Below are 464,922 nucleotides of genomic sequence, written 5' to 3' on the forward strand. Positions count from 1 at the left end.
TTTTTGTTTAGTTCCTCCCAAACTAGTTTTGACCATTCAGATAAGCTTATCTCCCGTCTAGCACCTTTTCTATCCCAATTTCCCCCTTTTCCCAATCCTATTTTTCTATTGTCTTACACAGGAACACCTTCTTCTAAGGATTTATTTCTTCAGACCATGAACAATTCATTTAAATTGGACCAAATTGCTGAACATTCTTCTTTACCTTTCCACTGAAAAAAGCTAGTTCAAACACTGACAAGGAACACATATTGGTTGAAATTCAGGAGTACATGTGTCCTTCCAGTGCTGTATTATGATCCTTTTGGAAACTCCCCATGTATGAAGAATCCATAATTATTGCTGTAATGCTAGATTCCATATGCTGGGGAAGTACCCCAAAAAGAACATGAACTTCCTTGACAAGCAATGATTGACAGTGCTTGACAAGCTACCAAGGGTAGCTTTGAAGGCAGTGACACATGCCTCTTTGAATTACAAATGAGGCAAATACAGCATAAAACTGCATTTTGTACTTACTGGACACCTCAGAGAATATTTAATAAGGCTGTTTTCTGAACTAAGTGGAGTTTCCAAAAAGACTTTAGAAACAGCTTTATGTATAATACATTGCACTAATCAAGTCTGGAGTAACCATGGCATGGATAACTCTTTCTCGTGTGTGTTTGTGTGTGTGTTCAGGTATGCATGTTTTGTTTTTGTAGTGGCAGCAAGATAACAAACAAAAGGTTTGAATGAGGAGATTGTTAACTGTAAGGTGAAATCCTGCTCTAATGTTTTATCGTGTATTGTATTTAATAATATTCTTAATAATAATAATAATAATAATAATAATAATAATATTCTTAATAATATTAATAATATTCTTTAGCTTCTTTAGCTTTTTATAATGTTCAGTTTTCATTTGAACCTAATAATTGTTTTTAATCTGACTTTTTAAAATTTTAATTTTATTATTTGTATCTGTGTCTATGTTATTGTATAACATAGTTATTGTTGTAAGCTGCCCCAAGCAGTATTGCACTGGAGGGGCAGGGTATAAATATTTTAAATAAATAATAATAAATATTCCTTTGTATTACTGTATTAGGTGGATTACTGTTTCACTGTAATGACCTATAGCAAAATCAGTGGCATAAAGAAGCTCCCGGCAGCCTGGAAACAAGGTTGTTTTGGGGGTACACCCCAGTACCAAAGCCACACCCTCTACTTCCAAGCCCCACCCTCCCAGAGGAGGGCCTCTGAAGAAGATCTTAAGGTACAGGGAGGGAGGGACATACGGGGCAAAGCACGCTCTCAGATAACCCAGTCCCAAGCCATTTAGGGCTTTAAAGGTTAAAACCAGCAGTTTGATTGGGCCTGGAAATGGACTGGGAGCCAGTGCCTGCTGACAAAGCACTGGTGTAATATGACCAAAATGTCCTGTCCCGGGTAATAACCTTGTAGCTGTATTTTGTACCAGCTGCAGTTTCCGGCCCATTTTCAAAGGCAGCCCCACGTACGACACATTGTAGTAATCTAAGCGAAAGGTTACCAAAGTGTGAGTAACTGTGGCCAAGCTATGTCTGTCCAGGTAAGGTCGTAGTTGACGTATCAGCCGAAGCTGTGAAAAGGCTCTCCGAGCCACAGAGGCCACTTGAGCCTCTAGTGACACTGCTGGATCGATGAGCACCCCCAGACTGCAAACCTGGTCCTTCAGGGAGAGTGCAACCCCATCTAGAACAGGCTCAATATCATTCACCTGGGAAGTGGAACCACCGACCAACAGCACTTCAGTGAGTCTTGTCTGGATTGAGTCTCAGCTTATTCACCCTCATCCAGGGGCATAGTATGAGCTTCCCGGCTGTGTTACCAAATCCTTGTTTGTAAATCTTTGTAGATATATGATGTATAAACAAACACTTTGTATATAATTGTGCTTTGGTAACGTACTGTATGCATTGGTAGTTTGTTGGTTAAAAAAAAAAAATCTTGTCCTATTAAAAAAAATCTTGTCCTATCTTGGAGATGCCAGGAAGGGAGCTTGCAAACTTGATGTTCTTTCCAGAGCAGCTCCATCCCCTGAGGGGAATCTCTTACAGTGCTCACACTTCTAGTCTCCCATTCACATGCAACCAGGGTTGCTTAGTTAAGAGGACAAGTCATGCTTGCTACCACAAGACCAGCTCTTCTCTCTGCGAAGCGAGAGAAGAGCTATTATAAAGCGAGAGCAACCCATAAAATAAATTATAAAAAGCGAGAGCAACCCATAAAATAAATTATAAAAAGCGAGAGCAATCCATAAAAATAAATGAAGAAATCCAGAATTTTAGCATACCTATGACTGGACACCAGTGTGTCAACTCGAAAGCAAATGGTGGCAGCAAAGGCAATAGTTCCTGCTCTTTCTACTAGTAGTCTTATTTCATGTGATGAAGATTAACAACTGTTGTTCCAATGCAGTGCACTCTTCCCACATTGGGGTGGTTGGGGGCTGTGACAGGAGGCGAGTGGTGTATGACAACCCTGCAATGTAGTCCCTGTGCAGCCCCAGCACAGCATTTTTCCAGTGGCTGTTGCTGGGGCCTCTTTTTCGATAGTGAGCCTTTTTGGGATAGGGAATCATCATCTTGTGTATTCCATGTAAACCGCTTTGAAAACTTTTCACTGAAAAGTGGTCTGAGGCTGGTTTGGATTTCCTATCAAAAGCCACTCATAGGAACTCCCTTCATGTTGCAGCTAAGTCCAAGTTGCTCCCTCAGAGCTTGGGTCGTTAAGGCTTAAAACCATCGAGGAAGGTGAAGCCTTGCTGTGCGGGGACGCCGCTGAGAGTAGTAACTCTGTCGCTGAGCTCTGCTCTCCACTGACTTGCATGCCAGATAGTCACTCCTTTCACGGCTTAGAAGCAAATGAAAAAGTGGCATGATGGCACAAGAGGGTGGGTTAAACAGGAGAAGCAAAAAAGAAGAGGACTTCTGGCTCCAAAGCTCCCTTGTGTGTCTGGGCATGAAACATGCTTTGAAATTTTATACACTGGAATATTTTGTACACTGCCTAGAGATATAAGTATTAGGCTGTATAAAATATGATAGATAAATGAATAAATGCTGCTTCCCAGTCGCAGCACCGTTAAAATCCTTAATTTCCCCATTAGTTCCTTTGGGAAGCTTAGATCTCACTTTGGAATAGAAGAAAAAGTCGGACGGAGCCCGAAGTTTGAAGAGTTTGTGTTTGTGTGTGTCTATCACTCTAGGCGGAAGTTTGAATTGTGCGTGCGACTCTAGCCCTCTTCCTCTATGGCCTTCGAGGCGTGCTGTGGGGAAGCGATGCCGCTCGAGGTCAGCCTCAGGACGCGCCCTCGGAAGTAGAGCCGAGAACGAGGCTCTCTGGCAGAGGCAGCTCGCTGTCCGTCAACGTCTATTACGTTTCTCACCGCTCCTCCCTCAGAGGAATCTCTGGCGTGCTGCTGCGTCGTCAGAGTGGACGCACTTTGAGGCGTTGAAAACCAGTTCCGTTTGAAGCCGGAAGTGTGGATACAGTATGCAATGAGCTGAGCCTCTAGGCTTTACCGTCTCTAACGCTATGACCTCGGCCTCACGGGACTCCGGCTGCAGAGAGTAAAATTACCTTTTCTGATTGGTCCAGCTAACCTCGCCTCGCCGGAGAGTAATCCGCGCGATATTTGGTTGCACGAGTTCTCGCGGGATTCTAACTGTCAGCCAAAACCCGCCTCTGTCTCCTCATGATTGGATCTTACTCAGGCAGCGTCTTCGCCATTGGCGAAATCTCGACTGAGGGGCGCGAGGATTGGTGGAGGCTGGCTTTATAAGATTCGTCACGCGGCCAAGAACCTTCTTTTTCGCTCTCCGTCAGTAGCGCGTAAGGTGCTGTGTTCTTCAGCCGAAGCTAAGGCCGATTCCCAGCCGGCGACTAGCACCGCGCACCGCCTCGTCTCCCCGCCATGGCCTCCGTCTCCGAGCTCGCCTGTATCTACTCCGCCTTAATCCTGCACGACGACGAAGTCACCGTCACGGTGAGGAGAGCAGCGAGGCAGAACGCATGCGCGGGGCCTGGGAGGGCAGGCCTCGTGGCGCATCCACGCGGGGGTGGGGCGGAGTCCTGACCTTTCAGCTCAGGGGTTCTCTACCTTGAGGGTCCTCAGGTGCTGTTGGACTACAACTTCCATCATCCCCCAAGCCCAAGGGCTGTGGATGATGTGAACTGTAGTCAACAACGTCGGGGCTGAAGGTGTTGGGAGTTGTAGCTCAACAACTGGGGGCCCATTTTTGAGAAGTCCTGCTTTAGGTGAGTTAGAAGGGAAAGGGTGTTCTCATAGGCAGGGCAGTTTGTCATCTGAGCAAGTGGCGTTGTCTTCTCCAACCTGCCAGGTGGCTCCAGGGCATCACTCTGAAAAGACACGGTGGAGGTAAGGGGATCTGGGAGGCCGTTAAGCATGTTTGCAGCAGCCTTGTAGCAGGTCCAGTGTTCTCTCTCATTTTTCTCATTTGTGCGTGGAATGAGTTTTCTTCTGAGCAGCAGTATAAATGCAGAGTGTGCATTTAGAATGGGGCCTTCCCAATTCAGCCTGGGTGAGCTCTAAAATTAACTGTGTAGATGTCAAAATTATTTATATGCCTTAGAGGGAACACTGACCAGGTCATACCGCTGGCTCACCTAGTCCAGTATTGTCTGTTCAGGCTAGCAGTTGCCACTCCAGGGTCTTGAGCAGAGGATTTTGACAGCTCTGCACTACTTAACTGGTGACATGTTCTGGTAGCCTTCATGCTGAAAGAAAAGTAGTGTATACCTGTAAAAAGAAGCAAGCCTTTATTTTTCTCACAGTGTGGAATGAAAATAACTTGCGTTGCAGTGAGCAAAGGGCGGGGATGAGTGGGTGATGGGAGGGATGCTGTTGTGAGAGCTTGGTGTGGTTTGTTCCTGTGGTGATTAATCCTGCTTGGATCTTCATAGCCCCTCAGTTTTTTGGTCACAGTGTGATAGCATGTTGAGTGATAGCATGTTGAGAAGCTGGAAACTAGCTGTTCTCCTTTTTGTTGCCATCAAAAATGCAGCCCCTATCCCACTTCTATTCAGAATGAGGTAATGTCTCAATTCTCATACGAGAGTTTTTTCTTTCAGAAGTGAAATGGAACGTTAAGGCTTGCTAGTTTTTGCTGTAGCAGCATCTTGGTCATGTTCTTAAACTGAAAATGAAGAAAGTGGAGTAAGAGGCTCTCATTGTGCCTTGTGCAGTATCAGAAGTTAGGTTGTGCCTCAATCACCAAGCTTTTGGAACCAAAATGGTACTGTCACAATACTGGTCTGCTATGAAATAGTTGGACCCTTAGTGAAATTAAAGGATATTTGTAAGCTGCAGATTTGTCTGTGTTGCAAGGAGACTAAATGCTGTAGGTTGATGCAAGCTGATCAAGTTTTGCTCTTGCTTTAGAGCAGGGCAGCACGATTTCAGCTTAGACTACAACTTTCATCATTGCCAGTGGCCAATAATGATGATGGAAGTTGTAGTCCAACATCTGCAGGAGGGCCATAGTTGTGCAGCCCTGCTTTAGAGCTTAGCACATGACCAAAAGTGTCTCCCCAAGATTTGGATGGTAATGTTTGTTTCCTGCCCTTATGAGGTGGTGATAGGTAGCGTCCTATGAGCAGAGGCTCACGGGAAAGGGGTAGTAAGCAATTTCCTTTAAAGAACTGGAAAAACGATACCAGGACCTCTTGCCTATGGCATTTAAAGTCTCTACAGAGGTTCTCCAGTTCAAGTACACATTGGAGAAAATTATTTTGAAGCCTAGTCCTGTGGGTTTGCAAGCACACACTAGGAAAGTTCTAAATGCACTCTCCTCAAAAAAGTACCGCTTTTTAAACTAGCTGTTTCATCAGACCATTAGAGGTATTAATGAATAAGCAGAAGATGATAGTTTCAGGCCCTTCTGGATTAGAGGGCACAAATGCTGTTTTCTGGGCATTCTTTTGGTCAAAGTGAATTTAAATCCACCTGGGGTGGATATGATGCATGACTGCAGACCTAATTTAATTCTCTCTCTATGCTTTGTATAGGAGGACAAAATCAACGCTCTAATTAAAGCAGCAGGAGTGAATGTTGAACCTTTTTGGCCTGGTCTGTTTGCAAAGGTAAAGGATAACATTGTTCTAGTAAGAACTAATCGGCCTACTTTCCTTTCACTGTCTCTACAACTGGACTAAATTTGGTTCAAATCAAGGTCCACAAGTTAGATCTTTTGCACCTCAAACGTTCATGCACCCACCATCTTGGATCGGGGTGGATTACATTATCACAAACTACACCATTGAGGTGTCCCTATGTGTCACTCACTATAACTGTATCAAATCTGGTTCAAATCGGTTAGACAGTTCTCAAGTTAGTACATGGACACCTCAAAAGTTCACACACACACCATCTTGGATTGGGGTGAATGACATCACCACAAACTACACCATTGGGGCATACTGTCCATACAGCTGTAGCAAATTTGGTTCAAATCGGTTAAGACTGTCCACAAGTTAATGCACTTGTGCTTCAAACATTTGTGTCTGCCATCTTCAATTGAGTTGGATGACATTCACAATCTACACTGCTGAGGTGTCCCTACAGCTATAGCAATTTTGGTTCAAATCGATTAAGCAGTTCACAAGTTAGCCCACTTGCACCTTAAAAGTGTATGCGTCTGCCATCTTGGATCAGATGGATGACATCACAAACTATGCCATTGAGGTGTCCCTACAACTGTGCCCAATTTGGTTCATATTGGTCACACACAGAATGTCGGGTGATCTCATAAGCCTACTGGAAAGCAGGCTAAAAAAAACATGCAAAGGATAAGAGAGGGCTGCACAACTTCGCCCCCCCCCCTGGCAATGCCCATCATTCCTGATGATTGGCCACTGTGACTCAGGATGACCAGAGCTGTAGTCCAACAACAGCTGGACCGCCAAAGCTTGTGCAGCCGTGGTGTAAGACATCAGGCGAATGTACTAGGATGTTCAGAGGTTTCAAAGATGCCAAGTGAAAAGGGTTTAGCAGATGCCTGGCAGAGGCTTGGTGATAGCAAATGGAGCTTTTAAAAGCCTCTGTTCACTAAAAACTTGAAGATGAACCGTTAATGTTGAATATTGCTTAATGAGCCTTCAAGACAAATGCAATGGTAAATATTTCTTTAGACTCTTATTTGGTGCTTCATATTCAGGTTTGGGAACACTGGTTTATGAAGGCATCTTCCTTTATACAGTCTTCCTGCAATAGCATTCTACAAACTACTTGGTTGTAGTACTGCATTTAGGAGTGCTAACCCGCACTACAATTAAGTAGTATTTAGAATACTAACTAGTTTCAGATCTGCAGTATCAAAACTGGTATACTACTCAAGCTTCCATACAAAATCCTTTAATCTTACTCTGTTTCATGGGACTAGGCTTTAGGCAGCATTGACATTGCGAGTCTCATCTGCAACGTGGGAGTTGGTGGTGGTGCTCCAGCTGCGTCAGCTCCTGCTGGTGGAGGAGCCCCTGCTGGTGGTGCTGCTGCTCCTGGTAAGTGACCTTGTTTCCCGCTGAGAGATTGGCTAACCATCACAGCACTCTTGCTCTCCAGAAAGCAGCTGTCCATCCTGGCAGCTGACCTAGAGTGCTAGAGGAGCTTTGTCATAGCTGTGTCTGAAATGTGCCTGCACTGGCTCCCAGTCAGTTGCCAGTCTCAATTCAGTGGGCTGGTTTTGACTGTGGCCCTTCAACTATCCCAAACTCAAACCCTTTAGAGCTTTAACAAAGTCTCCCCTTTACTGAGTCACGTGGAGAGGCCCTGCTCTAGGTCCCATCACCCTGTGTGGGTGCTCATTACCCTTAAGAGGGCTCTGGGGTGTGGAACGTTTCCCCTACAAAGCCAAGCTGGCTCCTTTACTCTTTGTCTTTAGACTCTAGACCAGGGCTGCTCAACTTTGGCCTTCCTGAAGATGTTGGCCTACAACTCACATAATCCCTGGCTATTGGCCATTGTGGCTGGGGATTATGGGAGTTGTCCAAAAACAGCTGGGGGGCCGAAACTGAGCGGGCCTGATCTAGACAGACTGTTAACGTGCCTCTGCCTTGAAGATCCCTATAGTTGTAGATGTGGATTTGCTCTCTTTAAATGCTAGGGCATTTTTCTATAAAACTTTGTAGTTTCTTGCTTGCTGCTGTGGCAGAAAGGCAAGGTAGAAGTATAACAGTTCCCTCCCCACACCCTGTTTGTAGGGTTAGTTGTAAAAGCTTGCAAGGCGAGTGGCACCTAAGCATGCTGGTGTGGTGGTTTAAGCAGCTTACTAGGTTTGCTGTGTTCTTTGTGATGGGCTTAGATTTTAGTATTCTGATTATTTCTTTTGCAGCTGAGGAGAAGAAAGAAGAAGAAAAGAAGGAGGAGTCGGAAGAATCTGATGATGACATGGGTTTTGGTCTCTTTGACTAAACTGCCTTTTTGTACTCTTTGTAATAAAGATACAGACATGTAGATGAAACCTGCCTTGTGAGTGAAGCAGTTTCTCCTGAAGCCCAGAAGTCTGGGCAGGACATGTGGCTCAGCATGCCAGGTCAGGCCCCTGTTGGCTTTAATTCTCAACTACTCAGGTGGAGGACTTTGCCTATGCTCCAGACTTGCATAGGAAGTCATCGCATACTGAGTCGGACCCTTGATCCATCTAGCTTATGGGGGGGTGCACAAACCAGTTTGGGGTGTGTGTGTGGGGGGGTGTTAACTTTAAGGAGCAGGGAGGTGCCCTTGCCCCACTGCCACCACATTTCCCCCGCCAGTGCTGTTGCCAGAATCAGCTGTTGCGTGGTGGCAGCATACCTTCTTGCTCTGGTGCTGATGGGCATGGACCACTTCCAGCATGACGCTGGCAAGCGGTAAGGGGGTACATTGCCACCCCGCAGCAGCGATGGGGTGTGTGTGTGTTAGGAGCACCCTCCCTGCCCCCACCGAACCTCGGACTGTGCACGTCCCTACTAGCTCAGTAGGGACTACACTGACTGGCAGTGGCTTCTCCACAGTTTTGGGCAGGAGTCTTTCCCAACTCTACCTTGGAGCTTCCAGGGACTGAATCTGGGATCTTCTGCAAGTAAAGCAGAGGCTCTACCACTGAGCTACAGATACCTGTCTCCCACAATAATGTTCCCTGTGAACATCATAGGATTTCCTTTTGCCTGAGATCTCAGAATGACAGATAAGACAATAACCCTCCCACTTGTAACAACCATAGCTCTGGGCTGACTGACACAGCCAGCAAGAATATGTGGGCCCTGTTTCTACCTCAAAGTCCATTATTTAAGCCATGAATTAGACTCCCTCTGTTATATTTGCTTCCTATAATTAAAAAAGCACACAAATGCTACTACTCTGCACTGAAGGCAATTATACCTTGGAGAATTTTAATACCTATAGCTGCTGAGACTCTCCATTGTACACAAGTCACATTCTGTAACTGGAGGTGAAAAATGTTATGTGGGCAAAGTACCTTCATTCTTGCCCTACAATGACTCCATTCTAAAAGAGAAATTAAGCAATAGTTGAGGTGAGGAAAGCTGTAGCTTAGTGGTTGAACATTGTGAGCCCTTTTGGGATAGCGAACCATCTTATTTAGTGCTCTGAGAACTTTTGTGGAAAAGCAGTATATAGATAAGAACAGCCCTGCTCTGTCAGTCCCAAGACTTGTCCAGTCTAGCATCCTGTTTCACAGAATGGCCCACCAGATGCCTCTGACAAACCCACAGGCAAAAGGTGAGGGCATTGTCCTCTCCTGATGGTGCTCTCTTCAACTGGTATTTAGAGGCATTTTGCCTCTGAGGCTGGAGGTGGCCTGTAGCCCTTGGACAAGTAGCCACTGATAGACCTGTCCTCCATGCATTTGTCTAAGCCCCTTTTAAAGCCATCCAAGTTAGCAGCCATCACACGCCATGGCAGAGAACTCCATAGATCAATTACATGCTGTGTGAAAAGGAACTTCCTTTAGTTAGTCCTAAAATTCCTAGCTTTGTTTCATGGGATGACAGATGGTCTAGTGTTGAGCGAGAAAAATTTATCTGTCCACTCTCTAATCCATGCGTAATTTTATATAGCTCAATTATGTCTCCCACATAGCTGCTGCTTTTCCAAACTAAACCCCAAATGCTGTAGCCGTGTCTCATAAGGAAGGTGCTCCAGGACCCTGGCTTGCCCTCTCACACACCTTTTCCAGTTCTACAATGTCCTCAAGATATGGTGACCATAATTATATGCAAATATGGCCATAGATTATAGACTTTTATAAGAGCATTATACTAGTTTTATTTCCAACCCCTTTCCTAATGATCCCTAGCATGGAATTGGCCTTTTTCACAGCTACCACACACGGAGTCTGTCCACCATGACCTCAAGATCCCTCTCTTGGTCAGTCATTGACAGCTCAGACCCCATCAGTGTATAAGTGAAATTGGGTTTTTTTGCCCCAATATGCATCACTTTACCACACTTGTTTACATTGAACAGCATTTGCCATTTTGTTGCCCACGCACCCAATTTGGAGAGGTCCTTTTGGAGCTCCTCACAGTCCTGTTTTGGATTTCACTACCCTAAAGACTTTAGTGTCACAAAAATAAAAATAAGTTATTATTAAATACTTTGGCCATGTCTGCTTACCCCAATTTCTAGATCATTTATGAACAAGTTAAAGAGCACTGATCCCAGAACAGATCCTTGGGGGACCCCACTTCTAACTTCTTTCAGTTGTGAAAATTTATTTTCATTCCTAGCCTTCAACAAGTTGCCAATCCACACATGAACCTGTCCTCTTATCCCATGATGACTAAGTTTACTTAAGAGCAGATGGGGAACTTTGTCAAAAGCTTTTCGAAAGTTCAAGTATACTATTTTGATTGGATCCACATGCCTGTTCACACTCTTTGAGACCTCCAACTGGTTAGTGAGGCAAGACATGCCTTTGCAGAAGCTATGCTGGTTCTTTAGCAAGGCTGCATGTTCTTTATGTTTAACAAGCTTGTCTTTATGTGTTCCATCTTTTTACCTGGCACAGAAATTAAGCCAACCAGCCTGTAATTTCCCAGACCCACCCAGGAGCCCTTTTTGAAAATGGGAGTTACACTAGAGGAGAGCTGGTCTTGTAGCAAGCATGACTTGTCCCCTTAGCTAAGCAAGGTCTGCCCTGGTTGCCTATGAATGGGAGCCTTGATGTGTGAGCACTGTAAGAGATTCTCCTTGTAGATCTGGGAAGAGCCTCTAGGTTCCAAGTTCCCTCCCTCCCTCCTGGCATCTCCAAGAAAGGATTTAGAGAGATTCCTGCCTGCAACCTTGGAGAAGCTGCTGCCAGTCTGTAAAGACAATACTGAGCTAGATAGACCAATGGTCTGACTCAGTATATGGCAGCTTCCTATGTTCTTAGCTACTTTACCACATGCTTGTTGACAGGCCTCTGGTAAAGAGCCCAATTGTAGGGACACGTTACATATTTTTGCTAGGAGATCAGCAATTTCACATTTGAGTTCTTTCAGAACTCTTGGGTGGACGATAGTTTTGTCACTTCAAATTGGCCCAGTTCTTCAGTCTCCAAACCTGAGAAGCCAAGTTCCTGAGTGGGTATATGGTCAGTATCCTCCGCCATGAAGACAGATGCAAAGCACTCATTCAGCTTCTCTGCAATCTCCTTAGCCTCCTTAATTATCCCTTTCACACCCACATCATCTAAGGGTCCAACTGTCTCCCTGGCAGGTTTTCTACTTCTCATGTATATAGAGAAGTTTTTGTTATTCCCCTTGACACTTCTAGCTATATGCTCAAACTCTTTTTACATCCCTTATTGTCTACTTGCATTTCCTTTGCCAGAGTTTATGTTCTTTTTCTGTTCTCATTTGGGCAGGACTTATAATTTCTGAAGGAAGTCTCCCCTTTTATCACCTCCTTGACGCTATGCGTTAGCTATGCTGGTGTCCTCCTGAACTTGGTGGTACCTGCCCTCCTCCTTGGAATACATTCCAACTGAGCTTCTAGTATTGTGGTTTTATTCTAGAGTGATTTGACCTTCCAGACTTTCCCTTTTAGCATTTTATCAATCCCCTCATTTTTGCGAAGTTTCCTCTTTTGCAGTGCTCCACTTGCATATATATTGAATTGTATCACACTATAGCAGGGCTGCTCAACTGCAGCCCTCCTGCAGATGTTGGCCTACAACTCACATAATCCCCAGCTCTGGGTCACTGTGGCTGAGGATTATGGGAGTTGAACTCCAAAAACAGCTGGGGGACTGAAGTTGAGCAGGCCTGCTGCTGATCACTATTCCCCAGTGGTTCTACAACTCTGACATCTTGGACCAGGTCCTGGGCACCACTCACAATTAAATCCAAGGTTGCCTTTTCTCTGGTTGGTTCTGTGGCAACCTGTTCTAAGGCATAATCATTTAGCATGTCTAGAAACTTGGCCTCTCTGTCAATACTCGAAAATGAATTTGCCCGTTGAACTGTAATAATGTGTAATGGAAGTTACACATTATTACAGCTCTCTCTCTGTGACATGCTTCTTTATCTCCAGGTCACTCTTAAGCATTTTGATCCAGAGCACAATAGCCCTCTAGTATTCCTAGTAACACACTTCCTTTCAGCCCTTGAATTGTCACCCATAATGATTCTGTGGAGGACTCCGGTCGTCCTAGGTTTTCTAGCTTGTTGGATTCCACCCGTCTTCTTTGACATACAGTGCTACTCCACCCCCAATCCTCTCCCTGTCCTTTCTGTAGAGTGTGTATCCAGGAATAACAGGGTTCCACTGGTTCTCACCATTCCACCAGGTTTCCATTATGCCAGGGAAGAGACTCAGTTGATCCTGCATGTGGAACAGGTGGTACTTCTGAGAATGCTATGCTGGGGGCATAGTTGGATATTTGGAGTAGCAGTGGTGCTTGCTCAAATGCTGGAGAAGCTGCGAGCACTGAAGTAACCAAAAGTGTAAGACTCAACTGTATCTTGTAGGCAGTCATAAGAAGGGCTGTACTTAGAGGAAGCTGAGTTGGAGAGGCTGCCTTTGGCGGGGGGGGGGAGTGGCAGGGGATGACTAAATTTGAACGTCACCTTCACATTCCCTAAATTTTCTTCCTCTTCTAGACTCTTGTGAGCAGCACTGTACAGCCAGCTTGAGCCCTAGCAGAAATAAAGTCAAATACCGGCAATCGGCAACCTAGGTTTTCCTTTTGAGATAAAATAGGACTGGATCATCTTACCCAAGCTCCACCTCCACATTCCAGTTCTATCCCTCTACAAAATCATCCACCTAGTTAAGATATGCCCCAGTGAGTGGCCTCCTTCAGGCGAGCAAGCGCTCACAGCCCCCGTTCTCTCCACCACAACTCCGTGCTTCTCAAGGCAATTGGTGCATTCTAGAATTGGTGGGGGAGGCTGACCTTTACAGGCAAGCACTGGCAGCTGGCTAGCCAGGACATCTGTGTGTCCACAAGTGTAATTTATTTGCTGTCCTAGTCGTCTTTTTTCCTTTTTCAAAGGGGAGCCAGAGTAATTGGCATTTGGGGAAGCTGGCCCAGATCTCACAGGGGGAGTGGGCAGGCAGTGGCACTCCCCCTTCAGTCACAAAGCCTGGAGACACACCCAGCCCCAATTTTTATTGTTCTCCCCCCACCCGGCACTTCCATAATTAGACACCTCAGCTGCTGAGTGAACAACATATTTTAAACCAGTAGGTTTAAAATATTCATCATGGCTTTAATCTTTCTTTATAAATTATATAAAAATGGGGAACATGTATGGTTACAGAATTTTTTCTTCTAAATGCAGCTCTGAGTTGCTCTGGTACAAAGCAATGTCTCTGTTTTTGCTTCCAAGGAAAGTAACTGCTACAAAAAACTGGCACATTATTCTGGTGAAAAAGACAAGTTCTCCATTGCATCCTATCACTACTTTTCAATCCAATGGCTCACACACATCCACATGAAAGGGGGAGGGAAACAGATGGACTTTAGTTTGTTTTGCAATGACAAACACTTTGAAAATATAGCTTTTTAATCTTCTTTCTCTGTAAATCGTGATTAGCATTTTGCGGCATTAAGTGTTCTAATAAAAAAGTATTCCAGTCTGGACAATTCGCATATTGTGGGCAAGAATTCTCAGCCCTGAGGTTTCCCAGAATTCTTCACAATATCTTGTTCAGTTCTGCAGCTTGGATCATTTAAGGTCTGAGACTCTTCTTCATAATAATATTAATAACAATAAAAAAAACCCTTGGCAAATTAAAGAGTCCACATTCCATATGATGTGACGCATTTCAAATTGATTTCCACCAGTGGGGATTCTGTACAGACTGTTCTGTGAAAAGTGCCATGTTTTACATCTCAGACCTTTCTTGGCATTGTGGATAGCCGAAGGTGGGGTGGGTGGGTGGGAGTCTGGACATCTGAAAGAAAATAAATCGTCATTTTGGTAAGCAGGATGGGAATTCCTGGCAATCCTGGACCGAACTGGGTCAATCCTCATTTCTGCCAGAAGGCCAACGGTTGCCTGTTAAGTAAGCACGACTCCCCAATCTGCATGATGCTACCTCCATCCTCTGCATTTAATGGGGCCTGGATTGGCCAATTGATTTTAGTCTGGCTTGGTCAATAACATCCAGCAAGTTTTTGGCATCCACGGCCAGAGCGTGAGCTGCTGTGAGCATCTGCTTTTTATATTCCTGCTGCAGGCTGGTCATAACGTATTGCTGAGCGAGCTTCATCTTGTTAATCAGTTCAGCTAGGTCAGAGTTCAAGAGTTTCTGGGCCATCTCAATCTGGAAAAGAGAGAAAATTCAGGATGGCATAAAACAGCCAGCCTCCCAAAAGCCAGACACAGAGTTCAGTATGACACAACACATTAATTCACAAAGGTAATGAGGGAAGAGGGGTCTTCTCCCACCAGGAGAGCTCTGTCTTCTGTCTGCTTCTGTCCTCACCACTCTTTGCACTTCGGACCTTATCTGTGTAGTCCTGATTTTTATTTGCTTCCCAGGCTGTTCAGCTGCAGACTTGCAGGAAATGATGCCTTAACAGTGATGCTACCAACAAAAGCCAGTTAAGGGCAGCCCTGCTTTTCAGATTCCCTATAAAATGAGAAACCCGTGTCCTAAATATTGGGGGGTGTTCAGATATAATGATTTAAGGGAGTTGTAAAATACCTGGAAATTTCATGCCAATAGGACAGGAAACACATTAAAAACAACAGAAACCTGCTAGGTGTCTCACTGAAATAGATAGAGATTTTATAATATTGTGTGCCTTTTGAAATTGCCCATAAAAATGTTCACTGGAAAATTTCAATTTATGAAATTTGGCAAGCACACAGAAATTGTGGGCATGAAAACCAGGGTGTGGTGAGGGGAGAGTGGGCCCAGACAGTAAACCCAGACAGCATCCCCGCTTGAGGTGGTGCCCCCTGTGTCAGCACACACCCACGTTTGCCTCTCCCCTTTGGCTGGCCGCCCAGCACCCCTGCCATCACCACTGGCTGCCTCTTGCCACTCGGCTCTCAGGCCCATCTTCCCATAGGCTGCAAGCCTGCCCGCTGGGAAGGAGGGTGCTGCAAACCCTCCTGCAGGCCTCTGGCCAATGAAGGAGGATGGGTCTCAGAGCTGGGCGAACGGCTGAGGGGGCCAACAGCAGCAGTGATAGCGGGAGCCTCAGCCAGCAGGAGAGGAAGCGAGTGAGGCAGCTACCAGACAGCTGGGCGGCTCCTGGCTGCTGGGGGGTTCTTTGGACCCATCCACCCAATAATAATTCCATCCCTGCATGAGAAGATGAGGTGGGTCTCTACTGAAACCCATGTAACAACTATTCCCCCTGCCCCTCATATGTTTACATAACAGCAGCCCTGCCAGATCAGGCCCAACATTGCCTCAGAACCTGGAGGTAGCATATAGCCATCAAAACTAGCAGCTATTGGAAAAGTTGTCCTCTACAAATTTGTCTAATCTTTTAAAGTCATCCAAATTGCAACCATCACTACATCCTGTAGCAACAAATTCCATAGACTGTGCTGCATGAAGGAAGGACTTCCCTTGTGTCTGCCTTAAATTTCCTGCCAATCAGTTTCATCGGATGATCCCTGGTTCTAGTCTTATGAGAGAGGGAGAAGAATTTCTCTCTATCCATTCTCTTCGCACCATGCATAGTTTTATAAGTCTCTATTATGTCTCTCCTTAGTCACTCTCTTCCTAAACCAAAAGGCCCCAAATGTAGCCTCTCTATAGCCCCCTGATCATCTTCATTGCATCTTTTCTAGTTCTATAATATAGCTTTTAAGATGTGTTGACCAGAGCTGTACATATGTGGCTGCACCATCGTTTTATATCATGACATTACAATACCAGCAGTTTTATCTTCAATCCTCTTCCTAATGACCCCTAGGCATGGAATTTGCCTTTTTAAGCGGGTGTTTTCACTGAGCTATCCGCCATGATATATCACGTTCCTGCTTAGTCAGACCCAACCAGTGGCTCTGGGGCTGGGATCGTTTGCCCTGATCTGCTCACTCACACACAAAATGCTTGCAAGTCTAGCCCCATCTCCCCTCTTTTAGGGTGCAGACGGCCAACAATGGCACGACTCACAGGAGATGGTGAGACTTTCAGGCCTGGCTCATGAGTTCATACTTTATTTGCTCCACATGGGGGCAGCCACTTTGTGTGAGCAATATGCCTGTGTACAACATGTACCCTAGCCTGGCTGGGGAGATGTAGCTCAGGGGCAAAGCTCTGCATGGAGAAAGCCCCTGGTCTCTCAGGCAGGGCTGGGAAAGAGTCCTGCCTGGAACACGAAAGAGCTGCTGCCCAAGAGTAGCTAAATGTGCTGCCAGCAGATGATTCCAGACTGGCTATTGATTGCATATCTACAGCCCACTTCAATGGGTGTTCTAGCAGATGGTTCTAAAAGCTCTACACTACTCTGCTGAGCCCACTGTACACAGTACATGGAAAGAAAAGTAACCTTGTTGCTTTGGAATTCATACACACAGACCTGACAGCCAATTAACTCATTTTCAGCAGGTCTGCAGCCCAGCAGCTGTAGGAAAAGTGGTAAAAACCTGCACCTACCTCTCTGTGAGTACTTGTTGGGAGCACTGGGATGGTCTCGTCTACTGTTGCCAGCAAAGTTCTTAGCGCCAATCCAACCTCCTAGTCAAGAACAATATTCAAAACATGATTAAATAGTGGTGGACCAGGCATTACAACCACAGACACACACAATTCCTCTACTTCAAGAGCACTTGCTTACTTTGCATAAACTCAGAAAAACAAAACCTTCCTGCACATTCTGAAGTGCTCTGCATCCTTAGCCAAGATCAGTTAGACTGCTGAGCTAACAGGAAGTGGAGCCATCCTGAACGTTTCTGAGGGCTTTTGAAATGTCAGCCTTTAAAGCCTCAATTTCTTACAGATTGACCGAGAAGCAGGAAGTAGAATGATTTGCACCAACAGGTGTGTGACACTTTGGGTTTGACATCTGTGACTGTTTCTTTGCATACCTTGGATGAATAGTGTCAACATACAGGCAGAATTCTGGAGACCCATGCCCAAGGATGTTTACCGTTGGGGTTAGAACTATGAGGCTACTATGCCCAGTGACAGATTTTTAACCATACCACACGCCCTGCCCCGGCGGTATTGGAAGGACGCTTCGGGAAGGTGCCCTATGATCAAAGATTATGCCCCTGCCAGAACGGTGAAGTGGAAACTACGGAACATCTGATGCTGAAATGTAGATTTTATACTGAATTAAGGGGAAAGCTTCTCTCCCCTCTATTAATTCATTACAATTCTAATTGCCCTTCTGATGGGGACAAGGTCCTTTTTCTGCTTACTGCTAAATCAGAGTACATTTACAGGAGGGTAGCAAAAAAAAAAAAATCATAGCAAGCAAGATTCGGTTTAGAGTGACTGAGGCACGAGATGCTGGGCTGTGCCTTTCAGATTAACCGGTTTCATTTGAATGAAATTAGTCATCTATACGGTATTTGAAGGTATTAATGCTTTATGTATTTTATTGTTGTTGTTTCTTTTTCTTGTATTTATGCTGGCCTTGGGCTGAAATAAACAAAGACATACATACATACATGCCCTGCCCAATAAGCAGCTGTAACACTGCATGTTACTGCTGCTGCTGAGCTTTGAAAAGGGAGGTGGAGAGTCCAACAACCACCCACCTAATCATCATGGCCAAACTGAACTAAGGTGATCAGTTTCTCATATTCAGGGCCCAGTGAGTCCTGCACTTAAAATAAATAAATTTCTTCATCAAAAGAAGCCAAACCCTGTGCCAAGAATACTATTTTTTCCAACCTCTATCGATGATTGCAAATCTCACAAAACTCAACTGAAGTTTCTTGTAGTTTATATTCTGCTTCCATGAATCACAGGGAGGGGATAAGCATTCTGAATGGCAGTGAAGCACCTCCTTCTCTGACGGAAAACTTGTTCACTTCTCCCCATGATGAACCTGAGATTCTACCAGGCATCACCTTCACAAACGGAGCCAGCAATGTATGGTTTTTTAAAGTAACAGAACAGGCTACTATCAGAACTTATGATTCTAAAGCTACTGAATTATGTAGTCTGATCAAATGCTGTATTTGTGTTTTGTGATCTTGGAGTACACACAGCCCTGTTCGTATTCCTTTATGCCCCAACAAACTACAGTGGCACCACAGGATCTCTTTGCTTGTTGCTGCTGCTCAGAATTAGATATGGCTCTTCCTGCAATAACTGGTCCAATTTACTTCAGGAGCCATTCACATAGGGAAGAGTCACGTCATCCACTCCCACACCACTGTGGTAAGTGAAGACCCTCGGCTTGTGTTGGTGTAGCTAAGAGACAGAGATACAAAGTGCCTGGTGTGAATCTTTCCTCTGCCAGGAATTCCCCAGATTTCCTTAGGTAAGCCTCTCTCTCAGCCCCACCCCCACCCAATATGGATTAAAAATACTGACCTGCCTTACCCAATGGTTGTAAAGAGCAAAACAATTTAGGATATGTGAAACACTTTGGCCATTTAAAGGTATCATATAAATGCTAGGTACAGCAACAAATCTACCACTCATTTCTAACCCAACCACTGTATGCATCATGCTGGTTCAGATGTTTGACTCTCATTCCATGAAGGACATCTCAAGTGTGCATGTATATGCATGCCAATCCTGTACTGTTTTCCATTTTTCCCCTCCCCGATAGTTATCAATGCCTCTCATAGGAAGACTTAAAGGCCAAGCCAGGCGGTGGAAAACAAATTATCTTCTTACCTTCACCATGGGGACATACTCCTCTGGTGGTGCTGGCTGAATCTTGCTGGACATTTCAATGACAGCTTTCACCAGGCCAGTGACATTTTCATACACTTTGTCATTGGAACGATCCAAGTTGGCTGTTGGGGGAGGGCTGATCTCTTGTGGCTGAATCTGGAAGGGAAAAAGGAGATGGTTTCTTCCCCTCTTTCTTCTCCAGCAGATGGCGTTCATCTACTTCCCCCCCAATAAAGTCTGTCTTCAAGATGCCTACAGAGCAGCTTGCATTAGCATCTTTAGCTACATCTGCTTGTGTAGCTTTGAACACACACATGCAGGCATCAGCCAATCTGATGGAACCAGGACGATTTTTGGATTCGTTGAGAAAAGACCAGGAATTGTAAAAACAGTGAGCAAAATTTTAAAATCAGAGGAAAGACTAAGTTAGAATACTTACCCCAAATTGAGACCACTTCCTCCAGTCTAACACAGAATTTCCATGTGCCTACAAATATTTAAACCATGATCTCCAAACTAGAGATGTGCAAAATATTTCAACGTCGAAACGCTTCGACTCGGAACGGCCCATTTCTAGTGTCTTGAGCTCGAAATAAAAATGCTCTTTAAATAAAGGGCCTGTTTCGAGCTCAGAACAAACCAACCCTGTTTCGATGTGAAACATTTAAAGTGCCATTTTGGCGGCCTGTTTATCCCTTGCTGATTGGTTTTCTGGCACTGGCTTCTGATTGGCTTGCAATCTTATGAGGGTTTTGGGAAAAGGTTAAACATTTGTTAAAAATCGCCTGCTTGACCATTTGTTTTGTGGGATGGTTGTTAAGTAGCATCCATCATGCCCTACCAGCCAACCCATTTTGGTGTCCCTAGGAGCTACCACTGGGGGACAATGGGATGTTTTGAGTTTCCCCATTGTTTCCTATTGCTGAAACAGTCAAAACGTTTCAGGTTTTGTTCCTTTGAAACAACCAGGTCAACTGCTGTTTCAACAAAATGTTTTGGCCGTCTGCGTTTTGAGTTTACATTTTGTGCACATCCCACCTCCAAACCACTTTAACTTGATGGAAATACTCCCAGAGTAAGAGGTTTGATGGCTGCAGTCTTGGTAGGCTTCAGTCTGTTTTTTTAAAAAATGCTTGCTTCAACCCATTCTGTAGTGTTGTATTCTATTAGAATATGAGTCCCTACAGAGTCAATGAATTCATGACAACTATATTTAATTTTCTGGCATGAAAGATATACCAATGTATAGCTGAATGTATTTTACATCTTGTACAATATAGCGCCGGCTGAGTATCCTTTATCTGGACTTCTTGGAACAGAAGTGTTCTGGATTCCGGATTTTTCCAGATTTTGGAATATTTGCTCTCTCTTGCAATGCAGGGATGGAGGAGCTCCCTTTGCTGCCTCCTGCCAGGGGAAGGCCAGATTAAGGGTTAACCTGAGGGAATCTAGGTTCCTAGAGAGGCAACTGGGAAAAAACATTTGGCAGGGGTGCCTTCCCTTCCGGTCCCTCCACTGAGAAAGGAGCCTTTGTGTCTTTTCCTGCCCATGAGATCTGCACCCCCTCCCCTTGAAGAAGAGAACTCGGTGGTTGCCAATGTAGGTGGGGTACGTGGGGACCCCAGAGCTGTGGGTGGAGGCAATGCAAGAGAGGAAAGCAGGGAGTGGGCTTGGGACGACGGAACCAGGGGAGAAATGTCCTGGGTGGGCAATGAGGGGGGGTGAGATGTGTGCAGCCTTCTGAAATAAGTATGTTAATAAGTAAGTTTTGACTGCATGTTTAAAAGCAGCAAAATTGGGAATCTGTGAGTGACTGAGCTGAGGTGTTTTGTTGTTTTGTTTTTGTTACGGTGTGGTGTCCAGATTTTGGAGCATTCCGGATTTCGGATGTCCGGATAAGGGATACTCAACCTGTATTGTCCTTTGTTGCTTTCTCACTGCTCTAGGCAAACAGCATTCCTCACTGCTGACTTTCCACCATTGGCCCCACATATATGCTCCCTATACTTGCAAGGGAAACAGTAATGCTATTCACACATTATGCTCAACACGGATACAATCTGTGTACAGTGTGCACAGGTACAGAACTGTAAACAAGAACAGTTATCCACATGATGTACTGAACACAGGTACAGCAGTACACTTCCTATCCGCACCATGCATTTGAGGGGTTCACTTTTAGAATTAACACAGGTGCAGTCATTCACATAAAAACATGTATGAGTGTACAGATATCTGAGCACATGTTTGAAAAGGACTAGTATTTGCTGTCAATCTGGGATTTTACCCTTTTTAAAAAGGCATGTACTACCAGTAAGTGGTAAATGCCCAAACAACTAGTGGTGTTGGTTGTGTCAGAGGTGCTGTACTACACAATGAGTGCTTCTCTTACAACACTTTCCCCACAGATCAAGATGTGCTGTACTAAAGCTTACCTCCAACTCACCGGACTCCCCACCGACATTTAGCTACCAAAAGGGGAATCCAGGCTTTATAGAAATGACAGCATCTTGAAAGGGGGCAGGGTAACTATAAGGAAAGAGGTACTACCTTCTGCTTTGACATACCAGGGGCCAATCTTAGTATCTCAAGTCAGAAGTTGACAGCTGAGAAGTGGTGATGGCAACAAAACAAACAGCAGGAGTGTGTGTGGGGGGGGGGGGGACGACAGGGAGCAACTGCGGGACCATGGCAACCTTTATCCTGGCATCCTTCCACCCTTTCTTCACAGCCCAGACAAATCTTTGGACAACAGCAGCCCTGCAGAGAGCAATATTCCGTGGTAATGAGGCAAAGAGTTACCTTTCTGAGTGACGGCTCTCTTATATTAATCAAGCGGAGAAGAACTGTCCACATTCAACCCAGCAGTGTTTCTCCAATGGCTGTTTATTGGTGTCTCCCTTGTGTCTCCTTTTAGATTGAAAAGACAGTTCTCGGTCCCAAAGGGAGTCTCAAACTACTTTGAGAACTTTTTTGTTCAAAAACTATTTCTATGGCAGGTCTTTTCACAAAGTCAGCGTGCCAATCAGAAATCAGTTTGGGACAGATGAACCACCCCATCCAACATATTTCCAGGATCAATTCATTCAGTGGTAAAACACATTATTTGCAGGCAGAAGACTCCAGGTTCAATACCCAAATGCTCTCTGTCACTTATTTGTATAACAGGACCAGGAAGGTTCTCTGCCTGAGACCTTGAAAAGTCACTCCCAATCAGAGGAGGCACTCTTGAGCTAGTGGACCAATGGTCTGACTTTGTCTATGTCAGCTTCACATGTTGTTCATACAACTTCAGAGAGGGCTCGGTCAGAATGTGACAAAAATGAAAAGCTTTGCATCGCTTTCCTTTTCACCCCTGAGTACTTTTGGGAGCCTGAAATTTGTCTCCAAACAGTGGGAGAGACTGCAGGAGCCTTCTCAGGCAAAATCAGAAGGACACCTCCAAGAGACTCAAAGCATTGTGGATGCATGTTGAGTTGTCTCTCCAATTACTATACATATGTCTGTGGCACAGTAGCAAATCAAACTCTACTTGATACTACAGACTCCTTTGCTGCCGCCACCTCCTGTTGCAGATCCAAGCAGCCTGCAGCCAGTTTCCTGAAACTGCAGGGCACTTACTTTCGCAGCAGCAAGTTCCTTGAGAGTGAGCAGAGGAGCAGAGGCATGAGCAGGCAGCTCACTTGCCTGTCTCCTCCCTAACGTTGCTGATGGCTACTGCTGGGAAAGAAAACATTCCAAGCTGCAACCTCCAGGTTTCCAAGCCACTGGCTGCCATGTGTGCTTTGTCCCCCCAACAGAAGGAGATGGCAGCAATCAAGTAGAGAGCCAGTGTCTATGGCATATTGGTGTTGGATTTGCTATGCTACAGACACATGGACATGAAAAGGGAGAGCTCAAATTGCCTTCCCAGCACTGGATGCAGATGATGATGAGGATGATGAATATTTACACTGCTTTTCAACAAAAGTTCCCAAAGTGCTTTACACAGATAAATAAAAATAATCCCTGTCCCCAAAAAGCTCACAAAAAAGAAACATGACAGACTCCAGTAACAGCCACTGGAGGGATGTTGTGCTAGGGCTGGATGGGGCCAGTTGCTCTCCCCCGCTCAATAAAGATATCCCTTATTGTGCCTCTGCTCTAGGCAGCCAAGAGTCATGGTCCCAGGACTGCTGTGGTGCTACCATATCTTACCATAACCACTGTGACCCTTCCACCCTCCATATTTCCACAGGTCTAGAACAGGAGCCTCCCTTGATGGCTGGCGTTCTGAATTATTTCTGATGCAACCCAAGCACGTGCAAAGACATTTGTGAAAAGTGATATACAGTTCATCATTCACACAGCCAAACACACACACAGAGTGCTTACCCGCCATGGCTAGTGTCGAGCAGAGTTTGAGGGAAGGTTAAAGAAATTTACCAGAAGAAAGGAGAGAAAAAAAGTGTTAATAAAATGAACGAGGGGAAAATCCCAAATATGAGCAACAGCAAGGAAGACCTGTTAAAAAGCCCCCACCCCAAAAGTGCATCCAGACCCACTTCTGCTCAGTTGTGTTAGCTGTGGCCTCCACCTACGGTGGAAACAGAGTGTCCTGTGCCCTAGCCCTAGAAGGGAGTTATCTGCCATGCACCCCTGAGAAGAAAACATGCAAACAGCAACACGTATAAGCCAATCTGGCAAGACGCAAAGCAATTAACAGCTTTAGGGATGTACCCCAAGATGTACGTGTCTCCCAAGATGTACGTGTCTCAGACACCAGACTCGGTACAAGGATCAAGAAGAGGAAAGTTCAGTCTCTCTGGAAATTGTATTGATGAGGGGGAAAGTGCTCAGCAGAGGGAATGATTGAGTCATCTAATTGCTCTGCTCCTGTTTGAAAAGATCTTTGGTCCAGCCCTTGGTTAAATCCTACTGAGATGGTTTGGGGACCAATTGGAAACCACCCACTTGAGTCCTAGATTGAAATTCCATAGCTGTGGCATACAAGTTCATCTGCACATGCTTGGCTGGGTGCTCATTTTTAATGCTTCTCTGCCATTTCTGAAGCCAATACCAACACTGCTCCACCACAAACTAAACAGCTAGGGTTATCTGTGCAGTGCTTGGCCAGTTTCCCCTTGGCAAATAACTAGGCGTTTTAAAAGGCGAAAAGCATCCAGCTCCATATTCTCCTAAGATTAAGGAGCTCAAGCCTTGTCATTTCAACTTGTGTCTGCAAAAAAAAAAGGGTGTGTGTGTGTGTGTGTAATGGGATTTCTGTGTTCAGCCCAGCACTGACTGCTTTGATATGCCCTAAAAATCTCAGGAAAAGCCTTCTGTTTAGCTTGGCAAGTTCTGACCCAGCCACATTATATTAAAAGACAAGGTCCTGAGGCTTTGGGAGGCAGGGCAAGGAAAATCCATGGCAGGAAGCAAGAGGGTAAGGAATGACGATGACACACTCCTGCCTCCTTCAAAGATGCTGCTATTATCTCCAGCAGTTGAAAAAGAAGACTCAAGTAAAACTCAAGCCCTGCTCCCAACCATTCAATGTTTACACAGGAATTTTAGACTGAAACCCTAAGATTAGCAAGTCATTCTTTTTAAAAAAACACAACACCATTTCCTGAGGCTTGGCAGCTTGAAAGCTCTGGCACGGTTTATAACAAAACAATCTTTCTGTAAAGCAGCCAAGTTGTGTCCGCTTCTGCTGGCTTCTAAACCCAGAAACAATCAACAATCTCATAACATCCAGGAAGGAAAAAAGGGCACCACATCCATTTTTGCCAGACCTCTTGTCACCCATGGCCTGATTGTAAATTCCACTGATGGGAATAAACTGAGCCTTTCCCCTTAAGAGGGTTTTTAAAAATATTCCCCTCCAATGCTCTAAAATAGGTTTCACTTAATAAGAATCTCCATTTTCATCACTAAATGGGAACATAACTCTTGGGAAAGGCTAGATTGGTCTATTCAGAAACTTATTTTCCTGGGAAAATAAACCTGGAAAATTCATTCCAACTGACCTTGAATTACGAGAGTGTATCTTGCTGGAGCTGACCATTGGTCGATCTAATGGCTGGCCAGAGGCCCATGGGAAACTCGCCAACAGCACAGGGTGGCCATTGCCAGCCTGTGTTACTGGTCACCAGCAGCTGGTCAGCAGAAGGAGACTGCTTTTTAAGAGGGAGGTCACATTTCGTTATTGTGGACAGAAGCCACTGGCAGGGCTAACCACACATCTGTCTGACCCCATTCAGCCATGAGACTAGCTGGGTGACTAGCTGGGCCATTCACTTCTCTCTCAGCCTAACCTACTTCACAGGGGTGTGGTGAGGAGAAACTCGAGTATGTAGTACACTGCTCTGGGCTGCTTGGAGGAAGAGTGGGATATAAACATAAAAATAAAATAACCCATGTTGAAAAGGTGTTTTTTTAAAAAAGTCAATTATATTCTGCATAGTGTTAGTGTTACAGCCTATGTGTGTTTACCAGTGCTGTAACTATATCTCCTTGTCCCTTTCTTCCCCCATCTCGGTAAGTTGCCAGAACATGAATCAACCATCTCTGGAACAGTTACACATGTGACATAGATTTGCCGCACTTTATATATACAGGAGTAAGCAGAATTGCATTTTAAGCAGGTTCTTCAGGGTTTTGTGTTTTTTTAAAATCAACATCCAGCCTAAGCCTTGTGATGAAACAGGTTAAAAGCCTGAGCACACACCAACCCTTTTGAGGAGAACAGCAGTCATCCTCTGTTGGAGCAGCAGTGAAATCAAGTCTGTGTGTCACAGTGCTGCATTGCACACTGGTGGACCTGAAACAGTCCACAGAGAAGCAGAAAAACCACCCCATTTTGCCCCTCATTTGCTGCTGGTCACCCCCCACTAGGAACTGATACCGCCTCTCCACCTACTAGCAAGCCCATTGTGCCAGGCAATTTAAAATGAAGTGAATCAGCCAGAGGTGCAGAGCCGAGCCTGGAGCATTGAGAGTGGATTCCACACAGAGCACACCTTCCATTTAAAAGGCTGGTGGCCTTTGCTACGGAAGTTTAGGATCCAAAGAACCACACAGCTACTTGAGCAAGCCCAGCAAGAGTATGGAGCTTGCACAGATCAAACAGCAGCTCTCACTTCTGTGTGGCAAACCCCCTTTGGAACCTTGGAGACTTCCAAAGACAGATACTGCATGGCAGCCTTTAGCTTAAAAAGAAAACTACGTTAAAAATCCCACTGGACATCGCAAAGCCCTTGAGATCTAGGCCAAGGTCCCTAGTACAGATAACTGTTTGTGCTCTTCAGTGCACTGTTCCAAGGCACCGTAACTGCTCAGCAATCTCATTGACACTAAGGGTTAGGGTCAGGTTTTCTCATTTCAGATCACACGTTCCTAGAGTGTTGCAGTGGCACTCCCAGAAGGCAAGAAAAACTCAAACTAAGCCCTCCTAAGTGTGGCTAAGGGGTCAGCAGGGGGAGTCAAACCAGCACAGTCAGCAGAGTTCATTTAAATCCTGGGATAGGCCCAGGCCTACTGGAGTGAGGGTAGGAACCAGGGCAACACAAATCTGAAACATACTGAAGATCCCCTATCAGGGAGACACGAGTAAATCCCCTGGATTAGAGCTTATGCCAGAAACGTCATCTAGTGTCAAGGGGACTGCTGCCTCAGAGGAGGAAACTTCTTCACTGGAACTGAGTCTGTTCAGGGCCGCCAAAGCCAATACTCTGGGGTATGTAGGGCTGGCCAAGCAGCAGGCCTAACAGTATCTCTGGGAAACTCTGCTTTTGATGGAGAAACCCCCGCCCTTGTGGTACACTGCTAACCATCACTGACCATAGTTGCTCATAGCAGAATATTGCTCTTTGCACAACTGCAGGGGATCCTGTAAGGGAGTTTTGGTCTATCAACATCTGAGGACCCAAGGTTGCGATCCTCTGCTGAAAGAACAAGCAGCCAAAATGTTTTGGAGCTTGAGGCATGGCACGACAAGTAGCGGAGATGAGGACAAAGAAAGTGGATTCTGCAGCAAGCCGGCCCTGGCACGTGGACCACGGGTTCCCCCTCTCTGGTTGGTAGTATTACACTGAATGATGGATTTATCAATGAATGATGCATCTTTATTGGCTCCACACTGTTTTAATTACTGGACACTCCAACACAGAGCACACCTTGGCGCTACATAAACAAACAAGCGATTGCTGAGGGAAAGGAGAAAGTTACTCGCATTCAAAGGAAAAACATATTTCTGGTCATACTAGAGGAATGGGAAGCAAGAGATATTTTTCTTTTTAACCTAACACATTAGTCAACACTAGGATTGGAGTCCATGGCCCATTGCTGCACAGAAGCAACTTTTAAGCTTCCCCCATGAACCATAATCAAAGAGAACTCATCACATGAAGATTCTTGCCACCGAGTAAGCCTTGTGTTATCCACTTCCCACGACTGCCAAGCAGCTTGGAGGGTAACATTTGGCTCATCACATGAATGGAGTCTACAACCAAGCTCTTTATGGGGCCAGAGCAGCCAAGGGAAAGTCTTCAGGTGGTGGATCATCTGTCTCCATCTTCCATCACTATAACAATCCCAGGCAACACACAACAAGAAGCAACTGCAGAGATGTATTCTTGTGCATAAATTGTAACAGGCATGAATATTTCACCTGCCTTGGTATGGGTGACAAACTGTGATGAACATCATTAAAAGGCAACATCAATGTTTCAACATAATATTCACACATTATCTTATTATATATAAATTGTGATGTAAAGATGCTAGTCAGGGACTTTCAATACCTGACCTTACATTGAAGGTTGCAGATTGGGCTCCTGGCTTTCAGATGGACCACATAGCCATTTCTAGTGCACTCAGCTGTGAATCAGATAGGAGGAGAAATCTGGGATGACTATATAAGGAGGATATTCCTTTCCATTCGGTATCAAAAGCTTTGGAAGAAAAGTGTGCCCTACACAATCCACCCTGAATGGCCAAAACAGGCTTTGACTTCCTTCAAGGTTAGTAATAATAATGGTTCAATGTATGCAGCACTTTGATAAGTAATGGACAACTGGTGTCCAAAGTGGACAAAGAATATACCTTGACTCCTTCATTGTAGCTGTCCACAGGGCTGTTGAGGCTGGCAAGGCTCCCCAAATGGGTGGGAGCTCCCGGGCGAGGAGGTTTCTTTGGCGGGCCAGAGTGATCTAGTAATGAAATATTTAGATAAAGAAAACTACTACCACTGTTCGCTTCATTTAAACAAACAACTATAGAACTGGAATAATCAAAAACTCATCTGCCCACTCTCACCAACTCATTCCCTGCACATGCCGCCCCCACTCTCAAAGAGTAAGCCACACAATTGCAAAGAACCAGCCATATTCTGAATACAGTATCCAGTACATGGTTTCAAAGTACTTAAAAATAACCCCAGATTGCTTTTACTTCAAACAAATTTTGCACGTCGAAAGGTTCAAATTCCTGTTCAACCACCAGCTAACTAGCTGGCCTTGGGCAATTTATTTCTCTCAGTTGCAATTAGCTATAATACAGAACAGTTATCTATGCTACATCATTGTGGATACAAGGATAGAAGTTGGAAAGTGCTTTGCACATTGAAAAGTGGAACATAGGAACATAGGAAACTGCCATATACTGAGTCAGACCATTGGTCTATCTAGCTCAGTAGTGAAACAAGCTACTGAGATTTAACCGAAAGTCATCATCAGCTAGACTTTATTTCTGCTCCCAGAGGCTGCTTTTATTTATGCCTACATATCTGTTTATATAGAACATGTTATCCTGAGATGACTACTCTTGTATGCAAACAACAACAACAACAACAGGTTGCTTACCTGTAACTGATGATCCGGTAGTGATCCATTGTCATCCATAATCAATGGGTTCTATGCCTGCAAAAAGACCTCGTGGATGGATTAGCTAGCTCCTTGCAGTGCCCACTCTGCCCTGCACATGATCAGTGCTTTCATTGGTATCGGCAGTTGGGGGTGCCATTTTGTCAGCACCTTGGATGCTTAAGGAGCACAGAGTGGGACACTGTTCTGCCCTGCCTGTTGAGATATGCTATCACAGCAGTATTGTCTTATGCTATCGCAGCAGTATTGTCAAGTTGGAGCGGGACCACTCTGCCCTGTAGTAGAGTCCAGAACAATTTTAGGGCCAAAACACTGCCAGCAGTTCCAAAAAATTGAGGTGCAGGCAAAGCTGATGTTGAGTCCACATACCCTGCACCTGATGTTCTCCATAGTGGGCAATACAACCTGTAAGGGACACATTCATAGTCACGCACTGAGTGGATGTCGATGGTTGAAAAGGTACTCCCTCCAAAAGGCTGTTAACCAATGTCCACCACCACAGTGAATGAAGGACAGTAGATGGGATTGTTAAGAGCATGTGTTGCCCGTTGGCATCAGAATGGAGGTTTTAGAGGTATCACAGCTGGAGTTTGGGCATCCTCAATCGAGCATGAACTATAGCATTGCAAGATGCCATCAGTCCCACTGACCTCTATATATAGTGTGCTCTCTGAGATGGTTTGTTGAAAAACTGACTGATCAATTCCCTGACCTGCTGGTAACACTCCCTTGGTAAGTATGCCTTTTTTGTTTGTGCATCTAGCACAGCTCCAATGTAAGCTTTTGTTGTTGTTGTTGTTGTTGTTGTTGGTTCAAGGTGTGACTTCTTCCAGTTGACTCATATGCCAAGTTCATTCAAAAGAGTTACCAGATAGCAGAGCAGCGAAAATAACCCTTCTTTGTCCCGACCTGTGAGAAGCCAATTGTCCAAGTACAGAAAAACCACTATCCCTCATTTTCTTCATGAGCAATAATCACTGCCATACACATCATGAACACTCTTGGAACAGTTGGTAAACCAAAGGGGAGGACCGAATACTAGAACACTTAATCTCCCACAGTGAACCTTAAATATTTGCAGTGGTTCTCTTGGATCCCTATATAGAAATACGCATCCTTGAAATCTAACGTTGCAAGCCACTTCTCTGTAGGGGATGCCTTGCAACATCGTCATTCTGAATTTGTGCACATCTATATAGAGACTGAGTCCCCAGAGATCCATGATTGCTTGGATCCCTTTATCCCGCTTTGGAATTTGATAATAGCGGGAGTGAAATCTATTCAGTTGCTCTTTCCATTTCACAGGGATGATCACCCCCTTTCCCCACAGAACCTGCACTTTCTCCAGTAACAGAGGAATTGTTGGGGTGAACTTCAAGCCTGAGAATGGTGGCAAAGTTCTGAACTCTATAGTGTAACCAGAAGTGATAATTCTGAGAACCCACTGGTCTGATGTTACGTATTGCTATGCAGGGTCATGGCTTGCCAGGTTGATGGTATTGGCAACTACAAAGCAGATGGTATTTGCTTTGACAGGTTGTTGAGGTGGCAGCAGTGGACGATCGAACAAATCAAAGAGACTGCTTGGCAGGGTCCTTGGGTGGTCGAGTAGCCTGGCCCTTTGATCTCTGTCCCAAGCCCTTATTCATCTGATAAAGTTTATACTGGTGTCTATAGTCTCAATGATCCTGTTGTTTAAAGGTAGTGTGTTGGAGCCCATAGGGCCAGTAACACAACGCAAAGTGAAAAGTAGAGGCAGTGATGCTGAACGTCTTTGCTGTATACTTTGATTTCTTTAAAGACTCCATTGTCATGTCAGTGGTATCGCTGAACAGTCCCTAGCTATCAAATGCTAGGCCTTCAATGTGCTCCTTCATATCCTGCTGAAGATTGGTGGACCTCAGCCAGGCATGTCTCCAGATGGAGACCACAGTAGCCACTGCACGTGACACTGTCTCTGCCAGATGTTGTTTTTATTACTACTACTACTACTACTACTACTACATTTATATCCCTCTCTTCCTCCAAGGAGCCCAGAGTGGTGTACTACATACTTATGTTTCTCCTCACAACAACCCTGTGAAGTAGGTTAGGCTGAGAGAGAAGTGACTGGCCCAGAGTCACCCAGCTAGTATCACGGCTGAATGGGGATTTGAACTCAGGTCTCCCCGGTTCTAGTCCAGCATTCTAACCACTACACCACGCTGGCTCCTTTAAAAGTACTCAATTGCTATCTAGTGATGGCTGTGGACTTAATTGAATAGACCTCATTATATCTCTTTTGAAATTCCTCATGTGTCAAGGACGTGGAGTCTTGCAGTGGGATATCCCACAGATGATGGTTATATCTTGCCATATAGGCTGCATAGTTCACAATTTTTATGGCCAGACTAGAAGTGGAGTATATCTTTCTACCCCTCTTTATCTGATGGTATGTAGTATGTCTCCGTCTGGACTTTGATGATGAAGCGCAATCAGTCACCAAAGAGTTTGGAACTGGATGTTTCAGAAGGTAAGAAATGTTTTCTTCTTGAAAAGATGTTTTCTTCTTGAATTCTGCAGAGACCTTCCAGACATTTCGAAGTAGGCATGGATGTCTGCAGCACCTCCCATGCCGATTGTGCAGCCTTGGAGATTACAGGCAACATAGCGAGTGCTACTGGTTGTGATAACTGTGCAGTAGTCATCATACTGTATACTGGATCGTTTAAACCAGTGAAAGGGAGTTCAACATCTAACCCCAGTGCTTCAGCCATTTCCGAGAGGTGGATATTTAGTTCCTCTGAGGGGACGTTGACAGCCTTGGAGGCACATCAGATGGAGGATCTGATGAGTATTCTGTGCTGAGTCCTTCTCAGAAGTGTTCGAGGAATCCCCCTCATCCTCTAAGGTTGGTGCAATGGGGATCTCCTTCTTCTGCAACTTTCCTTTAGGTGCAGGAGGCTACAAAGCTTGAACTACAGATGTAGCCAGTGGTAAATTAGGAGCTTCAGGATGTGTTGGCTGACCTGCAGCAGCAGCTGCTGCTTGATGTTGTGTGGACAAAACCCCTGTCAGTAGTACAGGAGTGATTGTAACCATGAACTGCAGCAGCTGGGTAGCCATAGCAATTGCAGGTGGTTGGAAAGACTGCCCTTGACTTAAGGTACTCTGAGTTAAGGACTGAGGATCAGCAGTTGCTGCCAAACACTGTTCTGATGCTCTTTGTGCTTTCCACATCTGGAATTTTGCATAATCATCTGGCATAACATTTGAAGTTGAATGTTGAAGCCACAAGTGTGAAATATCTCCCTTTGGCTGAGCAATCCTTGTGTGCTCACATACTGAATGGGTGATTTCCAAGTAAGTGGAGCCAAGGGCGGAGGGAGGCCGGCGGCGGCCCAGGTTATGCCACCACCACGGCCCCCTAGCCCCACCCCCTGCATCTGATGTCAGACATGGGGGCTTGGTTTAGCACTCCCAAACAGGGCCGTGTGTCTAAACCAAATCCAAAGTTCAATTTCACCAAAGATTAAGTCCGCTTAGCAAAGAATGGTCAGAAGGCAGTCCGATTTTAACCAGGGAAAAATAAACTAATCACTGTTATCTCAATCTTTCGATAGAACCAATCTGATACTGAGGAGCTCAGCAATGAGGTGTGATGCTTTGGCAGTCAGAAAGGAACTGACAAAATGGTGCCCCCAACTGCCGATACCAACGGAAGCACTGAGCACATGCAGGACAGAGTGGGTGCCAGAAGGAGCTAGCTAATCCATCCATGAGGTCCCTGCACAGGAGCAGAACCCATTGCTTATGAATGCCAACAGATCATGATCCAGATAAAGTTATTCCAGGGTGAAACATTCCTTGCTTGCCATCTTGGGTGATTCATGGGTCAATAGGTTCACTGTCCACCAACAACCCTGCTATCACTTACACCAGAGATCAACAGACTTCAGGCTTTGGGTTTAGTTAGTTTTTTTTACTCTGAGGTCTACCATCTGGAATCAGGTACAAAATAGTTGGGGGAGGTGAAACCAGATGAAACGAGTTGCCTACTGCACCTCATGAGTCATACACTGGGGTAACCTGCACACATAAATACGAGAATCCTAACACAGAACTCTAGCAATGGCCAGAAGAACTGTGTGAAGACCTGATCAAATACAACCAGTTAATACTTCTATTTTATAGGTGAAGCAGACCAGAACTGAGACAGAAGCAATTAGGACAAGGCCAGCAACAACAGTTTCTTTAAAAAATAAAATAAAATAACCCTTGCAATTTTACTTGCTATTATTAAACAACCAGGAATCAGAAATCTTTGATGATTCATTGCAAATAACCAAGGAATCTACAAGCAGATCCAGTCTACTTTCTGCCCACCCTTAGCTTTTACTCACAAAATAACAAAGATGAATCAAGAGTCTTTTATACTTTAAAAGCTGATCCCTCTGCTCTGAAACTGAACACAGAGATGGCTTTGAATCATCTAAGTGCAAGGACAGGAGTGGCTACCTTAAGGCCAGAGCTTGAGTACACATGCCCTTAGGCTAGAGTCCTCAAACCCATTGTCGCACAGAAGAACCGTAAAACACATGCTACTTATCCCAAGTAATTACTCAGAAGGACTGCTACCCATGGTTTGAAAAATGTGGCCAAAGTCTTCATTTGCCATCCTAGAGTCTAATATGTTTTCTGAAAATGGATGGACTGAGAGAGGAAGAGATTGAGAGTTCAACACTGAGACTGTAAAACTCTCTATTTATGGCTTACCTGGCTTACCCACAGGCTGATATATATGCTGGTTAGAAGCCTGCAAAAAGAAAATAAATTTAGTTCATCTGCTCACAGTATTATGAACAACAACAAAAAACCCACCCTCCCATCTAACCCCCACATCTTAAGCATCAGGCTTTTTCAACCACAAGAATTCCCAACATATTTCTCCTCTCCCATCATTCTCAAATTTCAGGCAGAAAACAAACTACCAATATAAATCATGTTCACAAAGAAAAAAAAGGGGGCTTTCATCTCATGCTATTTTCCTCTGTATCTGTACAATATATCCATCCTAGGTCACTGCCACCATTACTCAGTCCAAATGGCATGTTTATAGCAACTTAAGCCTTCAGTCCAAATATACTTTTTTCCAAAACAAGACATGGCTACTGAGCTGCAAGAGAAGAGGTTGAAAAGCCCACGCCTCAGGTCTCTCCTTATTGTTCAACAGATTTTTAAATCATAATTACTGCTCTGTTTCATAGTCAAAGGGAGCAAAGAATAAGTCATTGATTATTACTTTCAAAAGGCTTTACACTGGATGGAAATCCAAGAATAATTCTACAACTCTCTGTCAACTCAGATAAAAGTCTATTCAACCACTGCACAGCGAATATGATATTTGTGTCTGCTGCTTGCCTGCTGAGTTCTTGGAAAACATTTGTTTAGCCTTGCCTGCTTTTGAGCAAAAGTTTTCTTTTGCAGATTAAAAGTGCTGACACAGGCAAGACTGTAAGGAAATTTGAATGGGGCACTCATACTGCACAGAAAGCAACCTGGCACAGATGACAGATTTTCCGCATCTGTAGAATCTTAAAACTCTCAGAGCAGCACATAAGAATGTGCAGGGTTGCTCAGATGTTTCAAAAGCTGACTGACACTGCAGGAACCATTAACAAAGAGAAAGAGCATTTCAAGTTCACCTTGTCAGATGGGGCCAAGCCACAGAGCATGTGCACACCCTCATCTGCTCAAACAGATAAATCCAGAATAATTCACTACATTGACTCATTTGACATGTGCCAGCTAGCTGCTCTATTGAAATTAAACAGCTAACTTTGATGCGTATGTTGTGCAACCCTGGAGGTAGGAAATAAAGAGATATTGGAAATACAGCTTCTCATGCTTACTTTTTCTAAACGCTTAACCAAAATATACATCAGGGGGCGGGGGGGGGGGAACTAGGCCTACTGTAATGGTGACACCACCCATGTGGTTGCTTACATATTTGCCCCATTGACAAATAAAGCGGGAGAGCATTGGAGGGGATGGGAATCCACTTTTTGCTTGGGGAGGGGTCTGATTTTATCAAAGGGATCACTGCAGGTGAGGGGAGATGCATCCTCCCCCTCCTCAACCTCCCTCACCTGGCCAAAATCAAGGTAGGCCGTAGGGATGTGCATGGACCTTTTATGGGTCTCTGAAAAGGTTCAAAAGAATGGCGGTTCGGCCGGTTCGAAGGTAGGGGGGAGGATACCTTTAAGGGCGGGAGAGGGTCCTCTTCCCCTTCCCACCACTCTTCCCCTGCCAATGCTGCACTTTAAAATGGTCCAGCGGGGCGGCAACGTGCCACCCCATTGCCTCATTGGACCAGAAGTGACCGGAAATACCCGGCGTGTGTGTGCGTACACCCACGCTCACGTCGGATACTTCCAGTCCGACGAGGCAACAGGGCGGTACGCTGCCGCCCCACTGGACCTTTTAAAGTGCAGCACCAGTGGGGGAAGAGCAGCGGGAGGGGTAAGAGCCTCCTCCCCCACCCTTAAAGGTATCCAATCCACCCTCCACCTCGAGCGGCCCCCTGCCGGTTCCGTGTAAATCCCTAGTAGGCTGGGAGATGAGCTGAGAGAGTTTCTTTCCACTCATTCACGTGCCCCCTTTGATCTCAAAATTAGATCCTCTCTTTCCCTGCTTTACACACATACAGTATAGGGCAGATGTGAATTAGCAGATGTGGCTGCCACCATCACATATAGTTTGGACAATTGAGAAGCATAACATTCCAGTACCCATTAGGGATGTGCATGGAATCGGTTCAGTGCTCCTTTTCTGGAGCGCCGAACTGGTTTGAAATGCTGGCGTTGGAGCCGGTTTGGAGGAGTGGGGGTGGTTGCTTTAATGTGCGGGGAGGGTGTCCTTACTTCCCCTGTCGCATTTGTCTTGCTGGTGCCGGTGACAAAACCACTGGCGTGGGGTGGCTGAGTACCTTCTTGCCACCCCGGTCAGCGTAATGCTGGAAGTGGCTGGCGTGCATGTGTGACGACTCCCACCTCCCAGGAGTGCACAGAACTGGTTCCATGCACATCCCTAGTACCCTCAAGCACTTTTTACAGGGGCAAGTCACCTCCCATTTCAATTACTTGTGGAACTAAATATGAGACCCACAAAGGAAGAAAGTTGTGACTGCAGCTATATATGATCTACATTAATATGAGACAAGTGGCGGCAGCCCCCAGTGCTAAACAGAGTCCCACTGCTTGCTTGGACTGCAATTGCCCTTAGCCAGTTCTCCCAGGACATCATAAGTTGCTTCCAGTCACCAGGGGAACAGCTGCAACTTTTGGTGTCCTAGACCCAGAGAACACTCCTGCTCTCAAGCATGTGCCCATGCAAAAACGAACCCAGCAGGCTGCTAAAGGAATGGCAATAATGCCCCATTAAGTTCTGTCCTCACTGACACAAGCTGTTCCCCTAACTGTGCTTACTAGTACAGACATGCTTGAGTAAAAAAGCTGCAAATAAACTTTAGATAGGATACAAAGGTGCAATTTAAAAACAATAGAAACCGAGCATTACTTTAGAAGACAAAGTCTATTTTCAATTGAAAACATGGCTTCCTTCTAGTTAGGCTATGAAATAATACTCCAGGATCAAGGACAGAGGTGCCATCTCAGAGCAGTGTGCTTTACAGGCAGGCTAGTACTTGTAGTCACCATAAAACAGAAGACTCTGATCCTCTGGAAAGGAGGAAAGTCCTCTGTTGGAGTACCTTTGCTATACCACAGGATCTGTGACAATTCCTCTTCTCTGTTTATTATGAACAAGAGTGTAACATGCATAGTTCCAAAACAATAGGAACACTATAAAGCTTTTGACATTGTTAAATGTCTGTACCCATAAGGATGTAATTGTTGCACATGTTCCTGTTTTCTCCACAACACTGCCTGGATGGTAGGGTCAAGGTCAAGGTAAAGCGTGCCGCCAAGTCAATTTCGACTCCTGGCGCCCACAGAGCCCTGTGGTTTTCTTTGGTAGACTGCGGGGGGGGTACCGTTGCCTCCTCCCGCGCAGCATGATGAAGCCTTTCAGCATCTTCCTATATTGCTGCTGCCCAATATAGTACCAGTGGGGATTGAACCGGCAACCTTCTGCTGGTTAGTCCAGCCTTTCCCTGCTGCGCCACTTAAGGTGACTGGTAGGGTCAAATTGACCGCCAAACTGATGAGCTGCTGCTTTCAACCTTCTGCAGCTCTGTACTGCTCATATTCCTCAACCTTAGTGAGGTCAATTGCCCTGCAGTGTTTCACACCAACCCCACATCATAATTTTTTGAAAGCTGAACTATGCACTTCAAGGGCATCATTTATTTATTTACACACATATCCCGCTATTCCTCCAAGCAGCCCAGTGTACATGGTGGTGTTAATCCTCAGAACCCTATGAGGTGGGTTAGGCTGAGAGAGAAGTAACTGGCCCAGAGTCACCCAGTGAGGTTCATGGCTGAATCGAGATTTGACCTTGGGTCCTAGTCCAACATTAACCATTGCACCACGCCAGCTCTAGATGTTTACCCTATTGTGTTGAATGAGAAAATGAAAGTACTATGCCCCTTACTTTTGTGTGTAAAAAACAAATACTATTATTGACCCCATTGCCTTTGGTGCTATTCTATTCCTGTATTGCCCAAGATAAATACTTTAAAAGGAGGCTCATTTTCCCCCACATTGCAGTTAGTGTCATGTACAAGGCAATTTTTACTTTAGCAGTGCCCCTTCATTCGACACCTTTTTGTTCAAGCAAAGGTAAAGACGACCAGGCAGCAATTTCACCACTTCAAGAGGAGCACTGATAAGAATGTAAGAGCAGCCTTGATGGAGAGGACCATCTCATCCAGCATCCTGTTTTCCCCAGTGGCCAACGAGATGCCTCTGCAAAGCCCAGAAACTAGGCATGAAGGCAATAGTCCCTGATTCAGTAAACTCAAAGATGGGCCCTGCCACAGAAGCATCTACTGCCGGAACATTCAGTGGTCTGAAAAAGAAGCTATACTAGATAGAGATGTGCACGAACCGGTGCAGAGGTCCTTTCCAGAACTGGTTTAGCGGTCTGGAGTTCAGAGCAGCACGGTGGTGGGGTTACCTTTAAGGAGCAGGGACGGTGCTCATTCCCGCCCCCACTGCATTTCGCCCCCCCCCGGCGCTGCCTCAAAAACTGCTGGTGCAGGGCGGCAGCATACCTCCTTGCCTCCCCTGTCAGCATCAGACTGGAAGTGGCCAGTGTGCGTGCATGATGTGCGCACATGCACTAGCCACTTCTGGTCCAACACTGACCAGCAACACTGATATCAGTGGCAAGGAGGTATGCTGACACCCTGCACCAGCAGTTTTTGAGTCAGCGCTGGTGGGGGAATCGCAGTGGAGGGGGAGAGATGAGGACCCTCTCTGCTCCTTAAAGGTAACCCCCCCACACCGCCGAACCAGCCAAGCGCCAGTTCGTGCACATCCCTAATACTAGAATACAGCTCTGTCAGCTGCCCACCCCAAATCTCTGAGAAACTTTTACCATCTTTACAGATGCAAGAGCAACCATCATGGGCCCTCACCCACCATTGGTGCAGCCCTATGAAGTGAGGCAGGCCTCGCTTTGACATTTTGAACAGCTTGCTAACATTATGATACCAGTGGAAGTCTTCCTTGGGAACAAGCAAGATTTAAACTGGAAGGGTCTAAAACAACAATTAAGCAAATCTAGGTTGACACCCAAAGCTTCCAGTGCCAATCCCAAGTGCCTGGAGCAATGCCTTCTCTAGCCAATTATCCAATTATGAAATCATGATCCCTGCCATGAAAGCAATAAAGCTCTTGCCCCTATAATGCCAAGGCGATTAATGAGAAGGCTCCTTTGGATCTTGCAGCTGCACCTCAAAGTAATGCGAAAAAGGAATTAAAATACCCCCAACATAATAAATAACCAGAGACCGGGGGGGGGGAGAGAGACTATAGAAGGTCATCATCACCAGGCACATTTATGTCTTTATTGTTTAGGTTAGCTTTATAGAGTGAACCTACATGTTGGTTACAGCTGCGTTTTGCCAGTGAATCAACACATTTTGGATCTAACCCATGAGCTGATGTTAGCTTGCTTATAATAGAATGTGCTTAATCCACATTACTTTGGGGAATACTCGCCAGTTACTTAAACATCTGTAGCACTAATTTAAAACATTTGCTTCCTGTTGACAAGAGATATAGATAGATGCAAAGCCAACTTAAAATAAATTTTAAAAAACCAACAACTACCCAAACCACCAACCTGGCGGTATACCACAACAGTTGCTTTAAAAATCATTAGAGCTTTGTTTGCAAGGAGAGGGAAAAAAGCATCTGTTCCAATAGTTGCATGAAAAGAACCAGTCCCAAAAAGTGCCGCGTGAACAAGATTTTCCTGTCACTGCCATTCCCACAGAAGCCAAGAGCCTCTTGAAACCTCTCATAACAGCATAACGAGGACTGAAAGCCCTAGCAAACCAAAAGTCATCTCCCATGATCAGTGGAACGTTAACAGCATTTTCCACCAAGGCAAATTAATTAAACAACATCTCGCCTGACAGATGAAAAGATGGCATATGTGCTTACCGGACCCTGGAGATTCCCGTCTTCTCGATCAATGCTCCCTCTGGAGAGCCTCACGTCAGGTTTCTAAAGAAAGGGAAGGAAAAGACGTGTATTTTGGGTTTTACAAGACTTACAAGTCAAATAGTCTAGGAATAAAAATCCTTACTTCAAGCAAAGAAAATACTGCTAGAAGTGGGGAGAAAGAGTACGTCTCAACTAATATGATGCTATTACATTCCTTCTCCTCAGCCCCTGCTTTGTCCCCAAAAAAAATGCACTTGAAAGAACAGTGGCTGAACCTTCGAACAGCATTCTAATCCCCCCCCCCTTTGCTCTTCCTAGCTACTACTACGCACTTTCTGTTTGTACATAGAAAAGGCTTTGAGATAAATATTGATAGTACCATTTCCCCAACACAACATTGGAAAACCTGCATTTTAATTCTCTCAGAGGAGCGGTAGCAGCAGCAGCAGCACCACGGCCGTCGTTTATTGCACTTTTCTTCCTAACAGCGTAAATTTCAACCACAGGATGAGGAACGCTGCTGCACATTAATTCCTGTTTCCTGCTTGAGGAAGGCTTAAATGTACTTGGCTCCATCTCCAGGCTTCCCAAATGGGGCCAATTACCAAAGCTCTTTAAAAGCACAGAGAGGCAGAAAAACCATACGAAAGCCTGGACCAAATGCTCCTTGGCTAGGAGGGGGAGAAATGGACAAAATTCAGTTTTTATTGCTCTCTTCAAAAGCCAAGAAGGGAAAAGAAAGAGTCTATTGCATTTCAAAAACAAAATAATGTGTGTGTTTGTGTACTGAATTCCCAGGAATGTGCCTCTGTGATAGGACAAAGGCAACAGAATTCAGCCAAAATTCTTTGAAGTGCCACTGGTGCCTATGGGAGCCCGAAGATGTGCTTAGTTCTCTCACTGAAATCAATAGGATTTCAAAGTGCTTAACTTTGGCAGGCTCATCCTCATACTAAGATACTGAACTACAAAAGTAATATACAAAGTCCAGGAAAAGAGAGCTAAATTGAGAATTCCTTAACCTGTAGAGTGCAATTCACAGTCACTGTGAATCAAAGGCTGAAAAGTTACATGTTATTTCCCTGCATTCAAACTCTTTATTAAGCACACAGTCAGTGGTATAGGGGACTGAGTGCCAGATTTAGACTGGGGGGAGGGGGAGGATACAGGGGTAGGTTCAAACCCCTGCTGTCATATAAAGCTCAGTGAGCAGCCTTGACAAACCATCACCTTTCAGCTTAACCCACTTCATAGGGTTGTTGTGAGAATACAGCACAAATAAACCCATGAACGAACTCCTTAGAGGGCATTCAGTCCTGCCTGAGCATTGGAAAGTGACTGGGCTCCCATACATCTGAACAGTACTAGAGTGAGGTACTTACTATGAAAAACTGCTATAGGGATATTTAACCTAGTTTCCCCATGTCCAGGGGAATACATCTTCAAGCGAATGAAGGGGAGAGGAAGGAATATGCAAGGCCAATCTTACAGATAATTTGGCAAGGATTTGCCCCTTCTCCTCTGCCTCCCTCCCCTCTGATATCTCTTTTTCCCAGGAGACTGCTCAAGACTTTTCAAGCTCTCAGTGACAAGTCCAGCCCTCCCTGCTCTGCTCCTTCAAGGAATCAGCAGTATAATAAAAATGTGTGCACTCTCTCATAGGAGTTGGAAGGGAGCTTGGAATCTTCAGCCCTCTGCTCAGTGCAGGAAACCGAGCACCCCAACAGATGGCTTTGCAACCTCTGTTTAAAAGCCTCAAGAGGAGGTCACTGAAGCACTGCTCTGGCACGGGGAGAGGGAGGAGTTTGCAAACTGGAATGTGCAGGAATGAAGCTAGGAACAAGGAGGCATAGTGATAAGAGAGTCTGCCTCATGTCACGATGGACTCTCCTTCCCTTACCGTGAATGGAATACTCAATGTAAAGCATAGCGAGATGATGTGCAGGAGCATTTTTTCAATGAATTATCTCCTCCTGGTGCTTAAGAGAATGGGGCTGTTTGCCACATCCCACTTTAAAAAGCTAGGACAGGTACATCAGCCATAGGTGGGGGAGAAGGTATATTGGTGAGCACCTGAAAACATCTTGGGGAAGGAATGACAGGTGCAGCTGACCACCAAACTGCTCCCAGGAGATACATCAATCTGTATATTGCTTTCTCCTAGGTGTACCTGTCGCTAATCCCACGCGTGGCAGCTCTCACGAGAGTTCGCGAGCAGCGGCCGATTAGCAGCGGGGACAGGGAGAAAAGCAGGAGCAGGCGGTGGCAGGCCAGCCTGGCTGCTAGGAGCAGCAGGCAGTGGTGGCCGGCCAGCCTGGCCGCCAGGAATTAGCAGGCAGGTGAGAGGAGATGGCGGGCTGGCTTTCTGGCCCACCCACCATCCAGAAACTGCAGGCGGGTGGGAGAAGCGGGGCAGCCGGGGAGGGGGGAGAAACGGGGAGGGGGGGAGAAGTGGGACGGCCAGGACAGCAGAGGCGGAGATGCTCTGTGCCCAGCCCAGCTAGTACTGTAGTGCTGCTTGAGAAGGTCTATTCCATATACTCAAGGCAGATTAGAAAAAAACGCTTAATCAGGTACTCTCTGGTCAAAAATTAAATTCCCACTGTTAATTCACAAACCCAGACACTTGCTAGGACAGACTTCCTATTTATTTGAAGTGTTTTGCTGTGGGGCAATTTTCTTTCTTATAACAGTCCTGCCCTTAAAAAGGACAACAAAAACTCTCTCACTTTATTCTGCACTGATGTACATGCATAATTTGATCTTTTCAAGCAAAAGGATCTGTTGAACCTGTTTTCAGGGACTATTTTTAGAATAGCAAAATACTGCCAAATGGTTTTAGGAGACCCTCTTTTAGCATTCATGTCCATGAGAGACAGGCAAGACATTCTAAGGAGAGCCCCACCAGCTGCTCACAAGTTTTCAAGTGCTTTCATCACCCACCCACCCCCGCCTTACATGGCACATACTAGCACAATTTCAGGGGCCGTTTTCCATTCATCTCAAATACAAACCTATGCAGGCAGTCACCAGGTACTACTACTACCACCACCACCACATGTATATATCATTTATTTATTTAATCATATTTTTAATACCACCTGGTATGTATGTAAACAGGTACAAACCCCAACATTAAAATCACAGGTTAAAATACATAAAACACAATAAAAACAATATGAAACAAATGATTAAAAGTATTAAAATTCTAATTAAAAGCTTGTGAGAACAGGGAAGTCTTCAGGGTCTTCCTGAAAACAAACAGAGAAGGAAATGCTCTCATTTTAGCAGGGAGCATATTCCAAAACCCTGGGGCAGCCACAGAGAAAGCCCAGTCCTGAGTCGACACCAGACGAGCTGGTGGCAACCATAACCAGACCTCTCCAGAAGATCGTAGAAGGCGGAAGGGTTCATGGCATAGGAGGCGCTCTCTCAAATAACCTGGTCCCAAGCCATTAAGGGCTTTATAGGTAATAACCAGCACTTTGTATTTCACCTGGAAACATATTGGCAACCAGTGCAGTTCCCTCAAAACTGGTGTTATATGGTCCCTTCATGTTGTCCCAGAGACGAATCTGGCTGCCGCATTCTGTACCAATTGTAGTTTCCGGACTATGTACAAAGGCAACCCCACGTAGAGCACATTACAGCAGTCAAGTCTGGAAGTTACCAACATATGTAGCATTGTTTTAAGGTCATTCACCTCTAGAAATGGACATAGCTGATGTATCAACCTAAGCTGATAAAAAGCGCTCCTGGCCACTGCCTCAACCTGAGAAACCAGGGAGAGCTTTGGGTCCAGGAGCACTCCCAAGCTATGTACTTGATCTTTCAGGGGGACTGTAACCCCATCCAGAACAGGCAGATCTAAATCATCTTTCAGGTCCTGACCACCCACAGTCAGTACTTCCATCTTACTTGGCTCTAACTTCAGTTTGTTATCCTTCATCCATCCCATTACCATCTCCAAGTAAGCATTTAGGGAAGATATGCCATTTCCTGATGAGGTCAACATGGAGAAGTAAATCTGGGTGTCATCAGCATATTGATAACACCTAGCACCAAACCTCCTGATGATCTCTCCCAGAGGTTTCATGTAGATGTTAAAGAGCATTGGAGACAGTATGGAGCCTTGTGGAACTTCATACTTCAGTTCTCGCTTTGCAGAGCAACAGTCTCCAAGAAACACCATCTGGAATCTACCAGAGAGGTAGGAGCGGAACCACTGTAAAACAGTTCCACCCAATTCCACCTCCCTCAGGCAGTCCAGTCCAGAAGGATACCATGGTTGATGGTATCGAAAGCCAAAGAGAGATCCAAGAGGATCAGCAGAGTCACACCCCCTCTGTCAATAGCCAATTGGAAATCATCCATCAGACCGACCAAGGAGGTCTCAGCACCACAGCCCTCACAGAAACCAGTTTGAAATGGGTGTAGATAATCTGCATCATCCAAAACTGCCTGGAGCCGAGAAGCCATTATCCGCTCAATCACCTTGCCCAACCATGGAAGGTTAGAAACTGGCCTGTAACTGGCTAACTCCAAGGGATCCAGTGCAGGTTTCTTCACAAGTGGTCTAATAATAGCCTCCTTAAGACAAGGAGGCATCCTGCCCTCCCTCAGAGAAGCATTTATAGTATTTACCAGACCCTCTCTGATAATATGATTATCAGATGAGATAAGCCAAGTTGGGCAAGGGTCAAGAGAACAGGTTGTAGGGCGCACAGCCCAAAGCAGTTTGTCCACTTCCTCAGGATGCCTCTGAGTACCAGTTGCTGGGGAGTAACAGCAGGAGAGAGGGCATGCCCTCAGCTCCTGCCTTCTAGGCTTCCAGCGGCATCTGGTGGGCCACTGTGTGAAACAGGATGCTGGACTAGATGGGCCTTGGGCCTGATCCAGCAGGGCTGTTCTTATGTTCTTAGGAGTCACAAACTGAAAATGATCCAATCTAGTCCCATAAGAGGAGTTGCTGGACACCTCCACAGTAGACTCTGCAATAACCGTGGAATCTAGCTCAGCCCATATGCGATGAATTTTATCCACACAAAAAGTCATTTAAAAATGTCACAGTGAGTAACCAATGGTTCCAAGTTTAAATTCAAGGGGTGAATTTAATATACCACTTTCAACAAAAGTTCTCAAAGCCTCCCCCAACCATTTTGGGAGAACTTCCACATGGTATATTCACTGAAAGATTTCCAACTATTTTGGTAAGATCAGGTGGGATTTGTGAATGCTATAAGCCTCAATCCAGCAGTTCACTTCTTTAAATATTTATATGGCACTTAAAGAGTGAGTCAGAAAGCTTCTCATCTCCATCCTGCCTGCTAATGCATGTTGACCTCTGGCCGTTTGGGATTTTCTGTCCTGTACTTTGGCTCCAGTAGCCCCATAAAAGGAAGCAGGATAAGGGTGCTGGCAGGCTGTTCTTTACAACTCCATCTGGAACTCCTATCTTTCGCTTGTGCTGCCTTCTTCACTTCTCCTCGAATTGCCCAGAACTTTGTCCTTACACCACACTTAACTTGTCTCAGACTTGGCCCCTGGAAGGGTTCTCTTGATTGTGGAGGAGTTGCAATGTCTGCAAAGATCACCAAACATTTCTCTATCCACCATCCTCCAGGTACCCTCAAGCTTTTCTTCTGGGCAACCCAACAATTCACTCAAGATAAGAGGGATTCTCCCTAGCAGGAGGTGATGGTAGCCTACCACTCATGCGCTGTAGTGACTGACAGCAACCAACTCTGAGTAAATGCCACAGAAGTGAAATGTGCACAGTTGTTCTCAGCTGAACTCTTTGGGAATGTAAACGATATCACTGCTGCTATACCACCCCTCCCCTCAAAGATGAACTGGAAAGCTCTACTGCATTCCATGTCGTCTTCTTCTTTTTAATTAATTCAGTGGGGAAAAATGCACAAAGCAAAAGCTATAGCATCTTGGCCCAGTTCTTTTCTTAATCCTAAAATGAAAATCTAATTTTAGAACGAAGTTCCATCAATTTCCCTGCTGCTGTTGCTGTTTTCTTACTGTATCTAGAGGAAATACTAAACTGCATATATGTGGGAATGTTTTGTAACGTCTCCCCTATGAGAATCTAAAAAATAATAATTAAGAGATAACACGCTATGCCAGTTATTCCCTCTCTTACAAAGGGGACAGGGAGAAGCTGTCAAGTCCCTAATGCTTTTGCTGCTGCCAAACATACCAACAAGTTTGCTGAACAGAGTATCTGTGCATGCTGAACATGTGCACATCAATCAATATTTTATTGACAGAAAACAATAACAGAAATGGATCCAAACTAGCAATCAAAATATCAGAGCCAACTGTTAACGCTTAGGTCCAGGGTATTTAAGAGACCGTCTCCTTCACTATGAGCCCCACCACCCATTGAGATCATCTGGAGAGGTCCGTCTGCAGTTGCCACTGGCTTGTCTGGTGGTTACTCAGGAATGGACCTTCTCTGTTGCCACACCAAGACTTTGGAATGCGCTCCCTGCTGAAATAAGAGCTTCCCCATCTCTGACAGCTTTAAAAAGGTTTTTAAAGATGCATTTATTCACCCAAGCTTTTAACTACAACTGCAGTTTTAAATTGTTTTAATGTTTTTAATTATTGCTTTAAATTTGTTTTATGTTGTCAACCACCCAGACACATAAGTTTGGGGCTGTGTACAAATATAATAAATAAAAAATAATAAAGCTTTAAGAAAATTAAGAGTTCCTCATCAGGTTACTCAGAGTAACTGTCGTTACTACAACTACAGTATATATTACACACAGACACACACCCCGTTTTAGAAACAGAATTATAGGTCACATCATAACACTACTCAGAAGCCTGTTAAATTTGGAATTCAGAATGTTCCTTCGTTGCTTGCAGAAAGTCTCCTGACCTTGAAGTCTCAGACTCACAGAGTGTTGATTTGGAAAGGACCTTGAAAGCCTTGCAGTCTAAGCCTCCGCTCAGTGCAGGCAACTGCTACAACATCGATGCAGTCACTGAAAACCTCCAGCAAGGAGAGCCCTCCACTAGAGATGTGCACGGAACTGGTTCAGAGGCCCTTTATGGGCCTCCGAACCAGTCTGATCAGTGGACGGTTCCGCTGGTTTGATGGCAGGGGGTGCATCTTTAAGGGTGGGGGAGGGTGCACTTACCCCTCCTGCCGCATTTCCCCCACCGGCGCTCCATTTTGTTAAAGCCCCTCGGGGTGGCAGTGCACCTCTCTGCCACCCCATCTCCTGGAAGTATTGGATGCAAGCATATCACTCCCGCCTGCAACGTGCGCAAGCTCGTGCCCAGCACACGCGTCTGATACATCCGGGAGACACAGCAACAGGGAGATACACTGCCATTCCGAGGGGCTTTAATAAAACAGAGTGCCGCCGGGGGAAATGCGGCAGGAGGGGGAAATGCACCCTCCCCCGCCCTTAAAGATGCACATGCCCCCGCCTTTGAACCATCCACGCCTGGTTCTGTGCACATTCCTAACCACCACTACATGAGGCAGTCTTCATTATCATGGCTCCCAAGTGGGCTTACAATGGGCATTATTGTTCATAGCTTTAGCCTTCCACGATCCAGTTAGCTCCCTCCTCCTCTCCCCTTGCTACATCAATGGTTCAGTGAAGGTGGCGAGCTTTGGGAGCATTTCAACCTTGATCACACTTGCTTCATTTCAACCCAACATTCTGGGACGAGATGTATTCCTTGGCTCTGTCACCTAAGGTGGAAACCAATCCAAGCTCAGATGTGGGGCCATCCCAGAAGCACCTATCCCAGCACTTCTAGTTATGGGGAGAGTTCTGACTAGCAGAGCAACATAAGAACCACTTTGAGTTGGCATCTGCTGATGAGTTTTTGACAGGGCATGAGCAGCTCCTGTGGCATTGTTTGAATTAACCTGACATTGTGTGTGTCTTGTCAGTTCTAGCTGTGGAATGAAGGACATGTGCTGAAAGTCCAAATGCTCCATTAAATCCAGGTGCTGTCATAATTCTTTGTACTTGCTGTTTAAGGAAGAGGGAAAATTGGTGACTTTGGGGTCAGGTGTCCTTGGAGAAATGTCTGCCTGCACTTCTAAAGGAAAAGCACTCTGAAACACAGGTCTATCAATGGCTACTAGTCTGGTGGCTGTGGGCCCTCTCCAGCCTCAGAGGCATGATGCCTCTCAATACCAGTTGCAGGGGAGCCACAGCAGGAGAGAGGGCACGCACATACCTCTTGCCTGTGGGCTCCCCAGAGGCATCTGGTGGGCCACTGTGTGAAACAGGATGCTGGACTAGATGGGCTTTGAGCCTGATCTAGCAGGGCTGTTCTTATATATTATACAGAACAATTGAGGTATTATCACATATGCACAAGGGTGTGTCTGTGTCCTGTTATCAGTAATGAAGGAGAGGAGGGTGAAGCTCAGTAGAAGAGCACAAGTTTTGCATGCAGAAGGTGCTGGGTTCAATCCTCGGCTTCTAGAGGCTGGCCATCTGGACCCCTGTTCTGCTGCGTAAAGGTCTGCTCCAGTAACATTTGGATGAAAGAAGAGGTCTTTCAAGACGGTGGGACCAATGAAGCAATTCATTTCCATATGAGCAACAGGTGAGAACCTTGACCCAAGGAACTAGAAAGCTGATTGAGAAAGAACCATATCATTCAGCTATCCAACAATAACTCCATCCATATGTTACCTTCTCAACTGTGATGCTTTTAGAGTCCAGAAAAGCACTTTGTTGCTGAGTTAAGATTTTAAATTTCAGCAGATCTTGGACCTGAACTGATTAATTTTATCTGGTTCCGATGTTTCTGATAAGGTGCAATGTTATCTGTTGTTGATGTTTGTATGTTATTTTAAAACAATGTTCTATTTTCATTATTTATATATTTATTTAATTTACAGACCACCTGACTCCAAAGACTCTAGGCAGTTCACAAAAACAAACACAATAAAGACAAGCTGTTAAAACAGCAATTTTAAACAATTTTAAACATTTAATGATTACTAAAAGTCAGGCTTTAAAAAAAAGTGTCTTAAGGACTCCTTTGAAGGCCGGTAAAGATGTTAAAGCACAAACGTCTATAGGGAGTGTATTCCACAGCTCAGGCGCAACTACAGAGAAGGCCCTCTCCTGAGTCACCAACGGGCTGGCAGCATATGGAGACGGACCTCTCTCGATGATCTTAATGTGCGGTGGGGATCATGCAGAAGGTGGCCCTCTCCCAGCTAACTCAGTCCTAAGCCATTTGGGGCTTTAAAGGCAATTACCAGCACTTTGTATTTTGCCTGGAAACCTATTGGTAGCCAATGCAATTGCTTTAAAACAGGCATAATATGATTTCTCCAAGAAACCTGGAGACCAACCTAGCCACTGCATTTTAGACCAACTGAAGTTTCTGAACAACATACAAAGGCAGCCCCATGTAGAGTGCATTGCAGTAATCAAGCTTAGAGGTTCCCAGATTGTGCGCTGCAGCTCTGAGGTCATTATCTTCAAGGAACGGATGCAGCTGTCATATCAACCAAAGTTGATAGAAAGTGTTCCTGGCCATAGTCTCAACCTGAGAAACCAGAGTGAGGCCTGGGTCCAGAAGCACTCCGAGAAGTACCTGAGGGGGTGCAACCGCATCCAGAACAGGAAGGTCTATTGCATCCCTCAAAGTATGACCCCTTACCATGCCTCCATCTTGCTTGGATTCAGCTTCAATTTATTATCCCTCACCCAGTCCATTACTGCCTGTAGGCAGGCATTTAGGCGAGTTATGCCATTTCCTGATGAAGATGTCATGAAGAACATAGGGAACTGCCATATACTGAGTCAGACTATTGGTCTATCTAGCTCTGTATCGTCTTCACAGACTGGCAGTGGCTTCTCCGAGGTTGCGGGCAGGAATCTCTCTCAGCCCTATCTTGGAGAAGCCAGGGAGGGAACTTGGAACCTAGATGCTCTTCCCAGAGTGGCTCCATCCCCTGAGGGGAATATCTTACAATGCTCAAACTTCTAGTTTCCCATTCATTTGCAACCAGGGTGGACCCCTCTTAGCTAAGGGGACAAGTCATGTTTGCTACCACAAGACCAGCTCTCAGGGTGTCATCAGAATAACACCCTGCTCCAAATCTCCTGATTATCTCACCCAGCACTTTCATGTAGATGTGAAGAAGCAGTGGAGATAGGATAGGGCCCTGAGGGACACCATACAATAGCTCCTTTTTCAGAGAGCAGTTTGAAATGGATCTAGATAATCAGTAAACTCCAGAACTGCCTGGACTTGATCAGCCACCATCGTCTCAAACCTTGCCCAGCCAAGGGAGGTTGGAGACTGGCCTATAATTATCCATCACCGAGGGCTCGAGGGCAGGCTTCTTAAGGGAAGGTCTCACAATTGCCTCCTTCAAACATGGAGACATCCCGCCCTCCCTCAGTGAGGCATTTTAAAACAAACGATGAATCTTCCAGAGTCATCGCTTTGTGTCATCAACATGTTCTCCATTATTTTATCTAGGGGTAGTTGTTTTAGAAGAGCTGGTCTTGTGGTAGCAAACATGACTTGTCCCCATAGCTAAGCAGGGTCTGCCCTGGTTGCATCTGAATGGGAGACTTGATGTGTGAGCACTGCAAGATATTCCCCTCAGGGGATGAAGCCGCTCTGGGAAGAGCAGAAGGTTTCAAGTTCCCTCCCTGGCATCTCCAAGATAGCGCTGAGAGAGACTCCTGTCTGCAACCTTGGAGAAGCTGCTGCCAGTCTTGTGTAGACAATACTGAGCTAGATGGACCTATGCTCTGACTCAGTATAAGGCAGCATCCTATGTTTTGAAACTAAGTTGTAATATTGGTCATTACATGTGCAGTGCATTCTAAAAAAATCACTTATTGATTCTGTTTAATGTGCCATATGTCAACTTTAAGTGATGTTCTCTGTTCACCTTTTTGAGCCCATTTATAATTAGAAACATGCCTCCAACCCACAGACAACTGTGTCCTGAAAGCAAAGAGAGGAGGCTGAGAAAAATGCAATGCCAGTTTTACAGACTGATTCACTCTCACAGTAGGGGTGTCTCCTATTTACTCCCTGTTGATTATCCTCACTTTTCAATAGTTGGGAAAAGCTTAAACTTTTGTTATTTGTCTTTGTTATTTTTGTTTTAGTAAGGAAATCAGATTTCAGATTACAATCCATAAAACCACAGATGAAACTGCAGTCGTAACATTTGCTAGCTGTACACATCTAACCACCTACTTTTCTACAGAGGAAAACGTGCGTGCATGTGTGTGTGCGTGTGTGTGCACATGCACACAGACAGGATCTTGCAATGATTAGCACATTTAGTCCTGTAAGCTCCCCTGCATCCAATTGTACCCCACCCACCTTGCAGTAGGGAAACACGGAAAGGACTGTGTTTCACAAAAGGGATAGGAAATAAAACCAAGAGTCAAAACAATGCAACAAGTAAATTGAACAGCAGGCCATTCCCATTATGTCTCAGATACACAACACAGCACAAAATGGGGTTCTGTACAATTTTATTAGCTGGAAACATCTGGTTTCTCAACAGTATAAAACTTACTTCAAGTATCCCAGGTTTCCAGGGAGGGGGGATCCTCAGCTCAGCCCAGTGGCCAAGTATGTGAGCTGTAAGAGCCTAGTTTGAATTCCACCCCATACATCAGCCCTCCTTGTTATATTTGTGACATAATCACGGCCTCCTTTACAAGGTTATTGTAACTCTCCTTATTGAGGAGAGTTAAGGTGCTCTTCACCTTCCAAGTGGACAGGCTGGACAGAACACGTCAAGGTCTCATCAGATGCTACCAGATGCTACTAATAAAAAAAGAGCTGCAGTGGGGCTCACCCATGTGGTAATTTCACATATGACGGTTTTCAGGTGTAGATCTAAAATTATTATTTATTATTTTATTTTTTATATTTTATATCCTGCTCTTTCTCCAAGGAGCCCAGAGCGGTGTACTACATACTTAAGTTTCTCCTCACAACAACCCTGTGAAGCAGGTTAGGCTGAGAGAGACGTGACTGGCCCAGAGTCACCCAGCAAGTATCATGGCTGAATGGAGATTTGAACTCGGGTCTCCCCGGTCCTAGTCCAGCACTCTAGCATTTAAGTGAAAAATGTAAAAATATAAAAGGCCAGGGACTCTCAGACTTGGGTCCCCTCATGTTTGATTACAATTCCCTTTATCCCAGAGGATGATGGGAACTGTAGTCCAATGGAAGTCCAACAACATCTGGGGACCCAAATTTGAGAACTCCTGTAATACACAACTGCAACCAAAATATGTTTATAACCATGTGTACCATGTAAGTACGCTCATCAGAAAGCTAGGACTGGCTGGAGCTCCCTGGTGAGTGCACGGAGCTTTGTGCACCTGGTGCCATGAAATAGCCCTCAATAAGGGCCTGTTGGGCCAGCCTAGTACCCTTCCTCTGGGTCTTCCTGAGCAATTAGATTTGCTCAATCTCTGAGGCTGAAGAGCACTGCACAACACAAAGGACATTTATGGGTGTTGCAGGAAACATCCAGACATAGTGAACAGTGTCTTTTATTCAGCCACTTTCTTTATGCAGATCAATCATGAAGACTAGGAGGAGGAGAAATGGCAACAATTGTAAATGGCAGTGCGGAATCCAGTACTGACAATATGAAAGGCTCCATATTTGGACTTCATTTGCCTAGGAAGTAATCTCTCTCAATATTATAAGGTTTATGTGGAAAAGAAATATGCAGTCTATAATCGGTGTATTAGGTCATCTGAAATCAAATGTACACATGTGAATCTCACTTGATAACCCTTGGTGTAAAGCTCATTGCAGTACACATATGGCACATATTGTCTTAAACTGACAAAAACAACACTTGAACACAGCACTTCAAAAGTCATGGAAATTACTCAAAAACTGCGAGCCTTGGGGACAACATATATCAGTTCTGGATTTTTCTATAGAGATGGCTGTTTTCTGAGATCTTGAACATACTACTATCACATTTCAGAATCTGTGGTCATGATCCAAAAATGCTGAGCTCTTTTTTCCTGTTCCCAAACAACAGTCCTCTATACCGCTTGGTAATCTGCTGCTGAAATTCATGAAATGTGTTTCAAAGTCAAATGCCCTGGCACAAGTACACAATTTTATTTTTAAAATTTATATCTTGCCTTTCTTCTGGGGAAAAGAAAAGAAAAACCTAAGGTGTGTCACATACAATATAACAAGGGGGGGGGAGCGGGGGGCAAAAGGATTCTTTGGGTGATAGACTCTTCCAAGAAACAAGGTGGTCTAGGTGTTTTGCACCTAGAAAAACATTTGAAGAAGAGAAACATGGACCACATCTATGGGAACATTTATGAACACTAGATATCATCTGGGGCTCACAGACCTCACCACGAATCTGTGGGTCCCCACTATTCAAATTAATGGAAGCAAGAAATCAGAATTGTTAATTGCTTGTGCTTTTACAAAGGGTATATCTGACAAACAGCTGAATTAGCCCTATGTCTGCATCAGCTGTCTTCTATCAAAAAGGAGACAATTCTATAAACCAACTACAGAGGCAAATGAAATGTATTACCAGGAATCTCTCTTCTTTTTCCAACCAACGCTGGTCTTCCTCCATTTCTTGTTGCTGTCGTATCAATCTTTCCTCCATTAGGTGTGTTGGTAACGCCTGCCCCATGCCTCGCATATCCAAACTGCCCGAATCCTAAGAGAGGAGGGAAGAAACCCTGTTATTTTTTGTTAGATTTTTATTTTATGCAACCCTCGTGGAACCTCTTTCGGGAAAGGGGCTCCACAGAAATTTGTAACAATGAACTCATCAAACAAATAGGGTGCAAAGCAACATATTCGGTTTAGAAATGGGGGAGTTCTGGGTTCAAATCTCAGTTGAGCCATACAACTGGTTGAGTCGTTTTTGGCAAGTCACCATCTCTCAGCCTAGACTTACTTTCTGGTTGGTGTAAGGATAAATCAAAAGCATAGATTTTGTTGCAGAAAAATGCCACAAAACATTTTCCATCCATCAGTGAGAATCTATTTGAGCTAACAAGGAGTTGGAAAAAACTGCTGCAAGGATGGCAGAATCGAAAAACCAATCCAAGAGACATATGGAGGCATTTCACCTGTGGCAGTGTAGAGTCAGATGACCCCAGCTGACTGTTGGTTCTGACAAGTGCTGCATCCTCTAGAAAGCCCTGTTTCAAAGCGGTCTCTGCTCCAGTGCTGTCATCCATGCAGTCACCCCTTCAAGTGCTGTTCTTATAGCACTCAAGAGCAACAAGGACAGTGCTACACTGTTCAGATATTTTTTGTTCTCTTCTGGAGATCAAGAATCCCCAAGACTGTATTGCCAGAGGGTGGGCAAGAAGAGAGGCAGGTGGGCAGGCAGCAGCATGGAGAGAAGGCTGCAGCTGAACACAGCAACTATCAGGACCAACAGCGCTTACATCCTGTCCAGGCGCGGAGCCACCATTGGGCGAATGGGTTCAAAGAACCCAGGCTGCGCCCAATTAGGGGCTGCGCCTCACAGCCCCAACACACACACACACACACACACCGCATCTGATGTCAGATGTGGGGATGCTGGTTTAGCTCCCAAGTGGCCCCTTTGGGAGTCAAATGGCCAGCGCTGTGAACGCAGTGCCAGCCAGGCTCCAACTCCCGAATAGAGCTGCGCATCTCCATTCGGGAGCCAGACCACACCCCCTGCATCTGACATCAGACGCGGGGGGCAGGGTGAGAGGGGCCGCGGCCGCATACAGGCCGCTGGCAGTCAGGCTCCACGCCTGATCCTGTCCGAGGTTTCTGATACTTGGAAGCTCTTTTTAGGCCTCATGCATGAACCAAATCTTAGTCATTAACAGAATCCAGGAGGTTAACTGAGGTTAAAAACCGTCAAATTTCAAAAATCTAACTCACGTTGCAGCTGCTTGGATATTCAGGAAGATACTGTTTACTGTACTGAAGCTGTGAGTATCTGTAAAGCCAAACAGCCCTGAATGTACCCACAGGAGCTAGTTAAAATAAAATAAAGCCGGGATCTTGGATCTCAAATCAGTTGGGGCAAGAGAACGATGAGGATAAAGGAAGCAGTATTTCACTTCAACGTTTGTTGATTCCTTGGATTCAAAAAACACTGAACCCTTGGATTGCAGAAACTACTGAGGAATGATTTGCTTACCCTGCGTTTTGTGGTATGCTTGCAAATCTATGACATGACTAGTGAGAATAATGTTTTTTAAGCTGATTGCATAATACAGTACAGTGACAAAGGGAGAACAATTGTAGGAGCCATTCAGAAAAGGTAAGCTAAGGGCTCGTCTGCAGAAGGAAGGAAGGGAGATGCAAAGTGCTTTGTGACTGAAACAGAATGGAGTGACACCAACATAAGGCTCCCTTTCCCTCCAGCAGAGGGCAGCAGAGCCATCTAACTGGGGAAGATCATCATCTGGCTCCAGCTGCTCTTGCTGCAGTGCTGGTTCCAACTTGCATTCCTCTAGACTAGTCTCCAGGGCAGTTAACCAGTTCATTCACAGCTGCCACAGACAAGCAATGCTGTTCAAAAGCACCTCGAGGGCTGGTTTCATCACAAACCTTATTTCCTCACAAACCCATATGGACCTTGAATTCTAAGATGCTCTCTTTTGTTGTTGTTGTTGAAAAACCAGAGGAAGGGCAAAGAAAGTTTTGAGCTGGTAAATTAATCACTGCAATGGACACAGCTGCAAAGCAGTTATGAATAAAGTGCAAGTTGTTCATTCTGCAGCTGCCCACAACTGGAGATCAGGCAATGAGAGAAGGGGAAAGGGCAAAGGCCTTTGAGTAGAGGGCACTTAACTACCTCTCCCTCAATTAAATGTCTTCTGTGCAACAACAAGGGAGAAGACTCACAATGTGTCACATGTTCGACAAAAAGTTCTAAAGATTATCACGATTCAGGACTTCCCAAAGTATAGGGATGATTGTTTGAATCATAAAACCATAAATAAATATAGTAGTGGTTAACAAATAAATATAGGCAGCACACAGCGGAATGGAAGGAACGTCATACACTTGTACACGTGTTTCATTCAGCAAAAATAGGACCAACAAGGATGTGACCTCAAACACTCACCTACATGTGCCTAGGACTCCCAACTAGGCTACAGCTCCCTAGAGTGTATATGGCCGCATTCATATTTAACGCCAAAGCAGAATTAAACGTGGCTGAGGTTGGAACTCCAGTATGCCCGAACCCCTGAAACCGTGATTACAGGCTCCGGTTTGCCTCGCCAAACTCAAAATTGAACCTTCAGTTATCTCTAAACTTCACCATCGAAACCTGAGGCTTGGCCGCCGAGGTATGACGTTTGACTCCTGGCATCGCCATAACTGCAGTTTTGCGCCAATTTCCAAACCGCAACCATAGAAGTGGTGACGCAGACCCGCCTGAGGATGTGGCTGCTCCAAGCCTTCGGCACTTCTCGCTGGCAGCCTCTTGGGAAAGCAGCCCCGCCCCTCCTGTCAGCTATGCAGCTATGGAGTTGCCAGGCTCCAGGGATGCATGGTGCCACGCTCCATCCAGGACTTAGCCTGACAAGCTGCACGGGGGCTTCCCATTCTATCCCTTGCTCTGCCCACCTGGCAAGTGGCAGGGAAAGGGCACAGGATGACAGGGCAGGCACTAAGCACTTTGCTCCCCAAGAATGGAGCAACAATGATATATGTTCACAAGCACAAACACTCTAAGTGGTGTTACGTGTGAATGAATTCTACGTAGATATTAAGGATGCCAGTCTGTGGCTTACACTTACAGTTATGTCTGCCATAGGTATACCTATGCTTTCTACAGCACAAACAAAACTGCTCTATAAAACATGGGACAGCTCTGAGTTTCGAGATGAAGCAGTGCAAGGAAAATGTACAGTATAAGAGGTAAGTAATTGTTAAGGGTGTGCAGAGAGAGAGAGAGAGAGAGGGAACGTATGTATGTGGCGGGGGAGGGAGAATACAAGACACATGAATTGAAGTAGAGGCGTAAAAACAAGAAGGAATACAATTGGGTTTCTCAATGGTAACATTCATTAACTGAGGATGGAGTGCAACTGCATTCCTGTTATGTAACACTGATGCAACCTCTTCCTTCACAGAAGTTTTTTGAAATTTTTCCGGCCGGGAAATGTGTTTGGAAGTGTTGCAGTGCAACTAAGAATCAATAGATATTCTAAAGGAAATATCCGTGAGCAAGGGCCAGCAAGTTTATTGCATTCTGATGGCAGATATTTTCTAACAATTTCACACAGGCCTTCAACATAACATTGTCTACATGTATGTTTCCAGAATAATAATTTAAAAACTCAATACCAGAAGGTGGCAGCAGTTCAAAAGAGCAGTCCTAAATGCTTCTATTTGGAAACAGAAAATTTCCAAATGTAACTTTTCTAGTAGGTGCCTTCAGTATCAGAATCTACGGCAAGAAGCCAAGACCAAATAGCTATATAGGAGTAATGAAGTCTGGACGAAGCGGGAGACTGAGAGCACATCACATTAACTAGAAAGCAAGAGAATTGTCTTAACTGCCCTGTTTTCTCAATTTGCCAAGCATCTGTGCAGAAGTTACCTCCATGTTGGGTTGCCACATAGTTATTTCCTGAGGCCGATGGTTCCAGGAATCCGTTTGATCCAAGAGAGAGGCTGGGCCTGGATAAACGCTACCTGCCATAGCTGGAATCCCATGGGAGCTAGAATAGCCTGAGACCTAGCCAAAAGAAAAAAGAGTGAAATGGAGAATACCATGAAAGCCTTCAGTTTGGCTCTCCCACATTTGTGTGTTCCCACACACGAGTAACCATTATACTTGCATTTCCCCACATGCATCCTGCTAAAAATAGCTGCCAATATATTCTACAAGCTTATATATCCAGAGTGATAGCAGGTAATTAGTTAGCACAAGTAGCTGGAGAATGGCCTGACAGATCCTGCTTATGAATCAAAACAATTTTAAAATAAGTTTGGCTTTAAAATGTGCAGCAATGCCTCTGCGTAGATGTACTTCGTTTTGCACACATCTGTGTGTTCTTGCAATAATTCTGTCAGAAATCCTGCGTGGTGCAAGATCAAAGTTAAAACAAGGCAAAGCAAAAGGATGTTGGTTTCTGTAAGGAAATCTGAAAGGCTTCAAAGAGACCCCTGGGGAACAAAGTCTTATCAGAACACTTAATTCTGCTTTAACATCTGTGTGACATTTGCAGTTCTCAGCTCGATCAAAGAAGCATATTTGCACAACCCCTATATAAAAGTGGAAGGTTTCTGCTACCCTACTGGTGCCCACTTCTATTCTTCCAGCTCTGACCTCTCCCCTCCTACCTAAATCTGTATCTTTCTTTAACCAACATATCCTCTTGGCTGTCTTACCAATGGGTCCAGATTAAAATGGTGAACAGCTATTCGTTCTACTCAAGTCTATTCAATTTTGAACAGTATTTCTCTAAGATGAGAAATACGGTTATTCCCTTCATCACCCCCTTTTTGGAAATGTTTTAGAACATCGCGACTTGTTTTAGCACCCAATAGTCAAGCCACTGCCAAGTCCCTTCTGCTACCCCCTCAGCATCCTCAAAATCCACCCTTTCCTCTCTGCAAAGAGGAGAACAAAAACTTTGCTGTAGTTGCTTCTCCTCGGGGGTAACCTAATCCCCTCCTTGCTGGCATTAGGGCTGCCCTTCCCTTTCTCAGTCAATGTGGAAAGCCTCTGCTAAAATCACTTCTCTCCTGTCTTCCCTCCTTCCTCACTTCAGTTTAAGGGTCAAACTACACATTAAATAGTAGTTTGGCCCTGCATGGCAGGGTTTTTGGGTTTGCTTGTTTTCTGAAGTTATATACAAACTGCAAGGGGACGGAGCAGAATTGTGGAGTGTAGGAAGGAGGTATTTAACCCTTTCCCCCTGTGCTATAGTCCCAATAAAAATCTTGCCCCTGGCATGAAGGGAAGGGAAGCTTCCATTGGCTTTAAAAACAACAACAACAACAACAACAACAAAAACAACAACAAAAACAACTTCAAACATGTAGGGCCAAACTAAAATGTCATGAATAGTTTGGCCCTAGATGTCAATGGTGGTGCCACTATGCTCAAATCGCTCCTTTCAAAATCTGCACTGCTTTCCCCTGTGCTCTCTGCATCTCCTTCAAGCTTGTAGTCCTTCACTTTCATCCTGTTGCAGGCCCAGGAGCTCCGTCTCCTGGAATGGTTTCTCCTGAGTCCATCTGCGTGCATATCCCTTTGTGTGGGCAGGCTCACTCGTGCCATTGAGATTCATGGGGAGCCCCATGTGAGCAAATTATTAACATTTTGGTTACGGTGCTTAAACTTGCATTTATTCCCCTCTCTTCCCAGACTACATGTTGTTCTCTCTCTCAACTCCCAGTGTGCTTTTTTTGCTCCTACTACGTTTGCACAAGCTCCTCAGCTATCATCAGCACTGTTCACCATCTCCTGATATGGCTCACGGTGCTGTTGTTTCCTACACATGGAGCAGCCTCCTCGCCTATCCACTGAGCCCCTTCCTCCTAGCTCCTCCTCAAAATATTCTCTAGAAAAGTCTTTCCTAGCTGCTTCCACAACCATGAACTGTATGGACCTCTGGCACCAACTGAATCTCCACATGCCAGTCTCACTCTCCTTTTCTTTATCTAGTGATATTTAAAAAGAGAATTTTTAAAAATTCTACTGATTTTTAAAAAGAGGAAGTCATTAGATACAACAATTACAAATATAGAGGCACTACCACTTCTTCTCTAGATCCTTGCCTGACTTGGCTGCTTCTATCTAGCAGGGAGATTGTTGGAGGTGGCCTTGTTAATATCATAGATGCATCGCTGAGGGAGGGTAGGGTGCCTTCTTATTTGAAGGAGGCAATCGTTAGACCACTTCTTAAGAAGCCTTGCCTGGACCCCTTAGCAATGGATAGTTATAGGCCAATCTCCCTTGGTTGGGCAAGGTGATTGAGTGGGTGGTGGCTGACTACCTCCAGGCGGTTTGGGAGGAAACGGATTATCTAGACCCATTTCAAACTGGCTTTAGAGCTGGCTATGGGGTTTTGAGACAGCCTTGGTCGGCCTGATGGATGATCTCTACCGGAGAATTGACAGATGGAGTATGACTCTGTTGGTTCTTTTGGATCTCTTGGCAGTGTTCGATACCATCAACCATGGTATCCTTCTGGATTGCCTGGGGGACTTAGGGATAGGGGGCACTGATTTGCAGTAGTTCTGCTCCTATCTCTCGGGTAGATTCCAGATGGTGGAGCTTGGTGACAGTTGCTCCTCAAAACAGGAGCTGTTATATGGAGTCCCTCAGGGCTCAATTCTGTCACCAATGCTTTTTAATATCTACATGTAAACGCTGGGTGAGGTCATCAGGAGATTTGGTGCTGGGTATTATTGGCTGATGACGCCCAAATGTGTCATTTTCTCCTTTTCATTCTCCTTTTCATCTGCATCATCAGGAAATGGTGTTCATTCCCTAAATGCCTGCCTATAGGCAGTAATGGGCTGGATGAGGATAACAAATTGAAACTGAATCCAAGCAAGACGGAGGTGCTCATTGTAGGGGCTCAGAATCTGAGGAATGAATTAGATCTCCCTGTGCTGGATGAGGTTACACTCCCCCGGAAGGAGCAGATATGGAGATTGGGAGTACTCCTGGACCCAGGCCTCGCCCTGGTATCTCAGGTGGAGGCTATGGCCAGGAGTGCTTTCTATCAGCTTCGGCTGATTCAACAGCTTGTTGAATCAGACAACCTTGAAGAGGACAACCTCAAAACAGTGGTGCACCAGCTGGTAACCTCCAGGCTTGACTACTACAATGCGCTCTACATGAGGCTGCATTTGTACGTAGTTTGGAAACTTCAGTTAGTTCAAAATGCATCAGCCAGACTGGTCTCCGGGGCAACTCGGAGAGACTATATTATGCCTGTTCTGAAACAGTTACACTGGCTGCCGATATGTTTCCGGGCAGAACACAAAGAGCTGGTTATTACTTCCAGGTTACCTTAGAGAGCACCTTCTTCTACATGATCTCCACCGCATGTTAAGGTCATCTGAGGAGGGCCTTCTCCAGTTACCACCGGTATGTCTGGTGGCAACTCGGAGGCAAACCTTCTCTGTAGCCGCTCTTGGACTGTGGAATGCACTCCCTGCAGAAATCTGTAATTTGAACTCTTTATTGGCCTTCAGGAGAGCCCTTAAGACCTATCTGTTTGGCCTGGCCTTCCAGGGTTTTTAAATTGTTGTAAAGAGTTTTTAATGTTGTAACCTGGTTTTTCAGCGTTTTTAAATTGTTCTGATCATTTAATTATTGTTTTATGGTGTTTTATAATCTCTGCTTTTATTGTTGATTGATTTTAATCATTCTTTTTTAATTGTACACCACCCTGAGCCATTTTGGAAGGGCGGTATAGAAATTGAATGAATGAATGAATGAATGAATGAATGCATATTCATGCATATATTCAAGGCAACGTTTTAAGTATAAATATAAATGCAACAATATTCAAACAACAATTATGAGGGGGAAAATCTAAAATCTTTGGCATTCCAGTTCCAGTATATTAACAAATGGCTTCCACCTAGCGCAGAATTTGTTCAGACTTTGGGCAGCATCCAGACTAAGTGACGTATGACCAAATCCCATTGATATTAGTGGTGATTAAGTTCATCAAAATGAACTAAGCACCACTGAAATCAACGAGTCAAGTCATGACTAACCAGTCTGGATGTGGCCTTTATTCTTTTTCCTCAAGCTTTTACATAAGGGGTCAATTTCCTCAATCTTGAACGTCACAATCCTTGTGGAGTCATTCCTCTATGTTTGTGTTCCCCCTTTAGTAAGATCAGGGGCAAGTATAATCTTTACTACTGTTGTCAGTGAGTTGGCAATTACTTTTTCTTGGGGACTGAATTTGTTTTCCTTTAGGGATGCTTGTCCAGAGCTCTGCATACTGGCAATTCCACAATCACAAAGTGCAAGTGTATAAATCTTTCCTCAGCTACAGATTGACCATCCTGAGCAACTCTGCTTTAATTAATTTTAAAAAAAATCCTTCTCAGTTATGAAAAATCTCAGAAGCATGTGGGTACTGCCTCAGAAGCTGGGAATGAGTGGGCTGAGAATTAACAAATCAGAAACAGAATAAATTATGTAGAACCAGCAAATATATGCAAATTGTATTGAACACAACTTTTATCCCTCTGAAAAGATGTTACATCCCATTGGTAGGAATGGTGTTACTTCTTTGCATAGTGTTGGGATTACAATTGGCTTCATCAATGTTTAACATTAATAACTGTAGTACTGTTTACTTAATTTATATGCTGCTCTTCCTCCAAGGAGCCCAGAGCAGTGCACATAATTATGCTTATCCTCATAACAACCCCAAGAGGTAGGTTAGGCTGAGAGATAAGTCACTGGCCCACAGTCACCCAGTTTGTTTCATGGCTGAATAGAGATTTGAACTCAGGTCTTCCCAGTCATAGTCCAACATTCTAGCCACTCTACCATGTAGGCTCTTGTACTAGATATTCAGATGCTTAAAACTCTTACAAAAATGTCTCAGGACTGTCTACGGCCCACCAACAACATGTGGACAATTCCTGCAAGTAAATGCCCCTGAAATAGTTGCAGGAGAAGAGATTCTATTAAAGAGATGAGGTATTAAAGCAGTTACATAAGAGCACTGTGTGTTTTTTTACCTGGTAATGATTGGGCTGCTGTACCATATGCTGGGGACTAGGATAAAATCCTTCACTGGAACGTGGACTAGGATAACCAGGTCGGCTGGGCTAAACATAGAGGGAGAAAACAACTTTCACTACAAAACAAAACTATTCGAGTAAAATATATGAAGCAAAATACACATAATAGTAAAGGAAAGTATTATTTTCATTTATATATTTAGAAAGATATATTTAGTTATTTACCCCTGCTAACTGAACAAAGAGATACCTTTTGAAGGGGTGATTCTTTTATATTTAGCAGGGGTAGAGCAACTGGCCCTATCCAACCCAGCACAGCATCCTTCCAGTGGCTGTTGCTGGTATCTGTCTTATGTTTCTTTTTAGATTGTGAGCACTTTGGGGCAGGGGGCCATCTTATTTATGTATTATTTATTTTTCTATGTAAACAATTTTGAGAACTTTGGTTGAAGAGGAGTATATAAATACTAATAGTAGTGGTAGTGCCACCTAATGGCACAACGGGGAAGTAATTTGCCTAGGGAGCAAGAGGTTGCTGATTTGAATCCCCTGCTGGTATGTTTCCCAGACTATGGGAAACATCTATATTGGGCAGCAACGATATAGGTAGATGCTGAAAGGCATCATCTCATCCTGCACAGGAGATGGCAATGGTAAACCCCTCCTGTATTCTACCAAATAAAACCACGTGGCTCTGTGGTTGCCAGGAGTTGACACCGACTCAACAGCACAACTTTACTTTAGTAGTAGTAGCAGATTCAGATGCCAACCTCACCTGCCTAAGGCAAATGCCAGCTTTACTATTTCTGCAACTGTAAAGGTACAGCACATATGAGCACTACAGGCAAAATACAAAGGACATGTGTGAGTGAAACACTTTTGCTTACACACACAGAGAAGGGCAATGTTTGTTGATTCCCCTGTTCCCTCTGCAGACTCAAAATATAGTTGGGGGATGCTGCTCTTGCTTTCTTACAAGAACTGAAGTAAGGAATATGGACAATTATCAGTTGACAAGTTGTTTTTCGTGCCAGAGACTCATTTATTATAAATACTTTCACTGTTAAGGCCACTTAAGATGTAATTTTATCATGTTTTCATCCCCATGGAAGGTAGCTGAACATATATATCGTGTTCCACCGAATCAAGTATTTTCTTAGGGCTTTTCATCCTGCTGGTCCTCTGAAACCTTCCCATTTTTGTACCTCCACATTACATTGGTGTCAGTTTGGAATAACTCGATGCCATTTCCAGTCAAAATGTTATCCGTTCCTCTCCCATCCATCCATTCTATTAGTTATTCTTGCCTTTTCTCTTTCTAATACTGAATGAGTATTTTCTCTTTCTAATACTGAGATCTTTCTAATACTGAATGAGTAGCTGCTCAAGAGCTCACGCGGCTTCATCTCTACAGTCACCTGACGATTAACTGTCAGATTAATATGGGGATAAAATCCATGCCACTGGCACTCACAAGATTCACTGATGCACATTCAGACACATATATCATTACACAAAAGAAGTAAACTCACAGGAATGATTCTCCACTGGAATTGGCCTCTATTTACGCAAGATGTTTGGAAATAATTCAAGGGCTACAAATGTCAAGAGTATTCTGAAGCCTGAAATATGGTGAATTGATAACTGTCTTTCAAGTCAACAGCCTTTCAGTTATATAAACAGAAGATCATGTTTTGAACAATGAGTATTTCCATGTGTCAGAATGTGAACTCTTAAAATAAGCAAGAACCTTGTTACTGGTATAATGACAACACGCACAAATTATCCTAAACATTTCATCTGGTCATGAAATGCGTGTTCCAGAAGTCATAAACAACTAAATGTATATATTTTTATTTTTCATGTTTTTATACCACCTAATATGTACATTCGTAGGTGGTGTACAAAGTTTAACACACAATATAAAACAGTTTAAAATTTACAAAATAGAATGTGTGTAATCAAACAAAACCAGAACTCAGGGCATTTTTATTACAGATACCGGTTTTTAAGGGATGAGAAAGGGCAATTTTCAGCATTCCACAACTGTTAACCAGCCTTGGTCACCTGTCCCTGTCAGAAAGCATAGTCAAACAGCTAAGCTCCACTTTCCTCCTGCTCTGAAGCAAGAGAGAAAAGCACCGGGCTTGGTGGCTTGGCCATGTTCTGTGGAGGCACTCATTCTTCTGCTGAGCATGGCCAGGGAAGCCCCTTCTCCACTTTTCTCTCTTGGTAGTTTGGCCATGCTCAGTCAAGGTGCGCAGGGCGCTTTCACTGAGCACAGCCAAGAAACCCTCCCACTCCCCACACACACACCTCTCAAACTCAGGAGGAGGATGAGTGGGAAAGGGGTGGGAATGCAAAACTTTGCTGTTTTGACCAGCTAAGCCAGGATGCCAGAGGGCCACCAACAAATGCCAAAGGCATACTGTGGAGAATTCACTTTGACTTAGCCTTTACAGAGTTAATTTTTTTGTTTATAATTTGTTTTGTTTTTTAACATGATCTGCATAAGGGAGAGAAATAAAAGACTACAGCCCAAAGTGAAAGGTTGATCTACATTTTGGGACTCCTCAGTCACTAGTAGATGAAGTTTATGGAAGGCACTTGGAGGTAAATTCTGATCACCTCCAAACAAGCAAACTGGATGCCTTGAAAGTGGATGAATATGGATTGGATGCAAAAAGAGAGAAAACAAGAGAACAAAGTTCTGGATGAATCAGAAGCTGGATCCACGAGCCTACCCTCCAATCAGCAGGTACTCTCTGAGTGACGGTGGGAGAGGGGTGTTTTTGGTTTTTTTAGTTACCTCAGTAGAAGAGAAGCAGCATCCTAGGAGAGCAGGAAACCCCTGTAGTTGGCCAGGAGAACCAGAGGGTGGCTAGGAGAAGAAAAAGGAGGCGGAGCTATCAAGACCCAGAAGGAGCAGCCAAAGGAAGGGCATGGAGGAAAGGAGTTCCTCAGGAAAAGCAACCCTTCAGCTGCGTCCTGGTGTGAGCTCAAGAAGGCTGAGAGAGAAGAATCCTTCATGTTCTGCAAGTTAGACCAGGGCGGAGTCAGTTCAGTTCAGAATTGGCAAAGGGAACAAGATTTTGTCAGGTAAGACTACGGAGTGTTAGGAGGGGAAATCTGGCTTTGGAATTTGTTTAGGGGAAAGTGATAATTAAGCCTACTGTTCCATTCTTTCATTCTGTAGCAAGAAAGCAACACAAGCATATTATATATTAATTCTACAAGGATATGTGAGCTCAGGAACTCAGAGATCCAGGCTTTAGAGCAGTTCAAAGCCAATTCCATTACTTTCTTAACAGACTGTTAGGACTTTCTTCCCAACCCTCCTCCTGCTGGGATGCAAATGAAGTTTGGGCTGTTCTGACCGCCATAGTTAGAATGGCCCTGGCCTGTCACTAGCTGAGCAGCAAAGAGCTTTTAGGACAGTTGCACAGCCTGCTCTCCAAGAGCAGAGAGCGGTCTTCCTGTGCCTGCCTTTGGAATCACGCCCCCGCCAAGTATCTCCATGGCCCATCTACTTGGCTTAACAATCTCTCCAGTCTTCCCTTCAGACACTATCTCACTTCACCTTCGCCCTGGATTTGATCCTATCTGGAGTCCAGTTTCTCCTATCTGGAGTCAAGTGCAAAGACTTTGGGACCAGATCCTGTGAGATGAGCAATGATCCAGGCTTGCTTGTCTTGTTCCCAATGCATAGGCTTATAAGATACATTTTTAAAAGCGGCTGCAGAAAGACATGATGGGCGGGTGTGTGTGTGTGTGTGTGTGTGTGTGTGTGTGTGTGTGTGTGTGTGTGTGTGGATAAACAAGGGGTGGTGGGAAGCAGCCCAAAGCAGATATGCTGAGAGACAGGCTGATGAAGGGAAAACAGATGTAAGCAAAATACGTTAGAAAACACTCCTGTCATCCACAGAGCAAAGAATCTGCCCAGCATAAAACAGAATGGAATGAACTCATTCCTAAATTACTTGCTATTAAGTCGTAAACAGAACTTTATGGCTTTCAGGGACTCACCAGCCAGTTATTTATGAAAAGACAGACAAGACGAAAATAAAAATGTTTAAGCCTCAGGCAAAATGATATGAGCTGTGTTCCCAAGAAGAAGGAATCTAAAAGAAGAGACGTGAGCAGAGAGAACAGTGGCTGGCTAAATACCTGATCTAGCAACACCAAAACTGCAAAGGCGATCAGATCTAGTTAATGTCCTTTAGAGATACTCAGAGCTTTAAGAGGACCTATCAAGAGTCTGCTCAAGTGCCAGCTAAGCAGCTAACACGATGAAAATGGGTCAGGAAGTCAAAGTATATAAGTTTTAACAGAGGAGGTTAAGCCAGAGGACTCCATTAGACATGTATCATGGATCTAGACTGGTGGAATGACACTGTGAATTTCAGCTAACAAATGACTAATTAACATACATGATAGATGTAACTTGCATCATAGATATCACTTTCATGAACATGGTCAATTTATTATACTTAATGCTTTTTTTACTTTAAATTTCTTACTCGATAATGTGAAAAAACTTCAAGATGACATTAAACCACGTCATTTATTAGTCATGCAAACTGAAAACCAAATATTTGTGCCGCTTTTTATTTCTATTATCTTTAGCACTCTTTCCACCAGGTTTTTCAGAAGTACATTCACAACCATAAGGAATAGAAATAAGTTTGTTTGTTGCTGCTGTAGTTTTAAAGAAATTTGCAACTGGCCAAATTTTAACAGGGGCCACAAAAGTTTAGTCTGTAGGTGGTCTATGCGTTGTTCATCCCTGTGTTAAGAGGCTAACAGAACAAAGCAGTTATACTGCTTAAGTATAAAGGAGACATACACACAAACACACACACACTCATCTTCAGTACCTTGGGAGGAGCCTCATCCGATCCTCCTGAATCCCAGGACACTGTCACTTGTCGCCTCGATTCCATTCTCATTCGTTCTTCCTGCTGCAGCTTCTCTTCCTCCAGTATTGTACTAAGGAGAAAATAAGTGCTGCACTGAAGATAAATGACATTCTGGCTCAGAGAGTAATAGATGCCGTCCTTAAGTCTCCTCCAAGCACATTCCCCAAACCAATGGTTCCAGACTGCAGACTAGTGAGGAATTTGCTAGACAAATATGTCTTCTTTTTAGACAGCAATAGAAAAGGTTAGAGTTTATACGACTAATAATGGGGAGGGCAAGTGGGGGTGGGGAGGGGGAAAGACATGCCTTTGCGGAATTAGCCACTGGGTTTTGAAACAAGACTCTTAAAACACCAAGACACATGGCAATGAGAGATATATTTAGAAAATTACGGGTGATCCCCCAGAAGAACATTACATATATATTCACATTCTTTTTGATGAAATGGCACCAGTGTAATTATATTGAGGCAATTAATCAAGCACATACTTGCATGAAAACATTCTACTCCACATGGAAAACAAGACAATCAAATCTCAGATACATGCTTTGGATTGTCTCTTTTATGGAGGAGAGACAGACAGACGGACTTCAGTTCTCACAGCAAGTTAAATATAATCTGGAATTCTTAAAACTGAATGTTTTTTGTTGCTCACTCTTAACAGTAACTAGCAGACAAAGCTTAAATTAAACCACAACAGTGATATCTGCTCCCCCAACAGAGAACCAAAATAAAATTTATTCAAATTTAACTTCTGTTACTCAGCGACTTACCACTTGAAGTGTCTACCTGAAAGTCTTGCTGCCTCATCAGAAACTCCCTCCCCTTTCCGCTATGGAAATCATCAAGCTTGGATATTAGCCATCTTGTAAATACTTGGGATGTGACTGCCTAGATTTGCTAAGCAGCTACAGAATCCTACACTACCTGGATTCTTCCTAGTTCAAAGCTGATCTGATCACTTCCACATTGGTCTCTCCAGAGCCACAAGCTAATAATCAGCTTGGCACCAGAGCAACTCCTGTGCTTTGGATGCCAGTCAGGCTGTTCAGAGTTTACATCCTCCCTTGTCTAGCTCTCCCACCCCCGTTAACTGCCTGGAATAAGTAATGAAAGGCATGAGATCAGTTGCCTTGGTCCACTGCTCATTTCAAAAAATAAATTCCTTTTGATTGGCTATTAAATTATACTTTTTTGGTCTGCCAAACATAAAACCACTCTGCAACTTCCCCAGGGGTGTAAGAGGCGGAAAGTGAGATAGCAATGTATTTAAAAGTAGTTGCTGAAAATAAGTGGATTTCAAATATGCAGTCCTGCAATCTCAATTCATCACTCAGCAGACTCCAGACTAAAAAAACAAAACAAAAATTGCAACATAAACCAGAAGTAGTCTAAGCCACATCGTGCAAATTGTTTTGATGTGTGTGTGTCCCAGGAACAAGCAGGTAGAACAGAGCTGGGGACAAAAACAACAGTTTTAAAGTGAGCTCAAACTGCAGAAGCTTAGGTTCCCAGGGTACACACACCTGTTTCATCCCTGGTCAAGAAGTTGTTGCAACACTGCAAATATATGGAAAATCTGTTAAGCAGAGGCAAAAGTGGGATGAGTGTGCACCACGTGAGAGCAATCCCTCTCTCAAAGCACCTTGAACTCTCTTGAGATAAAAACAGGGCTGACTGGCATAACTATGGCTGAGGAAGTCCCATTCCATTCCTCTTTTTAAGCTGCAAGGAAATCTGTCCCACTGGTTTTCAAGCCCTTGATAACAATCAAACCCCCGCAGCAGCTTCACTTTAAGAGCCATCTTATTTTACTCATATTCTGCATTCAACTGCAAAGCCTGAGAAAGAGATCTCAATGGGCACAATTATTTAACCAATTATTTCTCAAGGCTTTTTTTTTTTTTAAGGTGGCTCACTATAGACTTGAGCACAGGTGGAGAAAAGGCCACAAGTCAAAGAGACAGACTAAAACCAAAACAATGAAAACATGCAGCAAAGTAAAAAAAATACCTGCCACCATCACCTAAAAGGGAGTTGTTCATTCATTCTTAGCCACTTCTCTGCCAATCTCTCTGTGCTAATATCAATGGTGTCTCTGACAACTGCATATAAATGTCAATTAAGTCTAAACAGATGTAGCAGGAATTCATGACATTTATCAAATTTAGGATCATAATTTCCCTTCAAATTAAGCCATATATTTCTAAAATTATGCCCTAAAAAGGTGCTCACACACACATCCATCCCTGCTCCCTCTTAAGCAGCTTTGCTTATGTCCTAGGAAGATGTGAGGTTCTGAAAATATTTGATTTCTAAAACAAGAAAAGTGAGGAATCAAGTCATGCCTTCCTACCCTGATCGAAGGATCAGCAATTTGGAACCAAAACTGGCTGCTCAGCTGATAAAAGAGAGAGGAGAGCAGAGATTGGGGTATTCAAAATTGTCAGCAAATCACTTTCAAGGGACCTTAACCAACACCATCCTATCCCCTCCCTTGCAAAATGGAACTCTGACAAAACTAGATGCTGATCAAGTCCCTAATTCCATATGTAATAGCCAGCATGTACACTCCACCCATTCTCAAAAGCACTCTATTATTATTCTGTTGCAAATCCAAAAGCTAGGCTGACCTCTGGCACTGAAAACAGATTCCTGGACTAACTCCCAGTGAATACTGCCCCCAAATTCTCCTCATCTGAAACGGAGTCAGTCCTCAGATGGATGTCTCTACACTGGCAAAAAAAGAGCATGAAATGGAAATTACTCTGAGACATTTCAATCTGTTCAAAGCAAAGGATTAAAAATAACACATAAAACTGCCTTTGTTTGGCCATCCAGAGGGTCAGTCCATAGATGGGCACGGCGGAACGTCTAGAGATATTTTTGAGTGTCCTTCTGTACAGCTGCTCTGAAGCACTCTTCACATTTTAAGGATAGAATTCAGAGGAGGTCAGGAAAGTCAGATTGAGCCATATTTTCCCAAACTGAATGTTATTTGTAGCACAAAGTAAGAAAAGAAGCATGTCTTGTCATGCAGCTCATTTCTGCCAGATCCTAAAGCAGCTTGAAGGCATTTCCTTAAAACAGTTTCAACAACTAATTTTAAGGAGTTATCGGAAAGCATTTTCAGCCCAATACCAGGATCCTAGCCACAGTTCAACTTTGCTGTGCACACCCTGCCCCCCAAAGGGGATTGCATTTCATTGCTATATGAAATCTTCTGGACATTCTTCAGGCCAGTGTGATGAAATGGATACAGAGCTGGGTACGGACTAGGGAATGAAATTTTCAGCTTGGGTATGAACTCCCCGAGTGCTCTTGGGAATCCCATTCCCTGCAAGCCTCAGGTCCTCTTCTCTGCAACAAGAGTAATTTCTCCTCTTCACTTAAGAATAAATAAGTTAAGTACACATCACTCAGATGTACTTCTAATAGCGGAATACAATGAAGCTCCACAGCTCACCAGAAACTCAAGTTAAATTAAGAAGGGCAGCTACGATTCCTTGCTCAGCCATGAAGCTTACTGATCTTGGGCCAGTCACAATCTCTCAGTCCAACATAACACACAGAGTTGTTGTGAGGACAAAATAGGGGAAGAGGAGAAAAATCACATATACCATCTTGAGCTCCTTGAAGAAAGGATGGAATATAAACCTAACCAACAAAACATTCACATTTCACTACTAGATAGACTCGAGGCAAGGAGTTGAATAACAAAAATCTCTTGCTGCTGCCTTCACAATATTATTTTTAGCAGTTTTTAATTGCATTGTTTTTATGCTGTAAGCTGCTCCATGGATTATAAAGACGGAAAGCGTGATTAGAAATTTTTTTTAAAGAAGCAGAAGCCAAAAGAAGGCAATGGTGGGCACCTACAATGATACACCTCAAGCTGGGCTGCAATTCACCAGTTGAAGACCAATTATTTCATTAACCCCATAACCCTGCTGAGAGATGTGCATAGTTACTCCAACACCTCTTTTCTTCGCTTTCTTCATCTCTTTCTACCATTCCTGGAACAATTGCATCATCAGAAGCAGGACAGGATATCCAGAACATCTAAAGCTACACCTCAAGCAGAAGGTATATAAATAAAAACAGACATACAAGCTTCCTGCCATAAGCCATCCCTATGGGCAGGGATGCTTAACAACAGGGAAGCTCAACAAGCGCTGGCTCACCCTTTGCTTTTCCCTGCCCTCCCAGGATCAAGAGTGACAGAGTGTCAAACTCACAGAAGCCTGAGAGAAGGTGTTCTGTCACAGCTTCTGTTGAGGCCTTGTTCTTTTTCCTTTTAAACCTTTCTACTTTCACATCAGGTGCTAATCTTTCCTGCTTCTTCCCAATAAACACCATTTTTAAAAAGCCTATAGCAAGGGAAGACTCCTTCCTCCTGGAAGGTATTTCCCCACCACAAAAAAAGAATGACAATAACAATTTTTTTAAAAAAAGTCTTCTAAACCACTGAGAGATGGCTTGGTTTTGAAAGTTCATGAAAACATAAGGTTTGAAATATGTTATCCTATGGCTGTCCAAGGTTGCATCACCAAAGGAGAATTCTCAACCATTCTGACTGAAAGGGCTGACATAGCCTTTATGGGGTACAAGCAAGGCCAAGAGACCTTTATGCAGACAAGAAGAAAAAAAGAGAGAGACTCTGGGACGCTATTTAAATGCTGGTCAGCTAAAAACAGGAGATTATGTTTACTTCTAGACATGCAAGAACTTTGCTTAAAAAACAAAAACAAAAACAAGCTAGAATGCTAGTGAGGAGTTGGGTGAACATCCAGCCCCTGCAAATGCACATGTTCCAGGGTCCAGGCTGAGGAACAAGCAGAGTTTGTACTATTTGCATAGCCAAATGTAACTGAGGGTGTGATCTCCTACCCCACCCCACCACACACACACACACACACACACACACACACACACACACACACACACACACTCAGTAAGTTATAAGATGGACAATGCATTTAAAATGGCATGTGTTAAAGAAATGGATAACTGATATTGTCCATCAACATTAGTGGGTCCAGAAACACCATTTGGTGGGAATTTAACGGGTCCCCATTGACACATTATACTTGGATGGAAGGGTAAAACGCCAAACAGTCTCATTACAATTGTTATTAGATTCAGATCTCAGTTATTTCAAGGTTGTTTATTTTTTATGACTTCAATTTAAAATGGTGCTATTCCAAGGGGTAATCAGCACAATGATGATCTGGTTTGCCAGAGAATGCCACCCGCCCTCAAAAACCCACAATCCTGCCAAAGTTAACATTTCCATAAAATATTAAAAACATGCAATTAGATTCCAGTAGGGGGGGAATGTGATTCTTACTTGAGTTGAGCTTTAAGTTCCGTAAATCTTGGCCGCCTGCTGGGGTCGTATGCCCAACATTTGGTCATAAGGCTGTATAAAGTGGGAGGGCAGTTTGGAGGCATTGGTAACCGCTCGCCATTCTCAATGCGGCCAATCACATCATTGTTCTTCACTCCTTGAAAGGGCTTTATACCATGCATTAAGATTTCCCACATACACACACCTGGGAAGTAGAAAAGCAATACTTTAGAAAGCAAGCAGTTAACTTGGAATGGCATTTCTGGAGATTTATCAATCGGGTTAAACACTGTGGTAATAAAGCTTTCCAAGGAATTTTACACTCATGTATTACAGGGAATGGCGTGACTGAGTTGTCCAATGGATAGCAATAATGAATGAGGGATTGTGCAACGAACAGACGAATTTTTGCTTGGAGATATGTCTCATCCGACTGCCCATCTGTCATTCTAAAAAACTAAGCCATGAATACTCACCATGGTATTTACGCTTCAACCACTCAAACAAAAGACAGATTGGGTTAACTGTATTACCAACAAAAAGGGAATTTTTGTTTACATGTAAATTCTCATTCTCTGAGATGACAGCAGGCAGTGTCATCCCATCTGAAATAGTACCTCTTCTTCCTAAGGGGGTGGGGGGGGGACCTGGAGAAAATGGTAGGACAATCCTGGGAGTTGAAACCTTCTAGCCTCCTGGATTTTGGAACAAGATGGTTGCTCTCACTGCCTCAGAGTACAGAAATTTGTAACTAAGCAAAATTTATCTCTCTCAATGAACCAAGGGAGGCAGTAATCACATCCTGGATATACAAGTCATCAACCTAAGGATGGGTTTGATAACTCTCATATTCCCATGCAGAGACTAGAGTCTCATGACCAAATGATGTTGCTGATGAGAAAACTGACCTGGACTTTTGGCTCAGGTCTATCACAGAAACAGATTTTTAGAGGTGGAAGAGGACCCTGGAGTCCAGCCCCCTGCTCAGCGCAGGAAGGTGTACAGCATTCCTGAAAGATGGCCATCCAGTCTGTTTGAATATCTCCATGTGGGTATCTGCACACTCCTTCTTGGCTGAAACACCATTTGACAGGAGAATGTGACAGAGTATTGCCAACATCATCTGTGACCCATCTAGGGATGACAGACCAGATGTAAAACTGCTAGGCAAAACATATTTCCTACTAATTAGGGCATCATCTAATAATGGAAAAAGACCCTTCTTGAAGGTCAAAATGTGCTGGCCAACTGCACAAGAATCTTCATGATCACTCTCTGGGCTAAAGAGAAGATGACTGGAAAATTCCTGTATTGGAAAGGTCTATGGCAGTAAAGGTAAAGTGTGCTATCCAGTCGATTTTGACTCCTGGCACCCACAGAGTCCTGCGGCACCATTTTAGTAGAATAAAGGAGGAGTATACCATTGCCTCCTCCCACGCAGTATCAGATGATGCCTTTCAGCATCTTCCTATATCGCTGCTGCCCAATATAGTACCAGTGGGGATTCAAACCAGCAACCTTCTGCTTGTTAGTCAAGCATTTCCCCGCTGTGCCACCGCAAAGCACAAATATTTCCTGGGGCTGAGGGTTCAAGACTAGGGATGTGCACAGAACCGGCGACGGCCAGTTTGACAGCAGGAGGGGGTTACCTTTAATAGCAGGGACATGAAGATATTTATTTGATTGTTTTACTGTTAGATTTCTATACTGCCTTTCATTAAAACAATCTCAAGGAGGTTCACACAAAAGTTAAAACAAGACCACAAAAAATTTCAAAAAAATTAAAATATCAGCTAAAATATAAAAATACAGATCTGATTAAAAGATTAAAAACAAGCACAATACAACCATAAGAAATACGATGTCTTTGAAATATGTATAACTATTTTTTAAAAAAAAGAAATAGTCTGAAATGTTAAGTTAAACTAAGGCAGCACTTTTTCTGTGAGACCAAACAATGTGCCCACCGAGCAGTCCTTCCAGATGTTGTCAGAGCAAAGAGGAGGTGAGTGCCTGTAGCTTTGAAAGATGTATAGATATCATAAAGATTTTGAACCTTGGTGCTGTTATGTCGCTTCAGGATAGAAATTCTAATCATGCAGCTACGGTACTGAGCTACTTAAAGATGAAGATCTCCCCTCTTTGGAACCTACTTAATGGATGACTATTTATGGAACACAGCCTTGAGGTCCAGCCGATATTGGATAATTGAGTGTTTAGTTCTGGGTTCCCAAGCAGAAAACCTCAAATCAACAAAACATTTTTGAGTAACACAGTAACGACGACTATGCGTACTCCTTGAAGACAGTATCTTGTACCTACTAACTTTATGGTGTCTGATGTTACTTCAAAACAAGTTGCTGAAATGGTCCCATGTGAAATCAAGGATCAATCAGAGTATGTGAGTAGTGTTCCCCTGACCTCCCATAAAGGCCAAGGGGCATTTGCTCATGTGTGGATAGTTTACAGATTTACTTGCAATGGGAAATGCCCTCCCACCTGAATTTGTTCAACACAGCCCTGGCATAAAGAAGAACAGCAGACATCCAAGAAAGATATAGTGCTTCAGCCCAGGGGCATAGCAAGGTTGGAATGGGCCCAGAGACAAGATTTTAAAATCCGCCCCCCACCCCGAAGCTCAGCTCATGAAGTAAAGAAATCTTAAATGAAGCTGAATAGTGGTAACAAAAAGCATTGTAAAATTTATATATATATAAATTATTTTTAAAAAGGTTTTGTAAACTGTGGACTATGCAAGTCATTGAATGGTACTAGAGAAAGACATGCTGTTCTGGTAGCTCCAGGTCTTAACACTCACATCAATTTCGGAGGAAGAATACAACTGAAGGAAGCCCGGGCGGGTGCGCGGCTGGGGGAGTCAGTCATGTGACTTGCCTCTGAGGCCCCCAAGGCAGTGGGCCCCCAGACAACTGTCTCCCTTTGCCCTATTATAGTTGCGTCCCGGCTTCAGGCAAAGCCTTTAAGGCCTTTAAAGGTAACATTCAGCTTCTATTCATAATATACTTGAGGGAAAGTGGGAGTCTGCCATTCAACCGAAATCAGTTTATCTAATTTGGCTGTCAGTTTTTCTCCAGTGGGCATTTTTTTCTCCTCTGGTAATTTTAGTCCTAAGGTCTTTATCATGGTACTCGACAGCCTGTCAATTGTTTATTTTCAAGGTCATTCTCTAATGAGAATGATTCTTCCACATTGTTTTTGCTATGGAAATTTTACAGGGCAACTTTATTCTGATCCAGGACAACTTTACTCATTAAACCTTTCTTGGTTCTAAAGTGCAAGAGTTCCCCAAGTTCCATCAGTCACTGATGTCTCCCTATGTGTCCTGTTCCTCAAAAGGAGGCAGGATGACTGTATCTATTTGGCATCCCAGAAGAATAAAAGCCTGCATCATTCGCAGGATTAAGCACAAACTACCAGCAGTAACAATGGCGCAGCAGGGAAGTGACATGACTAGCATGCCAGAGGTTGCCAGTTCAAATCCCCGCTGGTATGTTTCCCAGACTATGGGAAAACCTGTATAGGGCAGCAGCAATATACGAAGATGCTGAAAGGCATCATCTCATACTGCGCAGGAGGCGGCAATGGTAAACCCCTCCTGTATAATATCAAACACAACCACAGGTCTCTGTGGACGCCAGGAGTCGACAACGACTCAATGGCACACTTTACCTTTACCACCAGCTCAGAGCCAGCCCATTGCAAAGCTTCAGAGGTCAACTGAGCATTATGTTAAATATACCTTTGGGGGGAAAGATACCAGTTGTATCTTTTCCACTTATCAAAGACTGCACGTGACTGCTTCTCAGAAAAGTAAAAGAAAGAATCTGAGGAGATTCACACACTCCTTCCCTCTCTCCTCTCCACTCTCTCTAAGGATTTTGAATGCTCATCTGCAAAGACAGATCTCTCACCTTGGGTACAGCTTTTCAGTTATTAAACTAAAAGGGAGTTTTGTCTTCAGTAACAGTATGTAGACCACATCTCTTCATTTTTCTTTGGTTTCTCTGGGAAGCAGGTAGGGATAACAGCAGGAGGGTCATGTGATCCAGGACAGGGAAAGGAAGCTGGGTTTGCTTGTAGTAGATAGGATCATATTTTCCCTGACAAAGAAGGTTCTGCAGTCTAGGAATGTTCTTGGACTCAATACTGCCCCTAGAAGTTCAGATGACAGTGGAGGCCAGAAGGGCCTTTTTTTGGCTTACAACTCATATACATCCCAAAATGACTTGGGCCCTAGGTATTTAAGAGAACGTTTTCTTCATTAGGAGCCCCACCACCCATTGAGGTCGTCTGGAGAGGTCCATCTCCAGTTGCTGCCAGCTCGCCTGGTGGCCACACGGGGGAGGGCCTTCTCAGTTGCTGCCCCGAGATTGTGGAATGTGTTCCCTACTGAAATATGATCCTCCCCATCTCTTACAATTTGTTTAAAGCATTTAAAAACCCACCTCTTCACCCAAGCTTTTTCAGCTTTTTAAAATTGTTTAGGTTTTAATCTGTGTTTGCTTTTAAATCATTTTAAGTTTTTGTGTATGTTTTAAACTTTTAAAAATGTTATTGTTAACCACCCAGAGACGGAAGTTTGGGGCTGTGTACAAATCTGATAGATAGATAGATAGATAGATAGACAGATAGATAAAAGGCTATATCCTTTCCAAGAGAACTGGGTCCAGAAATCTTCATTTATGCTTTGATAACTTCAAGGATCAGCTACTGCAATGTGGTCTATGCAGAGTTGCTCTTTGAGCCTGCCTGGAGAAACAACTGGTGCAAACGGCGGCAGTGTGACTCTTTTCTGGGTTGGTAAGCAACAGCATACAAGACCTACAGTATGTTAGCTTCACTGGCTGCCTTCGGGGCAAAAATCAAAGTGCTAATGATACCACAGAAAGTCCTACTTGGACTGAGTCTTGTGTTCTTTAATGATCACATTCTCTCCAAAGATTCCCCTTTATCCACTGAGACATACAAGAGGGTCATGACAAGCTCTCTCAGATGTTGTGGAGCTCTAAGGGTGACCTGCACTACCTTTTTGGTAAATCCCCCTCCCACCCCACCCCAATACAGGCAGGCCTTTATAACCTAATTCGCTGGACAGTCGCTGGGTTTTATCCTGGCTCTATTCCATATTTATAGTCCATTACTGCTATTATTATTTAATTGATTTATTGTCAGCCACTTGGGGTTTTCTTTATCAGAAGAGCTGTGGGGCATGAGTATTAACAAATAATAAATCCTCTTCTCATAATGTAGGATGCCTACTTAGGGAATGAAAACATATTGAGGAAGACTCTTCTCTTCTAATTGTGAGTAGGTCACTGTGTCACACTTTCTTCAATGTGTTGGAAAGGCTTTTGTTAATGTATTAAGGTTTTGTTAATGGCAAATTTATTAAACTTAATTGGCAACCTTAATATAGCTGCCTTTCTTGCATATTGAAGGAACCGAGGCAATTTTATTAACACAGTTACCTACTCACTGCCTTCAACATTTATTCAATTTACTATTATAGAATCACATCAGAACCATGGCTGACTCAAAAACAATTATCCCCTAAATTTTCAGCCCCACTGATTAAAGTTGTCCCTCAAACTTTGCTGCTGTACTGGTACAGAATGAACAGTTGTTTTTCTTGACACCCACTGGCTTGTTCTTACTTGTGGACAATGTCTGACTGCATTTCAGTCTGAGGTTAAGTTTCAACAAAGAAAAACAGTTGAGCCAAAAGACAAAGTAGTTTCATTCGAAACTATGCTAAGATGGGTAATCTGACAAATACTGCCTGAAGGGGTTGTGCACAGCCGGGACTTTATACCCATGATGCCTCTCTTATCCTGTATTAGAAAAGAACATTACTCAAAGAGTGGTCCAGTTTCAGTATAAAGCACATAGCATGAACTTTAAAGAACATATAAGCAAAATTGTTTTCTGCTGTACTCTTTGCTCACTTTAAAAAAACAGCAACTAAGGTTGAAACCATCTCACTTTCCTTGGCTTCTGTTCAACTTGATCATTGAATGAATGAATGAATGAGATGAATGAGATGAACTTCCCCACTCACCTCTCCATGTCAGAAATAATAAATACAGAAGAGTTTAAATTTAATTCAGGAACTTAATTCGTCACGGACACAGCAAATTCCCAACCAGGGCACTATACCAACGCTGAATTCAACCTCCTGCACCCAAATAACAGTTCAGAAAGGTCCCCCCCCCCAGTAAATCAGAAGTGAATCCACACCTAAAATCTCAATTGCCTTGACCTGAACCCCTCATCTCAAGAAATGTTAATTGGGTCAATAATCAGGTACTCTGCTTTCATCTGAATGAGTATTTTCAGTCAGTCAGTCAATCTTTATGACGATCAGAAACCAGCAAAACGACGAGAGAAAAGAAAAATACATTTGTACAAAATACTCATGCAACAATGATTATTTTATTTTCCTGTTGTATTTTGTTTGTAAACTCATTTAAAAATGCAAAAATAAAGTTTTTAAAAATAATATATTTTCTAGATATAAGAAATTAGTAATTGCATTTATTTTATGGGGTTACATTGCCAGCAAAAGAGTTTGATATTATTCAGCATGAAATGTATCTAACCCAGTTACCAAACCGCTTTTCATAGTCAGTGTCTGAACTAGAGAGTGAAAAAATTCTAATGAATCTGGACTGGAATTGAACCCAAATCATTATTGGTTCAACTCCCTGCTGCTAACATTTCAGTCACCCTACACAGTGTGATGGACCCAGGATTAAGACAGGGGTGGGGAACCTTGGCACTCCAGCTGTTTTTGAACTACAACACCCACCATCCCCAGTAATTGTGGCTGGGGATGATGGGAGTTGTAGTTCAACAACAGCTGGAGTGCCAAGGTTCCCCACCCCTGGATTAAGAGATGTGGTTAGGCAAATAAGAGCAAGTTTGATTCTCAATTAATGAGAGTCATCACAAAGCGGATTTAGGCTGCCTCCTGTCCCACTCACACACTGGTATTCCTGCTCCCATAAAAGAGAATGTTAATCATTTATGCCTATAGGAAAAGTAAAATGCTGACCTTAGGGACATATTGCAATGTGAGCAAAACCCGACTTCTACCTAGAGTGATCCTACAGAAGAGTGAATCTGGCTCTGAGCACCAACACATATTAAACCTCCAAATCCTTGTAACATTACAGGTCCTCCTTCCACCTGCCACAATAATGGGCATTTTGTTAGGGAAAAAGAAATGGTAGGAAATGTCTAGAAGTGACTTACTGCAAGTGGAGTTCCTATCCAAGACAAGATTATCTGTATTCACTTACCAAACATCCACACATCACTGGCTGAGGTAAAACGTCGGAAGTTGATGGACTCTGGTGCCATCCACTTAATGGGTAATTTTCCTTTGGAAGCTACAGGGTGAAGATGAAGACTGTTAATTACCTATGTTAAAGTATACTCAAATGACTATCTCCAGTAGTTCAGAAGGCAAACTACTTGACCTTTGCATTTTGGAAGGCAATGAAGCTACTTCATGGCTGCTCTTTCACATGAAGGTGATTTCTCCATTGCCTCATTTTGGGAAACAAGTGTAACACCTTGGAGGCCCACCAAGAACAATATGGGCAGAAGGTGAAAACATGGGCTACAGCCAACGTTGATAAAAATGCCAGAGATGTACCAGAGGTGCATCTATGTAATTTTGAAGCCTGGACCTAAAGGTCTTTGGAACCCTCCGCTCTCCTGCTGCAAGTTAAGCATTACACACAGACACACAGACACACACACACACACACACACACACCGTGACACACGCAGTATTTTTAACTCATGGGTTCTTTAGGGAACAAACAGAAACTGAACTCACAATAATGTAAGAAAATAGAACAGGTATATTTATGCAAATATGCATTAGCAGAAACATTTCAACATGCAACTTAACATATTCTCATCCAACATATTTCTTTCCCCTCTCCCCCGTTACTCAGGTCATGCCCGGTCACCAGATGTCACAGTCATGGCCTGGCCACACAGTGCAGTGGTGACCACACCTTGGAGAGATTAAAGAGGATTTGGGGGCCCTCAGGGGTATGGAGGCCCTGGACTTTGGCCTGAATGCAGGGGAAAGAGTGCCTCTGGATTGCAGGTTATTGGGATCCTGCTGCACTCTCCTATCATGACCTCCTATGATTGGTTAGTAGCACAATTTGCTGCCAGCTGATCTCCTTGGTACACACATTAACAGATACATTCCCACATGTTCCAAGTGACCTCATTTTTCATACAGGTATGAATCTGGACTACTGTTGCTACACATATCTTGTAGAATCTATGTTACTTAGTTCTCTTGTCTGCCCAGGAAGCAAGGCTAAGAAAAGTGGGAGTTTTCAAACAGGAAAAGAGTAGTGGTGAATTTCAAAGATGATTTCAATCATCTGTTTCAAGTAATTAACCTATTATGCTGATGTACCTCAATGATACACATTAACCAAGCTCTATGCTTTTGAATAAAATTCAATCAGACACATAGAGTTGCAAAGAAAAGCATACCAAATTTAATCAGACCTTGTCATTTCTTTTAAAATACTGCTGGGTATACTTTTATTGCCATCTGTTTCTCTGTTATGATGCAGCTCTCAAGATCATCTTAAATTCAGCAACTACTAAGTAGTACAGACTGGGAAGTACTTTTTTGAAAGCTTGTTCTATATGTGCAATCAAGCATCATTCTTACTATGAGTATTTATATACTGCTTTCCAACTAAAGTTCTCAAAGTGTTTTATACAGAAAAATAACAAAAAATGGCTCACAATCTACTGTAAAAAGAAACATTGGGTAGATACCAGCAACAGTGACTGGAAAGATGCCATGCAATTGCTCTCCCCCTGCTAAATATGAGAAATCACCACTATTAAAAAGGTGCCTCTTTGCTCAGTAAGCATGCAAGAACAGCCCTGCTGGATCAGACCAAGGATCCATCGAATCCAGCATTATTTCCCCAACAATGACCAGTTGGATTATTCTGCGAATCTTACAAGCACAGCATAAAGCAATAGCCCTCCCGTTTGTTTCCAGTATACAGTATTCATAGGTATAATAATGCCGAACATGGAGGTGGCTATTGAATGTCTGCAGGTAGATCCCAGAATCTATTTGGGGGAAGCATATTAGGCTTTCATTGTTTGCAATGCTATTTTTATCAACCGAAGTCTCTGTTCATATACAGATGGCCCTTCTTATCCATGGTCTTGCAGATCATAGTTTTGCATATCCGTGGCTGGGGTCTCAGAGACCCAGTTGCTATATTCGTGGTTTTTAAAATATGCAAAATTCACCTCTCCGTGGTTACTGGGTGGCCGGATATGACTTCCAATGTAATTTCTGGCCACCATTTTGCAGCATGGAGCCATTAAAAACAAACAAACAAACAAACAAACAAAAAACCCAGAGGATTTCCAAGAATATTTGTAAAAACTCACAAAACTTGGAGGATTTGTGGGTTTGTGGGGGCCTTGGAGGAGATCTGGAGGCTCGGAGAGCAAGATATTGTACTTTATTCCCTTTACTTCTGCTTTTCTGGGGCCCTTTTTTGTAGTTTAAGGAACCTAACCCTTAAATTCTACAGAGATAAGATTTTGTTATTCGTAGTTACCGTATTAACACCTATAGGCAAGAATGGAATCCCTGTGAATAAGGAGGGCCACCTGTATTATAATATTTTTATTTATTATAAATGTATGTATGTATAAATAAATACACATTTTGTTATTTTTAGCTCCACATTTTAGCAATGTGATCACACCTTTATTTTTATTTTATTTATTTTTCAAATTTGTACACCGCCCCAAACCTTCGTCTCTGGGCTGTTAACAATAGCATAAAACAAGTTAAAAACATATACAAAAAACTTAAAACAATTTAAAAATTTAAAAATTTGTGAACAATCCGCCTCCTTACCTTTATAATATGTACTATCCTCCATATACCGGGACAAACCAAAGTCACCTAATTTCACACAGTCAGTGGAAGACACTAGCACATTCCTAGCAGCAATATCCCTGCCAGAGAAGATAAACATTATTTTCTTTTATACATTTAAGATACCAAAGCTTGCCATGAAAGAAACACAAGCTTACATTTTAGGAAGAGGCGCAAAGTCCCTTTGTGTGGAGGTGCAAAACTGACAATTATGGTTTGTCAGCTGAAATATTCTACCATAAGTCCTAGTCTCTTATGCCAAATGAAAAGGGACGATTATAGCAAAGGCCTATTTCTGTGTGGATTTGGATTTATATTATTTTGTCATAAATTCACATCATGCTTGACATTAAGAACCAGAAACCTCTCGACTACAGCTTGACCTAAAGCCAGACATTTTCTAGGTCTTGTTTGCGAAAGATGTATAGGATGTTGGAAGTTTCTGTCAATGACATGAGGTTTTTGATATTGGAAATCAGAAGGTCCTCTTAAATCCAGAGTCCTGTTCCTTTCAAGTAAATACAGGTATAATCTGTATTTAACCTCTACTTTTTTAAAGGGGTCGTCTTACATTCAGAGTCGTCTTCAGTTAGGGTAAATATGGTGATGTCAATTATAATTAAAGCTTATTTAAGTTGGAAACGCAATTGGCAGAAGATATTATCCAATCCCATGGGATAAGTTCTGAGTGGAACTACAGTACCCAGCCATCCCATGCTTCTTCCCAGCTGCCCCACATGCTTTCTCAGGCTGCCCTGCGTTATTCCCCACTTGAACCCAGATGCTCCCAAGGTTCTCTTCAGCCAACCCAGTACCAGTGTTGGGATGGAAATTAAAGAGCCACCACGGCACTACCAGGGGCAATTGCCCCACATTCTGCTGCCTCCTCATAGTGGGGGCTGGGATTTCTGACATCCTCTCCCAACTTGCACAGTCCTGTATGTAATATCTGAGCTCTCTGCCTGTGTGTTTTCTCTTCCACTAGAAGGAAACCCTGTGCTGCAATTAAGTCCACCTCAGACCTTCAACTGTAAGAAAATGTATACCAGGCATTCTGGACAAGGCTAACTTCTGAAAACATAGTAAGCTGCCATATACTGAGTCTGAGTCAGACCATTGGTCTATCTAGCTCAGAATTGTCTTCACAGACTGGCAGTGGGTTCTCCAAGGTTTCAGGCAGGAATCTCTCTCAGCCCTCTCTTGGAGAACCCAGGGAGGGAACCTGAAATCTTCTGCTCTTCCCAGAGCAGCTCCATCCCCTAAGGAGAATATCTTATGGTGCTCACACTTCTAGTCTCCCATTCATATGCAACCAGGGCAGATCCTGCTTAGCTAAGGGGACAAGTCGTGCTTGCTACCAAAAAACCAGCTCTCCTCTCCTCAAACCTTTGATGCGTTTTTGTAAATAACATTTCTACACCAGGGATCTTTTCATCCTCTTGCTCACACCAGTTGTCAACTTCTGGCAAAAATCACCAGTATAGTGCATGTCACATGGTGGTATTATTATTTTTCTCCTTCAAAAAAACAAAAACACTCAAAGCAGTTCACATGGCAAAGGGAATGGGATAGTTCCTCTTCCTAAAAGGACTCACAATCCAAAAAGAAACACAGCAAAAGCTACTAGAAGGGATGCTCCCCTCCACCCCAATATACAACAGTGTATCTTTGTCTTAGACCCATTCAAAGTATCTAGCCCCCAACTGTTTATCCTAACTAGGAAAATATTCTCTGGAGTATGACGGAGAGGTCTCTCTGCCCCATTATCAAATATCTGCTCACTGAAAATGCTTATAGTTGAGCTAGGGACCCTTTGTATACCAAGCATGTGGAATAGTGGAACACAATAGCAGCTCTCAGCTAATCTTCTCTCAGGACAGAATGCTGGATTTTGTTCAACATGATAAGCAGATACAGGTACATTAGCCTTACAGATTCATACAGTGATTATCATCCCCCCCCCACTCAGTTGGATTTCCTATTAACAGTACCAGATGTTTAAAGAAGGGGGACAATGACAGGAAGCACAAGGGCTCCCCACTTTCCTATTCCCTGATCCTTGTGCTTCTCTATTATATGAATCACAACTCTCCTTTTTCTTCTGGTGGTGAAATGTGAAAGCACCAACAACTCGCACATACAACTGCTGAGGAAATGCAAAATATATACATTTTCCGAAAAACACTGAGAACAAATAACTGGAGACATAGTTGCCCGTGCTTCCCGTTGCCTCAGCTCCTCTTAATGTCTGGTGCCTCTCTCTCTTGGTATTACTGAGCAATTTCAGCAGTGGGTTTGGCTAGCTGCTCAGGCAGAAGGAATAGCCCTGTGCTAGAAGCCATCTGTAGGCCAGAGCTCAAGCGGCTTTAAAAAAAAAAATGAACCGATCCTCATTCATTGAGTTATTTCACCACTTTGCCACGTTCAACATTTCACTGGTGTTCAGCACTCCTTTTGCAGAGGGAAGAAAGAGATAGGAAGCAAGTCTTAGACAAGCACCTTTGCCTAAGGAAAAGCCAAGGTCCTCCAGAATGGCAGTTCTCATAGCAAGATCATTTTCTAAAGAGCTGTAAGACTTGAGTATATGTATGCCAGCTCAGCTGGACACTGCTGCTTTTTTATGCCTTCAGTCCTGCCAGGACAGTTTGTTTTTGGCACTTGTATTTAACAGCACTGACAGCTACTTGGATACTTTCCCCACTTTTTGAGGGTCTCTGCCATGCACATTTCACCACTTTTATTTCAGTATTTCATGCCTAGAAAAGTGTGGATTCACACTAAAGGACAGAATTAACCAATTTTAACAAGTACATTATAGCATGTACATTCAACCTTTTTCATGTACACTTAAGGATTTCATGACAAGGTCCGTCTCAAATTTTGCTTTTTGCTTTTATGCTTATTTCATCCCCTCTGACACACAGAGAGTGAATATTTATAAAAATAAGATAATTTTGTTTGTATATTTAACGTACAGTTGTTAATTACTTGGTATAGATCATTACTTTACCTGATGTAAGTGCAGGGATTCAGCTACACATCCGGAAGTCCTGCCTTAAATCTTACTTGTGCCATGAACTTGTGACTTGGCCTTGGTCATGTCAACCTTTACCCCTGGGGTCCCCATCTTAGGAAACTACTACTAGCCTACTTTGCAAGGTTGTTGTAAGTAATACAAGTTAATATAGCACTGTAATAATGCCAAGTATTATATGCAGACTTCAAGAGTGCTCCTGCCCTCCACATTCAACAGAAAATGTCTTCCATAAAATGCAAACAGATCACCCTTCTACTTCATATTTCCTTAGAAGGATATAATTTTTGTTTCTTTTTATCAGTTTTCAATATAATTACAGTGAAAAGAGAAAACAATCTATTTAATATTCTTCCCACTCTTCAGTTAAGGAAACTGCTCTCATGTTCTGAAGATGACAGATGGCTTCTAACTGGCATTGCAAGTCACCGGAAGACTTGGCAGACCACATTTCTAACAGATTTTGTGCAAATATTTAAAATCAGTAGGAGAAGCAGACCAGCAGGTGTCACCCTACACCAAGTCTCTTGTGTGTAGCGGGATTCTCAACAAATACATAAGGCCCCAAAAGGGAGTTATAAATCAGACAAGCAGGCAAATGAGTTTTCAGACTTCCAAACAGGAGTCTGAATGTGGCACATTTTTATTCTCGTAGTAAATTAAGTCAACATAAATTAGCTAAGTAATGAGAGCTTTCTGGATTATAAAACATCTCCTACACCCAGTATATGGCTGTTAAACCAGACAACCATCTGTACAGCTTTCTGGAACTAAAACTAAAATGCTGCATGGTCATATTGTCTTACCTATGTACAAATCGTTTGCTCTCTAAGTAGGCAAGTGCTGTGCTAAGTTGATAAGCATACAGTATCAAAGATGCTAGATCCAAGCTGTATTTTCTCACTTGCAAAAATGATCTCAGCTTTATGGATAAAGGAGGGAGGGAGAGAGAGAGAGAGAGAGAAAAGGTCAGACCAAACAAATATATACTTGAATGAGAGAGAATTTTCAGAGCAAGGCATTTTTATACTCTTGACAAAATAATACCACAGGCCTGACCCCATCCTGCCCCATGAAACACCATAATAGCTCAAACAGCCCATCCTTATTTGTCTTTGTGAGTTTGAAGAATTCTCTGTGAGCTGTCTCTGAAGCCCTTTGTTGTGGTCCCAGCTCATCTTCTCTCAGTGCTGCAATGGGATCTCCATCAGGCCTCACCCCAGACACACAGGACTCTTTGCTTACTCCTGCCCATTGGTACTCATTCTCCTTGCTCACTGCCTATTGGTTGCTTGCCTCTTTACAGCACTGGGTCCCCTTCCACAACTCCACCAAGCAGCAGAAGCAGGTATACCTAGAGGTCACTGGGACAAAATCAGCCCTTTCAATTCTGCAAGGAAAGGACTGCCCCAGGCTGCTGCCTAAGAGACAGCAGTGAACCCAAGTCCAGTGGGAGCCAGCTGAGCCACAGGAATGAACCCCCATCCACCCAAGATATTGATTTGTCAGCTAGGAGGCATCTGAACTCATGATAATGGCTTCAGGATTGTTATTATTATTTTTAAACCAATGATATGTATCAAAGCATGGGGGGAATGAGTTACTGAGAATTGTTCAGAAGAGCATTAATGGGATAATAACAGTCTTGTATTTCAAACAATAGTGCTGAAGCATCAGAATAAAGTTTTAACATATAATCAAGTTCTGTGTAACGTTTATCCCAGTCCAATTCTCCGTTCAATTTTATGACCTGTTTCGAGCAACTCTGTTAGGAAAAGCTTGCTCATAAGGGCAATATGGTTCGGCTTTTTACCATCGACACACGTCCTGTGCATAATATGTACAAAGGCTTTACATTTACCACCAGTTCCAGCTCTTTTCTCAAGAACCCTTTTGAGGGCTATGATTCAAAGCAGCACTGGGCCAAACAGGTGCAAGTCTCCTATCTCGTCCAATTACTCCAGGAGCGAATTTGAATCTGTGGCTCTCTCTGCAGCTGCACAGTTTGGATTGTTCTACCTTGGAGTGCAATATTCATGGGTGGCAACGCGAACAGTCCTCCCAAACCCCTTTATAAAACATCTGTGAGGCTGAGAAAGATAAGCACTTATGAATTCTTCCTACCTCTCCTAGCGTACAGAGCTCCATAATGATCCAGACGGGGTTTTCTGTGATAACACCGATCAACTTGACAATGTGGGGGTGATCAAACTGACGCATCGTTACTAGAATGGAGAAAGCAAGCATTGTCATTAAATCATGGCATGCTGTGATCCAGAGCATAAAGGGCTAGTGCTTGAAAGATCCTGTTTACAACTACAAGGCTACAAACTCTGGACCAAGGAATGAGTGCAGTCAGGAGCAATTCTTATAATTCCGCCTCCGCATGGAGGTCCCTTTAAGCTACCTCTGTGTGGTGATTGTTTCATGGGTTAAGTCATTTTGCATAGTCCAGCTCACCACACAATCACTACTCCAATGCATGGTGGGGACCGATTTGTGTGGCAGGCTGTGAAATCAGGCTGTTGCATGGAAAAGTGCCTGTGTGATGGCAGTTCCAAGCAGCCTCCATGTGACAACCATATCCCTTTTATTCTGCCCATTACTGCTGATCTCTTCTAATTGTTCTTGTTTTTATTTTATTTATGTTTTATTACTTGACAGGTATATTTTGGTTTTAATTGTTACGAGCAGCCTTGGGCATCATGTTCTACAAAGAAAATGCGGACAGAAGTAAAAACTTTTAAAACAATAAATATAAAAGAGTTCAAGTGCTCCTTCTTTCCCCGATTCGTTTAAAGTCACTGTTTTATACCAAGAGTTTGAAAGAAACCCTAGATACTGTTAAGTCTGCACTCTTGCCTACAGGCTTCCAGCGGCATCTGGTGGACCACTGTGTGAAACAAGATGCTGGACTAGATGGGCCATGGGCCTGATCCAGCAGGACTGTTCTTATGTTCTTACAACTGCACAAGTTAACAGTTACCATGTTTAGTGCTGAAAAGGGGAGGGCACACACTAGCTCAAGGAGTGTTCCTGATTTCACAACCATACTTAAGAAATCAGGAAATGTCACATCTGTATGAATGGTTAAATCCACTTAATGTTTTTTTTTAATTTCAAATGGAATCAACTAACTACATCAGCATAAAATATCAAGCTGCAAACTTATAGTAAAGCCGGTTGTGTGCACGCACGTACAACATTATACTCCTGTATTTAAAAAAATAACACACATTGGTAGTCCTGATCTATTCATAATGTTTATGAGTAATTCAGCTATTCATTCCTAAAGCAGAAAAAGGGAAAATGGCTCGCTAGCCAGAAAGATGCATTTTGCTGTTATTGTGGTGAAAGAAGACAGCACTGGCATACATATGGCGTCCACAAGAAAATCTCATTTTGCGCTTGGGTTTGTATCAGATCTTATTTGTTATGAGCATAATTACCCTATTATCAGTCTCGGCAGCACAACAGTGATACCTTGCACATAATAAGGTGCACATCTATTTACGCATGCTGTGGAAGAGATATCATTCTCTAGGCTGAACCTGGAACATCAGCGTTTTATCTAATGACACACAGAGAGAAACATTCCTAAAATACATATTACAGTAATGGTGTTATCTTGGCTGCTCATGCTTTTGTAGCTGTTACAAATGATGTGCATTATTCCTCAATTTAAACCATTTATTACAACTCTGATTTATGAGTCTAATCCACTCCTTCTCTACTTTTATGGTTTGAAGTGTTGCTAGATTATGCTTTAGAAGGAAAGAGAGAGCATTATAATTGTCAAGGGTCATTCTTATCAAAATGCTGCAGTGTCTTCACAATGAACCTGAAAGAGATCCAACATGTCACCTCTCACCATATGAGCTAGTCTGGCGCAAACACTCTGTAAGGTGCTATAAGGCGAATACAAACAACCAGTTTACCAGGTGATAAGTGTGGGGCAGTTTGCTCACTTCCAATATACACGCTAAAGTATGTTCATTCTGTCTATTCATCCTTCCAATAACTACTGCAGTGTTCTGGCAGTAAACCTAGTTCTTTGGTTTGTGGAAGCAAGTGGCTCAGTATGCTACTATACCGCTAGAAGGCAATGTACACTCTCGTTAGTAGTGTTTGAAATTCACCCTGTATGACAATATGTGATAGTAAAAATGTGCGCCACAAGAACTATGCTGCCTGGCGACCAAGTTGCCCACACTGGCTCACAGGCATTCAAGGGCTACATGTAGTAAGGCCAGCAGGATTGTGCTGTCCCCCAACTTTGTACCCACAGAGGCAGAAGGGGCAGGAGCGGCCTCCATTGGCTTAATGTAAATAGCCCTCAGTTTTGAGCAGAGGGCATATGACACTCATCAGTGAAAACCAGCTATAAATGTGATGTCATAGAAAATAAATATTTTTGCAGGCAATAAGCAAATAGCACACATTAATGATCTGTTTCTGTTACAGAACTCAAAATGGCAGGCCTGGGTGCAAATCAAACATGTCCATGGAGAAAAATTAATTTCCAGCAGCAAAAAAGCTGGATTCTTTCACCATAGATGCCATACAGAATATTTCTAACGCAGGTATATTTAGATGGAGAAGCAAGGGGATGGAGCTGCTCTGGGAAGAGCATCTAAGTTCCAAATTCGCTCCCTGGCATCTCCAAGATAGGGCTGAGAGAGACTCCTGCCTGCAACTGTGGAGAAGCTGCAACTTTGGAGAAGCCGCCAGTCTGTGTAGACAATACTGAGCAAGATAGACCAATGGTCTGATTCAGTATATGGCCGCTTCCTAAGTTCAGAAGAGTAACTCAGGAGCACTTTTTCAGTGCTGATTCTCTCCTGACAGTATGTAAGAAAATATTAAGTTGCTGTTAAAGTTTTACTCTTGCACAACTTGTGCCTGAAATTCGCCTAGTTTAAAGGGAGAAATGTATCAATCTATATATATAATTCTCCTGGGTGTGCCTTTAGAACGTGCGTCCTGGCAGCCCAGCTGATTGGCTGGGCTGCGGGGGCGCCTGATTGGGTAAGGCACACCCAGGAGAATTGCCTGGCTGGGCGGCTGCGGAGGCAAGGCGGCGGGCCCGGCCGCAGCAGAGGCAAGGCGGCAGGCCCGGCCGCGGCAGTGGGGGCACTCTCGGCCCGGCCGCCCATGGCGGAGGCACTCTCGGCCTGGCCGCCCGGCCGCCCACGGCGGAGGCACTCTCGGCCCGTCCGCCCAGCCACACGCAGCGGCACTCTAGGGGTGTGTGGAGGGAGGAGGAGGTGGCGGCATGGTGGGGGGGGTGAGGCGGAGGGAGCTGGCGGCGGCAGCACGGCTGGCTCTGCCCCCAGGGTCCGAGACGGCGGGGAATGGCTGTGTCCAGCTAGAGGCGCGGATGCTCTGCGCCCGGGCCCACTAGTTTGAAAATAAAGTAGGAAAGCATTCTACTTCATTTTTAACTCGGTACATTTCTACCTTTAAACGTAGTGAATTTCAAGCATGAGTTCTGCAAGAGTAAAACTGAAACATCAAGAAAAGGAGGCGCTTCACACGATTGCTGTGAAATGCCTTAATGTACTCTGTGGGGGGAACGGGCTTAGGGAGTCTGCGGCTCCCTGCAGACGATGGGTGGCAGACTGGCCACCCACATGGCCGCTGCACCCTCTTGGTCGGGGGTCTACTCGTGTGTCGCCGTGCGCCACACGAGCAAAAAACCAAGGTTAAAACGGAGCGCTCGCTCCGTTAACCTCATTTAAGGGGAGGGGGGATTAGGTGGGCTAGCCGCCTTGGGAGCACCGGGCTCACCCGCAAGCCCGGTGGGTCCCACAATCACTGGGAAGCGGGCTAAGCTCCCTTAACCCACTTCCCAGCAATCGTGGGAATAGCCTCAAGGTGTCTGAACACTGGTTAGATTGAAATATTGTAATAAAAGCCAGAGTTTCTAAATATAAACTCACATTTCTTCTGGTCAGGGTAATGGATACATCTTCCATTTAAATGCTCTATCTTTCATTTTTAATTACAGAATGTTTCTTGGGAATTGAGATAAATTTATTTTTCTCACTGAAATTACAGAGAAATAACCGTAGGCTGCCACAGCTCTCCCATCTAAAAGTGGTGCAACATTTTTATCCTTGTCCTGGAAACCATCTTCAGCTTCATAATGGCAAGAATATTTTATTTATTATTACCTCTTTTATTTGAATTAGGCTGTCAGCATATTTAGATTTGCTTCATATGCCAGCTATATTTAACTACCAGATGGTCAGGAATCTAGATAGTAAGATGTAAAGTAGTCACACAGCTTCTCCAGCTTGACTGCATGGTCTCTATCAGATTCCAACAAGAGTGTTTGCTGCTGGTACTAAAACTCTTCTCTTAACATAGCTTGATCCATGTAAGCACAATGTTTACATATGTTATGGCTGCTAGGTGGAGATTTTGCCAAATAGAAGCATTATTTGGTGGCTTCACAGAATTGACACAACATTAAAGCAAGGTTTGCTTTGTACATCAGGCTGCTATATTTGTTTTAACTTTTTATTTACCAAGCAGAACTCTGAATATAAAAGGTAAGCCAAAGTTTTCCAAAGTGGGGCATCTAATCCTTAGGTGGTGGTGATGGTGCGGAAGCAGAAACATCTAGAAGAGAAGAATATAGCCTGGGAGAAGGATGACAGACAACTCCTTGGCCTTCCTCAAATACACAAATGGACCACGCAGTAGTTTGGGGATACCTTTTACAGTGGGGGTGGCCAAATCTGCAGATGATACCAAACTCTTTAGGGTAGTGAAATCCAAAACAGATTGTGAGGCGCTGCAAAAAGATCTCTCCAAACTGGGTGAGTGGGTGACAAAATGGCAAATGTGATTCAATGTTGGCAAGAGGTCTATAAAATCATGCATGGTGTGGAGAAAGTGGATAGAGAAAAATTCTTCTCCCTCTCACATAACCAGGAGTCATCCCATGAAACTGATTGCCAGGAAATCTAGGACCAACAAACGGAAGTACTTTTTCACTCAACGCATAATCAATTTGTGGAATTCTCTGCCACAAGAACCAATTTGGTGACAGCCAACAACCTGGATAGCTTTAAGAGGGGTTTGGATAACTACATGGAGGAGAGGTCTATCAAACGCTACTAGCTGAAGGTCTAGAGGCCACCTCCAGCCACAGAGGCAGGATGCCTCTGAGTACCAGTTGCAGGGGAGTAACAGCAGGAGGGAGGGCATGCCCTCAACCCCTGCTTGCAGGCTCCCAGTGGCATCTGGTGGGCCACTGTGTGAAACAGGTTGCTGGACCGCTGTCTGGGGGCCATTCTGCGTTGGATAGGTCAGTAAAAGTCCTAATCTGAGTAGTGAAGTGAATCTGATCTTAGATGAAGTCACACTTCCCCTAAAACACCAGGTTTGCAGCTTGTGGGTTCTCTTGGGCCTGATGCTGTGCCTGGAGGCTCAGGTGGCCACAGTATTCAGGAGTACCTTTTACCACCTTCAGCTTCATAAGCATTGAACTTGAGTCAGTGAAGACCACCAGAGAGCATAGCAGAATTCAGAAACCAGCTATATTAAAGTACAGTAGAAACCATTAGGAAGTATAAACTTAAAGCCTGAACTTTGAAGCTAGCCTAGGCAAAATTTTGAGTTAGTATGTAGCTTAGGGTTTTATAGTACTGATCAGCACCAAGGCCACAGTATTTCAAAGTTATTTGGTTTGATTTAAATGTACTGTGAACTTGCAGGATGACACTTCTGTATGCACAAGGTCCCCTCCCCCTGCAATTTCTGCCCTTTCCCCCTCATCTGTATTTAAATGGGCCCCAAACTTCAACTGTGGATTGAAGGGGGTGGGGGTGGGCACTATGGTGTGAATTGGGGAGAAGCCTCTTGTGCAGACAGACAGAATTTCAGTCACATTTCTCTGGATTCTACAGGTCTTCCAAAAAAAGGCATGAAAAATGAAGCATTAAAGAATAGGGCAGAAGGAAACACCACCAGTACAAAAATCTGAGAGAAAGAAAAATTACTAAAAGCCCCTGCATAGGTGGAAGGACACAAAACCAAAAATTAACATCTTCCCCAAGAAAGATGGTCAAAAGTTAAAATGAAATAAAATAAAATGAATAAGTAAAATAAATTGAAGAAAAAATAAAATAAAATGGCAAGGGAAATGCTGGAGTGTGGGAAGTTCTTCAGGAAAAGGGAGCTATTCTACTAGGATCATACTCAGCCATCTCCTTATATTACATGACACAGCCAGTGTGGTGCAGTGATTAATATGCTGGTTAGACCTGGTTTCGAATTCCCATTCAGCCATGAAGGTCACTGGGTGAAACTGTGCTGGTTGTGTGCGCTCACCCCCCGCCCTCCTCAGCCTAGTCTACTTCACAGGGCTGTTGTGAGGATATCTCTGGCCTGTGAAGACTGTTGAGGCAGCCCCCCGGCCAACACCTTCCCAGGAGTATGGAAAGACCAGTGTGCCCTGAGAGGAAGACAAGAAAGGAGGCACCCAGGCCAGGGAGCTCTTGTCCTCAGCTCCTGAAAAGACCAACAGCCTGAGACAACGTTTTATTAATCTTCTGTAATTTGCTTATTTTAATATTGTAAACCACTTTGGGTGCCTTTGTCAAGGCAGAAAGGCGGTATAAAAATGTAGCAAAGAAATTATAAATAAATAAGATAAAGGTAGTTAGGGAGAAAAAAACCATCATTTATAGTTTTGAAGGTAATAACCAGCACTTTTAATTGTATCCAGAAACTGATTGGTAGCCAGTGCAATTGATATCACAAGGGATTCACACGCTCTCAAAAACTAGCTTTTAACTTCTGCCAAGATGTGGTGATGCACTTCAATTTCCCCATCATTAAATGTGAATTGCAGTGTCCTAACAAAGATGTTGTAAGGGTAAACATGATAAACATGTAAAATATTTACAAGTGTTATAATAGTGAAACAAGAATGCCATTTGTATGAAATGTGTAGCACGATGCATTTTACAAGTCATTACTCTAAACCTGAAAACACAGTTCAGCCAAGCAAGCATCCTGAGATGGCAAGATAAAATCTCAAGGGAAGGTAGGAAGATCATGAGGTTTGAAACTCTGAGGTTTGTGTTTATATGGCTCGGTCTTCCAAATTCAGTATTTGTTGCTGCTGTTGCATTTTCAGTAATAGTTGTATAATAAATGGAGTCTAGAAAATGTACATAAACGCATAATGAAATAAAAGCCAGGGATCCCAGCATACCTAAAGCATCATAAATCTTAAGGCTTACAGGTTGTAAGCTATCCCATCTCAAGCTTATGGAAATGTAAACCAGAATAAGATATTGTATGACTTACAGGCTTCTTGCAAGAATTTCTCTCTCACGCTGTCTGAGGTGCAGTTTTTACATGTTTTGATTGCAACTGCCATGGCAGGGTTTTCCTGTGAAACAAGAAGCCCACGTCACATAAATGCAGGTCAGCACATATTCAGCCCTTAGGACTTATCACAGTTAATTTTTTACCAAATGTGGTAGGTCATTTCTCACAAAAATCACATTATAAATTTATAAATTATTTCAAATTCATTCATACAGATTGACAAGATTATTTACAAAGGTTCCAATTCTAAGGAGGATTAAACTCGATGTTCTGGAAGACATAGAGCTGCCACTGCAAACAGCATCCCTGGGCAAATACGCTCCCCTCCTGTTGCAATTGTTTACCCTCCTGAACTGAAGATGAAATTTATTTCTACCCAAAGCATTCAGATGAAACACAAAGGATTTCAGCACACACTTTCCAGTCAGTCAGACAGTATAATATAATTAGAAGAGAAGCAATTAACTGTATGAAAGTGTGACAACATTAAGGATACCTACTGGGGTGACATAAACTCCTTGATGAACATCTCCAAATTGCCCTTCACCAATGCAGCGTCCCAGTTCAATCCGTTCTCTTTGAATCTCATAATCTCTGGCTGTTGGAATACAAATCCATTTAAATCTCAATCTACTGAAATAAATTCCTAGGACAGCAATTTCAAAAGTAACTCCTTCAAAATGCCTGGCATATGAAAAACAGATTAGAATTTGCTGTACGCAATCTATATAAATACCGTCTGCACAGTGGAATCCTCTTAAACAACTGTTTGAATGAAAACCCTGAAAAGGATGCTATGAATTCCAGACATACTGAATTAGTTCTGATGTGTTTAGTTACATTAATGCAATAAATATAATTAAAACATCTTAATTGATTATGACCTACAAGACCACATGGAAAGAAATGCAAGTAGCCTAGATAATATGGGTTAGCTTCTGCAAACTGTGAGCAGGATTCAGACTAGTGTTGCACTAGTCTAACACTGTTTCACTACGATAAGAACCTTGCTCAAGGACACTGCACAAAGAAAGTAACCTTCCTTCGAGACTACTATGCTGCACTACCTCTAGTGCAACATGGGGCCCTAGTAAGACCCTCTGTAACCTCATGTGTGTCCCAGAAAAATTTTCCATTAGGGATTGTGCAACATTATAAAGTAGCACAAGCCACTTAGAGGCACATCTTTTCTCACACAACACTAGTCTGGATCCTACACCATGCGTTTAAGAGTTCTCCACTATATGGTATTTTATGTGCATTTTCTTTTCCAGCAAATCAGCCAAGAGTATTTTTAAAGAGGTGTGCGGAAAGCACGGAAAAGGAACCAAATGTTCATAAAATGAAAACCAACAACTAAATTGTACATTCTGCTGATATTTGACACAACTGACATCATGAAATTGTGTTTATTTCAATGGAAAGGATATTACTTAAAAAAAAAAAAAAGCAGTGGCTTTCTAATGCATCAATTTACTCATTTCTACCAGCATGATTTTACTGCTTTTGTTGCTATCATTCACAGAAAACATTTACTGGGAAATACACTGGATTTTTTTGTTTCTATTGGTATCAACTTCCAAAAACTGCCCACTAAGTGTCATGCCAAACACCATACTGACATCATTATTTGTGAGAAAGAAAGAGGATGGCTGACTCTGCGGAAATGGGCTTAACGTCCCCTATATCTTTCTCATTTTAATAGTGCATTTTCCTCTTTAAAATCCCAAAGCTATTGGACATATTAGCTTAACTGTACATAATTAAGCCAATTAACAGTCAACAGGTTTTAAAACAAAAAAACACCACATCATTCCAAAGTTGCAAGCACAGAGATTATTAAAGGATCTCCTGTTACCTTCATCTATTCCATAGCTTTCTGCAGTGCAATTAAGAGAAAGATCAAACACTCACTTAGAAATAGCTTCTTAAAATTCATAATACAGTTGGAAAAAAATAGTTTTTGTATTAAAAAGCTCCACCCAGAGGTAACATTTGAAATTTCCCCAAAGGACACATACCGGCTACATAACACTGTATAGACAGCTTGCTTTATGATATAGCTGCTAAATTATTTGCAATGTGCACTTTGAAGGGTGACTCCTATAATTAATTGCTCGGTCATCAACTAAAGCCAAGACCCAAAGATCCATTCAATGAGTTCAAGCTTTCAAAGGGGCTTTAAGAACTATTACCCACACAGCATTATCTACACTGCATGGCAAATCATTTTTGAAACAAAGGAGCACCTGAAAAGCAGTTTCTGATTTGGTGTCTGCATTTGTGTCTGTCACTGCTTAGACTCAAAAATCCCACTGGGTATGCATGGGCTCACCTCAAGCAACTCTTTGGAATCTTTGGTACTTGTTATAATTTCACATCCAGACTAAAATAAACATGGCAAATACGGTTTGATAAATATATACCCCACAGCCCAGAAAACTAGGAAGTTGTTGCCTGTATGAGGCAAGATAAAACAAAGTATGGCTAATTTAAGGCTTACATGTTTAAGCACAGAAATACCCTTTATTTGCAGTCTCTAATGCATGTCTGCATCCACAAAAGAGAAAGGAGGGAAGAGGCACAAGAGCCTATGGTTCTGGTTGCCAGGTTAATGTGAGTCTTGAAGTCAACCAGTGTCACAATGTGTGGCTTAGGTCAGAACTAAAGCCCATATAACAAAATGCTATCTGATTAGCCAGGCTTTCCCCAGCTGGGTTATACAACTGCAATTGCCGGGCTATAGTGTTTCAGACAGCAAGCGGAAAAACCAAATTGTTGAACACCCCTCAAAAATAGCCCTTACTGTTACAAAACAAGCATATCTGGAGAGTCTTCTCCCTGACATGCTAGTTTTTGATGTGTAGGGAGTATTTTCTTTGGTGAAGTATTCAACCACAGACTCACCCCTCCAACGTGTTGCCTTAATACTACAGCCCAGCAACACACATTATGTGGGGCTTCTGCTCATCCAGTTTAGTTTTCAAATTAGCATCTACAATATTTCACTGAATATATTTTCTAACCAGATGGGATTTTCTGTTAATTTTCATTAGGTAATTAATTGTCTCAGAGTGTGTTTGCTTTAGTTTCATGAATCAAGCTCATGAAAGCCTAGAGTTTAAATCTTTGGAGCATAATTTAGCACATAACGTTTTTGTAAATCCATGCAGTGCAGAAACTGAATTAATAAGTGACCCACAAGCTATGATCAATTTAGTCCCACTGAAGCCAATAGGCCCAAACTGCCATCACTGCCAGAGCACATCTTATTAAGGGCCTTTCAATTCCATGTTTATTATTATTTAATCTACAAGTAAGAAAAGCTCCAGAGTGAACTAATATACTCACTTGAGGGCATGGTGTAAGTATCCTCTTCATCTATAATCTCTGCATAGTCATCTGTTTCTAAAAGAAAGCAATAAAAGTTGGAGAAGTCCAAGTTGCAATTAGAGAGGGGAAACTCTACCAATCCCAGTTTCTCCCCCAAAACAAAAACCTGTAGCCTTTTTACCTCCACACAAATCTGCTTCGGTTGCCATGACTAAAGCCTTGCCATGCACAAGTTATTCATGGAAATGAAGTCATTACCTCATTGCCTACTACATTACGTTACACAGACTCCTTTTTCAAGGATTAGAGAGACAAACTGAATGCATCTTTTATTTTGTAGTAGACAGTTCCCCTATTTAGACCCATTAGTCAAAACATGAATAAGTTCTGTCCGTATCATCAACAGACATTTCCTGCCACAAAACTTACTAAAAATCAATGAACAGGAAAGAATTACTATCAAGACCTTTCCTTTCCTAAGAAATGCAAACGAGGAAGAACTTGATAGATCTTATGCACTGTGAAGACTAAAGGATGGGGGATCCACAGACAGCCAAAGTTTGCAATTTTTAGTTACAGCCTGGCACAATGTGAAGCACCATATTTTGCAGGCTGCCTAAAGGTTCATAAATCCTTGAGTTAATGGTCTCTGGCAAGTCCCACTTTTAATTTAATTGTATGGTCTGCATTTGTACAGATTGCTGAAAATTCACTTGAAATTAGTTGAGTGGGAGTAAATACAAGGCATCTCTCTCCTTGAATGTATACAAGGAGTAAATATCCTTTAAATATAAAGGATAATTATAAAAGTAACAGGTATCATGTTTAAGAAGACCTGCCTTAAACTATCATACCAAGTCTGTTCTCACCACTAGCTCTGTTCCAAAAGACTCACAGGCAATTCAGTCTGCCCTCTGCTGTTGCTCTTACAGATTTGGAAGAAGTGGACTGCTTCCCCTTTTCAGGCCAACCCAGAATGGCAAATGTGTATCGAGTTCTCTCCCTTGCCCTCTATAAAGCTTTTAAAACGTAATTCCACCATTCCCCTCTCAATGAGCCTCTAGGAAGGGATTGTGTTTTCTTGATTCTCTGAGCCGCCAAGGACTGAACAGCTACAAAGCCTGCAATTCACCACTAAATGACTAGTCCTCTTCTATGAAATAGCTAGATTTAGACCACAATTCCCCAAACACCTATTCATCTGCTCAATAGTGTCAACACTGCAACCTTCACTTAAGTGTGTGTGGGGGGGGGAATCACATACAACCCGCAAGTTACTGTTTTCAGCATTTATTAGAAAGTGCCAGTCTGACCACTCTCGGCCTCCAAAGTCCCATGACCACCCCCTGGCAAAGCTATCTGTGAATGGTGCAAATTAGTTTAGAGTGACTCGTATCCCTGCACTAAACATTCCTTCTCTGCCCCCTTGCATGACAGCTCCTCGCCTTCCTATTTGACCCCACTTTTCATGCTCCATGTTCAGAGCCCTTTCATTTGGCTTCATAGCTTCAGCTTCCTCCACTACGCTGATTATTCCCCAAATCTATTTTTCTCCCACTGACTTATGTCACTTACTATCTCTTACTTTCATCACACTGACATTTTCTCAAGAATATCCCACTCACATCCCAAACTGAAAATGGGGAAGATCAAAGCTAATTTGCTCACAAATTCTGCTTCCTCAAATGCTTCTCTCCCATTTGTAGAGAAACTGAAACCCCTCTACTATGTCACAAGCCAGGGGTAAACTTTTATTCCTTTTCCCTTCTATTCCCTACTGCCGTTCTGCCACTTTCTTCCTTTCCCACCCAGGCTCTTCTGTAGATATACCAAACTTTTATGTCCAGATCATCTCTCAAAATGATTGCTATAGCCTTTTTTTGGTTTATTTGTTCTTCCAGTGTGGTATAGTGACTAGAACGCGAGGATTCAATCTGAGAAACCCAAATTCAAATCCCTTCTCTGCCATCACATGCATTGGGTGGTTTTCTCTTCCCATCTCTCTAATATTAACCTCTCATATAAGATTGTTGGAAGGATAAAACAATGGAACTCATGCATGGCCTGAAGTCTTTGGAGGATGGAGGGCAGCATGCAAAATCTACTTCTGCTGCTACATGTGCCACTCAATTTATCGTGTTCATATTATATATTTCTACTGCCACTAAATACATCTCAAATAGCAGGAGCAGCAGCAGGAACAGCAACAGCTTCAGAGCTACTTACTCATCTGCAAGTAGGTTTAGTATTGTGGCAATATAATGCAGACCTCGGATGGATTATGGCTCTATAAAGCTTAATTTTGCTTAATGCTGAGCATGCAGCAATTCCCAGATAAAAGTACTTTTAAAAGGCAATATGCAATATACTTTCTCTAGGCTTTTTCTGGCGTACATGAGAGGCTTTGAATGATTTCGTTCTTATCTGGTTGTATTCATGGGTGTCTTTTCAAGTCCCTTTGGGATTGTCTTCCTCACGGAATGGTCCAGCAAATCAGGGAGACCATTGCTCCCATCTCCTTTTCTTAAAACCTGACAAACTATGTAAGGTATAACCCATAGAGTGGGAGTGGAGGAATTTAAAAACACATCTGAGGACTGGAAAAAGATGAAGGGAAGGGCTCTAGCTCAGTGGCTGAGCATGCAAAAGGTCTCCCCACTCGCCACAAGTTCTACCTCCAGGATCTGTAGTGAAAACCATTTCGGGCAGCAGGGCTGGCAAAACCCTCTCTCTGCCTTGGAAGGATACCGGCCATTGCAGTGGACTAGGCCTGCACAACATCAGGCCTGGGGGCCAGATTTGGCCCGCAGGGACTTTTTTAACTGGCCCCCAGGTCTTTCCCAACAGACAGAAAGGTGCAAATGGACAAGGCCCTTTCAGCAACTTATCAGCTCCATATGACACACAAGCAAAAGTGGCCAGCGGCACTATGTAAGCAAAGGCATGCTTTCAAATATCAATCTGGCAACACATCCTCACAGGCATTCCCCCTTTTTTGCATAGTGGAGAGAATAAAAACCCTAGATGTAATATCACCCTTAGCCATCAACACAAAAGACTCTGCAAAAACAACTGTGTTGAGCATTTGAAGGATGATAAAGAAGTCTACAGAATTTAAACTAAATGTCAACACTAAAGGAAATAGGACAATTGATTAATCCATTCTCTTCTGGTTTCGTCAATCTTATTTTCAAGGTTCTACAGAACTCATATTTGCCCCAGGGGGGCTAATATTTTGGGAAGGAACCATTTAGCTTTCTAGGATAGTAGCGTAACAGAGGTCCTTCAAATATATATTTTTGGAAGGTTTTAACTTAGTAGTTGTATGATTTACAGTGCTCTGGAAAATAGCTCTGCCCCAGCCCCACTGAGGGAGGTGGAGGCCTCCCATCTCAAGAAACCATCTCATCTACAGCAACACAGTTCTTTACCAGTGGGTATTCTAGATCTACTCACTAAACTACCCACTGGACAAAGCCCATTTCATTTATATTTAATTATTTCCAGCCACACCACGCCACATGGTAGCTCTTGAAAAACAGAGCAAACTCAGCCCACTCCAGAAGCCCCACATGCGATCCAGCCTGCACGGGGCCAAACAAGATTGGCAAATGTCTGTCTAGCTCCCCTCACCTCCCTATTTTCTATAACACCTTGTGTAACTTAATTCAATCATTCTCCATCCGTCATCATGGGCTGCCAATGATGGGAGATGGCACCAGGGCATTGTGACAAGACAACACAAGGAGAGTTAAGCCAGGCATTACAGAAGGGGAGAGAAGGGATAGATGCATAGCTGCCACTTTCAGCGGAAGCCATACATTTAAGGTTATGGCCAGCTCGGTCCTCCATGGCTGATAAAAATATATAGTCAATTTGTAACGGAATTGTGATATTTGAAGAATAGCAAGAAATAGGACATACAAGCTGGCCTTACTACACACTTTGCTCCACCAAAACCAGGACTTCAGTAGTAAATTAGCATACAAGATTCAAACTGCATGTTAGTGACACACAGACTTAGAAAAAATATATGTATATAACCACATATTACCGTCCCCACTAATTTCATCTGTTGATCCAGGTGGCATGCAAAGAGAGAGGGAAAAACAGCAGGGAAATAGAAGTGAAGGGAAGAGACAGAGAGAAAAGGGGAGAGAAATGGGAAGATACAGTATTAAAATCACAGGTATCACAAAATCATCTGCAGTCATCTTACATGCCCAAGTTGAAAGAGATCTGATAAGACAGAGGAAATTAAGGGTGCTCACTGGAATCTAGAAAACTAGTTTCTCACAGCATATGACAAAATGCAAGCAAACATGATGGTGACACAAATTTCAATGAGGTTTGGAAGGAAGCTAAACTACGTCAGTGTTGCTTGTAGCACAAATGGCTGCCAGCTACAGGGCATACAGATGGCTTTCACTTCAGGGCATAAACAGACAGACCAAAGGGTGAGTTTAGCCAGCGTGCAAATAGCCTTGATACTCTGCACCAAGAGCTTTGTTCTTTGATGGTGACATTCCATTTTACAATTGTTTAATTGCTAGGATAAGTTTGTCCAGTGAAAACAAAATTCTGCTGTTCTGTGAAGGTGGGATTTAAGGAAACTAACAAAATTCATGTTCTGTATTTTAGCATTTCATCTTTACAAAAAAAAAGTAGTCACATCAAGAGGCAAGGTGTTGCAAAAATCTGTTCCATTAGAAATGCATTCAAAATGTGACCAACTTCTTCCACTCTCCATCAATGCCCCATTTGTTGAAGTCTAGCACTCAGGGCTTGGGTACACATTACATTTTTGCTCTTGGGGGCAGAAATTGCTCCTAGATAGCTGCAAACATTCCTTTCAGTTATACCTAGAAGCAATTCACATAAGCAAAAAAACCTATTTGAGGGTACTGCAGTCTGCCTCTTCCCAAACACACACCTCTCTACGTGGAGCTAAATGAAAACCATCCCACACGGTAAATGCTATACAAAAGTAATGCCTCCACAAGCCCTTAGACCTGTACACAGCAGCCAGCATTGCAATGATCACTTACTAACAGAAGTGACCTCATCAGATGTTTACAGCTGCTATTCTGTTACATTCAACTGCATGCTGTATCAGGGGTCCAAGAATGTGTGGGCCCAAATGGGCCACTGAATGGAAGATTTGGAGAGCTTTTCCACTATTACTCAATCGGTTTGCCTCCACTAGTATCAGAGCTCCAACATCTACAGCAGTTGGAAATATTTCCCATGACTTACTGAAGGATTAACAGCATGCCCAGAACTTCAGTAGGCTTATTCTTGGAACTCTGCTTACAATTTTACAGGTGAACAAAACTGTAACAGGGTTAGTATTGTTCAGCTTTTGGGTTAATCAGGCAGCCTAAACAAGGAGCAGTGCAATACCCTTAGATGGTGACTGATGTGAACAGAAGACGAAAGGGAGAAAGCGCCTGGCTTTCTTTACTTTATGTTGGCAGTGATTGACTCCTTTACCAAGAGGCAAGAAGAGGAAAGAGTAAAATAAAAAATAAAAGTAAATTATTTGGAAGGAAAGGATAATAAACTTGTCAACACATCTGCAAGGAATGAGCAAATGAGAGCAAAAGTTTAATGTTACAGTTTGATACCTCCAAGAAATTTTTAATGATACCAAATCTGCTTGCCCTTTTCTATAGACACTATTAGAGAAATACATATTTCACTTCTGCCTTGTGTTCTGAAAAGAGATTCACAAAAAGAAGCTGCTAAGTACTGAACAGCTGTCAGATTTTATCCACAGAAAAGAAGTTATGCCAGTGTTTATATCCATTTATTAAACTGGTAGTTACCAGAAAATTTAGGTTTTTTAAAATGCAACTTGTGGGTATAACAAACACAAGAACAGCAAAACACAAATATTTCACACATCATGAATAAAAATATTGTCCTTGACCCTGAAAAGACCAAAATCTAATCTCCTGGAAAAAGCAGTTCTCCGGGCAGCTCTTTGCACAGAATTCAATTTCAACTCCTTGGGTTTATAATGTCAAGACAACCCATTCACCTCAAGCCTCTTCCCTTGTCCCCCGCCCCCACCCCCCCCACCCCGCTGAAGAAAACCAGCCAACCATAAGTGGCTACTAGTGCCTGAGAATTCTTCCTGCTGTAAGAAGAGATGACAAATGTGAAGATGTGAATACTGATAGATAAAGAACTGGAGGGTAGGTAGGAGAGGAAAATAGGAAGCAGCAGTCCATCAAATCAGGGAGACCATTGCTCCCATCTCCTTTTCTTAAAACCTGACAAATTATGTAAGGTATAATCCATAGAGTGGGAGTGGAGGGATTTAAAAACACATCTGAGGACTGGAAAAAGATAAAGGGAAGGGCTCTAGCTCAGTGGCTGAGCATGCAAAAGGTCCCCCCACCCGCCACAAGTTCTACCTCCAGGATCTGTAGTGAAAACCATTTCGGGCAGCAGGGATCTCTCTGCCTTGGAAGGATACCGGCCATTGCAGTGGACTAGGCCTGCACAACATCAGGCCTGGGGGCCAGATTTGGCCCGCAGGGACTTTTTTTACTGGCCCCCAGGTAGGAATATCCTGCAGTGTCATAGGAGCTGGAAACTGCCTTACAGTACCATCTTATGCATGTTTACTCAGAAAGATGTCCCACGGTGTACCAAGTGAAGCTTACTCCCTAGTAAGCATGACCAGGATCGCAACCTGAAAGCGCCAGTGATTTAGGGAGAGGAGAGAGCATTTATTTGGGGCTGACATGCACTCCAGGTGCCCTACTGTCTTGGCAGGGATAAGGCCTATTTTCTGGCCAATATCCTTGGTTAAAAACTGTGGGTCCCGTAACAGTAGAGATCAACAAGTAACTAAAACTTCTTTAGTATTTTAAATAATTTAATGCAATAATTAATATGCTGAAAATTGACTGGTCCCCATGTGCTAAGTCGTGGGTGGTTCTGGCCCACTGGGGCATCTGAGTTGTGCATCCTTGCAGTAGACAATACTGTGATAAAACAGTGATAGTTTAAAAATATCACTGTTGAATAACAGTGATCCTTTAAAAACATTTCAAGAACATATCATCAAGAACCTAATAAACAATAACTGGCCACCAAAAGCAGCTCACAACAGTAGTTTAAAACAGCATGGATAACTAAAATATTTTTGCCTGGTGTCTAAAAACCTGCCACATCCAGCGCCAGACTAGCCTTCCCATGAAGAGCATTCTGTAGAAAGGGCAATGCAACCTAAAATGTTCTTAGTCCAGATGTCTATGTGTATGATATCTGACTGCATTGGCTCCCAGATAAGGGCTGTGGATGATGACCTTAATAACCAGGCAGGTTTGCATGACTTTCAGATACTTACAGGGGAGTCAACCTGCATTTGTCACAGCGTGCATACTTGACAGGGAAATGCAGCCAATTCCAGATCTCTGATGAGTATCCTTTCATGCAGAGGTAGGCAAATTGTGGTTTGAGAGGATGGGAGTTGTACTTCAACAACAGCTAGAGAGCCAACACTGCCTATCCCTGCTTTTATTTATTTGATTGATTGATTGATTGATTGATATACTGCCCTTCCAAAATGGCTCAGGGCGGTTTACAATTAAAACAAACCACTAAAACAATAAAGAGCTAAAACAAATTAAAAACAATATAACAACAATTAACAATTTAAAAACATTTTAAAATAACAATTAAACAATTATAGTGATTAAAAGCCCCAAAATTGGGTTAGAATATTAAAACAGATTTTAAAACCCTGGAAAGCCAGGCCAAACAAATACGTTTTAAGGGCTCTCCTGAAGGCTAATCGAGAATTCAAATTACGGATTTCTGCAGGGAGCAGCTATAGAGAAGGCCCGCCTCTGAGTCGCCACCAGACGAGCTGGTGGTAACTGGAGACGAACCTCCTCAGATGACCTTAATGTGCGGTGGGGATCACACAGAAGAAGTCTAAGTATATTCTTTAAAAATCCTAGGTGCAAATATGAAAATGTGTGCTGTGGCTCATTAATCTGTAAAGAGGGGGGAACTGATGCTTGAGTTGATAGGCAACCACACCAGACAGGAGGGGGAGAGGGAGAACAACTGAGAAACAAAGCTAAATAATGTTTCTCTTCAGTTCAAAGTGTAAAAAAAAATTTATTTCCCCAAAACACTCTCAAGAGAGCTGATGAAAGGAAGAACTAGAACTCTACATATATGTGAATGTGTGCAATGAAACTGGAGAACAGGGTCACTTTTATATAAATGGCAGGAGCCAAAGAGGCAGCGCTAAAAGTGGGCAAATAGATCTGTTAGACAAGTATCTTCCCCACAACCATCGCCACTGCTGGTTATCCTAGTGGTTACTTGAAGTAAAGTGCAGGCTATGAACAAACACGTGTGAGCATGTTGCAAATTCAGTTCTCTCTGAGGAGCAGTAACGATGAACACACAAGTAATGCTGGCATGCTGGTAACAGAAAAGTGAATTCCCAACATATTTTTTTTAAAGCTGTTACCCATTTTGCAGAATTCCATAAAAACTGGCAGATTCAGCTTTTATGGGTTATCCAAAGATGTGATTTGCCTCCATTTATTCTCTCTCCGTGAGAACAAATGTGTTTAGTATGGGAATGTTAAAATGAAATAGACCATCATTTCTCTTTCACATATCTAAACTATATGGGACAAAACTCATCCATCAAAAATGCACTTTGCCCGCAGCACTCTCAATAATTTTTTTTCTGGTGTCACCACTATTGGAAGACTCCTGGTCTTTCATTTTCTAAGCCTGACCCGCAGCATTTAGACTCATACTGCTTTCAGAGACAGGTTTAGAATAATCAGCCATCTAATTCCATTGTAGGGAGACTTTGCACAAAAAGCAAGAAGAGGCAGGAACATTCTGCTCTGTTCTTTAATTCATTTCTGTGCTTTTTCATACACTGAAAGCAAAATCCTATTAAACTGTGGTTTCTAGATTTCACTGGCTAAAACACGCACAGGAAGTGCCAGACATTACAAGGCCAAAAGGTAAACCACACATAGAAACTGGAATAATTCTGTGCATGCATTTCCCAATGAGACCATAACACAGCCTACTCTTCAGTGATCTTTTGGCATTGGCAGAGGCTCACTTTGAAAGTTGCTGCTTTCAACCAAGACAACAGAAATGGCAGCCAGTTGGCTGGTACTTTTGCCAAACTTCTAGATTTGTCTGCATCTTTTGCTTACAGCTCACAACTACAGTTATAAAACTGCAGGATATAAAAGCCGTGCTGATAAAATCAAACAGCAGAATCTCGATGTTATGCTTCTTGGTTATGAAGGACAGAGGGCTGGATCTGTCAGATAGCTATGAAGCCCTGACTTATTTCAAGCCTCTGGGTTGTAAGTCATTTTAAATACTATCATAGAAAAGCTCTCATTCTGCAGTTCAGGTTGCCATCACCACAGCTGGTTTTACACATTAGACCACAAGCTATCAAACTCTGCTAAGTTATAAGTCAGCATTAACTGTGTGCATCTGTTGGTTTCATTGCTCTGTGCCATTCAGACACATTAGTCGGTAAAGTGTGTCTCTTCTATGCAACTTCCTTTGAAGCAAATTGGTGTGTTGAAAGGAAAACCCAAAGAGAGCATCTCCCATCCAAAATGAATAATATGCCCAAACCACTGTATAATTTCGACACTAACAATCTGTGCCTGAGGCATGAATTCAACACGACAGCAGCCTATGCCAAAATGTGAAGAAACCATGCTGAAATTTTGTTGTACAAATAATGGTTACAAAATGTGCAGTAGTAACAGAATCTGCATGAGTAACCAGTTGGATTGTATGAGTCATTACGGATCTGTGCCAATATTTCTGAACAAACTGGGCTTTGATGGTTTGTTAACACAGTGTTTAGAAAATGTGCATGAGGCCATGGATTTAACCCTACTGCAGGCAAAAGGCTAAATGTTAAGCATTCAGAAAATCTTTCTCTCTTCCCTTCTCCCCTTTTTGACCTGCGTCCCTCAGACTTTACTGCATTTGCAAATTTATCCAAAATGCTCTAAATAAATAAGTGCAGTGATACATTTCCCAGGTGACCTTTTGTTGAAGTAGTAATAAGGAATCTTTGCTTAAACAAGAAATTGGCTTAAACCCAAGTTCACCAGCAAGTAAAAAGATTGAAGTGAAAAGACAGACTGACCAAAAGAAAAGTAAAGAAAAAGAAAAAGCAAACAGAGAAAGTGTCAGCTGGTATCTAAAATAACCCACACATTCTGGTTATGATACTGTTTTGAAATAGCCATTATCTACCAACCTAAACAAATGGTGAATTTGTTTGCCCAACCCTGCTATATCAGTAGTCCTCAACCTGTTCAGGACAATCTGGTAGCATGAGGCCTACTTTTAATGTTTTGCCATACACATCCATCTTTTTCCTTCCTTGTCTCTTTCTCTACTTCTTTATCTTAAATAAACCCTAAACAAGAAAATGGGGTCAATGGGGCTAGAACCCCACAAGGGGGTGCCGGGTCCTCAGAGCTCCAAGACTTCTCTGAAAGAGTGACTGGCTCTGGCTGCTCTAGTTCTGATGGCTCCAGGGGGCTGTAGTCAGGGCAGGGATCCAGGCCAGAGCAGAACCCCCTCTCCCTTGGATTCACTCCCCTCAGGGTCTGTGTCCAGTGCCGCATCAAGGCCCTTTCCACTAAGTATTTGGTAAAAATGCAGAAGCAGCTTAGATAGGTACTACCAACTGAGAGCCTGATAGGTCCTGATGCACCCAAATATGGACTGAAGCTGTCAGGTGTTTAACATCCACTTTTTTCTTGACAACTTTTTAAAAAATATGTCTTTCCTTTCTTTATAACTTTAGAAAGATTCCACTAAAAACCCAGCCTGAACCAGAGAGCACAAGGATGCCTCCATATGCCTCCAAGAGAGCCAGCGTTGTATAGTGGTGAGAGTGCTGGACTAGGACTGGGGAGACCCGAGTTCAAATCCCCATTCAGCCATGAGACGTGCTGGGTGACTCTGGGCCAGTCACTTCTGTCTCAGCCTAACCTACTTCACAGGGTTGTGAGGAGAAACTGAAGTATGTAATACACTGCTCTGGGCTCCTTGGAGGAAGAGCGGGATATAAAAATGAAAACAACAACAACAACTAACAGTTAACAATCAATGGCGAGACACTTGGACAGGTTAGCATTAGAAGAGGCATTTTCCAAGGGCACTCACTATCCCCTCTGTTGTTTGTAATCTCCATGACCCCACTTCCACAAATACAAAACAAAACAGGCCTCGGACACCAAACATCTAAAACATCAAGTCAAATCAACCATCTGCTGTACATGGACGATCTGAAGTTGTATGGAAATCCCAGTTAGAAATCGAATCACTGATAAACACTGTCCGTATATTCAGTAGCAATATAGCAATGGAGTTGGGACTAGACAAGTGTGCTGCATTAATAATGAACAGAGGGAAAATAACAAAAACAGAAGAAATAGAACTGCCCAATGGAAGCAACATCAAGAACCTGGAAGAGAAAGACCATTACAAATACTTGGACATTCTCCAGGCTGATAACATCGCACAAACCGAAGTTAAAAGAAAAATTGGAAGTGAATACATCAGGAGAGTTAGAAAAATCCTCAAGTCCAAACTCAATGGTGGGAACACCATACAAGCCATAAACACCTGGGCTATACCTGTTATCAGATACACTGCAGGAATAATAGACTGGACCCAGGCAGAGCTAGAGACGCTGGATCGTAAGACCAGGAAAATAATGACCATCTATCATGCTCTACACCCCCACAGTGATGTAGATAGGCTATACCTCCCTCACAACTCAGGTGGAAGAGGAATGCTGCAAATCCATCAAACAGTAGAGGAGGAAAAAAGAGGCCTTGAAGAATATATCAAGGACAGTGAAGAAGATGCACTGAAAATGGTCAATAACAAGAAACTATTCAACACCAATGAAACAAAGCAGGCCTACAAGAAAGAACAAGTCAAGAACCAAGCAGAAAAATGGAAAAATAAGCCCCTATATGGTCAATATTTGCACAATATAAGTGGAAAATCAGACATCACCAAGACCTGGCAATGGCTTAAGAATGGCAACTTGAAGAAAGAAACAGAGGGTTTAATACTGGCTGCACAAGAACAGGCACTAAGAACAAATGCAATAAGAGCAAAAGTCGAAAAATCCACAACAAACAGCAAGTGCCGCCTTTGTAAAGAAGCAGATGAAACCATGGACCACCTAATCAGCTGTTGTCAAAAGATCACACAGACTGACTACAAACAAAGGCATGACAAGGTAGCAGGGATGATACACTGGAACATCTGCAAAAAATACAAGCTACCTGTAGCCAAAAATTGGTGGGACCATAAAATTGAAAAAGTTGTAGAAAATGAAGATATAAAAATATTATGGGACTTCCGACTACAAACAGACAAACATCTGCTACACAATACACTGGATATAACTGTGGTTGAGAAGAAAGAAAAACAAGTTAAAATAATCGACATAGCAATACCAGGGGATAGCAGAATAGAAGCAAAAGTAATAGAAAAAATCACAAAATACAAAAATCTACAAATTGAAATTGAAAGGCTGTGGCATAAAAAGACCAAAATAATCCCAGTGGTCATTGGCGCCCTAGGTGCAGTTCCAAAAGACCTTGAAGAGCACCTCAACACCATCAGGGCCACACAAATCACCATCAGCCAATTACAAAAAGCAGCTTTACTGGGAACAGCCTATATTCTGCGACGATATCTATAATAACAGCAACAACATTGAAAATAAAATTCAGCCATCCCAGGTCCTTGGGAAGGACTCGATGTCTGGATAACACAAACCAGTCAATAACACCTTTCTGACTGTGTAAACAAGATAATAATAATAATGTCCTTGGGAAGGACTTGATGTCTGGATAAAACAAACCAGTCAATAACACCTGTCTGACTGTGTAAACAAGAAATAATAATATAGCATAGGTGTTTCATATTGACAGTTGAAAAGTAGAATAGTACGTGATGGATGACAATGATTAAGATTATTCTGTATATCAGCCATCTCTTAAACCAGGCAGTATTCTGGATGTGCAATTTGATTGCCGATCAAATTGATTTGGGTCAAATTGGGAATGATTTGCAAATTCAGCCCTATATCGAATTGCCCTCAAAATAGAGGGCCCAATTTGGGGTTGAGGAGGAACATTCCCAATTCAACCTGAATTGATTCAGATGATTCAAATGCCATTTTGAGGCCAGTTTTTCTGGGGAAATAGGCTTCAAAATGCAGTTTTTTTCCAGGGAGGGCTGGTCTACCAATTGGGATTGGTGAGTAGACCAATCCTCTGCTCTGGGCTTGCAAGTCTGTCTGCCTTGGAGGACAAGTCTACCAGTCTACAAGTCTAAGTACAGAGCGGAGGGCTGGTCTACCCACTGCTCCCAATTGGTAGACCAGCTCTTCCTGGAAAAATATACCATTTTGTGGCCTGTTTTCCCAACAAAAGGGACTCAAAATGGCGCACAAATCACCCGAATTGATTTGGGGCTAATTCGTAGAGGCAGCCAGCCAATCCGGCTGCTTTCAAACAATCAGTTTGGGGTGGGGTGTCTGTGACTTAATTCTGAATTGAAATGCAGACTGTGATCCATGCAGACCCCTAGCAGTGTTCCCTCTAACAGGGATTCCCAGATGTTGTCGACTACAACTCCCAGCATCCCCAGCTGCAACTGCTTTTGCTTGGAGATTAGTAGAGTTGTAGTCAACAACAACTGGGAATCCCTGTTAGAGGGAACACTGAACCCTAGGTAATACATTGTTCAGGTAACACGGCATATGGAAAAATGAAAAGGAATACCTTAATTGTATCTCATAAAAATTTGAAACAGGATTACTATAATAGTGCTGGTCCAGACACAGCATCCCCAAACAATAAAACCTCCATTTGGAAGCTGGAAATGCACCACCAGATCCATGCTTTTACAGTCCCCACCTCACCGCTACATATGTGCCCTGAATCCCTCCAACCATTGTTGGAGAAAACTATTGTTTGCTGTTACATCAAAGCCAGGCAACTGCTGGCTCTCTCAAATCAGGAAAAGAAGGAGAGAATCTGAATGCATGAAAAGGAGAGGTCGGTAACGTTATGCCTGCACTAACCTGTGATCAATTGTTGTAAGACATGAGGATATTTAACATGATTATTTGGGTCACAACATCTAAATTTACAGATTAACCTGACTTTTATCCATACAGGTAGGAGCATTAAACAGAGCCCAGTAAAAGCAGCCTCTAATAAAATAATGCTCTCTTAAAGCAGAATGCCAACACTGGCATTCCTCATGATAGAACACCCGGTGTGTTCCATCATGAGGCTAATTGAATTAGCCTTCTTTTGACTTTTGTACTCTTGTTTTTGTCATTTCCAAAGCAGTGTGTAAAACATTTTTCATCAGAAAAAATCCTACAGTAATCCAATGTACAGTGAATCTACACAGTGAAAGACATACAGGACACTTAGATTACCAGCAAGTTATTAATTCACAACAGTTAAAGCAATCTGTTTTTACACACTATCAAAGCTGAAAACATGCAACATACTACCAGCGATCTCTGCTTTTATAAGAAGTGACAATACTGGATTTTGATTAGCTATTTTCCCTCTAAGATTTCCCTGCTTTCATGAATTGTGAGGAATAATTTACATGTAAACATACTTAAAAGCTTATGACAGGACAGCACATTTTAGAAACACCACAAAAGTTCAGCTGAATGATTTAAAGTCAGGTTCATCTATTCTTTTTATGACCTTATCCTAGCTGCACAGAAGCAATTACCTTAAGGACAACTAGCAAATCTTTGACTCCCTCTAGGAAATATTGTGAGGAAGCATTTAAAAAAACATCACCAGCAGAGAAATGTGTATAAAACTACCTAAGCAAAAATGCATTCAAGTAGACTTCCTGTGGATCCTACCTGATACAGAGACTGTGTGTGATCGTATTCCTTGCTTCTCATTGTTGGCCAGCCTGTAACATAGAAGTTCAGATCTGTGAACATATTACACATTATACGCTCTCCAAGAGACTGAAAATTCCTTACAACAGAGCACCTACTACAATTAGCAGCGTCAATCCATTTTCTATGGAGACAAAACCCTATTTTTATTTTATACTCTAAAATAAAGGAATAAAGGAAGTGGAGAGAGAAAGAAAGAAGATGGCTGGAGGTACCTTCCCCACAGCAGTGAATGGAATGAGTGGAGAGTAAGGTGGGGGGCGGGGAAGAGGGGTTCTGCTTTTCTTGAGCATGGTGTTATTTTAGAGTTATTGAGATCATTACAGAGTGTTAAAGATCTGCTGAGAATAATAGCTAGAATGTAATATTCAGAATTTTTCCTGAAAAATAAAAAATATTAAAGACTCATGTTTAAGTCATAAAAACAGCTATGATTATATTTCCCAGTTAATTAATTGAAGGTTTTTGTTCTGTATGTGATCCAGTTATGACCCAGTTATTCCAGATCTTGTCTACTTAATATAGAACTATTCCCCAACAAAATATCAAATTTTAGAATCTAGAACTATTAGATTCTAGAATCTAGAACTAGAATCTAGAACTATTCCCCAAACAATTATAAACCATACCGGTAGGTATGGTTCTGCCAAGATAGGTCAAAACCTATCACCAAATCAAGACACTACTTTCAGAAAATCTCAGACAATAAACTTTGACTTTATGGAATTTTAAGGCCTCAGCTTCAACCCAAAAGCTAGCGTACATTGAGGCTGTTCTCACACACAGCCAACCCAGCCTAGGGTCACCTAGCCTGGGTTAGACTGCACGTGAGAACTGCTGGGATAGATTCTTTTTAGCCTGGCTGCTAGCCGAGTTTAAGAGACCTCGGCCTTCCAGCCCAGCTACACAGAGATGGGAACCTAGAGCATCTAGTCGGAGCATCTAGTCGAACCTAGTTGGAGGGCTGTGGGCCACCTCCAGCCTCAAAGGCAGGATGCCTCTGAGTACCAGTTGCAGGGGAGTAATTGCAGGAGAGAGGGCACGCCCTCAACTCCTGCCTGTGGCTTCCAGCGGCATCTGGTGGGCCACTGTGCGAAACAGGATGCTGGACTAGATGGGCTTTGGGCCTGATCCAGCAGGGCTATTCTTATGTTCTTATCTGCCTCTTGGGGGAATCCCCCAATGCATCATGTATGTTGCACAATGCTTTGTAGGATCTCCGGAGGCTGGGACAATGAGTCCCAGCTTCTGTTCACCCGTGCTGCTGGGAGCAGTGCGGAGATTCTTCCACACTGCTCCTGGCAACGTTGGTCATGTGGGCACATGGCTTGTGCACCTTTGGGCTGTGAGCAGTCGCCTGGGGGAAGGTAGGTTTAAGCCTGCCTCCCCCACCACCCATCCAACCATGCATGCACAGTTATGTGGACAGCTCTTTAGTTTGGCACTATAGAGCCCTATAAATCCAATTTTATCAATAGAATAAATATTATTTTATATTTTATATTAGAATTTTATAAATAGAATTGTAAAATACACTTCTTTCCTTCCATATTGTGTGAGAGTGTGTGGGTGTATGTGTGTGCTTTGTATCTATAATGGCACATAACAATGCACATGTGCACACACTGCCTTGATACTGCCACCCAGAACCAACCTCATTCTGCTCACTGATGACAGACAGAGGAAATACTGGTCTCCATTAGGTGTTATGTTGATTTTAATTTGCATGGCATGTATGCTACATATTTTAAATAAAATTAAAATATGTCAGAGAAGTAATGAACGAGACAATGGAATTTATTGGTCTATAAAAGGGTTAAAATTTGTCCTGTAGAGTCATCTCCTCCCTCTTCTCTCCTGTTCTTGGATTGGTTATTTAGCTTCAGTTGCTAAGAGTCTCTAGCTGTTTGAGATAGAGCATTGACAATATTTAACACTGAAAGGCATTTGTTTGAGTTTGTAAGTTCTTTCATTTTTAAAATTTGTTTTATCTATTAGGGATGTGCCAAAACACAATTCAGCTGCCTGAATCACTGGCACTTCCCTTTAAATTTGAGGGCTTACACAACCGCTTTAATAAGGAGGAGTACCTGCTGCTTCTCTGCTTGCCACCATCATGGCACTCCTCCCAGCTATGCCCACATGCCAGTGGGGCATCTCCCAGCTGCCCCTGTGTGGCACCAGCACACACATGGCCTCTGTACGTGCACAATGGTAATTTGTGTGGCCAGAATGGTTGCTGACCACACAAATGGCCTCTGCGCATGCTAGGGGCAGCTGGGAGACACCCTGCTGGCACATGGCCATAGCTAGGGGGGAATGCCTGGATGGTGACAAGCGGAGGAGCAGCAGGTATGGACCTGCTCTCCTCCGCTTTAAAAGGGCTGTGTAAGCCCTCAAATTTAAAGGGAGGTGCCATTTCGGCATATCCCTATTACCGACTCATTAAAAGAGGTCTTGTTTAAAACCCCCAAAAACTGCCCAGTGTAATTTATACTGCAGTCATTCATACATATTGTATTCTGTCACTAATTTATTTTATGAAAGAATGCATTTTTAGAAGCAGTGGTTTCCACTGAAAAATACAGTAGAATAAAAACGTTGATGTCATATCAATGGTACATAACTTAGGAAAAACTCTACTGGATCAGAGTCCACCTAGTCCAGCATCTTCCAACCCACAATGGCAAACCAGAAAGTCCACAAACGGGGCATGAAGGCATATTTCCCTCTCCCCCACAAATAAGCATATGAAGCTGCCTTATACTGAGTCAGGCTATTGATCCATTCAGCCTAGCAGTTTAATCAGAGCATGGGGGAAGACCTCAAAACCCTAACAGATGCATTTGAGTTTAATACTGTATGGAAAGAAATGCAAATATACATTGCTTGATAATTTCATCTACAGCCTTACATTAACATCATTTACATTTTAAGCATTATTAAACTTCTGAAGACAAAATATTAAGACTTACTTTGGTATGGATGGTAAAGCTCTTTCACCTTCTGCATGAAGAGGAAAAACACACAAAATTAATATAATATGCTATTCCAAGGTAGGAATAGTACGTACTCCACAAGTAGGGAAAGTGGGCATTCTCACAAAAGCTAATCATGTTTTCACCGTATAGGAGCAAGTTATGGAACTGTATACTTTCCTCAACAGTGTGATGTAAGATTTCAAAATTCCCTTCATATATAAGAAAAAGGGATCTTATAAAAAGATACAGTGGCTATTATATGGAGGACAAAATACTCATAAACAGAACTTCTGGAACGGAACTATTTTCTGCAGAGCCCTCAAAACTAAACGTGTTTTCTGAGCACTGGGAATTTTTACTTGGCTGGAGTGACAGACTAGCTTTCCATTCATTTTTTCATGCAATTCTCAGAACCTAAATCTAGAGACTCCAAAGTGAAGTTTACAACTAGTACATCAACAAGCCTCTAACAAGAATCAACTAATGCCACTTTACTCAAGGACACCTCTCAGAGACAGACTTGCATAATTTTCCCTGCTGAATTAGTATGCAAAATTTACATTTTATTATGGTTGCATCTTACGAAGAGATATGAGGTACTGAAGTGTAAGTGTTTAGTGGAAAATAAACTTGAATAACCTGGTTATGGTTGCTAGTCAACTATTATTAAAATAATGTATCAGAGATGTTCGAGCGTTGGACCCTGAACAAACCAATCCGGACCTTGGGATGGTCACTATGCCTCATTCTAGCCTACCTTGCAGAGCTGCTGTAAAGTTGAACAATGTGGGGTGGGGAAAGAGAATGAACACTATATGTCACCTTGAGCTCTTTGGAGGAAGGGCAGAATTAAAAAGTAAGAATTAAACAGAGAAAATAATAAAAGAAGTATGCCTAAAGTGAGGGCTGACTTCTTAGAGGATTTAAAATCCAAAGAAAATGCAATGGGCCCACACAAAGGTTTCTTTCTGTGTATGTTTTTTGGAGGAGGAAAAAGGAGAATCTCTTGTAGAGTAACACACTGAATACTACTAACAGCATGTGAATAGCAAAATGATGGTTTTGGAACGTAAGTTACAATTTTTCAAAATTACTTTAAACTTAACTATTAACAAAATTACTGATATAACAGTAACTATTGGAATTCCCATCTCAACTGCATTCTAACTTTTAATCCAAGTGGCATATTCCCTATCAGAGATCAGATGTGTCTATCCTGGTGAACAGAGAGAATTGGTCAATGCTCGGATCTCAGTTCTCCTTTCTGTTTAAGCTGTACAATGCCAAGCCTGCCTAGACACAGCATGAGTTGTCTACAAAACAAAATGTTCTCTTACCTTTCTGGGGCCTGATGATAAAGGACTGCGTAGCACCATTGACCAGTCGGCAGTATCCATCTATCAAGTCAGCCATGTTCTCTGCAATAGTTAAGGATGGTGCTGTCACTGTCAGAGGCTAGAGAGAGAGAGACAGAGGGGGAAAATAGGACACCAAACAAAGACGCATTATTGCAGACACAAACACTTAGCAGAACAGCTGAGCTGTTACGTCAGAGCAGAGCATGCAGTTGAAAAACAGTAAACAGAAAGTGTGTATAGTTGATTCAAACTAAAGTCCAGTTCTTATGCCTAAAAATCCTGCACGTGGAGAGGCACCATGGAGGATAACAGTGTGTGTCCTGGCACAATCACATCAAGAGGTGCCACTTCCTGATGGCAATTTGCATGAATGCAGCAAAAGGGGCAGGGGGGGAAGGGAGAAGAAGAAAAGCCTAGCTCACTTGTATCTCTTTCAGGAAATGCCAGTTGGTTGCTCTATGTAGTTGCATTCATGGAACCACTGTATATACTGGATGCATATCTGATACCCCCTGGTATATCAGATTCGCAATAAAATTTAGGTCAAATTACATTAAACGTGTAGTTTGACATTGCATATGTATGTATTTTTAAAAGTTAAATAGCAACGTGGGGAGGGGATCAAGATATGATCATGGTGCACAAGGAGGAAATATTTAACCCTTTCCTACCACACCCCTGATGAAGCGTTCTTCTAGGAAGCTTCCTAACAAATTCAGGGATGTGACTTTCATTGAGATAGCAACACAGCAATAAAGAGTTAAATTTTTACCAGACTCATTCTAAATTGGGCTTTGGGTTATTTTTGCAAGTTACATAGCAGCTTGAAAACACAAACAATTCATTTAATATGTTTGGCTCTTGCCCTGTTCAGTTGGTTACAACCCCCCAAACACACTAGATATCAGCAATGTTACTGTATGAAGAAGGGAAACTTAGAAATGAGTCATTTCTGGTAGCAGATTGCCTATTGTTACCTCATATAAAATAGCTATGAACAGCCCAGGAAGGACATCTGGAAAACAGGTTTTAACTACACAGGAATAGTGTTAAATATTCAAAACTAGAATAGCAGCTTATCAGTGCCCAGTTGTTCATACAGTTTTAAGAAGTAATTAATAAAAACATTACACTACTCTTTGTTTTGTTGTGACATAGGCTTGACAAAACCACCACTATTGATTAATACAACAGCAACAGTTGCACTGGATAGAGATGGGCATAAGCTGCAGCACAGCTAACATGTGAGACATAATCTCTACCATTTTGGATCATCTCAATCAATAAGAATTGCACTTCAGCAGGGACGCTGCTGTGTACCTTCCTTAGCACAATCAGGAGGGTGTCTACCTAGGGAAAAAGTAAGGCTGAAGCAATGGTCTGATGAAAAAAACATTTTGCCAGGGATTTGAGAACAACTCCGATGCAACAACTAAGAGTATAAAGGGCTGACATAAAAAAAGCTTCACAACCAAATCCATACTAACATTATAAAATACAATAACCTGGATGGGGAGAGAGTGTGTGAAATTGCTATTCATCCAGCTTAGAAAAACTCCTACTGCCTGACCATGCAAAAAGAAAGTGAGCACATGTCTGATTATTATATATTTAGGATATTTTAATCTTAACTTCCCATTCAAAGAAAGTGTAAGGAGGTTTACATAAAAACATATTTTTAAAAAACCTCAAATTAAGAAAGCATAATTTAAAAATACTTTCTTACCTCCGGTGCTCCAGCAATTTTCATCTGCAGCACTCCTTTCCTATCCTTGTCTTCACTACTTGAATACTGAATGGTCTGCACTTGATGGAAGTCCGCCAGGTGAGTAAGCTACAAAAAGGTATAGGGACAAGTGAAAGTGTTAGTAATACTGCAGAATATTCCAGCCTGATGCACGTACTATATCACATACAACATACAAACTAGTACTTCCAGTTGTTTCCCTATATCCTATCTTGACACTAGCCACCAGTTTTTATTTGAGACTCACAATGTCATAGTTCTACACTGGTGAAGGAAGAGAGCTGAACAGATGGCAACTCTTTGCCTGAAGAGTGCACTATTGAGCAATGTGAACAATTGGCTCAAAGCCCAAATGGAAACTGACACAAGAGGAACTCTTATCCCAAAGACTGAATAAGGCATAATTACCAAGGCTTTGAGTCTATTCTTTAAGCAACATCAGTTTTTTTAAAAATACATTTAACAAGTCCAATAGCAAGAAACTTAAAATTATTTAGGCACTAAAAATCTCCAGTATTCAATGCAGAAATTAAGCCTACCAAGCATACAGTAGCTACGCCTAACAGTACAGATATATTGACTGCATTGTGTAAAAAACAAAACAAAAAAACAAGTTACTTGTGACTGATGATCTGGTAGTGATCCGTTAACATCCGTAAGAATGAGTTCTGTGCCTGTGCAGAAACCTCGCAGCCAAATGCTACAGCTCCTCAAGGCACCCACGCTGCCCCTCAAGTGCTCAGCATGGTCATTATAAAAGGTGGGTGGGACGCTATTTCCCTCAGTTCCTGGACGATCACCTATGTAGACGATCATCCACTGAAGAACAACGCAAGTTCTTTTTTGAGTCTTAATGCACATAAAAGCTACTGAGGTGGGAAGGCTTGGGAGGGACTTAGGGATGTCAGTGGATCACTACCAGATCATCATACAGGTAAGCAACCTGTTTATCTAGAGCATGATCTGTTGGCATCCATAAGAATGGGTGTTTAGCTAGCTCCCTTAGGAGGAGGAGGGTGTAGTAGTTATTGTAACACCCGTTTCAACACGCTTCTCCCAAAAGGTAGCTTCCGCTGCAGAGTGAAGGTCAATGTCATAGTGCTTTACAAAGGGCAGTTCCGTGGACCAGGTTGTCACTCTGCAAATGTCTCTGAAGGATATGCCGGACAAGAGGGCAGGAGAAGCAGCATAAGCCTGATTGGAATGAACTTTGATGGATTTTTGTGGATCCACTTTCTGTAGTTTGTATGCCAGCATTATAAGCTCCACAAACCAATGTGAAAGGTGTTTGCTCTACCCTTGTAGGAGACAAACCAGCACTTGGTTAACCTGAATGATTTGGTGTGGTCTAAGTAATATAAGAGAGACATTTGCACATCAAGTATATGCATTGCTTCTCCAGAGAGGTTGATGGGTCCTCTGAAGAAGGTGGGTAATACAATATTTTAGTTCAGACAGAAGTCTTGATCATGGATGAGGGAGCTGACCTGGCAAGTATAACTGAGACCTGGTTGGGGAAGGCGAGTGGTCCAGTGTGGGCTCAGCTTCTCCCTCCAGGTTATTCTGTTGTGGAGCAGGTATGGGGAAGTGGGCGGAGGGGTGGAGTGGCTGTGGTCTATAAGAATACCATTTCCCTTAGCAGGGCCCCTGTGAGGCAGCTGACTTGTATCGAGTGCGTATTTTTGAAGCTGGCAACTAGAGATAGACTGGGGATTCTGTTGGTGTACCGATCACCCCGCTGCCCAACTGACTCTCTAAATGAGCTGTCCAAGCTGGTCGCAGAGTTGGTGTTGGAGTGTCCCAGGCTTTTGGTCCTGGGGGACTTCAATATTCACTTTGGCGTTGGCATGCCTGATGCAGCTCAGGAGTTCATAGGTCCATGACAACTATTGGCCTATCCCAACTAGTATCTGAACCAACTCATGTTGCCGGCCACACACTGGATTTGGTCTTCTGTTCGGATCAGGTGGGTGTTCTGTGGGTGGGGGATCCAGTGGTTTCCTCATTGTCATGGACAGACCAAGACCTGATTAAGGTTGGTATCACGGCCACAATCCACTCCTGCAGGGGTGATGGACCAATTAGGATGGTCTGCCCAAAAAGGCTGCTGGACCCAGTAGGGTTCCATAAGTCCTTGGAGGGTTTCGAAGTTGGTGCTGCAGGTGATTCTGTCAATGCTCTGGCGGGAACCTGGAATAAGGAATTTGCCAGAGCAGTAGACATGACTGCTCCTAAGCGTCCCTCCAGATCCGCTTCAAAATCGGCTCCCTGGTATACCAAGGAGATGCGAAGTGGCTGGGTAGGCAACTGGAGCAGGTGGAGGAGACTTTGGCTTGAATTTGACAGGATGCAGCACGTGACCCACTTGAGGGCTTACGCGGAGGCAGTGCGTACGGCAAAAAAGAGGTTCTGGTTGGCTTGCCCAAATCTACTTCTCTCTTTCATCTGCTTCATCAGGAAATGGCATTCATTCCCTAATGCCTGCCTACAGGCACTAATGGGCTGGATGAGAGATAACAAATTGAAGCTGAATCCAAGCAAGAGGAGGTGCTCATTGTAGGGGCTCAGAATCTGAGGGATGAGTTAGATCTCCCTGTGCTGGATGGGGTTTCACTCCCCTGGAAGGAGCAGGTATGCAGCTTGGGGGTACACCTGGATCCAGGCCTCACCCTGTTATCTCAGGTGGAGGCTATGGCCAGGAGTGCTTTCTATCAGCTTCAATTTTATCAGCTTTCATTCAACAGCTGGTTGTCTTCATTCCTTGAAGAGGACAACCTCAGAACAGTGGTGCACCAGCTGGTAACCTCCAGGCTTGACTACTGCGATGCGCTCTACATGGGGCTGCCTTTGAACATTGTTCGGAAACTTCAGTTAGTTCAAAATGCGGCAGCCAGGCTGGTCTCCGGGGCAACTCAGAGAGACCATATTATGCCTGTTTTGAAACAGCTGCACTGGCTGCCAATATGTTTCTGGGCAAAATACAAAGTGCTGGTTACTACCTTTAAAGCCCTAAACGGTTTAGGTCCAGGTTACCTTAGAGAGCACCTTCTTCTACATGATCCCCACCGCATATTAAGGTCATCTGAGGAGGTCCGGCTCCTGTTGCCACCGGCTCGTCTGGTGGCGACCCAGAGGCGGGCCTTCTCTGTAGCTGCTCCTAGATTGTGGAATGCACTCCCTGCAGAAATCCGTAATTTGAATTCTTTATTGACATTTAGGAAAGCCCTAAAGACCTACCTGTTCAGCCTGGCCTTCCAGGGTTTTAAAATTGTTTTAAAAGGTTTTCAATGTATCGGGTTTTTATAAGGTTTGCAATTGTTTTTATTTATTTATTTATTAGATTCATATACCACCCTTCCAAAATGGCTCAGGGCAATTTTTTAGCTGCTTTATTGTATTTTAAAATTTTTATTTCCGATTATTGATTGATTTTAACTGTTTTATGATATTTGTGAGCCGCCCTGAGCTATCTTGTAAGGGCGGTCTAGCAATCAAACAATAAGTATGTTTTGGAATGTCAGTTATATGCAAGAGCACTATCTGTGTCCCTTTTTAAAGAGAATGAGATATTGGGACAATAAACAAAAATTGATTTACTTATTATGAGGAACTAACAGATATGTGACGTAAAGAGTGGCTTTATTTGTTGTCAAAGCTTCATGGATAAGGAAAGATTTTGTGGGTTCTCCGAGAGCTATTCAGTACTCCTGAATTTGTAGAATGTATGTTGGGGGAGTTGTCTGAAGAGTTAAAATGTACTGAAGTTGGTTTGTTATTACTATTTAATTATTTGTATGTGTTGCTTTATTTTTGTATTTTGATGCGGTCTTTTTGACTAATCAATAAACTTATTCATTCATTCAGTGATGCAGCAAACAGGTCTAGCACAGGATAAGTCCATGCTCTGAAAACTGATGTTAGATATTTCGTGTGGACATCCTATTTGTGTTGCTGCTGGAGTGCTAATGTCCGACTGAGGCTGTTCATAAGTACATTGTCCGTCCCCTTTATATTGATAGCTATAGGGTGGATCTGGTTGCGACTGCACCAGTGCCAAAACTGAAGGTTTGGATTGCATAAGGATCTTGACATGGTGCTGCCTTGTCTGTTGATATAAGCAATGGCAGTTGTGTTGCTGAGTTGTATTTGGACTACCTGACCTCTCATGATTGGCAAGAAGGCTTTCATCTCCATGAACAGAGCCAGAAGTTCCAAGAAGTTGATATTCAAACCTCTCTGTTGTAGGGCCCATTGACCCTGTACTTGCAGTGTGTCCCCACCCCCTGCAGCCTTAGGGATGCATCTGTTGTGACTCACACTGAAGGCATCAGGTTCTGGAAAGGTATACCTTGTAGAAGATTGTTCAGAATCATCCACCAACCAAGTGATTGAAGCATGAGGGATGGAATACTGAAAAGAAACTGCTGACTGTCTGCACTGGGGCGAAAGACTGAAAGGAACCAAAGTTGCAGCTTCCTCATTTTTAAACATGTGTAACACACTGTTGAATTGCAGGAAGCCGTAAGGCCCAGAAGGAATTGAATCTGATGTGCATGCTGGTTTGGCTGAGCCCGGAAATTATGAACTAGGTCCTTGATGGCACGGAAACGTTCCATTGGTAAGTATGCTCATTTTGTCTCTGCGTTTAATACTGCTCCTATGAAGTTTATGGACTGCACTGATTCTAAGTGAGATCTTTCCCAATTTACTTATATCCCCAGAGAAGGGACAAGACATATGACATCTGATAAGACAGAGGTACTGTCTGTAGGGGGTCGGAACCCGAGTGATGGTTCAGATCTGCCTGTTCTGGATGGGGTTACATTCCCCTAAAAGATCAGGTTCATAATCTGGGAGTGCTCCTGGATCCCAAACTCTCCCTGGTTTCTCAGGCAGAGGCAGTAGTCAGGAGTGCTTTTTATCAGCTTCGGCTGAACCTAACCCACCAGATACTACAAGAAGAAATATTTATATACCGCTTTTCAAAAAAAGTTTCCAAAGCGATTTACATGGAGAAATAATAAGTAAATAAGATGGCTCCCTGTCCCCAAAGGGCTCACAATCTAAAAAGAAACATAAGACAGACACCAGCAACAGTCACTGGAAATACTATGCTGGGGGTTGGATAGGTCCAGTTACTCTCCCCCTACTAAATAAAGAGAATCACCACATTATAAAGGTGCCTCTTTACCAAGTTAGAATGGGAGATACGTCCATTCCTGGCACATATGCTGGTAACTCTCTAGGCTTGACTACTGTAAAATGATCTATGTGGGGTTGCCTTTGTACGTAGTTCGGAAACTACAATTGGTACAGAATGCAGAAGCCAGATTGGTCTCTGAGTTTACCCGAAGGGACCATATAGCACCAATTTTGAAAGAACTGCATGGGCTGCTGATATGATTCTGAACAAAATACAAAGTGCTGGTTATTACCTATAAAGCCCTCACCAGCTTGGGTTCAGAGAGATTTGAATATCTTAAGAGAGCGCTTTCTCTTGTCATGAACCCTGTCGCCTATTAAGATCATCTGGAGAGATCTGGTTACAGTTGCCATCGACTCATTTGGATTTTTTCATCTTTTCCATTGTTGTACCAGTCTCTTCACTAAATAGGCCCTTACCATTGAAGGGCAGTCCTTCAATTTTATCCTTCATATGTGACTGGAGCAATGCAGAATGGAGCCACGCATATCTATGCAAAGAGATGGCGGTGGTCATAGATCTCGACTCCATCTCTGGCAAGATGTTTAAGAGTACTTAGGTGCTATCTGAATACTGCAGTTGACTTGGCCATGGTCTCTGAAAAGTGCTTCTTGAATTCCTCAGGTGTCAACTTGTCTAAATCTTGTTGAAGATTCTCCAAAAGGGAATGACTGTATTTTGCCATGCAGACAGAATAATTCACTATAAGGCTCACACTATAATTCGTGTAAGCCTTCCTCCCCATAACATCCAACTTCCTCCCTTCTTTATCTGTAGATGTGGTATGTCTCCTTGCAGATAACCTCCCATGCCATTTTTGCCACACACGAGATTACTGGTGACAGGAAGTGCTACTGGTTGTGCAGCCTGTGAGGCAGCCATGAAATTGTACATAAGGTCATCTACTACAGGTAAGGAACTTGGCAAAGTGATGAAAAGTGTGAAAGCAGAAAGCAGTATTGACAACTTTGACTGTTGGGCTTTCCACAGCTTGTAGTCATGGCAATCATAAGGTAAACCAGGTGAGGTTACTCTCATGTCAGACTTTCCAGGTAGCCATGAAAGAGGGGCAGGAGAATGGTGTGCAAAGCCACAGGAATGCCACTGGGTGGAAGAGGATTTTGTCCCAGACAAGCAGTCAGTGCCTGGCTCACTGATGGTCTGAGCAAGCCATGAGGTGCTGTTTATATGCCCATAGAAGGCATCACTGGAGTCGCTGTGGATGCTGTGGTGACAATCACTATATTGTGGTCCTCATCTGGATACTCCTCAGTCTGAGGCAAGAAACCCTTGAAGGTAGTCATTGATCGAGTGCTGTTACTAGAATCTAGAATGGTAGAAGAGTCTGAGCCATGGAAAGGTCTAGGCCGGCATCAAGAGCTTCGGCGTCAACTTAGAATACCAGAGGCGGTGATGTCTCTCGACATTGAGGGGAGGCTTGTTTCAATGTGGTAATAACCACTGTGTCCAATCTTGGCGAAATCTCCATATGTTGATCCTTCGGTGTCAATGGAGGAGTCATCTCTGCATGCTGAGCTGCCATCATTGACGGGGAAAGTGGACAGATTGGCATCGTGGTAAATCATCGTGATAAATCAATGTAGGGTGTGGGGTTGTCGATGTTGATGGTCTCATGTTGGATGTGGATAGCCTTGGTATCGATGGATTCAGCATCGAAGGCTTCGATACGTAAACACTCAGTGTTGGTGGTTTGGAGGTTGATGCCAACTTGGGAATAAGGGGTTCATTTAGCTGCCCAGATGGAGAGAGTGTCTCTCTCGATGCAGCCTCATGGCTCCTATGTTTTTTAGGTGCTGGCACCAAGGAAACATCAGTTGAAGAGCCATTTTTCGTCTCTTTATGCTGAAAGGGTGAGCCCTTCAGAGTTTGAAAAACGAGGAAGACGCTGAGGGTTTAGACTATTTAGGTGTTACTGTCCCCATGCTGACACTGTCATCGATGCTGAAATTGACTTCAATTTGAGGGCGTGGCTGGCCGAGATGTCAAGAGATTTAGGGCATCATCATACAGAGTAAAAGGCAACCTGTGCCTGATTTCTTCTCGTTTGTTTGGAAAACAACATCCATATTTTTCATGTAGTTGTATTATGTTGCTCTCCCAAGCAAATTAGGCAGGAGCTATACTTATCTTGGGATGGAAGCCTAGCCCTGCAATCAGCACAGTACTTCAATTCTTTTCTGTTTTCTTTTCCATGTCCGTTGAGAAGAGGCAGTCCATAGTCCTAGTCAAACTGAAAAATCAGATTGTAAACCAAATAAGTCCATTTAGATATAAGAGTCATCGAAAGGAAGCTTGTGTCCAAGGAATAAACTTTTTTTTACAAAAAAGGAGAACTGTGTTAGAAGGAACCAATTCAATCGAGGAGCTGCAGCGGCAAGGTCGAAAAGGAACTGAGGGAAATGGTGTCCCACCTGCCCTTTGTAACATTCATGCTGAGTGCATGAGGCGGGACAAGGGTGCCTTGAGGAGCTATAGCATTCGGATGCGAGCTTCCTGCCCAGGCGCAGAACCCATTCTTATTTATGTCAATGGATCAATAACAATAGCTTCCATCCTAAAGTACTCATTGTGAAAGCAGAAGTTCTGCTTGCACAAGAGGAGAGGACAATCCCTTCCTGCTCTATGCCCCATGCCATCCTGTTCTGCAGATTTTTGCAACTACAGAGGGAAAGGGAGATCAGCAAAAATCACCCCTCCCCCTTAAGCAAGTGGAATGTCTGCTCATGCTACAAGTGCTTGGGAGACACTCAATAATTATGAGCTGGAAATAAAATGAACTGCACGTCCCAGTACTGAAATCTATTGATTATACATAATCTGTCTATTATTTGTCTAAGTGTTGCAGGCAGGAAAATGCAAACGACTGACTAATGCAAGTTACTGCTCTGTTTCAAATATATACTTACATACATACATACATACATACATGAGAAAAGTTTATCTCTCTGGTTTTTAGGAATTCACCACCTACAATGTGCACTCTTTTATTGTGGGTGATACTGATTACTAGATTGCAATTGTTTCTTCATTCAACACTGTTCTCCCACTTTCTACACTAATTAATAACAGCTAATTTGTGTTTTGTAACACTTTTTCAGTTTTACTCAAAATTAAAATTTATTTTCATATCTACCTAAAAGTTCATTCACAATAGACGACCCCCTACCCCACTGCATATTAAGACAGTTGTGGAGAAACAGACTTACATTGGATCCCTTGTCCGTAAGGTAGCTGATCCCCTCTTCTGGACCAATAGCCAGCTCCACCGAAATAATCCAACTTGACTTTTATATTTAAGGTCCAAAGGGAGTAGTGGAAATTTGAAAGAAAATGTTAAAAAACTGGGTCAAGATTGCCAGCAGATTTTACTTTAAAAACAAACCTTACAAGTAATTTTAGTAAAAATAAACCTTACAAGTAATATTAGTCAAAATGAAAAACTGTCCCTCAAAAGGGCCAAAACAGACAGGATATGAGGTACCTGTTAACTGGTCTCCTGATATGTGCCTTTTGTACCACTCATCACACCTTTGCTGCCCTCATATTTGAGTTTGGCTCACATGTATACACTTTAATTACATTTTTAAATGTTTTAACGTTTATTAAAATATTTTCTAAGCTGGTATGAGAACTTTTGTGCTGGTCACCATGGGGGTGCACACTTTTAAACATGTTACATTTACCTTGAGGATGGACAGCAAAAGTAAGCTGATCAAAAGTTTAGGCAACATTACAGAACTTCACTTATAAGCAAGCTAAGCTTAACCTCTGTCTAGATCAGGGATCTCAAACTATGGCCCTCCTGCAGAGGTTTGCCAACTCCCATAATTCTTGGCGACCAGCTGTTGTGACCAGGGATGATGGGAGTTTTAGTCCAGAAGCAGCTGGAGGGCCATAGTTTGAAATCCTGGTCTAGATATTAGGGCTGGCTGAAAAAACCCTGAATAAGCTCCCCCGCCCAAGTTTCAGAACTGAATCTTCGGCCCATAGCAATGTCTTCCACGAGATCATTTTAAAATTACTTCTAGAAGCATTTAATTATTTCTTTCCCTGCAGTCCTGGGAAAGGCCCAAGGTTTCTTAGAAATTGTAGTCTACCACTTCCAGCAGCCATTTTAAAATTATGCTGTGGAAGGAGCTGCTACCTCAACTTACTTGGGCAAAAATAAAAACAGAGCCAGGTTGTCTCCTGACTATGCCAATTAACTAGCTACAGGGTGGGAGGCAGAGGCGTATCTAGGGAAAATAGCGCCTAAGGCAAGCACTGAAATTGCGCCCCCTGTCCAGACATCTGACACCCATCTTTCAGATAACTTTACCATAATATCAGATGAAAAATACAAGTCAAGCTTGTTAATCTTTTAATATTTCAAAAACTATTTAGCAGTGGATGTAGCCAAACCAAAAAATGCTGGAAAACTACAAATTTCAGTATGCTGGGGCTCATGAAATACCCAAATACTATGTGGAGGTGTACTTGGAAAACTAAACAGAAGTGCCTGTCTAATTCTCTACTATGCATCTACTAGCATCACTATTACATAAGTTTTAAAAATAAATGGAGAATTTGACTTTTCCCAGATACTCTGAAAATAATTAAAGGATATGCAGAGTAAACTTGGAATATATTCTAGTATTTCAGAAAGTCAGTTCAAATGAGAGAAAATGAGCAAGAAACTCCCAGTGGGCCTTAATACTCAGGATTTCACACTGATTCAAAGACAAACTCACCTTTAATATTATTGACATCACATTTAACTCACTTATCATAAGAAGCAAAGTAAGAGCAAATGAATACAATCCTAGCTCATAAGCTTTAGCTCAGTATTCACAAGCCCTGATTCTCTGTACATAGTGCCAATCTGAATATGTGTACAGTGACTTATATTATATTAAATTTTTTTTTTTAAACCTGTAGCCTCTTTGGGGAGCTTCCTAAAGGCCGTGTGGGGGGGGGGTGTCTGCAAAGGTTCCCCCTCCCCTGCTGGCCTCCAGGGCCTCGCAGGGACCATTTGAGCATGTGCAGTGGCCATTTTTTAAAAATATTTTTTTTCAAAAAAATGGCATCTGGAAACAAAATGGCCACCATGCATGCTCAAATGGCCTCTGCAAGACCTGGCATGGCCTAGGGCCTCACAGAGGCCATTTGAGCATATGCAGTGGCCATTTTGTTTTAGTTGGCCATTTTTAAAAAAAAAAAAATTAAAAAAATGGCGCCCCCCTTCAAGTGGCGCCCGGGGCACGTGCCCTGCCTGCCCCACCCTACATATACCCCTGGTGGGAGGAACATGGGAAAGAGACAGTGTGGTAAAATAGCTTCAAAAGGGAGTCAAGCCCAATTTGGCCATGGTCGCATTCATTCAGACCTTTGGAATCAAAGCTTCGGTTGCTGAAGCTGGTTGAATCTCATCCAAACTAACGGTTGATATGTACTAGATACCTCACAGAAGCTGAAGATCTCTGATTCATGGGGAATGCTTTTGATCATTAGTGGAGCCACATGGCAAGTAGAGTAAGTAATCTGGAGACCAGTAAACTACGTTGTGTTGTGAAGGTAAAGCATCTGCTTAATTGGAGACTGGGACAGAATGGGCATTTCAAATCTTCACTCAACCAAAGAGGTCACCGGGAAGCTATCGGTAGGAAGTTATTTTTCAGATAGGTGAGCCTAACATAGCTCTGAAGATTGTGCAGCAATAATGAGATTAAGAAGTATAAAGCAATTCTTTCCAGTATAGCTGGAAAGTGCTCTGATACATGCATGAATGAGGATTGGTCCTGAGAACCATGCTTAGTTGGCTATGTGGTCTCCAACTAGACCACTCTACTATTCTATAGTGAGAAACACTGAGTTGACCCATCAGGTTAATTTATCAAAAACCTTTTTATAAACTGAAAAGGATTTCCAATTAATTGATCAACATATATATTTTTAATTTTAAATATAAAAACCAGCACAGAAGAGGCATTCCCACTTCTCTCAAACCAAGAAAACCTCTCCCAAGATGGTACCTACTGTGATGAATACATATATCCCCCCTCAAAAGATGCTTTTATCATCAAAATTATTTATTCATGTGCACATTAAGATATTAAAAGTAATTCAATTAAACAATCTTCTGTCACAGGTTAACATTCCTATGCTATATTAAGTAGAACAAAATTGTTGAAAACAGAAGATAAAATTATATTAAAAATCTAGACTCATAGGAACATAGGAAGCTCTCATATACCGAGTCAGAACATAGGTTCATCTAGCTCACTATTGTCTACACAGACTGGCAGCGGCTTCTCCAAGGTTGCAGGAAGGAATCTCTCTCAGCCCTATCTTGTAGATGCTGCCAGGGAGGGGACTTGGAAACTAGATGCTCTTCCCAGAGCGGCTCCATCCCCTAAGGGATAATATCTTACAGTGCTCACACATCAAGTCTCCCATTCATATGTAACCAGGGTGGACCCTGCTTAGCTAAGGGGACAAGTCATGCTTGCTACCGCAAGACCAGCTCTCCTCGTATCTACTGATGTAACTAACTACTACACTGATACTAAACTATCATTCATGCCACCAGTAATTAGATAAAAAGTAATCCGTGTTAACAGTATCACTCATACGTAAAGAAAGATTAAATGAGTCTTTAATCTAAATGATTCACTATGTATAGGGCAAAAATGCCAGCTGACCTTTCCTCTTTCTCTAAAAGCTGACAATTAACTGCTGAACTAAGCAAGAGTCAATTAGATGGATATTTCAAAGCATGTTCCACCAGCTTGATGCAGTACACTTACACCGAGCGCACACTTGAAGCATTCTTTGTCAAATCTGTATACTGGTGAGAGAATCTCGAAGAATTTCAAAATACTTTCTTCTCTGTTGAGGTTGGCAAACTGTCGAAATGTTTGCTGGATCAGTTTTCGTAGTGCTTTGGCCTAGGTAATGAAATATTTAGATATCATTGTAAGGTTCTGCCAGCAAGAGTGCATATTAATTGCATCCATCACGACAACACTGGTAACATTTGCTCGAAATACTGGCAAAAGGTAAACATTAGCAATTCTGAGGCAGAAAGAAGATTTGTCAAGCATAAATAATTTAAGGGGTTTTTTGTGGTGTTTTACAGAAAAACAATTTCACTGACTTTAACAGGTGCTGTTAACAGAAAGAAAGTTATCTGAGTTTAATTATTAAAACAGATTGAATATTATGTGCTTGAACTAATTATTACTGTTCTCAGCTTGATCTTATTTTCTAAACCAATTATTGGGAAATGTAGAAATTACAATTAGCTCTGGATATATCTCAGACATTTACAAATAAATTCAAAATATCAACTCCAACCTAAAGCAACAAAGACACAGAAACACAGCAGATGGGGTTGGGGACAGAAGCCTTATTTATGGAGCTGTGAGGGAGAATTGAGATGTATACTTGCTTTTGAAAAGCAAGTCTAAAAAACTGACTGTGTGTGTGTGTGTATAAAAAATAAAAATAGATGCAACTTGCAAAATATAATCCCAAAGACTCAGTGACCAGCATGGCATTGAACTAAAGACCTATATCTGTCTATAGCCACTATATTTATTTATTTTATTATTTATTTGTTTGATTTATATACCGTCCTTCCAAAATGGCTCAGGGCAGTTTACAATTAAAACAAACCACTAAAACAAAGAGCTAAAACAAATTAAAAACAATATAACAACAACTAACAATTTAAAAACATTTTAAAACAACAATTAAACAATTACAGTGATTAAAAGCCCCCAAAACGGGTTAGAATATTAAAACAAATTTTAAAACCCTGGAAGGCCAGGCCAAACAAATACGTTTTAAGGGCTCTTGCAGATTTCCGCAGAGAACGCATTCCAAAGCCCTGGAGCAGCTACAGAGAAGGCCCGCCTCTGAGTCGCAACCAGACGAGCTGGTGGGAACTAGAGACGAACTTCCTCAGATGACCTTAATGTGCGGTGGGGATCACGCAGAAGAAGGCGCTCTCTAAGGTAACTCGGGCCTAAGCCGTTCAAGGCTTTAAAGGTAATCACCAGCACTATGTATTTTGCCCAGAAACATATCGGAAGCCAGTGCAATTGTTTCAAAATAGGCATAATATGGTCTCTCCAGGTTACCCCAGAGACCAATCTGGCTGCCGCATTCTGAACTAATTGAAGTTTCCAAACTATGTACAATGGCAGCCCCACGTAGAGTGCATTGCAATAGTCAAGCCGGGAGGTTACCAGCTGGTGCACCACTGTTTTGAGGTTATCCACCTCAAGGAATGGGCGCAGCTGTCGAATCAGCCGAAGCTGATAGAAAGCACTCCTGGCCATGGCCTCCACCTGAGATAACAGGGTGAGGCCTGGATCCAGGAGTACTCCCAAGCTGCACACCTGCTCCTTCTGGGGGAGTGTAACACCATCCAGCACAGGGAGATCTAACTCACTCCTCAGATTCTGAGCCCCCACAATGAGCACCTCCGTCTTGCTTGGATTCAGCTTCAATTTGTTATCCCTCATCCAGCCCATTACTGCCTGTAGGTAGGCATTTAGAGAGTGAGTGCCATTTCCTGAAGATGAAAAGGAGAAGTAGATTTGGGTGTCATCAGCATACTGATAACACCCAGCATCAAATCTCCTGCTGACCTCACCCAGCAGTTTCATGTAGATATTAAAAAGCATTGGTGACAGAATGGAGCCCTGAGGGACTCCATATAACAGCTCCTGCTTTGAGGAGCGACTGTCACCAAGCTCCACCATCTGGGATCTACCCGAAAGACAGGAACGGAACCACTGCAAAGCAGTGCCCCCTATTCCCAACTCCTCCAGGCGACCCAGAAGGATACCATGGTCAATGGTATTGAACGCCGCCAAGAGATCCAAGAGGACAAACAGAGTCACACTCCCTCTGTTGATTTCCTGGTAAAGGTCATCCATCAGGCCGTCCAAGGCTGTCTCAACCCCATAGCCCGTTCTAAAGCCAGTTTGAAACGGGTCTAGATAATCAGTTTCCTCCCAAACCACCTGGAGCTGTTTAGCCACCACCACCTTGCCCAGCCAGGGGAGATTGGAGACTGGCCTATAACTATCCATCGCTGAGGGATCCAGGGTAGGCTTCTTAAGAAGAGGTCTAACTATTGCCTCCTTCAAACAGGGAGGCACCTTACCCTCCCTCAGAGATGCATTTATGATATCAACTAGGCCATCGCCAACAATCTCTCTGCTAGATCAAAGCAGCCAGGTCATGCAAGGATCCAGAGAACAATTGGTAGGCTGTACCTCTCCAAGCAGCTTGTCCACGTCATCAGGAGTCACAGATTGAAACTGATCTAACCTAACACTGCAAGAGGGATCTTTGGATACCTCCCTCACAGACCCTGCAGAAATAGTGGAGTCCAAGTCGGCCCGTATATAGGAGATTTTATCTGCAAAGAACCCACTAAAAGCGTCACAACAGAGTATCTCCAGGAGCTGATTTGAGGCAGAAGGTGCAGAGATCATACTCCTCACCACCCAAGATAACTCTGCTGTACTATTTTATTTATTTTTTATTTATTTTTACATTTTTATACCGCCTTTCGTTAAAAGAAAACCCCAAGGCGGTTTACAAAAATTAAAAACATACAGCAAAAAGCAGTAAAAACATCAAGCTAAAAACAAGCATAAAAACAAGACAACAGATAAAAACACACAAGAACAGCAGTAAAAGACGATTATGTAAAAGCCTGGGTAATAAGCCAAGTCTTTAAAAGCTTTCTAAAAACTGTGATGGAGTCCGAGGAACGAATGGCCACCGGGAGAGCATTCCAGAGTCTAGGGGCAGCAACAGAGAAGGCCCTGTCCCGAGTGCACGACAGCCGGGCCTCCCTCATTGTCGGCACCCAGAGCAGGGCCCCCTCAGATGTCCTAGTCAAGCGGGTAGCAACCCTTGGGAGCAGGCGGTCCCTCAAATACCCCGGGCCCAAACCATTTAGGGCTTTAAAGGTCAAAACCAGCACCTTGAATTGGACCCGGAAACAAACCGGCAGCCAGTGCAGCTCTTTCAAAATGGGGGTGATATGTTCCCAACGGGCAGCTCCGGATAGAACCCTCGCTGCCGCATTTTGCACTAGCTGTAGTTTCTGGATATTCTTCAAGGGCAGCCCCACATAGAGCACGTTACAGTAATCCAGCTGCGACGTGACTAAGGCGTGGGTAACCGTGGCCAGATCTGCCTTCTCGAGAAAGGGACGCAACTGGCGCACCAGCCGAAGCCGTGCAAAGGCACCCCTGGCCACCGCCTCCACCTGAGCCTCCAAAAGCAGAGCCGGGTCCAGTAGTACCCCCAAGCTGCGTACTTGCTCCTTCAAGGGGAGTGCAACCCCATCCAGAACCAGTAAAATCTCCTCATCCCGATTGGCTCTCCTACTGACCAACAGTACCTCCAACTTATCTGGATTCAATTTCAGTTTGTTAGCCCACATCCAACCCATCACGGCCTCCAGCCCCCAGTTCAGGACATCCACCGCCTCCCTAGGATCAGATGACAAGGAGAGATAGAGCTGAGTGTCATCCGCATATTGCTGACAACTCAGTCCAAATCCCCGGATGACCTCTCCCAGCGGCTTCATGTAGATGTTAAACAGCATGGGGGACAAGACCGAACCCTGCGGGACCCCACAGGCCAACGGCCACGGGGCCGAGCAGTAGTCCCCCAGCACCACCTTCTGGACCCTCCCCCCAAGAAAGGACCGGAACCACTGCAACGCAGTGCCTCCGATTCCCATACTCGAGAGGCGGCCCAGAAGGATACCATGGTCGATGGTATCGAACACCGCCGAGAGGTCCAGCAGAACCAACAGGGACGCACTCCTCCTGTCTAGTTCCCGGCGTAGGTCAGCCACTAGAGCAACCAAGGCAGTCTCATTCCCATACCCGGGGCGGAAGCCAGATTGAAAAGGGTCCAGATAATCCGTATCATCCAAGACCCTCTGCAACTGGGACGCCACCACACGCTCCATCACCTTGTCCAAGAAGGGAAGGTTAGACACAGGTCTATAATTGTCCAGGTTGGAGGGATCAAGGGAGGGCTTTTTAAATAGAGGTCTTACCACCGCCTCCTTAAGGCACGATGGCATCCTGCCCTCCCTTAACGAAGCATTAACGATCACCTCCAGCCATCTGCCTGTCCCCTCCCTGGCAACTTTTATTAGCCATGAAGGGCAAGGGTCAAGAGCGCACGAAGTCGCCCGCAAACTGCCCAGGATCTTGTCCACATCCTCAGGCCGCACCAACTGAAAAGAATCCAAAACAACGGGACCAGATGGTACCAGAGGCACGTCTGCCAGAACTGCCAAAACTCTGGAGTCCAGGTCAGCACGGATGCAAGCGATTTTATCTGCAAAGCGACAGGCAAACCGATCACAAAGAGCCGTAGATGACTCCTCCCCCATTGTCCGGGGGGATGTGTGGAGCAATGTTTTCACCACACGAAACAGCTGTTTGTCTGCACTGAGCAGACGCAATGGAGGTGGAGAAAAAGCATTTCTTCACCGCCCCCACCGCCACGGCGTAGTCCCTAAAATGGGTTCTAGCCCGTGTTCGATCGGATTCGTGACAACTCTTCCTCCAGCGTCGCTCCAGCCGTCGTCCGAGTTGCTTCATCACCCTAAGCTCCGAGGAAAACTGAGGAGCAGAACGGGCTCCACCAAGCCGGAGAGGGCGCTTGGGGGCAACCGTGTCAACAGCCCGGGCCATCTCTCAATTCCAGAGATCAACCAAGGCCTCGACAGGGTCACCAACTCTGGACACTGGAAACTCCCCGAGGGCCGTCTGAAATCCAAGCGGATCCATAAGCCTCCGGGGGCGGACCATCTTAATCGGCCCACCACCCCTGCAGAGGGCAGACGGAGCAGTCAAACTAAACCCCACCAGGTGATGATCTGTCCATGACAAGGGAGAGATCTCAAATTCCCCCACCTCCAGATCATTTATTTCCCGGTCGGCAAAAACCAGATCCAGAGTGTGTCCCGCCACGTGGGTAGGGCCCAATACCAATTGAGACAGGCCCATGGTTGCCATGGAGACCATGAAATCCTGAGCCGCACCCACTAGGGGGGCCTCAGCGTGGACATTGAAATCCCCCAAAACAATGAGCCTGGAGGAACCCAAAGCCACCTCCGAGACCACCCCCACCAGCTCAGGTAGGGAGACTGAAGTGCAGCGGGGTGGTCGGTACACCAACAGAATCCCCAGCCTATCTCGGAGGCCCACCCTCAAGGACAAACACTCGAAATTGTGAGATTGCCTGAGCGGGCACCTGGAAATGGGGAGCGTCTCTCGAAAGATGACTGCAACGCCTCCTCCCTGGCCCTCGAGGCGGGGCTGCTGCACGATCTGGAAACCTGGAGGACAAAGCTGAGAGAGACCAACCCCGCCCAGCGCATCCAACCAGGTCTCCGTCACACATAACAGGTCAGCACGCTCATCCACAATCAGACCGTGGATGAGAGATGTTTTTGCGTTAACTGACCTGGCATTCAGCAGCAGCACCCTAATCCTCGAAGGAGTGTTCACAGAGCTCCCTAGGGTCAGAGGGTTGGGAGAGGGGCCGGAAAAAGGAACAGGCCTCAATTGCCTGGACCGATTTCCCCAGTAACGGCCCGCCCAACTCCCACCGCCATACCTTCCTCTGCCCGCTACCCGTGATATTGCCGCCCCCACTCCAGACCCACTTTTTCGCTCTCCCAGGCACATCTCCCCAGACTAACCCACCACAGCTTCTTGGCTGTACTATGGCTGTACTATGGAACAACTGAAGCTGAATAATATGCACTATTTTCACTCATGCTCTAAAATATGTGGAAATTGAAAGTTTAAGTGGCCACTTCAACTTCCGCATCATATAAGCACTAAATACTTTGTATATATTATGTTGACTTCATCAAAGAGGTTCCATGCACCCACACACTGCTGTGGTCTTTCAACTCAACAAGGGCTAGGGCAGATTGTATGCAGGCTGAATTCAAAAGATGCAACTTCTCCAATCACTTCCTAGAGATACCCCTGATGAATGTATGCCTGATGCACCTCTAAAAGGCACAGTGCTTTCTTCAAATACCACTTACTAAGAGCAGCTTCACACAACATAGTAGAAGCCGAACCACTGGTTCCTAGAGCTCTGTAGTGAGCCTGACTTTCAGAGCTCGGGGGTGGAGAATGACATGCTGACATTGGCAGTGTCATCCAAACCCACCGGTGTCAGCATATTCCACCTTACTTGCTGTTCCAAATTCAACATCTGTAGCCAACTTCAAATCACCATTAGAGATGCTGGGTTCAGAACTGTGAATCGGACAGTTCACCCAACCTTGTCGGGTTTGGGTATGATCAGTGTCGGCATATCCTTCCCTGCCCTGGCATCAAAAGTTGGGCTCACTGCTGAGCTCCAGGAGCCAGCAATCCAGCTTTGTGTGAAGCCGCCCTTAGTAGGTGGTATCTGGGGAAAGCACTGTGCCTTGCAGAGATTCATCAAGCATAAGTTCATCAGGGTGTCTCTACGAAGTGATTGGGGAAGGTGCACCAGTTTAATTCCAGCATCGACACATCCCTCCCCAGTCCAAAGTTGAGCTGGAAGACCAAGACAAAGTATGGGTGCATGGAGCTTACTTGGTAAAACCAGCAAAATATAGGAGATTGCACAAAGCATCTATTGCTTACATGTCACAGAAGTTAAGATGCTACTCTAAGAATCAACTCTCATTTTAAACTGAATTTTAATAATATACTTTAAACTTCCATGCTGTTTTTTTAAAGGTACTAAATTATGTAAGCACTCTGGGTGAGCGAGTTTAAGTGTATTCAAATTTGATCTCTATCATTGTGTAGCATTTTAGGAAGCTTAATTCACTTCATCTACATTATCTCGTCAATCATATACAGAACTGGCTTAATACAGTTTAACACTATTTTAAAAGGAAGTGGGTTGCCAGAATAAAAACACCAACAACTCAATAAAGTGGGTCAATTCTACTCACTGGTTAGAAAATGAAGACTAATCCTTTAGAGAAATCCATGGAATACCAAGATCTTTTAGCCAAGGTAGCTAAATGGAATATCTGTGTTCAGAGACAGTATACCTATCAATACCTAATTCAAGGGACATGCAATAAGAACATAGCCCATCTAGTCCAGTATCCTGTTCCATACAGTGGCCCACCAGATGGCTCTGAGAAGCCCACAGGAGAGAGGTGAGGGCAGGCTCTCTTGCCTGTTGTTGCTCCCCTGCAACTGGTATTGAGAAGCATCATGCTTCTGAAGCTGGAGATGGCCCACAGCCATCAGACTAATAGCCACTGATAGACCTGTACTTCATTAATATGTCTAAGCCCCTCTTAAAGCCATCCAAGCTAGTGGCTGTCACGACTAGGGGTGTGCACGACACGGTCCGGAGGCCATGTTGGAGGCCTCCGAACCGGTTTGGAGACGGACCGGTCCTGCGGTCCGGCACCGAGGGGGGGTCTACCTTTAAGGGCGGGGGGTAGAACTTACCCCTCCCGCTGCTCTTCCCCCTCCGGCGCTGTAGTTTAAAGCGAAGTTTTTGGGGCACGCGCCGCCCACATCACACACACGATGTGTGTGACGTAGGCGGCGCGCGTGTGCACAGCGGCAACAGGCGCGCACGTGCCGCCACTCACGCATGCGTGCTGCTATTACAGAGACTAACAAGCGAGGACGGGGGCAGGGGCAGCAGCGAGGAACGCTGCCGCCCCAAAAACTTCACTTTAAACTACAGCCCCGGAGGAGGAAGAGCGGCCGGAGGGGTAAGTTCTTCCTCTCCGCCCTTAAAGGTAGACCCCCCCTCGGTGCCGGTCCGGACCAGTCCGGACCATGCACATCCCTAGTCACCACATCCTATGGCAGGGAATTCCACAGATTAATTATATGCTAAGTGAAAAAGTACTTCCTTTCGTTGTCCTAAATTTCCTGGCAATCAATTCCATGGGATGACCCCTGGCTCTAGAATGATTAACCATAATATTAAGCAGAAGGGTCTAAGGGAGTCTCAGGAAACAGGTATTACCTGTTTATTACAGGTATGGTATGGGCATAAGAACCTAAGAACAGGCCAAAGGCCTACCCAGTCCAGCATCCTGTTTCACACAGTGCCCCACCAGATGCCTCTGAGAAGCCCACAGGCAAGAGCTGAGGGCATGCCCTCTAGCCTGCTGTTCCTTCCCTGAAACTGGTATATAGAGGCATTTTGCTGCTGTGGCTAGAGACGGCCTATAGCCACCAGACATAAGATGCATGCCAGAAGCAGGACTCAACTATTCACAGGGAATATAAGCAAGTGCTACCCATTTAGAATATGGTTCCAGTAAAAAGAAGGTATAAAAAGACTATGTAAACCAACAATCAGGGTCACTATTTTCCATATGTGCCTCTAAAGCTTCTTTAGTTTTTTATGATTTTCAGTTTTAATTTGAAACTATCGATTGTGGTTTTTAACCTGACTTCTTTAAAACTTTATTACTTTTATTATATCTGTGTCTATCTTATTGTTGTGAGCTGCCCCGAGCAGTAGTGCACTGGAGGGGGTGGGGTATAAATATTTTAAAGAAATAAATAATAAATAAAGGTGTCCTGTGGAATTTGGTCACCATTCACTACCTTGAGCATTTGATCCTACTGTCTTAAGTAAGACAAAGCATGCTATCTACTGTTTGTATGCAACTGCAGTGATCTTCTTTTCTTGGACCCAATAAGATTATTAATAAATTTATCTGTTTATAATTTAAATTTTGGATCTGCCAGTTTTCCTTGTGGGTCAAATGGAAAAACAGATCTGGAGGACCTATTTAGTCTCACTATTCCTCTACTGTGATAGTGGCTATGCCTCAGTAGAAGAGAGTGAAATCATTTTCCTTCATTTTAAATCCAACAAAAGTCTGTACAGATTACAAGTGCTTCAAGGAGCCAGAGATATGAAAATGAGATAGTCTTATCTTGTAGAGATGTGTGAACCAAATCAGCATCAAAAAGATTCGACTCGAATATGGCTGATTTGAGGGTTTAGGAACATAAGAACAGCCCTGCTGGATCAGGCACAAGGCCCATCTAGCCCAGCTTCCTGTTTCACACAGTGGCCCACCAGATGCTGCCAGAAGCCACAGGCAGGAGTTGAGAGCATGCCCTCTCTCCTGCTGTTACTCCCCTGCAACTGGTACTCAGAGGCATCCTGCCTTTGAGGCTGGAGGTGGCCCACAGCCTTCCGACTAGTAGCCATTGATAGACCTCTCCTCCATGAAGTTATCCAAACCCTTCTAAAAGCCATCCAGGTTGTCGGCCGTCACCACATCTTGTGGCAGAGAATTCCACAAGTGGATTATGCGTTGTGTGAAAAAGTACTTCGGTTTGTTGGTCCTAGATTTCCCAGCAATCAATTTTATGGGATGACACCCTGGTTCTAGTGTGATGGGAGAGGGAGAAGAATTTCTCTCTATCCACTTTCTCTACACCATGCATGATTTTATAGACCTCTACCATGTCTCCCCGCAGTCGACTTTTTTCTAAAATGAAAAGTCCCAGGTGTTGTAGTCTTGCCTCATAAGAAAGGTGCTCTAGGCCCCTGATCATCTTGGTTGTCCTCGTCCGCACCTTTTCCAGTTCTACAGTGTCCTTTTTTAGATGTGGTGACCAGAATTGTACGCAGTACTCCAAGTGTGGTTGCACCATAGTTTTGTATAAGGGCATTCTAATATCAGCTGTTTCATTTTCAATCCCCTTCCTAATGATCCCTAGCATGGAACTGGCCTTTTTCACAGCTGCCGCACACTGAATCGACACTTTCAACGAGCTGTCCACCACAACCCCAAGATCCCTCTCCTGGTCAGTCACTGACAGCTCAGATCCCATCAGCGTATACTTGAAGTTGGGGTTCTTCGTCCCAATGTGCATCACTTTACACTTGCCAACACTGAACCGCATTTGCCACTTTGTCGCCCACTCACCCAGTTTGGAGAGATCCCTTTGTCACCCACTCCCCCAGTTTGGAGAGATCCCTTTGGAGCTCCTCACAATCCGTTTTGGATTTCACTGCCCAAAAGAGTTTGGTATCATCTGCAAATGTGGCCATCTTGCTGCTTACTCCTGCTTCTAGATAATTTATGAATAAATTAAAAAACACCGGACCCAGTACAGATCCCTGGGGGACCCCACTTCTTACTTCCCTCCATTGTGAAAACTCTCCATTTATACCTACAGCCACCGGCCATTCCTGTGAGGAAGAAGAGGTATGCGGAGGTGCATTCTAACCACTCCTCTGCAAGGAGCAGAGACATCGATAGTTCAGAGTGGGCAGTGGTGCAGAGGTGGCGATCAGACTGCCATCCCTCCCCGCAGCCAGCCTTTTGCACTTACTAAACTTTGTGCAGGGCTAAGCCTCCTTTGAATGGCCTCTGTACAGGCGTGGGGAGGCCATTCAATGAGACAGCCCGGTGTTCTTTTAGCTAGAACACTGGTGTTTTTGTGCAAAAACACCGCCTCTGTGTGCCTTTTCTTCCTCACAGGAGTGGCTGCCGGTCTCAAGGGGATGGTGGCAGGCTGGGTCACTGCTGCAGGCTCTGCAATGAAGAAAGGTAATTAATTTCAAGGCACCCTGGTGCTGTTTAGTTGGAAAGTGCTTGAGGTTCTCCTCACCCCCTCCCCCAACAACACAGGTCAAATAGATTCAGATTCTATTAGAAAAATCAAGTCCAAATCCAACTGACCTGGTTTCAAACAGGCTAGATTTGTGGTTGATTCAAAACAGCTGGTTTTGATTCAGCCAGGAGACTAATCACAATTATCAATTCGTACATGTCCCTATTATCTTGATATTACAACTTTCATGAACAAGAAAATCACTCTTGATTCTCATCCTAGCTGTCTGCTTCCTTACTGCTAAAGTGCAATAGATTAATTTTATAATAAACCCAGAAGCAAATAAATGTTTCCATACATTACAAAAGCATACTAACACCAGTTTTTGATGCAACCTAATGGGACATGTCTACACAAAGGTTGTGAAAGAGAAACTTAAGTATGTAGTACACCGCTCTTGGCTCCTTGGAGGAAGAGCGGGATATAAATGTAATCATCATCATCATCATCACCACCTAAGCCTGGCAATTTTATTTTCTAATCTAATCTTCCATTTAGGTGAAGTACTACTTTCTTTTTTTACAGGTCCACTGATCTTATATCCGAGCTCTTGAGCAGCAATAACAACACAAGAGCTCGGATATAAGATCAGTGGACCTGTAAAAAAAGAAAATAGTACATCACCTAAATGGAAGATTAGATTAGAAAATAAAATTGTCAGGCTTAGATCAGATGCTAGTAAACTGAAAGATATGAAAGACAAGAAGCTGAAGTATGAAAACACCAAACAGTATCTGATCCAAAAATACCACCTAGATTCAAGGAAAATTAGAGAAATCCTGGAAATAATAAAGCAGCAAATAACAGCAGTGTCAAAGAAGATTAGCAGATATGAAGCCAGAATTACACAACACAGGCAGAATCTCCAATGGCAGTCAAATCAGAGACGTTTCTACCAAAGCATAGAAGGAGAAACTGCAAGAAACCTAGAAACACCAAATAAAGAAGAATCAGTGCAATTCTGGGGGAAATTATGGGACAATCCAATAGATTATAATAAAAAAGCAGCCTGGATGAAAGAGGTCAAAAAATGTAACCAACAAATGCAAGATCTAATAATAACACCAGAATTAATAAGTGAAAGAGCAAAGAAAATTAAAAATTGGATTGCACAAGGTGATGATGAACTACATGGCTTTTGGCTTAAACACCTAACAAGCCTCCATAAACAACTATCAAAACAGTTCAATCACATTTTGCAAGGAGGTGATATTGAACAATGGCTAACAACTGGGAAAACTCATCTCATAATGAAAGACCTGGTACAGTTCCAGGTAATTATAGACCAATCACCTGCCTGCCAACCATGTTCAAATTATTAACTGGAATAATTTTTTTTATTATTTTACATTTATATCCCGCTCTTCCTCCAAGGAGCCCAGAGCAGTGTACTACATACTTAAGTTTCTCCTCACAACAATCCTGTGAAGTAGGTTAGGCTGAGAGAGAAGTGACTGGCCCAGAATCACCCAGCAAGTCTCATGGCAGAATGGGGATTTGAACTCGGGTCTCCCCGGTCCTAGTCCAGCACTCTAACCACTACACCATGCTGGCTCTCTCTCTCTAATAGCAGATGAAGTAATGCAACACTTATTAACTAACAAACAGCTTCCAGTTGAACAGAAAGGAAATTGTCCGAACACCAGAGGCACAAAAGACTGATTGACAAAATGATTTTAGAAAATTGCAAGAGAAGAAAAACAAATCTAAGTGTTGCATGGATTGACTACAAGAAAGCCTTTGACTCATTGCCTCACACATGGATACTAAAATGTTTAGAAACAACTGGTGTCAGCAAAAACATTCTGTAATTTATTTAAAAAGCAATAAGCATGTGGAGTACACAGTTAACAATCAATGGTGAGACACTTGGACAGGTTAGCATTAGAAGAGGTATTTTCAAAGGGGACTCACTATACCCTCTGTTGTTTGTAATCGCCACTTTCACAAATACTAAACAGAACAGGCCTCGGATACCAAACATCTAAAACATCAAGTCAAATAAACCATCTGCTGTACATGGACGATCTGAAGTTGTATGAAAAGTCCCAGTCAGAAATCGAATCACTGCTTAAACACTGCCCACACATTCAGTAGCGATATAGCAATGGAGTTGGGACTAGACAAGTGTGCGGCATTAATAATGAACAGAGGGAAAATAACAAAAACAGAAGGAATAGAACTGCCCAATGGAAGCAACATCAAGAACCTGGAAGAGAAAGAACATTACAAATAATTGGGCTTTCTCCAGGCTGATAGCATTGTACACACTGAAGTTAAAAGAAAAATGGGAAGTGAATACATCAGGAGAGTTAGAAAAATCCTCAAGTCCAAATTCAATGGCGGGAACACCATACAAGCCATAAACACCTGGGCTATACCTGTTATCAGATACACTGCAGGAATAATAGACTGGACCCATGCAGAGCTAGAGACGCTAGATCGTAAGACCAGGAAAATCATGATCATCAATCATGCTCTACACCCCCGCAGTGATGTAGATAGGCTATACCTCCCTCACAGCTCAGGTGGAAGAGGAATGCTGCAAGTCCATCAAACCGTAGAGGAGGAGAAAAGAGGCCTTGAAGAATATATCAAGGATAGTGAAGAAGATGCACTGAAAATGGTCAATAGCGAAAAACTATTCAACATCAATGGAACAAAGCAGGCCTACAAGAAAGAACAAGTCAAGAACCGAGCAGAAAAATGGAAAAAGAAGCCCCTGCATGGTCAATATTTGCACAATAGAAGTGGAAAATCAGACATCACCAAGACCTGGCAATGGCTTAAGAATGGCAACTTGAAGAAAGAAACAGAGCGTTTAATACTGGCTGCACAAGAATAGGCACTAAGAACAAATGCAATAAGAGCAAAAGTAGAAAAGTCAACAACAAACAGCAAGTGCCGCCTTTGTAAAGAAGCAGATGAAACAGTGGACCACCTAATCAGCTGTTGTCAAAAGATTGCACAGACTGACTATAAACAAAGGCATGACAAGGTAGCAGGGGTGGTACACTGGAACATCTGCAAAAAATACAAGCTACCTGTAGCCAAAAATTGGTGGGACCATAAAATTGAAAAAGTTGAAGAAAATGAAGATGTAAAAATATTATGGGACTTCCGACTACAAACAGACAAACATCTGCCACACAATACACCAGATATAACTGTAGTCAAGAAGAAAGAAAAACAAGTCAAAATAATCAACATAACAATACCAACATAGCAATACCAGCAATACCAGCAGAATAGAAAAAGAAGAAATAGAAAAAATAACAAAATACAAAGATCTACGAATTGGAATGGAAAGGCTGTGGCAGAAAAAGACCAAAATAATCCCAGTGGTAATTGGCTCCCTAGGTGCAATTCCTAAACAACTTGAAGTGCACCTCAGCACCATAGGGGCCACAGAAATCACCATCATCCAATTACAAAAAGCAACTTTACTGGGAACAGCCTATATTCTGTGACGATATCTATAATAACAGCAACAACATTGATAATAAAATCCAGCCATCCCAGGTCCTTGGGAAGGACTCAATGTTGGTATAAACAAACCAGTCAATAACAGCTGTCTGACTGTGTAAACAACAACAACATCTTCATCTCAGGCACCCTGATAGCACACCTAGGCCTCTCAATCTGACCAGCAGCAGATCAAGCCAGGATCTGCATAGACAGGCAAAGAGCAAACAACAAATTGTGGAAAGGCTGTGGCATGAAGTCCTGAGAATCTTTTTATTATTTTCTGCACTTCCAGTTTTCTACTCAATTACAACACAACACAACAAATATTTATATACCACTTTTCAACTAAAGCTTCCAAAGCGGTTTGCACATATATAAATAAGTAAAATGACTCCCTGTCCCCAAAGGGCTGACAATCTGAAGAAAAGAAAAGAAAAGAAAAGAAAAGAAAAGAAAAGAAAAGAAAAGAAAAGAAAAGGCAACATAAGACAGACACCAGCAACAGCCACTGGAGGGATGCTGTGCTGGGGATGGATAAGGCCAGTTGCTCTCCGCCTGCTAAATCAGGAGAATCATCACATTTAAAAGGTATCTCTTCGCTCAGTTATCAGCATTGCTGAAAGCCATTTCTCTAATACAAGCTGCCTCATACTGAGTCAAACCACTGAGTCCATCCAGTCTTGTATGGTCTACTCCAAGGTCTCCAGTAAAAATCTCCCCAGTACTACTGCCCAACTTCTTTTAACTGGCAATACTATGGATCAAAAATGGGAATTCATAAATGCAGTGAATGTGCTTTGTCACTGAACTATGGGCCCTGTTTTGATTTGGTGTCTGACAAATCAGGTATTGGTGCCTATTGGCATTGCTACTGCCTGTGATATCCCTGAAGAATCTGAAAGCAAGAACACGTAAAAACAAGTTGCTCACCTTTAACTTTTGATCCTTTGGTGCATAGGCATCATTCCCAATATTGGGCTCTGCGCCTGCACAGCAGCCACCGTGAAAATACTTTTTCAGCTCCATGAGGTGCCTATAGCCCTGCTCATCACATGCAGAGCACACTTGGTCTTCTTGGGAGGCAAGGTGCCTCTTGTTCCTGGACAGATGACATGAAGATGAAACTTCTTCAGGACAGTAAAAAAACACACACACACAAACAGGTAAGGAGAATCCAACAAGCAGGGAGAATGGATGGGTGTTGTGAATGATGCCTATCCACCAAAGGATCAAATGTTACAAGTGAGCAACCTGCTTATCCTTGTGGTGACTGGGCATCATTCCCAACATTGGGCGAGTAGCTAGCTCCCTAAGAATAGGAGGTGGGGACTTTAAATAACTTTCTTTAGAACAGAACACCAAGCATCTCCAACAGAGATAGAACCTCTGCAAAACTGGTTTGCAAAGTGTCCCTGTTGTTGGACGTGATGAGCCAATCATCTAGAAACAGGAAAATGGAAATTCCGAGTCCTCAGATATGTAATTACTATGATCATACATTTCGTGAAAACACTAGTTGCAATTGAGAGAACAAAATGGAAGAGCAGCATACTGGGAGATTTGACCCCTATTGTAAAACTTACATAATTCCGATGGTGAGGACGAATGGAATATGAATACGATGAATGGAGATGTGAAAGTAGGCATCCTTTAAGTCAAGAGTGGCGAACCACTCTTCCTCAGAGAGGAGCAGAAGAAGCTGGTGCAATGTGAGCTTCCTGAGCTTTCTTGCAAGAATGAAGTTGTTCAAGGAACTGAAGTGCTGGCATGCAGGCAATGTAATTGGACACTTTACCGCAAAGAAAGGAAGACAGTATATTTGGTGGCCCACTGCATCCAGTCCCACCCCCGCATTGTCACAGGGGTAGAGTGATGTCTACCATACTTTGATGACAGGGCACAGTCCACTACCAAAGAATTTGGAGGTGGGTGTTTAAACAAAAATTGGCAATTTTCATCCTGAACATGGTAGAAATTCTCCAGCCTGCAAGATGAGGAGGTAACAGAGGATGGGGCCTCCCAATCCGCCTTTGCAGAGCTGACAAGGACCAAGGCCATTGGAGTGATGACAGTAGAAGTTGGCATAAAATCATATACAGGGTCACTAACAGTCTTGACAGGTCCTAGTATTTTTGTCATCTCTGAGACATGGAATCTGTACTACTTTGTTTCGTCCAAAGGGGAGTCTGGTGGATTATTGGGTACAGAATAATCTGAGGAAGTGCCCAAAGGAATCTCAGTAACTGTAGAATAAATGTCAGAATCAGAAAGTATAATCCTCATCAGGAATAGGCTTCTCAGGCACAATCGGGTGTACAGGAGGAGTCACAGGTCCCATAGGGCACACAGGTGAGCAGGTTCTTGTGGTGGGGATGGTAGAGGAGCAGGGAGTACTGTTAGATAGGCAAGACTGGCGGAGCAGGTAAAGCTGAATAGGCAAAGCCGGTGGAGGCGGAGGAGAAGGAACTGCCGGACATTTGAAAGAGTCCGAGGGGTGATCTTGAAGAAGTTAGGGAAACTAACCGAGTCAAGATAACCAAAGGAACAGTGAAGAAAAACCAAGTAACAATCTGTAATTCTCTTTCCTAGGAACCGAGGATGCAGAGCAAATCCAAGGGAAGCGCACAGCATGGCGGATGGAAAGGAACAAAGAAAAGAGGTACCTTGCCTCCCAAGAAGACCAAGTGTGCTCTGTGTGTAATGGGTGGCACTACAGGTGCCTCACAGAGCTGAAAAATCCTTTCATGGTGGCTGCTGCGCAGGCGCAAAGCTCAATGTTGGGAATAATGCCTAGCCACCACAAGGATCATCTGGTTTGTATAAACTAAGTGACTCACTGAAAACAGCAAACTGATAGGATAGCGATAGGAGAGTAATGTTTGTTGGTTATTCCCATTTGGGTCTCCCTAAGAAATATTCCTCTAACTCTGAATAGCTTTATTACCTCTGGGTCTTAAAGCCCTGAATGGCCATCTGTTTATTGGAACCCTGCATTATGTATTTTTTGCTTTTCTCACTTGGTACAGTATCATATGAACCTATCAAATATTTATACATTCGGAAGTGGTTGAGAATGATGTGATGGATACATCCAATAATTTCTAACATCTGAGTGAGCAACATGATTACCTTTACTGAATCCAGCAAACTCTTCGGGAAAAATCTTTTTAAACCAACATCTTTCCTGAAACAAACAAGACAAACCAGTAATGTTTATGAGAAATTTCATGCACCTTATTCATGTAAAATAAATCACAACAAAATCATGAGAATAAAACAGTTGCATACAAAATATAAATTTATATAACATCAAGTCAATGGGAAATACATAAAATTCTTTCTAGAAAGCTTAATGGCACAGCGGGGAAGTAGCTTGCCTAGGGAGCAAGAGGTTGCTGGTTTGAATCCCACTGGTATGTTTCCCAGACTATGGGACTATGTTTCCCAGACTATGGGAAACACCTATATCGGGCAGCAGTGATATAGGAAGGTGCTGAAAGGCATCATCTCATACTGTGTGGGAGATGGCAATGGTAAACCCCTCCCGTATTCGACAAAAGAAAGCCACATGGCTCTGTGGGTGCCAGGAGTCGACACCGACTCAACGGCACAACTTCACCTTTACCACTAGTCCAATGTGTTGATTTCTTAATGTGAGAAATAATCTGTGTGGTCTTATATTATTATTATTTCTTGTTTACACAGTCAGACAGGTGTTATTGACTGGTTTGTTTTATCCAGACATCGAGTCCTTCCCAAGGACCTGAGATGGCTGAATTTTATTGTCAATGTTGCTGTTATAGATATTGTCGCAGAATATAGGCTGTTCCCAGCAAAGCTGCTTTTTGTAATTGGCTAATGGTGATTTCTGTGGCCCCTAAGGTGTTGAGGTGCTATTATTATTATTATTATTTCTTGTTTACACAGTCAGACAGGTGTTATTGACTGGTTTGTTTTATCCAGACATCGAGTCCTTCCCAAGGACCTGGGATGCCAGAATTTTATTGTCAATTGTTATAGATACCGCCCCAAACTCACGTGTCTGGGCAGTTTACAATAAACAAACAGAAAGCTAAAACATTAGTTAAAATAAATGATGACCAAAAATACCCTTAAAACAGTAGTTAAAACAAAATAAATGACATAGTAAAAGTTAAAACATTACAACAATTTACAATTTAAAAACAACGTTTTAAAACAATGCTAAAACTGTTAAAACAATATTTAATTAAAAGCCTGGGTGAATAGGTGCATCTTTAAAATTGTTTTAAAAGTTGTCCGAGATGGGGAGGCTCTTATTTCAGCAGGGAGCACGTTCCAAAGCTCTGGGGCAGCAGCAGAGAAGGCCCATCCCCGAGTAGCCACCAAACGAGTTGGTGGCAACTGCAGATGAACCTCGTGATCTCAAAGGGCGGTGGGGTTCATAACGAAGAAGACATTCTCTTAAATACCCAGGGCCAAAGCCTTTTAGGGCTTTATAGGTTATAAACAGCACCTTGTATTTTGCCTGGAAATGTTATCGGCAGCCAGTGTAGATCTTTCAATACAGGAGTAATATGGTCTCTCCAAGATGACCCAGAGACCAACTTGGCTGCTGCATTCTGAATCAGCTGTAGTTTCCGGACTATACACAAGGGCAGCCCCACATAGAGCGTGTTACAGTAATCCAGTCTGGAGGTTACCAGCATATGTACCACTGTTCTGAGGTCGTTTATCTCAAGAAATGGACTCAGCTGCAGTATCAGCCAAAGCTGATAGAAGGCACTTCTGGGCACTGCCTCAACCTGGGACACCAGGGAGAGACTCTGATCCAGAACCACCCCCAGACTGCATACCTGTTCATTCTGGGGAAGTGTGACCCCATCCAGAACAGGGAGATCAATCTCATCTCCAGAGTTTCGACCTCACACAATGAGTACATCTGTCTTATCTGGATCCAGCCTCAGTTTGTTATCCCTCATCCAGCCCATTACCTCATCCAGACAGGCATTTAGGGAGGTTGTGCCCCCTCCCGATGATGTTGACATGGGGAAGTAGATTTGGGTGTCATCAGCATAGTGATAGCACTCTGCACCAAATCTCCTGATGATCTCTCCCAGCGGTTTAATACGGAGCCCTGAGGGACACCATACAAAAGTTCAGATTTTGTAGAACAGTCTCCAAGGGACACCATCTGCAACCTGCCCAAGATAGGAGCGGAACCACCGCAAAGCAGTGCCTCCCGCTCCCAAACCCTTCAGAAGCTCCAGAAGGATACTATGGGCGATAGTATAGAAAGCCGCCGAGAAGTCCAAAAGGACCAACAGAGTCACACTTCCTCTGCCAACTCCCAACTGGAGATCATCCATCAGGCCGACCAAGGCAGTCTCCACCCCATAGCCAGCCCGAAAGCCAGTTTGAAATGGGTCAAGATAATCAGTTTCCTCCAAGACTGCCTGGAGCTGGGAGGCCACCACCCTCTCAATTACCTTGCTCAGCCATGGAAGGTTGGAAACAGGCCTGTAGTTGCTCAACTCTGAGGGATCCAAGATAGGCTTCTCCAAAAGTGGTCTAATAATTTCCTCCTTAAGACAAGGAGGCATCCTGCCTTCCCTCAGAGGCGCATATATAATCTGCGCTCTATGTAGTAATCTGTCGGATTCGAGTCAAGTCTTTCTCCACTTGCGCTCGAGTCGTCTACCTCAACACTTCAGCCCCTGTAGTTCTTCCTAAAATCAAGGGGCCAATTTTGAAGCAGGTCGTAGAGGACGCTTAGGAGCGATCATGTCTATTGGCCCGGTGAGTTTGCTGTTCCAGTCTTCCACCAGGGCATCGACAGGATTGTCGGCAGAGCCAACACTAAATCCCTCCAAGGCTTCTTGAAATCCTATTGGATCGAATAACCTTCTCGGGCAGATCATCCTAATAGGTCCCTCACCCCTGTGAAGGTGGGAAGTGACTGCAAGTCCAACCTTAACCAGATGGTGCTCCATCCATGACAATGAGGAAATTGGAGTCCCCACCCACGGAACACCACCCTAATCAGAGTGAAAGACCAAATCAAGCATGTGACCTGCAATGTGCATCGGTCCCAAGACTGCTTGGGATAGACCCATAGCTGTCATGGCCGCTATGAACTCCTGAGCCACCCCGGACAATTTGGTCCCGAAATGAACACTGAAGTCCCCCAGTACCACAAGCCTGGCGGACTCCAACACCAAGACCAAGTCCATCAGCTCAGTTAGGGACTCCATCGAGCAGCTGGGCGATCAGTATACCAACGGAAGACCCAGTCTATCCCTGGTCCCCAAACTTAAGTACACACTTTCGATATGGTCCAACACCTCAACAGGGATCCTGGTCAGGGAGAAATTGTTCTTATAGACCACAGCCACTCCACCTCCTTGCCCACGGTCCCTCGCCCACTCCTCAACAGAGTAACCTGGAGGGAGAAGCTGGGACCAGACCGGGTCACCAGCCTCCCTCAACCAGGTCTCTGTAATACATACCAGGTCAGCGCCTTCATCAAGAATCAAATCATGGATGGTTTCTGATTTGTTCTGGACTGACCTGGCATTACAGAGGAGCAAGGTGAGGTTCCAAGGATGGTCTGCACTGCTCCCCAAGGTCAAAGAGCTGGCAGGACAGCCGGAAGGGGAAACAGCTATTAGATTTCCAAGACCACTTCCCTTGCAATGGCCTGCTGACCTGCCAACCTTGCTTCTTCTGTTCCTCACCACCACCGGAATTGCCACCCTACAGTCAGTGGACACGCCCCGTCTCCCCATCTCCAGGTAAGCCCAGACACATTCCAAAACAATCACACCCAGGACTAATTAAAACAGAAGCCCCACTATTAAATCCCCCCCCATACAAATACTTGGGCCAGGAGACCTGGCCCTCATTCTCGCTGTCCCCTGAAGTGGCTCCACCAAAGGGGCAACTCCCTTTGGTGTCACCCCTTGAGTGGTGACCCCACCGGTAGCAGGCCCACCACCACTGGCAGCACCCTGAATAGCCCTGAGCAGCAAGCTCCAGCATCTGGAGTCCAGAAAACTGCCAAGTCAGCCACTATGGGCCCCAGTCCTGCAAAGCCTCACCACAGTCCAGCAGCCTGTCCTGGGGGGGCAGAAGCAGTCGCAGTCAGGCAGGCACCCAGTCTCTCACCCTGGGTGCTCCATCCTGGGGGCAGATGTTCCTCTCCCTCTCCTCTCCTGCAGGCTTCTGGGGGGCTGAAGCCACTGGCAGCACCCTAAATAGCCCTGAGCTGCAAGCTCCGGCAGCTGGAGTCCAGGAAACTGCCAAGTCACTCCCTGTGGGCCCCAGTCCTGCAGAGCCTCACCACAATCCAGCAGCCTGTCCTGGGGGGCAGAAAGTAAGCAGGGAGGGGCAAAAGCAGACAGGCAGGCACCCAGTCCCTCACCCTGGGGATTGCCTGGGGGCAGATGTTCCTCCTCCTCTCCTGCAGGCTTACATCATTCATTCATTCATTCATTCATTCATTCATATATACACACACACACACACACACACACACACATATACACACACTAGAGTTGTTTGATTCCTTTTCAGACTAACAATCCACCTAGCCCAGTACTGTCAACCACACATTGCCCCTTTGCTCTCCACTTTCTTCTTATCTGACTACCCAATTTCAGCTCAACTTGCTAATTTATAACAATTGTTCACATCAAATTTTATTCTACAATTTATTTTAAAAGATAGAGATTTGACCACTATGCTGCTTCTCTTTCCAATTAGATTATAAACATCAAGATCAGACCCCAAGGCTGAAGACAGAAGAATGTGACTTTTGCTTTAATTTTTCAACCTCAAAATGTTTCCCTCTGGCTCACATTTTTCTGGCTAGCTTACACAGAACATCATCATATGCTTTGTTAAAGATAAGAATATTCAGGGCTGAGTGCATGGAAGGAGGGAGGAAATCCTGCCGTCATTTTTATGCTATAGGACCCTAACAGTTTCTGTCCCATAACCTGTGCAAATACAATACCATATGCTCACTTGGTATTTGCTAATGTTCAGAGTTTCTAAGAGGCATGGACATTTTGATTGTTTTTGTAAGGATTGTTTTTGAAGTTGTAGTAGTAAGGACAGGGATAGTGGAAGCAAGCCCACTGCTGGGGCTGGAAGAGAGAAGGAGCAGATGCTTGCAGCAGAAACTAAAGTATCGCACTGCAGGCAAGTTGGTAGAGTTGCCCAAGTGAACTCTATTTGCTTCTAGAAGATTTCGGACAATATCCTAAAAACTTGCTTCTAAAACTTTGACCTTTCAAGGCTGAGATTCTTTTGGATCCATGCACTTGGGATACTAGCCCCAGAAGGCCCCAACCTCAAAGTCAGCACATGACATGTTTGCAGCAGCCAGTCTTATATTGCTGAACACTCCATCATGGGCGTTCTACAACTGTTACTGCAGCTGCTGCACATCTCTCTCTCTCTCCCTCTCTCTCTCCCCTGCCCTCCTGTGGATTTTCTTCTTTGTCCACTAAAAACTTGCCCTGCCCTGCCCTGCCCAAGCAAAAAACCTGAGATAGTGCCTGTGGCTAAAGCAATGCGGCAACATTCCTTAGGATGTAGTAAGAGGTGTTTCAGGTCAGATGTGAGATACAGAATGAGACATGATGAGAGCAGGAAATTCTGCAGAATAAGGGACAGAAATGGTAGCATGGACTTCTGATTACCTCAGAGAGTTCCTGCGTGTGTGTGTGTGTGTGTATGTACACACACACATACACGTGTGCAAGAGACTGAATGTGGACTAGCTTGTTTTCTTCTTCAAAGTCTAACCCCTAGCTGTTGTTCTTTCAGAGTTTGACATGGAATGTTGCATGACACTCTTCTCCCCCTCCCAAGCCCTACCATCAAGTGAGCAACTTATCGGTAGCCAGTGTAGTTCTTTCAATACAGGAGTAAGACGGTCTCTCTAAGATGACTTATTTAGCTTACTCTCCAGTGGATTCCAAAACCAGGGAGGAGGAGGACTCTTTCCCTTATTTCCATGTCCTTCACTCATGAGAAGGGGCCCTGTCCTCTTGCCTAACTACCTGTTCTGACAGGTTACCCCAACCACTGATGAGTAAAAAATCACCACCAATGCTGTATGACTCACTTCCAAAGAAGAGCAGAAAGGTGCACTAATAAAGATGTCAAATGCACACAGCCAGCTCATTTGCATTGGATTTTAGCCCCTGCACCCCGCCCCCCCCATTTTTAATACAGATGCAACTGGAAAAGTAACTCTCCAACGTGTATAAAAAGGTTAAGATTAAAGGCAGCAGAACACTCTCTTACAGCAGTAAGCACTAGAGTGCCTGAAGTAATGCTAAACTGGGAAAGAACGTGATAAAACTTTCATAAATGTTAAGTCCTTTGATGTATTTCTTCTCAGATACAAATTGCATGCAGTTTTTCTTCCTATGCAGGATTAGATAAATCCGACAATCTACATGACATGCAAAAGCACTCTGACACATAACTTTGAATTTTTAAAAAATGAAAGTAACTTACATTACTGTCACCTTAATGTTATTACAATGCATGGCTGTCATGCCTTGGTATGAACAATATTTTACAACGTTATGTTGTAACAGCTTTCGCATGCAGATCAACCTTTTACACCCTTCATGCCCTGCAAGGTGGCTTCTTCCTTGGAGATAGCTGGCTGGTTAATAGGATTCTAGAGTAGGACTGGGCCTTTGAGAGGCTACCTCAATACACATCACCAAAGAAATACACCAGAGCCCTTTTCAAGAAAGCATATCAGTATGGAATATAATTTGCTTTGGCAAAGAGTTGGTGCAGGTACATAGTACAAAGGTTTCTAAGGTGAAGCATTTATTGTGGCAAAAATATATCTAATTAAATCTCTCACACAGACAAAAAAAAACCCAGCATAACAATAACGTGTTAACAGGTGGCAAGAATGCAAGGAAAAATACTCTAGGAAATCACAAGCACAAGGAGAGGAGAGCTGGTCTTGTGGTAGCAAGCGTGACTTGTCCCCTTAGCTAAGCAGGGTCTGCCCAATTAGAAGTGGGAGCACTGTAAGATATTCCCCTCAGGGGATGAAGCCGCTTGGGGAAGAGCAGAATGTTTCAAGTTTCTTCCCTGGCTTCTCCAAGATAGCGCTGAGAGAGATTCTTGCAAGCAACCTTGGAGAAGCCACTGCTAGTCTGCGAAGACAATACTGAGCTAGGTAGACCAATGGTCTGACTCAGTATATGGCAGCTTCCTATGTTCCTAAGGTACAAGCAAATAATCTGTCTGTGCAAATTCCTGGATTATACATACAATTAAAACATTTCATAGGATGTGAATTTACTCTTGTTCAACAAATGGGTCACGTTCAGACAATCCAACACATTATGGATTGTAAACGCAGGAGGATTGAGTGCTGAGTCCTCCTCCTGCTTCCTATTTCTCCTCTTTTAGGTGTGGAGCGGTGATATAAACATCCTGGTTAGTTAAACCACATCCAAAACTGAAAGCTGTGTTTACAAACATTCCTTTCTTGCAGCTGAGAATGGAAGGCGGAAATTCATGGACTTGGCAGATATTCCTATTGTGTTCATGATCCAACAAACCATGGGTAATCTAAACTTGCCCTAATACAACTGCCCATCATCCACAGAGACAACTAACTGAATGGCAAGGAGTTATACTAATGTTCTTCAGTAAGTTTTAATTGGAGAACCATCAACTCTTCATGCAAAATGAGGAAACAGACAAAAATGCTATGAAGAGGTTAACTGCTGGAGGGATGTAAATATAAGCATAGAAATAGTTACATAATTTCTAGAGATATTATAATTGTTATTTAATAGCAATAGCAATAGCACTTACATTTATATACCGCTTTATAGCCAGAGCTCTCTAAGCGGTTTACAATGATTTAGCATATTGCCCCCAACATTCTGGGTACTCATTTTACCGACCTCGGAAGGATGGAAGGCTGAGTCAACCTTGAGCCCCTGGTCAGGATTGAACTTGTAACCTTCTGGTTACAGGGCGGCAGTTTTACCACTGCGCCACCAGGGGCTCTTTAAAAATAAAAGAGCTCGCCTTCCAGATTCGTAGGGCTAGATCTAAAGGTGTCTTTTCTCACTTGGCTTTAGGGATGTGCACGAAACCAGGCGGGCGTGGTTCGAAGGCAGTGAGGTCGGATTTTACGAGGGGGGAGGGTACACTTATCCCTCCCTCCGCTTTCCCCCTGCTGGTGCTTGATTGTTGTAAAGTCCTTTGGGGCAGCAGCATACTTCCCTGCCGCCCCGTCCCCTCTTCGGCTGGAAGTACCTGGAGAGCGAGCGTTCGCCAGGCGCCTGCGCACAAACATCATGCTTGCTCGTGCTCACATTGAGCAGGCTCGCACATGCGCCAGGTACTTCCGGCTCCTTCCGGCCAAAAAGGGGACAGGGCGGCAGGGAGGTACGCTGGTGCCCCAAAGGACTTTAGAAAAACAGAGCACCGGCAAGGGAAAAGTGGAGGGAGGGGCAAGTGCACCCTCCCCCACCCTTAAAGTCCAACAGCCTCTACTTTGAACCTCCCAGTGTTCAACCGCCGGTAAAAGGGCCTCCGAACAGGTTCATGCAGATCCCTACTTGGATGTTTTACACCTCAAGATAGATTGTTTTGTGAAAAAAGTGAAACTAAACCCAAATTTGTTCTACTTCTACAACAGCCAACAGCCTATGGAAGCATGAAAATTATCTGTTACAACACTATGGGACTTATTCTACAAGCATTTGAAAATGTTTTTTTTTTTAAACCAGTAGCTATCTCCCTTCTAGTTCTTTGAATCCAGCCCATAATGTATGCTTGTATCACAAACCTTTCCTGACTGCAAGGTTTCTACCATGAACTGCCCGATTCCACAATTTAAAAAAACAAAAAAAAAAAACTGGGGGGGACACAAAGGTGCTATACCAAGTCCTTATAAAAGATAGTTAAGAGCAAGCATTAGAACTCATTGTGATCCTCAGTACTTAAATGTCTATTTCAAAGTGAGTTTCTTCAGAGAAATTCTGTGAACACAAACAGACAGAGGCTAAGGAGAAGTTAACTGCTGTAAAGATATAAATGGAAGAATTGAAACAGTTACAATACAGGGTATTACACAGCAGGAAACACTGAAGCCATGCCGAACAGTGCAACCCTTAAAGTGTTGTGAAGGGGTTTTTTCCATTTGTACAGCACTTCAATATGGTTTGCAAATTTCACCATCTTTGTTTTCAGAGTGCTTCCTGCAAATCTCTCTGTGTCTCGATGACATCATGCAGACAGGAGGCTGAATGTTAACTTTGGTTCTACACCCTCTTGTACATTTCTACTTTCCATAAGGGTTTAAGCAGTGAGGCATGCTAATTTCCTAGAACATGTGCTGACACACTGATCCACCAAAGCAAATGAAAGCAAAAGTAACCTTTAATGGATTGTAGCAACGTCTCCTCTGAAATAGGATGCAAAACTAATAAAACTCTTTGGTAATTTGGCTAGAAGCCACCATTTCAGGCTGAATTCAAACATAACACCATACCATGGGTAAGCGTACCTTAGGTCAGCATTTTTACTGTCCAAATGTGGGATTTCTTCCTAACCAGAGTTCTGCCAATGTCTTGAAACCTCAATATGAACCTTCGGTTTCAAGTTGGTTAGGTTGCTGCAACTGTGGTCTTTCAAATTCTGCATCTGCTGTAACCTGGAGTTCGTGCTGAAGCTCCTCCCGTGACCATAGAGAACAGAGCTCAGAGCACCTCAGAAATGCATCAGCTCTAGAAAGTTCATGTCTCTCGGAGCAAATGATCCGCCTTCTGTTGCCTAGCAATTCATCACCTCACCCTTCCCTTCGTGGCCTGGCAACAGGCATACCACATCCCTAGATTTTGCTCATATCTGAATTGTCACAGTTTGCCTAAGTCAATATTCTGGCTTTTAACAATAAATTACTCAAACCTGAAGCAATGTTGGGCAATTTGTTTTTTCCTAACTGCATGGTAACTCAGTACAGGCAGAAGGGAAGCAAAAAGGAAAACAAAGCCACAGATTGTAAATTTCCAGGAGCTGGTAAGTAATTAAACAAATCAGTGTAATTTAGTCCTGTGACTGATTAGTCTAATCACAAATAGAAAATCAATTTTATATAAAGTGCTGCTAAATCTGTAGGACTAGCCCAGCTGATCCCAAAAGCATTAACAGAATGCAGATGACTGAAAACACCATCTCCCGGCATATCAGCAGGTTTAAAATATGAACATTCCAGTTTACCTTGGTCAAGTAAGAGCTGATGAGCCCTTGCCTTCTCAATAAGTTGAGAAGTCTAAAATTGATTAGGTTTTACAATTTCCCATTTTATCTTAATTAAACCAATAACAGCAGTCTTCATATCATGACCTCCCTGCGAAGAGTGCCAGCAGTGCAGCTTCTAATCGAACTTATCTTCATTTCCCAAGCAAAAGACAACATAGGCCTGCAGCTGAAATTGTATACTCACTCCAATACTTCATAGTTTGACTTCTTTTCTAGTGCATTGCCTCTCATCTCCCAGTACGATCGCCTAAAATCAACAAAGAAAAGTTTGAACAATTACTTGTCTGCAAAAGCCCAGAAGGAAAGCATGAGCGCACTGCTAAGAATTATTATCTCAGCAATTTGACCAATAGAACCCTCTGAGGTTTGTCTAATTATGCAAGAACTGAATTGCCATAATGCTACTAAATCATGAGATAGATTCAAAGTATCTCATTAAAAATACTTCTCATATCCCAAACATTCCAGGAAGAAGAAAGCCCTGCTAAGTGAGCAAAGAGGCGCTTTTCAAAGTGGTCATGCTCTTCATATTAAGTAGGGGGAGAGCAACTGGCTCCATTCACCCTAACACAACACCCCTCCAGTGGTTGCTGCTACCTTGTGTTCTTTTTAGACTGGGGACAGGGAACAATATTCTCATTATTCTTTTTCTATGTAAATCACTTTGAGAACTTGTTGAAAATCTGTATATAAATAATAGTTGTGCTTTAGTTTTCAAGGGCACAGGAACCTTACAACTCTGCGGAGATTACATTTTGTGGCATGAAGGCCAGGGTAAACCTAAGGAATGCTTTGGATAGTTCCTATTTGTGACTGTTTATTTACTTACCCCAATTTAAAAAAAAACAATAAAATAAACAAAGTGGCTTACAAACAATAAAAACGTAAGACAAATAATCTTACACAAAATTACAACATTTGAAAGCACAGCAGCAGTAAAATCTTAGAAATAGTAACCAGGAGATGCCTGTTGGAATAAAACAGTATTCACTGCCTAGTGGAAAGATAGCAGTGATGGCGCCAGGCGAATTTCTCTAGGAAGGCTGTTCTACAACTCAGTGGACTAACTCTTCAGGCTACCAAAAATATATCCAGTGGTGGTGGATCCAGAAGAGAAACTTTGAGGGGGATCATACTGCTCAGGCAGGCTCATATGGTTGGGGAGATAATTCTTGAGATGCTCCAGTCTCAGCATTGGGGCTTTCAAAAGTTGAGCAGCACCTTATGATAAAGGACTGAGATAATGTGACCTGATCAGACGCCTTCAGTCAAATTCTGGCAGTAGAATTTATACAATTTTAAATCCCTGAACAGCCTTCAAAGACAGTCTTGTGTGTAGCACTTACCTGTAATTGACAAGATACTAGTGACTGACTGGCCGAGTGTCAGGCTTCTGGGCAGCTATGAAAGGACTTTTGCTATTATGGTGTAAAACAATGGAATGTCCTCTGCAGGCAGGCTTGAGAACAGAAACTTGACTAGTTTGGGGTGGTGGGTGAGAACCTAGCTATTCCATCAACCATTCAATATGGAAATTTCAATTGAGAGTGGGATATTTTAATTGGGGCTTGGCATTAAGTGTGCTTGCTTTTAGGTATTTAAACAGTTTTCTATATACAACTTCACACTGACCTGAGTGGTGCTTGTAGTGGAAAGGAGACTAATGCATGGTTTTAGCTAAACCAAACAGTCCCCCACCTCTGGCAACTGCACCACCCACATGATACCACAGGCATGTTGGTAGAGAACTCTGTTGGCAAGTTCTGCCACTGACTAAATGAACCCCAGCTGCTGTGTAGAGAGAGAGCTTCAGTTTGGTTTCTGCCCTGTCAAGCTTTCCTGTTGACTCCACCCCCACCTGAGCCTGCCAGCAGGCCTTTACCACTACCTGGCAGGAAAGGCCTTGATCATATGAGATCTCACTCAAATCTTGGTTGGAGTCTTGTAAGGCATTTTGATATACTTCTGCAGGTCACAGACAGTTTAAAGCTGAGATTTGTAAGAGGCCAGACTCCCGTTTTTCTGCCTACAGTGGCAAACCTCTTTCCTGGACTCCTCCCCTGCCAGGGACCAGCTATCATCAGTCTTGGCTGTCAACAATATTCTGAATCATGGTCTCCCACTCAGAAGTACTGCTCAAGATTTGCTTTTCTCCCCCTATTACTCAGTTGCTCGATTTCCCACTAATTTCTTATTGATTGTTAATTTGCAAGTGAAAGAAGATAGAATAACCAGAGCAACTGTCTCAACTAGAAGACACTGAACGGTGAAAATATGCTTAGAGAATTAACAGTGCACTGTATTAACTATCTAAATAAGAAAAAAAGAAAAAAATTTCTATCTGTGAAATCCAAATACTACAAAATGTATTTAACCCCAGCTGGACTGGACTGGGGTTAAACTGGAATCCACTATGGGACCCTCACTTTAGGGAAGACCCTGAAGTCTTCCTAATCTTGTATTGCTCAGCATACAGCTGAAGAGGAAAGGTCTAAGAGTAGGTAGTTGGCAGATGGAAGCAAAGAATCCTTGCCAGGAAACCTGCCTTGCCCACGACATGGCAACAAGGGTGTCCATGTTAAGGTAGAAATATGCTACAATGCTAGAGTCGGTATTGAGATATCCAAAGACAAATACACTTTGGCTCCATACCAGCCTACTAAGCCAATTGCTCAGTTCTGAAGCTCACAAGACACCCAGAATCAAGCTTGCAGTCTGCATGTGTGTCTTTACACTACATTGGAAACCTTCTCAATAACGGTTTTTAAAAAACCACACATCTAGGTCTTAATGTGGGGTAGTCAGCAACTTGACTAACATCCCATAGTCCAGTCCAAGCAATCTTGTGATCTCTAGAGAGAAGGTGGGGCTATGGTACTCTGTGTAGAAGTTATTATTTATTATTATTATTTACATTTTATATCCTGCTCTTCCTCCAAGGAGCCCAGAGCAGTGTATTACATACTTGTTTCTCCTCACAACAACCCAGTGAAGTAGGTTAGGCTGAAAGAGAAGTGACTGGCCCAGAGTCACCCAGCAAGTCTCATGGCTGAATGGGGATTTGAACTCAGGTCTCCCCACTCCTAGTCCAGCATTCTAGCCACTACACCACGCTGGCTTATAGAGTAGGCCCCTGAAAAGACTGGATCGCAGCTAAAGACTCGGCAGGCTATGGCTGCAACTTCTGAAAGGACATCATGAAGAAGTCTCTGATTCACCTCACTGAAGTAATTCCACCCAATATCTGAGGCTGCAGCTACCAGGGAAAACAGCCCTTCTCCTGGACCATGTATTGCGGGCGGGAGGGCAGGGCAGGGTAACCGGGGGTAGTTTAACGCATTCCTCAGTATTTCCAGTATGTGCCTTGTGTAGGGGGCTATAGTCCAGTAGTTAAGTACAGGCTTCACATGTCAGGTTCAATCCCTGAAATCTCCAGGTATGGCTGGGAAATAAAATCATTGGCTCTTGAATGCTGGTGAGCCAATGCCAGTCAGTCAGTATACACAATAATATGGCCTGGCTGTCTGACTTCAGATAAGGCAGCTTCATATTTGTCAGAGAAACAGAATTTGTAACCTTGAGGTGGAGCCTGGAGGTTTTATTAGGAGACACCCCCATCTCCTTGCCAGTGATGGTCACTGAAGCAACTTGGCTGCCTGACAGCCTCCGAAGCCTGTTGCCTAGTTTTAAGGCACACAATAGCCCTGGACAGAGCTTTGTGCTCAAAAGGGTGTCAAGATGACGAGTGCTGTTCTCAAGTTCACTTTCCCCCCTTTCCCTTTCTTTAAAAAAAGAGAGGTTTCAGATCAAAGAGGTTCAGACCGACTGTTTCAAGCTGCTTCAAGTTTTTTCTTGGGCAAGGTCCCACCTGTCACACAACTGAAAAACATTCTTGAACTCGCTTCTCTCAGTTTATTTGTTGCTCTGTAAAAATGTTGCTTCAAACAACTAAATGCTGAGACGAATTACAAGGAAGAAAAGACAGTGTTCTAGAGCAAACCCAAAACTACCCTTCCATTAACTCTATCAGATCCGGAGCCAGCAAAAACAGGAAGACTATTTCGGCCATTTTTCAAGGGCCTGGGAAATTTCTAAGCATACTGACAATCACCATTTTTGCCCTCCTCAGAATGACACTAGTTCCGACTAGGATTGACCCAAACAGATCCCATTTTTAGGCAATGTGCTTGGGAGAGGGGTGGGGGGGGAGGAAGAGTGCAAAGTTTTATGGGGGTGGCTTACAGTTTATAAGTGCAGATGGCAGATCTTTTTTCTTTTAAAAATATTATTTTATGCCACACACCTCTGTGGATGGTGGAAGCAGCAGCGTTGGAAGCACAATATTTTTCCCTCCAGCAGCCAACTCTATTCAGGCATCTTTTTTTTTTTTTTTTAAACCAGAATGCCTCAGGAGTTACACCACAGCATTATGTATTATCATTCAAAGGGCACTTCCAGAAAAGATAGCCACAACAATAGAAACATGTCCAACCTCCAAGCAAGATCTGGTAGGAGTTGGGAGAGCCACTAAGTGCATGTCATCCTTCTTGACTACCTGTAAAACGTGGGATCATGGGAGACTGTTTTGCAGTGAAACTCTTGCTTCCAGTCAGTTTGCAAATAAAAATTGACTAATAAAATATGTAAAATTTCAGCTTACCGGATTTCAAGACAACCTAGCTTCAAGGCAATTTCTTGGTCCACCTGATCTGCTATTTCTACCATATAGTCATTTTTCACCTACAGTAAAACAAACAGAGATGAGTTATATATATAATATATAGCATAGCATAAACTGCTATGCTAGTTAGCATAGCATAAACTGCTTTAAATATTATTTCACTCAGACCATATTCATTATTTTCTCCAATATTTTTCCAGATTCCAGCCTACTTTGGATGTAAATTATGCTCAAAAACACTAAGCAACACTTTTTGTGTTACCAATGACAGATTTGCACATTAAAAAAGCAAAAAACTGGGGTGTGGTCGGGGATGGGGAAAAAGAGATGTTCTCCAAGCATCCTGTTCAGCATCAAAGGTGGCATGTGGAACACATGTATTCCTTGTGCTTGGAACTCATGGATGTCACCATCAGTGAGACATGAGGTGAATGTCACACAAAGTGCAAGTCATTGGAGCTTCCTCTCCCACTTGAACACAACATGCAAACACAACATGCAAACACACACACACACACACACACACACACACACACACACACACACACACTACATACCGCCCTTAAATGGCTCAGGGCGGTTTACAATTAAAACAAACTTAGTTATGACCTTTGGATGTCTTTTTCAAAGTGCCTCATCTCTGTGTCACCAATTTAAAGTCATATTTTCGCAAATGAAAGGGTCAAATTTACAACAACAATGTGAATTAACATTGGCTGCTTTCCTAAAAACTTCACATACAGTTTTGTGTTCACTTGACACAAACCTTGGCCAGTGAGCATACACAAGCAAAGCTATTATGGATGCACACGCTCCCTTTTCTATGCAAATATGCAGAGAGGTGGGTTTTCCGAAAAAATCTGAATTGAAAATAGTTGCATAACATTTGCATTTTTTCCCCCTGGAAAAACTGCTACACAAATTTCCCTGATGCCCAATACTTCAGCATGTTATTTAACTTATTTAATACAGCTCCAGCATATTAATTCCCCTCACTTTATCTCAAAAGTTTTTGAAGCAGCCAAGTAACAATTTGAGAAATGCAACATTTTCCACGGAAAAATAAAGCGTGGGAAATTTTTCCACCCCTCTCTCTGCAAATATGCAGAATTAGATAAGATTAGATCAGCGCAAGTGAATCATGTTTGGCTTTTTTTGTTTTTTTCAAATCTTCACAGGTCTTCTGTAGGCCCATGCATTACATGGGCCTGAAAGGGTGAGAAAGAGATCCATATATGTTCTGCAAAACCGAAATCACAAAAGGGTGGGAGAAAAGAGATGGAGGTGGCGTCATGGCTACGACCATCCCCAGCACAGTACTTCCAGTGACTGTTGCTGATGTCTATCTTATGTTACTTTTTAGATTGTGAGCCCTTTGGGGACAGGGATCCATCTTATTCATTCATTATTTCTCTGTGTAAACTGCCCTGAGCCATTTTTGGAAGGGCGGAACAGAAATCAAATAAATAAATAAATAAATAAAGATGAATATAAACACCAGCACAGTGAGTATGCAGGTCCAGTATGAATTCTGTAATTGAACTAGGGATGTGCACAAATTGGAATTCGAGCACAGATTCAAAGCCAAACTGGTTCATGCGGCTGAACTGATTCGACTGGGGTGGAGGGCAGCACGGGGGGCGGGGGAGCGAGCAGCACTTTTAAAAGTGAGGACAGCAGGTCCTTACTCGCGCCTCCATCGCTCCACGCAGCTTCCTGCTGCTGTGGAGCTCCCCCCAACAGCCACCACACAGAGGCAGCAGGCACATGGCTTCCGCATATGCGAAAGAGCAGGTAAAGACTGCTGTCCTCACTTTTAAAAGTGCTGCTCTCCACTACCCTCCACCAGTCGAATCGGTATGGCAGCTCCACAAACCAGTTCGGCTCTGAATCTGTGCTTGAATCTCAATTTGTGTATATCCCTAAATTGAACTACTCACAATTTCTTTTCTCTAGATACCATAGATAGATAGATGCCCTCGGGAGCTGATCAACTATTTAGCGCTCACATGTCCCCCCACCCACTGTTAGCAGGGTACAGGGCCTGGGGCAAAACAGTCAATGCGGAGGACCGCTTCCATTTAATTTTGAAGGCAACAGGAGCAGGGTCTAGGCAGTCACCCTGCTTGCCCTCCCCTAAGGTCACCCCTATTTTGAGTTTTAGATGTTTTTTCCTGAAGGCCAAACATAGTCCATCGCCATTATCTAAGAATGTTAATCTAATTCTAGCTTTCACCAAACTATAATTTACCACAAAGCATATTCTGGTGCTCCTTCCACTTAGATTGTGATTCTAATATAAAACATTAACTATATAACAAGTAGGGATGTGCGAATTGATTTGCATTTGAATTGATTCAACCTAAATCTGGTCAATTTGGGTGATTCAAGCTTGAAACGAATCTGCCAAGACACCTCTGGCCAAATTTGAGCTCAAATTGAATCACGCCAGATTCTATTTGAATCCAATTGAGGTTTACAATTTTTTTTTAATTTATTAAAAAAAGAGAGAGAGAGCTGGAGATCCATGTTAGAGTTAGGATAGGGCAATGTTGAATCCCCATTATATCCTATGGAGGAAATATACAAAATCAGTAAAAACTAAAATAAAATAAAAATCAACCAAGTGCCCCCTGCCTTGAAATATGGGTGGTAGGTGGCACCCATGGGGACCTACCCACCACACAAATTTGGTGCCCTTGGGTCCTTTAGAAGAGGGCAGAACCAATCCAAATCCAAATTGAATCTAATCCAACTCGAATCGAATCTGATAAGATTTGAGTTCAAATTGAATCTGGCTGATTCTATTCAATCTCAAACCGAATAGCAAAAAATCGATTCGTACACATCTCTAATAATAAGTCTACCAGTGGATGTTTAAATAGCTCTGTTAGCCTGAAGAATAATTAATAATAACCAACCCAGTGAATAGCTGTGTGAGAAGAGATAACCTACATGAAAAATGAATTATTATTAATACTTGGGCCTGATAGAGCTTTTCATCTTCAAAATGATGAAAGTTTAGAGATAAATCACAGCTTAACAGAATTACACTGAAAGCTTGAAGTTCTTCTGCACTTATTGGTGGATGTTTACTTGATTCCTGAAAATGATTGTGAGATTAATATCTACTAATTAGAGCTACTGCTCAATTACATTAATTTTATAATGATATATTTCCCCAGGAAGCTAGTATATTGATTTAAATTCCTTGTAAGCTGCTTTACCAAGAAAAATGTCATATTACATTAATCAGATCAACATGCTGTGTTAAATTAATGTAACACTTTCCCTTGTTTTCTCTGCCTTTTTTCTCAAAATGCTATATTCAAGAAATTGTCTATTACAATATTGTCACAAGACCACAAGACCAGCATTTCCCCCACAAAGAGTGTGTGCACAACACCGTTCCCCCCATGACTTGTGAAAGCAACCTTTTCTTCTTTGGGGCAGGGGAAAGTGTGGGACTGATTAGCAATAAGCAATTTGAAGCCAGTCTGTCAGTCCCTGTCCCCATCTCCCCACCCCTATATATATACACACACACACACACACACACACACACACAGTTGAAAAGGAAACTATAGTAGTTTTTTGGTAGACAAATTACAGTAAGTTTCTAAGAGGAGGAAGACATGGTAAAGGTGTGATTCCTTCCCATGTCTCCCTGGCAATGTTTGCAGGAAGATATTTTATTTATTTTTACATTTATATCCTGCTCTTCCTCCAAGGAGCCCAGAGCATTGTACATGGTTATGTTTATCCTCACAACAACCCTGTGAGGTAGGTCAGGCTGAGAGATGCATGACTGGCCCAGAGTCATCCAGTGAGTTTCTTGGCTGAGTGGGGATTATGAACTTAGGTCTCCCTGGTTCTAGTCCAACACTCTAACCACTATACCACATGGGCGAGATTACCAACATCCTTACCCTTGCCTACAAGTCCTGTGGTATGGGAAGAAATCATGACAGTTGCCTCTTATGTATCTCACTGGAATAGTGAGGGAAACGGCCAGAGAAATATCCTGCACTGCTCAGGAACTGGCCCTTACAGTCCAACTAGATGTGACCTTACATTTAAAACTCAAAACATAAAACAAGCACAGGGATGTGCTCTAATCCTTAACACAAACCTTCCAACCTTCAGAATAAGAAGATTACTATCAAACAAGCTGTGCAACAACAAATATTATTTTATCTTTATTTACTAATGGCAAGACAAAACAACTCAGGGCAGACAAGTGAGATAACAAAACCAACAAGCCGGATGGTGTGTAGTATACAGGAGAGGGTGAAATCTAGTAGGGATGTGCAAACAGGTTCAACGTCAAACAGGGACCATCCCCTGTTGGTCCGACTCCGGACCGAACATCCCCAAATGTTCGGTGGGTTTGCAGACCATTTTCTTTCTTTCTTTCTTTTAAAAAATCCACCTTATTCCCCCTCAGGGGAGTTCCTGGAGGCGGCAGGTGGGGAGATCTGTGGAAGTTCCCCCTCCCCTGTCGGCCTTCCTCATGCCCCTCTTCGCCCATTCGGACGCTCTTTGGCAGGCGTGCGGCCTCCATAATGGCCGCCAGGTGAAGGCCGAAAACCGGCCAAAGAGTGCCCAAATGGGCAAAGAGGGGCATGAGGAAGGATGGCAGGGGGAGGGGGAACCTCTGCGGAACCCCCTCCACTCAGCCTCCAGGAACTCCCTCAAGGGGGAATAAGGTTAAAATAATTGGTCCGCAACCCCTCCCAAGGCGGGGGGGTTCAAGGGGTGCCGGACCAAACTGGCCCAGTCTGGTTCAAGTCCGGTCCTGACCGAACCAGGCCAGCTGGTTTCATGCAAATCCCTAAAGTCTAGGTGCCTGGGAGACAGGGAGAGAGAGTATGCAGCTCACTGGTAGTGTTTTAAAATATGCTTCATGTTCAACATTTGTAGCATGAAACCAAAGGTTACTTTCAAGCGACTAAGCACTGGAAAGCATCAACAGACGGAGCCCTACTGTTCAGCTCACCAGCAAGCAATCCAAGAGCCAACAGTCCTCGGGATCAGATCTCAAGAACATTATCTGAAGTTAGTTTCAACCCATACAACCTTTTCCCATCTGCCCTGATTGAACACATGAATGTTGATGCCAGCATACACGTTTCTTACATAGTTAAATATGGAGATTTCCTCACATCTCCCTTCAGAACTTACATTGTGAGCTAAATGATGCAGCTGTTATGTAGTGGTACTAGATGAATTCATCACAGGGGATGCTAACCCCCACACTGACTTTAACATTTAGATCAACTCTCAGAATGTTAGCCTTAAGTGCTGCAGCTGCAGAAACAGAAATGTTTAGAACCTACACTTTTATACACTTAAATCACCATCATTGCTCAAACCTATACCCAAGAAGCCCAACACTGCAGTGAATGGGTTCATTATTTAGTAGTCACATTTTATGCACCAGTTCAATGACAACATAAAATGTAGGATTCCAGCAATTTAAAATTGCTAGTTGGTCCAAATCAATGCAGTAACCCCACTTGATCTATGTTGCTTGTTCTGTGAGTGCATCATAGTTTTTAAGATGTTGGATTCAAAGAGTATTTAATTCTCCCCTACATACATCCCTCTTAACTATTTTTGCCAGCATTAACACAGATGGATCATGTAGAACTGCCGACTCCAAAGGAAAAGGCTGCTGTTTCTCTTTACAGCTTTTAAAAGAACAGTTTTTCATTAGGGCAACCCACATCTGCCATCTGCCCTCAGCTGCTGCTATTCCTTCTCAAAAAGGTCACAGTTGCTACATTAATGCAAGTTGATCTTTGACATCCTGCACTAATTACGCAGCCCTCCTTATGTGTATGTTAATAAGAAGAACATTAGTGATTGGGGGTAGGGAATTAACGGCCAACTGCATATTGTCTGAGAGAGAATGACTTTAAAATTATCCCTTCTGTCATGGTGGGCAGATCCCCAGCTGTCTCTATATGCTCCTGCTTCTGAAATTGTTGACTAAGTGAGACCATCTAAATGGGAACCTTATAGTATTCAACGTGTTCAGTAGCTGCTGATCTTTTAGTCCAAACAATCCCTAGATGCAATCTGATATATAAACTTGCTCAATTTCATTTTATTGGGAGATGAGATGGCAGCTTAGACATGTTATGAGCAAATCACTATTTGATGAGGTTAGAACATAAGAACAGCCCTGCTGGATCAGGCCCAAGACCATCCAGTCAAGCATCCTGTTTCACACAGTGGCCCACCAGATGCCTCTGGGAAGCCCACAGGCAAGAGATGAAGGTGTGCCCCTTCTCCTGCTGTTACTCCACCTGCAACTGGTATTCAGAGGCATCTTGCCTTTTAGACTGGAGGTGGCTTATAACCAATAAAAGAGGAATTGACAGAGGGAGTATCACTCTGTTGGTCCTGTTGGATCTCTCAGTGGCTTTTGATAGCATCAACCATGGTATCCTTCTAGATCGCTCATGGGGACTGGGAAAAGGGGGCACTGCTTTGCAGTGGTTCTGCTCATACCTCAAACAGGTTTCAGAAGGTGTCACTTGGAAACTGCTGCTCTATGAAGCGAGAGCTTTGGTATAGTATCCCTCTGAGCTCCATTTTGTCTCCAATGTTTTTTAACATCTACATGAAAACACTAGGAGAGATCATTAGAGGATTTGGTGCAGGGTGTTTTTAGTACACTGATGACACCCAAATCTATTTCTCCATGTAAGCTTCATTAGGCAATGGCATAACTTCCCTAAATGCCTGCCTCAAGGCAGTAATGGGCTGGATGAGGAATAACAAACAGACTCAATCAAAACAAGACGGAGGTGCTCATTGCAGGAAGCTGAAGTTCAGGACATGGGATAAATCTGCCGGTTCTGGATGGGGTTACAATCCCCCAGAAGGAAAAGGTTCACAGTTTGGGAGTACTTCAGGATTCAATCCTCTCTCTGATATCTCAAGTGGAGATGGTAGCCATGAGTGCTTTCTATCAGCTTTGGTTGGTTCACCAGCTGCACCCTTTCCTGGAAAGTGATCCTAAGACAGTGGTGCACACGCTGGTGACCTCCAGGCGTGACTACTGCAATGTACTTGCAGTAGTCTGCCTTTGTACGTAGTCCAGAAACTCCAACTGGTACAGAATGCCTCTGCCAGATCTGTCTCCAGGATATCCTGAAGAGACCATATTACCCTGGTTTTAAAAGAATTACACTGGCTACCAATAAGTTTCTGGACAAAATACAAAGTGCTGGTTATTACCTAAAAAGTCCTCAATGGCTTGTGCCCAGGGAACTTTGGAGAACAAATGCCTTCTTCGTTATGAACCCAGACACCTATTAAGATCTTCAGTGGAGGTTCATCTGAGGGTGTTGCCAGACTCAAAGGCAAGCCTTCTCTATAGTTGCCCCAGGGTTGTGGAATGCACTTCCTGCTGTGATTAGAACTGCTCCATCCCTGTTGGCTTTTAGGAAACAACTAAAGACATCTTTTCTGCCAAGCTTTTTAGCTTTATGGTAGTTTTTAATGGGTATTTTAATTTGATTTTTAATGTGTTTTGTTAAAATTTCTTCGTTTGTTTTATTGCTGTAAACCAACTAGAGACTTCGGTAGTGGGCATTATACAGATATGTTGAATGAATAAATAAACCAAACTAGCAGTCATTGATAGACCTGTCCTCCATGAATTTGTTTAAGCCATTCTTAAACCCATTCAGGCTGGTGTCTGTCACCACATCCTGTTGCTGAGAATTCCATAGGTTAATTGTGGAAAAGTACTGTACTTCCCATTGTCTAAATGTTCTGGCATTCAGTTTCATGGGATGGCCATGGGAGTGTTATGCAAGTGTTTCCTCCCCCCCCATCGATTCTCTCTTGACACCATGAAATTTTACAGACCCCTATCATGTCTCCCCTTAGTTGTCTTTTTCTGAGCTAAAAAGCCCCAGGTGGTGTAGCCTTGACTCATACAGGTGGCGTTCTAAGCCCCTGATCATCTTGGTTGCAGTCTTCTGTACCTTTTCCAACTCTAATTTCCTTCCTTCCTTCCTACATTTATATCCCATTCTTTTTCCAAGGAGCCCGGAGCATGGGCATGGTTATGTTTATCCTCACAACAACCTTGTGATTCTGAGAAATGTTAGGCTCAGAGAGAAATGACTGGCCCAGAGTCACACAGTGAGCTTCACGGCTGAATGGGGATTTGAAATTGGGCCTTCCCAGTCCTAGTCCAACAGTCTAGCCACTACGCCTTGCTGGCTCCTTCTTGAGATACAGTGATCAGAACTGTAAACAGTACTCCAAATGTGGCCACACCATAGATTTGTGTAAGGGCATTGTGTCATGAACTGCTATCCCGGCTATCCCTACGGGATTTACAACCCCCAGAGAGAGAGTAAACAGAAAGCAGCAACGAAACTGGATGAAGGAAAATAAAAGGCTCGCAAAGAAAACAGTCAAATGAATTAAGTCCCCTGAACTGAAACTAGGTACCACCACCCCCAACAATAACTGAGTAATAAGTGGAAGAAAAGACAGAACAGGGAATGAAACAAGCGAAGGACACAGAACAAGGAATTAAGGGAACAATACAGGGAAGTACAGACAAGATAAACTGGAACACGGAAGAGATATAATTCCAAGAGCACAGTATCTGCTACCAGCGAAGTTGCAAACAGCAACTCAGCCATGAGAGACTGTTTAATATATAAGGCTCAACAGAACCAGGAACCAATCAGGCTTCCCTGAGTCAGCAGTTTGGCTTTCTTCCCTGTTATCTCCTGCACCTGCGTGAGTCCCTCTGAGCCTGCCTCTTGATACTTCGTCTCACTATAGGTGGAATCCCAGGCTCTTCCACATCAGAATTCAAGTCTGGCAGCTGTTGAGAATCCTCAGGTCCCGAGTCTGGTTTCTCTGCCAAATCTTGCTGCTGTGGCTCACTAGCAGGCGAGTCTTCCTGTTCTGAGTCTTCTGATTCCGAAGTCTGAGCCATGACACATTGTGACAATAGCAGTTTTATTTTCAATCCCTTTCACAATGGCCTCTGGCCATTGTGGCCAAGAATGATGGAAGCTGTAGTCCAACAACATCTGGGGACCTAAGTTCAAGAACCCCTGGTTAAAGGTTTATAGGGCATCAAAACTGCAGGGAGAGGTGACCAGCTACAATACTGGCCCCTTTGGGGGAGTCACTTCGGGGAATAGTAAGAGTGAGGGCCAGTCCCCCTGGCCCAGGAATGTACATGTGAGAAGCTATTCTGAAAGCTTGGGTGAGATGGTTTATAATATGTTTAGGTGTGAATGGAGATGGGGAGACAGGGGGCATATCCATTGATTATGAGCTTGCGATCCGGTGGTGGTGGTGGTGGGGATAGGAGAAGTAACACCGGCAAGTCAGCAAGCATTTACAGGAGGAGGGAAATCAGAAATTTAATTGCTGCTTCCCTTTCCAGCTCTTCTGTCAGCTCTTAGATTTCAGGGAGCAGTGTCAACTACCCACATAGCTTCACTTTGCTCCTATGTAATGCTAGGTCATTCCAAAATTACTCAGAAATCATCCATGATTTGATTATGGATGAAGGGGCCAACATGGTATCTATCACAGAGACTTGGCTGGAGGAGGCTGATGGCTCAGTCTGGTCCCAGATTCTCCCTCCAGGGTACTCTGAGGAGCAGGTGAAGGGATATGGGTGGGGATATGGAGTGGCTGTGGTCTATAAGAACAACATCTCCCCTACCAGGATCCCTGTTGAAGTGTCTGACTATATCAAATGTGTGCACTTAAGTTTGGGGATCAGAGATTGACTGGGACTTTTGTTGTAGTATCGATCACCCTGCTGCCCAACAGAGTCCCTAACTGAGCTAATGGACTTGTCTCGGCCTTGGCATTAGAGTATCCCAGGCTTGTGGTGGTGGGGAACTTCAATGTTCACTTCAGGAACAATTTGTATGGGGCAGCTCAGGACTTCATAGCAGCCATGACTACTATGGGCCTATCCCAAGTGGTCTTGGTAATGACGCATGATGCAGGCCACATGCTTGATCTGGCCTTCACTCTGATCAAGGTGGTGTTCCGTGGGTGGGGACGCCTGTGATTTTCCCATTGTCATGGATGGACCACCATTGGGTTAAGGCTGAACTTGCAATTACTCCCCACCTCTGCAGGGATGAGGGGCCTATCAGGATGGTCTGCCCAAGAAGGTTATTGGATCAAATATGATTCCAAGAAGACGGAAGGGCATAGTATTGGCTCTGCTGGTTATCCCGTTGATGCCTTGGTGGAGAATTGGAACAGCAAACTCACCAGGACAGTAGACATGACCACTCCTAAGCGTCCTCTCCAACCTGCTTAAAATTGGCCCCATGGTATATGAAAGAACTACCGGAGCTGAAGTGGCAAGATAAACAGCTGGTGCACAAGTGAAGAAATACTCAACTCAAATCAGAATACAACACAAAGCACATTTGAAGATCTATGCTTCAATATGCTTCAGTCAATATGTATGGCAAAGAAGCTATTCTTTTGTTTTGTGCCTGTTTTCTACCTGCAAGCTCATGTCCAGCGGAGTTGTTCAGGGTAGTGAAAGGGCCATGTCCCTCCTCCCTTGAATCAGTATTTGGAACCATCAATTACCCGCTGTGATGTTTGTAATGAGTTTTTTGTGGATAAAATCTCTCGTATTCAGGCCAACTTAGATCCCACAATGACTGCAGTGTCTGATGTGGACATGTCCTGCAACTCCTCATGTAGTTAGATTGAATCAGTTTCAGTTTGACCCCTGAGAATGCAGACAAACTACTTGGAACAGTGCGGCCTAGCACCTGTTCTCTTGACCCTTGTCCAGCATGGCAAGTGGGGGTTGTTGTAGAAGGCCTGGTAGATATTAAAAATGCTTCCCTGAGGAAAGGCAAGATGCTTCCTTGTCTTAAGGAGGCAATCATTAGACAACTTCTGAAGAAGCCTGCATTGGATACCTCAGAATTAAGCAACTATAGGCTATAGGCCTGTCTCCAAACTTCCATGGCTGGGCAAGGTAATTGAGAGGGTGGTGGCCTCCTAGCTCCCAACAGTCTTGGATGGAACTGATTATCTAGGTCCATTTCAAACTGGCTTTCGAGCAAGCTATGGGATGCAGACTGCCTTGGACAGCCTGATGGATTATCTCCAATTAGGATCTTACAGAGGGAGTGTGACTCTATTGCCTGAAAAGTGGTATATAAATGCCAAAAATGACAAATAAATAAAAATAAAATACCTGAAATAGCCTATTTCACCATCGAAACATTCTGCACATCCCTACACGAGCTTGAAGCTTCTGACTTCCTTCACTATATCATGGAACAATAGCAGCAATTATAATAATAAGCCCAACAACAACCACGTAGAGGTTTTTGAGTATTCCAAGACATTTGTGTCCATTCAGTAACCTTTTCCACATTATTTTTCCCATACTGTAGACGAGGGGCTGAAGACGAAGGAGATATTGGCTTTCTTACAGGCATATATTTGGAAAGCACTCCCTGCTGAAGTAAGAGCCTCCCCATCTCTGACAACTTTTAAATAGTCTTTAAAGATGCATCTATTCACCCAAGCTTTTAATTAAATATTGTTTTAACAGTTTTAACATTTTAAAATGTTGTTTTAAAATTTAAATTGTTGTAGTGTTTTAACTTCTACTATATCATTTATTTTGTTTTAACTAATGTTTTAAGTTTTCTGTTGTCATTTATTTTAACTAATGTTTTAACTTTTTCTGTTTGTTTGTTTGTTTGTTTTGTCATAAAACACCCAGAGATATGATATGTTTGATAAATAAAACAAAACTTCTATACCAGTGATTTAAACTCACCTAATAGGAATTCATTTTCTCAAAACAGTGGAAACTGTAATTTAAGATTAGCCTAGCAATCTCTCACAGAATCCTCAGCAGCCTCACCACGCCTACCAAATTCTCAGGATTGCATATTACCTTAGAGAGAGCCTTCTTCTGCATGATCCCCACCGCACATTAAGGTCATCTGAGGAGGTTCGTCTCCAGCTACCACCAGCTTGTCTGGTGGCAACTCAGAGGCGGGACTTCTCTATAGCTGCTCCGGGGCTATGGAATGCGCTCCCTGTGGAAATCCACAACTTGAATTCTCTATTAGCCTTCAGGAGAGCCCTTAAAACGTATTTGTTTGGCCTGGCTTTCCATGGTTTTAAAATCTGTTTTAATATTCTAACCCGATTTTGGGGCTTTTAATCACTGTAATTGTTTAATTGTTGTTTTAAAATGTTTTTAAATTGTTAATTGTTGTTATATTGTTTTTAATTTGTTTTTAGCTCTTTACTGTTTTAGTGGTTTGTTTTAATTGTAAACCGCCCTGAGTCATTTTGGAAGGGCGGTATATAAATCAAACAAACAAACAAACAAACAAATAAATAAAAATATTGGGAGCCACGCAAGCTAAAGTAGTGAAAAACTGACATGAGTTTGTAGTGCAGATATGCCTAAAATCCACATAGCGAGTTCTTAACTGAGTTGACATTTGCATTGGGAGATTCCCAGCTCATACTACCACTACATAAGTCATCCTGTCTATATAAACTCTACATGTAAACCAGATTAAAAGTTATTCACCTTAAGTGTCACAGTGGGGAAGTGCTTGACTAACAAGCAGAAGGCTGCCGGTTCAAATCCCCGCTGGTACTATACCGGGCAGCAGCGATATAGGAAGATGCTGAAAGGCATCATCTCATACTGCGCAGGAGGAGGCAATGGTAAACCCCTCCTGTATTCTACCAAAGAAAACCACAGAGCTCTGTGGGCACCAGGAGTCAAAATCAACTTGATGGCACACTTTAACTGACAGAACCTCTGAGTACCAGTTGCAGGGGAGTAATGGCAGGAGAGAGGGAACGCCCTCAACTCCTGTCTGTGGCTTCCAGCGGCATCTGGTGGGCCACTGTGCGAAACAGGATGCTGGACTAGACGGGCCTTGGGCCTGATCCAGCAGGACTGTTCTTATGTTCTAACCTGCCAAGGTGCAAAGAGGTTGGAACATCCAACAAAAATTCTTAGTAGACTAACAAATCTTCAAATCCATGGTTTGTTTGTTTTTAAGCAAGTCAAAACTAAATTATTCTCTAATCAATTCAAACTTTCAAAATTCATGTGCCTGAAGTAATTCATTCTAGATCACCTATTTTTAAATGACAAGAGCTATGAGAGACTAATGCCTAATTAGGTCACCTGTATATGCACAGTCAACCCGAAGTCTGCTACATTCCTCATGTGATCACTCATCTCCTCATGAAGCCAAGGTGAGTCAAGAAAAAGAAGTTAGAAGCTGCAACAACTTAAAGGGCATTTAGCAATAAAACACAACCCCCCAACAGCTTCCTCTATTTCTCCTGAAAGTCAGAAGAAAAGGCAAATCACTGATGCAGTAACACACAGATCAGATGGAACTTACAGCAACAAAGCAGGGCTTTGGGGAGAGGAAAGGCAAAGGAAAACATCCTGACTTGCAAGAGTGCAGTTATCTCAGTGAGTGTAGCAGACCCAGACATACTCAGAATTGTTTGCGAGCAGCCATGGAAGTAATTTCATTAAAGAATAAAAACAACAAGGGATTTGCTGCATTATCACGCCACTGGCTTGGCGTGATAACCTCTGTCCATAACAAGCAAATTGATGCTACAGGAAGCAGCTGCATACCCATCCTATCACTGTAATGCTTCAAAAGAAACCATGCAAAATTGCTGGATGAAACCTTCCACCACTTCAGTTAGTATTCATCAGCCTTATTGTAGGAACAGAGAAGTCCTGTATGATAGTCCTAATCCTCTGCACCAACAAGTCACATTACTAGTAAACATTTATTTAGCACTAAGAGCATGCTTGACACTGTGCAGCACACAGAACTGATATAGGCCCTGTTCAATTAACCTGCCAACTAAGTTACAAAAAGGGCTTTATATACTGCATAAACAATGTACCAAGAATAAATTTTAAAATGTTTCTTTCAAAGTAGCACAAATTGTGTAGTCTTTGTGAAGCATGCCCTTTAGTAAATTTCTGAGGTTGGAAATTTCTTTTCCAACAAGGTCTCAGAGTGGTTCATAGTAAAAATTGATTTAAAAGTGCACCACAAATGATAAGAACAGTTTAAAAGCAACAAAATGGATGACTGAATCCTCTACTACAGAAAGCATACTCAATCACTTAAGTAATGCTTTTTGAAATAATAAGATTTTTTCAGTTTTCAACGTTTATATCCTGCCTTTCAGCAACAAAATATCTAAAGCGGCTAACAAGCACAAATACAAACACAAATTAAAAACAAAGGCAGTTAATAACATCAAACTACAATAGATTCATAATTACAGTACGGTATTAAAAAACCCTCAAGAAGTATTTTTAAAAAGCCACCTTTGCCTATTTTGCATAAAATGTATTTAAAGAAAATCTCGTTCAGCCCCTCTACTTTCTTATTCCACCAGGCTCTGTGTCCACTCACTTTTCAAGCATTGCTATACCGCTATAGTGACTAAATACTATTTATTTAGCGTCTAAATACTATACAGTACATTTAGTGCTATAGCTTCCCCTCCGACACGCTTCAAAATTGGCCCCTTGGTATACGGAAGATCTACGGGGGCTGAAGCGGCAAGGTAGTCGACTGGAGCGCAAGTGGAGAAAGACTCGACTTGAGTCTGGCAGATTGCAATATATGGCACATTTAAAGATCTATCTATGCTCAGGCAATACGTGCAGCACAGAAGCGGTTCTTTTCTGCCCGTATTGCCTCTGCGAGTTCACGTCCAGCGGAGTTGTTCAGGGTTGTGAGGGGGGTAGTATCTGCCCCCGCTTCCCTTGAACCAGAATTTGGAATCATCCGTTACCCGCTGTGATGTGTTTAAATTATTTTTTGCAGATAAAATCTCTCGGATTTGAGCCAGCTTAGATGGTGACTCCACAATTAATTTGATGTCTGAACTAGAGGTGTCCACCAACTCCCTACCAGAGAGGGGGCAGGTAGTGGTTGGAGGTGATTATCAATGCCTCATTAAGGGAGGGCAAGATGCCAACGTGCCTCAAACAGGCGATGGTGAGACCATTATTAAAAAAGCTCTCCCTTGATTCCTCCAACCTGAACAACTATAGACCGGTCTCTAACCTGCCCTTTTTGGGCAAGGTGATAGAGCGTGTGGTGGCGTCCCAGCTGCAGAGGGTCTTGGATGATATGGATTATCTGGACCCTTTTCAATCTGGCTTCCGCCCCGGATATGGGACTGAGACTACCTTGGTCGCTCTAGTGGATGACCTATGCCAGGAACAAGACAGGGGGAGTGCGTCCCTGTTGGTTCTGCTGGACCTCTCGGTGGTGTTCGATAACATCGACCATGGTATCCTTCTGGGCCGCCTCTCGAGTATGGGAATGCAGTGGTTCCGGTCCTTTCTTGGATGGAGGGTCCAGAAGGTGGTGCTGGGGGACTACTGCTCGGCTCCATGGCCATTGGCCTGTGGGGTCTCGCAGGGTTTGGTCTGGTCCCCCATGCTGTTTAACATCTACATGAAACCCCTGGGAGAGCTCATCTGGGGTCTTGGACTGAGTTGACAGCAATATGCGGATGACACTCAGCTCTATCTCTCCTTGTCACCTGATCCTAGGGAGGCGGTGGATGTCTAGAATCGGGGGCTGGAGGCCGTGATGGGTTGGATGTGGGCTAATAAACTGAAATTAAATCCATACAAGACGGAGGTAATGTTGGTCAGTAGGAGAACCAATCGGGATGAGGAGATTTTACCGGTTCTGGATGGGGTTGCACTCCCCTTGAAGGAACAAGTACGCAGCTTGGGGGTATTACTGGACCTGGCTCAGTGTCATGCCCTCAAGCTCCGACAGCGAGGAGGAAGGGGAAGCTGTCAACTTTCCTGCCGATTCAGGAGTGTCTGAGGGGCAGGGCCCGGCTGTCAGCATTCATGAAACGGCTGTGGTAGATCCAACTAATGATTTAGAGCAGGCACAGCAACCTGAGTCAGCAGAAGGCGTGAGGGACCAATAGGAAGAACAACTATGCAATGAAATACTGACACCACAACAACGCAGGCACACTAAACGCAGGACGCAATTAGAATCTATTAGAAGAAGCAAACGCCTCTTGCTGAAGGCTGATAAGCCGTGAATTATTGCCAGCTGGGAGCTATCAGCTTCCACTATAAATCCTGTCACAAGCCGTCTACTCCTTGCTGAAAAACAACGTACGTCATTCAGTCGACAGCGTTCAGCCAAGCCGTGAACTTCCTTGGCATTTGGCCAGACCTTGACACTCTGCTTTTGGAAGCTCAGGTGGAGGCGGTAGCCAGGGGTGCCTTTGCACGGCTTCGGCTAGTGCGCCAGCTGCATCCCTTTCTCGAGAAGACAGATCTGGCCAGTTACCCATGCCTTAGTCACGTCAAGGCTGGATTACTGTAATGCGCTCTACGTGGGGATGCCCTTGAAGAACATCTGGAAACTGCAGCTAGTGCAAAATACGGCAGCTAGGGTTTGATCTGGAGCTCCCCAGTGGGAGCACATCACACCCATTTTGAAAGAGCTGCACTGGCTACCACTTTGTTTCTGGGTCCAATTCAAGGTGCTGGTTTTGACCTTTAAAGCCCTAAACGGTTTTGGCCCGGGATACCTGAGGGACCGCCTGCTCCCAAGGGTTGCTGCCCGCTTGACAAGATCATCTGAGGGGGCTCTGCTCCGGGTGCCGACAATGAGGGAGCGGGACAGGGCCTTCTCTGTTGCTGCCCCCAGACTCTGGAATGCTCTCCCGGTGGCTATTCGCTCCTCAGTTTCCATCACAGCTTTTAGAAAAAATGTAAAATCTCGGCTTTTTGCCCAGGCATTTATTTGATTCTCTGCTGCTGCTCTTTATAATCTTTATTGCTTTTATGCTTTTTGTTTTAAATTTTTTAATCAGATTTGTTTAATACTTTTTCCCCACTTAATATTTTAATTGTGTCTTTTTTAGCATCTTGTGTTAAAAAATTTTGCTGTAAACTGGTCTTGGGATTGCTTTAATGAAAGGCGGTATATAAATTTAACAATAAAATAAATAAAATAAATAAAACTCCTCTTATGCGATTCGACTGGAATTGAACTTTCAGTTTGTGACTCCTGAGGATGTGGATAAGCTGCTTGGAGCGGTGAGGCCTATCACTTGTTCTCTTGAACCTTGTCCAACATGGCTTGTTGTATCTAGCAAGGAAGCTGTTGTAGGTGGCCTGGTGAAAATAATAAATGCTTCTCTGAGGGAGGACAGGACGTCACCTTGTCTTAAGTAGGCAATTATTAGACCTCTTTTAAAGAAGCCTGCGTTAGATCCCAGAGTTGAGCAACTACAGGCCTGATTCCAACCTCCCATGGCTGGGCAAGGTAATTGAGAGGGTGGTGGCCTCTCAGCTCCAGGCGGTCTTGGAGGAAACTGATTATCTAGACCCATTTCAAACTGGTTTTCAGGGACTGCCTTGGTTGGCCTGATGGATGATCTCCAATTGGGAATTGACAGACAAAGTGTGACTCTGTTGGACCTTTTGGATCTCTCAGCAGCTTTTAATACTATCGACCATAGTATCCTTCTGGAACATCTAAGAGTGTTGAGGGTGGTTCTGCTCCTACCTCTCAGACTGATTCCAGATGGTGTCGATTGGAGACAGTTGCTCTTCAAGATATGAGCTCAAGTATGGCATCCCTCAAGGCTCTGTACATCTACATGAAACAGCTGGGAGAGATTATCAGGGGATTTGGAGCTGAGTGTTATCAGTATGCTGATGACACCCAGATGTACTTCTCCATGTCAACTTCTTTAGGAGTTGGCAAATCCTCCCAAAATGCCTGCCTGGAAGCAGTAATGGGCTGGATAAGGGAGAATAAACTGAAGCTAAATCCAGATAAGACAGAGGTACTTACTGTGCGCGGTCAGAACTCTAGAAACAATTTTGATCTACTTGTTCTAGATGGGGTCACACTTCCCCAAAAGGAACAGGTTTGCAGTCTAGGAGTACTTCTAGAGCCACACCTCTCCCTGCTTTCTCAGGTTGAAGTGGTGGCCAGAAGTGCTTTCTATCAGCTTCAGCTGATACACCAGCTGCGCCCGTTTCTTGAGATCAATGACCTCAAAACAGTGGTACATTTGTTGGTAACCTCCAGACTTAACTTCTGTAATGCATTCTACGTGGAGCTGCCTTTGAACACAGTCCGGAAACTTCAGTTGGTTCAGCATGCGTCAGCCAGGTACTGGTCTCTGGGTCACATCGGAGAGACCACATTACTCCCTTGCTGATAGAGTTACACTGGCTGTCAATAGGTTTCCAGGCAAAATACAAAGTGCTGTTTCTAACTTATAAGGCCCTAAACGGCTTAGGCCCTGGGTGTTTAAGAGAGTGTCTTCTTCACTATGAGTCCCACTGCCCATTGAGGTCATTTGAGGGCGTCTGTCTCCAGTTACCACCAACTCATCTGGTGGCTACACAGAGACAGGTCTTCTTGGTTGCTGCCCCGAGATTATAGAATGAGCTCTCTACTAAGATACGACCCTCCTCATCTCTGGCTATTTTTAAGAAACATCTGAAAATCCATCTTTTCACCCAAACTTTTTCAGCTTTTTAAAACTTGTGGTTGATTTTAAATTGTTGAATTGTTTTAAATATTTATATGTGTTTAAATTGTTTTATCTAACTGTTAACTGCCCCAGAGACTAAAGTTTGGCTGGTATATAAATTTGATGAAATAAATAAATCAAATAAATAAATAATGTTTCTCAAGATGCTGAATTCTGTCCACAATACCTTTCACTGCACTTGCATACAATTGCAGGATATAAACTATATGCCCTTGTTATAAGGACAGGCCTTTAAAAAATATATATAATTTTAAAGAGTACCAAGGAGAAAAATGACTGAAAGATGGCTAGGTGGTTTGGTAGTCTTTGGGAAGGAATTTAATGGAGGTGAGAATGATAACCTTTAAGACAGGGATATCTCCAAACAGATCCGGCAGTTAATCCCGCCCACATTATGTGACAGGATTTGAGGTCTTGGAGGGGGGGGATTTCCATGTGACAGGTTATAGAACAACAAATCTATAGAAAAGCTGAAGCTGTGAAGTATTTTCTTGTGCAGTAATTGTTTTATTACTTATTTATCATATTTATATCTTGCCTTTCTTCCAATGAGGATTTCAAGGCAGTATGCATAAGATTCCTAGGAGGTCTCCCACCACAGTGTGACGCAAACAATCCCAACAAAATGCCTGTCTGCTCTTACCGCTACATGGGGACCCATGTGCATTCCAAGAGGACAGTCTCATGGATGTTTAAAATGGCCTAACGTAAGTCGTATAATATTAATAGGCAGAGATAAATATTAACTTCACAAATTCCCATTTGTTAGTGCCATAATGAAATGATGTATAGTGGGGAAACTGTCTTGTAAATTATCTAACTGCATTTTCTCTTCATCTGAATGCAATCAAAAGTTTCCATCTCCACACTGAAAGATGGTGAGCCAAAGCCAGAGGGGGCTCATCAGTTAGGGCAAGAGGGGCTATGCCTCCCGCCCGCCCACCAACCAACAAAACACACAAACAAGCAGAGAAACTCAAACTTACCAGTACAGGCAGCCAGCAACTCTTCCAAAGCACAGGGCTTACTCCAGCCCCTCCTCCTTGCCAATTGCTTCCTTCCTTGGTCTAACTGGCTGGAACAGCTTGATTAGCAAGCTGTTTCAGCTAGTCTGATTCCTAGGGGTGCATCAGCCTGTGGCATCAACCACTCCAGGAACTAAAAAATGGGTAAAACATACACTTCCTGGTGGCTTCAGGGGCGTATCCTGGAGTGGTCGATGCCAGGCAGATGCCCCCTAGGAATCAGACTGGCTGGAACAGCTTGACTGGCAGGCTGTTCCAGCCAATAAGAGCAAGGAAGGAAGCCCTATGCTTTCGAGGATTTGCTGACTGCCTGTATTGGTAAGTTCGACTTTCTCTACCAGTCTGTTCTCTGCCTTCTCTCCCCCTCCCTTCTGCCTCTTGGCCCCTGCCTTCTCTCCCCCTCCCCCTTCTGCCCCCTACTTCCTGCTGCCTCCACCCTTTCTGGTTTCTGCTACCTCCCCACTTTCTGATTTCTTCCTTTTGCCCTGCTTTCTGCTGCCCTCTGACTTCTTCTTTTGGTCCCTGCCTCCCTCCCTGCTTTCCTCTAGGTCAGCAGACTTCCCCTCCACCAGCATAGAGGAATGAATGATGGGGAAGAAGCTCCTGCCTTAGTGACTAGGCTCCCCTCCGCACCCCTAGCCCTAGTGCCCATCAGCTGCCACACTTTAAGTAATGGGAAAATATTAATCTCCTTCATTCTACCGTCAGTTATGTTGAACAGACTCTGCTATTCATTACCATAACCACAGTAATCAAGCAACCTTTTTTGTCAACTATTGTTGACGTTATTTCAATATCGCTACCTTGTCAAATTTAAGGCTGATGCTTGTTACATCATAAAAATATTTTAATGGCATTTGTTTTTCTCCTATTGAGCACATTCACATATTCTTTCAACAGCCAAAATTCAGTCTACCAAAGAACTGTTGCTTCTTATGTTGCTCTTTGGTCTCATACTCTCCCTAAGGCCTCTTTGTATATAGGCAAAATCTTGCCACTCCTTTGCTTTCAAAAGAGCCAAGTGTAAAGAACGTTTTGCTGCATAAACGCTCAACCAGTGAGGCAAGAAGGAAAGGAAAAATGCATAGGAGGATTCCTTTAAATCGACGATTCAGTGAGCAAAGTAAAATGTTTGGGCTTCCAGGTTGTACATACAGTAGCAGCTGGAGGCTTTTAAACAGTATTTTTGAAGTCTAAACCTACTCGGTTCTAGTCTATAATTGTATCGCACTTTTGATGGTGAAACCTCTAACACAGATTGACTAAGCTGGTTCAAATATTTCAACTGCTCAAGGAATAATGTTGTCAATGTTTCAGAGCAGTCAGAGGACTGAGACATTAAGAGGCTCCAACAAAACACCATAGTGTTTTATTCTTATTTTTCTTCTGTGTAAACTGTGGTATACAAATTATCTGTCGTCACTGTAGTAGTACTGCTTAAGGTTAAGACAGGCTAGGCAAGAGACAACTAAAATAAGAGGAACAGTGGGTTGAAAAAGCTGGGCCTGAGGAAACCATGGCTAGGAGGAGAGAAAAGGAGGAGCCAAGGAAAAGGCAGGACTTTTTCCTGGAAAAGTCCATGTGGGGTTCTTTTACTGCCTTCTACTGAGTCAGACCATTGGTCTATCTAGTTCAGTATCATCTACGCAGACTGGCAGCAGCTTCTCCAAGGTTGTAGCAGGCATCTCTCTTAGCCCTATCTTGGAGATGCCAGGGAAGGAACTTGGAACCTTCTGCATGCAAGCAGGCAGGTGCTCTTCTACTGAGCTATGGCCCCTTCCCCTAAGGAGAATATCTTATAGCACTTGCATGTAGTCTCCCATTCAAATGCAAATCAGGGGGACCCTGCTTAGCAAAGGGGACAATTAATGCTTGCTACCACACCTCCTGTATTCTACCAAAGACAACCACAGGGCTTTGTGGTCACCAGGAGTCGACAGCGACTCGACAGCACACTTTACCTTTACCACAAGACCAGCTCTCCTCCCAGGGAGGAAGTAGACATGCAAGGGCATGCTGGGCCAAGGAGCCAAGGGAAGCTGCTCCTTTTTAATCAACTTAGACTTTAGCAGCTACTACAGCCACAGCATTTCCTGTGTGCTGGATTCTTTCAGGCAGCATAATTCCAAGTTACTTCTAGCACACTATAATGAAAAAATCTTGGGGAAAGCTATTTCCAAAGCTACCCTACTGCAACATCTACATACACTGGAAAAGAATTAACAGAATTGGCATCTGCAGAATTTGCAAACTGCATCAAAATTGGAAAAGGAAAAAAAAGACACCCAAAGAATCTAAACTTGCTTGACTGCAATGATCACATTGAACTGTGGAAACAGAGACTATATGTATCATTGCCACTTTCCTGACCTCAAATCAAAGTTAACTTTCAGAACTGCAAAAAGAAATTTAAATAAAAAGCTGGTATGCTTATTTACCTGCTGATAGAAAAAATTTAATGTTGGCTTGTCTTCAGTAAACTGGTTCAGAAATCCTTTCGGTAAATATCGTATTCGCAGCTCATATCTGTAAGGAAAATGTGCAGAATTTATTTTCCTGAATTCTATCCATATTTCACTGACACAAAACTAAAAAAAAATCAAAATTTTCTGTATATAGTATCCTAGTCTGTAAAAGACAACTGTTGAAGTAAGGTTTTTAATGGATGTTTACATTTGATGCATGTGTGTTTGCACACATACGTAGACACACACACTTATAATCATTTTTATTTTTGGATTTTCTGCAGCACTTTTTAGCATAACCCCTTAAGCAGCTAACAACAGATAAAATTTTAAAACGCCTCCTCATCACAATATCAAGTACAGCATAAAAAACAGAATAGTAGAGACAAAATGCAACATATAAACCCCGATTATATACAAATTAGTCAATCAATACTGCAGGAAATAGTTTTCACTAATTTGCTGAAAACAAAAAAAAGAGTGGGCTAGATGGGGGGAGGAGTCCCAAATATCAAGTGCCAAAGCTAAGGCAGCCTCACCCCATGTAACCACCAATCGCATACTCAATGCAAATTAAGACCCCCCCACAGTAGATTTCAAAGAGATGCATTAAGTTTCCGTTTGTTAGGCCATATCTAGCCCATCAGGCACTGATTCAGGATTTCCACTGCCTTTCTCAAATCTGACAGTGGGAAAGAGAGCAAGAGCGAAAGAGAGCTGGGTATCATTGCATAATGGTGATATCACACCCCAAATATCCAGATGATTTCCCAGCAGTTCAGTGTATATCTTAAAAAACCAGGGCAACAATTGCAACCTTAAGGAATTATGCCAAAGAACAAGGAGATAAGATTGAACCCTCAGCATCGTATTCTGGAGCCTTCCCTCCTGTAGGACCAGAAGTAGCACAAAGCCATGCCCCCAGTCCCAACCAGACAATCCAGAAAGATACCATGGCCAATCAAAGGTACAGAAAGATAAAGCAGAACCAACAGTAATATATTCTATCAGGGAATCCTAGTCCCCAAACCAGGCCAAAAGCTTGAATGAAATGGATCAAGACGTCAACCCAAACTGACTAACATAGCATGCCATAGACAGCTACCAAAACCACCTAATTACAGTATTTCAAAATACTATCACTAGGTTACAAAGAACTACATGTGCACTTGGAGCTCTTCCAGCCTCTCCTCTCTGGCAGTATTCCCTCCATAAAGCTAGCCCCGGATGTTCAAATACCCTCCAGTTAGAGTTGTGGGGTAGAAAGATCTTCCATACAGGAGAACCTCGCTATTCGCAGAACTGCTGTTCATGTATACGCGGGGTGTCTCATTGACACCCTGTTTTCATATCCGCAGATACAAAGGGGTTAAAACCTACCTCTCCGTGGTTTGTAGAGGGCCAGAAGTGGCTGCGGAGATTACTTCCAGCCACCATTTTGTTTCACAGGGTCTAGCAGGCGGCAGGAGAAGCCATTTTGTGGCTCATTTTAATGGACTTTCACCCATGATTTTTTGCAGTTTTAGGGGGCATTTCACTATTTGGAGGGCATTCCTGGGCACATTGGGGACCCACAGAGCACACCACATTGAGTTTCAGGTTGTTTGGTTGCCATTTCAGGTCATTTTGAGGACGTTTTGCCACTTAAAAAATTTCCCCTCCACCTTAGAACCTAATCCTTCTTTCCCCATAGCCCTAATGCTGCGTTACTTGCTGTTCCATTTCTCGCATTAGGCGAGGAATGGAACCCCCATGAAGAACGAGGCTCTCCTGTACTCCCCCCCCCGAATGGAAATTTCCCCATTTCTAAAATTTCACTGGCTGACAACCTGATTAGCATTGTGCATGTGCAGTAGTACGGGCTTTGGACTTCCATTGTGCTTTTGGAATGGGAGGAGTAATCTCCTCTTCCCTCTCAAGTCATCTGTACATCCACAAAATATGTTCCTGAGGGTCACACAACCCTCAGGGGCATATCTGGAGACAAACAGTAGGTTTTAGAGGGGAGGGAAGTTTGACAAAAAAATTCCCTTTCCCACACTCAAGCAACGATGCAGCAGATGCTCCACATTCTTTCATAAAATTCCTTAATAACAATGAATGGATAGGTCTAGCAATCTATTTAGGGCATTGCGGAAATCTGCACAGTATTTTTTTGCCCCGAATAAGGGGGAAATCTGCATGATGATTTTTTCTAGAAAATTTTCCAGTTCTAATTTTTTCTGGAAAACCCCCATCTCCTATTCTCCTGCCACCCACCCACCCACCCACCCACCCACACACACACACAAACACACGAACCTCCAGCATATACTAGATATTGGTAACGACAATTTCTTACTAAACAAGTACTTAACATTTAAAATGCTAAATGCTGGATTTAATAAAATGGTCTGGGCCTTGCTTTGAGGGGCAGGCAATTCAATCCCAACCACATGTTTAGTAACGAATACACTGATTAAGTTCTTTGGACAATCCTGTCTTTATTTGCATGAAATACCCCAAATGTTCCCTTTCACTCTCTGTATAAATAAGTAAAAGCAAACATTATTTTAAAAAAGTAATCTGACTTGGAATACAGAGTGTCAGTGTGTTGTGATATAACAGCTGGGCCTGAATCTGGGGAAACCAGCTTCAAATCTTTGCTTAGCTACAAAGCATAGTAAGCAGCCCTGAACACTATTTTTCATTACTTCACCTTTCCCACTTCACACAGTGACTGTGGTGCCAACACACCACTCTGAGCTCCTTAGAGGAAAAATGAGATACCCCCCCCCAAAAAAAGCATCAGCCAACACTACTGCATTGACTATTGGCTACTGCAACACTATTGACTAAATCTAATTAATACATAACTTAAGGTATTATTTTATTAAAAGCCTTTTACACAACTCCCAGCCAACAAGGCTCCCACATCAACTTACATAAAGTCAATAAAAATAGCAAGTTATTCAAACAGCAAAAGCAAAGAGGGTCTTTTTTGCCTTGATGGCTTCTCCTCTTACTGTTCATGGTGATCTCACCGATATTTAATTTACTAGACTTTGCTCTCAAATATTCCTTGGCACTGTGATATCTTCAAACTTACAAAGTTCATCTCTCTCAGCTGTCCAGACTTGATCTACATGTTTCATGTGCCATATTAAGGTTTGTTTAAGTCTTGTTTTCTTTGTCAAATTTTTGTATATGCTTTAAAAATTCATTTATTTATTAAGGTTATATTTGCTTTCAATTTCAGTTATACCGCTATTTATTAATTTATCTATCTATCTGACTAACATATTTCTATACCACCAAAACTATTCCCAAAACTTGCATCTCTGAGCGGTTTACAATTAAAACCATGTAAACATTAAATCAATTTAAAAATTAAGATAATTTAAACACTAAAATCATTAACATTAAAATCATTTAAAACCCAACATTAAAAATATTAAAACTATAAAACTAATTAAAAGCCTGGATGAATAAATGTGTCTTCAGTGCCTTTTTAAAAGCTGCCAGAGATGGGGAGGTTCTTATTTCAACAGGGAGTGCATTCCATATCCAATTGCTTGTGTATTGTGTCTGGTGCTTCAAGAAACTACTATCCCTTTGTTTCAGTTAAATCCATGTATTTGCAATTATTGTGTGCATTCCTTTCTAATAGTCAGAGCTTTATAGCCCCTGGCTTCTTCTCCTGCTCACAGGCCATTTGGTGATTCTATTGTCATGCAATTATAATGTTAATACCATTAAGAGCCCTCAGCTATTTCTCTCCACTGTCAATCAAACTACTTAAAATAAAATCTCATCCTTTCTTGACAGAAGGTTCCAAAAGGTAGTGCAGGGGGACTTCTGCTTGACTCTGTGGTCTGGACAACCTATGGGGTCCTGCAAGATAAAGCACTGTCCCCATGCTGTTCACTGGGAGAGGTCATCAGGAAATTTGGACTGAAATGTCATCAGTATGCAGATGACACTCAGCCTCACCTCTCTTTGTCATCGGATCCCAGGGAGGCAGGGGATTTACCAAACTGGGGGTACTGGAGATGGTGATGGACTGGATTTGGGCTAGCAAACAGAGGTTAAATCCAGACGGGACAGAGGTGTGATTGGTCAACAGGAAAGTCAATTGGAATGGGGGGATTTGACTGACTCCGAATGGGATTGTACTCCCCTTGAAAGAGCAAGTGTGCAGCTTGGGGGTATTGCTTTTGGTTGCTTAGGTGGAGACAGTATCCAGGAGTGACTTTATTTATTTATTAATTACATTTTTATGGAGGCCCAAAAAGGCCGAAAATACTGCATTTACCCGGCCAAGGTGGTGATTTGTGAGGCCGGCGGGAGGAGAGGGAACCTTTGCGGACACACACACACATGCAGCCTACAAGAAACCTCCCGAAGGGGCTACAAGTATTTTAAATCTTTTTTTTAAAAAAATAAAAATAAATTTGCAGACCTGTCCAGAGGGTTTGGTTCCAGTCCGGATGGAACGGGGTGAGGGGGTCGGTTCGATCCCAAACCCCCGAACCGCCAGACCTGTCCACACATCCCTATCAATTTCCAGATCCTTCTAGAGCTTTACCTTATAAGGAAAAAAGAGTGGGGAAACGTTTCCCTCTAGCTGTTAGTTCACCTCATTCCTTCAGTCTTAGTGACCACCGCCTACCTGAACCATTGATAGCCTAATCAACATGCTGCAGCAGGGAGGTAGGGTGGGTCATGGGAATGCACTGAAGACCTCTCGAAGAACTATAGTTATAGGTAAGAAACCTGCCTTTCTTCTTCATAATCTCTGTAAATTGGGATAATGGCGAGCAATCTTAACTTGGTGGAGGGTGCAGCCGCACAGAAAGACTTAGTGGAGAGCAGAATGTAGGACAGAGTTACCAAATGATGCTTGAGATCTGGAATGTACATCTAGTGCATAATGTCAGACTAAAGTGGTTGGACGTGACCATGTTGCAGCCCTACATACGTCAGTGAATGAGACACCCTTGTTGAAGGCTACCAATATCACCACCGACCGTGTAGAATGTGTTCGAATAGTAGCAGGCAAGGGCTCAGAAGCCACTTGATAAGCCAGAGAGATGGCCTCCTTGACGCGCAAAGCAATTCTTTGGGATAAAACAGCTATGCCTGTTTCAAATCTCTTGTATTCAAGCTAACCTGGATTCCATTGTTTGCGCAGAGTCTTTAGCGGGGGTATCCAGCAACTCTTCTTGTGTGGTTAAATTGGATCAGTTTCAGTTTGTGATTCCTGAGGATGGAACTGTGTGTCCTATGACCTGTTCTCTTGACCTTTGTCCAACACGGCTTATATTATAAAGCAGGGAGACTGTTGGAGAGGGCCTCGTTGTGATCATAAATGCTTCTCTGAGGGAAGGTAGGATGCCTCCTTGTTTAAAGGTGACAATTATTATGCCTCTTTTAAAGAAGACTACGATGGACCCCTCAGAGTCAGGCAATTATAGGCCTGTCTCCAATCTCCCATGTTGGCCAAAGTGATCGAGAAAGTGGTGGTCTCTCAACTCCAGGCAGTCTTGGATTAAACAGATTATCTAGACCCAGTTCAAACTGGATTTTGAGCAGATTATGGGGTGGGGACTGCCTTGGTTGGCCTGACAGATGATCTCCAAAGGGGAATTGACAGAGGGAGTGTGACACTGTTGGTCCTTTTGATCTCTCGGCAGCTTTCAATACCATCAACTGTGGTATCCTTCTGGATCGCCTGCGGGGACTGGGTGTAGGGGGCACTGCTTTCCAGTGGTGCCGCTCATATCTCTCGGGCAGATTTCAGAAGCAAGAGCTCTTGTATAGTGTCCCTCAGGGTTCCATTTTGTCTCCAATGCTTTTTTAACATCTACATGAAACTGCTGGGAAAGATCATCAGGGGATTTGGTGCAGAGTGTTATCAGTATGCTGCCGACACCCAAATCGATTTATTCATGTCAGCTTCATCAGGCAATGGCATAACTTCCCTAATGCCTGCCTCGAGGAAGTAATGGGCTGGATAACAAACTGAGACTGAAGTGCTCAATGTAGGAAGTTGCAGTTCAGGAAACGGGATAGATCTGCCGGTTCTGGATGGGGTTACACTCCCCCAGAAAGAACATGTTCGCAGTTTGGGAGTGCTTCTGTACCCAGCCCTCTCTCTGATACCTCAGGTGGAGGTGGTGGCCAGGAGTGCTTCCTATCAGCTTTGGCTGGTTTGACAACTACACCCTTTCTTGGAAGTGAATGACTTTAAGACAGTAGTGCACATGCTGGTAACTTCCAGACTTGACAATGCACTCTACATCTGGCTACCTTTGTACATAGTCTGGAAACTGCAATTTGTGCAAAATGCTGCTTCCAGATTGGCCTCCGGGACATCCCGAAGAGACTGATTTTATGAGATTATATTATTGTTGTTGTTGTTATTGTTATTTTCTTATTTGTTTTATATTGTTGTATTTCTGGTCTACAACTGAAATAAAGTTTTACTTACCATATTACTCTGGTTTTAAAAGAACTACACTGGCTACCAATAGGTTTCCGGGCAAAATACAAAGTGCTGGTTACTACCTATAATACCTTGGGTCCAGGGTATTTAAGAGAATGTCTTCTTCATTATTAACTCTGCTGCCTATTAAGAACTTCAGGGGAGGTTCATCTGAGGGTGCCGCTGAGGCTTCATCTGGTGAAACTCAGAGACGACCTTTCTCTGAAGTTGGCCCAGAACTGTGGAATGCACTTCCTGCTGCGATTTGAGCTGTTCCATCCCTGTTGACCTTTAGGAAATAACTAAAGGCACATCTCCTCAGCCAAGCTTTTTAGATGTTTAGCAAATTTTATGGATAGTTATTCTAATTTCAATTTTATATATTTTAATTGTTTTAAAATTTATTGGTTTGTTTTATTGTTGTAAACTGCCTAGAGGCTTCTGTAGTGGGCGGTATACAAATATGTTAAATAAAATAAATAAAATAAACTCTGGGAGGGTTCAGCGTACAAAACCAACAGTGACTTCAACTTACGAAATATCTGTGCCCTGTCTACGTAGGTGGTCAGTGATCTCCTAACATCTAGGGAATGATCACACAGTTCTTTGTGCTAGGCAAGGGGAAGAAAGGGGAAGAAATGTCCTGTGTTAGGTGAAATTTGGACACTACCTTAGGCAAAAAGGAGATATCAAGCCATTGGACTGTCTTTACAAAAATTAGGTGTGGTGCATCCGAACACAGCATCCTGAGTTCACTTATTCTCCTGGCCAAAGTGATTACAACAAGGGAAATGGTTTTCAAAGCCAACAATTTAAAATCACAAGTAGCCAGGGGTTCAAAATGAAATTTCATCAGCTGTCTAAGAACCAACAGTAAATTCCAGTGGGGGGGACACTCAGGAGCAGGCGGTAACATATGAAGCATGTGGAGATGTGGAAATAAGCATCCTTTAAATCTATGGATTTATGCAAACCATCCCTGGAAACAGAATGCAAGAAATAGCAGGGATAATAACTATACTCCTGTAGCGGACAAAACGGTTTACACTCCTCGGGATGAGGATGGGTCTTAGTCCTCCATCCTGTGGATTTGCTGTGGCGTACTCTCTGAATGGCTAGTCTCTGAAGGAGGGACTTGACCTTTCATGATATGTTGTGATAGGGATGTGGTGTGGATCCCCAAGTAGAGTGGCCATCCCCAAGTAGAGGGGCGGATTCAGCAACCACCGGGTTTGGCATGGGATGTTTAGATAGAAAGGCCGTGCCCTTTTGCTGGATTCTGTACATATTCTCCAGCTTTTTGGAGGTTGCAGAAACTGAAGCTGGTTTTTCCCATGCCACCCTGACAACTTGGGCAAGAGTGGGTATCAGAAGAAGTGCCACTGGAATGTGGGACTCTATTTTGCTGCCTTGGCTGGGGTTCCCTGTTGGTGCCAAAGGAAGCTCCACCCTCTTCTTGGCTTTTGTGAGATCTTTCCTCAACGTCGATGGCTCTGCCCCCTGGTCGGAAGCCATTAGCGCAGCCGTGGGGAGCTGAGTTGGAGCTAACAGAGTTGGGACCAAGGACAACTGTAGCGGTCAGCAAAAGACTGAGGGAGTAAGGTGAGCTATCAGCTAGAGGGAGCCATCCTGCCTCCCTTTTCCTTACATGGTAAAGCTCTAGAAGGATCCAGAGATTGACTCTGTGCAGGTACAAACCCAAGTGAGATGCACAAAGACCATGAAGAAGAACTGGCCACAGTTACGCATGCCTTAGTCAGATCACAGCTGGATAATTGCAGTGTGCTTTATGTGGGGCTGCCTTTGACAAATATTCAGAAGCTTCAGTTGATGCAGAATGCAGTGGCTAAGATTCTATCTGGAACCATTCTTTGGAGCATATCACACTATTTTGAAAAAGCTGTACTGACTGCCAGTTTGTTGATCCGATTCAAGGTGCTGGTTATCACCTTTAAAACCCTTAATGGTTTGAGTCCTGGATATCTGAAGAACTGCCTGCTCCCAAGGGTTTCTGCCCGTCCAACAATTTATTGGCAGGAAGGGGTTGGGGCTTTGTTCTGAATGCCAACATCGAGGGAAGTTCGATTGTTGTGCACACATGACAGGGTCTTCTCTGTTGCTGCCCCCAGGCTCTGGAATGCTCTCCAGGGGGGCAGTGTCTGTTGGCTGATGTCTGTGATGGCTTTTTTAAAAATGGGGAAAAGATTGTTTAGACTTTTACCTCTTGGGGTTTGCCAATTTCTCTGCGCCCCTGTTGCTCCGTCTTTGTCTTTTTATGGTTGCTTTTTTGTTTTTTTATTGTTTTTAATATTTTAATGTAATTTTTATGGAATTGTGTTGTATTTTAACTTTTCTAAACCACCTTGGGATGAGTTTTATTTACAGGCAGTGTAAAAATGGCATGCATGCATAAATAAACAAACTGTATTAATGTAATACATTAACTAGAAGGTTAACAACTCCCCTCTTCTTTCTCCGTGAAACCTTCTGCAGCTGTGGCTTCTAAGCGTGAATTCATCCATATCTTCTTTAGTTGCTTCTCCTATTGGAGGTTAGCTATCATTAAGGCTACTTGATCTTTTGACAATACATCTCTAAATAGCGATGCAGTGCTTCTGCCACATCACGCTCTAAGGTTTTTCGACCATAATGTTTTCCTTCTTCCTGCCCTCCTCCTGCCCTCGATCTTCCCTTGCAATATTAATTGCAGAAGACGATACCTCTGATGTCTCATCATAAGCCCCAAATATTCCAGTTTTCTTTCTTTTATTGTTCTTAAAATTTCCATGTTTTTATTCATTCTTCACAGAACTTCTAAATTCGTGGCTCTATCTACCCAAGATATTTTCAACATTCTTCTATTCATCCATGTTTCAAAAGCCTCAAGCCTCTTACACATATATTTGGTGAACGTCAAACTTTTTCTTCCATAAAGCAAGGTTGGGAAAACCTAACACTTAGTCATTCTGATCCTTACATTCAAATTAAATCCACGGTTACATAATTTTTTTTTATTTTCGTAAAAGCACCCCTTGCTTGCTCTATTCTTGATTTTATTTCTTGTGTATTATCCAATTTATTATTATTTAACCTGTAACCTAAATAGTTATATGATGTTACTATATCTATTCATCCATATCGTTTCAGCAATAGCCAACCTAGGCTGACCTTCACGCTCAACCTTGTTGCCATCCTGAGTAACAAATATGTGAATAATTCTCCCCTTTCTCTCCACACTATTCATTCTTTTATAATGTATGTCCCCCTTCAGAATTGCTCCTCCTCCATAAAGGCACACAGACACACTACCAATTTCTTTTGCACATTTCACTTTCTAAAATGATTGTTAGCCACTCTGTCAGATGTGCACACAGTGAATGCTGGAAAGACTATTGGTTAGCCTGCAGTGAGGACAAAACACATGGTTGTGTATTGTTAAGGTAACTACAGCAGCACCTCTGCTTATACAGAAAATATCTTTTCCCTTGGTTTCCCTATCATCTCTCTTTAAAAACTTTTAAGAAACAGTTTTTAAAAATTGCTCTAATCCTCCCTCTCTGTCCCACCTCACATAAAGGGGCTGGTACCACAGGATACTTTGGCATTATTTCTAAGGAGCAGAGCATATGAGGATTCACATAGACATTCAATTCTAACAGAAAACAATGAAGGTAATCCAAGAGGTGTAAGAAGGTAACTCTGTGGAAAAATCTAAAACAATTCTTAATATCACATGCTAACAGCATAGGATAATTAGTAGTTTTGCTGAGAGGGTTCTAGACAGTACAACTTGACAAAACCAGCTGATGATGTCCCACTGATGGTTATATGCAATGCTATATAGCAGTGGGGAGCAGTCTTTGCCACACCTTCTAGAAGAGAAGTAGTGAGCTTATTCCAGCTCTTATGTACTCTAAAGGAAAAGCCGGTGAGGATGTTTTAGCCTGATAAATAGGTCCCCCTCAGAAATGATCAAACTGGCCACTCATTTATGTCTATGGGTCACACAGAGCAGTATGAAATGCCACTTGCCCAGAAATCAGTTACTTAACCCAGTAAATGGTTAACTGCAAGATGACGCTCACAGTCCCTTTGAGGTAATTAAAATTACTATTCCTATCACTCAAAATTTCTTATTACCATTTTGAGACAAAACAATATCATTGGCATTATGTAACTCACCATCATAAGTGAACTAGTTTGTGTCCTGTCCAGAACATTATGGCCAACATCCAAACAAGCATCTCAGTTTTAAAATGCCACTTGTCTCTTTAGCAAAGCCAGCAGCTGCTGTGAAAATTTAGAAAGGTCTCTGAATGAATGCAAGATTCTGCCCAATACATGAATCTCTCTCCTGGCCCATGGCCCATATCTAACATGTGTTAGAAGTGCTGCCCTTCTTTCAAACTATTACATGTTCCCCTACAAAAGCATCAATTTGATCCAAATGTGAGTTAATTGCTATACATCCATCCTGTTTCATTCTCTGTAGAAACGTCATCAGCTATTTTCTCATATGTATATTTTTATAGGCACTCATTCTGAGGATACCGAAGTGCTAACAAGTCATTCAATCTGCATCACAAGCAAAAAGATCACTATAAATCTCTTCCCATCTCATCTCACAAGGAGATCATTTTCTTCCAATTCCAAATGTGTCTGTTACTGTGACTATTATGCCACCCTCTCCATGGCTGTGTGGAAATGACTAATTTCAAGCCACAGCCTATGAAAGCAATGTTATCACCATATTAAGGCAATTCATTATACCTGTAGATAATCATCAGCTTAAACAAGTTTTTCAATCCTAAGCTTCTGGTCAAATTGCCAAGCTTTTAAAATCTTGATCTCTTGCAGGTTTGCAACTTCTTTTGCTGCTGCTTTTTAAGTAAAGGTAAAGTAAAGTGTGCCTTCGAGTCAGTGTTGACTCCTGGCGACCACAGAGCCCTGTGGTTGTCTTTGGTAGAACACAGGAGGGCCATTGCCATCTCCAGTGCAGTATGAGTACCACCTGCTATTTCTAGAAAGCATTTTGCAGACAACAGATTCTTCAGTGCTAATACAAAACTATTTTGACCGTACAACTGAAGAATGTAAAATTCTAACTTCTTTAACTTAATAAATAATGCAAAGTCCATCCCAAATTCAATATTTTACAACTGGAGATAATTTATAGTGAAACATCAAGTGTCAGACTCTATACCTGTCAAAAAGAAACAATTAGTTAGATTTGATTAAAGTACTGTACAAAAGCAGGCAGTGCCAGTACATCAGATTCTTCAATATACTAAACGAGTATAAGTTCTATCAAGTTTTGCTAAATATGCAATCACCATGGTCATGCAGTAATTATTTAATTGACATAATCTCCTATGCTCACTGGCAGCATGCTCTTCAACCAATGCTACTAAAAGCAAAAGTTGCACCTAAAAAAAAGAAATATTACATGCTGCTATCTAGCACCTAAGAATGTAAACAGCTATTTGCATTACACCTTCATTACAATGGAAGTGCTGTGCTGATTTTAAAAACAACAACTCCCAGTCTGATTCTTCGCAGAGATTGCTTACCCCCTCAATCAATGTCCACAACAGTCCACTGAAGCAACACACACACACACACACACACACCAGCCTCCCTGTAGAGAACAGACTCCTGTAGGACGCCAAGTCCAGTTCTCTGATGTTTTGAGCCTTGATGTGTTAAGAGCACTCCAAAGACACGACAGATTCCTGGCAAACAGCTACTTTTGGTTCTTATTCTCACTACGAAGCTGTGCCTTGCTTAATGTCATTCATGTCAATTGCCTGTTGGCAGTTCTGTCAAGCTGAGTTGAATGGGTTTTTACAGCAGAATGCAACAGGAAGGGAAAATGAATTCATGTTGACAGGATGCCTGACCTTCTAAACCAGCAGTTTTCAAGCTTACCATCTTCCAAGAACCTTTCCACATTGATTTATCTGCCAAAGAAACACTTGCAATTTGTCAAGGATACTGTACAACATGGTGCATTCCACTCCGGTTCATGCATGGTGCCCACCAGGTCTGGTAGCCTGTAGTGACCAGTCTCTTTGGAACACTCTTTCCTCCTCCACCCCCTGATTCGTTCAGCCCCTTCTCTAGCTGCTTTTAAGGCCCTTCTTAAGACCTACCCGTTTTGCCAGGCATTTGCCCTTTAATTATTATTTTTTAATTGTTATTGGTATTGTTGTTGTCTACCACCTAGAGCCTTTGGAGGAAGTGGTATATAATAAAATTTTAATAAATAATAAAATAAAATCTGCCGCTACTGAACTTCTGATTGAAAAACTTCAGCAGCAGTGATCTCTCTAATTTGTTTCATGTCTGTGTGGAATGAGTTTTGTTCTGGGCAGCAGTATCAAGGCAGCATGTGCACACGTGCATTCAGAATTGGCCTTCTTTTCGAGCTGAGCGGGATCTAAAACTAACTGAGCAGACATTTTAAAAAAATTGTGAACGCACACACATGCACATGCCTTAGAGGGAACAATGCTCAGCAGACCTCCGAGGAACCTCGGAATTCCTTGGAACACAGCTTGCATCTTCCTCTTCTAGACCATCATTCCTGAAATATGTTGACAAAAGCTGGTACATTCCAGGGAATCAGAAGACCAGATTGTGTGTTTTCAGGAAGAATTAACCATTGCCAGCCAGCTTTTTATTAGGGTTTATGACTAGCAAACAAAGATATGCAATGAGGAGAAATATGCAACAGTCAGAAATATATAATAAACTGCCACCAAGATGAATAAAATATTAAATAAAATAATTATTTATAAAGTCGCACATCACCTCTGGGACAAGATGTATGGAAATCTAATCCAAGAACAACCAATATGTATTTCACCACAAGAGAGATGTTTTTTAAGAAAAGAAAAAATCTGAAACAGGTATCTGCTTTTCCATCCCAATTATGAGATGTTAAAGCAAGAAACAATTAAACTAAGAACACCACAAAGAAAGCAAGCAAGATCCACAGCTGAAACAATAATAAAAATATAGCTCAGCAACAAGGCAGACTTAGCTTTCAAATAGAGTAAAGACATGTTTTCAGCAGGAAAAAGAATACTACAGTGGATGGAGCTTGCCTGGTCGCACAGGGCAGGGAGTTCTGTAAACGAGATGCCACTACGGAAGAGGCTCTTCCACGTGTAGCCAAACACCACATTTTCAGGGGTGGCAGGATGTGCAGAAGAGATTCACCAGAAGACCTCAGAGGTCAGGCAGAAATATAAGAGGGCAGTAGTCTTTCAGATATCCTGAAACTAAGCAATTTAACAGCTTTAAAGGTAACAACCAGCAGGCTGAACTGCATCCAGAAACTTATTGACAGGCAGCATCGCTGACACAATACCACGATAACATGATCCCAATTTCTGGTGCTGTCTGCATTCCGGCAGCAGCGTTCTATACTTTTTCAGTCTCTGGACCATTTTTAAGGATAGTCCCACACAGAGCACACTGCAACAATCTAGTCTAGGTATAACAAATGCATAAGTGGTCATGGCCAGGTCTGATCTTTCTAGGAATTGTAACAGGAGGCATATTAGTTGAAGCTGAGCAAAGGCCCCCTTTAGGGATATGCACGGAACCGGGAGGGGGTGGCTCGAGGAGGTGGGGATGCCACTTTAAAGGCAGGGGAGGGTGCACTTACCCCCCCCCGTTGTTCCCCCACCAGTGCTCATTTTCCATAAAAGCCTTTGGGGCGGCTGTGTACCTCCCTGCTGCCCCTTCCCCCTTTTCGGCTGAAAGTGGTCAGAGGTACCAGGTGTGTGTGCGCACGCACACCCAGTACTTCCAGCCACTTCCATCCGAAGAGGGAAGGGGAGGCAAGGAGGTACACTGCCACCCCGAAGGCTTTTATGGAAAATGAGCGCCCGCAGAGAAAAAGCAGGAGGAGGGGTAAGTGCATCCTCCCCCGCCCTTAAAATGGCACCCCCTGTGTTCCAACTTTGACCCCCCCCCCCAAGTTTTTGAACCTGTTCCAAGGCCCGTAAAAGGGCCTCCAAACAGGTTTGTTTACATCCCTAGCCCCCTTGGCCACAGTCACCATCTTAGCATTCAGGAGCACTGCCATCCTTAGGGGGTTGCAATTGGGGCAAGCGTCCAATTATGGGCAAGACCCATACTCCCTCCCTGGCCCCATGCCAACAAAGAGATTCCTGTTTAGAATCTCCCTATTCCTGCCACCACCAGCACAGAGCACAGCTGCCTCTCACTTTTTACCAAGCACAAGCTGCTGCCTGCCTTCTCTTCCAGACCTGAGTGAAATGAAAATTTCTCTCACCTCTCCCACTTCTATTTTTCTTTTTTAATGGTGGTTTATTGATGTTTTATGGTTTTTACTGTTTAAATGATTTTAAGGTTTTAAATGTGATTTTTATGGAGATTCATTGTATTTTAACTTTCATAAGCGGCCTTGGGATGACTTATGAAAGGTAGTATAAAAACTGAACAAATAAATATAAAATTCTTCAGATCCAGCGCTGCTCCTAGAGCTTAGGTTACTGTATTAATCCTAGTGTAGAAAGCTTTGTCCCAACAGGTGAAACTTCTTCATAATAACCTTCTTAGTGAGTTAATGAGATAAGAGACACACAAGCCCGATCTGTGGCAGAGGAGGGATGGCAACAATGGCAGTGGCAGTAGTGGTGGTGGGCAGGTGGGTGGACGGCAGCAAGCAAGTGCTGCTGCTGCAACCCCATTCCCCTCCCCAAAAAAGTTTCCTTTGCACACTTGTTCCTTGATGGTTTGGAAGAGGGTGGAGTGCATGGTAAAGAGGTTAGCATATGTGTGTGCTTGTTTTTTAAAGATTGTGAGCCCTTTGGGGACAGGGAGCCATTTTATTTATTTCTATGGAAACTGCTTTGGGAACTTTTTGCTAAAAAGCAGTATATAAATATTTGTCTTATTCGTAAAATTCATTGTTTGCAAGATATTGTGTCCTATTAAGAACCCAACAACTGCCTTTAAAGCTTGACTTGTGTGGCCATTCAATGAGCACACTTAAAAGCCTTAGGTCAAAAAACGTCCTTTGCCTCTTTCAAATCATTACAGTGTGCTGTTGAGGTGGGGGGCTGGCTTGCTGCACACTTCTTCTCCAAGGAGCACAGCCTAGCTAGAACCAACAATGTGTATGGCCAAACAGAGAGAACCACAGCACCCAGGTGAGTCATGGGGCAGCTGCTGTGGTAAGCAGGAGCCACACTCTAGGCTGGCAGAGGTGAGGAGAGGGAGATTCCAGGCAGGAATCTCCACACTGCTGGGGCCCTGCATCTCCGTGCTGGCACTTCTCATCGGGGCCCCACACCAGTATCCATTGCCTTAACCCCACTGGGGATGACTCTGTTCAGGGCCACCCCCAGAATATGAACCTGGTCCTTTCCGAACAGCCTGACATACCGTTCCCACAACATCAGGCCTCATGACCAAGAGCACTTCAGTCTTGTACAAATTTAACTTCCATAATCTTTATAATTAATTCTCTTGGCCAGTCAGCATGGGGATGTGGCAAGGCTATGCATGCTGGCGAAGGAGGCACCTGACTGGCTGACCTCCAGTTGGCTGGTGGAGGCGCCTGATTGGCCGGGTGCTGGTTGGCCTGGCCACTGTGAGGAGGCAGCGGTGGCAGCAGGGCTAGCCCGGCCGCGGTTGCGGTGGCTGCGGCCTGGGCTGTGGGGAGGTGGTAGGCAGGAGGCAGTGGGACGGACCGGCCCTGGCCTGGGCAGTGCCGGAGGGGGTGAGTGGGGAATGCGTGGTGGGGGCAAAGCCCCCACGCCTGTTGCAGCCTGGGACGGGAGGGAAATGGGTGGCAGGGCACAGCCCCGGCACCCTTTGGAGGCCAGGGTGGGAAAGAAATGGGTAGTGGGGCTTTCGTGTTCACCGGGAAATGGCGGCGGAGGGGTCCTTTTTGGCCACCAGCTGCCCGGTGAGGCCCTGTGCAGGTGGTGGGGGGAGGGGGGAATGGAAGGGGGGAGAGAGGAGAGACCGGGGCAGGAGGGAGAGTGAGGGCGGAACAGCCGGCCCCAAGGAGCACACAGATGCTCTGTGCGGGGTTGGCTAGTACATATTCTTTCCTTTCATACATTGCATGAGAGTAAGAAAGCAATGTTGAGGGTGATTTATACATCTTAGGACCAGTGCAGACTTAATTCTGGCTTGCTAATGACTGCCAATTTTGTCCCCAGCTATAGCCATTTTGCTATGGAAAAGAATTTGAAGACGTAGTCATGATTATAAACACCATAATTAAGTTGTCACGTTTTCCCTTTCCTCTTGACAATAGCAAAGTAAAGTTGTGCTATCAAGTCGGTGTTGACTCCTGGCGACCAAAGAGTTCTGTGGTTGTCTTTGGTAGAATACAAGAGGGATTTAATATTGCCATCTCCCACGCAGTATGAGATGATGCCTTTCAGCATCTTCCTACATCACTGCTGCCTAATATAGAGTTTCCCATAGTCTGGGAAGCATACCAGCGGGGATTTGAATCGGCAACCTCAGTAAAACGCCCTTTTTAACACGTTTCACAGACAATATTTTAAAGTAAAAACCGTTAAAAGAGAATCCCATGTGAGAGTCAGTTTTATATATTATTACAAATGCAGTAAGCTACTAAATTCATGCATCCTTCCAGGATTCCTCTTCTACACTGCTAATCTAAATATTTTTACAAGTACTGTCATCTGATCCTAAATACTGTGTTTCATGGTATTAAAAAGATAACATGACAGCAGTTTTCATTATTCCCAACAAACCTCTATAGCTTAAAAAGAGCTAGGCAGGCTGCACATCTCTGATAAAGCATGAAATGACACTCTGGAAAGGTGCTGAATAATTTATATCATCTCATGATGCTTTTATGATGGGTTTTATATGACCTGATCAACTAAACATCTGAACAAAATCGTCTAACTTTGCTCTTGAAGGTTATTTACCTTGGTTCTGTAATTATTAAGGCATGTAAGCACCAATGAATACTGTAAATGAAATCGACATGTTCACATTTCATAACTAATCTTTGCAGCATAAATTACAGTTGCATGCCTAGTAATTCATATGCAATGAGATTTATAATTTTTAAAAAATCCAAAGATATAATTTGGGAGGCTTTTAGGATACTTTACTTGCAGGAAAAGATCAGAACGTACTAAAATGATAAACACTCATGAGGAAAAGTCTATGATTTTGTTCACTCAGATTTTAAACCTATTAGTTTAATGTGATGGGCTAAGACAAACAGGCTCTACCGAGATAATTTATATGCATGCAGCACATTGAGCATTTACTAGAAACACGCTTATAGCCTGCCAGAAGCTGAACATAGGCCTCTGAGATCCAAAACACAGTGTAACCTAGGGATGTGCAGAACTAGTTCATGATCAAACTGGGCTGGGTTCAAGAGGTTCGATCACCAACTGCTTCAAACCACTTCGAGCTGGTTTGTCAAACCGACTGGCCCAGGCAATTGGTTCAACCAAACCAGCTTGCATACCTGCGGTTCAATTTGAATTTGGACTGAACCACCCAGCCGGTCCATGCACACCTCCAGTATGACCATGGGGGCGACACTTTTCTGGTGCACATTCATTACTTGCGTGGGTTGAGCAGGCCAGCTGGCTACCAATTCATTGTAAGGCAAGAGTCCACATTTTGGCACACAGTCAGTGGGGAAGCTGGTGGTTGGAGAAGTCAGGTACCTTGACTAGATCTATGAAGTGACCTATGGAAAACCAGTGCTGCCATTTCTGCTCTCACTGCATGTGGTCCTGGTCAGGCTGGAGCAGTAAGTGCTGATCCTGATTCAGCTGGAGAGACTGCACTCAAGCCCCAATGTGACCCTGCCATAACAGGTTGATGAGGGGTGGGGCTTCTTCCTCAAGGGTCCTTGATAATTTGATACTGCTCCTGGCCAGTCACAAACATGGCTGGCAGCTTCTGCTCAAGGCAAACAAATTAGACTACCCCCTAATGAGGAAGCTGTCAAAGAAAGCGGGGGGCGGGGGCGGCGGCCTCAGCCATAACTTACATAGCAGCTGTTTATTTACTTGCTACTTTTATATATGATCTCCCAAGGCAATATATAGTCTTAGATAACAGCATGCAATCAAACAGGCAGGATACAGACAGAATGAGGGATGGAGAGAACAGAGGGAAAGTAAGGACATTCAGGTACCAGTTGTTCCATAGAACAACGTAACTGTTAAATATGAGGTGGAAACACCAATTTAGGGAGATACTTCAGGGACAGGAGGGGCTGGCCAGCAGCAGCCCAGGTGATAAAGTGGGACTTGTATGTCACCTCTCCATCCAGGCAGACGGAATGGCTGCTGACAAGACAGTTAAAGGAGGAGAGGAGTCAAATACCAGTTGGTCCCAGCCAGGCAGAGGATACCGTATACCTTCCCTCTAATAATCACTCTAGGATAGTGTTCTTCATCGGGAGCCCCCCCACCCGCCCCGCCATCAACCCTAAGTGCTGGCTTCCTGACTAATTGTTCATTGGGCGGGTCTGAAGCATCAGTCAGAGTTAAATACTCTGCACAGTTCCCTGGCAGCATGCGGAGGACACCTTTCTCACTGAGCAGTGCTGCACTTTGCCCAGCACTGATGGGGCTCTTTGAAGGGAAGTGGAGCCCTCTGAGCCCTTGCGCCATCTTGGATGGCATGTGCAGAGTGCTGGGAAGTGTAGCCCTTCCCAGTGCTTTCTTACTAGAACTCTGAAGAGAGGGTGCTGTCTCTCTTAAAGGACACTCCCAGCATTGAGCAAAGCACCTTACTGTGCAGAAGCCAGCACAGAGGGAAATGGTACTGAACATTTTTTGCCAAAGTGGCCCCTGCTTGAAAAATGGTGAAGATCACTGAAGATCAACGGTGAAGATCACTTGCAGTGGAGTCTTTCCATGCCACCTTTCTTGAACAACAAGAGAGCTTCTCTTGAAGATGTAACACATACAATAAACATACAAAACCAACACAAGCACACAGCACTAAACACAGGGAACAATCACCCCTCCATCAATCTACTGCCTTAAAAATGAAGGAAAGGTTTTAACTTGCTGCCTAACATTCAATAAAAGCCACGTGAACTTTCATAGGGACATAGGAAGTTGCCATTTACTGAGTCAGACCATTTGTACATCTAGTTCAAAACTGTCTATGCAGACTGGCAGCAGCTTCTCCAAGGTTGCAGGCAGGAAGTTTCTCCCAGCCCTGTCTACAGAACCTTCTGCATGCAAGCATGCAGGTGCTCTTCCCAAAGCAGCCCCAGTGCTCACATGCAGTACCCTATCCAAATGCATTCAAATCCCATTCAAATGCAACCAGGGTGGACCCTGCTCAACAAAGGGGACAATTCATGCTTGTTACTACAAGACCAGCTCTCCTCCAGGGGATACTTTTCTACAGCCTAGGCATGATTCATGAAAAATAACTAGAGGGTGACAGCACATACAGTACCTAGTAAAATATTACTTTTAGGCCTACTATTACCACCCACAATGAATTTATGGAGAAGTCTATTCCTCCAAATTTTCCTAAGTTTATTGGATGCTATACACTCTTTGACTTGCAGAACTACATCACTTTTCCATGTCCTTTCTGCAAAGAATACAACCAAATACCTTTCACAGTCACTCCTCTTGCCTTATCAGAAGGATTTAATTGTGTCTTAGACTGCTGGGACAACAAACAGACTTTCCATCACAACTGTGTATCCAAGGAAGGCAATCACTCCAGGACCACACTTCTATCCTTCCCTTAGTTATATTTCTCATGCTTCCATTTTTTGTTCTCTTGCATACCTTCTCTCCTAGCAACTGGAACTGCTCTCCATTGAAATATCTGATTTTGTACCGCTGTTTACACACTCCCTCCCTGAATGGCAAAAGGGGAGCCATAAATTTTATTTCAAGACACAACATGATTTTCAAAAGAGATACATGTAGTTTGTAAAGAAAGTATTTCTCTTACTTCCACTCCTCTGGCGCATGAGACAGTTCAAATTTCTCCCTCACGTTGGACACTCCCATGTCTGGATGCAGCCAATGAACTTCCTCTGACTGCAGGTGACTGAGCCGTAAACCGTAACAGGCTACATTCTTTACTTTGTGGCTATCCACTATCTTCTGGATTATGCCCTAAAAGGGGGGACGGACACAAAGATTTTATTTTTCAGAACATTCAGATAAGTGTGGATTTTATTTTTAAAACAAAGTAGTCTTTTGTGCATACCTTCTACAATTTTTTCCTTTCCACACAAAACTGAATATATCAAAATAAGCACATCTGCCTTTACTGCAAATCATTTCTAAATAAAATCATCTTAAAAGGTACTAGTCATAAGTGTTAAATGCTAGTTAAAGTATTTTAAATAATCCAGGATAGCATATTGCAGAAAACTTGTCCAATGAGAAGATTCAAACTGTGCAAAAGAGAAAACATTTTTCAAGTACTGCACATGGAGATGAATATAATTGGTTACATATTTGCTCTTTAACCAGAATTGTCACTAGTTACCCTTCTACATTTGGGAATTGGCAGAACAGACTGAGGGGGAAAGAGAGCAAACTCTCCTTTCTATGCTCTTTAATTTGCTTTACTTATCCCTGAAGGTTGAAATGAACTCAAAACAGTGACAGAAGTAATACAGTCATAGAAGAGACTGCTACTGGTTCAGCAGATTTTCCTGAAGGAAAATTGTGTTTGCCGTTCGTCAATTTTTTTTTTAAAGAATCAAACTAATCCTGCCCAAGTCCAGTTCTATGCTCTGGAGAGAGTATAGGATGGCACTAGATCACTGCAGTGCTTAAAGTGGTAATTATTTTACAATATGGCACAATTTTGCAAAAGTACATTCATTTTAATATCCCAAAGGGATTAAATGGCCAAACTACAAAACTTTTCAAAACTGGGCAATACTGCAAAGGATTACCATTTACCTGACCCCTTGTGGAGGAACGCGTTGTATCTTATATGTCTCAGTGTTCTCCCTACTGCTAATGGCCAACTAAGGATTTTGAGAATCATTGATCTGTAGGCAAAGGAGAAATTGTAATCAAAATAAAAGATGCACCAACAATTTTCACACAGTATTTCTTCTTCTCTGATTGATTGATTGATTGATTGATTGGTTGATTGATTGATTGATTGATTGATTGCCGTCAAGTTGGTGTTGACTCTTAGTGACCATATAGATGGATTCTCTACAGGATGATCTGTCTTCAACTTGGCCTTTAAGGTCTCTCAGTGGTGCATTCATTGCTGTTGGAATCGAGTCCATCCACCTTGCTGCTGGTCATCCTCTTCTTCTCTTTCCTTCAACTTTTCCCAGCATTAGGGACTTCTCAAGGGAGCTGGGTTTTCACATAATGTATCCAAAGTATGATAGTTTGAGCGTGGTCATTTGTGCCTCGAGTGAAAATTCTGGATTGATTTGTTCTAGGATCCATTTGTTTGTTTTCCTGGCTCTCCATGCTATCCTCAAAAGTCTTCTCCAGCACCAAAGTTCAAAAGCATCAATACTTTTTCTATCTTACTTCTTCAAAGTCCAGCTTTCGCAGAACAGGATTCCAGCCAAGTCCAAAACCAGTAAAATATTTGGGGATTAATGTAACGGCAGTTAATAAAGATTTATTTAAAAACAACTATTCACTGACATGGAAGCATATACTGGCTGATCTGAATAGATAGAAAAAAGTAAATCTTTCATGGCCGGGAAAAATATCAGCGGTTAAAATGAACGTTTTGCCTAGGATTAACTTCTTATTTCAAATGTTACCAATAAGAATTGAAGAGAAGACATTAAATGAGTGGTAAAGCGACATCAATTCTTTTATCTGGGTGAATAAAATACCTAGAGTAAAACTTAAAATCATGCAAGATGCAAAAGAACGTGGGGGATTAGCTATCCCAAACTTGAAATTATATTATCATGCCAGCTGTTTAACATGGATTGCAGAGTGGATTAAAACTCCATATGGATGGATCACAAATATGAAAGGGTCAGATATGATCAATGGCCTACATAGGTATTTGTAAAAAGATATAAAGAACGTGGATATAGAAATAAAAAAACAACTTCATTAGGAATAGCTTATTGAAGGTATGGGATAAATATTTTTAAAAAGGAGAAGTCCAATACTGTCACCTATAGCTTCAAATATATATATATATATATATATATATATATATATATATATATATATATATATATATATTCACAGAGAAGAACATAAACAATTTGATCAATGGAGAGCCTATAACCTGCAGAGTCTTATGATGGGAAGATCAAAAATGAAATCTCAATGCTTAAGTCAAGAGTGGGAAGAAACTCCTTCCTGGCTACTGTATTTATGGATCAACAGCATAATTCAGAAAGAAGTATGGAAGCAAGGTGGGAAATTAAGAGATTTGACATACTTTGAAATTCTAACAACAAAGAACTCAGAGCATATAGGTCATATATATAAAAACTTTTATTGAAGTATGACTCAGAATCTGAACAGGTGAAAGACTGTAATGGTAAAATGGATGCAGAACTTTAACAGAACAATAGAGATGCAACAGTGGGTATTTCAATGGAAGGTGAATACAGAATTTACAGTGAATAGTACTCTAAGGGGAACTTGGTATAAAATGCATCTTCACCACAGGATGAAGCATCCATAGGATGCTGGATGAAATCATATCCAGCAATGATTTCAAAGATGGACAATAAATTACCATGGACTGTTGGAAATGTATAGAGAAAACAGGTACCTTCTATCATATGTGGGGGACTTTGCACTTCAAGATGCAGCAAATCTTGCATATAGATTTTCCTCCCCCCCACCCCACCAGAAATTTTCATGTTAAATTCTACTAAACCGCATTTTCCTGCAAAACACACTGAATATTTACGATAACGGTGGCAATAATTCTTTATGCTTCCTGTTGGAAAACAAATTTGATTCCAACTATAGATGATTTGCAACTCAAACTTTGGAAATATGCATCAATGGCCAAAATAACTGCATATATTAAAAATAAATCTGAGGATCTTTTTGTCCCAGAACATGGGAACCATTTATTCAATACAATATATTGCAGGGTTTGGTACCTCATCCAGAATTTGACTTTTCCTTGTAGAGGAAATCAATGCTGATAGTAAGAATATCATTTTTGTTATCTTTCAGTTCTGCAATCAATTGTTTTACAGAATAGGAGAAGGGGGGAGAGACATGTTGCTTGAAGGAATTCAGGTTGATGTACACAGACTATAATGAGAATCATTGTATTCGCTGGGTTTGATTATCATGGTTTTCTTTTTTCTTTTTTTCTGTTTCTTATGTCTCTCTGTTTATATCTTTGTTAAAACAATCAAATAATATAGTTTTAAAAAACTCCAGCTTTCGCATCCATAGAGTGTCATGGGAAAAACCATTATCCGAATGATTCTAATCTTTGCAGGTACAGACATGTCACGGCATCTAAATATCCTTTCCAAGGCCTTCACTGCAACCATACCAAGTGCTAGTCTGTGGAGTATTTCTTGACTGCTGGATCCTTTAGTGTTGGTCGATCCTAAAAGGCAGAAGCTATCCACCACTTCAGTGTCTTCATTATCAATTATGAGGCTGGTTGCTGTATCTGTTGTCATTAGTTTAGACTTCTTTACATTTAATTGTAGTCCCATTTTCTCACTGTGCTCCTTGACTTTCATTACTAGAGCTTGCCGATCATCCACATTCTCAGCTATCAGAGTGGTCTCATCAGCGGAGCGCAAGTGATTGATGTTTCTTCCTCCAACATTAAAACCACGCTCATCTTCTTGCAATCCAGCTTCTCTCAGTATATGTTCAGCATATAAATTGAATAAATACAGAGAAAGTATATAGCCTTGTCTTACTCCTTTGCCGATCTGGAATTAGTCTGTTTCCCATGTTCTGTCTGGACTGTGGCTTCCTGTCCTGTCGTCGTTCATGAGAACAATGAGATGTTCTGGGACACTCATTTCCTAAGGATATTCTACAACTCAACATGGTTGACCCAACTGAAGGCTTTTCTGTAGTCAATAAAGCACATATTGACTTCTTTGTGGTATTCTCTGGCTTTCTCAATTATCCAGCGTGCATCAGCAATGATGTCTCTTGTTCCTTGGCCTTTTCTGAAACCAGCTTGAACACCTGGCATCTCCCTTTCCACGTAGGCCTCTAATCTGCATTGGATGATCCTGAGCATTATTTTGCTAGCATGTGAAATTAAGGATATTGTATGATGGTTTGCATAATCTGTTAAGTCTCCTTTCTTTGGTATAGGTATGTAGAATGACCTCTTCTAATCTGTTGGCCACTGTGGTGTTCTCCAGATTTGCTGGCATAGTTTGGTTAGAGCCATGGCTGATTCTTCTTCTGTTGCCTGCCATATTTCTGTAGCTATTCCATCAATTCCTGTAGCCTTCCAACTTGGTAATGACTGGGGTGCTGATCTAACATCATCTTCCCATACTAGAGGTTCTTACAAGTAGGGAATATATTCTAGAGTATCTTGGATGTTGATGTCCCTGCTGTACAGATTTTCAGTATATTCCTTCCATCAATGTTTGATCTTTTCTGAATCAGTTACTATCTGGCATCCCTTAACATACCAATTCGAGGCTGGAACTTCCTTCTGAGTTCAGAGATCTTTTGGAAAACTTTCCTTGTTTTTCTGTGTCTATTTCCATCCTCAAGGTCTTTACAGATGTACTGCTCCTTGTCTCTTCTAACAGCTTTCTGAAATTCCCTATTAAGTTCCTTCGTGAGGTTTTTATCTTTCTTGACTTTGGCTTCTCTCCTCTTCTTGGCAATTTCCACCGTCTGTTCTGACATCAGTTTTGCTTTCTTCTGTTTCTTGGTCTTTGGCAGTCTCTTTTTACATTCGTCCTTGACAACTTCTTTGATTTCATTCCACAGTTCCTCTGGTTCCCTATCAATGAGGTTCAGAACTTCAAAGCAGTTCCTGATGTTTTCCTTGAAAATGGTGGGTACATTCTCAAGATCACACCATGGAAGCTGGATAGGTTTTTTTTTTTCCTGCTTTAGCTTGACTTGCAACTTGCACATGAGCAGTTCATGATCTGCTCCACAATCGGCCCCCAGTCATGTTTTTGCTGTTATAATCCCCTGCTAACTGAGCAAAGAGGCAGCTTTCAAAAGTGGTGATTCTCTTTATTTAGCAGGGGGAGAGTAAATGGCCCTACCCACCCCCAGCACAGTGGCTCCAGTGACTGTTGATGGTGTCTATCATGTTGTGAGCCCTTTGGGGTACAGGCATCCATCTTATTTATTTATTATTTCTCTATGTAAACCGCCCTGAGCCATTTTTGGAAAGGCGGTATATAAATCGAATAAATAAAGCAAAACAAACTAACTGAGCTCTTCTACGTCCTTGCACCAATAATGAAATCAATTTGATATCTGTGTACTCCCTCTGGTGAAGTCCATGTGTATTGGTGACGCTTTGGTTGTATGAAGAATGTGTTAGCAACGAAGAGATCATTGGCTTGGCAGAAACTAGTAAGTCATTCTCCTGCTTAATTTCTGTTGCCTAGGCCATACAGTCCGACTGTGTTTTCCTCTTGACCATTTCCAACTTTGGCATTCCAGTTTCCAACCACCACCACCAGCACATCTTGCTTGCATGTTCTGTCAATTTCAGAATGAACTTGAGCATAAAACCCATCAACTTCCTCTTCTTCTGCATCAGTTGTTGGGGCATAGACTTGAAGAACTATCATGCTAAAACAGGGGCGTAACTATAATAGGGCAAGGGGAGACAGTTGTCTGGGGGCCCATTGCCTTAGGGGCCCCCCAGAGGCAAGTCACATGACTGACTCCCCCAGCCACGCACCCGCCCGGGCTTCCTTCAGTTGTATTCATCCTCCAAAACTGATGTGGGTGTTAAGACCTGGAGCTACCAGAACAGCATGTCTTTCTCTAGTACCATTAAATGACTTGCACCGTCCATAATTTACAAAACCTTTAAAAAAACAATTTAGGATGATGTTCTATTGTGGCACATAGTATGTGTATATATATATATATATATATATATATATATATATATATATATATATATATAAACTTCAGTGGGGGGTGTGACATTTTAAAATCTTGTCTCTGGGCCCACTCCAACCTTGCTACGCCCCTGTGCTAAAGGGTTGTCCACGAAATCGAATTGATATTAGCCGGTCACTGACTGCATTGTAGTCAAATACTTTAATTGCGATATCCTTCCTGACTATGAAAGTAACACCGTTCCTTCTTTGTTTTTTGTGTCCTGAGTAGTAAACAGTATGATTTTCTGACTGAAAGTGTCTTATTCCAGTCCACTTTAATTCACTGATGTCCAAGATGTCAATCTGTAGTTGATTCATTTCATCTTTCACTATGTCGAGCTTTCATATCTTTTCTAGCTACTGAAAAATGAGCCAGGTATGGTAAACACAGTTTGTTTCTTCCCTTCTAACAGGACCTTGCCGTGGTGCTATGGCAAATTTTTCAAATGCTGAAAAGGACGTCCAGACTATATGATCCAGTACCCCTTCAATGAGCTTAACCACCCCCCTGCCCTAATGGCCTAATTTTGCATAATTAAGTGAAAGACTGATATTCTGGCAGCTCCCACAATGGGACCACTTCCAAATCAGAATTGGAAATCTATTAATTAGATTTATGGTTTTAAATAATTTAAATACTGGGTTTTTAAAAATGTTTTTAATCTTTTAAATGATTTAAATGGTTAATTGATTTGATGTTTTAAATGATTTTAATTATAAACTGCCCAGAGATGCAAGTTTTGAGCAGTATAGAAATATTATAAATAGATAGATAGATAGATAGATAGATAGATAGATAGATAGATAGATAGGGGGAAATCACCCCACCCCATCCTATACATGAAAAGCAGCAGACATGGAATACAACTCATTGTTTTTTCTGCACTTTCTGAGCTTGGCACAAAGGATGTCCACAACATGCAGAATTTATTTCTGAAATCTGGTGACAGACACAATTTCGGTAAGAATGTAAAAATGAGTGCCTTTTAGACATTGAAAATGCAGGTGCAAATTAAAAAATGCTAAAAGCCAAGGTGAATTACCATTTTCATAGATTTCCTGAGGGCATTCCAAAACCATCAAGATAACACCTCCCTGTGGAACAGCTGTGAGGATTCATTTTCAGTTTTGCGAACCCACCCTCCCAGACCAACCCTGCCATGAAAGCAGGTGAGCAATGTTTTTCTTGAATTCTGTACAGCTCAAGTTTTTGTTTTTTGTTTTTTTGTTTGCTGCTGCTGCTGCTTCTTTCTCTCCCCACACTGCCCACAATATCCTAAGCAGGAACTGGAACATTCAGTGTGTGATAGCAAGAGTCTCCTCATCAGCAGTGGGGATACTGCATAGCTCCAGACTATAGCAGGAACTCACAGCCGGCTCCTGCAGCTTAGAGTGAGCTTGGAGGAAGGGCATTCAGCAGCAGACATGGCAGCAAACCAAGAAGGGGGAGATCCTAAAAGTTCTATTAGTTGAATGCAAGGCTGCAGCCTTGTCTGGAGCCAGGTGTGTTGGCAAGCCAGCAAGTACTCCAAGGCAGCTAGCCAGAAGCAGGCAGGCAGATCTGCATCTAGTGCCAGGAGAGGTGACAAGTAGAGATGTGAAGGTCTGGGGAAAACCCAAGGGGAGCCCAGTTTTCTCCTTCCCCCTCCCTTGGAAAAAAACCCCAGCCTTCACATCTCTAGTGGAAAGCCACCTGTGTTGCAGGAGCACATTCCAGGAGCTAGTCCTAACTGCCCCTCAAACATGAGTGCACAAAGAATCTGCTGAATAGCTGGGAAGCAAAAAGGACACACAACAGAAATGGAAAGAGGGCCACATATAAGTAAGGAGGAATACAAGAGTGGCCCAAGCTTGTAGGGATGAAGCCAGGAAAGCTGAGGATCAGAATAAACTGAGGTTTAAGAGTGCTGCCAAAAAAGTAAGAAAGAAAAAACAAAAACAAAAATAGGTTTTTACAGATAAGTCCATAACAAAAGGAAGCTCAAGAAAGCAATAGGTCTGTTGCTTGGAGAAGATAGTTAAATAGTAATTAGGGTTGCCATATTCTGGCTCTCCAAATATGGATCCCTAATTTGTACAGTGAGGAAAATAAGTATTTGATCCCCTGCTGATTTTGTCCATTTGCCCTCTGACACAGAAATGACCAGGCTATAATTGGAATGGTAGGTTTATTGTAGCTGTGAGAGACAGAATAACAACAAACAAACCCTCAAAAGCCCAGTGCCCAAAAGTCAGCGATGGATTTGCATTGTAGTGAGGGAAATAAGTATTCGATCCCCTATCAACCAGCAAGATTTCAGGCTCCCAGGTGTCTTTTCACTATATGCAGGTAACGAGCTGAGATGAAGAACACCCTCTGTAAGGGAGTGCTCCTAATCCCAGCTTGTTATGGTACCTGTATAAAAGACACCTGTCCATAGAAGCAAGCAATCACTCAGCTTCCAAACTCACCACCATGCCCAAGACCAAAGAGCTGTCGAAGGATGTCAGGGACAAGGTTGTAGACCCGCACAAGGCTGGACTGGGCTACAAGACTATCGCCAAGCAGCTTGGTGAGAAGGTGACTACAGTTGGCACGATAACTCGCAAATGGAAGAAACACAAAATAACTGTCAATCTCCCTCGGTCTGGGGCTCCATGCAAGATCTCACCTCGTGGAGTTGCAATGATCATGAGAACGGTGACAAAGCAGCCCAGAACTACACGGGGGGAAGTTGCCAATGATCTCAGGGCAGCTGGAACCATAGTCACCAAGAAAACAATTGGTAACACACTACACCGTGAAGGACTGAAATCTTGCAGTGCCCGCAAGGTCCCCCTGCTCAAGGCAGCACATGTACAGGCCCGTCTGCAGTTTGCCAATGCACATCTGAATGATCCAGAGGAGAACTGGGCGAAAGTGTTGTGGTCAGATGAGATCAACTCGCCATGTGTGGAGGAGGAGGAATGCTGCCTATGAGCGCAAGAACACCATCCCCACCGTCAAACATGGAGGTGGACACATTATGCTTTGGGGGTGTTTTTCTGCTAAGGGGACAGGACACCTTCACCGCATCGCAGGGACGATGGACGGGACCATGTACCGTCAGATCTTGGGTGAGCACCTCCTTCCCTCAGCCAGGGCATTGAGAATGGGTCGTGGATGGGTATTCCAGCATGACAATGGCCCAAAACACACAGCCAAGGTAACAAAGGAGTGGCTCAAGAAGAAGCACATGAAGGTCCTGGAGTGGCCCAGCCAGTCTCCAGACCTTAATCCCATAGAAAATCTGTGGAGGGAGCAAAAGGTTCGGGTTGCCAAACATCAGCCTCGAAACCTTTCTGACTTGGAGAGGATCTGCAAAGAGGACACACAACATCCCTCCTGGGTTGTGTGCAAACCTGGTGGCCAACTACAAGAAACGTCTGACCTCTGTGATTGCCAACAAGGGTTTTGCCACCAAGTACTAAGACATCTTTTGTGAAGGGATCGAATACTTATTTCCCTCACTACAATGCAAATCCATCGCTGACTTTTGGGCACTGGGCTTTTGAGGGTTTGTTTGTTGTTATTCTGTCTCTCACAGCTACAATAAACCTACCATTCCAATTATAGCCTGGTCATTTCTGTGTCAGAGGGCAAATGGACAAAATCAGCAGGGGATCAAATACTTATTTCCCTCACTGTATATTATGTAAATTGGCTTGCAAATAATTTGCATTTGCAAATAATTTGCATTTGCAAATTAGCAGCTGCACTTTCCAGTTGACTTGCATTTGCTCTGGATATCTACGAACAATAGTTGGGGAAGCTATCTCTGTCTGACCATTTTCCTTGATATATTAACAGCAGCAATAGAACAAAAAAAAAGCGCAGCTTTTTAATTAAGGCTGCAATGCTGTACACACGTATTTGAGAGAAGATCTGATTGAAACCAACAGTGCTTACTTCTAAGTAGGCATGCACTGAATATAGAGCCAAGAAAGTCCTTAAACATTACAATACACAGCCTGGAGGGCAGGTAGTGATTCACATCAAAAGCAAGCTATCCTCTCAACTGTCCAACAGAGATCCTCTGCTGATAACAAACAAGGCAGCATGCCTCAGGGGATCTACTTCTCCATGTCAATTTCTTCAGGAGCTGGCATATCCTCCCTAAATGCCTGCCTGGAAGCAGTAATGGGCTGGAGGGAGAATAAACTGAAGCTGAATCCAGATAAGATGGAGGTACTTATTGCGCGTGGTCAGAACTCTAGACATAATTTTGATCTACCTGTTCTAGATGGGGTCACACTGCCCCAAAAGGAACAGGTTTGCAGTCTGGGAGTACTTCTGGATTCACACCCTTCCCTGGTTTCTCAGGTTAAGACGGTGGCCAGGGGTGCTTCTTATCAGCTCATGCTGATATGTCAGTTGCGCCCGTTTCTCAAGATTAGTGACCTCAAAACAGTGGTACATCTGTTGGTAACCTCTAGACTTGACTTCTGTAACGCGCTCTACATGGGGCTGCCTTTGTATGTAGTCCAGTTGGATCAGAATGCAGCAGCCAGGTTGGTCTCTGGGTCATCTCGGAGAGACCATGATACTCCTTTACTGATGGAGCTACACTGGCTGCCAATAGGTTTCCGGACAAAATATAAAGTGCTAGTTATAACTTATAAAGCCCTAAACGGCTTAGGCCCTGGGTATCTAAGAGAGCGTCTTCTTCACTACGAGCCCCATCGCCCATTGAGGATATCTGAGGAGGTCCATGTCCAGTTACTGACAACTCATTTGGTGGCTACACAAAGATAGGCCTTCTTGATCGCTGCCCCAAGATTGTGGAATGCGCTCCCTGCTGAGATACAATCCTCCCCATCTCTGGCAATTTTCAAAAAACGCCTGAAAAACCATCTTTTCGCCCAAGCTTTCTCAGCTTCCTAAAATTTTTGGGTTTTAATCTCTGGTTTATTTTTAAATTGTTAAGTTGTTTTTACGGTTTTTGTATCTGCTTTAAACTGGTTTTCTGCTATTGTTAACCGCCCAGAGACGAAAGTTTGTGGCAGTGTACAAATTTGATAAATAATAAATAATAATAATAATAAATACGGTCCTTGTGAAAGTGAAACCCTCCCAGCTAGCCTCCGGTGCTCTTCCTCCCTTAATCCAAGCCCAGCGGTTGAGCAGAGTAGTGTCTGCACGCTTTGCTCCATAACTCCGCTTCTACAAGGGCTAGAGCTTAGCTTTTTGTTTTTAAATGAAAGCTGAAATTTGGGCAAATCCGAGTGGGCTAAGCAATCCAGGTGAGATGCTTAAAATATGGGTGATACTTGGAATTCCAGGGGGCATGGAAACCCTAATAGTAATGGGTGACAGAAAGAAGGCAGAGCTACATAATGCCTATTTTGCATCTGTCTTCTCCTATAAAGAAAATGTGGCTCAACAGGGCAACAGATCATCAAATGAAGAAAGGACAGAACAGCAACTCAGGATAGGTAAAGACAACACCTAGCTGCCTTAAAACATTAAAGTGTCCAGGTCCAGAAGAATTACATCCCCAGATACTGAATGATGTGACCTCAGAACCAATATCTGTAATACACATACTGTAAGTCTAATTCTCATGGAGGTGGGAAAACCTGCGTCTGGGATGTTCCACACTGTACTGAAGGAGGGCAGTCATGACTAAATGCCCTTTATTTATTTATTTATTTATTTATTTATTTATTTATTTATTTATTTAAATCATCATATGCAGAAAACGAGCATATCAGGCTAGGCTAAAACTGCCCTTGGGTAGCCTTCTTCTAGGTTAGTTTTAGAGGGACACCTACTGTAAATATTTTGTATTTGGTTTCTGGGATGTGTGCATGCACACACATTTTTAAAGAAGGAACATTCAGACATATGAGGCCCCACCTGAAGTGGTGCAACCCAGAGTCAAGCTTACTCTTGGTGTGTGTAATAGATACATACATTATGTCATCCCAACCTTTTGTTTTTACACATGGGAAAGCTATCTAGGAGAACTGGAAACTGCAGCCTTAGCATTCTTAACACTCCAGGATAGTTAGGAGGCACAAACGCTGCTGTTACAATAATAAACCTAAATCCATTACCTGCAAACAAATCTTAGACATCCTCTTCTGTGTAAACAAGTCTAAAGAGTGAGAAGGTATTCGTACTGAGCTTGGTATGAATCAGCCATCAACCATTTATTTCTCTAAAACTCCCTTGGAGCTGTAAGCTTCAAAATTTTAAAAACATTTTCCAAATCATACTCTGTGAAGACAGCCAGTTCCCTGAACACATAACCAAGAGCCTATTAGGACAATTTGCTATGCAACTACAAACAGTTATTGAGTACAAAAGACAGCAATTGCCACAGAGGGATTTGTACACAGAGGTGATGCACAATCAGTTAACTCCAATGCCAACAAAACAAATTTTAGAAGGCACATTGAACATGACGTGATCACATTTGTAACTTTTTCTTGGATGTTTCCCTGAACAGTAAGAAGGTAAGGAATCACATTCTACTCTACACTATTCACACCCCAATTCAAAAATTATCTAAGAGGATAATCATGAAAATAATGTATTTCATTTCAAACAAAATAAAAATCCATTAGGATACACCATAGACTTCCTTACTCTGTCTATCACTCTCTGGAGAAGAACAAAAAGCTTAGTTTTTCTACCACCCACCCTTTAAAAAAGGGACTATTTTAATCCTCTTTCTAGCTCAAAACACAAAAATAAACTGGCAAGAACAAATTAATTTGAGCCACTGCAAAGTAGGCTCAGCTATGATCTTTCCAAGATCAGTTCTGTGGCACAGAAATTCAGCAATAGCATCAAATAGGTTAGCTAAGTTGGCATACAGACAAGCAATGTTCCTTCTCTTCTCTTGAGAAAATAGCTAAAAATTAAAGCTTTGCCTTGAATGACTCACAGCATGTGCTGACTAAAGACTTTCAAGTAAACACTTCAACATCTGTGTTCCTCAGCCTCAAGTTATCCGTGTCACACTCCAAGAATGACCTTCATATAACCATCTCTGAAGTACTTAAATGTTAAATCAACTCACCCAAACATCTGTAGCATCCCCGTGACGTATAATACTGGCCCATACTGCTGGCTCACTGCTACTTTCAAAATAATGGAAAACCTTTAGGACTCGTTCCATGGCCCCTGGGGAACGTTCTGTGCCAGAACTGAGGTGTGTCTTTGTGCTGGAACTTGGTGTGTGATTCAAGTTAGGGTCTAGGTAAGCTGCTGCCATGGTTTTGCTAGATGCTAGGTATCTGTCATATTCTGAAATAAGAGCAAAGGAAAGAAAACAAACACCTCAGTTAACTTTGGAATCTACTAAGCAATACATATGCACATTCTACAATGACTTAAACGGACTTCTGGGAAGATGAGCTGAAACAACTGAACATTGGAAGAAGCTGCAGCTTCTTTTCCTTAAAAAGCTTTCCTTCAAACAACTCAATCATAAAAGAGTTCCAACTAATCAGCAAAGCCCACCAGCCTCAAGATTTATAAATCACTTGCCCAGTATCCTAGGATTATTGTTTCCACACAAAGGAGATGTCTGTTTCTAAATTAAGATGCTATCAAGGAGGATGTACTTCCAAGAAAAAAAAAGTTAATATTTCAGACTGGCAAGTCCTACAATGATGCACCTTGCTGTCAGCTTCCTCACTTCTAAATTAGGAGTCTAGAAGCATCATAAGGCATCATGGTTCAATATAAAGCACTAGGTTACACAGGCTGCAATCTTATACACACTTACCAGGAAGAGATCCCCACTGAACACAGTAGGACTTACCTCTGAATAAATATGCATAGGATTGCACTATAAATTTCTCTCAGTTGAAGAGAGATCCAGATGCAGCTTTAGGGAGAGGGATAACCAAGAAATGGGGGGGGGCAGTGTTTCACAAGGTCAAATGATCCTAATTAATGCTAGCTTCATTGTGAGTATATTATTATAACCTTGCTGTTATGCAAAGTGGCTCTATCCCTAGGTTTGTCCTTGAAGGGATACTAACAGGCCTAGACAGTTATCTGTGCAAAGGAAACTCAAATCCTCGGAATGTAATTGCATCCACCTGCAGGATGAGAGGAAGCTGGGACCTACTTCCTGGTCGGAGGAAGTAAAGGTAAAGTTGTGCTGTTGAGTCAGTGTGGAGACCTGGCCAGGGGCGTAGCTAGGGGAGAGGGTGTTCACCCCTCTCTCTGGCCCCTCAGAGATAATGAATAAAATAGGGAGGGGGCCCTCAGGAGCTGGGGGCCCTGGATCCTAATGATCCCTAGCATTGGCATTTTTCACAGCTGCTGCGCACTGAACTGCACCTTCCTTATGAGGCAAAGCTACAGCATCTGGGGCTTTTTACTTTGGAAAAAGTAGGTGGAGGAGGTGGGCTCCACTGCTTTGCAAAAGAGATAACTATGGGGAGAAATGAGAGAGGTGTATAAAACTCTGCATAGAGTAAAGAGAGTGGACACAGAGAAATCTTTCTCCGTCTCTTATAACACTAGAACCAGGGGTCATGATCCCATGAAACTGAAGGCCATGAAATTTAGGACAAAGAAAAGGAATTACTTTTTCACACAGCACATTCTTATTGTATGGAATTCTCTGCCAGGGGATGTGAAGTCTTTGAACACTTTCGCTCAGTTATAGCTACACCCCCGCTCCTGGTGCCCACAGAGCCCTGTGGTTTTCTTTGATTTAATACAAATCAAAGAGGGGTTTACCATTGCCATCTCCCATGCAGTATGAGTTGATGCCTTTCAGCATCTTCCTATGTTGCTGCTGCCCGATATAGGTATTTCAGGAAACATACTAGCGGGGATTCAAACCAGAAACCTCTTGCTCCCTAGACAAGTTACTTCCTGCTGCACCATCAGGTAGATGATGGGAAGGAAGTGAAGTGAATGCATGGAAAGCTAATGAATGCAGCTTGGATTTGGAAAACAAAAGTAGTCTGAGGTTTCCAGGGTGCTGATCATTCTTTGTCAGTAGCTCCACCTCCTGCATGTCTGCTTCTCTAACTCCATTAATACCTGCCAGGGTGTACATTTGTGAATAAAGTACAGTTTTCCCTCTTGCAAAACAAAATTGACTGTGGAAAGAATGCCCTGAGCTTCCCACTGTTTGAGAAAGGGGAGGTCCAGAGCATGCAAATAGAGCACACAGAATATAAGATATATTTGCACTTTTCTTTTGTCTTCTAGTAATGAATTTAGTTTTCTTTGCATCCCTCCCTAATAGCATGGCACATCAAAACCAGTATTTTGACTTTCTGAGGTTTTTTCCTGTTAAAATGGAATTGCTTATCAAAAAGCGCCCCTTAATTTGGGGGACTTGCTAGACAGTGAAGATCCCACCCACATTGTTGTTCCAAGATTAACAACTGTGAAAGGAATGCTAAATAATTACTTATCTCATATTTGCATTCTTTCCCACTACCTCAGACAGAGTTGTCTCTAAAACACAATTCTGACCTTCCACCATCAGGGTTATACTAATTTAGTATTTCCACAGTCACCTTTGCTGCCGAGAAGGGCTAGTGCAGTACTCCTGCCTGAAAGCTATGTGCAATGTAATACAGTCGATTAATAGCCCATCTACAGTTATAGTGCACTAGTATCACATTTTACAGCCTTCCAGGAAATGGTAGGATGGTAATTGTAAAGTCCAAAATGATTCAAGAAATAGAAGCCAGTGATCAGGGCTAGGGCCTAATTCAGATCCAATCTAAGTGTTCTCAGTGGTGTCACTTCAAGTATAATTAAGTCAGGATATTCTGCTTTGGCTCCCTCTCCCTGAATCCCCTTTCACAAGTCATGCTTGGTGTTAAACTCATTTACTAAAACGCAATGAATTGTCAGACCCAATGTGGAAAATTCTTCCCTGGCTGGGTGTCAGAAATTAACTGAGTGATCAAGGGAGGGAGGAAGTCTTTGAGACCAGGCACTTTAGTTAGCTACTTGTTGCACCGCAAGGACAGGTGGACACAGGCAGCAGCAGTTAAATGCACTTCAGTTTTTGAAAGGGGGGGGACTAGTGGGAATGCACTCTGGTTATTAAATTGTAATCTTTTGCTTGTTTGCCTTTTGTGCTGAGGAGATTTAAAACAAAGTTTTGAAAACTCATTTAACTCACTGAACAGTCACTTGCAGATTCACTGAACCGATTAAGGAGGAGCAGCAGGTTTTGAACTCTGATAATTAAGAGGATTTTTCTTTCTTCCAACTGATGTTGGCTATCCAATTTTGAGTTCTGCCTTGGCTCTTGTTGGTCTGCAACAGGGCTTCAAATGTTCTGATTTCTTTGAAAACAGAAATGTTTTCAGAGGGATTCGGACCAGCAACCTCTTCTAATTCCACTTCTGTGGCAACCTCAGAATGAACCAAACTACGCTATCCCACACTGTTCCCTAAAGGTTTAATTCAGTTTTCTTTCTGACTTATGTCCTCCCAAAGCCTGCTCCACACTTCAGATGTCAAGAAAAACTCAGTATTTTATTGCCAGCCTGAACCTGTGGTGGAGAGAACACACACACATACACACACCCTTTAAAAAAGGCTGCTTTCGCTTTAAAAAAGGCTGCTGAAGTTTTAAAAACACAATTTCAGGATTCGGTAAGCAGAACTTCTGAAAAGTAATGAAGAAATAAAACTAGGTTAGATACACTATGCATCATTGCATGTGCAGATATGATGAATTGTGCTTTTTATATACAGGCTGCTTTTCTACTCTATGGCATGATTTTTATCCTAGGCATGATTTTTATCCTAGTCTTACGTCCCATGTCTCTATCCATACAGCCCACTAGCAGGCATGAGGGGAAAGGGTCTAAAGGGAAGAGAACTATTACAAGATCTCTCCATATGCAAAAATTTTAGTCCTTTGGGTACGTAAGCTTGCACCATGTCATCCCATCAGTACTACCAGTTTACTTGTTCAGGTGTCTGCACTGAAGGTTTTTGTAATTCTTGTCGGTATCTCAGTAATAAAATTACTTTCGGATATTTATGTGCTCCCATATGACCTTGCCTGAAAGTTAAAATCAAGGCCAGAGGCCCAGCTTCCTGACCCACATATCTGGTGAGTAGGAACAAGAGAGAAGCTTTGTCAGTATTGGTGCCACAACTGTGGAATCTGTTAAAGACATGCTGCTTTTAAAACATTTTTAATGTTTATTTTTCTGGCAATACTTTTAAATCGTTCTACGGCTTTTTTTCTTGTTAATGTTTCCTTACTGTCATTTTATTAGTTTGTATTTTTGTTTTTGCAGTATTTGTATTTTCAAAACTACTTTGTTTTATTCAGAAAAGCATGACAAATAAATACATCTCATTATGGGGATAAGTGTTTCCTGTCTTAATGCTCCTTTCCTGCCTCTCCAATATCCAACTAATTTTCCTGCCTTAGCACGTTATCTAGGCATTTGCAGAGGCAGAAAGTGGTCATCAATTAGACAGCATACAAATCAACAAAAGCAATACCTCCATAACAAGGCTACAATTAATTCCCACCTGTGCCTATTGATCAACCATATTTCCAACTCATTTTAGGAACTGCAGGAAAAAACAATCAAGTTTGTTTTAAAGTGCTTTGCAGCCTACAAAAGAAAAGGTCATAGTCCTTAAAAACCTGCAGGGTCTGCTATTGTAGATTCCCTAATTAAAGAGCCTCACTACATTCAGGCTCTAGAAAGCAAGAGGAAATTTTGGCAGCTTTTACTTCGTTCTTGAAAGATGATTTTAAAACCCTGATAGTTGGACGAAAAAAATCAAATCACAGTTATAAAAGGCAAAAGCAGGGGGCAAGGACAGCTCTATACACAATATGTTAAATTTTTGCAAACAATTTGAAGACATTCCGAGCAAAACAGCAAGCAGATTGTTAATGTGCCAAAGCAATTATGCCTGTTCTAAATCAAACACACATCACACACTTTAAATAGAGGTTTGTGCTTCAGTTTAACTTATTTCTAATTTTAGATCTTCAATTATAAGTGTGCATGTAAGCAGGATCAACATACACAGGTTCTATACAGGACAGACCATAATGAGTTCCAAGCACTGCTACTGAACTGGAATGTCTGGGAATTTACCACAGTGCAAATCTGAATTCTAAATGAGACTATGATTGATTAATTTGCTTACATTTGGAATGATGAAATATGACTGCAACTTTTAAGCATTTGGAATATGTTAGAAACATCTAGTATAGTGCAGGCAAGCAGGAGAGACACATCAGCAGTGACAGTACTTCCTCTTCAGCAATTAGAAACTTTATCCATTCCACCCCTGGTGGCCCAGTTCAGATATCAGAGCCATTAGGGTTGTACCACATGCTCATGTGCTTCCTAGTTTCCATTTGTCCTTGCATGCTTCAATTTCCTCTTTTACTAACTCGTCTGCAACAAAACTTCATCTGATTTGGGTATCATTGCAAGTTATGTTACCCTGAACAACTCAGTCAGGAAAGGAACTGAATCACGAATAAGAAGGAGGAAGAAACCTAAGGCTACAACCCTATACACACACTTATCAGGGATAAATGGTCACAGTAGGAGTTTCATCTGTGTAAACATGGCCCCCCATACTTGTACATTTATCTGTGCAGACCTGACAACTAGTGACACCAAGAACACACACTGTGTAGTGGATGAGTTTAACACTGAGAAGAGGTGAGGGCTTGCTCTCTCTCTCTCTTGCTGTTGCTCCCCTGCAACTGGTGTATAGAAGTATACTGCCTCTGAGGCTGGAGGTGGCCTATAGCCACCAGACTAGCAGCCATTGATAGACCTGTCCTCCATGAATTTGTCAAAGCCCCTTTTAAAGCCATCAAAGCAAGTGGCCATCACCACATCCCATGGCAGAGAATTCCATACAATAATTATGTGCTGTGTGAAAAAGTAATTCCTTTTCTTGGTCCTAAATTTCCTGGCCTTCAGTTTCATGGGATCATGACCTCTGGTTCTAGGATAAAGGTTTCTCTGCGGAGAAAGGTTTCACTCGATCCACTCTCTCTACTCTATGCAGAATTTTATACACACCTCTCATCTTTCCATGTAATCACCTCTTAAAAAGCCCCAGATGCTGTAGCTTTGCCTCATAAGGAAGGTGCTCCAGGCCCCTGATCATCTTGGTTGACCTCTTCTGCACCTTTTCTAGCTCTACAGTGTCTTTCTGAAGACATGGTGACCAGAACTGTATGCAGTACTCCAAATATGACCACACCATAGATTTGTATAAGGGCATTATATTATTAGCATTTTTATTTTCAACCCCCTTCCTAATGATCACAGCTTTTTCACAGCTGCAGCGCACTGAATCGACACTTTCAAGGAGCTGTCCACCACAACCTCAATATGTCTCTCCTGGTTAGTCACTGACAGCTCAGACCCCATCAGTGTATATGTGGGGTTTTTTGCCCCAATATGCATCACTTTACACTTGCTCACATTGAACTACATTTGCCATTTGGTCACCCACTCTCCCAGTTTGGAGAGATCCTTTTGGAGCTCCTCACAATCTGTTTTGGATTTCACTACCCTAAATAGTTTAATGTCCACTGCAAATTTGGCCACCTTCCTACCTACCCCAACTTCTAGATCATTTATGGACAAGTTAAAGAGCACTGGTCCCAGTACAGATCCTTGGGGACCCCCACCTCTTACTTCCCTCCATTGTGAAAACTGTTCCTCTATTCCCATCCTCTGTTTCCTGTCCTTCAACCAGTTACCAATCCAGTCATGAAGCTGTCCATTTATTCTATGACTGCTATGTTTTTTCAAGAGCCGTTGGTGAGGAACTTTGTCAAAAGCTTTTTGGAAGTCCAAGTATAGTGTGTCAACTGGATCAGCTTTATCCACATGCCTGTTGACACTCTCAAAGAACTCCAAAAGGTTAGAGAGGCATGACTTGCCCTTGAAGAGGTCATGCTGGTTCTCCTTCAGCAAGGCCTGTTCTTCTATGTGTTTAACAATTTTGAACTTACATACACTTTCCATCAATTTGCCCGGCACAGCCGACCAGCCTGTAGTTTCCTGGATCCCATTTTGAAAATGAAGGTTACATTAGGTACTTTCCAGCCCTCTGGTACAAAGCCTGATTGGAAAACAACATAATCTTAGAGAGGAGAGCTGGTCTTTTGGTAGCAAGCATGACTTGTCCCCTTAGCTAAGGACAGTCTGCCCTGGTTGCATATGAATGGGAGATCAGAAGTGTGAGCACTGTAAGATATTCCCTCAGGGGATGGAGCAGCTCTGGAAAGAGCAGAAAGTTCCAAGTTCCCTCCCTGGCATCTCCAAGATAGGGCTGAGAGAGATTCCTGCCCGTAACCTTGGAGAAGCTGCTGCCAGTCTGTGAAAATAATACTGAGCTAGATGGACCAATGATCTTACTCAGTATATGGCTGCTTCCTATGTTGCTAAAACTAGAGAATTTGGAGCCATGTTTATTGAATCTGCATGCATTGTGAGGAAAAGGGATTTCAGTCGTGTTCAGCAATGGTTTACATGAATAAGTAGGCCTGGTTTATTTGCCAGACATACATACATCAGCTTTACCAGGTCCTACTTATCGGTATGCACTGCAGACATCCAGTTAAGAAGGATGTCTGCACAAGGCCCATCTAGTACAGCTTCATGTTTCACACAGTGGCCCACCAGATGCCACTGGAAGCCACAGGCAGGAGTTGAGGGCAAGCCCTCTCTTCTGCTGTTACTCCCCTGCAACTGGTACTCAGAGGCATCCTGCCTTTGAGGCTGAAGATGGCCTATAGCTCTCCGTCTAGTTACCGTTGATAGACCTCTCCTCCATGAAGTTATCCAAAACCCTCTTAAAGCCATCCAGGTTGTTGGCTGTCACCACATCTTGTGGCAGAGAATTCCACAAGTTGATTATGCTTTGTGTGAAAAAATGCTTCCGTTTGTAACATTGTACTCTGCAGCCAGCAGAGCCTAACCAACCGGGAAACAGATGAGTATATGTCTGTGTGTGTGTGTGTGTGTGTGTGTGTGCGCGCGTGTGCGCGTGTGTGCATGTGATTTCATGGAAATAACGAAGAAGAATAGTTTCATCAATGCAAATCATTTAAAAGAGCTTTGTCCTGACCCAAACTTAACCTAATCAGCAATCCAACTTCACAAAGTTCTGAGCATCCAGGCCCTCAGCCAGTAAAAGCATCTGAATATATTGTTTAACTTATTTCAGAATGTATCTGTAAAGAGCTTGTAGATACTAGTCCTGTTTTTACAGCGTAAATGCTTCTGATGAGTTCAAGTGTAACTACTGTAATGCACTCTAAGTGGGGCTGTCTTTGTATGTAGTCTGGAAACTACAGTTGATACAGAATGCGGCAGCCAGATTGGTCTCTGGGACAATACAAAGGGACCATATTGTACCAGTTTTGAAAGAACTGCATTGGCTGCTGATACATTTCCGGGTGAAATACAAAATGCTGGTTATTACCTATAAAGCACTTAATGGTTTGGGTCCAGGCTATTTAAGAGAGGGCCTCCTTTGTCACAAACCCTGCCAATTGTTACGATCTTCTGGAAAAGTCAGGTTATGGTTGCCACCATCACGTTTGAAGGCGACCCAGGACCGGGCTTTTCTCTGTGGCTGCCCCATAAATTTAGAATAGGCTCCCTGCTGAAATAAGAGCATCTCCTTCTCTCTTTGTTTTCAGGAAGACCCTCAAGACTCTCCTGTTTTCACAAGCTTTTAATTGGGAATTGACAGAGGAAGTGTGACTCTGTTGGTTCTTTTGGATCTCTCGGTGGCTTTCGATACTATCAACCATAGTATCCTTCTGGAGCATTTGCAGTGGTTCTGCTCCTACCTCTCGGGCAGGTTCCAGATGGTGGTGTTGTGAGCAGGCTGGCTTGTCCCTCCCACTAGTAATCAACAGAGACTATGCTTCCCAATTTGAATTCCAAGATCACGTGCAGACAGGAGGAAGGAGTAGGGAGAGAAAGCATTCTCAAACACAAAACTATAGTTTAAAAGCTTCAGGAGCCACTGGTGGCGCAGTGGTAAAAAAACTGCCGCCCTGTAACCAGAAGGTTACAAGTTCGATCCTGACCAGGGGCTCAAGGTTGACTCAGCCTTCCATCCTTCCGAGGTCGGTAAAATGAGTACCCAGAAATGTTGGGGGCAATATGCTAAATCATTGTAAACCGCTTAGAGAGCTCCGGCTATAAAGCGGCATATAAATGTAAGTGCTATTGCTATTGCTATTTATTGAGGGTTAATGCTTACATCTAAGCAATTAAGCAAACAAGCAAAAACAATCATATTTTTCATTATAATGTAGAGGTCCGACAGCAGTTAAAATAATTTCTTTAACCCAAACTGAACAGTAGTAAGAAGCATTTCATTTCTCTGACTAGAAATGATCCCGAGTTCTTACTTACTTATTTATTTAATAAATAAACTGCCCAGGCTCACTGAGTCCACTAGCAGGCTCCATTTCTAGCAACAAGGCCTTATCGCCCTGCTTCTGGCATGGAACGTAAACATTGGTAGCTAGTGTTCTTAGTCAAAGTTCACAGCATGAGTGGAGAAAGAGCAACAAGACATGCTCAGTCTGTTTAGTGAATGAACTGAGACACTGAGAGAGGGAAAAGGGGGAGGGGGAACAGTACTCATTCTGACGCATTATTGAGGTGCCAACAGCAGAGGGAGGGGGAGGGGGAGGTGAAAGATTGGAGTCGGAAGGGGGAAGGAAGGCAATGGCAAGCTGAGAGCTAGCAGAGAGGAAGCGTTTCAGAAAAGGAAAAGATTCAACAGTTGGGAAGGAACGGGAGCAGGATGGGGAAGGTATGTTAGTTCTGAAATGCTGGTTCTTAAGACATCCCTTGTAGATAAATATTTACCAGTCAGCGCCATCTGCAATCTGCTCAGGAAGCCTGGGGGAGGAGCACCAGGAGGCTGTAAGCTGCTCAAGCAGCTGGGGCATAGAGTCCAAGAATGGCCATGAGGCACAGGTTGCTTCAACAGCCTAAGATCCACATAATAATCCAAGAGGCAGGAGTGGGGGTTCCCCCCCCCGATAGGACAGACATTCAGCTCCCCTGGGTCTGAGTAGGGCTTCTTTCCTAGTGTGTTCAGCTAGTGGTGTGTGTCCTTGTGTGGGAGAGGTGGGTTCTTTTATAACCTTTCACCAAACCTGTTTGTCATATCACCCATCCAAGACAGCCACATCATCTTCCCCTACGTCTCCATTCTACTGCAAACATCGCCTGGTCTCCCATCCTTAACTCTAGTGGGGTCCGGGCTACCATGTTTAGAAGGAAACAATCCTGTTTGTGCTCAGCTTTGACTGGCCTGTGGTCACTTCTCCAAGCTTGGTTGGTGTCTTTTAGTTCCAAGAAATGTTATTAAAAGATAGCATGTAGGACATGTTATTAGGAGATAGCATGTAGGACATGTTATTAGGAGTCAGCATGTAGAGCAATTCAGCAGTTATTGTGTAAACATATGTACCCTATAATATGCAGGTACTGATAATCTAAAATGTGGTTTCCTAAGACCTTCTAAATATGATTAATATAGCAAGTTTCAAGCTCGTTCTCATGATTGGCATCAGCATAGCACAATGCATAAAGATCATCCAAGGCAGGATGGGGTAAATTTCGCTTCTCCTCAGGCCTTGACTACAGAATAAAGAATTCAATTTCAGTTACTTTGGCTCACAGAACCAAAGTTCAGTTTCTTGCAAACAAGCCACCTCAGACACAGGCCTGAGCTTCACTTTTTGAGCCAGCAAGGCTGGTGGTCCCAATCCCCATGCGCTCACCACAGTGTCCCTTGGAGACTGTTTTTCAAAATCTCAACTTTTGTATGGTATGCCTCAGACATGGTATGTCTCCGATGTTGTTTAACATCTACATTAAAAACCGCTGGGAGAGATCATCAGGAGATGTGGTGCAGGGTGCTATCAGTATGCTGATGACACCCAAATCTATTTTTCCATGTCAACATCATCAGTGGAGGGCATAACCTCCCTAAATGCCTCCCTGGAGTCGGTGATAGGCTGGATGGGATAACAAGCAAGGGCTGAATCCAGATAAGACGGAGGTACTTATTGTGTGGGGTCGGAACACGGGAGATGAGTTTGATCTGCCTGTTCTGGATGGGGTCACACTTCCCCGGAAGGAACAGGTACGCAATCTAGGGGTGCTTCAGGATCAAAATCTCTCCCTGGTGTCCAAGGTTGAGGCAATGGCCAGAAGTGCCTTCTATCAGCTTCAGCTGATACTCCAGCTGCAGCCGTTTCTTGAAATCAATGACCTCGGAACAGTGGTACATATGCTGGTAACCTCCAGACTGGATAACTGCAATGCGTTTTATGTGGGGCTGTCCTGATGTGTGGTCTGGAAACTACAATTGGTCCAGAATGTGGCAGCCAGGTTGGTCTCTGGGTCATCTCGAAGAGACCATATCACTCCTATCTTAAAAAATCGACACTGGCTGCCGATACATTTCCAGGCAAAATACAAGGTGCTGGTTATAACCTATAAAGCTCTAAACGGCTTGGGCCCTGGTATTTAAGAGAACCTCTTCTTCATTCTGAACCCAACCGCCCATTGAGATCATCAGGAAAGGTACATCTGCTGTTGTCACCAGCTCGTCTGGTGGCTACTCAGGGACGGGCCTTCTCTGCTGCTGCCACGAAGCTTTGGAATGCGCTCCCTGCTGAAATAAGAGCCTCCCCATCTCTGACAACTTTTAAAAGTCTTTAAAAACACATGTGTTCACCCAGGCTTTTAATTAAATATTGTTTTAATAGTTTTAACATGGTTTTAAATTTTTGTTTTAAATTTTAATTGTTGTAATGTTTTAACTTTTTCTGCTTGTTTTGCTCTGTTGTAAACTGCCCAGAGATATGAGTTTTGGGCGGTATAAAAATATGTTGAATGAATAAATAAAGAGATTAGAATTAATTTTAATAATTTGTTTTAATAACAGTTTTATACTATTGTTTTATTGTGTATTTTAATCGATGTTGATTTTTAAGTATTTTAAATTTTGTACACCTCCTAGAAATGTACATATTAGGTGGAATAAAAATATGATAAATAAATAATAATAAATAAATAAGTGCCATCATTACCTTACAAGTACACTAGAAACATTCAACTGAAAGCCGCAGTTCCAAGTACTGTGCTCCTTTCCCAAATACTGAATGCTTCTGCACTAGCAAGCCAATGCGGGTATTTATTCAATAGGGAGGATGCCTTGGGCCCTGACTGTTCCATATGGAATCAAGGGCCAATGCCTGTCTTTCCAAGGAGAACCCAAGGCCCCAGACTGCATTTGGACCTAAGCCCAGTCTTGACAAAGGAGGTTTGTCCTATGCTCAGGCAATACATGCAGCAAAGAAGCGATTCTTTTCTGCCCGTATTGCATCCGCAAGTTCACGTCCGGCAGAGATGTTCAGGGTTGTGTGAGGGCTAGTATGTGCTCTCCCTCCCTTGAATCAGAATCTGGAACCATTGATTACCCACTGTGATGTGTTTAATGAATTCTTTGTGGGGGAAATCTAGCGTATTCGGGCCGACTTTAAGACTCCATCTGCACAATTAATTCAGTGTCTGATATGGACGTGTCCATCGACTCCTCTTGTGTGATTAGGTTGGATCAGTTCCAGTTTGTGACTCCTGAGGATGTGGACAAGCTGATTGGAACAGTGCGGCCTACCACATGTTCTCTTAACCCTTGTCCAACATGGCTTATACTATCTGGCAGGGGGGTTGTTGTAGAAGGCCTGGTAGAGATTATAAATGCGTCTCTGAGGGAAGGTAGGATGCCTCCTTGTCTTAAGGAGGCAATTACTAGACCACTTCTGAAGAAGACTACCTTGGATCCCGCAGAGTTGAGCAACTATAGGCCTGTCTCCAACCTTCTGTGGCTGGGCAAGGTAACTGAGAGGGTGGTGGCCTCCCAGCTCCAGACAGTCTTGGAGGAAACTGATTATCTTGACCCATTTCAAACTGGCTTTCGGGCTGGCTATGGGGTGGAGACTGCCTTGGTCAGCCTGATGGATGATCTCCAACTGGGAATGGATAGAGGAAGTGTGACTCTGTTGGTCCTTTTGGGCAATACCTCCATAACAACGCTACAATTAATCACCACCTGTGCCTATTGATCAAATCTATTTCCAACTCATTTTAGGAACTGCAGGAATAAACATTCAAGTTTGTTTAAAGTGCTTTGCAGCCTACAAAAAGCTTTTAATGCTGTTTTAAAATATTGTTTTAAAAAAATTTAAATTGTTGTAATGTTTTTAACTTTTTGTTTTTGATTTAACTAATGTTTTACTTGCTGTTTTTATTTTGTTGTATACTGCCCAGACGTAAGTTTTGGGTAGTATAAAAGTATGTTCAATCAATCAATCAATCAATCAATAGTCAAACCCCATTCTTGTACAGGCAATAATGGAGGCAAGAGATCAAAGGATAGAAGCTTTGCGATGTATCTAATCTAAGATTAGTGTTCTTGTGCTTGATTACTGTAAATGCTAGGTGTGTGGACAAATCACATTTTATGGTATGTTTTATTGGGTCACAGGAGGCTGACTGTCCTCGCAAGAGACAGAAAGGTAATGGCTTCCATCACAACCCCAATCTACTTTGAGAATATTTTCCTATTACTGGAAAAATGTACAAGTGTATTTTATTTGCTTTTCCCAGAAGAATCTGAATTCCTTTAACAGGGTCACTGTAAAATTGTGCAAGTCAGGAAGAGCAGAGAATAGACCATGGGGATCAAAGCAAACTCCAAGGCATTAGAATGATGAAGTTTTTTAAATATACTCAAACATAGTTATTTTAACTAGTTCAGTTTCTGAAAATGTTTGACATGCCTAGTTGCAAACTGCAGGGTTAATCAAAAGACTCTACAAGTTAATCCACAGAAAGTAAACATGTTTACTTCAATATTGCATTCATCCTTTCAATATAGAAATCAAAAAATACATTCGACTAAAGGTGGCAAAAATTTCATCAGACACTATGGCTATTTGGGCACAATGTGACACCTGGGAACTACCACCTATCATCTTAAGATCTTTTGTGAGAAAGCTAAATTGAGAAGTCAACTGAGCAAGGTAAATAGTCCCCAGAAAAAAGAAAAGCAAGACATTAGAAACAGAAGCCAGGAAGAGATATGGAGTCTGTGAGATCACTGCCAGAAGAAAAGCCTACACAGCAAAGAAATACAAGGTTTGCATGGCTGGATTGCAACCTAGTAGGACTCATTAAATCAGACTGTATTATTTATTTATTTTAAAATATTTCTATACCACCCAAAACTTGCATCTGGTTTACAATTAAAATAATTTAAAACATTAAATCAATTAACAATTAAAATCATTTAAAAGATCAAAAAATCAAATCATAGATTTGAAATGCCAGTTGTGTGCTACTAGAAAAGATGGAGTGAACCCACACACCTAAAGACAGATTGGCACATGCTTACAAAGTCTGCTGGTGGTGCTGATTGCAGAGATGTGGGGTGGATTTTATTTTTCCTTTCAAAAAATTTCCATTTCTAAAATTTCATTGGCTGATATCCAGACTATTGGATATACCATTGCACATGTGATTTATCAAGGTAAGGGGCAATTTTTGCCAGTCTTCCATTCCCTCTGAAGCCCACTGTACACATCACCAAAATATGTCCTTGAGGGTCCACACCTCTGTGGTAGCCTGGAACTTGCACTGCTGCACATACAAAATGCTAGTCCAGATGTCCAGCTTTGTTTCATAAAATTCATTAGTAACAATGAAAGGATACAAACACAATATTAGGCATGTTCAGCAATTTTCAAGTTGCAATAAATGTTTTTCAGGTGATCACACCTAGGAAGCGTGAGAGGATACATATTTTTAATTGATTTATTGAGTATTTCAATTTAAAAATTTATTTGCAGAGAAAGCTTTGAATTTGTTTCACTTTAACAACTGAAGCACATGAAGTGTTTTGTTTTGTTTGTTTGTTTGCCAATTCCCCTCCCAGATCAAATATTTCAGTTCAACTACTTGGAAAAAATTATGAGATACATTATAGGACATTAATATGGTGGAGGTGCTTTTCTTAGTGTATAAATAGGTCAAACAACACATCAAATCAGAGCACAATCTATTTAGGGCATCTGTAAAATTTGTATAGTTCATTTTTTCCCCCTTGAGAAAAATCAATACAAGTGAGGGAGAAGTTGCCATGGGGAGATTTTCCAATTCAATTTTTCCCAAAGAAACCCCACATCTCTGGCCCAAACAAAACATTAAACATTAAACAAGTCATCCTCTCCTCCATGGTTTTTTCCCCTTTAAAACAGCAGCTGCTGGAGAGGAGCTATCTAGGATCAGGCCTGTGGGGGGTTAACCTTTGCACCTCATTAATTTGCTACCAAAAATACCCTTGAAATAGGCTATTTGCCCCCAAAGATGCCAGTTGCCGAGATGACAAGTTTAGGGGCAAATAAGGACTTCAGGTAGGGCTCAATCCAGAATCTGAACAGGATCACACCTTCATTTTCCTTCATCAGGTATTTTAAAGGAACTACCAAAAATGCAAGGAATGATGAATGATGATTTGTTTAATGTTCAGTGTTGAGATTAGCAAGGAACTATTTTCAGCTACTGAAGACTGTCAACCCTCCGCCCCTTCTTAAAAGTGTCACCTTCCACAAAACCTCAGCTTCACAGCTCAGGAAAAAGTATGCAAATTGAGCAGGTGTGCATAAGATAAATACATCGTATTTACAACAATATAAGCATAATTACTTTCCCACACATATCTGATCTTAGTGCAGAATTGAGAAGTGGGGAATAGACAAGGAAAGCAGAAAGTATGAACAGCCCCGATATTCAAAGTTTACTTTTATTGTTAGAAAAGGTACAAAAGAGAGTGTGTATCCATTTCCATCAACAGAATTTTGCACTCAACTTGTGATGACACACACCAGAGAACATGCACAGATTTGGAGGCATGAAACGAGTCAATAGCCTAAAATAGCCACATTGAACAATGTAGCTTAAAAAGACCAAAGACCACCAACTGTTAATACTAGTACTGCCTTCAGGTTTATGAATAAAGAATAAGAATTTGTTCAGTGAACTATATAATTGTTAACTAGAGCACAAGATGACAACTGCAGTTAGGACCAGGACTCAAGACAACAAAATCAAGTTCAGAAATGTCCGCATTTAACACACGTTTAAAGTCTTCTGAAACTGCAACCTACAAACGAACACATGGCGTGGCGCTATGCAAATGAGTCTAGAAGGACCCTCAGGTTCATGCTCCCTTCTCCCCCTTTACTTGTGTGCCACAATTCCCTTCCTCGCTGGTTTGCAGCAAATCACAGTTTGACATTTTGTCCAAACCAAAAAGCCATATTTATTGTATTTATTTAATGGATTTTCTGATCAAATTGATATTTTAGGATATTGACCATGTCTTCAAATGTAGATCTACCTGGGGGAGATGTAACACAATTGTGATATCATTACCAAGAAGCCCTGATCCGTCTCCTCTGATCCTATTTCAAATGTAGTTGCAATCCATTGAAAGGTTTCACTGCCACTAGATTTACTATGAAGAGAATCTGAGAGTATCTCAGGATTTAAGGTACAATGGCAAGAAAGGCCCATAGTCTGCCTACCTGTTGCAAGATTAGCAGAGTGGGTTCTCCATGTGCCACCACTGCAAGAGCCCCAAATAGGGCAACAATTCAGGACAGGAGAAACACAAAAATATACTGGGGATCAAGATGACTCCCTTTCTCCCCTCCGCCAAACACACGACTCTGGAATATCACCGCTTTAGCAGCAGAGGATAGTACACAGGTGGTATCCCTGAAAAGACAGGTGGTATCCCTGTATTGGTCAAGGAAAGGTAGTGTTGGTTTAATGGGTGGATTAATTAAAGTTGGGTTGGGGGAGGGAGACTAATACTGTATATATCACTGATTTTAAAATCACATTTCAAAATCTTTCAATTCATTTATTTCCTGAAGAACCACACATAATTACTGTTGCTACAACAACTAAAACATAACAGTTGGCATCTAAATAGAACCTTCATACTATTCTAGGAACATAATCCAAAACCTCTGAATAGAACCCAAAACCACACAGCCAATATGACTTTTGCACTAGAGAGTTTATATCTGCTAAGAAACTGAGGAAGGAAGGAAGGAAGGAAGGGTTCCCAAGAACATCCTAGTGGTTTTGGATATACAAGCATTTCAAATCACAAATTTTACAACTATGGCTCAGTTCAGATATCTTGTGAAAACTCATCCTTCAACTCATCCTTGCAGATATGAACACTGATTGATGGAATATTCTGTACTTGATGGCATTATATGGTATTTTAATCATTTGCTAAATAACTTTGTAATGCTAGAACATAACCTTCAAGTCAAATGGCTGACATGAGGAGGGAAATTACTCAAAGTAATTTTAGTGGGATTACTTTCCTCCTCGCGTCAGCCTATGAGGTCATTCACACGAAAGGGCAGGCGAGGCGGCAGGGATTGGGGAGGCCTGTTTAACTCACCTTCCCCCCAGAGGGGCACTTGGCCTTGCTGGGAGTATGGACCACACTCCCAGATGATGTGTGATGCATGAGTGGGTGCAGTGAGGCGCTCTGGCAGCCAAGATGGTACATCCCGACCTCTGAAGATCCCACAATGCACCATGCACAAAGCACTGGGGCATTCCCTCAAGAGACAAGCACTCTAGACACCCATCTCTGTGTGCGGCTGGGCTGGAAGCAGCCCGTGCTCACACACAAGCAGATGGCCCTGGTTAAGGGAGAGCTTGCTCCCTGAACCTCAGCTAACACCTGGGCTGAAAAGCTGTGCTAGGCAGCACTACCCCACTGGGATCGTGCTCAATCCCAGCAGTTCTCACATACAGAGGCGAGTCTCACAATCGGTGAGACTCGCCCAGAGTGGGTTTGCGGGGAGAGCAGGCTGACCAGAGGGGAAGCCCTGGGCGGCCGGATTGGCCACCCACATGACTGCCATCTCCGTCACGGAGCCGGCAGGGGCTTGGGGGTTCGGGAGTCGCGCGGCCCCCGGAAGTTCCAGCATGCTCTGCGCGAGTGCATAGTGGTAGGCAAAAACAAAAATCTTGACCCCAATGTTATATATCCCCTCAATGGTGTAGCTGCCGCTGCCTCTAACAATCTGGCTACATTACTGACAACATTCACAAGTGATACACTTCTTCAGACAGGGGTTCTCAGCTTGATTTCCCAAATGTTTCTGGACTGCAACGCCCCTCATCCGCAGCCACATTCTGGATTAAATGTTACCCACTTCACTGTAAAACTCTGCTGTCTGCAAAACTGAGAGATATGCAATGGACTGGATATTTTCCATAACTGGCATGATCGATTTTATAAATACAAACTAAACAGTAATGACCCAAACTCTGAAGAATTCATTGCTTTCCTACTCCATAGATAGTAATAAAAATAACTCAAGGTACAAGAGAATCTTACATTATCTACTACTAGCTTGGTAGAGTTACAGTAGATTTTTTTATATAATATTTAAGTGAGGAATCTGGCTGCTTGTTGTACTAACCCAAGAGTTTCAGGCACTTAAATTTACTATGGATGCAAACACCAATCTTAAGGCAAGACGGGACTCAGGTAGCAGAAGAGATGTTGCTCAGTTCTCCTGATTCTTATCCATTTTATATTACATGAAGCTCCACCCATAATGCTTTTACCCAGCACCAACTACTCTACAGCTAGGGTGGCAGACAGCTCTACGCCCATGGTTTTGCTTAGGGGGCAGATGGATTGGCAGAAGGGAGCTCTATGGATGATTCTGCCTTGCAGAAGAGATGAGATGGGCAATTTTGATGGCCTTGGAAAAGGTCGTCTCAATGCTACAATTTCATGAAAATAAAGATTAATAAAGCACAAAGACTAAACATAGAGCTTCTTCCTCCCACCCCCGGATAAGATGCAGGATATATGGTTTCCCTAACAAGACTTTATCAAATAGAAGAAATTAGATGAACAGACTGAAGCAAATATAACTCAGCTAAAACCGCTTATTCTGATCACATTAATCCCACCAATACAAGCTGCACATTCAGTCCAGCTGGATTGATGGATTCTGTTCATCAGAAAAGATTACATGGGAAAGTGCACTTTCCCTTTCTGGAGACATTAGTTGCCTAAATACTAAAACACGATTCACATGAGAGCGGGGAAAATCAGTCAACGCTGTTAAATATGAAAGCTCATTGAGTATCCGGTCTTAAACATAAATTATAAGTACAGTCTGGAAGAAAATGCAGTTTGTGTATTTTAATCTGACATTTTTGTTCTCTCCCACCACTTTTTTGTGTGATATTTTAAAAAATCTTTGCCACTTGTTCCTAAGGATCCAGGGTTCTAATTTTTTTAAAAAAACTATTATTTTGCAAATTTTGAGAGTTCTTCGAACAGCAGGAACCCATGCTAATTCTCACCCTCTGCCCAACTGGATGCCTTGTGCATCTGCATATGAGGAATCCAGTTTACCAGTATCTATTATATTAATTCTCGTAGACGTGCCTCTGTGGGGATGTGTCCCGGCAACACAGCGGATTGGCTGGGCAGTGGAGGCACCGGATTGGCTGGGCAGCCGTGTAGGGAAGTGGCCGCTTAGGGAGGAAAGAAAAAGAAGGAAAGCAGGCAAGCGGAGAGGAGAACTGAACGGACTGGGGCAGGAGGGAGGGGGGAAGCTGCGGGGAGAGAAAGTGGTGGAGCCTGGCTGGGCAGAGACAAACGGCTGGCCGCTTCGGAAGATGCTCGCTAGAGGGAAGGCCATGCAGGAAGGAGCCGGCTGAACGCTTGGCAGCCAGAGTCCGACACTGGGGACTGGAGAAAGGAGGAGGCAGCAACGGCCAGCGGGGAAAACACAAGCAGGCTAAAAAGCGTGGGGGGGGGAGCATGAATGAGAGAGCGAAAAAGAGAGAAAGAAAGAGGGGGAAACGGACGAGGGAGCAAGCTGGGGCAGAAGGGGGGGAGGGACTGAGGTAGAAGGCTTGGGGGGAGAGCGGACTGGGGCAGAAGATGGGGGGAGTGTACTGCGGAGGCAAGCAGCGGACCGTGGAGCTGGTACTTGGCCCAGCGGTGGGCCTGCCCTGCCCGCAGAAGCCAGGCGGGGGCGGGGGCCCCGCCCCGCCCACGGAAGCCAGGCGGCGGCGAGAGGCCGGGGCGGGAGGGAACCGGGCAGCAAAACTTCCTTGTTCACCACCTGGGAGAAGGAGCAGTGGTGGCGGGGCTCTTTTTGGGAGTGGGACAGGAGGAGGAGGAGAAAGAGCAGGAAAGAGTGGGACAGGGGGAAGGGGAGAAAGCCCACCCCAAAGAGTGCACAGCTGATTGGCCGGGCTGCGGAGGTGCCTGATTGGCTGGCACACCAAGGAGAAGGAGAATTGGCTGGCCCACGCTGGCTGGCCTGGCCTGGCGACCGGTGGTGGTCGCAGACTCTAGTGAGCGAGCGAGGCGCGCGGGGGGGAGAGACAGCGCGAGCGAGCGAGGCGCGCGGGGGGAGAGACAGCGCGAGCGAGCGAGGCGCGCGGGGGGGAGAGACAGCGCGAGCGAGAGAGGCGCGCGGGGGGGAGAGACAGCGCGAGCGAGAGAGGCGCGCGGGGGGGAGAGACAGCGCGAGCGAGCGAGGCGCGCGGGGGGGAGAGACAGCGCGAGCGAGTGAGGCGGGGAGAGACAGAGCGAGAGAGGCGGGGGAGAGACAGAGCAAGAGAGGCACGGTGGGGGGGAGAGACAGAGCGAGCAAGAGAGGCGTGGAGGGGAGAGAGGAGACAGAGCGAGGGAGAGAGGAGACAGAGCGAGTGAGAGAGGCAGTGGGGGGGGACAGAGCGAGTGAGAGAGCTGTGGGAGGACCAGCCCAACAAATTCTCCCAAATAACCCCAAAAAGGAAGTGAACTACGCTAGTGAGTAATATTTCATGACTGTTCAAAAATACAAATCAATGAGGAGACCTTGCTTAATATTAAGCACCACACTGAGCATGAATTAAAAGGCTGCAGTTAACAAGCATACTTTTCCAGGATTATAAAAGTGAAGTCAAGAGCTCCTGCCTTCTCTTTCAAGTTTCAATTTCAATAGTCTAAATATAGTGAGTGGAGGGATAACTGCTCTGGTGCATCTTTGACAGGGGCAAAAAATAGAATTTTATATATGTATTAAAAATTCAGTGATACTTTCTGGCTGTAAGGACCTCAAAGCAGCTTACAAAATAAAGAAAATACCAAACTAACCAATTAGATCACTGATAAAACAACAATAAAAGCTTTTGGGAGACCCATGTAACAGTAGTGTATAGTATAGTAAAGTAAAGTAAAGTGTGTCAAGTCGGTGTCGACTCCTGGCGACCATAGAGGCCTGTGGTTGTCTTTGGTAGAATACAGGAGAGGTTTACCATTGCCATCTCCTGCTCAATGTGAGATGATGCCTTACAGCATCTTCCTATATCGCTGCTGCCCAATATAGGTGTTTCCCATAATCTGGGGATTCGAACCAGCAACCTCTGGTCAGAGAGGAGAACTGGTCTTGTGGTAGCAAGCATGACTTGTTCACTTAGCTAAGCAGGGTCCACCCTGGTTGCATATGAATGGGAGACTCCATGTTTGAGCATTGTAAGATCTTCCACTCAGGGGATGGAGCCGCTCTGGGAAGAGCAGAAAGTTCCAAGTTGCCTCCCTGGCATCTCCAAGATAGGGATGAGAGTCCTGCCTGCAACCTTGGAGAAGCTGCTGCCAGTCTGTGAAGACAATACTGAGCTAGATAGACCAATGGTAGTGGTCTGACTCAGTATATGGCAGCTTCCTATGCTCCTAAGCCATTTCCCCACTCCGCCATTAGGTGGCTACGGATATAAAATAAAATACCGTTAAATATTTTGTGGGGGAGATATGCTAATCTAATCCCTCCTCAATTTATCCAGATTTTAGTGAAGTGCTTGGATTATAAAGAGTCATTTCATGTCACAAATATTTTCTATATAAAGACCATTAGCATCCAAGTGAAACTGAAAGTCATTCCATTTATAGTCATGTTGTTTTAACTTTTTTGTTTGTTTGCTTGTTGTAAACCGCCCAGAGACATGAGTTTTGGGCGGTATAAAAATAAAAATAAAATAAAATATTAAAATAAAAAATTATAAAATAAAATAAATAAAATAAAATAAAATAAATATTGGCAGGCCAAACATGTAGCAACCAGCAAAGGAAGTGAGCAATAAACCTTGCTTGAGGGTTAGCTCTTCAGCTTACATACAGAAGACATGCGCATTTGGGTCTGTGTCTTCAGAAAGGCAAGAATGTAATGCAACAAGCCATCTCAGAATCAAGCACCCAACATTTGGGACTAGCCTTGTATAGGGGCATTTCCACACTACTTCCAAAGTAGTGTAGGGAGTTACAATAGTTTTCTTCCTTATCCCTGAAAAAGCCCTGTAAAATGGCCACCTTTTTTGTTGCATTTTCCATAGGGCAAACTAAGACTAAAAAGATAGTGTACTTCTGGCCAACCAATGACTTCATGACTGATCAGGGACTTGGAACAAGTCTCTTTCATGGGTCTGAACCTGTTATGGTAATCCTCATTAGGGATGTGCATGAACCAGCGCTGGGCCAGTTTGGGGGCGGCAGGCCCATCCTTAGGGCAGGGTGACCGTGCAATCACCCTGGGCCCCATGTTTGGAGGGGCTCCACAGTGGCAGCGTGAGTGGCAAGTAGCTGCTTTCTCATGCTGGGCACCCGCTTCAGAACCAGCTGCTCCGTGATATGTGCTTGAAGATGGGCGAGGGGGGAGGTGTGCCAGCGCACATCAGTGACATCACTAGCACTGGCTGAGAGCACTTGGCTCTCCAACCTCCTGTCGGCCACGCCATCCATGAGGGGGACAGTGAGCCGTGGCCAAGGCAGCGAGTGGTGAGCAGCCTGCTCCGCCTGCCTCGGCTCTCCCATCTGCTCTGGCTCCCCCGCACACACACCTCAAGTGAGGGGCTGTGTGATGTGCCTTCAAAATCTCGTCACCTGTGTCAGTCAAGCATTAACAGTGCTGGGAGGGGGGGAGCGGCGGTGGCCATCCATGGGGGGAGGAATCAGTGAGTGGTGGCCGAGGCAGCAAAGCCCCGCACATGCTGATTTGCACCCCGCTAGGGACGGCCCTGGGCGGCGGGGGTGGTTACCTTTAAGGAGCAGGGAGGGTGCTGATCCCACCACCACATTTACCCTGTCTTAAAAACTTCTGGTGCGGGGTAACAGCATACCTCCTTGCTGCCCCTGTCCGGAAGTGGCCGGTGCACGTGTGCACATCAAGCACACACACCAGCCACTTCTGGTCCGATGCTGGCCAGGGCAGCAAGGAGGTACGCTGCCGCCCCGCGACAGCAGTTTTTGAGACATTGCCAGTGGGGTAAACCGGGGGGGGGGGATGCATTCCTCCCCCAACACAGAGATAAACCAGGGAAGGTGTCTTGAATCCAGAAAAACTGTCAACAGGGAATGTTTTGCAGCAAGTTAAATCAGCTTCAGTGAAGTCGTACCAGGCTTACACTGGTGACTGGTGTGAAAAAGTTGAATTGGGCAACATGGTCATGGTTACTTTGTAGAGAAAGCAAGCACTGCTGAGCCGATTAGAAGGACAAGGAAGCAGCCACATAAACCTCAAGAGTACTAATTACAATTAGGTCAATGAGAACATAGCAGATTTTCCATTTTTGAGACAAGAGAGAGAAAGTGAAAGCAACTGTTCTTATGCAAACACATTCTCTGGGATTTGCATGGGGATTCAGTTAAGAAAAAGCAATGCCACTGACACATGAGAGATGCACACAAAAACAAAGTAGAATTAGGCTGTTTCAGATCTGGGTATCATGGATAAGATATAATAAAATATATTTGACAAGAAGTGTAAGAAGATGGGTAATACAAAAATTGAATTTTACAATAGTCCACAATGCTATTGTTCAAATACTTCATTATTTTATAACCTTGCCTGCATCTGCAGCTATTTAACAACCTTTATTATCGAAGCTGGCCAGATCCAGTTTTCTTCCCCTAAGGTTAAGCTGACAAGCAGTCCATGCATATTTACCAGATAAAGACTAGTCACTATTCAATTGCAAATAAGAGACACTGCACCTTCTCTCAGGGGATCACTAAAAGCAGGCTATTCCAGAAATTACCACTTCTCAGATTTCTTTATGTCTCACCTCTAATACACTTGTCCCTTGTCATACTGATTTGTGTTTGTCAGGATACAGAACAACATAAGGAAGTTTTCAAAAGATCTGATCATGTGGATTCATACATAGGAAAGTTTATGCCACAATCTAGTTCAGCTTGCATGTTGTACTGACCATGCCAGAAGAATGTTCCCCCACCCTTCTGCCAGTATGTTATCCATATTACACAGAGAGGTGCATCTGCAAGGGGTTACCACAAACAAAAATCAAATTAACAGATGTTTTTATTGGGGACCTCTACTAGTTAACAGAAATCAAATGTGGCACACACATTTCTATGCATTGTGAGGAATTTACTGCCTGCATGGGGGGGACGTGTGAATTTTGATGTGTTACCAGCACATGTGAATACACCCCGTTAGCTGTTAAAGGGCCAAGGCACTTTTGACATATCGAAGAAACTTTTTTCTCTTGAGAGCACAAAGACAGGAAGAGTCTTGTCAGCTAAACTTAGCGGTAGGAACAAGGCCGCAAGAACACTCCTGAAGAAATATAGGCAAGCAAGGAGACACATTGCACCATTTCACACAAATAGATCTAGGCTAAAAGAGCAACCTTTCCTATATCTGCTGAGCCCTCATCTGGTACATTCTTCTGAAACTTATTTTCTTCTAAAGTTTCACTTACATGTGTCCCAGCACATTTTGATGTATGAAAAATTACCCAGGTAAAGCATTCACACACACTTTTAACATGAAATTGTAATTTTCTTCTTAAACATAAGAGAGTCTGGCTAGTGCAGCAAACAGGCCATTGATGGAAAAATATAAACAGGTGTGTTTAAATGGATGGCGTGCATTTATTTCAGCAGGGTTCACAAGTGTCTGCAGGGCAGGGTTCTAACAACTTAACTTCTACATTAAGTTTATGTACTCAACAGCTATCTTGGCATCCACACCACAATGTAGTTATTGCTGCACTTCTCCTCCTTCCCCAGTGCCTTAAGTATGAAGCCATAGCCTTGCACAGAATGGCAGAAAGAAAGAGGTAAAAATAGGAGGGTACAGTGACTATGGAACTGCTCCATGGAGGAGCTCATCCATAACATGGAGATGCTTAAAGCACCAAAGCTCTATTCGGGCACTGAGCAAAAACAGCCAGAAGGTGGTTCTGGCACATGTTAACCTATAACATGCACCAAAACCTTGAAAATAACAGGAAATAAATCTTAAATGAACTGTTTGTCCAATAAGCACTCCAGTCAAGCCTACCGTTCTGGCCAATGGCAGCTTCCAATTCAAGGCAATGCTCTCTTTTCTTCGTTGGATTCTCAACATTACAAATTTGACTTTCAAGGAAGTTATTTCTGATTTGTGCGCACACATCCATACAATCACTTCATAGGGATCCTAGCCAGTTTTGCTGACATCTTGGCTTTGAAAACAGATCTTCCCGATGCCAAGCAGCGTTTTGTGTTCATGCTACAGTATGTCATCGCCACAAGGCATGAGGTGTCCAGCAACAGCTAAACAGATTGGCTTTAAGTTAACAGTGTTTTCAGTTATAATATTAATTGAAACAAGCTCGCACTAATAGGGCAAAATATATAGTCCTCTGTTTATAGGAATGGTTGTCTATATTTTTCTTACCATAACAGCAAGGGTATTAGAGAAAGGTATGACTAAGTCCATCAACTACAATCTCAGTTTCAGGGGATGCCTAGAAATCTATCATCTGCAAGTGGATGACATGAGATGGTGCTTATGTACACTTCATAACTGTACCGGGGCTTATTGATCACCACCTCTGAAGCATCCAGTAGCAGAAATTTTAGGAGGCTCAGTATTAAGCTAGATGAACAAATTATAAAGCATGGAATATTTACCTTTAAGCTTGATTTACAAGATGAGGAATGTAAAAGCAGTGGAAGAACCAACATTCTAAGTGAAGGCAATGCAAAACTCCAGTACATCCTTTATGCTGAACTATTTTCAAAACCACATCAAAAATACATTTAGCATTAATTTTACATAACCCAACAGTACCCAGTGAGTTTTGCCTGGAACATTCAAAGTTACTATTCACTTATTTAATTAGCATTAAACTCATAGTCTCCAAAGAATATCATGATCCAATAGCTTGTTTTTAATGCAGCACTTCACTTTTGAGTCACTTCACTCACTGAGGCCGAGGTGCATGTATCACAATAGTTCTAGAGGAGAATTCTCAGGGCCAAGAAATGCACATCTGGAGGAAAATATAAGGGAATTCTAGACTTGCAGTCTTCTGGAAACGTGGTATCACACAACTGGTGAAAACAATAGACTAAAAGTACCTTATACTGTCCAATCTACGCTCAGTAATAATCTAACCCTGACTGGCAGTGATATGCCAGGGAGTCTCAGACAGATGTCTTTCCCAGACCAACTGCCTGAAGTCCAACTGGAGGTGCCAAGGACTGAACCTGGAATATATGTAGCACATGTGCTCTACTACTGTGGCACAGATGACCACTTACTACATGGCAGCTGCTTAAATATTTCCCTTATGGTGCGTCAAACCTCATGGAGAAATGGCAGTCTGTAGCGTTGTCTCCAGCCAATTAGTGATTGGAGAATTACAACACTGCTGCTATCCTTGGCAGGGAGCAGGGCAAGGTTTGGCTCAATGCACAGTTGGAGGCTACAGAATGCTCACTCCTTCACTTGACAATAGCCACCACAGGTGAGGAGGTCATCTAGTTCTACTGCACACTACTTTTCCATTCAAAATTGAACTTTTCCTGCTATTGTTTCCTTTTCTACAATTTTATCTTAATGTTTTGATAACACACAGTGTAACATCACAAACCCCATCCTTGTAAGCCAGTATACAGATACAGCATTTTTGGATGACATGTGGGTACATATTGCTAATGCCTTGAAATCCACTAATACACACAGCGGGTAGGGTTCTATACTTGCGTGTGATTATTGCTCAACCTGAATTTCAGGTCAGATTCTATCAGTACACCACTTAAAGACCGCATGCCTATCATGTTCACTACAGCTTTAAAACATAGGACTGTGTATTTTGCATCAAAATAATTCTGTCTTATAATACTTCCATCCTTCCTTGTCATTGAACTTAGGCTCTTAGTTTACATAACCTGCCCTGAAATGAAATTAAGGATAACATTCAATGAAGATTTTAAAAAGCATGCACAAAATACCACCAACTGGAGCAGATTAATTCTTCACGTTAGAAAAATAAAACAGGCAGTTATTGAAATAAAGTAATGCCCATTCATTTGTTGCCATGCATCCAAGAGGCAAAATGTTTCCGGTTGTCAGGTGAAAAAGAACACGGCTGATTGCTTGAACATTAGAATTACATGACTAGAATACAGCTGCTTTGTTTTCAATTTCATGCCAGCTTCTCCCTCAATAATATCTGCTTCATTCATTGAAAAAGAAGAAGAAATGAATTCAGAGTCAGAAAACACATACAATATTTAAGTTAGGTGTACCTTTAGCCCAACATATTGGGAATGGACTACAGCCGCTCTTCTCCATATAGATAACACCTGCTTGTTTCGGGGCCTGGTGCCCTGCCAATTCCAAGAACAACATACACACAATCGTATAGAGATCACGCCAGGCTCCAGCATACAATGTTCCAATTCAGCTCTCCACTAGTATTTGCTCCCTCAGGGGGGCTGGGAAGCCAGCCACGAATGTAGTCACAAGCAGGAAGAATCAACTACTAACCTTCCCTACATTAAGTCTCTTTCATTCAGGTTTGGCTGCAAAGGTAGAAGCAAAAAAAACACACCCCAAAAAACAACCACATCACCCAATTCCTTAGTGCTCCTCTGGTAATATATTCCGGCAGCATGAAGAATGCCTTTCAGTTTCAGAGTCTTCTCATGCCTCAACAATTTAGAGCACAGACCATCCTTTGCCTTGGACAAGCTACTGAACAGAATGCAACCAGCCAGCAATGTGACTGTGTGCGTCTGTATTCCTAGATTCATTCAGGAGAGGCGGGAGAAGGGAGGGAGGGGAAAGAGGGAGAGACGAGGGAGAGAAGGCGATTAGCAGCAACCTTATTAATATGCTAATCTCACCCTTCTGTTCAATTCAGCCAGCAGACTCCTGTTTACAAAACTGACAGCAGATTCTAAAACTGACTAGGCTGCAAATCAAGCCTGACCCAGGTCATGGCTGTAGATCTGCTCCTGCAACCATTTTTATTTTAAATCCATGCCGCTGGCATCATACCTACCTATTCTGACATTTGATTTTTGCAATAACTACTCTCTAATAAAACAAGAACAACTGGGGAGAAGGAGAAGAGGGGGGCTGCATTAAACAATGAGGGACTTAATCTTTAGTCATGTTTCATTTAAACACAATCCAAAAAGAAACTTCCTTAAAAAAAAAAAGTATTCAATACACAGATGTTTCAAAATCTCACAGATTTATCTAGAGAAGAGTTGCGGGGGGGGGGGCGGGGAGAATGATATCAACTGAGCTGCATTACTTTGGAATTAAAGTAGGAGAGAACAGACACAAAAATAAGAAAATGAATGCATGGGGGGAAATACACAAATGAGAGAGACATATGCAAAGTACCCTTAGCAAATACTCTTCTTTAAGCAGAACATGACCCTGCTAAGTGAGCAAAGAGGCACCTTTTAAAATTGGTCATGCTCTTTATTTAGCAGGAGGAGAGCAACTGGCCCTATCCAACCCCAGCACAGCTTCCCTCCAGTGGCTGTTCCTGGTGTCTACCTTATGCTTCTTTTTTTAGATTGTGAGCCTTTGGGGCCACTATATATATAATTGGTCCCCCCCCCCGGTGTGAACTGCTTTAGGAACTTTGGTTGATAAGCAGTATATAAATATTCATTGTAAAATCTCTTATAGCAAAGGTCATTACATCTGGTTTATCTGTGCATATTATACTCCAAATACAAAAAGGTTAACCAAAGCCAGATTTCATTTCCTTCAGCACACACACATACACATAGAATACCAATTATAGAGAGAGAGAGAGAGAGAGAGAGAGAGAGAGAGAGAGCAGTATACCCATATAGAGAATATGTTGAGACATCTACTTGAACAATAATATCATTCACAGAACAAAAAGTGGTTTTAATAACTGCTGTATTTAATATGGTTTCATTTCTAGTTGCCAACAGCCACACTCCCACGTGTTCCTCTGTTTTATGAGGCTCTTATTTCTTGTTGCCAAAATATGGCTTTCTAGTAACTGAGGAACAGATCGTTTTGCCCAACAAGTTTGTACCCAACACTGCAATCGCAGGTTGCCAACTGGGGCTGAGGAAGGGAGAGTAGGCCAGACAAACAGAGAGTCAGAGAATATGTCTGGGAACACGGGTCAAAGTAGTCTCACAAGACTTTGACCTGGAAGCTGTGGCTTCACTCACGTAAGCAGAGAGGAGAGCTGGTCTTGTGGTAGCAAGCATGAACTGTCCGTTGGCTGAGCAGGGTCTGCCCTGGTTTGCATTTAAATGGGAGACTACATGTGTAAACACTCTGAGATATTCCCCAAAAGGGATAGGGCTGCTCTGGGGAAAACAACTGCATGCTTGCATACGGAAGGTTCCAAGTTCCCTCCCTGGCATCTCCAAGACAGGACTGAGAGAGACTTCCAACTGTAACCTTGGAGAAGCTGCTGCCAAGTCTGTGCAAACAATACTGAGCTAGATGGACCAAAGGTCTGACTTGGTATAAGGCAGCTTCCTGCGTTCCTAAGCTCATGGTCATGGAGTTTCTTGGCAGCTATTCAAGGGGGCAGAGAGGGAGGAGAGAAACAATGGGCTGGGGGTTCTGGTTCACAGGAGAGGATGGAACCAAAAAAAGCTGACATATGGTGGAGGGAGGGAAGGAGAACAGGTGGCACTGGAATCCCTATCCTTCCTCCCAGTGCTGAGGCCAAGGGGGGTATTCACCAAGACCTGGGCACCCGGGCAACTAGGACATTGACAATGTTGTTCTGTTTGATTAATAATTATTCAATTAGCATTAAGAATAGCATACATTTTGTCTTGACTGCCAAAGCAACCAAGGCAGACAGAAGCATTGCAGCTTCCATTGACTCACAACTAGCTTCTTCTCAGAAGTCAATATCTTATGGCTGCTGCCAGCTTGAATGCAATCACAAGTGCATAAATAGAGTTACTAGACATATCCAGTATTATCTCTATCATAATACACATGGCTGCTACACTGGATGTGACTGCACATGCTCAGCACTGTGTCAGGTACCACAGACTCTGGTTATTAAGATCATTGCAGCCCTGCTGGATCAGGCTCAAGGCCCATCTAGTCCAGCAGCCTGATTCGCACACAGTGGCTTTTTAAATGGCAAGATAGGGAGATGAGGCAAGAAATACATGAGGCAAGTTAAAAGAAACAATTAGGATTCAAACTCACACAAAAATAGCAGGGCAATCTAGCACGCTCTAACAAAGAGTTGATAGCTGTTCTATAGTACAATTACTCCCAAACCCAATCCTGGGAAACCCAAATTAGGTTAGCACTCAGTACTTGGCTTAGGTTTCCTTAAATTATATTATAATTATTAATTATATTCATTTTTAAATAATCATGACGTTTCATTAACATCATACACTATAATAGAAGGGGCTATTAATGGTCACCTCTCAGCAAAAACCCTCAAAACACTATAGTACATTGAAGATTATGACCAAAAGCAACAATAAATTGTTGAAGACAGTAAGCCAGCCACTAAGTTAACATCTTCAGTGAAGATACGAGAGACGCATAGATATGGCTCCACATTATACATTGCGCACCTGATCTGCAATAGTGCTTAATTTCACAACAGGTACAACTGTGCACACATCCAGGATAACCAATGCTGGTTCCTTCCAAAAGAGCTCAGTGATTTCCCCCTAATTTTCTAATGTTAGAACAATTCATTGGAGTTAAAAACAAAGATGAGTACACAATTGAGCCACTAGTTCTGCATCATTGCTCAGGGGCAATGGCCAAACACTTTTAAGGCTAAGGAGCCCCAAACATAAGGCAGTACCTGCCTATGTTTACATCCAGGGGAAGGAGGTAGGGTGCATGGTGTCCACAATACGCACCAAATTCCTGTCAATGCCAAATGTTAAATTAAGCTTATTTTTAAGGACAGAAGTAGTACAGCAGTACAGGTATGGGAAGCTTCCATTCATTTCTGCCATTCACAAAATAAAAGCTATTTACAAAGTGGCCTGACACAAAAGAGGACACACTTCATATAACTTGAATTTTGGTAGGTGCAGCTTACATGTCTAAGAAAGAAAAGCTGCACCTATACTCAAGTGTTAGACGTACAGGAGCCCCATCCTCCTTGGTATCCAATTCACTCTAAGCCAGATCTTATGTTTTCTTTTCATCTAGGAGCCAGCCTAAAACTTTAAGAGTCAGACAATGGACACTTGACAAAATTACTGGGCCTAGTGCCCAACACTGTAGGGGGAGATGCTAAAATGGACTTCACTTTATCTCTTCACAAGTAACACGATTAGAATAGAAACAGGTCCACCCGGGACAAATAACTATTTTATTAAATAACTGCCTCTGAATATCCTAGTATAACTCCCTTGTGCCTGCGATTTATAAAGCCCTGCCCAAAGCACCTATGGAGGGGGAAATGTCCATAAGATAATGACAAGTGTCTTAATTGCTGAACACAAAGATCAAATAGCCACCTCATGCTATCCTTTCATAGGAACATAGGAAGCTGCCATATACTGAGTCAGACCATTGGTCTATCTAGCTCAGTATTGTCTACACAGACTGGCAGCAGCTTCTCCATGGCTGCAAGCAAGAATCTCTCACTTTAAAAATCAAGCTTAGTGCCTCATTTTCTGAACTGTGAATTTATGATGGTAATATTTCTTCTCTCAATGCTTTTAATTAAGTGATCTGCTTTCCCCACTCTCCCTTGAGCGCAGAGGTTCAAGCTCTCAGAAAGCCAATCCCCCTACACAGTCCCCAGCAACACTTCAGAGAAAATACAGACTTGCCCACAGCAGAGATTCTGAAGTCTTGTTCTCTCCACATATATACAAGGCTGGAAGGCAGGAGGGAAGTAGCCATGGGAAGAGAGAGCAGAACCAGTGTCTGGCAGCCTGATTAATGAAGTGTACCCATAAGCACATACATGCAGCAGAACCCCTCACCCAACTCCCCCTTCTGGCATTTGTGCAAGAATGCGAATGCTCTGGATTGCTCCCCATGCCCCGTGTAAGAGCTTATAGGATCTGAACATGTCACTGACCCACACTGGACTCTTGGCCCTCTTGCGCAACAGCATGAGTGCAGGAGGACGGGAGCTGTGCAAGAGGGACTGCTGCATGCTCACCCACCCAATTTACATGTACACTCTGTTAGCATGTCAGGCAGAACCTCCAATCCAAACCTTGGTTCTTCCCTCCTATCCCCAGCTCCAAGCTTTGAGGGTAAGATGGAGTTTTGGTGTCTTATTTTTGAAAAGGACAGTCAACACAGGTAAGGCCAAACTCCCAGAAGGAAAAAAGAAGAAGAAGAAGAAGAAGAACCTGGCTGAAGACACTTCATATTAAGGGAATGTAGCCAACAAGCAGCATGCCTGTTGGTATAGCAAATACCAAACTTGGTATAGTTGTAGTGAGTGACACACAGTGACACCTCAATGGTATAGTTTGTAATGATGTCATCCTCACGGATTCAAGATGGCAGACATGTAAACTTTTGAGATGCAAGAGATCTAACTTGTGGACCACTGTCTGAACCAAATTTAGTCCAGTTGTAGAGACAGTGAAAGGAAAGTAGGCTGATTATTTCTTATTAGAACAACTTGTTTAGGCCTGTGTGAAGCTTTGGTTGAAGCTAAATAATCCACACAGCACTCCTGACACGACGTGGAGGTGACTTTACACTGTGCACTTTGCCCAGAGCTGTTGGAGCGCTAAAGGTTGAAGGGCAATAGAACCCTCTCAAGCCTCGGTGCCATCTTGGAAGATACGCAAAGCATGTCAGAAGCATAGTTCCTCCCAGCACTTTCTCCATAGATCTAAGAGGAAAGCACTGGAAAGGACTACACTTTCCAGATGATACTGGGGTTCAAAAAGAGTTAAATTCTACAATGAAAATACTGAATGATAAACCTCAGTTTCAAAAGTCAGCTCACTGTAGTAGTGACCTTTCACAAATGGGTGACTCGTAGTTAAGTATCTGAATGCCTTGAAGTCAAGAACCATTTTTAAAAAAAAAAAAAACACCCAGCAACACAGTTGTATGAAAACACAGATAAAGAAATACATCAAATATGATCATATGCACAACTGTTCAGAAGATTTAACTTCAGCAAAGAGCACATGTTTGCTACAGAAGCACAGACGATGGCAATGAGCTCAGAATTCAGCATTTTGAGGATCTCAGTTGGGGGGGGGGTACCCGTTTCTAGCCCTGAAGACTGCAATTTCAAAGTGTGTTGGGCAATACTTTGAAATTTCCCTAAAGCGTAGGATTCCAATTAGAGGGCTCCAAAGTCCTGCAGAGCCCTTTGCATCTCATCTATGACGAGCAGAAACAGAATAAATTATGAAACAATAAGCATTCACTTCAAATTTTAACAAGCATAACTGACACAGAATTCCACATTTCTGTACTCAGGTCACTTTGATGCCTAATTCTGATATTTCAAAAAACAAAATTAACGTGGTTCTTTTAATCATTAGACTGTTTACCCTTCTAAAATCAACAAGGAAACCAACATAAATCAAGATTCCTCCAACGATTTCTAATGTCTATACAAGGTTTGACCCTTATGACAATGATTCTTAAAGTAAAGGCACACAAATGAGTGTAAAGGGAAACATGAGATCCTCTCAAAACAATATCCCATCCTTTGGCTCACAAGAGGTTTCCACAACTTCACTGAGACAAAGACAGTGTGCCAATAAAGCAGGGGTCTCAAACTGCAGCCCACCTGCCGATGCTGGCCTAAAACCTCCATCATACCTGGCTACTGGTCATTGTGACTGGGGATGATGGGAGTTCATCCAAAACAACTGGAGGGCAACAGTTTGAAACCCCTATTATAAAGGGATGCAGCAAAGCTGAACCCATGGGAGCAAGAGGAAGAGATCATCTGTGCACATAACAGACTGAGTACTTGAGAATGAATGCAGAAGGCTCTTGGTGGGGGGGTGGGGGAAGAGCTAGGAAAGGCTTTCATTGCTGACAAAACCAGAGCACAAAGATTGATTACTAGGTGCGAATCCACTCATGAGGATTCTAAGGGAAAGCAAGTTTAACTGCAGGAGCTGCATGTAGAAACATACCAGGAGATGCTAACTTGGATATTAGAGGACCAACAAAACTTTGCAGCAGCATTTCTCTAAAACAACAACAACCAGGAATGTTCCCTGTTCTAAAAACACAACAAATGACAGCAAAGCTGCTCACAATGGAAACACATTTCTGGTTTCAGGGACTGTCAAGGATCTATCGGAAACGCATTGCGGCTGTTTTCAGAGTTTTTAGTCAAAGCCCCTCAAATTATGCATCAGCTCCAGTACTACACACACGTTGTGGCTTAGTACTAAACATTTCCTAGGTGGGAAGATGGGGATAGCTCTTCCGGATAACTGTAGCCATTCTGTCTGAAAAGAATGCTGCCGATACTCTCTGCATTCCTTTCTTCTTCCTTTACAGAAATCCCTCTTCTCCATTTCTTTGCAACGCTCCATCACATTTTCCTCATATTCACAGTGCTGCAAGAACTGGCTAATTTTTGAGAAGGCAAGCCTTTACAGTCAGCCTCTTCCCAACAATTTACCCAGCCACAGAGTGGTCTCCTACGGTAGGCCATGCCTTTAGCACAAAATGCCATCCTCCAACTCATCTATTATATTAATTCTTGTAGACGTGCCTCTGTGGGGATGCGTCCCAGCAACCCAGCGGATTGGCTGGGCAGCGGGAGCTCACGTGTTGCAGGAGGCTGTTGAGTTGAGCTACTGAGGGGGGAAATGGCGGTGCATGAGCTCCCATCGCCCAGCCAATCCAGCTGCTTATTGGCCCGACCGCTGTGAGGAGGTGGCAGCAGCCACAGGCCTAGCCCAATCGCGGTTGTTGCCTGGGCTGGGAGGAAGCGGGAGGCAGCAGGACAGACTGTTGGGGGTCGGTTAGTTCTAAAAAATCTTCTACAATCTGCAACTGAAGAACATGTCTGAATTTAATACAGTTCTGCAGACCTTGCTGTTGCACTATCCCATAGTGCCTCTTTAAAAACAAAAATGGCAGGAACTCCATCTTTTGCTTCCAAATGCAATTAAGTCTATGACCAACCTTCTGCAGGTTCATCCAGAAAAATCTATCTTCCTTTCACCACAATATGCAGATCCTTTGTTGGAAGATAAAGGCTGTAGGAGAACATTCATAATGATGGTATAAAAATTTAAAAGAGGAACTGAAGTATCATTTTGCTTCTCTTAATTTTAATTGGTGGGTGACTCAAATGGTTAAATAGATAATTCATTCTTGATGTTCAGCACATTTTTGATACCCCAGTTGTGTTTATACACGCCACGATCCACAGATGGGATATCTGGTTGGAGAAAGAAGAACAAAGGGGATGGCACATTCAACCAAATTTTGTGTTTCTCTTTTTGCAATAAAAAATAAAACTTGGTGCACACTTTCTATTGAAGAGTAACAGCTTGAAAACGCTCCATGTCAATGTTCATCAAAATCACTTCTCTCATTCTCCACAGCATACACCTGGCACCACATAACAAAGACCATCTCCTTAATTTCTTCTCTCCAGATACTAGCTCTGCCTAACTGAATCACTTCACAACAATTAACCATGGTTTTGTGCTCCAAAACATACAGGTTAGCTCATAATAGAGACTGATAGCATCATATTACAATTTTTCTCTCAGGCACACACATCAGGGTTAAAACGACTCAGTCACCATATAACTTTCCAAAGGCAAAACAGGTTATCAATTGAAAACTCTGAAATAATTAAGAGCATATCAGTTTGCCATATTCTGGAGTCACACAAGTAAATCCATTTGGAGTAGTACTATCTACACAGACTGGCAGCAGATCTCCAGCATTTCAGATAAGGACCATTCCCAGCTGTGTCTAAAAGATGCCAGGAAGGGCTGTACACAAAACTGGTTTGCCCAGTTAGGTTCACATCCAAACCGGATTAGAACCAGACCAGGCATGTTTGGTTCTGTGCACCCGCAAACACCCCCTGGTCATGCAGGTGTTTTTTGCACATGCACAGCAACCTCCAAAATGGCCACCTCAACTACACAGAGGCCAGAAACGGGCTGAAAACCATCCAAACTGTGCCTTTATGAGACCGGGGGAGCTTGGCAGGGGGAGGGGTAACCTCCAGGACACCCCTTGCGGCAGCGGTGAGTTTATTTTAAGTTCACCAGAGACTGTGAGTTTGTTTTTTAAGTTCCCCCTTGTGGCGGGGCTGGTATTTGAGAGCCCTAGACTTATCATCATGGGGGACTTCAACCTTCCGGCCCTTGGCAAGGCCTCAGTATGTGCTCAGGAGTTCATGGCCTCCATGGCAACCATGGGCTTGTCAGAGGTAGTCACAGGCCCAACTCATGTGGGCGGACACACTTCAGACGTGGTCTTTGTCTCAGAGCAGTGGCGATGTGATTTGAATATGGAGGATATAGCCATCTCCCCCCTGCCACGGTCTTGGCCACTCCTTGATCTGCATGCAAATTACCGCTGCTTCTTGCCTCCACAGGGGCAGTGGACCTACTTTGATGGCCTGCCCCAAGCAACTTATGGATCCTGATAGTTTCCAGAGGGCGCTCAGGGATAGTCCCAGCAATCTGGTGGGCATTCCTCCGGCACAGCTCGTTGAGGCCTGGAACATCGAGGTCACAAGGGCTCTGGATGAGATTGCCCCTAAGCAGCCTCTCAAGATTGGTAGATCCCGGCTGGTGTACTCAGGAGCGTACGAGGATGAAGACGCCTGGAGTGCCGCTGGAGGATAATAAATGCCGAAGCCAACCAAGCATGGTTACTCTCTCATCTCCGGGAATATTCCGTAGTGATAAGGGTGGTGAAGTCTGCTCACTTCTCCACTCTTATTGTATCAGCTGACTCTTGTCCAGCGGCCTTACACATTCCCTGCTTGGGGATGCAGATCCAGTCGAGGTTCCACCTGGACACTGTGGCATGTTTGCTAGATTCTTTGCAGATAAAGTCACTTGTCTTCAGCGGGAGTTGGACTCCAATTGCACAGGATCTGATGAGGTGACAGAGACTTCATCTTGTGATTTCATTTAGGATACTTCTGAGCCTGTTGAGGCCAAGGACGTGGACAGGATTCTCTCTGGTATGGGTTCTGCAACCTGTAGCCTGGACCCTTGCCCATCCTGGTGGGAATGTAAGATCCTGGCTTCAAGAGTTGGTGAATTCTTCTCTTCATGAGGGGTCTGTCCAGCAGCCTTAAAGGAGGTTGTGGTGTGCCCTCTTATGAAGAAGAGGGCTCTCGACCCCGAGGTGCTTGATAACCAGACCAATCTCCAACCTCCCTTTTCTTGCGAAGGTTTTGGAGAAGGCTGTATGTGCCCATCTTGAGAGAGTTCTGGATGAAGCTGATTTTCTAGATCCTTGTCAGTCGGGTTTCAGGCCACAGCATAGCACATCAACAGCATTGGTCTATCTGGTTGATGAATTGTAATGTGATCTTGATGAGGGTAGCACCCCTCTCTTGGTCCTTTTAGATCTCTCAGCGGCTTTCAATAAAACCAACTATGGTATCCCTCTGCAGCACCTGCACAGGTTGGGTATTGGGGGCACTGTTTTGCAGTGGTTCCATTCCTTCCTTAGTGGGGGCTTTCAGGTGGTGTGCATTGGCGGCAAGTGCTCTGCCCTATGGCCACTCCAATGTAGGGTCTCTCAGGGCTCGGTTCTTGCACCCATTCTTTTTAACATCTACATGAAACCTCTGGGGTAGGTTATCCGTTGGTTTGGGGTGAGATTCCATCAATATGCCGATTATACTCATTTGTATATTGTCACCCCAGACCAACCCATAGATGCCATTTCTGTGCTTGGCCAGTGTCTCGAGGCTGTCAGGGTCTGGATGGGCCATAACAAGCTCAGAACAAGAGTGAGTTGCTTTTGCTTACTTGTCGACCCGGCCAATTGCCAAGTCCGAGACTTTCTCTGGACGGGGTGGCGTTGTCCCTAAAGGAGGTGGTCCACAACCTGGGGGTCCTCTTGGACTCGCAGCTCCTGCTCGAGCAGCAAGTGGAGGCCACGGCCAGAGGTGCCTTTGCCCAGCTTTGGCTGGTCTGCCATTTGCGGCCCTATCTCAACCGGCAGGCCCTGGCAACAGTAACTCATGCCCTCATCCTCTCTCATTTGAATTACTGTAACACGCTCTACTGGAGTTGCCTTTGAAGATGACTCAGAAGCTTCAGTTTGTCCAGAATGCAGTGGTGAAGTCTGTTCATCAAGTAGAATCATTAGCACATGGTACAGCATCCACCTGCAAGAGCAAAATTTTCAAGACTTGCAACACCTATGAGCAAAGCTTTCTGTAATGAAACTGTGATAGTTACAGGAAATTGGGAAGGAATCAAAAGAAAGAAACAGCTTCTTTGAATAAAATAGAAAGCTTCATGGTCTTCACTACTGAGCATTTTAAAAAGAGATGCTGTCAGTTTGATTGTTTTATTAAACACAATTAAAAGCTGCAGCAGGTGCACCTGGCATAATCCCACTACCCACATTTATAGTATTATGATAATAAATTTCATTTTTCCCACAGGAATCTCCACCCACCCCCCCGCCACGCCACTGCTGTGTGAAGCTGGCTAACAGAGGATAAAGGAAGATCAGCACTGAGCTAAACATTTTTTTAAAAGAGAGAACCTGCCATTAATCTCTGAAAAAACAGTCATATGATGCATTACTCTTTATACATTTGATTAAAGATAATAGAAGCCTATCATCTCTAGTCTGTTAATCTACAGCCATGCACTCATATATTTAAGCTTTACATCAATTAAGATACAACAAATCACCTTTTCACCATTTGTTGTTTTGAAGTTCTCCCCTCCAATTTGCCAAGTGCATCTCATACTGCTCATGTCTCCCTAAATTTTTGGAGATGGATATGATATAAGATTATTAAAAGGATCATGCCAGGCTGAGCCAGATATTATCATCCAACTGTGCTGGCAAATATTTGAACTTTGAGCCTTGCTAATCACCTCAAATAATAAAGGTAATCCAGCAGCAAAGTGCTTGAGGAAAGCTATTGCTTTCCTCCAAATTTTAGGTTTCTTACCCCAAAATGTTGACATCCAGCATAAACAGATACCTCTTATGAGTATTGTACACTAAAACCGGTTGGGAACAGACAAGAGTACAGCAAGAAGCAAATATTCTCCACGACCTTAGTCTGCTCAGTGTTCAATCTGGGAAACAGAATGGGCCTCTCAAATGGCCATAGAGAATCCAGACCCGTCACTGCTTGTCAGGAGACTATAATGCATAGCAGCTGTTCTAGCACCTCAAGATTCACTTGTTCATAAAGTCCTGGTCAGTGTCCTTCAGTCTTGTCATCATTAATTCTGTTTTTACATAGGAACATAAGAAGCTGACATATACTGAGTCAGACCATTGTTCTGTCTAGCTCAGTATTGTCTTCACAGACTGGCAGGGGCTTCTGTATTGAAGCTCAGTATTGTCTTCACAGACAAGATTGCAGGCAGGGATCTCACTCAGCCCTATCTTGGAGAAGCCAGGGAGGGAACTTGGAACCTAGATGCTCTTCCCAGAGCGGTTCCATCTTTTGAGGGGAATATCTTACAGTGCTCACACTTCTAGTCTTTGGCATGGTGGATTAATTTAAAAGGAGATGTGGAAAAGGATCAATTTAAACAGTTAAATTAAATCAAAATTTCCATTTATTACTTATATACAATTTGACTTTACCCAATTGGTTAGTAAAAGAGCGCATACTAACGAATTAATAGGTAAACAAGTATTTCTAATTAGGGTAGTGAATCTGAGCAATTGCAAGTATCAGGTAGTTTACTAGGCCAATACAGGCGTAAAAGGCAGTTAAGTGGATGATACCTATGGTGACTTGCCCCAATACAAAGCCATAATAAAAAGTAAATAGCCCACTATTATTTATTTATTTATTATTTATTACATTTATAAACTGCCCCATCCAGAGCCTCTGGGCAGTGTACAACAAATTTAAAAGGCATAAAAACACACACCATTTAAGACACAGCGCTAAAAACAATTCAACAACAATATCACTATGTCATATGATCACTGATAAAGATGTTTTCCTTACACAGGTTTGCTTCAAGAAAGGAATCCTATCTTAAGTGTGTCAAGAACAGCTTCAAGAGAGTATATGCATTATGTGAAGATTTAATTTCAAACAAAGTTATTTTCTTTTTAAGAAGAGAAAACATAGCACCTCAAAGTCAGATTTTAATTTTAAAATTGGAGTGGGGGGAGTCAATTTTCATCCATCCAGTCATTCCCCCCCGCCCCCAAACATTTCTACTCTCTTCATTAGAGCTCTTAGCAAGACTATCATACATGTAGAATTGCCTCTCTAAAGAAACCTCAAAGAAGCCATCTTTGGTTATTTTTAGATAACCATGTAAAACCTTCCTTCCCCCCCACAGGCTTGTTGCTGACTTGACTGACAAAGATTTATTGATCGCTTTTGCTGTGTTTTATACAGTACTGCTTCACTTCTTCCTTATGAACATGGATGTCTTATTATAATGTGCTTGGAGTCATTCAAGAAAGGACAGGATAAAAGCTTTGAAAATGAAGATGTTACAAGAAATCATCCAGTGCACTGCTGAATTCATTTAACTCTATTTTCTTAGAATTGCTATTTTTACAGAACATCAAATTACTGCTATTAGGCATAAACTCAGAATTAGATTGGGGAAACATACAGAAGGCTACAAATGAGACACTTTCCTTTGATCACATGGCCAATTTTTATTACCACCAGCATGATACCAAATAAATTACATCAACCACAATATTTACCATTCTGCCCTATGTCTCCCATATATACAAGTGAACAGATTGAACAGAAGATGTTTCAAATCTCATATAAGAAAAATCAAACCAATATGGAAATCCAATATGGGAATCAACATCCAAAGCCATTTATATCCTAAGGGAAAATTCTTGGTTCTCAGTAACTCAATACGACAGCTATCTCCCGTAAGCAAGCTGCCAGATCTGCAGTCTGGGACCATCACAGGAAGAAAATGCTCTAGACCTGCTGGCAATTTGATCCTTCTGAACAGACTGTAAAGGACTTCCTCAGATTTTGTTTGAGGAGCAAGATCTCCTTGGCTTTTGTGTTTTTGTCTCTGTGATTCCTGGCTTGACTCCTCTGTGCTGGCTTTAATCCTTGCTTATTGAGGGATTATTGATGGAGATTTCTAAAAAACAAAGAGAACTTCTATGGGCTAAGGACAAGAAGAAGACTATTCAAGTCATTAAAGTGCTTCAGCAGCAGCTCTCTATGTTATTATTAAATGGTTGAACGGAACCTAAAATATGCGAAGCAAAAGTCGTTTGAATTTGCAAACAAACCAGGCAAGTTGTTGGCTTGGAAAATTAGAAGTGAGAAAAAGAATAAGTATATATCCAAGATATTAACAAAAAATGGGCTTTCCTATGACGAAAAGGAAATTCTTTAGATACTATTCTGAATTATATAAAGGAAACAAAGCAGAAGATATAAAAATCGACAAATTTCTCAAGACACAAAATATTCCAAAACTTTCTAAGGACCATATAGAAATTATGAATTCACCGATATCGATAATGGAAATAACAGAAGTAATAAATCAAAGCAAAGTTAATAAGGCGCCAGGGCCCGATGGGTTACCAGCTTCGTACTACAAATCTTTTAAAGATCAAATATTACAGCCTTTGCAATGGACGATGAATGATATTTTGCAAAGAGGAATTGTGTCGGAGTCTTGGAAGTATGCCAATATTGCAGTAATTCCAAAACCGGATCAAGATTTAACACAAGTCAAGAATTACAGGCCAATCTCACTCTTAAATAATGATTATAAACTTTTTGCCGCCATTTTGGCAAGGAGAATGAAGGTTGTATTAAGACTTTTTATTCATGAAGATCAAGCAGGCTTTTTGCCAAAACGGCAATTAAGAGATAATGTGAGAACAGTCTTGAATGTATTGGAGTATTACGAAAAACATAATGATAAACAGATAGCTATGATCTTTCTGGACACAGAGAAAGCATTTGATAATGTCTCCTGGCAGTTTATGTCGAGGCTACTGGATGTAATGGGAGTTGTAAATAATTTTATTAGGGCTATTAAGACAATATATTCGGAGCAATATGCTAAAATTATTATGAATGGGGAACTATTAGATAATTGTAAAATACAAAAAGGAACTAGACAAGGCTGTCCACTTTCCCCATTACGTTTTATATTAGTACTGGAAGTGCTTTGTAGAAATATTAGAAAAGATGATCAAATACAAGGCCCGAAAGTTGGGAAACAGGAGTATAAACTTAGAGCCTTTGTGGATGATGTAGTGTTTTTTCTAGAAAATCCATTAGAGAAGATCGGAAGACTCTTGGAAAAAATACAACAATTTGGCCAACTGGCCGGGTTTTATATAAATAAGATCAAAACGAAGGTGTTGACAAAACATATGGACCAGAAATCTAATGATAGATTTTTTTGAAATAAGTGAACTGAAAGTGGAGAAGAAAATTAAATACTTGGGCGTCTGGTTGACAAACAAAAACTCTTTGTTGTTTTCAAATAATTATATCAAAATATGGAATACAGTAAAAACTGACTTGCAAAGATGGACTAGAATGAACTTATCTTTAATGGGAAGAATTTCACTTGTGAAGATGAATGTTTTACCTAAAATGCTCTTTCTTTTTCAGACTATTCCTATAATTAACCACTTAACTTGTTTCAAACAATGGCAAAAGGACATAACCAAATTTGTTTGGCAAGGGAAAAGACCAAGAATTAAATTTAAAAATTTAACAGATGCTAAAGAAAGAGGTGGTCTTATCCTGCCAGATTTAAGGTTGTATTTTGATGCTGTTTGTTTGACGTGGTTAAAAGAATGGATAACATTAAGAAATCCCAGAATACTTGATCTGGAAGGATTTGATAGAAGGTTTGGATGGCATTCATATCTGTGGTATGATAAAAGTAAAGTGCATAAAGATTTTCTTAATCACTATGTAAGAAGGAGTCTAATGAGAGTGTGGGTAAAATCTAAAAAATGGTTGGAATTTAAAACTCCGTTATGGCTATCCCCGATTGAAGCTTTAGCACGTAAAGAGATAAATATGCAACCTGAATGGGGTACCTATAGGGATCTGTTATGTTTCCAAGAAAAGGGCTGTAAGTTAAAAAACCTAATTGAAGTACAAAATTTGGTTAGTAACTGGTTTCAGTACCATCAGTTAAATGAAATCTATAAGAAGGATCTTAAAGTTGGATTTGAGGATCAAATGTCGAGATTTGAAAAGGAGCTGTGTGAAAATGATGAAAAATTAGTTTCTAAGATGTATAAGCTGCTGCTTCTGGAGGAGACAAGAGATGAAGTGGTTAAAACGACTATGATAAAATGGGCTCAAGATGTGGGTCATAATATAGATATCGCAGCTTGGGAAAAATTATGGAAAATGGATTTAAAGTTTACTGCATGTTATACTTTAAAAGAAAATTATTATAAGATGATGTACAGGTGGTATTTGACGCCCAAAAAATTAGCATTAATGTATAAAAATGTTCCAAACAAATGTTGGAAATGTGGACACTGTGAAGGAACTTTTTTTCATATGTGGTGATCTTGCGGGAAGGCAAAGGCCTTTTGGGATATGATATATAATGAGTTTAAGAAAAAATTTTAAATGACATTTCCTAAGAGGTCAGAATCCTTCCTGCTGGGAATAACCCAAGGAGAGTTCTCCAGAAGAAATTTAACATTTTTTATGTATGCAACCACAGCGGCCAGAATAGTATATGCGCAGAAATGGAAGGACAATGAAATGCCCTCAAAAGAAGATTGGCTGATAACAATTTTGGAATATGCTGAGATGGCAAAACTTACAGTACTGATAAGGGATGAAAACTTGGAATGTTTTAAAGAAGATTGGAAACCATTCTTACTATACTTAAAGAACTACTTTTCTAATATCGATTTTTCAGCAGGGTTTGAAATTTAGTAATAATAGCAGGTCGGGTAGAGTAAAATCGAGTTTGTAATGTGTAGGATATATGCTTTGAATCATCATAGCAATGGTTGATTTGTATAGTTAATGAATCGCACAGATTGGTGAGCGGGGAGTCAATATTTACTTAATTAGATGTAATCGGATTGTTAAGATATTGTAAAAACCAATAAAATTTTTAAAAGCGGGGGGGGGGGGGTCCTTGCTTATTGATTCTAGTTTGATTCCTCATTCTGGACTTCTGGCTTTGGTCCAAACTCCTCATTTCAGCCCTTGAGGCTAAGAAATGCTGAAAGTGGGCCCACAGCCAATGCCTTTATTGTGGCCAAGCAAGACATATTTTGACAGCCTGCCCAGTAGAACCACCTCATCCAGGGCCTAGAAACTCACAGTCTCAAACTCATTAGATTGTGGCCTGCACCTGGGCATCCCCATTTCTTGATTTTCCTCTAGATTTTGAAATCTAGGATGGGCACTTATTGATCCTAGAGTCTCTTTAAACTTCCTGGACCTAGATTTTGCTCAAATAATTCATACATGTATCAAAGACAGTCCCAATTGCAGAGGAGGAGATTGATGGTTGTGTCATCTGGACCTTCAACAAACTAGACTATCCCTTGGTAGCACTGGCTCCTCATGAACATCAGGAACAAGTGCACTTCAACTTTGTTTGGATTCCGTATCTCCCAGGTATCGTGCACATTACCTGGCTTACTATTCGAGTTCTGACCATCTTCATGGAGTGAGTCAGTGCACAGTCTAATTCCAGTCTCCCAGTTGTCTGTTATGATTCACCCCAACAGGTCAGAAGCAATCAATAAACAGCCTCAACCTCCTGGGGAAGAATGTCTGCACTCAACCCTCCTAGAAACAATTACAGAAACCACTGGGCACAACAACACTCCATGCAAAGTATTGAGAGTTTGCCGAGACCTTTCTGATTATATAATCTTCCCCTTTCTGATTATAGAATTAGATGGATCCCTGGAAGACAATTACCATCATGGGCTAGAATCCACCCACGCATGTATAGAAGTCTATCACTTTCTGGGTCTTGCCAATATTTACTGTCTATCCACGATTTATCCCATGTTATCTTGTACCATCACTGCAACCCTGAAGGAAGAAGTTCCTCTGGACTTCTGCAGTAAAAGACTGACTCAAATCTGCTTTCACCTCTATCCTTGTCTTGGTCAGCACTTCCAAGCTAAACATTTGTAGCAGAAGCAGACCATTCAAAGACTAGGGAGACCAGAATCCAAATCCACATTCAGCCATGAAACCCACTGGGTGTAATTGGGGCAGTCACTTATCTCTCAGCCTAATATACCTCACAGGTTTGTTGCAAGGATAGTAATGATAATAATAATAATGAACTTTATTGGTTACCACCCTATCTATAACAAATTGTTCTCTGGGCAGCTCACGACACATAAACATAACAGTATACACTGCTCTGGTTTTCTTGGAGGAAGAGCGGGACATAAATGTAAAAATAAAGTATAGATGGGAAATCTGATAATAAATCTGGCCGTAATGACGCCACATACCACAGAATATGGATTTTAACTGAAAATCTAGCATCTCTAACAAAAATATGGAGAACAGCAGAAAAAGGAAAATAAAAAAGTTGTGTGTCAGAAGGGCAGGGGGCTCCAGTGATTAAAGTAAACATTTAGTCTGAACAACTCCCCTACTTTCTGCATACTCCTCTAGTCATTCACTTGGGCCCTCCCTCATCCTTCAATACCTTGTTCATGTCCCAAAATGTCAATTTTATCAATACCTAGTTTAGCAATACTCAGATTAAAGGCTGAGTTAATCTATGTACAACAAATGACATTTGATATCCAACAGAATCCTTTTAGCATTATGAAATTTGGAAGCAGCTCATGAGAAGAAAAGGCTCAGACCAGGGGAGCCAGCAAACCTTGGTTTGTTTTCTTTCCCAAAGCAGCAAGCAAACAAATAAATAAATCAACAAGTAAGCAAGGAGGAAAGGACATGATGAGTTTGTTAGGGATAGTCTTTCCCAGGGTTTGATTTCTGCCTGGCTAGGGGTTTGTTTTTGACAGGGCAGTTTCAGTTGTGCCTAGAAAGACAGAGGGTGAGGATTAGCTGCAGGTGAGTCACACAACCTGTGGGTGGGGCCACATTCCTGAAGAGGCTCACTTTAAGAAGACCAGGCTCAGACCAGGGGAAGTTTGCTACCTGGACAACTTGTGAACAGAAGTTTGCTAACTGATATCAAAGGAGCTTTTCATGGAGTTTAGCGAGGATATGTGCAGAGAGGCACACAAGCAGTCCCCTTTTATCACAAAGGAGACACCCAGCATGAGAAGAAGGTGAGTACCACCCTACTTTTGTATTTTTTGTGGAAGGTAGAGCTTAAAACTAATTAGCTGACAACTGCAGCTAAGACCTAGCTTTCAAGTAAACAAACATTCTAAATAGCTAATAAAACTAGTTATGAAGGTTAAATGCCAGCAGGAGAGGGAGTGCTTCCCAGTGCATTGCACAGAGTGTTGCATGTATGAAGTCATGGGTGTGCACTTGATGCAAAAAGAGCTCCTGGCTCTCAGGGAACAAGTCTGTTCTCTTGAAACCAAGGCGGCTGACCTGAAGAATCTCAGAGAGGCAGAGAGGTTTGTGGATAAGACCCTCAGGGATATGATAGAGGCATCCAACTCCTAGGCTGACAGCTCCTCTGCTGTCATGGAGAATGAAGGTCTTGTGGAAGGAGGACATCCATTTAAGAAAGAGGAGAATACTCCCTTAGAAGGGACTCCTTCCTTGGGTGATGCACCCATCTCCTCTTGCACAGACGATACTCCTCTGAGGGTTGGGAGCCTTCTAGTAGTGAGTGATTCAATCATTAGGGGCATAGAAACATGAGTTTGTGGCCCACGTGTAGACCACACAGTAACTTGCCTGCCTGGTGAGAAGATTACAGATGTCACACATCATCTAGATAGGCTGTAAGGCAGCGCTGGGGAGGGGTCAGCTGCTGTGGTGCATGTCGTCACCAGCGATGTTGGGAAATGTAGATGGGAGGTCCTGGAACCAAATTTTAGGCTACTGAAGTCCACATTTTAAGCTACTGAACACATATTCAAGTCCAAGACCCGCAGGGTAGCATTCTCAGAAATGCTACCTGTTCCACGGGCAAGGCCAGTGAGACAGGCAGAGCTGAGGGAGTCTCAACAGCGTGGATGAGATGGTGGTGCCAGAAGGAGGAATTTAGGTTTATTAGGCACTAAGATAGTCAAGTCAAGTTTTATTTACGGTCCTAGACCAAACAATCACTAAGATACATTTTGTGGCAACCAAAGCCTGCACAAGAGGGACGGGCTGAACTTGAATCAAGATGGAACCAGACTGCTGGAGCTTAAAATAAAAAATTGTTGCAAAGAAGCTTTTAAAATGACACCTGGTGGGTTGCCAACAGGGACTGGGTGGTATCTTGTTCGGCAAGCAAAATCGCCTAAGCTGTGATGGTGGAAATGTTTCAGATAAACCAGAAAGGGACAGAATAGAACCAGGTGTAGAGCAAACAGAAGCACATGACAGCTTGTCAAATGACAATAGAGGAGCTAGCACACACCAACACATACTAATGAAAGAAGCCTCAATGCCAATATGGACGAGCTGGAGTGCTTGGCTTCTAATGAAAACATAGATATAGTGGGCTTAATGATAATCTGATGGAACAGTGAGAATCAGTGGGACACTTATTCCTGGATAAAATTCTACTGTTGGAGGTGGCCTGGTTAATATCATAAATGCATTGCTGAGGGAGTATAGGGTGCCTCCTTGTTTGAAGGAGGCAATGGTTAGACCTCTTCTTAAGAAGCCTTCCCTGGACCCTTTAGCAATGGATAGTTATAGGCCAGTCTCCAGCCTTCCTTGGTTGGGCAAGATGATTGAGAGGGTTGTGGCCAACCAGCTCCAGGCAGTTTTGGAGGAAGCTAATTATCTAGATTCATTTCAAACTGCCTTTAGGGCTGGCTACAGGGTTGAGACAGCCTTGGTCGGCCTGATGGATGACCTTTACCAGGGAATCGACAGAGGGAGTGTGACTCTGATGGTTCTTTTGGCTTTCTCAGCAGTGTTAGATACCATCAGCCATGGTATCCCTTTGGATCGCCTGGGGGAGTTAGGGATAGGAGGCACTGCTTTGCAGTGGTTCCACCTATCTCTCAGGTAGATTCCAGATGTTGAAGCTGGTGACAGTTGCTCCTAAAAATGGGAGCCGTTATATGGAGTCCCACAAGGCTCCATTCTATCACCAGTGCTTTTTAACATCTACATGAAACCACAGGGTGAAGTCATCAGGAGAGTTGGTGCTGGGTGTTGTCTGTAAGCTGATGACACCCAAATCTACTTCTCCTTTTCATCTGCATCATCAGGAAATGGCAATCATTCTCTAAATGCCTGCCTACAGGCAGTAATGGGCTGGATGAGAGATAACAAATTGAAACTGAATCCAAGCAAGACTGAGGTGTTTGTTGTAGGGGCTCAGAATTTGAAGGATGAGTTAGATCTTCCTGTGCTGGGTGGGGGTGCACTCCCCTGGAAGGAGCAGGCATGCAGCTTGGGAGTACTCTTGGACCCAGACCTCACCCGGGTATCTCAGGTGGAAGCTATGGCCAGGAGTGCTTTCTATCAGCTTCGGCTGATTCAACAGCTGAGTCCATTCCTTGAAGAGGACGACCTCAAAACAGTGGTGCACCAGCTGGTAACCTCCAGGCTTGACTATTGCAATGTGCTTTACGTGGGGCTGTCTTTGTACATAGTTTGGAAATTTCAGTTAGTTCAAAATGCAGCAGCCAGATTGGTCTCTGGGGTAACCTGGAGAGACCATATTATGCCTGTCTTGAAACAGTTGCACTGGCTGCTGATAGGTTTCCGGGCAAAATACAAATGCTGGTTATTACCTTTAAAGCCCTGAATGGCTTATGTCCGAGTTATCTTAGAGAGCGCCTTCTTCTGCATGATCCCCACCGCTCATTAAGGTCATCTGATGAGGTCCGTCTTCAGTTACCACCAACACGTCTGATGGCTACTCAGTCGGGCCTTCTCTGTAGCTGCTTCTGGGCTATGGAACGCACTCCTGGCAGAAATCCGTAATCTGAGTCCATTATTGGCCTTCAGGAGAGCCCTTAAGACCTACACACGCAGACAAATTTGTTGGTACCCTTACAGCTCATTGAAAAGCTGTCTTATGCCTCCCCTGTATACCTGCATGCCTTTGATAGTTCACCGAGTAAAGCAAAGCAAGTGTGAAGAGAGATAAAGCATTGCTTATTCTACAAAGATATTTTAAAGTGGCCTGGACACATTTGTTGGTACCCCTAGAAAATATCATAAATAATTGGATTAGAGTGATTTTTCAAATTAGCTGTTTTCTTTTATTAGTACCACATGTCTCCAATAGTGCAAACAGTCATTCCGACTATTAAATGGAGAAAAGTAGTCACTCTGCTGTTTGGTATCATTGTGTGTCCCACAATGAACATGGACCAGAGAAAGCAAAGGAGAGAATTGTCTGAGGAGATCAGAAAGAAAATTATAGACAAGCATGTTAAATGCAAAGGCTATAAGACCATCTCCAAGCAGTTTTATGTTCCTGTGACAACATTTGCAAGTATTATTAAGAAGTTCAAGGTCCATGGAACTGTAGCCAACCTCCCTGGACATGGCTGCAAGAGGAAAATCGACCCCAGAATGGGCAGAAAGATGGTGAGCATGGTAGACAAAAAGCCAAGGACAACTTCCAAAGAGATACAAGCTGAACTCCAAGTTTAAGGTCCATCAGTATCTGATTGCACCATCCATCACTTTTTGAGTGACAGTGGGCTCAATGGAAGACCCTGGAAGACTCCACTGTTGAAAGAAAAACATTAAAAAGCCAGACTGGAATTTGCTAAAATGCATATTGACAAGCCACAATGCTTCTGAGAGAATGTGCTTTGGACAGATGAGACAAAACTGGAGCTTTCTGGCAAGTCACATCAGCTCTATGTCCACATATGGAAAAATGAAGCTTTCAACGAAATTAACACCATACCTACTGTGAAACATGGAGGAGGCTCGATTATGTTTTGAGGCTGCTTTGCTGTGTCTGGTACGGGGTGCCTTGAGTCTGTGCAGGGAACAATGAAATCTCATGGCTATCAAGACATTCTGGAGCAAACGTGCTGCCCAGTGTCAGAAAGCTCTGTCTCAGTCGCAGGTCATGGATCCTCCAACAGGATAATGACCCAAAACACACAGCTAAAAGCACCCAAGAATGGCTAAGGACAAAATATTGGACTATTCTGAAGTGGCCTTCTGTGAGCCCTGATTTGAATCCTATCAAACATCTAAGGAAAGAACTGAAACATGCAGTCTGGAGAAGGAACCCTTCAAACATGACACAGATGGAGCAGTTTACTCAAGAAGAGTGGGCCAAACTACCTGTTGACAGGTGCAGAAGTCTCACTGAGAGCTACAGGAATCGCTTGTTTGCAGTGATTGCCTCTAAAGGTTGTGCAACAAAATATTAGGTTAAGGGTCCCATCATTTTTGTCCATGCTATTTTCATTTGTGTTATTATTTGAAATATTCTGTTGCATCAAAACTCTAAAGCAAAGTCTGATTTTTGTTAAATACGGAATAAACAATGATGGGTGCCAATTACTTTTGTCAGTTTCAAGTTATTTCAGAGACAATTGTGGGTTGTTCTTTTTTCGTGGAGGAGTACTAGCACATTTGTCCACATGTGTATTTGTTTGGCCTGGCCTTCCAGGGTTTTTTAAAAATGTTTTTAAACTGTAAAGGTTCCACCTGGTTTTCCAGGGTTTTACAAACTGTTTTAATTGTTTTAATAATGCTTTTATGTTGTTTTTACAGTTTTTCATTTTAATAGTTAATTGATTTTAGTTTGTTTTAATGTAAACTGCCCTGAGTCATTTTTGGTAGGACAGTATAGAAATCACATACATACATACATACATACATACATACATACATACATACATACATACTGAAAGGACAGGGAGTGGCGGATTGGGGGTGGAACTATGTTAAAGAAGGGATAGAATCCAACAAGCTAGAAAACCTAGGAGAAGCACAATCCTCCACAGAATCATTGTGGGTGACAATACAAGGACTGAAAGGAAATATGTTACTAGGGATTTTATTTTATTTTATTTTAACATTTTATATCCTGCTCTTCCTCCAAGGAGCCCAGAGCGGTGTACTACATACTTAAGTTTCTCCTCACAACAACCCTGTGAAGTAGGTTAGGCTGAGAGAGAAGTGACTGGGCCCAGAGTCACCCAGCAAGTATCATGGCTGAATGGGATGTGCTAGGGATGTGCTATTGCCCTCCAGAACAAAATGCTGAGTGAACTGGAGTTGGAGAAGCAAATCAGAGAGGCATCAAAGAGTATTACTTGGACTTCCAAAAAGCTTTTGACCAAGTTCCTGGTTGAAAGACAGGAAACAGAGGGTAGGAATACATTGACAATTTTCACAATGGAGTGAAGGAAGGTCCCCCAGGGATCTGTACTGGGACCCGTGCTCTTAACTTCATAAATAATCTAGAAGTTGGGGTAAGAAGCTAAGCGGCCAAATTTGCAAAGGACACTAACCTATTTAGTGAAACCCAAAACAGATTGTGAGAAGCTCCAAATGGATCTCTCCAAACTGTGTGAGTGGGAGACAAAATGGCAAAGGTGGATCAATGTAAGCAAGGGTAAGGTGATGCATATTGGGGCAAAAAACCCCAAACTTCAAATATACACTGATGGGGTCTGAGCTGTCAATGACTGACCAGGAGGGAGATCTTGGGGTCGTGGCGGACAGCCCATTGAAAGTGTCGACTAAGTGTGCTGCAGATGTGAAAAAGGCCAATTCTATGCTAGGGATAATTAGGGAGGGGATTGAAAATAAAATGCGAGTATTATAATGCCCTTATACGAATCTATGGTACAGCCACATTTGGAGTACTGCATATAGTTCTGGTCACCGTTATCTTAAAGAGGACACTGTAGAATTGGAAAAGGTGCAGAAGAGGGCGACCAAGATGATCAGGGGCCTGGAGTACTTCCTTATGAGGCGAGGCAACAGCATCTGGGGCTTTGGAAAAGAGGTGATTATAAGGAGACATGAGAGAGGTGTATAAAATTATGTATGGATTAGAATGAGAGTAGATAGAGGGGAAAATGTTTCCTTCTCCCACAACACTAGAACAAGCGGTCATAATCCCATGAAACTGATTGCAAGGAAATTTAGGACCAACATAATTAATCTATAGAATTCTCTGCCATGATATGTGCTGATGGCCACTAGTTTGGATGGCTTTAAGAGGGGCTTGGACAAATTCATGGAGGACAAGTCTATCAATGGCTACTAGTTTGGTGGCTATAGGCCACCTCCAGCCCCAGAGTCAATATGCTTCTGAATGTTCCAAGAGAGCATCATCAGGAGAGAGGGTGTGCCCTCACCTCTTGCCTGTGGGCTTTTCAGAGGCATCTGGTAGGCCACTGTATGAAACAGGATGCTGAACTAGATAGGCCTTGGGCCTGATCCAGCAGGGCTGTTATGTTCTTAAGTTACAGCAGCACCATATTGTCTAAAATCATAGAAAATCCAGAGTTGTGTTACATAGCACACAACTGACAGTTTTGGGGATTTCAGAATGAGAATCGTGAGTTGGAACTTAATATTATGCTTTCCTAACCTTTGCATCTTGGGTTGTGCTCTTATATCACAAGCTTAGCATAGTTGTACCTTGACAGCATTTACAAGGCCTTACATAGTAGGTGGCATTCTTGCCTGTAAACATCAGCATCAAACTAATGCCCCCCAGCATGGTGCCAGAAACCAATCATCAGGATGAAACATAAAACCCTGCCATTAACAGCTTGCTATCAGTGAAGATCCCCAAGGCTCTTTTCATAAGCACCATGTTGTAAAAAACTGTCTACACAAGTGTTCCATTTGATAGTTACACTAGGTCAACAGAAATCCTCCTGTATAGTTTTGGTGCTCTTACAAAAGATGAAAATAATATATAGTAATTCAGCAAATGTTACCCGTTTCCTCCTTTAAAATCCTTTGACTAGTATGCACACAGCACCCAATCACTTCTTTGCATGTGCCTCACACTGCATGAAAGGCTGTTTTGGAAGTCCCCCATTCTCAATGGCCTTTTGGACAAAACAAGCGGCTACTGTGGGATGAAGAGTTCAGTAGCCTCAAAGTGCAGTCAAAAGCATAGACAGAATCTCCCTGAAGTACTTTGGATGCTCATAGTTGCTTCCATATGCAATGAGTGGCCCATTCTATTTCAGATTTTGTTTATTATAACAATGTGGTATACATGTGAACCTCTACACAAAATAGGACAATTAGGATGGATGTTGCAATACTGTTGACTAGACTCAATAATGTTAATAATACCAGAAATGAAATTTGGAGTTACACAGAACTCTTCTGCAGGAACAAGTAAAACAAATCAAAAATCATTTTACTTGTTCTTCAGACTTCAAAGGAAACAAATCATAGGAATATAGGCAGCTGCCATCTACCTCTAGCTCAGTATTGTCTACACAGACTGGCAGCAGCTTCTCCAAGGTTGCGGGCAGGAGTCTCTCAGTCCTACCTTGGAGATGCCAGGGAGGGAACTTGGAACCTTCTGCATGCAAGCATGCAGATGCTCTTCCCAGAGCAGCCCCATACCTAAGGGCAATTTCTTACATTGCTCACATGTAGCCTTCCATTCAAATGCAACCAGGGTGGACCCTGCTTAGCAAAGGGGAAATTCATGCTTGCTACCAGAAGACCAGCTCTCCTCCCTTTTGAGTGATTAGTATCACTCAAAATTGAGTGATACTAATACCAGGGCAAAGATAACCGAATGAAGTTTAGTGCTTCATCATATAACATGATCCCTCGAGCCAAGACAGATTGTTTGTAACCAGATTACTGTAGTCCTACTTAAAACCTTTCTACTTAATTGTTTCTAAGAACTTCCAAATGTAATGTGTTACATAAACCTGGGTACAAAAATGATATATTTTTTAAATTTTTGCTTGCAACATCATACCTGAAAAGTGTTTGTGTGTCACTTGGAAGCATCATTACAGCACTTCTGGGCAGTGGTGACTATACAGAAGACAACATTCTTTGATAGAATACAGGAGGAGTTTACTATTGCCTCCTCCCACGCAGAATGAGATGATGCCTTTCAGTATCTTCCTATATCGCTGCTGTCCAATATAGAACCAGCAACTTTCTGCTTGTTAGTCAAACATGTCCGTGCTGCGCCACTTAAGGTGAGCTTTTCCAATTATTAAAACATATGAATTACTAATGGCTGAAAATGGTGAAAGATACTATTGCTAGGTGAATTCACATGGCTGGTTGAACAACAGTTCCCAACTAGTGTTCATCAATGGCTCTATACCAACCTGGAGAGAGGTCCAGGCACTGTGCTGTTCAAAAAACATTTCATTAACACCTTAGGCAGAATCCAGATTCAGAATCAGCATCAACAATGGGCCAAAACCAACAAGATAAAGTTAAAAAGAAATTAATCTAAAGAACTGCATTAAGTAAGGAAAATCAAATTCACAAGTATAGGATGGGGGAAATCTGCCTTGGCAGCAATACATATAGAAGGAAGTAGGTGTCTTAGTGGACCTCAAGCTAATCATGAGTTAACAGTGTAAGGAAGAAATTTTTAAAAACCCAAATACAATCTTGGGCTGTATTAACAGGAGTTCTTATGTTCTTATTAACTTCATGGAGGAGAGGTCTATCATCGGCTACCAGACGGAGGGCTACAGGCCACCTCCAGCCTCAAAGGCAGGATGCCTCTGAGTGCCAGTTGCGGGGGAGTAACAGCAGGAGAAAGGGCATGCCCTCAACTCCTGCCTGTGGCTTCCAGCAGCATCTGGTGGGCCACTGTGAGAAACAGGATGCTGGACTAGATGGGCCTTGGGCCTGATCCAGCAGGGCTGTTCTTTTGAGCATAGTGCTCAGATCACAAGAAGTAATTAGCTCTACTCTATCCTGCGCTGATCAGATCTCACTTGGAATACAGGGACTAGTTCTAGGCACCATATTTTAAGGACGACATTGATCAAATGAAATGGTTCAGAGAAGGGAAACCAAGTCAGAGGGGAGGCTGGAAATCGTCCTATGAGCAATGGTTGAGCTGGGTATGTTTAGCGTGGAGAAGAGAAAACTAAGTGAGGAAAGGATAGCTTCAAGTATCTGCAGGGCTGTCACAAAAGAGGAGTAGTAGACTCGTTCTCTTCTGCTCCTAAGGGTAGGACTAGAACCAATGAGTTGACATTACAAGGAGGCTGATTCAGGCTAGAAATCAGGCAGAATTTCTTAACTGTAAGAGATGTTAGGAACATAGGAAGCTGCCATATACTGAGTCAGAACATTGGTCTATCTAGCTCAGTATTGTCTTCACAGACTGGCAGCGGCTTCTCCAAGGCTGCAGGCAGGAAACTCTCTCAGCCCTATCTTGGAGAAGCCAGGGAGGGAATTTGGAACCTTCTGCTCTTCCCAGAGCGGCTCCATCCCCTGAGGGGAATATCTTACAGTGCTCACACTTCTAGTCTCCCATTCATATGCAACCAGGATGGACCCTGCTTAGCTAAGTGGAAAGGTCATTCTTGCTACCAGAAGACCAGCTCTCCTCCCTGTTCCTACAGTGCAGACTAGCACTTGGTTGGATTACAGTGAAGGCCTCGGAAAGGATATTTAGATACTGTGACTAGGGGTGTGCAAGGAACCGCCAAACTGCAGTCCGGCACTGGGGTGGGGGGTTGCTTTAAGAGCGGGGGAGGGTTTACTTACCCCTCCCGCCACTTTCCCGCTCTGGCGTCCTCTGGCAACTAAAATACTACTATTTTAGTAGTAATTGGGGTGGCAGGATACCTCCCTGCTGCCCCTTCCCCACTTTCGCTATGAAAAGCTCCCAGGAGTCCTCTGCACGCGCGCACATTGTGCGCACACTTCACGTCTTTGTGACATGCGCGCAAGCACAGAAGACTCCTGGGAGCTTTTCATAGCGAAAGTGGGGAAGGGGCGACAGGGAGGTATCCTGCCGCCCCAATTACTACTAATATTACAGGCGCCAGAGCAGGAAAGCAGCGGGAGGGGTAAGTAAACCCTCCCCCACTCTTAAAGCACCCCCCCACCTGAACGGAACCGCCCAGTTCCGGACCGGTCCGGAGGCCTTTAGAATGGCCTCCGGACCAGTCCGGGATCGTCCCTAACTGTGACATGTCTATACCTACAAAGATTAGAATCATTTGGACAACAGTTTTCCCCGTGACCCTTTATGGGTGCGAAAGCTGGACTTGGAAGAAGCAAGAAAGAAAAGGTATTGACACCTTTGAACTTTGGTGCTAGAGAAGACTTTTCCCTGCTCTAAACTGGGAGTTTAACTAGAAGACCATGACAGTCCCTTCCAATTCTAAAGTTTTAGAAGCCTAATACTATAGCAAACAATTAACACCACACCTGAATAATTTTTGTTTTACACAGATAATAAAAGTAAAATCATCCATGGAATTAATCTGATTAATCCATCTTATAAGGCTTATGTAAACAGAATGAGCTGGATGCCCTGTTTAAAAACTGTTTAAAAATTACCAGGCGACTGGCATAGCAAGATGGCTTTACATATGGATGAAGAGGTTGGAGCAGAGCCTTCAATCCAGCTCTAAAATGACAAAATCTTAACAAGTTGCCCTCAGAAACCTCCAGTGATTTGCATTCTCAAATCCTCAAGTCTCATATTATTGGCCTCAATTAAAAAGAAAGAACAAAGTAGGTAGCAAGGACTTCAAAGCCATGACAGAGATTAGAGAAATGTAGGATAACTCCCTTATGTGATAGTTTAACAAACTTACCTAATCAAGTAATGCATTCAGTGGCACACACTCAATCACCCTTACAAAAAGATTTAACTGGAATCAAAGAAAAAGGAAATGTTCTGGATGACCTTTATCTACCAGCAACTACAAGGAGAACAATAGCATCTATATTTAATCCAATTGTCAACTGCACGCTATGGCCAAGGACTACTGAAAAAGTCCCCACTGCTATGTTGATTCTCCCCATAGAGAAAGAATGTATTGTGATGGAAATGTTCTGCACAGAAAAGACATGCTACAAAGAGCCAAAACAGATTCCAGGGCAGTTACCATGTAGTCCCTAAGAGATGCTATCAGGTTTGGTTTTCTCTGGTGATTTTTTTTTAATCTTCAGTTTGTTTTAGTGCTTACTATGCATGCTGGAAAGTGCTTACAGTTTTATATAGATGATGTGAGGGAGAGGTGTTGAGAAAAGGTAGGGAACAAAGCAAAAACCATGTCAATCTAAATAAACCATGTTTTGTACTGGCAGAAGGATGGTGTGAGACAGGATGCAGCAAAATGCTTAATGAGTCAGACTGTCCTTAAGATCATAAAACTGCCCTTAATTCAGATTTTGAGATGTAAGCATCTCCCTTTCAAATTTTGAAGTTCACACAAGCATTTTATAACAGCAGTGCTCACCCCACCCACTGTCCATGGCAGTGTCCCCTCTAACAGAAAATCCCAGAGGTTGTGGACTACAACTCCCAGCATCCTCAGCCAAAGCCCACTGCAGGTAGGGATTCTGGGAGCTGTAGTCAACAGCATCTGGGATTCCCTCTTAGAGGGAACACTGGTCCATGGCCCTGTCCCCTATCCCAAAGATCAGACTCAGTCCCATGTAGCTATGAAATCTCCTCAGAATAGTCTTTTCAGCTCTCAAACAATCCAATCCGCAGGGCTCTATCACCATAGCACCTGATCTCCTAAAGCAACTTCCAGCTAACACATTTAGATGTTTAAGAAAGGGTGAAACATATAAAGCTTGGGAAAAGAATTCTTGACAAAGTTGCAGAAACCAACAGACCAATTTCATGATAGTATTAAGCAATTATTTTTTTTTAACAAGCCAATCAAGGCAAGATGATGGTTTGCCAACCCTGCCCATACCAACTTTTCCTTTTGTCCCTTGAAAGAAGTATCACTGCTGTTGGGTTTACAAGACTAAAGCTTAACAGGCATTGCCACAAGCAGGAATCTCTTTCCACCAAGAGAGGTGGGGGTGGGGGACTACAAAACCAGCATGGTGTAGTGGTTAGAGTGCTGGACTAGGACCGGGGAGACCCGAGTTCAAATCCCCATTCAGCCATAATACTAGCTGGGTGACTCTGGGCCAGTCACTTCTCTCTCAGCCTAACCTACTTCACAGGGTTGTTGTGAGGAGAAACTCAAGCATGTGGTACACTGCTCTGAGCTCCTTGGAGGAAGAGCGGGATATAAATTGTTAAAAAAAAAAAAAGAAGAAGGCAGTTTAATGGCTTGGTCCAGCTTTCTCCTGCTTGACGGGTTTTAATTCATTTCCCCTATACAAGTCTTCACGTTAACACAAGTTCAAAGATAAAGTATTCATTCTGCAACCCAATGAAATGTAACCGAAGGACAATCTTCTCTCAGATAAGCTCTCCCTTCAATTAAGATCTTCCAAGGCCCTTCACTGGTTGGCCCTGCCTTTGGAGGTCAGGTGGCCACCAAAGCCTTTTCTGTGGGGACGTACAAACTACAGAACTCCCTGCCTAGCCATGATTGCCAGAAGCCTTTCTTATGCTCCTTTTGATACAGGCAAGGTTTGTCCTATCCTATGAGGCTTTTAATGGCATTAGACGTTCCCCTCCTCCCCGTTAACTGTATCAGCTGTTTTAATGATTTTTAGTCACTGGCTCCTAAGAAATTAAAAACAGCCCTGCTGGATCGGGCCCAAGGTCTAGCTAGTCCAGACTCCTGTTTCACACAGTGGCCCACCAGATGCCTCTGAGAAGCCAACAGGCATGCCCTCTCTCTTGCTGTTGCTGCCCTGCAACTGGTATATAGAGGCATCGTGCCTCTGAGGCTGGAGATGGCCCACAGCCATAGGACTAGTAGCCATTGATAGACCTGTCCTCTATGAGTTTGTCTAAGCCCCTTTTAAAGATATCCAAGCCAGTGGCCATCCCCACATCCTGTTGCGGAGGATTCCATACGTTAATTATGCACTGTGTGAAAAAGTCCTTCCTTTTCTTGGTCCTAAATTTCCTGCCCCTCAGTTTCATGGGATGACCCCTGGTTCTGGTGTTGTGGGAGAGAGTGAAAAATTTCTCTCTGTCAACTGTTCTCTACTCCATGCATAATTTTATACACCTCTCTCATTTCTCCACATAGTTGTCTCTTTTCCAAATGAAAAAGCCCCAGATGCTGTAGCCTTGCCTCATAAGGAAGGTGCTCCAAGCCCCTGATCATCTCGGGTGCCTCTTTTGCACTTCTTCCAGTTCTACAATGTCCTTCTTAAGATATGGTGGCCAGAACTGTACACAGTACTCCAAATGTGGCCGCACCATAGATTTGTAAAAGGGCATTATAATATTAACACTCTTATCCTTCCTAATTATCAATCATTCAATCCTTCCTAATTATCCCTAGCATGGAATTGGCCTTTTTCACAGCTATTGTGAACTGAGTTGATACTTTCAACGAGCTGTCCACCACTACCCCAAGATCAACCTCCTGGTCAGTAACTGACAGCTCAGACCCCTCAGAGTGTGTGTGTGTGAGAGAGAGAGAGAGAGAAGTTGGGGTTTTTGACCCCAATATGCATTACTTTACACTTGTTTACATTGAACCACATTTGCCATTTTGTCACCCACTCACCCAGTTTGGAGAGACCTTTTTGGAGCGCCTCACAATCTGTTGTAGATTTCACTGCCCTAAATAGTTTAGTGTCACCTGCAAATTTGGCCACCTCGTTGCTTACTCCAACTTCTAGATCATTTATGAACAAGTTAAAATAGCAGTGGTCCCAGTACAGATTCTTGAGCGACCCCACTTCTCACTTCCCTCCGTTGTGAAAACTGTCCATTTATTCCTACCTTCTGTTTCCTGTCCTTCAACCAGTTACCAATCCACACATCAAACTGTCCCCTTATCCCATGTCTGCTAAGTTTACTCAAGAGCCTTTGGTGGGGAACTTTTGTCTGTATCTGCCATTTATTTAAAATATGTCAATTTCACTCTTCCAGCACACTGCTGCTTGGGGTAGCTTACAATAAACACAACCATAAATAACAATAGAACAAGCATTTTTAAAAACAGCCTGATAAAATATCAAACAGAACTAAGACTGATTAAAACTGGAAACCCATTAAAACCAAATTTTACAATGCATAGTTATAAATGAAGGAGGGAGACTGATGAAGCACCTCTAAAAGACCATTCCAAAGACGAGTAGGCCACTACCAAGAAGGTCCTGTCCATGGTCATCACCAACCAAATCTGCATCACTGGTAAGGCAGAGAACAGAGCCTGCAATTAGCATTTGAGGACTCTGGCAGATTCATATGGGTATATGCAGTACAACATGTATCTCGGTCCCAAACCACATAGAGCTTTGAACATCAAAACCAGCACTTTGAATCACGCCCACAAGCAAACTAGCAACCGATGAAGCTGCCACAAGATAAGGGTAATATTTGTATAGTCACTAGCGCCCACAAGTATCATTATAGAAGCATTCTCAACCAGTTGAAGCTTCCAAACCATGTTCAAGGCAGGCCCACACAGAGTGCAATGCAGTAATTTACATGTATTCAATGAATAGGTATGATCTACTACTTGCTAGTGCTTTGTTTTATTATGGGGTTTTGTTTACTGCCTTGAGAATTATGCAAAAGGCAGGATATACATTCCTAAAATAAAGTATGGACTTATTGAAAAACTACTTTAGAGTAACCGGTGATGGCCACCAGCTTGGATAGCTTCAAAAGTGAAGTAGACAAAATCATGAATGGTTACTAATCTTGATGGATATATGCTACCTCCAGAGCCAGTATGCCCATGTGTACCAGCTGCAGGGGAGCAGAGGCAGGATATGGGGCATGGCTTCATCTCCTGCTGCTTGGTTTCCCAGAGGCATTGGGTGAGCCAGTGTGGAAAACAGGATGCTGGACTGGACTAGCTTTGGAAGCAGGGGGACTGCATAAATATAGTCACTGAGACTTGAAGAGAAGGCTTCATCTCACCAGACCAGAAATGAAACAAGCAAAAAGCAAGGGACTACTTTTTCAAAAACTGCACACTCTTCCTGATAATTAACTCTGTTTTAGAGCAATGTTTAGATCACGGCTGCACAATTTTGGCCAGCTAGTTCTTTTTGGACTACAACTCTCATCATCCCCAGGCACAATGCCCAATCATCAGGTATGTTGGGAGATGTAGTCCAACACCTGCAGTTGGGCTGAAGCTGTGCAGCTTGGCTTTGATCATTCTCATTTACAGTGGATCCCACGCCCATTCACCCCCACTTTTCCATCAGTCCTTTTGAATAAAGGGAGACTAATGAGTGTCAGCAGCTGAAAGTATGAACAAGGCAGCAATAGCTATTACACATTAATTTGGGATTTAAAGGGTATATTCGATGCTGGAAACAGTGTAGGGTGATGTAGAGAGACTAAAGACACTTCCTTATCCTTATAGAGGTCTAAGAGACTCCAAAATGAAAGAGCAAGTTGCCTGCAGAGGTGCTCTTACCCCTGGACTTCTGGGTCAAATTCCAGGGTCTCCACAGCCCCTGGGGGCCCCAAATCCTCTTTAGTCTGTTGCGGGTGGTGTGGTCGCCCAGCTGAGCATGATGATGCTTAATTTACAGGGGACCGGGGGCCTCCAAAAGGTCCAAACTCCAAAATTACCTAGGTGCACTTCCAGTTGCCTGCCTCAATTTCCTGCCAGTCTACGTGGAAGATGTGGAGAATTAACAGAATTGCCTACAAAGGATAAGTAGTGAAAATGGTTCATATATACACCCTCAACTCTTCTTATACTTTCTGCATTTATAGGGCTTTCAGCCCTTCTGACTGCATCCTAAAGCAGAAACTGAGAGAGGGTCAAGCTTCCTTGGAGAGCTTGCCCTAATGTAGTGATTGACTGTGGAAGACTCAGGACAAGAGGAAGAAGAATAGAGGCTGGCAGGACAGGAGTGTGAGTCCCAAAACTGTTAGTACAGCAGTCCAGCCACCCAGAATGCCTAGCTCAGAAGTAAAGTGTGCATTCAAAAGTATCGTTTCATAGCATGCTGTGGCACCTGAAAGTATAGGCTAAATATTTTTAAACAGGCAGAGTAAAAATGTTAAATTCTATTTGCATGGCTGAACAAGACCCCTAAATGGGCAATGATAATATAGTTCCTAACATAGAGATTATAGCCCCACATCTTCCAAAACTATGAACAAAAATATATATCCACACCCAAACAAACATTATCATTGCCTATTTTGCTTTCAATCCTTTTCTTGGACATTCTTTGGCTTCCCATAAAGAACAAAAGAATTGTTCACAGACACTTGGGGCCCAAATCAACACTGCAATGGCTATATAAAAGGCAAAGGGCATACACAAAGTGCTTGTTGATAAGGAAAATGATCTAGCACTTCCCTACCCACAACTTGGAACATGCATTGCACTGGGCATAAAACCATAGTGCCTTGAAGTCTTGACATCTGCCAATATTAAAGCAATCATTGGCCAGGGGGAATGACATGCCAGACTAGAACAAGAGTCCAGATACTATTTTGTAACTGTAACTGTATGGTCCTCACCCTGAAGAGATTCAACTCACTTGGAATGAACCAACTTCCTTTAAAACACACACACACTCACTCACTCCCTTTGATGGTTCCATTTCTTTCTGAAATAGTGACATATTCATACATTGAGAAGTATGTATGTAGAGAAAAAGCAGTATTTATTTATTTGAAATGTTTATATCCTGCCCTTCCAGCACACTGTTGCTTGGGATAGATTACAATAAAAGCATAAAAACATAAAATCCATGATAAAAGAATAAAAAAGACAATACAATGAATAATCCTAAAACAAGTAAAAGAAAGCAGATAATGTAAGACCAGTAGAACAGCAGCCAGGATTAAAACTAGATAACGATCACAGCCAGTCTTTAAAATTATATTTTTAAAGGAAGGTTTTTAAACTCTTTTTAAAACCAAGGAAAGAGGGAGGCTGATGGTGGTTCCAAAGATAGCAGAGGAAGGGAGGGCACTAGTGACAAAGTCCTATCCCTGGTCCCTGCTAACCGGATTTGTGTCAATAAGCAATGGAACTGAGAACTAAATTAAATCTGATGGCTGGTTGCAGTCACATGGTTTCATTATGGCTTTAGATATTTTTTATTAATTAACACAGTGCACATGGCAATAATAAATACAGAGCACTTATTTTTAAAAATAGGAACACAAGATGTTTGGCCTTCCAAGCATACCACCTGTCTTGTGGTCCACCAGGACCACAACAATGGGCACATAAACCCAATGTTTTCATTTCAGGTGCCCAGATCAGGAATATACCTGCTAGAGCTCTGAAGACCTTCATAAAGAATGCACTGAAAAAACTTTCAGCCATGCCAGTAAAAAGCACAGCACACTGAGCCAATTGCAACCGTAGACTGACATAATTACTGAACTTTGTTCCAGGTAAAATGTTCAGCAGGACTGGCTGGATTACAAAAGAGGATACAGCAATCCACTCCATACACATCAAGCCCCAGTACACAGACGCCTTAAAGTGTTCAACAACAAAAAGATGAAACACAAGAGGAACAAATGAAAAACTGCCGCTAGTGTTCACCACTTCACACTGACTAGAAAGTTGTAGCAAGAGCAAGGAGTTCATTTTAGAACAAAACAAAAGCCAAGAGAATGGTTTGTAGACACCTGTTGTAATGTTTACAGCTAGGATAGTCTGGATCTTACAGGGATCAGAGATCTCTTGGAAACCCTCTATTTTCATTGCTCTGGATTACTTGCATAAAATATTGGTCAAATGTTATTTGTACCTACAACTCAATCTTGGATTCGTGCATATGCTGCTTATTACTTTCCCCACATTTAACATGGGGCTGCAGTCCTACACAGCTTTGCAAGCCCCTATACACAACAACAGTTCTAACATTCTGTATCATTGGGAAAAGGTACCATGCGACTTCAAATACATAACATTACCTAATTAATGCTCACAAAATGAAAAAAAAATCCAAACAAAAAAAACATACAGGTACTTATTTAGGCACTTTTTTGAATTAGAACAGTTTAATCAATTAGCAGCCATATATCATTAAACAAGAACTTACCTGTTGAAAAGGAAAGTCTGGAAATATCTGCAATAAATGAACAGAAAGGTAAGTTAGCATAAATACTCAGTGTAATATTTCTTATTGACTTTCTACCTTTTTGCATTGTTCATTTGTATATCACCTTGCATAAGGCATCCCAAAGCGGTTTACAAAGGTTTAAATACAATAAAACTCCATAAAAATTAAACTTAAAACCTTAAAATCATTTAAACAGTAAAATCATAAACCACCAAAAAACAACCACCATAAAAAAGACAAACAGAAGCAGGAGAGCTGAGAGACCTGGCAACCCTTAAGGGGTAAAAGACTGAACAAATAAAAAGGCCTTTATTGGTTTTTAAAGGCAGCCACAGATGTCAAAGAGCGAACACTTACTGGGAGAGCATCCTGAGCCTGTGGCAACAACAGACAAGGCTCTGTCCTATGTGCACGATAATTTAGCTTCTCCCAACATCGCCACACGGAGCAAAGGCCCCTCTGACAACCTTGATGACTGGGCAGAAACCCTTGGCAGTCCTTCAGGTTTCCAGGGCCCAAACCGTTAAGGGCCTTAAAGGTAATAATCATCACCTTGAATTGGATCTGGTTTGGTAAATTGGCAGCCAGTGTAGCTCTTTCAAAATAGGTGTAATATACTCCAAGAGAGCAGTTCCAGAGAGAACCCTGACAGCTGCTTTCTGTACCAACTGAAGTTTCTGAATATTCGTCAAAGGCAGCCCCATGTTAAGCGCATTGCAGTAATCCAGCCATGACTTGACTAAGGCATGGGTAACCATGGCCAGATCTGCCTTCTCAAGAAAGGGATGCACGCAGCTGGTGCACCAGCTGAAGCTGTGCAAAAGCACCCCTGGACACCGCCTCCACCTGAGCATCCAAAAGCAGAGCCGGGTCCAGCTCTGGGGACTACAACCCCATTCAGAGCCAGTTGAATCACGTTATCCTGATTGGCTCTTCTTCTGACCAGCAGCACCTCCATCTTGTCTGCATTTAACCTCAGTTTGCTAGCTCACATCACAGCTTCCAGATCACATCCACTGCTTCTTTAGGATCCGATGACAGAGAAAGGTAGAGCTGAGTGTCATCTGCATATTGATGACACTTCAGTCCAAATCTCCTGATGACATCTCCCAGCAGTTTCATGTAGATGTTAAACAGCATGAGGGACAATACTGAACCTTATGGGACCCCATAGGCTAGAGGTCAAAGAGATGAACAAAAGTCCCCCAGCACCACCTTCTGGAACCTCCCCACAAGAAAGGAGTGGAACCACTCCAATGCACCATCCCCAGTCCCTATACCCAAGAGGCGGTCCAAAAGGATATCACAGTGGGCGGTACTGAATGCCACAGAGGGCCTCAATTAATGCACACCCACAATTAAAACATGGTACAGTCCTATCTTCTAAGAGTTATATAAACTGGAAACAGTAGTACTTCAATCCCTTTGCAGTGGTGCCACACAGCTACATCATTATATTGTGCTCACACAGCTAGTTAGAAGCTGCACTGCAGCAATGTGCATACGCACACATACACACCCCGCAACAGGGCATGGTGGGAGCTCCCTAGTTGCTACATTTCCCACATGCAAAAATAAATACTCCCATTATCTATTTGAATACATTTTAACGTGTAGGTGAATATGTATGTTGTCACTTGGCAAGTAATACAATATGCCAGTTCAATTCCAATAATTGATTGTCACCACCACTCTTCTTTTAAAGTCTTTTTAATAATAAGCAGTCTGCATTTGATAGATATTTCAATATTTGGTTTTTCAAAATGAAATGTATTACAACTTTTAATTTTAAAATCTGCTAGACTGAGCCACAAATAGTCCTGAAAACTCTTCACAGTAGCTCAAGGGGTGATACTGAAACACTCTGCTGTACAAAGCAGTTTCTCAATTTAGACATCACATCAAATCATGGTTAAGCTTCCTTAGCTTTGGTGGGATTATCTGAATTGATAAACCATGCTCTACCATAGGAACATAAGAACAGCCCTGCTGGATAAGGCCCAAAACCCATCTAGTCAAACATCCTGTTTCACACAATAGCCCACCAGATGCCACTGGCTGGCAACCCAGAAATCGTGACTTAAATGGAATTCTAAGGAATGGCTTGTGCTAACTATAATTTGGTGGGACACACGAATTGGCAATATATAGTTATGCCCACTGCACCTGGAGACCGGAAGTGCTCAGCAGATGGAAAAAGAAAACAGTTAAGCACTTCTAAGCCATGGTTCCATTAAGCATTTGGAAACTCATACAGTGGTTTAGATTCTAAAGAATAGTCAGCATAAAATGTGGCCTTGTGTGATGTCTTGCTCAAGCTAGCTTTTCTACAACTTTAAGGACCAACTCAGACTGTACATGGGCTGTATTAATGGCAGCTGCTAATCTCTAGCATCTTTCTGATACTTTCACAGTTAGAGAAGAGTTTGATCAGCAAGAAATCAGCAGGAGCATGGAAAGCTGCCTTCTAATGAGTCAGACCATTGATCCTTCTAGCTCAGTATTGTCTACACAGACTGGCAGCAGCTTCTCCAAGGTTAGAGGCAGAAGTCCCTCTCAGTCCTGTCTTGGAGATGCCAGAGAGGGGACCTGGAATCTTCTGCATGCAAACATGCAGCTGCCCTTTCCAGAGCAGCCCTATCCATATCTTATTACATGTTCACATGTAGTCTCTCAATCAAATGCAATGCAGGGCAGACTCTGCTTAGCAATTCATGCTTGCAACCACAAGACTAGCAAGGATATAAAACGTTAGAAGGCATCAAGACACTCATATCAACAAGAAATGCTAATATTGTACATTTAGTTAGGCTTATAATCAATGTTTCATGTTGTAAAGGATAATAAAACTTTAATGAAAAACACTAAAGAAAAATAATTACACCAAGCACTGGAAGCTTCCAGCTCAGCCTATAATGTATTTCAAACTCAATTTGAGGCCTGCCTCTCTGAAGATAGTTATTACTGTAAAGGAGCCCCAAATAAAAACAAATCTCCAAATGTAGTTATTGAATATTTACTAAAGCAATGTTAGCATATTGTTGCAAACAGGAGGAGGCCAGGAGTCAAAGAGGCTCACACAACATTTTGCATTTAATATTTTCTTCTTTGAACAACTGACCGCTACGTCAATTTCAAAATCAGCTTGCCATGCAGCATGGGAATGGACAGTGTGGGGAGAGCTCCCGTTGAAAGGAGGACCGCCTCTTTGGACTCCTATTAGTTTCATGGTTCTTTTGAACCTGGCAAGCTGCTCTGAAGTCCTTGATTTATGGGGGAGGGGGCACTCTTGATTAAATGTACAAGCCCCACACTCAGATTCTGCTTAATTTTAGCTAAATCATGCCATGCCTCCCACAGCCTTCAAAAAACAGTAACGAAAAGGGCCATCATCAAAGGTAAGAGGGCAAGGCCCCAATGCTGCCCTTTAATTCAAGTACTGCTGTCCTGCAGCACTTTAAAGCATTAGTACTAAGACCATGTACAATTCCTGTGTAAAAGAACTGGTGTACAGTTCCTCTTTCACTTGAGGCACAAATGACCAGGCTCAAACTATCATACTTCAGACACATTATGTGAAGACGCAGCTCCCATGAGAAGTCTATTATGCTGGGGAAAGTTGAAGGAAAGAGAAGAAGAGAACTACCAGCAGCAAGGTGGATGGACTCAATTACGACAGCAATGAATGCACCACTGAGAGACCTTAATGGCCAAGTTGAAGGCAGATCATCCTGGAGAGATTCTAGCTATGTGGTCGCTAAGTGTCGAAACTGACTTGATGGCATTTAATCAATCAATGAATCACAGTTCCTAGGAACACCCACACCATTGCCAGGACTGCAAGAGAGACCACACCAATAGTAGTTTTAAATCTCTGGCTGCCATCATTGTTCCCTCACCACCAGGAGCAAGATCAACTAACTGTAGTCTGTCTCCCGCCCAGTCCTGTAAGTATCTTTGGAGGTCAGAGGAATGGATAAAAGGAAAGGCCAAAGCAAACTTTGGTGACCTACACAAATTGCCCCAATCTGTTTCAATCTGGTCTGAAGCAGACAGCGATTTGGGCTAAATCCAAACAGGTCTCCAAAGCTTCACGTAATCCTAGTTAGTACATCCATTTCAGTGAGGTCAAGAGCCCATACTGGAACCCAAGGAAAAAACACACAGGTCTACCAAGAAAGATCAGGCCTTAAGAAAATGACCTGCCTGCTTTTATCATAGCTTAACTAAGATTTATTTATTTAACATATTTTTATACCGCAAAAACTTCCGTCTCTGGGCAGTTTACAACAAGTTAAAAACAAAAACAAGAAATTTAAAACACAGTGTAGAATTTTTAAAACAATATTCTAAAACCAACATTAAAACAATTAAAAAAAATCAGTTAAAAGCCTGGGTGAACAGATGCATCTTTAAAGACTTTTTAAAAGTTGTCAGAGATGGGGAGGCTCTTATTTCACTAGGGAGCACATTCCAAAGCCTCAGGGCAGCAGTGGAGAAGGCTTGTCCCTGAGTAGCCACCAGACAAGCCGGTGGCAAATGCAGACGGACCTCTCCTGATGATCTCAATGGGTGGTGGGGTTCATGACGAAGAAGATGTTCTCTTAAATACCCAGGGCCCAAGCTGGGTATTAATCATAAATCCAAGAAGAGAAACATGCATTAATACTGTTTCCCATCTATTCTGGCAACATAATTCCTCATCTTGAGGACTTCAGTTACACTATAAACAGTTCCATTCACATCACCTAAAACAAAAAAGGGCAGCCAAACCTATCAAAAGGTTGACGGAACTTATCAGTAAGGAAAAATTAAGTATCTGGTGATTTTTAATTGGGGAAGGGGAGGCAAGGGAGATAGGCAATTAAGGACATAATATGACATAAGTTTATAAAATTATCAACTGTCCAGAACGTGAATTTTCCCTCCGCCTACATCAGCCAATGATGTTGATTAACAGTAGAATCAGCACTGACAGATATTTCATGCAACACGTAGTTTATGAAACTAACTACAAAGTGCATCAATAACAACAGATTTTAAACAGAAAAAAGGATTAGGCAAATTCATCGAGAACAGGCCAATCAATGGCTATAATCCACGATAGCTAAATGGAACCTCCATAAGTGAATGCGCCAATCTCGGATTATCAGATATTGAGGAGGAACAAGAAGCACCTATCATTTCCATGCCCACGTGATCTTTTCTAGCTGCATCTGACCAAAACACAATCCCAGAATAGGTGGACTTTTGGAATGATAATCTACCAAGGAAATTCTTGTGTTAGTACCAGACAAAAAAGCCTTTCTCCTGTTTGAATATACCAATCCCAACACAAAAGAATGAATGTACACAAAAACTAAAAATGCATATGTCAGGAAGCAAGTGTTGGAATCCTCCTAGAAGATAGTCTTTCTGTGGACTATACCTGACTTCCACAGTAATATATATACATTTGCAAATCTTGTCACAGATTTGCCAAGGAACAACAGGGCAACACTTCACTTCTTGGGTGAGAAACTGGAAGCTCAAGGGTAGAAGTTCTACCTAGAAAAATACTTGCTAAGCCATCTGCTTACAAGCAAAACAGGCTGACGTAATGAGAAAGGCCCTTAAAAACAGGAGAAAACAAAAAGCAGGCAGGAAGGAACAACACAAACTTCAGGAAGGAAAAGCCTCAAGTAGCCTCTGGCAATAGCTTCCACGGACAACAGCGACTGGCATATACAGACTTTTTATACAGACAAGCAAAGTCAGACACTTTCTGGTGAAGTTGCCTGTCCATATAAACTTATTTTCCTGAAGCAAAACTGATCTTGAATCTTTCTAATCACTGAAGATAGTGGATATTGCAATCCAGTTGAACCAAGTTGGTAAAAACACAGACTAAGAGTTGCATTGCTAAATGGGACAATATGTCAATGGTGTTTTATTATTTGAATTAAGCTCCAAATTCTCTAAATAAAGGTAGAACTAATATTGAAAAGTACAGATAGCTGATGAATAACTACTATATTATGAATAACTATATTATATATTACTATATGCTTGGACTGAATACTCTGCTTTTCTTTTCTGTACTTTTGTTTATAACCTAGTTGTGGACCATAATAAAATTTGATTGATATATTACTATAAAAAGTGCTTTAAGTGTCAGAGGAAAGCTTCTGTGGAAGGTTACACAGAAACCAACCAGAAACCTGAAAAAAGATTGTATCCATATTAGGCTAAGTCCAACAAAAATAGGTGGAAAGGATGCAATACAGTAACCGGAAAAGGACAGCACCTGGATACACGAACATTTGCCTCCTGACCCCAATATGCATACAATGGATCAACTAAGAGGAGCTGCCAGGAAGGATCTTACACCCTACCATTCAAAAACTGCTGACACTGCCTTAGGAATGCCTGCTACTGCCTTTGCTCTATTTTGTAATTATCTGTTCAACTTTAGTTTAAAAAAGAAATTTGTCACCTCAGAAACTCCAAAATGCAAAATTCAATTTTAAAGACATTTTAATCTCTGTACAGTTTCTAAAACATGTATTGGTTTGCTGCTCTAGGAAGAGATAAAGATCCCATCGTTAACTGATTGATTGATTGATTGATTGATTGATTGATTGATTGATTGATTGCTGTCAAGCTGGTGTCAACTCTAAGCGACCACATAGATAAGATTCTCTCCAGGATGATCTGTCTTCAACTTGGCCTTTAAAGTCTCTCAGTGGTGCATTCATCGCTGTCGTAATTGAGTCCATGCACCTTGCTGCTGGTTGTCCTCTTCTCTTTCTTTCAACTTTTCGCAGCATCATGGACTTCTCAAGGGAGCTGGTTCTTCGCATAATATGTCTAAAGTATGATAGTTTGAGCCTGGTCATTCTGTGCCTCGAATGAAAATTCTGGATTGATCTGTTCCTTTTTCTGCTCTCCTGGAGCTCATCAGAATGGGACATGCCCAAGCGGTCTGAGAAAGGGGTTGGGAAGGATGTATAATATAGACTACCAGTTGTAAGACTCGACGGCCAAAGGCTGCTTGGGATGAGAGAAGGAGGCTGTTTTGTAATGCCAAATGAAAGGAGTGACAGGCTGCTTTACAGATATCTATCAGAGGGTCATGTGCTGAAAAGGCCAAAGAGGCAGCTGCACTGCAAGTGGAATATGCCATAATTCCGGTAGGGACTGGTAAATTAAGGGTTTCATAAGCCAGGAGGATGCAAAGCCTGATACATCTGGAGTACCCTTGGAGATCTTGGAGTCTAGTGAAGAGGACTGGAATGAAACAAAGAGAGTCAGATTGCAGAATTCTCTGGTGCGACAGATATAGATGAGCAGAGCCCTGTGGACGTCAAGGGTGTGCCATACCATTTCCCTAGAATGAGGTGGTGATGGACAGAAGGAGGATAGTACTATGCCCTGAGAGCGGTGAAAGGAAGAGTTAAACTTAGGAATGAAGGTGGGGTCAAGCTTCAGGACTACAGAGTCTGGTTGGAAGATGCAGAACTCTTCCTAACTGAGAAGGCACCCCAGTTCAGATACTCTACAAGCCGACGTGATGGATACCAGGAACAGAACCTTATAGGATAGTTCCTTGAGGGAGGCAGAGGACAGGGGTTCAAAGGGCAGTTGGGTGAGTGAGTTCAGGATCTTTTTCATGCTCCATGATGGGAATCAGTTCCCATCTTCACACATCGCATAATCAACTTGTGGAATTCTCTGCCACAAGATGTGGTGACAGCCAACCTGGATGACTTTAAGAGGGGTTTGGATAACTTTATGGAGGATAGCCAACCTGGATGACTTTAAGAGGGGTTTGGATAACTTTATGGAGGATAGGCCTATCATTGCCCACTAGTCGGAGGGCTGCAGGTCACCTCCAGCCTCAAAGGCAGCATGCCTCTGAGTACCAGTTGCAGGGGAGTAACAGCAGGAGGGAGGGCATGCCCTCAACTCCTGCCTGTGGCTTCCAGTGGCAACTGGCGGGCCACTGTGTGAAACAGGATGTTTGACTAGATGGGCCTTGGGCCTGATCCAGCAGGGCTGTTCTTATGTACCTGTGAAAAGGAGGGGGAACAAACTGGATGTCCCCTTGAAGAATCTTGTAATGTTTGGATGAAGTGTGGACAACCAGGAGAGGACAGATCCAGAACCGACGCCAGGGTGGAGGTTTGACATTTCAGGGTGCAAGGGTGGGAGAGGAGGTCCCTTTGGAGGGGGAGTTGCCAGGGCGAGTAGACTGACAAGAGATACTAGTTTGGCAAACCAGGGTCTCCAGTGCCAGTGAGGAGCTACGAGGATCAGCTCTGCTTGTTCTATTATGAGCTTTCTGATAACTCTTGGGAGGATGGCGGTCGGAGGAAGCCGTAGAGGACCTGTGGCCAGAGAGCCATGAGACCATTGGTCACTTCTGCAAGGGGAGACAGAAACCTGAAGCAGCAGCACGGGAGAATATCGTTTGTTGGGAACGTGAATAGGTCCACCTCTGGCTGGCCCAGGTATGATATCAGCTGGCAGAAGTGTGACATCAGCTGGCGTCCAGGTGGAGTCTCCACTCTGCTGGGTGCACTGTGTGCCAGCTGAGCCAGTCTGCTTGAAGGTTGTTGGCCTCACTGAGGTGTTCTGCTGTGACCAATGCTAGATGGCTTTCTGCCCATTGGAAGAGAAGATCGGATTCTTCCGTCAAGGCCTGAGATGTAGTGCCATGTCAGATGACTGACATGGGACTTGGTAGAGATGTTGTCCATGCCGATTAGGACATGGCATTCCTACAGAAGATGGTGAAACTGTAGGAGGGTGAGTCTGGCAGCCCAGAGCTCTAGCTAGTTGATGTTTCAGCGTGACTCCTCAGGGGACCAGCATCCCTGGGCATATTGGTTTAAGCAGTGGGTGCCTGAACCAGTGAGGCAGGCATCTGTGATCACTACTATCAGAGCCCATCAGAGGGAGACCATTGTGGATTTCTGGAGAAATCCACCAATGGAATGACTGGCACACCGTGAGAGGGATTTTTACCTGTTTGTGTATGCCTGCCATGATCAATTCCTGAAAGGGAAGGAGCAGCCACTGGAGGCCATGGAGTGTACTCCATGCAGGCCACCATGGATCCCAGTACAGTGGCCAAGAGCATCAGGTCCATCTTCTTTTGGTGTAGGAGAGGCATGATGAGAGTTGATATCCTTCCGTTCCTGGGGAAAGGAGGCCAATGCTTGGACGGTATTGAATAATGTTCCCAGGTGCTGAAGGGACTGTGTTGGATAGAGGTGGCTCTTTTCCTGATTGACAATGAAGCCATGGTCATCTAGGCACTGGAGAGTCCTGTATACGTCTCTTTCAGCTTGATAAAAGGAGACTGATCTGATCAAAAGATCATGGGTGCATGTGAGTACCCTGGAGGTGGAGGTGTGCAATTAATGTCACCATGACCTTTGTAAAGACCCGAGGCGCTGATAATAGGCCAAATGGGAGTGCTCAGTATTGGTAGTGTTTCTGGTCATTTGAGAATCTGAGAAATCTCCTGTGGGCTGGGAGAATGGGGATATGAATGTAGACCTCCAAGAGCATGAAGGGACTCCATCTTGAACTTCCTCTTTTTAAAATATATTTGTTGAGCCTCTTCAGGCCGAATACCGCTCTCCAGGAGCCATCTTTCTTGGGCACAAGAAGTAAGATAGCGTAGATGCCTAGACATCTTTATGCTGATATTACTAGTTCAATGGCCCAAATTTGCCATATGTTGGATGGCTTGAGTCATTTGGAGGCGTTTGCCTGAGTTTCTGGATGTAATGGTCTCGTGGGGCACGTATGAGGTTGAGAGAGTAGCCCCTGGAGATTATGTCTGGCACCCATTGTTCTTGGGTGGTGGACATCCATGCGGTGGTGAACTCTAAGAGCCTGCCTCCCACAGGATATGAGTCATTGTTTTTTTGTTTTAGGGTGTATTGGAGGTGAAGGAGCAGAGTGCCTGAGATCTGGAGGGGCCTCTGTAGTGCTGTCTCCATTGGGAGCACCAGAAAGCCCTGAAATAATAATTGTTGTTGTTATCCCTATACTGTCTGGGCTGGTTGGATGGTGGTTCCTGGAACTGCCTGTGGGGATGAAAGGAAGGGTTTGGGGAGCAAAAAGGCCTGCGAGAGTCCTTGCACACTGATGGCATCGCCTCATTCTTGTCCCTAGTCTCCACTAGAATGGGGTCTAGGGAAGGTCTGAGTATGTTGGTTCCTGAAAAAGGAAACTATGTTAAGTGCTAGTTTGGATTTAGCATCCACATTCCAGTTCTTTAGCCAGAGAGATCTGCAGACTACGACTCTGGACCCTATTTCACTAGAAGCATGTTGTATGCAATCCAGCCTGGAGTCAGCCATAGGAGCAGCTGCTTTCGCCATCTTATTGAGGCCCTGACGGAGTTTGGTGTTTTCAGGAGGAATAAGCAATGCCAGTTCTTTCACACAAAGGATTGACGCTCTGGTGAAGCTCAATTTCATGGTCACCGCCATGATGACTGTGGCAGATGCCTCATGAGCTTTTCTGAGAATTAGACTGTACACTTTATCCTCAGGTATTTTGAGTTGTTCCTGCCCCTCAGGATTCAGAATAGAGCCAGATATGAGTTGCGCCACAAAGGCATCGATGTAAGGAAACGCCGGAAGCAATGGGGCATAAGAGGCTAAAGCAAGAAGGTGAAATCAGCAGAAATCAGGAGCATATTTCATATACTGAAATACCTTTCTGCTCACACCACAAAAAACCCTTGTTATTAGGAAATGTTCCTAACTCTTTATGATTTTGAAGTTTGTCCCTTTCTAGCACCCTTCTACAAATCTTCCAAATTTATGTTGCAAAGGACAGCAGCACACAGGTAATCAAATAATTTCCAGTTACACACTTCAAGGTGAACATGCAGCAACTAAAAAAGGCTAAGGCAGTTTTGGGCTACATTACGTGGGGCAAAGTGTCCAGATCATGGGAAGTCATAAGCCCTCTTCAGAGGTTAAAAGAAGGAGGGAAGAGAAGTCTTCTCTTCTCCAGGCTAAACATACCCATTCCTTCCATTGTTCCTAAATAGAACTTGGTTTCCAGAACCCTCACCATGTTAACTGCCCTCCTCTTAACCCATTCCAGTTTATCAGAATTCTTCTTAAAATGAAATGCTAAGAGCTCCTATCCATACTTACATTGTTTTTAGAAAAAAATGCTATAACTGGGCAGATCCTTTCTATAATCAGAACATATAAGAACCCTGCTAGATCAGGTCCAAGGCCTAGCTAGTCCAGCATCCTGTTTCACACAGTGGCCTACCATATGCCTCCGATAAGCCCACAGGCAGGGGGGTAAGGGCTTGCTCTCTCTCGCTGTTGCGCCCCTGCAACTGGTATTTAGCGTCATCATGCCTCTGAGGCTGCAAGTGGCCTACAGCCACCAGACTAGTAGCCATGAATAGACCTGTCTTCCATGACTTTGTCTAAGCCTCTTTTAAAGCCATCACCACAACCTGTGGCAGATAATTCCATAGGTTAATTATGTGCTGTGTGAAAAAGTACTTCCTTTTGTCAGGCCTGAATTTCCAAAACTTCAGTTTCATGGGATGACCCCTGGTTCTAGTGTTGTGAGAAAAGCTGAAAGATTTCTCTGTGTCAACTGTTTCTACTCCATACATAGTTTTATAGACCTCTATCATGTCTTCCAATAGTCACTTCTTTTCCAAAGTAAAAAGGCCAAGGTGTTATAGCCTTGCCTCATAAGAAAGGTGTTCCAGGCCCCTGATCATCTTGGCTGCCCTCTTCTGCACCTTTTCCAGTTCTACAATGTCCTTCCTAAGATATGGTGACCAGAACTGTATGCAGTACTCCAAATGTGGCCACACCATAGTTTTATATAAGGGCACTATAATATTTGCATTTTTATTTTGAATTTCCTTTGTAATGATCCTTAGCATTGAGTTGGCCTTTCCCCACTTTGTCAACATTTTCAACAAGCTGTCCACCACAACTCCAAGATCTCCCTCCTGGTTAGTCACTGACAGCTCAAACCCCATCAGCGTATATATGAAACTGGTTTTTTTTATCCCAATATGCATCACTTCACACATTGACATTGAACCGCATTTGCCATTTTGTCACCCACTCAACCAGTTTGGAGAGATCCTTTTGGAGCTCCTCACAATCCGTTTTGGGTTTCACTAAACAGTTTAGTGTCATCCGCAAATTTGGCCACTTTGCTGCTTACCCCAACTTCTAGATCATTTATGAACAAATTAAAGAGCACTAGTCCCAGTACAGATCCTTGAGGCACCCCACTTCTTACTTCACTCTATTGCAAAAACTGTCCATTTATTCAACCAGTTAATGATCCACACATTAACCTGTCCCCTTATTCCATGACTGCTAAGAGCTCAAGAGCTTTTGGCAGGGAACTTTGTCAAAAGCTTTTTGGAAGTCCAAACATACTATGTCAACCAGATCACTCTCAAAGAACTCCAAAAGGTTAGTGAGGCAAGACGTGGCTTTGCAGAAGCCATGCTGGTTCTCCTTCAGAAAGGCCCGTTCTATGTATTTAACAATTTTGTCCTTAAGTATGCTTTCCATCAATTTGCCCACCACAGAAATTAAGCTAACTGGCCTGTAATTTCTTGGATCACCCTGGATCCCTTCTTGAAAACCAGTAGTTACATTAGCTACTTTCCAGTCCTCTGGTCCAGAGCCTGATTGTAGAGACAAGCTACATATTACTGTTCTAGCACCTCAAGATTCACTTGTACACGAAGTCCTGATAAGTGCCCTTCAGTCTTGCCATCATTAATTCTGTCTTTACATAGGAACGTAGGAAGCTGCCATAAACTGAATATTTAAGATAACATCTTCTTTGCCATGAGCCCCACCGCCTACTAAGATCATCTGGAGAGGTTCGCCTGTGGCTGCCGCCAACTCATCTGGCAGCTACTCAGGAACGAGCCTTCTCCGTTGCAGTCCCTAGACTTTGGAATACACTACCTGTTGAAATAAGAGCCTACCCATCTCTGGCAACTTTTTAAATGTACTGAAGACACATTTATTCACCCAGGCTTTTAATTAGATGTATAGTTTTAAATAATATTAATATTGAGTTTTAAATGTTTTTAATCTTTTAAATAATTTTAATTTTAATTGATTTAATGTTTTAAATTACTTTAATTATAAACCACCCAGAGATGAAAGTTTTGGGTGGTATAGAAATATTTTAAATACATTAAATAAAAATAAATAAATAAATTGAGTCTGACCATTGGTCTATCTAGCTCTGTACTGTCTTCACAGACTGGCAATGTCTTCTCCAAGGTTGCAGGCAGGAATCTCTCTCAGCCCTATCTTGGAGAAGCCAGGGAAGGAACTTGGAACCTAGATGATCTTCCCAGAGCAGCTCCATCCCCTAAGGGGAGAATCTTACAGTGCTTATACATGTAGTCTCCCATCTAGCAGTTTTCAAACAAATGTCAGACAGGGGGTTGAGCTAGAAGACCTCCAATGTTCCTCACAACTCTAAAATCATACGATAATCTATACTGGTTTCATTAACCCATCAATATTTCACACTCTTGCAAAATGTAGTCAATTCTTCAAGATAGCAATATGAACAAATATTTTTAAAGGACGTGAAGTAAAATATGAGCACATTTTCTTTTAGCATTAATTGTTATGTATTTGTAATTGAGTGCGCAAAATTTCATGTATTTTGTCAATTTTATTCATAAGTTACATTATACTAAATGAACCAATTTAAATGTTTTGAAATGAGTTGAAAGTTTAGATATGTGTCAAGGAAACTAAGCCAGAATGAAAGTTAATTATAAAACCTTCATATTTGCTTAAGTATTAAAATTTGCACTCATGCCACTTTTGTTTCAAAACTGGGCTTCATGTTATGTGTGTCACATTTGCAATGATTATGCCATGCTCTGAATATTAATAATAATTATTAAGAATATTTATATACTGACTTACAAAGTTCTTAAAATGGTTTACACAGCAAAAGAAATGAAATAATGGTTCCATGCCAAAAGGGGCTCATAATCCAAAAACACAAAGATACAAGGGAGACAACAACCAACCACTGGAAAAGATACTGTACTGAGATGAATATGGTCAACTGCTCTTTCCCTGCTAAATACAACAACAGATATTTATATACCGCTTTTCAACAAAAGTTCCCAAAGCAGTTTACATAGTGGAATAAAAATAAATAAAATAAATATAAAAGAGCCAATACTTAAAAGGTGCCAAATACAACACTAGAAAGTATCAGTTTAAATGTATTTAAGGTTTCTACGACCCATTGAACAGGGAGTCATAATATTTCCTTTTCAATACCTGCTGTGATGCAGTATATCCTTCCAAAAAAGCAGGCAATAGCCTCAATGAACTACAGTTCTTTTCAGCTATAGATAGTTGTTTCTATGATACTCTATACTGAATCATCCACAGAAACAGTCTAGTTTGCACTACATATTATACTGTGTAACATTCTTCACCTTCCAAATGCAACATCTATGACAAAGTATGAAGTCTGCTATTCTGAACTGCATGAGATACCCATTTCTTTTAACTATATCAAATGCTGTGATAAGCCACAGATTGCAAGACCTTTACAGCAATGTGAGAAATCTTTAAGGACAAAACTTACCAAATAATAGTCTAAAGTACTTGCATTCATTTCTATATCTTGTTCTCTCTTCCCAAATATTGGCCAGATGTCCCATGAGTTCTTAAATTCAGCTAGTATGGCCCACAGATAATTTAAACAAGAAAAATTCTTACCATCAAAAAATGCTAAATTTACAATAATTGGAAAGTTGTGCTCCTTTTATTTATTTAAATGTTTTTGCCTTCTAACACAAACACTGCTGACAGAAATCTCAAGTAGCAAGATATAATGCAATTAACTTTCAGATGGGATTACAAACTTAAGGGACTGCCTTAGTTCCATAATAGAGCATCTCCTTTGCATTGCAGGAGGTCCTAGATTCAATCCTTGGCATCTCTAGGCAGGGCATGAAATGGTCCGTCTGAAACCTTGGAAAGTTACTGCCAGTCAATACCAAATTAGATATGCCAAGAGCTTAACTCTGAATAAAGTAGCTTCTCAAGTTTTTGGGTTTAAAAAAAAAAAAGGTTACCCTGACATGCCCTACCTTTAGCAGTTGCTGCATCTGACGAGATCAATACATAAAGTTTGTCAACGAACGGAGATAATCACTACCTGCTAATTTCTAACAGCAAAGATTTTTAATTTCCAATAAATGAAAAGCAAACAAGATCCCCCCCTCACCCCGATAACAGAACAAGTTGTTGTATGCAATTAAGTTAATGTGACTAACAACATAGGCAATTTGTAGTCAGAACCCATTAAGAAAAGGTAATGTTTATAACTTGAGACCTTTTTTGAGATACTGTTGGAAAATTGGACTCTAGCAGGATTGTGATAGTTATTGCAAAAAATAAATGTATACAAGTTATTGTAGCACTCTATGCATATTGTGTATTCTTTTCTCTTTTTTATGCCTTCCATATACATATTCTTATGAAAACGTTCACAAAAGCCCATGATTGATTGATTGATTGATTGATTGAAACTTCTCCTCCAAAGACTCTAGGTGGTGAACAACAGAAATACCAACAACAATCAATTTAAAAATATATATTAAAGAGCAAATGCCTGGCAAAACAGGTGGGTCTTAAGAAGGGCTTTAAAAGCAGCCAGGGAGAGGGCTGAATGAATCTGGGGGCAAAGAGTGTTCCAAAGAAGAGGGGCAGCCACAGTGAAGGCCTTCCTACAGGCCCAGGCACCAAGCACTACACCAGGGCCCGGGACACTAAGGATTGCCAGCTGAGAAGACCTCACAGGACAGGATACAACTGGCCGAGAGAGGTGATCCTGGAGATATGCAGGTGCTAAGCCCATAAGGGTTTTGTAGGTGGGAACCTACATTCAGTATCATTCAGCCATGATACTTGCTAGGTGACTCTGGGCCAGTCACTTCTCTCTCAGCCTAACCTACTTCACAGGGTTGTTGTGAAGAGAAACCTAAGTATGTAGTACACCGCTCTGGGCTCCTTGGAGGGATATAAAATGTAACCACCACCACCCCCAAAAAAACCCAAACAGGACTCTCATCAACTGAGCACATAGGAACATAGGAAACTGCCATATACTGAGTCAGACCATTGGTCTATCTAGTTCAGTATTGTCTTCACAGACTGGCAGCGGCTTCTCCAAGGTTGTAGGCAGGAATCTCTCTCAGCCTTATCTTGGAGAAGCCAGGGAGGGAACTTGAAACCTTCTGCTCTTTCCAGAGCGGCTTCATCCCGAGGGAATATCTTGCAGTGCTCACACATCAAGTCTCCCATTCAGATGCAACCAGGGCAGACCCTGCTTAGCTAAAGGGACAAGTCATGCTTGCTACCACAAGACCAGCTCTCCTCTCAAACCACCTTCTCCAAAATCTTACCAAGAAAAGGAAGATTGGAGATCGGACGGTAGTTATCCAGATTGTCAGGGTTGAGAGAAGGGTTCTTCAGGAAAGGGTAAACCACCACCTCTTTAAGGGCTGATGGAACAAACCGCTTCCAAAGAAAGGAATTAACCATCTCCCAAAGCTGGGAGAGAACATTCTCCCTCACAGCCCCAACAAGCCAGGAGGAACAAGGGTCCAGGCTAGAGGTTCCTGTGCCCACATTGGCAAGAATCCTGTTCACATCAACCTCAACAAGCTCAAAGGTATCTCAGATAGTATCACAAGACCCAGCCTCTATTACTGAGCAATTGAAATCCAACTCTGACTGAAGGTGAGCAACTTTATCAGTGAAAAACCTAGCAAACATGTCACAGCGGCCGGGCAGAAGATCACCAGAATCAACCCTTCCCAGCAAAGAACGGGTGATTTGGAAAAGGGCCACCAGAAGGGAATCCGCTGATGCAATAAGCGCGGAGAAATGAGAAGATTTCGTCGCCCTTATCACCACTGTATACTCCTGAACATGGGCAGGCAACTGTGCTCAGTCAGCTTTTGTCTTAGTATTCCTCCAGTGGCACTCTAGACGTCTTTTGACTTGCTTCATCTCTTGAAGTTCCTCATAAAACCAAAGAAGCCGAGAACCACAAGCCCTAAGAGGCCTTGTTGCATCATTGTGAATCTGATGTTTGTTATTCACTTATTTTAAAATCTATAATAAACTATTTCTTTAGAAATGATTGTGGTTCTTTAATTTCACACATGCTGAGTGTTTTGATTTTTGTACATTACACTGAATTACTTTTAAAGAAGGGCAGAAAGGGTGGGGATTCAGTAAATAAATCAATAGCATATTTGGCAGGAATTAAAGCAGCTATGATTCTATGTACAGCCGACACACTTAGTTTGTCTTAGTATTGCTAGTATAACATCCATGCCACTGGAAGCAGTCTCAGAAAAGCCAGTCTCGTTTTATTTTTACTTTGAAGCAAAATGCAGTTCCACAATGCCAACACTGCAGCAGACTGAGCCATTTTATGAACCAATGAGTTGTCTGCTCCAAGATGGCCCCATGGTGCCTTTCTCTAGCACTAAACTCAAGGTGTGACTACGCAGGGTGGGTGGGAGTTCCGCCTGAAGTAGAAGAACACTTCCTAATCATTCTGCACACCAGGTAAAAGCCATCACAGTCCATTTCGTTCAGTTTGATGTACTCTCATAAATATTTTATTCTCCCACTTATTAATCACTCCCTCACAATTCAGTCTTAAAGGTTCTGCATAGCTTTTTTACCCATCAGTGGAGGGCGGCAGGGGCTGAAATACAACAGAAATTCTGCTTCTGAGCACATACCAACAGTGATAAATGTATCTCCTTTCCTATTTCAAAAGGCACTCAGACAAACCTAAGGGGTTTTATGTCAAGTTTCTGTTTTACACTACTGCAACTGCATCTGAAGCAACCACCCTAGTCTGGAGTGTTTTCTCCTCCGCCAATCATTTTGGCATCAGTTCATCCCACTCACTATTTCCTCATCATTCACTATCTCCACAAATGGGCCAAAAGCAACTCAGCATACATTTCAACCAGATGCACACAACAGCAGTGCTGTGTCACAGAACCACAGCTCATAATGCAGTAACCTGATTGTTTCCTAATGAAAAATAAAGTATAGACTCTCACAACACTCACTGGGGCGGGGGAGGGCAGACTTTTGAGAGAAAGCCTTTCTGGGAACTATTGATTTATACTTCTCCATCTGTGTCTTCTCATGACTGCTTGCTCCTATTGAACAAAAAGGGGCAGCAGAAATGTCCAATGTAGCAAGATTATTATCCAGTAGACCTAGTGTACAGTAGAAGAATAATTTTGATTTTACAAGAGAGAAAAATCTGGCCAACCATCTTGCATCACTCTCTCAGACTGGAATTTTGTTTGCAAGCTCTTATTTAAATTTGTTCACAAATTTTGTTCTACACCATAAGCCAGTGCTAATTTAACCACAGTTTACAGCTTGATAGGAAACCCTAGGATTCCATGCTTCTTCCTTTAAACAGAGTTTAAACCAAGATTCTGAACTGTAGTGGAGAAGCTCCATTAGCACAATGTGAACTAGCATGAACTGTAAGACATAACCTTGAATTGGGATTCATGAGAAGGGAGGAGAAGGAAGGCAACTCTGACTCATATAGCCCATTCAGAAGTCCTTGATCATGGGTTACCATGTCTGTTTTAGCCTTCTATTATTTTGCTACTCCTATTCTCCAAGTGTGTAACCTCTAGCAGAAGTTTAGATATTATTTCCAATAAATAAAATTGTACCTAGCTCAGTGCATGCCTCTTGTACAGGAACGGGCAGCAGTGGGCATGTATGGGCATCTCTGGAACAGTTGTTCTTCCCAGTGCTATCTATAGCAAAGGGAGGAAACTACAGTGCCCAGTTGCCTCCATGTGCCTTTCTGACATGTCTATGTGCTTTCCCAGTCATGCCCACAACCTCCTGTTCCTGTAGAAAAAAACCCATTCCAGCACCTGAAAAGTGAAGAACTGCATGGAGATGGTCATGGTGCAATTTGCTACTTCTGCACAACAGATTGGTGGTTTCTGCAGATTCATTGGCATTGTTTTCATGCCTTCTTATTTTTTTAATTTCATCTTGCAAACCACAATGGAAATGAGAAGAAGGATGCTAGAGAATCTGTGCAAGTAATAATCAATTCAACTGATTTTTGACCAATTCATAGTAACAAAAAGCAAATCTCAACCCCACTTCAAACAGGTTTCCATCTTCCTACTTGCAAAAGTGTGAAATTGAGAGGGAATGTATGAAGCTGGTAGGTAGTGGTTCCAAGGAGAACCACTAAGTAAAAGCTACAGAAAATATATTTGAACACTCCAGACAGGAAATGGTTTTTGCTAGCTGTAAGCCACAATGTATAAACTGAGTGTACTGTAAGGAAATGATTCCTAAACTGTATGCCAGAACAAACAACTAGTGCATTTCAAAAGGGATAAAAATAAATATATAATATATATAAGGGATAAAATAATATATAATAAAATAATAAAATAATATACAGTATAAGGGATAAAAATAAATAAGGGGAAATGCTTGAAAAAACTAAGGTGGTATGCTTGGTTCATTTACCACTCTTCACCATTCAGAGTAAGGAAACTCCATCAAGCATTGATTCCCCTCCCTTATATGCATCATTATTCCATTACAAGCATCATCATTCCAACAGAGGATATAAGGACCCTCCAGGGTTTCCTGATGTTCTGAGTCTACAGCTGACTGGCATAAAAGAATCCCTAGAGCATTACCTTTGCCCAGAAAGCATGTCCCTGAATTCTGAATGACTGGTCAAACAGAAGGACAGGATGCAGGAGCCAACATTTACTATGCTATCATCAGCTGCAAGGAGAATGAAAACCCATTTTTCTGAGTGCTGACCAAATATTGTGTGTGGGGTGGGTGGGGGGAGAGATCAGGTTTGGAGAACACTGGGATAGCAACTGCCAGTGAGACCAGTGTTTCCTCTAAGGCGTGCGTGTGTGCACGCACTCATACATTTTTTTATGTCCGCTCAGTTAATTTTAGATGCTGCTCAGGCTGAATCAGGAAGGCACCATTCTGAATACATGTGTGCACACACTGCCTTGATACTGTCGCTCAGAACAAAATTCATTCCATACACAGATGAGAAAAATTAGTCGAGAACACTGAGTGAGACAATGTATTCAGAAACAAGACAAGTATCCAAACAAGACCACTAAGAATTTGTATAATGCTTTTTGAGCATGTAAAGTGTTTCATGTGTATTATCATGTCATCTTTAAAGCAGCTGTATGAGTGATATATTATTGTCCCCATATGGCAGTGGGGAGGCTGAGGCACAGACTCTCAGCCTAAAGTCACCTAGTGATCTTATGGCAGAGGAAAGAATCAGGGAAGTCTTGATTTGCAGCACTGACTCTTAGCCACTACACTACATGACACCATGCTGGAGCAAGTAAAGATGAATTTTATAAGCATTTTATAAAATAAAATAAAAGGGTAAGGGTCCCTAAGAAGAAGATCCAAGCAGTTTCAAATGAGACAGACAAGGAAAATAAGAAGAGATACTGATAGAACATGTCAAATGTGAAGAACTAATATGACAAATACTTTACTCCTAATTTTGCCTGTCAGATGCTGCCTTTTAAGATACATTGCCTCACTTTCCACATTACAGGAGAAGATTCCACTTCAGTAAAACTATCCAGAGATCACCAATAAAAGAGAGGATTCCAGGTGGCATGACTGAACGTGCTCAATATTTGTAGCAGCTGTCTGCTAATAAAGATTTCTAAACTTTGGCTCCTGAAGTTTAGGAAACAATACAACATCTCCACAAGTCAAATTACCTTTTCTGACACAACTATATGTATAAAGCTAATTATTTTGTGCAATCACAACAACCAAATAAATATATTTAGCCTATCACCACAAACTTTTTACATTGGTCAAGTACAGAAGCAACTGCTAGATAGCTGCAGTTGCAGAAGCCTTGCTCTTTAGCATAGGTTCAGAAACACTTCCATTTATATAGTATGTGCATCTAGTGGAAGCCTTCTGATTATCGAATATGAACTTGTCTAAAAGCCTACTCTCCATGCTGTCAGGTGCAGTTGGGATAGAGAATCTTCCCTCCATGGCTTGACAGAAGGCCTGGTTGCGGAGGCAGGTGAAACAACTCTCATTTCGACAGTTTAAAAAGCAGCATAAACCATGGTTGGAATAGCCACCAGAGGGTGATCAAAATGCAGGGTGTGTGGTCCTGAAGTAGTCTTGCCACTATCCTTTGTCTCTGAGGCAGATGTGAACTAGTCAACACTGGCAAGCCAGACAACTGCTAAGCCTTCCATAGCTGATCTTCAGCATAGTCATAAGGTAGCCCCAGCAAGGCAGTGTGTCAGGATCCCCATCTATGCTCCAATTCTCTGCATCCCAATAAACCTTGTGTCATCACACAGAGTCTCAGGGACTTTCAGGTCCCAGTGCAGGAACAGCAAGACAATACAGCAGCTGTTGATACTGTAGAACAAGGAACTTGAACTTGTTTTGCTGTAGGTGGCCGTTGAGATGTAAGTTGCACAGGGGACATAGAAGGCATCTTAGGTACAGAAATAGGCACCTACAGACACAGACACCTTTGCAATGCCAGGGTCAACATCCAAACCTTGACTCTGGAAGCCCCTGAAAGCAGGGTGGATTTGATTTAAATCAAACTGATTTAAATCACGATTTAAATCACTAGCAGGGTGGATAAAAATCAATGATTTTTTTAAAAAAATCTAAAAAATCTGATTTAAATCAAAAAATCCAATTTAAATCAAAAAAATCCGATTTAAATTTTAAAAATCCAATTTTTTTTATTTAAAAAAAAATCATTGATTTTTATCCACCCTGCTAGTGATTTAAATCGTGATTTAAATCGTGATTTAAATCGTGATTTAAATCATGATTTAAATCAGTTTGATTTAAATCAAATCCACCCTGCCTGAAAGTTGATGCAGGGGGGTGCTTTCCATGAAGTCAAGCAGGGAAAATAGAGACTTTGCTGTGGTTGGGTCTAGGCCATTCTCCATGTCCAGAGGTTCCTCTGCAGGCTCCATGGTAATAATCAACCTTGCAGTGGAAACAGACTCTTGATGTCAAGGAGTACCCTCCCTTGGCATGGAAGGGGATTGTCTTGGTGTTCTGGCCAGCAAGATTGACGGAGGACAACGAGAAACAGTTGATGTCAATGTCAAGAGGGACAGATGTAAAGCCCCCTCGACTGACGTCAAAGGCAATCGATGAGCCTCAATCGACCCTAACATGACAACAGTATGACATTCCTGCATCATAAAATGGGAGGAGTCTGTGAAATCAGGCATCAGTCTCGGTATCAATCTCAAATGAGAGAGGCATGAATCTTGTAATCTAGTTGGAGAAGGGGTCCACACACTCAATCTCAAGGGTAACTAAGAGCTCCTAGCTCAATGTTTTTTATAAAGTGACGGTGACAGCCCTTCCGATGCCTTCCTCTTCTTCTTATGTGTATGTCTACATGTCAAGGAGGAACTCTTCGGTACCTCCCTGGGATGTTTGAAAACATGTTCTGATGTCGATGGAACAGCAGCTGATGTTGAGAATTTAGACTGTGCAGCCGCGGTAGCCTCCGACATCGACACTGATGGTGATCTCAGCATCGGCAGACTTAACACTTGTTCATACAGTGCTACACAAAGTCAAAGAGCATGATTTTTCAATGTTTGCCTGGAAAACGACATGCATATCTTGCAGGATGTCATATTATGGTTTTGACCCAGACATAAGAGGCAGGAATCATGACTGTCAGTCGATGAAGGTTTCCCACCACACTTCGTGCACTTCTTAAAAGTTTTCTTAATGTCCATTTCTTTGTGCACTTCTTAAAAGTTTTCTTAATGTCCATTTGTGGAACAAAAGCCGCTTACATTAAAACCAAGGGAACAACATCCAATGTCCAGTAACCAAGAAAAGTCAAAACATACAGTTCAAGTCAAGTCCACTAATAATCAAACTTTCTTTCACTCACATATCCTGACCAATAACCTAGGAACAACCACCAATGAGGTGTCAATACTTTGGTGGTCAAAAAGGAACTGACAAAATGGTGCCCTGTCGGCCAAAACAAAAATGGACATGCCAAGCGCAAGAGGCAGAATGCAGGTGCCATGAGGAGCTAGAGAATCCATCTTCAAGGTCCTATGCAAGGTCAGTAGCCAGGCTTATGAATGACAATGGATCACAATCCAGATCAGCATAACCCTGGCCGCCTCTGCCTCCTCTTCCTCGCCAAGAGCATTGGAACCAATGAAGACATCCCTCTCAAAGCTTGTAGCAACTAGGGATGTGCACGGAACCACAGCAGGGAGGCTCGAAGGCAGCGGAGGGTCTCTCTTTGAGAGTGGGGGAGGGTGCACTTATCCCTCCCGCCGCTTTTCCCCTGCTGGTGTCTATGTTTTACAAAGCCAATCAGGACAGCAGCATACCTCCCTGCCGCCCCGTTGCCCTCATCTTCCGGATATGACCAGAAGTCGCCAACGCAGCATCAGCAACTTCCAGTCATATCCGGAAGACAAGGGCAGCGGGGGGGGGGGGAGAAAGCGGCGGGAGGGGTAAGTGCACCTTCCCCCGCTCTTAGAGAGAGTCCCCTACCACCTTCAAACTGGCAGAACCGCCGGTTCTTCAAACCAGATCAGAGGCCCATAAAGGGCCTCCAAACTGGTTCCGTGCACATCCCTAATAGCAACTTCATAGGCATGATTTTTGGTATCACAGTGGGAAAAGCTTAAATACCTTCCTCATCACAATCTGTGATCCCATTTCAGATCTCATCCCCCACAACTGCTATTTAACTTTAGAAACTCAAAAGCGCAGAACAAAAGTACATGTTTTAAAACAGCATGTACTTTTATCTTTGCCACTGTTCAGTCCTCTCCCTATCCCTTCTTCACAACTTCTCCTCCACTGATGCTATTCGATAACACTACTGCTTCCATCATATCCTAATTTCGAACTTTACTCCTTTGATAAGACCAAAACAAAAACCCCATTTAGAGAAAACAGGTCTGCAAAAGCAAAAATGAAACACGATATGCAAGCTAAATATAGTATGCAAGTTATTCCGAACACAAAGTATTAGTACAATGCAAAATCAGAGCAGGGAGTAATGATAAACCTTAGGCAAAAAAAATTTGAAAAATATAAGCCTTCATACTCAACATTCTTTACAGTCTTAACCAGATTTACAACTAAAAGGCAAAATTCAAGACTAGGATGTGCAATACATTTTGAGTTGTTTTGGAGATGGTCTATTTCTGCCAGTGTTCACAGCTTCATCCTTTCTACAGCTCCATCCTTTGCAGTTTGTTCCCCCAACCACCAACAATACAATAGTAGTGGAAAAGGAATGGTTTGAGCCAGTATAAAGTAAAACTGCAACCTGCTAGTGAAACACTGATTAAATACAATAGGCTCAGGAAAACAGAATATTGATTTTAAGTACTACAACATTGGTTTCTATTAGGAAAATCAATCTGCAATTTGTTATTTATTCTCTGGTCACACCTTTGCAACATGTTCTAGATCAGACACACTTAACTTTCTTTTTTGTTCAGCTACCATCTCCAGACACACCCGTATTTCATCAACTCCAGTACTGATCGGAATGGATCTCAAAGCACCCCAGATAAGGGAATTGCAATTTTGTTCTAAACACACATTTCTGGTAAAGAATGAAAATGCTTGAAGAAATATGTTTACTTATATCCTGAACTCCTTGTAAATCCAATCAACCTAAATTAGATAAACCAACAACATGAAGTCCATCCTAGGTGACACACACAGAATAATCACAACAGGTCTCATTAAAGTGTCTGATACAAATGTATTTTCAGCTTGCATTCACAAGTACAGATACCTATAGCACAATCAAAGGACTGAAAATATTAAGGTTTAGTGCAAGACAGCGACTGTACCCAATGCACACATTAAAACTGGAAGGAGACAAGTATCGTCTTACATGCTACTTACCACAATATAGTCTTGCCATGTAGATTCTCTTTTCCTGCTCCACTCAGGTATATTCAGTACAGCTTCAGCATTCTTATATCCAAACACTTAAATGGTCACTTAAGATTTCCCCCCACAATTTCACACACAACACAGTGCGGCAGCCTTTAGTCATGAGCTTATCCCACAGTACAGTGAAGCCAGCAGAGCTTCTTTTGTCTCCTTTCACTCAAAAGTCAGGCAGCGCAAACAAAAGGCATCCATCACTAAGTCCATTAGCTTCAGCTGACGAGACAATTCCAGGCTACCAGATGGGTAAACGTATTTTTGCTAAATCTGGCTGCAGCAGCAATAAATCCTAAAAGGAGAACAGCCACAGCAATCAGCCTTTAAATCTCTTTAACTCCAATATTTTGTGTGCGCACACCAGTAGACCCAATCTTTCATGTGAACGCCTGACACTCAAACATCCATTTTCAGTCACTGACTTGTTTAAACAGTGACAAACACACACAGAAGCAAGTCCACTTTGGGAGAGAGCTACTATTTCCCCTACATATTCTCCCACAGAGAAGCAAGCAATTCACAATAAATATTTTTTTCCTGTACCACAAAGGGGAAACATCCTCTCGATAGTGAAGCACATTACTTGCAACTTCCTTCCCATAAAAAGGTCACCAAAAGCCTGAAATGCAAATCTGCATGCAAATACAACAATACAAAGAAAATGACACTATGAAGAATCATAGTTCCAAAGATCAAGCCACAATTTTATGAACTTTAATATCTTAATACAATGCTCTGTAGCTTTTTTCTCGGTGAAATAAGTGTGTATACAAAGCTGTAAGTTAATTAAGGGAGAGGGGAAAAACTACTGAACTTCTTTACATGAAGATCCATCTCCTCCTTATAATATCACAAGTAGCCTGTTAACTATAGGGATTATCTCAGGGTATAAAATTTTAATAGTTGTACCTAGCAGGTCTCCATATTTCTGTTGATATTTAATTTTTTAAACACAAAGACCAATTAAGATGCTACTCAGGCTTTTTTACAATTAGAAAAGATAAAAAATTATAATCCACAAATCAGTTACCCTCTAGTAACCTTCTTGAGTTTTCAATGACAGCTATGAGGCAGTTTTAGTATAGCTCTAAACCAATTTGTGGACTGCATCCAGCTGCAGTTAGATTCCCCCCCCCCTTTATTCTTACTGTGTGGAAACTCCTGTGGACTTGCATATAGGAGTGAAACATACAGAGTTCAAACTTTTTGGCAATTTAATCTGTTAGCAAGGACTATTTCTCCATAAATCACTACCACTAGGTTGTTAAGCGTCAGCTGGATGACCACAAATAAAAACACAAGTACAAATCACCAGGACCAGATGGCATCCACCCAAGAGTTCTGAAGGAACTCAAATGTGAAATTACTGATCTCCTAGCAAAAATATGTACCCACCATCAGCATCTGTATAGAAGAACAGGCCTTGTGGAAGGAGAATCAGCATGGCTTCTGCACGACAAGTCTTGCTTCACTTTGGACTTCTTTGAGAGCGTCAACAGGCATGTAGATAAGGGTGATCTAGCTGACATAGTATACTTGGACTTCCAAAAAGCTTTTGACAAAGTACCCCACCAAAGGCTCTTGAGTAAACTTAGCAGTCATGAGGTAAGGGGACATATTCAAGTGTGGACTGGTAACCGGTTGAAGAATAAATTGACAGATTTCACAATGGAGGAAAGTAAGAAGTTGAGTCCCCCAGTGTTCTGTACTGTGTCCAATGTTCATTAACTTGCTCATAAATGATCTAGAAGTTGGGGTAAGCAGCAAAGTGGCCAAATTTGCAGATGACACTAAACTATTTAGGGTGGTAAAATCCAAAACAAATTGGGAGAAGCTCAAAAAAGATCTCTCCAAACTGGGTGAGTGGGTGACAAAATGGCAAATGAAGTTCAATGTAAGCAAATGTAAAATGATGCATATTGGGGGGGGGGACCCAACCCAGCTTCACATATATACTGATGTGGTCTGAGCTGTCAGTGACTGACCAGGAAAGAGATCTTGGGGTCATGGTGGACAACTCGTTCAAAGTGTTGACTCAGTGTGTGGCAGTTGCACGAAAAGGCCAATTCCATGCTAGGGATCATTAGGATAGGGATTAAAAATAAAAGCTAATATTATAATGCCCTTATATAAATATATGATGCAGCCACATTGGGAATACTGAATAAAGTTCTGGTCACTGTATCTTAAGGAGGACATGTGCAGAAGAAAGAAAGAAAGAAAGATGATCGGGTCCTGGAGCACCTTCTTTATGAGGCAAGGCTACAGCATCTGGGGCATTTTAGTCTGGAAAAGAGGCAACTATGGGGAGACATAAAAAAGGTGTATACAATTATGCATGGAGTAGAGAGAGTGAACAGAGGGAAATTTTTCTCTTCCTCTCACGACACTAGAACAGCTAGGGGTTATCCCATGAAACTGAAGGCCAGGAAATTTTGGACCAACAAAAGGAAGTACGTTTTCACACAGTGTATAATCTATGGAATTCTCTGCCACAGTTTGTGGGGATGGCCACTAGCTTAAATGGCTTTAAAAGGGGGCTTGGACAAATTAATGGAGGACAGGTCTATCAGTGGCTACTAGTTTGTTTATTTAGATTTTCTTATATACCGCCTCCTCTAAGGACTCTAGGCAATGAACAGCAACAATACCAATAACAATTTTTAAAAAGCGGGGGGGCAAACACCTGGTGAAACAGGAAGGTCTTAAGAAGGGCCTTAAAAGCAGCTAGGGAGGGGGCTGAACGAATTGGGGGGGAGGGGGAGAGTGTTCAAACAGGCAACCAGTGCATCGACCATAAAAGAGGTGTGATACTATCAGATCCACAGCCACCCATGAGGAGGCAGGCCACTGCATTCTGGACTAGTTGAAGCTTCCGAATCGGCAACCCTAGGTAGAGTGCATTACAGTAATCCAAACAAGAGGTAACAAAGGCATGAGTTACTGTTGCCAGGGCCTGCCAGTCGAGAAAAGGTGGCTATAGGTCAGCTTCAGTTTCAGAGGCAAGATGCCTCTTAATACCAGTTGCAGGGGAGCAATAGAAGGAGAGAGGGTATGCCCTCACCGTTTGCCTGTGGGCTTCTCAGAGGCATCTGGTGGACCACTGTGGAAAACAGGATGCCGGACTAGATAGGCCGTGGGCCTAATCCAGCAAGGCTGTTCCTATGTTAACTACTTTAAGGCCTAGGACCACCCTGTCTGCCCTAGTGAGGTTCTCAACTGCTAAGATGGGCATGATGCTTTTTTCAAAAAGGCATTCAACCAATCAACCTCTTTAATAACCACCAGGTACAAAGCCAACACCATTTTAGACAACCATATTATGGAATAAAGATTTTGTATAATCTGCTTCTTTTTTCTACTAGACAAAGACAGCAACATAAGCAACGAAGACCTAATTAGGGCTCAAAAATTACACATTTGCAGAAGGAAGTAGTTCTGTTAAGGTCATTTCAGAGTCCAAGATTGGCCCTGACGACATCATTTTCGCACCACTCATGAATTGGAACAACTTATGAAGAGAAGGCAGAGAGAACAGAAAAGAGAACTCACAGCAGCATCTCTTTTTGTTTTAACCTAGAAATTCCACCTTAGTAATTAGGATCATACCTCTACACCCCCAGGGATCCTGACCAATTAAAGCAGTCATGAATGACATCATGCCCTAGAGATGAATAGCCACACCTCGCTAACCAGCATTTAAACTGGGAATTCCAAGAAGGACAGAATTTCTACCATACACTTTTCCAGGACAGTGTGATCAGTTCCCTTCCATTGCTGTTTACATGACAAAGCAACACAAAACTCACAGGGGTCAGAGATTTGCTGGCTTCCAGCATGAAATTTTGGCCTTCTTTAAAAAAGGAAAAGTGAAAAGTCAGTATTTTATAGAGTTGTATAATATTTGAATCCACTCCAATCCATCTTGTTAATGGCCATTAAAACTAACGCTAAAAACAAAAAACAGAAGGAAAGGGAGAAAAAAGGAAATGGAACAAGGAAATAAGGAAATAAGGGATGGAATCAAGTGCCAAATTGTGAGTGGGTGGATGTGTGTGTGTGCGTGCGTGCGAGAGTGCGTGTGCGCAAAAGTGCATGTTTGGTTTTGAATTAGTGGAATGTGACAAATTTCTCACTCATGCTTTTGCTCCCTCCCTCAAAGCACCCAGATCTTCAGCACAATGGTGCACCATGCACAGAAGCTCCTTCCTCAAATGTAAGGTGAACTGCAGTAATAGGCGGGGACCTTGCATCATTAGAACTCTTCTTTTATTTGTGGAAGAAGCTTCTGCTGATAATTTAACGATACACTGAAGGTCTGGATTCTGGTACTGCAATAGGTCTTCTCTTGATGCACTTCTTTTTAATGCGTCTTGTTCACTGGATTGTGCATTACTTTAAACAATAAGCCATCTTAAATGCACTGGCAGAAGGCAGTACACAAAAATAAGAAAAAAATCAATTGGTAATTTTAAAAGCTCTTCCAAAACCAGAAGTTGCCTCAGAAGTAGTACAGGCTGCCAGGCCAAAGGTGTCACTAATCAAGGTACTGCCAACAACCATATCATAGAGATTCTATCTCTCGCAAAATGCGACATTTCAGAAAATGATCACTGGAGTCTACCAGCTGGTCTGGTCTGCAAAATTTTATCATTTTCATTTATCATTTGCAATTTGGAGGGGGGGGGAAGGAATTCTAGGACCAAGGTTTTTCCAGAGAGTCAGTTTAGCATGAGAATGACAATTAAATTTAAGCTGGTATGATGGATAGCCAAAATCTCTGGCAGTTGATCATTTTCCTCACAACTTTATATATGTGAGTAAATCTACAGTTAACACCTATAAAATGGGCCAAGATAGTGTGATTCCAATGTAATCCCGTTTAGGGTCACTATGGCATGGAATCTTACTACTTTCATAAGCAAGCTAAATTTTTTAAAAAAGGTTTGAGATCAAGAAATTTACATTTCCCTTCATTATTAAAAAGAGAAAAAAGAGCAGACAGCTCCAAATAAATTCCTGCAAATAGAGCCAGGAAAGCCCCATGAATACAAGTAAAATGAGGAAAAATAAAAATTATAATTCTTTACTAGACTAGCCACCAGTTTTTCCCACCACTCCAAGCCTGTTTTTATTTTATTAAATATGGAACCTACATTCACTTTAATCACCTCAGAAACAGCTTTGAGAACGTTGATCCCCAGGCAGGCAATCTTAGTGGGATGCCACAAACATCCAGGTTTTAAACAGCTGTTATACAGCAATACTACCCAACAGTATCAGTTCCAATTTATCCCAGTTGACTGAGCCTGACAGGCAGTCAAATCTTTCTCAAAGTGAAACGACATGAGACATTGAGGTGACTGGATCATCAACAGCAGTTGATACAAATACATTAAAAAGTGTGTTTGAAGCCAACAGTTTATAGCAGAATTCCTTTTTTTTTAATTACAGTCTCAGGCAACTGAATGCCTATTAATTAGACTGGATGCAAAACAGACACACACTCCAAAATGGTAATGGTTTTCTACATACTTGGGTGACACTCTAGGTATTCAAAAGCAAGAATGGCAGGGGGAGATGGTATTACCTTGCTCTAACAGCTTATGTTAAGCATCTTTTTAAAAAGTGTTTTATATCCCACTCTTCCTCCAAGGAGGCCAGAGTGGTGTACTACATACTTAAGTTTCTCCTCACAACAACCCTGTGAAGTAGGTTAGGCTGAGAGAAAAGTGACTGGCCCAGAGTCACCCAGCAAGTATCATGGCTGAATGGGTATTTGAATTCGGGTCTTGCAAAAAATCTCCCTTCCTTGCACCATACAGTGATATTTCAAGAAGGAGAAAGGGGAAAATATGTCCTTTCACACGCCAGGACCAAACACCACCCTGCTATATGGCAACAACATAGCAAAGCAGAATACGGCTCCAATGGAAAAGATGACCTTTTCCCTTTCCCTGTCCCCTGCAAGGCCTTAACATCACTACAGGATAGCTCTTTCAGGCTAGATGCAGTCCCTTTACAGAAGTGCTGCTTTTAGGAGCACCTCCAACATTCTGTTGCAGGGCCCACATGTTCACCCTTCTACCAACATTTGGTGATTCTGTATTTATCCATGTGGAAGTGAAACAAGGCCATCCAAAAATAAAGGAGGGATTTCTCAGGGCCAGTCAAGCCCTTTCCCCCACCCCATGCCTAAAGTAGCATGACATACAAACCCAGCCTTCAACATACAGCTGTAGGATCTGGCTTATTCTGAAACAGAGTGTAAATCAAATACTAGTGTTGTCTGCCTCAACTATTCCCAATAAAAACTGCTGTACACTTGTGAATTATGGCAGAGATTTCAATCTGTACCTGTTCTACAAAAGACATTTTACGATTCTGAAGATTAATGAGAAATGGGCTTGTAATTCACACAATTAGTAGAACCTTTGTCAAGTTTGAGTATTATTGCAATAAAGGCTTTATATAAGTGGGAGCCTACTGGCTTCTTAAGTCTCTGTGTCAACAAAATTTAAATGCAAAAGCAAGTAATTCTCCAAATGTCTTACACAATCCATAGGAAAAATCATCAGGAGTGTCCATAAAAGTCATGTATAAGTTCCCAAATTGATTAACATCATCTTGGGCATCTTCCAAAAATGAAATTACTACAGTAGTTTTCTTTGATCTATAGGATAATAGCCTATTGTAGCACTCACCAGCTATAATAATAATAATAATAATAATAATAATAATTCGATTTCTATACCGCCCTTCCAAAAATGGCTCAGGGCGGTTTACAAAGAGAAATAACAAATAAGATGGCTCCCTGTCCCCAAAGGGCTCACATTCTAAAAAGAAACATAAGACACACACCAGCAACAGTCACTGGAAGTACTGTGCTGGGGGTGGATAGGGCCAGCTATATTTATTTATTTATTTATTTATTTGATTTTTATATAGGCCTTCTGAGCTGGCTCAGGGCGGTTTACAATTAAAAGCAGAAATCATTGAAAACAATTAAAACAGAAATACAAATATAAACACCAATTTAAAAACATCTTAAAAAACAATTGAATTATCAAAACAATTAAAACCTAGGTTAACATTAAAACAATTAAAACTAACTAAAAACCCTGAAATGCCAGGCCAGACAGATGGGTTTTAAGGGTAGAATAAGCAATGCTTTATCTCCCTTCACACTTGCTTTGCTTTACTCGGTGAACTATCAAAGGCATGCAGGTATACAGGGGAGGCATAAGACAGCTTTTCAATGAGCTGTAAGGGTACCAACAAATTTGTCTGCGTGTGTAGGTCTTAAGGGCTCTCCTGAAGACCAATAATGGACTCAGATTACGGATTTCTGCCAGGAGTGCATTCCATAGCCCAGAAGCAGCTACAGAGAAGGCCCGGCTCTGAGAAGCCACCAGACGTGTTGGTGGTAACTGATGACAGACCTCATCAGATGACCTTAATGAGTGGTGGGGATCATGCAGAAGAAGGCGCTCTCTAAGATAACTCGGACATAAGCCGTTCAGGGCTTTAAAGGTAATATCCAGCATTTGTATTTTGCCCAGAAACATATCGGCAGCCAGTGCAACTGTTTCAAGACAGGCATAATATGGTCTCTCCGGGTTACCCCAGAGACCAATCTGGCTGCTACATTTTGAACTAACTGAAATTTCCAAACTATGTACAAAGACAGCCCCACGTAAAGCACATTGCAATAGTCAAGCCTGGAGGTTACCAGCTGATGCACCGTTTTGAGGTCATCCTCTTCGAGGAATGGGCGCAGCTGTTGAATCAGCCGAAGCTGATAGAAAGCACTCCTGGCCATGGCCTCCACCTGAGATACCAGGGTGAGGCCTGGGTCCAGGAGTACTCCCAAGCTCCGTATCTGCTCCTTCCGGGGGAGTGTAACCCTATCCAGCACAGGAAGATCTAACTCACCCCTCAGATTCTGAGCCCCCACAATGAGCACCTCCATCTTGCTTGGATTCAGTTTCAATTTGTTATCCCTCATCCAGCCCATTACTGCCTGTAGGCAGGCATTTAGAGAATTAGTGCCATTTCCTGAAGATGAAAAGGAGAAGTAGATTTGGGTGTCATCAGCAAACTGATAACACCCAGCACCAAACCTCCTGATGACCTCACCCAGCGGTTTCATGTAGATGTTAAAAAGCATTGGTGACAGAATGGAGCCCTGAGGGACTCCATATAACAGCTTCTGTTTTGAGGTGCAACTGTCACCAAGTTCCACCATCTGGAATCTACATGAGAGATAGGAACAGAACCACTGCAAAGCAGTGCCCCCTATCCCCAACTCCCCCAGGCGATCCAGAAGGATACGATGGTCGATGCTATCAAATGCCACCGAGAGATCCAGAAGAACCAGCAGAGTCACACTCCCTCTGTCAATTCCCCAGTAAAGGTCATCCATCAGGCCGACCAAGGCTATCTCAACCCCATAGCCAGCTCTAAAGCCAGTTTGAAATGGGTCTAGATAATCAGTTTCCTCCAAGACTGCCTGGAGCTGGTCAGCCACCACGCTCTCAATCACCTTGCCCAACCAAGAGAGATTGGCCTGTAGCTGTCCATCGCTAAGGGGTCCAGGGAAGGCTTCTTTAAGAGTGGTCTAACCATTGCCTCCTTCAGGCAGGGGGGCACCCTACCCTTCCTCAGCGATGCATTTACAATATTAAGTAGGCCATCTCCAACAATCTCCCTGCTAGATAGAAGCAGCTAAGTCGGGCAAGGATCCAAAGAACAGGTGGTAGGCCGCACCACCCCAAGCAACTCGTCCATATCCTCAGGAATCACAGATTGAAACTGATCCAATCTAATACTTCAAGAGGGATTGCTGGACACCTCCTCCATAGACCTTGCAGAAATAGTGGAGTCCAAGTCAGCCCAAATACAGGAGATCTTATTCGCAAAGAACCCATTAAAGGCATCACAGCAGAGCAACTCCGGGGACTGATTGGAAGTAGAAGCAGCAGAAACCAAACTCCTCACAACCCAGGATAGCTCCGCCGAGCATGAACCTGCAGCCGCAATGCGCGCAGACCAGAATCTCTTTTTCACTGCACACACGGCCACCTCATAAGCCTTCAAGTGAGTCACATGCTGAATCCTATCAGATTCGAACCGAGTTCTCCTCCACTTGCGCTCTAGTTGCCTACCCAACCGCTTCAGCCCCCGCAGCTCCTCAGTATACCAAGGGGCCATTTTTGCAACAGGTCAGAAGGGATGCTTAGGAGCAATCGTGTCTACTGCCCTGTTGAGTTCCCTGTTCCAGGTTCCCACCAGGGCATCGACAGAATCACCGGCCGCACCAACGTCAAAATCCTCCAAGGCCTTTTGAAATCCCACTGGGTCCAGCAGCCTTTTTGGACAGAACATCCTAATAGGTCCACCACCCCTGCAGGGGTGGATTGCATCAGCTTTGAATGGCTTAACACAGGTAAATTTGAATTCAGTTTTGGAGGCATTTATATTATACTAATTTCATATTGTACCTGCATAAGCTGCGGCATAGCACTCTAGAGCAGGGCTAGAAACAAATTGTTTTAGCAGATTTTTAGCTTTCATTTACCATTTCATTAGAGATCTTTCCCTGCTCTGTTTTTCTGAGATGTTTAGACAATTCCTCACCCTGGTATGAAGCCTTAACAGGAATTCCATACCATGGCCATGATTTGGACTAAGGATGCGTTCAACTCAAACTAATTCTGCAGCTATGATTACATTTTATTTTTAAAGAACTGTATCACTAAGGAGAACAGTGCTTACTCTCCAACAATCTTTTCTACGTCACTCACCTTTTTACAACCAGTGGACTATTACTGGAGCATGATCAAAAACTGCAGTGGTGTCTTTTAGACTCCTCCACTTGCTGACGAAGGTATGTTGTTGTTGTTTAATTTAAGCAGAAGCAAATACAAAAAACAGATGTGTGGCTTCTCTCAGACAGGCAAGACAAGACCATGTTCAGTCATTTAGGTCTTAACAGCAAACTATGCATAAGTGGTAGGTACACAGGGCAGTAGGTTTTGATCAATAATGGAATCTAGTATTTCATGGAAGTCCTCCTTGATAATAATGTTATCTTTAGATAATGATGTTAAAGAGGTTAACATACAGATATTCTCAGAGTCAATGTCCAGTCCACAGACGTTAACTAGGACAATGTGGACATTACCTATGTAACTAATAAGAGCCATCTGTATCAACATTCCCTCATAATATTTGTAGATTGAAGTTTTTACGCATTAAGATGGCAACTCCTTCAACCCTCTGATGTAACACTTGCCTAATTATTACAGAACCTGTCTTTCCCTCTAGCTAGAGACACAATTCTTCCAAAGAGAAGAAATTCTGCCTCGTTAGCTTAACAGCTGCTGCTTTCCACTTTGGTGGAAAGCAGTATGAAAGATCAAATTCTCAAGCATATGGAATAATGATTGTTGAAGAAGAATCAGCATGTGTGGTGTTATTGTTGTTGTTTTTGCAAAGGTAAGCACTTCCTCTCTAACCTTCTAGAGTTGAGTGTGTCAAGAGAGTGTCAAGAGTGTTTGACAGAAGTCCTGTTCAGACATTATACTGTACAGGCATACAGATGTCTGTACACAAGTACATGTTTGTGTATGGCTGTACCTATGTTCATTTTAAAAGTGAACCTGGGTACGGGTCCTGCAAATGCATGGTATAGATAGGAAGTGTACTGCTGTACATGCAGTCAGCATAAAGTGTGATTAACTGTATCTGTGTACAGATCTGTGTATAGATTGTAGAACCTAACATGTGAATAGGGCTTGAGAACCTTGCCAAGGACTCCTGAGCAACTTTAGTACTCATGGGAGCAGCGGATGGGTCCTCTTATGGTCTGGTGACTAGTTAAAAGTACAGGAAGCAGAGTACAGAAATAATCAATTCTCACAATGGAGGGAAGGAAAAAGTCAACACAGGAAGCTGCTTTCAACTGAGTTAGACCAATCTAGCTCAATACCATCTGTATTAACTGACAGTAGCTTCCCAGAGTTTCAGACAAGAAATTTCTCAACCCTACCAGGAGATGCCAGATTGAATCTGGGATCTTCTGCATGCAAAGCACTCCCGCCCCCCCATAGCTCTAAGGCTCCATCCTCTTAGGATCTGAATTGGAACCAGTACTTTTCAACTAGTACATTAGTTACCTGGAACCAGAGGTGAGCAGCAAGGTGACCAAGCCTGCAAATGACACCAAACTATCAGGATAGTGACAACCAAAACAGATTGTGAAGAGCTGCAAAAGGATCTCTCCAAACTGGGTGACGGGCAGCAAATTGACAAAAAGGTTTAAACTGATGTGCACTGGGACCAACATACTCATAATTACACTAATGCACTAAGTAACTGATCTGGTTAGTCATTGTCAGATCTCAGTTACTTTGTGCATATGTGGAATTAGGTTTGTTTTTGCTGTTGTGGTGGATAGTTCAGTTAAAATATCTAGACAGTCTTTGGGAGTTGTGATTAAGGCAAATTCCATACTAGAGATCATTAGGAAAGGGATCAAAAATAAAACTATCAGTGTTGTACTGCCCTTATACAGGAGTCACAGTTGGAATACTGCACACAGTTCTGGTTGCACATCTCAAAAAAGGATACTGCAGAGCTGAACATAGTGCAGAAAAAGACAACCCCGGCCCCTGTTCTCGGGAAGAACATTTCATACAAGGAAAGAACATTTCATACAAGGGAAGGCAAATATATTTGGGACTAATATATTTGGAACACTGAAGGTGACGTCTGTACATCGAAATGTGTGTTCTTTATTTGTGGTTTTTAATTTTATTTTAATCTACACAATATAAAGGTCTGGACAGAAGAATATTTGGGACTGTTCAGTTCAAGAGAAAAAGATGATTAAGGAGAGGCATAAGATGTTTTAAAAACTATGCATGGTGTGGAGAAAGTAAACTCAGGGAAGTCCCCCCTCCCATAATCAGAACTCAGAGTCCCCAATAAAATTGACTGGTATGAAATTCAGGATGGACAAAAAGAAGTTACTTCACACAACACATAATTAGACACAGAACATGTTTTTCACAAGATTAACCTAGATGGCTTCAAATCAGGATTAGATAAATCCATGGAGGACAAATCTATGACCCCATTCAGACATAACGCCATACCAGAGGTAAACGTGCCAGAGCTTGGAGTCTGTGATCATGCAAATGCGTGAAGCCACGGTTTCATCACCAAACCACAGATCCATTTTCGCTTCCAAACCTGAATTTGAACCCTTGGTTTGTACTGAGTTTTGCTGCTGAAATCTGAAGTTTGAAGGGACCATTGTGTCATCCAAATTCTGCCACTAAAACCTGGGTTTTGCGCACAAGCTCCTCCCACAACCAGAGAGAGGTCAGCTAAGAGCAGCCCCAAAATGTGTCAGTTCTTGGCCAGCCACATTTCTCACTGGCCATCTCTAGGAGCTGGTGCCATGCCCTCCGCCGTCTTACTCCTCCTGCCGCTGCTCAGCAACAGGGATGCTGCGTCCCTAGTGTTCATGCATTTAAAGGGACAGAACCACATTGGAAAAAGCCCACTTTCCCCTACGTGTTTTGGACCTTGCATGTTCTTCAGCAAACAAAGGATGGGAGGACAAGACAGACAGCAGGAGAGGTCTCCAACAATTCATCACTGCAGTGCTTAGTGCACAAACGCATTAAGCCCTACTAACACAAACAATTAAACACACTTCTGAGCACACATCTCAATTCCCCCTATCCTTGCATCTTAAGAATGAGGGCTTGCATATGGCTTTATTTTCATGTGGGAGGTTTCCATCCACACCTATGTTCCACCTGTATTGTGTAATACACTGTAGGACATTTTGGTTTGAGATGTGCCAATGCACCGTTGGACTATCAAAATCAGGGAGGGCTCAGCCAATGGATGTGTGAGGAAACACAAGGAATCAGACCAGGAATTTTTTATTTTTATTTTTGTAGGTTTACTTGAGGAAATAGGTTTCAAGAATTATAATGAATGTTGGGTCCTGGTCAGCACCTTCTAACTTATCTACAAAGCAAATCTATCTAGCAAGGAAGAGGGGAGAAGGGAAGAGGGGAAAGGAGGGTGGCAGTTCGTTACCAAAAGGGGCAGGAATGCCAATGACTGGCTAGTTCACGCTTTCTCCCATCAAATGAGGATGCTGGGGTTCAAAGAAAAGGTGCACAAGGCTGGAGTGCAAGGAATGCTGCAGCATTGGAGAGGGTGTAGATGCCCGCTGCTGATCTGGTCTTCTCTCACCCTCTGGTCTGGTCATCACAAATGGATCCACATTTTAGTCCTTATCTCCTGCACCCCATGGCTTAGTACAGGGAATTTCATATGAGTTGTTATTCTCTCCCTTGCTCTGGTCTTCGGCCATTATTGATAAGCACTAGCTGTAAAACAACTGTTGCTTTCCTTTCCTGGCCCTTTGGCCATCAAGTCTTCAAAGTGGGGATTTAGGAGGATAAAGGGAGAGGGATGAGGTCACAACTAGGTTATTTTCCCACATAAGGCACATATTCCAGGCCTTTGAAGGAGTTATACAATAGCACATATCAGAAATATCAGAAGGGAAGAGAGTGCTGTTGGGCAGAGCTCTGGATGTTTGCTTCTGCTCCACTGCCTCCAGGTGACTACTACTTAAAAACAGACTGTGCCAGGAGCTCTCATCCTTTCAGCTCTCAGCCTTGAGGGGAACACACTGGGGATTTGGAAGAAGAAAAGGAACTTCCTTTGCTTTCAATAAAGAGTTAGCAAGGGCAACACACAGCTCTTCTGCATGACTGAGGAAACTGTGGGCCTGGTGTTACCGAAACAGAGGATCTGGGGGTGGCTGAGCTGGGGAGATGTGGCAGGGAGAGCAGAAGAGGAAATTCAGAATGAATGTGACCGAACATAGACTAAAGCCCATATTAGGGACTATTCTATGGTGGTGATGGTGGCGAAGAAATCGTTCTTTTCCGCCACCATTGCGTCAGCTCAATGTCATCCAACAGAGCTTTTTCAAATGGTTCAGGGCCTCCTAGGTGAGGACCCCAAAGACTATCAAACATTATGCCCAGGGACAGACGCTTCAATCTGCACTGTACTCCATAGGATCTGAGGAGAATGAGGACGAGACACAAAATGAGGCCCTGCAAGACCTAATGCCCACCCAATATGTGGGACAGCCAAAGTTCCCTGCTGGAGCAGGAACAGGTGAAGCATTTCCCAATCTGCATAAACAGTTTCCTGGAGCAAGCACAAGACATGCAGCAGTCAGAGGAATTGTTCTCGTACTGCCTGACTGACGTGTTCTCCAGAACGGGCAGCAAAATAATTTTTCCAGGTTTCCCACCTACACCTTTGCCCGATGAAGGAGCTGCTGGTTCAAGCAATACTTCAGAAGAGCACCATCTTCAGCAAGAAGTTATACCTGGTAAGTGTGCTTGCCCTCCTAAGGCTAAGCCAACCAAGTTGTGAGGAGAACAGCTATTAAGGACAGCTATGTCCAAGCTGTAATCTTAATAGAATATGATGCACAGTTAGCACACCATTCATCTTGGCCAGAAACTACTCTTACATTCATTGTTACAATTAATAACAGGTGCAATGCTGTTTGAATTGTAGACCTTGATACTACCTTGCGACAGGCCTGGGCACCCTTGGCCCTGAAGAAGTTGTTGAAATACAGCTCCCATCAGCCCTGTCCACAGGTTTTTGAACCTGTGGATGATGGTTGTTGTGCTCCAACAATGTTGATGGAGCCCAGTTCTTCCAGCCCCCCCCCACTTAATACACAGGGAACACCTCTTGGAGCTTCATAGTAATAATTAATGTACAAAGGGTTTGAAAAATGATTCCAACTGCCACTCTAACTATTGGCAACTTTAGAATGTGTGTGGTTCACAGAAGTCACGTGAGGCAGAAAGGGTAGATGCTAGTTGGAGATAATCATCTATCCCTTAATACAATAATGTGGTCTATGGAGGCATTCCTCCTAACATGCTTAGTATGCTGCTTCCAAGCCATAGTCCTTAACCTTCTTCTACTCCTTTTTCATAATTTGTCCTCCAGGCTGTGACCTGCCAGAGGAACCACTGTCACAGGAGAATGTGCCCACTCATCTTGCAGCTCCAGGAGAAGGGCCTGCAGCAAGAAGGCCGCTCTCCAATGTGAAGCATGCAGCACAACTAAAAAGCAGGAGGAGTGTAGATTGCTTGCAACTCGCAAGGGACCTATTGGCCCAGAATGTGGAGAGTCTGCAGGCATTATGCATCCTCCTCCAGGAAATGGACCACAATGAAGACCAGAGGCGGGAAGAAGACAAGAAGATCTTCCAGGCAGTCTCCGAGCATGCAGTGCAGGAAGTGGTCAGGGCCATGGAGATGCCACAGCAGAGAGGTGATTTGAATGATACATGGCCTACCTCGAGAGGATGGCTAGATCAACTGTGTGATTGGGCAAGAAAGCACCAGCTCATCCTCCCCACCAGCAACAACTGTACCAGCCACAGGTGCTCATGCAAAAACCTTATCTGCCAGCACATCCAAGGCACCCCAGACTTTGCACTTCTGCAACCACCATCCATGTGTCCACAGGCAGGACAAGGGCCCTCTGGGATCACATATCAGCAGGCAATGGAGCATTCCCAGCCCCCAACCCCAGAATCCAGAGCTGCAGCACCCGCCACCCCAAACCTAAAGCACAGCAGCAAAATGAAGACACATGTATCATACAAAGTATGCTGTGGCCACATGCACATCGACCAGGGGGGAAACTCCACATTGCAGAAAGGCATGGGTGCACACCCACACTCCACACTCAGAGCGATGGTGATTGCAAACATCCTTTTGACTCCTCCTCAACATTGGATTCCTTGGATCCCTCAGAGTTAAGCAACTACAGGTGTGTCTCCAACCTTCCATGGCCGGGCAAGGTGATTGACAAGGTGGTGGCCTCCCAGCTCCAGGCACTCTTGGAGGAGACTGATTATCAAGACACATTTCAAACTGGCTTTCAGGCGGGCTATGGCGTGGAGTCGGCGTGATGGATGCTCTCCAACTGGGAACTGACAGAGGAAGTGTGACTCTGTTGGTTCCTTTGGCTTTCTCGGCAGCTTTCGATACTATCAACCATAGTAACCTTCTGGAATGTCTGAGGGGTGGGAGGCACTTCTTTGCAGTGGTTCTGCTCCCCGTTCATGGGCAGATGCCAGATGGTTTCTCTTGGAGACTATTGTTCTTCAAAATCTGAACTTTCCTATGGTGTCCCTCAGGGTTCCATATTGTATCCGATGTTTAATATCTACATGAAACTGCTGGGAGAAATCATCAGGAGATTTGGTGCAGGGTCCTATCAATATGCCAATGACACCCAAATCTATTTCTCCATGTCAACATCATCAAGAGAAGGCATAACCTCCCTAAATGCCTGCCTGGAGGCAGTAATGGGCTGGATGAGGCTGAATCCAGATAAGACGGAGGTAATTATTGTGTGGGGTTGGAACTCAGGAAATTATTTTGATCTGCCTGTTCTGGATGGGGTCATGCTGGGGAAATGCTGCAAAAGTTCTTTGCACCATCACTTTAAGCCCCATTTTTAATTCATTAATCCACTTCTGTTCTTTAAGCCATCATTGTGTGTGGTTGTTGGACTTGAGTGATGGTGAACCATCGTTCTTCTCCTACTGAATGATGTGATACTGAAATCACATCCTGGAGAATGTGATTTGAGTGGGCAATCCCAAGAAGTGATGGCAGGGTTCCAGGAGAAGGGTTTTCCAGGCCTTCTGGAGTGTATTGACTGTACACACGTTGAAATGTTGGCGTCCCCGGCCACCATCATGAGTACTATAGCCGTAAGAACTATTTATTTACTTGTTTATATTTTTGTTGCCTTTTATACCACCTTTCTACCTTGAAAGAGGCACCCAAAGTGGTTTACAAAATTAAAACAAGGAAATTATGTAAGAGCAATATTAATATTAATTAATTAATAATATTAATTAATTAATATTAATTAATAATATTAATTTATTAATACTAATATTGCAGCGTGATCCTGCAAGCTCTGGTAGACTCCACAAGTCATGGATGTATACGCAGGGGTGTCCAGAGAACCCCCAACACAGATCTGGACATCCCCTCTTGCAGCAAAACCAAGGGCTGGGACCTTTGTTTCTACACCCACCCACCCATCATTGTCAGTGGCATTGCAGTCAAGTCTGTGATAGTGGTGAGTTTTGCCCACCCAGTCAGCAGGCAGAGAGCTGTCACTCTTCCTCAAACATTGAATTTAAAGAGGATAGTGCACTAAAGGAGATTAATGAAAAGCTATTTGAGTTCAGTCAAACTTTCCCTTAAACCCAAGTTCCAGTAATGGTTCTCTTCTTGCTCTAAACAAAACCTCTTGCTGCAGACAGTTTTGCTAAGGTGGTGCCCTTTATCAGTCTTATGGGTGGTTGCAGGACGTCAAAGCAGAAATAATTATTTCATGGTCTAAGGAAGAACTTGACAAAGCACAGGTGAGTGGATGTACATATTCCTAACACCAAGTAAGAGCTCCTCCGTGCCAGCTATTCCAAACTTTTATCAGCCAGGCGGGTAGGGAGGGGATGTAGGTTTTAGGAGAGATTAATTTCACAAGAAGTCACATTTTTAAAAGCTAAGAAAACTAAGCTGTTCCAAACAATTTTCCACTAGAATTGTGCTCACAAATGCAGAAAAAGCCTTTTTGTCTTTTAATTCCTATTCATTCCTTAGAATTCATTCCTGCAGCATTTCATCTGCTAGACAAAAAACAAAATGGAAGTGCAGAAAAGGAGAACCAGAGATACCATATGGTAAAGTTATACAAGAGCCGATACTGAATTTTAGATTCCAGTTGTGGAATTAGATCACTGGAGTGCAAAACTATCACTGTTCTCTTTCCATATGGCCTAAACTGGGTTATTGTTTTTTAATGCATGATTACGCAACTCTAGAGGGCATAAAACTTTTCCTGCCTTAATTGTCCAGTTAAGAAGGAAACAAATAACTTAAAGGTGTAAGCTTCCACTATTTTCTCCTACAGAAATCAAGCCCAGCCTAAATCATGCTGCATTATCACATTCAGGACATGGGACAGATTTGCTGTGATTGTGTGTGAAGCTGCTACAAAATTGCTCAAACTACACAATGACAATACAAACGTGATGAGGAAAATAGGCAACATTGCAACCAGCATGTCACAATTTCAAACCAACTTTCTAACCCACTGTAGTGGATTTAACCCAGCCTTTTTCTTGGAGCAAGCTCACGTGAGGTGAAGAAAAAAGCTAAATCATCCTTCTCTCTTGCTTTCACCCACAAAGGCTGTTCCTTTAAAATCTTCCTGTTTCCCCAGTAGCAGATTCGCTGTCACCACATCCTAATTATTACCAAGTCCCCCCGCCTCTGGATTGGGGTGAATGTCCAGGGAGAATCTCTTTCTCTTTACTATTAGAAAAATACACAAAAACCTCCATGTGCAGGCTTACAAGTGGTGAGAAAACTTGGTAGAGTTGCTCAACAATCAAATTGCACCAAAGACCAAAAAACCCCCTCTTTAGCCCCCCTTTCCTGAGTTAAAAATCCACTCATGAGGCTTACTGAAATTGTAAACAATAACAAAAAAGCTTTATTCAAAATACTACAGACTGCTTCCACCTGAGGCTCTCTCAGCTTTTAAAGGTAAAAGGAACACTCAATAGCTACAAGAATACTTCAAAACCATCCTCAGATAATATCAGGGTAGCATACTTTAAAAATCATGGTTACCCAGTTGTAAAGAACATAGATGTAAGAAAATACAAAAAGCACCTTTTAAAAGTTTACAGAGATTTTTGCAATGCCCTAGTTTCAGAGTTGGGCGCAGGCTATTATTCCTTAGCTTAATTGCATTACAGATAAAACACCATAGAACAATTGTAAGGATATGCAAGGCACACGAAAGCAAACATACGTTTCTGATGCAAACTGACTAGCAAACGGTTCCCTAGACTAAACTTCCAGAAGCCAGAAAGTCCTGGCTTCCTTCTCCCTTGAATTCACCCCAAACTCCAGGATTGAAAATTCAAGTACCTGCAGTCCTGTCTTCCAAGGGCTGCAGTCATCCCTTTTGCAGCCATTTCCCCTGGCTGCATGCCCTGCTCTCTCCTCCAGCCTAGCTTCTTCTGCACAAAGGAACTCTCTGTTCCTGCCTTTAGGACCCACCCACCACATGCTGAGTGGCTGATCCCTAGATGTCACCACCAGTCAGTCAGGACAGGGTTCACTTCCAGTTAACTCTCTAGGGGAAAGAAGGGCTGATCATTGCCTAAGCGTTATACCCACTCTATATGGGGGTAAGTAACAAATCTTCACAGCTTGAGACTTGATCAGTGAAACATCTTTCCTTGCTTTCGCAATGATGCAAAGGGGCCTGTTCATCCTACCATAATACAGTACATAACGTATTCAGATAAATTATTCTGGCATAATTTTCTAAGCATGTTCAATTGATCTCTGAAGTTCAGCAAAACAATCAACTTGAAATTGACCCCAAGGCTCTTATTCAAAATGTGAACACAAGTTAATTCATCTAGCACATGCACATGAATACCACCAAATACGTGCAGGGTAAGGAATTAATGTCAACATGAAGGAAGAAGGAGAAGGAGCAGCAGCAGCAGCATATACATTTCTCAAAACATCATCAACATCATCATCATCAACAACAACAATAATATAATTTCTATACCGCCCTTCCAATAATGGCTCAGGGCGGTTTACAAAGAGAAATAACAAACAAATAAGATGGCTCCCTGTCTCCAAAGGGCTCACATTCTAAAAAGAAACATAAGACACACACCAGCAACAGTCAATGGAAGTACTGTGCTGGGGGTGGATAGGGCCAGTTACTCTCCCCCTGCTAAATAAAGAGAATCACCACGGTAAAAGGTGCCTCTTTGCCCAGTTAGCAGGGCAATAAACCCAATTAAATATATAAGCAGCAATACCTGGTTAGTGCAACTATAACTTTCCAGATATATGTATTACAAGGGCCACTTTTCAACATGCCTCCAGAACAAAATACCATCAGACAGCTACAATTTCACACACATCAGGGATCACAGCTGGAGAAGGCACTTTGATTACCAATTTGTGTCTATGCAGACCTATTTCATGAATTTGATCTACTTCTTGCTTTTTGGCCAGGCATGGTAGAGCCAGGAAACACCCACAGATTAAACTGGGTCCTTTCCCCCTTCCAAACATCATCTCAGAAGAGGATTCCTGATACAGGAAAACTTGATAAGCAACCACTATTTCACCCTACAGAGAACATGACATTAACATACTGTGATCAGAGAGTTTGGTCAGCTGATATATCAGAACACCTCTGCTAAAAGAGGAGTTTTTTCATATGTCTGACTGAGCCCTCCATCAAAGCAAGTTTATGGCATGGTTATAAATCACTCACAGTGACTGAGTTCAGAAATATTTGTTAAAAGCACAAACTGCCCAATACAGGGGGGAAATGCCAGATTTACAGCAACAAGCTATTTGGAACAAGACTGATCCTCACGTTCAAGCAAAATGAGAACATTCAGCATCAGGACATTGACTTAGGCCTGAAAATAACACTGGGGCCAGAATGTGACAAAACAACCTGCCACAGGTTCAGTGTGGACTACAGTCACATTAACTTGTAATCCTAAAGACAATTAGGCAGCAGACACAAATCACACATAAATCAGCAAGAGGGGTAATGAAGTAAGCCTCACATTTCTGAGCACATATGCAGAGGACTGGGCTTTTTAAAAGACTGATGATTGAATAAATGTTTGAATAGCAACACTGTTGGTTTTATTTTTGGTTAAAAAAAAATACCCAGAACTGAAATGGCTGTGGTCTATAAGAATATCTCTCTTACCAGGATCCCTGTGGAAGTGTCAGACCATATTGAATGTGTGTACTTAAGTTTGGCGACCAGGGATAGATTGGGACTTCTGTTGGTGTACTGATCACCCCGATGCTCAACAGAGTCCCTAACTGAGCTGACGGAATTGGTCTCGGGCTTGGTGCCCAGGATTGTGGTGCTGGGGGACTTCAAAGTTAGTTGCGGGAGCAATCTGTCCGGGGCAGCTCAGTTCATAGTGGTCATGACAACTATGGGCCTATCCCAAGTGGTCTCAGGACCAACGCACATTGCTGGTCACAAACTTGATTTGGTCTTTCACTTTGATCAGGGTGGTATTCCGTGGGTGGGGACTCCTGTGATTTCCCCTTTGTCATGGACGGACCACTAACTGGTTAAGGTTGGACTCATGGTCACTTCCCACCTTTGCAGGGGTGAGGGACCTATTAGGATGGTCCACCCAAGGAGGTTATTGGATCCAAAAGGATTTCAAGAAGCCTTGGAGGGATTTAATGTTGGCTCTGTGGGTGATCCTGTTGATGCCCTGGTGGAGAACTGGAACAGCAAACTCACCAGGGCAACAAACGTGACCGCTCCTAAGCATCCTCTCCGACCTGCTTCAGAACTGACCCCTTGGTATACGGAATAATTATGGGGGCTGAAGTGGCAAGATAGATGACTTGAGTGCAAGTGGAGAAAGACCCGACTCGAATCCGACAGATTGCAACACAGAGCGCATTTGAAAATCTATGCTCAGGCAATACGTCCAGCAAAGAAGCGATTCTTTTCTGCCGTATTGCATCCGCAAGTTCACGTCCGGCGGAGTTGTTCAGAGTTGTGAGAGGGCTAGTATGTGCCCCTCCTCCCTTGAATCAAAATCTGGAACCATCGATTACTCACTGTGATGTGTTTAACAAATACTTTGTGGGGGAAATCTCTCGTATTCGGGTCGACTTAGGCGCCACAATTACTTCAGTGTCTGATATGGAGATGTCCAGTGACTCCTCTTGTGTGGTTTGGTTGGATCAGTTCCAGTTTGTGACTCCTGAGGATATGGATGAACTGCTTGGAATGGTGCGGCCTACCACCTGTTCTCTTGACCCTTCTCCAACATGGCTTATATTATCTGGCAGGGGGATTGTTGTACAAAGCCTGGTAGAGATCATAAATGCTTCTCTAAGGGAAGACAAGATGCCTCCTTGTTTTAAGGAGACAATTATTAGACCACTTCTAAAGGAGCCTGCCTTGGATCCCTCAGAGCTGAGCAAGTAACTACAGGACTGTCTCCAACTTTCCATGACTGGGCAAGGTAATTGAGAGGGTGGTGGCCTCCCACCCAGCTCCAGACAGTCTTGGAGAGAACAGATTATCTAGACCCATTTCAGACCGACTTTTAGGCAGGCTATGGGGTGGAGACTGCCTTGGTCAGCCTGATGGATGATCTCCAATTGGGAATTGACAGAGGAAGTGTGACTCTTTTGGTCCTTTGAATACCTGCAACAGGTATTCTCTCTCAAGTTTATAGGAAAGGAAATGTGTGGTTATTGCAAAAGGTTAAGTGAGCAGTAAGAAAGCTATTGCTATGTGTAGACTAGTTCATTTTCTCTAAAAATCATATGATACAATTTTGGTTTAATAAGTTTCAACACTTTTAAAGCATGTTAAACCTGGACCAGGGAGGGCTTTAATTGTTAAGAAGGTTCAAATAACCTCCAACGGTTCTATAGGCCTCCAAGGTTCCGTTTTATTGTGTTATGGTTATAGCAATTATTTAGTACACACTTTTATTTGGGGTATCTTAACCCTGCCTTTTAACTTTAGAAGCCCTCGAGAAAGCTTACACCCTGCAAAATCCACATAAAATAAAATCACTATTTGACTTCTCCCTCTGCTGCCACCAGGTGGAAGGGCAGCTAATGTTCATAGATCTTTGAGAGGAAGAATTAGATATTTAGGAAAGGAGTCAAACTGAAAATCTTAACTTTGAAGTCCACCAAAGGGGGGGGACCAGAAGGAAAAGGGGGGCTAGTAGCTACATAGAGTTTGGTGCTAAAGAGGATGCCTACATATCAATTATGAAGAGAATGATATATCTTACTAGGGAATGCTTATCCACATTTTGATTTCACAGTCCCCATATATTTATTTGAGACCGATGTCTAGAACCTATCAATTAACCCCTGCTAACTTGGCAAAGAGGCACCTTTTAACGTGGTGTTTCTCTTTATTTAGCAGGGGCAGAGTAACTGGCCCTATCTACCCTCAGCACAGTACCTCCAGTGACTGCTGCCGGTGTCTATCTTATGTTTCTTTTTAGATTGTGAGCCCTTTGGGGACAGGGAGCCATCTTATTTTTTTTATTATTTCGCTGTGTAAACCGCACTGAGCCATTTTTGGAAGGGCGGTATAGAAATCAATTAAATAAATTAAATTAAATTAAATTAAATTAAATTAAATTAAATTAAATTAAATTAAATTAAAATTAATTAAATAAATAATCCCACAGTGGTCAGGTACACCAGTCAGATAAGAGTAGTTATCATTTAGAGTTGCTTGTGATAATCATTTTGGAAAGCGGGGCGGGGAGACACTCATTGCCAGGGCCAGATGGCATTCATCCAAGAGTCCTCAAAGAACTCAAATGTGAAATTGCTGACCTCCTAGCTAAAATATATAACATATCCCTGCAATCAGGCTCTGTACCGGAGGACTGGAAAGTAGCAAATGTAACACCGATTTTCAAAAAGGGATCCAGGGGTGATCCGGGAAATTACAGGCCGGTTAGCTTAACATCCGCTCCAGGTAAATTGATGGAAGGCATCCTCAAGGATAAAATTGTAAAGCACATAGAAGAACAGGCCTTGTTGGGAGAAAACCAACATGGCTTCTGCAAAGGTAAATCTTGCTTCACAAACCTTTTGGAGTTCTCTGAGAGTATCAACAGGTGTGTGGATCAACGTGATCCAGTTGACACAGTATACCTGGACTTCCAAAAAGCTTTTGACAAAGTTCCTCATCAAAGACTCCTGAGGAAACTTAGCAGTCATGGGATAAGGGGACAAGTCCTTGTATGGATTGCTAACTGGTTGAAAGACAGGAAACAGAGGGTAGGTATAAATGGAGAGTTTTCACAATGGAGGGAAGTAAGAAGTGGGGTCTCCTGGGGATCTGTACTGGGACCAATGCTTTTTAATTTATTCATAAATGATCTAGAAGTAGGGGTAAGCAGCAAGGTGGCCAAATTTGCAGATAATGCCCAACTCTTTTGGGTAGTGAAATCCAAAATGGATTGTGAAGAGCTCCAAAAGGATCTCTCCAAATTAGGCGAGTGGGCAACAAAATGGCAAATGCGGTTCAATGTTGGCATGTGTAAAATAATGCACATTAGGATGAAACCCCCCAACTTCAAGTATATGCTGATGGGATCTGAACTGTCGGTGACTGACCAGGAGAGGGATCTTGGGATCATGGTTGACAGCTCGTTGAAAGTGTTGACTCAATGTGCGGCAGGTGTGGAAAAAGCCAATTCCATGCTGGGGATCATTAGGTAGGGGATTGAAAATAAAACAGCTAATATTATAATGCCCTTATACAAAATGATGGTGTGGCCACACCTGGAGCACTGAGCACAATTCTGATCACCACAACTAAAAAAGGACATTGTAAAACTGGAAAAGGTGCAGAAGAGGGCAACCAAGATGATCAGGGGCTAGAGCACCTTTCTTATGAGGCAAGGCTGCAACACCTGGGGCCATATAGTTTAGAAAAAAAGACGACTGTGGGGAGACATGATAGAAAATCATGTATGGTATGGAGGAAGTGCATAGAGATAAATTCTTCTCCCTCCAACATAACACTAGAACCAGAGGTCATCCCAGAAAATTGACTGCCAGGAAATCTAGGACCAACAAACCGAAGTACTTTTTCACACAACACATAATCAACTTGTGGAATTCTCCGTCATGAGATGTGGTGACAGGCAACAACCTGGACGGCTTCAAGAGGGGTTTGGATAACTTCATGGAGGAGAGGTCTATCATCGGAGGGCTATAGGCCACCTTCGGCCTCAAAGGCAGGATGCCTCTGAGTGCCAGTTGCAGGGGAGTAACAGCAGGAGAGAGGGCATGCCCTCAACTCCTGCCTGTGGCTTCCAGTGGCATCTGGTGGGCCACTGTGTGAAACAAGATGCAGGACTAGATGGGCCTTGGACCTGATCCAGCAGGGCTATTCTTATGAAAACTCACAAGGCAGTTAAACCACCAGACATACTCATCCCCACCATCCACAAACCAGCCACTTCAAATGCCAGCCCTCCACAGGCCTAGTCTAAGAAGTGACTTAAGCAACCAAGCAAAATATTATTATGCTGCTCATCATCTGTACAGGGAATAAGACAATGCAATTAGGTCTTCAGTGTTTTCCTTGCTGTCTGGGGGAGTTTAAAGAGCACCATCTTCAATGGCGGATTACTGCATACGCAATATAGGCAGTCACCTATGGCAGCAAATCTTGGGGAGCGGCATCTGGAGAAAAACTTAATTCCTTTTTTTCTACCTGTAAAAATACCACTGTGTAGCGGCAGAGGCTCTACCTGCCTACTAAACCATCACAGGAGGTGAGGTCAGGCACTGGAGGGCAGCAGCGAAAGAGGTCCTCCCTCAAGCCTGGCTTATTCACATATGACATAGAGCAGGCGATTTTTGGGTCTCTGTGCGTGCATGCTCAAAGGCCCGGAATCGCCCACTCTGTGTCATTTGTGAGTAAGCCAGGATAGAGGGAGGACCTCTTTCATTGCCATCTCTGCCCGGCTGCAGTCCTCCAGAGCCAGACCTCATCTCCTGTGATGACAGGAGGTGGGCAGAGTCTCCGCCGCTACACAGCGGCATTTTTCAAGGTAAAAAAAAACACAAGCCCCCTTACTCTTCTCCCTGGTTCAGCAATTCTTTGGTGCCTATGGGTGGCCAAAAGATTAATCCCCCCCTGACCATCTTTATCAAATATAGTCAGACTGCTTCCATTCTACTTTCATTTAATCTTACAGAGAACTCACAGTGCCACATCATTTTTACTTTACTTCATTTCCACTGCAAAGCAAAAGATCCCAAGCACCCCAAAACAGATTCACCACTTTGAGGACATGGCAGATACATCCAAAAAATCAAGTTCTTTATTTTATCAGGAAGTACACTTCGAGGTTTGTTCTACTTTAACTCCATTTATAAATGCCTATACTTGCAACAGAGTCTGAATGAGTTGATTTAACTCTAAGCAACAGATAAACCAATATCTATGTTTTTTGTATCAAGTCAAACATTTGCCAGCATTAGTTTGAATGTTTTAAAAGCAAAGCTTCAATGCAGTACTAAGCAAAAGTGAGTCTAGGAATAGACTCATCACAGAAGTTATGAGCAGATTAGTCCTGTAAAACAACTGGAACAGTAGCCCTAAGCTTCCCTCAATAGCTCAGCAAGTGAACAAATTTAATGCAGAAAAGGAGAAGCCTTACTTCAAACAGTAAGGTGTAGGGGGATATTTGTAAACTCCATTACAAGAAAAAGGGATTTGCTCCAGTACAGGAGAGTAGAAGTACATATTGACCAACATAAATATATACCTTAAATAAAACATCACCAACATATGGTAGTTTTCCATGAACTGCCTAGAGCCTTTGGAGTCAGGCAGTATATAAATTAAATAAATAAATAGTAATTTAAAAACAAGCATCCAGACTAACCCTCCCTTGAGATGTCAGGATCTTCTATTGTGCAAGGGGTGATTTTCAGCAATCTCCCCTTCCCTCTGCAGCTGCTTGTGCCTCCAGAAACTATCTCCTTGGGGGCTAGGGGACAGCTTTGGCATTTCAAGGGTGCAGCTTGAATTGCTATAGAAAGCTCCATAACCAGCTTAACAGGTTATGGTTACTACTGTGAAGTGCAAAAAATGAAGGTGGGTACTGCAGGCAACGTCCTTATGACATTACTACTTCCAAGTCTCCATAAAGAAACTGCCAGTATAGGGAATTTATGGCATATTTGGTAAACATTCAACAGAACATTAGAAAAACTAACATAAAACTGCTATTGTCTGTACATAGCCAAAAGTCTCCCTGGATAGTAGAACATTCAGTAAAGACTTGTTTTCTAACATTTGTTTACCCATCTATCAACCATATAAAACTCATTCAAATATTTTAAAAATACATACCATTACTTGCACAATTCAGAAATCCCAGAACCTGCATTTGTCCTTGTGGAATAAGAGATCCTTGAACAGAAAGTAGTGTTTGATTTCCTTGTTGCAAAGTTGCTGGCAGCTATGTCTACCGCTCTGTGCCTCTCCTGTCAGATCTCTAAATCAACAGGAGCTCTCAAATTTCATACTAGGCAAAAATCAAAACACACCCTTGCTTCAAAAACAATTTACGCACCTTTAATGATAAGAGGGAATAGGGCGAAACCAGAAAGACTTTAACAATTGCTAAAGAAACACTTTGGCCTTTCATTATAAAACTGCTTATTCTTAGGAAATCCTATCACCCATACGAAAGATGATTACCTGTTAAAGACAATGGAGAAAACAAAACTGTATCTTTAACAGTTTAAAGAATCTTTGCTTTGTTATGCAAGACATGGATAAAAACTGAAGTTTGGAGCTCTGATTCCCGCCCCCCACCCTTTTTTTCTGCCTCCCATATTCAGGAGACAGACACCTTTTTGGTAACAGCATACTAAACGCACAGAAGTTGTAGACAAAGCTAAAGTATTCCTTTGTTGATTTTCATGTATTCAAGCAAATATTGAAACCTGCAGTTAATTTTAGGGATGTGCCCGAAAGTACTTCGGCACTGGCGAGGGTGGTTCTTTAAGGGCGGGGGAGGGTGCACTCACCCCTCCTGCCGCATTTCTGCCGCCGGTGCTCCATTAATTTATATCTCCTTGAGGCGGCAGCATGTTGTCATCGGTAGGAAGTGGCTGGAAGTACTGATCGCACACACACCCATCTGCCATGCACATGCACACACGCAATGGGTGCACGTGTGATCGGTGCTTCTGGCCACTTCCAGCCGAGGATGGCAACGGGGCGGCAGGGAGGAACACTGCCGCCCCGAGAGGATTGAAATTAACAGAGCGCCAGCGAGGGAAATGAGGCGGGAGGGGTGAGTGCACCCTCCCCTGCCCTTAAAGAACCACCCCCGCGGGCACCGAAACGGCCGCTGGAGCTGAAACATTTCAGAGGCCTTTATAATGGCCTCCGAAACATTTCGGGCTCAAGCCTAATTAATTTTGCTAAGACCCGTTATACCCAGGGGCGTATCTACGGTAGGGCAGGCAGGACACGTGCCCCGGGTGCCACTCTAAGGGAGCGGCATTTTTAAAATTTAAAAAACCTTTAAAATGGCCACCAAAAACAAAAAGGCCACCGTGCATGTTCAGATGGCCTCTGTGAGGCCCCAGGCCATGCCAGGCCTCGCAGAGGCCATTTCGAGCATGCACGGTGGCCATTTTGTTTTTAGCGGCCATTTTAAATATATATTTTTAAAAATGGCCACTGCACATACTGAAATTGTCCCGGCAAGGCCCTAGGGGCCAGCAGGGGAAGGGGGAACCTTTGCAGACCCCCCAAGGCCTTTAGGAAGCCCACCGAAGGGGCTACAGGTATTTTTTAAAAAAATAATAATAATATAAGTCAGTGTACACATATTTAGTTTGGCACTATGTACAGAGAATCAGGAGAATTCATTTGCTCTTACTTTGCTTCTTGTGATAAGTGAGTTAAATGTGATGTCTTAATAATATGGCTATTAATGATGAGTTTGTCTTTGAATCAGTGTGAAATCCTTAGTATTAAGGCCCACTGGGAGTTTCTTGCTCTCTTTCTCTCATTTTAACTGTCTTTCTGAAATACTAGAATACATTCCAAGCAGTGACACAGTTTTCTCTGCATATCCTTTAATTATTTTCAGAGTATCTGGGAAAAGTCAAATTCGCCATTTATTTTTAAAACTTATGTAATAGTGATGCTACAATGCATAGTAGAGAATAAGACAGGCACTTCTGTTTAGTTTTCCAGGTACACCTCCACATAGTATTTGGGTATTTCATGAGCCCCAGCATACTGAAATTTTTAGTTTTCCAGCATTTTTTGGTCTGGCTACATCCACTGCTAAATAGTTTTTGAAATATTAAAAGATTAATGAGCTTGACTTGTATTTTTGAGCTGATATTATGGTAAAATTATCTGAAAGATGGGTGTCAGATGTTTGGACAGGGGGCGCAATTTCAGTGTTTGCCCTAGGTGCTATTTTCCCGAGATACGCCTCTGATTATACCTTCAACCATTGTTTAAGAAACCTGGTAAAAATGTGATCTTCAGTACTTTCAAGTGGCTGCACTCTAAGCTGACCTGTAGATGAAAGGTACTTCTCTTTGTATTAAGGTAGCATTTTCACTGCAGCCCCTCATTCCATCCTACCCCAGAGTATCCCCCTGCCAGAGCAAGTTTGCAGAGAGGCATAGGGGGCTGTAGAGAAGGAGGAGATCTGGAACATGTCCACCCACCCACTCCCTGTGTGAATAGAAGTGCCTTCCATTTGCAGCACAATAACTTTGGATGCAATCCATTTTAATCTTCAGTTTAATCAAAAAACTCTTTGGGCAGCTCTCTGGGAGTACATATAACTTCAGAATACAAGGGGATGACCACTCCCACATCAACATATGTGCATCCTACAAGTTAGGGGAAAGACTAGCCTAGCACAATTCTTCTAGAAGTGCTCACACTTCATGGGCCCCAAGTTCTTTTACCATCAAGAAAGTACTGAAACACATTGCCCAACCTGCATTCTGAGGCTCAATAATCCCAGATGTCCGTAACCATGTCTTCTTTTCCATAAACCCATGGAGTGACCTATTAACGATACTGGAAGCTGTGGAATTGACAAACACCCATGACTAACTTTGGGGCTTATGTGGGACCCAGCAAGTTTACAGGGAGCAGCTCATTTCAGAATAAATTTCTGCATAGCTTTTGGTCTCAGAAATGACTGACAGAGTTGAAATTCCAAAACAGAATCAGGTTTATTTTAGGGTTTCGGGATACAGGAAAGAAATCTTGATTAGCAAGCAACACAACATCAACTAACAAAGCTAACCAGGCTAATAATATTAACAGTACTAAACTGAAGCTCACTAAGAGGCATTTTGGCTTGAGATCCAAATTAAATCCACTTAAAAGCTGACCAGAGAAATTGTCTCAGAGAGCAGTTTGGACACTTGTTGCTCGACCGATGTTGAGGGACCTCTTTCCTTTGGGAGACAGGAAGGCAGAATGCAGGAGGGGGGACCTGAGAAGATATCAGCAAATGTGCTTCATTAGCTTTGGCTACTCTAAGATTTTGCCCTTGAAGGCGGCTTTGGCCAACATGCGTTGGGCTCAAATAAACCTGTTTACAGCACCGTGGGACTTTCCCCCCTTCAGTTTCATCAGCAACAAACACAGACACACAGACTAGGACTTCTCCCTTAAAAAGAAACCAGCTCCTCAAATCTCCCTTCCTCCTGTTAGTTTGAAGGAGGAAAAGGCTTGATGTTGTTTTGTTTAGAAAAGCTTGCTCACCTCCTGAATCTGCTTCTGCTCTTCCCAGAGTAGGCTTCAAACTGAAGCCTACTCTAAGCAAGAGGTTACCAGAGCATGAGTAACTGTGAGCAAGCTATCTCTGGCAAAGTAAGGTCACAGTTGGCATATTAGCCGAAGCTTATAAAAGACACTCCAAGCCAAAGAGGCCACTTGAGAATCTAGTGAGAGTCCTGGATCAATGAGCACCCTGAAGCTGTGAACCTGGTCCTTCAGGAGGAGTGCAACCTCATCTAGAACAGGCTGAACATCGTTCACCCAGGCAGAGGAAACACCAACCAGCAGTATTTCTTTCTTGTCTGGATTGAGTCTCAGCTTCACATCTTTGTACCTACCAAGAGAGAGCATTAAACACTTCATGCAATATTTCAACAAAACACATCTAGGAGATCCCAGTATACCACAACATGCAATTGCAACAGAACAAAGCTTTGGTTATTTTCTGCTGTAGAGCAAAGGCAATACCGAATAGCTAATCAGTGGATAAGCCCGAGGACACAGACAGATACATTTACTCAGACAGTGTAGTTTTCCATTATAATGTGCTGGATTTTCATAAAATAAAAGGCCCTGTCTGCACTACGATTGTTCTGCTCATCAGCACTGCTTAGTCACAATGCACATATGCCCCACATAACCTGGGAATCTGTGCAGATGCAACATTACAACTCAGAAAAATTCTTCTCCTTCACAGAAACAAGTTCTTTTTCAAAAACATGGCTAACAAATTCTGCACAATGGCAGACTGTAGCCAACGACTGTTGGTTAAACCTGCTTTGTTACCTTCCTTGTCTCTTGACCTGCATCCTTCCTCTCTCCAGCAAGTAAATGTTTGCATGCTTTTTCAAAGTGTGCAGCAGCACACTAAATAAGTCTTGACAGTCTCTTCTAAGAAGAAGTGCCATGCCCCAGCACAGGCAAAAGTTATGATAAAGAAAAGGCAGACAGAGATTTCCATAGGATTTGTGAATTATTTTTAAACCACACACACACACACACTCATTCATCACTAATTTCTTCCTGTTTTTGACCTAACTCTTTTCAGTCTCTCCTCACCCTCCCTCATGCACCCTCTCAACTGATTTAATAGATTTGTAACTGCCAATCAGCTCCTGCCGAGCATTCTGAAGGCAAGGGCATCACAGAAATAGCACTGACAATGAAAAATATTTTCAAGCCACCACAATTACAACCAACTACAGTACAATGTGGCAAAGACTGCACAGAAATGGGCAAGGAAGACTTTAAAAGGACATGACTCCCTAGGAACTGTCAAGTTGCTCTAGTGCATTCTTGAGTTTCAGGACACTGTTAGCACTTCAGTATTTTACTCACAAAGTGTACAGTCCCTCAACCGCCTGCAACAATATTCATATAAGCACTGCACATTCAGCATACAGTTGCTCAGTCTTGTGAAAAATTTCTCTCAGACAAGTCATATCTTTATTGTTGAACAGTGTTTTTTGAAAGCATTGCACAACTTCTCAGTTCAGTTGGCTAGATGTTTCATTTTTATCTTGTTATCCACTTAAATCCATATGCACAAACACTCATAGCCTTGATCACATGTACATTATCTACCCCGGCCACGGCTGCAGATGGAGCAGCCAGAGGACAATGGGAGGGAGGAGGACAGGAGTCAGTGGCAGCTCCCCGCCCACCGCCAGCAAACCAGACAGAGTCCAGAGAGACCAGAGCTGGGGGGAGGAAGAGGACAGGTGGCGGTGGCAGGGGGGGGAGTTTTAAAAAAATGTGTGCGCCCGGGGCAGCTTTGTGATCCACAAGACAGTTAAGCTGGTGATGTCTGAATTACAGACAACATCGCCAGCCAACGTGCTCAGAATCAAGCCCCACTGAACTCCAATAGCTCTTCACTGCCTTGCGTATAGCATGTGCTTTTCCAACCTGGTGTCTGAATGGCTCTTGGCTGAGTCATTAGACAAACCCGAATCTGATATTCTGAGCACTGAGTGTAGTCAGATCTCCTCCAGCTTAATTGCTGCATGGATCAGACAGTTGTGGGAGCAGAAATGACAAGGCTTGGAGAATAGGAACATAGGAAACTGCCATATTCTGAGTCAGACCATTGGTCTATCTAGCTCAGTATTGTCTTCACAGACTAGCAGTGGCTTCTCCAAGATTGCAGGCAGGAATCTCTCAGCCCTATCTTGGAGAAGCCAGGGAGGGAACTTCAAACCTTCTGCTCTTCCCAGAGTGGCTTCATCCCCTGAGGGGAATATCTTGCAGTGCTCACACATCAAGTCTCCCATTCATACGCAACCAGGGCAGACCCTGCTTAGCTATGGGGACAAGTCATGCTTGCTACCACAAGACCAGTTCTCCTCCCTAGTCACAATCTCTAGTCATAATCAAGCCCGACGTTGCCCACGCTTCAGTGGGCTGCAAAATACTGTGTGCACTTACTTAGAAGCAAGTCTCATTAAACTCAGGGGTTTTTACTTCTGAGCAAATGTGTATTGGGCTTGCAAGCTTGCCTAACATCTTACAAGGAGTTATATCGGCAGGAGAACCAGCAGAAGTTGCAACCATGTGTTGGGGTTGCCCTCGTTGCAAAGGAGACGTCTTTAATTTGTGGGAAGAGGAGCAAATCCTTGAGAAGGAAGGGCTGATTTCCTTATTTTTTGTTTTTTTAATTGTCCCCAAAGGTGAAGCAAAGGATTATGTTTCCTATCTGTCACAGTCTCCCACTCCCCTGCTGCAGAACAGTGGGCAAGCAGGAATAGGCTGTGATTACCGTAGCTTTCCATGTTTTCCATGAGGTGTACTCAACTCTTTAAATAAAATGTATTTATTTATTTACACTTATATCCTGCTCTTCTTCCGGGGAGCTCAGAGCAGTGTACATGCTTATTCTTATCCTCACAACAACCCTGCTGAGAGATACATGACTGGCCCAGAGTCACCCAGTGAGTTTCATGGTTGAATGGGGATTAGAACTTGGGTTGTCTCGGTCCTAGTCCAATACACACTTTTCAAAAAGTCATTAACACTTGTGGGAGTGGGAGTGGGAAAGAAACATTTGTCTTACCGTGAAGGGTTCTTTCTCCTCTGAAGTAGGAGATCACTGCTTACATAGGGTTATCTTCCACTCCTTTGCTCCTAATAGACAGGAAGTCTCAGGTCTTTCAGGTGTCGTAGGTCCGCCCCCTTTCCGGGCATGCTCAGGTGTGTCCCCAGTTCCGACTGTTGCCTCTCGTGATCAGCCTGTTGTTGTTCAGGTTTGACGATGGAATAAGTAGAAGCAGATAGCGGAAGGCATGCAAGGAAAGTCCGGAGCTTAGACACGAATAGGATAGAAGACCTGAGGTATTAGTATGAAAATACGTGAATTGGTAATGATTCGGCGCTGCCGTAGCGGACAGCTGAAAACTCCCTGCGGTGCAGGGCTAAGGCCGATAGTCAGAAGGAGGCCTGGCCTGACCCTAGATGGTTCCTGATCCACGGGAGGGCCGCATGACCTCCTACTTCAGAGGAGAAAGAACCCTTCACGGTAAGACCAATGTTTCTTTCTCCCTCGAAGTAGGAGGTCACTGCTTACATAGGGACCTACCAGAGCAGTATAGGATCCCGGGGGGGAAGTGGATCAGTGTTCCACCACCTGTTGCAGTACTGTGCGCCCGAAGGCTGCCTGCTCTGCAACTAGCGAATCAATTTTGTAATGTTTGAGGAAGGGGGAAATGAAAGACCATGTGGCTGCGCGGCAAATTTCCCCCAATGGTGCCTGCGCCGAGAAGGCTGCTGAAGTGGCTGCGCTTCGGGTAGAGTGCGCCGTGATGCCACGGGGCACTTGTAGAGACAAGGCCTGGTATGCTGAGGCAATACATGCCCGTAGCCAGCGCGCCAAGGAGACCTTGGATGCCTTGGAGCCCAGGGAAGTAGCGTGGAAGGACACAAAAAGGGCTTCAGACCTTCTTAGGTCTTTAGTCCTCTGAATGTACGTGCGCAGGGCCCTGCGCACGTCTAGGGAGTGCCAGCTACGTTCCTGTGGGTGCTTGGGCTTCGGACAGAAGGAGGGCAAAACTATTGCCTGAGACCGGTGAAACATGGAGTTGACCTTTGGAACAAAGGTAGGGTCGGTCTTTAAAATCACAGCGTCAGGCTGAAAAACACAAAGTTCTTTCCTTATAGAAAGCGCTCCCAACTCTGACACTCTGCGGGCCGAGGTGATGGCCACCAGGAAGAGGACCTTGTAGGAAAGGTACTTGAGGGAAATGGAGGACAGCGGCTCAAAGGGAGCCCGAGTAAGGGCATTTAGGACCTTATTAAGGTTCCATGAGGGAAAACGATGGACAGGCGGGGGTGCAATGTTGCTTGCTCCCCGTAGAAAACGGGAAAGGTGAGGATGGAGCAAGTTGTTCCCAGCCTTCCTCAACTTGAGGACCGACGCCAGCGCTGAGGCCTGTCGCCTCAGCGTATTGGGCCTGAGACCCTGGTCTAGCCCCGCCTGTAGGAAGGCGAGTACCTGGGGAACCCTGGCCGAGCAGGGGTCCACCTTCTTACGCCTTGCCCACCTGAGGAAGGCGGCCCAGGTAGTTTGGTAGATCCTGTTTGTGCTCTGCCGCCTGGCCGCCAAGATGGTGTCCTGAACTGTCTTAGAGTAACCTCTCTCTGCTAATTGCTTGCGCTCAAACTCCAAGCGTGTAGCTGGAACCACCCTGGATCCGGATGGTGCAGAGGCCCCTGGGTCAGAAGGTCTGACCTTAGCGGCAGAGGTACGGGGGGTACTAACGAGAGCAGTACCAGGTCGGCAAACCAAGGCCGTCTGGGCCAGAAGGGTGCCACTAGTATGACCTGTGCTTTCCTTTCTCAGATTCTTGCCAGAACCCGAGGAATGAGTGCCACTAGGGGAAAGGCGTATAAGAGGCCTGCTGGCCAAGGGGAGTTCAGGGCATCCGTTCCCTCCGCAAGGCGGTGCTGGAACCGCATGAAGAAACGGGGAAGCTTGCTGTTCGACGTGGATGCGAACAGATCCACCTGGGGAGACCCCAGGTGTTGCTGTATCAGGCTGAAGGTCTCGGGGTGGAGAGCCCACTCCGACTGGTCCACTGTCTGGCGGCTCAGCCAATCCGCCTGGATGTTGGCCTCCCCGCTCAGGTGCTCTGCCCTGATCGAGACCAACTGACTCTCCGCCCACTGGAAGAGTAAGTTGGACTCCTCCATCAGGGATCTCGACTTGGTACCCCCCTGCCGGTTTATGTGGGCCTTGGCTGTCATGTTGTCTGTTCTCACTAATACGTGCTCTCCCCGAAGGTGGGATGAAAACTGTAACAGGGCCAGTCTGATGGCCCTCAATTCTAGCCAATTGATGCTGTGAGGGGCTTCCTCTGTGGACCAGAGGCCTTGAGCAGTCTGCTCCCTGTAGTGTGCCCCCCAGCCCGTCAGGCTTGCGTATGTAGTGACGATCACCCTGTTGGGTTCCCTTAATGGGTTCCCCTTTTTCACTGCAGGGGACAACCACCATCGGAAGGACTGCCTCACCCAAAGCGGAAGGGGGACCTTCCTGCTGGAGCGGGAGGCGATCTCGTCCTGGAATGGCAGCAGTGTCCACTGTAACGGGCGCGCATACCACCTTGCCCAAGGTAGGCATTCTATGCACGCGATCATGGACCCTAGCAATTGGGCCAGTAACGAGACCTCTACCTGGCGTCTCCGCAAGAGAGGTTGAATCTGCTTGCGGATTTTCTCCCTCCTTTCCGGGGGAAGTGAGATGGTTGCTGCCCCCGTGTCGAACCAGGCCCCCAGGTGTAATAACATCCTGGACGGCCGGAACCGGCTCTTTGAGTCGTTCACCAAAAACCCATGTGTCCTGAGCAGTAGGCGGACCTTGCAAACGTCTGCTTCCGTCTGTTGTAAGGAATGTGCTCTGATTAAAATATCGTCCAAATACGCATGGACCCTTAGCCCCTCTAATCTCATGTGTCCCACCAGGGCGGCCAGCACCTTGGTGAAGACCCTTGGGGCCGAGGAGAGACCAAACGGTAGGGCCCTGTACTGGAAATGTTTCTGGTTGTAGCAAAACCTGAGGAACCTTCTGTGGACGGGGGCAATAGGTATGTGTAGGTAGGCCTCTGTGAGATCTATCGAGGCTAGGAAATCGCCGGGGGCGACCGCCTTCCTGATGGAATGGAGGGATTCCATGCGGAAACGCCTCTTGCAAATGAAACGGTTTAACTGTCTGAGATTTAAGACTGCGCGCCATGAACCATCTCTCTTGGGCACCAAGAACAAGATGGAGTAAACGCCATGACATAACTCGGTCGATGGCACAGGCTCTATCGCCTGGATGTGGAGCAGATGGTGAATAGCCTGCTCCATTTGGAAGTGCTTGTTCTGATCTCTGGACTTTGGAGAGATGAGGAACTGGTTGCGTGGCCGTGTGGTAAACTCCAGGCAGTAGCCGGACTCGAGTGTGTTTAGAACCCACCTGTCCTGTGTTGTCCTCGTCCACCTGGGGGCGAAGTGCTGGAGCCTGGCCCCTACCGGTAGATAGTCAATTTTGTTTCCTGTTTTGTCTTCCCCCGGACTGGGGGGCCGTGAAGTGGCAGAAACCTGTTTTGTTCCTCTGGTTCCCGCGGTTGGTGTTTCCCCATTGGGCTTGTCCCTGCGACCTGTTGGGGCGTTGGTCTCGAAAACGAAAGGCTTGCTTGGAGGAGCGAAAAGGTTGTCGGTTAGTGCGGAAACGGCTGCAGCCATCCCTGCGAGCCGCTGGCATGGCCCTTTTCTTATCCTGAGTCTCCACTAACACCTCGTTTAGAGCCTCCCCAAATAGGTTACCACCTTTGAAGGGGGTGGAGGCCAAGTTGGCTTTGGACTTGTCGTCCACTCGCCAGTTCTTTAGCCAAAGAGACCTGCATAGGACCACGTTCGCTGCCATGGCTCTGGATGAAGACTGAATAGAGTCTAGGCTCGCGTCTGCCATGAAGGTGGCGGCCTTTGCCAGCTTATTCAGACCCAGACGCAGCTCCGTCTGACTGGGCTCTATCTTAGCGAGGAGGTCCTTTACCCACAACACCGAGGCCCGGGCCATAATGGATGTTGATGCGGAGGCCCGAATGGCCGTTGCTGAGGCCCCGTGGGCCTTGCGCAAGAGAGCGTCTGCTTTCCTGTCCTCTGGCCCTTTCAGCTGCTCATCCCCCTCTTTGTTCATAATGGCGCCAGAGACCAAGGCCACGACCGGTGTATCCACTTTTGGTATAGCAATCTCTGCCATCGTCTCTTCTGGTAGCATGTAGAACCTCCTGGGAAAGGAACTTAGAAGTTTAGTGGAGGCGGGGTTCTCCCACTCAGACAACATAGTTTTTTGGAAGAGAGGTGGAAAGGGAACCACAGGTTGGTGTTGACTGGAAGAGGTAGGAAAAACCTCCTGTGAAAGCTGGCCGGCGGCCTCCTGTGTGTCAGGTGGGGCGGCCGCCTCGTTAATGACCCTCTTGGCCTTTGAGAGAAGCACCTCGTATGCCTCCTGTGCGAAGAGCCTCAGGATGGGGCTGGGTCTCTGGGGAACCTCCTCTTCAGAGAGCTCCCCTTCCTCCTTGTCAGATACCACCTCCCCCAATACATCGGGATTTGAACCCTGATGTGGGGTGACCCTTATGGGGTTGCTTGCCGGCGGTCTGCCCTGGGCTGATGTGGGGCCCCCCGCTCCTCTCCCATTGCTTGTGCTGGGGAGGTTGGCTTCCTGAGTATCCACACCTGCTCCCCCTGTGGGCTGGTGGCGCCCCCTCCTGGACCGCCCCCTGGTCGGGACTGCCCTTTCTGGGCTGCTGTCGGAGGATGAAGAGGAATCGCTAGAGTGATAACGTCTGGCTGAGGACTGACGTGATAAGTTGGAGGGTGCCCCTGTAAATCTCCTCATCTCTAGGGCCACCATCTCCTTGACCAAGCGTGAGAGATCTCTGGCGCTTGCTCTCAGTTCTCTGGTCATCATGTCCTGGACCCATAGAGACATGTCCTGCTGCAAATTGGGGTCCCCGCGCATGCCACTCACCTGGTGGAGGTCCGGGGAGCTATCCCGTACGAGCTCCACTGGGGGCTCCAACGGTTCCGGCTGTGACTGCAGTCTGGCCGCCCTCTCCTCGGCAGCAGAGCATGGCAGTGAGTCCAGGCGAGCATTGAGTAGGCGCCACGCCAGTTCTTGTCTTGTTTCCTCGCCTGCTCTGTGTGGCGTGCCTCTTGTGCTGGGGGTGAGAGGCCCATAGGCTTCGCCCAGCCTGCCCGGCGCCTGAACCAAGGTGGCATGGGTGAGCGGCACCGTGGCTTCGCCCAGCCTGGTCTGTGGCCGTAGGGAGTCGCTGTGGGTGAGGGGCATCGAGTCTTCACCCAGATTGGCACGCGCCCGCGGAGACTTACGGAGGGTGAGAGGCACCGAGGCTTCGCCCTCCCCCGCTGGTGCCATTCCCCAGGCGTGCATCGCAGCCCTTGTCAGCTGGTTGGACGCCTGCCCCTCGTCATGCAGTGCCAGTGAGGGGGGAGGCAGCACAGACCCACTTAAGGAGCGAGGGGCCGGTTGAGGGCCCATCACTGGCTGCCCTAGGGGGATAACTCCCCTGGCCGGATCTCGCCCGGTGGCCAATGCCGCTACCGCGGGGTAGGGGAGCGACGCGGGGTGCGCGATGCCTGTTCCCCGTCCATGACCGTCTGCCCAGCTGATTGACGCTCCGATTGCTGGAGCGGGGAGCCCGGAGTCGGCTGGGGAAGAGCCCGCTGCTGCGGCGCTCGTTCCCAAGCCGAAAACTTCCGCCGCCCAGCTGACTGGCACTCCGGTTGCTGGAGGGAGGCGAGTAGGGTCCGCTGGACCAGGGCCTGTTGCCAAGGCGCCCTTCTGAGGGTCGGGGCGCAGAGCACCATTAGCCGCTGTTGCTGGGGCTGCAGTGCTCTCGGCAGCGGCTGGAGCCGCGGCTCTCGGGCTGCTCTCGCCGGCGCTCCCGCCGGCCGAGGGGCCACATGGCGGCTGCAAAGCCTCCACGTGGTCTGCGGGGGGGTGAAGGAGGATCAGGGAAGGTTGTGCCGGTGAGTCCCCGCACCCCCCCCCCTGATTAGCCCGTTGTGTCTGGGCACCTGGGTTGGGAGGGATCGGGAGGCCTGGGAAGGACTCGGGGACGCTTCCTGTTTGCCCGCCAGCCACATGGCTTCCCGCCTTCCCGGGCTGCTGCAGCGAGCCGCTGCAGACAGCCTGGATCAGAATGCGCTTGCTTTGTCTCGGGGCAGAAGCAGTTAATTTTTTGCCCTTGTCTCCCTTAACCTGGGGAGCCTTCTTTTTCTTTTCCGGGCCATGTGTGCCCGAGGAAAGATGGCGGAGCCGTTTGGTGGCCTTCTTGGTGGCCGTCCTATTTCTCTCTTCCCCCCCTGTGCCCTCTGATAAGAAGCCAGCTAGGGTATCCCCAGCATGAGAAAGGTCCATCCCCAGAGACAGAAAGGAAAGGTTAAGCTCACCAATGGATGAAATTGGATAGAAGAAAAAAGGGGGCCGTAGCCCCTGTGCGTCTGATCAGGAGCGCAGACAGGAAGGAACTGGGGACACACCTGAGCATGCCCGGAAAGGGGGCGGACCTACGACACCTGAAAGACCTGAGACTTCCTATCTATTAGGAGCAAAGGAGTGGAAGATAACCCTATGTAAGCAGTGACCTCCTACTTCGAGGGAGAAAGAGAGAACTATGTGCGCACACTGATTTGATGCTGCCGCCCAGGACAAAACTCTTTCCACAATGATTATAAAAATTAGAGTGAACACTGATTGGAACTTGTTGAAGACCATCTTAGAATCTTGGCTGAGCTGACACGCAGGATGTCTTCCAGGCTCAAGCCACATTCTACTGATAGCAGTCACATAATCAGTACATCAGCATCAAAATTCAAGGAACTTAGAAAGTCTTATTAGTGAGCTTCTCTCACACATTACCACCACATCTTTAAACCTTTACATGCCACATTTTTAAACCTTTACATGCTTTTTGGCAACAAAACAGCAGTTAAATATGCTTTTTCTATCTGAGATTGACAAGTCTTTTAAAAAATCAATTGTTATGGATGGATTGAACCACCCTGAAACACTAGTTATAGGTGGTATATAAATATACAAAATACATAAAACCAACTGCAACTAAAATTAAGCAAATCCGATTTCTTGCCTGTACATGTGACACACTCATTTGAAGTTGGTGTGCTTAAACATATCTTACAGCTCAGTCATAATTAACTACCGTACTTCTAAGTCCTAATAATTTCAATAGGAGAGAGTCAAGCAAATGTGTAAAACTTCTTTCATTCAAAAAAGTGGAATTTGCACATTCATGACCTTGATTAGAATATGCCAAATATGTATTTCTACAGACCAGGTCTTGGGCAAAAGGGTACCTGGCCTCTTTTCTTTACCTTATATCTGGTCAACCAGATATAGTTTAGTCGTGCACTGCAGTGTAGCAACCACAGAATGTCCCTTCTCACCAACTGCCGGCCCCAGTAACATGGCATGTTACTGGGTCTGGGAGATGATGAAGAGGGGTATTCTATGGTTGCAAGATTACAGTGCACTACTGAACTACACTTTTTAGGGCTTTCCAAAATCAACAGGGAACAACTGAAAAGGCCCTGTCTAGTCCTCACCAACAGATCTCAGTCAGTGGCAGGGCCATGAGCAAGGCCTGAGATGCTAAGTAAGCAGCCACATCCTATGTGCACATTTTAATATTAGATGATCCAAATCATGTTGAAACTAGAATGAGTCTGTTACCAAAAATTGCTGGTAATACACACTTCTGTCCACTTCCACCCCTGCTTTTGAGAAAACAGTCTACTACTCAGCATGCTTTTAGCCATATTTGTACTTACATTCCTACATTTTAACAGCGCAGCAAGTGAAGAACCACAAATGGGAATTCCGTTACAAAGTTTTATCCAAGAAGATACTGCTTCACTCCATCCTGCAAGTTATTTACCCAACAAACTAATGATTACACAGTTGGTTGATGACTCACTTAATCTGTTACATGTGGAGTATTCAAGAGAATAGGACTGCGCAGTTCCCAAAGCAGACCAAATAAAGCACATTTCTAGATGACATCACGACATGTTTTGAGTACTTTCCAACAGTAATCCCAAATCAAACAGACCAAAAATATCTACACTGAATTCTGTTAAGTAACAAAACAACATAAGCAAAAACCAATGTTGCAACTCTCAAGTTTGTTTGCAGTTTGTGCTGGGCACAATCCATATCAAGAAGCTCCATATCGCCTCATGGACAAATGTCAAGACATGCTTCAAGAGGCCATTTACACATTTTCTTTTATCTAGCATCACACTCAGGGAAGTTGGGGCGGGGGGCACAAATGTCCCTGGGCCCCCGAGGGAAAGGGGGTCCGCAAGCTGAGCAACAACTTGTTCTTCCCCTCCTGCCTTACAAAAGAAGATAGTGTTCCAGGGGCCACTCCAACATTGCTATGCCCCTGGTCACATTACCAGCAAAACAAAAAACAGTGCTCATTTTCTCCAAGTTGAGGAGAAAATAATTCCTCTTTATCACATGTCTGGCATACTGTTTCAAAAACCTAACAAAATTGTTTGAGATTGGTTTCCCAAAATAAGAGAGCATCAAGCATAGAATGTTACTTATGGAATTGCCCCATGAAGGTCTAGCACATGACTCAAAGTAGTTCAGCATTCTTCTATCTGTTCTGCCCACCCCAGATTCTGTGCTTCGGAGCCAATTCCTGACAGGTTGGAAAATGTAACCATTCCCTTCTCGCCATCTGAGCCTTCCATTCTACTTGAATATGCACCCAACACATGCACACACAGTGTTCAAGACTGATGGAAGCCATAATAAACTGGATGTTATCACTAGTTTCCTGGTTCCTAGACAGAATTACTACTATTAAATTGTCTTCTGAAATCAAGGGACAGTAGTATTTTTTTAAAACCCTCCACAAATACACCAAGCAAAAGAAATATATACCATCACTATGTTGCCCACCCTGCTTTGGGCACAGACATAGAATTAAAGAGCATACCAAGCTGTGCATTCCTTGGGACATTTCTGTCCTTCAATTGCAGCATAAAACCAGTTAAATCTGAATGAATGCCTTACGCCAGGCATTCGTAACCAATGCTGGCACTTGACAGCAATTGAACTCATTACTATAAATAGTCTCAACCATTTTTATAATACGAGGTCCACTCTCACAACACACAAGTTTGGTTCCCCATGTTAACACACACCTAGTTATTCAGTACCCTGCTTCCAAAAAGGTACAGCTTAGTGCCCTCTGCAGCAGCTTCAAGAGACAGCAAATTGTTTTCAGCACAAAAATCTAGGACAGAATGAGAATTTGGGACGTTAAAAAACTAATTTTGCTGCTCTAGTGTGGGAGAGCAGAATACTGGCTCTGCAGCATTTATGCTTCATGATACAATCCATGTGACACTTTATACAGACCTTAGCACAAGACTATTGTTTTAATATTCCTCCAATCATGCAAACTGGAACTAGACTTTCAGAGTGTTTTTACGTTTGCCCAAAAGCTTAGGGAAAGAATCCTAAAATATAGTTTGGAGAAAGTCCCCATGAAATGCAACAATTTTAACTTAGGCATCAAATACTGTTTGAAGAGGTAGGAAAGACGAGGTGAAAAATAAAATTGAAATCCAGTACACTTCTGATTAGAAATACTATAGAATATAAATATGGTTATTTGTATGCCCGAAGGTTAGGGTCTACAATTGCACACATATCAGCCAATAAATATAAGGATTTTTTTTTTAGCATGACAATCATGCACTTCAAATTTCCCTCCCTTCCTCGTTCCCATATTCAGAGAGTAGTCTCAGTATCCAGAATGAAATCAGTATCATCTCCTTAAGTAGCTGCTGTGTCTTTAAAAAGACAAGACAGAAAGAAAGAGATTTATGATACAAAATTAAGAATTGGATCCCATACGTTTTTAAAAACTTTCAGAAAGGCTTAGAAAATCATTTTGTGGTATTTTATGCAGCGATCATAGCATAAAATAATCCATCCTCAATTATGTACAGTTAAGACCACTAACATACAACACAGTAAGGAACATTTGGCCTCTCACACAAACACAAGTCTTTGGCCTGGTGAAGTCTGTGGTTTCCTGACCCAAGAAATAAGACCAGCCCTGCTGGATCAGGCCAATGGCCCATCTAGTCCAGCATCCTGTTTCACACAGTGGCCCACCAGACCTTCCACAGTTCAAAGCAACAGCAGCTTCCCAAGTAGCCTGGCCAGGGAACTGGGGGGTGGCAGCAATTTTAGTCAGAACCAGTGCAAGGGGAAAGGGTTGAACATACCTTCCCACATGCTGTAAGCATGATCATGCCTCCCTCCACAGCTGTTATTTAAGGAAATGCCCCCCCCCCAGGAATCAAACAAATGTAATTTTGCTCTGAAAATACTGAATTATATGTCCAATTTCTGCTCTTAACATAAGAACAACCTGCTAGATCAGGCACAAGGTCTATTTAGACCAAGAACCAGTTTCATAAAGTGGCCCACCAGATGCCTCTGGGAAGCCAAAAGGCAAGAGGTAAGGGCATGCCCTCTCTCCTGCTGCTGCTCTCTTGCAACTGGTAGTAAGAGGCATCTTGCCTAAGGCTGGAGGTGGCCTACAGCCCTCAGACGAAAGGTAAAGTGTGCTGTCGGGTCAGTGTTGACTCCTGGCGACCACAGAGCCCTGTGATTGTCTTTAATAGAATACAGGAGGGGTTTACCATTGCCATCTCCCACGCAGTATGAGATGATGACTTTCAGGATCTTCCTATATCGCTGCTGCTCCATATAGGTGTTTCCCATAGTCTGGGAAACATACCAGCGGAGATTCAAACCGGCAACCTCTGGCTTGCTAATCAAGTCATTTCCCCGCTGCGTAGCCACTGATAGACTTGTCCTCCATGAATTTATCTAAGCCCTTTTAAAAGCCATACAGGCTGGTGGCTGTCACCACATTTTGTGGCAGAGAATTCCATAGGTTAATTATGCATTGTGTGATAAAGTACTTCATTTTGTAGGTCTTAAATACCTTCGCAATCAGTTTCATGGGCTGATCCTGGATCTAGCATTACGTGAGAGGGAGAGAAATTTCTATCTATTCTCACACCATGCATAATTTTATAGACCTCTATTATGTCACCCCTCAGTCATATTTTTTTCTAAACTAGAAAGCCCCAGGTGTTGTAGCCATAAGTAAGGTGCTCCAGGCCGCTGATCATCTTGGCTGCCCTCCTCTGCACTTTCTCATAAGAACAGCCCAGCTGGATCAGGAACAAGGCCCATCTAGTCCAGCATCCTGTTTCACACAGTGGCTGGCCCACCAGATGCCTCTGAGGAGCCCAGAGGAAAGAGGTATATGAATGCCCTCTGTTCTGCAGTTTCTCCCTGCAACTGGTATTGAGAGGCATCATGCCTCTGAGGCTGGAGGTGGCCCACAGCCACCAAACTAGGAGCCATTGATAGACCTGTCCACCATGAATCTGTCTAAGCCCCTTTTAAAGCCATCCAACCTGGTGGCCATCACCACATGCCATGGCAAAGAATTCCATAGATTAATTATGTGCTGTGTGAAAAAGTACTTCCTCTTGTCGACCCTAAATTTCCCAACCTTGGGAAAGGTGTCATGGGGTGACTCCTGGTTCTAGTGTTGTGAGAGAGGGGGTTCTATAATGGAACTTCTCCAGTTCTATAATGTCCCTTCTGAGGTATGGTGACCAGAACTGTACACAGTACTCTAAATGTGGTCACAACATAGATTTGTATAAGGGTATTATGATATTAGCAGTTTTATTTTCAATCCCCTAGCATGGAAATGGCCTTTCTCACAGTTGCCACACATTATTTTGACATTTTCAAAAAGCTGTCCACTACGACCCCAAGATCTCTCTCCTGTTCAATCACCTACAGCTCAGACCCCATCAGTGTATGTGTGAAACTGGGGTTTTTTTGTCCCAATATGCATCACTTTACACTTGCTTACATTGAACCACATCTGCCATTTTGCTGACAACTCTCCCAGCTTCTGGAGATCCTTTTGGAGCTCCTCGCAATCTCTTTTGGATTTCACTACCCTAAATAGTTTGGTATCATATGCACATTTGGCCACCTCGCTGCTTACCCCAACTTCTAGATCATTTATGAATAAATAAAAAGCACTAGTCCTAGTACAGATCCCTGGGGGTCCCCACTTCTTGCTTTCCTCCATTTAGAGAACTGTCCATTTATACTTACCCTCTGTTGACTGACCTTCAACAAGTTACCAATCCACCCATGAAGCTGCCCCATTATCCCAGGACTGCTAAGTTTTCTTAAGGGTCTCTGATGAGGAACTTGTCTAAAGCTTTTTGAAAGTCCAAGTATAATATGTTAACTGGATCACCTTTATCCACACTCCTATTGACACTCTCAAAAAATTTGAAAAGGTTGGCGAGGCAAGATTTATTTTTGCAGAAGCCATGCTGGTTCTGCCTCAGCAGGGCCTGCTCTTCTATACACATAACAATTTTATCCTTAAGAATGCTTTCCATCAAGTTGCCTGGCACAGACGTTAAGCTAACTGGCCTGAAATTTCCCCAATCTCCCCTGGATCTCTTTTTGAAAATAAGTGTTACATTGCCTTCTTTCTAGTCTTCTGGTACAGAGCCTGATTTTAGCGATAAGTTACATATTTTTGCAAGGTCAGCAATTTCACATTTGAGTTCTTTATAATTTCTCGGTGGATGCCATCTGGCCCAGGCAATTTCTTAATTTTTAATTTTTCCAAACAGTTTAGGACATCATCTCTCATCACCTCTGACTCCGTTCTTTAGGCTCTGTTCCTGAGAAGCTCGGTTCAGGCACAGGTATAAGCTCACGATCCTCTACTGTGAAGACTCATTTTGCTTCTCTGCAACCTCCATATCCTCCTTAATAATCCCTTTCACTCCCTCATTTTCTAATTGTCCAACCACCTCCCTGGCAGGTTTCCTGCTTCTGATGTATTTAAAGAAGCTTTGTTATTCCCCTTGATGCTCTTAGCTAAATGTTCCTCAAACTCTCTTTCCACTTCCCTTATCATTGCATTTCGCTTGTGTTCCTTTCTGGTCTCTAACATTTGGGCAGATCTTCCAAGGCAGGTCTTCTACCCCTTTATAGTTTCCTTGACTTGACTTGTTAGCCATGCTGGTATCCTTCTGGATTTGATGGTACCTTTCCTCCTTTTTGGTATACATTCTAACTGGGCTTCTACTATTGTTGTTTTAAATAAACTCCATGCATTCTGGAACAAAGTAACTCTCCTGATTTTCCCTTTCAGCTTTCTTTTCACCAAACGCCTCATTTTAAGATAAGTTTTCTCTTTTGAAGTTCAAAGTGTCTGTGTTAGACTTCCTTGAAGATTCTCTTCTTGCACATATGCTAAATGTGATCACACAATGGTCACTGTTCCCTAAAGGTTCCATGACACTGACATCTCACACCAGTTCCTGTGCACAACTCAGGATTATGTCCAAGGTCACCTTCTCTCTGATTGGTTCCATAACCAATTGTTCTTGGGCACAGTCATTCAGTGTATCTAGATATTTGGCCTCTTTCTCATTACTTGAATGTGAATTACCCAGTCCACATGTGGGTAATTCAAGTCACCCATTATTATGGTTCTGCCTCTCTCTGACACCTCCCTGATTTTCTTGTGCAATTCCAAATTTCTCAGCATTTGATCAGGCAGATGAGAGCATGTCTCTAGCAGCAGCACATTTCCTTTCAGGCCTTATATTGTCACCCAGAGTTTCTGTGGAGGACCCCAGTCTTGCTAGGTTTTCTAACTTGTTAGATTCCATCCCTTCTTTAACTTCCAGTACTACTCCACCCCCAATTTGCCCTCACCCCGTCCTTTCTATAGAGCTTATATCCAAGAATAACACTGTCCCACTGGTTCTCACTGTTCCATCATGTTTCTGTTATGCCCACTATATCTATGTTTTCTTTAAGCACTCCAGCTCACCCATCTCGGATCGGAGCCTTCTGGCATTAGCATATAAGCACCTATACACTGAATCTGTTACCTGGTGCATGCTATCTTTCTTATAGCTATTTGATCTCTTTGACCAGCTAGCATATCCTTCTGTCTTCTCTTTACATGGTTCTGCTCTGTCCCTCACACCTTAAGGGATGGCATTTGCTGAACCAGATACTGCCCAGCTACTGTTGGCTATCCCCCAGGAGTTGTTTTAAAAGCTGATCTGTGACTTCTTAAATATTAAGCACCAGCAGCCTGGTTCCATCTTGGTTCAAGTGCAGCTCGTCCCTTTTGTACAGGCGTTGCTTGCCCCAAAATGCATCCCAGTGCCTAACAAATCTAAACCCCTCCTCCCAGCACCACTGTCTCATCCACACACTGAGATCTCTCAGGTCCACCTGTCTTGCTGGCCCTGCAAGTGGAACAGGTAGCAACTCAGGGAATGCTACCCTGGGCGTCCTAGATTTCAGTATGCTACCTAGCAGCCTACATTTGGCTTCCAGTCCCTCCCAACTACATTTCCCAATATCATTGGTGCCAATGTGCACCACAAGAGCCAACTCCTCCCAACACTGACTAACACCCTATTTTATGTAGTACAAGCATGGAATTGTGGCAAACATGCAGCTCTGCAGGCTGCTGAAGTGTTTAAGACTAAATGGGGGCAAAGACCACTGTATCCCACTGCAGAGAGCAATGCAAAGCCATGGAAAGATATAGTCCTTCTGACACTCCAGCAAGTTATTACAGCACTATCCAGTACACAGATATACAGTCTGAATACAGAGGAAATTTGGTTAGAATTTACTCATCGCTCACTATGCCATGTTGAGTTCAGAAAGGTAGAAAACGTGAACAGAAGTTATGAAACCATGTGTTAAAAATAGTACATTTCAGACAACCATCTACATTGCTGATCCTGGAGCAAGACTACCTGTAGCATTTTTGGATGGGTGGTATACAAATGAAATAAACAGATTCACAGCACTGTAAGACTACTTTTCTAGTGGTACCAATCGCTGCTCATGAAGAAGGTATGCATTCGAGGAACTTCACTATAGATATACCCAACAGCTTGGGCCCAGGGTATTTAAGAGAATGCCTTCTTCATTAGGAACCTCACCACCTATTAAGCTCATCAAAGGAGGTTCATCTGAGTAAGCCACCCATTTGTCCAGTGGCAACTCAGAGGCAAGCCTTCTCTATAGTTGCCCCGGAGTTGTGGAACACCCTGTTGAAATTAGAGCTGCTCCATCCCTGATGACTTTCAGGAAACAACTAGAAGTGCACCTGTTCAGCCAGGTTTTTAGTTGAACGTTTACTGTTTCTTTGTTTTAATTCATTTGAAATGAATTCTGTATATGTTTTTATTTTTGCTTTAAATTTGAATTGCCTTGAAACTTTTGTAATAGGTATACAAGTGTATAAAAATTTTAAAAATGTATGAAAAATTGTGCACATGTATTCTGGCACTACTGTATTGTGCACTGCTCTTTCCTTAAGGCTAGGTTTTCCACATATCCAAGTGGAAATTAATGCATGCACTGTACTGACTTTTTAATAATGACTGTATTAACTCACATTCTATGAATATGGCCATAGATGATAATTTTGTTCTTTATATATACCATTTTTCATCAGGGAGGTTCTCCAAGCAGTTTACATAGAAAACATTTTATCCAATATTCCTAAAACCCCAACAAACATTAGAATAAATGTACCTTAAACGTTGTTTCAGTTCTCAGAAGTGGATATGTTCTAGGAATAAGATGGGTCTTGAAACCTGTAATAATCAGAATTGATCAAATTCTTAACATGCTGAGAATGCACAATGAAATGTAACCAACATAATAGAGTGAACAGTAATTAACAAGGGATGGTGTAACAATTTTTCAAATGACTGATGAGCAGCTATTCAAACTGAAGAATTAAATTTTGTATAAGACAAAGCAAATCAACATTACAGCTGGAAAGTATTTTTGTACCTCCCAAGATAAAAATACCCATGATTCAGCAATGTAATTTCCAGCACAGCAGCCACAGACACTGCGCACACCTAACTTTGAGAGGCTTTTAAAGCTACCATGTTTTTAAATTAAATTGCAGAACATGGAGAAAAGACACCTCCCCCCCACCAAATGTATCTGGAGAATATGCATTTCTGGACTCCAGGCACAAATTTTTAAGGGGAAAAAGTAATCACTCTAGCCATTACAAATAATGTGAGCCACTGTTTTACATGTAGAAGCTCTTCAAATTTCATGTTGTGTTTTAATCTGTGAGTCCAACACCTATTGCAGTCTAAGAATCTTGATTTGCATCCATTTCTCAAGTACCTAACTTTCACTGCCCACAAGAAATGCTTTATGATTCACTACTTTCAATTACATTTCTAGAATTGACCTCTGCTACTTCTGGCCTCTTGCCTAACCACTCCCTTATTAGAGCTTCAGGAAAAACTGTTTCCAAAACAACCACTGTATGTATTTTAATTAACCATACTACTTTAATGTTTCCTGTTATAATCCTTATTCTTATGGTCACACACACGCACACTTATTTTCTTCTGCTGGGCATCAAAAATAGTATGTCAACTGCAGACACTGTACAAATAAAAACTAGTCCTCATTCAACACTAAAACTGGGAAATCAAGACTTGGGCTTATCTATTCTGAACTGCTAAAGGTAAAGTGCGCTGTCAAGTCATTTTTGACTCCTGGTGCCCATAGAGCCCTGTGGTTTTCTTTGGTAGAATACAGGGTGGGGTTACCTTTGCCTCCTGCCGCACAGTACGAGATGATGCCTATCAGCTGCTGCCGGATATATGTGTTTCTGGGAAACATACCGGCGGGGATTCAAACCGGCAACCTTTTGCTTGTTAGTCAAGCAATTCCCCACTTCACCACTTAAGGTGGCTCTATTCTGAATTACTACTGTAGCATATATAAGCAGCTTGCAATAGTCTGTTTTATCCATTTACCTCAAGACATCCTATAATTCCCCCACACACTCCAAACTGCCATCACTTTTTATCTTAAAGCATATAATAACAAGGCAACAAACTTCACTAGGAAATGGCCAAGAGCCAATTTTAATGTAGGAAGCAATTCAGCAAACTACAAGTTTTATAAAATGCATAGTTCTCAAACACAGAGACATAAAGGCCATCATGTCACCCCTCCAACACAGCTTCCCATAATTCTTCCATACTTTTCACACACCCCAAACTTCAAGACCATATTCCCAAACCATCTCACATTCCCACCTGTTCCCACACAGAGACTATAGTTATAACCTTACAGGCAGAACTTCTATCTGTGGCCAAAGATACACAATTCTCACTCAGTCTGACCTTTTTCCTACAGTTGTATATACAAGGCTGACTTAAGGCAAACCAGCTGGCTAGGATGGTGCTTTTACATGAATATTGTTCAAGGGAAAAAGAGAACCAGGGCATGGACAGCGGGTGGCAGGGGGAGACTCTGAGTCCAAGGTAGCTCCTGGGATACCTAGTGAATTCAAGCACAACATAAGGATTGTGCAACACAGCAAGGAAGTGTTACTTTTAAATGCTTTATTTTCCTCCTGCAGTGCATTAATGTCAATATAAAATTATGCACACAGATATGTTTGCAAACTGTTCACTGTAGTAACACATCAATAAATCATCTGAGAATAATAATCACAAATATAACTTATAATCTCTCTCACTGTCATAATTCTTTTTTTAAAAGATAGTTCTCACACTGGACCACCTATCACGCAATGAGCGACCATGTAACTAGTGATGTGCATGGAACCGTGGAGGCACGCTTAGACGCTGGCTGGGGTCTCCCTTTAAGTGCGGGGAGGGGGGTTGCACTTACCCCAACCGCCGCTTTCCCCCCCCCATTGGCGCTCCGCTTTTTAAAAAGGTTTTCGGGGCGGCAGCATTCCTCCCTGCCACCCCTGCCCCCGTTGTTAGCTGGAAATACCAGAAGTACGGGCTGCGGGTGCCTATAGGCTCGTTCTTAGCTACTAGACTGCACTAGAGACACAGTATATTAAGGATGTGCAAACAGGTTTGAAGTGAAACTGGTTCAGGGTCAAACTGAAACCCTCCCCCGCATTCGGTCCAACCTCAAACCAAACCCCCGCCACAAGCCTATTCGTGGGGTTCGTGGTTTTTGGTTTGTTTGTTTTTAACTTTTTTTTTAAAAATTAAACTTACCCCCTCTGGGGGTGTTCTCTGAGGAGGGTGGTCTGCAGAGGTTCTCCCACCCACTGCTGGCCTCCCTTCAGTAAAAAAACAGCCTGTTCGGATGTCCTTCGGCCCGTTTGGAGGCCACTGCGCCTACACAATGGGCCTCTGCGTGGCCTGGGTCATGCCAGGCCACGCAGAGGCCTAATGCTCAGGGGCAGTGGTCTCCAAATTGGCCATGGCATCAGAGGGAAGGCCCAAACGAGCCAAAAAACAGCTGAACTGGTTGGTTTTTGACTGAAGGAAGGCTGGTGGCTGGTAGGGGAACCTCCACGGACACTACCACCCACCACCTCAGAGAACACCCCGTCCCGGACTGGAACGAACTGGGGTGGGGGGTTCAAGGGGGTGCCAGATCAAACTGGCCCAGTCCAGTTCGGGTCCAGTTTGGACTCGAACCAAACCAGCCAGTTCCATGCACAACCCTACAGTATATACGGCAAATGTTTACAGAATTAACCTCAGCTTGGATAACACACCTAAAGGTAAAGAGTGCCATTAACTCGGTGTCAACTCCTGGCTACCACAGAGCACTGTGGTTGTATTTGGTAGAATATAGGAGAGGTTTACCATTGTAATCTCCTGCACAGTATGAGATGATGCCTTTCAGCATCTTCCTATATCACTGCTGCCCAATACAGGTGTTTCCCATAGTCTGGGAAACATACCAGCAGGGATTCCGCGTGAGAGCCAGCGTGGTGTAGTGGTTAGAGTGCTGGACTAGGACTGGGGAGACCCGAGTTCAAATCCCCACTCAGCCATGAAACTAGCTGGGTGACTCTGGGCCAGTCACTTCTCTCTCAGCCCAACCTACTTCACAGGGTTGTTGTGAAAGAGAAACTAGTATGTAGTACACCGCTCTGGGCTCCTTGGAGGAAGAGCGGGACATAAATGTAATGATGATGATGATGATGATGATGATAATTCAAACCGGCAACCTCTGGCTTGCCAGTCAAGTCATTTCCCCTCTGTTCCATTAAGTCTAACCTACTTCACAGGGTTGTTGTGAGGAGAAACTTAAGTATGTAGTACACCGCTCTTGGCTCCTTGGAGGAAGAGCGGGATGTAAATAATAATAAGTGGCTTGATAACACACCTTCAGTAACAAAATTTTCCTAGGTTATTTGGGTGAACCTAGGTCTTTGGTCTTTTATGGTCTTTGTGGACCATAAAAAGTAATTGACAGCGGAAAGTATAAACACATGTTTCTCCTCCCATTTCCAAAACGTAGACTAACTAATAAAAGGTAGTACAATCTATGTTCAGGCTCCTGAAGCAGTTATCAGTGCATCAAAATGCTATCTCACACTTCACAAAATTCAGCCCAAAATACGCCACTTTTACTGAACTGAATCACATATATAAAAGCATTCCTCACCCAATCCCATGAGCTGACTAGTAAACAATAAAAGTTACAGATATCCTGCTGAAACAGCCCATGCCAGACCTCAGCTAAACTTCTGCCAGAATTACAGTTCCTAATTTTACATCTTTCCAACATCTGAAAGGGAAGATACAAATAGGACAAACATGAGTTCAAACAAAGGCCTTGAGGCTTTACAAAATATAGGTCTCCTACAAGCATCTCACCCATTTCCATCCTTTAAATAAATAAATAAAAAACAGAACCAGCATTTACTCAACCTCTCTGGAAGACACTCCATTTCAAGTTTTTTGAGATTCCCTGGAGCTTTCACGGCTTAACAGGGAGAAATATACAGGAGTGCAGGAACACAGCAAATTTCTAGATAAGGAAACCACATTTCTCAAGTACTCCAAGTTTACCACAAGTTTAAGAGGTTCATTTGCTGAAAGGTCTTGTGTTTTATCAACTTCCCTTTTCTCAAACACAAGTTCTGACTTCCTGAAAAGTTACTGGTAACCATTAATCACGTATCACTCAAATTGCATCTTATTTAGTAGACCCCACTGCTTCCATATGGAACTCAGAGCAGGGTACAATGAATTACAGTATTCCAATCTACTCTCCTAAATATTCCCCGAAAATGGACCACACTGAGAGGTAGTGATTTGCCTAATATACTTCATAGCAAAATGAGGATTTGAACCTAGATCCAGAGGTCCAACAAAATCCACTGCCACGTTGGCTCTCATGTGCATAGTAATTGTAATCATGTGTGCAATCATGTACACTCTTCCCATTTTTTAATATTTTTATTTATTTATTTGGTTGGTTGGTTGATATACCGCCCTTCCAAAAATGGCTCTATATGATTGGCTAAATATGATTAACATGTCCTTATCCAACCAATTACTTTTTCTGCTTTATACATAAAAAACTCATCTGATACTCATCTTTGCCATCTCAGTGACTATACTACTTGCTTGCTAGAGGTCAATATTTGTTCAAGTATTTAATTAATTTGGCATATTTATATACCATTCCATACTCATGTCTCTGGGCAGTTTACAGTAAGTAGTTCAAGGGTCAAATCTTAGCAAGGATATTTGTCACCTTTTCCCAACAATAATGTATTCAAATTTTCAGTCTTTATGCTGTGGCCTATGCTGGGTTACAACATATTTTCTCATGGCAAGGAAATACACAAAAGCTGAACAGCATATAGTCGCCCTCTTCACCTTTCTATCATTACTTAAATCTGCCTCTCGGAACTTTCTTTCAAAGCTTGTCACATATTACACAGCTACATTTTAATATATATTTTAATAAAGTTAAACTAGCTTAACCCGTGCAAAGCATATGCACACTAGTACTTTATTGCTCCTCTCACCCCCCACCACAGCGCCTTCACCTCAGAGTTCTCTCCACCCTCACCTGAGCTGCGCTCCTGCTCCTCCATTCCTCTCATCTCTCTTGGTCGCGGCTGCAGTGTTGCTGGCGCTGACTGGCCAAGCCACAACCCCTAGCCCAAGTGACCTCCCCACCCTTACCCAAGCCCTGCTCCTCCACTCAGGAGTAGCAGCAGCAGTTGGCTGGGCCTTTCCTCACTGTCTCCAGCGCCATGGCTGCTCATTCACCGCAGGACGCAAACAGGCTCAGGCTTGTCCCTCGCGTGCCTGCCTCCTTCCACCAATGGCCTCTGTAACTCCAAGCAGTAGTAACAGTTGACCAGGCCGTTCCTCGTTGTTGCCACAGCCGCCATAGCCACTCGTTCCGCTCAGGCCACTGACAGACCCAGGCCCATCCCTCACCCTTCTTTCTTTCTTCCCCTCCCTTCTTTTTCTCCCTCTCCTAATTCTTCCCCTCTGTCTTTCTTCCCCTCCCTTCTCTCTCTTCCTGAGTTAACAGATCTTGTTTCCTCATCTAATTTGCACACTGGCAGCCTTCTTCTCCCGAAGGGGCTCTTTCCTCCCTCACAATCCCTCTCTTCACTGTCCTATTCACACACTCACTCTCACACTCTCTCTCTCTCTCTCACACACACACATATTCTTCTCTCCTCCACAATCTTCCCACCAGTAACAGCTGCATTCCAACTGCTCTTAACCATCACAGGCTCCTCTTCCCTATCTGCATATGGAATTTCCACTGCCCTATCACCATGGTGCTCCTGTTCTGTTACTTCCGATTGGTAAAGCACTGTGTGGGTGGGGCTTGCCACACAACATTTGCCACAGACCACCTAAGCCTTTTATATATAGAATATATGAGAGAAATTAACACAAGGAGCAAAACAAAAATGTCATGTAAAATTACATTCATCAAAATATTGCTGAAAGAAAAGAGATGATATACAGTCATCCCTCACCAACCACAGGTTCCCCAAACGCAGATTTGCGTATCCATGACCAGGGAATTGTGACCAGTCTTGCCACCTGCAACCTGAGTATCCACGGTTTGGCGAGATTTTTTTCTCAGTTGGAGGGGTTGCGATTTCTGGTGGTCAGAGGGGTCATTTTTGCGGGTCCCCTTTACTCCTCTTACTCACTCCTGGTGATTTGGGGGCATTTTTTTCTTAAATTTTACAGTATTTTGCAGTCCTTTCGGTACCAGGATTCCCCTAACCCCGTTTGCCATTGATTTCAATGGCTCAGCCAGCACGAATTTGCCAACCACGAGGTTTTCCTGGAACAGAACCCTAGCAGTTGGTGAGGGATGACTGTATTTTGGATAAAAATAATTGCATTGCTAGTACTTCCTCCCATACTTTCTTTACAAGTTTAATTCTATTCCAGCCATCTGGAAACATAGACCAAATTACTAAAAAGGTGGCAATTCAACTTATCAGTCTTCCCATCCCATGCACTGCAATTTGTACACACTTCTATCTTCACCACCTGAAAATCTGAAATCAAGTTGCACTGTAAATACAAAGTGAATTCAACTGCCCTTTGACATATATCTTGCAGGAAGTGGTGAGTTCTAATTGTTGCTGCCACTTATTTAGACTCAAGAATCTGCAGTGTTGACACAAAGATAAACCTCACTCTAATGGCTCAAGAGGAAAAGCAGATAGGAAGCAGTCCCTGCCCCATGTAAGAGCTTGCTGAACCAAATTGGGTAATGTCCAAAACAGACCAAGTCCAGTTTTTATAGCATTGTGGAACCGAGACCTGCATACCTAAGCATATAATACTAGACTCAGAGCTGAGCATACATCCTATCAGTCACTTGCCAGAAATCAGTCCATGAACAAATCCATCCTAACCTTGAAGCTACAAAAGAGGACAGGCACAGAGTACCTTTTAAATATAATGCCATGCATTGCCCGAAGACAAGTTTGACTTAAAGGAAAGCTCATTCACAGCACTTAATTTGAACATTAGTTTCCCTTGCTGGATGTCAAGACAGACTGATCAGCTCCCTGATCTCAAATGCAAGAAGCATTAGAAACCCAACACAAACTTCATATCTTAGGGTCCAACTACTGATGATTCTCCACTGGCAAGTTCTTTTTCAAATAATGGAGGCAGACAAAAAAGCAGAGCCTCCCAACAAACCAACACAATCATTATGTAAACTATACCCAGGCATTGCAGAAACCCAGATGTGGGTGCAAAGACTGGATAAACCTTTCCACTCTGTCTCAGGCAATCTATCCCCTGCTCCTCACCAATATTCAGACACTATACACTAGCAGCTAGTGACTAGCCTTCACCTACAGCTTCAACCCACATAATCCAGAACATTATAGTATAATCAGAAAGATAGGCACCCCAGAGGAATGGGACCTGTAGAGTACAAAGAAACTCAAGGTAACTAAAACAAAACACAGCAGACCATATAATATGGAGGATGCCAAAATGAAATAGTAAAGAGTAACATCTTCTCTCCTTCCCTGTCCCACTTCCAATAAAGAGAAAATGCACTTATTTCTCTTATCTGAGAAGACTGATGTGCTCCTTTCTCTTCCCAATTATATCTGTGTTACTGGTGTAAAAATATGAAGACAACACCTCATTGCTGAGAGGTAGAAATTAAAGCACAGAATTGGTTTAAGTACAATAATGCATAGCAAAGGGAAGCAAGAGAGACATTTAAGCCTGGGCTTCCAAAAATCGGTTCCTTTAAGATACATTCTGATCCTTTCCAAATATAATTGAGCGCCTGCACCAGCTTCTTGCTGGTATCATTTAGCTTTTTCCCTCTCTGGTGAAAGATTGAGGAAAAAACATTGGTAGACTTACCATGAAGGGTTCTTTTTCTGGTATGGGGAGGGCATTTATCATGCCAAATCAATTGGGTTGGCCCAAACTAGTCTGTGCCTAAGGCAGGGCACTAAATGTTACCACCCTCCCCTTGTTTGGCAGTGCATGGTACCTTGACACCCCACCCACCAGGCAGCCAAGATGAGAGGCACCTCCACTGGGGCACTGCTCCTCTCAGTATGCTTCCTGTACTTAAAAAGGAAGGGGGAACAGAGCCGAGGAGGAAAAGTGGACAAGGGGAGAGAAGAGGGCTAGAGTATCTGCAGAACACACCATAGCTCTCTCCTCTACAACTCCTCTTCCTACGCTACTTTCTCCTCTTACTTTTTAAATACAGAGAAAACTGTGGGATGAGTGGCCAGGACAGCTGGCAGAGGTGGATGGTGGTAGATCCCACCACTCTGTCATCTGAAGCAACTACCTCAACTGGCTGACCCTGCCATGAAACTGAATCATCCTCCTCAGAGTTCCCAGTGAAAGAGCTGTTAAGTTTTAATGTATGCGAATCTGAGAAGACACATGGCAATAGAAAAGTTTGTACAGTAAGGCGTGAAAATAAAAACTCATCAAGAAAGAAGAGGGACGGGTGAAAGGGACACAAATGCTAAAGAAGTTCTCACAATTTGAGGTGCCCCACCAAAAGGGGGGGAGGGGCTTATTTTTCCTATTTTGGAATTAAAGTTCAGATTTGTACCAGCTTTAGTAAAGTTTGCTGAAACTAAGGTAGGAAGGAAAAGGCAGAGTTGAAAACTTAAATACTGAATTGGCCCATTGCAACAGAACAGGGCATGCTTCTGCAAAACAAAAAACAAAAAACCCCACAATCAAACAATGATGCTAACCTTCTGCACAGACATGTGATAAGGATCTAGTACTTTTTCTATATAAGAATATAATAGTTTGCATGTACATAGTACATTTTGAGTGTTGAAAGATCATATCATATATCAGCTCAAGAACCCCCATAACCACCAGACCACTATAGTTGCAGATAACAGCTGAGAGAACAGTTGCAGATCACTTAGTCCCTCTCCAGACAGTTGCCTTCCCTGCAAAACACACACACACACACACACACACAAACACACCTACCTCAATATCAGGAGCAGTTTCTTGAGTTCACACACTTGATCATAGAAAGAAATATCCAGGATACCTAGTGGTATTTTAACACCTCATCTGGTAAGGGAATTACACACAAGAGACAACCCAACCTCCCTGTATGCTCAAACATACAAAGACGAACTTCCAGTTCAAATCAAATCAACTTTATTACAGTCTGAGACCAGAACTCCCAGTTCAGATGTTACCTTCTGAGGCATGTTGGGTGTATCTGAAACTAAGCAGGCCCCTTGTGAGTTCATAACTCCGTCAATGAGTTATTATTACATCTCTTATAAAGAGAACGGAATTTGCTTGAATAATGTGTACCATGTTCTTACAATTTTCAAAATCTAAACACACTCTTCTAATATTTGTATAGATTCTCAACTCCGTCATATTTGTAACACAAAGGCAGGGGCAGCAGCTATAAACACAACAGAATAATCCTGTGACTAAACCATAGCAGGCATAAATTCAAAGCTGGGTTCTAATAATGAAACACCAGAGAGTGTTTGTTCCCTTTGCATCTTTATACCTCTAAGGATGCAAGATGTTTCCTATATTTGGGGAAAGGCATAGACACAGATCCTTACGGATACAAGACAAGCAGCAATCCTGTTATCTTCTATATGGAGACAGCACTATATGAAATTATTTTCTGTCATCCATCCTGTTGAGCAAACACCACTTTATGGTGATTCCCTACTTCCTAGATTGTTTATACATATTAATATCAACAGAGATATAACTGTTAAGCTGCAGCATGCTTGTTAGTACAGCTTTATTTTTTGCCAGCAAGTTTAGCCACTTCTTAAGGGATACAAAGCTAAAGATTCTTCTGTTTTGAATATTAGTCATCATACATTAGAAATCATGGTTTACCACAAGAACAGGCTCTTAATACCATGCCACTGACTTAAAAAACAGGATATGGATTACCTCATCACTGGAAACAGGACTAGGGTGACCAACTGCAGTCAACGACAGGGACTCTTAAAACATTTAATAGTTGTGCAGAAGAGGGAATTTCAGCAGGTGCACTTGCTTGCCATATCACAGCAGTAAGAAAGTGTCATGTGCCACAATTCTTTCTTCTACGCACTATTAAACTCACCAGCATCTAGCATATCTTGATCTTCTCGAGGCAAATGAAGACATTTCTCCTTTGTTTGGCGAGCCTTAATTTAACTCTTCTCCTAACCTTTAGCTTATCTACTGTGTTTTTATTATCAATCGCATATATTTTAACACTGAAGTTTTATTTGATGCATTTTGGCAATTTCAATAGTGTAAGCCACTTTGAATCTAAATGAAAGGTGGTATAGATACTGCTGGACCAAAACAGTATCACTCAGTTATAACCACAGAACACTGCTTGTGTCATTAGCAACCTGATACCACAAGAACATGCTCTTATATACAAAGGAACCCAATGTTGTCACTTCAGTTGCATCATTAACATTGAAGCCAGAAATACAGTATGAGGCCCTGTAGCTGGAGCTGAAAGCAACTAGGATCATTAACAAGAATTGACCTGGGTTCACATCCCAACTCAGCTATAGACTCAGTAGAGAGGAAAATAGTCATTCGCTCTCAGCCATCAGTAAAACAGAAATAATGATGACCTGCAAGGATGGATGAATTAGTATTACCTGCTCTCATCTTTGAAGATGAAGCAGACAACATATACATTCAAATCAGTTCATGTAGGTGAAGGATGTCATTCAAGAAAATGTGGGCGGGGGGGAAAGAGAATCAGAACTAACCATTTCCAGATGTGGGGATGGAGAAGGGAAGTGGAAGGTTTACAGTACAGATGTTCATCATGAACAATGAACTCTGAAATCTCAACTGGCAAATGTTCTGCTTTCAGCTAAACTCTCTTCCAATATCTTTACTACAGTGTTGCTGTTACCCTACACATCTTGCCAAAAACTCAACTGCAGACTGACTAGACAAGAGTCCAACATTGGTGCTATAACCTATACTAAAGAAAAAAATAAAATCTGAATAAAAATGTTTTCACTAATACAAGACTGCTAAATTCAGAAACTTTATATGTTAGGACTAGCCAGAAATAGTAACGAAGAACAGAAATCAATGCACAACCAATGCAATAAACTTAGAAAAACAGGAAGGGAAAGGCTGGAAACAAGAGAGTTCAGGATAAGTTCTATAATTTAGTCCTGTGAGCTTAAAATGAAAAAGGAATTGTTATTTTCTCACTGTGCCCATCCCACTGAGGGTCACTGCAGTTCACTTACATTGAATTCAGAGTATTTCCTCAAAAGCTTTCAACAGAAATCACTCAGTCAATAGTAGGTCATAGCCACAACACATACAACATTCCCTTTCTGTGACTGCGTTCTTCTCTTTCTTGCGGCTCAAACAACCAGAAAGTTGTTCAGCAAAAAGATGCACACGAAAGAAAGAAACCACTTCCCTTTTCCTCTTCCGCTGCCCTTCTAATCTCTCCCCATGCTCAGAGGAAAACTCTGATTTACAACTCAGTATTGCATTACAAATAATATGTGAGTTTCAGCTCAGACTAGAAGCCAACACCACCCCTCCCTTTCTTTGGTTTACTTTTCACAAGTTATTCATCCAAACAGGAAAACTCCAGGCACACCTAGGCCTGCATCTCAGATCCCCTAATGCCCAGTTAACTCTGCTGATCTCCATCACATCCCTTTACAAAGGCTTGAGAGGAATGGAGGGGAGGGATTCAAAGTCTTATTATTTTTAGAATAAAAAGACCTCATTTCCTCTCTCTCTGCTTTTGTACAGAAGGGGGAAGCGATCTGATTTTCTTTTCCCCCTTCCCCTCAAGAGCTTGCTAGATCAAGCATCCCAAGTTATAGAGTTGGGATGCCTTAAAATACAATACACCTTTTTCAAAAAGCCATAAAGTTACAGCACGTCAAGATAAATTTGAACACATACACACAAGACACTTTTCCTCCCTGCCTGGCCCATCCATTCAAAGCACTAGGAGAAGCCACTTTACTTCATCTTTCCCCACCCACCCCATCCATGTAAGGAGTCCTCTACATGAAATAGCTCCAACCCTACAAGAATCCCACAGAATCACATAGATATACACATTCACACATGCATATATATATATACACACACATATATATATGAATGAGAGAGATCCCCCCCCAACACACTCCCTGCTACCCCACTCCTCTCCCTGACACAGGAAGGGAACCTGTCCTCCTCCCACAGGGGAGGGTGTGTCGGGCCGGGGGGGGGCTGCCCCACGGCTCACTCCCCCGCCCCCACGAGGACCCAGGGGTGCTCCCTCCTCCCCCCACCCCCACCCCATTCTGCCAGTGGCGGCAGCAGCTCCCTCGCCTGGCCTCCCCCGCGCCCCGGCTACCGTCTGCTGGGACTCACCAGGCGGCAGCAGCAGAAGCTCGTCGGGGCTTCTCTGCGTCCGGCTGAGCCCTCTCAGGAGGAGGAGGCGGCGGCGGCGGCTCCTGCCGCTTCTTCCCCCCTCCCGCTGGTGGCAGTTGGAGCCGGGCTGGAGCGGAGAGCGAGACAAAAGCCTCGGCCGAGACGGAGGAGCCCTCCGCCCGCGCCCGCCTCGTCCCCCCGCCGCGGGTCGCTCCCTCCGAGCGTGTCTCTCTGTGAGGCGCCGCCGCTGCCTCCGCCAGCCAAGGCTCTTGTCCCGGCCACAGTTCCAGGCCGCTCCCCCGGACTCGCCTGCCTCCTGGCGCGCTGCACCATGGGATGCGCCTCGGCGGCGGCCCTCTCGCCTCCCCCCCTCTCTCCCTCCCTCCTTCCCGCCCCCCGCGCCTGGTTCATTCCCAGCACTCGGGCGCTGCTAGAACATGGCCGCGAGCGAGCGAGCGAGCGAGGGCAGCCGCAGCAGCAGCAGCAGCCCCGACCCGCCCCGCCCTCCACTGCCCGCTCCTTCGAGTGAGGGGCCGCGCGGGTGGGGGGCTCCGCCGCCGCGCTGAGCGCTCGCCCTAGCGCGGAGAGCAAGCCCCGCTTGCCACGCGGCGGGGGGGCGGCGGCGGCTGGCTGCCTCCCTCCCAAATAATATTAATAACCCTATATATTATTAATAATAGTAATAGTGATAGAGACATATATAAGCGAGCCTCGCAGGCTCAACCGCTCCTCCAAAAGGAGGGCGAGGCGGCCACAGTTCCTCACCGCCACCCCTGCCCTCCGGGTCAGAAAAAGCAAGCCAACTTTTCCTCGCGGAGCCAGGCAGGCATCCCCAAGGCTGCCCTGCCGCTCATCCGCCTGGGTGCCTGCCTGTTGCTTAATCGGTACACGCGAGGGCACCCGGCACACGCATCTTTAGCGCATCATGCAGCCGCAGCAGCACCCCAGTTGCGGCCAGCCAGCCTTCCGGGAGTCTCCCGGACTCAGCCTCCAAGTATCCCTGAAGATTCCAGTTACAGGGCTTGATACTGTGGTGGACAAATTTGTATTGCTGGGGAGGGGGAACTCCAGGCATGGCTTGGGTCAGAGGTGAAATGAACTCTCTCTGGAATGAGGGTTCCTTGGCAAAAGCCAGCGGACTGGGTTCCTTTATGTTGAGAACTGGTCATTTAATTGAACTATGCAGGGGGAGTTGATGCTACCAAGAGATGCCGTTCTTATTCCATAATATGATATCTACCTGTCATCATATTTTGATGTGGGGTGGGGGGAATCTAATAAAGTGTTTTTTAAACTTTTTTTTTTTTTAATCTCACTGAAAAGAATGGGGTTTGCTTCCAAACGTAGCTGGGTCACACGGAGCCATTTTTGTACCTAAGGCTTGCTGGCCTGCTCAAGTTGTGCTTATGTCTAAAATTATGAGCACCGGCAACGCCATTATTTATATACTGCTTTTCAACAAAAGATCCCAAAACGGTTTACACAGAGAAACAAAAATAAAAGATGGCTCCCTGTCCCCAAAGGGCTCACAAAGAAACATGAGACACCAGCAACAGCCACTGGAGGGAAGCTGTGCTAGGGCGGGATAGGGCCAGTTGCTCTCCCCCTGCTCAATAAGGAGAATCGCTACTTTAAAAAGATGTCTCTTTGCTCAGTATTGTCCTGGAGGGGTTGTCCTACTCAGATATAAGTCCCACAAAAATAATTCAGACTTTTTGTGAGTACATTAACTCAGAATTATTATGTAAGAATAAGAGGAAGACCCCTGGGTGAAATATCACCTCATTTACTATATCTTTATTAATTAAGAGGGTGTCTGTGCTGCCTTTCAGCCATAGGCTCTCAGGGCAATTTACAAAGTAAAACTTAAGGGAATACAAACTATAAACAACAAATCATAAAAACACTGCATATAAAATGCACAGTGGAACAGTAAAACACAAAGTGAAGCTATCAGAAACAACAGAAAAGCAGAATTAAGGCCAGCCAGTCGCTAGATGGAGAAATCTAAGGTTTTCCTCTGGTGCAAGTAAGACATTCAATTTGGTTCAAGATGAGCTTTTCTGGGACAAGCATTCCACATTCGGGATGTCACAATTGAAAACGCCGACTGTCACCTTCACCTAAGAGCAGCCCTGCTGGATCAGGCCCATCTAGTTAAGCATCCTATTTTACACAGTGGGCCACCAGATTCCTCTAGGAAGCCAACAAGCAAAAGCTAAGGGCATGCCCTCTTTCCTGCTGTTGCTCCCCTGCAACTGGTATTTAAAGGAATCTTGCTTCTGAGGCTGGAGGTAGCCTATAGCCAACTAGTAGTCATTGATAGACTTGTTCTCCATGGATTTATCTAAGCCCTCCTTAAAGCCATCCAGGATGATGCCTGTCACAACATCTTGTGGCAGAGAATTCCATAGGTTAATTATGCATTGTGTGAAAAAGTACTTCCTTTTGTCAGTCCTCAGTTTCTTGGCAATCCGTTTCATCAGATGACCACTTGTTCTAGTGTTATGAGAAGGGGAGAAAATTTTCTCTTTATCCTCCTCTCCACACCATGCATGATTTTATAGGCCTCTATCATGTTGACCCTCAGCCATCTCTTTTCTAAACTAAAAATCCCCAGATGTTGTAGTCTTACCTTGGAAGGAAAGTGCTCTAGGGCCCCTGATCATCTTGGTTGCCCTCTTCTGCATCTTCTCCCATTCTATAATATCCTTTTTTAGGTGTGGTGGCCAGAAGAACTGTACACAGTATTCTAAATGTGGCCGCACTACAGATTCTAAGGGCATTATACTATTAGCAGTTTTATTTTCAGTCCCCTTCCTATTGATTCCAAGCATGGAATTAGCCTTTTTCACAGCTGCTGTGCATTGTGTCACACTTTCAATGAGCTGTCCGCCATGACCCCAGGATCTCTCTCCTGGTCAGTCACCAACAGCTCAGACCCCATCAGCATATATGTGAAGTTGGGTTTTGTTGTCCAGATATGCATCACCAGGGATGCGCATGAACCAAGGTTTGTGCACTGGTTTGGTGCCACAGGGAGAGGAGCAATGTGTGGATGCCGTGTGCATGCCAGTGCTGCATGCAGGTTATTGGGGGCAGCAGCATCACAGCAGGAAGCTGCAGCGGCAGAGAGCAGGTAAGGACCTGAACTCCTCTTCTGTAAAGATCCCACTGGCCACTCTCCTCTCCCATCCCTGTGCATGGTAAAGAACCTCAGTGACAATCATTGTACTCCAACTGGTTCATGTGGGAGGAGAAATGCTTCAGATATCCAGGTCTCAGGCTTCCCTTCCCTTCCCTTCCCCACCAGCCTGCCGGCTTGTCCTGCACTCTCTTCCCTTCTCCCCACTTCTCCACCCGCTGGCAGCGCTTTCTCTCACTGGCTGGCCTGGCCATCTCTTCCCTTCCCTCTTCGCTGGCTGGCCTGATGCTTTGCTTTCCCTCCGGCTGGCCGGCTGCCACTGCCATTTTCTCCCCATCCTCATCACTATCCCCCAGGCAGCTGCTGGCAAACTCTCACAAGAGCTGCCACACATGGGATCATGGGATTAGCAACGGGTACATTTAGGATATGGATATATATATATATATATATATATATATATATATATATATATATATTCATGCAAGATCACTCCATTTCATAAGTGAATAATGTTCTGAAGCCCAATCTCCCCCGTTTAAGCATCACACATCACCCACTACATCAAACTGGTGGTCTATGGAACTAAAATACACCCTTTTAAAGAAGTTGTTGTTGAAATGTGGTATATAAATAATGATGATGATGACAGCAACAACAATAACTAGGTCATGGCAGGATTCCCTCACTTGCAGTCTAAAATGTTACATGGTCTTCTACCATCTTTGGGATTCCTTTTGTCCCCACTTCATTCTGCTACCTGTGTCGACCAAACCTGCGCTAGGTTGCTGAAGGCATGATCCAATTCAATTCCCCATCTGCAGTATGAAGATAATAATACCACAGAAGCCAGGGAGCTGTTCCAGCCAACAACAAAAGCAAGAAGAAAATATCCAATATGCTATAAAGGATGTCCGTAGAGAGACCTAAAGCCATTGAAAATAAGAAAATCTATTCTCCTTTGAAGTTGCAAAAGAAAGATAACTTTGAGAAATTGCTGAAGAAGCTGGAAATGCATCAGGTCAGTTCCAAAACTAAAAATAATATTTTATCGCTTCCATTGATATTTTATTTTTGTCAGATAATACTGGCACCTCATCAAGTTCTTGTACAGATTACTGAGACAGGTATGTGAAGTGCTTAGAACATGCAAAAACACCAGGGGCGTAGCTATAACTAAGTGGATGGGTTAAAAGAACCCAGCTCCTGAGGGCCCTCCAGATCCACCCCCCCCCCCGTTTTCTTCATTATCTCCCTCACTCTGGGGGGCCGCCAGGGAGAGGAGTGAACATGGGCCCCCTCTCACCTTCCTACGCCTCTGTAAAGCACTATAAAAATTATTTTATTTATTAACAACATATACCTGCCTTGCTATACCTGTTTTGGCTGGCACTGTACTAGCTATTTGACTCAAGGTCAAGGGTGACCTTACCAGAATTGTCTCCCTAATGGACTCAGGAGGTACAAGATGGATCTGCCCACCCTGCTGGAAGACCTGCATGAATCCAGATTCTCATGCCCCTTCTGGAATGACTCCAGCTGAGAGCATGAAAGAGAAGCTTTTGCAAATGGCAGGAAATTCTATAATACTAGCTGGGCTGGGCACAGAGCATCTTGGCCGGGGGAAAAGCATCTGTGCCTCTAGCCGCCTGCCCCGGTGGCACCTCCCCACCCACCTGCCCGACACCACCATTTCCCCCACTACCGTTGTTTTCTCTCCCACCCTCCCCGTCCGCCCGGCTTCTTCCTTCCCCTGCCCGCTGGCCCGCCTGCCTGCCTGCCAGCCGCCTTCACCGCCTTCTTCCCTGGCTGCCATCACTGCCGTTTTGCTCACCTGTCCTCCCGCCCATCCCCCACCATTTTGCTCGCCCGCAAGGCACATGGCCCGCCGCCTTTTTGTCCTCCTGCTGGTCCTGCCGCCAGCCTCCCGCCTGCCCACCCACCACAGTTTTCTTTGGCCATCACTGCCATTTTTCCCTCTCCCACCAATCCCGTGGCTAGCCTATCCAGCAGCTCTCCGAACTCTTGTGAGAGCTGCCATGCATGGGATTAGCCACGGGTGTGCCTTAGAGAATTAAATATATAGAAGATGGATGCTCTCAATTCATACTGGTTTGCTTTTACCCTCCAAGGGTGCAAAAATAAAAGCACTATTTAGAGCCTATTCTCACAACCTCAGCACATGGTAACAGAGTCCAGATATCGTATTTACCCACTACTACTACTACTACTACTACTACTACTACTACTACTATTACTACTATTATACAGCTTTTCAACAAACATTTCCAAAGCAGTTTACATAGAAAAATAATCCAAGAGTAGTTTTTTCCCCAAGTTCTTCAATGTTAGAAATTGTGGGGACATCTTAAATCCAGGGTCCTCTTCCTTTGGGGTAAATACGGTAACAAGAATGGAACAGTCTCCTTTAAAAGTTATAGAGAAGGGAATCGTTACCTTCTTATTTTTATTTATATATAAAGTGCCTAATGTGATGCTATTGTCATCCTTACTTGACAAGTTCAAATTGCTGAAACCCTTCTTCTACATACCCACTACAAAGACAAGAGTCTTGTCCATCCTTTGCATAACCTTCATGATGGCTGCAAGACAAACCTCAGATGATTTCCAGGAACTGTACAAAAGTATCTGTCACAAGCCACATTCCACCTGCTCTGGACTTTTTCCACACCAGGATGAGCTAGACTTCTCTCCTGTGACCACCATGTCACATGAATAACCAGCACCTCACAATTAGCACGTCTGCATGAATACTACTGAGCCTTGAGCTCCACCCACCCACACTTCCAAGATGCTCACAACGAGGGGAGGCCACCCTTTAATCTGAACCAGATTATGCCCTCAGTAGCTACACATGCAGTAGAATGAGGCAGAAATTAGGTAGTAAGAGTCCTAAAATGGTAGAACGTGCTCTTCCATTTTAGACTGCATGTGGAAAATCACATATTTTTAATGCTCCTCTGTATTTTTTTTAAACCCAACCACCTGCAGGAGCAGGCTGGGCTTGAACCTTTCTTGCGGATGTGCTAGTTGTTGGGTTGTTGTTGTTTTTTGGCTTGTACTGAGTTTTTTACATGACCCGTAGGTAAAATGTGATTCCCAGACCTGCAGCCTCAAGTGGTGTACTTGACCACCTCAGTCTGTTGAATCTGTAAAGCAGGCCCTAGTAAGGACCTGGGCCACAACATATTAAACCTCTGAACAATCTTCAGGCTTGTTCCTTCACAGTGCACATTACAGTAATCACCATTACGAAGTTATGAAGGCATAATGACCGTTGCTAGACCTACCTGCAAGAATAAAGAACACAGCATGTTCACATGTTAAAGCTGGCAAAAATCACAAATAGCCCCAAAAGGAGCACCCACAGCTGTCTCCAAGTTTTGGTGGGTCCTTGACAAATTTCCCTCCATGGGGCTCCTGAGTCCTGAGGTAGGTACCTGAGCCTGAGGTTCATGGTAGGGATTCCCTTTACAGTGGTATGGGAGAATGGAGGCAACAACGGAGAACTCTCTTAGCAGAGAGAACTCTCCACCATCACTGCACAATAGCTATGGGGAAAGAGGTGATCTTGAGGAAGGGCTGTCCTTAGGGCATGGCAAGCAGGGTGATTGCCCCAAGCCCCACTCTTTTAACCCCCATTAAAATTAAAATTAACTGGAAGGGCCCCCCGCACTGGGTGGTTTGCCCCAGGCCCCACACCCCGCCTGGGCTCTCTAAGGACAGCCCTGTCTTGAGAGCTGGCAGTGGGCCCTTCCATAAGAACATAAGAACCACCCTGCTGGATCTGGCCCAAGACCTATCTAGTCCAGCATACTGTTATCTATCTATCTATCCATCCAAATCTGTAGACCACCCCAAATTTATGTCTCTGGGCGATTTCCCACAGTGGCCCACCAGATGCCTCTGAGAAGCCCGCAGGCAAGAGATAAGGGCATGCCCACTCTCCTGCTGTTGCTCGCCTACAAATGGTATTCAGAGGCATCTTGCCTCTGAGGCTGGAGGTGGCCTATAGTCACCAGAATAGTAGCCATTGATCGATCTGTCCTCCATTATTTGTCTATGCCCATTTTAAAGCCATCCAAGCTAGTGGCCATCACCACATCCCATGGCAGATAATTTCATAGATTAATTTTGCACAGTGTGAAAAAGTACTTCCTTTTGTTGGTCCTAAATTTCCTGGCCATCAGTTTCATAGGATGACCTCTGGTTCTAGTATTGTGTGTGTGTGTGTGGGGGGATTTCTCTCTGTCCACTCTCTCCACTCCATGCATTCTTTTATACACTGCTACCATGTCTCCCCATAGCTGCCTCTTTTCCAAACTAAAAACCCTAGATGCTGTAGCCTTGCCTCATAAGGAAGGTGCTCAGGCCCCTGGTCATCTTGGTTGCTCCTTTTGAGAGGCCTGAGACCTTGACAGTTGCCAAGCGTGATGGCCCTAGGGGCACCCAAAACGTAGCTAAGCCAATAGCTATGGGAAACTGGACTAATGAATGACAGTTTGAGTTATGTTCTAGGCCACAAGATTTTCATCCTTCACAGTTCATTTGCCATTCCCCATACTTAGCTGACATACATTGCTTTTTCTCGATTATACAAGCGTCAGGTGATAGAACAAGCAATTGTGTGAATTAATGGGAATATGATTGACTGGTCAGCTTGTATTTCTGCAGTACTAGCACAGCAGACACAACATTTGAATTTATACTAATCTTATTATTCCCACCCATACCATTATCTCTTTTAATTTTCTAGCCATTTAATAAACCTGAAAATCCTGGTGTTATACTGGTATACACCATAAAACAATAATGAACTTAATTACAGCATAACATTCATTATCTTCTCTGTTACTGAACAATGCTGTTGAGGGGGGGAATAGTTTTATGCAGCAAATGAAAATAGCAATCTAGTATTTTACAGCTTAGCAGCAGCCAGGCATTTCCAGTTGTACTGCAGGAGAGTAAATATACATTAAAACAACTGAGGCTGATCAAGCTGAAGGGAGACAAGTTACTTGGAACTGCAGGCTTATTTACCTCAATTGTAGGGCTGAAATGAAGGGAAACTAAATAAAAAGTGAATTAATTTTCAGTTTTAATATTCACAGCAACATTATTATACATATGTGGATACATTTTGAATAATGATGAAGTAACATGAATAAACTAATGTCAATGGGTACGGCAACCAATCCAATGGATTATAAAGACACTGAAGTGGTGGATAGCTTCTGCCTTTTAGGATTGGCCATCAACAGTAAAGGATCCAGCAGTCAAGAAATACGCCGCAGACTAGCACATGGCAGGGTTGCAATGAAGGCCTTGGAAAGGATATTTAGATGCCGTGACATGTATACAGCTAAAAAGATTAGAATTGTTTGGACAATCGTTTCCCCCGTGACATTCTATGGATGCAAAAGCTGGACTTTGAAGAAGCAAGATAGAAAAAGTATTGATGCTTTTGAACTTTGGTGCTGGAGAAGACTTTTGAGGATACCATCCTCAATGTTGTTGAAATACAGCTCCCATCATCCCCAGCTCCAATGCCCAAAAGGTGTCTGCGGATGATGGGAATTTTTCTCTGGGTACCCAGGATTGTGACCAGATTGCTCTGGGTACCCAAGATTGTTGCCATAGTGGGAGGGCGGGAGGGAGGGCTCCTTCTCCATCAGTAATTACATATAAGAAGAACATAAAAATTCCTCTGGACTGGACCAAAAGTCTGTAATTGAGCATCCTGTTCTAAATGCACCCAGCCAAATACCACAAGGAAGCAGGGCATGAAGCCAAAAGTCTCCAGTTCTTGCTCACCAGCAACTGGTGTTCAGTGGCAGCATATTACATACCATATGATGGTCCCATATAGTCATCATGACTAAAAAGCCTTGGATAGGCCTGTTCAGATCAATTCACCAGTAACTTCTCTAGCCTAGAGAAAAAAGAGCACGATCAAAGAGTATGCCTACTGCATGGCACTGTGCTGCACTATGATGACTTCTATCAACTAAACCTCTGGAAACCCCAAGTATACCTGAGTCAGGATAGTGCACGGCCCAGCAGTTTTGAGAGAGCCACTGATCAGGTCAGAGCAGCATTCCTCTAGGCTTGCATCTGGTCCCAGGAAGAAAGAATTGTTGCAGATTTGTAGCCCCAAGCAGGAGCACTTACGATTTTTCTACATTGACAGCTGCTTCAACAGTTGTATGGACACTGGGCCAGGTCTGCCTGCCCACAGGTTACCAGACAATAGGAGTGGCTACACAATCATTTGAATCTAGGTTTAATGTGAGTTACCGACATTAGCATGATTGTGTGAACCCACATCAAGGTGGGAATCTCGGGCCATATACCATCTTGGCACAGGTTCACACAATAACATCAGTGTTGGTTAGCAACTAGATTTATACAACTGTGTGAACAGGCCTTTTGGCTGCCTGTACTGGTATTGGTGAAGCAATTGCATTAGGACAGATCCTGATTCTGATCCCAGATTTTCAGGCAGAATGTTATGCACTCTAGATTACACACCTCCTAACTCTAGTGACTTTGAGCAAGGACAGTAATGTGCCAACAATAAACTTTATTTCCTCCTCCTCCTCCTCCTCCTCCTCCTCCTCCGAAGTAGGGAACAACAACTGTGCCTTGGACCAAATCTGAGTTCCTGAAGGGTAATGCCTCTCCACCCACCCCTGCCAACACAGCCAACTCAAACGGCAATAGAGTCACTTGAAGAGCAGAGGATGAAGGGGGCATTGCTCTCTCACCTCTCCTTCTGGTGCCCAACAGGTGGATGGGTGCTGGTGGAGACTGGTCTGGGAGGAGAGCAGCCACAAGGAATTGTTCAGTAAGGGCAAAATCTGTTCCCTCCTCTTGATTTCACCCGCAATGACATGGATGCTACAGATATTTGTGTGGACTTGCAGTACTTATCTGTATACAGAGTAAACAGAAACAGTCTGCACTCTCAAGGTGTCTTCAGTATACAGCCTCTGTACACTTTCTGTCCTTCATAATGATGGGCATTTCACTACCATTAAATTAAAGATTATACTCATGCCATGGTGAGGAGTGCAGCATAGGATTCTACAAGGATGGATTATAGAAAAGTGAAAGCCATGAAACATGCTTATGTTATTTGTGGATTTATTTGCTTCTCTGTGGATTTAAAAAGTAGCTAAACGAATGTGTAGGATGCTGTCTGGCATGAAAGTTGAAATGAGACTCCCTACCAACCCCGCCCTGCACAAAGTTATTTCAAGAGTGTCAAGAAGGCTTCCACTGCTGTGCTGGTGCTGTTGTGTACAGAAAACAGCGGCTTGCTGTGGGCATAGTGGGAAAAGCAGTTGCACTTCTTGAGGGAGCCACTTGATGAGTTGCTGTTATTAGCTTAAAATCTCAGAAGCAAACATTCCTTAATTGGGAACACAGACATAATCCCAGCACAAATTCCCAAGATTAAAGAAAACGAAGGCTGTGTGTGTGTGTGGGGGGGATGATGGAAACAATGCAGAAAAGCCAATTGAAACACAATTGCTTATTAAAAAGAGAAGAGAAAGTTGTGGCCACAACTTTGAGTTTTCTGTGGAGGAAATAAGCACTTCAATTAGGACCTACGTTTGCAAAATTGCTGTCTCAGCTTTATGGGGAAATGAAATGTCAGTATATTCTGTTTATACTGAAATTGGTCTAGTGTCAGGATTCCCCCAGATTAGGACCCTAATGAGGACTGCTGCGGGTGGGGAGCAAACCAGCCAGACCCTCTGCACTGATGAAAGCCCCCTGAATCGATTGTCCTTGAAGAGCTGGAGCTCTTTTACCCACCAAAGCCCCTTCAGAAGAACCCCAGGGACATGGGGAATGTCCTTCCCCTCCCAGCTGGTCCCAGTACCTCACTGCTATCCCCCCAGGACGCCTCTCCTTGAGAGAGGCTAATGGAGCATGTTGAATGCTTGACCCTGATGAAGGCTAACCGTTCTGTTTAGATTATGAACAAGGAACATTTATTATTTTCCTCATTCATTCATTCATTCATTAAATTTATATACCGCCTGATTCCAAAGGCTCTAATGTTGGGAAGCACCCAACATTAATGTGTGCTTCCACACTAGAGATGCATTGCTGAGGCATTGTTGTTCCACAGCTAGTAGGAAACAGAGTTAAAATTATGGTTCCATAATATAGCACTTGATCATCCAGCAATTCCCTTCCCCATAGCTACGACCCTTCTGTAATATTCCATTTTGAAAAATCCTTTGCAATGCTAATTAAGAGTTGCTTTTAGATTCAGCTTTCCTATTGGGGCAGGTGGAGGATTAGTACTGATTCATCTCTGGTTTGCCCTCTGAGTTGCTCACTGAATTGCCCTAATGTCGATTGTTTTACCAGGGAGGGGGAAGTCTTTAGTTACTTATTACCTCAAATTATCTATAACTATATTTCTCTGAGGTGTACCTGTCACTAATCCCAGACGTGGCAGCTCTCCCGAGAGTTCGCAAGCAAACTTCCACTAGCGGGAGAGGAAAGTGCCAGTGCCAGCGGACAGGCTTGCAGGCAAGGCGGGAAACAAAACAGCAAAAGGGGGACAAAACGATGGTGTGGGGGGCAAAATGGCGTCGGTGGGCAGGCAGGAAAGAAAACCGTGGCAGTAGGTGGGTGGGGAAAGAAAACCGTGGCGGCAGGTGGGCGGGAGAACTAAAGGTGCAGATGCTCTGAGCTCGGCCCAGCTAATTATTATTATTTTAAGAAAAAAATAATGCTATCAGGGTTGCCCTTTCATGAGGCCAGATGAGATAGTCTCCTCAGGTGGTAGATTACTGGGGCACCAGAGGATGGCAAAATGCCCTCCTCCGTCACCACCAGAGAAAGCTCTTTGGGGCCAATCTGACCCTTGGAAGCTTCATAAGGAGTGCCTCTCCTAATACTCCTTACAAAGCTGGCAAGAAGCACAAGGAGGGAAGAGGAGGCTGCTGGCAAGCTTCCCTCCTCCCTGTCCCCCAGCTTGCCAGGGCTGGTTTTGGAAAGGGATTATTTATTTGTTTGTTTAATCTTATTCAGAGTCCCTGGTGGCGCAGTGGTAAAACTGTTGCCCTGTAACCAGAAGGTTACAAGTTTGATCCTGACCAGGGGCTCAAGGTTGACTCAGCCTTCCATCCTTCCGAGGTCGGTAAAATGAGTACCCAGAATGTTGGGGGCAATATGCTAAAATCATTGTAAACCGCTTAGAGAGCTCCGGCTATAGAGCGGTATATAAATGTAAGTGCTATTGCTATTGCTATTCTTATAGCGCCCGTTATGTTCATCTCTAGGCAGTGTACAAAATTTAAAACACAATACTAAACAGACTAAACACAGTTAAGATTTGACAATATACAGTAAAAACAGTCTAATCAGAAATGTAGCTATAATTGAGCAGATGGGTTCAAAGAAAGCAGGGCCCCCGCTTCTGAGGGTCCCTCAGCTCCACCCCACCCCTTATTTTCTTCATGATCTCCCTCACTCTGGAGGGATGCCGGGGAGAGGGGTGAACACGGGCCCCCTCTCCCCTAGCTATGCCCCTGAGTCTGTTTGGCCTACGGCTGCAATAAAAGAACTAGTACTACAAAGAACAGATTGACTTTTATTAGAGAATGTTTAGCATATGATTTACAAAAGCAACAGTGAATAGAATTTCCCGATAAAACACGGCCGCGTACTAACGAATGTGTGGTTGCAATGATAGAAAGAATATAGCACTGTACGCGAGTTCCTACGGGTTTGGGTAGAGTCCGGTTAAAAGAGTTCAGTGAGAGGAATGTCCAAAAGGTCCAAGGGAGGGACAGATCCCAGTACTACTATGCCCCTGAGTCTAATAATAACAAAATCAAACAGTTTAAAATTTATTTCAGTTAAAAGCCTGTGGAAACAGGGTCCTCCTAACAGCAGCAGAGAAGGAGATGCTCTTAGTTCAGCATAGCGCATATCCCAACCCCCCAGGGCAGCCACAGAGAAGGCCAAACCCCTTCTCGATAACATTGGGGCATGGGGCAAGGCAGCATTTTGCACCTTGCCTCAGGCCCCACAGTACCTTAGGCTGCCCAAGCACTACGCTACCATTCCAATGAAATATAAAAGCATGCAGGGTAATAAGTAATTAGGTAAAGTGTGCCGTCGAGTCGTTGTTGACTCCTGGTGCCCACAGAGCCCTGTGGTTTCCTTTTGGTAGAATACAGGAGGGGTTGACCATTGCCATCTCCCGCGCAGTACTAGATGATGCCTTTCAGCATCTTCCTATATCGCTGCTGCCCAATATAGATGTTTCCCATAGTCTGGGAAACATACCAGCAGGGATTCGAACTGGCAACTTCAGTAATTACAGCCTGGCAATTCCAAAAGGCTGTTCAAGGGGCAACTTGGAAGCTATTCTGCACTGATTCCCGCCCCCATCCCCGGCTCCCGATACATTGAATAGGGGAGTGGCTGAACCTGCAAAGAGGAAATGTCCAATTTTCACAGAGACTCCAAAAACTCTTAATAGTGCATTGTCTATGCAAATTCCTGAAAGAGATGAAAACAGCCCAGGGAAAACATGAACCAGCGATGGTTTGCTGACAACGTCATGACTTGTGCCAATAAAAAGTGAGTGAACTATGAATGATGATTCCAGGGCAAACACTCAGTTTCCAAAAGCATGAGTGTTTCCCAAGTGTAGTCCCCACTGCCCCCTTCTATTGAAGGAGCAAGTAACCATGCAGTCCTCCTGAAGTACAGTCATCCCTTGCCAACCATGGTTTTACCAACCATGGTTTTGAATATATGCAAATAGGCAATTGTGGCCAGCCCAAGTATCCGTGGTTGGTGAGGGTATTTTTTAGTGAGGGGTGGGTGGTTTTTCAGCAATTTGGGGGGGGGGTTGTTTCAGAGGTTCGATCTGCTCATTCCTCTTGGTGACCCTTGCTGACCATGCTGTTATTTGCCAATTTAAAATGCCTTTGAGTGATTTTGAGGGGTTCAGAAAATTTCCAGAGGTCCTATCTGCTCATTCTTCTTGGTGACTCTTGGTGATATGACAGGATTTTTTGTGATGCTTTAGGGGTTTGGGGGTATTTTTTCCTTTATTTTCCGGTCTTTTTGCAGTCATGGTTCCCTTAACCCCCTGCTTCTCATAGACTTTAATGCCTCGCCAACGTGTGTGGCGAGCTGACTTCCGGTCACTTCTGGTCAGTGAAACAATGGGGTGGCCTCTGGGGGGCCCCAAATGCTTTTTAGTGTGTCCTGAGTGGTGTCGTTACCCAGCCGAGCATGGTGATACTTGATTTGCAGGGGGAGGGGGCTCCAAAGGCCTTTAGGTCCAGACTCCAAAATCACCTAGGTGCACTTCTGCTCCAAGCAAAAGCATCGGGGACATACCTATCATTGAATAAGGAAAACAAATGTCCCTGAGCCCCTGAGGGAGGGGGACTTTGGCTGGGCGACAGCACTCTTCCCCTCCCATCTCCCTAATTCACTGGCAAGCTGTTGGCTCCTGATTGGAGGACTCATATCTGCTTCAAAAAAGATGAACCCTCTCTAGATGGTAGATATGTAGGTAGTACATATACAGTATATGTTTAACACTTTCTGAGCCAGGGGAACGCACATGTGCAAGTGTGTGTGAAAGTGTCTGCATGGGTGAGGAGTGTGTCATATTATTTGCACAGGAGTGAGAGAAAGGTCATGCCTATAATGTCTTATTTTTCACCATGTCCCTGCATGTCTTCTGCAGCAAAGACAGGAGGCAGGGAGGAGAGTACTCCCCACCTCCAAGGCCCACTCCAACTTTGCTACAGCCTAGCTCCGGTCTTAAATCTTGTAATCTTTACAACAATCTGCTGTATTGGCAATATTGCAAAACATGGTGCAGAAAGCACTGAATGCAGCTGAGCAAACTATATGTGATGTAAAAAGAAAGATATATATATTTTAAAAAATGACCAAGGGAGGATGCCAAAATGCTAAAAACTGTAGCACTTCAATGCTTGCCCTAATTGAGTCAGAAGGTAATTTCTTGCAAACATCATAGGATAGCAGCTTGAAAGCATTTTTGTTCCAAATATGTTTTTAGTCTTTCTAAGTTTGTATTTTTACATTCACGTTTCGAGTAAGGTGTGAAGAGTCTGCCATTTTCTGTCCCTTGAGTCTTCTCTTCTAAGAGGCAACATCAGTTGTACTGTAACAGTTCACCATTTTGTTCATGGGAATAATCATGTGTCACTGCTTCAAAAATACTTACATGGCATGGTCCTGTAAACACAACCAATTTATATTCCACTGATGCTTTGACTCCCTTTTATGTATCTGAATGCTGAGAGAGGCTCTACCAGTGCGGTCTAAAGCTATATCCAGGCACGCCATGAAAGCAGCCGAGGTGGTGCTAAGCCACTGTATTGCTACTTGCAAGCAAACCCAGGGGCGTAGCTAGGGGAGAGGGGGCCGTGTTCATCCCTCTCTCTGGCGGCCTCCCAGAGTGAGGGAGACAATGAAGAAAATAGGGAGGGATGGAGCTGGAGGGCCCTCAGGAGCTGGGGGCTCATGTTCTTTGAACCCTTTCACTCAATTATAGCTACGCCCCTGAGCAAACCATAACAGGCTGTTTGAATTCTCTCTATTTGCAAAATATAAAAGTGTGAATGAAATCTGGCACCACTCTAGAGCTTTCAGGAAACCTTGGGCTTGAGCCTAATAGCAGAATGAATAGCTCAAGCAACTTCTAGCCTGCTGGTCTTTGCTACTTATGTGTACATTATGTGGTTACAAAAGGTGCTGGAGGCTAACCTCTTTTTGTTTAACAGCAGAGCAGGATTCATATGCAAAGTAACGGAGTTTTCTGTGCGCTCCACATTAGTGCTGCTGCTCCAAGTGCCTTGCAACACAATCCTATAAGCTTATTTATTCAGAATTAAAGGCCAAACTATTTGGCCCTGAACGTTTGTTTTTGAAAACCTAAATAGCAGCAGGGTGTTGGTGTTGGACAGAATTGGGACTGCAGAGCATGGGGAGTGGGTATTTATCCCTTTGTGCTTGCACACTGATCCTTACCAAAATGCCCTCCAAAAAGCAAATGGCAGCTTCTCTCTCAAGGCAAATAGCTTCAAGGAGAGCCATTTCAAGATACCATAACACAAGGGATAATGGGTTGTATACCTCCTTCCCATCAGTGACGCACCTAGGTAAAACTGGCAACCAGACTGCCCCCACTGTGAGCCCCCCCCACTGCGAGGCCCCCCGCATTACTGCGAGGCCCCCCTACATTTGGGGGGGTCTGCTGCTGCCACTCCCCCACGCCGGCCCCGCCCCACCGGACTGCCAAATGTTACCTTATTTTTAGCTGCCAGTGTGCACAGCCGGGGTGTGTGGGTGTGTGGGGTGAGCCGAGCAGCATTCGTGTGTCCGCCATCTTGAATTGGGGTAAATGATATCATCACAAACTATGCATTTGAGGTGTCCCTACAATTGTACCGAATTTGGTCCAAATCAGTTCCCATGCACCTCAAATTTTCACATGTCCGCCATCTTGAATCAAGGTGGATGACATCATTATAAACTATGCCGTTGAGGTGTACCTGTGTGCCACTCACTACAACTGTACCAAATTTGGTTCAAATCAGTTAGGCAGTCTACAAGTTAGCCCAATTGCGCTTCAAATGTTTAATCATCCGCCATCTTGAATTGGGGTGGATAATATCATCACAAACTATGCTATAGTATGTGTCCCTACAACTGTACCAAATTTGGTTCACATTGGTCCAGGCATTGCTCAGTTGATAGCAGGGACACAAACATGGACACACAGACGAACACACACACAAAATGCCGGGCGATCTCATAAGCCTACTGGAAAGTAGGCTGAAAGAATCAAACCTGCATGCCCATAAGGAAAGGTTTACTGAAGGAAAGGGGAGATTTGGCTACTGTCAAACAACCTGGAATATTTGCGGTTTTACAGTGATTCATGTTCCCTTCCTTCTTTGCTGCCCAGGAGTTAACACTTAACATCTTAAAGAAAGGAAATGGCTTTTCAAGAATATAACTTAGTCCGAAAATAAATCAGAGCCTTTTCATGATTTTTTTTTTAGACCCATTTGATTGGCAGAAATAATTGTCATTTCTTTGAAGCCACAGAGAAGAGCCTACTTGTTCCAGCTGGTGACCTGATTTGCTTCCCCCCACATGGATTTTTTGTGAAGATATTAATAAACTGAAGGACTCTCTAATTCTAATAGCAGTACATTGCTACTCAATATGCTCCAGTGCCTTGTAACCCACACCTGTGTCAAGTCAAGACTGCTGTTAGGCTGCATAATCTTGTTTGGCAATTCATTTTAGCAGAAGACAAGTTTGTTTGGAAGATGGGATGGAGGGTTAAGCAGGTGGCATGTCAGCAAGAACTGCCATCATTCCCACCGGATCCCTCTGCCCGTCTTCTGCAATACATGAAATTGGAAGGGACATCAGATCTATTCACAGATTATGTTCAACACTTGTACAATGAGTGTACAGATCTGTACAGAGGTACTGTTGTTCACACATTATGTTGAAAGCAGGTACAGCAATACATTTCCTATCTGTACTATGCATTTGAGGGACCTGTACACTTTTTTGTGTAACTCCTGAGCAGTACTATTGAATAACCTTGTCTGGATATCAGCCTGCATAATATTATGGAACTGTGATTTTTAAAAATAGGCTTAGGTTTTGTTATTTTACATTTGGATTTAATATTTTTCTGTTTTAGTAGTGGTTCCTTTTGAGAGTCCCTGGGGTGAAAAGCAGGATAAACATTCAAATCTTAATAAAGAGTCATCATGAGTTATGGAAAGAGGGTAGAAAAGTTCATTGGTGCCCAGGGCAGCAAGCAATATTGTTTGAGTCAATTCTGATTTCAGAAGGTAGGTAGCTATTAGTTAAGTCAGGGGTTCTCAGACTTGGATCCCCAGACATTGATGGACTACAATTCTCATCCTTCCCAGCCACTGAAGGCCATAGTGGCAGGGGATGATGGGAGCTGTAGCCCAATGACCTCTAGGGATCCAAGTTTGAGAAATCTGAGCTAAGCACAACAGAAAATTCAGACTGAGAAAGAAGGCAAGGGCACCTCAATAACTTTATTTTTTACACATGCACATGTAAAAATCTGTATACATTTAAATCCATTGTCCTCCAAGTCACTCACAGCCATATATTTTAATAATTTAACATTTGACAATATATATTGTATATAATGCTCCCTGGCTTACCAAGTTTCGAGTTAATGCTAATAAGAAACTTCAGTTTAAATGCATCTAGAAAGCTGTTCCAGGCAGCCTAATGCTTTATTCTTTAAGTTATCAGATTTGGTTTAATTGCCAAAACAGACTTTATTCAGCAGCAAAGAGCAGAACAAATACTGTTAACAGGACAATGCAGACTGAGGCTAGAAATATCTGAGAAGAATGCATGCTTATAACTCAGCTTAATACGTACCAGAAAGCAATTATTTGCTTCTCCAGCATGCATACTTTACCGTATGCAAATTCCCATTCCATCAGGGCCAGCCACCCACAACATGAATTAGTTAAGAATAATCACCAAAGAGGAAAAAGAATCCAGAAGAAAACTCCAGCAAAAAGAATTTTGACCTGTGCACAGAATGTTATAATGTGGGACCTTCTTGTGAGGTGACAGTGGGATTAATTATAACAAACTGAAGGGGGGAAATTAAGACAAGGCAAGGTAGAGATCATTCATTGGGAAGTTCAAATGTTCTGGATGTACCACTCAGACTGCTCCCAGTGGGCACAAGTTATCTTCATTTAAATGAGCCTTATTAAAATGTTAGAGGCCATGTGGTACAGTCCCCTCATGGAACTATTATCGCCTCAGGAGATTGCTTGTTTGGAAGTATCTCCACCATAGGGGGATGCAAAGGAGGTCAGGACTCCTGTGTCTTTAGAAGTAGTAAAGAAGAGGGATTTAATCAGGGACCAGGTCAGCCTATTGTACCCTTGCATTATCAAGCAAGATCTGTCAACATTTGTCATCTGCACATTTATGAAAGGAACATCTCTTCAAATTGATTGATTGATTGATTGATTGATTGATCTCTATTAAGCCTGCAAAAAGACCCTGTCTTAGTTTCTGACTGGGAATGCTGCCTAACAGTGTAAGTACTGTACAATTATAAGAATTAGAATAATAAAAATAGTAAAAATTCATAAAAACAAAACAAAGAAATGTAGCTATCCCTGTTTTGCCCAAATGCAAGAAGTCATAATACTCCAGTCATGTCACCATGCTAGGAAGTTTATTAAATACTTTTGATGATCAAATCAAAAACAAGAAAAAAATAGGATATTTGAGAAATGTATCTCCCTCCAATCTCATTCAAGGACAGGGTCTGCTTAGAAGAGATATCTGACAAGATAACCCTCTACATCTATTGAATACGAAAAGCTTAGGTGGCTGGGAATGAGGAAGAAGAAAACCAGAAGAAGAAAGTACCGTAATTTGGGGTAGAAACGCCACGTTTAATAGTTGTTTAAACATGCCGGGAGGTTTTACAGACAGGCCTTTTATTTAGAATCCACTCCAGACTGGAGTGTGTCAGTCCACATATTAACTGGCTATCAGGGACCAGGACAGACAGGACTTTGTCCCCCCGCCTCCCGAATGGACACTGCGCCTTCTCGCTTAGCCCAAAGTATGTCTGGCTTTTTAAAAATCCTCTAGTTTCAGAGGCTTTTGGGGGTGGGGGTGGGGGAAAACAACACTTCTGTTATGCCCCACAGTTTCTCTGTTATGTGTGGGGTGGTCATGCCAGTAGATCGGCATTTTTCAAAACTCAATGAATGGGAGTTTGACAGCTATTTTGGGTATGGTTTGCTCTAAGTGATTTGCAATTGCAAGGACTGGAGGCGGGGAGGTGTTGTTGCAGATTGGTGATACGCTGTGGAGACAGTCCAGAAGGGGAGGGAGAGGGAGAAATTCCTGAGTTAAACATAAGCACAAACGGCAAAATGTGTGTCTTCCTATGTTTTACATAGGCTTTAGATATGCAGAATGGATGGAACCTGAGCCCTTTTTTGTCTGAGCTGATTCCATTAGGTCTGTGTGTGTGGGCGGGGGGGGGGGGGGTAGAAAAACATGAGGTGATGAAGGCAGTCACTCATAAAGGCAAGGGTTAAGCATCCTGCTGTTGGATCCAGCTTGGCAACTCATTATTCCATCCTTCCACTCTTAGCTGCCAAACTAAAAAAACAAACAAACCCACTCTCTTGCCTCTTCCTCTGTGGTGTGATTTGTGATTGGTTGGAGCAAGTAGGTGGGAACACACAGGAAAAATTTCTGTCAGGGAGTGCGGGGAGGAGCCGACAGCTCTGTGAACTATCAATTTAATCCCCAAATTAAACATCTTGCAAATCTGCTGCGAAGCAGATTCGTTCTTCAGATTAGGCTTGACCCCGGAATAGATTCGCCATATTTCGAAAGGGGCAGGGGTGTTCCCTTAAGGGCGGGGGAGGGTGCACTCATCCCTCCCGCCACATTTCCCCCACCGATGCACCGTTGTTTTGAAGCCCTTTGGGGCGGCAGCATTCCTCCCTGCTGCCCCATTGCCCTCATTGGCCGGAAGTGGCCGGAAGTACCAGATCCCCAGGAACGATGCTGTTGTTGAACCCAGGCCCAGATGCAGCAATGACCACCAGGCGCTAGGCTGGCAGCCTGCAAACTGCTTCAGGAGAGGTCTCCTCATGGTTCAGAGGGGTCACCTGGGAGGAGAAAAGGTAAGCATCGACAGCTGAGGAGGCATGAGACCGAGTAGTAGGGGAAGGAAGAGAGTGGAGGCCTTCTTGGTTGCTACTTAATACACCTCAGCAGCTGCAGCCTTCCAGGGTTGACGCAACAATCCTCTCTGGATTTGCTCTTGCTGCTCTGTGCCCCAGTACCTGCTCTAGACTGTGCTGAACCCATCTGGCTACCTGCCTTTACTCTGCTTCAGCAACTGTGTGGACTCTGCTGGCCCAGGCCTGCCATGAACTGGGAGGTTCAGCCTCGCAGGCTGAACTCGAACAGAGAGGAAAGCAGCGCAGTCTCCTGCATTGGCTTGGTTGGGACGGAGTGCTGTCTTGGGCAGCTGTTTGTTTGTTTTACTCCCACTAGGGTGGTCATGTAATCCTGCATTTTCTTATCCTCCACAGTCCCTTTCTCCCTTTTTATCAAGTCTAGTACATTGTGTAAGCCATGATTTTAAACTGTTAGCTGCTTTGAATGCATTAGCAGATAGGCAGTGTATAAATAAATAAAGCTATTAACCATTTAATATGCTATTATTATGCTGCTCAGTGTACAAGGCAAGACATAAAGTGGGTGGGGTAACTCTTTAATTCACCTTGGGCCAGCCATTACTAAGGCTCTGTAAAGCTAAAAGGCTCTTATGGCTGGATGGCAATTTTTCTCCTTACTTGCAGATGCCGGCATATTCAGCTTCAGGGCACAGCAGCCATCTTCCTGACTGTGATGAGGATGCTTCAGTTGCACTGGTCTGATGCAAACATTTGCTGGGTGGGTACCGATGGGGAGTGCAGATCTGAACTGAAAAGTGCTGGGGTTCAAGCATGTGGAAAGCTCACCCTCTGTTAACCTAGAAGCCCACCCTCATAATGCCAGATGTGCTGGGCTGTTTGTGGTTGTGCAAGGAGGAATTACATGCTCTGAGGAACTAAGGACTGCTGCCAAAGAAATGCCAGTACCATAATCAGGACACACAGCATGTCTTGTTGTCATCGTTCTCCTTCTCCTCCTCCTCCGATCAACAGAAGGGCTGCTTCTTTGGGGTGACATCATTAGCCAGTGCCTAAGTCTATCTGATACCACCTTAATTTACACAGTGGGGAAATGCTTGACTAACAAGCAGAAGGTTGCTGGTTCGAATCCCCGCTGCTACTATATCAGGCAGCAGCGATATAGGAAGATGCTGAAAGGCATCATCTCATACTGCACAGGAGGAGGCAATGGTAAACCCTTCCTGTATTCCACCAAAGAAAACCACAGGGCTCTGTGGGCACCAGAAAAGTCGAAATCGACTTGATGGCACACTTTAGTCTATCTGTAGCTCCTTCTGCCCCCTACCTCTTGAGCAGGAATTCCCATGCTTGGATCCCCACTGTTGTTGGACTACAACTCCCATCATCCCACAGAGCCACAATGGCCAACAGCTGTAGTCCAACAACACTCCGGGGACCCCAAGGTTGGGAATCCCTCCTCGGGAGGGGGCAGCCTGGAACTTGGACAATGTAATCAACTGCTAAAGGCCAGAGGACTCTGCCAAATGTACCCCTCCCACAAACACACACAGACAGGCAGTGCCATCGTAAACATATTTCTACATTTTAATTGTAAGCCACCTTGGGAACTCTCTTAACTAAAAGCTGGGCACAAATATAATAAATAAATGTTGGCAGTTTTCCCACCTCTAGCACCAGCAATACCAGGAGTATGATGACGTCAGGAGGACATATAGGGTGAGATTGACTCCAAATATACAGAAGAGGACTGTGAGTGAGAAAGCATAGGGCAGGAGATGGTTCCAAGAGGGGGACAGACACAGCAGTAAGTAGCCAGTTAAAAGGATGGCTGTGCCCACTCAGACAGACAGCCCACTAGCAAGAGAGCACTTCGTTCCAAGCTGGCACCTTGCTCTCCATCAACATGTGGAGTCCAAATGAACCCTTCTATCCACTCCTACCAGGCTCTCTCCACCCCCTGGATGAACAAATGCATAGAGGGGCAGTCCTTGTGCCTGCAGCACTACACTCTTTCTCTACCTGGTTACGTCCAGCTGGGGGTGTTCTCCTATTCCCTAGGTGGGAGCTGGAGACATGGTCATTCATACATGGATAGGGAAGGGGGTCTAAGGGGAGGAAAATAAGAAAAGTACCCAGAGTCATGGGGAGGATGGAACGATGTATCTCCTGACATACCTGCTGGAGAGTTGGGCTGGCGTGGAGCTAGAGTCGGGACCGGAGAGCACAAACAAGAGAGAGAGATGCCTGATGCCACCTCCTTAAATAGGATTGGAACCATGCACTTGGCAAATTCCAGGGACCCCCTTGATGGGCCAGGGGTGGGGCAAAGAGATAAAGTTGTGGTAAGGTGTATGTTAATGTGCCACTTTGGGAACCAGACCTGTCATGGGTTTTTCCTGCCAAGACAATCACCCAGGTGAATTGCAAGGATGCGCTTTTGTTTTTCTCTAGGGACTGAAGGATCCTGTGTGTGGGATCAAATTGGCGAATGCGCTTCTGAGGAATGCAGAAAGGAATGCAATCAAACAGGTTTAGTAAATTGCAACAAGCAAAGCGGCTTCTGATTCATCAGTCTCAGGATGGTTACAGAGATCTCGGCCTAGAAAGTTTCCCTTAGGCATCAGCATGACTCTACAAACACATTATTTATTATTGTTGTTGTTGTTGTTGTTGTTACATTTATATCCCGCTCTTCCTCTAAGGAGCCCAGAGCGGTGTACTACATACTTGAGTTTCTCCTCATAACAACCCTGTGAAGTAGGTTAGGCTGAGAGAGAAGTGACTGGCCCAAAGTCACCCAGCTAGTTTTCATGGCTGAACGGGGATTTGAACTCGGGTCTCCCCGGTCCTAGTCCAGCACTCTAACCACTACACCACGCTGGCTCTCACACATGAGACCCATTTCCAGGGTTCTCATATACGTTACATTTCTGACCTTTCCTTTTGCCAGTGTGGGCACGCATATTTCCTGGACTTCATAATGCAGGCCCTTCATGCCAGCACTGCATGTAGGGAGTGCAGGGGTGTGTGTCAAAAATGGCCACTGTCCATAACAAGCATATACCTCAGGCAGTTTTGGCCCAGGGGCCTTCTTTGGGTAACTAGGTCCTGAATTGTTATCTATATCCTATTATTTATTTATTTATTTAATGGATTTTTATACCTCCCCATACCAAAGTCTCGTGGCAGTTAACAATAATAAAACAATACAAATAAATAAAACATTAAAATCAATTAAAAACACCAAAAAGCTTCCTAAAACGAGAACAGTTTACAAAAATTAAAATTACAAACGCTAAAAGGCCTGGTTAAAAAAATGAGTCTTCAAGGATCTTTTAAAAACTGCTAGAGATGGGGAGAGTCTTATATCAGTGGGAAGCGCATTCCAAAGTCTCGGAGTGACAACTGAGAAGGCCCATCCCTGAGTGGCCACCAAACGACTTGAAGGTAGCCACAGACGGGCCTCCCCTGACGAATGCAGTGGACGATGGGGATCGTGCAGAAGAAGTCACTCTCTTAAATACTGTGGGCCTAAGCTGTTTAGGGCTTTATAGGTTATAATCAGCACTTTGTATTTTGCCCGGAAACCTATTGGCAGCCAGTGTAACTCCTGTAATATAGGAGTAATATGGTCTCTTCGAGATGACCCAGAGATCAACCTGGCTGCCATGTTTAGTGCTCAGTGCCTTTGTAATCTGTGCCACTGGGACCGAAGGTAACCTCGGACTTCTAGGTGCCTCTCCTTCTGAATCAGTGCCTTGGTCATTGTTCAAAGCTGGGGACACAGCAGCATATATTCAGAGGCAAACGCCCTCTTGATTATTATGGCCTCGCAGATTCCAGGTTTGAATCCTGCCGTTGAAATGATGGCAACAAGGTGGATGGACTCGATTACGACAGCAATGAATGCACCACTGAGAGACCTTAAAGGCCAAGTTGCAGACAGATCATCCTGGAGAGAATCTATCTATGCAGTCGCTAAGATTCGGCACCAACTTGACAGCACTTAATCAATCAATTGAATTGGTTGCTGGAACTAAAGCCTTATAAGATCCATCTTAGTGTAAAACTTGCTTCTTTGTCTGGCAAGATGATGTGACCTGCTATAAAGGTAAAGTGTGCCGTCAAGTCGATTTTTACTCCTGTCAAGGTTTAAAAGACAGCTGATTAACTAGAAAGGAAAAGGAAAGATTGTGCCATCAAGTTGGAGTTGACTCCTGGCGACTACAGAAGCATGTGGTTTTCTTTAGTAGAATACAGGAGGGGTTTACCATTGCCTCCTCCCATGCAGTATGAGATGATGCCTTTCAGCATCTTCCTATATCGCTGCTGCCTGATATAGTAGCAGTGGGAATTCGAACCGGCAACCTTCTGCTTGTTAGTCAAGCATTTCCCTGCTGTGCTACCTAATAGCCTTCCCTTAAAAGCTGTTTCAGGCTTGTAAACAACCCTTTTTCTGGTTTCCTGTGGTGAGTAAGAACTTGGTCTAGACAACCAGAAAGGAGGAACCTACCTTAAAGAATTTGGTTCTTTCTCTTACCTCTTAAGCCACAGGTAACTAATGTAAGCATTATGCAGACAGAGGCTAGTGAAAATGTTTGTACACTGAGAACTGAGGATGCTTTATCTGCAAAGCTCAGTCTTAATTTTAATTGCTTCACCTTTGGTTCAGTTTTGTTTTTTGTTTTTAATAACCCTGAGGTGAGTTGTTAAGGTGTGATGGAACTTAGAAACTGGCTTCTATTTTATATATGCAATTTGACCTGCACTCTCTCTGCTATTATTTTATGCCCTGCATCTCTCCAACAAGTTTCCCCAAAAGCCGTTTAGCAAGTGCCCACATTTGAATGGTTCAGCATAAAACATACCACATTTAATACATGTAAGGACAGTTTGTGAAATGGTGCTTGAGGAAGTGCAACATGAAGTCTAATGCCGAAGCATCTGTAGATGAAGATAATGTGAAGTTTTAAAAGGAAACTTATAAATGAAGAGAACATTGCAGTTAAAAGGGATCTTGTTTCTGATTAAGTCCACAAATGCTACTAGTGGGTATCATTATTGGGTTTTAACTTGAAACAGCTCAGTGGTTCAATGTGTAGTTCTGTTATAGCCTTGATCAGTAATGCGTAGTCCATTCCTAATCTAACTATTTGAGCACAGAAACATTCATGTTGATTTCTGCTGGTATGTTTCAAAACAAATCAGATACGAAGGGGGAAAGGGGGAAACCCCTGATTTGGATCTTCTGCAATTTTTGTTTTGCTACTTAGCAACTACCCCACATACTGCTTTGAAGACTGTGGAAGTGGGGCTCTAGGAGAGATTGTGCAACCATCTCCTCCCATATCCTTTCTCAGATGTAAATAGCCCCTCAAATGCTGTTCCTGACTCCCCCTCTCCTGAGGAGCCAACAACAGTTTAGGTTTTTCCAGAAGAACATCCAGTCTCCCAAATCCCAATGGATCCAACTGTGCTTATAAACGAATAATTACAACTCAGACATATACATAAGCATTGATTAATTCAGAGGTTATCAGCTGTTGGAAAAGTTAAAGGACTTTGCGCTGTCTCTTGCCTCAGACAGTGGAGAACAGACTAGTAAGTCAGAGGGCTAGAGGGTCAAGACATCTGTCATCACTTCTCCACTGCTCTGATGCTATCCCTTTGAAATGTAGATTGCTAATCTCAGGGATTCAACTTCCTTCCTCCTCTCTCTTGCTACCTGGCTAGGTACCTTGCAACATGGCAAGGTTCTCTCCCTGCACCATATGTGCAGAGAGGATGCAGAATCTATCTGCATCCACCTAGATAGATAGATTAGAGATCCTAAATCCTCACTTTCCTATATACAATGGAGTTCCTTAATAAATGCCTTTTATATTGATTTGAAACTATGAATTGGCTCCAAGTTACTTTACTCTCAGCACACACGCATGCCTAACTAATCTACCGCTGTGTTGTGCCTCTGTGCACTCTGCTATATTGAGAAAGGGATTCTCTCACCACAAGAGAATTTCCAACATCAACATGGGTCCCCAGCAGTGTTCCCTGTAAGAGAGGGAGAGGGCTAGTATGTGTCCCTCCTCCCTTGAATCGGAATCTGGAACCATCGATTACCCGCTGTGATGTGTTTAATGAATTCTTTGTGGGGAAAATCTCGCGTATTCGGGCCGACTTAGATTCCGTCTCCACAGTTACTTCAGTGTCCAATGTGGAGGTGTCCAGTGACTCCTCTTATGTGGTTAGGTTGGCTCAGTTCCATTTTGTGACTCCTGAAAATGTGGACAAGCTGATTGGAACGGTGCGGCTCACCACCTGTCCTCTTGACCCTTGGCCAACATGGCTTAAACTATCTGGCAGGGGGGTTGTTGTAGAAGGCCTGGTAGAGATTATAAATGCGTCTCTGAGGGAAGGTAGGATGCCTCCTAGTTTTAAGGAGGCTATTATTAGACCGCTTCTGAAGAAACCTACCTTGGATCCCTCAGAGCTGAGCAACGACAGGCCTGTCTCCAACCTTCCATGGCTGGGCAAGGTAATAGAGAGGGTGGTGGCCTCCCAGCTCCAGACAGTCTTGGAGGAAACTGATTATCTAGACCCATTTCAAACTGACTTTCAGGTGGGCTATGGGGTGGAGACTGCCTTGGTCTGCCTGATGGATGATCTCCAACTGGGAATTGACAGAGGAAGTGTGACTCTGTTAGTCCTTTTGGACCTCTCGGCGGCTTTTGATACTATTGACCATAGTATCCTTCTGGAGCATCTGATGGGGTTGGGCGTGAGAGGCACTGCTTTGCAGTGGTTCCGCTCCTATCTCTCGGGCAGGTTCCAGATGGTGTCCCTTGGAGACTATTGTTCTTCAAAATCTGAACTTTTGTATGGTGTCCCTCAGGGCTCCATATTGTCTCCAGTGTTGTTTAACATCTACATGAAACCTCTGGGAGAGATCATCAGGAGATTTGGTGTAGGATGTTATCAGTATGCTGATGACACCCAAATCTATTTCTCCATGTTAGCATCATCGGGAGAGGGCATAACCTCCCTAAATGCCTGCCTGGAGGAGGTAATGGGCTGGATGAGAGATAACAAACTGAGACTGAATCCAGATAAGACGGAGGTACTCATTGTGTGGGGTCGAAACACTAGAGACAATTTTAATCTGCCTGTTCTGGATGGGGTCACACTTCTCCAGAAGGAACAGGTTTGCAGTCTGGGGGTGCTTCTGGATCCAAGTCTCTCCCTGGTGTCCAAGGTTGAGGCAGCGGCCAGAGGTGCCTTCTATCAGCTTTGGCTGATATGCCAGCTGCGTCCGTTTCTTGAGATAGATGCCCTCAAAACAGTGGTACATCTGCTGGTAACCTCCAGACTGGATTACTGCAATGCGCTCTATGTGGGGCTGCCCTTGTATGTAGTCCGGAAACTACAGTTGGTTAGGAATGCGGCAGCCAGGCTGGTCTCTGGGTCATCAAGCAGAGACCATATTACTCCTGTATTGAAGGAGTTACACTGGCTACCGATATGTTTCCAGGCAAAATATAAGGTTAGTTATAACCTATAAAGCCCTAAACAGCTTGGGCTCTGAATATTTAAGAGAACGTCTTCTTCATTATGAACCCCACCGCCCACTGAGATCATCAGGAGAGGTCAGTCTGCATTTGCCATTGGTTTGTCCGGTGGCTACTCAGGGATGGGCTTTCTCCATTGCTGCCATAAGGCTTTGGAATGCACTCCCTAGTGAAATAGCCTCCCCATCTCTGACAATTTTTAAAAAAGTCTTTAAAGACGCATCTGTTCACCCAGGCTTTTAACTGATACTGTTTTGATTGTTTTTAATGTTGTTTTAGAATATTGTTTTAATTTTTTAAAAATTGTTGTGTTTTAAATTTCTTGTTTTTGTCTTTAACTAATGTTTTAATGTTGTTTTTATCTTGTTGTAAACTGCCCAGAGACGTAAGTTTAGGGTGGTATAAAAATATGTAAAATAATAATAATAAAGAGGGATTCTCAGATGTTGCTGATTACAACTCCCAGCATTCCCAGCTACAATGGCCTTTGGCTGGGGATTATGGGAGTTGTAGTCAACAGCACTTGGGAATCCTTCTTACCGGGAACATTGGTCCCCAGATAGTGTTGGCTGAAGGCTGTTGTGGCTGGGGATGATGGGAGTTGCTGTCTACCAACCACATCTGGGGACCCAAGGCTGAGAACCCCTGATTTGATACATTTTATCCCACACTTCTAGATGTAAGTGAGCACAGGGAGGAGAGCTTCCCATGAGAACTGCAGGTCAGGCAAGCCAATGTATGGGGTGGTGGATTAACAACAGGTGTCTACGTCATAAGTCAGGTAGGGCTTTACAGTTTAGAGTGTATTGTCTGAAAAGCAGTGAACACACTACGGTGCAAGCATGCACACATGCAGAACAGTTGCAGGGAGGCATCCTCAAGGTCTTCTCAAGAGACAAGAAAGGGACAAAACAAGAACGGGATTTTACTAGAGGCAGGTATGGGGAAAATAGGAAGCTGCCTTCTACCAAGGCAGACCCTTGGTCCATCTAGCTCAGTACTGTCTACACTCGCTGGCAGCAGCACTCTGAGGTTCCAGGCAGAAGCCTTTCCCAGCCCTACCTGGAGATGTTGACAAGGACTGAACCTGGGACTTTTTGCAAGCAAAACAGATGCTCTGCCATTGAGCTACAGCCCCATTCCCTCAGGGGAATATCTTGCAGCAGTCAGTGCTCACATGTAGTCACCCAACCAAATGCAAACCAAGGCAGACCTTGCTTAGCAAAGGGGAGAATTCATGCTCACTACCGCAAGACCAGCTCCCCTCTGTGACAAAGAGGGACAGTTGGAGCCGAGCCATGTTTGTGCATTATTAATTCTACATTAAAAATGATGTAGAAACACTCTGGACTTCTTTCCAGTCCTCCACCACTCCTGACCCTCATGTACAGATCCAGCCTGCAAGATACCCTAGAAGTCTGACAAAACCGCATGGGTCAGGTTCACAATTCATTATAGGCTTCCGCAGATCCTGGTAAGATATTCTATATGGGGAAGCACTAAGATACCAGACCTTTCCCCTTAATTTTAGAGTAGTTGCTGCCCATGTCCAATAGCAGTCAAGCAATTGTTTGTAAAACATGTATAAAGAGATCTTGGCAGTAGCCCCAGATGTATTCAGCTAGCAAAAGAATGCAGGAGTATCCTGGCAGGAAATGCCCAGTCCTTCATGACAATGGCTGTCCTTTCACAGTCCTCTTGAAACAATTGACCAAAAAAAAAAAAAAAAAAGTTTACACAAAGGAGGAGTGAAACTGGAACACCTTGGGAGTGAGATACTCATATGAGCAATAGTTTTGCACTCTACATATTTGGTTCAATAGCAGACAAGGGAGCCTGTACTAGCATTATTTGAGAATTCCATCAAAGATTATAAACCTATCAGCTACTTTACTTTGGGACAAGTCAAATGTACAGAAATAGCACGTGTGGCATTCATTCTTCAAATGTACCACTTCAGACTGCAGGCTGGGATCACCCATTTGAAGCCTTCCTCACACCCACAAAAAATTAAAAACTTCCTGTGTGTAAAAGGTTTGCAGGCTAGGGAAAAGTCAAAACTCCCCACCCCCTTCAAAGAAGCTTCCCAGCAGGGGTGTAGCTATAATTGAGCGAAAGGGTTCAAGGAACAAGGGCCCCCAGCTCCTGAGGGCCCTCCAGCTCCACCCCTCCCTATTTGCTTCAATATCTCCATCACTCTGAGGGGACACCAGAGAGAGGGATGAGCACGGGCCCACTCTCCCCTAGCTACACCCCTGCTTCCCAGTATGCTAGTTTTCCGTGGGTAGAGCATTTTCACATTGCAGAGGATTTGAAAATGCTGGAATAGACTGGCACATCTGACTCATTCTGGATGTATTTCTCCCCGCATTTCCTATTTTAAGTTTAAATCCCTTAGAAACCCCCCCCCCAAACTCACCCCCCCTTTATCTTCACATCTCTACTCAAAAGTAAGCCCTACTGAGTTCAATGTAGTTTACTTTTAAGGGAACCTTGTCCCCACTGGCGGGACTTTGCAACAAGATTATAAAGCAGGCAGTCTTCCCAGAAAGTAACACCTACAGGCTTAAAATGTTTTATTGAGTACAAAGTAGAGGTCCCTCTACTAGACTAAAAATCCCTAACATGGGAATTCCCATGCTATGCGGGCACCTTAGATGAAACATGGGTCCTGGGCTCTATAATTTATATAATAATAATAATAATAATAATAATAATAATAATAATTATTATTATTATTATTATTATTATTATTATTATTATTATTATTATTATTATTATTATTTGATTTCTATACCGCCCTTCCAAAAATGGCTCAGGGCGGTTTACAAAGAGAAATAACAAATAATTTAGTTAGTTAGATTTATAGGTCACCCTACTCCCATAGGACTCAGGGCGGCTTACAAGCAATAACATACAAAACAACACAGTTCTATAATATACAACTTACATAACATCATAACCACAACCCCATACAGTACTCATTACAAGACATAATAACCATGGATTACCAGATCACTCTATGACCAGCTATCTCAGCGACCGAACACCCAACAGAACATTTGCGTCTTACATGCCTTATGGAAAGCCAACAAATCATGTAGAGCTCTGATATTATCCGGGAGACTGTTCCATAGAGCCGGGGCCACCACTGAGAAGGCCCTGGCTCTCGTTGATAGAAGTTTAACATCCCTAGGGCCTGGGATCACTAAGGTATTACTTGTGGCCAATCTCAGGACCCGGCGAGGGACATATCGAACAAGGCGGTCCTGGGGGTATGGAAGGCCCATATTGTGTAGGGCTTTAAATGTAAAAGTTAATATCTTAAACCTAACCCGGGACTCAACCGGCAACCAGTGCAGTTGAACGAGCAAAGGTGTCACATGTGCTCTCCAAGACGCCTTAGTAAGGACCTTGGCCGCTGCATTCTGCACCAGTTGCAATCTCCGAGTTAGGCGCAATGGCAACCCCACATAAAGTGAGTTGCAATAATCTAACCTAGAAGTGACCATCGCATGGATCACAGTGGCCAAATCCCGAGGAGACAGATAAGGGGCTAGCCGCCGTATTTGGCGTAACTGAAAAAAAGGCCTTTCGAGCCACCTCCATGATCTGAGCCTCCATATTTAAAGAGGCATCACGAATCACACCCAGACTCTTTACTGTAGGCTGAGGTATCAAACAAGCACCATCAAGGGTCTGTAATTGGAAACTCCCCCCTGACCTCTTCGGGCCCAGCCACAGAACTTCAGTCTTATCTGGATTAAGCTGTAGATGACTTTGCTTCAGCCAGTCTACAACCACCTCCTTACTTCTGTTGTAGTTCCATGAGGAAGTTTATTGCTAATAGACGGGGAAGGGGAATGGAGGATATGGTCTGCCAAGTGCTGGGAATTAGAAGAGAAGTCCAACAGGAGCCTGAAAGGCAGAGAAGGAGGGGCTGGTTAGGAGGGCTGGTCTGGAGGTTTGGGAGTGGAGAAAGAGAAGCCGAGAGAGTCCAGGTGGATCAAGAGAGCAGATCTGGTCAGAGACCCAGCTTAGAAAACCCCAGCACTGCAGGCAGAAGGGAGGGAATCCTGGGAGAGTTCAGGTCAAGAATGGAGAAGGGACTGGTCAGGGAGAACGGGAGAGAGAGAGGTCCCTGCTGCATACCCAATCCCGTAGAGTTACTTGTTCAGGCAAAGGTGCACAGATGTTGGCTAAATTGATTGCTTTTGTGTCAGTAGGGTGTGGAGTTCTGGAGTTAGGCAGCCATCTTGGTTCCTGGCTTAGCTCTGCTCCAGCTCAGGGGAGGAGTCTACTGCCCTCCCTATCTTTATTGGTGAAAAATAAACCCAAAACTGAACAAAATTATCCTCCTAGCCTAGCCTGGTGGAACTCTAAGCACGCACACACACACACACATGGTTGGGAAGGGTAATTCAGAAAGGAAAAGGAGGAAACTCTCAGAAGCCAAAGAAGAAAGGGGTTCTCTGTGTGTACTACCTGTCAGATGTGAGGGAAGGAGAACAGCTGAATTATCTGTCGAGAAAAATGGGGTGCAATGATCAAGGAGCAGAATGGATCCTGCAAAATTACAAGAATTAAGTAAGTTCGAAACAAGAGAAGCCCAATAACAATCCAGGAAGATGTGTTAATGAAACTGCCTCGAGGGTGATTGGCCTGCACCCCCTAGTTCAGGTGAATATGGGGAATTTAGCTCAAAAGGGGAGACAGTTCCAATCAGCCTTCATTTATGCAAGTGTATGAACTCAAGAAAATTGGCTTGAGAGAGAGGTTTGAATTAAATAAAAAAGGAGTTTATTTAAAGCAAAAATAATAAGACTAAATAAAGTAGAAGCAATGCAAATATGTTTAAAAGAGACTATTGTAAGGCACATTTAGCTTAAAGTTCCAAATTATGTGTAAATTCCCAGGCGGGCTAGAGAGGTACTTTCAGATAGAGGGGCAAGATTTCAGAAATAAGAGAAAGGGATAGGTTCAGACCTGAAGAAGCTGGGCAAGAGACTATATCACCTGTCCTGAAGAGGGGAACACCAAGGTGGTCTGCTGGAGTTTCTCTTGTTGCAGTCTGATGGGGTCCTGAGTGAGGGACACTGAGATGTTTACACAAGGAAGCACACTGGGTCATGGAATTAGGGGTACTTATGTCCCAAAACTTACCTTGAGGGCACTTGTCTTTTGTCCTGCTCTGCTGAACAGGGGAGCCCAGACAACCTTTTTTGGGGGGAATGCATTGTCTCTTAGACCGTTCTGGGTAGGAATGTGTGTGAATCGTCTATGGCATTCAAGGCTGATTGTGAGGACAATTGGAGTGTGCAGGTGCGTTTAAAGGATATCCTGTGCTGGGAAGGGCTTCCGAATAATGCTATCAAGAGTTTCGATAGGCACCTCTTCAAAGTTACATCACTTACTCATCCCTATTGTAATGGAGGCTGGAGATAAGAAACTTGTCTTATTTGTCTTTTCTTCCTGGCCTAATGGCCAGGTATTGTCTCTCTTTGCGAGAGGAAGAGGGGAGTTTAGATTTCATTCCAAGGCTGAAATTATCTTAGATGCCAGACACTTGCAGTAGCTAGTCCTGGGAGTCTGCTTAGCTGGGCACCCCTCATAGAGAGTGTGAAGCTAATCTCCTTTTCAATTTGTGGGGCTTGTAGTCAAATCTAGGGGCGACCAGTCCACTGCCAACTAAGCGACTTGTCCCCATGTATAACATGGACTGGGAGCTCACATTGCGGTGCATCTCCTGAGCATAGCAAAAGTGCAGTCTCCAAGCCTGGGGAGCAGTTGCAGCCAGGGAAGCTTCTGGGAGTGGGCAGAATAAGCTCAGCTGGTAACAGATGCTCCATTATGATTCAGCAGATGTCTCAAACCTGGCCCTTCCCTGGAGGACATGGTTGGGAGTAGTGATGCAACACCAGCATCTCAAGCCCATGAATTATGTTATACCTGCATTCAGATACCTACATAGATACAGATTTTTATGTGAATGTCTGCACCTGTGTTCATTCTAAAAGTGAACCTAGCAATAGGCCCCTGAAATGCAGGATATAGATAGAAAGCATACTGCTGTGACTCCATTCAACATAACCTGTGAATAACTCTTCCTGTACCTGTGCACACTGTACACAGATAGTGTTGCAATATATATGAAAGAAAAAACCAACCAAAGTAGGGTGAAAGCAACTCTTAAGTATCCAGGAAACAAATTCAAACTGAAACACACTACCTCCTTCTCCTCTCCCCAACATGTATCTCCAAATCTTAGTTATTTGTAGTAGTAGTTTTTATTTTGATTACTGACCAACAAATACAGGAAAGCAAAAATAAAGAGGGGAAAAGTAGAAATACATAACATTCCTAAATTTTGGGAAACCGACTTGCTATATAACAACTATCCTCAATAGATAGTGATACTTAATTGTAAGTATCACTAAGGAATTCCAACAGTAAGGGATTCTAACTGCTGTAAACTGCTCTGGGAACTTGCCTTGCTTGATCAAACTAAGATCTGTCCAGTATGGCACTCTGTCACCACCACTGGCCAACTAGCCATCAATTCATAAGTGGGCTACAAAAACAATGGCCACCCTGCCCTGCCCCAATTGTCCATCTTATAACATCCTATAATCAAGGGGCCCATTGCCTTTGTATTTGAATGTACTAACAACCACATCAGAGATGTTAACTGAATTATATTCAACTGTCCCCTGGGCCTGATATACATCCCAACTTCGCTTTTCTTTCTTTCTTTCTTTCTTTCTTTCTTTCTTTCTTTCTTTCTTTCTTTCTTTCTTTCTTTCACATATTTTTATACCGCCCAAAACTTATGTCTCTGGGTGTTTTACAAGATAAAAACAACATTAAAACATTAGTTAAAAACAAAAACAAGAAATTTAAAACACAGGAAAGAAATTTAAAGCTCTTGCCAAAGGAAAAATCCTGCAGCATGTTTTAGAGCCTCCCCTGTTACATTACCAACATCTGTGAGGAGCCTGAGTCAGTAGTCAAGGTTTAAAAGACAGCTGATTAACTAGAAAGGAAAAGGAAAGATTGTGCCATCAAGTTGGAGTTGACTCCTGGCAACTACAGAAGCATGTGGTTTTCTTGGTAGAATACAGGAGGGGTTTATCATTGCCATCTCCCACTCAGTATGAGATGATGCCTTTCAGCATCTTCCTATATTGCTGCTGCCTGATATAGGTGTTTCCCATAGTCTGGGAAACATACCAGTGGGGAATTGAACTGACAGCCTCTTGCTCCCTAGGCATGTTGCTTCTCTGCTGAGCCATTAGGTGTGCCTAACTATAGCATTCCTGAAATAATGCATGAGGTTGCATTTCATGACACAGCAGCTAACCTAGTACTAGATGCATGCACCTATGTAGGAGCACTCAGTTTTGCTGGAAGCTGTTGACTTCAATGTTTGGGGTTTTTTGTTCGTTTTTGTTTTGGCTTCCAAGAGTAATCTAATTTACCCCATAAGTTATTATGTGCCTTCACCTCTGCTGCTTCTTGGAGCAAGTAATTATAGAAGGTCAATGTCCAGTGCAATGCAACTCTGAGATAAACTAGATTAACATCCTGTTCTAGCTTCTGGCCTTTTAAGACAATATTTAATTTCCAAGTGGCACTGATGTTTACGGAAGTGGCCCATATTCGAGCATTAAATGCCAGCAGAGGCAATAATCATTCATAATGGTTATGCTGGTATTTCAAATGTCTGCAAAAATCAGTTCTTTCTTTCTTTCTTTCTTTCTTTCTTTCTAAATAAATGCCTGAAACTTTACTGGATGCAGAAACAGAATGTAACTCCCACGGAGAATTTTTTTGGATGTATTTCATTATATTGGCATTTATATTCTGCTTTCTAGTCAAATTGTAACCCCTAAAGATAGAAGATATGAGCCCCTGGTGGCGCAGTGGTAAAACTGCCGCCCTGTAACCAGAAGGTTGCAAGTTCGATCCTGACCAGGGGCTCAAGGTTGACTCAGCCTTCCATCCTTCCGAGGTCGGTAAAATGAGTACCCAGAATGTTGGGGGCAATATGCTAAATCATTGTAAACCGCTTAGAGAGCTTCCAGCTATAGAGCGGTATATAAATGTAAGTGCTATTGCTGCTATTGCTATTGCTAAAGCAGCTCATAGCCAGAAGCAAAAATACAGTAAAATAAATAATCAATTTAAAAACAGTTAAGTCAGATCCATTAACATCATCCATCATAAAAAGTGTAGCAACCAAGGCCTCTAAAAAGCATGCGGCAATATTAAAAGAGGCACTGGAGGCAGACTACTTGGAGTACAGAGCATGGGAGGAACCAGGAAGAAGTTACAAAAAGCTAAAGTTTGTTTGAAAGAGAGTCTGTCTGCTATATGAAACAAGCCAAACAACTTGAAACATGGTGGCAGCAGTGACAAAATCCTGAGACAAACAGGAAAACAACCAGCTGTGAGTTATTAGGAAAATGAAAGTGAAAGTACTAGCCTAAAACAAGGAGGGCAAAACATGGAGGGCCTGAAGCTAGCAGGGATATTCAGCCCGTAAGCCCAGAACTTAGCACAGGCCTGGAAGACATGGAAAGAGGAGTTCAGTTTGTATCTGGATATTGCCATGGCAGATAAAGAGGAGGCTGTGAAAATGAAACCGTTCCTATACTTGATGGGGGCAGGGTGGAGAGATAAGTGAGACATTGAGGCTACTATTCACACACGCATGCAGAACCAGGCTAAGGGAGTCTAGCCCGGTTTTGGACACGTGTGAGAACTGCTGGGATCAATCCCCATCCCGGCGGCATCACGGCAGCAAACCCGACTATGGAGCCACCCTTCAAAATGGGGTTAGGAGAGTAAGCGTTCTCCTAATCCCACTTTTTTGATCATGTGTCAGCCACAGCTGGCAGACTCAGGGGGGGATACCCATAATGCACCACATCCTTGTGTGATGCATTATTGGAGCTCCAGGGGTGGGGAAACATGGGACGGTGTGTCCTGGCACCCCAATCCTCGGAGCTACCAGCAAGAGCTGGTGTTTGCCTGGGCAGGTGATCTGCCCACCATGGAATGGTTGTCTGTGTGAAGTAAGCACTTCCAGGCTTCCTTCCTGCAAACCGGGTAGCCCTTTCGCACTGCTCGTGAGAAAGGGCTCAAAGTGTGCACACATTCCCCAAACACAGTGCCCCCTGGCTACCATAATGGGCTGTCTTGATGTCTACTGCAACCCTGGAAAGAATGAAACAGTAGAAAGGGTTCAGCTTTTTCACCAGAGATCAAGCAATAGGGGAAAGCATTGAGGAGTACTCTACCAATCTGAAGATCCTAGCAGACAGTTGCAATTATGGAGTGATTAAAGACTAATTGATTAGAGACAGGGTTGTGTGTGGAATCCAGGACACCCAGGTAAAAGAGAGATTGCAGAGAAAGATGGACTTGACTTCAGATAAATGTCTGGAAATATGCAGGGCATCAGAGTTATTCAAGGACAGGGTTAGAGCCCTGGAAAGGCAAACAGTGGAACGCTGTTCATACAGTCATTAGGAAAGAGTGAGGGAAACAAAATATAAAGGCAACAGGCACCAGCCCCCCCTCCCATGTATGTATTGTGGTGGGGGGCATGCAAGCAAAAAAGAGGAGTTCCTGGGGATGACCAATTTTTTGGCTAAGTTTTGCAAACACCATTCCGAGCACAGTGGAATTCTCAGGCAATTGACACACAGAGACACACTGTGGGAGTGGACAGAGCACCATGAGGCTGCTTTCCAGAAGGTCAAAGAGATGGTTGCAACAGCCCCCATTTTGAAGTACTACAACCCTCAGGACCCTCTAATACTTCAGTGTGATGCATCGGAAACACGTCTGGTGGTTTCCATGATTTCCATGCTACAAGGGGGACAGCTGGTTGTGTTTGTAAGTAGAGCCTTGTCTGAAACAGAGAAGGACTACGCCCAAATTGAAAAGGAGCTACTTGCAATCATTTTTGGAATGGAAAAGTTTCATCCGTATACAAACAAGTGCACAGTGGATGTCCAGACTGATAACAAAGCTCTGGAAAATATATGGGAAAAGCCTTTACTCAGTACATCAAAGCATCTACAGCAGATGACGATGCATCCCCAGAAGTATGAACTAGAGATCAACTACTGCCTGGGCAGGGACCTAGTGTTAGCTGATACAATGAGCCAAGCTTACCTACCAGAACAGTGGAGGGCTCTGTAGCTTCTGAAATAAAAATGATCAATATGGTACACTACCTCTCGATCTCTGATGAAAGGCTGAAAGAGATTCAGAGACAGACGGAGCAAGACAACATGCTCCAAAGCCTGAAACTCATAATACTACAAGGCTGGCCAGAAAAGAAAGACCAAGTCCCCAAAGAAATAACACAATTTTTCCAGATACAAGATGAACTGTGCATACAGAATGGCATCATCTTTGGGAGAGAAAAAGCAGTGATACCAGGAATGCTTCGGAACAAAATCATGCACAAAATACATTCCTCACATTTGGGAATGTCTCAGATGGGCCAGAGAGGCAATCTACTGGCCTGGAATGAATGAGCATTTGAAGACATTCATGCAGAAAGGTCCACTGTGCAGCTCCTGGGAAGATCATGAAGCCAGAGAAACCCTAGTACCGCATGATATACTAGAGAAATTATGAACAAAATTAAGCATATATTTGTTCAGCTACGGAGACAAGGACTATGTTATCATTGTAGATTGTTTCTCCAATTTTGGGGAAATAGACTGTTTGCCAGATACCTCTGCCAGAACAGTCATATGCAAAATAAAAGCATAACATTTTGCATGCTATGGGATACCAGACACAGTCTTTTCAGATAATGGGCCCCAGTTTGTTGCAGGAGAATCCAACAAATTCAGCCAAGATCGGGGTTTTGATTGTTTTACTTGGTCACTGGAATATTCTAAAAGTAATGGCAAGGTCGACTCAGTTGTAAAAACAGCCAAAACATTCCCAAGAAAAGCATAAGTGGCAGGAGCAGACCCATATTTAGCACTACTAGACCACCAGAACACTCCATCCCAAGGCTTAAATTCAATTCCTGCACAACCAGGGGCGTATCTAGGGGTAGGGCAGGCAGGGCACGTGCCCTGGGCGCCACTTGAAGGGGGGCGCCATTTTTAAAAATTAATTTTTTTAAAAAAAATGGCCACTGAAAACAAAATGGCCACTGTGCATGCTCAAATGGCCTCTGTGAGGCCCCCATGCCAGGCCTCGCAGAGGCCATTTGAGCATGCATGGCAGCCATTTTGTTTTCAGTGGCTATATATAAATGGCCACCACACATGCTCAAATGGTCCCTGCAAAGCCCTAAGCGAGGGGAGTGGGAACCTTTGCAGACCCACCCCACAGCCTTTAGGGGCTACAGGTATTTTTTTTTTAAAAAAATTAATATAATATAAGTCACTGTACACATATTCAGTTTGGCACTATGTACAGAGAATCAGGGCTTGTGAATAATGAGCTGAAGCTTATGAGCTAGGATTGTATTCATTTGCTCTTACTTTGCTTCTTGTTATAAGTGAGTTAAATGTGGTGTCTTAACAATATGGCTATTAATGGTGAGTTTGTCTTTCAATCAGTGTGAAATCCTGAGTATTAAGGCCCACTGGGAGTTTCTTGCTCTCTTTCTCTCATTTTAACTGTCTTTCTGAAATACTAGAATATATTCCAAGCAGTGACACAGTTTACTCTGCATATCTTTTAATTATTTTCAGAGTAAATAGGGAAAAGTCAAATTCTCCATTTCTTTTAAAAACTTATGTAATAGTGATGCTACAATGCATAGTAGAGAATTAGACATTAGTTTTCCAAGTATACCTCCACATAGTATTTGGGTATTTCATGAGCCCCAGCATACTGAAATTTGTAGTTTTCTAAATTGTTTTTGAAAAATTAAAAGATTAATGAGCTTGACTTGTATTTTTCAGCTGATATTATGGTAAAGTTATCTGAAAGATGGGTGTTGGATGTTTGGACAAGGGGCGCAATTTCAGTGCTTGCCCTAGGCACTATTTTCCCTAGATACGCCTCTGTGCACAACGACTACTGAGTAGGAGACCTAAAACACTTCTGCTGACAAGCAAGAGGCTGTTAGAGCCAAGATTCATCAAGGCATCCCTGGGTGAACTGAGGAGACAGCAGCAACAGAGACAGGCCCTGTACTACAACCAATCAGCCAGGAATCTTCAAGAACTAGCACCAGGGGATACCGTGAGAGTACAGCCTCTAACAAAACAGGGCAAGCCTGGCACAAGGCAACAGTAAATAATTCCGAAAGATAACCAATGATCCTACAAGGTGCAGATGGACAATGGATGGATTTTCAGACGTAACAGACAACACCTCCAGAAAACAGCAGAAGAATCCAGTGTGCCCATGGAATTGGTTATAAGGCACATTGGGAGTTCAGCACAAAGCAACAAAGACAGAATCCACATCATATGCTGAAAAAGAGTGAGACATGCCTGAGAACAGTACAGAAGAGAGGAATGCAGAAAGGGAGACTGTACTAATGACACATATTGAGACTGGAGTGGAATAATATGGATGGAGGTGGCCCTGTGGCAGATGGCAAAATGGAACTGAAATGTGCTCCGATTGGATGAGTTATTAATAGGCCTGTCCATCTCAAAGACTATGAAGCTCTTCTCATGATCTGTGAGAAGAGCTTCTGCTGGGTCTGCTGGTAGCGCGGGCTTAGCCCACTCCCCCCGTAGACAATCAAGGAGCAGCCCTGGGGCGGTTGGATCAGCTGCCCACACGACTGCCGGCTCCGCCATGGAGCTGGCGGGGGCTGCGGGGATTGGGGGGCCATGTGGCCCCCAGAACTCCCAGGATGCCTTGTGGGAGTGCATGGGGCATCCTGGAGACTCTCTCAAGCCCAGGAGGCTGGCTGTAACTTCCCGGGCGGGGGTCTACTCCTGTGTCACCACACACCGGGGCGACACATGAGCAAAAAAAATGAGGTTAACGGAGTGCTCACTCTGTTAACCTAATTTAAGGGGAGGGGGAATTAGGCGGGCTAGCCACCTTGGGAGCACTGGGCTTGCCTGATCATTGGGAAGCGGGCTAAGTGCCCTCTTCCCAGTAATTGTGGGAATAGCCTCTCTGTGTAATACTTTTGTTTGTTTGTTTGTTTGTTTGTTTGTTTTCCTTTTCCTTCAAAAAGGAAAGGATGTAGCAATATTAATAGAGCCACTAGTTAAAGTGGCTCTAAATAGAGCAGACTAGTTAAAAAGTATATGGCATGGGAGGAACCAGGAAGACGTTTAGGGCAATGCCCGTTTCCTGCCTAGCTGTAGAGTAGAGTGGTCACAAATGGAGAGAGCTTTGTGAACCTGGGAAGAGAGCTGTTCATGGGAAGAGAGCTGGTCTTGTGGCAGCAAGCATGACTTGTCCCCTTAAGCTAAGCAGGGGCCACCCTGGTTGCATACAAAAGGGAGACTAGAAGTGTGAGCGCTGTAAGATATTCCTCTTAGGGGATGGAGCCACTCTGGGAAGAGCATCTAGGCTCCAGGTTCCATCCCTGGCACCTCCAAGATAGGGCTGAGAGATTCCTGCCCGCAACCTTGGAGAAGCCGCTGCCCAGGGGTATAACTATCATAGGGCAAGGGGAGACAATTGTCTGGGGGCTCACTGCCTTGGTGGGGGGGCCCAGAGGCAAGTCACATGACTGACTCCCCCAGCTGCGCACCCGCCCAGGCTTCCTCGCACCCGCCCGTATTCATCCTCCAAAATTGATGTGTGTGTTAAGGCCTGGAGCTACCAGAACAGCATGTCTTTCTCTAGTACCATTAAATGACTTGCATCATCCACAACTTACAAAACCTTTTAAAGAAATAATTTAGGATGATGTTCTATTGTGGCACATAGGAGAGAGAGAGAAATTTTACTATGCTTTTTGTTACCACTATTCATTTCTTTACTTCATGAGCTGCGCTTCAGTGAGGGGGGGCATTTTAAAATCTTGTCTCTGGGCCCACTCCAACCTTGCTACGCCCCTGCCACTGCCAGTCTGTGTAGACAATACTGAACGAGATGGACTTATGTTCTGACTCAGTATAAGGCAGCTTCCTATGTTCCTATGTAACCTGTTTTCCTTAAATAAAAAGATAAAGTTTGTTTGAAAGATAGTCTGTCTTCTATTTAAAACATGCCAAACAACTTGAAACAAAGCACAGCAGCAGAGCATCAGGAAACAGTAGAAGCTAATCTAAAAATTAGCACTGGCTTTAGTGCCCTTGGCTTTAGAGACCTTCGAAAGGCTGAGGGAAAGGGGTTCAGACTTGTCTCCCAAGGGAAGGGAATTCCAGAGCCTCACTCCACCTCTGTGTCCACCTCAGATGAAGATAGAAATTGGAGTAGATTTGTATTCCCAGAAGGAATGCATATGGAGAATAGAGACAAGTCAGCATTTGAGGCTTGGGAAAAGGTGGTTTTTGTACTGGCTGCTTCTAAGGTAAGAGCTAGGCTCGTGAAGATTTGTCTATTATGCATAAACAGTTTGCTGGACCCGTTGACCCACATTGATTTGAATTGTGGCTAACATGGCCTGTGCATTATGCTGCCCCGACATGACTCTCTCTCTGCTTGTAAACTGCAAACCTGAGCAACAGCCATAACTGGTCAAGCAGACATTCAGGATCCAAGTGGACAGAGGTAGGGTCCAATCCAGGCTGAGAAGATAGTGAAGCACCAGGAGTCTGCACTGCTATGCACATCAAAGAGTGGCTCAGAGTGAAGAGCTAAACCTGAAGCAACAGTTATATAAAGCCAATCAGATTCCCTAGACCAGTGGTTCTCTAGATCAGTGTTTCTGTGATCAGTGAACCTATTGGTTCCCTAGACCAGTGGTTCTCAACCTTTTAAGTCTCCCCTAACTTCTGAATTTTTCATCTCAATTTTCCAGTGGGTTTTATATTTATTGTAAAGTGTGCCACATGTTGGAAGAAGGGCTGACTATATAGGGCCATCATATGACAGATGTCCGATGTAGTGTTGGTTAGGGTTGCCACCTTTTACCAGGAGTGTACCTGGGCTAGAAATGATGTTGAACAAAGCTAGGAGGGATGAACCCAGTGCTACACTGTGCCGCACTCCAGATTTTGTCATTGTTTAAAGATGTGGAAGGGACATAATAGAGAGGCAGGAAAAGTGGGTGGGAGGGAGAGGGACTGGCTGATATACTGCACACAGCTCTGTCTGCCTTACAATGGTGCATTTGTATTTGTACATGCAGTTGTGCAACATGGCAATTGGAAATAACGGCTCTCTATCGTGAAACCATACTCACGCAATTCTGTGGTCCTGCACAGGAGTGCTTTTACACAACTGTGCAACTGCTCCATTGCAAGGCAGATGGATGGTTGTGTGGTGTGTCAGCCACTAATTTTAGACAGTAACCAGCAGTGAAGACTGGGCAGCAGAGGCAAGCAGGCACTCTTCTCTCCATCTTCCTTGCTGTGTGTATTTCCTTTCTGCCCCTGCCTGTGTCTCACATACCCCCAGGTGTGTACACACATTGGAAAACTATGCCCCAGATCTCCGGTTTCCAATGCGCTGTTTTCCAAAGGGAGGAGTCACTCCATAGTCATTCCAGAGGTTTCTGGCCTGAATTTGGCAAAGGGGTATGAAACAATAGCCTGTCCTTTTCAGATCTGGGCTAGTGCTGCAATGTTTATTTTATAAGATATTATTTATTTAGAAGATTATTTATGGTCTATCTTTCGAGTCTTTTGAGTTTCTTTCGCGTTTCAAAGAATGGGCCACTCAAGGTAGATAACTGTTAGATAGCTCGGGAGGGGAGATTTCTTTTTCTGCCCCAGCCACAGTGGAAGTGCACAGGTAAGGCAGCACTGCTAATTAATATTGTCTGGATACATGGGGTTAAAGTTTTAAATAAAGTATTTATTTAGGAAATCCATCGAGGAGATAGATAAGGCCTACATGCCTTGCTGCTAGCTACATACAGGAAGTGGGGAAAGGGAGAAGAAGGAAGTCACTCTCTCCAGAGAGAATGAAACCTGAGACTATTGGTCTAACAAAAGGGGAAGTAGAGTAGAGAATGTGTGGTCAGAGAGGGGATTACCTTGCTCATGATCTCTACCTCTAATGCCCCTAGTGGTCAGTAGGGTTGCTGATGCTAAGAGTCGATGCTATGCAGGAGCTGCATCTCCAACAATAACAACATAATACAAAACAATCCCAAAACACATTAATCCAGACACAGCAGCCAATAATATTACAGAAAGCAGATAAAAAGCTAAAGTATGAGCATCAGATATAATTAGTCAGTAGTTTAGCTGATTAGTAAGTTAGATTAACTGATAAAAACCCTTGCTTGATTAAAAATGTGCCCACTGATTTGCTGGGCTGCAGCGCTTTAAAAACATTAATTAATCCTAGAGTAGAAATACTTATTAAAAAAATATGGGTGGCAGTTGCCAACTTAGAGGGGCATTTTGCCTTCTCTCTCCCATGGGAGGGAATGAATCTTCTGCGATGGAACCTGATGTGGCAACTCAGTAATGCATAACCCAGGGGTTCTCGAACTTGGATCCCCAGATGACATGGGCCTTGAGCAACCACTATCCTCAGTCACAATGGCCAAATGCTAGGGAAGATGGGAGTTGTAGTCCAACATCAGGGGACTCAAGTTTGAAAAGAAAAGCGAGAGATAGTTGGCTCACTAATAGGACAATCCCAGTGATGGCAGGTCTTAAAAATGTCCTGTCTAATCACATTTTACCTTCAACTGGCTTATGTGGAAAAACTTTGCTGAGAATAATCATAATGTAGATTTCTACCAGAACTAATGCTAAAAGAATCCAGAAGGATCTGTTCCAGTGAAAATCTGAACCACACATTTTTATGAAGTGACTTATTAAAGTAGCCAAAATACTTTTTTAACCTTTTAAAGTAGCCAAAATATTTCTTTTTCTAAACAGAGAGATCTAATGTCATCATGTAATAATATTGGTCAAAGATGAAATCAAGAACATGTCAGGAAGGAAAGATGCTGATCTGGTACTTGCAGTATAAGTGGGATTCTGTTTATCTGTTTTGGGTTCCCAAATATTATCACATGGCGTCAGCGCCCTTGATTGCCATTTCAGGAAATGCTGAATTGCCATATCATCTGCACTGCTTGGGTTTTAAAGAGCCAGGAAAGATGCACAGAGTAATTGGCAACCCATTGAGAACTGACCTGGCTGCTCTTAGTCTTTTTGCTCTTAAAAGCTTGTCCCTGGGTGCTTTCCAGATTACACCTTTCAACGGGGTCATAGCGGATCTCTGAAGTGTGCTTCCACACTTCCTGTGTTGTGACACCGCAGTCTCTACACTGACACCAGGGTGCCGTTCACATTTCTGATGCCTTGTTTTGAATTAAATCACTGTGATACAGTGTTATGAAGTTGTGTATCCGGGGTAAAAAGGTTGCTGTTTTTTCGGGTTGTTAGTTTCTGCGAGACTGCTCCCCCTGCTGTTTATGTTTCAAATGCAATTTGTCGGAATGGAAGCCTTTTGCTGCTGTTGAGCAGCTAGTCAGGAAAGTGCCCTGCTCAGCTCTCTTAGGGGGAACAGCACACCTATTCTCTCATGCCTTAGAGGGTACAGTGGTGGTGAGGAAATACCTTCAGGATGGTACCAGGTTTGTACACTGCATGCAACCTTCCTGGAGTGGTTGTTCTGAGGCATTTTAATGAGATGGGGCCATCCTTCAGCCAGGAGGGGCCATTTCATGAGGCGAGGCGAGGCGAGGCAAGGCAAGGCAGTCACCACAAGGCAGATGGTTGGGGCATCAGCAGGGTGGCAAAAATGCCTCCCACTGCCACATCAAAGCAGCTCTTTGTGATCGAGCTGGCCTTTGTGAGCTTAGCAAGGAGTGACTCTTCTCACACTCCTTCCAGAGCTTGCACAAGGAGAGCAGAGGAGGCTGTTGGCAACCTTCTCACCCCCACCCCACTTTCAAAGCTTGCCAAGGTTGGTTCTGAAAGGCAGCCGGCCCCCACTAGGGTTGCAGCAGGGCAAGGCAGTATGTAGTGCCTCACCTCAGGCTCTGCCGTGCTTTGAGCCACTCCTGCCTACAGCAACCATTCAAGACATCCTGTGTGCCGCTGTGTGCCTGCTGCAAAATGCACTTCCCCACAGTAGCTGCAAAGGGTTGGATCAGGTAAGACAGTTCCCAGGGAAAATATAGGTCCTCTGGGCAAACTCCACCACCTCTAAATTATACTCCAAATTCACCACCAGAGGAAAAGCATTTAGGCTCCTTCATGATCAAATGCGGCCATACAAAATAGGCAAGAAAGCTCCAGGTTTGTGGATACCGTGCCTGGTGGAACATTTGGATGAAGCATCTCACCAGCATTCATTCATTCATGCATTTCACTGGTCCTGATAGCAGCCAACATCCAGACTAATGTTGTGTTCACCAAATAACATTTCAAACATGCCAGGAGGGAAGGAGCAATTTCCTTTGACCCTTCCACTTCTTTCTTCAGCCCTCTGTATCTCCTGAAAATCTGTTCCAGAGGGTTCCTCAAGGGCAGATTTTTGGGAGGCACAGCAAAAACCACCCCACTCTGTTGCATGCCAGTGAAGTCTGGATGTTGGCCAGTTTGGGGTGGCTTGCAAACAACAACAAATAATAAAATAAAGTAAAATGAAATGCACAACTAAATTGAACAAAAGACAGCACAGGAGAAATAATTAGCAACTACCAGTTATTTCTGTGAAGCACAGAGAATTTCACCTTGAAAACACACTGTGAACCTTTATTTACAGGTGAAACTCGGAAAATTAGAATATCGTGCAAAAGTCCATTAATTTCAGTAATGCAAATTAAAAGGTGAAACTGATATATGAGACAGACGCATTACATGCAAAGCGAGATAAGTCAAGCCTTAATTTGTTATAATTGTGATGATCATGGCATACAGTTCATGAAAACCCCAAATCCACAATCTCAGAAAATTAGAATATTACATGGAACCAAGAAGACAAGGATTGAAGAATAAAACAATATCGGACCTCTGAAAAGTATACAGTGTACTGTGCTTGATTGGCCAGCAAACTCGCCTGACCTGACCCCATAGAGAATCTATGGGGCATTGCCAAGAGAAGGATGAGAGACATGAGACCAAACAATGCAGAATTGCTGAAGGCCGCTAATGAAGCATCCTGGTCTTCCATAATACCTCATCAGTGCCACAGGCTGATAGCATCCATGCCACGCCGCATTGAGGCAGTAATTGCTGCAAAAGGGGCCCAAACCAAGTACTGAATACATATGCATGCTTATACTTTTCAGAGGTCCGATATTGTTCTATTCTTCAATCCTTGTCTTCTTGGTTCCATGCAATATTCTAATTTTCTGAGACTGTGGATTTGGGGTTTTCATGAGCTGTACGACATGATCATCACAATTATAACAAATTAAGGCTTGACTTATCTCGCTTTGCATGTAATGCGTCTGTCTCATATATCAGTTTCACCTTTTAATTTGCATTACTGAAATTAATGGACTTTTGCACGATATTCTAATTTTCCGAGTTTCACCTGTATTTGGTTTTTCTTTGATTTCCTTCTGCTAGCAGGGAGCCATTCTGACCTCATCTCAGTCTTTTTTTCCTTCACAGATAGGAGAAACCAAAAAGTTAATGAGAAGCCTAGACTAGCACCCTTCTCCCTGACATGTTAGCTTTCTTTATGCAGGGAAATGCTTTGTAGAGAGGAACATTTGGTACAGTCTGAAGTCGAACAGTCCAGAGCCACCGACTCTGCTGTTTGTGAGAACTAGACCTCAACACATGTGCAACCTAAAGATGTTCCAAATGCATCTGCACCCTGAAAAAATCCCTCAGTTATCTGTCAAGTAGTTAAGAACAGCCCTGCTGGATAAGGCTCAAGGCCTATCTAGTCCTGCGTCCTGCTTCATACACTGGCCCGCCAGATGATGATGATGTTGAGGATTATTATTATTATTATTATTATTATTATTATTATTATTATTGCATTTATATCCCGCTGTTCCTCCAAGGAGCCCAGAGCGGTGTAAGCCCATAAACAAGAGAGGTGAGGGCATGGCCTCTTTCCTGCTGTTGTTACTGGCCCATGATAATTGCAGATGACTGCTTATATGAGCCCCTCACTGAAAAGCATTTGCCACAGACAGAAATTAGAAGCAGTAGCCACTGATCAGTGATGAATGTTTTAGATACCCAAAATACCAAGCGAAAATGGCAGATGTCAGGTAGGAAACAAATTACTCTATCCATCAGTAAAACAATATTGTTTGGACCTAAAGAAACATGCATATTTTACACACAAGCTATTAAATCTGCAATCCCCATATGGGTCATGGAGGCATGCATTTAGCTCAGTGACTGGTATGGTGGTCCACCACCTAATTCTGCACAGGAATGCAAACTCAGAAAACCCAGAATTCACCTAAAAGACCTCTTAGCAAATTCTCATCTCGATATTTTCTTGGATGTTTCTCAGTACTGTATCTTTGCTGTATTGATTCCTGTAGACAGTTAAGTTTACGGCTGAAATCACTATGCTAACACAGCATCTAAATAGCTTCAGCTTAATGTACCAGAACCATTTAGGAAGAATAACTGGATAAATTTAGCTTGCAAATATTGACTGTCCCGTTAAGTGCATCCTGGATTCTTCATTGGGTTTGTTCTCTACATTGCCTTATCTGAGCTTTCATACCAGTCCTTTGTGGCAACTTCTGCTAAATGACACGTGCAATTATTTTAAAAAGTAATTGGAATTAGCTAGAAAATATCTGATAGTTTGCATTTCTTAACTTTGCCCCTGCTAACTGGGCAAAGAGGCACCTTTTACTGTGGTGATTCTCTTTATTTAGCAGGGGGAGAGTAACTGGCCCTATCCGCTCCCAGCACAGTACTTCCAGTGACTATTTATTTATTTATTTATTTGTTTGTTTGTTTGTTTGTTTGTTTATTTATTATTTCTCTGTGTAAACCGCCCTGAGCCATTTTTGAAAGGGCGGTGTAGAAATTGAATTAACAACAACAACAACAACAACAACTGAATGTTCCTGTCTGCTCCTGCACTGCACTGCTGCTGGTTAGAGCAGGGCCTGTTTTGTGGGGAAAAGGTAATTTCTTACCATGAATTCCTGTTCTCTGAGACTCCCGGTGGGCATCCTTAACAGACAGATTAGCTTCTCCTCCTGGATGATAGGCAGGATCCAGAAAGTTAGACTCCTCATAGGAATATAGGAACCTAGGAAGCTGCCATATACTGAGTCAGACCATTGGTCTATCTAGTTCAGTATTGTCTTCACAGACTGGCAGTGGCTTCTCCAAGGTTTCAGGCAGGAATATCTCTCAGCCCTTTCTTGGAGATGCAGGGGAAGGAACTTGGAACCTAGATGCTCTTCCCAGAGTGGCTCCATCCCCTAAGGGGAATATCTTGCAGTGCTCACACTTCTAGTCTCCCATTCATATGCAACCAGGGTGGACCCTGCTTAGCTCAGGGGACAAGTCATGCTTGCTACCACAAGACCAGCTCTCCTCTCCATCCAGTCTGGGAAGGCATCCCTACTTTCCCAGACTGAACTGGAAGAATGGAAGCATCTCTCAATCCCATAACTGTCAGAAAAACAAAAACTAAATCAAACAGAATGAACTTTTAGAACAGATGTCCCAAATCTGAAGAAAAGGGGATGAAGAGAAAGAAGACAGAAAAGAAGGAACATCCCCAGGATGTCCCAACTATCTCCCCACATGTACAGCAAAGGCAGAAGCCTCACCCTCCCAGGAAAGAACAGACTGGTGGGTCATATGCCTTCCAGTCTCAGTGATTCACAGGAATTCACAGTGAGAAATTACCTTTTCTCCTGAGGCTCCCGGCGGGCATCCTCAACAGATGGGATATGGAAAAGCCGTGATAGCCTAGGGAGGGACAACCTACCAGGACCTTAACTGGAAAGCACCCTCTGAAAGACCCTTTAGATGTCAATGGAAAATTATCCTTAGAGGCTATAGAGGTAGCGACGCCCCATAGTGAATAAGCCATAATGCCCTTGGACAGCTGCTTCACCCCTGCTAACTGGGCAAAGAGGCAACTTTTTAATGTGGTGATTCTCTTTATTTAGGAGGGGGAGAGTAACCAGCCCTATCCACCCCCAGCACAATACCTCCAGTGACTGTTGCTGGTGTCTATCTTACATTTCTTTTAGATTGTGAGCCCTTTGGGGACAGGGATCCATCTTATTTATTTATTATTTCTCTATGTAAACCGCTTTGGGAACTTTTGCTGAAACACGGTATGTAAATATTAGTTGTATTGTATTGTATATAAATATTTGTTGCTGTTGTTATATATCCAGACTCTTGTAGGCCAGGACAACTCAGCCACCTGGAGATAGTAGGACATACTTTCCCCCACTAAGGATTGGTCTTGAAACGAAACAAATAAGGACTCTGACTTTCTAAATAGACCTCTCCTGTCCAGGTAAGCCCAAAGTGCCCTCCTAATGTCTGGAGAGTTCCTGTGGGGAAACTGGGTTAGGACAGGTGGGCAGAGACAACTCTGGGGATCTATGGACCAATGAATTGACATTTGGCATGAAGGAAGAATCCAGACGTAATACTACTCTCTTTGTCTTAATGAAAGACACACGACTCTGGGTCCGTCAAAGGAGCACCCAGGTCCAAGACCCTCCAAGTCGACATGATGGCCACCAGAAATAATGTTTTAAGGGTAAGAGTTTGCAGATCACAATCCTCCAAAGGCTCAAAGGAAGCCACCACCAGAGCTGTGAGCACCCAAATGAGATTCCATGTGGGGAATCTATGTACCACTGGAGGGTTCAATAAAGCGGCCCCTTCCAGGAAATATCGAATGTGCGGGTTGGAGGACACAGATCCCACCCTCCTGCAACCCAGAGTCCCATTCAGGGGAGCCACTTGTCTTTTGAGTGTGTTGGTACTCAGGCCCCTGTTCAGATTGGTTTGGAGAAGCTCTAAGACCTCCCCAACCACTGTTCACCTTGTGATCTTCCCTGCGCCTGACGCCAAGACAGGAGGGCTCTCCAGGTACAGCCACAGGTTTGATTAGAGGATGCCCGATGCAAAGATAACATGCTAGACAACATCGCATCCAGATATCCCATTAGGTGGAGACTTTACCATTCAACCTCCAGACTGAGCAAGCCCTTAATCTGGGCTCCAGGATCATGCATTAGCTGGGGCTATGTTTAGCCCCAGTGGAAACCAAGGTGGGCACCTCAAGCACCTGTCTCCTGGGGAAATCCCCCAGTGCATCGTGTGTGTTGCATAGTGCATTGTGGGATCTCTGGAGGCTGGGACATGTCGTCCCGGCCTCAGGAGCTCTGTGCTGCAGGCATGCAGAGCATCTCGTCTGGGAGCATGTGAACTTCCAGCAACATTGGAACCGTCTGGGGAGAAGATGAGGTAAACCAGCCTTCCCTCCCACCCAGCACCCCTCCTGCCCAGTCCTCTGAACGACCTCTGGATGTTATAGTGGTTACCATTAGGAACTTAGGAAGCTGCCATATTCTGTGTCAGATCATTGGTCCATCTAGTTCAGTATTGCCTACACAGGCTGGCAGCAGCTTCTCCAAGGTTGCAGGCAGGAGTGTCTCTCAGCCTTATCTTGGAGATGCTGCCAGGGAGGAAACTTGGAACCTTCTGTATGCAAGCATGCAGTGCTCTTCTCAGAGCAACTCCATTCCCTAAGGGGAATATCTTACAGTGCTCATGCATGTAGTCTCCCATTCGTATGCAACCAAGGTGGACCCTGCCTAGCAAAAAGGACAAGTCATGCTTGCTGCCCCAACACTAGCTCATGTATGACTCTAGCATCTGATTACTGTATACAGAAAAATCGATTTCAGAAACGCCCCAGAAATTTCCGGGAAAATGTTTTGATGTAGATAAGAGTTTGAGAATGTGGGTCCTTGTCAGATAATTAGAAGTTATAAAGTGGAATGCACAGCCAGAAGATCTTGTCGAACATGGTCCTTTTATCTGTTTCAAGGTTATGGAGATTGTAGATCTTGTTTCTGCCGTTTTTACATTAAAGCAGATTTATTCCTTTTCCGTTTTCTGCTTCTACTCCCAAATAATTAGATGCAATTCACCTTTGGAAAGATCAGTTGACTCTGCTTTGAATAACTATTGCTACATCACAGCCTCTTTTTGTTGAGCTGAGCAATCCTGATTATGTATATATACATATAATTAAGTGCTTACAACATTAAGATTAAAAAGGGAAAGTCTTTGCCTTCAGGCTTGCAATTTAAGACAAGACATGAGACACAAGGAAAGCGACTGGAAACACTGAAAGCTTAGGGGGAGGCACCTCATATGGAAAAGGCTTGGGCAAAGAGATTGAGCTTTTATATGTTCCTTGAAGATAATGATGAACTTAACAAGGTGGATATCAGGGGCATTCCAGCGATAAGGACAGCTAAGGAGGTAGTGTGCTAGTGTGATATATACAGTAAGTGGAACTCCTGGGCTTAGAAAGATGATTGGTGACAGATGAGTGAATAAATTGAGGAAGACAAGAAAGTGAAAGAAGCAAAGACAAGTTGGAAGGATTAAGAGAGTATGGAGGCGCCTTAGAGATATGGAGAATAAATTTGGATTTATCTGCCTCATTCAGATGCTATGCTGTACAAGTGTGCAGATGTATGTACATTCGTACATGTGTTTATGTGAATGACTGTGTTATACCACAATCCAAGGAGATTATGAGAAAACCAAAGCTTCATAGCTTTACAACTTAGCAGATAAGAATATCAGCAGATAAGCATTATAATATTAGCTGTTTTATTTTCAATCCGCTTCCTAATGATCCATAGCATGGAATTGGCCATGGATACTTCTACAACCTGGTTGCTCTCTGTCTAGGCCAACTCTGGGTTTCCCCCGCTCCCTTTCCCCAGAGCTCCATTAGACTTTCCTTTAAAAAGTGACAGTATTTTATTAACCATCAGTACCAACAAAGCCTTAACCAGACTGGTTGGCATTTCAATTCCTTTCACAACTGTTGCTGTGCTCATTTTAAAGTGAACCTGGATACAAGTCCTTCAAATGCATGGTACAGATAGGAAGTGTACTTCTGTAGCTGTATTCAACACAACATTTGAATGACTGTACCTGAACATAATGACTGTACTCATTGAACATAATGTGCAAATGGGCCTTTTAGGGAAAATAAATCCAAGAGAAGGAACAGTACCAAGAAGTGAGGTGATCAAAATGATACACAGGGCAGGTTCACACATAAACACAGAACCTACTTGAAAAGTCATAAGAACAGCCATGCTGGATCAGGCCCATCTAGTCCAGCATCCTGTTTTGCACAGTGGCCCGTCCACCAGATGCCGCTGGAAGCCCATGGCAGGAGTTGAGGGCATGCCCTCTCTCCTGCTGTTACTTCCCTGCAACTGGTACTCAGAGGCATCCTGCCTCTGAGGCTGGAGGTGGCCCACAGCCCTCCAACTAGTAGCCGTTGACAGACCTCTCCTCCATGAAGTTATCCAAACCCCTCTTCAAGCCATCCAGGTTATTGGCTGTCACCACATCATGTGGCAGAGAATTCCACAAGTGGATTATGCGTTGTGTGAAAAAGTACTTCCGTTTGTTGGTCCTGGATTTCCTGGCAATCAATTTCATGGGATGACCCCTGGTTCTAGTGTTATGGGAGAGGGAGAAGAATTTCCCTCTATCCACTTTCTCCACACCATGCGTGATTCTATCATGTCTCCCCACATTCGTCCTTTTTCTAAACTAAAAAATTGGTAACCAGCTTGTCCATGACTGTCTGAATTTATGCCAAGGCAGGAAGTGGTGGTTCACTCAAGGCCTCAAATCTAGATGTGTAACCAAGGTTAGAAGTCGGCTTGCCAAACTGAGGTGCACTCTACATCTGAGTGCACGCCTCTTCAGGAACCTCTGGTCGTTCCAGGCGAGCCAGCCCCCTTGGCAAGCGGGGGCCAAGGGCTGCAAGGCGGCTGACATAGGAAGGCTTGCCGGTGGAAGCAGTTGCAGCACAAAGCAGGATAGCACCCAGGCTTGGGCCTCGCTGGGACTTACACCAAACTGAGATACGTGATCGTCTGCAGCACCAACTTCAAGTTCCTTCCATATCTCAGGCTGGGGGAACTTTAGGTTCTGTGTTATGAGTTAAACCCCCACCCCCACACCACGGGAAAAAAGAAATGGGGAATAGAACTGAGCATGTTCTAAAGAGGTGAGACGTGTAAAGCAATACATTGTTCTTAGCGAAATTGAAGTGGAAGCAAGCAAAGCAAAAGGTCACTGAAGTTTATAATTTCCTAGGTTAGAGTACAAACCAGACTTGTCAAGTGCAGAATGTACACCGACAGTGTGCATGTCCCAAAGACACGTGCTAAAAGGGAAGCCTTGAAAACAGAATGATTCTGCAGTCTTATAAGCTGATTCAAATCTGCATAAAATGCATAGGACAGAATCTTCAAGGGACTGTACGGTGGCATCCTTGGTGAGGGGTGGTCTGAATGCTTGTATGCTTGGAAACATGAGCTAGACCCTGAGAAGACATTGCTTAGAATGCACCAGGAGGTAAGTTCAATAGAATTCAGCAGGACTTATTTCTGAGTATGTATGCTTAGGTTTCTACTGTAAAATCCTTCCTCCTGATATGTTATTCTTTCATGTGCAGGGAGTTTTGAAGACAAGGATGAGTATGTATTCCATTCAGAAGGGCCACTCTGGTGCAGTACAACTGCCATCTTTTATTCTAACGGAGAGTAAATACTTTTCATAGCTGCATAATAAACAGATATTCAACTGGAGATGGAGCAGGAGGCACAGCTATACCGGTTGCATTGCTTCCTGTAGTGCAATAAACTCTGGGTATAAGTTCAGAGGTTGGCAGTTCAAATCCTTGCTGGTATGTTTCCCAGACTATGGGAAACACCCATATTGGGCAACAGCGATATAGGAAAGATGCTGAAAGGCATCATCTCATACTGCGCTGGAGGAGGCAATGGTCAACCCCTCCTGTATTCTACCAAAGACAACCACAGGGCTCTGTGGCCGCCAGGAGTCGACACCGACTTGACAGCACACTTTACTTTTACTTTAAAAGATCATAGCCCTAAATATATTCAGAGCACCAGTCCAAGAGTTATTTGCTATCATCCACTCTGCAGCATTGCAAGGGCCTTTCTTGGACTGCATTTTGTATCAGCAATATATCTAGTTCTGCTTTCCATACACTGCCTTCTTGTCTGACTGGTCTGCTCTTTCTATTCAGATGTTGGAGCTCTGCGGAGTGACCTTGCCTGTCTGCTTGTTTCTCTTTATTATGGCATGCTCCCGAGGCACTGCATGGAGATCTGCAAAAAATGGGTCAGACAGACCGTTCAAAACAATTGTTTACACTGAATGAAACACCCCCCTAACCCCCCCATGCAAATATTATGCAAATATACTCTTGCAAATGCCAGAGCAGAGAAATTCCTCCTGCCATCATTAAGCCAGATTCTCTGTACAGTCATCCTGTGTGAATGAAACCACTGCCAGTTCCAGGAAACACAAACGCTTGCATTCACTGTATAAGTCAGAGAGTGCTTATGTATGTTAATGGGTCTGGAGCTGGCACATGCTTGGGAACCATCTGGCCTCGGTCTTATGCAAGCTTTAGGCTCTGACTCAAATTGTTGTAGTTGGACACGGTACTGAGTGATGAGGTGTGTAGTCTACCCATGCTCCAAGGTACTCTTTGCTATTATTTCAGATGCTCCAGCAAATTTAATCTGTTGAGACACTGTGCACATTTCTATTCTGGCATGCAGGTTCAGGAGGAGTATGGGGGTAAACATGTTATCCCATGCCATGTTGATCCTGTTTTAAGAGGTACAGAATACCTCCAAACCTTCCCAGTTTGAAGCCTACTCTGGGAAGAGCAGAAGCAGCGTCAGGAGGTGAGCAAGCTTTTCTAAACAGAACAACATCAAGCCTTTTCCTCCTTCAAAATAACTAACAGGAGGAGGGGAGATTTTATTCATTCATTCATTCATTCATTCATTCAATTTCTATACTGCCCTTCCAAAAGAGGCTCAGGGAGGTTTACACAGACATATTAGAAATAAATAAGATGGAGGGACTGGTTTCTCTTTAAGGGCTAAGTCCTAGTCTGTGTGTCTGTTATTTGCCAGGGCTAGCATTTGCCAGGGCTAGTAAACTGTTAGAGGTTGGTGATTTTTACCCACAATAGGTAAAACAGCAGAGCGCTAAGGAATGAGCACACACTCCAGTTACAGAGTAGGTAGCAGAGGATGGTTTGGATACTGCAGCTATTTAGAGAAAACACATGGAGATCCTTGTATGACTAAGCACTAAATATTTATTGGTTAAATACACTTAGATAGGAAAGACCTATATCTAATCTAAAGGACTACATAATGGATAGGTAAGGAGAGAGAGAGATGTTTCCATCTGCTCTCTAGGAGGAAAGGGGGGATTGTGACTCAGCACAGGAAGTGCTGCAGAGTCAGTTCAGGGGTCATAGAGTAGGGACAGACAGGGAGACCCTGACTGACTGTCTCTACTCCCAATGCCCCTAGTGGTCATTAGGACAGTTTGTGCAAAAGGTCGATGCACTGGAAGTTCATCTCCAACACAAACTCCTGTGGCATCCAGTTTTTGTTTGTTCCTGCCTGAAGGGGGTGGAGTCGGGTTGTGGGAGACCCCACATTCCTCTGAGCCACATCCTGTGTCTCAGTTTGAAGCCTACACTCTACATAAGGGGTGAAGGCCCGAGAGCATAGTCAACAGAGCATAGTCAACAGAGATAGCAAACAGGGCACTGGAGTTTTGCCAGAGTTTAGCAAGAAGTGTGCAGGGGAGCCTGGAACAAGTCCCTGTGATCACAAGGAGCCTGGTGGAGAAGAGAAGGTAAGTACAAATCCCTTCCTCATATAATTACTGATCCCTCCCTCATATTCTTGAGAAAGGCTGTTTGGACACTTAAATAGCTGACCAATACAGCCGAGACCTATCCTTCTAACAAACTATCTTTAAATACTGTAAACAGCTAACAAAACCAGTTATGAAGACAGAAAATCAGCAGGGGAGGGGGCACCTCCCAGTGTATTGCACAGAGTGCCACATGTATGACTATTTGCCCCATGGGCAGAAGTCATGGGTGTGTGCTCGGTGCAAGGAGCTCCTGGCTCTCAGGGAACAAGTTAGTTCCCTTGAGACCAAGCTGGCAGATCTGGAGAAGCTCAGAGAGACAGAGAGGCATGCGGACGAGACCTTCAGGGTAGAGTGGTAGAGGCATCCCACTCCTGGGCTGATAGCTCCACTGCTGTCAGGGAGAATGAAGGTCTCGGGGAAGGAGGGCATCAGTCTGAGGAAGAGGGAAATGCTCCTTTAGAAGGGACCCCTTCCATAGATCATGAGCCCATATCCTCTTGCACAGGGGATACTCCTTTGGGGGGTGGGGGACTCCTTTTAGTTGGTGATTCGATCATTAGAGGTATAGAGAGATGGGTTTGTGACCCGCGTGTTGACTGCACGGTGACTTGCCTTACTGGTGAGAAGGTTGCAGACATCACGCAGCATCTAGATAGACTGTTAGGCAGTGCTGGGGAGGAGACAGCTGTTGTGGTGCACATCGGCACCAACAATGTGGGGAAAAATAGTCGGGAGGTCCTGGAAGCCAAATTTAGGTGGATAGGTAGCATTTTGAAGTCCAGGACCCCCAAGGTAGCATTCTCAGAAATGCTACCTGTTCCACACACAGGTACAAGTTCGTTAAGGCACAGCTGAGGGGTTTCAATGCTAGGATGAGACGTTGGTGCAGGGAGGAGGGGTTTAGATTTGTTAGGCACTGGGATATATTTTAGGGCAAGCAAGTCCTGTACAAAAGGGATGGGCTGCACTTGAACCAAGATGGAACCAGACTGCTGGCACTTAAAATCAAAAAGGTTGCAGAGCAGCTTTTAAAATGATGACTGGGGAATAGCTGACAGGAGCTGGGCAGTATCCGGTTCTGCAAATGCCATCCCTTAAAGTGTGAGGATGCAGAGGATTCAGATAAAACAGAAGGAGACAGAGCAGAACCACATAAAGAGCAGACAGAAGGCTATGCCAGCTGGTCAAAGAGTCAAAAGAAAGATAGCAGACACCAGGGAAGAGATCCAGCATATAGGTGCTTATATGCCAATGCCAGAAGCCTCCGAGCCAAGATGGGTGAGCTGGAGTGCTAGGTTGCTAATGCAGAAATAGATATAGTGGGCATAACAGAAACATAGTGGAAGAGTGAGAACCAATGGGACACTGTTCTCCCTCGATATAAACTCTATAGAAAGGACAGGGAGGGGCGCCTTGGAGGTGGAGTAGCACTGTATGTTAAAGAAGGCATACAATCTAACAAGGTAGAAAACCTAGGTCGACTGGAGTCCTCCACAGAAACTCTGTGGGTGACAATACAAGGCCTGAAAGGAAATGTGCTACTGGGGACTTGCTATTGCCCTCCGGATCAAAATGCTGATAGTGACTTGGAGTTGCAGGAGGAAATCAGGGATGCTTCAGGGAGAGGCAGGGCAGTAATAATGGGTGACTTCAATTACCCACACATAGACTGGGTAAATTCACAGTCAAGTAATGACAAAGAGGTCAAATTTCTAGATATGCTAAATGACTGTGCCCTAGAACAGTTGGTCTTGGAACTAACCAGAGAGAAATTGACCTTGGAAAAAGTTCCTCATCAAAGACTCCTGAGAAAACTTAGCAGTCATGGGGTAAGGGGACAAGTACATGTGTGGATTGCTAACTGGTTGAAGGGCAGGAAACAGAGAGTAGGGATAAATGGAGAGTTTTCACAATGGAGGGAAGTAAGAAGTGGGGACCGCCAGGGATCTGTACTGGGACCAGTGCTTTTTAATTTATTCATAAATGATCTAGAAGTAGGGGTAAGCAGCAAGGTGGCCAGATTTGCAGAGGATACCAAACTCTTTTGGGTAGTGAAATCCAAAATGGATTGTGAGGAGCTCCAAAAGGATCTCTCCAAACTGGTGGAGTGGGCGACAAAATGGCAAATGCGCTTCAGTGTTGGCAAGTGTAAAGTGATGCACATTGGGATGAAAACCCCAACTTCAAGTATACACTGATAGGATCTGAGCTGTTGGTGACAGACCAGGAGAGGGATCTTGGGGTTGTGGTGAACAGCTTGTTGAAAGTGTCGACTCAATGTGCTGCAGCTGTGAAAAAGGCCAGTTCCATGCTAGGGATCATTAGGAAGGGGATTAATAAAACAGCTAATATTATAATGCCCTTATACAAAACTATGGTGTGGCCACACCTGGAGTACTGTGTACAATTCTGGTCACCACATCTAAAAAAGGACATTGTAGAACTGGAAAAGGTGCAGAAGATGGCAACCAAGATGATCAGGGGCCTAGAGCACCTTTCTTATGAGGCAAGGCTACAACACCTGGGGCTATTTAGTTTAGAAAAAAGACGACTGCAAGGAGACATGACAGAGGTCTATAAAATCATGCACAGAGTGGAGAAAGTGGATAGAGAGATTCTTCTCCCTCTCTCATAACACTAGAACCAGGGATCATCCCATGAAACTGATTGCCGGGAAATTTAGGACCAGCAAACGGAAGTACTTTTTCACACAATGAATAATCCACTTGTGGAATTCTCTGCCACAAGATGTGGTGACAGCCAACAACCTGGATGGCTTGAAGAGGGGTTTGGATAACTTCATGGAGGAGAGGTCTATCAATGGCTACTAGTCGGAGGGCTATTGGCCACCTCCAGCCTCAAAGGCAGGATCCCTCTGAGTACCAGTTGCAGGGGAGTAACAGCAGGAGAGAGGGCATGCCCTCAACTCCTGCCATGGGCTTCCAGCAGCATCTGGTGGGCCACTGTGTGAAACAGGATGCTGGACTAGATGGGCCTTGGGTCTGATCCAGCAGGGCTGTTCTTATGTTCCCCAGGTTTCTGGCTTATTGGGCCATTGAGAGTATAGAGTCTTTTGGATCTTCACTGTTGAATTTAGACTCCACACGAGTGTTGGTCGATTGACTGATTCATTTGCCAGATTATACACATCTCCCTGGCAGGGCTCCTAATGCAGGCCTGCAGCAAGTTTTCTCCTAAGCTAAGAGAAGATAGCAAGAGGGAGATTGGGCTGTACCTACAGGGCTCAATTAGTTCACTGTGTCCTAATACAATGTACATGGAAGCACAGCTATGTAACATGGAAAGGGTAAGAGATACTTTACCTTTAAACAGATGTGCAGAATAGCAGCTAGTACTAGACAGGACCATGAGGGCATGAAGGTGATGGCCTCCCCTGCCGTTTCTTCCCAGCGTAACCTATTCAGAGTTCCAGTGCCTCTGTACAGGGAAGCTCTATTTAGCTACCATGGTTAGTATTTATTTATTTATGTACAGTATCTATCTGCCATATTTCTAAGCTATCACATCTCCGCAGCACTTAAACTGTAACATAGTAAGGCTATTCGCATGACAAGCCTAGCCCGCTCCTAGCGCTGCCCTCTCTCCAAACCCTGCTTTTTACCCCATCCTTTAGCCAAGGTTAAGGGCATGAGCATGCCCTTAAACCTGGCACTGGCGTCTGTGTGAATGCTCAGGCTGCTTGGAGCCCAAGTAGACACAGAGTCAGGTGCCCAGAGCGCCCATCTCCTGGGGGAATCCCCCAACTGTACAATGCCTTATGGGATTCCTGGAGGCCAGGAAACACATAGTCCTGGCCTCTGGAGAACCATGCTGTCGGGAGCAGCACAGATTGTGTGAGAGTGTGGTCTGCGCTCCTACCAATGTTAAATGAATGTCTGCGGGAAAGGTAAGTTTTGCGCACACTTCCCCCCCTGCCCCCCCTGCTTTCTATGTTCTGGGGGGTTGATTCCAAGTTGCTAGTATGGTGAATTTTTTTAAAAGTGGCGGGGGGGGGGGAGAAAGAAAACTGAATCATAGAGTCAGCTTAGATAAATCTTTAAAGGAGGGGAGAAAAGATAAGATGAAAACCAGGAATGCTTGAAGAGAAGTTGCACCAGAAAGGACTTGTTCTATTTATTTTATTTTATTTTATTTTATTTTATTTTATTTTATTTTACACACACACACACACACACACACACACACACACACACACACTTATTTCTATCCCGCTCATCCAACAAAGTTTATCCTCGCAACAACCCTTTGAGATAGGTTAGGCTGAGAAATATGTGACTGGCCCAGAGTCACTCAGGCCCAGTTCAGTCGTAATAGGAAACTGGAGGTCCCTTCACCTCCAATTTCCTAATCTGAATGTCCGAATTCAGGGAAATGGAATTTGCAGGGGAAAGCGCCAGCCAGAGTGGAGCTTCACCACCAACTCCATTTCTGAGGTGCCAGCATTACATCTGAATGCTGGCACCACAGTTTGGGCTCCACGGAACTGGAATTGAGGGAGGAAGCTCCCCCCTCACCCCAGTCTGACTGGCTGTGCGGGCTGTCCTTCAGGAAAGAAGGAAACCTCTCCGACTGCAGAGAGGGAGCTCTCCTGCACATCCAGACGTGGACGGGAGAGTGGGGGGAGGGGGCATGGAATCGCGGGTCCATTGGGCCTGTCACTCCGTGTTACTTCTGAATTGGACCCCAGCGAGTTTCATGGCTGAATGGGGATTTGAACTCAGGTCTTCTTGGTCCTAGCCCAATGCTCTAACCACAACACCACACTGGTCTCAGAGCAGCAATCGCGTTGAGAACACAAATGGCTCTGTTCTATACACACGATTCCAGCAATCTATGCAGTTGAGCCTGCTGGATCAGAAGGCTTGAAAGATACAGAATGGTTTCTGATTTAGAGACAAGACTGCAAGAATACCCCGTGAATAACCAGATATTTGCTATGGGGGATTCTGCTCATGCTTAGTGCCCTAGTCCACACTGATGAGGAAAAGAAAAAGTACACCCAAATGAAAGAGGGATTTGGGGCCCATTTTACAGGAAAGCAGCACTGCATATGAAAGGGCCAAACTGAAGATAAAGTGGCAGGCATAGGGGGGAACAGCAGAAACGCTTGTTACTTCCAGTGGCAGTCACCGCCACCACTTTCAATTTTTTATTTAAGAGCTAGAAGCTTGTGACGATGCACCTTCCCAAAAGGAATTGTTATGTCACAGTAGACGCCCGGGGGGGGGGTATTTCCTGCCCCCAAATCAGGCTGCAGCGTTCCTTTCTAGGTAGTACCTTTTATTCCCTGCCTTCCATGTCACAGGATGATGCCGCAGTGCTGTTGGCTTTCCATATGTACCCCTTTAGCTCCCCCTAGTGCTTTTATCTGAGAAAGGGAGAAAAAAGAGGCAAGGAGTCTTCATGGTTTTACAGGGCAATAGGGAATGCCCACTTGTTCTGAGTGATCCAGTGCCAGAAAGTCCATCTATTTTAGGGAGCGTATCACCTAAGACCTGCCTTCCAGTATCGGTCCACCATTCTGCTTCCAAAAGCAGTCAGCCAGATATCGCTCTGGGCGAGAGGCATATCTCTGCTAACCCCTGCTAAATGGGCAAAGAGGCATCTTTTAAACATGGTGATTCTCTTTATTTAGCAGGGGGAGAGTAACTGGCTCTATCCAGCCCCAGCACAGCATCCCTCCAGTGGCTGTGGCTGGTGTCTTTCTTATGTTTCTTTTGAGATTGTGAGCCCTTTGAGGACAGGGAGCCATCTTATTCATTCATCCATCCATCCATCCATTCATTCATTTATTTCTCTATGTAAACCACTTTGGAAACTTTTATTGAAAAGCGGTATATACATATTTGTTGTGGTAGTGTTTAAGAACATAAGAACAGCCTTGCTGGATCAGGCCCAAGGAAGCCCATCTAGTCCAGCATCCTGTTTCATACAGTGGCCCACCAGATGCTGCTGGAAGCCACAAGCAGGAGTTGAGGGCCTGCCCTCTCTCCTGCTGTTACTCCCCTGCAACTGGTACTCAGAGGCATCCTGCCTTTGAGGCTGGAGGTGGCCCACAGCCCTCCAACTAGTAGCCGTTGATAGACCTCTCCTCCATGAAGTTATCCAAGCCCCTTTTAAAGCCATCCATACTTCCGTTTGCTGGTCCCAGATTTCCTGGCAATCAATTTCATGGGACGAATTTCATGGTGTGTGTGTGTGTGTGTGTGTGTGTGTGTGTGTGTGTGTATACATGCGTGCGCGGACACACATACACATACACTTTTTTGAAAAGCAGTACTGTTTTATAGCTGCTTCTCTCACAAACACAAAGCAATCTTATACAGATTGTTTATTCAGAAACAATTCCATTTTCTCATTCTCCTCTCCCTCCCTCTCCTTTTCTGATTCCAACCCCCACACTGTCTATAGGATCCCCCACTGGGACACATTTCTAAACAACAAAACACAAAATGCAATAAATAACTTGCCAGTGGTTGTAGCTGGTGTTTCTGTTGTGCTCATTTTCAGACTGCAACAAGCCCCTTTGGAACTGGGGACCACTTTCTAAATCTTGTTCCTCATCTCCTTTGCTATGTAAATGGCTCTGTGAAATTGTTTTGGTTGAAAAGTGATATATACACATTTTAAATAATCATTATAGCATGAAGGAAGGAATGATAACTACTGTGATTAAAACTGTGCTATTTCATAATATCCTCACGCAAAACTGAATTCTCGATTTGTAGGGAAATACCTCTTCTGGAGTTGTTTATCCAGAAATCATTTAGTGGAGCACATTTGCAAGTTCCTTGCAAAGTCCCCTGCACTTTTGGCTTACTCATGATCACACTAGTAACTCCTTGTTCCTTCTGTGAATGTGGGAGCTGAGCGACACAGTAGAACAGAATCACTTGATGCAGTCCCTGTTGGACTGTCCCACTCCAGAATCCAGGTGGGTAATCGCATGTTTAAATGTGTCCACATTTATGTTCTTAAAAATCACTTTGACAAGGAACATGTCAAAGAGAAAGGTTGTTGCCTAACCTCATGCAGATTTGTTAATGTGCTGATCTCTCTCTCTCTCTCTCTCTCTCTCTATCTATCTCTACCTCTACCTCTACCTCTATCTCAGCATTCAGACATATGATCTAACAGTCTGCAGGGCCTCAGTAACAGCAACCGATGATTCTGCTGATCATGGAGTGCACCTTCTAGAGATGATGGCATTGTTTTGCTGTGTGTGTGGCAGTGAGGCCCTGTTGGTTCAGAAAGAGAGTGCCTTGTTTTCTTCAGCTTGAAGCCAGAGCTTTGATCCGAGGACTTTTCATACACTCTTTTGTTTCAACAGGGTTCTCCACCCCGCCACCCACCTCCAGCCAGGGTCATTTCTGAACATCCCATCATGGAGGTTTTTTGAGCAGCGTGTGGTGGCAGGGAGGGCCCCTAAAGAGGGGAGATGTGATGAGGAGGCCCATTCCAGGGAGAAGAAGGGCTCATTGTCTTTGTGCAAAGAGCAAACGGGGTCTGGAAGCGGACAATGAGGTTTATAAACGTGGTCAGCATGACTCACTCATGCAGCCAGACCCCTGGCCTGTTCCACTCGGGCACACAAAGCCTGTGCCACAGGAAATGAGGGGGAAATGTTCTTAGTCAACACCACCGTTGCTTGCAGAATGAGGTGAGGAAGACAAAGGCAGAGAGGGAGTCACTTTCCGCTGGGATGGGCCATGTGTTCTTTGACAGACACGGCTGAGTGGTGCTTTCTGCCATACCATCTTCTTGCTGGTCCCAGCAGCTCCCCTGCAGTGTCCTGCTTCAGATGTTTCATCATTGCTTGTATATTTTTGTTCTTCTTTGAAAAGTAGTGGGCCGCCTTTGCGCTGGAGACTTCTAGAGTTGCTGTAAATACAGGAGGAGGATGGGGGGAAACCTTTGTTTCCAAACTGACAGGCAGGGAAGGAATTATAGGGATGCAGCTGACTGGGAAAGTCAGCTGGGATAGAAGGATGCTGATAGGGCTGGTCTCCAGGTAGAACCAGGCAGGCCCCGGAGTCCCGCAAGTAAAACTACTTCTCGCAAGCCTCAGATTATAGCACAGCCAGTAAACAAACAAGGAAAATGCTTCATTTTTTCCACCCCACCCCGCAAAGTGTAGCATTTTTTGGCTTCCTTTCCTTTCTACAGTTTACTGTAATCAGTTCACAAACCAGGATCTAAAACCAGGACTGACCTCTGTTGAAATAAGGCTGTGTTCTCAGAATCACAAGGATCCTGGTTAAAAAGTTAATTGAATTAGCAAACCCCATGAGAATGCAGAATTTCAGGTCAATCCTGGTCAAACAGCTCCGGTTATCAGCATTTAACCAGGATAGATACCTAGTTATCTATCCTGGTTAAATGGAGCGGTTTAACCAGGATTGCCCTGAAATGCTGGTCCCTTTCAGACATTATGTTCTATGAGTATACAGATGTCTGTGCACTCATATATGTTTTTGTGTGAATGCCTGTACATGCGTTCATGTTAAAAGTGAACCTGGGTACAGGCCCCTCAAATGCATGGTACAAACTGGAAGTATAGTGCTATACCTGTGTTCAACATGATGTGTGAATAATTGTATCTGTGTACGGATCTGTACCTGTGTACACTGTACACTTGTTGTATGGATGTCGAACATAACGTGTGATTGGGGCTTCTGTGTTCTCACAGTCAGCTCCGTGGTGCACTGATCCTGATAAATCTTTTAACCAGGATTCTGAAAACACAGCCTAAATAACAGTTTCCCAAGTTCAGATGTAATTGGAAACTGTAGTATATTCTAAACAGAAAGTGGAAACGTTCGGTCCCTTGCCTTCTTGCATGTAAGCCAGAGGCTCAGTTCTACTTAGTTCTGCTCATGGACAAACAAGTCATTACCAACTAGTCCAAATGGGTGGTTTCCAGGGCATGGATAACCTTGGCCAAATTGTAGGTGCCGTGATGAAGAAGGCCCCATCTTGTGTGTCCAGGGGAGTCATTAAGGGGTGCCCCTTAGGGCACAGGCCTCCAGTGAATTGCTCGAAGCCCCAAATCTCATCAGCTACCTCTTTGATCTCTTCCAGAAAAGAAGTGTAGCAAGGGAGGCCCCTACACAGAGCAGGGGAGACAGCCTCTAGCCTTGTCTAGCTTTCTGCTGCTTCCACTTTCATAGCTGCTGCATTGAGATCTAAAACATGCATAATTATTCTCACGGGGGACGGGGGAGGCAGTCTGATTGAGTTTAATTATCTAAAGTGGGGCTGTGGGCCCAGGCCCCAGATCTTTTAAGTACCTGAAAAGTGAACTTGGATACAGACCTTTCAAAGGCATGGCTCAGTTGTGTTTTTAATAGTTTTAACGTTTTAAATTTTAAGTGTTGTAATGTTTTAATCTTTTTATCTGTAGTTTTTAATGTGTTGTAAACCACTCAGAGACTTGTGTTTTGGACGCTATACAAATGTGTTAAATAAATAAATAAACAAACAACAACAACAATAAAAAATGGCTCAGGGCAGTTTACACAGAGAAATAATAAATAAGTAAGATGGCTCCCTGTCCCCAAAGGGCTCACATTCTTAAAAAACAAAACAAAACAAACAAACAAAAAAAAAAACACAAGAGAGACACCAGCAACAGTCACTGGGGGTACTGTACTGGGGGTGGATAGGGCCAGTTACTCTCCCCCTGCTAAATATAGAGAATCACCACGGTAAAAGGTGCCTCTTTGCCCAGTTAGCAGGGGCAAATAATAATAACTGGACAGATAGGAAGTGTACTTCTGTACTTGCAATCAACATAACATGTGAATGACTGTACCTGTGTGCAGATCTGTACCTGTGTACACTGTACACTCATTGTACGAGTGTGGAACATAATGTGTGAATGGGCCCGCTGTCTGCTCTGACAGGCTCGCCAGGGCAGCAAATGGGTGGGGTCTTCCCCTGACGTACCTGGAGATGCCAGGGACTGAACCTGTGACTGCCCCCATGCAAAGTAGGTTCTCTGCTATAAGCTATGGATGCTCCTGACATATTAAGCTGCTTTACACTGAATCAGATGATCGGTCCATCCAGCTCAGCATCCACACTGGTTGGCAGCCTCTCTCCAGGGTTTCAGGCAGGAATCTCTCCTGAGCCCAGTTGAAGATGCTGCCAGGGGTTGAGCCAGGGTCCTCCTGCATGCCAAGCGGGAGCCCTGCCCCAAGCTATGGCTTTTCTCGACTCTTTCTCAAGAGTTGCTCCTGCTTGGAATGTTGTCTATGGGTCAAGCGAGGCAACACATCTCTTGTGCGACTGAGGCCGGCATGCTTGATTTTTCTAACCTAAGCAGCATGCACAGGAGGCCTGATCCAGTAGGAGGGAGGCTTAAACACATTGCCCCCAGCAGGGTCTCCATTTATATCAGGCCCCTGGGGATGTGCTGCTTACGTTAGAAAAACCAGGCACACAGGCCTCAGTTGTGCAGCATCCCGTTGGTCCCCAAGAGGAAGTGTATGAATTTGTGCCACTCTTGAGACTTCTCTTTGTGTGGCTTTTTGCTCCTTGTGGTCCATTCAGCAAATGGTTGCCCCAAGTAGGAGCAATGAAGCCAGAAGACCATGGCCAGTGTGAGGGGCTAGTATTGCACCCAGCTCCACTTTGGGGTGTCCTGGTGGAGGAGGCAGTGGCCAGGGATGCCTTTGAACAGTTTTGGCTAATGCACCAGCTGCGTCCCTTTTTCAGGAAGGCAGATCTGACCACAGTTACTCATGTCACAGCTGGATTGCTGCAATGAGCTCTATGTTGGGCTGCCCTTGAAGAATATTCAAAAACAGCAGCAAGTGCAAATCAGATTATGCCCATTCTGAAAGAGCCACTAGCTGTCAATTTGTTTCCAGGTTCAATTCAAGGTGCATTTTTTTTGACCTTTAAAGCCCTTAATGGTTTGGGCCCTGAGGACTGCCTGTTCTCAAAGGTTTCTGCCTGCCTGACAACAGAGAGGGCTCTGCTCCATATGCTGCTGATGAGGGAGGCTTAATTGATGGGCACTCAAGTCAGGGCCTTTTTGGTTGTTGCCCCCAGGCTTTAGAATGCTCTCCCAGTAGGCATCCACTCCTCAGTCTCCATCACAACTTTAGAACACAGATAGAAACATGGCTTTTTACTCGGGCTTTACTTTTACTTTTCTCCTCTTTTGTTGAGGCTGCCTTTGTGTGCTGTTCTTTATTGTGCTATTGGTATATACTTTTAATTTTGAAAATACATTTGTATTGTTTTTAGAATTTGTATTTAATATCTGTATTGTTTTTAAATGAAAAACAGAGTTATGCTGTTTTTAATATGTTGTGAACCACCTTGGGTTTATTTTTTAATGAAAGGCAGCATATAAATTTAGCAATAAATTGACAATAAATTGCTTTCAGCCGCTATGGGTCCTCAGAAGGGCTTACTACTAATCTTGAGGCTGCCTCTGTGTCCATAGCCTTCATGTGGGGGCAGCAGAGCAAGTCTCATGGGGTCCATCAGATAGGAGTGGGTCTCCTGAAACCTGCAGTCCACCCTGAAAAAGTCTTCCCTCCATAGTGTGGTCCCTGGTGGCCTCTTTCTGGTGAGATCACGACCTCTTTTCTCCTTCCCCAGATGCTTCTCAGCTTCAAGAATCTATTCTGTCTGCAAACAGCCCATTTCATTCTCAAAGAAGTGTGTTTCCTCCAGCATCCATATAACCGCTTCTCGCGCCATACTCCATGGTACGTTAAACAAGGGCTTTTCTGTTGAGACTGTATTAATGGGGGAGGGTGGACCAAAGATTAAATCTGCTCATTCAGTTATGAAAACGAGGCAAGTCAGTTTTATGCATGCTCAAGTAGCTTCTCTGGAACATCTTGCTGTTTGGTTCAAGTTTCCAGTTAACTAGAATATGAAGTTGCAGGGAGAAAGAAAAGAACCCAGATTAACATAGCAACACACATTACATCTAAAGCATTAATTCTGAAAATCTGTTTAGGCCTGGCTAGGCTGGTATCCTGTGCGTGGCCGTTCGGGGAACAGCGTGTAGTCTTACATATTACAGCCTTACACGACGGTGCAGTACTTCAGGGGTGCAATACAAGAGGGATGGAAAGAATAATTGGCAGTCCTATATGCACTGTTTATCCCCCACAAAAGAAAACCCCGAAACCTGGTGTCCTAGGTGACCTCCTCGGTCTGCCTAGTGGATGGGCCGGTGTTATGAACAGTCTATAACATATCAGAACCAGAGGTACCAGCTCAGAAGTATGGGCCTGTGTCTGATTTCATTTTATATTAAGAAATGGAATGGTACCTGAACTCGAGGTGAACTGGCATATGAGATCTCCACTGCTCTGTGGAGCAGGAGACAATCTAGCATTGTATTGTAAAATAGGTGCTCGAGAAAACACAAAAGCCAGGCCTGAATGCTGAATGCTACTCATATGCTAAAATGTGGCTCATAATGTCTGTGGAGAGGCCAGAGGCGGCTCTCTCCTGTTGCAAGAAATCCATGCTAATCCTTGCCAGTGATTAGCTCAATTGCTCTCTATAGCGATTCACATGAATACAAAGAAAATGCCTGTAGACTTTATTTTTACCTCACTGATGCTACAAATGTATTGAATGTCTCACACACACCTTTTTCATGTTACTTTAAATATTCTCTTGTAGTTTTCAACTAAAAGAAAAACACTAGGTAAAGATACACAAGAAATAATATAATGGCTGTCTCACACCAAATAGGATCAATTCTCTTACTAACTCCTGAATTTTAACACCTTTTGGGGCCAGACTGCCAGACTGGCAAGATGTAATTTGCAGATGTGCCTTGGGCAATGTCCCCTCCTCCCTTCTGAGCACACAGTTTACAGAAGATGGGATTGAGAACTCTCTGGACTGGCCAACATCCTGAATAATTAAAAAAGAAGTAGCAGCGAGTTGTCACCTTTTTGGGGGACCCAGGAAAAGATGAGATTTTGAATAGATCTATGAGAGATCAAAGAGAAATACACTATAAGAATGAGGCGATTAGACAGAGAGTTTAGCAGTTCTTGTGCGCACAACAAGATTTGCTCACGAGCGATCCCAGAGTTTGCTGCTAAACCGTGAGGCAACAAGCAGGAACTCCGCCCATGGTCAGAGGCTGTCTGTGACTTCTACTGCGCAGTGAGAAAGTCAAGACTCCCCAACCATGGTGCTCCGGCTCTCAGCCATGATCTGAGCACTGCAACAACTCCTGTGTCCAGCCAAGCGCCTCACTCCTTCAGCTGACGAGAAGTCTCTGGTCCTGGGTAAATATGTTGCTCCTACAAGCCTGGAATCCCCCCATCACTTCCCCTTTTCCTGCTCCCTTCTCCTCCCCCCCCTCTTTTCCCCTACTAATTCCAAAACCATGCCAGCCCTCAGCCTCTCTCACCCCCCCCTTCCCCCCGCCTGTATCTGAATTGTATTAGGCTCTAGGAAGATTTAATTGCACACACATATGTTAGTTAGGCACACGGGTTAATATTGGTACTGGTTAGGATGTTCTGTTTAAATACTGTTGCTAATATTGATAGAGGGTTCTGCTTTCTGCTTTGCTAGATTAGTCTTTTATACTCAATAAAGCCCATTGAACTCTTTGAGGATTGGTTTGATCTCCTTCTTCCATGCGTCCAGATCACACATGGTCACTAATATAAAAGAACTTGGTCCAGACCTATTTTGTATTCTAGCTAATGAGCATATTTAGTATATAAATCAGGCCTGGTCTGTAACACTGGCCCTGCTAAAAAGAAAGCCAAGCCTAGAACATTTTAGCAGACTCTTGGGCAGTATCTCCATTGCAATCAGAATGTAGGAATAAGTGACTAAAGTGGTAAAGTGTGCCGTCAAGTTGATTTCGACTCCTGGTGCCCACAGAGCCCTGTGGTTTTCTTTGGTAGAATACAGGAGGGGTTTACCATTGCCTCCTCCCACACAGTGTGAGATGATGCCTTTCAGCATCTTCCTGTATCGCAGCTGCCTGATACAGGTATTTCCCATAGTCTGGGAAACATACCAGCGGGGATTTGAACCGGCAACCTTCTGCTTGTTAGTCAAGCATTTTCCCGCTGCGCCACTTAAGGTAATAAGTGACTGCTCCATGCATTTTGCCAATTTAGGGGAGGGACAAAATGCTGCCCCGCCTCGTCAGCCCACTGACGCTGCCCTGCTTCTGCCTTTCTCCTGCTTCTGTCTCCTGGAACATGCTGTGCTCATCTCTCCCCCTGGTGTTGCCCCTTCCCGCTTCCGTCAGCTGGTGTCTGGCTTTGCCACTGACTGCTCTGTCGGCACTGCCACTGCTCCAGCACCTGTGAGCTGCATTCTGGATGAAGCCCAAGGAGGCTTGGTGTAACTGGCCATTTCTGTGCAAGGTGGAGACTTCCGATTCGAGCGTGTGGACTCCTGATCCAGCATCCTGAGCAAGATTAGTATAGTTGAGGGTCTCTAAGGGTCCAGCTCAGCTAGACGGCTCCAATTTAGAAGGTGCTGTATAAAGCCAACTGCTGGGATATTGGTGTCCAGTTGTTCATATTTCCAATTTTCTCCTCCCCACCAGTAGAATTAAATAGCTGGCTGTGCTAAACTGACGGCACAAGGCCAATGAGATACTGAGATGATGCCACGCTGCCTGGCCTGCTGCCCTCACTAAGCCTCTGAGCGAGCTGGGATCTGACTTTTCAACTACCATCTTGGAAACATGAGTAATTATCCCATGCCGAATATAAAATCTGATATTTAATGTTATTTCAATGTCAATATACTACAAGGGTAGGAGTTGCGCTGGCAGGGGTTTGTGCTGGTGCTGTGGCACTAGCAGCCTGGTCCGCTGTGTGTGCCAGTGAGGAGGAGGAACCACTCATAACTGACCCAAGTTTTGCAGGGAACCATATTAGATAGGGGGTGACTTCAGGCTTGGCTTGTGCACGAACTGAGGTTCGTGCACAGGTTCAGTGCTGAACAGGTTCGAGCAAAGGCTGAGGCACTGCCAGGGGTGGGGGTGGGGAGCAGCAAGCAGCATCTTTAAAAGGGAGTACGGCAGGGCCTTACCTGCTCTCTGCCCCCCCTGCAGCTTCTTGCTGCAACAGCGCTCCCCTCAACAGCCCACACACGGCACTGGCACACACGTGCCCTCTGCACATGTTCAGACACCATTTCTGTGGCCAGTATGGTGTTCCCAACCACACAAATGGCATTTGCACATGCGTGGAGGCCATGTTCGTGCTGCCCCCCGCAACACGCGGGATGTTGCGGGAGGAGCACCGTCACAGCAGAAAGCTGCATGGGGTGGCAGAGAGCAGGCAAGGAACTGCTTTACTCCCTTGTAAAGGTGCAGCTCCCCATTCCCCCCTCCCCCGTGGCGGTGCTTTGGAGTTCCAAACCGGTTCGGCACTCGCCCGAACTGATTCGGTGCGAAACCTGTGCATGAATGAACCAAAGTTTGTGCACATTCCTACTTCAGGTAAAGCAGATTTAAGCAAGTGGCAGTTGTAGATCCAGGTAACTGGATGGAGAGACGGTCCTCTGCTACCTCCCACCACACCAGCTACACAACCTACTTACCAACTTCCACAACTGGCCAGAAATCGGGGGGGGGGGGGATGGGAAGCAGGCATGAAGCCAGGGCAGAATTTAAAACAAATAAATAAAATACCCCTACTCAGTGGCGGGTGAGGGTGCCCATGAGTCCCTCATTCACCCTCCACTTCCACCTCAGGGCAGCCCAGCAGGGAGAGGTTCACCTTGAGGTGAACTCAAGTATCAAGTAGAACTACTACTGCTGGCACCTGCTCTCCTTTAAAAAAAGATTTGGATCTTGTCTGAACTGGTTTGGTGCTGAACCCATGCTAATAACCCATAACCCAAGAAGCTCCAAACTGTCAGGCTCCCTCTCTTACAGTGTTTAGATGGGTCGTGAAAAAGCACCAGTTCAACAGGCTGATAGTGTTGGATGAACTGCCGTTCGTACAATTTTATTTTTGTCTGATTCTGCTGTCTTAAAGCTTTAATTGTGGGTTTTGTAACTGTAATTTTGCTGTAATTTTGCTGCTTTGTATATAACATCTGTTAGAGCAGCAGGACGTAAATTGAAATAACAACTTCCCAGTACACTTTGCAAAGGAAATTGACTCTGCTTTCCAACTTCCTACTGCTTCAGGGAAGTGGGAAAGATGAAACAACAGCACCGACAGAACAGAACTTGTTGAAAAAAACAGGTAGCGTTACTTAAAAGAAAGAAGAAGCTGCTACTTCAGTAATGGGGTGGCATCTCCAGAGGAGCTACATGCAAATCTGCCAGAGAGATTTTTCAGCAGCAGTTTTAGAAAATTTGAGAACAGATGTGTTTTCCACTCCTAGTTTTAGGGATGGGATTCATCTCCCCACAACAGTTTTCCTTTTATACAAAGATTAATAAATGTTTGCATGCTTTTTGATATAGATTACAGAGTAAAGGTAAAAGTAAAGTGTGCTGTCGAGTTGATGCTGACTCCTGGCGACCACAGAGCCCTGCAGTTGTCTTTGGTAGAATACAGGAGGGGTTTACCATTGCTATCCCCCACGCAGTATGAGATGATGCCTTTCAGCATCTTCCTATATCGCTGCTGCCCGATACAGGTGTTTCCCATAGTCTGGGAAACATATCAACAGGGATTTGAACCAGCAACCTCTGACTTGCTAGTCAAGTCATTTCCCCGCTGCGCCATTAGGTGGCCTGCAATCAGTGTTTTGACTGGTCACTCCTCTTTCACCTGTGTTGTTTGTTGACTCTTTGAAGCACCATGCAAGTGCTGGATATTAAGAGGTATAGTAACAGGACTATATACAGCTCCCTGACGAGGCTACCCAATGCAGGCCTGCAGCAGGATTGCTTTTACTTTAAGGGAAAGGGGGTGGATGGGCCGAGCTGTAGTATACCTTGAGATAGTGCAGAGCCAGCTCCTTGTACCTGCTGTGAGCCCTGCTAACTGAGCAAAGAGGCACTTTTAAAGTGGCAATTCCCTTATATTTAGATGGGGAGCAACTGTCCCTGTCCAACCCCTGCACAGCATCTCTCCAGTGGCTGTTGCTGGCGTCTACCTTACGTTTCTTTTTAGATTATGAGCCTCTTTGGGTCAGGCAGCCATTTTATTTCCTTTTCTATATAAGCAGTTTTGAAAGCTGTTTTGTTGTTGTTGAAAAGCAGGATGTAGATATGTAGTGCCTAAATATAACACATGCTGTACACCCATGGCTTCTGCCTTCCACAAAAGCTTTCCCTCACTTGCACTCTGCTGGGATGGGAAAGGAAGAGAAACTTTTGCTGTACCATTGGCCTTGTCCCAGCTCGTTGCTAGCTATTTAATTTAATTTAATTTAATTTAATTTAATTTAATTACTATTTATTTAACACATTTTTATACCACCCAAAACGCAAGTTCTCTGGGTGGTTTACAACAACAACAACAACCACCACCACCACCAATAAAAAGATTAAAACATTTCAAAAATTAAAATTTAAAACATTAAAACTATTACAACACAATTAAAGCAATATCTAATTAAAAGCCTGAGTGAACAAATGCGTCTTGACTGCCTTTTTAAAAGTTGTAAGAGATGGGGAGGCTCTTATTTCAGCAGGAAGTGTGTTCCAAAGCCTCGGGGCAGCAATGGAGACGGCCCATTCCGAGTAACCACCAGATGAGCCAGCGGCAACTGCAAACGAACCTCTCCAGATGATCTCAATGGGTGGTGTGGTTCATAGCAAATTAATTTAATTTAATTTATTCATTTAAAATATTTATATCCTGCCCCTCCATTACAATAGTGCTCAGGGTGGCTCACAACAGTTAAAATAATATAAAATTTAACATTATAAAACAAACAACCCCCCCCCTCCAATGTAGAATAAAAGTGATTAAAACAAACCAAATTAAAATTAAAAACCCACCAGGCTGTAGTAAAACACATTAAAAAGCATCTCTGAACAAGCAGGTTTTAAGATCTTTTTCAAAAACCCTAAGTGAAGTAATATAACAAAACCCTTCTGAGAACTCATTCCAGAGCCAAGGGGCCACAACTGAGATGGCCCTGTCTTGGCCCGTCAACTGAATCTGTCAATGGCGGGGCCACGAGCAGTGCTTGAGATGACGAGCAAAGGGCTCTGGCAGATCTATATATATAACTATCTAAGACGTACCCATCGCTAATCCCATGTGTGGCAGTTCTTGAAAGAGTTTTCGAGTGAGCTGCCGGGAGGGGCAGAGGAAAGTGGTGGCAGACAGGCATGCAGGTGGAGGGCAAAAAGAAAATGGTGGTGGCAGCGGGGAAAAGAAAAATGACGACAGCGGCAGGGAAAAAAAAAGAAGATTGCGGTGGGGGGAGAAAACAGTGGCTGCGGGGCAGGGGGAGAAAACGGCAGCAGGGAAAAAAGAAAATGGTGTTCGCGATGGGAGAGAAAGTGGCGGCCAGGGGGACTGAGAATGGGGGGAGAGCTGAGAGGGAGTGGGGAAGGAGGGGGGAACTAGAGACACAGCTGCTCTGCACCCGGGCCAGCTGGTTCATATGATTTCATTTATCTTGGCAAAGATGCCGTTTCTCATTTACTTCAACAGCCATCTAGTGAGTAGCAGCTGCTGGAGCTAAACAAACAACGAGCCCTTTCTCACAATCCAGTGAAAGGGCTTGAGTGCGGGTGGCAGGGATGGCAGCAGAAGCTCACCTTCCCTGCAGACGATCCTCCGGGAGATGCTGGGCGTGCTCATCACACACCCAGACAGTCCACAGCTGCCATGGGCAGTGTAGAGGTGTGGGGGTCGGGACAATGCACCGCACGAGTGTGTGGTGCATTGTGGGGATCCCCCGGCCAGTGCTGACGAACGAGCAGATAGCCTGGGGTAAAGGCACCCTCATGCCCTTAGCCTCGGCTAACCGGTGGGCTCCCGGAGGGAAGGGTTGCCGCCGAGGTGCCACCAGAAGCCTTGCAACTATCAGCAGTCCTCACGGGCAGCAGCCAAGCCCAGGCTAAGCGGTCCTAGCCTGGTCTAGGCAGCTCATGAGAACAGCCTCCAGGACTTCTTGTTTGCTCCGGAAGAGACACTGCGATGGGCACAGGTTGCTCAGCATCCGATGCACAGTTACACAGGAGCAAGATTCCATTCAGTTCAGTGAGTCTCATGCAGGCAAATGGGTGCCAGCAAATCTCTCTCCTGCACTGCCCATCTCTGGCTCTCTCCTCCCCACACCACTGCCCTCCTCTCAGGCTGTTGCTGGTGAAGCGTCACTCCCCAAAGCTTAATCCACCATAAAATAATAGAGCGAATGTTGCTTTGAAGGGACCTTCATAGAGGGCTGCATTTTAAATGTCATGTCATGGTGGTCCAACTTCTGTACTAAGAAAAGCTGAATTCTGCATCCTGGAGATATTACGCAACTCTGCATCCTGTGTCTTGTTTTGCACAATCTGTTCAGCAGAATGTACTATTTCATGGGGAAGGAAGAAGAGCACTGGAACTCTACTCCTGATCACTGGAAATAGGATTCAGCCCTCACTCTGGCTTCACCAGGTATTGACCACACACTCCCAGGCATATTTTCGCAGCCATGCGAGCTAGAAACTTGTTTTTTACATTGAAAGTTGCAATTCTCAAGAAGAAGCACGTGCCTTCTGACAAGGAGCTCAGCCCAGGCCTTTTCCAGACCCATTGCTGAAACTCAAAATTAAAACTCAAAAACTGCAATCTTAAGCATGCTGACCTGGAAGTCAAGTGTATTATTTCACAGCTACAATAAATCTTGCAAACCTTACAGACTGACTAATCTGGAGGAAGCTGCAAAATTAGGGAACCACATGTAGAGGCACAGTTCTTGTCTTAGGGTTCAGTGACTCGGAGATTATAATAGGAAAGGAAACTTTAACATAAACTGTTATTTCCCCAGATGAATCTACTAAGTCATAAAAAGAGCATTTCCCATGCAGCTGCTTTGTGAGCAAGTAAAAAGAACTCAGAAGCCCATGTTGCATTTAAGAGACTGAACTGGGGAGATCCCAGTTCAAAGCTCACTTCAGCCATTAAGTAACCAGGTGGTTTTAAGCAAGCTGCTATGGCTCAGCATACCTGCACCCCGCCATATATCATATGGGGATAAAGATTCTGGACTACCCTGCATGGCTGTTGTGTGATACAGATACACAGATACAGACACAGTATATGTATGTGTGTGTATACACACACACACACACAACATATCATTATTATGAATCTCAGTTCATCTGGTTCTGTCCATTGCCTACACATCATATGATGTGTGTTTAAACAGATGAAAAGTAAGAAATACCTTTTAGGGTTATAAAAGCACACTTGTGTTTCTTTTTAGATTACGAGTCCTTTTGGGGACAGGGAGGGAGCCATTTTCTTATTGCTTTTGCTATGTACACTGCTTTGAGAACTTGCCTCCTGAAAGGCAGTACTGTATATACATAGTATTAACAATATTGAGGGACATGCCATGCGATGTTCTGTCTGACCTTTAATGAGACATGTGTGCACAAGAATAAGGTGAAAGAGCGACACCTTTCACTGCTCTGGCACTTTTAAAGAGACAATCACTATTTCCAGGTGAAGACCTGTCACCTTATTCCAGGGCACCTTCCAGACTCGCTGCTGGAACGGCAACAAAATGCCTCCGTTCGGGCAAGTCACATTTGGGACATAAACAGCAGGGGGAGCACTCTCGCAGCAACTAGCAACCCGAAAAAACAGCAACTTTTTCACGCCAGATGTACAACGTCCTTGCTCTATATAGCAGCGATTAAATTTGCAACAAGGCATTGGAAATGTGAATGGCACCTTGCTGTCCGTGTAGGGACTGTGGTGTCACAACGCAGGAAGTGTGGAAGTACACTTCCGAAATACGTCCTGACTCCGTTGTAGGGTCCAGTCTGGAAAGCGCCCAGGTATTGTTAACTGCAGTTCTTACTCTGCACAGAAACCGTGCCTTTCCTACAGAGGAGCTCTAAGGTGCCACAACACTGCTTGTCTTTGTGCCACTGAAGACAAACACATCTATGTTCTGGAATCCAACCCCGCAAAGCAATTAAAAACATGACATGCCCCACTGGTTTCTAGATTTTCGGTTAGAATACCAATGAAGAAAGTGCCCCAGGAGAGTAGATTCAGATGGTAGATACAAATGTGCTCTATATGGAAAAGTGTTAAAGCTGTGTTTACATTCCTCTTGGCTTGCAAATGCCCGGAAAATGCCCTGGGCGTTGACTGTTTGCTTAAGAACCTAAGCAAGGATTTGGCATTTGGTTCCTGAAGACAGACTCTTGATTCCAACCCCCCCCCCCGCCTCGCCCCCTTAAGTAAGGCAGTACACAGGAGAAGCAGCACATGGAATATGCAATGAAATCTTTCATTGGGAAAGACTAATTGGGCTACTGTGTTAATTGCAGTGTGCTCAGTTTACCCAGACAGCTCTTTGAAAATAGACGTAGGGTTCATCAAAGGATAATTAATCTATGGAATTCTCTGCCATGGGATGTAGTGATTGTGGACAGAGATAAATTTTTCTCCCTCTCTCACACATAACACTAGAACCAGGGGTCACTCCATGAAACTGAAGGATAGGAAATTTAGGACCGACAAGTGGAAGTACTTTTTCACATGGCACATAATTAATCTATGGAATTCTTTGCCATGGGATGTGGCGATGGCCACCAGCTTGGATGGCTTTAAAAGGGGCTTAGACACACTCGTGGTGGACAAGTCTATCAATGGCTACTAGTCTTGATGGCTGTGGGCCACCTCCAGCCTCAGAGGCAAGATGCCTTTGAATACCATTTACAGGGGAGCAACAGCAGGAGAGAAGGCATGCACACATCTCTTGCCTGTGGGCTCCCCAGAGACATCTGGTGGGCCACTGTGGGAAACAGGATGCTGGGCTAGAAAGGCCTTGGGCCTGATCCAGCAGGGCTGTTCTTATGTTCTTAAAAAAAAAAATACACAGTTATTCTGAAATTTTTAAAAGAAGTGAATAGACTGGCATTACCTGGGATCTTTATGCTTTTTCCCCAAAAAATGAGACGTGAGCAACCTGAAAGCAAATTTGAAATGAATTGCTGTACACTCTGGCATGTATCTGGGTAGAGCACATGTGTTATATGCATAGGGCCCAGGGGTGTCATTCAGGGGTGTCCCATGGGGCACAGGCCCCCAGTGAATGGCTCAGAGCCCCGAATCTCATCCACCACCTCCCTCCTCCATGACCTCTTCCTGCAAGGCAGTCCGTGCAGCACAGAGCAGGGCAGGGCAGGGGGAGAGCTTCGGGTCTCACCAAACCCTCTGCTGCTTCCAGCTTCACTGCTGCTGGATTGTAACAACCAACAACAACAACAACGGCAACAAATAGCACAGAAGTGTTCAAAGTGGTTTACACAGATAAATAATAAATAAATAAAGATGGCTCCCTGTCCCCAAAGGGCTCACAATCTAAAAAGGAACATCAGATAGACACCAGAAACGGTCACTGGAGGTACTGTGCTGGAGGTGGATAGGGCCAGTTACTCTCCCCCTGCTCAGTAAAGAGAATCACCACATTAGAAAGGTGCCTCTTTGCCCAGTCTTTAAAAAGAGACTTAAAAAACAACAACACACACACATACACACATGCAATTACTCTTAGGGGGTACATTATCAAAAGGGCTCTGTGGGCTCGGGACCTGGATCTTTTAAATACCCCTGATTATGCAATGCCCCTGATGTGGCCTCCATTTCCAGCTCCAGTTAATAGAGAGGATCTCAGCTGGCAGGGCTGACAGAAAGGCCTCCTTGCCTGAGGACTTGGGCTAGGACAAGATGGACCAATGGCCTGACATGGTGCTAGGCAGTTTATTCTCTTTCATGACTGGCTCGTGCCATCTAGAGCTCAGAAAGGCGGACGTCACATTTGCTGGATCTGCTGTGTTCTTTAGTGGAACCCCAAAAGTCCACCAGCTGGAGCCAGGTGAAGAATACTTGTGTGGGGTGAGTTGGGTTGGGGGACAGCCCAGCTCAGCCCAGGAATGGATTCCCTTACCTCATGGTCCTTACACACATAAATCTACTCCTGGCTTTCTCCCAAACTTTCTTTGGACAGTCTAATGAAGGAAAATAAAAATCTGCATCAATGCTACCTTGGGGTATATGTGTGTGTTGGCAATTAAGAGGGTGTACATAGGAACATAGGAAGCCGCCATATACGGAGTCAGACCATTGGTTTATCTAGCTCAGTATTGTCTTCACAGATTGGCAGCAGCTTCTCCAAGGTTTCAGGCAGGAATCTCTCTCAGCCCTATCTTGGAGATGCTGCCAGGGAGGGAACTTCGAACCTTCTACTCTTCCCAGAGCGGCTCCATCCCCTGAGGGGAATATCTTACACTGCTCACACATCAGGTCTCCCATTCATATGCAACCAGGGCAGACCCTGCTTAGTTAAGGGGACAAGTCATGCTTGCTACCGCAAGACCAGCTCTCCTCCCGTACTTGCTCCAGCTGCCCCTGTGCTTAGAAGTGTGCAGGGAAAGGGGGGTGGAAATTAAAGGGGGCAGGGGCCCAGTGGTGGTGGGCCCTCCCACAGTGCTATATACCAGACATTTGTCTATGGCTGCCATGTGCGGACTTTCAGGTGTGTCTGAGGGTGATCCTCCTAAGGAACACTCAGCAACCCACTGTAACTTGCTTGCTTATCACAGGGATTCTAAAACCCAGGTCTCCAGATGGTGTTGGACTACAACTCCCATCAGTCCCAGCCTGTGGCTGGGGATGATGGAACTTGTAGTCCAATAACATCTGGGGAGTCAAGTTGGAGAACCTCTGTGCCAAGGCTTGAAAGAAACGGTTGCTCACATCCATCCCTGGCTTCCACACTGCTATGTTGGCACCACCATGTTTTGCTACCTAGAAAACTTGAATCTTGAAAGCAGAATAAAGAAAGAACTTTGTTCTTCAAAGCAAGCAAGTAAGTGAGCCAATTTGGGGGAAAGCTTTGCCTTTTGTTGTCATTGGTATAGCGCAAGGATGGAATCTCCTGGCAACTCTCTGTGTAAGTAGACCATAAAGGGTTTCTCACTCGCAATTGTCATGAACCCTGTTGCCTATTAAAATCATCTGGAAAGGTCCAGTTATGGTTGCTGCCAACTTGCTGGGTGGCAACTCAGGACAGGGTGTTTTCTGTGGCTGCCCCAAGGCTTTGGAATGCGCTCCCTGTTGAAGTAAGAGCATCTCCTTCTCTGTTTGTTTTTAGGAGGACCCTGAAGACAAAACACCCATACTGGGCAGCAGCAATATAGGAAGATACTGAAAGACATCATCTCATACTGCACAGGAGGAGGCAATGGTAAACCCAACCAAAGAAAACCACAGGGCTTTGTGGTCGCCAGGAGTTGACACTGACTCGATGGTGTCGACTCCTTTTCACACTTTACCTTTACCTGAAGCCTATTTTCCCAGGCTTTTAATTTTAATCTAATTTTTTAAATTTATTGTGTTTTTATTTATTGTGATTTTTATCTATTTTATGAATTTTAAATGTTTTATATTATGTTTCAATCTGTACACCACCTAGAGATTTCTCTATTAGGCGGTATATTTATTTTATTTATTAGAAACAATTAAATACCGCCCACTCCGAGATGCCAGGTGGTGCACAAAAACATGCAAAACAAGGCAACATTAAAAATTACATTCTAAATTAAAAACTAAAGTAACTAACCAAAAACAAAACCACAAAGAAGTAAACTACAGGGCAAAAGCCTGGCGAAAAAGCAGTCTTAAATAGAGATTTGAAGATCAGTAAGGAAGGGGCTAGACAAATCTGAAGAGGAAGAGAGTTCCAAAGAATTATAGAAGGTATAGGTATAGAAGTTCAGTGGATGAATAAATAAACAAACAGCACTGCCCACCCTTGGCACAGAAAACACGAGGTCAGAAGCCGTGTGAAAAAATCATCCCTTAAGATTCATGGCCCCTTGCTGCTTAAGGCAGAAGTTCTCCAACCCCACATGGTGTTGGATGACAACTCCCATCATCTCCAGCCACAGTGGCCAAGGGGATGATGGGAGTGGTAGTCCAACACCATCTGGGGACCCACATTTGAGAACCCCTGCCTGAAGGGGAACTAGTGAAGGAAACTTGCCTCCAGGCTCCCACTGTATCCAAGCCTGCCTGCAACCTGCACAGACCTCTTGTGCTTTCTCAGAGTTAAATGTCACCCAAGACTGAAGGTTCAAAGGTTCAATGCGGAAAGAAACAGCCCTGGTTTCTGAGTCCTGGCAGCTGGATGCATGGGACGTGCTCGTAGCTTAGCTCTGATGCAAATAACTCAATTGCTTTGTGGTTATCCAGCAGTACTCCAGAGCAGGGGTATAATTATAAATGAGCAGCGGATGGGTTCAAAGAACCTGCCCTCAAGCTCCTGAAGGCCTCCCAGGTCCACCCCTCTCTATTTTCTTCGTTATTTCCCCCACTCCCAAGGGGCCACTGTGCAGAGGATGAACACAGGACCCCTCTCCCCTAGCTACGTCCCTGCTCCAGACCAGGTTTATCTGGTTCTGTCTAGATTCACATGTTCCGCTTGAGCAGAAATGAGGTATCTGTGTCATACTTGTTATAGCCTCTTGGCATGTGTCCACTGAGAATGAGAGCGAGAGTGAAAAAGAGTGAGAGCAAGCTCTTCCTGGATTGTTTGCTATTCTCAAGTGAAAGTCTTAAGTTTCAGCTACCTGGTGTTAGCATTCGAAGACTGCCAGGAGGTGACGAATATACAGTATCCTACAACTAACACTTTCTGCAGTATTACATAACTCAGTGCATAATGAACCTGCAGAATGAGAGAATCACAGTTAAAGGCAGAGGCTATTTCACAGCTCGCTTGCTCCCTTGGGAGGAGAGCTGGTCTTGCAGTAGCAAGCAAGACTTGTCCTCTTAGCTAAGCAGGGTCTGCCCTGGTTGCATATGAATGGGAGACTTGATGTGTGAGCACTACAAGAGATTCCCCTCAGGGGATGAAGCCGCTCTGGGAAGAGCAGAAGGTTCCACGTTCCCTCCCTGGCATCTCCAAGATAGGGCTGAGAGAGACGCCTGCCTGCAACCTTGGAGAAGCTGCTGCCAGTCTGTGAAGACAATACTGAGCTAGATAGACCAATGGTCTGACTCAGTATATGACAGCTTCCTATGTCCCTATGCTCAGGACCAGTTTGTAAATTTGACAGAATTGGGTAGTAAGGGTTATCCTGGAGTGTACCACTTCGGCTGGGTGGGGGGCAGGGGCATTTTGCTGCCTGAGGTGGACAATATGATGCTTCCTCATCTGAATGGGTGCTCAGCATTCTCAGGCCATGCGGCTGAGGCAGCGCCAACATGTGAACAGAGATTATGCCACCAAACCAGGCAGCGGTGGCAGGGGCATTCCTGGCATGGCCCAGCAGGGCAAGGCGGGGGAAATAAACAGGATACCCAAGTTGGGTGGGGAAGGGCAGTGGCCGTGGGGGGCCCACGGGGTGGGCGGCACCTGTGCTGGTGGGAGGAGGGCAGTGCTTGCCGCCCCCTACCGCCTCCTGACACATCCAAGTCTTAGGCGACTGCTTTGCGCTGGCTCATGGAAGACCCATCCCAGCAAGAGGGAAAGGGGTGCATTTGAATATTCCGCCGCCAAGAAAAGGTCTCTCTTCAGGCTGCTCCAGCTGATAGACCTTTACTTTGATCCCACAGGACTCTTGTGTATGTTCTCCCCAATTAGTACATGACTCAGCTGCGGTGGGTCAGTGCCATATGGGGTGGGGGGTGGGGATGGATGCTCAGTGTGATTTTTGACAAGCTGTCCACCCCTAGAGATGGGGAAATAGATGAAAGCATGGCAATACTCTCAGCATGTTGTCATGCTTTTATTTGTCCTCACTCACCATCGAGCCGACAGCTGCCAAATTTGCAATGGTGGTTTTTTTTTAAGCTTTTAAAAACACAAACACTAATATAAAACTGTGTCAATGTCAGATGGAAATGGAAACTGGCAAGAATGTCCTCCAAGTATTACTCCCAGAGGTGCCACTAAACTCTGGACTTCGCGGCCAAAGTCCAGGGCCTCCACAGCCGCTGGGGCCCCCCAAATCCTCTTTAGTCTGTCCCGGGTGGTGTGCTCACCCGGTGGAGCATGATGATGCTTAATTTGCAGGGGAGCGGGGGCTTCAAAGGCCTTTAGGTCCAGGACCCAAAATTACCTTAGGGACACCTCTGATTACTCCATGGAGAGAGTACAATGTGTCCATAGTTGGCTTAACCCTGACCCTAACCCTTTCCTCTGTGCAAAAAGGGCTGCATTGTTTCCCTAATTGTTTGAGGGTAGGGATAAAGAAAGGGTGCTAACTCAGAGGAAGCGTTTGCCCAAAACTTTGCCAAAAATCCCTATGAGTGTTTGGCCTCTGACATAGCCAACATTCGCGGGTCCAGCTCGCAGAATAAATGGGGGAGCTTTCCAGCAGCAGCTGCAGCAGCTAACAACAGAATAGTTTTTCTAACACCAGAAGCTGACTTTATTATTAGAAAAACAGCCAGGCTGATAAACTGCAAGCCAGGAAGAAATCCTGGTCACCAGGCAAAAACAAACAACCTCCCCAAAAATAACAACCGTCCAATTCTTGCCTTCAGCTTTTCATCTGAATTCACATACCCACCTGGAGAAGATTCTCTCAGAGAAGGAGGGTGGTGGGAAGATCCCGGCTGAGATGCTCGGCCCTGATGTATGCGCCCTCTGGATCCAACAGACCCTGAGCAGTCAGAGCTTGTTGCTTTCACAGAGGGCCCCTAGACCCCCAGTGCCCCTGAGCAAAGATCTTCATAAGAACAGCCTTGCTAGATCAGGCCAGATAACTTTGGAAAGCCTACAGGCCAGAGATGAAGGCTTGTCCCTCTCCTGCTGTTGCTCTCCTACAACTGGTATTCAATTTCAGTGGCATCTTCCCTCTGAGCCTGGAGATAGGTGGGAGGAGAGCTGGTCTTGTGGTAGCAAGCATGAATGGTCCACTTTGCTAAGCAGGACCTGCCCTGGTTTGCACTTGAACGGGAAACTACATATATGCACACTGTAAGATATTCTCCTTAGTTTAAGGAATCATGTGCCGGCGGGGGAAATGCGGCGAGGGCAGGGGGTAAGTGCATCCTCCCACACCCACCCCACCCCTGCTGTTGAACGAGCCCCCGCTGGCTCTGTGCACATCTCTACCTCCGAGGTTTTGAAACTCCCAGTGTTCGAACCTGTTCGGAGGCTTGTAAAAGGGCCTCCGAACAGGTTTGTGCACATCCTTACAATGGGGCGATGCCGTCAGGAGCTGTATCTCTCCAACAGAGGATGGTTGTGTTCATGCTGTGCTTGTGGATTTCCTGGAGGTAGATGCCAGCCACTGTAGGAAACAGATTGGGCCAATGGGGCCTTGGTCTGATTCAGCAGGGCTGTTAGGATTTTCTTGTACAACTCCTGCTCATTTTGGTAATGCCTGTGTGGGAGAAAAACTTGGTGAACTGTGCCCGTGGTGATCTCTCAGTTGCTGTATGACTAAAAGAAAAGATACCAGGCGGTTTCATTAGGTAAACCTGAAATCTTTCTGTAAGCAGAGGGAGGCTTCCTTCTCTGGTAGGAGGCTGCTCATTTCAGTACTGCAAGGAAAATGAACACCAGCTTGTCATTGAGGTCTGCTCTGTAGGACAATAACTCAAATCAAAGTAGGGGGATGCAGACACATAATTCCCAAGACGTGAGATAAAGTCAGAGCTTTATCTCCATATGCTAAGGGCATTGATGATTATAGCACTGATAATGAGGAGCTTTCTAGGTTAGAAACTGCCCATGCTAGCAATAGTGTGGGCCGGCCTTCAAGGTGAGGCAAGTTCAGATAGGTTTTCTCAGACTGCATAATAAAAAGGGGCGGGGGAGGCTCATCAAGAAGACTTCATTAAACTCAGCAGGAGGAAAGGCAAGAAAAGGAAGTTAGGATGACTCTCAAAATGGCATCTGAAGAAGAGCCTGTGATGAATAATTCACCTTTCATGGATTTCAAATTCACTTTGCTCTTTGTTGAACTGGTAAAAATAATTGCTACAAACCGCAAAAGGTATATTTGATAGGGAGAAGGCAGGAGCCTCTGGAAAGTAAGGCACAAGTGGACTGCTTTTCAAAGAGCTTTTCAAGTGTTCAGTGCAAAGATTCTTAAATAGAGGGAAGTATATGATAATCACTGTTTGAAAACAAAATTATTTCAATAAATGTATATGCTGCTTTTCTACTCTGATCAATCTATTCAGCGGACAAACAAGCAATTGTATAAAAAACCATGAGTAGGAGCCACAGTTCATCCGCTAACAGCCATAGCAAAGGCACTAAGCAAATTGTGAGGGGGCCAAGTTTATGGGAGGAGAACGGGTCTATGGGAGGAGAACTGGCCAGATGCTAGAGTCATACATGAGGTGGTCTTGCAGTAGCAAGCATGAATTGTCCTCTTTGCTAAGCAGAGTCAACCCTGGGTGCATATGAATGGGAGACTACATGTGTGAGCTCTATGAGATATTCCCCCTAGGGGATGGAGCCGCTCTGGGAAGAGCAGAAGGTTCCAAGTTCCCTCCCTGGCATCATCTCCAAGATAGGGCTGAGAGAGATTTCTAACTGTAACCTTGGAGAAGCTGCTGCCAGTCTGTGTAGACCAGGGATTCTCAACGTTGGGTCTCCAGATGTTATTGGACTTCAACTCCCATAATCCCCAGCCCCAGTGGCCTTTGGTTGGGGATTATGGTTGTTGAAGTCCAATAACATCTGGGGACCCAACGTTGAGAATCCCTGGTGTAGACAGTACTGGGCTAGATGGACCAATGGTCTGATTTGGTACATGACAGCTTCCTATGTCCCTATAACAGCTCTTGGAAGAACACTCCATAACCTTGGCATCACAACAGAGTAGGCCTTGTGTACTGTTGCCATCTACCAGGTAACTGTGTTGTTTCTTGGCATAAAGTGTGTATTAGGGAGAGAAAAGCAATATCAACAGAGCAGGAGTTAACAGAGAAGATGCAGACACAGGACAATGGACAAGGTTGTTAAGATCATCTGGAGAGGTTCGTCTGTAGCTGTCACCAACTTGTTTGGCAGCTACTCGGGAACGGGCCTTCTCCTTTGCTGCCCCTGGACTTCAGAATGTACTCCCTGTTGAAATAAGAGCTTCCCCATCTCTGGCAACTTTTAAAAAGGCGCTGAAGACACATTTGTTCACCCAGCCTTTTAATTAGATGTATGGCTTTAAATTTTTAATGTGGGTTTAAAATTATTTTAATATTAATGATTTTAACTGTTTAATTGATTTAGTTTTGATTGTAATTGTTTTGTTTTTATTTTGATGTAACCGGCCCTGAGCCATTTTTGGAAGGGGGGTATATAAACAAACAGACAAATAAAACAACAAAGCCTTCTGAAGACCTTGAGATCTGCACCCCAGCCCAGCACCCAAGTAGGTGCCACTGTGCACACTGAGTGCTGCTAGCGTCCTCTGCTGATGCCCTTTGTGGCCTAAGGGAAGGTTGAGGATGGATCATAGCTCAGTAGCAGAGCAGCTGCTTTGCATGCAGAAGGTCCCAGATTCAGTCCCAGCATCTCCAGGAAAGGCTGAAAAAACACCTTCTCTGGAACCCTGAAGAAGCTCGGCCAGTTAGTGGAGACAATACTAAACGAGATGGACCAATGGCCTGACTTGGTAGAAGGCAGCTTCATATGTCCATAAGGAGCTCTGTGCATTCGCAGGAGGTCTTGTGAATGCAACAAATCGGCTAATTGGGGCAGGCATTTGTTGGTGTGTAGAATCTCAGTGTAAACAGGAAAAACATTATGGTTTTTTAGGGGAGGCCTTTTCCTCCTAAAATGTTCATTTGCTCTGGGGGCCGGACTCTGAACATGACAGCACCATGACATGGAGGAAGGTGTTAACTCCCCTTCACCACATGCCATAGTCCCAATTCAAATTGCTCATCCCATGGCTGCTTAAACACACACACACACGGACACACGGACACACACACTTTAAAGTCACATGTTCTTTTGCCTTCAAGCTGATTTCACAAGCAATTATTTCAATTTGTTATTTATTTCTCATATTTATTTACCACTTGATATGTACATCTCTAGTCGGTGTACAAAATTTAACCCAATATGAAAGAGTAAAAAAAGATTAAAATTCCACAAAGTAAAAAGAATCTCATAAAATAAACAGGTTATTTAAATTAATTCCATTTAAAAGCCTGTGAAAACAGGTGTATCTTGAGGATTCCTAAAAACAGAGGAGATGCTCTTATTTAAACAGGGAGCATATTCCAAAGCCCGAGGGCAGCCACAGGGAAAGCGTGGTTGCAAGTTGTCATCAAACGAGCCAGTGGCAACCGTAACCATTTATCTGGCCACAGTTACCCATGCCTTAGTCACGTCACAGCTGGATTACTGCAACACACTCTAAGTGGGGCTGCCCTTGAAGAATATCCAGAAACTGCAGCTAGTGCAAAACGCGGCAGCTAGGGTTTTAGCTGGAGCTGCCCGGTGGGAGCACATCACACCCATTCTGAAAGAGCTGCACTGGCTGCCAGTTTGTTTGTTTCCGGGTCCAATTCAAGATGCTGGTTTTGACCTTTAAAACCCCTAACGGTTTGGGCCCAGGATACCTGAGGGACTGCCTGCCCCCAAGGGTTGCTGCCCACTTGACAAGGTCATTTGAGGGGGCTCTGCTCCGGATGCCGACAATGAGGGAGCCTCGGTTGTTGTGCACATGGGACAGGGCCTTCTCTGTTGCTGCCCCCAGACTCTGGAATGCTCTCCCAGTGGCTATTCGCTCCTCGGTCTCCATCACAGCTTTTAGAAAGCATGTTAAATCCTGGGTTTTTATCCAAGCTTTTATATAATTGTCTCTGCTACTGCTCTTCGTATTTTGTACTGTATTTATGCTTGTGTTGTAAATTTTTAATCAGATTTGTTTTATATTTTTGGTTAATATTTTATGTCTTTTTTATAATCTTGTTTTTAAATTTCGCTGTAAACCGCCTTGGGATTGTTTTAATGAAAGGCGGTATATACATTTAACAAGAAAAATAAAAAAATAACAAGACCTCTCCAGAAGATCATAATAGGTGGCAGGGTTCATGACAAAGGAGGCACTCTCTTTAATTCACAAACACTATTGAAATTCGTTGCCTTACACCTTGAATTAAATTCGAATACACCTGTTATCCACACCTGTTATCCCGGGGGTTCCATTCTCACCTACAACCATGGATAACGAAATCTTGAGGGAATGAGAATTGGGGGCTTAGGTTCTTGGAAGTTAAAGAAAGGCTAAAAAGGCAGGGAGGAGGCAGAAATCAGAGCAATAAAGTAATGTGCCATGCTCTCCAGGTCTCCAGGTGTCCGGCAATGCCCCCCCCTACCAATTCTGCCGATTTCCCACAAAAAATTGTGAGGGGATTTTTTTTTAAAAAGAGAGAGACACAAAATAGTTCTGTTCAGCAAAATGCTGCCTGGAAATGATCTTGAAGGTCATTTCTGGCTACCTAGGAACCACGGATAGGCGAATTTTAACTATTTGTACAACCACAGATAATGAGGCCAGGCGTACATGGCCCGACAGTGGATACGCGAAACCGCAGGTGTTGGGACCACAGATAACAAGGGCCACCTTGTTATAATACAATAATATTTATATTGTCTAAAATGTACTTGCAATTAATAACTGGCTGTCTTCCTTTCCCCAGTATTAATTCTTGGGGGCGTGGGGGGCGTGATGCGGACATGAAGATTTTATCTGTGAATTTGATTCCAAAATTGAATGCTTAAAATAAAACTTAATGTTTTAAATAAACTGTTTGGTATGACAGGTGCAATTTGGAACAACCTTCTTCTTGTATAACCTTGCCATGCAGGCTTATCACAATTTAAACAAGTATTTGTGTTGACTGAAGATTAGTTTGCCTAGTTACACAAGGAATTCTATTCAGGCCAACTGACGTTATATGAAAGGTATCTCTGTAACAGCCACTAGAAAGGACTGGTTCAAGTTGTGTGTTAATTATTTGAATTAGCTGTGAACTTACTTGGCAAACAAACTGGTTTAATCATATTACTGCAAAGCCAATCTAGATTTCTTCATGGTCTCAGGCAATTGTCTTTCAACTGGCTATGCTAGGGATTTGGCGTTATGGGTTTTTTTTTGCATCTAAATCATGTGCTCTACTATAGAGCTATCTTGGGTAGTTTTGTGTTTATGTGTGTATGTTTAATTAAGAGGCTAAAATGAGGTTAACAACAACAACAAATATTTATATACCGCTTTTCAACAAAAGTTTCCAAAGCGGTTTACATAGAGAAATAACAAACAAATAAATAAGATGGATCCCTGTCCCCAAAGGGCTCACAATCTAAAAAGAAACATTAGATACCAACAACAGTCACTGGAGGTACTGTGCTGGGGGTGGAGAGGGCCAGTTACTCTCCCCCTGCTAAATAAAGAGAATCACAACATTAGAAAGGTGCCTCTTTTGCCCAGTTAACCTCTGCCATCATTAGGGCTGACAAATCATTACAGAATGCTTGGTCGATCAGTTGAAAATATACCAACATTTACACATTTATGAACCTTTACACAAACAAACATGAACATTTCAACAAACAGACAGATTTAAAAACATTTTCAGAAGATTCTAAAATTGTCCAGCGGCCAGTTGCCGCCTCTCGTTGAACGACACATTAAGCATCTCCATTCTTCATCTCATGGTAGCAATCAGTTGTTTCATTGAAGCTTGGCAACGTGCAAGGTTATTTAAATATACCTGATCAGTAATAATACTGCATTTTGCCAAGCTTCACTGAAAATACCTTTTGTGTATGGCCTATGGCTGTAATAAATTGATTGATTGATTGACTGATTGATTGATTGAAAATACCTTTTTGAGATCCAATATCTCAAAAATACTAAAGCTTGCTTTTTTTTTTTTACACTAGGTAGAAGCTTTTCATTTATTAAGTTGCAAATTACCTTACCCTTCCAATAACTTGCAACTTAAACAAAAAGCTACCACTTAGGCCCGGTTTGCACACTTGCCAGGAAGTCAGTCAGCTGTAACTGGAGCCCCGTCTCTCCCCTGGCCCCGGGCAGGTTCATGGCTGGGCTTACTGACTTCAGGCCATTTCTCCACCCAACTTCAGCCCTAGGTTGGCGGGTTCGGATTGCACCTCTGGTGCGAACTGACCAGGTCGAAAAGGAAAGCAAGCGTTCGTGTTTTCTTTCTTTCTCTGTCTTCTTTCTTAGCTTGCCTCTCACCAATTAAAACTGGCCCACACATGATCCACGAATAAGCTATCCGGTTAAAGCATGTTGTTCTAAGCCATAACCAATGTCTGCACTATCATAAGATTCTAAGAACAGCCCTGCTGGATCATGCCCAAGGGCTATCAGGTCCAGCTTCCTGTTTCCCACAGTGGCCCACCAGATGCCTCTGGAGAGTCCACAGGCAGGAGCTCAGGGCATGCCCTCTCTCCTGCTGTTGCTCCCCGGTAACTGGGATTTAGGAGCATCTTGCCTCTGCGACTGGAGGTGGCCTATAGCCACCAGACTAGTAGTCATCTATAGACCTCTCCTCCATGAATCTGTCTGAGCCCCTTTTAAAGCCATACAAGATGGTGGCCATCACCACATCCCATGGCAGAGAACTCCATAGATTAATTATGTGCTGTGTGAAATAAGTACTTCTATTTGTCCTCAGTTCCCCAACATGGAAATTTAGGAGCTATATATGTAGGGAAATTAAATCATGGTGAAATTATCTGGTTCCATGTTTGGCTATAGTATGGAATGCTACGTGTTCAGGGGTGGAGCCAGAGGCGTATCTAGGGAAAATAGCGCCTAGGGCAAGCACTGAAATTGCACCCCTTGTCCAAACATCTGACACCCATCTTTCAGATAACTTTACCATAATTTCAGCTGAAAAATATAAGTCAAGCTCGTTAATCTTTTAATATTTCAAAAAATATTTAGCAGTGGACGTAGCCAGACCAAAAAATGCTGGAAAACTACAAATTTCAGTATGCTGGGGCTCATGAAATACCCAAATACTATGTGGAGGTGTACTTGGAAAACTAAACAGAAGTGCCTGTCTAATTCTCTACTATGCATTGTAGCATCACTTTTACATATGTTTTAAAAATAAATGGAGAATTTGGCTTTTCCCAGATACTCTGAAAATAATTAAAGGATATGCAGAGTAAACTGTGTCACTGCTTGGAATATATTCTAGTCTTTCAGAAAGACAGTTAAAATGAGAGAAAGAGGGCAAGAAACTCCCAGTGGGCCTTAATACTCAGGATTTCACACTGATTCAAAGACAAACTCACCATTAATAGCCATATTGTTAAGACACCACATTTAACTCACTTAACATAAGAAGCAAAGTAAGAGCAAATGAATACAATCCTAGCTCATAAGCTTCAGCTCTGTATTCACAAGCCCTAATTCTCTGTACATAGTGCCAAACTGAATATGTGTACAGTGACTTATATTATATTAAATTAATTTTTTTTTAACCTGTAGCCCCTTTGGGGCGCTTCCTATAGGCCGTGGGAGGGGGGCATCTGCAAAGGTTACCCTTCCCACCACTGGTCTCTAGGGCCTCACAGAGACCATTTGAGCATGTGCTGTGGCCATTTTTAAAAATAATTGTGTTTTTTTTTAAAATGGCTGCTGGAAACAAAATGGCCACCATGCATGCTCAGATGGCCTCTGT

General features: G+C 43.7%; 2 protein-coding genes across 9 annotated transcripts; one reads left to right on the plus strand and one right to left on the minus strand.

Annotated features, from left to right (window-relative positions):
• Positions 1 to 3,809: 3,809 nt before the first annotated feature.
• Positions 3,810 to 8,504, plus strand: RPLP1 (ribosomal protein lateral stalk subunit P1). Its single transcript, XM_053244076.1, has 4 exons — positions 3,810 to 4,012; positions 6,055 to 6,129; positions 7,428 to 7,545; positions 8,376 to 8,504. The coding sequence occupies exons 1-4, from the start codon at positions 3,941 to 3,943 to the stop codon at positions 8,453 to 8,455; spliced, it is 345 nt and encodes a 114-aa protein (XP_053100051.1). The 5' UTR covers positions 3,810 to 3,940; the 3' UTR covers positions 8,456 to 8,504.
• Positions 8,505 to 13,689: 5,185 nt separating this feature from the next.
• Positions 13,690 to 371,906, minus strand: PTK2 (protein tyrosine kinase 2). 8 transcript variants are annotated; one of them, XM_053243262.1, is made up of 35 exons: positions 371,551 to 371,906; positions 358,895 to 358,956; positions 284,441 to 284,467; positions 219,694 to 219,920; positions 206,539 to 206,705; positions 186,057 to 186,144; positions 163,931 to 164,010; positions 159,455 to 159,517; positions 149,092 to 149,146; positions 131,608 to 131,748; positions 128,029 to 128,106; positions 119,578 to 119,685; positions 117,831 to 117,948; positions 116,488 to 116,518; positions 113,471 to 113,523; positions 102,548 to 102,565; positions 98,512 to 98,568; positions 97,019 to 97,039; positions 95,661 to 95,758; positions 95,137 to 95,221; positions 87,934 to 88,034; positions 86,616 to 86,731; positions 82,755 to 82,855; positions 80,119 to 80,208; positions 72,797 to 73,001; positions 67,403 to 67,514; positions 62,523 to 62,612; positions 57,391 to 57,528; positions 53,365 to 53,496; positions 39,786 to 39,848; positions 33,925 to 33,964; positions 28,391 to 28,497; positions 19,304 to 19,459; positions 17,102 to 17,182; positions 13,690 to 14,803 (listed from the first exon to the last, which is right to left on the minus strand). In XM_053243262.1, exons 4-35 carry the CDS (start codon positions 219,886 to 219,888, stop codon positions 14,591 to 14,593), a joined length of 3,201 nt encoding a protein of 1,066 aa, XP_053099237.1. In that variant the 5' UTR covers positions 219,889 to 219,920; positions 284,441 to 284,467; positions 358,895 to 358,956; positions 371,551 to 371,906; the 3' UTR covers positions 13,690 to 14,590. The 8 variants fall into 8 exon arrangements, with proteins under 8 accessions (XP_053099237.1, XP_053099236.1, XP_053099231.1 ...); XM_053243261.1 differs by lacking the exons at positions 358,895 to 358,956; positions 371,551 to 371,906 and adding an exon at positions 309,544 to 309,658; XM_053243256.1 differs by lacking the exons at positions 284,441 to 284,467; positions 358,895 to 358,956; positions 371,551 to 371,906 and adding an exon at positions 247,383 to 247,859.
• Between the last annotated feature and the right edge of the window lie 93,016 nt (positions 371,907 to 464,922).

The sequence above is a fragment of the Hemicordylus capensis genome, chromosome 4 (assembly GCF_027244095.1).
Source record: "Hemicordylus capensis ecotype Gifberg chromosome 4, rHemCap1.1.pri, whole genome shotgun sequence".
NCBI lineage: Eukaryota > Metazoa > Chordata > Lepidosauria > Squamata > Cordylidae > Hemicordylus > Hemicordylus capensis.

Excerpts from the sequence above, each read along its gene's own strand:
- PTK2 (XM_053243256.1), bottom strand. The coding sequence starts at position 247,485 with ATGTTGTTCTTGGAATTGGCAGGGCACCAGGCCCCGAAACAAGCAGGT. Across the intron at positions 219,921-247,382 it reads CCCAATATGTTGGGCTAAAG|AATATGACAGATACCTAGCA; the intron begins GTACACCTAACT and ends CTCTTATTTCAG. Across the intron at positions 33,965-39,785 it reads ACGGGAATCTCCAGGGTCCG|GCTTCTAACCAGCATATATA; the intron begins GTAAGCACATAT and ends TTCTTTTTGCAG.
- RPLP1 (XM_053244076.1), top strand. The coding sequence starts at position 3,941 with ATGGCCTCCGTCTCCGAGCTCGCCTGTATCTACTCCGCCTTAATCCTG. Across the intron at positions 6,130-7,427 it reads GGCCTGGTCTGTTTGCAAAG|GCTTTAGGCAGCATTGACAT; the intron begins GTAAAGGATAAC and ends TCATGGGACTAG. Across the intron at positions 7,546-8,375 it reads TGGTGGTGCTGCTGCTCCTG|CTGAGGAGAAGAAAGAAGAA; the intron begins GTAAGTGACCTT and ends TTTCTTTTGCAG.